Source organism: Ambystoma mexicanum, chromosome 1p (assembly GCF_040938575.1).
Source record: "Ambystoma mexicanum isolate Mex_15411 chromosome 1p, UKY_AmexF1_1, whole genome shotgun sequence".
Taxonomy (NCBI): domain Eukaryota; kingdom Metazoa; phylum Chordata; class Amphibia; order Caudata; family Ambystomatidae; genus Ambystoma; species Ambystoma mexicanum.
Window position 1 is genome coordinate 1,239,175 of NC_090921.1, and position 576,716 is coordinate 1,815,890.

At 47.9% G+C, this 576,716-nt stretch overlaps 2 long non-coding RNA genes and 11 other non-coding genes across 14 annotated transcripts in view; 6 read left to right on the plus strand and 7 right to left on the minus strand.

Moving 5' to 3' along the window:
• Positions 1-32,447: 32,447 nt before the first annotated feature.
• Positions 32,448-32,519, minus strand: TRNAP-CGG (transfer RNA proline (anticodon CGG)). Its single transcript has one exon. It is a non-coding gene; the product is annotated as a tRNA-Pro (tRNA).
• Positions 32,520-65,865: 33,346 nt separating this feature from the next.
• On the minus strand, positions 65,866-377,766 carry LOC138563678 (uncharacterized). 2 transcript variants are annotated; one of them, XR_011299664.1, is made up of 4 exons: positions 377,671-377,766; positions 377,461-377,551; positions 223,001-223,126; positions 65,866-66,176 (listed from the first exon to the last, which is right to left on the minus strand). It is a non-coding gene; the product is annotated as an uncharacterized lncRNA (long non-coding RNA). The 2 variants fall into 2 exon arrangements; XR_011299658.1 differs by lacking the exon at positions 65,866-66,176 and having other exon boundaries at positions 222,919-223,126.
• On the plus strand, positions 124,847-124,919 carry TRNAR-UCG (transfer RNA arginine (anticodon UCG)). The gene has a single exon. It is a non-coding gene; the product is annotated as a tRNA-Arg (tRNA).
• Positions 161,175-161,246, minus strand: TRNAP-UGG (transfer RNA proline (anticodon UGG)). Its single transcript has one exon. It is a non-coding gene; the product is annotated as a tRNA-Pro (tRNA).
• TRNAI-AAU (transfer RNA isoleucine (anticodon AAU)) lies at positions 215,100-215,173 on the plus strand. The gene has a single exon. It is a non-coding gene; the product is annotated as a tRNA-Ile (tRNA).
• TRNAP-UGG (transfer RNA proline (anticodon UGG)) lies at positions 215,979-216,050 on the minus strand. The gene has a single exon. It is a non-coding gene; the product is annotated as a tRNA-Pro (tRNA).
• TRNAN-GUU (transfer RNA asparagine (anticodon GUU)) lies at positions 257,269-257,342 on the plus strand. The gene has a single exon. It is a non-coding gene; the product is annotated as a tRNA-Asn (tRNA).
• TRNAI-AAU (transfer RNA isoleucine (anticodon AAU)) lies at positions 258,082-258,155 on the minus strand. The gene has a single exon. It is a non-coding gene; the product is annotated as a tRNA-Ile (tRNA).
• Positions 266,028-266,099, plus strand: TRNAP-AGG (transfer RNA proline (anticodon AGG)). The gene has a single exon. It is a non-coding gene; the product is annotated as a tRNA-Pro (tRNA).
• Positions 307,001-307,074, minus strand: TRNAN-GUU (transfer RNA asparagine (anticodon GUU)). The gene has a single exon. It is a non-coding gene; the product is annotated as a tRNA-Asn (tRNA).
• Positions 377,767-567,742: 189,976 nt separating the features above from the next.
• TRNAW-CCA (transfer RNA tryptophan (anticodon CCA)) lies at positions 567,743-567,814 on the minus strand. Its single transcript has one exon. It is a non-coding gene; the product is annotated as a tRNA-Trp (tRNA).
• Positions 567,815-568,550: 736 nt separating this feature from the next.
• The window catches only part of LOC138563694 (uncharacterized), a 63,443-nt gene continuing 55,277 nt past the window's right edge, over positions 568,551-576,716 (plus strand). Inside the window, exon 1 of the long non-coding RNA XR_011299675.1 lies at positions 568,551-568,785. This is a non-coding gene — a long non-coding RNA (uncharacterized lncRNA). The remainder of the gene's footprint in view (positions 568,786-576,716) is intronic.
• On the plus strand, positions 568,844-568,925 carry TRNAL-AAG (transfer RNA leucine (anticodon AAG)). The gene has a single exon. It is a non-coding gene; the product is annotated as a tRNA-Leu (tRNA).

The window sequence follows — 576,716 nt, forward strand, 5'->3', positions numbered from 1 at the left end:
ACACTAATATGGATGAGAAGAGAATTCAAGGAAGGACACAGAGAGAGGGGTACAGGGAAGGAAAGCCGACAGCGGCTTCATTGATTTGTTGGTGGCTCTGCAGCTGTGCTCCTGCTGAAGCCATGTTCCTGTGAGGGCACTGCCTCGCTGATGGCATGCTCCTCCCTCTTCTGCCGAGGTCAGCGCAAGGCAAAGCCTGTGGTCTGTGCAGCTCTCTGCACGCATGTGCAGGGACCTCAAGTTCACTTCCACTCAGGCCTGCATGTCTCTGGGGAGCAAGGTCTGCACAGGCACAACTTATGTATGGGTCGCAGCCTGCGTGCAAGCAGCGGAGAGGAGGCAGGGAGTGAGACAACAGCCATTGGAACTCTTCAACAACACACTCCAGGCCATCATTAACCAGCATTCACTCTTAAGAACATCCAGCCCCTCCGCTCCATCTACACACACACGTCCATCCCATCCTCGATGGCCACTCAAATTCACACACTATACAACCACTCGCTGGCGTATTTTCAATGACACCAAAAACTCACTTTGAAACCCTTCCTTCTCGACACCGATAAACCCAGACCCTAACAACTATTATTCGAGGCACAAACGACAATATACAGAGGCAACGTATTTGCCTCCTAAAGACCCCGACACCGTTGTACACACCAGCGTTACATCAAGCATATAGCCCCCTCTCACACAGAGACCTTCAATCTATCAAAGAAATAACCCACCTAGCAATCTCCTCTGCAAGCGTCCTAACATCTCACTGTAAAAACACAAACTATCCATCTCCTTCCGTACACAGCAACACCTCCAACGATACGGACCCGTCTATCCACCACCAAAACAATTTACTTCAGTTTCTTTCGCACCCACACAGCATACCCACTATTTTCTGTAAACTGTTTGCCAACATAAACACCTTACACCCCAGACTGCCTCATTGTAACAAGCTCACAATCCGTCTGCATGCGTCTGCATGCAAACCCAACCGCTGGTCTCACAAAAAAGCTGAACTTGGCCAAGTCACCCGATGTTTCCAGCAACTGAGCGCTAGTTACCCTCACTAATATAATTGCCACCTGTCGAACACATCACAATTCCATACACCGGTCCTCCCCACATCTCTCCTCGTCAAGCTTAGCCACTTCGCGATCACCAGCTGCACAAATGCCATTTAATTTCCCCCAAAAGTCCCATTCTCTCGTCCTTCACTACATGAGCCCCCTCCAATACGAGAAGCTACAATACCCCTGGTCACACATACCCTGACCGCCTAGTCCTTCCAAGTCACACCATAGCTATCTACACACCTTCATAACCCTCCAACAATTCCCTTGATTACTTGTGAACTGATTCACCCATTACCACCTACTTGGTGCTGGCAGCACAAGCGCCTCTAAGACAACCCCCATTTCAAGGAAGTTTCTCCTCTTCAAACCATTACTCCATCCAACCCTCTCGCTAGCAATCACAACTTACAACCATACATACAACCCAAGCTCTCCTCTTCCTCTCACCACCTCCTGGTACTAACCTTCTTGAAATGCATCCACCTGGCCCCTCGTTGTACAACGCCTCCCCCGCCAAGACTGTCACTAACGAAAGGAACATATAATCCACCTCTGTTCGTCTATCCACCTATACTCTCGGTACATACTCTACTTTCCATCTCTTCCCTTCTTCCCTTCATTCACCCTTCCACTTACTCCTGCCAGCCAAGGTACGTACATGCCTCACCCATTCCCTCTTCTCCCCCCCCGCTGCCCCCTACTCTGTTGCGCCTCTTTCGTATTCTTAAGCCCACTATTCTAGCCTCTTAAGCCTCACTCCCTACCCCCTCCGTTGTCCCTGGTACGCACCGGCCTTCTTCGCTCTGCTCTTCAGAATGAGACAGTCGCCAGTGCAGATATCGTACAGGGAAAATAGAAGTAGCGTTTAATGAAGGTAGTCATGGCCCTTTTTTGAATTTGTAACGTTCGTGGTAAACATCGCATATCTACTTAAAATGATACACAAAAGAATAAACTGTGAAGCACCAGCACACACAGGGTCAGCGACGAGGCGGGCCCGATGCCACCAAGGTCAGGGTCAGCACCTGGCAGCCCTGTGAGGCCTTCGCCGAAGTGCCAGACGCTCTGCAGGTAGCCGGATTTACAGCCCCCACGCAGGTTTTTGTTATGAGCAGGACGGGGGCTATCCAGAGGGCACATTTAATGCAAAAGTTAGTGAGCAGACCAGACTTTTTGGAACACTTCCTTTAACTTTAATATTTCCAATATATCTTCTATCACACGCGATGCAGAACAGCACCACCCGACTGCTTTCACAGGCTTGCTTTCACAGGGGGAGCAGGAGCTGTGCTTTATTTGTCTTTAAAAAATGCATATACATAGCGCATCTGAGTGCCGCTTATTGAGGGGGCGAGCGGAGGAGACTCTGCTATTTCGGCGCCCCTGCCCCCAATGCTTCACTACACACAAACATCACAGAGGCAATATGCCCTGGTCTTTCTACAGCATAATTCCAACCATGGAAGTGACTTTTGGATAAGTTGCCATAAGTAAGCAAAATGGGAAACAAAAGCAAATGTAAGTTATTTAAGAACAAACTTACCTGGAAAGGCAGCAGCCGTACTACTCAGGGACTCTACACCTTTCATTGTCCAATTCAGCAAACAAAGAGGGCTACTACTCCCCAAACCTGTGCATATAAACATTTCCCTGCCTCCCACTATCCAGCCTTGTCTCTGGACAGCCCCTCACACCTTGCCCCAGTATTCGGCCAATGTCCTTCTGCCATCCTCTTCACTCCAGCATGCCCTCCCTTTTATCACACTCTCCCGTTTGCCAGGCGCCCCTTCCCCTTGGAGCTGCCTGCATCCCTTCCCCCCAAGCCGGTGAATCTCCATGGCTGGTGGGGGGCTCACCACTAGGTGTTAGGTGTGGGGGCCACCAAGAGGCCAATGTGGACAGGTCTGCATACAGACTGGTGCAGCAGGGGTCCACTGCACACTTTACATACGCTACAGGCTTCTGCATTTTGGAGCTCGTAGTATTTATTATATGTCAAATTTAATATGGAACTCCAAGTTCCAGGGTGCAACACGCGGTAGGCTAAAATTATAGGACCGTCCTACCATTTCATACACCATGAGGAAAAACTGTACGATCTGGTCACAGAACAAGTGTGTTGATAATTGTCCAGTAATCAGGGTATCTGCCAAAAAAAAGATGTTTTTGGAGGGTACACCATTGTGTTACCTGACTGGCATACTTTTGTGTTTGTGTTCAGTGGTTTGTGAAAAATGGCGTGCCACTGAACTTGTAATGAGTCCCTTAAAGTGTGCTGCTTTTAGCTCAGTTGGGTGTGTGCTGTGCTCGGTCGAGCTATGGGATGCCTGTGTGAGCTATGTGTGAGCTATGGGTTGCTTGTGTGAGCTATGGGATGCTTGTGTGAGCTATGGGATGCTTGTGTGAGGTAGGGGATGCGTGTGTGAGCTATGGGATGCTTGTGTGAGCTAGTGTTTTCTCAGTTGATACAGAGGAGCCTGTACTGGGATGTAATTGGGTGCTTGGCTATACAGTCCGGGTGTGCTTATGTGGGTGGGTGGGCTGCTGGTGTGAGCTAGGCTGGGTGGGTGCTGTACTGGGGTGAGTTACGGTGGGGTGCTTGGATGAGCCACGGTGACGTCGTGATTTGCTCTAGTGTCCTAGGGTGGGTTGGTGATGTGCTGTGATAAGCTATGTAAGCTTGTTCAGATGCGGGGTGGCTAGGTTAAGTGGGCTGGGTGCTGGTATCAGCTTAGGTCCAGTGCGATGATGAGGTGAATTAGGGTAGGCGGGTGGGGTTGGTGGCAATAGCTCTGGTGGGTGTGGGGCTAGGGTGAACTAGGATGGATGGTTTGCTGGGGTGAATTAGGATCGGCGTGCTAGTCTGTGTAATGCTAGGCTGGGGAGTTTTGCTGGTGTGAGTTACGGTCGGTGGATGTTGTACCTGATGAGCTAGGTGGGTGGGTGCTGTGTTGTGGTGAGCTAGAGTGAGTGGCTAGGGGCTGAGACTAGTTAAAATGTGTGCAGTGTTGGGGGAGCCTATGGTGGATAGGATGCTTGGATGATGGGATGCTTTGGTGAGCTTGAATTGACAGATGGGGTGCTATAGTGATCTTGTGCTGGAGCGATCTAGAGTACAGGGGGTGTTGCTAAGAGGTAGAGGAGGGTGGTTGTACTGCAGAGGTGAGCTAGGGCGGGTAGATTGTATGCTAGTAAGAGTTAGGGTGAGTGGAATGTTTTTTTGCGGTGAGCTATGTTGTGAGCTAGGGTGGGTTGATGGTGAGCTGGAGAGAGGAAAGGTCGGGAGTGTACTGATGCAAGCTGGGATTGGTGTGTGGATTGGTTTGCTGAGGCAGCTTATGGTGCTCTGGGTGAGTTACAATAAGTATTGTGCCAGGGCAAGCTAGGCCGGGAGGTTTATGTACTGGAGGGAGCTAGGGTGGATATGTATTGTGCGGGGATTCGTTAGGGCAGATGGGTGGTGTGCTGCGTAGAGCTAGGGTGGGTCGGTGTTATGCTGGGTAGCTAGGTAGGGGTGACGTTGTCGGGTAAGCTTGTGTAGGATGCGGCAAAGTGGTTTGTTGAAGTTTGGTGGGTTGTGTGAGGTCGGGTGAGGTGTGAGGGAGGTTGTGTGACTGGGGAGAATGGGGCGCTGGGGTGAACTCATGTTTGCTGGGGTGCTTTGGCAGTGGTTGGATAGGTGGGCTGCTGGGATGAGCAATGTTGAATGAGTTGGGCTTGTTTTTATTGCATTTGCATTGGGGGTGAGTGCTTGGCTGGGCTAGGGTTCCTGGGTGTGATAGGTTGTGCTGGGGTGAGGTAGGTTTGCTGGGGCGAGCTAGGGTTTGCTAAGGTGCGCAAGGGTGGTTGGGGTGCTGGTGGGAGCCGCATGTGTTGCAGTGATGTAGCTGGGCTGGGAGTGATCAGGGTGTCATAGGGTATGGGGTGGGCTAGGGTATGGGTGTGAGCTTGGGTAGGTTCTTAGGGTGTGTGTGTTGGTGTGATGCTGCAACCAGCATGGGGGTTTCTAGGTGAGGAAAGGTGGGTAGAGGGTTAGGTGTGATCCTGGGGTAGCAAGTGTGGGTGAGCTATTGAGATGCTTGGGTGGGTGGACTCATGGGGTGAACTCTGGGTGGGTTGCTGGGGCACGCTGGGTTGGGTGGGTGGTGTGTTACTTTGAGGTGACCTAGTATGTGTGAGTTGGGTGTTGGGGTGAACTATGGTGTTCTGGGGCTAGTTATGAAAAATTGGTTGTTATGATATGATATGACATGATATGATATGATATGATATGGCATTTGTAACGCGTCTATACACAAGTGTTTCAAGTGCCTGGAAGAGCTAGGGTATGTGAGTATTGTGCTATGGTAAGCTAGGGTCCTCAAGTGTATGTGCTATTGTTAGCCTAGGTGCGAGGGGTCATGGGGTCAGTGAGGTGGTGGGGTGATATTATGTTAGATGAGGCGAGCTAATGTGATGAGGTTGGGTGAGCAGGTGACATGGCAGGTCGGGTGCTGTAGATGGCGTGATGTGAGGTAGTGGGGGGTTGGTTTGGTTGAGGAGAGGTGGTGGTTGGGTGGAATTAGGTGTATAAGTGGGCTGATTGTGGCCGGTCGGAGATTTCTGGGTGAGGGTTTAGGGTGAGGTGAGGTTGTTGGGACAGGCTGGGTGGATGAAGTGAAGTGGGGTGGGGTTGGGTGTGGTGAGCTTTAGGCTGGCATGTGCTAGGGTACATGGATGGAGGAAAGGCAAAGCTGAGGCAGGTAAGTTGTTGACCAGAACTACGGTTCCCGAGGGCGTTCAACCTTCCAGCGCTTTGAGGTCATACCAATGATATATAGAGCGCTATATAAATACCAAGTAACATAACATAACATAGGACTGGGGTGTGCTCGGATGGTTGGGATTCACTACTGGGGTGATCTAGAGTGAGTGGGTTTCAGTGCTAAGGTAAACTTGACACCGCCCTCCTTCATGCCACGTTCTTCATTCTGCCCACCGCAACTAACATTCTTCCTTTCCCAGCCTTCTTGACTTGTCAATGTTTGTCGACACTGTTGATCACTCCACTCTCCTGTCTTCCCTTACCTCACTTGCTCTCTCATGCTGTCCTTCGTTGGTTCACCTCTTACCTTTCGTATCAATCTTTTTGGTATCCTGGTCTGGCTCTACACCTGACTCACGTCCTCTCCAATTTGGTGTCCTGCAGGATTCTGTGCTTGGCCCTCTTGTCATCTCCCCTTATACACTCCCGCTCTCCCATCTCATATCTTCCTTTAATCTTTGCCTCATTTCTGTGCAGATGACACCCAACTTTTTCTCCTCCCTTTCTAACTTTTCTGATTCCCTTGAGGCCAATGTCTCTGCTTGCTTCTCAGCTATTAAAACGGAATCCACACCCACCTTCTTCACCTTAAAGCCAGTCAAAATCCGAGCTTCTATTTATTCCCCTCCTCCACTCTACCTCCCTCTGCCTACCCTTCTGGTATTTCCTTCCCACCTGCTTTAATCCCCTTTATTGTACAGTGAGAAATCTTGGTGCAATCTTTGAGTCTTCACTCTCTTTCACTACTCATATCTGTACTACTGCTTTTATTATTGAGATGATGGTATCTATTGAGGCCGACCTAGCTTTGAGAAGCAACAGAGCACTTTACAAAAGTATACAATACAGATACATAACAGAGTTCTTTAGAGAGGTATAGCACAGATGCATAACAGATAGAGAGGTTTACAACAGTACAGATGCATAACAGAGCTCTTAAGAGAGGTATACAACAGTACAGATGTATAATGGAGCTCTTTAGAGAGGTATACAAAAGTACAGATGCATAACGGAGTGCTTTTCAGAGGTAACAGAACAGATATACATCGGGGTGTAGGATACATGGGAGCACAGAGGAGGGGTACAGCTGTCCTGGGTGGTGTTGAGGAGAGGGGCGGGCGCCATCTAGTGGGTCAGGTGGTGCAATGGGCGATGTGATGGCCTAGGTGTTGAGTATGAGCGACTCCTTGAAGAGGTGGGTCTTGAGTTCCTTTCTGAATTGTAGGAGCGTGGGTGTGAGTCTGATGCTAACGAGGAGGCATAGACAGAGAATACTTTTTTCTGGCCCTTTCCTTTCTGCAGCGGTGGATTTCAAGTATGCACATGTTCTGGCAACTGTTGGAGCAATGTTTGCTTGTGCGGCCGCTATAACGGTTATAACAGTTGTCGTGCCCGTCCCTTCTGGTCTCCTGTGACGCCGTCCCTTCCGCTCAACTCCTCTATTCGTCTCATGTTTTCTCTTCCTGCTCGTGATTCCATTAGCAGTAACCGATGTTCCAATTTCCTTCTTTCATTTGACAACCTACTTCTCTTTCACTTTCTCTGCACGGTCTTCAAGGCCTTAATGGTCCTGCTCCTTCCTATCTTGCCCTCTTAACTCTCTCTACCTTCCTGCACGTTCTCTTCGCTCTGAACCTCTTCTGCGTATGTCTGTCCGCAAATCCCCTGGGCTCCATCCCGGGTTTTGCTCATTTTTGTTACTTGCTCCCATACTTTGGAACTCTCCCTATCTGCTCTGCCCCCTCTTTTCATCGCTCCTGTGCTGCCCTGAAAAATCATTTGCTTTCACTATCATAATTCGTGATATCCGTTTATTTTACTTGTCATATTATTATTTAACCCTTTAACTGCCATGGGTTTTTCCCCCCAGTGCCAAGGCCTTTTTTGGTGATTTCGGTATGTGGCCATTCAAATCCTTGTAACTTTTTTGTTACATGAAATATCTCGGCCATTTGGCTCCTTTTTTCCCACATGTAGGCGGTCGTAACGCCACTCAGGAATCCTAGGTTGCGGTCGGGGGGGGAGAGAAAATAAGCAAAAAGGGCGAAAATTTTGGGGTTTTTAAAAAAATGCCAATAAAATGATGTACAAAGAAGCCTGTGTTTTTTTCCTTGTAAGAGCTAGGAACAAATGGTTTGCTGTGCTGAATTCCACAATTTCCTGGCTTTTAATAACAGGTCGAGAGGAAAACGAAAAACATTGTTTTGATGTGGTTATCAACAGTTTTGTGAGAGGTAGGCGATTTTGGCCATTTTTGCCAATTGGACATGCATGGACAGAATGGAAGAAAAGTGTAGGAAAGCCGAATTGGAGGACAGAAAGTCATATATTTCTGACAAGTAGACAAAATTTCAAGTTTAGGAAGGGGTGATTTGCGTAGATCAGGCAACAACTAGGTAGGGGCAAATGCCATAGATTGGGGGAGAAGCAGGAAAATGACCGAAAAAAAAGAAATGTGTTGCACATGGTTGGCTTGGTACGGCAATGGCTTCTATGAATTTTGAGAAAAGCAATGCTCCGCTACATTCCCCCGACTCTTGCAGTTAGGAAAGCACACATTGTAGTGTTTTACAAAACAAGCACTACCACAAGCCAAACACTGAGCCATGGTACACAGGTGTTTTATGCTCACGGCCTGAACAGACGCACTTAGCATGTGTAAATCGGGAAAACCAATGTGGTGAGGAAGGGCAAGCATCCATTTTGTGAAAGAGCACAGGCAGACCTTTTCAATGGTAGATGATTTGTGCAGGTTACAAAAGTGTATGGTGTCTAAAGCAGCGACTAAATGTAGGTCACATTTGGGAAATGAAAGGGTTGTGTGACAAAGGGCACCAGCAAATGGGTCAAAACGTTATGAAAATCACACAAACACAACAAATGTTATACCTTCCTGCATTACTACAGGTGTCCCGATGAAAACGGTACCTCACATGTGTGGGTGCACCTACCTGGGCGCCAAGGGGAAAGCCTAAAACACAGCTAACCCCAAGTCTGTTTTCACACCTGAATTTCACACTCACATCATATAGATATGGGCCTAGGGTGTCGAAGCCAGCAAGGGAAACAGGGAACCCGATGCATTTCCCAAAAGAGGACACCCCTGGGAATCCACAGAGGTCTGCCTTGCGCAAATTGCCCCAGTTTTTATTAGCCACAATCCCAGACAAAGTGTGATATTTGGTGGGGAAAAAACACAATGTTCACTTTGTCTGGAGTTCTGGGTAATAAATTTGGGGCCGCTTCGCGCAAGTCAGACCTCTGTGCATTCCTCTTTTGGGAAATGCATGGGGTTCCCTGTTTCCCTTGCTAGCTTCGACACCCAAGGCCCAAATCTGTAGGTTGCCCACATGAACAAATTGTGCTGTGGCGAAAGGCTTGGGGTTACCAGTGGGTTACCCTTTTCCTTTTGCGCCCCCAGTAGGTGCACCCACATGTGAGGTACCTTTTTCGTCGGGACACCTATGGGAACGTGAGAAGGTATGACACCTGTTGTTGGTGACGTGTTTCGGTGAGTGGACACAGAGAAATGTCTCTGAAATTGGCTGGAAATTAAGACAATTCTCAGACATTTCGCTCTGGCCACCCACCGAAACACACCGCCAGCAACACATGGCCTACCTTCCTGCGTCCCACACGTGCCCTGATGAAAACGGTACCTCACATGTGTGGATGCACCTACCGGGGGCGCAAAAGGCAAAGGGTAACCCACTGGGAACTCCAAGCCTTTCGCCACTGCCCATTTTGTTCATGTGGGCAACCTACAGATTTGGGCCTAGTGTGTCGAAGCCAGCAAGGGAAACAGGGAACCCCATGCATTTCCCAAAAGAGGAGACCCCTGGGAATCCCCACATGGCCCAATTGGAGGGGCGGCCCATCTCATGTAGCCCTCCCAGGGGCAGATAAGGGGGGGGCTGTCCTGCACTCCTCCCTGGGCTCAGGCGTCTGTTCCTAGGAGCAGATATCTGGTCCCAGGGAGGGCTGCATGACATGGCACCCACTCCATTGCGGCTGGGGGAGGTGGGGGTCAACGCCTCATCCCATTAGAAAATTCCCAGACCCTTTGGGGTGCCCCACAGCCCCCCCTAAAAAGCGTTCCACCATTTTCACTTTTTTCCTTTGGTAACCCAACTCCCCTTGGTGCAGAGAGGCACATTGATGTGCCAATCTGGCCCCGGGGTGCCCAAACCTTACTGCCCCACCCTCTGGGGGCCTGTCCCACCATTTTTGGGGGCCCTCTCCCCCCTCAAACCAAATGGGTGGCGGGGGCACCTCATGCAGGCCTGCCTGGGCCTCCTACAAACGGCTGCGTGAGGTACACCCCCCCTCCATTTGGGGTGGGGGGGGAGAGGGCCCCCATAAATGGTGGGACAGGCTCCCCAGTGGGTGGGGCAGTAAGGTTTGGTCACCCTGGTGCCATATTGGCACACCAATATGCCCCTCTGTGCCAAGGCAGGTATAGTAAACAAAACAAAAAATGGAAAAGGTACACTACACTTTAGGGCGGGCTGAGGGGCACCCTAAAACGCCAGGTAATTTTCTAATGTACTGGGGGGTGACCCTCTACCCCCACACCAAATGCGGGGGGGGCATCTCATTCAGCCCTCTCTGGGGGCAGATAAGAGGGGGGCATCTCATGCAGCCCTCCCTGGAGTCAGATGCCCCTTCCTAGGAGCAGATATCTGCCCCCAGGAAGGGCTACAAGGGGTGCCCCCATTTTTCCTTGGGGTGAGGGGGAGAGGGCCACTCCCCATTCTGTAAAATATATCCCTGGTGGCTAGTGCCCCCATTCCACCCAAAATTCCCTTTTTCTTATTTTCATGTTTTTGTTTTTTTTGTTTTGCCCCCTTTCCTGGGGGCAGATGATCAGCCATCTGCCCCCAGGGGGGCCTAACCTGCAGGCCCCATCCTTTGGGGGGCCTGCACGCTAATTCCTGGTAGCCCTCTCCCACCCCCTAATTGGATGGGGGGCCACCTCATATACTCCTGCCTGGGGCCATACGTCTGCCCCCAGGAAGGGCTACAAGGGATGCCCCCCCCCTTTCCACTTGGTGTGGGAGGGGGAGGGCCACCACCATTTCATGGGGGCAAAAAAATCCCAGGCTCCCCACCCACATCCCCGTTCTATTTATTATTATTATTTTTTCCTTTTTGCCCCCTTCCCTGGGGGCAGATGATCAGCCATCTGCCCCCAGGGTTGTGCACATATGTGTCCCCATGCTTTGGGGCTGGGAGGGAACCAGGGGGGAAGAGGGCTGCTTACTTGAAGCAGCCCCTCTCCCCCCCACATCACAAACATTTCCATGGTGGTCCAGTGGGTTGCTGGTCACGGATCGAGCGCTCTGCGCTGATCCGTGGCCAGCAATGCGTCATATACGTGGTGTCCTTGGAAAGGGGAGAACCTCCCCTTTCCAAGGACACCAGTTTTTCCTATATCCCTGGTGGCCTAGTGGGCCCCAGGGCCCCAAACCCCCTCCCCCCTTCCCTCGCCTTTTTATTTTTTTTTATTTTTCACCTCTGGGGGCAGTGATCATCTGCCCACAGGGGTCTCCAGCGTTGTGGCCCCATGCTTTGGGGCCACGGGGGGAAGGGGCCTCTTATCAAATCAATCAAATGCTCTGCGTTCTATTACTCCATTAGCACCAGAACCTCTTTACAGCTTACCCACCCGATATCAATTAAGATGATGCCAAAACCCCTGTCCACTCAGAGTCAGCCAGTAGATGGGCAATAGTCAGCCGTGCATGTAACATCCATAGAAATGTGAGCTTGCAATGTGTCCCCACTGGGTGGCACTTCAAGAAGTGGCACAAGGCAGCCCTTTTTAGGAAGACAGCTCAGGTGCTAGGCGGATTCTCGTAGGCAAAGTGGCATTCATCAATAGGAGGCACTAGTGTATACTCTAGAAAGGGAACAGCAAAAGTGCCTTCTCTGGGAAAGATGACCATAAGCAGAAGTCTATCCCTGTCTATGGAATCCAGGTGCCTGTGGACAAGGACTGAATAAACCCGCATTCACTTCTGATAAGGCAGGCGTGAGCATGTCCACGCTGCTCCAGAACATTCAACAGTTTCTAGTCAATAGTGAAGTCTCATTTATTGTGCGAGGCATTACAGCATCCAATGCATCTATCCAATTTCTTCACATTTCACTGAAGTAAGTCTCAGAATTGTCCTCACGGATTAGTACCCCACAATAATGAACTTTGTATCTGTTATTTGGACTGTCAGATGCCTGGAGAATGAAGAGGTCCACAGAGGTGCAGGGGTAAACCCATCCTCAATGATAGGTAGAGGCTATTCTTATCTATAAATCTTCCCAGTGAAATGCCTTCCATCTCACTGAAGTACCAGGATAATGTCGTGTTTACAACATCTTCAAATCATCTTGGCTGTAAAAGGTGGGATTTTCATCTCCATACTTCTCCCTAACATGATCTGTAATTTGGCATTTGGGGAGGTTCTCTGTCTGAGCAGTGCCCTTAAGAGTCTGCAGTGAAGTGTAAACATGCACAGCAATCACCTTACAATTGTACTTTGAGGCTCCTTTAACATCAGAATGCTGGCCTACCTTTATCTTTGCACTGCACCACGCAGTGATACGTGCATATTTTTGGGGTGTTGGCAGAATGACAGAGATGCAAACAGCTTCAAGCAACTCAAGTTTCATCCTGTGGACTTGAGTCTTACCCGTTCATATGCAGTCCAATTTTGGACACTGCCAGTCCCTCAATTTGTTTCTGTAGTCTCCCACATAGTAATTTTCATTTATTTTACTAAAATGCTAACATTTGTCCAAAATCATCCTACCTCGCAATATACCTGGACGTGGCATGGCACAGCTGAACTGCCAACACACAGTTCTGTGCCATTCCAAAACCCATGCCCCGTGTACATGGTGGCAGGGGAGCTAACTTATGAATTTCCCGGGGTGGGAGGGGCCCAAATACAGGAAGTGACATCACTGGCAGTTATAGGACCACAAATTTTCATGTAGTCGCCAACTTGGTGCAACGGCGCGTGGGGGGTGGAGTTGCGCGCAGCGCAGAACAGTGGAAACATTGGCTGGCATGTACTGCATATACTAAAGTCAAGTAAGGAGATTTAAGCCTTCGAGTTGCATGCCAGTAGGCCATCACTTACCCTACTCCACCCATCTATAATCATCCAGGTTGTAGTAGCACTCAAAAGGCAGAGCAACACAACTAGGATGGGGGAACAAAATGCCGTCCCATCCTGTGATCGTGTCAAACGTCAGAGCAAAGACTGTGCGGGTGCCTCCTACCTTGGAACACAATCTCACTAATTTGGTGCAAATCTCGCAAGTGGGAGCATGGGAATCCCCTGTGTGTGTATGGGCTGCAGACCCCGGATAACATGCTCACTTCTTCAGTGTGAAACTCTGGCCAAGGTTCTTTGGGCAAGCATTCAGGATGGGTCTCACACCTATAAACAGTGTGATATATTGAGTGGGCACCTCACTCCTTGGAGCATAATATCAACCGTTGCTGGTAATCTCACAACTGAATGTACAGTTTCACTCTTGGTCATCTCAGTGACCCCATGTATATTAATGGAGTCAGTCTGCCTTCTGGGAAGACAATTATATTACTGTTAAAACACTCTGAATTGTCACTCCAGTTTTCTCGATTTATAGATCCATAACATATTCATTGAGTGTGTGCAGGGGTGATAACTTGTGTCTGAGAGAGCTAATTCTTTCATTCAGGAGAGATAAAGGGGTAACAACCCCGTGAATGTGGGATCAGGCTCATTTTGCCCCATGGCCCCTCCAGAAGGAGTGAGCAGGTTTTAAGACCCTGCTGATTCAGCTATCCGACAGGCTCGAGCCTTCTATCCCTTGCCCCATCACGGCTCCCAACATCCTGAGCGGCAGCTTATGGACAACTAGCAGCTCCGGACATGCCTGTTGCCAATTGAATGTAGACAGATCTACTATTTAGACACTGGGAGAGAGCCATGAATCCACATTGGTGGTGAAGAAGCACTCAACATACATAACACAATGGAATAGTGTTGCAGTCCTGCTGAGAAATGACAATTCTGAGCATGTGAGCAGTAGGCTGGATCAGTGCTGCCCCATAAAAGGTGTAGAAGCCTCTGTGAGAAGTGGCAGTACTGGCCCAGCGGTGAGAAGTGTAGTATTTTCACATTAACTATGCTTAAGAACTTTGGGTTATTGAATAGTGCTGCTACATTCTGAGTAATTCCATCCCTTTAAATATATGAGCTCTTGTATTACCATGACAATATTGAGATATTCTGATGATGACAGACTTGCTCAATAGTTCTGGTTCTGTATCATTAAATGTACATCAGATCTTTACAGTATCGGAAGGATAGCTCAGGGGCAACGTGCTCGCCTTGGAAGCAAAACGACACAGAGCAACAAAGGTTCGATCCCTCGATCCGCGCAACACAGGTTCACTCTCCAAAGTCCGTGCTTAGAAACCTCTGAGTAGTACACGTATTATAAATAACCAATTCAAATAAAAAGAAATACAATAAGAGTGTAGCAGCTCAACTGAGAGGTGCTGATGTTGTCCCATTAAAAGTATAGCAGCCCCACTAAAGTCAACTAGCATTGCCTCAACAAAAGCATAGTATTAACGCTGAGAAGATTCAACAATTATAGAAGTCCTGTTACAGCAGTACTATCCCATCAAGAGTATAGCCAGCTAACTGAGAAGCACCAGCATTGCCCCATTTCAAATATGGCAGCTCTACTAGAAAGTGCTGTCTCATAGGCCTCCGCACCCCGCCCATAGCATTCACCCTCACCATGTGCACACTCAGAGACATGCAAACAGTCTCATTTTCCCTCTCCCTGCCCCCTCCCTCACTTTGCATCTGTACCTCCATTTCTAAAAAGCCTTCTGGGTTGGGTGTACCTCTACATCTGTTCACCCCTCTTTCCAAGAGGGGTGCACAGATGTACAAATACACCAAACCCTAAACGATTTTTAGAAATTGAGGGACAAACTTGTTTTGCATCTGTGCCTCCATTTCTAAAAATCCTTCTGGGTTGGGTGTACCTCTACATCTGTGTACCCTGGTGCATAGATGTAGAAGTATACCCAACCCAAAACGATTTTCAGAAATTGAGGGAAAAATGCAAAGCAAGAGCCTCTTGCTTTGCACCTGTCCCACAATTTCAAAACATTGTTTTTCCTCGGCTTTTACCCAGGCCGCCAGAGAGAGACACAGTATGGATGGAACAAAGAGCCTTCCATACTGTGTCTCTTCTCTCAGCCGGCGGGGGGGGCGTCAGCCCCAACTTCATTCTGCCAGGGGGTGCGGGGGCATGGGACCCGCAGCAACCCCCGTACTCGGCGGCCCCGTATGGTGGGGTTGTAAAATCCACTGTGTCTTTTCCAGGGCTCTCCAGCCCCCAACTGTCCTACTGCTCGCAATGCAGGACAGCCTGGGTAAGTGAGGGCCAGTCAAGGAAGGAGCCCAGCCACCCGCCTTATGTGCAGACAAGCAGGAGGCATGGCTTCATCTGTACAGGACCTGGCTCTCCTTGGCTCTGCGCGGCGATTTTAATCAGTGAATTTCATGACTGATCTTCAGCCTGGGAGAGCAGTTAACTCACTGATCCATGCAGTGTCAACACTTCTCACTGTAACGAGGCTTCATTAAGGGGGTGGGGGGCAATGTGAACAGATGGCTGAGTGCCCCCTCCCCTGTCCCCACTGCTTTCATCTGTAGAAAGATGCCTCTTCTATTCGGCGGCCCTGCCCCCAGTGCTTAACTATAAATCATAACTGAGCATGCGCAGTCAGCCGGATTCATCACGAATATGTACGTGTACGTGAAATAAGTGCATTATTAACGTGATAATGATGCTCTTACTTCACATACACGTACATATATATTTGTTATGTATACTTTGATATGTTTTGCACATTTAGTGCTTATTAGAATCCTGGGACTTTATGAAACACAGTGGGCCTCATTACACGTTGTGCACTAAAAATCTCAAATTACCAGCATGGCGCTCTTAACGTGTCCGCCCTCGCAAGAGGGCGCTAATAGCGTACCATTACAAGTACGCGGACACGAGCATAGCGGCATGCCGGTATTGACCCTACCGCCATGCCGCTAAAGACCCCAAAAAGTCTCTTACCGCCTTCGAGGAAAGTGCAGATAGCACCTCCGACCTCACGCTGCATGCAAATAGCGGTCACCGCTATTAGCGGTGACCGTTAAATTGCGGAACCGGAAATAGTGTCATCGCACAGGAACGGGAAAGAGCACGGCGGCCATCTTTAAAAACACAATCCATTGCCATCCTCTGCCCCCCTGTTTGGAGTAGCTTGCAGTTGGAAATCATCAGGGACACCCTCAACATGCCCAAGGCATTGAAAAGAACCACCGACCGGCAGCGGAAAGAAAACTTTACCTCAAAGGAGCTAATAATGCTGACCCAGACCCTAGCTGACAATGCCGCCGTGGTCTTTGCCAGCGACATGCGGCGGGAGACACTCATGAAAAAAAAGGCAATCTGGGCTGAGGTTGCATTGAAAGTCAGTGCTGTGGGCACCACCACCCGCAATGTGCGTGAGTGCCGAAAGAGGTGGGATGACCTGAGACTCCGGGTGAGAAGCATACTTGCCGAAAACCACAACATTGCCACAGCAGGTGGATCTGGGTCGCCCATAAAACTTAAAGAATGGGAGGAGACATGCGCCAACCTCATTGGAGTGGAATGCATAGAGGGAGTCGGCACGATGGAGCATGGCATGGCAACCACTTCAGATGGAGGTGAGTGTACACATGAAAGCATGCAATGTGAATCTACTGGTCCCCCCAAATGTGAGCCCAGAATCACCTCGTGGATGGCCAAACATCCACACATGCATCACACCCTGGCCATGTCAGTGTCAGACCCAAACACACACACATGCACACATCACCAGAGACAAGTGTCACACACAACCATGCATGGATGAGCCACTGAACTGACACACCACCTGCATCCTTTACAATGTAGTCAAAATGGCCACAACTGCATTATTGATGTATACTGCATTAAGTACATCGAACCGTAACCAATGACATCCCCCTTCTTGTCCCCGACAGGCTCACATACAGACAGTGAGGATGCTGGCAATGCATCACAGGCACCCCCTGCGCATAAGAAACAAAGGGCTTTGGACACAGAGGACACCTCCACAACATTAAGGGGCAAAGGCAGAAGGGTCCAGATGCAGAGTGCGAAACATCGGTGGAGCGCCACTTCCAAGACACAAGTTGCCACACCACCAACAACTGCCCCACCTCCGGAGGTTAACCCACCACCACTGATCCCAGCCACAGAGGGCTCACCCTCAGCTCCAGCTAGTTCTGCAGGAGAGGCGGCAGCCACTGCCCCACTATCAGATGTGGAGGACCCAACCGACTTCCACATGGAGATGCACACCCCAAGCCCCCCTGGAACCCCTGAGCCATCACCACTGCACACACCTGGGTCCAATGTCACTGGCGATGAGAACATGGGAGCTTTTAGTAGCCCCCCGGTGGCTTCATCTGTTGACCTGGTACCATCACAGGCCACAGCAGCCACACCACCAGAACCCAACACTGCCCTCGACCTGGCCAGCATCAGCCAGCGGCAACAAGAAATAACTGTTCTGGTTGGGCAGCGTGTGGAGGAGGCTGCCCGTCTCAGGGCAGAGATAACAGAGACAGCAAGGCACTCCAGGGAGGGGATGGAGGCATGTACAGACAGGCTGTGTGGGGAGATCATCCGAGTCAGGGAGGTCCTCACACGGATAGCGGACGCATTGGACCGCCAATTCCCACCACCAACACCACCAGGACAGTCTGCCACATCCTCATCCGCCAGTTCGAGGCAGACAAGCCCCCTCCGTCGCTCCTCACGCACCACCAGGCGCACGTCTACGCAGCCTCCCAATGCTGGTGTTGGCAATGGCCAATAGGGAGTGCATGGTGAAGCCTCCGCGTGCATGGCTGGAGGGAAACATTGTGTCAGACACATGTGGAACTGTTGTGGGGGGTGGGGGGAAGGGTTTTATGGGACTGTTGTTGGGGATGGGGGAAGGGTGTTATGGGTCTGTTGTGGGGGGTGGGGGGAAGGGTGTTATGGGACTGTTTTGGGGAGTGGGGGGAAGGGTGTTATGGGACTCTTGTGGGGGGTGGGGGGAAGGGTGGTGGGATATTTGGGGACATGCACATTTTCTTCTTTACGTTCCTTAATACACTGGTGTTTGAACAAAACACAGGCTTGGACTTCTTCATTGTGTATGTGTACTTTATTGACGCCATGGTCCATTGTGCGCTTCCAAACAGACACCAGTGCATTACTACCGATATCCATGTGACAGTACGAATCCATGTTACTCAGACTATTTGGTTGATCAGATGCTGTCTCACAGCACGTCCCTCCTGGCCATCCCCTCTTGCATGACCTGCATCCCCTTCACCTCCATCCTCATCACCATCATCATCCTCATCAGGTGCTTCTATTTCAACGTCAGGGGGCAGTGGCACATTCCGTCTGATACACATATTGTGCAGCATGACACATGCCATGGTGATCTTGGCCACCTTCTCATGGCCATACAACAGAGCGCCACCAGACCTGCTAATGCACCTAAACCGTGTCTTCAAAAGGCCAAAAGTCTGCTCGATCACAATGCGGGTACGGGTATGTGCACGATTATATTCTTCTTCGTGCCTGTTCTGTGGGTTCCGTACAGGGGTGAGGAGCCACCTCTTCAGGGGATAGCCAGCATCACCTGTATGGGGGGACAAATGGGGTCCTGTTACTGTTCACCTCAAGAGCGGCCTGTTCATATCACACAAATTGTCTTTGCATTGTGATTGAAGTACACAATTAACAGCATACATGCAGATGGTCTGTGTGACTGCAATGTGCAAAGGTGAGCTCGACCCTGCAAGTAGACATGCCCCATTAATGCCTCCAACAGTAATTGACATGTCCTGGGTGAGGCCAGGTTTTAGGTGTCCCTGGGCCCAGGCAGATTTGGTATCACACTGCTGGTGTTATGCCATTCCAACATTGATGTTCCCATGCTGAGAGGCATCACTTCAGTGGTGCTATAGGTGCGTGGTGCAATGCTATGGCTAAGGGTGATCCCTTTGCATGCTTTCAAGGGCACATTGCATTATTGTTGTTGTACTGGACTAATTCTGTATGACTATATTGACGGCATGTATGACATTTGTGTATTTTGTGGCATGGAATGTTGTGCAATGTGGATGTGGATGGATGTTTAAGGTTTCTAGACCTGAATTGTCATCTATGTTGTGTAGCTTATACTTGCATGTCCGTTCACCTCAAGTACTTTGCGGGCTTCCCAGATGGACATTGGCGTACATCTGTATGTGCATTCGTCTGACGGACGACAAGCTACACCCATTTCGAGTATGTATCTCTCCCCCCAATCACACCCAGTTGGAGTATGTATCTCCCCCCCCATCACACTGCCATGTGCTTGCCCTGCAACTCACCAAGTAGCCACGAATGTTGTCCGGCTTGTCGCTCCATGTAGCGTGGGATAGTTGAGTTCCGCAGGACCATGGAATCATGGGTTGATCCGGGGAACCGGGCACAACAATGTGTGATTACCTTGTTGGCGTCACATACCATTTGGACATTGATGGAGTGGAATTGCTTCCTGTTTCGGTAGACTACTTTATTGTGATGTGGTACAACCAATTCCACATGGGTACAGTCGATGGCCCCGATGCAACTTGGGATGCCTGCCAGTGAATAGAAGCCAACTTTGGTGTTTGCAATCTCCTGGGCAGTCCGTGGCATGAATATGTGTTCAGGTGCATGCTTCAGGAGGGCATCAAGTACCTGGTTCAGCGTGCGTGAGAATACTGGTTGTGAGATGCCAGGAAGTGGAGCACAGTCACCACCTTGAGTAGAGGGGGGATGGCAGTTCGGATGTCTATAAAGCTCACAATGTCTTTGTGTATCATGTCCACGATGCTGGTGATGGTATCCCGGTCCAGACAGTACAGGGTGTGTATCTGCTCTGGGGTTAGGTTAAATGGACTGGCTCTGATCCTGGAGATTGGTGGGTGCCTCTGTGGTATGATTAGGTGCCGTGGTGGTGCTTGCTGTGCCTGACTTGCCCTCCTCCTCCTCCTCCTGCGTCTCCTCTGTGCTGCCTGTTGTTGTTGTTGCTGCGCAGCAATCTTGTCCTCCAGCCCATGTAATGCTGCAAGTATTGGAATCATCATGGTGTGGGAAGAGGTGTGGAAAGGGGTGTGGTGTGCTCCTTTTGAGCTGCCACAGTCTCCATTGCCTCCACCTGTGCTGATTGTGTTCACCTGTGGCAGGTGGGAACACTGCTCAGTTCTCTTAACGGGTGGTTCGCGATGGCGGTATTAGCGCCATGGCGGTAAGGGGTTTTGGGGGCTTTACCATGCCGCTATTGGCATGTCCGCTCGCCTTGTGATGCTATGCTATTAGCAGCATGGCGTTATTTACGGGATGGAGGGTCGCACGCACGCGGACTGCCCGCTATTAGTGGCACCGTACTTAGCGGTGCCGCTAATACCGGTGAGCCGGGTCGTAATTAGCATGAGGATTTAACGTTATCAGTATTCCATTACCGGTAACCTTAAATCCCTACCACCTACCGTGTAATGAGGCCCAGTGTCTGCTGCGTTTATCTTTTGGAGTCCGGTGGATTCGTAATGTTTACGTCCATTTACGAGTAGCTCTTAACAGGGCTTCACCATGTTCTGTTATTGCAGTTAGCCTGGCTCACATCAAGTTACAGAAACGGCACCCCTGTGACACCATAAACACAATGCACACCACATTCCTGCTGTCAAAAAATCCTATCCTTTAAGTACTGACTGAGCATGCAGACGCATGCTCAGTCAGCAAGATAGGATTTTCTGACAGATAGGAAAAAGTGACGTTACACCGTCCGGTGGGGGGCCCTTACTCACGGAAGTCTGTCAGCGCGACAGGATCTGCAGTTCCAGCGCTTGACTTTTGCGCTTCAGTGGCAGTTAGACCACCATCATTAACGATTTGGAGCCTGTCTTAAAATTAATCAAGTATTTAATTACTCGACAGGAGATTTCGTTCAAAAGGGCAGTTATATAAATATTTGACATCATCTTCGCAAAATTCACGCACCAAAGTGCGTAGGGAGAACAATAGAGCACCAGATCGACTGCCAAGGAGTAGTGCACAGCCAATATTCAGTGAACCCTGTAGGCAGTAAGTGTTTATAAATATTGGTACAGGCACGGCCCCAAGAAAAACTGTAAAGCTGATAAATCAGCATACCCTGACCCACTGGTATCTTACTGCCTTTTGAATTGATGGGAACAGGCAAAGGAATCCTGTATTTAACTCTATTCACTGAGCGGGAAAATACGAACAGCTCTAGTGATAAGGAAGACCACACTCAAGCCAGAAAAGGCTTCATCCCAGTATGGGCCAGGTCATTCAGAAGGCACTGGGTTCTAGCCTGGGACACGGTTCCCAGCATCTATCAGTGTTGGAGGACTAGTTAAAATTCTCCCGAGGTATAGAGAAGATCAGAGGGGCAAGCAAACCTGGGAGACAGAACGGGGGAAGAAATAAAGCCTGCAAGGTATACGATAACCAGACCCCCGTCACACCACGGAAGATAATAGGTGGAAAGAGAAAGGCAGTGAGGTCGAGTGTAAAAGAAAGCAAGTGGCAAGAAATGTCCTCAGACAAGCTGGAGGATTACAGCTGGCAAGATCGGTCCAGCAAAGAAGAAGCAGAAACCATATCATCCTCCAGTGAGGAGACACACAGGAAAGTTCCCAAAAAAAAGGGAGACCATGCAGACTCAGGAAGAGGATGGGGATGATTTAGACCCAGACTCTCTCATTCACCCACGGTCCTCGGAATGGGGGCCACCAGCTAGAATCGTGGCGTACCACAAGAAGAGGCTGAGAGCACCACTGGCCAAAGTAGCCAGAAACATACTCGTAGCGGAGTGTCCCAAGCCTCATTCACCTGAGGTTATTGCTGTCACCCTGTAGATAGACGAAACAAATGCTGACCTTCCTCAGCAGATAAGATATAGATCTGAAGAAAGGCCTGGATAGATCTTGGCATTCATGCCAAGATAAAATGCTTGACATTGTAGGACCACTTACAAAAATCCTCCAAATGGCAGAGGTGGCTAAGGAGAAAGGGGAGAGTATAGACCCTGCTGTGCTGACGGGATGGGCCCAGAGAGCCATCTACCTGTTGCGAGCAATCACCGCAGAAAGAAGAAGCTCCATTTTGGTAAAGATAGACCCAAAGTTAAGCGAACTGGTGACACCTGAAGCAGCAGCGGCGCCAGCTAAGGACAAGCTATTCGGCGACTCGCTCATCAAAGAATTAACATGATTTGCCAATACCTGCGCTGCATTAGAAAAGGCCCAGGCATCTTTGAAAAGGGTCTTTGGCAGACAGGTTTTTGAGCAGGGCTGGCAAAGGCAGGGGCGCTGTGCCGGCCGCTACCATTAAAGCAGGTCCTACAACGACAGGACTCACTATAAAGAGCAAGATGACTGAAATTCACACCCGATATTCGCATTGAGAGGAAGCAGCAGAGAAACAGACTGGCATCACGACAAGAGTCAACAGCATAACACAGTTGAGAGCTATCACTGAGCAGCGCTTGCAAGCGACAGGCGAAGACATACCCGCAGTAGGCTAGCACAGGGTATGAAAAGCTGGAGATTGATATCCGGAGACACTTGGGTACTGGAGACAGTCCAAGGGTTTCATTTAGATTGCTATCCCCAACCGGTCCAGACAAGATTACTGAGACCTAAAGTGTTCAGCGAAGGAGACCAACAGTTTCTGGACTCAGAGATAAAAGGGCTAGAACAACAGTGCTGCGTACTCCTTCAAATTGACATTTCCGCAGTCAGATACATCAACTGACTGGGCAGAAGGAGATCCAAGATACTAGCAGAGTTGGCGAAGAGAAACATTTCTTTGACAGCAAAATATCTACTGGGTCAGCAGAACGAAGTTGCAGACTGGAACTCCAGATACCTCAGGGATGCCAGCGATTGGAAGATGGCTGTGGAGTTATTCCAGAAACTAATGGTGAGATGGGGCCTGTGTCGAACAGATCTGTTTGCTTTGAGGTTAAACAACCAGTTACATCGAATCTTCAGTTGGAGACTGAACCCAGAAACGGAAGCGATAGATGCGTTGCTCCAGTCTTGGGGACCACACAAAGAATATGCATTCCCGCCATTCTCAATGATATCGATGACGTTGACTCAAGAAAGAGGCAGAAGGACTTTGCAGGTGTTAGTAACACCAGTTTGGAAGGGACAAGCATTGTTCCCCAGTTTGTTTGAGATGGCTTACGATACTCTAATAGCACTCCTGAGAATGGAGACAATTGTGCGAGGACTCACGGGGAGCAGTCATCCATTGGTACAGACGGGAAGCCTCAACCTGATGGTGTGGTCAATTTCGGGGGATCCTGGACAAGGCCGGGTCTATCGGAAGAGTCTGAACGCATCATTGAGGAGTCTTGGGCTCCCAGAACAAGTAAGGCATATAGATCAGCTAGCATGCATTCCTGCAGAACAGAAGTGGTGCATGTAGCAAACTTCCTTGCAGAGTTGGCTGAGCAAGGGAAGGTATACAGGACCATGAATACAGCACATTTAGCAATTTCAGCAGGGCACCCGCATGTCGAACGGATAGCTGTAGGGGAATACCCATTGATATGTAGATTACTGAGAGGCATAAAACTGTTAAAGCCGCCCACAGTGAAATACTCCCAGCTATGTTATGTCGATAGGGTGTTGAGATTGTTTACAGGATGGCCTGACATTACCAAACTATCCAGTAAGGCTCTTTCTGCCAAACTGACAACGCTCCTATGTCTCATATCGTACAAGAGGGTATCTGATGTGAGAGCATTAGTGATTAACAGGAAGTCGGTTTCACCAAGAGGGGTGACTTTCTCTATAATAAAAAGAACAAAGACAGGCTTGAGGACAGTGTCTTATGACGTGTTCCCTAACCAGCCTAAGCATTGTCCAGTCTGATGCCCGATGGCGTATGAGAACATGATAAGAGACCTACCACCCCCAAGAGTAACACAGTTGCTCATAGTGTTGCGTAAACTGTTTGGGCCAGTAGCCCCGGCAACACTGGCGAGATGGGTGATGCAACAGGCAGGAATTGACGTGGAAGGCTTTGGTGCGCACCCAATGAGGAGGGCAATGGCCTCTAAGACACACAACGTAGGGGCTTGGCTGGAGGATATCATGAAGGCAGTCAATTGAAAGAATGGCAATGTTAGTGGTAGGTAAACTTTCAACAAGCATAATCCGAGCCTACGGTCTTGACATAGACTTCATATTTTCAACACTAACGTTATAGAAAGTCATAATTCTATTAAAGACACAGAGGCAAAGGATTATCCAACCCTAACAATCGTGAAATTATATAATACTGTATGTAAGGATGATTTATAATATTGTATATAATGATGTATCAAGATTACCCACCCATAGTGAATCAAGACTTTGAGACATGTCTTATTTTATAGGTTCCAATGCAGACGGCAAGCCTGCATAGACCTGAAGTGATGGTTAGAAGATAGGATTCAGTTGGCATCTACCGGTTGAGCAAAAAAGTTAAGACTATGCCTAGCGAAAGAAAGAGGTTTTGGTCACAGATATAACAATGTTTATGGGACTCAAAGTGTATGTATTAGTTAATGAAGTCACATGTTTTTGTGAAACACCAATAACATATGGACTACCAAAAACTCAACTCCATGGGATTTGTAGTTTACAGCTTTGTTGTGTCTATATTATTGTTCATTTATTTTGCTGCTCGAGAATTAATGTTTGGAGAAAACATAATCCTTCACCTATGTGTTTTTAATAGAATTATGACTTTCTATAAAGTTAGTGTTGAAAATCTTAATTATATGGTAAATTGGCCATGCATAGAATATTCTTTCAATTATGTGAACCACAACATTCACGTGGGAGATCCCTGAAAAACATAGATCAATTTTACGGGTGCTTCTATTCCTGTCCCTCTTTTTTTCATGTCAAAGCGCCTGGGTTCCACCGCACACCACAGGCACAGCAGGGTTCACGGACCCCTCGTTGCAATTATTGTGGGCTGGACCTGATCACTGCTGTGGGCACCTAGCAGTTTCTCCGGTTGCCGTGGTCAACCGGCTGACATCAGTTGTCGGGGCTCCCGTCTCGCAACTGGGCTGTCATCACACAGTTTCACAGTGGGCTGGGGGCACCCAGGTTACACATGCTGATCTGGAGGCACCCAGATCAGGAGGGCTGCAGCACTGTGGTCCAACAGTGTCATCCTGCAGGCCAGGGGAGCAGGGTCATGACACACTCTTAAAGGGGACATTACCACTGCTGCATCAGCGCTGTGCAAGTTCCTGGCAGGGTACGGCATGACTCCATTATCAAATGCCCTGGTATCACCTGCAGAAGCATTTTGGGAGGAAAGTATGGTCAGTTATCCCAGACAGCACCTCAATAGCCTTCCTGCAAGTGGCTGGTGTGGCAAGACGGCAATGCCAAAGAAACTGCAACGAGACATAAATCGTTCGATGCAAGATAGCGGATGTGATAATAAGGTGGGTGATTTTGCGCTGATACAAGCCTATGGAATGTGACAAGTGTTAAGGGCTCCATGGAGACAGCCAGTAATGGGGGGTAACAAGAAGTGCCTGTGTGCCACAATGTTCTGTAAGATAAGTAAAAGCAGCGAAACTTCTGAGCCAAGCGAGGAACAACCGCCATCAGAGACAATCGAAAGTGGGTATGTGAGTCTAGACACCTTTCTGTACTCAATCGACAAAGGCACCAGTCAAGAACACAGTGATCCAAGGAGTGAGTCTGTGGAAGCTCGCATAGTTCCCAACATGATCCAATCCAATCTGCAGATATGATATGATATGATGTGCCATTTATAACACGCCTTTACACAAGTGTTTCTATGCGCGACAAGACAAGGAGGGGAAACAAAGGGAGGACAAAATAACGATCTTACTAGGCCATGTGTCATTCAGATCATGCAAGTGCAGGGAAGAGGGAAGGGGAGAAGTGTCAGGGGGAGGCGAAGGGGGAAGTGCAGTTAACTCACAAGTGCAGTAGTGGGTGGCTCATAAGTGCAGCGAGAAGGGACTGTAGGATTGCAGATACAGACCCTTAAGTGCTGGGGAGCCCGGAGGCAGTGTGAGGGCAACTGGACATGCCGGAGCCTGGGCCTTAGTTCAGGGGGTGACCAGTGCACAGAGAAGTCAGGTGCATCAGCAGTAGAGAGGAGGAGAGGAGAGAGGAGGAGAGGAAGCGGAAGCAAAAAGGAAGGTCTTGAGTTGCTTACGGAACCAGAGGTGACACTGCTCAATTTTGAGAGAGGCAGGGAGGCTGTTCCAGAGGGGGGCCCAATCCAAGGAGATAGATCTGCAACCAACTCTTTGGAGAAGCGTCTGACCCTCAGAGAGTTCGAGGTGGATGAGCAGAGAGCTCAAGAAGGAAGATGTTTTGGATGAGAAAGTTGGTGGTAGAGCTGTCCCAGGCCTCAGAAAGCCTTGTGGACGATGCAGAAGGTCTTGAACTTGATCCTTGTAGCGACGGGGAGCTAGTGAAGAGATTTCAGAGCTAGGGAGATATGATCCCTGGGCTTCAGGCCAAGGACAGGTTTTACAGTCCTGTTCTGGATAAGTTGTAAAGGTCGAAGAGTAGAGGCAGGAAGATTTCGAAAGAGGCTGTTGCAATAGTCCAGCCTAGCGAGGACCAGAGCTCTGGAGACAGTGAGCTTCTGGGGGAAAGTGAAAAAAGGAAGAATACCTCTGAAGAGGTGCAGCTGATAGTTTGACTTCTTAGAGACGTCAGAGATGTGAGGAAAGAGGGATAGGGTGGAGTCGAAGATGACACCTAGGTTCTTAGCCTCACAGGAAGGAGCAGGAAGAGGGCCCAGAATGGGTGTCCAGAGAGAGAGGAAAGGGGGGAGTGGGTGTCCCAATGAGGAGGATCTCAGTCTTACCAGCATTAAGGCAGAGATCATTGGCGGCAAATCATTCATGAACTGCGGCCAGACAGTCAGGTATGAGAGAAGTAGCAGAGGTGGCTGAGGGGAGCCTGAAAGAGAGCTGAGAGTCATCCACATAACACTGAAAATTAGAGCAGAAAGTAGCAATGCAGTGGGCAAGAGGTGCCAGGCTGTGGTTGAAGAGCCATGGAGAGAGGTTAGACCCCTGGGGAACACCACAAGCAGAGAGAGAGATAGAAGAGAGGAAAGACCCAGATGGACCTGAGAGGGTCGGTGAGAAAGGAGGTCAACCGGGCCAGGGCATGATCAGTAATACCAAGGTTGTTGCTTAGGCGATTGAGCAGGATGGCATGGTTGACCGTGTCAAAAGCAGAGGATAGATTGAGGAGAATGAGGACAGAAGGGAGATTAGAATCAAGATTGGAGAGCAAATCTTCACGGGTGTTCAAGAGAGCGGTTTCCGTGCTTCTGGCAGCTCTGAAGCCAGACTGGTGGTCATGGAGGCAGCCAACAGATGCAGTATGTAGATTAAGCTGGAGATGGCCAGCTTTTCCAAGAGTTTGCCCAGGAAAGGAGTGAAGGAGATCGGGCCATAGTTAGCCAGAGAGGAAGGATCGGCCGAGGACTTCTTTAGAAGAGGGTGCACAAGAGAGTGCTGAAGGGGGAGAGGAAAGTTCCAGTGGCAAAGTAGTGATTGCAGAAATCAGCCAGGGCTGAAGCAAGTGTGTCAATGTGGCCCTTGATGGTTCTGGAGGAGCAGGGGAGAACCTGCTTTGATGAGACCTTCATAGATCGGACTTGTCTAGAAACATCATCAGGGGTGAATAGGGGAAAGGAGGAGAAAGGAGGAGGAGATGAGACGGCCTCAAGCGGGCCAGAAGTGGTAGAAGAGGAGGTAGGGGAAGAGAAGGTGGACAGGATGCCCTGAGTTTTAGTAGTGAAATGAGAGGCCAAGGCCATGCAGAGGGCATGGGAGGGAACAGTAGAGGTAGAAACTGCAGCACGACTGACCAGCTCCTTGCAGATTTTGAAAAGCTTGGCCGATTTGTTAGATGCCGCAGATATGCGTGCTTGGATGTAGGCTCTCTTCTTAGAGAGGACAGAGAGTCTGTTCTGCCTTTGGAGCAGGCGCCAGGCCAGTTTGTCAGGGTGTGCGTCCGATGCCCTCCACTTCCCCTCCGCCGCCCTACACTTGCATTTAGTTTAAGGGTGGTGAGGACGGAATTGTACCAAGAGCTGCACTTGGATTTGGGCTTCCAGCGGATACTCATGACAGGGGCAAGGACCTACAGAGTGTTAGAAATAGACAGATGAAGGTTAGAGAGGGCTGTGTCAGGGTGTGAGTCAGTCAAAGGTACAGGAGGAGGAGATAAACTAGCAGCGAAAGCCTCAACTGACACATGCCTCCTGGGTCGGATGACCGAGAAGATAGGTGGCAGTGCTGGAGTTGGTCTGACCTGCAGAGAAGAGAGAGAGAGGTGGGAAGAAAGGAGAAATTGATTGCTCCAAGAGAGAAGAGTGGTGAGAGGGCTAGAGAAGGGGAGGTCTGAGGAGATCAGAACATCCAGGGTGTGCCCTGCAGAGTGAGTCAGGCCAGAGGGCAGAATAGAGAGACAGAGAGAGAGAGAGAATCGCAGAGGTTGCGAAAGAGTCCTGAAAAAGGGCTGGTAGCATCCAGCTGGATGTTCAAGCCTCTGAGGAGATGTTGAGAGGTAGAGACAAGGAGCGAGGAGGAGAGGTCAGTCCTGCATTGGAATGATAGAAGCAGGGATCCACTCTGGAAAAATCAAGGCTACACCCCCACCGGGACGGTTGGTTCTGGGTTCGGAGAGGATCTTGTAGCCATCGGGAAGGAGAGTGTCGAAACTCGTGACAGAGCTGGCCGTGAACCAAGTTTTGGTGAGTACCTCCAAATCAAGCTCTTCCAGTAGACGGCAGATGTCAGGGGAGTGTTTGACAGCTGAACGAGAGTTGAGAGTAACAACGTGGTGCAGGTTGCTACATTTGAAGGACTTCCGGGGAGGGGTAGAGGCCAGAGGTACACCCTGCGGAAATGTTGGAGGTGCCCGAGGATGGGCAGAGGAGGAAGAAAGAGAAGGCAGGGTAGTCAGAGAGGGAGAAGAGAGTGCCAGAGGGGTGGCAGAGGAGGGAGGCAACATGATGGCCAGAGAAGCAGCAGGGGGTGCCGAAGAGGTGGCAGGAAGGAAGTGGCAGAGGAGCCAGAGAGGGGTAAGAAGTGATAGTAGGAGAGGAAAGGAAGTTGATAAGGTGTGGGAAGCAGCTATCAAAGAGGAGGAGATTGGCCTGTGAGTCCTGGACCAAGACAGTGCCATTTAAGTAGACATTAATGATGGTCTTAGAGAAGTGGAAGGAGGCCTGGAGGGCCTCTCACCGGGTGCTACCATTAATGGGAAAAGAGGAAAAAGCAGAAAGAGCATAGTCAATATGGGGAGTCCATAGGCCTGGAGAGGGAACAACAAATAGTATGTCGGTAAGGGTCTGTCTGGAGGAAGCACTGGTATAGGTAGCTGTGATAGGGAGGCCTGGGTTGGAGACCAGGATGTCCCTTTTGTGCTTCTTCCTGCCAGACTTAGTGAGAGGGATAGGAAAGTCAATAGAAAAGCCGTTAGAAAAGACAGAGCACCATAGTGGGTGTGGGAGGAAAGGAGGAGGGGGTATGGAGAGGGGAGCCAGGCACGGTGGGGGAGGAAAGGTTCTGCAGGTGGGGGCCAGACAGGAGGGAGGCACAAGGAGGAACACGAAAGGAAAGGAGAGCACAACAAAGAACAAGAACAACAGACCTACAAATCAGATGCAGTGCAGAACCAACAGAAAGAAAAAAGCACAACAGGGAACCTAGAAGTAGATAATGCAGATGTAGTACAGAACCAAGGTAAAGCAGAAAGCACAACAGGGAACATGGAAGTAAAGAATGCAGATGCAATACAGGACCGAAAGCAAAACACAGGGGTCTGCAGGGAACCTAGAAGTGAGCAATGCAGGCAATTGCAATTTGATGCCACAAACCGTGGATAGCAACACAATTTCACGAACCGTAGAGAGCAAACACAAAGTCAATACAGTCAACAAGCCACAGAACACAACAGGAACCTAGACGAACAATATAGGCAATGCAAAGTAATGCCAGAAAAACAGTGGAGCACGAGACAGTGTCAGAATAGTAAATGTAATGGGTTATTTATAACATGCTGAATACCGAGAGGTTTCTAAGCACAGACCCGGGGATCGATCCTGTGTTGCTTCACATTGTCTTGCGTTTAAGATGAGTATGTTGCCCCTGAGCCATCAGTACACAATCGATGTAAGAGGGAAGGGCTGAGATGCAGAGGAAGAACGGAAAACACAGGGGGCGGAACAGGATGCAGGGACCTACGATGCGAGGGAGCGCACAGGGCTAGGGAAGCAAGGGAGCGCACGCGCCCAAGTTGTGCACGCCAAGTTGTGGGCTAAGTATTTTAGCACAGCACAATACAATACAATCAGATTCGACTTACCTGATCAGTCGCACAGGTCGATGGCTGCAGGCTAGATGCTACCACGGCAGACACCGGCAGACACCACTGGAGCTGTCCTTAGCCTCTGGTCCTTGGCTGAGGGGGCTGCCACGGCAAGGGGTGCCTTGGGTGACCGATATAAAGGGCTTGCCAACCAATGGGAGTGTGGTGGGAGGGAGGAAGGGGTGAGGGCCAACAAACAAGGGAGTGTGGTGGGAGGGAGGAAGGGGTGAGGGCCAACAAACAAGGAAGCAACCGGGTCAAAGGGATGGTGGAGCGGGCGCACATGCGCTGCGTCGCGAGACTAAAATGTTTACAAATGCACAATTTACTGTGCCGCAGCGCACCTGTCCTCACGACAGCACCGAAGAAGTTGGCGTTGCCTGATAATGGTGAGGATGGCCTGTGGGGACAGAGGGAGAAAACACGTTAGTCCATTCCTGTTTTTTTCTTTGCATTATGGTACTTGTCGTTCTGCTTTTCCCATTATTAATCTTGGACTACAAGTTCCATAATGCAAAGAAAAAAAACAGGACTAGATAAGCACCTACAAATCGGAATGTATCATGTTGGCAACTATGAGTTTGGTATCCTAGTAGATCTTCAAGGTGTAGCCCCAGAAATGTACAAGGCTGTGTATTAGTAGATATTGTTAACAGTTAATTGGGATTTTGAAAGGCTGTTGAAATGGAATTCGTTCCATGTGTGGATGTCACTGTTGAAAGTGGTTTCAGTTGGGTGCCCAAGCCCGGAGCAGGCTGGTTTCCAGGGCCTTAGTTTTCATCTGTTTCTTTGTCTGCGGCCCTCCTGCTAGTGCTCAAGTCGGGAATAGAACACTGCCCATGTTCACCATTGCATATCTCGGTAGACCACTCAGAACAGCCGAGTGCTAGCCTCAGACATTAGTTCAGCCTGATGAATCCCTCAGTGGGGTCCACTAAATCCATACTCGCCAACATGACCCATTCTAATCTGTAGGTGCTTATCCTTTCCTGGTTTTTTTCCTTTGCATTGTGGGACTTGTAGTTCCCCTTTTCCCATTCTAAAACTCGGACTACAAAGCCCAGAATTCAAAGGACTGGATAAGCACCTACAGATTGGAACGGTTTATGTAACATGCAAGGATAGTGATTGGAAACCGGAGGAATATGGTATGAACCACTAGATAAGGACACACATTATCACTATTAAAGCCCAGTTGTAATCTAATTATCTCGTTCACATTTCTTTTTAAATCCCAACAATTTTGTGACGAGAGCCTACAAACGGTCTTCCGAGGGTATTCGTTTTGTGACCCAGTGAATGTTTTGGACTACAACTCCCAAGATCCTTCACCACTTACTATGCTTTGCTGAGGCTAAACGGAGTTGATACCTTCTAAATCTCCCTTCTCGCACCTGCTTCTGGCCAGGACACTATAACCACTGGAAATACGCGTGCTAAAGTCTAAATTACCAGCAATATAGTGCATATAGGATCGAGCACATCCCATAGAGTTAAACAAGAAAACGTTCGCGCTCATTCTATCTGTAGGGAAAGGCTCTGTTTACATTGCTGATCCTTGTTAAACTCGAATAGATCCGCATTGACAACGCATTTACAGCGCAAGGGGACATAATAACATTGTACTGCAAGTAAGCAGGAAGTCCGTGTTTCGTAAATGCACAGAGCGGTTTTCTCGGTTCTGATTGGATAACTGGGGTTAAAAAATAGAAACGGTCTACTCATCTGTCGTTGACGTGTGGTCATCTGATTAGTCGTGTTGTAATTTCAGTAAAGAGAATTCATTCACTATGGAAGACTAACGGCCCAATATCAAGCGCCAGTGTATGCAAGACAACACAACTCAACTAATCAGTGGGATAAATTCGGGCCCTTTTTTGGAGGAAAACACATTTTAGAATGCTTGTGAATTACAAATCTGGTAAAAAATAGAAAGGACATAATAATGATAACAGTATAACAGAAAGCAAAATTGGGCTCGTCCGGGATTTGAACCCGGGACCTCTCGCACCCGAAGCGAGAATCATACCCCTAGACCAACGAGCCAGTTGAGAAGGTCGAGAAGAGAGGTGTTTATATTGCTACATGACAGCACTTATTCACTGTACGGTCAATGTTAGCAGTAGTGCAGGCTTCTGGAGACAGTGCTAGGCCATAACAGCCACTCTCTGATTGGGCTACTAGCATGGGGCCTGACACTGCTCACAGACAAGACCAAACATGGTGCCACTAACATCACCAAGCCTGTCACAGAATGATGGGCATGTTGCCATTAGAGTGACACATATCTCTGACCCTGCATAACAGAGGAGAGAGAAAGAGAGAGAGAGAGAGATATTAGGGCAATGCTCAACGTCCCAGCCCAACAAGCTAGCACCACTTTGTTGGGCCAGAGTACGTACATTTCACCACTTGCGTAACAGGGGCCCCCCGCAGGCCCCGCGGTGAGGGGGGCCCCGCCAGCACATGTCCTGGGAGGGGCCCACACTTGTAGAAAAAAAATATATATATTTTTTTATTTTTGAATTCCCTCTGTATTTATAAAGAAATTATTTCTGTAAAAGAAATAATTTTTTTATGAAGTCAGAGTGACTTCAAAAAGAAACGATGGGCCTCATTACGGGTTTGGCAGCAACCGTGCCATTGCTACCAGCAGGATGCCGCCAGACCCGTAATGATTTAACGGCGCCCGACTTCCCGGTAACACCGGGGGATTACAACCCAGGCGGTCTGGGAAGTCAGGCGCCGGCAAATGGTAAATCCTCATTTCCATAAAGTCCTGTCGGTCTCTATGGGAATGGGGACCATAGAAGCACCCACCGGCACTGTTAATAACGGTGCAAGTGCTTCCATGAAAACTATGCGGGTGGGTGCCGTTCTGCCCGGCAGGTCTGACCTTCCGGGAAGGACGGCAACCGCCCGCAGAGCTGTAATATGCCGCCCAGAAACAATAGTGCCGGTGAGCTTACCAGCACCGTTGTTTACAGTCCGGCATAATTGTAATGTGGCCCAATTTCTTTTTTAAGTGTTAGGGTTCCCCTCAACCCCATGATGTGTGCATGTGTAAGTGTATGTTGAAAGGGTTCACACTTAAATGTATAGGTGGCTGCCTGTGCGAGTGTATGGTGAAAGGGTGCACACTTTAATATACGGGTGGCTGCCTGGGTGTGCCTGTATGGTGAAAGGGTGCACAATTAAATGTATAGGTGGCTGCCTGTGTGAGTGTATGGTGTGTATGGGAGGACAGGTCAAAGAGACCCCCATCCCTTGCAGTTCCCTCCTTGTGATGTCTATGACTCGTCAAGGGACCCCCTGCCACCAGGGCCCAGGTGGTGGGTGGACCACTGGCCGACACATTGACCAAACGTATTGTATTAGGCTAGGTCCTGGAAACCATTTTGAAAACCAGAACGCCATCTTAAGACATGATTCCTCGTGCGCTGCAGCATGGCCCCCACCTTCAGAGAGTCCTCGCCTACCCTGTCGCCACCGCTCCCTGGCAGATCCGCTGAAAGCCTGTTCCCACGAACAGTCGGACATGAGCTAGCGTTAGACCAAACACTGTATCTTTCACCTTCCGCAGTGCATCATTATCCTCAGCGTGACCCGGGTAGCGGGGCTGGCTTGGAAAATAACTGTAAACCGTCCGCGATTAAACAAAAGCCTCAATGCTACACCAAGAATCTGTTCATACATATGTACATATATAAATTGCATTACAATGATATTCCTTCTGCACAATCCCTGTGTCAAAAATCTACAAACACTGTACGAATAGAAGAATGTGTTATTGTGTGACAACATGGTCACGATACTCAAACCCCCTCAGTTATGTGCACACACTCAGTGCCCCTGGCCTCCTACTATGTGCTTCTCTAGGGGTAATGTAAAGAGAGTGATACCAAGTCCTTATGCCATGACTAACCTGATGCTGCTAGAGTCCAAAGGAACACAAGCGCGACAGTATTGTGAGCTCAAGTAAATTGTTTAATGAGATACATAGAATGCCATCAATTGTGAATGTACGAGTTTAACGTGTATTACTGCTGTCAACCGTATTGGTCTGTTGCTCCTGCGTGCCCCACCAACCCTAATGCTACCTCACGTATCGTGTGTACAATATAAATCTAGAGCTGCTAATCTTGCAAATATTTACCCTGTAGTGACTAATAGAACTGTTGATATAGTTAACGTGTTTTGAAATGACTATGTACTGATGCAAAGAATATAGACGTGGAACCCTTTAGACATTTTACATTATACAAATCCCTTCGTTTTCAATATAATTTGCAGCTTACGAAAAGAATATCATTGTGGGCATATCCAAGGCCACCTCCCCTCCCTTCCCATTGAAGCCTGCCAGAGAAAGCAAAGGCCCGAGCTACACCCCCTTACCTCCCCCAATTCGGCTGGATCCGCTTCAAGCATTCATGTTCCCCCGCAGCTCACATGGCCACGAACAGCCACCTGAATTATTTACAGCCCAGCAGCAAAATCCGTCCATATCCAGAGGCCAGAGGTGCCCCCTCATAGGTCCCACGACCCACCAGCTCACCCCAGATTAATGACGCTTGTAAAAGAAGACACCTAATATTGCACCAACATAATGTAAAAGCACCTGTCATTACTTCTAACGAGACCCAAAGCTCGGACAGCTTACCCCGTGCCCTGAGACCCGACCCTGTGGCCTATGATACCTAGTCAACAGGATAACAGCAACCCTCTATTGATGTATCGTCAAAATACTCCACCCAATGTGCATTCCTCCTGTGTTATATTAACCTGTAGAATAACCTATTGTAGGATTTACAGGGCAACAGACATTGCAGCATTGAATGAATGGGGTGTGCATGCATTAGAGAAAGGGTACGGGATCCCGTTTCAAACAATCCCCTTTGAGTACCGCTCGCCAGAGCTGGGGCTGGGTGTTGAGCGTGTGGCAGTGCTGCCTGGACGAACCCAGTTCGGAGACTCTCGGTTCAAGACGGGCACGTGAGTATTAAGTGCGAGTGATCTTAAGGGGAGTAGGGGAAGGGAGCAGGATAAAAAAAAAAAAACTAGGTCATTTAAAAGGGGACACGTTTGGGACCACTAAAAGCAATACTATACTTTCTTCCATTTTTCTTTGCATATGGCCATTAGGATCAAAAGGTGAAAAGAGATAAAGAGACGGGAACCTAGCTCTGCAAGGGGTTAGAAGGCGGCGCCGCATAGTGCTTTCTTGACTAGTACTGGGAATATATGAACAATTGGAGAATAAGATAAAGGTGTCTGGTAGAAAAGGGAGACACAGTGAATATATTAGTAAACGCTTTTTTTTTCTCACCCTTTCTGGGCTATAAATATAAATAGGTTAATACTGAGCAAAGACAAAAAGAGATTCACGAGAAAGGGGGACCTCATATCAAATAAAGAAAGACGGGGTGAAACTAGGGAGGGAAGAAAAAGATTAAAGGTTAACTCTCAATAGGGTATTGACTATCATTGTATATGCATTACATGTGTGGAAACAGAGCCATGTTATGATGACTTTAGTGAATGGTAAAATGTGCATGATCATGGTATGGTCATGGTAAGTGTGACCAGGAAACATTATAAGGTGGTAAGCCCAATGAATTAAGCTGTTTCTTTTGAATATTTGTGCTGGAAATATTGGTAGTGTGCAAAAGGTGGTTTGCTCTTGTATGTGCCCCCTAAGTTATTTTCAGTATAAGCTACACACACTCCCTTAGTGCCAAGGTGTTAAAAACGCACAAGGTTTTAAAAGATACATATATATATATATATATATAGTGTTACACAAGCCAAGCGCACACAATGGGGACAGAAACACCCCTGGCCCATATATGTAAGAGTTTACCTGGGTATGCTGACCGCATTAGAAAATACCACAATCAGTGGGTCACAGAGTTAAAGGGAGAAGGGCTGCCCCAAATATGCCCGAAGGAGGATCGTTTGACAAAAATGTTCTAGACATGGTAACTACCTGCATCTTTATGAAATATAAGGGGAAACAGTTCCACAATAGGAGGGAGATATTAGATCTCTGGCGATTGTTTGAAGAGGTGCCTCCTGTCAAAAAGAAAGAGCCAACAACCAATTTGCCGTCCACCACCGATAACCCATTAATGATACCCAAAGACGATAAAGAAATGACAGAGGAAGAAAAGACAGGTGAAGTGACACGGTTGTACCCTATACTTAATAAACCGGTGCCCGCAGAAGGGTATAGCGACCCCACCTATGTGCCCCCAACTCCAGCTACAACAACACATGGCCCGACTGCACCCCCGCCATATGAAAGTCATAGACAGCGTGGACAGATAAGTACACCCGCAGTAGACATAGAGAAGCTAACAGAGGACTTAGATTCCAGGCTCTCATTAGCAAGAGAGGAATTATCTAGAATTAAAAATATCTGTGAGTAAAGTGGGACTAATGCTGCCCGATTAGAGCAAACACCAAGGGCACAAAACCATGACAGGACAATTGAGGAGGGGTGGAAGAAGGGGGAAATATTGTTCAGAATACAAGAAGAGCCCACGCGAATAATAGAAATAGACGGGGCGAGTGAACATGCGGATGATGAAATTATGGTCACAGGGGGAAGAGAGGACTTGTGGTGTGATGTGGAGGACGATGAAGAAGAAGGTGGGAGATTAAGTGCGGCAATGGGAGGAGAGAGTGGGAAGATGGATGGCACATGTTTAGGGAGAACAATGGATGAGGAATGGACAGGACGATTAAGGAATAGGCTGGGGAGAATGGCTCCACTAGGAACGAAGGTGAGTACAAGCAAAGCGACAAAGGGGAAGTTGCAACTCCCATTGATACACAGGGGAGGAGGGAGACCAAATTACATACCCTGGGCTCAAATGGATAAGGCCAATCTCTTAAAGCTGTTACCACCACTGTCCGGAGGGGCAAGTAAGTGGATATATACATTCGAGAAGCACACAGCTGGGGTCCCACAGGCGGTAGGGGATGTAAAAAGCCTGCTAGTATCAGCGGTTGGGGACAAGGCAGATAGAGTGTGGGTAAAAGCTGGTTTCCTGGAGGTAACACTAGATTGTGACCGTCATGATGGTGCCTCATTCAACACAGTGCGAGCACGAGTGTGGGACGCATTAAGAGAAACATTTCCAGACACATCAGACTTACAGTCGGTCATGCAATGCACAATGAATGAGGGGGAAGATGCTATGGATTACATTTTTCGGGTACAGGAGATGTGGAGAGCGGAAATGGGCACGCCCTGGTACCAGTCAACATCACTATTTTATTTTATAATAAAGAGAGGCCTGCCTAAAGAGGTACAGAAAGCACTTGACAAAATTGCAGGGATCGAGGCGAAGGGGTGGCCCGAAATACAGAGCATAATAGTCCACCACTGCAAAAGAATAAAGGAACGAGAAAAAGAAATAGCACAAAAAAGATTGGCAGATGAGGCCAAGTTAGTACAGAAGAAACTGGTGAAGGTCGCCGCAGCAGTAGCAGCGCTCCCACATAACAGGGAGGGAGAAGAGGAGGAGGAGGGGCTGGTAGCAATACAGGGGAGGATGGCAGCGAATTGGGCAGGAGCGGGACAACCACAGTAGAACGGACAGGAGCCATACGGAGGTCCGCAGTGGCAAGATTGGGCCCCTCGAGGGGGACGAGGTGGGTACAGGGGTCGCAGAGGAGGTGGGCAGGGGTACGGTGTTAATGGAGGGTATGGGGGGCAAGGCCCCAGAGGTGCACAAGGGAGCTACTGGAATTACGGGAGGTGGGGGCACTTCTCACGAGAATGTAGGAACAGACCAAACAACGGATTTCAGGATATGGAGCAATACGGTAACCCCCACCCAGGGAGCCCATACGGCCTCCCAATGGGGAGACAACAGAGGCAACAGGAGCAGGGGTATGTATACCAAAGACCAGTTCAACACAATAGAGCACAGAGTCACCCACAGAATGACAAACCTATGCACTACACACCAGGAAACCCTTTCGCAACAGTTGCGAACGGGGCACCTGCCCCAGCCCCCTATAGCGGTGTAGCAGTAGTGTCAGGCAATGTCTTTAGTCAAGGGGGAGCCATGAGGCAGCCAGCATAGGACAGGCCACAGGGAACACTTGCGTGTCCCGTTCTATCTACCACCTACAATGCAGCGGAGGAACCATTAGTAGGGGAGCAGATAGGAAACAAGCAATTCATATTTATGGTGGATTCGAGAGCCGAAAAATCATGCATACGTGAGGGTCGGTTTCCGCTATCTAACCGTAGTTTGGAGACGCAGGGGTTCTCTGGGGCTGTCGTTGAAGTTCCTTACACAGAAGATTTGGATGTGACAGTGGGGGGTAAAACAGTGAGATCGCCCCTACTTTACTACGAACAGTCCCCAATAAATCTGCTCGGAAGGGACCTTCTCAGCAAGCTCAATATGACTATATCCTTCACAGAAAGAGGGATAGTTTGCTCCACCCCAGGAATATGCCCACTGTGTGTAATGCTGGTGGTACTTGCGCGAGCAACAGCACCCGAGATACGTGGCATGCCGGTAGACCCAAATGTGTTTATTGAAGGGTTGAAAACACTAGTCCGAGTAGTACCTGAGCTAAAAAGGTTAGAATGGAGGGTACCAGCAGAATTAATCTTCCGCCCAATAGTGCGCACAGACATTGCACCGGGTTCAGTGATATCTTTAGATTTGCATGCGGTACAGATATCAGCCAAAAGAATTGCAGTAATTGGTATGGACATAGATGGATGTGAATGGCGCACTGTGTGGTGCATCAATGCCGACATTGCCTTATGTGATCTATCAGATGAGGATCTCTTTTCTGACTCAGAAAGTGACGGAGAAATAATAATGGAGATAGCAATACCATGTGATATCTTGATACAAATGAGACAAGTGCCCGTACAGTTAATGGCAATGGTGGAAGCACCACCTTCCTTTTTTGATGACGACATGAAATTAGTGCCAAGCAACTTGTGGACTACAGGCCCCCCATGATGTAGGGTTGTTGCACAGAGTTACCCCAGTCACGATAAAGCTAAAACCAGGAGCAATCCTGCCCCGAGTCAAACAGTACCCATTGTCCCGTGAAGCTGAGGAAGCGATAAAAGAAACGATAAGTGCCTTATTGGCCCAGGGAATAATAATACCCTCAAATTCCCCATGTAATACTTGCATTTACCCGATCAAAAAAGCAAAGGGAGGGGCATGGAGGATGATCCAGGACCTACGCCCACTAAATGACGTCATACAAAAGGAGTTTCCTCTAGTCCCGAACCCTGCATCGATACTTTGCAATATCCCAAAAAACGCATCACATTTCACAGTAGTTGATTTGAAAAATGCATTTTTCTCCATTCCCCTGGCAGAAGAGAGCAGATACTTGACAGCATTTACACTGGGAGGGGGGGTGGAGATATGAGCATTGCAGGTTACCACAGGTTTACTGTGAGAGCCCCAGTATATTCAATCGTATCCTCCACGAAGACTTGGGAAACTTGACAGCTGAGAGCACGATCATTCAGTACGTAGATGACTTGCTCATTTGCGCACAGAATGAGGAAAAGTGCAGGAAGGACTCAGTTACCCTCCTGACACTGCTGGCCCACAAAGGCTACAAAGTGGACAGGGGGAAACTACAATACTGTCAACCAGAAGTATTATACATGGGACAGCTGATATCAAAGGATGGCAAAAAGACAATACCTGACAGAGTAAAAGCAATCACAGCAGTAGGAGAGCCAAAAATGGTAAAAGAAATGCAAAAGTTTTTAGGAATGTGCAACTACTGCAGAGCATGGATACTAGATTACGCAGAATACACGAGGCCCTTACTACAAGCACTCAAGGAGGCCCAACGGGAGAGCAAAGAAATAAGATGGTCAAAAGAAATGAGTGACTCATTTGCGTCACTGAAACAGCTAATTTCAAGCCCTCCAGTACTCGCCAACCCAGACTATGAACGCGAATTCTACTTGTTTTCCCACTGCAAGGGAACACTGATGACAGCTGTATTAACACAAAAGACATCCATGGGACACAAGCCATTGGCTTACTACAGTGGCACACTAGACGCAGTCATGCGAGGCCACTTCGCGTGCGAACAGTCTCTCGATGCCGCCCGTTCGCCATTGAAAAACTCCCTTTTCGCGATACTGGAAAGATCGAAAAGCACACTAACAACACAGCGGGCTACAGCGTACGAGATAATATTATCCAGCACCAACATCCACATAGTGAGGTGTAGATCAGTAAACCCAGCGACATTCATCACAGAACCATGTACATTAGAAGACATGCAAGAGCACTATTGTGCAACATACACAGGAGAACAGGGAGAGGGCCCGGTGGTAAGTGAAAATGCCCTAACGGAAGGAGAAGTGTACTTTGTAGATGGATCGGCATCAATTGACATGGATACAGGTGAAAAACATGTGGGAATGGCGGTAGTGAGATTAGAAGAAGGTGAGTACGAAGTGTTAGTACAATATCGCCTGCCATCACACTTTTCTGCTCAAGCAGCAGAACTTGTTGCCCTAATTGAAGCATTACGTGCAGCCAAGGGATGCACAGTGACAATATACACAGATTCCGCATACATGACTACCACCATACACAGTGGTTTGGCCCGGTGGGGGCGGAGAGGGTTTCGCAGGGTGGACCGGAGCCTAGTACAACATGCCGAACTCTACAGGAATTAATTGAGGCACTAAAAGAACCTACAATGGTGGCAATCATCAAGTGCCAAGCCCATACGTCTAATACAGATATTGTATCTTTGGGAAATGCGGCAGGGAAACTGCAGGTGAGTACTTATTGCAGCTAAACACAAGTGAGGAACTACCAGAAGGGTACAACGTCATGCCCATATCGCAAATACTGGAGTTGCAAGAAGGAGCAAGTAATGAGGAGAAAGCATTGTGGGAAAAGAGGGGTTGCAGCCAGTCGGCAACAGACTTATTATGGCGCCAAAATAACACAGGTAAAGTGGTGATGCCCATCAAACTGTTCGAGATAACGTTTCAGCAATTACACTTTCCAGCACACAATGCCAAACAACACATAGCAGCAGAGATACAGGAAGATTGGTTTGTGCCAGGGCTCCAGGAACATATATCAAGATTAGCAATGGAGTGCACAACATGTCAGATATACAATTCTGGGATGACATTACGGACACGCAGAGGGACAATTTGAAAACCTACAAGGCCCTTCCGGGAACTACATATTGATTACGTAGACATGGGGGAAAGGTGTAATGGGGCACGCTACATGATAGTAGTTGTATGTCCATTCTCTAGGTGGGTTGAGGCTGGTCCATGTACACGCCCTGATGCTAAGTGCGCCGCAAAGTTCCTAGTGAGAGAGGTATTCCCGCGCTGGAGAATTTGCGACATGATTCACTCTGACAACGGCACTCATTTTGTGAACGAGCTGTTCAAGGAAGTTACTGCATTGTTGGGGATTAAACATAAGCTTTGCTCGATTTATCACCCTCAAAGTAATGGCGTTGTCGAGAAGATCAACGGCCTGTTAAAAGGAAGATTGTCTAATCTATGTTTCTCACTCAAAAAGAACTGGGTGTATTGTTTACCTCTTGCCCTATTTGAGATGAGAAATCAGCCAAGTAAGGACCACAACTTGTCCCCGCACAAGATTGTGACGGGGAGTCGAATGCACACAGCTCATTCTCCGCTGCGTAGACACTCAGATGCACATAGAAACGCCACGATTTTAGGAGATGAGTTTACTGATTATCTGAAGAAATTGACTAGGGCAGCGTGTGCAATCTCAAGACAACTTTCGCCGCCATTTACAAGAGAAGAGGGAAACACAGCTGTGTCATTTGTGGAACAGGGCCCTCAAAGACAACTGATGCCAGGGGATTTTATTTATGTTAGAAGTTTTGTGCGCAGGTGGAATGCCCCAAAATTCCATGGCACATATGAGGTAGTTTATTGTACTCCCACAGGAGTCAAAGTTAAAGGGCTAAGGTACTGGATACATTTAACAGAGGGCATACAATAATGTTCAGGAGGAATTGAATGAGGAGGCACAGACAACAGCAAACGATAACAAATGAAAACGGTGAATGAAAAGGTGCAGTTAAAAGGAAGTGTAACAGGTATGTTAATATGTTAACGAAGAAATTGAATTACAGGTACGAGAAAAAGATAACTGTATAACATTAATGATTGAAATGACAGATGAAAAAAGTGATCTAATATGAATGAGAAAACATCTCTCTCTCTCTCTCTCTCTCTCTCTCTCTCTCTCTCTGTCTCTCTCTCTGTCTCTCTCTCTTTCTCTCTGCACCCATCCCCCCTCTCTCTCTCTATCTCACACTGTAATTGTCTGGTGGTTATGGTACAAAAAGAAAATGTTTACATGTATATACTTAATGCACTTTTATGTTTTATATAGGAACAACCATGGCAACAAACGGGCAGCCCGCAACGGATAGCAATAGAATATCAAGATGTAGAGATGCTATAGAAAAAAGTTGTAGATATTCGTATGAATGTGGACTGTCTGTATGCATGGTATTATTTTTTGTGATACTGTTTGGCATAAGCACTTATTGGTTTATAGTATTCATCTCTGTCAAGATGAATGAGAGGGGAGGGGGGAAAGGAAGTAATATGACAAATGAAAGTAAAACAACTGAAAGGGCAAAAGAAGGTGATTTTTTGGTATGGAACGGATACCAGCTTGTATGGGGTTATAACACAAAACCGCCGAAAACAATCAACCACTCCAAGACAAGCAGTGTTGAAATGAATGTTAGCATAACCCCCCTGCCAAACGTCTCTGAATACAATGCCCACAGCCTAAATGACCGCAACCCTTCTGTCATATCGTGGCTCTACAATACCCCCACTACCCCGCCCACACAAGTAACCACCCCTACAGCAGCCAGTACATTATATCACAAAATAAAAGAAGAGAACAAAAAGATGGCAGAAAAGTTTGCATCCCTGATGAATGGGAAGAGGGGGATGTGGGAAAAGGGGGGTATAGATCACATATTGCCCATGAAGCTGCGAGATACCTTAGAAATAATAGAAGGAAAAGGGGGGTGGGAAGCAGGAAGTATGACGAGTATTATGGTCTGGGTTTAGATCAAATGGAAGACCCAAGACACCCTCCCCAGACTAATAAATGGTGTGCGGACATGAGCACAACTGCCAAGCAAACAACAAATGAGAGTTGCTATGTCTGATCCCTTATCCCCCATGCCTCAGGAACACCCAAGGTGTTGCTATCAAAAGAATTGCCTCTGATAAGTGCCCAATGTCTCCTTCATCTTACGCTGTGCAGAATTAATGTCTCCTTCATCTTACGCTGTGCAGAATTAAGAACACCTTTCAGGCACACGAAATAACTTTTGGCATGCTGCAGAACGAGAAAACATGCTACCCGAAAGTGGAAGGTGTAATATGCCTGAAAGAACCAGATGGAAAGATGAAGAAGTTACATGTAAAGCCGAGTGTCACCTGAAAAGCTGCAGTGGATCGAAAGAACGTGTACACCCATCTGGAAGGAGCACATCACAAAGTTAACATGGGTAACTGCCATTGAAAAAACGTTCAAACTGCAGAAAGAAATAACATATGAACTATGCTTCCAGGGGGAAGGAAAGACCGCAATGGGAATAAACAAAGACTGTAACAGGACTCTCACCATCCCAGACATGAGGAAGGGGACAGCAGCACTCATGGACACCTATTGGGTGTGTGGCCGCCAGGCATACTTGCATCTCCCACAATCATGGAGCGGCAGTTGCTCACTGGCCACACTACATTCAGCATTAATGGTCATACCAGAGAGCCACATCGGTGGGGGCAGGAAAGGGCAAGATGCCCCCTGCGAAAACAAGGCCCAACCAACAGATGAGCCGCAAATGTATGTTTTGTCCTCTGGCACCAAGGAAGAAATGCTGTCCCGAAACAGGCGATCATCCAACTACATATCCAAAGCATCTTCAGAACTATTGGCACATATCCCAGACAGATATCGATTGTTTAGCTCTGAAGAGACTTTCTTTGCCTCACTCATTCCAAGCATCCAGGCACGGGCAAATGCTAAGTGGCTCCAAATAACACGCTGGGAGCTGATCCAGTTAGCAAACAACACTGAAGAAGGTTTCAACGTGATCAAGGTAGAGCTGAGAGCCCTGCGGCTAATGACAATGCAAAATAGGTATGTTCTAGACCTATTAACAGCGATGGACGGAGGTGTTTGCGGAAAAATTGGAAGTGCATGTTGCACTTTTGTACCTTCTGAAGACGCATATAATGGTACGTTGTCCCACGTGATCGTAGCAGTGCACATCCTAGGAGAAAGAATGAAAACAGAAGGTGGGGCAGAAGCAAGCACGTGGTTCGGCAACCTCTTCTCCTGGGTCCCATCATGGTTGGGAAGGACTGTTAAACTACTAATTCCCACAGTAGTGTTTTTACTCCTAATTTTGTGTGTGTGCCAGATGGGCTTTCGATGTTGTGCAGGCGCAGTACCAAATGGTACATTGATGATGGTGATAAAGGGCAATGCTCGAGGCACAGTGCAAGCTATGCAGGAAGTTCAAGTGCAAACAGGCGAAGAGGCTGGGCCTAAATACCAGATGGTGCCGGTATACCGCAATGGGGATATAATAAACAGATTATGGCACACAACAATTAGAGAGCCCCGGGAACTTGAATGGTATAAGGAGGTGTGTGTGGATTTGGAGGGTGATGCTGACTGCATATATCTGACTTGTACACCAGACGAATATGCTAGAAGGGGGGAAAGCCTGAGGGGGGTGTGCAGGGCCTGGATTCCCATAAAGGGCACGCCGGCATGGGACGAAGTGGTAGCTGATGAAAAGGAATGTCAGCGGTTGGGGGAGTTACGGTATTCGTTATTTAAGTAAGGAAAGAGGGGAAGTGTATGGGAGGACAGGTCAAAGAGACCCCCATCCCCTGCAGTCCCCTCCTTGTGATGTCTATGACTCGTCAAGGGACCCCCTGCCACCAGGGCCCAGGTGGTGGGTGGACCACTGGCCGACACATTGACCAAACGTACTGTATTAGGCTAGGTCCTGGAAACCATTTTGAAAACCAGAACGCCATTTTAAGACATGATTCCTCGTGCGCTGCAGCACAGCCCCCACCTTCAGAGAGTCCTCGCCTACCCTGTCGCCTCCGCTCCCTGGCAGATCCGCTGAAAGCCTGTTCCCACGAACAGTCGAACATGAGCTAGTGTTAGAGCAAACACTGTATCTTTCACCTTCCGCAGTGCATCATTATCCTCAGCGGGACCCGGGTAGCGGGGCTGGCTTGGAAAATAACTGTAAACCGTCCTCGATGAAACAAAAGCCTCAATCCTACACCAAGAATCTGTTCATACATATGTACATATGTATATTGCATTACAATGATATTCCTTATGCACGATCCCCATGTCAAAAATCTACAAACACTGTACGAATAGAAGAATGTGTTATTGTGTGACAACATGGTCACAATACTCAAACCCCCTCAGTTATGTGCACACACTCAGTGCCCCTGGCCTCCTACTATGTGCTTCTCTAGGGGTAATGTAAAGAGAGTGATAACAAGTCCTTATGCCATGACTACCCTGATGCACCTAGAGTGCAAAGGAACACAAGCGCGACAGTATTGTGAGCTCATGTAAATTGTTTAATGAGATACATAGAATGCCATCAATTGTGAATGTACGAGTTTAACGTGTATTACTGCTGTCAACCGTATTGGTCTGTTGCTCCTGCGTGCTCCACCAACCTTAATGCTACCTCACGTATCGTGTGTACAATATAAAGCTAGAGCTGCTAATCTTGCAAATACTTACCCTGTAGTGACTAATAGAACTGTTGATATAGTTAATGTGTTTTGAAATGACTATGTACTGATGCAAAGAATATAGACGTGTAACCCTTTAGACATTTTACATTATACGAATCCCTTCGTTTTCAATATAATTTGCAGCTTACGAAAAGAATATCATTGTGGGCATATCCAAGGCCACCCCCCCTCCCTTCCCATTGAAGCCTGCCAGAGAAAGCAAAGGCCCGAGCTACACCGCCTCACCTCCCCCAATTCGGCTGGAGCCGCTTCAAGCATTCATGTTCCCCCGTAGCTCACATGGCCACGAACAGCCACCTGAATTATTTACAGCCCATCAGCAAACTCCGGCCATAACCAGAGGCCAGAGGTGCCCCCTCACAGGTCCCACGACCCACCAGCTCACCCCAGATTAATGACGCTTGTAAAAGAAGACACCTAATATTGAACCAACATTGTGTAAAAGCATCTGTCATTACTTCTAACGAGACCCAAAGCTCGGACAGCTTACCCCCTGCCCTGAGACCCGGCCCTGTGGCCTATGATACCTAGTTAACAGGATAACAGCAACCCTGTATTGATGTATCGTCAAAATACTCCACCCAATGTGCATTCCTCCTGTGTTATATTAACCTGTAGAATAACCTATTGTAGGATTTGCAGGGCAACAGACATTGCAGCATTGAATGAATGGGGTGTGCATGGCCCTTAGGGCAGAAAGCCAAGAAAGACGTCCATCAATGACACTGACCATGCCTGACCGGACAGCACCTCCCGGATGAGCCCAGCTGCCCTGCCAACCCCACGTTGGCACCCGGCGGTGTCCACCAACCACGAAGCGACGCATCACAGCTGCACATATAGTTAGTCGACGCCACCCAATCCCCATGTACATGTGCCGCCTATAGTGTGTAGGTGCCTATGACACTTTTTGTAAATATAAACGCCTGTCTTTGCGATTCTCAGACAGAGCGCTCTCGGAGTTTGCAGAGTTCTTTGCATGCCCTATTTGACTTAGATAAAAACTTCCCTTGAACTCACCCACACTTGGTTTTAGCCTTATTCCCATTTTGGGAGAGTCCATTATTGCCTCTCATTGCGGGGAGGGTCGTGCTATTTGGGGGCGCTCGCCTTCAGGTGAAAGGGTGCGCACTTAAATGTATGGGTGGGTGCATGGGTGTGTGTCCCTGTATGGTGAATTGGTGCACATGTAATTTTATGGGTGGCTGCCTGGGTGTGCATGTATGGTGAAAGGGTGCACACTTAAATGTATGGATGGCTGCCTGGGTGTGCCAGTATGGTGAAAGAATGCACACTTAAATGTATGGATGGCTGGGTGTGCGTGTGTGTATATGGTGAATGGTGTGTGTGCTTGTATTCAGGGGTGCAACAAAGCCTACATTTCGGGGGCTAACTCTTCAAATGTTGGGAGGGGTGCCAACTTCATGGGCGGAGGGGGTGGGTCAAACTTATTTGTTTGGGTCATCTAATTTCTTTATGCATTTTTATGAGACTATTCTAGTGCAGCTTCAATGTTACAAGCAGTTAACTCTCTCCTTTAAGGTTTAAAGCACCCACTTATGGACTGCTGTGAGAATGAGTGGTCTCCTGTTCCCTCTCTACCCTTCCAATCACTCCCCTGGCATGCAAGTATTAAACCCACATCACGATTTCAATTGCCTAAAAAATGTGGCATTTGAATGCAGGCACTAACAGTGAATTGCTTTATGTTAGTAATTGGTGGGTTCTTGTTAACAGAGAAACCCAGGTGCCGTTTAACATCTGTGTCCTTTTCTGCCTGGCAACTGCTCTGAAGGTCAGCCAGGTCTGGTCAATATAGCCCAACATTTCATGGGGGGGGAGTGCTGAATCCCAGTCAACTCAATGGTGTTGCACCAATACTTGGGTTTAATGCCTGGATTACTATTTGGTAATCTTCATTACTCCTAGCCCTATTCTTCCTCGTCCCAGTGTGTATGAGACAGTACTTGTGTATAAGGCACTCTGCCTCATACACAAGTACTGGGATGAGGTAGAGGTACATGGAAGTAATGCTTGATTTAGCTACCTGTAATCTTCATTACTCCTAGTCCCACTCTTCCTCATCCCAGTACTTACCTATGAGGCAAGGAGCCTCAACCGTAAGCTCTAGGGCAAGGAAGAGGGACGTGGAGGTAATTCTGGGCAAAGGAGCTGATTTTGGAGGTTGTGGTGGGAGGGAGAGGGGATGGGTGGAGGGGCAGGATTATACGACAAATTATAATGGCTGTCCATGTCCAGGCTAAGCAGGCATGATATGTGGTATTAGTGGCTTGAGAGGCATTTTGGTGCAGCCAGTCTAGTCATTCCTCAGTTTGGTATGACTTTTTTTAATTGGGCATTTATGATAAAGCAAGTGAATTACCTGGCTAGACTTCCATTTGGGTGCTGCCAGTCAACCGTTTCTTAATGCAGCATTGTATATTTTTCTGGGCATCTGTGATCAAATGATATGATATAAATCATTTATAACGCACCTGCACACAAGTGTTTCTAGGCGCAACAAGAAAAGGGATGGAAGATAGAGGGAGGACAAGACAAACGATCTTACTAGGCCTTGTGTCATTCAGATCGTGCAAGTGCGATAACGAGAAGCGCAAGGGGAAAGGGACGGGGGAAGTGCAAGGGAGAGGGGAGGGGAAAACAGGGCAGCAATGCTCTGAGTATATGCTGTCAGGGCAGCACAGCTCTGGGTAGTGCAAGGAGAACAAGGGACTGTAGTGTTACAGTTACAGCCCCTAAGTGCATTGTAGGACCAGAGGCAGTGCAAGGATGACTGACCAAAAAAGAGTCTGGACTCAGTGAGACTCTGTGGGTAGCCAAGCAACCAGTCAGTACAGCAGACAGGTAGGTCAGGTAGGCCAGCAGGGGAGGGAGAGAGAGAAAGCAGAGGAGAAGAGGAAAGTTTTGAGCTGCTTCCAGAACTTCAGGTGGTCTGCTAAAGCTTGAGAGGGGCAGGGAGGCTATTACAGAGGGAGGCACCTGTAGAGGAGAGAGATCTACCCCCCACTCTCTTCCTGGAGAAGCGTCTAACCCTTAGAGAGTTGTACGTAGCTGAGCGAAGGGCTTGAGAAGGAAGATATTTTGGAAGAGAGCGTTGGATGTAGTGCGGGCCCCGGGCCCAGAAAGCCTTGTGGACAATGCAAAGGGTCTTGAACTTGATACCTGCAGCAACTGGCAGCCAGTGGAGAGATTTTAGGGTTGGAGAGATACAATCCCTGTGCTTGAGGCCAAGGATAAGTCTTGCAGTCCTTTCCTGGATTAGTTGCAGGAGCTGGATAGTAGAGGAAGGAAGATTGAGAAAGAGGCTGTTGCAGTAGTCCAGCCTAGAGAGAACCAGGGCTCTTGAGACAGTGAGCTGCTGGGGAAAAGTGAGAAAGGGAAGAGTCCCTTGGAGGAGGAGCAGCTGGTAGTGGACTTCTTGGCAACGTCTGAGATGTGAGGAGAGAAAGAGAGTGGAGTCAAAGATGACACCAGTGTTGTTTGCCTCACAGGAAGGCGAAGGAAGAGGGCCCAAGGTGGGCGGCCAGGGTGAGAGAGGGAAAGCAGGGGCAGGAGTCCAAAAGAGAAGGATCTCCAGCTTACTGACATTAAGGCAGAGATAGTTGGAGGCACACCAATCCTGAATCGTGGATAGACAGTCAGGAATGAGCGAGAGATGAGGAGTCTGAGTGAGCCTGAAGGAAAGCGGAGTGTCATCCGCATAACACTGAAAGTTAGAGGAGAATGTAGAGATCAGGTGGGTCAAAGGGGCCACATAGAGGTTGAAAAACCAGAGTGAGTGGATGGAGCGGGGAGAAAGGGACCAAGTTGGACCTGGGAGGGGCAGTCCAAGAGGAAGGAGGTCAGCTACTCAAGGGCCTGATCCGTGATGCCCAGGTTCTCACGGAGTCGATTGATCAGGATTGATCAGGATGGCATGGTTGACCGTGTTGAAAGCACAGGAAAGATCAAGGAGGATGAGGACAGAAGGAATGCTGGCATCAAGGTTAGAGAGCAGAACTTCACAGGTGTTCAGGACAGCAGTTTCAGTGTCTCTGGCACTAAAGCCAGACTGATGGTCATGGAGACAACCAACAGATTCCGTGTGGAGAGTAAGCTGGGAGATGGCCAGCTTTTTCAACAGTTTGCCCAGGAAAGGGGTGATGGAGATTGGGCGATAGTTTGCCGGCCAAGCTTCTTGAAGAGTGGGTGCATAAGGGAGTGCTTAACGGGAGAGGGGAAAGAGTGATTACAGAAATCGGTCAAGGCTGGAGCGAGGGTGTCAATATGGTTCTTGATGGTTCTGGTGAAGCAGGAGAGCACCTGTTTGGATGACACATTCATAGATCGGACTTGTCTAGAATCCTCGTCAGGTGTTGTCAGAGAAAAAGAGGAGAAAGGAGGAAGAGAGGTAGAGATGGCCAAAGGGGGGCAGAGAGAGGAAGAGGGAGAGGAAGAGGAGATGGAGAACAGGATGTCTTGAGTTTTAGCGTAGAAGTGAGATGACAGAGCCATACAGAGGGCCTGGGAGGGAACAGAAGATGTAAAGACCTCAACAGGATTGACCAGTTCTTTTCAGATTTTAAAGAGTTTGGCCGTGTTGTTAGAGGCCATAGAGACACAGGCTTGAATGTGTGTTCTATTCGTGATGAGTGTTATTGCTTCGACTGCCATTGTGATGCAACCAGTCTAGATATGTCTAAATGTGGCCTGGCAAGCTTTACTATATTGTTATTACATGTCGACACTGGTCTACCTTGTGCAGCCAGTTGGATATGTTTTCATTGTGGCATGGCATTTTTAATAGCAAAGCTTTAATGTTCCTGTGCTCTGTTGGTGACTTGCATCTATTGGATTGGTGTTACCCTACAAAACAATTGCAAACACTCTGGCTTTTTAGCCAATTTTTCCCAGACAGTTTGCTGTATGTTATATTAAAACACATATTTATATCTTTCTCCTAGTGCAGTGTGCAGCATATCCGTTCAGCAGCACGTTTGTGCGTATTGCGCAAGTGTGATAATTTAGGCTGGCCCAGAGTGTGGGGCGACCCTTGATTTGTTGCTGAGTTGGGGGGCCTGCTCAGCATGGCACGCAGGGGGGGGGGCACATCTTGTGTTACGCCACTACATTTCACTAGTTACTGCACTGTGCAGTTGAATGGTTTGACAAATTCTACTGACCAAATATGCTTGAAAATAAATTATCGACAACACGTTTCATCATAAACGCCGCTTTGGGAGATACTCAAACATTTTACCAAGAAAGGTATTCTCCATTCCTGCACAGGTCTATTTTAGGGCCCCCTGACTCCTGGTTTACTGGCCTATTTCTTCAATATAGCTAGACACACCAGACAATGTATTGTTGCTGGATCAAAAGTCAAGTCTGATGAGAATGTTAGAAAGAGTTGTGTGGTGTGGCTCAGGTTCCTAAGACTTTTAGACTGCTGCTATAAGAGGCAGGTGTTGCAATTAGGGATAGGATATTTAAATTCAGATTTTCAACACATTTGTTCCAGAAAGTCATAATTTTTTTAAAGACACAGAGGCAAAGGATTATGCTTTCTCTTTAACTTACCTTCTCGAGCAGCATTACCGAAACAATAATAAACAGTAACAAAGATAAGAAAAAACTACAAGTCCCACTTGTTTCGATTCTTTGGTAGTTCAAGTATTATTGGTTCCTGAAAAACCAAGTGATAAACCTGTCAAATCCATAGTCACATATCCCCATAAACACTGTAACTCCTTTGAAACCTTCTCTTTCGTTTGCTGATACAACCGGCAAACGCAAACTCCACTGTAAATTATCTGTCTCTCAGCTTCCAGCTGTATGACAAAAGACACATCTCAGTGAACTGAACCAAGAGGGTGGGAAATCGTGTCATAACATCACATCACATCATTACGATAACGTTAAATCATAATACAGAAATACATTGATAGATCAACACAATTGCAAGGGTGGGATAACCCTTTGCACCTGTGTATTTAATAGAATTATGACTTTCTGGAACAAATGTGTTGAAAATCTGAATTGTATGTCACACCGGAGGCTGGGTTTATGCTTATTCAAAGCTTACCACCAACTTTGCCATTTTCTCAATTGGTTTAATATAAAAAGTCTTAAAAGTTGATTCATTCGACCAATCTGCTGATCTCATGATATCTTCCAATCTGGCTCCTATATTGAAAGCCTTAGTGGCCATAGCTTCCCTCACTGAGTGAGCACCATACATCAATATTGGCCTGTACCGCCACCCATTTTAGCCATCTGGCCAAAGTCACTGGTGATACTGTGGCAATAAGACCCAAGGCGGCGGGGCAATACCGCCCCAGGTAATGCCCGGGGCTGTAGTTATAGGCCCGAGCGTAGCGAGGTAATGCCCGGGGCCGTAGTTATAGGCCCGAGCGTAGCGAGGGCCTTAACAAAGCCCTGGGCATTAGCGTGGGCGGTATTGGCCCGCTGCTGAGGGTCTTATTGCCATTAGTACCCCGGCCCGTTAGACCTGGGTACTAATTGCTTTTTTTTCTGTTCCGAAACGTTTTGGAATAGAAAAGAAAAAACGAACAAGAAAATGGCCGCCGCCATGGAAAGGGAAAACGGAGTCCATTTTCCCTTTCCATGGTGGACATCGGGCGCGGACGCGCTGGGAACACAAATGTTCCCAGCGAGTCCGCTCCCAAAAAAGGATTAAAAAAAAGGTAAGTGGGGTTGGGAGGGCGGGAGAGGGGGAAAAAAAAAACGTACCTGCGTCCCCAGCGGGGGACGACGGAAGCCCCCAGCCGTGTGGAGGTGCAGAGCGGGCATGGCCCCGCTCCGAGTCTCCACATGGCTGGAGGCTTCCCTCGTCCCCCGTTGGGGACGCAGGAACAAAAAGGTAAGTTGGGGGGGCAGTGGGACGGAAGGGAATAAAAAAAATCGACTTACCCGAGTCCCCGGCGGGGGGCGAAGGCAGCCTCTCAGCCGCGGGGAGGCTCGGAGTGGGGATGGCCTCGTTTCGAGCCTCCTCATTGGCTGAGGAGCTGCCACGCCCCTCGCCGGGAACAGAGTAGCCGGCACGCACGGCATAACTGGGAATACCATGTGGTATGGCTCGCAAATGAGCCAATCACCACAGAGTATTCCCTTTGCGCCGCGCGTGCCGGGTACTAATGCGCCATACAGCTTACACAAGGCTATGAGTAACTGTGTAGCCTATACCGTTCTCACGTCCCTCGTAAAGTCCTTCTATGCTGCTAAGCATCTTACTAGACATAGTTTGGGTTGAGTTGGAAATTCCTCTTAAGATACCGACCGTAGGCCTGCTTTTGTCTTCCTCGAGATGAGGAATGTCACTCTGTTCAGTGATAAGGACCTCTTATTCACCTCTAATGCTCTGACATCCGACACTCTCTTGCACGAGAGAAGGCACCAGAGCATAGTTAGTTTAGCTGATAACGCTTTCCAGGTTCTGAATTATCTGGCCACGCTAGAAACAGCTTCAGCACTGTGTCTATGTCCCACAACTGAAGTATTTCTCTTTGGGAGGTCTAATCATTCTTACCCCATTCAATAGTCTGCATATCAGAGGGTGCTCCCCTATCGGCACCCCTTCAATCTTAGGATGGCCCGCTGATAACGCAGAGCAGGCTGCATTAATGGCCCTACACGCTTTATCTTGCGCTGCCATCTCTGCCAGAAAGTTGGCTATTTGCACCACATCGGTTCCTTCGGGATGAATGTCCCTTTCCATGCACCAACTATGCCAGTTTGCCCATGCAGATTTATATGCTCTATGGATCCCTGGTACATATGATTTGTTGATGTTCATAAGCCAGGCCTAACCCAAGAACCATTGAAATCGCCCAGGCAATCAGGTTGAGTTTACCTGTCTGCCCCAGTGGGCGGCGGCCCCCTCTGGGCTCCCGCCCCTTAAGCTTGTGCCTAGGAAGCGCTACTGGGTTGCTGTGAGACAACTGCAGTAAACTGGAAAACCAAGCTTGGCTCTTCCACTCTGGAGTAATCAGAATTAGAGAGGTCTTCTGTCTCCTCACTTGAGCTAATTTTATAGTGATCATCGAGAAAGAGAGAAATGCGTAACTCACGTCCTGGCCTCATGATAGGAGAAAGGCGTCTATTGCCTCTGCCTCCAAGTCCGTCCTCCAACTGATGAACTGAAGAACCAAGGTAGATGGTTGTTCAACCTTGATGCAAACAGGTCGAAAAATAATAAAGAATAATTCTTCCAAAAGAACCCCAGCGTCCCATCCGTCCTTGAAATACCTCCTCATCTACTTCCAATCGCTGGCATCCCTGAGGAATCTGGAGTTCTGATTGGATATCTTCTTCTGCTGCCGCGGAAGGTATTCTGCTGTCACTGATACTCACCTCTGTAGACAGAGGTGCCATAACTCTTTTGCCATTCCTCTCAACATTCTGGACTTTGTGCCATCCAATCTGTTTTTATACATGGCCACTGACACATTGTCCATCTTTTTATTTATTTTTTATTTTATTTGAATGTATAAAGTGCCCAGTGGCCCAGAGGCATTGTGGCGCTGTTACAGCAAGTTACTAAATACAGTAGGACAGGTAATACATAGGTAGTGAAGTAATTGGTACAGTGTAGAGAAAGTGTTCCAAGGGTTACAGTGGAACAGGGTGGAGAAAGTACATTTGTAAAAGGTGTTAGTTAAATAACTTTGTTTTTAGCAGTTTTAAGAACACTGTGAGAGATTCTTCGCTTCTTAAGTTGAGAGGTAGTGCGTTCCAGGCTATTGGGGCTAATACTTCAAAGCTGGTGCCGCCAGCTTTAGCTCTGTTGAACGCTCGGTCCGATAGTAGGTGGGAGTATTGGTCACGTTTAGGTCTGTGGGCTGTAGTCTGGTGTATTCTGTCTACTAGGGTGGCTGGGGGGGTCTTGGTGAGGCACTTGTGTATGATGGTGAGGGCTTTGAATGTTATGCGTTCTCTGATTGGGAGCCAATGGGTTTCCTTTCTTGCCTGGGAGATGTGCTCTCTCTTGGGGATGCTGAGGGCGGCTGTGAGGGCCTTGTTTTGTGCAATCTGTAGTCTGTTAATGTTATTGGCAGAAATGCCTATGAGAAGGATGTTACAGTAGTCAAGTTTTGCTCCAATTGTGGCTCTCGCAATGTTAAGGAGATTGCTTGTAGAAAGGTGGGGTTTTATTGCATTTATAATTTTTGTGGTGAGGGCAGTGGCGGATGAGATGGCGCTGACTTGCCTGTCCATAGTTACGGTAGAGTCGAGGTAAACCCCAAGGGTATTAACTGATGTGGAGGCTGTAATGGTAGTATTCTCAATAATGAATGAATTATACTTCACATTCAGTTTTTTTAGGGCTTCTTTGGGGCCTACTAGCAGGATTTCAGTTTTTTCCCCATTTAAGCAGAGCCCATTGGCTGCCATCCAAGCCTGGATGCATGCATATGTTAGCTGCAGGGTGTGGAGGTCTTGTTCGTAGTTTCCTGTTAGGGGGAGAAGAATTTGTGTGTCATCGGCATAGTTTGTGAAAGCTATGCCCAAGTCTTCTAGGTCTCTGAAATGTGGGAGGGTAAAGAGGTTGTAAAGGATGGGGGCTGTACAGGATCCTTGTGGTACTCCGCATTCAATCGGAGTTGGAGAAGCTGAGGTTCGGCCCTCCAAGAAGGAAGTGATCCAGGCGGTGGCCTCTTGGGAGAATTGGGCATTGTCAGCTAGATGTTTACATAAGATCTTGTGGTCAACCAAATCAAAGGCAGCAGAGAGATCCAGGAGTAGGAGGAGTGACGATTGACCTTTGTCCATGGCTTCTAGTAGTTGATTCTTGAGGTCTAGTAGGGCTGATTCCGTGCCGTGGCGAGGGCGGAAACCAGACTGCCTTTTTCCTAATATGTTGTGGGTTTCCATTTACGACTGTATCTGTATATAGGCAGCTCTGTCCAATATCGTTAGCAGAAATGGTACGGTGGTGATTGGACGGTAGTTGTTAGGGGAGTCTGGGTCTAAGGTAGGTTTTTTTAATAGTGATCAAACCCATGCTTCCTTAAGGGCTGATGGGACAGTGCTGTTGGCGAAGGAGGCATTTATGAAATTGGTGACAATGGGGCCAGGCCAGCTGCACAATCTTTAATTAGATTGGCTGGGCATATGTCTCCTTTACATAGAGAAGGTTTGATGCGTTTCATGATTCAGGGATTGTTACTTCCCTGAATGAGAAGAGTGTAGGCTTGTTTGTGGAGTGTGGAGGGTCTTGAACCATCTGGAGGGTTGATGGCTCAGATGAGGGCAGAGTGATATTGGGCAATTTGTTGTATTGAGTCTTGATTTTGTTTTGGAGAGTTGTGATTTTGTTTAACCTGGTGTGTTGGATGTTGTTGCACCATGTTTCGTTTTTTCCTGTAGGTTGTGTTGATGTGGGAGGGGTGGACAGTTCTTTGTAAATGGTGAATAACTCTTTTGATTGGGAGTTGGCTTTCTGGATTCTGGAATTGTATGTGGCGGCTTTGGCCTTGGCGAAGGCATGTTTATATTGTTTGGCAATTGTGGTGTATGTGTCTCTTGTGATGGTAGAAGGGTATGTTTGCCATGCAGTCGTGCTGCTCTTTTAGCAGTGCGGGTGTCCGAGAGTTCTTGTGTGAACCAAGAGTTCACATGTAGAATGTGCTTGGCTTTCTTGAATTCCAATGGGGCTATGGTGTCTAGTACCCTTTTTAGAGTGGTATTGTAGATCTCTACTAGTTCTGTAGGATCGTTGGAATTTGGGTTGGCAAGCACCGAAGTGTCGAGGAGGGGGATAATTCTTTCTGCGGTAAGTACTTTCTTGGAACTAGCCATAGTGGCTGGTGCAGCTGAGTTTGGGTTGGCAGCTGTTTTGGAAGGTATGAAGAAGTGCAGTAGATGGTGATCGGTCCATGGGCATGGGGTATTGGAACTTATGTCTACTGCGCAGTTATGATCCGCTATCCAATCTAATATACGACCTTTGATGTGGGTGGGGTCATTGACTAGCTGAGAGAATCCTAAGTCTAGGAGAGCTTTAGAGAGGGCAGAGCCTTTCTTGTCTTTGGGGTCTTTGTAGCCAAAGTTGAGGTCGCCTAGAAGGATGGCTCTTGTATTTGCTTTAAGGATAGCTCCTAGTGTATGGATGATGTTTGATTGGAAGTCGGGTGTGGGTCCTGGGGTCTGATATACAGTGTGGAGTGTTATGGTGTCGTTTGGAGATGGAGATATTTGTACTGATAGCATGCCATAGTTGGCAGCTTCAGTAGTTTTTAGTTGCCTGGCGTTGAGGGATTCCCTAGTGATTATAGCGAAACCTCCCCCTTTACTGGAGGTTCTGTCTTGCCCTAGGATGATGTAGCCTGTTGGTAGGGTTTGGCAGATGGCAGGACCAGAAGCTACGTGTAGCCAGGTCTCGGTAATGGCTAGGGTGTCTAGGTTTAAGTTGGTGATGAGATTGTGGATCTCCATGGTGTGCACTGGGATGGAGCGTGCATTAATGAGTGCGCATTGGAGATGTGTTTTCTGATTTGTCCCTAGTTTTGTTTTAGGAGGGATGCTGGTGAGAGTGGTGGTTTTACTATGTTTTTTTTTAGTGGGAGAACCTTGGGTGATGGCGTCTGCGGGGTTGACTTGACAGGGTATGTTTTAGTGTTGGCTGAGAGACAGTGTGATCAGGTGCCTAGCCTTTGATTTCTCAGGTGGAGCGGCATAGTGCAGGTTTATGTTTGTATGCTGTGGGAGGTACTGTGTAGCATAGGAGCTGGGCAGGTAGGTGTAGAGCTCCTAGTTGATGAACCTATGGCTAGTGTTGGAAGGGCAGGTGTGGGTGGTACATTGTGGGACAGCGGCAGGGTGTGGTTTGGCATGTGGACTGAGTCGGTTTCTTGAGCAGCAAACAACATTGTGCCCTCTCCTGGGTGCAGCATCTGACTGCAAATGATCCTGCCAATAGTTCTAGGCAATTGATGTGTAATGATGTTTCCTGATCCAACCACATGCCCCCTGTCGACAGGTCCCTGCAACGGGCTCCCCAGCCCAATCTGCTGACGTCAGATTCTATAATCAGGTCAGGGGATGAGCCAAATATAGCTCTCCCGTTCCATGTGTCCATGTGTTGGAGCCACCATTCCAACTCCTCCCTCACATCTCGGGAGATCGAGATGCTTTGCTCAGAAGATGCACCCCTCTGGCGGTTTTGGATCTTTAGTCTCTGTAATGGTCTGTAGTGTAAAATGGCCCCAGGAAGATTTCTTGAATCAATGAGGCCAAGCGTCCCACTAGTCTAGCAATCTCTCGTAATGACAACTCTCTCTTCATCAGAGTGTGCCTGATCTGCTTCTTGATGTCGTTCAATTGGTAAACTGAGTGTCCCCTGGGTTGTGTCTACCACAAACCCCAGGAATTCCATGGATTGGTCTGGTTGGACACTGGATTTCTCCCAGTTTATCATAAAACCCGGTCTCTGAAGTAATATTTCCAAAGCGATATTCACTTGTACCTTGAGCATTTCCTTGTCCTGGCACATTATGCAAATGTTGTCCAGGTATATTATAAGTCGGATACCCTGCTCTCTCAGATGTGTCAACAAAGGTTTCATCAGCTTGGCGAAACATCACAGTTTCAACACAAGTCGAATGGTAGGCAACAAAATTCCCATGTTGACTCCCCCAAAGAAATCTCAGGTATCTCTGGTGTTCTTACGCAAATGGCAAGGTCAGATATGCATCCTTGAGGTCTATCCAGGCCAGCAAATCCCCCTATCATAATATATTCCCGAGGAGGTGAATCCCTCCATTGTGAAGTGTCTGTAAATCACAAATTTGTTCAAACCTCTCAATTTGGTAATCAGTGTCAGCTTGTGTTTCCTCTTGACCAGAAACATATTGCCTATAAAACTTATCGAGGCATCATTCACTTGTACTATGGTTGCTATGCACTCTAACTCTCTCAGTTCCAATTCTAGCAACTCTTGATCTTCTCTGCTTAGGCTTATAGGACTCAGTGGGGGAGGGAGGGTTGACTTGCCTTGGTGTTGCGTAAAAATCTATGTGAAACACCTGTACCGTGTCCAAAAGCCAGGCATCTTTGGATATGGCACGCCAAAAATCTACATTACTTGCTAATCTCCTACCTACTGGAGGGGGGGTCTATGCTTATTCTGTGCTTGATCTCGCTCGCTCTCACCTGTGTTATTCTGTTGGTGGTCACCTTGTCGCCATCCTCTGCCCCATCCTCAAGATGGCCCCAGAAAAACCATTCACACCATCAAAAAAGAGAGCAATGGCAAAATGGTTTAACCCACTACTAAGCACCATGAAAAAAGAAAACAAAAAGATGGAAATTGAATGGAGGAAAGATTACAACCCAGACAAAAAAACACTGTTCCAGAAGCAAATTTCGCGCACACAAGAAGGAAATTCAAAAGGCAAAGAGAAGGCATTATGATGACAGAATCACAAATGCCACCAACACACAAAAAGAAATGTTCCGCATCATTAAAGAAATGAGAAACCCACCAGGCTGTGACAACACCCTAACCCCCTCGGAGAAACTATGCAACAACATTGCAGACCACTTCAAAAAAAAAAATCAATGCCATCCGACAAACCATCCAACCGAGGCCAACCAGCAGCGACATACAACCAAACGAACCAAACTCAGAACCGCAGCACAAACTCAATAACTTTCCTGAAATATCAGCAGAGGCATTCGTATTGCTGGTAAAACACAGCAAGAAAGCGGGCTCAGCGATGGATCCATGTCCCCCGGAAATCAATCCTCACACAAGGAACGCCAGCAGAATACTTCAGAAACCTTCTAAATCTATCACTAGCAACAGGAACCGTACCAAGGATCTTCAAATCGGCTTACATCAAGCCACTTCTGAAAAACACAAGCGAGGACGTTGATGATCTCTCCAACTACAGACCAATCTCCAACATCCCCTACCCGGCCAAACTCCTCGAAACCTACGTATACAAACTAACCCAAGAATACGTTGAAGAACGCCACCTGCTAGACCAAGCTCAAGTCAATTTCAGACCCACAAGAGGTACAGAAACAGCACTACTATCCATCTGGGATGACCTAAAAACAAACGCAGACTCCAACACAACATCAGCCCTTATTCTGCTCGACCTCTCGGCAGTCTTCGACAGTTAGCCATGACACCCTAACCAAAAGACTAGAAGACATAGGCATAACAAACACAGCGCTACGCTGAACTAAATCATTCCTAGCAGACAGAACTGAAAAGGTTTGGATCAAACCCTTCAAATCCACCCCACGAGTCAACGACTGTGGAGTACCACAAGGATCCTCACTATCGCCACTGTACTTCAACAGCTACCAAACCCCAGTTATCAGAATCTTCAAGAAACACAACATCAAATGCTACAACTACGCAGACGACACTCAAATCATCTACAAGATCGAAGACACCCAAGCTGATCATTCAAACTTAACCGACTGTCTTAAAGAAGCCTTCAACTGGATGAATGCCAACAACCTGAAAATCAACCCAGGAAAAACAGAAATCATGATCATATCCAAAAGACCAAGAGAAGGAAACTGCCATCCCGTGGCCAACGGAAATGGGACCTGCACCATCACCATCTAAGGTTGTAAAAAATGGACAACACCCTAACCTTAGAACCGCAATTAAACGCAACAGTCAAGAAATGCTTCTTCCTCCTCCACACGGCAAGAAAAATACTACCTTTCCTCTCCTTCACAGACAAAAAACTCACTGTTGTCGGCCTCATCATGTCAAGTATCGACTATGCAAACAGCCTCTACCTCGGTATACTGGAATACCTACTGAAGAACTCTGAGCACCAGTAGGGCTGACGCTGGACACAGGGGTCCACCTGCGAGACCCGGGGAGACGGAGGCAACAACCACAGCCAATCCTTACCATCCCCCACTGCCCGTACAGCTACAACTAGGTACTACGGGGTTGTGGAACGGACGAGATACCACCAATCGCCACACAATCTGAAGTATGGACACTAGCAGGTGCGCTGGTCATGTGGATGGGGGTGAGGAGCATGCAAAGTTATTGAGGGAGCGGACGGAGGGGACAGCTAAATGCCCAAGGGGCCTCGAATGCAAAACGGGCACCTTCTGAGGCACAGGGTGCGCAAGCACCCCGTCGTGTATGATTACACGAGCCCAACTGGTCAATCCAGGGTAGAGATACCAACTAACCAATACCACTAACAATTTCCTTCTCTGCATACACCTCTCAAACTCCAAACCAAACACAACCACAAACCTCCAGCACAACAAACCGCACGAAATTCACTACACTGCAACAACAAAACAAAAACACACATAGACTCGCACATCAGCACACACGACTACCAGCCGCATACACCCCAGGCCCAGCTGACGGAACCACCGGGTTGAGGCTGCCAACAGCACATCACTGCAATTTTGCACTTTTCCAGCCTTCACCCACTAACCCACCTCTCCCTCCCTCTTTCAGAGCTGCAAGAGTGCCAGGGGACCGCTCCGGCGGTGATAGTGCGCGGTACAAATGTCCTTTAACATTAACATTAACATCCTCCACATCAGGAGGGAAAGAAAGGGTTTGGCTTTCGGCCCTCTTGTTCTCTCCATTGTGTCCTATCTCTGAAGGACCTGTTGTATTGTTATCGGCTAGTAGAGTGGACCCTGCCTTTACCAGCCCTCCTGAAAAATGTGTCTGCCAAACACCCTCTTCATTGAGGCCTGTGCTTTGTCGAGGGCTACATACGAGTTGACTCATTTAGTTAATTCCTTTATAAATGCGTCTCCAATAGTTTCCCCTTCGCAGCTGCCGCCGACTCCGAGGATGCCAGGAAGCTAAGCTTAAGATCTACCTTCGCCAACAGCAACCTCCTCTTTTCGGTAGTGATCACGCAGTTGGCATTCCCCAGCATGCAAATGCTCTTTGTGATCATCTGGTTAATACCACTGGGTCTACCGTTTAATTTTTCTCCCAGGCCACTTCTGCCATCTGGAGTATTTTCGTAAGCGGACACACAATGTCTAACATCTTGTCCTGGCAAGAACTCCAGGACCTATCCAGACCTTTCCTCACGTACTTCCCCATGAACATGACCATTTTATTGTCGATCTGTGGAGTGTCAGTGATCCCCTTGGGGAGATATGATCTTGGGCATTACGCCCTTAACTTGTTCCTGACCTCCTCCGCCATTGGCGCCCTAAGGCGTTTCTTTAGGTAAGCTGCTATTTTCTTAGGTGGTTCCCATTTTGTGGAACGGGGGTGGAAAAATGCCTCTGGGTCAAAATCATCACCCCCTTCTGCGTCTTCATCCTCGACCTTCGTTTTCTTATGCTCTTTGTCTGAGAATGATACTGAGACCACTTCCACCTCAGAGGACTCATCTTGCCAGTCGTCATCCTGTTCGTCTGACCTAATGGATGACCAGTCTTGCCACCTGCTAGTTCTTACTCGGGACCTCACCTTCCTGCTTTTGCCACCTTTCTTCTTCTGTGGCGTGCATATGGGAGTCTGGTACCCTTGTGCCCTGTGGGCTAATTTTCTTCCTCCTTTACCTCTCCCGTGCTCTCTTATGCCTTTTAGTTTCTCCAATCCTCGGGCGAATCTCAGCAAGACCTCCATCAGTGTCCCCTGTCGGGACACACATCCCATTGTCGAACCTATAGCCTTCTGTAACACTTGTTTTGGCCAGCAGGGGCACTGTGCGCACTGTTCGTACGCCTCACGGCTGGATGAGCTGTTATAGTGCTCCGTCAGCTTTGTTTTTGCACATAAAATTGTTCAGTAGGGCCAGTGAAACTGCCTATTCCCCTCCTGTTGGTTCGTTGATTACAACGATAATGGAAGTGTCAAATGGAGCGTCAGAACCATTGTGCCCCCGCCAACCGCCTCTGATATTGCGGTCGCCGGAGGAGCCGGACGATCAATAAAAATACCTTCTGTCTTCACGGATATGCTCTGCCTCACCAATGCCAACACTGCACTTCGCTAACCCTGACAACGCACGCGTAGTATAAAAAACACCTTAAGTAATGTCACACACCACAATCAAATGAAATAAGTAATGGAATACTTAACTCGCTGCTCAAGAGGAGGTTTGAAAGGAGTGGGGATGGTTGTATTGAGGAGGTGGATCATCATATCGCTGGTGACATTTCGGCCGTTGAGAGCCATGATGGTGGCTAGGTCCGCGATAAGCTTGGTTTGACTTGGGGGGATGGGAATGGAAAGGGAAACAGAATGGTGGTCTGACCAGGGGCATGGGCTGTTGGAGATGATACTGATGTTGCTGTTGTGGTCCACGAGCCAATCAAGGATGTGACCATGGGTGTGGGTGGGTTGGCTAACGAGTTGGGTACAACCTAGGGCTTTTAGTGACTTGGATAGTGAGGTGGCATCAATGTCTGCTGGGTCGTTGAAGCTGAGGTTGAAATCGCCATGGAGGAGCAGTTGCGTAGAGGGTTTGAGGTTGGCTGAGACTATTCATGTCAGGCCATCCTCAAAGGTGAAAATAGGGCCTCAAGGGCGGTAGATGAGGTGGAGAGTGGTCGAAGCGGTGGGCGAGCATTTTAGCTTGTTGGAAAGTAGTCCGCAGTTAGCTAGGGAGCAGATTGGATGGTGTGCAGTGGATGGAGACCTTGTGGATGATGGCGACTCTGCGGTCTTTTCTGGAGGTCCTATCGCAGCGGACCAGGGTGTAACCAGCTGGGATGGCTATAGATAGGAGAAGTCCTGCGGCAGGGGGAGGCAAGTTTCAGTTAAGGCCAAGAGGTCAAGGCCTTCTGCTGTGATGAGGGCAGGGATTTCGTGGGCATGGGCAGTTAGAGATCTGGTGTTCAGCAAGACAGAGCGCAGGTTTGTGGGCGGGGGTATTATGGGAGGCAGGGTGGTGGTGGTGTTGGTGGTGGGGTCGTTGGGGAGTGGCTTGCTGCCTGGGCTAGTGCGATATTGGAGATGGGAGTTGCAATTGAATGTGGTGGGTTGCCAGGAATTGATTGTAGGATGGCCGGTGCGTAAGGCTAAGGGTGTGAGTCGCTGAGCAAGGGTGCAGTGGTGAGTGCGAGAGGATGATGGGTTCTTAGGCCTGCTGATGGCTGGTTGTGGGGCATGGTGGGCATAAGGTGGTGTACGTGGAGGGGGCTACTGATCTCTGGTGGTAGGAGGATGGAACTGCAGGCGTTTTGAGTTCAGTATGAGTGTGCAGGGTGATGAGAGGTATAGTGGAGGCAGTGACAGCTGTGGGTGGGGGTGGTGGCTGTTGAGCGGGCTGCTGGATGCTGCAGGGCGGCAAGCAGAGTCATTTCGTGGTGGCTGTGAGTCACAATTCAGGGAGAAAAAGCATTGCATGAGGGAGGGGGTGTTGGTAGTGGCGGGGTGGACAGGGCCTGCTAGGATGGGCAGAGCTCTATGGGCAGCTGTAAAGTGCCTGCAAGGCGCTGGTGGTGAGGGTAAGGAAGGGATGGGTGGCGTGGCAGGCTGGGTGCAGGTGAGGGTAGTTGTAGGGTGCGTATTTCTGCGTGACCCGGGGAAATATAGAGAGGGGAGGAAAGGAGTCGGGGGATAGGATATTGATCAATTCTTCCAGTTTACGAGACCGGATGGATAGGGCAATGGCCTTCTCGCATGGGTCAAGTTTAGCGGTAGGCCTCATGTGCCTCTGATGAGATGGTACAAGGGGGAACAATAGTGATGTGCTGGTCAAAGAGGCATGATTTCAGGGCATTGGTGTGAAGTGATAGCGTGGTCGAGGAGGATTGTCACTTTCGAGAGGTCATCAGGGAGGGAGGGAACATGTCTGGCAATAGGCTATCGGCATCGGTGGTGGATCGAGAGGGGGGAGGAAGAGAGTGGGTGTTGGTAGGTTGGCAGGCAGCTGCACAAATAAAAGCCAAGGTACAAGGCATATACAAGCAAGGTGCACCGGACTGCGAATGCGGTGATGTTTCCGTATCGGAATAAGTAGGGGCCGTTTCCGATGATTTGTAGGGTGGTATCATGATAAGCAGCGAAACGGTTCCCACGGCCCTCACGACCAGACAGGAATGGTCCTTGGGCTTGGTCATTCGGGGAGGGACTGAAACGGCACTGCCTGCCGGCCATGCACAGAGCGATGTGTTTGGTCGCCACCTGACCAGTCAGGGCCAGGCAAGGGCAGGGCCTCACCTGGAGGCAGAGGCTGCAGTGTTGGTGTGGGGGCAACAGTGGCTATCTTTTCACGGGTGGGAGATAAAATGAGATCAAACCTATAAGGCAGCATTCTTTTGTAGAAAAGAATACAGTAACACCCATGATTTCCTCAGACTACGATTAAAAAAAACAAAAAAATTAAGCTGAGGGCTCATAGTAAGTGGGAAGGAGAGTGTGAGCACGTGATGAATAGACCGACACATGCATTTCGCTTTGTGGACGTACAATGGTTAATCCTCTTCACTAACATGAGAGAGGTTTAGATTCCATTAAGGACAGGAGGCGAGTATTATGTAAATCTATCTTTACTACTGACACATATAGAAGCAAAGAAAAACTTTTAGAAAGACAAAAGTTTAAATAACCAACCTCAAACACAGTTTAAATGCAATGCAAGCAGAGAACCACAGTCCAACATGGAGGGCAGGTCATGCCCTGTAGCCACCCAATGAGCTGAGAACCACCCCCATAAAAGTCCTTTTCTCTGACAGCAACTCCTCTTTCTGCAGCTGACTTGCATCAGACGCTCACTGTAAACATCCGATGGCGTAGCGCTGAGAAGAGGATCCAAACGAATCAGAGGATCACCACCTTTCCTCCGTTTGTGACTGCTAGGAAACCCTTCTGACCAGATCTCATCACCCCGAAGCTGAAAGAACAAACAAAGAAGACTGGGTGGGTGGGAAGAACAAGAAACAAAGAATGGTGGGTGGTATAATACTCGCCTCCTGCCCTAATGGAATCTTAACCTCCTCTCACGTTAGTGAGGGGGGTTAACCATTCCATGACATGAGGCTTCATATTATGCAAGTTCAAAGCCCTTGCATTACATTAATTACCACCTGCCAAAACCTTTATGATAGCATGTCTCAACGTGAACTTCTTTTACCATTCAGCTGCTTTCAAACCTTCTGTTCAAAAACCTCCACCCCCTACCCCCAAGGGCGTTAAGGGAAACCAAGACCTCCCCCTGACTGAGAGAGCACTGAAGGAGTAAAATCAATCCCGGGAAGATAAAACTCTCCAAACCCTCCAAACCATAAAGCCAGATAGGCGGGATATATATATATGCTAAAGGGTTAACCACAAGAAATCAGCTGAAAGGTACCTGGAAACTCGAGCACCACTATATTTCAAGACATCTCAAAACATTGAAGAACACCCAATTTACTGTAATGTTGGCAATGTTGGAAACTAAATAAAAAAAAACATGTATTTGTTATAGGCCAAAGAACAAATACCCCTTATGGGGAGAAATCTTTTATGCCAAAGATCTAAAATCTAACCCTCTTTAGCTTGAAAACGATGAGAAAAACATGGCTAACTTTGAGAAAGTTATAGTACTATATAATATGAAGTGTTGAAAACAATTCCCTACCCTCCAGACTCCCCCGAGCGGGGACCCGACGATCAAAACAGTGCTGCCCTAGTCACCTCGTCTCTCAGATGAGCGCGCCGCCTCTGAGCTACTCTCTCGAGACAGGGAATATATCAACTATATGGTTCATAGAGAATAATCATAAGACGTAATACATTTCCTAAGAACTTAAAAAGGAGTGTGAAGGGGATATTTACTGCAGATTGACCTAAGGGCCTACCGTACTAAGGATTCTGACTTCTTCCTCTCTTATTTTACTAGCACGTGATCAGGTGAAATGATTACTAAAATCAACCCTGTACAGGTAGAGTAGAAAAAAGGAGGGCCTAAGTGGCGAGCCAAACCCCAATACATGCAGTGGCTGCATACTGCTAAACAAACTTACTAAGTGGAGGCTGCCCAGGAATTCCTGCTAACAACAGAGTCTTGCAAGAGTACTTGAAAGCTCTAAGCTATACAAGCGAAAGACCACGCACACCTCAAAAAAAGGACCAAGACAAGAGAAAAAAAACCACGGGTCCATCAAGAGTCCCGAGCGGATAGGGAGAGCATGCGGGACACCTCCTGCTAACTGCTAGAAAAAGGTAAACTACCCCTGAGGTGTGCAAAAGGAGTCACTAATAGGAACTTATCTGCTCTCTGCCTATTTTCTCCAAAAACTCTGACAACCACTGATAACCAGGGAAACAGCAGGACAAGGGCCCAGCCCAATTTCAGGGAGAAACAAAGGATGCTGTAAAACCCTGTAATGAAAGGGAGAGATGGTCCAAAAAGGAGGCAACAACCTCACCTTCCCCCTCTCCAAATACGTAAGGGACACTCTTCCCACCTTTTAAAAGAGGCGAAGTCCCCTCTTAGGCCTACCAGTCTACATCTAGCGAAGGCTGGCCTTTGCAAGATTATTAGAAAGTCTAGTGCTAAATACAAGGATACTATGAAAAACAGAATAGTTAGGGGAACCTGGAAATTCAGCGCTCCAAAGGAGCATGCCATCTTGAATAAAACCAATTCCTTTTCTGAGACCGGTGGTCACTGGTACGGAACTTAGGAGAAGCACTACAGGGTGACCAAAGACTGTTAGGCAGAATCCTGTGCAGTTCCCTTAGGGAGCACTACAGAAGATTAACACTACAGGTATATGCAATAAATCCCCTTTGGTATCATTCTGTACCACAAAGATTTAGTTGGTAGCTGTGGCTTAACCGTCATACGTATCTCAAGAGGGAGATGAGCAGTATTCAGGGTTTACACAATACGACTACAATGCTATGGAACAAGGAAACACTGACCAAAGCTTTGTATCAAAAAGAATATATATTTATTTTACACACTCTGATGTTCACACATAAATCACTATTCTTAAAGCAAATTAAAACAGTCTTGAAAAGTATACAGAACTCCCTATTTAAATTGTACACAAGTTTGAGCAAGAGTGAAAACTGCGCAAAACAGCACAGTGAAAACCAAGCAGAAATGGCACTCTAACAATTTCTCAAAAGGGAGGGAAAGGACAGGTATACAGGGTTAGACTCTTTAACACACCAGCAACACTTCCCAAGTAGATTGTGAACAAGTTAGGCAAGGCAGTACTTTAGCATATGCAATACTGAGGTGAAAACCGAACAAAATGGCACTTCACAAGTTTAAAAAGAGGGAAGGAAAAAGTGGTTATAAGGGTTAGGTGCACCAACACATTTCTAGGTGAGAAGCAATCTAGAGAAGGCAGTTGTAATAGATTTAGCCAGAGTGAATAGGCCTGTGCCAGTGTCAATGGTACACGGTAAAGGGCCCAGTGCAAAATGTTCTAGTCGCTGCGGTCAAGTCTTTGTTTAACGATTCGAAAAAGGCAGTTGCAGAAGGTAATAGACAATGTTAGATGATAGTGGCGGCCAACCCAGTAGGTAAGCAAAGGATTTAAAACACCTTTAGCGATACCCCACGAAACGGGAGGCCAGGTGGAACAATGTACCTTGAAAATGGAAGAGGCTCCTGTGGTGGCGGTTGTTCCTGGCAGTTCCTGCAGTTCGGGAGATCCAGCAGAGGAAGAGAGACTCTCGTCGTGGAGGACGGTTCGAGTTACTGCACTGCCCAGGGATGAAACCAGCCGCAGTGCTGCCAAAACGAATAAAAAGTATGTTCCTTTAAATCGCGGTCCTGGTGGACGGGTGCCTGGCTATCTGGTCTCCTAGTGCTTGGCACTGTCGATTAGACCAAAGCAGGTCCTGGAAGCGATTGGCAAACTGGTTGGCGCCAACAGCTCAAGGGAAGAAGACTCTTGCAGAGGAAGATCTTCTCAAGTCGTTGGAGAAAAGTGGTGAGGATCTGCAGCAGGGCTTCACCGGTGGTTCAGTCGTTGCAGATGTCTTCAGCTTCTCTCCTCTTCAGATTCTTAGTTCCAGTGATGACGTCCTGTCCTCCAGTCCTCAGGACCCTGCTTTTATGCAGCAAGACCTCCATTCATACAGCCTAGCTGTCACTCAAACAGTGGGGTGGCTCGCCTGGCGGGAGAACCCCCCATCCTATCAGGGCAGAGTGCGACTTGGGTTGCATAGGCAACCCGGTCCAGGGTGCCTATTCCCCCTCCCACACATCCTGTCTACCCCAGACTTTTGAGCAGAAGCCCGCCAAAAGGGCGAACAAAGGATCCCCGACCTAAGTTAGGTTTACAGAGAAAGAGACGAGAAAGAAATATTATTAAAGTTCTGGCAAAAAAAACCTACTGAGTAAAGTTAATATAAAAATAAACCAGCGGTATGTTAGAGGCTGTCAGTAAAAGTGATAGCCTTGAACAATGGGAAAATCCCATAGAGAAATATTTGCGGTCGAATATTTATGGTGGTAACCACTGCCACCAGCCAGAAACGTTTGAAAGAGGGAATGTACGGTACCCCCTCCAATATGAACACTAGGAAAAAACTATTAACCCTTCCCAGTACCTCCATAGTAAGATGGGTTGTACTGGTTTTGTTCATAACTATTGACTAGTAAAGTCAATGGTAACTTTACATGCCCTGGGAGACAGTAGACAGTCCCAGGGTTTAGGTTTGGGGGCCGCTACAACACCCCAGTGGTACAGGATGGAGGGTGCTGTGTACCACACATGTTAAAAAGATGATTCCTATGAGAGTGAGAAAACCCCATAGACCAGAAGCACACAAGATAGCCTAAAACACACACTAGCAATCTGTCTAAGAGTGGGAAAAAAGGGTCTCACTCTTAGCAGGAGAAGAAAATAAACCCCTCAAATCCAACAATGCTGCTGGGGGACTCTATAGTTAAGGGAAATTAGCCTTTTAAGAGAATTCTCCCTAACACTCGGCCCCCCAGTGTCATGATTCCTGCCCCTCTTGTCCCCAGCCCTCCGAGATGTCAGGCTGGAGCTAGGCCATGATCACCTACATGGCCCTCAAGGGCCTCTCCATACCTCCAAAGACTCACTTGGAGTCAGACTTGGCGCTTGTGGCATCAGACTCACTCACTCCAATAGGATAACATTGGGGATTGGACTTGTAATGCATTGATGGGGACAAGATGGATGCCCCCACATATTTCGGTTCCCAGAACTGCATGTGCGGTCTAGTCTTTTGGGTGTGGTTCAGCCCAGAGGCACCTGGGATACCCAGAGACTATTTAAGCCACACCCAGGCTGAGAAGCATGCTTTGCGTTTTCTGCACCTGCAGCGTGACATTCACCGTGTTCGGATCGGTCTCCAGTGGGCCTGCATCTTTCTCCTGCGCTCAGCTCCTGCAAGAACAAGAACACCTTTAGGAACAGCCTTACCCTGCAGCCCTTCTGCCCATCATTCAACGCTCCTTCTGTTCTGCGGGCATCTTCGGCGGTGTCATTCCCATCCCGGCACGCCGCTTCCTAATGAAGAGGAAAAGAACAGAGAAAAGGCATTAGTAAGCATTTTACAGCTCTTCGCTTATTTTTTTCAAATACAGTACGAGCTTCAAACGCTTACCTGAATCCCAGCCGCTCTGGGGGAACTGTGTCTCTGGAACTTCTCATCCATCTGCAAGGGGGGAAAAGACACTCCAGGTTAGCGTGGAAACATCTAGAGGTGCCGCATACTGCCCTTACTCACTGCATTTGTTCTTCATAACCGGCATCCACGCTGACAACGTTGCGGCACCTAAAAGACACCGAAAAAGAACTCAGTTCAATACAAATACGAAAAGGGTGCATCGCCCATCGCACTCTCACTCACCTTCAGCGCCACTCCTCTCAGCAGCACACCTCCATTCCCGGACGCCGGCCATCATCTAAGAAGGAAAGGAACGAAGTTAGAGAACTGTTCAAAGACTCACTATAATTACCAGTCGGACTCTCTCCAGTGAAGTAACTAGGCACCAATGAGCCTGCATCAATCAACACGCCCCTGTGCTGAAAGCAGGACGGAGAGCACACCATCCCAGAAAACAAGGTGAGCTGTGGATCAAAGGGAATAGTTGGACCCCGTCAGGCCCAGTCGCCAGTCGAATAGCCTCCCGGGAAGGGTTTGCGGTCGTAAGAGGCCAGGACCGGCTGAGTGACGTCCCTGTGGATACCAGGTGAGCATTACAGAGCGCAAAGCCTCACATCAAAATCCACCTGGGCATCATGGAAACGTCAGAAACTGACCAGTTAGCTCAAATGCTGGGACAGCTACGTTCCGAAGTACATGCAGCCAGGCAGGAGACCAACACCCTGAGAAGGGAGCTGATAGTAGCCAAAGAACGTACTGATGATTTAAGCCGACAACTTCTCCATTCACAAGCAGGGCATGCACCATTGCCGGGAAGCGTGCCCTCGATTCCAGCGCCATCAGCCAATGCCGTTCAGATAACCCTTCCTGGGGCAGTTCCCTTGGCCCCGCCTGAACGATTTACGGGGGATCCCAAGAGGTTTGCAACATTCATGAACCAGTGCCGCCTACGCTTCATTTGTAGGCCAGGGGCCTTTACGGATGACTAATCATTGGTCGCTTTTGTGCTATCCTACCTGAGTGGTAGCGCCGCGGATTGGTCTGCACCCCTTGTGGCCCAAGACGATCCTTTCCTGCATGACTTCAGGGGCTTTCAGCAGGAGATGGAAAAGCTGTTTGCCCGGCGTAGTCATGGGCATGCATTAGACAACGAACTTCTGTCCCTACGCCAGGGGAATCAAGACTTATTAACATACATAGCCACGTTCAATAGACTCATAGTTGAAGCAGAATGGCCAGTGGAGAAGAGAACCGGGTTATTTCATCAGGGGTTGCGGGGGGAGTTCAAGGATGTTCTCGCACAAGTAGTGAACCCCCTGAAATACTTCTCAGAATTCATTGACCTTGTTGTTCAACTGGATAATAGGTTGCAGGACCGAAGAGCAGACCGAGCCAGACCGGACCCTCGCCCTATGTATGTGCATTCAAAGGACAATACTACCCGAACAGCGGAAGGTTCAGGAGAACCAATGCAAATCGGGGGGGTCCGGTCCCCCTTGACTAAAGCGGAAAGGGATAAAAGGAGACAGCAGCAGTTATGTCTGCACTGTGGAATGTCAGGTCATTTCCTTAAAGAGTGCCCTGTGAAGCCACCAAGGAGGACGGTAGGGGCCACAGACAAGGAAGATACCATCAAGGAATCCCCAGCCCGGAAAGTGTAGGGGTCCACTTGTCGAGTGAAGAAAGTGAACTACAGACCTCCCATTTTGCACTACCTGTGGTCTTGATCAATCCCCAACAACCATCTTGAATGCACGCAGTAACAGCGTACATAGACAGTGGGGCCGTTGGGAATTACATCGACCAGGATCTTGCGGCAAAGATGGGGCTTCCGTTATGCCCTAAATCAACCACCGACACTGTTACCACTGTCGACGGCACGGAAATAGCTTCTGGTCCAGTATCCCAATGCACTGCAGCTTTAACCCTTCAGTGCAAGGATGGACACCAAGAATCTATCATTTTCGACCTCATTAAGGCACCGCAGTTCCGGTTGATTTTGGGAATGCCATGGTTGGTAGCTCACAATCCTCGAATCGATTGGCGAGCAAAAGAATTGGCCTTTCCCGAGACTTGCGCCCACACATGTTATCGCCAAGAGAAACAACCAATAGACACCAGAACCTCCACGCTTGCGACGGTGGAAATCGGCACCCTCCAAGTGAATACCAGGATTTTCAAGATGTCTTTCAGAAAGAACGGGCTAATACCCTGCCACCGCATAGACCATACGATTGCCAAATCGATCTGATACCCGGCGCAAGAATCCCTTGTGGGCGAATTTACGCACTCACGGAACCAAAAAACCAGCACCTGAAGGCCTATCTTGACCAATACCTGGCCAACGGGTTCACCTGTTCCTCGAAGTCTCCAGCAGCCAGTCCTCTATTCTTCATACCGAAAAAGGAAGGGGACTTGAGAACATGCATCGACTATCACGCACTGAACCAGATTACCGTAGAAAAACGCTACCCCCTGCCACTGATCCCTGAATTGCTTGATCAAGTCAAAGATGCCCAAATCTACACAAAACTCGACCTGAGGGGGGCATACCACCTTGTTCGCGTAAAACAGGGGGACGAATGGAAAACCGCTTTTTGCACCAAATACGGATTGTACGAATATCAAGTAATGCCCTTTGGCCTTTGCAACGCGCCTGCTGCATTTCAATACTTCATGAACGATGTCCTACGGGAATTGATTGATGTCTGTGCTCTAGTGTACATCAACGATATCCTAGTGTATTCCGCATCAAAGCAGGACCACGTTAAACACGTCTGATCCAGATTGGAGAAACTCCGTCAACACCAGCTCTACGCCAAGCTCGAAAAGTGCTCATTCCACGTCTCTGAGGTGGAATTCCTGGGCTTTATTCTCAGCCCGAATGGAATCCGAATGGATGTACACAAGGTAGATGCTATCCTGAACTGGCCATCCCCAACTTCATTCAAGGGGGTTCAAAGTATGCTGGGTTTTGCAAACTTCTACCGCTGGTTCATCCCAGGATTTTCGCAAATTGTGCATCCCATCACGTCATTACTAAGGAAAAGCAACAAAAAGTTCCAGTGGACAACTGAAGCCGAGGAGGCTTTCCAGGAACTCAAAGCAAGATTCACATCTGCCCCAATCTTATGCCACCCTCGCCCTGATCTCCCATACCTGGTGGAAACGGACACCTCAAGCATGACTTTGGGAGCCGTCCTCCCACAAAAGGACCCCGAAACGGGCCAGTTACACCCCGTTGCCTTCTGGTCACGTAAATTAACACCCCCTGAACTCAATTACGCTATCACAGACAAAGAACTCCCAGCCATTAAGTCAGCCTTTAAGGCATGGAGGCACTATCTCTTGGGCGGCAGACACTCATTTACCGTAATAATTGACCAACGGAACTTCCAGTACCTAAAAACGGCAACGGCCCAATCCTCACGAGAACTATGTTGGGCTCTTTTTTTTGCTGAATATGACTACGGGATTACATTTCGACCAGGGGTGAAAAACGGGTACGCCGATGCCCTTTCCCGTATGGGGTGGAAGAGCAAGGGTATCAGACTCCTGATCCAATAGCAATCATCCCGAGTGACAAGCTCCTAGGAATCACAGCAACCATAACTCAGAAAGAAATACGTGAAGAAATCCAAAACCTGATGAGTCTGGAACAATTACAAGCGTAGGGTGCGCAAGGAGAATATTACGTGATAAAAGATCAGCTGCCCTACTTCAGGAATCGTTTATTCTTACCAAACCAAAAACTAAGAGAACAAGTCATTTCCGGTTATCATGATTCCTTGATCGAGGGCCACCCCGGAATCGCTAAAACCCTAGCCAAGGTAAAACAAAATTATTTGTGGCCCATGTGGCGTAAAGACATTATCCAATTCATCCTGTCTTGTGGGGTGTGTGCTCAAAACAAGTCATCCAAGCAGAAACTGGCTGGGCTATTACAACCATTGGAAATCCCACCAGCACCCTGGCACATGTTGTCCCTCGATTTTATTACTGACTTTCCACCCAGTCAAGGGTTTAACACTATTCTTGTGGCCGTGGACCTGTTTTCAAAAATGGCATATTTCATTCTTCTTAAGGGGCTCCCAAATGCTCCCACTCTGGCAAAGGTGTTTCTTGAAGGCATCGTACGGCTCCATGGGTTCCCTTCAGTTTTGGTCTCAGACCGAGGTACTCAGTTCGTATCAAACTTCTGGAGAAAATGCTGCTCCATGGCCCAGATTGACATCCGGCTATCATCCCCAAATGGATGGTCGAACTGAGAGGACAAATCAGGCGCTCGAGCAGTACCTGCGTTGCATGTTACACCAAGCTGAAGGAAGCTGGTTCGACCTATTATGGATTGCTGAATATGCTTATAATAATTCCCGACACACCAGCACCGGGCAGACACCCTTTTATACCATGTATGGCAGGCACCTACGTACTTCTGAGTTGGACATTCCTACAACCCTGGAAATTCCAGCAGTCAAAACCTTGCACACAACCATTTCTCAAACCTTTAAAAGGGCAGCTGAACACCTACTTCAAGCGAAGAATCGCCAAAAGAGGGTTGCTGATCAACACCGAGCAAAGGCCCCCAACTACCAAGTGGGAGACAAAGTCTGGCTGGCGTCTAAACACGTGTCCATTAAAGGACCCCGAACTTTCCGTCCAAGATAACTGGGTCCATTCACCGTCACCTCTGTGATAAATCCTGTGGCTGTCAAACTAGCTTTGCCGTCAAACATGCAGATTCATCCTGTGTTCCACGTGTCTCTTCTTAAACCTGTTCAACCTGAGACCAGGGTAGCAACACCACCGCAGCCAGTAGTAGTTGCCGGGGAGCCAGAATTCGAAGTCAAGAACATCCTATATTCAAAGTACGTCAGATCCAGATTATACTGCTTAGTAGACTGGAAGGGGTATGGTCCACAAGACAGGACATGGGAGCCTTGTGAGTACATCCATGCACCTCGCTTGCTTAGACGATTTCATCAAAACCATCCAACCAAACCAGAAGATCCACCTTGAGAGGGGCCTTGGGGGGGAGTGCTGTCATGATTCCTGCCCCTCTTGTCCCCAGCCCTCCAAGATGTCAGGCTGGAGCCAGGCCACGATCACCTACATGGCCCTCAAGGGCCTCTCCATCACTCCAAAGAATCACTTGGAGTCAGACTTGGCGCTTGTGGCACCAGACTCACTCACTCCCATTGGATAACATTGGGGATTGGACTTGTAATGCATTGATGGGGACAAGATGGATGCCCCCACATATTTCGTTTCCCAGAACTGCATGTGCGGTCTAGTCTTTTGGGTGTGGTTCAGCCCAGAGGCACCTGGGATACCCAGAGACTATTTAAGCCACACCCAGGCTGAGAAGCATGCTTTGCGTTTTCTGCACCTGCAGCGTGACACTCACCGTGTTCAGATCGGTCTCCAGTGGGCCTGCATCTTTCTTCTGCGCTCAGCTCCTGCAAGAACAAGAACACCGTTAGGAACAGCCTTACCTTGCAGCCCTTCTGCCCATCATTCAATGCTCCTTCTGTTCTGCGGGCATCTTTGGCGGTGTCATTCCCATCCCGGATCGCCGCCTCCTAATGAAGAGGAAAAGAACAGAGAAAAGGCATTAGTAAGCATTTTACAGCTCTTCGCTTATTTTTTATTTCAAATACAGTACGTGCTTCAAACGTTTACCTGAATCCCAGCCGTTCTAGGCGAACTGTGTCTCCGGAACTTCTCATCCATCTGCGAGGGGGGAGAAGACATTCCAGGTTTTCGTGGAAACATCTACAGGTGCTGCATACCGCGCGTACTCACCACATTTGTTCTTCATAACCGGCATCCACGCTGACAATGTCGCGGCACTTAAAAGACACAGAAAAAGAACTCAGTTCAATACAAATAGTAAAAGGGTGCATCGCGCATCGCGCTCTCACTCACCTTCAGAGCCAATCCTCTCAGCAGCACGCTGGCATCCACGGACGCCGGCCATCATCTAAGAAGGAAAGGAACGAAGTTAGAGAACTGTTCAAAGACTCATTATACTCACCAGTCGGACTCTCGCCAGTGAAGTAACTAGGCACCAACGAGCCCGCATCAATCAACATGCCCCTGCGCTGAAAGCAGGACGGAGAGCACACCATCCAAGAAAACAAGTTGCGCTGTGGATCAAAGGGAAGGGTTGGACCCCGGGGAGGAAGGGGTTCAAGCACACATAGACAATAGGGAGTTAAACTCTACCAATCCTGTATTTCAGGCCCAGTCGCCAGTCGAATAGCCTCCAGGGAAGGGTTCACGGTCGTAAGAGGCCAGGACCGGCTGAATGACGTCCCTGTGTATACCAGGTGAATGTTACACCCAGACAAAGGGACAGGAGGATCTAATCCACTCCTGGATGAGTCTCTTACCTCTAGTCGGTTAAAAACATACTATAGAGACCATCAGCATTTTGGTGGTGACATACTGACCTTTGCTCAATGGTAAAATCAAACCCTTGGAGGCAGGTTGACCATCTTAACAGTTTTGGGTTTTCCCCTTTCATTTGCATCAACCATCTCAAGGGTTGGCGGTCAGTCTGAATGGTGAAAGTAGAACCATACAAGTATGGCCTAAACGTCTTCGGAGACCACAGAATGGCAAAACATTCTCTCTCAATAGTTGCCAACCTTGTCTCAGGTTCCTTCAGTTTCCTACTGATGAAGCAAATGGGGTGCTCCCTACCTTTCTCATCCAGTTGACTAAGGACTGCACCTATACCTGTATTGGAAGCATCTGTTTGCAGAATGAAGGGCTGGTGGTAGTCAGGAGCTCTTAGAACTGGAGCTTGACAGAGGGCTCTTTTTAGGCTTTCAAAGGCCTGATTGCACTCTTCATTCCATTTTACCTTTTTAGGGAATTTAGGAGATGAGATCACATTCAGAGGAGAAGCTATGGTCTCATAGTTCTCAATGAAATTCCTGTAATACCCAGTGAGACCTAAGAAGGCTCTCACCTGGGTTTGAGTAGTAGGTGTTGTCCAATTTTGCACAGCTTCTATCTTGCTGAGCAAAGGCCTTATTTCACCACCTCCTACCTCATGTCCAAGGTAGACCACTTTACTCTGACCAATTTGACATTTGCTTGCCTTTATGATCAGTTGGGCCTGCTCAAAAGCTTACAAAACATATCCTAGGTGGTCAACATGTTCTTTCCAAGTAGGGCTGAACACTGCAACGTCATCCAAGTATGCCATGTAGAAGTCCTCCATCCCATTCAGAACCTGATTAACCATCCGTTGGAATGTAGCAGGTGCGTTCTTTACACCTAAAGGCATAACCTTAAACTGGTATAAGCCAGGGTGGAGAATGCAGTTTTCTCCTTGGCATGGTGCCAGGGCTATTTGCCAATAGCCTGACGTGAGGTCAAATGTGCTGAGGAACTTGGCTGAACCAAGTCTATCCACCAGCTCATCTGTCCTTGGCAAAGGATGAGCATCAGTCTCAGTGACTGCATTTAAGGCTCTATAGTCCACACAGAATCTCAACTCCTTAGATCCTGCCTTTGGTACTAACACAACTGGGCTAGAGCATGGACTAGTAGAGGGTTCTATTACCCCCGAGATCAAGCATCTTGTTGACCTCTCCTTTGATGTGGGTTCTTACATTTTCTGACATTCTGTAACCCCTGCTTTTGACAGGCAAACAGTCACCAGTGTTTATTTCATGCTTGTCCCAAGGAGTTAAGCCTGGTGAAAGTGAAAACAAGGGGGCAAATTGATTTAACAAAACTTTGCACTCCTCCTGTTGTTCAGAAGTCAGATTAGAAGAGAGATTGGCGGCCATTTCGTGGTTGGAGGTAAGGGATAAACGATGCTGGTAAAGGATTCCCGGCATCACTTACCGCTCTGGGCTATTCCGACCAGCCAAACCGCTATTGGCGGCACTGTAAATAACGGTGCCTCTAATAGCAGCATGGGCGTGGGCACGCGGGCCATCATACCGGCAATAGCGGCATGCTGTAAACTGGAGGAGATCACAAGTGAAGCGGACATGCAAATACCGGCATCATGAAGGCGTTAAAAGTTGTTTCCGGCATGCCGTAAATACCGGCATCTTTGACCAACCGTAAAATGCCATGTGCAGTGTTCCCAAATGTCACATGTGCACACCATCAGCACAGGTAGAGGCAATGGAGTCTGGGCCTGACCAAAGGTAGCACACCCACACACCACACCCCTTTCCACACCAAGATCAATCCAATAGTAGCATCAACACTTCAGCCGGAGGACATGCATGCATTGCAACACCAGCAACAACACCAACACCAACAGCTGGCACCACAGAGGAGACACAGCAGGAGAAGTCGAGTCAGACAGGCCCAGCATGCCCCACCAGTGCAGCCAGCATAACCACACATGCAGCCCCCAATCCCAAACATCAGAGCCAGTCCCTCCAACCCAACCCCGCAGCACAACCACACCCCGTACCGTCTTCACCGGGACACCATCAACACCATTGTGGGCATGATACACGATTGTCAGCCTCATTGAAATACGCACCGCCATCCCCCCTCTACTGAAGGTAGTCTCGGTGCTCCACTTCCTTTCCACAGCCACCTACCAGCACACAGTGGGGTACATGCATGGCATATCACCACCCTCATTCACTTGCATATCGTGAAGCAAGTGCTGGATGCCCTCCTCAAGCACACAACGGAATACATATCCCTACCACAGACTCCCCAGGAGATTCTTGAAACAAAAGGTGGCCTCCATGCCATGGAAGTGGTTTACCGCAATCGCAAATTATACCACTACAAACAGGTGCAGATGGAAGGCGAAGCAAGCAAGATCATCACACATTGTTGTGCCAGATATCCCGGATCAACCACAGGAATGCTGCATGTCACCATGGGAAAAATCAGCACAGAATGCCTAACATTGAAGAGACTATTGCCAACGCTCCCCATCAGAAAATCCTACAGAACACAACACATCACTAAATGTACACAAACACAGCTGTATGCGTACACAATGCATGAGCTACAAGACGGCAGAGCACACCGTGTATCAACTTGAAGATGTAACCCACACTATTATTCCAGGGCACAGGACACGTTGAGGGCCTTACAATAGTGTGCATACAACCAGGGACATGTGCATGTGAACAAAGATAATCTGCCGACATGTGTGACTAGTACAGCTGTCCATCATCAATTGACTGACATATAGCTATTTATGCCTCCCATGCAGGTGACAGTGGCTATTCCTTGATGCCGTGGCTCATCATCCCTGTCCGAAACACACAGAACAGGCATGAGGAGGACTACAATCGATCCCACACCCTTACCCAGGTGGTCATTGACCAGACCTTTGGCCTGTTGAAGTCATGGTTTTGCTGCCTTAGGCCGTCAGGTGGGGCACTCCTCTACAGGCATGAGAAGGTGGCCAAGACCATCATGGCATGTGTTATGCTGCACAACATGTGTATCCGACGCAATGTGCCCCTGACCCCTGACATTGACCTGCTACCACCTGGTGATGATGGAGGGGATGAAGAAGAAGTGGCTGCACATCATTGTGGCGCCGATGCACAGGAGGGACGTGCTGTGCGTCAGTCAGTGATTGCACAATATTACTGACAGACATGGCTGCAGAGGGTGACATGATATTCTGACAGAGGCCACTGGGTGTGTGGGTACATGCACACTATGCACTGTATATAAATAAATGACACATGCGCAATGATCAATGTCCACTCAGGTCTTGCTTTTGACACAACGGGTGTATTAAATATAACAATGCAATAACCCTCTACCACCCTCCCCCCTCCTGCTCCCCCACAACTCCCCCACACAACCTCACCCCCCACAACTCCCCACACACCCTCACCCCCACCCCCTCCCCCCACAACTCCCCACACACCCTCACCCCCTCCCACTCCCCCCACAACTCCCCCACACGTGTCCCATCAAGTCTCTAATGCCTACATGAGGCTGCCCAGACTATTAATTCGCACTCTCTGGACCAGGTGGTGGCATGTCTGGCCGGCGCAGGGTGCGTGATGACCTCCGGAGCGGGCTCGTCTGGGTCGAGCTAGATGATGACGGTGTGGCCGCCTGCTCGAAACGGGTAGCCGGACGCCCTGCCTCCATGGCATCGGCTATGCGGCCTAGTACCTGGCGCAGGGCGGAAACCTCCTCGCAGAGGCGGTTAGTGTTTTCATCAAATATTTTGCCCATGGAGGCGGTGTTCTCAGAGATGGTCCTGCCTAGAGAGGCGATGTTATCCCGCCACTTCTGCCTAGCCTGTGTGTTGTCCTCAACAAACTGCCACACAAGGGCAGTCAGCTGATCTGCACGCTGCGGCCCTGCGGGTGCACCTGTGGTGGTGGATGGTTCCTGGGTGTCCTGCTCAGCCTGCTCAGCCTCAATACTTGCCACTATCGGACTGAAGTGCCCTTCAATTTGCTCCCAACCAGACTGCTCCAGGGTGGTGGCGTGGTCTGGGTCAAGGGATGATATTTGGGGGGATGCCAGTGGACTGGGCGTGTGGGGCAGTTCTGATAAATCATCCTCAACGGGCACCCATACCTCATCCTGTGGGTCCTCCACAGCCTGGGGTGCTGTGGCTGCCACCTCCCCAGCCAAACTTGACTCCTCAGATTGTGGTGCCTCGGTTGATTCCTCAGACTGGGCAATGAGTATTGGTGTTTTGGTCTCTAAGGCCCTTGGCGGCACCGGTGTAATGGGAACCCTGGGGTGTCTTGCCTAGTGGCGCACAGCGGCCCCTGGGTTGTCCCTTCGAGGTCGAAGGGAGGTTGGCGTCACCCCGGGACCTCTTCCGGGGTATGGTCTTCGCGGGGGTTGCGTCCTGGCCTTCGCTGTCATGGTCAGAGCCTGTGGGGATCGAAGTGAGGGACGGCATGAGTGATGTTTTGATAGGCATCATACATACATTTGGACAATTGATCATCCACACAATTGAGGGTAATAGGCATTTGAGTTTGGATGATCACGTTGTTTGATACATGGGTGGGTTATGCAGGCATACGTCGGGGTCACTCATGTTGGCCAAGAGCTATGCTATCTGACATGCATATTTTTTGGGGCCTGCATGCTGTGTGACTTATGGCATTTACATCTTTGTGTCTTATGTGTCAGGTACGGCATTGCCTTGCTGCAGGCATCTTCATGTGTCTGTGATGCGTCCGCCAACTTTGCTGGGAGTGTGTGTGTGTTGGGCCATGGCTTGCCTCTTTGGGTCTGACATACTGGTTGACTTTCATCAGACTCTGCATTACAGTGTTTTCTTAGGACACTCACCTCCATCGGCCGATGTTGTGGCGCCACACTCCATCTCGCTGACACCTTCTATCCCCTACATTCCAATCATGCTGGCGCAGATGTCCTCCCATGGGGTCAGCTTGAGGGTGAGCTGGGACCTCTTCCTGTTGCCATTGCCTGGCTCCTGTTGACAGAGAATATGTTCCTTACTCTGAGTCGCAAGTCGTCCCAGCGCTTACGGCAGTCTTTTCAGGTGCGTGGGGTGTTTCCAACTGCACTAACTTTCTGTGCCACAAGTGCCTAGATCTCCTTTTTTTTTAAGATGGCCTCCCGCTTCATGCTGTTGGCAAAGACAATCCCAGCATGCTCCTGCAGTGTCCCGGCTAGCATCTCCAACTCATCCTCGTTGAAGCGCTCCTTGCGTTGGCGGGCAGCTCCCTTCTTAAGGGCCTTGGGCATTGTGGTGTGTTTGGAGAAGGTTTTCTGACAAACAGCAGAGTCCCACAGGTGCTGTGTGCTGAGGATGGCAATGGATTGTGCTTTTAAAGATGGCCGCCGTGCTCCTTCCCGTTCCTGTGCGATGACGCTAGTTCCAGTTCCGGTTATTTACGGTAACCGTTATTAGCGGTCACCGCTAATGCCGCATTGGTTCATGCCGGTAGTGCTATCTGCGCTATGCATGATGCCGCTAAGGGCATTTTTCGTGCCTTTAACGGCATGCCGGTAATGCCCTTACCGGCATGGCGCAAAGCTCGTGCCCGCGAAGTCGTAATAGCCCTCTATTAGTGAGCTAATGACTGCACAGACATGCTATTTGCGCCATGCCGGTAAGGACCGTTACTTACCTCCAACCTCGGAATGACCCCCATTGACTCCTATTTACTCATCTAAAGGTTTGCCTCTGACAAGGTCAGGTAGAGGTTCACTCTCCTCCTCCTCTTGAGCTGAAGCTAGAAGCAAAGCTCCCAGTTCTGGGCTCAAGACATAAGCTTTTAGACGGTTGCTGTGAAAGACTCGGGGAGCCTCCTTAGGATTGCCTAAGTCCACCAGATAGTTCACCTCCCCATGTTTTCCCACAGTCTTGAAGGGTCCTATCCACTTGCCCTGCAAGGAACTCTGCCTTGTTGGCACAATAACAAGAACTAGCTGGTCTTGAGCGAACTCAACCATGTTGGCCTTCTGGTCATGCCAATTCTTAACCAGAGCCTGACCTGCTTTCAAGTTATCACTTGCTTCAGCCATCATGTGTGACATTCTCCTCTGGAGTCCTATCACATAGTCAGTCACTCTGACTGGTTTGGGGGAAGGAGCACTCTCGAACCCCTCTTTGTTCAGGGCCAATAGACCTCTGAGCGGATGGCCATAGAGAAGTTCAAAGGGACTGTAACCCACTCCCTCCTGAGGGACTTCTCTATATGCAAAGAGAAGGCATGGCAGTAGAAGATCCCCCTTTTTATTAAGGTGGGTCTTCTAAAGCTCCTATCATGCTCTTCATGGTTCTGTTAAACCTTTCTACCAACACATTTGTCTGAGGGTGGTATGCTGTTGAGAACTTGTAGGTAACTCCACAGTTTTTCCACAAGGCCTTCATGAAGTGGGACATAAAATTTGACCCCCTGTCGGATATTACCTCCTTAGGAAACCCAACCCTGGTAAAAATAGCAGGGAGGGCCGTAGCCACAGCCTGAGCTGTAACAGTCCTCATAGGAATTGCTTCAGGGTACCTAGGTGCATGGTCTACTACAACAAGGATGAACCTGTTGCCTGAAGAGGTTGGAGGGTCAAGAGGACCGACAATGTTGATTCCCACCTTCTCAAATGGTACTCCCACCACAGGGACAGGCACTAAAGGTGCCACATTCTTGGAGCCACTCTTACCAGAAGTTTGGCAGGTGTGGCAACTCTTGCAATACTCATCTACCTCAGCCCCCATTTTAGGCCAATAAAAGTAGAGATAGAGCCTTTCCTCGGTCTTCTTTAAACTCAAGTTACCAGCCAAAGGTATCTCATGGGCTAATTGCAAGAATTGGAGTCTGTTCTCTTGGGGCACTACAAGTCTCTTGTAGTCTCCAGGGGTTGACTCAGTTGGTTCACTATAGAAGAGGCCATCTTCCCAGTGTAACCTATACTTCCCAGGCTTGCCCTTCAAGCTGAGAAGCTGCCATGGTGACGAAGACCTTTCAGAGTTTGACATTCTCTTTGTCCCCTACTGAAGTCTGCCCTGTTGGGGCCACCTTCTGCCAGTAAAGACTGCAGCTCAGGATGGTCCAAAGAGTCCAGATCTCCAATAAGATCCTGGCCTCCAACTAGAACTGAATCCTCAGGCTCTAGTTCAACCACACAGGGTGGTACCTCCCTCCCAGCCTCAGCTAGATGTGGAATCACAGGTGTGATATTTGCTAACCTAGGAGATTTCCTGGTTGGCAGCACTGGAGTGCTTTCTGCTGGTTTCTTTTTGGAAGTCTTGGTTTTCCCCTTTGCTTCTGGTTGTATGGAAATTGCAGTTAGTAACTCCAGTGGAGTAGGAGTGATTTCTTTTTCTATCATCTCCTCAGGAGAGCCTCTTAAGGTCCTCCCCCTTGCAGGTCTGGTGAGCTCCTGTAACCTCTTACTAGGAGGTCTGGGAGTACTTGACACTACTCCAAATCTTTGAGATCATTGCCCAACAACAACCTTCCAGGTACTAACAGGTATTCTGACAGTCATGTCATTGCACTGGATGGGAGCTGGGGAAACATCTGCACAGGCCCTCCAGCTAACTTGGTGAGGCATTTGGGTGCCTTAGCAACATCCTCTACCTTGAAAAAAGATTCATCCATCCCCGGTTATGCTGATCCCAGTGTCTCTAATGGCAGGAGTTTCCTGACCATTCACTACGACACTGCCCTTATAATACTCTTTAGCATGATTTGGGATAGAATTATACACATCTAAATTCTGTTGTTCCCACAACCCAGGGATACTAAAGATATACTAGCTGAGACTCGGATGGGGTCTTCAGCCAGTAGTTGAATGTTTCCACTGGTCATTGGTACTTCCTCATCTGGAGTGAAGGCTACAGAGACCGTGTGGATCCCTGAAGGTTTACACTTACATCTGGGATCCCCTTTCACATGGTCAGTTGAACCACAAACATAACATTTCTCAAATGTCTTTATGAATGGTGGTTTGTTCTGACCTCCTTCTGGTCTGGGACCAGAAGGTACACTAGCCTGATTCGGTTACCCTTTTGGCTTACCCTTAGAATTTTTTTTGTGGCCCACTTTGGAATTGGAATTATTTGAATTTGTTGTCTTTCTTAGGCTGCTTTCCCTCATCCTTTTTCTGAGTGAACCCTGAATCCTTGTGAGTAGCCCTGGTGGCAACCCACAAGTCAGCAGCCTTAGCTAGTTTCTTGGAATCTAGTTCTTTTGAATCAGCCAAGTGCTGTCTGAGTTCACGGGAGAAGGCATCATAGATAGACTCCAACATGACAAGATTTCTCATTCCTTCATAAGTGTTCACTTTGTAACCCTTAATCCATCCATCTAGGTTTTTCAAGCACTCATTCACCCAAGTAGCCCAAGGGATACTATCATGCTTTTTGAGGGTCCTAAACCTCTTAAGGTACTGGGAAGGGGTCTTCCCAAATCTAGCAATTAAAGCTAGCTTCACACATTCATAATCCATCCTATCCACCTCCCCCAACTGTATTACCACATCAGATGCAACGGGGGGGAGAGGAGGCTAGAGAATATCCAGGGGATCAACTGATTCCCTGTGATACCCTGGAGCCCATGATTGTATTGAAACATAGCTAACCAATCTAACACATCCAACTTAGGTTCATACATACCCACATATATAGCCACAATCTCTTTAGGCATCTGGGGTCTTTTTGGACTGGAGGATCTAGAGGATTTGAGGAGAGAAGCATTTTCCAAAGACAATTTCTTCATCTGTAGCTCATGATTGAGCTCAATTTCTTTGAGCCTTAGTTCTTGATGTTTCTGTTCAGTTTGGGCACTAATTCTTTTGAATTCAAGTTCAAGTCTCATTTTTTCTAGACTAATAAATTCAGGACTTAATGTGGGACGTGACAAAGGTCCAGTAGTCACAGGATGAGACCTTTGAGCAGGTAGAGGCCCAGAGGAGGTTACATTATCAGTCTCCTCTTCCTCATCTGATTCAACAATAACATCTTCAACATTATCATCCTCAATGCCTGCTAAATTTGCTGGAGGAGTAGGCACTACAGCTCCACTATCCAGACTTTGGTTTTCTACAATCTTTCTATCAACTCTGATTTCTTGCCTTTGACAGGAAGACTTGCACAGATCCCTTAAATAATCAGCAGTATTTACTAGGAGGGTCTCCTGACTATAGCTTTCCATACTTGACTTTTTCAAATTAACTTGTAGTGATTGTTAAGCATTGTGGTTAATTGAACCAAGCTACTAGCAGCACTCTAAAATGTAAATCCAATACTTTTATCCTCACCGCTGTACACCAGTGTTAGGCAGAATCCTGTGCAGTTCCCTTAGGGAGCACAACAGAAGATTAAGACTACAGGTAAATGCAATAAATCCCCTTTGGTATCAGTCTGTACCACAAAGATTTAGTTGGTAGCTGTGGCTAAGCAGTCAGACTTATCTCAAGAGGGAGATGAGCAGTATTCAGGGTTTACACAATAGGACTACAATGCTATGGAACAAGGAAACATTGACCAAAGCATTGTATCAAAAAGAATATATATTTATTTTACACACTCTGATGTTCACACACAAATCACTATTCTTAAAGCAAGTTAAAACAGTCTTGAAAAGTATACACAACTCCCTCTTTAAATTGTAGACAAGTTTGAGCAAGAGTGAAAACTGAGCAAAACGGCACAGTGAAAACCAAGCAGAAATGGCATTCTAACAATTTCTCAAAAGGGAGGGAAAGGACAGGTTTAACACACCAGCAACACTTTGCAAGTAGATTGTGAACAAGTTAGTCAAGGCAGTACTTTAGCATATTCAATACTGAGGTGAAAACCGAGGAGAATGGCACTTCACAAATTTAAAAAAGGGAAGGAAAAGGTGGTTATAAGAGTTAGGTGCACCAACACATTTCTAGGTGAGAAGCAATCTAGAGAAGGCAGTTTTAACAGATTTAGCCTGATTCAATAGACCTGTGTCAGTGTCAATGGTACAAGGCAAAGGGCCCAGGTGCAAAATGTTCTAGTCGCTGCAGTCAAGTCTTTGTTTAACGATTCGAAAAGGTGGTTGCAGAAGGTGAAAGACAATGTTAGATGATAGGGGCGGCCAACCCAGTGGGTAAGTAAAGGATTTTAAACACCTTTAGCAATACCCCACGAAACAGGAGGCCTGGCGGAACAATGTACCTTGAAAGTGGAAGAGGCTCCGGCATTGGCGGTTGTTCCTGGCAGTTCCGGCAGTTCGGGAGATCCAGCAGAGGAAGAGAGACTCTCGTCGTGGAGGAAGGTTCGAGTTACTGCACTGCCCAGGGGTGAAACCAGCCACGGTGCTGCCAAAACGAATAAAAGGTAAGCGCCTTTAAATCACAGACCTGGTGGACGGGTGGCTAGCTATCCGGTATCCTAGTGCTTGGCACTGTCGATTCAACCAAGGCAGGTTCTGTAAGGCGATTGGCGCACTGGTTGGCCCCACCAGCTCAAGGGAAGAAGACTCTTGCAGAAGAAGATCTTCTCAAGTCGTTGGAGAAAAGTGGTGAGGATCTGCAGCAGGGCTTCACCGGTGGTTCACTCGTTGCAGATCTCTTCAGCTTCTCTCCTCAGGACCCTGCTTTTATGCAGCAAGACACCCATTCATAAAGCCTATCTGTCACTCACACAGTGGGGTGGCTCTCCTTGCGGGAGAACCCCCCAGCCTATCAGGGCAGAGTGCAACTTGGGTTGTGTAGGCAACCCGGTCCAGGGTGCCTATTCCCCCTCCCACACATCCTGTGTACCCCAGACTCAGTGGCGCCGAGAGGAGGGCTTCTGTGTAGAAGCCTGCCAAAAGGACGAACAAAGGATCCCTGACCTGGGTTAGGTTTACAGAGAAAGACACAAGAAAGAAATATTATTAAAATTCTGGCAATAAAAACCTACCGGAGTAAAGTTAATATAAAAATAAACCGGCGGTATGTTAGAGGCTGTCAGTAAAAGTGACAGCCTTGAACAATGGGAAAATCCCATAGAGAAATATTTGCGGTCGAATATTTATGGTAGTAACCACTGCCACGAGCCAGAAACCTTTGAGAGAGGGACTGTACGGTACCCGCTCGAAAATGAACACTAGGGAAAAACTATTAACCTTTCCCAGTACCTCCATAGTAAGATGGGTTGTACTGGTTTTGTTTATAAATATTGACTAGTAAAGTCAATGGTAACTTTACAAGCCCTGGGAGACAGTAGTCAGTCCCAGGGTATGGAGTCTATGTTTGGGGCTGCTACGAGACCCCAGTGGCACGGCACGGAGGGTGCTGTGTACCACACTTGTTACAAAGATGATTCCTATGAGGGTGAAAAAAACCCATAGACCAGAAGCACACAAGATAGCCTAAAACACACACTAGCAATCTGTCTAAGAGTGGGAAAAAAGGGTCTCACTCTTAGCAGGAAAAAAAATAAACCCCTCAAATCCATCAAAGCTGCTGGGGGACTCTATAGGTAAGGGAAATTAGCCTTTTAAGAGAATTCTCCCTAACAAAGACCCCACAGGATAGAGGCAGAAAAGCTGTCGAAGAGGAACCCTTTCCGGAAAGCTGGTAACCACCACATAGTTGAGGATTTATCACTCTTATGACAGGATGAACACCCCCCCCCCCAGCTTAGAAGCAGGCCAATTGGTGTTGAGAATAGGGAGACTCCGAAGGACACTAAGATCTTGTCGAACAAGAGGGGAGGAAGATGGGAAATTGACAGGGTGACATAAATTTCAATTGAAACATCTGAAACAACCCTTAAAATATATATATATATACAAATACACATTACACAGCCACAGTAGTGGCTGTGTAGTTATGGTTAAGTTGCTGTTTCCATTGGAAGACCACTTTTTGGGCAGCCTATAACTCCGCTTCCCCTCGACGAATCCTCACCAAACTTTGCAAAATAAGTATATGGGCCACTCTGAATTGTTTTGCAAAGTTTGGTGAGGATTCGTCTAGTGGGGGAAAGTTATAGGGGGGTCCCAAAAGGTCTTTTTTTCCCATAGACTGAATGGGGGAAAAACTTTGCCCACGGCTACAGGCCAAACCGCTGGACGGATTTTCACCAAATTTCCAGCAGGGGCTGGGGCTTGGTCCCGAAAGTGTGCTTTTGTAAATTTGGTGACAATCCGTGCAGTACTTTTCTTTAAAATGACCAAAAAATAGGTCTAAAAAAATTAGTGATATCTATGTCCGCTCCGCGGTCACACTTCCCTGTTCGCTCCACGGACAAGATACCAATTGGCTAAGGGGCTGGCGTAATGACGGCGGACATGCGACGTATTTGCCGATTGGCTGCAGTGAGACGGGTTCTGCGTCAGATTGTTTGGATGCGCCCGACATCTTGGATCCACCGACAGCGCAGCGGCGACCAGCGGCAACATGCTATTTCGAAAACTATTTTGCTTTGTCATAGTGCTTGGGAAGGTTCAGACAGTAAGAGATGGGTGAAAAACTGTATTTGTTCAGGCGGTAGGTGTTAATGATGTATTCTCTATGCCCGCCTTGTTCGGGATGTTTGTACGTACAGAAAATGAGGGGTCTAATAAGGGTAGTATTTCAGTCCGTGCTGTGCACAGGCAACTTGAAACTGTTCTAAGGACACGCGTGGTGTTAGTGAACATTGAAATTGAGTACATGTCGTTATTACATTATTTTTTCCTATGGGTGTGCTATTGATTAATACGCCACCATGGGTGTGGCATGCTGCGGTGGTTGTGGCCAGGGCCTAGGGTCTTGGATGCATGGCCGTAGGCCGTACGCCGAAGGCCATACTTCCAAGACTGTAGGCCCTGGCCACAACCACCACAGCATGTCACAGCAATGGATACACCTGTAGTATTGATTACCGATTAGATGGTTGCGGGGAGTGTGTACAGTCTTGGGTGCATGGCCGAAGGCCATGCACCCAAGAACAAAGTTGTAAGCACTAGAGTTATAAGCTACTGCACACCCATACATTGCAATATCTATGGACATACAGCTAAGAGTCTATATTCTGGCCACATCCACTGCAGCATACCACACCTATAGATACACCCGTAGTATCGCACATCACTCAGGTGGTTGTGGGGAGGCCCTGCACTCTTGGGTGCATGGCCGAAGGCCATGCACCAACCACAAAGTTATAAGCACTGGAGTTATAAGCCACTTCACACCCAAACATTGAAATATGTATGGACATACACCTAAGACTTTAGGCCCTGGCCACAACCACTGCAGCATATCACAGCTATAGATACACCCGTAGTATTGAACATCACTCAGGTGGCTGTGGGGAGGACCTGCAGTCATGGCCAGAGGCCATGCACCCAACAGCACATTTATATGTAGTGTAGTTACAAGCCACAATAGGTGTGATATGGTGTGGTAGTTGTGTCCAGGACGTAGAGTTTTTTGGTGCATGGCCAAAGGCCATGCACCCAAGAACAAAGTTATAAGCACTGGAGGTATAAGCCACTGCACACCCATACATTGTAATATCTATGGACATACAGCTAGGAGTCTAGCCTCTGGCCAGAACCACGGAAGCATACCACACCTATAGATACACCCGTACTACCGCACATCACTCAGGTGATTGTGGGAGGGCCTGCAGTCTTGGGTGCATGGCAGCAGAACATGCACCCAAGAGTAAACTTATAAGTTGTCAAATTACAAGCACAATGGTTTTGATATGCAGCAATGGTTGTGGGTAGGACCTATAGCAGGGTCGGAGTGGCCCATCGGCCTTTCGGCCTGTGGCCGGACCGAAATCGTCCCTGGGTTGTGGGGGCCAGTTTCTGGCCATGCCTGGGCTTGTTTAGAAAAAATAAATTGAAAAAAACATTTTTTTTCCTTCATTTTTTTTTTCAAAAGCCTTTCACCCATCTTACATCGATAAATGAGTACCAGCACAGGTTGGGTGATATTGTATGCATATTTTTTCCATAAAAAAGAGCTTAAGCGTAAGTGCTATACAATAACCTATTATCATTTGGCCTTGGACGTCTCCTTGGATTCACAGTAATTTAGTGTACTTAGGAACAATGCTATTTGATGACACTTCCTTTTTTGTCCAGGGGTGAAAGGTCGTGTTTCATCGCTTCCCGGAATGTCACTTTGGGGTGAGGTCATATGACATCACTTCCGGTGATGTAATCAGAGGTCAGTGGTCAGGAGGCGAGGGGTGGGCCACTCTTTTTTGGGTGACCAAGCTTATTTCTTTCCCCAGTCCGACCCTGACCTATAGTCTTGGTTGCTTGGCCGTAGGGTGTAGGTGGTAGGTTATACATCGAAGATGCTAGGCCCAGCCTACAGCCACTGCACCATATTACTGCCATAGATTAGACGTGTAGATTTGCATATGTATGAAATTACTGTAATTATACTTACTGTTTACTTTGTTCAGAATCCATATATGTCTTACATGACTTTAGTACTTGGCGGAACTATCCTTTTTTAATTTCTGTGATAAAAGAAAAAAGCATGTTAGTGTTTGCATTTTATGAAGACTTATTACATTGTATAATAGACAGGTTAGCTTTTTACCCTCATATTTATTTTACAAACCAGTGTACTGTGCATTTTGCTCAGTTTCTGTGTTTGTTTTTCAAATCCTAGGGTCTTGGGGACAAGAAATCCTTGTCGGATTAAAAAAAAACTTTATATGCTATGCTACAAACTATTTCTTTGTTTTCTTTGAGTGTTTTCTTGTTCTTTCTGATTAATGTTATGTTTGTTGCCTTGTTGCCGATTTTTAACAACAGTTAGATACCTGTTGGCGTATTCTAACTGTGCATTTGTTGTTACAGATCTGTGGTATTCATTTATCTGTGTCGTTGTTATACACTCTTGGGCAGTTAGATACCCGTTGGCGTATTCTGTTTGTAGTCTTTCACTTCATTTTTTGGTAATGTTGAAGTACACATTAGTTATTAAATTGTGGCTTTAAAAAGATTAAATATGCATTTGTAAGATTAGCTGGCAATCTCTGCTTTAGAGTAATGGTGCTATTATTACATTCCAACCATCCACATTAGTGTAGTGACCTGCATTGGTTGTAGCTCCTGCATGCTAGATTATACCTATTGTTGTAAAGGTTTTCTTTTCAAGTGACCCTTTACCATGTGTGAATCCAGTCAGCTTGCAGTTGTTTTTGGTACCATCTGCATTATAATGTAGAAGCATAAGTATTATGTAGTTACTTTGGACCTCATCACGAGTTTGGCGGTAACCCTTAAATGCGGTGGTAGCGCTATTACCGCCGCATTTAAGGGTCCGCCAAATCATGACTTTGGCCGGTTTCCACCCAGCTCTGAGCTGAGGGGGAAATCCGCAGCAAATTTGCCGATTTTCGGTGCATTTATCACCGGCGGGAAATCCGCCGCCCGTAATAGCGCAAATCTTCCCCATTGGGCCCAATGGGGAATGAAGAATTCCCAAATGGGCTCAATGGGAAATGGGCAATACCCGTTCCGCCAAACCCGTGATCTGGCGCTAATAGCGCCAGGGGGTTTGGCGGTAGGGCTATTAACGCTGGCGCTATTAGCGCCGGCGTTACCACCCAACTCGTGATCATGCCCTATGTGTTTGTATCAGTAAGGTGGAGCGATTGTCTGAATTGCACATAGTACATAATCTGCCATGGTTTGCATTCTGTACAAGTTGCTGAAATGGAATGGATTCACAATTAGGTATGGATACATACACAGATCGCTCATTTGGGATTTGTTCCTGTATCACATTGCTACAGAGAGTGCATGTATGTTTGTATGTTTCCACATGTATGAAATCTGGAAGATTTCATTTATAGGTATGCTTTTGTTTTCCAGTACTTGTAGTAAGTACATTAGAAATTCTTGTGGATCTTCTTGTGAGTTTATAGTGAATCTCGCCATTCCAGCACAGTAGTCCAATTTGTGTCTTATTCCGTGAACACTGTACGTGTTGTCAGGATTGTTTTTTGCGTTTCTATGAAGGACTAACATTTGCAAACACAATTGGTCTGTACTGTGTAAGTAAATATGGTTAACAAATGGTGGCAATTGAAATAGAATATTCATTGCTACATTTGCATAGCAACTTACACCAGTTTCATTTGAAAATTTGAATGGACCAGCTAGTTCTGTATCTGAGTGCTTTTTTCTGCGTTTCTGTTCCTTCTTTGAAGAAGTACCTGGCTTACTTTCCCTAATAGGTTCTTCTTTGCTTGTGGTAATTGATGAAGCTTTAGCTTCTTTTGTTTCCTTTGAAGGATTTGCTGTCAGCTTCTGTTGCATTTCTGTTTCAATTCGTTTTCTTAACCACGTTTTACTTTTTCTGGAACAGGATATTGTTTCAGATGGGGGGTGTACAGTGAACACAGTCTATTGTATTCTAAAATGCAAGGAATATCAGCGTTCACTTTACTTGCATCAAAGTTGATTAGAAATAGACTGTTAAGTGTACGTAAGTGTGATAGTGCTACGTAGCTCATGCCTTCTTTAAAGACTGTGTTTCCTATATCTATCAATGCTTTGTCTAGGGTAAGACCTTCGGATTTATGAATGGTGACTGAATATGCAAGAGTTAGAGAAAATTGTTCTCTACGTACATACATGTCTTTGAAGAAAAGGAATCGAGCAGTTGAGCGCCCGATCCTTTTCACTTCTGAAAGTTTGTCAAAGCGAATATTGACAAAATGAATGTTGTTGTCACATGGGTATGATTGAAAGCCAACAACTGTACCCAATGCCCCATTAACTAGCACTTACTCCACGTCAAGGTTACCTTTAAGCATTACTCTACAATTTAAGGATAAATAATTTTAATATTTTTTCCAACCCAGCTGTGTTGGAGATTGAATTTTCTAAGCTATTTTAGCTTGTTGTGGCTTGCTCACACATGGGTAGTGTCATACCATGTACGTCTAGTTTGTCTGTGGCGCAAATTTCCATTATTGGTTGCATTTCTTTATTTAACATTGTTTCATTGAATTTGAAACAGCTTGCAAGAGTTGGCATTAAGGCCATACAATTGACATTTTTGTGCGCTAATTGTTCCATTACATCAGTAGCACATGAATTATCGCCATAAAGTGCATGAATGTGCCGTTTTTTCAATATTGCTTGTGCTTCTTGAGATAGTACACCAACTCTAATACTTTTTAAGATGTCGGCATAAGTGAGTTCTGCAGATTGCCGCATGTTTTCTGTTAATTCTCTGTATTGGAAATGTTGCCAAAGGTTGACATTTCCCATGCTGCCAACAGTTTTACGGCAGAGTTTGTGTCCTAAGGTTTTAAAAATAGGTTCACCTTTCACTGGTGTCAATTGTAGAAGATCTCTGAAAACGATAATGTGTTTCCCTGCAAAGAGTTCTTCGTAGTTTGTTATAAGTACTTCTTGCAATCTGAGGTGAATCAAAGCCAACATTTGGTTGGGGACCATGCTCACTTCATCTATTAGTAGCATTTTCATTTGTTTTAATACTCTGCGTAGCTCTATTGCAGCTTCTGGAGAAAGTTTGTAATAGTCTAATTTGTTTTGGGCTTCTACTGGAACGAGTAGTAATCGGTGTAAAGTGACACCGCTTATGTTGTAGGCTGCTAAACCTGTGGGGGCAGTTACAACAGCTGACAGTTTGTTGTTTGTCAATTGTTGAAGGAACTTGCTGATGATTTTGATTAAGAATGTTTTTCCTGACCCCGCTTCACCACTGACGTACAGCAGTATAGGTTTATAATTTTGGCAGGTACATTCTTTATTTTCATGTTGTACACCATGTGCAATTTCTTTTGTTACGTCTTCAAAAATGGTGCCCTGATCTTTGTTAAGTTTTGCTTGTTGTACAGTTAAATCTTCTATATCTTCTTGATAGTGACACATGGTGTTTTCCACGTCTGTCATAGCTACTTCAGCCTCATTTGCTATTAGTGGCTGTCCTAGTGGTTCTTGGCTTCCTGTTACAGAAGGTTGACTACTGTCGGAAGAGTCCTTATCTAGTTGGGCCTGAAGTTCTTCTTCGTGTTGCTGTTCATTGTGCAACATTGTTTTGTACTGCGTAAAGTTCACATCGGTGATAGCGCTTTCATTTGCTTTGAAAGCATCTTCATAGCAGTCATAGTTATCTAGTATCTCTTCCTCTTTTCTCCATGGTTAAAAAGTTGTAGCAGAGACATGTAATATTGTTCTTTCTGTTGAGGAGTTTTTAATGACAATTTAACATGATCAATTAAGCTTTGTTTGGTAAGTTTCACTAAGCTGCCTTCACAATCTGTCACTCCATATCTGCCTTTGCTTTCATCGGGTTTTATATTATTTTGTATGCAATGTTTTGTGGTATAGACACATGCTTTCCGAAGTGCTACTCCTGTTCGGATAGTATGTGTCCAGTAAATTGTTTTTTAAAATGTCTTGGCTGTTGGGATCATTTCTGGCAACTGTTTCTATGTCCTCATATGATTTCAGAACTCTTTTTCTAGATTTAGCAGGACCAAGATTTAGCCATACTATGTTGTCTGATTTTCCATACAAAGCAGTACCGGTTAAACGATCTGCCGCTTCATAGGTGCCACATTCTCTATGAGAGAGCATTTTTATGCCTAGGCTGTACAACTTCTGAGATAGTGTTTTGTCTGATGATAGGTCATCCCCGAGGTCTTGAAGCTCTGTTTGTTCTGATTTTGTTAAGTAGGCTGTAACATATCGTGCAACAGCAGTGGAATTGTCTGCAATGTACTGCACATCTAGTTTTGCATTCCATAAGAGGGCAATGATTGCATTGTAATCATTGATATATTTTGATTCTTCTGTTCTTTTTATGTAATACGTGTACTTAGGCGATTTACCTTAAACACTATGTTGAACTGAAGACATGAAGTTGTTCACTTCACCTGTTTCTGTAACTGGTCTAGGGAAACCAAGCGGCATTTGGTGTAGTATTTCCCTTTGTTTTTGTATTTGCGATGACAATATTTACCACATTTGTGTCTTTGAAATTGTAAAAGATAGGTCACTATCTGTCTGTTGTGAAGGAATTTCACAAGTGACATATTTTTGGATGAACTGCAAAACAGTGGCATCAGTGTCGTGACCAAATTTAGGTGCACATTTGATCCATAAAAGCATGTGAATATGTGGCACTCCTCTTGCTTGGTATTCTTTTTTCCAAAAGAAGTGTTGCACTTCTCCGAGGGGAGGAACAGTTTTATTGCAAATAAAGTGTAGCATAGCAATGAAACGATGATGGAAATATCTTGACACATTAACTGGATCTAGAGAGCAAAGTTCTCCAGGTGTTAATATATCCATGTTGGTTTTGTTGTTGTTTGATATGCGTAGGAACTCATGTAAATCTTCCCATGCATATGTGTAACAAACCAAGTCGGTGGTCCAAGGTTTCTGATCATACAACGTACGTCTCTGTGCCGTCGAAACCAGTATTCTTTTGTACCACGCATGTTTGCAAACAAATTTGTTATACTTGATTGTAAAACCTCATCTTTTTCTTGTACTTTTTGTATTAATTGCATAGCTGACATATTTTGAAAGTGGGTTCCAGATTTCAAAATGTGTGCAACTCCGTAACATAGGGCTGCTTGTTCACTTTCAAAGAGTAGCTGGAACATTCATTCCACATTTTGTCTAAATCTGGGATCTTGCGAATACATTCGTAATGAGCGGTATTCTGATGCCGTAATCTGAGTGGGTCTATCATCATATCTTCCACCTTTGCCAGTAGGAAATAGCAGTGGAAAAGCATGTGCTTCTATACTTTTTTCCCATATGCTCATTGGTGAAGCTTTGGTTTGTTGCACTTGGTAAGTTTCTAGTGCATCATCTATGCTTTCATTGGAATGCAATGGATGAATTGTGTACTGGTCCAAAAGAGTTGATACCGCAGAAGGATCCAGAAGTTCGAATTGTCCAGTTTCTGATGACTCTTGAATTATTTCAGTTGTTTCCCTTAAGCTTTCTTCAATATTTATTTACTTGTAGTATTCGTTATTGTCTTTTAGATATTGCAAGGCCTGTCTAACTTTATGTAAGTCCACCAGTTGTTGCCAATTTTTTTGTCCATTGTTGGTACACCATTTACCAAGACAATTAAAGAATGCTCTACTGAACGTTGCACTCCTAGAGTGTGTACATTTTCTGTTAGATCTAATGGCAAATAAACTACTTTGCCACGAATGCCTTTCACCAATTCAGAGGGCGGTCATTTTGCTGTTTTTGGGTGAAGGCGTATAATTGCTTGAAATGGGTGAACTGTTTGAATTATGATGCTCTCATACAAATTGAGTTGTTGCAGGTTTTTTGGTTGTGGGAACAATTCCAAATTATTTGTGATAGCACGTGAAGGAGTTTGGTTTTTGTCTAGTTTTGTAGTGCAGTAACTGCAAAATATTAGGGGTTCACTTATTTGATATTTGTTTTCTGCTAAAAGGTAGAGAGCTAATTCAAACCATTTGGAATCTTCATTGTCTTCTATTTTGTATGCTATGTCTATATTTTTTGTGTTCCTTTTGTAAAACGTTCTGCGGCAGCAAACTCACACATGTTTTGGTATTTCAGCCAATGCACTTTTAAATTTTAGTATTTCTTTTTTGTATGTGTGTAATAGAAGGTTGCTATGTGCAGAATTGTTGCTAGTCTGTTCTAAAACTATTGCATTTTGTAAGTGGCTTTCACTGCCAAAATATTTTCTCTGGATACGGTCAATTTCTTCTTGTATGTATTTGGGTGTACCATGCAGAAAAGTGTTATTTAAATTGACTATTTCTGAAGCTGGACTTTTAGCATAGTATATTTTATACACTAGATTTCTTACATTTGAATGATGTATTGATATCCTTTTTATATCATGGAAGGTGCTTTTGCAAATAGGTCCAGAATGCAGGCTAATGAATGTCCTTGTAGTCCTGTGTATTTGCGCACTGGACAGATATCCATATTTTGCAGCACTTTCATTTTAATTTTGTCTTTACCTTTCACATACTGATTGAGGAACTGACGTAAAGATTTGAAGGATTTCTTAGGAATGGCACACATTGATGTGCACGGCCATTTGTATACTGGACGGTCTGGTTCAGTCGAATCGAGAGGTAATTCTGAGTTTTCAGGGGATACTTTTCTAAGCAGTGTTTCTTGTTCCATGATGGTATTATTGATTTTTTCATACCCTCATCCACTACTATGGATGGCAATTGTGTTTGTTTGATTTTGTTTGTCTGCTTCTTCATTACAATATGGTTCTGTGGTTGTTGTGTAACTCCATTCACCTCCACAAATATGTAAGAAGTTATTTTTGTTCACATTCCGTTTATTGATAGGTTTCTTTTGTAGTTTGGTACTTAGTTTTGTTAGTGGTTTCATCCTATTTAACGCTAATATAAACAACTTCCTTTTGAGAAGGATTGCACTGTCCACGAGAGCTTGTAGGTTTAATTTTCTATGGTAGGTTTTAAGGGTTGAGGATGATTTCGGTCCTCTTATTAGATTCTGAAGGACTCTGTGGCAAAACATTTTTGCTAAAATACTTTTTTTACTATGGGTTCTTGTTACTATATCAGGATTAATAGGAGCATTGTTAGCAGTACTGGTAGCCAATTTGTTGTGAAGAGTTTTGTGTTTCATGCCACCTTTTGATGGAGGAGGTAAAGTTTTGGTAGTTGACGCTTCCTTTGTTTCGCTAAATGACTGTATTAGCTGTTTTGTTCCAACGTTCTCTACAAACTCTGCTACAGATGGATGCTTAGGTGGGACACTTTTATTTTTATTTGCTATACTTCTGCGTTCCTTTCTACGGACTTGCTTTTTGGTAGGTATTCTTTGGGGTCTGTTGAAAAAAAGAAGGTATGGTTTGGTCTGTTGTACAATGTATGTGTGCTGTGTGCATGAGTGCATAAGGTTGATGGGGAAGCTCTTTGTGGTGGTGTGTGAATGTGCATTGGCCACTTATAATGATTTGGGAAGGCTAGTTATCTGTTTGTATACTACTACAATGTGTTTCAGATGAGAGTACAAAGTGGGCTAGGGGTGAGGAGAAGCATTAATAGTAAGCGTATTGGCATAAAATTGAAACAGCTATTTGTTTTCTAGTACTAACATTCTAAGGCTTCTGTATGTTATTTGAGTTCCAAACGCACAGGGATTTGTGAGCCATTCTGCCTGTTATTCTTTGTTTAATAAGTGGGTAGAATAGTTCAGAAATCAATGTTTGCTTTGGTGCGCAAATTAAATAAATAACCCACACAGTCTCTTTGAGGAATACTTAGAATATAAAGGTAGTACTGTACTTACTTTTTTTTGCGGAATGACCAAGTTTTTTCGAATATGTCGTTTGCAGTGTAGATGCTGTTGATTTTCAGGAGAGTAGTCTTCACTGCGATTGTAAAAAGAAGTAGTTAGTAACTTTGTGTGTTTAAAGCAGTAATGTTACTGTACACGTTAATTTTGCATCTTTCGTCAGAGTATTCGCCTTTGATATTTCAACACAGTGCATGTGTGCATTTCACTTCACTATGTGCTGCCTTTGTATGTGGTTTGCAGTATGTTAGTTGCACGTGCTTTAGAAGTACAATTTTTAGGTTGTGTTATCTATAGCAGAGAGGTTTGTAAGCGATAGGTCATTATAGTAGATGGGAAACATTTCTCTACTTTCATATTATAAGTATGATTCAGGAAAATAGGGAGACCCTCAGAGGGAGATGTCACCACAGCAATTGGGAGCGTTTATTTTTCTCATACGATCGCATTGGCAGTAGCATTAATGTAGGCGGGACACAGTAACAAATTGTGACATTTTGTAATGGAAAATCGAGTTTCGCGCTAAATAGGGTGGGTTGTAACGTATGTATAGGTTATGCGGGAGACAGTAAGAAGTAGTGCGGTTTCTCAATGAAAAATCAAACATCATGTACTTAAAGGGGGAGCGTTGGTATGTATTGGCGACGCAGATTTAGTGGCATTAATTTGTTTAAATGAAATCATAAGGGTTGCACATGTTCTCTGATTAAAATATGCATACCTGTACTTTATACTCATGCATGTGCGCATGCATGGAGCTGTACGTAGAAATCTGCGACACTTGCACAGTAGTTTTTGAAGTAGGTGCTTTGCAATGATATGCGACTTGCATTCAGAGTGATCAATAGTACATTTGAAGTGTGAAATTTTGATGACGGAGTTAGATGTAGAGATGTTGAATGTGACTGGTGGATGGTTGTGTGACTGCTTAGCTGTGTCCAATGAGGGAATGGATTCGCAAGTGATGTGGAAAGGGTAGAAGGACTGGCTAAGAGTTACGTGCCGCACATAGACAATGCTTGTCCGCGGCTAGGGCGTGTCACATACGGGTTTCTACAGCAAATCCAGCATGGAAAGGGGACTGTAGGCATCAGCCAATCAGATGTTCACATTGCTCTTTTGTGTCGAAAGACGGTGCGTATACTGAAGATGGCAGAGGTGGAGAGGGTCAGGGTTTTGGTGCTTGGCAATATTTTTGACCATAGCTTACAGCACTATGCCGAAAGTAGGCACGTGGCACACAATTTCGATGTGAGAGGAGTGGAGGTGGTGTGGAGCGCTGAGACTGATCGCAATGTTGCAGCAATTCTCCAAGTTTGCAGAGACATGCGTACGATGACCACTCCTCATGTGGTACTTTTGCCCTACAGTGCTTGCCATTTGGGCTACGTGAGTTCACGTACTTTGTCGGAAGATTTGGAACAGTTGGTTCAAGCAGTCATGAACATCTTTCCAACTGCGAAAGTAATTTTTTCTGGGTTACTCCCTAGAGGAAAATGGGACAACAGTTCTGTTTTCTGTCCTGATCAAAGTATTGGGAGGTGTAACATCAATCGCGGCATGCGTGCTTTCATGTTATGAGCTGGTATGTTTTTCTGCAGCCACGAGAACATTGTTCCCAGTAATGCAGCTTATTTTTAAGCAGATAGTGTTGTGTTATCTTCTTTTGGAAATGCCACGTTCTTTTGGAATGTAAGGCTTGCTTTGGAGAAAGTTCTGTAATGGTTGTAGGAGTAAAGTAAGAACAAAAAATATTTAAAAAAAACAAAATAACAAGTGTCTGTAAGGCATCTACCCAAAAAAAAAAAGAAAACGGCTCTTTTCAGAGCCCACCTTAAAGGGGAAAAGGGGAATAATATTTAAATGTACAGTCGTCACGCTCTGATCCTGTATGTGTCCGCAGACATGGCGGTAGTTTGCAGGCAGCGCATATTACCAACAGGGATTCTGGGGTGGAGACACATGCAAATGATAATGTGGGAAGGTAGGGATTGGTCAGTAAAGTTCAGTGGGTGTGTTCTGAACGGAGAAATTTAGTGAGAAGTTCTTCTTCCCTGACAGGAGACCAGACATCCATGGCTCTGTGTGCTCGAAAACAGATTATATGGATTTTGGGAGACTCATGGATACATTGGTGAAAGGTGCATGCAGAAAGTTGCGGTCTATGTGCAGATCTTGTATTTCCTCATGTGGAAGTACACTGGCATGGCTTGCGTGGAACGAGGTGGCTGGACTTGGTACCTCTCTGTGCTACTTTACAGACACAGCGTCATCCTGATATACTTATCATTCATTGCGGAGGAAACAGTTTAGGCCATGTCTCTGGAATTCCTTTGCAATTTGCAATGAAGGAAGGACTTGCGAAGGTCATGGACATGTTTCCAAATTGCCAAATAGTTGTCTCCCGTATTGCCCAAAGACAAATATGGCTGCGTTCTTCTGCATTTGGTCCACAAATGGAGAAAGAGAGGCGCAATGTGAATAAGGCTGTTTGTGCCTTTCTTAGAGATGTTGGCATGTCCTCATTCCACAATGAAAACATTTTGTTTCGCAGCTCTTTCATTTTACGCAGAGATGGAGTACACCCCACATATGCTGCAATCAGATTTATTTCTTCACAATGTACAAAATGCATTGCAACCTTTTTCAGATTCATAGACCCCTGTTTGGCAATCTGTTTTTTCAAATCTACAGTTTTTGAAGACTATTACTGCGCACGGAAACAGTATTTATCTAGAGTAAAGAAAATGTTCAAATGGTAGCAATCATAAGCCAATGCTATAAATAATCGAATCCACGCATCAAGTCATGAGAAATTTCTTCTTTGTATTGTGAAGTAATAGCCGAAACGTGTTTCGGCCCCGACAGTCGTTCTCAAGGCTATTGTACATGCACCTTTGTGATGTCATCTTTGATGTACTGGGTGTTAGTCTTAGCAGTTCATGGTGGTGGCGCAAGTTATGGGTGCTTAGCTTACCATAACTGGCGAATGTCAAGGGTTTTATCGGTTTTACTTTGAACCATAACGCCCCTTTAACAAAGGTTTTTAATGAATTATATATATATACATATATATATATGGCAGTGAACAAAAACAAAGGGGCTAACCATGTGATATCATCAGTGATGTTATCAATGACATTTATGATGCCATCTTTCATGTCCTGGGTGTTAGTGTTAGCAGTGCACAGTGGTGCGGGCAGTTATGGTTGCTTAGCCTACCATAACTGGCGAATTTCAGGGGTTTTTCGGTTTTACTTTGAACCATAATGGCACGTTTGAAAAGTTTTTTTAGTGAAGTGCACAGGTTTTTGGTAGGGCAACTTAACCATAACGTCCCCTACCAAAGTTTTTTTTTAGTGAATATATATATACACATAAACATGTATGGTAGTACCTGGAGCGGACGCCGATATGCCCGCACCTTTCCGGTGCGTCCTCCTTATTGAAAACCTGCCATGGGGTAAAAAGGCACTTGGGATCCTCTAGCAGAGGAAGGATGATGTGTTGCTCAAGTAGCATACTGCTGAGGACAGGAAGAGACCCGGAAGGAACCATTGAAATTGGATTGGTCCTTACCAAGGGCTGTGAAAGTAAGCCCGAGTGTAGAGAGATCTTTAATGAACCTGTCTCCAAACAGGTTACCTAGGGCATTTGGCCCAGCTTCATTCACTGCCATATGTAGCCGAGTATAGTCAATGCGCATGAGAAGGGACTTGCGCCTTTCCATGGAAAGACCAGCATTGACGTTGCCGAGCAGGCATATTGACCTCTGCACCCAATCTCTGAGTGCCTAGACATTCACTGGGGGATTGGTGAGAGCAGCGTCTTCCGCCAACTCAAATATTAGAACCAAAGGTCCTAACATGTCTAATACCTTATCTTGACAACTGCGAAGAACCCTATCAATCCCTCTCGTAGGGTCTTTACCCTTCTGAGAGAAGAAAATAAAATGGAACGATCAATATCAGGGGTGCAGGCTACCATATCTGGAATAACAGGTCTTGGGCATTCTGAATGAAATCTGTTCCTATCCTCTTCCGGAAGCGGTCTCCGTACCCAATGGTGAATAAATGCAGAAACCGCCTCGGAAGGACACCAATCCGCAAATCTCGGACGTTGGATGCGAGACGGGTCAAAAAATGGACACACGTTACATCTAACAATAATCGTTTAGATTCCTGGGGTACAACCACAGGGGTACCTCACCTCGTATATCTCTTAGGGGGGAAATCACAATCCTCTAAAGTCTGTGGAGAGGATACAGGATTGTAAATTGCTTGCGCCGAAGTAGCTGGCTGAAAGAGATCTCCTCTTATATTACGTTTCGAACTCTAACAGGGAAACCATCAGGGGAGGGAGACCTAAACCCAGGACTGAGTTGTAAAGAGGGACCTTGGTCAGAGCTGGGATGGAAAACAGCAATTTTTGCAAACAGCCTATCAAAATTCGAGGTCAGCGATGAGTTGAAGTTTAATAGGGCAGAGTCAAAACAATCTTGGACAGCCCTGGTAAACTCCGGGACTGGTAGGGAAAACTGACCTGAGCCTGATCCCACATTCATCAGTAAATCTCCCAGTTTTGTTTGAAGGTGTAACATGGAAAGCCACATACCCCGAAGGGAACCCTCCTGATCCTCTGCATTTAAACATAACTAATATTCCTCCAAAAAAAGGAAGTATCAAAAAGGACAACCAAAATGATGCGTAATGCGCAATGTCAGGGAGCACCTGGAAGGGAGTAGGATGGGGAACAGTCAAAAGTAGGCAAATAAATAAATGAAATGTAAGGAGTGTGCAGGTCAAAATGTTTTACCCCACATGGACTGAAGTGGACTTAGTCAGTAAGCCGAGCAGGCAGTGAAACACTTCACATTTAATAATAATCATTCACCATATCAGGCTGAGCCTGAAACCAAGCAGGGTAATAATAGACTAAACATGTCTGTAATAATGAAAAGAGAGGACTATGGCCTCTTCCCACACTCCTATGTGCCACATCCTGAAGACAAATGTATGTATATAAGTAAAATATATATGGCAATCAAGCCACACTTAAACTCGCCGAGCAGGCAAGTATTCCTTATAAAATAAGTCGGCTTACGAGCGGAGCTCCGTGGAGTCAGCACAAGCTGAGACAGGCTGAGGAAATGCCATATAGACCCGCGCCAAGCGCTGCTAGGGCGATGTTAACGCCGAGCAGGTGCTCTGCGTGGAGAGCGCGGCCACCCTGTCAAAACCCCCACAGGCGTGCCCCGGTGAGCGGTAACAAGAGAGGAGGAGGGGGAAGGTGAAAACAAGCGAACTCAGAGCGGGCGGGAGGAAAAATTCAGCTTTGCCCGTTGGGCATAAAAAATGTGCAACTGCAGAGAGTAACCTCCTACAGCACTATGGCAGCGTGGGGAAAGACAGGAAGGTCTCAGTCAGCAAAACGCTGGAAACAGCATACTAAGCACGCAAACTATAAACACGTGACCGCTGAGAGGAAGGACATAGCTCTCAACTCACATGCTATTGTCGGGTGTCACCCGCCTTGTAAACAGCAGACTCACCCGCCAAGCCTCCATGTAGTATAATTATCTCAATGAAGACAGGAGCCTCTGATCTGGTGTAGATGTATTTATTTACTCAACCAGATTTATGCAATATGCACCCAACGTGAGTGCATTAATGATAAAGGCCAACGGGCCTAAAGTGGCAGAGAGAAAGTTCCTGTTGGTCCAAGTGAAAGCCGTCTAAGGAGCGGGCCCCCGTAGCAGGAGGGCTATGTGGGACGCACCTTATCGCGTCGCCCGCTCGTCCCATAATGCGCGCGAGGCGCGCGGGGGCGGAGCTTGATGCAGTGGCGGGATCTCGCGAGAGCGCGGGCTCTCGCGATGTCTCTACACTCCAGCACACCCATTCATTTCAATGGGCCTCTCACCCGCCAAAAACAAAATCGGGTGTTTTCACCCGCTTTTGTGACACAAATGGTTGAGAGCTACGGAAGGAAACAAACTCAGCGGTCGCGTAACATTACAATAAACATATGCTTATGAAGCTAATACATATACATAAATAAACATATGTATGAATACAGCCAAGCAGCAGCATGACAAGAAATGTACTTAGCTCTGTGCGCGTCAGCAGCAAAGAAAGAGGAGTTGCTGTCAGAGTAAAGGACTTTTATGGGGGTGGGTCTTAGCTCATTGAGTGGCTACAGGGCATGACCTGCCCTCCATGTTGGACTCCGGTTCTCCCCTTGCATTGCATTTAAACTGTGTTTGAGGTTGGTTATTTAAACTTTTATCTTTGTAAAAGTTTTTCTTTGCGCTATATGTGTCAGTAGTAAAGATAGATTTGCATAATATGAAGCCTCCTGTAGTGTCATGGAATTTGAGAATCTTGTCTGATGCAATGTTTTCGAGAGCCATGCTGTATATAGTGTTATTGATCCCTGTCCATTTGTTAACATGTGATTTGGACTGCTGTTAAACATGCCAATAAGCCCCTTTCCGTAAACGAGATTAATGTGCCATCCTGTTTTTTTTGTTGCATTCAGTCCTGGCTTTATGATTACAAATCTAGGACTGCAAGTCCCAGAATGTACCAAAAAAACGGCACTGTTCTAACTTCCACTGATTGAATGCTTTATGATATGATGTGATGTGGCATTTATAACGCGCCTGTACACAAAAGTTTCTAGGCGCGACAAGACAAGCAGGGGGAAACAAAGGGAGTACATATAACGATTGAACTAGGCCTTGTGTCATTCAGATTGCGCAAGTGTGGGGAAGAGGGAAGGGGAGAAGAGCCAGGGGGAGGCGAAGCTGGAAGTGCAGTTAACTCACAAGTGCAGCTAGCGTGTGGCTCATGAGTGTAGAGAGAAGGGACTGTAGGGTTGCAGATACAGACCCATAAGTGCTGGGGAGCCCAGAAGCAGGGCAAGGGCAACTGGACATGCAGGAACCTGGGCCTGATTTCAGAGGGTGACCAGGTGACCAGTGCGTTGAGCAGTCAGGTGCATCAGCAGGGGAGAGGATGAGAGAAAGTGTAAGAAAGAAGGAAGGTCTTGAGTTGCTTCTGGAACCAGAGATGGTTCTGCTCAAGTTTGAGAGAGGCAGGGAGGCTGTTCCGGAGGGACGCCCCAGCCGAAGAGATAGATCTGCCCTCAACTCTCTGGAGGTGGATGAGCGGAGAGCTCGAGAAGGAAGGTGTTTTGGAAGAGAAAGTTGGAGGTGGAGCAGTCCCAGGCCCCAGAAAGCCATGTGGATGCCAGTTAAGAGATGTCAGAGATTCAGAGATACGATCCCTGGGCTTCAGGCCAAGGACAAGTCTCACGGTGGGGGATTGTCAGAAGCAGCTGATACTCTGTGATCAGTGTTTCAGTGCGGCTTGACAGTCTGACACATCTGATGTGCGAGATGTATGAGGTCCCTTCCTCTATTCTAATCGAATTGAGAGGACAGAGCTGAACGCTGTACAGACCGCTGAATTTGCCAGATGGTGCACCTGGCAAATGCAGTATTTGTGAGCGGTTGAGACTCTACAGACGCTACAGAGCCTCCCGTTGGAGGGGGTTGCTGTACAGAATTTACATAGAACTGTACTGCCTTCAAGCGGTTTGGTAAGCAAACTAATACAAACGAATCCAACTGATTGTGAGTTTAATCACAGTTTACATCATGCGAAAGTGGGAGATTACGTGGGGCTTTTGACCCCTTTCATCCCACTTTAAGCTCAGACCGGCTGGGGTGTACTATACGGAGCAGGAAGGCAGCTCTGGTTGCTATGCTTTGCTTTGTTGTTGCTTACTGTTGTATCTCCGCGCTCTCCTCCTTTTTCACAGCAGTTTAAAACGCATGATAAAATGCATTATACCAATGATACCAATGGTCATGTGGTTATAGAGCATTCTCAGAGCGTGGTTAACGTTAATTACGGCTGGTGTGTCTGGGGACTGTGGGGGTCTACCGTTTGGTACTCCTCTTTGACCTAGACTCTACTGACTTTGCTGATTAACGTTTTTTTAAAAAGAAATGAGATCCGGTCTACGCAGTGGTCCCTGGTCAGAATTAGCAACTTCACAGGATTTGCTGGCAGACTTAATTATTCCACCAGCACAAGCACGGATGGCAGTCAGCCCGTGCATAAAATCCGCTGAGGAACCGCCGGGGGGTTCTGCTACTGCTACTCTATCTATCAATCATGCAGGCACTCCTCGGCTGCTGACTACTCTGTCCAAAGCTCATTCGAGCATCTGCCCCATGTTGACTATCCATTAGGAGGGGGGCAAGGTACTAACTTGTGGCTTATTGGACCACACTGACCTTGTACTGCCCCCACAATCTATTCCCATACAAGATGATCCTCATTCTGTTAATAAGGAAGTGTAGGAACTACAGTACAAAATACCTAAAACCTCCAAACCTTTCCTGGGTATTAGACCAATCTCCGGGAAACGGATTATGGACCATTATTTCACCAAGTCATTAACTTCTAGCACTGAATTTAAAACCCTCCCAGTGATGAAAGGTAAAGCAATGCTAGACCGCTCAGTTATGACCACAAAGCCTAATTTCTCTGGGCTGAGGGACCTTATCGATATAAGCATTATTGAACTAGCTGATCAAGCAGAAACTGAACTATTGGCTATTCAGCCTAGACTTGTGGATAGTGCTGAAAGTGCAATACCGCAGGGAGGAGATGCTCCGATCTTGGATTCACCAACTCCTCTTGTTAGTATGCTTGCTGGGAATTTATCTGGGAATCAGTCTGGCCATGCCTAGGATTACCATCAACAAATGCCTCTCCTGATGGGCTCGGGGGCCCAGAATGATTAATCGGTACTCCACCATATCTTGAGGGAAATTGATGAACGTATTTGCTTGTCTCATCCCATGGCGTCAGCCCTAAACATGGTCTTGAGCTCTTTTGTTTCACTCTGTGACAATATCTGGGCAGAGTTAAAGACCACAAACTCAGTGCTGGCAGGTGCTATGATTAAGCTTGAGGAGCTAGGAGCTGATGTCCGCTTTGGCCAATGCGATGGAGGCACAAGAGAGATAGAGGCGGTGCCGGTGACTCAATCTACTGGACCTGCACGTCCTATCTTGATTACTGACTCTGAGGACATCATTCGAATATCTGATGAAGAAATTGTGAATGTTACTGCTACTGAAATGACTTTGAACTTGGTACCTGGCTTAAGTAGCATTCCTACTAGTTCCCCCGCCCCTGGCCTTGCTGATCCTGCTACTCTCAGCAGTGATCCTAATAATCAGTTCTTTAGGCTTGAGGTTGGCAGGGAGGGGTTTGAGTGGGATGTGGAGGCGCTAATTGCACCTCCAATAGTCAAGAGCTATGGGAGTGCTGCTAGAGGGAAATTGATGCGACCTTAATCGGGGGCCAGAAAGAATCGGGCTCTTTCTTTAAGAGCTGCTCACAGAACCCTCTTTCGTAGCAGGCTGTCCCCGATGGTCGAACATGGAATTTTGAACCCTGAGCCACCAGTAAAAATTGAAGTAGTTGACTCTATGGTCCAAACAGATCCCAACCCCATTGACACGGGGGGAGGTTGAATCCTGGGAATGTTAATGAGATCCCTCCCCCATGGGTCTCTTGCAATATGGAGGACTGCAGGAAATTCCTGGTGGGGAGACAAACGCTGGCTACTGGCGATACTTTGGGAGCCAGGGAAAAGGCTGTAATCTCCGAATCTGGGCGACCAATATTTGGGGGGGCATGTGAGATCATATCCACCTGGGGAAAATGCTTTAATATCTGTACCAGTACGACCAATGGGTGGGGGAGCTGTGGCAGTTCATCCACCTGGGGAAATTCTTGAATGTATTGAATCCATCTGGGGTCCTAGAGAAGGAGCATCTACCTCAAATTATTCGACCCATAAAGATGGGGTTGACAAGCCCGCGGCTCCTTGTCACACTGAGGGTCTAGGGATGTCCACTGTGGATCCAATGTTCACTCCAGTTTCTGGACTAAGTACTTGTAACACAAAGGCAGGGTGTGGTAGTGGGAAATCAAGATACTTGGAAGATTTGGTTATCCTACCAGTTGAGACCAATCACCCACGAGTCTCCGCCGGGTTGAAGGCTCTATTACAACGTCTTCATTATCTCAATAAATAAGTCCCTAGGGACTGTCCTAAGCCCCTGCCTTACAGAAGTGGCAGGCCCTATATTCCCTCAGATAACACTAAGGAAATGGCCTAAATATGTTTAAATCCAGTGGCTGCCTGGGATAGGGACTGGTGGAAAAGGGCAACAAAAATGGGCTCGCTCAAATTAAGATTAGTAGCAAACTCGAACCTGGCCATAATGTGTGTCTTAACCACCCTAATATTCTCACTATATTCTCAATGATCCCTTCCCTTTCCCTAGTGGCCTATCTGACATTGGGAGAGTTTCCTTCCCGGAGAAAGATCAAGTGGATATTAGTATAGTCCACCTGGCCTCTCCTCTGATCAGGGATCTTATCCTTACTCAGGCTGAGGCCCTATTGGCTTTGGGATTCGAAGTTCAGTTGGTGGATGAGAAGATGAGGGGCCAGAGTCTTAATGGTGAGGACCAGAATAAGGTACCCCAAGAGTTGGATATAGTGAATCTTGGTTGGAGATTGGAAAAAAGGGGTGGGAAGGATATGGATTGGGCAACCATAATCTCCACATTGTGCCAAAAATTGGTCCCATATGTCTACAGGAGATGTGGCTGACTTCTGCCCCTATTCTGTATGGATTTAGTGTATTTGTGCAATCTGCTAAAGAAAGTGCTGGTGGCAGGCCATCAGGGGGTCTGCTCATTGCAATTGAGAATTCCTTGGGTTTAAGTGGGGAATAAATTGTAAATTTACCATTTGGTGCCTTGGGAGTTGAGGTCTCCTCTATTGCGGATAAGGCTAAAATGTTAATCATTAACAGCTGCGGGCATAGGGGCATTGCTAAACTAGAGCCTTTTGCAGAGAAAGTGTGCCATGTAATTGACGATTGGTTTGGGAGTACCGTGAATGGGAGAATCATTGTGGCTGGTGACCTCCATGCTGTCTGTGATCCCCAAAAATCTCTCTGGAACTTTTAGGTGCCAATTGCTGGGAAGTTTGATGGGAGATCTTTTGGACAAATATGGAAAGAAGGGCTTGAGGGTTGGGGACTACAGCCTCTAATAGGAAGGAAGGCTGATGCACAAACAGCCTCTGTTTGGCACACTTGGCATAGAGGCAATAGCTCTTCCCTCAATGATTATATTTTTTTTAACCCTTTCCTAATGAACCATTGCCAGTCATTCGATCTATTGAGAAATGACTGGAGTGACCACTCAATCTTGACGGCCCAATTTGATCGGGTTTGGCTACTAGAGAATGCCAGTCACAGCCGCTAGTCACTCCTAACATGGCTAGTAATGCACTTAGATGGACTGACTCTCTCATCCGTCTTCTGAAATCAAATTTAAGAAACATACTCAGTCTATCAACCTTTGAATGGAAACTTAATACTTTCAATGCAAATGAGTTTCAGACGTTTGTTGGCGCACTAGTAATTGGCCTAGCAGCAGGGACTGGAAACTCAAGAAAACAACCAGTTAGACATACTCATTGCTATAACATTGAATTAGCAGATGCAAAGAAGAGCCTAGGGAGGGAGATAAAATCTATTCATCGGACCAATTCTGATCAGGCAACTTGTAATGAACTCATCAGGATGGCTAGGCAGGCCTATAAAAACGATTGTAAAGCTTCAAAACACTCTCCCCTTCAGCATGATGCAGAAATGATGCTGGGAATTCTGATCAATGCTGAAGTTAGTGCCTTCTGGCACCTAGTCAATGGGCAAGACCCGAATTACACAATCTCGCGACTCAACTCAATATCAAAACAGGACTGGGTGCAGTTGTATAAGCATAGGTTTGGGCTACCATCAATCTCGAATGTGACTATCCCGGAACAGGTAGGAACTGCCACTTGGGACCACAATTGGATCTTGATATCATCCACGATCTGATTACCAAATGCAAGAGATCACAAGCCCCAGGTCCTAATGGGCTCACTAATAACACCTTCAAAGATGAGTGTAACATCTGCGCGAATCTCTTGTATTTGGAATTTAAAGATATGCTAAGTACTGGGACTACACCTATCTCCTAGAATACTGCCAGTGTGATCCCCATCTTCAAGTGTGGGGGCAGGACTGACCCTAGTAACTATCGACCAATCTCACTAATCAACGCCGATTGTAAAATCTTTTCAGCGTTCCTGCTCTTGCATCTTGAGGATTGGGCCTCTACTGTTCACACCCTGGACCAATTCCAGACTGGCTTCAGGAAAGGGCATTCCACCAATATTAAAGGCCTCATTCTTAAATGTATTCAAGAAGAGGCCTGGTTACAAACTAGGGCGTATACCTAATTGGCTTCAATAGACCTGATGACCGCATTTCACTGCGTTGATCGTGGCCGTTATGGGCTAAATTGGCTAAATGGGGGATGCCTGGTAGGCCGCTGAGATTGGTTAGTGGGGTGTATAATAACTGTGGCATCCAGGTTCGTCTCAGCCAAAAAGGGGATATCTCAAGGAGAATACGGTCTTACCGGGGAGTGAGACGGGGCTGTGACCTGCCCCCTGACTATTTAATCAGTATTTCTCTGATGTTATGCTAACACTTGCCAAAGAAGGGCTAGTCGCCCCAATAATTAGTTAAGATAAAATTGTATGACTTGTCTATGCAGACAACCTGCTTATCTTTGATCTAACTAAGGTCGGCTGCAAAGAACACTGACATTTTTTGAGAACTATGCCAGGGACAATGGACTGGTTATCAATCCTACTAAAACGAAGATCTAATGTTTTAGAAAGGTGAAGGCACATCCTAAAGGATCTATGTGCTCTGTTGGAGGTATGTCCCTCAATTTTTCAGATACAGTCCGATATCTGGGCTTTAATTTCTCTGCACACAGGGGATCTAAGATAGTAAATGAGCCCTTATCCATAAGGCATAATTTATTGGAAGCTCAGATTGTGAAGATCGACCGAAAATCTGGAATATTCTCCCTCAAACCCACAATGATGTTCTATGAAGGAAACATTGTCCCAAAATGAATCTATGGTCTAGAATTAAAATCTGATAATATTTGTAAAATCTTGAGCACAATTGAGGGGAAATTATGGAGGAGAATACTTGGGTTCTCCAACGCGGTGACGTTGTCAGCTATCTGCTTGGAATTGGGCATTGTGTCCTTGTGGACAAGGGTGCAATGGGCCTATCTCTCCTTGTACTCGAAAATGAAGTCTCCCATTCGAGACTCGTTATATCAATTGATGGGCAGACATTTGGATCATTCCCGAGTACTAAGTATCTTTAAAATTGCATCAGAATATGTTCTAAATGAGATTGGTGTGACTCTGGAGACCTTGATCTCAAATCCTATGAAGGCTAAGCGAGCTTTGCTTGATTTCATTTGGATCCAGACCATTGATGCCTTTCACTCCTATCCATCCCTGAGTCACCTAGCTCATGAGCATAGACGCAGATGCTCTTTAACTGAGATCTTGCTCCAATTTCCAAATCGCTTCTACAGAGGTATCCTATTAAGGGCCCGGTGGAATTTATTACTTGCTAGGGAAATCCAACTGCGTAGATCCTTCATTTTGGCAGACTCAGCTGGTTGCAGGTTCTGTTTGGAGAAACTGGAGACCTTAGGACATCTTGTGGTTGAGTGTGTTCCATTGAGGGCTGAGAGTTAAGTACCTGGGGTCCCTAGCAAAGAATTTAACTATGCTTGATGATGATCTTATATGGAAACACTGCCTTGAAATTCCTAATACTCGGGAAGGGCTGGCTCTTTCGGGTTTCATTAAATCACTGAATCTTTAGATTTGAAAGTACTTTGATTGTAGGCACTGATAAATATTCTACTTTGAAATAATTTTCCAAAATAAGTGAAACAAATGTATATTTGATCTTTGTCTTGATGTTTTACTGGTTTTAATGTGCTCTTTTTTATTGTCATTGACATTGTTGTTATTTATTGTATATTGCTTCTACATAATGTGAATATTATTCTCTTCATTATGCGATGGTTTCTTTTTAAGTTTTTCACTAGATTGCTTTTCTCTCTTTTTTCTTTCTCTTTAATATGATTCTATGTGAACAATGTATATCTTATTTTTGTATCTCTTTGTTGAAATAATTATTTGTAAAGGTTTGTAATAAAGCATGTACAATAAAAATAAAAAAGTCTCACAATCCTGTTCTGGATAAGACGTAAAGATCAAAGAGTAGAGGCAGGAAGATTTAGAAAGAGGCTGTTGTAATAGTCCAGCCTAGAGAAGACCAGAGCTCTGGAGACAGTGAACCTCTGGGGGAAAGTGAGAAAAGGAAGAATACCTCTTCTGAGGTGCAGCTGATAGTTTGACTTCTTAGAGATGTCAGAGATGTGAGGAGAGAAGGAGAGGGTGGAGTCGAAGATGACACCAAGGTTCTTAGTCTCACAGGAAGGAGCAGGAAGAGGGCCCAGAGTGGGCGGCCAGAGAGCGAGAGAAAAGGAAGGAGCGGGTGCCCCAATGAGGAGAATCTCAGTCTTACTGGCATTAAGGCAGAGACTATTGGCAGCACACCATACCTGAATTGTGGACAGACTGTCTGGTATGAGAGAAGAAGCAGAGGTGGCCGAGGGGAGCCTGAAAGAGAGCTGAGTGTCATCTGCATAACATTGAGAATTGGAGCAGAAAGTAGCAATGCAGTGGGCAAGAGGTGTCAGGTAGTATTTGAAGAGCCAGAGATAGAGGTTAGATCCCTGGTGAACACCACAAGTAGCGAGAGAGGTGGAAGAGAGGAAGGACCCTAGTTGGACCTGAGAGGGTCAGTCAGTTAGAAAAGAGGTCAGCCAGGGCCTGATCAGTAATACCAAGGTTGTCACGGAGGAGATTGAACAGGATGGCATGGTTTACTGTGTCAAAAGCATAGGATAGATCGAGGAAAATCAGGACAGAAGGGAGATTAGAGTCAAGATTGGAGAGCAAGTCTTCACGTGTGTTCAGGAGAGCAGTGTCCGTGCTTCGGAGGGGAAAGGAGGTGGAGAGACAGCCTCAGACAGGCCAGGAGTGGTAGAGGAGGAGGGAGAGGAGGTAGAGGAAGAGAGGGTGGACAGGATGTCCTGAGTTTTAGTATTGAAATGAGAGGCCAAGGATGTGCAGCCGTATTGGCAAGCTCCTTCCAGATTTTGAAAAGTTCGGCCGAGTTATTTAATGCCGCAGAGCTGCGTGCTTGAATGTAGGCTCTCTGTACTGCCTTTGGAGCAGGCAGCAGGCCAGTTTCGCTGGGGTACGCCTGATGCCCTCCAATTCCCCTCTGCCGCCCTACACTTGCCTTTAAGTGCAGCGACGCTGGAATCGTACCAAGAGTTGCACTTGGATTTGGGCTTCCATCGGATCCTCATGACAGGGGCAAGGACATCCAGAGTGTTAGAGATAGAGAGATGAAGGTTAGAGAGGGCTGTGTCAGGGTGTGAGTCCGCCAAAGGTGCAGGAGGAGGAGAGAAAGTAGCGGCAAAACCCTCATCTGACACACATTTCATGGGTCGGTTGACAGAGAAGGTAGGTGGCTGTGCTGGAGTCAGCTTGACCTGCAGGGAAGAGAGAGAGAGGTGGGAAGAAAGGAGAACATGATCACTCCAAGAGAGAGGAGTGGTGAGATGGTTGAAGAAGGGGAGGTCTGAGGAGATCAGAACATCCAGGGTGTACCATGTACAGTGAGTCGCGCTAAAGGGAAGAATAGAGAAAGAGAGAGAACGAGAGAGAAGTGCCATGACTCACGCAATCTGCCCCTTCTGGGCTGCATGGAGGGCTTGCTCTGTACTGGCGACGGCCATCTTTACTCCTAACATGGCCGCCACCACTACCGGCTTGTGCAGTGCTGCGGTCCAGTCTTCCAAGCATTTCCAGCGCGTCATCTTTTTAGCGCCAGCTAAACGAGACTATGTGCGTCTCAACGCTTGGTAGCTTGTTTCCTTGCTCCATGCTCATCGCATCTGCTTTCAGTTCTACGAACCTTCGTTTCCTTGTTCCTGGCTCCCTCCTGGCTGCTCTACCGTCCTGGAGTTCCTGTTTACCGGCCACGCGAGATTGAGTTCCACAAGTAGCCTTCTTTAAGGCACATGCTGATAGTGGTGGCCAGGGAGTTTTCTCGACTTTTATTTTATTTTTTTATTTGTTTATTTGTATTGCGCTGACTGCTCACAAGCATCGGGGCGCCTACATGAAGACAAGGACACATAGTGAAAAGACAAGACAGTAAGCGGGACAAGTCAGCACATAGAGAGATTAAGCCAGCAGCGGACGAGGAATCTTATCTGGGATTATTTAAAGAGTATGGTTTAAGTTTTTTGCGGAAAGAGTAGAGGTTTGTTTCCAGTCTGAGACATGTCGGTAGTTTGTTCCAGAAGGTTGCCGCACAGGTGGGGAAAGCTCTTCCTAGACCTAGTTCTTTTTTAAATTTTATGGTTGTTATCGAGCCCTTGGCTTCAGATCTTAAAGTTCTAGTCGGGTTGTAATGTGTGAGTTTGGTCATTAGGTAGGCGGGTGCTTTTCCATATAGACATTTATGGATTAGGCACAGGGACTTGAATTGTACGCGGTCTTCCATTTTCAACCAATGTAGGTCGCGTCTGGCTTAGCTTCGCTAATGTGATCTCTCCTTGATTTTTGTTTGATAACTCTTATCGCCTGATTTTGAATCAATTGGTACTTGTGTAGGCTTTGCTTGCTGGCACCAGCAGGGAGTGCGTTACCATAGTCAAAACACGATAAAATGGTGGCTCTGGCGATAGTGGCGCAATTCTTTTCATTGAGAAGGGGGCTAATTGCTTTGAGGAGTCTAATGTAGTAGTTGCAATTTTTGCTGAGATACATGGCTTGAGCATCTGGTTGAGTGAAGCTTCCAGAGCCATGCCAAGTATTTTAACCTTACTAACTACTTCAATGCAAGATTCCTTGATTTGAAATGCTTTGTAGTCAGATGTCAATTTGGCACGCGCCTGGGTGGATCCAAATACCATTAACTCGGTCTTATTGCTGTTAAGGCACATCCAGTTGTTATTCATCCACTATTCATTATTCTTGTAGAGGGTGTTCAGTGTAATACTGTCCTTAACATAATCACCGCTCAATTCCATGACTAGCTGAGTGTCGTCAGCATAGTTTGGGAAAAACACTTGGTCGACTATGTTGGCATAGCATTTTTATGATATGTGTGGTAAGAAAAATGTGTGGTATGAGCTGATGCTGCTACCAAGTACTGTTGCCGGTACAGTAACGTCCATTAAGGAACACTTAGTTGATTGCAATGAGCACAGATTCTCAACAGAGGGTCCAAAGCTTTAGGAGCTAAGTGACACCTGTGGAACTACTAGTAATTTCCTATTTTACCAAAAGGACACTTCAAGTGAAGTGTAGCGATCACACGCCTCAGAGTTGTGTTTAGTCGACTCTAGTTGGGCAGGGTTGTTGTTTGCTGATATAAAAGCTGCAATACTTTCACTGGAACAGTAAATGTTTATGTCTTATGCTGGGGCAGCATGGATGTTTGAATAATCCAACAATCAATCCAGTTGATTAAAACGATTCAAAATCCAAACAATCAATCCAGTTGGTCCATAACTGTCCCCCTAAAATTGGCAATGCACACTGTTCTGTGTTAGCATACGCAGATGATTTAATTATACTAGGTCATACATTCAGTGGTCCACAGAGATCAGCTGAAGCGCTTTGACTATATGCTGACACAAAGGGTCTGATTATTAATCGTGAAAAAAACCTTGCTGATGGTTTACACTGGCGGAAAGATAGCCCGCCCACGCATATATCTTTGGACCCTTCAGATATGTTATACTCCATCATACAAATATCTGGGGGTGGAGTTTGATGCGAAGGGGGATTATCACTTATGTATCCAGTCACGCATGGCTAAAGCAGCACAGGGAAATGCATTGATTCACCAATTCACGTGTAAAAAGAGTGGGTACTCCATATGGGGTGCATGTCAATTATACATACAGTGTATGATGGTCCCTATGGTAACCTATGGATTGTCACCTCTGATTAGTATGGATTTGAAGTGGCTTCAAACTATTGAAGGAAAGTTTTGGAGGAAGTTATTGGGGCTCCCTCAGTGTATTCCTATGGCTGTTTTGAGGTTAGAGTTGGTTCTCCTACCATTAAAATCACTGGTCTGGAAAAAGAGGGCTGAATTACATGTCAAAATGCTAAACGCCCCAGTAAATTTGCTCCTGTACAGTATGGGAGAGGATATTCGAAGAGAAAGAGGTTGCTCTCTGATTAAGAAAAGTATGGACACATTATTTGCAGATATTGTCTTGACCCCTAAATGGGGAGAAGAACATGAAAACCTGAAATATATTCTGGGAAAGCGCGTAGATAATTGGGATTAGTATTGAAATGATGTTTCCCTGGATAGCCTGAAAAGCTATAAATTCATTCAGAATGTATTGTATACGTTTAAGAGGTCACAAAAATATCTGAATTTATGTCCATCAGCCAACCTAAGGAGATTATTCTGCTACTCAGAATTGATCATCTACCTGTATTGGCCGCAGTTGGTGTTTAGTGGCAAATTCCCAAGGGCAAACGCACATCTATATAAATAAAAATGTAAATGTTTGTTTGTTCAAAACCTTAAATCTCTGAAAGTTCTTCACCGATTGCTTTGAAATTTTGACACAACGTTGCATTCAAATAGGCACGTGTTTTTATATACCTACTATACATAGATGTCACACCTGTGACAGGTAAAAACATGATTTTTCTGAAAAATAGCACCATCTGTTGGACGTAAAAGCAGCACACGCTATACAAAACATTTGACTGCAAACCATTGCCATCTGTTGGACGTGAAAGCAACACACGCTGGCTCAAATACGTGCCGGGGAAGCAGCAGATCGACGTCCAGCCAGACTTTAGGATGCACGGTTGCTAGCGCGCCGATTGCGTTCTGCAGCTTCAGATCTGCTTCGAACATGACAGGCTGAGAGTGGCTGAGCAGATCAGCGTCAAACACGACTCCGTGCTCAGACTCAATCGCCTTGCATTCCGGTACAACCCAGCTGATGATTATAGTTTGAGACATGTTCTCATCGGCACCATGGCTGAAGTGTGTCCTTATTGGAAGGCTCTGAAATTTGATGGTGGAACGAAAGGAAAGTGTTGCGCCGCCGTGAAAATTAAACTGCCTCAACTTGGAGAACCACCAGAGCTATTAAAAACTACCCACAAGCATTGTGAAATTAAACATATTACAAACGTGCGCTTTCCCTTTTCTTTCTTTTCCATTTAACCAGACTGAGCCACAGCAACGCGTGGCCGGGCACAGAATATATATGAATGGAACGGTCTGTGAATCTGCTAAGCATATATTAGTTATTAATATATTAATATATTAGTTATTAATTATTAATCGAATGCCCAATTATGGGAATCAGCTATATAAAGCATTATGGCAGGTTTGTACACCATTTAGGTATCAATGCATTAATACTCAGAATGAAAGCCTGCATATGTCTTTGTATCTAGTCTGTGGCAGAAGAATTGTGGTCTACTCAAGATAGGGCCGTGCCGGTAACTGGTCCTGACGAATAACCTCAATTAACAGACCCTGACTGTGGTTGGAGTTTTTGTACCCCCATTAGAGCAGTGATTATATGTATGCTTTTGGTGATTATTTGAATGTCTATCAATTGCATGTACATTTTGTTTTATTTCAGTTGTAGCACTGTTTTAGATTTCTTTTACTGTGATTCAATTAATTAATTATGTGAAAAGTATGTGTTTTTCTTTTCTTTGCAAAACTGTATCACATTAAATAAATAAATAAACAATTACATTTTTCGAGGGGAAAAATGTGTGTTATAGATTTGATTTCCGTGTTTCACTTGGAATACTCCACACCTGAAATAAACCTGCCTAACCCCCGGGTTTAACCTGGAGACTCTGGGTTTGTATGCTCTTCTCTGGGTCTCTGGAGAAGAAAAGCGTGGTGTCTCTGGGTTTTTCGCCCATCCGAGCATCTACGTGATTGGCAGGTTAGCGGGATATCAGTGTTTGATAGTGTATAGGGCTCGTGGATGGGCTATGGGATCCGCTGTATACCGAGTGGACCTGCAATACAGTGGCAGGCCCTGGCAAGGCCAACCCAAGGATTTGCAGGCCCAAATGCGGCAAATTAAGTGCGGGCCCCTTAATTTGTATTTGATAACATCACAGAAAGTAACATCACAAGAAGTGACATCACAATATAATGACCACTACGTATGTAGGCAACAGCGAATACATGGTAATCTGAGAGGAGAATATCAAATAACTACACTAGCGAATTATAAAAGGTGCCTTCCTTTTAAGCCCAACAATTTATGATGAAATATTCCAAGGAAAACAAAATCCAAACATGAGACGTACGCTTTAATGGCACTTTTATTTGTTCTTGTGGGTAAGCATCTGCATTGTAAACATGACAACCTGCTGTGAAATCCTAGTAGCTGAACACTTGAGCAAGCAACCTTTTTTTTAATGCTGGCCTCAAAATCACAAAACCGGGTTTGTGTCTACCCATTGAAAAAAGTGGGCGGACCCTGTCCACCCACATGTACTGACTTGTGCTCTGAAAATCAGTACAGTGCCAGAACCAGAGAAAATATCTCCTCCAGTCTCCAGGATAACAACCTCGCTTGTCAAATCCTTGTAAATATGCATGGCTCACTTGCATGCTTCATATATAATGTGAGGAAAATGTTACATTCTAAATAAACGCTTTTTGGCTTGGGAAATATAAACATGTGGAAATAAGGAAAATAGCTAAAACGTTTTTGTGCAATATATTTCATTATGCTGGAGGAAGGCACAGATTTTAGGCAGCTAACTGCTGCTTTGCATGTGCTTTCAAAATAAAAATGTCCCTTTGCGGTTAACACAACAATGGTCTCTTAAATAGGCCATCAATAGTAAATTGCACCCAAGTTAAACGCTCTGCTTTAGGAAATAAAGTGAACAGCAGTGCTAATGAGGCCCGCAGTGCCTATCGGGCTGCTGGGACGGGGTGGGGGTTTGTCTCTTCAGAGTCACAGCAGGAGGTTGACAGGTGACACGTTACCTTACATGAAGAGACAAAAGGGAGCCAAACCTCGAGGGACTGCCGCTTTTGAAAATGATATTCTGGCAAGCTTCTTGTCACCATGCATGCTGCAGCGTGTGCCACCTTTGTGCCCAGAGTGTACTGCAGCAAGCTTAGGGACTCTGAGCACACGGCCCACACTGCAGCCTGCAAGAGGGAGTCAACGGCCCCCTCTGTGCGGGGCCAAGTGTAGCCGCACTTAGGGACTCTGAGAACACAACCCACGCTGCAGCCTGCAAGATGGGGTAAACAGCACCCTCAGCGTGGGGGCCCTAGCAGGTGCTGGGCCAAGTGTAGCCGCACTTAGGGACTCTGATAACACGGCCCGCGCTGCAGCCTGCAAGATGGGGTCAAAAGCACCCTCTGCGTGGGGCCCTAACAAGTGCAGGGCCAAGTGCAGCCGCACTTAGGGACTCTGAGAACATGGCCCACGCTACATCCTGCAAGAGGGTGTCAACAGCACCCTCAGCGTGGGGGCCCTAGCAGGTGCTGGGCCAAGTGTAGCGGCACTTAGGGACTCTGAGAACATGGCCCACGCTGCAGCCTGCAAGAGGGGGTCAACAGTGTTAGGAAAGATTTCATAATTGTAGGTAATTTTCCTTCCATGTGGCAACCCCTAAACTTTTTGCTGTTGTTTTCACCTTGTTCCTGACTTTGCCAGAGAAGTGCAGCCTTCTGCCGCACTCCTCTGGGCTTTCGCTCCTTTTCTTACGGGGAAACTGACATGCCCTTAAGACAGTCAGTACCGGGGAACGCTGTTTCCCGTAGTTTCTTTTATCATGTTGCGGCTTTAGTGCAACATGACACAAGAGGGCACTGTAAGCTAAGTTACAGCTCTCTTGGGTCTCTAGCCTTCTACAGGCCCTAGATACTCTTTTAGGATGGTATTTGGATCGGTGCAAGTCATTCAGAGACTGGAATGGTGGCAGCGATCGATTTGTGTATTTTGAGCTCCTTTTGGCGTTCTGAGCGCGTTTTTCGCACTGAACCCAAAATGGTGGCCTGGCTCCCAAAATGGCCAGACCACGAGGCTCCTTTGTCCTGTCCACTGACCGTCTTGCTCCTTTCACCTTCCCCAGGTCGAGCGACCCGGGCCCTTCCTTATTTGGGCATGTACTTTCCCGCGAAACGTGGTTGCTTTCGCAGGCTTCTACATGTCGTTTGTGTGCCTCCAGGGTGTGGGCTGGGATGTCTGGTCCCAATACACATCCTGGGTGCCAGAGAGTCTAGGGTGGTGTGAATGCCTGGGACCACCGTGGTCTGTGATTGGTCCACGTATGGTATGTGTGTTGATGAGCAGATCTCCCATGGCTCCCCTCCGTTTTGGCGCGAAGGGAACCGTGGATAAGAGGGAGCTGGAAACACCACTACCATGTCGATCTCCTGAGTTCTCACGAACGAAGGAATACAGGAGCCAAGTATCCTGCAACCACGAGGCTGGACCGAGGAATCGCTGGTGACCCGCTGAAGGAATCCTCCTTTGCACTGCTGTCGTCCTGTGAAACCCTTTCCTCCTTTGATCGAACCAGAAGGCCTGTACTGGTGCTTCGACCTTTGGAATAGCAGGAACAGCTATTCCCGGCGACTTCATCATCTCCTGCCAAGTAAGCCTTCGGAAGTGTCTCTGGGCCATCCAGTTGACTGACCAGCTTACAAGGGAGTCCTGCTCTGTAACCGCCGCCAGGTTGTGTTGTATTTCGAGTCCTGGTCACTCTCACACGCTTCGTACACTTGGCGTTCCCAAGTCTGAAGTGAGTAGTGTACATTTGGCTCGGATACACACGGCCGCTCCGTTGCCCTGCAGTGGTGACAAAACTGTGCAGGTTTCTTCGATTGGGACGTCTTTTTGCTCTACACGACGACGAGGCACTTCCCGACTCTTCTGAACCTGCCAGCTGCTGAAACTAACGTGGAGAAGCCTGGGTCTGCTTGCATCGGGGACCGGTGAGTAGTATAGCTAGGATCTGGTAGCCCTCCTGCAGTAGCCCATTGCTTTTCCCCGCTGTGTAAAAACAGCACCCGTTTGTCCGTACTCGCGCTCTGCTTCTGCTCGCTGTGGAGGCTGCGCTTGAGTCGCGGAACCTGTTCTTCTTCTGTGTGCACTAACCCGAACTGCCTGACTTCCTCCGAAGAGCTTCTCCTTTTGCCCGTTGGCACCAGCGTGTGCAGGTACTTTGAGCACAAGGCTCCACTCTTCGCAGGGCTCGGACTTCCATCTAGTTAGGTGCCTCTGAAGGCGAACTGAGTCTAAAGCATTATCGCACTGCCTGTTTTCCTTCCCTTGCAGGTGGACTACACATTTCGTGCCTCTAATGCTTGAGACTGTCGTATTTGTATATATATTGTGTTGATATGGTATGTGTTGGCTTAATACTGTGATATTGTGATTTTCTCGCTACGGTCATTATTTTAAAGGCCTTAAAATAAATGTGTATATATTTTTGATATAACAACTGTTTGGAGTAGTTTGTAAGCGCTCTTGCTTTGTGTGCTCATTGCGGGCTTTCAGTCACCCTCACCCCTCTTGAGACCTAGTCTTGACCGCCGCGATCGCTACCTTGATTGGTCTGGCTCGTCCAGATGTTACCCTGTTCCAAGTAATTAGGTTGGCCTTCTGAACTTCTGCGCCACCAGGACAGAGTTCAGAAATCCGTCTTAACAAACAGCACCCTCTACGTGGGGCCCTAATAGGTGCAGGGCCAAGTGCAGCCGCACTTAGGGACTCTGAGAACATGGCCCACGCTATAGCCTGCAAGAGGGAGTCAAAGGCACCCTCAGCGTGGGGGCCCTAGAAGGTGCTGGGCCAATTGTAGCCGCACTTAGGGGCTCTGAGAACATGGCCCACGCTGCAGCCTGCAAGATGGGGTCAAAAGCACCCTCTGCGTGGGTCCCTAACAGGTGCAGGGCCAAGTGCAGCCGCACTTAGGGACTCTGAGAACATGGCCCACGCTGCAGCCTGCAAGAGGGGGTCAACAGCTCCCTCTGCTCAGGGCCCTAGCAGGTGCGGGGCCAAGTGCAGCCGCACATGCTGCACACGCCTAGCGCCGGGCCTGGTCCCTGGCCTCTATAGTCAGCCTAGTCTTGCCCTCCAGCTCAAGCATGGTACCATACCTCATCATAATACCCTGATCATTTTCAAATGCGTGTGTACTCAGAGATTTTCAGAACACTTTTAAAACACACTCTTAAGTGCTGACCTCTCCCAGCCTATGTTCGTACTTTTCAAACGCAGTGCAGACACTCGGCACTGAACAGCAAGCTGCACAATATCATTGCAGATCACAAAGGTTCTGATATCACAATGTGCCAATACACTGTTTAGCAAATACGCGATACTGACAAAGTGCAGTACTGCGCACAACTGAGCGTGTAGGGCGTGGCCTTGCGAACGTGTGGGCGCGGCCGTGCGAGCGTGACCTTGCGAGCGTGTGGGCGTGACTTTGCGAGCGTGTGGGCGTGGCCTTGCGAGCGGGTGGGTGGGGCATTCCTAGGACGTAGCTCTCCGGCCTTTTCATTTTGAAATAGAGACTGAAATGGCAATTACCCAGAGTTCATGTTTTCTTTCACTGAAGGGGGATCTGTAGGACTATTACAACAAAGGCTGTGACAGCAGGTGGGAAGGATCTGCAGCTGGTGGCGCAAGATGCGTGTGCGCACTGCGCACAAAGCTAAGTTTTTAGATACAGCGCCACCTGTTGGCTATCATTAACATCGCATCGCTGCAGCTGTGCTGTTCATGTGCCGCTGCCGCGGCGCTTCCCGCCAAACATTTCTCTGAGCGCGGTGGTTAAAGCAGGCATTGATTCGGGGGCACTGGGGGCAAGTAAATCTGTTCCGAAAAACACTTCTTATGAGATTCGAGAACTGCTTGCGTTGCTCTGGAACTACACATTACTATAGAACGATGAACCATTGAAACGTTTATAGCCCACGATATCCAAAAATGAATCTGAAAATAGTGCACGATTAAACGGGCATTTCGAATGTTTTTCTTATAATTTGGACGTCATTTATAGATATAATAATAAGAAAGATCGTGCAGTGGTGGCCAGCCACACCTATATACAAAGCAGAACGATCGTCTTGCGAGGACCGCGTGGCCTAATGGATAAGGCGTCTGACTTCGGATCAGAAGATTGAGGGTTCGAGTCCCTTCGTGGTCGTTTTTTTTTGGTAATTTTCAAATAATTGCCGGGTGACCTGCAAAAACAATTATAAGGACTAGTTGCCTAAGCAAAATGCTGAAAAATGATATAGTCTAAATTTTTATTGATGTTTTAGTACAATATAAGCTGTGGAAGAATGGGTTGCTAGGAAACTGTGCAAGAATTGGAGGTGCCTTTTGCCCGCACACAATGGTGTAACCCAAAATGTGGTGGCCTCCGATTGGGCCCCCTCTAAACTCAACAGCAACGAATGAATCACGCCACCTGCAATGCACATGATGATTTTGCTGCTGCAGGCACACACCATGTACTGAACTTGGTGAAAGATATATGTGTTTTAATCAAACCGTAAGTATTTCACCTAGCATAGAAAAAAAGGGGTTGTGCTGAGTCCTGACACCCAAATATACCAGCCTACTCGTGGCCAGGAATAATACGCAATATGTTCATACTGGCTCTGTCAGTGTATGCCAGTACCCCCATGTATGAACATTCTCTTGTTACAGAGTGTAGGTAGCCAGCATTTGTGCTGGCATCTTTTAACAGTTGTGCAGTACTGTGTGTTGAGGTTTGTATATCTGATGTGCGTACATTGGAATTTTCCTTGGTCAGGTGTTGTTTTGAGAGATTTACGAAATTGGTGAAATGTAGGTGCATTCCGAGACAACACCGCAATCGAGTTCCAGAGGGTGGGTGCGTGATAAGGGAAGGATTGTTGGACGGTCCTCTCTATGCGGACGAGTTGTGATTCAAGCCAGTTGGTCGATTTACTGCGCGCAGTGTGTGTCTCTCCAGACAGGGGCAGAGCCAGGTTTTGATGCAAGGGGGCGCAAAGTGCTCTTCAGGGGGCAATGCACCAATCAGACAAGGGTCAGGGTCACTACTGTAGAGTTGCTAGCACGCCGGCTGATTCTGATCTCAAGCTCCAAACATGCACGCATGTAGTATAAACAGCGTCTCCTGCTGGTAACCTTTTCCTTAATAATCTAACAGAGCAGGATATCATGTCAAATAAAATCACAAGCATTTCCCACACATGACCGGTCAAAGGGCTGACCTTTGTTAGGTGCTGATCTCCAGATTTCACAATAGAGAGCCAGATTCTTGCTGTAACTGGGAGACCCGTCCTTCGTTGGTCGACGTCCCCGATAACGCAGTTTTATCAGTTTTCATTACATGGTGTCTCCTGACAGGGCCAGTCTTACAACAGATTGCACCCCAGGCGGGAAGCATCGTTGGCGCGCCCCTCCCCCGACCTGTGATCTCATGCATGTGTCATGGGCTGAGCAGCGGGAGTGGGGACTACGAGTTAACAAAATTGTCAATGCTAGCATCTGCTGAATTTCATGAACCTCAGAAAACAGCAATAAGAGGGTCAAACCCGAACAGGCCTGGTTATGTTAATCTGCTTTTGCTCTTCATTTTTAGTAACAATGACCAGTTTGCTGCTGTGACTCAGGTCAGAGAATCGACAATTTCAGATCTACACTAATGTCATTTGTATGACCTCAAACATTTAGCTACTTTTAAAAGGTGATGAACTGGTCTTGAACAGTGTTACTCAAACCTCCAAGAACAAGCACCAGCAACATACCCATCGATAGCTGTACAAGCCCGTCTATCTCAGCATTAAAATACATGCATTTATGCAATATGCACGGGAAGTTAAATATATTTATGAGGGACACACGTAAACAATATCACTACTCCATGTGAGTGGTAAAGTCTACTTTAAACATATGCAGAGAGTTAACATGCATGTACAATTCAACATAGCTCCCAATGTTAATGTTGGAGAGGTGGCATTCTAAAATTATGACATTACAATGTGTACTTTACATTGAAACACACTGCAGTGCATTACCGCGGCAGAGTAATGGCAGTTCGAGTATTGGGGTTCGTTTCGCTCATGCTTGTGAACTCTCAAAATTCTTAAATGTTTCCTTCGTGATCACTCATTTTAGCTCCCGACAGCACCATGAAAATGTAAGATCGCAAAGAAAAACAATGTCTACCATCCCAACATAAAAACAAAAACAATCAAATTCTTAAAGGGTGGAAGATGACCTTTTCTTGGGACTCGTTAAGTTTACTTTTTGCAAATTACTAGTCGCGTGCTGCTTGAATAACAGCGGCCCTTGCACATTGTGCAGTGTATAGACGGATTTCATTTCAAGGGACTTGGAGTACTGCGGGTATCAGGGGAAGCATCTCCAGTGTACCCCAAGCGTAATGCGCTTTGCCCTCCACCCTCAGCCCCCAGACTAGCAGCCCTGCACTTTTTCACATTCTCCATTATGGTAAAGAACATTGTCCCGAGCTTGGGAGAGAAATGGATATGCAGAAGGAACTACCTCCCCAGGGTGTGTTTAGCTGCTGGTTTATCAAATGCAGAAATGTGTGGCATCAAGAGCCCCACGCTCTGAAACATCTTTTGCGCACTGGTTGGTCACACGACAGAAAGTGTGAGCAGGTGATTCCCCAACACTTGAACCATTCTTTAGAGACCTGTCTTTGATTAATGTGGCATTAGCTAGGTATGGCCATTTCCCAGCGTTTGTGTTAAAGGAGATCGGAAGCTGCACCGTTCGGGGTATTTTAAAGGACATGAATTGATGCTACAGCATGTCGCCCCCACTGGAACAAAGAAAGTGAAGCATGCATCCTACAAGTCTGGGTATTTGCATTATACGGAAGACGGGCCAACCGTCTACGGAGACGGTTTCTACTGTAGTTGCTGAGTCGCTTTCCAAAGCCAGCTGCTGTGCAGACTTCGCTCAGCTTTTGGTCCAGCGCCTGCATCCATCCTTCACACCATCATTCACAAGGCATGTTCGTGTAGATGTTTGTTTATCTCGTTAGACTAGCATGATTGCTATTCCAAACAAAAGAAGCACAACGACAAAGAAGAGTATAAGACAAGTCTGAGCGAACAGTGAAATGTATGAAACTCTTGCACTAAAATAAAGTCAGCAGTGCATGTCCAGGAAAGAGGGAACGGCGAACAATATGCTCGGGAGCGGGAACTTGGGGGGCGTAGTAACCCCCAAACCGGCCCAAGCGTGGTACTGGCCCCCAGGGCCTCACCCTCGAAGTGATTTTGGCCCGGCCAACGGACCGACCAAGCCAACCCCGCTGGAATGTGCAACTGTCTAAGATCTGCTGACGGTGACACTATGCCCAGGTCTTCCGAGAACCGGCCTTTTGATCTCCACCACCAGTGCTTGCTTCCTTTTTCATGACTACTTGAGCCTTGACAAAAGTGTCTAGCTTTGTGGCCGCCAGAGGCTGTTCTTGGATGGCTCAGTCATCTCCGCAATACCATTTTAAAATAAATAAAACGCCTATGCAGCAATAGGCCTCACCTGCGAGGACGGGATCAGGAGGAAAGAAGTGTGCTTGCCTCGGCAGGCTGTAGTTACTGCTGGGTTTCCTGAAACGAGGCCAATCAGAGAGGGCAGGATGCAGCAACTGTTTGTATTTGCTGATTCTGCTGCTGCTTGGCAGTGTGTGCTTGTGATGGGAACAACTTCAGGATTTAGTGACCCACTTGCTCCTCTTTTCTGTAATGGGAGGGGCAGACAACGCCAGCCAGCCCCAATAGATCCACACTTCAGTGTTAGTGCGTGCCCATAGCCTGGAGGAGGGCACATACACGTGCGCCCATGGGCCTGGCTGGCGCCAGCAGCTCCGGCACCACCGGGGCCTGGGGAAGGTAATAAAGCAACAAATGTTACTAATATATTTGCCAATTGCCCTGCCCTGCCTGAGGGCTGAGGCCAGGCCTGTTTCTTGGCCCGGACGAGGTAGGCAACTGTCTGGGGTGCAATAGCCCCGGGGAACGCAATTGCCCTGGTCCCTGGAGCCTCTGGAGGGGATGGAATTCCCTAGTTTGTGGGGCGGCACATTGAAGTGGGGAAAGTTCTGCAGGTCAGGTGCTGGCGCTGCCCCTTCTGAATGTAATGTCACGTAGTACAAAAGTACTACGTGACATTACAGAAGTCAGAGGCTCCCTCTGACCACTTTTGCGCCACTTGGGGTGGGGGCATAAACACACCAATAAAAACACTTTAGGTCCCCCTGCAGCTAAGACCAGCCCCTTCCATCACAATGCCGCAGAAAACTGCTAATGGTGGCCCATTAGTCACTAAATGGTTTTGTGCTGGCATTGAGATGGGAGGGGAGGTGCAGTGGGCTGTGGGGAGTGTGCGTGCCTTGCAGGGAGGCACCGTGGGCCACAACACGGTCCACTGAGCGACATGGCATTCAACCGTAAATGCCTTTGCTTTATTCTACACATCTTGCACTACACTAGGACTCACCTCCTGCTCTTTCTAGGTTCATGGCTTCAGTTTCCTGTCACAGGGCGGCTCTCGCTGTAGCCTTGATTCTTGGTAATCAAAGCAGTCTACTAGTACCACCTTCAAATGTTCGACTTTGAGATCTGCCTTGTGAGTGCTTCTCTCACACCCAAATTGTGGTGGACTTTGGAACATCAATCCTTAGTTTGTAGAGACTAAGCGATGGAAAGCTGAAGGGGGTTGTGCCATTAGCACAGCATCCGGTGCATAGGGCCGGCAGGGGAGGAGTTGCCATGCAACTATCAAGATGTCTGCTACGAGAATACTTAAGAACTTTCATATATGGAAAATGATAACAGTGCTGGCTTGTGCACAACCTTAACTTGACTCCTCTTGTGATGTTGAATGAAGACAATTCTCTGCCCCCTGCCGGCCCCTCATATACAGTCCCAGCCAGGTGGATGTAAAGGCAAGACCACTTTTGTACACTTTGGGCCCTGTTGAGACCTCTCAAAAGTCTACACATTTTACGGATCAAAAAGTTACAGGCAAGAAATGACCAAAATTGGATGAGCACAAGGGCCCAACATGACAGCACTCTTACTCTGGCACATTACACCAGACAGCAGCAGGCATGCATCATCGGTGTGACAAAGCACACTCCACAATCACATCTAATTGGCACAAGCGTACCATTGCATGCTTGTGTAGCCAAGAGATGCACACCTTCATGTGATACAATTCAAATGTCAGTACGCATTCACATGTTATTGCTGCACGGGGCGCCTTCAGGTATTTACACGCACTATGGAGCCCACAATCAGAGTACACCACAGAGCGTATGCGTAGATCCACAGCGTATTTATAGCATTAACCCATGCTGGTGCAAAGAAATTCATGCACATTAAAGAGGCAACCACAAATTACACCCCATGAAGACACAAGCACATAATCATCACAGGACACCTGCTGGACCTGGATGGAGTCCATAATGCCCCTACTCTGTTTGCAAACATGCATACTCAAGCATGCATTCATGCCCCCACGTAGAGGGTGCTTCCATTAATCACAAACACCTGCATCGAGTGTAACAGCAAGACACACGCCCTTGGCACATGCAAATGTTGGTCTAAGAGATACCATCATACCATCTACCGGTTCACATGTTCCTCCACACCAAACTTACATCCACTGCTCACATGCTCCTGGTCACATCACATGTCCACATAGTCACGTCCAACACACTCACATCACAATTGCACAAGGCAGATTTAATTTCACATTAACCTTACACATACATATGCACACTATGATCATGTCATTTCTCCCACATGTGCACAGGTACTTATCTCCCCACATGAGCCAGCTGCTATGGGCCCACTCGCAAAGCATACTTACACATGCTTTCACTCACGTGCCATGGCATACACATGTTCTCACTCGTATTATATTCTCAGATGGGCCAACACACAAGACATGCATAAACAAGTGTACACTTACATTATTAGCCCACACATATCACTGCTAGTAAGACATGATCCCACATACTTGTTTCTACATGACAGGCTCACACAGGCCAACTCACATGGCATTTTCCCATTTCCCACTCACTTGACACTGCACTCAGGATCACTCACATGGCATACACAAGTGTGCACTCAAATTTTCACTCAGGATCACTCACATGGCATACACAAGTGTGCACTCAAATTTCTGACGCACACACGTGTGTATCTCACCTGACATTGTCACTCGGGCTCAATCCTGCCACATGTCCCCATTGATGTGAGGTGCACACTGAGGCTCACTAATGACCGGCACAAACATGACATGGCCACTCATGTGCCACTATCAGAATCTAGGGGAGTTATGGCAAATATACAGTATTCATCAACAAATTAGGAACCCGACAGATGTCCAAAATTCATGTGCGTTTCCCCATCAATGACCCTGAAACCAAAACTCACTCTACAGGCTTTCATGGCAGCTATGCTCTCGCTCTGGGTTGTCTTCGGCAGGCCATGAAGGTGCAGCTATGGTTTGCTCAAACATTTCTCTACATCTGTCACAGACTGTCATGCAGGCGTTTTTAATGACTTGTGGACTGTTGACTCGCCCGCACTACTCAGTCGGAAGCGCCCTTGACACCCTGCTTCTGCATTAAAGTTTACTGCCTAATGTATTCCCTAGCGCTGCCATGCTGAGGCATTCATATATTATATCCAAGGAGATGGAGAGGTTGAGGGCGGTCCCCCCGATTGTTCTACAGAGCCTCTCAGTCTCATTTTCACAAATCACAAATCGGCCTAAAATTCCACGAACAATAACTGAGGCCGAAGGTGTGGAGGACTCTGTGGAGGAGATTATGAGTATGGGCCCAGTAGAGACCACAAGGCACTGGTAGAGAAACGTCAGGTCAACATCACACGGCCACAATTGAAGAACAAATCTAAAAACATGCCAGTGAAAAATCTAAAGAAGCCAGGAGCTTTCAGCTTCATAAACTATTTATTCTCACAGTGAACAGTAAAGGCTGCCCTTTCCCAACTTGCAACAAGTGCCAGGGTTGGAGCAAAGCAGCCCTTGGTGGAGCAACACCAGACGACGCCAATTCTGGCAGGGGGCCAAGAGCCTGTAACGTCAGAAGTGTTGGCTCACTTTACAAAACCATTGTCCAACATATGTGAACCCTTGCTGTTGAAAGAAATTCCCAACGTATTCCCGCCAAAGTGCTCCTCCTTGAAGTGTTCTGTATCACAAAATGCAACGATACAGAATCAAACCAAAGAGAAAGCAGGAACATCAACCAGCCTGGCTACATTGAACTTCTTGGAAGACACAAACATCTACAAAAGCGGCTGGCAGGACACACACCCAATCGGCCCACGGGGTGCTTCCAATCCTCAGCGTACAAAGCAGCAAACTGCAGGAAAAGACACTGAACGTGGAACTGGAAAGCGCTATCCAAGAAACATCCTTACTTAACCGTACTAACATTCTGTCTCTCTTTCAAGGTGTTCCTGCACTTGGAGACGTTACAACAGACGACATTTTAAGGATCTTCTTCTGCGATACTCGACCAAGTGGTGATTCAAGTAAAGTCAGAACTGGTTATGGACTCCCTATTTAAAGAGACAATGTAAAATGGCTGGGTTATGATTTGGCCCCCCGGGAAGTAACCTCAGCCGACCTAACATCCAGACTGGGCTAGCTATTAAAATCACAGGCGGTACAAATTCATTGAAAAGGAGACTCGAGACAATTAATGGAGGACCACATTTTGTCCTTAGAAAGAAATGTACTGGGCTCAGAGGCAACTAAGGACTGTCATGGCTCCTCTCTACGCCTTCAAATTAGACCGAGGGGGCGAACCATTATGAAAAAAGGAGTCCCTGAGTCTCTAAGGAAGGGTACCGTGGCTATCCTTTCAGTGGCTTCATTTAAGTCTCGAGGACATGCTCACTTACTAAAAATGTTGTTTTGGCACATAAATTGAGGGAGTACACTCTTGTTAACCTACAAGAAATCTGGCTTAAAACACAGCCGGCGTTCAACGGGTATAGTGTCTTATTTCAGGCTGCTCGACAAGGCCCGAGTGGCCGTCCATATGGGGGGCTAATTACGATGGTGAAAAATTCTACCATGACAAAGGTTATGTTATTTTGGTATGCTGGCCACCCATATTAGTTTAGAACTTCTGGAGGTGACGAATGTTCTAATTGTTAATGTCTACTGGCATCCTGGTATGCGACCATTTATAGAGTTCTTGGACTCTATTACTCTCTGTATATGTGAGTAGTGGCACAACAAGGTGCCATCTGGACATGTGTCGCTGTTGGGAGACCTGACCTCTGCCTGTTTATTTAACACAGCCCGGTCTGAAATGTGGGGGATGAAGGAAAGTCTGAAAATTAAGAACAGTAAGGTTTGGGCCTCTCGGGACAACCGCTGAAGAGCTCCCTCCCCCCGCCCCCCAAATGACGTGGTCAAGTTCTTCAACCATTGACTACATATTTGTGGGTCCATGGTTTTTGGAACACTGCTCTGGATTTGAAGCACAGAGGATGGAGTCTAGTGACCATTCCCTGGTGGTGGCCAAATATGGGCCACAGGATTTCCGCACAGGGGTCTCTAATGTGACTGAGCGCTGGCTGGTGGCGTCCCCAATAACCAAGGTAAGCATATGAAATGGACACTGCGTATATTAATGAAAGTTAACTGTGCGCTTACCAAGACACTCTCCATTATGACCAGCCAAGAAATGGAAAATGAATATTCTTTAAAACATTTTGAATGGTTTGTTGCTAATGCAATCACTTCCAATACATTATGGAAAATCACTTGCAGGCCCCAACACCTTTCCTATGTACACTCACACAATCACGATATTGTCAGTCATAGAAGAGGAAAGCGGAGACAGATAAGGCAATTAACAATAGCGCTCTAAGTCCCCTGGATAAGCAGATTCTAACAGGCTACAAAAACTGGCCCCGCAACTCGAGGGTAATGCACATACAATTGGAAGCCGCAAAAGTGTTGGATGCACTTACACAGTGTCACACTAGAGCCCTCTGGTCTTTAATTAATACCTTTGGAAAACCTGATGCCAGTAGACTGGTTCATACTGTCACTGAGGAAGCATGCATCAAACATTATGACAACATATACGCCCCCCGGCGACCTTATCCTTATTAAAGAATCTGTCTCCTGGTAAAACTATGTTGTATGATCTTGATTTGTCATCCAGCAAGATTCAAAATTTGATTTGGAAATCTAGCATTTCGTATGCCCCTGGCCCAAATGGCCTTTCAAACGTACTATTTAAATCGAACCCTCACAGCTGGGTAGTTGTTTTATCCATGCTCTTCTCATGCTCTTCTCAGACATCATTAGACTCAACTATTATCCAGAGTCCTGGAATAGTGCGCATTTTATACCAATATACGAACGTGGAGACAGAACACAATCATGCAACTATCGACCCGTAGCCATTTTGGACGCAGACTCCAAAATCTTTTCAAGTTTATTATTAGAACACTTAGGGCCTCATCACGAGTTTGGCTGTATTTCCGGCTGTAATACCGCCGACTGTAATAGCCCTAGCACCGACCGGTCTGGTGGTATTACCACCAGATCACGGGTTGGGCCTTAACGGTAAATCCCCATTCCTGATTGGGTCCATTGGATCCAATCGGGAATTTTCGGTGCTAATACTGCGGGCTAATACAGCCGGCTGTAATACATCCGAAAACAGGGATTTTCACCTCCAGAAAAAAGCTGGAGGTAAAACAGCCGATTTAGCGCCCAACTCGTGATAGGGCCAGCCCTTAAATGCAGCGGTAATACTGTTACCACCACATTTAAGGGCTACAGCCCAACTCGTGATGAGACCCTTAGAGTCCTAGGTCTGTAGTCAAAACCTAATTTTGCAGTTGCAATCACGCTTCAGAAAGTGGATGGGCACACGTATAAATGGAACCCTGCTAAATTGTATTCAAACACATGCATGGACAAAGGGAAATAATGCAGTGTATATGGCCTCTATTGAGATTGCATCAGCATTTGACGGTGTCGATAGGTCTTTGCTTTGGGGAAAACTTCATACATGGGGTATTCCAGAGGGCCTGCTAAGACTAATAATTGCTTTACATTCGAATTCCTACATTTAAGTTAGCCTCAATAACAAGGGAACCTTAACACGTTCAATTAAAACGTATAGAGGTGTGAGGCAGTGGTGAATTCTTGCACCATTCTTATACAACCTATATATGGACAAACTGGACAAAGTATTACAGAATGCTGCATTTGCAACTCCAAAGATCTCAATTCTTAGGACAATTTGGACAGGCTACGCAGATGACTTCCTAGTTTTTGACAATACTGCGATTGGCCTGCAACATCCACTTAACGCCTTTGTTGTCTTTGTGGAAGCTAATTCCTTGTCCATAAATCCTGCAAAGAAAAAGGTTTTGCAGTTCACAAGCGCTCGTAAAAAGACTGTGCATAAATGGCACATACAGTTGAAAGAAATTGATAGAATCGATTCTTTCGACTGTGTGGGTTTCAAGATCAACGCTAAAGCATCAGCCTCATCTATCTGCGAATGGCAATATATGAAGGCGATCAAACTGGCAACCCAGTTACAGGGGGTAAAGTCGAAGTTTGGTAAATTTTCACTCCTCACATGCCACAGATTTTATGAGGTCAATGTTGTCCCAAAGTTACTCTTCAGCATCAAGATCTATGGTGGGCAGTAATTGACTACTTGAGTAAATTGGCAGCATTGATCTGGAGAAAGACACGATCCTTACCACCATCTACTCCACACTCCATTGTTCGGTATGTACTGGGTACCATATCTTTGAAAGCTAGAGCCCTTTGGCAATATCTGACACTTTACATGAAGATGCTGGATTCCAGTGCTCATTCCCTGATGACGGATTTAGGGACAGCCTGTCAAACGGATGGTTCTCGAGCATTGGTGGAAATAAAGGCAATTGCCCTGGCATGCTTGTTAGAGACAGGGTGTACCATAGAGGAATTAGTAAGTGTTAAATGGCTGCTTCAGTAGACTTCTTAGGTTACTTGTAAGATCTTTATTATAAGTTACATGAGCTGGCTGATATCTATGAGAAACCACAGGGTTCCATCACCCAGGCTCAACTGACCGCATTGGAACTCTGGAGCTGGTCTCATAGGCAAACATTCCAAGCACCTTCACAGTGTTCCATGCCATCTCATACCAATGCATCAAGCAACATCATAACACATCTCCTCCCTTTCCGATGACAAACCAAACATGAGATGTCCAACACAGTCAACATCATAACACATCTCCTCCCTTTCCGATGACAACCAGTCATGAGATGTCCACCACACTCACACTCCTCCTTGACACAGACAACCCTAACAAGGAAAGGCGCTGTGATGGAGGACCAACTGAACATCTCCAACATATGCATACCTCTCCTTACATGACACCACCAAGAAAGCAACACCCATGCCAAGGTAAACTTTCAAGGAAATATTCACTCTGGAGAAATATGCTAGGCATCTTTTAGAGGTGTTGCAACTCAAAACATCTAGGGCGACACCACTGACCACCATGGTGACAGTCACCCACACACATTCGGAGGCGCTACCTCCCTACACCCAGTGGCACTCAACCAGGTCGAAAAAAAAACTTTTTTACAAAAACACAAGTAGTCCATTGGATCAAATCTGGAAATACTGTCTGTCAGGGAGAACAAACTCAACAGTAAATGCAGTAGTGTCATTCTGTTGCTCACTAACGCCTCCTTTGGATGTTTAATGGACTGCCTATGTATTTTATTTTACCAAGGTTATTTTACCAAGAATTGATAACTGTAATGTATCAACTATTTTTTATGTATCTTAAGTTTTTTCTTATAGAAATGTATTTAGGTGTATTGTTAAAGGTTGAAATAATTTTTAACCAATAAAACTAAAACAAAAAAACAAAACAAATGTATATTTGTCACCGTTCATCTTCTCCAAGCTGATACAGTTTTCTTTTATAACTTCTATGACAAGAAGACCCATACTTGTTTGAAATTCTGCGTTTGTTGCTGTTTTCTCTAGGTTAACACAATGTTTATATTTTAAAAGATCACAGAGTGTGTTTTACGGGTCTGTCAATAATTCCAGCACCATCGTGCTGTATGCATACATACATGCATGTACTACAAGTTGTTGTGCTTAAAGCAGTGCCTGGAGAGCAGTCAGCCTGAGGTTTTGTGTCCATGTATGCAAGGGAGTGGCTCTTTGTTCATGTGCTGCGAGGAAGAAACTTGGTAACAGCATGGCATGCTTCACACCCTGAGCAGTGGGACAGTCCAGAGAAATGCACACGGGAAGGAAGATGGGTTGTCGAGCCATACTTCTATGACAAAAATGGAGGTGAGCATTATGCTTCAACTTCTTTTATTACTACTCCTCAGCAGTTTCAACAAACTATAACAACTAACAAAACTTCTGAAAATGTCCCAGAGTGACTTTTCTGTTTTTGAACTACAACTCCCATAGTCCCTGTAGTCCATCTCTACTCTAGTTCAGCTATGTCCACATCCTGTCCCTGAGCTCCTCCTCTTCTTTTACTGCTCTTCAAGGTCATATCGCCTTTACATAAACTGCATGGAGCTCCTGGCGGGATCTTTCGCGATCAAAGTGTTCACGAGAGACAAGGTGAAGTCATGCGTCTTGCTGAAGATGGACAACATCTCAGCACTCCGATACATAAATCACCTGGGAGGAACGAGGTCCAGAATGCTAGCCGAGCTAGCAAAGGACTTCTGGCATTTCTGTCTCCAGTCGGGGACGTCGGTGATGGCAGAATACCTGCCCGGAGCGCTGAACGTCATAGCCGACAGGAACTCGGGGTACCTTATGGATTCCAGCAACTGGAAATTAGACCCAACAGTGTTTCAGATGCTGAATCGGAGATGGGATCCAGTGGTCATGGACCTCTTTGCGTCTCGCCTCAATACGCAGACAGCCAATTACCTCAGCTGGAGGCTGGATCCAGGGTCGCTAGGGACAGACGCATTCTTACAGAACTGGTCGAGCGGACCTCTGTGCGCTTTTCCCCCCTTCATGATGCCGAGCAGAGTTCTAGCGAAGTGTCGGAGGGAGAGGGCAGAGTTGATTGTAGTGGTGCCACTATGGAAGTCACAGGTGTGGTTCCGACTCTGATGGAGCTCGCAGTAGATTTCCCAAGGGTACTCCCCGAAGGAGACCGACTGCTCACAAACCCAGCTGGGTCGTGTCATCCTCTGATAGCGAGAGGGACACTCCCGCTCATCGCGTGCAGGATATCAGGAGACACTGGGCGCTACCAGGCATTTCGGTGCAAGCTGCAGAGCTCATCGCTGAGTCCTGGGCTCCTTCCACTAGGAGGAGCTATGACGCGGCTTGGGCCAAGTGGACTAATTGGTGTAAATGGAGAAGTCTTCATCCCATTTCAGCCTCGGTAGTGGCCATATTGAACTTTTTTGGCGCAGCTTCTACAGGACGGGAAGGCTTTTCGTACCATAGGAGTGTACAGGTCGGCAATTTCGGTAGGACACTTGCCGATTGAAGGAGTCCCAGCAGGGGAACACCCAGGGGTAGTGAGGCTCATCAGAGGAGCTACGTTTAAAGTGCCGCCTGAGCCTAGATATAATGCTTTATGGGACGTAACAACAATACTGCGCCGTTTAGAGAGCTGGCCGACAGACAGATACTTGACCCTTAAGCAGTTGTCAGGCAAGTTAGCAATGCTGCTTTGTCTCGTATCCTGTAAGCGCGTCTCAGATGTCAACGCGCTGGAGATAAACAGGAAGTCCTTCGGACCATAGGGTGTAACCTTTGCGGTAGGAAAAGGACTAAGACAGGGACCTCTTCGGTTCATTACCCTTATTTCCCGAGTAATATGATATGATATGATATGGCATTTGTAACGCGCCTATACACAAGTGTTTCAAGGCGCGAAAGTGTTGTGTAGCAAGCTGCATCAAGGAGTATGAGTGTGGGACCGCAGAAAACAGAGCAGCAAGTACCACACAATTACTCATTGCGCATAGGAAGCTGTTTCACGCAGTGGCGACAGCTACCATTGCTAGATGGGTCAAGGAAGTGATGCAAGCAGCAGGAATTGACTTGACTAGGTATGGAGCTCACTCAGTAAGAGGGGCCATGGCCTCCAGGGCCTTCACGACAGGGGTATCATTGCAGGAGATCATGTTAGCAGCAGATTGGGCTAGTGATCGTACCTTTAAAGAGTTTTACTTTAAGCCGATTGAAAATTTAGCCAATACTGTGTTGGGGAAGCTTTAAACAAGCATAATGCTCGCCTTCAGTCTTGTCATAAAATGAAGATTACCCCTGCTAGCTGCGCAGGGAGTATTAATTCTATTAAAGACTAGGAGGCAAGCATTAATTTCCCTCCCAAGTATGAATTGTTGATTATTATGTTTGGTGCAATGATAACAATGTATGAACGCCACCCTCATACTGAGCTTCGTATATCCCTTAGGAGAGGAGCAGAAGAATATTTGAGGAAGGAGGCTAGTCATCAAGTTTGTGCAGGCAGCCGGAGAAGTGTCGACGCAACAGTTTGTGTGGAAGAAGTCTTAGCACCGTTGGCGAGACAGAGTTGTGGATTCAGAATGCAGGTTTCAGAGCACGTAAAAGAGAGGAGGAGCTAAGGGACAGGATGTGATCATAGCTGAGCTGGAGTAGAGATGGACTACAGAGACTATGGGAGTTGTAGTTCAAAAACAGAAAAGTCACTCAGAAGTTTTGTTAGTTGTTATAGTTTGTTGAAACTGCTGAGAAGTAGTAATAAAAGAAGTTGAAGCATAATGCTCGCCTCCTAGTCTTTAATAGAATTAATAGACCCTGTGCAGCCAGCAGGGGTAATCTTCATTGTAAATGCGCACAGCGCCCGTTCACATATCATGCCATGCACGTGAGTGGAATCATTTGCTTCCATGCATATGCAGGAAAACATTAGGATCTAACACACACGTGTGCATTTACATACATACAATGGCACTCAGTAAAAACATCTATTCTGCACAGCAGTAGTACTCATATAGCAGTCTGTCACTCAAACACACACACACGGCTCACCTCTCTGTGTGCAGTGCTCTCACTTCATTGTTCTTCTCAGTCTCTCTCCGACTCTCACTCTATGCATGCAGGCATGCAGCACTGAAGCCAGGGGCGTGGCAAGGCACAGTGGGCATGCACACACAGCCAGGCGGGATAGGGTCTGACTCAAGTCAGAGGGCAGCATAGTGCAGTTGGCCAGAAAAACGTTGGTGGACCGGTCCGGGGGTGGTTGAGTGACTCTGTAGCATGTGCACAGATATGCACACACGTAACAACTGGTCCCTGGGAGCCTGGGGCCAGGCAGGTAACTGGATCATTTGCTACATAATAGCAAAGTTGCCCTGGGTGCCTGTCTGTCCGCCCGTGTCGGCTCCAAATGGTCTGGGTCTGAACTCATTTTGCATTTGCAAAACGGTGCTAGTTTCGGGACCCGGATGCTGGACCAGACGCTTCTACAGACCTGCAGTGTCTGGCTGTCCTGGGATGATCATGCCCATGCCAAATGAATGGGGGCTGACAGGCAGGGAGGGAGGAAGGGCTCTGTCAGTACGTTTGCTGCTTGCACAGTACACAAGCACGTATACATTTTTGTGCATTTATTTTTACATTGCTCCTTTCATGGCGGATGCTCCAACTATGAGTGGAGCACTGCCAGCCCAGCGGGAGCCTGGGGGTGGTGGTGCACCAGACACCAGGTTGCAGCCAAGCGCTCCCCCAGACCCTCTGGCTCTGCCACTGCATCCAGATTTGTGGAGCTTAGCAGCTAAGTACGCTGGTGTCCTACAAATGACTGCTTTGTAGATGATACATTCAGACTCGAACCGTATACTGCCCAGGAAGCCAATGTAGTTTGCGTGGGATGAGGGTGATTTGGTCAAATTTCTGTGCACTCGTAATATTACATGCTGCAGCTTGGCGGACTGCTATTAGGGGAGCAAAGTGAGCAGCTAGAAGCCCCATCAGGAGGGCCTTTCTCCCATTGATGTGCGAGACCACAAGAGCCTGCACCACGGTGTACAGGTCATGCAGCGGGATGAAAGGATTGATTATGTGAAGAGAGGAGATTCAGAGCCATGCTTTTTTGCCCTTCTTGGCAATTTCATTTTGAAAGGACAGGCTTTTGCTATGTACAAGAGAACCATTTAATTATTTGGCAACTTTGCCCTTAAAAAGTAAAATGTTGCTGATTGCACAAGTGCCCACGCTGTCCCCACGCCAGAACACACATATTGGCCATGCCCCTTATGTGAACAAAAAATGCCACGCCACAGAATGAAAATGTCCAGCCTGCAAGTCCAATTGTGCAATAAACCCCCCACCCAAACAATCCTCCATGTAATAACATTAATCAAGTTGGATTTGCCCAAAAGTACCAGTACAACATGGAAGAAAATGTCCATGCTCCAATATCCCTTGCCTGGGAGACTTGCACACACACATTCATACCCTTTCACCCACCAGCCACTTACTCAGTGGTGGCTGGTGAATTTATAAATTGATGCAGTGTAAACATTTCCCACAAATATACCAGAGCGAACGAGTGTAGCAAGGGAGCCAGAACCAACCACAGGCTGGAGATTTGTATTTTGACTAATGGGTTAAAATGGTGCGTTATACAGCACACGTTCTGTGAAAATAGGGTAAAAAGCTTGACAGTTTTCAATTGGTTTTGTAGGGTAACTCCAATCCAAAAATCCAGTAGATACATTCACCAATAGTGCACAGGAGCATTACCTAATGCATTTTCATGATGCCTTTGCCCACGCTATATGCCAGTGTAAAAACATGTTAACGCTGGCTGTTCCCATATATGTCCATGATGTCTGAACCAATATATGCCGGTATTCCATTTAAGGAGGTAATTTCTCTGACATAGCCCCTTGAAGTTAGCCAGCCTTGGAAGTAAACACAGACTGTTCAAGGAAGAGAAACAAATACGTCTGGCCTGCTGGAAGCATCTTGTTTAATCAACTGTCTTACAAACTGAAAAAAGAAACTCTTACTGTTTTTCTGCATACAGCATGCCTTAATAGAAAAGCAAGCATTACACATCAGGTCTGTTAAAAATGATCCTTATAATATGATAGGCCAGAGCTGATAGGTCAGCCCATAAGCAAAGCGTTTTACCTTTTTTCATTGGACATAAATGATTCCTAAAAGACATGATTTCTTCTTTCTTGCAATGACCTCATCTTCTGCTAATTAGAATGGCTAGTTGTTTTCCACATTCACTGAATTACAAGGCCTATTTCACAACTTTAAAAATGGGAAAAAGCAGTTCTGTGAGAATGCACGTTTGAGCCACTCTGCTAAAGACATGAGATTTGTTGTTGTGTTTTCATTGGTTACCTTGCTGTTATCTACTTTTAGCCTACTGCCAAATGTTATTCTGAAACCCCCTTTCTGCCCTGGTACTGCTGTATTTTCCTACCATTTAATGCTGCCAAGTTACGCACCTGGTGTTGCTCGGGCCCCAGCTTGTTCTGAAATAACCTTGGCTTGGGCTCCTAGCTACTTTGACTGACCTATTCCGCAGCTCCATACTCTTGTGCTTTAGGTACATTTGGATTTGCATTAGATTTAAGACCAATAGCCATTTGTAATGAATGCTGTGGCACCAGTTTTTTTAAAAATGGGTGTATGTTGCTGTAATATTTCTTTGTCAGGGAACTGTTTTCTGCATTTATTTGAGCACTACATTGTCCAGTGTCTATTGAGTGTGTTTAATATCCTTCATATCTAAATGCAGTTTGGCCTTATGTCTGTGTTACTTTATAATGAATGCCCTGTCTCTTATGCAACTACATGTGTCATAGGTGAGATGGCATCACTTACATCTGTCATCCTTGGCTCACACCGTATTTATCCTCAATGTTTATGATTAGGGTATGATTAATATAGTTGTTTGAGTGTATAACTCTTCTCATATTTGCAATATTGGACCAGGGGGCGGGTCACAGGCCCTGAATGACATGTACACTTGTGCATCACCAGAGGGAGGGTCTACGCCTTTTCATTCCCGTATGAGAACATACTCATGTTTGCTTTGTGCACAATGGCTCATTAAAAGTATGGCAGTGTGGGAAAAAAGGTCAGGCATGCACTTTTCCTGCACCGCCGTACTACGGGTATGGCCCTGGAGTGTGGGATTTACCTCCAGCACCATGCTGGAAAAAAATCCTCCCACTTTCTGCCAAAGATCAGCAAAATCGGTGGAATTACAATGATGTTAATTCTGCCAGTGGTAAATCCACCAACAAAGCCCCATAGTGTCCAATGGACTCTCAGAAAATGGGGATTTACTCTGCCACCACCACTTGAAATCTGGCAGTAAATCCGCCAGACCAAGTGGTGGTAACAGTAATTCAGTTAGATGTATTCTGCTCGATTTACCACCGGAATACCGCCAAACTCATAATGAGGCCCATGCACGTAATAATACCATAAGAAAGCATGTCCAGGTGGCCCAATATATGACAATATCCCCACATAAGGTCATACTCGTGTTGGCCTTGCCATTAAAAATGATCTGCCACAATAAGAAAACATGTCTAAACTGTGGTCACCAAAATGCCAGCTTAGCCATGTAATAGCACTTCTGATGCTTGCTTTATCATAGATGCTCAGTAAAAATTGTCATGCCACACTAAGAAATTATTAGACTGGCTGCATCAAAATGCCCCTCTAGCCATGCAAAATCACATATCATGCTTGCTTTATCATGGATGGATGCCCATTAGAAATGTCATGCACCAGTAAGAAATGGTAAGACTGGCTGCACCAAACTGCTAGTCTAGCCACGCAATAACATATTTCATGCATGCTATACCATGGATGGATGCCCATTAGGCACATCTCCCTCCCACCAAAATCAGCTCTTTAGTGGCCTGTCCAGCACAAACACACGTGCACACCTAATTTCACAACATTCACTCGCCGGTTTACTCACACCATTCACTCGCTCATTCACACATGCACAGAGCCACACATATATAGTATGTTATTTTATGATGATTTATACTGCACCCACTGTCATTTCTATGGTCCCCAGGCACTTACATGTCTCTGTAAGAAAGGTGGTTGGAGTTGGTTAGTGGGGAAGAGGGATCATACAATCACTCATTCAAGCATACATTACATAATGTATAATTACATAACCCACCCTTGCATGCACTCACGCATACATACAAAAATACATCATAAAAATGTAACACCGTTGCATGCATGCACACACTTACAAAACATTTTTTTTTTCTTGCCTGCTGTTTCCCAAATGCGTCTTACCCAAGGGACTCCGCTCCAGGAAGCAGATCTCCAGCTCCTGCGCTCCGGCCTCCACCACGTCGACAGGAAGCAGGGAGCTTGCTGTTTCAAGTCACAGGCCGTGGAGCTGAAGCGCCTCTAACCGGCTCCATATTTCTTTCAGAAGTTGGAATGCATGCACTCTGACTTTAGAAAGAAATTATTATTTCTGACGATTTGATGGGCCCACCCAAGGACATTGTTTGACAGGGCCTCTGGGCTGTCGGAGCCCCTGCTATGCCAGTGTCCACACATGCTTTGTGGTTCTGCAGGGATACTTCAAGCTTAAGCGTGGTGTAAACATATGGAGGGACACAGAGGTCAAAGAGGATAGGAACTAAAAGATACAACGTTCCCTTTCTTTTCAGGGAAATCTGCTACTGTTCCCTTGCTTTATGTAACCCGTAGGACTTTACCCTGTTGGGGATTCGAACCAGGACCCAGAAAATTCTCAAAGGTGCTGGATTGCTTTTGTTTATCTGTATAGACTGCTTGGAACATAGCACACATTGCAGAGCCACCACAAAGCTCTGCTCAGCAGTGACATGTGTTTTATGATACATGATACATGATGTGGCATTTATAACGCGTCTGTATACAAGTGTTTCTAGGCGCGGCAAGGAGGTGGAAACAAAGGGAGGACAAAATAACGATCTTACTAGGCCTTGTGTCAATCAGATCGCGCAAGTGCTGGGAAGAGGGAAGGGGAGAAGTGCCAAGGGTAAGGGGAGAAGTGCTGAGGGGAAGGGAAGATGTGCCTTTGGGGAGGGGAAGGGCAATTAACTCAAGAGTGCATTCACTGCGTGGCTTATAAGTGCAGAGAGAAGGGACTGTAGGGTTGCAGGTACAGACCCTTAAGTGCTATGAGCCAAGAGGAAGTGCGAGGGCAACTAGACATGCTGCAGCCTGGGCCCAAGTTCAGAGGGTGACCAGTGAGCAGAGTAGTCAGATGCATCAGCAGCAGAGAGGAAGAGAGAAAGCAGAACGAAAACCAAGGTCTTGAGTAGCTTCCTGAACCGGAGATGGTTCTGCTCAAGTTTGAGAGAGGCAGGGAGGCTGTTCCAGAGGGAGGACTCAGCCGAGGAGATAGATCTGCCCCAAACTCTCTGCTTGGTGAAGTGTCTAACCCTCAGAGAGTTGGAGGTGGATGAGCGGAGAGCTTGAGAAGGAAGATTTATTGGAATAGAAAGTTGGAGGTTGAGCGGTCCCAGGCCCCAGTAAGCCTTGTGGATGATGCAGAGGGTCTTGAAGTTCATCCTTGCAGCTACGGGAGCCAGTGAAGAGATTTCAGAGCTGGAGATATCCGATCCCTGGGCTTGAGGCCAAGGACAAGTCTTGCAGTCCTGTTCTGGATAAGTTGAAAAGGTCAAAGAGTAGAGGCAGGAAGATTTAGAAAGAGGCTGTTGTAATAGTCCAGCCTAGAGAAGACCAGAGCTCTCGAGGCAGAGAGCTTCTGGGGGGAAAGTGAGAAAAGGAATCTTTTGCAATTAAGAATGGTTTGCTGCAGATACAGTATCTGCACAGGTAATGGGCAGGAAGAGAGACAGTGTCTACAAACCTGGGCAAGTCTCTTAAGAGGTATAAATGGTGGTTAATTGGAAGGGGGAGGCTGCTTAAAGCTGCATGTTGTGGCGGACAATGATAAGCTAATGGTGGTCACTTAAGTTAATTTTCTTTCATTGTGTTTTTGGTAGCATTGATGGTACTGCTGTAAAATACAGTGGTGTGGGGTGGAGTAGAGCAAAGGAAGGACCCAAGTATGTGGATTGAATATGGGGATAAGTATGGGGTCGGTAGGGAAGGGGAGAAGGGAGTTGGGCATGGGGGACATAGTTCGACTGCTTTTTATTTACACTTCTACCCCTGGAGAGACACTAACAGAAATTTTAAATTGCACATCCATGTCCTGGACGGCTCTGGTGGCAGTCAAAGACACTCGATATGTAGACTATCCAGTCTACATATTGGGTGTCTTTGACTGCCACCAGAGCTGTCTTGCACATGGATGTCCTGAACAGCTTCAATGCCTTTCATATAGAGTTATATCATTTTTCAGAAACTTCTCGATAAATTGTTGATATTTTAGTGGGGTTGCATATCACAGACACATTTGGGCCAAGGTATGCTCAATCCCCCTTGCCATCCACCACTCCACCTTCTGCAGCAGGCCTAAATATGGAAGTGTCTCTATGAAACTGTGATTAGCCTGTTCTTATTTGTTTTCTTATTCAATCAGCTTCACGGTCCACAGCAGATTTGCCACATTTTTGGCAAAAATGCTTTTTGGTTTGTTTCCGATTCAGCCTGTTTATATCATGAATGGTGTGTTTTGAAAATATAATTTTTGTGAACTTTGTTTTTTAAAATATCTTTTTCTTTTTTCTAAGTATTAGTTTAATGGGCCTTGGGAATCTACCAACCATGATGCATTTGCTGATGTCCCTAATATCAACACAAAACAGATGTTGCTGTTGTCCTTTCTAGCCATTATAATGGGAGCCAGCTCACTGAATTGACTCTCTAATCCTTTCACTTACTAATCCTTATATTTCCCTTTTCACTTCTATTCTAAAAATGATGTTCCCCTCACTTTATGAACAAATGTTATGGCACCAGATTTCAACATGATGCTATGGGCCTCATTACAAGTCTGGCGTCACTGTCTCATGGCCAACTGATGCGGTCACCATTGGTCCTTTCATGTCCACAATGGGAAAAGGTCTAGGCTCATAGGTAAGTGACAACTACCTATGAGCTAGTACAGCATCCCCCATGGACAGCGGGTAACTACGTGAACCTCTTCTCAGGTTTTCCTCTTCATTCACTCTCGCCCTTTCTTCCTGAACCAGCTCGTCGCTAATGACACCTGGGCTATGATTCCCGTGGTCTGGGTGGAAACCTGTGGTACACCGCTGAAATAAGACCTCTGCCGGGGATACACCAGTAGATGAATGTGGGGTGGGGTGATATTGGACCAGGAGCTGATATAGCATCCTCTTCAGACATATCCCTTGACCATGCACAATCCTAAAGACTTTATTGAGAGTTTTCATGAGTCTTTCAGCCTCTCCATTTGGTCCTCACCACACAGGAGTAATATTCCAGTGTCCGTCCCACTTGATTTCAGAAGCTCCGAGAACCCCTCACAGTGGAACTGGGGACCATTATCAGAGCTGACTTCTTTAGGAAATCCATGGGTGGCAAACACTTTTTTATCACTGAAATAATTTCAGCAAATAATGTAATGCTGGGGACTCAATTCATTCAACCTCTGGGTAATGAGACCACTGATCCTCCATCACCAGGAAATAAGTATCTCTGCATGTCGATCCAATGTCTACGTGGATGCTTTCCCAGGGTTCCCGGCTCCTTACCGCGGACTAATCAGGCGCTTCTCACTGCTTCACGGCTACTGCTTGGCATCAAATGGACGCCTTAACAAAAACGTCCACACATGCCTCAAGACCAGGAAACTACACTTTTATTCACAATCACACCTTCATCTTTGCAGTTCCTTGATCTCTGTGGTACACCACCTCCAGCGCCCTCGCAATCAAAGCCGTAGGGACTACCATTTTCAGTCCTTGCAGCAGTACAGTAGGCCATCCTCTATAAACGTAAGTTCCCCTTTTATTTGCCACAGTTGTTCTAAAGTCAACCTCGCATCACTCCTCCCGTTGTGCACATTTGCCAATACCTCCTTCCATTCTCCTCTTGACATGCATCTCTCATAATCTGAAAACATTCATCCCCTTCAAATGCCGCTCTACTCTCTTCCAGGGACATGGAGTTGGTGATAGAGTTCTCAGAGACCGGACGAACATGTTGGGCTTCTACCTCTTCATCAAAATGTCCTGCGATGCGAGTAGGCGGTTGCCTGGACAGATACTTCGCTGCATTATCAATCCCCGGGCGATATACCAGGGTGATGTTGAACTCCTGTAAATCAAGCATCCATTTTACAATGCGAGCGGGGGGCTTCGAGGATGATCCCGCTAGGATGGGGGTGAGAGATTTGTGATTGGTTATAACAGTGACGGGTTTGCCATAAATGTACAGGTGGAAATGTCGGCATCCTCAAAGTACTGCTAGGGCCTCTCATTCAATTTGCGGGTACTGCTGTTCTGTACTCGGCAGCGCATAGGCTACTGGCCATACCTCAACTTTCCATTGCATTGTGTGAGGACCGTTCCCAGGCAAAAGGGCCCTGCATCCACAACTATCTCTGTATCATGATTGGGTCGAAAAATGACATATCACAATCAGCTGCGAGTGCTGCTTTAATGTCATCAAATGCAGATTGTTTTGTTGATGTCCATTGCCAAGGGCAGTTTTTCCTGGTGAGACGTCATAGGGGCTCTGACAGTGATGCCAGGTCCTCATTGAATCGGCCACAATAGGTGACTATACAAGAAAACTGCAAATAGACAGTTTCAAGTGCTTTTGCATCTTTAATATCAGCAACCTTCGCAGGGTCTGCTGACATCAACCCCTTCTGGAAAATGAATCTGAAAAACTCAATCTTTCTATTAGGAACACGCCTTTCTCCTCATGCAGTGTCAGACCCAGAGTACTTATCCTTTCCAGAACTCTGTTCAATCAATCTAGATGTTCAGCCTCTGAGCAGGCACACACCAGGATATCATCGCTGATGTTAAGAGCTCCTTGAATGCCCACTAGTGCCCCTCTGATGGAGTTCTGGACCAGCCAACACAGCAGAGGAATTGCCAAAGTTCAGGTGCTTATACCTGTAGAGTCCCTTATGGGTAGTAAATGTTGTAATGTTACGAGAGTCTTGATGCAGGACTAACTGGTGGTAGACCGCACGTAGGTCTAGTTTTAAAAAAACATTGCCCACTGGGGATCATCCACAATATCCTCTATCGTGGATGTGATATATCTCTCTCTCTCTTAATTGCCTTATTAGGAAAGTGCATGTCGACACAAATACAAACCGACTCTGGCTGTTTTGGCTTTCGTACTACGACAATGGGAAATACCCATGGGGTGGGGCCATTGACTGGCTCTATTATATCGAGCTGGACCAGTTCATCTAACTCTTGTTCCACTTTCTCCCTTAGGTGGAAGGGGACACGTCAGGGCTTTAAAGCTGCCGGTTGGACATGGCATCTATATGCAGGCAAACTGGCTCACATCTCATCTTGCCTATTCCTGAAAACACATCTTGAAATCTCCCCAGCAGTAACTGCACATCCTCGACATACACCCTGAAGGCAAAGTTCACAATTTGTAGGGCTTCTGCAGCACCACAGCCAAGTAGCGTGTCCACACTCACTTTTGTGATGAAGAACCTTGCTTTGATTCAGATACCTTCATGCTCCACTGACGCTACGAAAACACCTTCTAGTGACAAAGGGGGCGTGCCTTCAAATGTATATATGCATACACGTGTGCTGTTCAGTTATCACCTCATAGCACAAGGCAGCCATCACGTTCACCAACGCACCTGTGTCGATCAGTATGGGGTGCTGTTCTCTTCAACCTCGTCTCCGGGCAATTGCGCTGCTTCTCGTACTTCAGTTCGACCTGTGCAACCTTTTGTGTTTGCTTCTGAAACAGTTGCCAAAGCCTTTCTTTCCCTCTGGAGTGACTGGCCGGTGTCAAGGCACGACAGATTCTGGAGAAGGGGTTTGTGACTTCACACCTGCCACAGGTGTGGCCCTTGGCCGGATAGTCCCCTGAGTGAGGCAAATCATACCCGCACTGGGGGGCACATCAAGGGTTGTTCCCCTTTCTAGTCTCTTTTGTTCCATGGTGGCCTCCTGCTGGATTTGCTGGGCACTTGTTTTGTTGGTCTGCTATCGGCTAGTTCGTGTGATCTGCAGAGTTCTAGAACGTGAGCAGGTTCTCGCAGTATCTGCCACATCATCTTCACTGAGGCAAAGCCCTGGATGAGTTGCTGGTGGACTTCCTCCCCCTCGTTGGTAAGGGTGCATGTGAACGCGGGTTGCTGTAGTCCCCCATAAAAACCATCCAACCTCTCACCCTCCCTCTGCTTTGCCGACTACATGACAAATCTCTTCTAGTCAATGTTAACCATCGGGGTGAAGTATTCGGCCAACGCCCATCTGGCAGCCGTCACTTAAAAGGATAAGAGTCATCTACAGGTCTGAGAGTCTTAAACACTCTGTGGGTAGCTGTGCCCGCTGTGCTGAGTACAGAAGGTGGACGGTTTAGCATGGTCACTCAGTTCCCCTGTGGCGTCAAAATACATTTAGAGTCATTCCAGCCACAAGCTCCAGTGTGGGCCTCGACTCATCGGGGTCCCACTGAGGTCTCACTGGGGTCCCACTGATATGAAACCTGAACCCAAGGGATCCTTCAAGGGGTTCTTTAAGACAAGGTGGCACTCTTATGGGAAGGATGTGGATAAACATCAATGTCAATCATAACAACAAACATCAATAATAAAGTTGACTCAGGAAGTTGGCAAAAGGAACGCTGTTTTATTAACAATTATCTAAAACAGGGAGTACAACGGACATCTACGGATGTCAACAGTATCAAGCTCAAAGACTTTCATAAAAAACACTCTTTTATACTATAAACTCATCATCATTGGCGTCATGCTATGTGGCAAATTGTAAAAACTTATATGGGGCTGTGGTTGGGTAATGGGAATCATCTGCATATACTTTCTATGGGGTTTCATGTCATGATTGGGGCTCTACTATCAGGTGGGCAACTAAGCCCTCCTCTAGTGCAAGTCCTCTTCATCGTCACAATATACACGACAATCTGTTGGTTCACAAACTATAGGGCTTTTTGCTATGTGCCCTCTATCAGTGGTTGGCACGCTTGTAAACCTCTGGAATATTGCACTCGCTAGCAGCGCACAAGCTGGTACTCCAGGTGCGGGTGGGTTGATCTTGACCATACCGCCCCACCCAATTAGCCCAACATCTATCATCACTCAAGCTGCCTGTCATAAAATTAGCCTTTGAACATGGCCTTGCGGGCTTCACAAACTCCTGGAAATAAAAAGGGAGTATGGGTATACTCGCATCTTCTTGCCTCAACGTCATCTGCTTGAGTCTATTTCCATCTAGGTCACATGTATGAAGACCATGATTCGAGCTTCAATTCAATATTAAATGGTATTAAAACGAATAAAACTTGGCACTCATTGTCTCTCAGATGCACCTTGGCAGTAGCTTGGCTTGTCTCTTGTATTAATTGTATCCTTTGATTAGACAACCAGTTCTCGGCTGCACTGGCCTTCTTGACACTGGGCCAGACAAGCCTATTTGATTCTTCCTTGCTCGTCAGCTAATGTTTGTTAACTGCGGCACACTTCAGGCTTCCTGCTCATGAGATCCCAGTTTGCTAAAACACAATATGGAATATCCAGATTTCTTATGCTTATATACAGTGCTTTAAGTGGGGTAAGAAATTGAGGGAGGGCCCTCGTTTCGGGGCGTGGCTTCCATTGTGGGCGTGGCCTAAAACGTGCACAAATCATTGTAAGGTGCGCAAACAAATATATAAATGTATGTGAGCATTTATATATTTGTATGCGCACTACTATGGTTTGTGTACCTTTCAAGCCTTATAAACATACCAATGTTACGTATTTCTAGGTTTATAAAAAGGTGGCTTGAAAAGTGCACAAACCATAGTAATTTACGCACACTTGTGTGCTTACCTTACTATGGTTTGTGCACTTTTCAAGCCACCTTTTATAAGCATAGACATTTATAACATATTTCTATGTTTATAAAAGATGGCTTGAAACGTAAACAATTCAAGGCATCTTTTATATATCGCTGAGGACGGACAAAACCCGAGGTGGCTTTGTCCATCGACAAAGCTTTATAAAAGATACCTTGAATTGTGCACGTTTCAAGCGGTCTTTTAGAAAGGCGCCTCGTGCTCAGTGATCTCTGCTCAGAGCAGATAGATCACTGAGCCCGAAGCGCCTTTCACCCTCTGCAAACCCGCGGGCTCTGTGATCTAATCTGCATTTTAGATCATGGAGCCCGCAGGTTCGCTGAGGGTCAGTGACCTGGCGAGGGCAAACAAAGGAACTGTAACTTCCCTGATGACCCCTCAGATGAGGGGTCATCAGGGAAGTTACAGTGACTGACAGAAGTGCCAGCCAGCCTCAGCAACGCTGTGCCTGGCTGGCACTTCTGTCAGCTCGCCTGAAATTAAACTGGCGGGCGCATCTCCCGTCGCAGCTGCGGCGGGATAATGCATCCCGCCAATGTTGTGTGGGATGGGGGGCCCCGGCAGGGCCCTGGCTCAGTCCCACTTTTTGGAGACTGCCGGGGCCCGGCCCCGGCAGGCCCCGGCCCACTTTAAGCACTGCTTATATATACCTTGGCAGCACCGCCTGCAGGCTATTATACTACGTATAGCTAGCTTCTATGATCACTTAGTCTACTTGCATTGCTGGCTCTGTACATTTATAAAATGATCTGCATTTTCTTCCGTCCTCTTCACGCGTGTAATCTTCATTTTACACGTAATAGGATACTTGATTGCTTACTCTATATGCTCTCTTTACCTGCTTCACCATAATCTCTTCTCAGTGCGTCACGTTACATCATGTGACATCACCAGTCTGCTCTTTCATTCATCTTCTCCCTCTCTTTGGCGATCTTCCCCAAGAGACTGTCAGCTCTTCGTGGATACATAAAGAATGGCTTTCTTAATGGGTACTTTACTTCAAAGGCTGCTTGTGTTATTGACATCATCACTGGTGTCGTCTTTATCACTATCTCTGGTTCCCAATATATAGGCAGGTTAGGGGCGGGACTTCCAGTAGAGGCACAGGTGCCATAGGACAATAACCAGGCGCATGAGCCCTCCTTCCAGGAGCTGCAACCTGTGAGGGACCCTTTCATTTGATAAGGGTGTCCGTGTTGACAAACCATGTGTGCATGGCATGGGAAGTTCAGAACATGTTGGCTTGTAGCTACAACTATTCAGGTCACTGAAAGATTAATTAAGAATGGGGCCTCAGGAGACTCACTGCTGCACCTGCGGCGCGACCTCCATGTCGCTGACCTTGTTATACCCCTTCTGGGCACTGCAGGGGAGCCGGACACTTGACCGCACTCAGTACAGGAGCCTACAGAGATGGACTGATCGGGCCGACATTAGCCAGGCATGCTGTGTGGAGCCTCAGACAAAGCAAGGGGAAGCAATATAAATAAATGATTAATGGGAACAACCCACACAGATGGGACCACTTGTCCTTGTCTTTCTTGCCTGTTGTGACGTCAGCAGGACGCCACAGGATGCGTGCTGAGTCCCATGTAAAGTGGTCACATGTCCTGGTGATCCGGTTTACTGCTCGGCCAACTCCTTTACTGTGACAAGTCCACACAGACCATGAAGAAATCCAATCCACGACTACACACTCAACCCGAGAAGATGGAGTAATGAGCCTCAAGCCTCGGTATTCAGCAATCACTGCTGATGGATAAAACGTGTCAGCAAGAAGAAGAAAGAAGACCGCTCGGTAGTTGCAGCTCTTCATCAATGTCAGTGTGGACACTGGAGCCACCGAGCTGCCTGTGTGCAATGGCCCCGGACCGGCCGTCCTGCATGATGCATCCCAGGGCACCCAGCAGCATAACACTGCCTGAATGAATGAGCAGAAGTTCATCATGGTTTGGTGATTATTAAGGACTGACAGCGTCCATATATAAGGGTCATATTGAATTGTTTGAGTGATAAAAAAATATCTTCCGTGGTTAAACAACAATTAAAACAACGTCCATGGGTGAGTTTGAACCGCCAACATTTCAGTTAACTGCCAAACGTGCAAACCAATTGCACCAGAGACTGGCTATAACATTGTCTTCAAATTAGAGTGTTCGACATCATGAAGTGTGTAATGTCACGTGTTATTGTGTGGGCAGAGCCGCCCAGAGACGTCAGCTTGAGAGTCTTTCAAGGACTCCCCAGAGCTGGCATGGTGGGAGATGGCGCGGCGGCACCCTTTTGAAATTAATAACAATATGGCACATGTTGTGCCTATTGAAAAATGTGGCACTCCCCCTTCTCACATGACGTAAGCACGCAGGTAGAGGGGTGCCAAATCTATCTGTATGTGTGTAGGGCTTTAAGTGGGCTGGGGCTAGCCGGGGCTGAGTCCAAGCAGTCTCCAAAAAGGGCTCCGGAGCCAGGGCCCTGCCAGTGCCCACCCCGATTATCCCCAGAAATGCTAAAACCCGAGGCAGCCTGTGTAGCCAAAGCGCTGCGGTTGCACAGGCTGCCTGCAGGTGTCAACACTTCGGATAAGAAAAAGAAAAGGCATCGCAAGTGCTTGCACCTGCAAGCAGCCTGTGTAACTGTGCAGCACTTCGGCTACATGGGCTGCTTGATGTCTCTGTACTCAGAAACAGGAGTAGGGCTGGACTGCCCAGCTCGCCTTTTGTTTCCAAGTAAATAGTCCACACAAAAAAAATCACGCAGCATGAACCACCTTGGCTTCATGCTGCTTGATGAATTTAGCTGAAGGCAAAAGGAGAGCTGGGCATTCCAGCCCTCCTCCTGTTTCTGAGTACAGAGCCATGAGCAGCATGGAGACCTTTCATTTAAGGAGCCCATGTTTAAAGCGTTGCACCACAGGGCTCCTTGAATGAAAGGGCTGCCTACTGCTTGTGAGCTGGGGAACACTGGTGTCATACCTTTGGCTCACCCAGCCCCTTCTTTTGTTTAAAAGGAGAAGCTGGGTGCATCAAAGGTAATAATGCCAGTGCGTGTTTGGCCCGCGGTCCTCCTTCCTCACGATGCATCCGGAATCTCTTCAGTCAGCGACACGTGCGATCCTGCCGCATCGCGTACCAGTGATCCCACTGGCCCGCGCTCCCCCCTACTCCAGGTACAGCAGAAACTCTGCCATCATTTAACACGTGCAATCCCGCCGTGCAACTGAAGCACAAATCGTCGATCACCAGAAACACACGCTCACGCCTGCACCAGGAGAAAAATATATATATATATATATATATATATATATATATATATATATATATATATACAACTTTAGTTCTCCTATCCTGTCCTCACTTTGCTTTCCCTCTCAAGATGAACTCCTCAGCCTCACATGAGAGCAACTGAGGGCACACCAACCCCAGCACCCATCAGACAGTGGCACAGTGCAGCAAGACATGTGGCAAGAAGTGGTTACCACCTACTCACACAAGTGATAGCTGGACACAATCCACTATAGCTCAATGCACTACTGCACGCTTGTGGGGAATAGTGCTATACAAGTGCACTACAACACAGTGCCACGCCAGGCACCAGTTTAGGAACAATGAGCACGTTGGCAGACCAAGCGAGCTCGAGCACACAACCTGCTCCAACGATCACGAGATCCACGGCTACAGCATGGCGCATACCTTCTACCTTTTCCATGACCCCACAAGCGGACAAAGGTGCAAGGTGGGTGGAATGGCTTGAGGATTTTAATAACTTTATTGATGCCGCGGGGGAAGAAACCTCTCCACGCCTGCACAGTATGTTCATTAACACGGCGGGCGCCGAAATAAAGACATTAATCAAAACTATTCCACCAGCTGAACTCACTGACTTTGCAAGGCTGATAACAGCTTTGAACAAACGCCTTGTCATTGCTCCCAACAGGGATTATGAAAGATACATCTTCAACCAGTGCACGCAGCGCAGCGATGAAACGGTGGACGAGTTCATCACAAGACTCCGAGTCAAAGGGGCGCATTGTCAATTCGATGCATTCTCGTTAGATGAAGCAATTCGCTTAAGAGTAATTGAAGGGTGTGTCTCACCTGCGTTACAGAAACAACTTCTCAAAAAACCCGTCATCATTGAGGAAGTGGGTGAGATGGCACGAATACTAGAGAGGGTGGAGAAACAAGCTACACATATGACTATCACCGCAGTCAACAAGCAAGATAGAAGCAACGTTTTGCAGCATTTCACGCCAACAACGTCAAAGGAAATGAAAGGATCAGTAGCTCGAGCAGCATATCGACCCCACGCATGCAAAGACAGTGTTACAGGTGTGGAATGTCATTCCCGCATGCCAGGTCATTAGCTGCCCTCTCTCAAAAAACACGGCAACTGTGGCAGAGAAGGACATTTTCAGTCTGTATGTAGGGAAGGAAAACCATTTCCCACGCCACGCATGAGCGCAGCTCCAAAGTACAGGACATTCCAAAGGCTACTTCTGAACCAAACTCACCAATTACGCCCATACCAGCAAGGACCGAGGAGGAACGTGCGAGTGGTTGAAGAAATATATCCAGAAGATGATAGCCAGGAGTATGAGACACAGGAACCAAATACGCAACTGCGCGATGAATATGACAGACCACCACCACCACCGCGACAGGGACCCCATCTCGAGCACAAGGTAACGCTGATTATGAAGGGGACCGCTATGACCTGTATACCCACAACAAGTTTGTTAACCTCATCATGGATGAAGAGGAGGCACAGGAGGCGCCCAGAATACAGATAGACATCTGCAACAAACAATTCTGTTTTCTGATCGACTCTGGCGCAACAGTCAACATAATGGGTGAGAAAGAATTCCAACTACTCCAAAACAAGCCCACACTAACCCCAACAACCTCCAAGATATACCAATGGAGCGCAGACACCCCCTTACACAGTGTGGGTTCATTTAAAAGATGGCTCACGTTTGGGAACAAATCTGCCATTACTATCATTCATGTCATCAGGAACCCCACCAAAGGGCGATGTCTACTGAGGTACAGAACCGCCTCTTGTTTGGGATTGATTAACATACCCGTCCAGGATGGTGATGTCATCAGCTCATCACCACCCTACACTAGCAAACAGGGCCATGTGTACAACATGGATCTAGAATCCCCTGTCACCACGACCATCAGGAAGGAAGTGATAGTGAAGGAATTTCCCCGACTGTGCCAATGCCTAGGCAGATTGAAAGGCCCACCTATCAAATTGCACATTGATCCAGCGATTCGCCCGGTCCCACAACACCCGCGCAGAGTTGGGTTCCATCTACAAGAGGCAGTTTCGAAACAACTGAACCAACTTCTACGCGATGACATCATCGAACCCGCCACTGGTCCAACACCATGGGTCTCCCCCCTTGTAATCGTCCCAAAGGGGGGTGGACGACTACGGCTCTGCATAGATATGAGAGTGGCCAACACGGCCATACAACGGGAACGTCACCAGGTCCAAAAATTGAGGACATGATCGTCCAACTGAACAAAGCCATACTCTTTTTGAAGTTAGATCCAAATCAGGGGTACCACCAGCTTGTGCTCCATCATGAATCACGGCCTGTTACTACCTTTGCATCACATGATGGACTATTCCGCTATAAGCGGTTAAATTTCGGAATCTCCTCAGCCGCCGAAATCTTTGATGAGACAATTCGACAAATAATACGACCCATCAAAGGGACCCTAAACTACAGTGATGAAATTCTTGTATTTGGTAAGTCACGCAGGGAACATGATGAAGCCCTTCGTGCCGCGTGCAAGGTGATGCAGGAAGCCGGATTAACCTTAACATCGAGAAATGTCGTTTCAGTAAAGCGAAGCTCAAGTTCTTTGGCCACATCTTTTCAGGTGATGGCATGACCCCTGACCCAGACAAAGTTGCTACAATCCTTCATCTCCAAAAACCCTGTCAAGTTGCCGATGTCAGATCATTCCTAGGAGTGGCCGGATACTGCGCTCGCTACCTACCACATTTCGCAACCATAACTGAACCCCTTAGGCACTTGCTACAAAAAGACACCGTGTTCAACTGGACCAGAGAATGCCAATCTGCCTTTGACACCATCAAACAATCCCTTGCTGAAGCCAGAAAACCTGCATATTTCGGCCCCGAATGGAACATGGAAATAGTTGTAGATGCCAGCCTGGTGGGTCTGGGTGCCATCCTTGCCCAGACCAGTGGACAGGACACCTATCCGAGGCACGTGGTTGCCTACGCCAGCAGGGCCTTGGCGCCCCCAGAATCTGCATATTCCCAGGCAGAAAAAGAGAGCCTAGCGGCCGTCTGGGCGTGCAAGCATTTTCATAACTTCATTATTGGAAATAAATTTACTTTGATCACTGATCACCAAGCTCTGTTATCCTCTTTGTCAATTCACGAACAAAGATGCCACCCAGGATTGAGCGGTGGGGAATCCGCTTGCAAGAATACGACTTCGACATCATTCACAGACCGGGGGGTGAAAACAATCCCGCAGATTACCTCTCAAGACACCCGGTTGGCAGTCCAACCCCAAGGCCAGGTGACTCGGAATATATCAGCTACATCACTGCCAATGCATTACCCCCTGCTGTCTCCATTGAAGCCATTGCTGCAGCTTCAACAGCAGACCCCTCCATGGCTGTGGCAATCAGCCTGACAGAAAACAACAAATGGAAAGACTTCCGCAGAGCAGTCCAAAGGCACCCGGGGGCGTGCAGGGATGAGATGGGGGGACTGGCCAGAGTGCACACCGAACTAGCAGTTCAGGACAAGTACATTCTATTAAGGGGATGCAGAATAGTAATTCCCACTGCACTACGATCGGATGTCATCAAGACCGCACATGAAGGCCACAAAGGGGCGGAAAACACGAAAAGGCAACTAAGATGCAACGTCTGGTTCCCCTTCATGGACGACATGGTCGACCGATGGGTCAAGAACTGCACAGCATGCCAGTGCACTGCGAAACCAGAACCCCCAGTGCCACTCAGAGTGACCACAATCCCAGACCACCCGTGGGAAAGAGTTGCTGTCGATTTCTACGGCCCACTTGAAGTGGGATATTACCTGCTACTACTTATAGCTGAGCACTCCAGGCATCCCATTGTAAAAAGGGTCAAATCCACGGCATTTGCACATGTAGCTGCTACGTTTGATGAAGTCTTCAGTGAATGGGGAATACCGTATACGATAAAGTCAGACAACGGCGCGCCGTTCAGCAGACACAAATTTGGAGTGTTTGCGACACATATGGGATTTCACCACCAAAGAGTTACACCAAGATGGCCTCAAGCCAATGGCATGGCAGAAAGATTTATGGCATCCATTAAAAAGACCATAAAAAGGGCACGCATAGAAGGGACTGAACCGCATCAAGCGCTGTGCAGAATGCTGAGAGACTACTGAAACACGCCTCATGAGGCCACCAACAAAGCACCGGCAGAACTCATGATAATGTATCAAGTCAGAACCAGGCTGGTCAACAACCCAATATCGAGACCAGAAGCAGACCAAGAAGTCATCAGAAGAGATGAAGAAACAAAAGAAAAAGCACGGGAACAGACAGACAAAAGGAGGAGGGCGCAAACCAAAGAGTTCCAAATAGGAGATGAAGTGTGGCTACAACAGGTTGTAACGAAAAAGACAGACTCCCAGTTCTCACCCGAGCCGCTACAGGTGGTGGCCGTAAAAGGGACCATGATAACGGCTGCAAATGGAGAACTAGAAATAACCAGAAACAGTTTGCGTTTCAAACATGTCACGACAGGGGCAGAAGAGAAGCCACCACCTGTGGATCCAGACCCAGACTATGTCGACATTCATGATGATACATGGGTTTCCCTTGGACCACGTGGGCAACGTCAGCCAGGACTGGATGAAGAGGCTGATGGCGGCTCACAGCAGGAGCCGCGCGGACGACCCCAGAGGAGCATCAAGAGACCTCCAAGATAGGTGGAAGAATGTTGACAGCTTGTCAGACAGTTAAATTAAAGATGTTGTAATAAGGACATTTGTCCGTGGGTGTTGTTACCGGAGGCTAGCCCTTTAAGGCAGCCTCTGCAGGGGGACGTCACGAGAGGAAGTGACGTCAAGTGGAAGGATGTGCCGCGGGTTCGGCAGTTGGTACTTGTATTTTAAATAAAGAGGTACCCTGTTAATCCGCTGGTGTCCGCATGCTTATTTCCAAGCGGTTCCACCCGCTAACAGTGCGCCCCAGCTCTAATCCTTTTACCAGCCCCCCACCCCCCCTATCCCCAATTAGGCGAGCTCTCTTTAGGGGGCACAGGCAGCCTTGCGCCCCCTAAAGTAGGGTGATCAGACGTCCAGGTTTTTCCGGGACTGTCCTGGAATTTGGAGCTCTGTCCCTCTTTGTCAAGATTATGTTTCCATTGGACACTGCAGTGGCCCCGGTTTTTTGTAGTAGCTCTTCATAGATGGCAGGCAGGTATGCACAATCTCGCACAGAAGAAATGCTGCATTTTATAACTTAAGATAGTGTTAGTTTGCACTAAATTAATTATAATATGTGTTTACTTGAACAGTAACACCTAAACCCTCTTCTCCTGCAAACGCTACTGCAGTGTAGTGCCTTGACAGCCACTTTCAAGAATGAGTCCTACTTTTATGTTAGTTGCACTGTCCTGGTTTTTTACTTTTCATATCTGGTCACCCTACCTAAAGAGAGCCCCCCTCGATTTCTAATTCTACTTAAAGGGGGAGGGGGCGATCCTTCCTAATGGTGCAGTGAAATCGCTGCAGTGGGTAGCCTCTTCCCAGCCCACCCGCCCTTCCCCCAGCCCGTCACTCGCCTAGGAGGAGGAGGAGCAAGTCAATGAATATTTTTGGCTCCAGGGAGGGGCAGCTACGTCCTGTATAGGGTCTGCCCCTTGTCTTTGCAAGATACTGTAATTGCGACGGAATAATAAAATAAAACGGAAAATATTGTGAGCTTCCACGTTTGTTTACAATCTTCAGAACATTTCCTAAGCTTCATCACGGGTTTAAGCGGAGGGAATCATTTTGTTTAAACTCGCATTATTGTCATATTCTGGGTGAAGTCAATTTCCAACTGAATGCAATTAATGTTGGATAACACATGATTAGTGATAGAACTGTTGTTGGTAAGTGGGGGATGGACGGGATATTGCATACATCTTTTCTCATTATACTTTATCACGGGCCTTGAAATCAATTGTTAAATGAAAAAGTATTTTAATCAAAAAGCAAAGAAATATTTTTAAATGCCTGCGTATTACCAATGGTGATAGATACGAATAATTGTTTTAAAAAATGAAACGTTTAGTTTACAAAAACAGGGCTCGTCCGGGATTTGAACCCGGGACCTCTCGCACCCAAAGCGAGAATCATACCCCTAGACCAACGAGCCATACAGATCCTACTGAGCAGGATGCTCTATATACTTCACACAACCATGATTTTATTGTCTCACCGAAGTTCTGTTAGACCCAGTGACATTTAATACTCAGCAACAGAGTGAATATGACCATGTCTCTCAATAACAGTAATATATCCTTCAATGACAGTGTCTTGAAGCCTCTGAGGAATTAGTTCAGTGACAACACTATCTCAGTTATAGTGTGGGAAATCACTCTCTCTCAGTGACACATCCACCATTCTCGCTGTCTCTCAATGGTATGTTAGGGACATACTGCATACAATCAAAGGGACACAGGCCCGTCTTAGTGGGAGGTACACAATTGCCTCCAAGTGAAAGCGATAAGGCTGGGCCTCCCTGAAAAGGGGCACAGCTGGGTATCATTGAAAGAGACATGACTGCCTCTCAATGAAACAGATAGGTCTTACCCTGAGCGAAATGGGCACTTCCATGTCTCAGTGAAAGGGTCATGGCTGCCTGTCAGCGAAGGGGACACAACTGCCTCAGAGCAAAAGGGTCCTGGCTGCCAGTCAGAAAAAGGAACATGACTATGTCTCAGTGAAAAGGTGAAAACACTTCCTCTCAATGAAAAGAACAGGACTGCCCTTCAGTGGAAGGGACAGGATTGCCCCTCAGTGCGAGGGACAGGACTGAGTCTCTGTGAGAGGGACAAGACTGAGTCTCAGTCAGAGGTACTAAACTGCCTCTCAATGAGGAGTAGGACTGCACCTCAGTGAGAGGGACAAGACTGCCCCTCAGCGACAGGGAGAGGACTGCCCTTCAGTGAGAGGGACATGACTGCCCTTTAGTGAAAAGGATGCGACTGTCCCTCATTGAGAGGGGCCTGGGCTTATCAATTAGCTGCCTTTGTTTCCTGTTATCGTCTCTACTTGCTTTTCTGTCTGTTACTATCAGTGATTGGTTTGGGGGCCATGAGTGGACTTATTGTCAAGGAAAGCGAGGACTCAGCTAGGGGCGGTACAGTGACTGATGATATCCCAAGGAAATTAGGACACTTAGCTGAGTCCTCCTGAGGCGCCTGAATCTCCTGTGTAGAGGTGGGAAAAATTGTTAGAAACTGTTGCGCCAGCCTTGAAAGCGAAATCTGTCAGATTTCAATCTGCTTGGCCCTGCTCTGCTGTTCTGCCAAGCCTGCGTATCGTAAAGAACCATGTTTAGTTTCTCATGTTGCTGTGCGAAACAAGGCATGGATAAAAAGAAACACGCAAAGTTTCTCGTGTCACTGCGTGGAGTTAACACTGTTCGAAAAGAATCACAGGAAGTTTCTCATGTTGCCGCGCTAAAGTAACGCAGTTTTAGAAAAAAACACACACAGTTTCTCGTGTCCCTGTGTGAACCTAAAATGAATTTTAAAAAAACACGCAACGTCTTTTGTGTCACTGCTCAAAACTAACACCATCCAGAAAAGAACCGCACAAAGTTTCATGGTTCTCTGGCAAAACTAGCACCGATCAAAAAAGACCTGTGCAAAGTTTCTTCTATGGCAAGACTGGAGGCGAGCATTATGCTTCAACTTAATTTAATACGACTCTTCAGAAGTTTCAACAAACTATAACAAAACCACAATATTGAAAATGTCCCAAATGACTTTTGTGCTTTTGAACTACCAATCCCCTAGTCTCTGTATTCCTTTGTCTCCTGCTCAGCTATGACCACATCCTCTCCTTGAGCTCCTCCTCTTCCTTTACTGCTCTTCAAGCAGATAAGTAACATTTTCTTTACCTCACTATGTGGGTATAATTGGCATAGCTTATAGAATATATCTCAGTAGAAGTGAATGTACAAGTTTATATCAGATATCATCTTAGTAGCAGAGAATGTATAAATAATATATAGACTCTTGAGCATAGCATTGTACAACACGTTACGTTAGAATCGCACAATAGGGTGGCAGAGAGGCGTTTATGTCAGCACGTGTTAACAGAGGCAGCGGTTTCCTGCCGCAGGGCGAGATTCACCTTGACCGTATCTTGGAACTAGGAGCTCCAGCAGCGCTTCAGCCCTGTGCTGTATGACAGGCACCTTAGGGGTTTTCGCAGAGCGACCGTGGAGCTCGCAGATCCTCATACGAGGTAGGAGCGCAGAAACCCCCCCCATCCCTCGTGGGGTGGAGCCGAGCGCCGAAACGCGATCAAGAAAACCCTCGAGAGGGTTACGTAGCACAGAGCTCTCCGGCCCCCACCTTCGCGCGGGCGGAGCCGGAGCCCAGTGCTGGTTGCGCTCCGTCGCATTGAATCTGCGACACAGAGCATACTTTACCAGGGAGAGCGCTCACACACAGGCGCAGCGTGTAGATAGTGAATTAGCATTTTTTTAATAACGCTGCACAGCCAATCAGTTCGCACAACACCAAAGGGAACACCTCTGCATATGACTCTTAAGGCTCCAGCTTCTCAAAGCACCAATCAGTGGAGCCAGCACACATCTGCAGAACTAAGCTCTGCCTGATATTGGAGGAGACAGCCTCACAACAGAAAAGAAAGAACTAAAGCCACATCTGGCAAAAAGAAGTACAGAGAGTCCAGCGCAGCCACACAGAAAATAAAAAATAAATACAAAATATATATTTTTTTTTTACATAATGGGAAAGTGAAAAGACACTAGGGATTTATCCCAAGCAAAGTTTCTACTAGGAAGTGGGCGGCAAAGACACCTTTACAGGTATTCAGGCACACAACACACTCCTAATCATGTCGGAGTTCGAATGGAGCGAAAAGGAGCAGTCATTGGACTTAGCTGCCAGCTTCAAGGAGGTGCTGGGGAATTCCCTAGTAGATGCTGTGGCTCAAGGGGTGAGACCCCTTCAAGAAAGACTGGAGACTTTAGAAGCAATGCTTCACCAGCCTAAAGATAGCACCACGAGGACAAACTGCACGCCCATTGAACCCTCTGGAGCTGGGTCTAAGGGGAGTACTCAGGCCCGCAAGAGGAAAGCCTTTGCAGACCCCCAGGGCCCTATGGAAGGGGTGATAGATAAGGCCGCGGAGGTTGCCGATGCCTTCGCAAAGCTTAAGGAGGCCTATTTGCAGCGTCAGGCAGTGCCAGACCTCACGACCCCCACTCCTGGGGAAGAAAATGAAGGAGAAGAAGACCTGGGCTTGGAAGAGGAGCTAGTAGAAGGGGAACTATCCCCCCGAGAGTCGGAAGAGCCAGTCGAGGAGGAATGGGCAAGGCCCAGCGGGGGAAAGAGAACCCGCCAGGAGAAGCACCTCGAGGAGGAGCAAGATGACATGTTTGATCCAGAGAGCATCCGCAATCTGAGATCTTCCTACTGGCAGCCGTCCCCTAGGGTGGCACAATACATGACAGCAAGGCTGAGAAAGGCCTTAGACAAGGAGGTTAGACAGCACCTCCGGACAGAATGCCCTCGTCCCGACCTACAAGGGAAAGTTGCAGAGACCCCCGAACTAGACCACAAGATGCTTACCTTTGTGTCTAAGACTAACAAGGACCCACGGAAGGGTATAGGCAGATCCTGGAAGAGTTGCCAGGCGAAAGTGCTAGACCTGGCAGGCCCTCTCGCTAAGATCATGGATTTAGCATAAAGTGCGAGAGATACAGGAGAGGAAGTAGATCCAGAAGCCCTGGCAGGTTGGCTTAAAGAGCCGTTTGCCTTCTGGGAAATGCGAACTGCACTATAGCATCGGAGAGAAGGAGAGGCCTGTTGCTAAAGATCGACTCAAAGCTCAGCAAGTTAGCATCCTATGAAGCTGGAGAAGCAGCTCAGGGCCTCTTATCCGGGGAAACTTTCAGAAAAGAAATTGGTCGCTTCGTGGGCACTTACACATCGCTGGAGGAAGCCCAAGCATCCATTTGAAAGAACATCCCGCATAGAGTTTTTTGCCGGGACCGGCCGTTACAGGGGTCGCACGACTGGTCGCCAACAAGGATGGAGAAGAACCCCCCCAACCATAGAGCGCAATACTGGGAGAACATCCATCAGGATGATTTCTTTCCAGCCAGAGACCGCAACACCAGAGGGCGCAGAGGCAGAGGTTTCAGACGAGGATAAGGATTTACACCAGGTAAGAGCGATTGCCTACCCCCCAGTAGGAGGGAGGACCAGTATGTTCTGGGAAAACTGGCGTGCGCTTTCCAGCGATGCCTGGATTTTGCAAACCGTCAGAGGTCTGCAGATAGAATTTATGCAGACACCAGTGCAGAGCCGAATACCCCAGCGCCCGCGCCTAGCAGTAGCAGAGCAGGAATCCCTAAATATCAAGCTATGGCTCCTAGCGAAGAAAAGAGCCATAGAGAAATGCTCAGTAGCCCCGAGTTTCATAAGCAACATGTTTCTCATTCACAGGAAGGAGAAAGTATGACCAGTAATAAACCTGAAAGAGTTGAACGGATGGATTGGATCGTCTACCATCATTTCAAGATGGAAGGGATCCACCAACTCAGAGACTCCCTGAGACAGGGAGACTGGCTGACGAGGCTAGACTTAAAGGATGCTTACCTGACGATACCAGTGCAGAAACAGTTCAGGAGATTCTTGGCTTTTCGCTGGAAGAAGCAGCTCTGGCAATTCAAGACGATGCCCTTTGGGCTTGCGTCAGCGCCTTGGGCGTTCACCAAGCAGATGAAACCCATAGAGGCGGCGATCCGAGAGAAAGGAATAAGATTGATAATAGATCTAGACGACCTTTGCTCCTAGCGGAGGATCGAGGAGCGCTAGAATATCAGACAAGGTGGGTCCTAGACCTATTGCAGTCACTAGGTTTTCTAGTGAACACAGAGAAGTCAGATACCAAGCCAGCACAGAGGTTAGACTTCCTTGGTTTCGTGTTAGACACAAGGAAAGCCACGCTAAAGCTTCCTGCAAGGAAGATTCGAGATATCAAAAGAGAGATCAGGCTGTGTCTGAGGAAGAAGGAGAGTTCTCGCGACAATACTGGGCCTCTTGGCGACCTCCATACAAGCCATATTTCCGTGTCCCTTACACTATCGAGCCTTACAAAGATTGAAGATAAGGCACCTCCAACAAGGATTGAAGTATCATCAACTGATACCGTTAGATCAGGAGTCCATCACAGAACTGGAATGGTGGTTGCAGAGTATGGACGCCTGGAAAAACTTGTGTATAGGCGCGTTACACATGCCATATCATATCATATCATTTTCGGAGACCGACCAGACCTGATCATAGAGTCGGACGGCAGTTGTTTAGGCTGGGGTGCACGTTGCGGAGAGTTGCAGAAAGGGGCAAGTGGAGCGAAGAGGAGTTGAACTTACACATCAACTGCCTAGAGCTTCTAGCAGGCTCCTTCATCATAAAGACCTTCACGAGAGACAAAGTGAAGTCAGGCGTACTGCTGAAGATGGACAACATCTCAGCAGTGCGGTACATAAACCACTTAGGCGGAAGGAGATCCAAGATGCTAGCAGAGCTAGCGAAAGATTGTTGGCACTATTGTTTGCAGACAGGAACGTCAGTTACAGCAGAATACCTTCCCGGAGCACTGAACACGGTAGCGGACTGAAATTCCTGATACCTCACAGACCCCACCGACTGGAGGCTAGATCCCGAAGTATTTCAGATTCTGGATCGGAGATGGGGTCCGATACGTATGGATCTATTTGCGTCTCGCCTCAACGCACAGACAACCAGCTACTTCAGCTGGAGGTTAGACACAGACGCAAGCAGAACAGATGCATTTCTGCAGGACTGGGCAGGAGGACTCCATTACGCATTCCCTCCGTTCATGATGCTGAGCAGAGCACTAGTGAAATGTTGGAGGGAGAAAGCGGAGCTGGTGATAGTAGCACCGTTGTGGAAATCACAAGTGTGGTTCGCAACACTGATGGAACATGCAATAGACATGCCGAGAGTCCTCCCCGAAGGAGAGCGACTACTCACGGACCCATCTGGACGGTGTCATCCTCTGAGAGTGAGAGGGACACTCCCGCTCATCGCGTGCAGGATATCAGGAAATGATGGGACCTGCCAGGCATTTCGATGCAAGCTGCAGAGCTCATCGCAGAATCCTGGACTCCATCGACTAGGAGGAGCTACGACGCGGCTTGGGCCAAGTGGACTAGCTGGTGCAGAAGGAGAGATTTTCATCCCATTTCAGCGCCTGTAGTAGCTATACTGAATTTCCTAGCGCAGCTCCTACAGGACAGAAAGCATTCCGCACCATAGGAGTGTACAGATCAGCGATCTCTGCGGGGCACCTACCGATCGAGGGAGTGCCAGCAGGAGAGCACCCGGCAGTAAGCAGGCTCATAAGAGGAGCTAAGTTTAAGGTGCCTCCTGAGTCTAAATACAAGGTGTTATGGGACATAACAGTTGTGCTGCGACTATTAGAGAGCCGGCCAGCGAACAGATACCTATCTCTCAAACAACTTTCAGGCAAATTAGCAATGTTACTGTGCCTTATATCTTGTAAACGTGTTTTGGATATCAAAGCGCTAAAGATTAATAGAAGGACATTCGGGCGGGAAGGAGTGACCTTTGTGGTAGTGCAAAGGACTAAGACAGGTACTTCGACAGTGCATTAGCCTTATTTTCCGAATAATATCAAATGGTGTGTAGCAAGCTGCATCAGAGTACGAAACTAGGACAGCAGAAAATAGAGCAGCGAGTTCTACTCAATTGCTAATAGCGCCTAGGAAGCCTTTCCATGCTATAAAAACAGCTACCATCGCGAGATGGGTCAGAGAGGTAATGAAGGCAGCAGGGATTGACTTACAGAAATATGGGGCGCACTCAGTAAGGGGAGCGATGGTGTCTAAAGCATATACATCAGGGGTACCCTTACAAGAGATCATGTCAGCAGCAGACTGGGCTAATGATCAGACTTTTAGAGAATTTTTCTTTAAGCCTTCTGAGAATTTAGCGGTTACAGTATTGGGACAGCTTTGAACAAGCATAATGCTTGGCTCCAGTCTTGCCACAGAATAAAGATTAACCCTGCTAGCTGCGTAGGGAGTATCAATTCTATTAAAGACTAGGAGGCGAGCATTAGTTCCCACCCGCTGCTATTGTTAATCATATGTTTCTGTATGCATATTTGGTGACAATATGATAACAAAGTTGGACACCAACCTGATATTTTATTTTGTATTTTCCTTAGGGGAAGAGCAGAAGAATAGTTGAGTGGAGAGACTAGCAACGAGAAGGCGAGAGAGCAGCATGAGGAGCTGGCAACCAGTTGGAGTGGAAAAAGTCTTCGCTCTGTTGGCGAGACAGAAAAGTTTAATGGTCAAGTGACGTTCAGAGCTCGTAAAAGAAAGGGGGAGCTCAGGGACAGGATGTGGTCATAGCTGAGCTGGAGAGGAAGGACTACAGAGACTATGGGATTGGTAGTTCAAAAGGAGAAAAGTCACTTGTTATAGTTTGTTGAAACTGCTGAAGAGTAGTAATAAATGAAGTTGAAGCATAATGCTCGCCTCCTAGTCTTTAATAGAATTAATATTCCCTGCGCAGCTAGCAGGGGTTATCTGTATTGTCTTACTCAGTGTTGGTCATTGGGCCGGCTCTCGGCGGATCTGAGAGCCGGCACCAGATATGAAGCCGGATCTCGGGATCCGGCCAGAGTCAGCCGCCCAAGCCCATGAACAGCGCTGGAATACATAAAAAAGAAATAAAGAAAAAAAAGCGGCCGCGACCGCAGCATTATCTTTTACTGCGGTTTAGGCACTGGTGTGTAATGCACAATGCTCACTACATGTACAACTGATTCCTTTCAGTTGTACATGTAGTGAGCATTGTGTATTACACACGAGTGCCAAAGCCGGCGGTAAAAGGCAATGCTGCGTCGCAGGCGTTTTTTTATTTTTAACTTTTTTTTTTAAAGTATTCCAGCATTGCTGGATGACCACTATGTGCCCTGCCCCCTCTAGACCACGCCCCCTCAAGCATGGTCTCCCCAAAATACTCCCTCCCGCCCCGGCCCTTGTGTTGTGGGATCCCCACCACATTTTTTCCATTTCCACCAGTGGTCTCACTACACCAAACCAACATGGGAATGAAACACCATGCTGTTTCATCACGCAGAGCAAAGAGAACCGTTTCGCTGTTTCCTTGCATCCCCGCCGCTCTGTGCAAGACCAGGGCCGCGGAATCGTAAAGCTGATATCGCAGAAGCGGACTCCAGTGTGAATTTCACACTTTTCTTTTTAGCTAGCCGTACTCCTGTAGTCAAGTGAGCTCAATGTTTCGGGTGCAAATTGATCTTCAATGCTGCTCGTAGTGAAGAATTCCCTTAACCATAGATGTTCTGCCATCAACTTCTCGTGGGAATACATGAAAACGATTTCAGAATTTAGAAAAAAGAGGGCAATTGTCTTTCAGGAGAGGCGGGGTGTGGAGTGTCTCAAACACGTCAACATTTGCCCTGTTGTCAGTATAGTGGCGGATTCAGGGAGTCTCCAGTTAGACAAGCAGGTGTGAGTCAGTGCAAGAACTCAGCTGTCATGAGGGGCAGCCATACATCATAGCTTTATGCTCAAAATTACACATTCTACCTGCTCTGTGCAGTGATTGGAAACGTGACAATGTTAGGATATTTAAAATTGTGACAGGCAAACTAGCAATTCAAAGTCTAATCCTCACCACGGACACCAACCAGTTCATTAATCAATGTGTATCTGCTTTCAAGAAACAAAAAGGGGATTGCTGTGAATTTACCGAATTAGAAATGTTCCAGGGAGAAAAAAAACAAAAGTAATTTGAACGAAAATGACTCCCCTGAACATTTCTGACAACCCACAGCCCCCCAAACCCGTACTTACCTCTTGGCGGCACCCCTCCTTGTGTGCCGCCGTCTCCTGCTTCCCTCTGCAACACCAGATCCCTTCACTTACGTTAATGGGAGCCGGTGCTGCAGGGTCCTCTTTTTAAAAAAAGTGTTTTAAAAAAAAAATGGATTGAGCTTTATTCAGGGAGCACCTGAATTTGATCAAACTTTCAATCGAGCTTGGTTACTCCGATGCTAGATTTCACTCAGACCTTCATCCCGAATCCGGATATCTCTAGGGTGGTGAGACAATTCCCTCTTCACCTTCATCCACTGGACAGGTTCACCTTCCTATGTGGGCGTTGCTGAGGACGTTGCCTCATTGATCTGGCGAAATGCTCGTGGATTTATTCAATAGGGTGCGGGGGACACCCCTGCAATCCCAGGTGGCATTATAGTGAACAGGAGTGTGGTGTTCACCCCCACAGCCCTTGTTCACTATAATGACACCGAATGGAGGATTTATTCGACATTTTCGTCTGTAGTAATTTTCGTATAGCCAATATTAGAATAAATCTCACATTCGTTTTTTTTTATTCAAACAAATTTACGGATTCCACAGAAAGGCAAGTTAAACACCTTTACAACTTCTAACATCAAAATAAAAGGTAGGGTGGGTGGGAAAAGCAAAGAGGATGAACGAGTGGAAAGGAGGCCACATAATGCTACCAAATGTCGGTCGGTTGCCTGTGTAGCACCTGTACCATCTTGCAGCAGCTTCCAAGCACTGAAGGTAAAGATAAGTTCAAGATGTCCACCATGATGTCTGCTGGCTTGACAAGCAAAACATTGCTTACTCTTTATTAATAGAACAGAGCATTTTATTCACGTTAAGCATAACAAAAAGCTGCGTGCCTGTTTTAAGCAGTGAAAAAAGCAGGAGACTTTGGGCAAGATTCTCAGAAAGTGGCGCAAACGTAAGGAGCACAGAGAATGTGCTTGCATCATTTGCGCTATTTTTAGAAATGCTCACGTCACCGCATTCTCAAAGCTTACCTGAGCATTTCAGCCAGCCAACTAGCATACATTTGCACTCCCAAAACGAATGTATGACAGGCTCCCAGCAATCACGTGATTGCTGTGAGCGCATTTCACTGAGACAGGTCGTTAAAAGGCCATCTCGTTGAAATGCCAGTAAAAAACTGGTTGTATACTAATTGACCTTTTCACAATTGACCTCGGGAGTATTGACCTGGTTGAGAACTGACCTAATGTAGAAGGTCAATTAGGACATATATGCGGGGAGAAACCCCCCGCAATCCCCACCCAATCCAAAAACCCCTGCAAACCCCACCCAATCCCCTTATATTATTTTAAATCCAAAATCAACCCAATACATATATAAAATAACTAAAATAATATAAAGGTCAATTGTGCAGAAGGTCAATTAGGACCAGTAAAACTAGGTCCATTGTGCAAAAGGTCAATTTGGGTAATACCAAAAAATCACATCTCCATCCCTGGTTGGGGGATAGACATGTAAGTGTGACAGCAGTGGTTTAATCCATGGCTGTCACATTTCAATAAAAACTCATGACAGGGTCAAAAAGAACACTGTCATTGTTTGACTTGATCTGATTTGTATTTATATAGTGCTATAGGCCAAAGCACTGTACAAAAATGAGATGAAATAAATAATGTGATATGATCTAGAGTAAACAAATTAACAAGTAAACAAGTGTGTTTTCAAGAAAGAGTGGATAACAGCAAAAGACGAGAGGGAACCAAGGGAGAGAAGGAGCGTGTTCAAGTGTTTAGGGACCAGAAGGAAGAAAGAACAGAAACAGGAATTAGCAGGAGATGGAGGTACAGTGAGAAAAAGAACTTGAGATCAGAGAGAGCAAGATGGGACATAGAAAGAAATGAGAGACGAGGCACAGGGATGCGCAAGGCCGTTAAGGCATTTAAAAACCAGACAGTGAAAGTTAATCGTAAAGGTAAGAAAAGATCTAGACTGCAGATGTTAAAGAGCTGGAACCGACCAGAGGGGGAAAGGGAAATATGACTAGAGAAAGAAACAAAGCAAGATTCTGGGCAGAGAAGGAAATGGGGAGAGAACAAGGGAGAAAAGAGATTGACTGAGGTCTTGGGGGGGGGGGGTACGGTATGACTGGTAAGAAAAAAAATCAGTCTTGGAGGAATTTAGATGGAGAAAGTGGGCCGACATGCTGAATTGCAAGAAGGCAAGAAGTCAAAGCAGAATGTATAGATGGAGAGAATGAACGGAAAGAGAGAAAGAGCTGGGTATCCTCAGCATAAAGATGATGGGAAAGACCAAAGTAAGAGATAAGAGACGCAAGAGGAATGATGTAAAGAGAGAAAAGCAGGGTACCCTGGACCCAGCTTTGGGGAAACCCATATTGAAGAGAGAAGATAGGACAATTTAGACCAGCCCAAGAGTAAGTGCAATTAGAGTGATAAAAGTCAAACATTTGAAGAAAAATACCACGACAACCAAGATCAGATAGATAATGAAGAAGAAGGGAGTGATGGACAGTGTCAAAAGGGGCAGACAGATAAAGTAAAGCTAAGAGAAGAGATTGGCTAGAGAAAAGTGAGTCACATACTATTCGGTAGAATAGAGAGGGCGAAAGCCAGATTGATAGATGGGAAGAAGGGAGGAAGTGTTAACATGAGAAGAGACGGTGGAGCTCATTACAAGTTTGCCTGTATCCTGCTGTGAATTCCAGCGGGATACCGGAAAACTGCCCCTATCCTTTCCACCACCTGATATCTCGGTATTACTGGGATATTACAAGTGGCGGAAAGGTGTTAAATCCCCATTCCATGGAGTCCCATAGGCCTACGTGGAGGGGATTACTGGAATTACCAGCACAGGTAGTACTGGTGATGGTAATTCTGGCATTTATTTGCCGGTGGGGGCCTGATTTTACCAGCAGGTCAGTTCTGGTGGTAAGTCAATGCTCCCACCGGCAAGCTTGTTTTTCTCGGGTCTGGAAAATACTGGAATTACCAGCAATTTTACCAGCATTTTTTCCAGACTGCGTAACATGTAATGACCCCCTTTGATTTACTCCTCCCCCTACGCCTGTTTCAAATGGCGCAGGGATTGGCCCTTGTTTCTGGGCTTTTTAAAGTGCATCCTGTTTGTGAAATCGAGATGCGTTTTAAAATGGCCCAAAATACCCCCTAATGCGCAAATGCACAAAAGTGGAAAAGGTGTATCTGATTGAGCTCATCTAAGATGCACTCATATCGATTACCATTGTGAATTGGGCTGCTACTTTATTTGTAAGTTTTGAGACTCTGTCCCTTTGTCTTGAAAATGCCACCTAGACGACAGTCTGAAAAGAGCTCAAGTTGTCCTTAGGTCACATATCATATGATATGATATGAGATGAAATTTATAACGTGCCTTTACACAACTGTTTCAAGGCGCAATGAGGCAAGACAGGGGGAACAGAGGGAAGACAGACAACAATCTTACTAGGCCAGGTATCATTCAGATCGCGCAAGTGCAGGGGAAGGGGGAAAGGAAAGTGTGGGGTCAAGGGGGGAGGGAAAGTGCAGTACATGGGATAATATATAACAAGATAAATAAAAGAGCGGCCAGCTGGTGGCAAGTGCAGGGTGAGTGCAGACATAGGCGCAGGTGGGGGGGACTGTCGGGATACATAAAACAGTCCTCGGGTGCAGGGGTTGCCAGGGAGGCAGTGCAGGCGTGCAACTGGCAGGGCATGGGCCCGAGATCAGAAGGGTGGCCAGGTAACCCTGCAGTATCAGTATCAGCAGGTCTTCAGCAGAGGAGAGGGGGAGAGAAAGCAGAAGCAAAGAGGAAGGTTTTAAGGTGCTTTCGGGAACCAAAGATGGTTCTCCTCATGTTTCAGGGAGGCAGGGAGGCTGTTCCAGAGGGAGGCCCCAGCCGAAGAAAGAGATTTACCACCAACTTGTTGCTTGGAGAAGCGACTGACCCTGAGGGAGTTGGAGGCGGATGATCGAAGAGCTCAAGAGGGAGAGCTCTCCGAGCCCTGCCTCCTTTCATTTCATTCCCTCTTATAATGCAAACACAAATATACACATATACACATATTAGAATGCAGGCAGTGAAACAAACAGTCCAGGATATGCATCCCACACCAGCTATGTGGCACAGTTACACCTCTTGGGTTACCACATTTCTTCAAACACCTCGTTTTGAATGTAAATATGCACCATGACCTGCAATTACTACAGCGAGCTACAGTAGTCTGATGCCACGTGTGTGCACCGCGCAGTCCATCCAGTCCTGGTTTTCCTTCCATTCTTGAACCCATTGCTACTAGATTTCTAAAGCATAAAGTGCCACTACTAGATGGCAACGAAATAAAGAGGGGACATGATCCTCCCACCTGATATGGTTTGTGTGATTAAACTACTTCTGCTCTGCAAGAGTACAGGGGTGAGTAGTGAATAAATGATCTACTTAGACCCCGCCCTTCGACAAGCCAACAGTGATCCCAATCATAAAGGCAAAACGTGCTCAGTCAAGCGATATACCTCCTTCGCCTTTTGTGGGCCGAGGGAAGGTTATATACTCTTAAGAGAGGTGTCAATGTGACTCAGTAGTGACCCAAACAGCAAAGTATCACATCTCAAAATAAAGTGAATGTCCAATCAAGGTTCTATAAAAATGACTATACTTTAATAAAACTCACCATCTGCTAGAAAACGAAACAGAAAAACTGTACAAAAACCCTCCCCTGTGAAAAGAATAGAGAAGATGCAGAAAAAAGAGAATGCAGCACTCTGGGTGAGAACACATGTCTGAAAAGGAAACTTCAACAACCACATTGCTCTTTGTAAAAGGATATGTCTTGTGAAAAGGTGCACCAGGTTACCTAACCAGTCTCTAGGACCCACAAATGGGCGGAGGTGGCAGTTAGTGACCAATAGTGGATGTATGTGAGTTTCAAAAATATATTTCACCGAATCCATTTCCCCGAAAAACCACTTCTTGTTTTTTAATATATTTTTTTAATGCAGGGGAGACCCCCCGAGGTCCCCGCTAACCCTTCCCCACCCTAAGTTATACCCTTACTCCACATCCTACCTAATATGCCTTACACATATACAATTTTCCCTGCCATTTTCGGTGAAATGGATTTGGTGAAATCACATTAGGGTAAATGGTATTCGAGTAAATCTACGGTAACGACCAATAGTACCTTCTATGTGGATCAACCAAGGCAAATCCAGCAGTTCAATGCGGTTCGTGCAGATTGAGGACATTCGGGGGTGGCTGTTTCAGCATCCTAGGCAGGCAGAAGGATTGAGTAAGGGTCGAATGGGGCTTTTCAAAGTAATGCTTGGAGACGAGCGAATAGTGAGTGCCATCAGAGTCATTTCAAAGATCAGTTTGACAAGCTGGTGATTGGATGCACTGATAGGCTGGATTGCTTTGATAAATCGGATTGGATAATAAATACCACCAGGGTCGGTTAGATGGTTGAGTAGACAGCAAAAACTCTGGCGACTGCATGCCTTGGCTCAGTTTAATTGGTTCGATGTAGAGTCCAATGGCGAGGGTTCTAGGGTCCACACGGGTCCGTTTGACTGGTGATGGCAATCACCAGCGAAGATACTGTTGGAATGAACAGCAATTTGGCGGCAGAGATGCAACAAAGGAGCTTGTTGTTAGAGCCGAGGCAACAACATGCTCAACTAGCACAGTGCATCAGCTAACAGGATCAAGCATGCAGTTCCAGTTAAAAAATCTGGGGGAGTGTCAATGGCAGCTCTAGAGTGGCCTGCTGGTTCGAGATGCAGTGAAAGTGGCTTGATGATGGCTCGGCTAGTTCGACGTGAGGAAACACAGTGTTCTTGACTGTCTTGGCTCTATGGATGCTGTGAGTCCCACTGACGGGTCTCAGTGACAAATTTACTCCTTGTTCTGTCTCCAAGCAAGGGAGGCTTCTGCACCCCTTGAGGGGTCCTTCACCAAATCCTGGCAACAGTGTCACTGTCAGAGAGGCAGATCTTCCTCCCACAGCGGGTTCATCCCCAATGTGCACTGGGGATGGCTAGGGAATAGAACTCACCTCTGCCTTGGGCACACACTCTTCACCTTACTGGTGGAGGGCTCTGGAACCTCAACTCTCGCAAAAAAGGTCAATTGAAATCTTCTTTAAGGGTTGGAGTCCAAATGATGATTTTATTAAGTGTGGTGAGACCCCTTCTTTTAAAGGTAAAAGTCCATAGCTGATTGGAGTAAAGCTAACCTGCTTTAGGGTTCCAATACCTGTTCTTGAAAGAAGTGAACTTGGCCTTTCTGACATCACACTCAAAGTGCTAGTTGAATTGGAGGCAAAGGCAGAGAGAAACAACATGGTGGAACCCTCCTTCAAATGAACAGAGGTCTCCATGTCTAACCCAGCTCCCTTCCCTGCTCTTTGATTCCTGTTCCCTGGCCAGCGTCCCATGGAGTGGCTGTCCCTGAGAAAGGGTGTTACCTGCCCTTACAAAGGGACGAAGAGATGCACTATCCCATTCTACATTTTTGCCAGTAGGGCAAGGTCCAGCCTGTCTGCCCGGGGAGCAGACACATAAGCTTTCCACTGCTGAATTGGGCCTACCAAGCCGACACGTGTGTGATATCAAATTGGATGTGGCTGTAATGATTATTAGGAGTGCCATGCACTATGCCCTAACCCAGGCATGGCTTATTTCTAGAGTGTACCCGGTCACCAGCATGGGCAAGTCATGATCAAACATTGTTTTTGTACAGGGGTGCATATCAAATGCAGCCCCTGTGCTGCATAGAATTGGTTGTCACTGTAGCTGTTTGATGGCCACCTGTGACCTCTGAGTCTGTTCTGTGCCGCTGGGAGAGCATGTGCGCAGATCAGGATATTGATGCAGCAGGTCAGAGGTACACACTATGCTTTTGGTATGAAGCTTATGAAAGGTGAATCTAATCAGCAGATTACTCTTTCAGAGATGGAATTACCTGCATCATTTTATTTATTTAAAAAAAAAATGTTTTATTGCTGAATCAAGTTAACCTTTAACATTGTTCCAAAGAAGGTAAATACAATTAAAACATCAGGCATTAAAAGAAACACAGGTTAAAAAACAAAGATGGAATTCTTAGTCCTAAGAGGAAACATCAAGTAGAAGGCAAGTCCTTTGAGGATACTAAGATGGCAAGTATTTTACCTTTATCTCACCCTCGAGGCCAAGAGAATCCAGAAGTGCTACCACTGCATTGATGGTAGAAGTAACATTACCAGACAAACAGCTGTGCCAGAGTATGATATGATATGTTATTTATAACGCACTTAATACCCAGAAGCTTCAAAGCACGGACCCAGGGAATGAACCTGTGTTGCTCGGTGTTACCACTGTTATTACTGTTAGGGAACTGCATAAATATGAGTAAGCTGTTGTAGAATTAAATCAAGTTATAGCTCACACATAGCTCACCTTGGCAATCGATGACTCCAACTGGAAGGGTTAAAGCAGCTGTGAAGATTTCCCAGTGACAGCCCTGGCCACTCAGCCCAGGGTAATGTAACCCAGGAGAGCGGGCAGGACACCCAGGGAAACCCTCAATGGGAGGAAAACCCTGGACGAAATCCCAGCTCGTGTAGATCAGGTTTTAAGATGGAAGGTAGGACCTCTCTGACAGGAACCCCCGGGAATCATGCAAGACACCTTGTCTGCAGGAATGAGAAGTGAAGAAATTGGGAACAGGTTAGAGGAGGGTTCATAGAAGGGAAAGGAAAGAGATATCAATGGGAACACTCTCACCCAAAAAGGACTGGGGAACAGTTCGGATCTGGACCCTGGCTGAATAAGACAGCTTAGCGCGAGTCGGAAGAGTCTGGAAGGATAACAGAAGATGAGGACCTGGTAGAATATTCAAGGGAAACCTAGAGAAAGGGAACTTACTCAGAAGGGGATCTGTCTGGAATGGGAGACAAATAAGATGGATTCGCGAAGCCGGTGGAGAAGGAAACCAGCAAAGGCTGAGAAGAGGATCTGACGAGAGAAAGTAACACAGGGTAAGTAGGAGCCGCAATCAAACAGAGAGAAATGAGAGCATGAAGAGAAAGTTTTCAGAAGCGAACTCACGGAGCGTCAAAAGCAGAAGCGACGCAAAGCACTGGTCGCTTCGTTTCCGGATAAAGGATCACGTGATCGGTCGTCCGCACGTCAAGGGAGCGTGCAACCACTAGACCGCAGCCAGCAGGTCGGGAAAATTCACCAGTTTCCATCTTAGAAATGTTAGGAATCAGGACGCCGCACAAGCGGGTCCGTGCCCATAAAGACCACTTGCCGCGATGTGTAACAGTATGCCCTCTCCTCCGAGAGGGCGCCCCTGGTTTACCCGGATGAAGCAGGAAAAAACGCCTCACAAGACGGGGTGCATGAACCCCAGAAGCTGGCTCCCAAGTTCTTTCAGCAGGAGAATAACCCTTCCAGTCAATCAGAAACTGTAATCGACCACGATGGAATCGTGAGTCACAAATAGCAGCTACCTCAAATTCAGGACCACTGTCAGTGAGAATCGGAGGAGGTAGAGAATCACTATTGCGAGAAAAACGATCCCGCACCACTGGCTTAATCTGAGACAGGTGGAAAACCGGGTGAATCCGAGACCAGGAAGCAGGTAAGGCAAGTCGGACAGCGGCCGCCCCAATCTTGGAGAGAACTAGAAAGGGACCAAAGTATCTGGGAGATAGCTTAGATGGGACCAAATGACGAGGAAGAAATCTGGAAGCCAACCAGACTGAATCCCCGATGGTCAGTTCCTTAAAGTCTCCACGATGACGATCAGCATACTTCTTTGCTCGATCCTGAGCTTTCTGCAAGGACTGCTTAGCCAGTCTCTGTCCCTCATGGATATCCGCAATCAGAGAATCCACACCCGGACAGCCAGAATCGGAGGGAGACACACTCGGAGCAAAGGAAGGGTGATAACCATAGGTACAAAAGAAGGGAGTGGACTGGAGAGCAGAATGTAAAGAATTGTTGTACGCAAATTCTGCTAGTGGGAGCAGTTCCACCCAATTGTCTTGAGCCGCTGAAATAAAGCACCGTAAATATCCCTCGAGGGTTTGGTTCAATCGCTCAGTTTGGCCGTTCGTCTGAGGATGATATCCAGAAGAGAGGGCACGTTTAATACCTAGAATGCGACAGGCCTGTTGCCAAAAGAGAGAGGTGTACTGGGGACCTCTGTCTGACACAATTGTGTCCGGTAGACCCTGGCGAGAAAATACCTCAGAGAGAAAAATGTTGGCCATGGAAGGAGCATTTGGTAATCTTCGCAGAGGGGTAAAGTGTGCTAACTTGGTGAAGTAATCGATAGTTACCATGATAGTAGTCATATTCACTGATGGTGGTAGGTCAGATATGAAATCAGTGGAAATGATTTGCCAAGGACGGTCTGGTATGGGCATTCTTGCTAATAACCCTAATGGTGGGGAGCGAGATGACTTAGCAATAGCACAGATCTTACAGGCGGCAACGTAGTCCCGGACATCAGATCTCATGGAAGGCCGCCAGAAATGTCGTTGAATGAGTTCCAATGTAGGAAGTACTCCCCTATGTCCTGCAGCTCGTGAGTCATGGCAGATTTTTAACACCTCCAGTTGTAAAGAAGGAACGGGAATCAAAACTTGAGTACCATGAAAGTAGTATTCTGTTTCCTTGGAGAGAAGATAAGTAGATGCCAGGTCTTCACAAAAAGTCTTATTACGAGCGGTGGCTGTTCGTACCTCTTGCAGGAAATCAGTGAGTACAGCAATAAACCGAGCATTGGGGAACATCTTTTCTGGGCAAAACAAGGAAGTTGGAGAATCCTTACGGGATAAAGCATCTGCTCTTAAATTCTGTCTGCCAGGCCAGTATATAAATTCTATCCGAAAAGGTAAGAAGAAGTAAGCCCAACGTGCTTGTCTGCTGTTAGTGGTATGAGCATTTTGGAGAACCTTGAGATTTTGGTGATCAGTACGCACCAAGACAGGAAAGGGTGAGCCCAAAAGCAAATGTCTCCATTCCTCGAAGGCGCGTTTGATAGCCATCAGTTCCTTCTCAAGTACTGAATAATTTATCTCAGCAGAATTAAAGGTCTTGGATAAGTATGCCACTGGTCTTTCTTCACCTTGTTCTGATGACTGTAACAACACAGCTCCTAACGCATTCTGAGAAGCGTCTGTCTCGACAATGAATTGTTTGGATTGGTCAGGGTTGATCAAAATTGTTGAGGAAGTAAACATTTCCTTCAAAATATCGAATGCTTTCTGAGCTGATTCATTCCAAACAAACGATACCCCTTTCTTAAGAAGTCGAGTCAAGGGGAGTATGATTTCTGAGAAGGAAGGAATAAATTTGCGATAAAAATTTGCAAACCCCAAAAACCTCTGTATGCCCTTTACTCCTGTTGGAATAGGCCAATTCACAACTGCGGATATCTTCTTGGGGTCCATGGAAATGCCCCTGGAGGATAGGACAAATCCTAGGTAGGTAACTTGTCTCTGATGGAATTCACATTTGGATGCTTTGCAGTAGAGATGGTTGGATTGCAGGCGTTCTAGTACGGTGTTAACATGATGAATATGTTCCTCTTGGTTGTTGGAGTAAACAAGAATATCATCGAGATAGATGATGACGAACCGGAACAATATGTCGGCAAAAAGATGGTCCATGAATCTCTGAAATATCGCAGGAGCATTAACTAAGCCAAATGGCATAACATGATATTCATAATGTCCAAAAGGAGTCCGAAATGCAGTCTTCCATTCGTCTCCGGGTGCAATACGAATAAGATGGTATGCACCACGAAGGTCCAACTTGGTATACCAAGACGCCCCTCGAACTGCTTCAACAATGTCCGTGATGAGAGGCATGGGATATTTGTCAGTAGTGGTTATCTTGTTGAGACCCCGATAATCAATACAGGGACGGAGCTCATCAGAGTCCTTTTTGGGAATAAAGAATAATGATGCTCCTGCAGGAGACACCGACTCAGAAATGAGACCATTCCGTAAATGGGTTTGCAGGTATTCTTTTAATGCCGATTTTTCTCTTTGCGAAAGAATGTACATGCGGCCAAAGGGAATGGGCTGATCGGGAAGCAGGTCTATGTGACAGTCATCTCTTCGATGAGGAGGGAGATTAGGAAATTCATGGTTTTCAAACACTGATCGGTAAGGCTCATGACAGTCAGGAATCTCAAGTTGACTGATGGAAGATACAGTCGGTTTGAGTGTCTCATCTGAAGGTATACGGATCCCCACTGATTCTTGAGAAAGACAATGACGGACACAATATTCTGACCCTAGAAAAAGGGTTCCAGCAGCCCAGTTTATGAATGGGTTATGTAATCTCAGCCAAGGGAGTCCTAGGATAATTGGATAATGGGCAGTTCTGATTACATCAAAAACCAGGGTTTCTTTATGGCTAGATATTTTACAAGTGAGCGGAATGGTTTGCTCTTTAATGGGGCCCGAACTCAGAGGTGTACCGTCTACTCCCTGAATAGGAGTAACCAAAGTCTTTGGTACCTGAGAGATACCGTGTAATTTTGCCCACTCCACATCCACAAATTTACCAGCCGCTCCACAGTCTATTAAGGCCGGAATACCTGGGATGACATTTTCTGGTAGCAGGATCGAAAGAGAAACTACCACCATGGCCTGGTTGCTGAGAGAATTGTCAAGTGACATACTGGTCTGATACGGGGAAGAATGGGGCTGGGCACTTACCGGTCTTCCCCCAACGGTAAGGCTTTGAAGTTTCCTGACTTGGGAATTGGAGAGCGACGAGGAGGAACTAAGTGACAGTCTTTCAAAACATGAGTAGAGGACCCACAGTACATACATAGTTTCAAAGATCTTCTCCTATCCCTTTCAGTAGTTGAAATCGGTCCTCTAATGGTCCCAACTTGCATGGGTTCTTCAGTAGGAGACAGAGATTTCTGAGGGGTTGGGGAATGATCCCACTGTGGTCGTGTTCCTTTCCCCTTCTTCGTTTCGCATGTCCTTTCATGCATTCGGTAATCAATCTGCATGATTAAAGTGATCATATCAGCTAGATTAGCGGGACGAGGGACTTTAGAGACCTCGTCTTTTAGTTCATCTGTGAGACCTCACCGAAAAAGAGTGAGGAGACCTTCATCTGGCCAGCCTAGTTCAGAGGATAGTTGTTTAAACTGAGTGATATACCAAAGTAATTCTTTGTTTCCTTGTTTTAAATCGAGAAGTCTCTCTTGTGTGGTGACCGAAATCTCCTTTCTTCCAAACATGGTTTTTAGGCTGTTAGTGAAGGCGGTGTAAGAATCGAGAATAACATTGTTGGAGGTTACTAAAGGAGTCGCCCAAGCTAACGCAGGCCCAGAAAGGTGGGAAATAATATAGCCTACCTTATCTTTATCGGTAGGGAAGAAGCAAGGTTTGAATGTGAATTGGACAGTACAACTGTCAAGGAATTCTTTTAGTCTGTAGGGATCACCGTCGTACATAATGGAATGTAAGGACGACGGGGGAGAGTCTGAAAAAGCTCTAGCTACGTGATGTCGTAGTTGAGCATTATCCTGTTTCAAGGACTGTACCTCTAATGACATGACCTGCATGGCCGTCATTAGCTGCTGCATTTGCTGTTCCATTTGGAATTACGATTGCCAATATTCTTTCTGGCGTCGCTTACTGTTACCACTGTTATTACTGTTAGGGAACTGCGTAAATATGAGTAAGCTGTTGTAGAATTAAATCAAGTTATAGCTCACACATAGCTCACCTTGGCAATCGATGACTCCAACTGGAAGGGTTAAAGCAGCTGTGAAGATTTCCCAGTGACACCCCTGGCCACTCAGCCCAGGGTAATGTAACCCAGGAGAGCGGGCAGGACTCCCAGGGAAACCCTCAATGGGAAGAAAACCCTGGACGAAATCCCAGCTCGTGTAGATCAGGTTTTAAGATGGAAGGTAGGACATCTCTGACAGGAACCCCCGGGAATCACGCAAGACACCTTGTCTGCAGGAATGAGAAGTGAAGAAATTGGGAACAGGTTAGAGGAGGGTTCATAGAAGGGAAAGGAAAGAGATATCAATGGGAACACTCTCACCCAAAAAGGACTGGGGAACAGTTCGGATCTGGACCCTGGCTGAATAGGACAGCTTAGCGCAAGTCGGAAGAGTCTGGAAGGATAACAGAAGATGAGGACCTGGTAGAATATTCAAGGGAATCCTAGAGAAAGGGAACTTACTCAGAAGGGGATCTGTCTGGAATGGGAGACAAATAAGATGGATTCGCGAAGCCGGTGGAGAAGGAAACCAGCAAAGGCTGAGCGGAGGATCTGATGAGAGAAAGTAACACAGGGTAAGTAGGAGCCGCAATCAAACAGAGAGAAATGAGAGCATGAAGAGAAAGTTTTCAGAAGCGAACTCACGGAGCGTCAAAAGCAGAAGCGACGCGAAGCACTGGTCGCTTCGTTTCCGGATAAAGGATCACGTGATCGGTCGTCCGCACGTCAAGGGAGCGTGCAACCACTAGACTGCTGCCAGCAGGTCGGGAAAATTCACCAGTTTCTATCTTAGAAATGTTAGGAATCAGGACGCCGCACAAGCGGGTCCGTGCCCATAAAGACCACTTGCCGCGATGTGTAACACTCGGCGTCGTCTTGCTTCCAAGACGAGCGTGTCGCCCCTGAGCTATCCTCCCCAGTCAGAGTAGATCAACTCTCTCAGACCTCGTCCCATTGGATTCGTGCAAATATTTAATCTGCATTTGTAGCAGGGCTGAACACTCCAACTACAGATGACGTGTTGTTTCTTTAACCATGCAATTCTTACAAAGCCTGCTAAAAGACTCAGCCTCCGTAGCCAGGCCGTATCCCAGAAGCGTCTCTCTGGTTCTTGTAAGATTTAACCTAAATCTCAACAAGGTAGAGAGAGGCACTCTAATGGCATAAATAGACAGATAGGGGACCAAACTACCCTGCGTTTTGTGGTCGAAGGCAAGATGACTAACTACAGGATGTGCATGAAATTCTGCTACTGTGTGCGCCCAATCAGCCTTAAATAACAGTGTTTGCACCCTGTCCGGGTTATCAATCAGATCTTTCTCTGAACAACCACATTCCAGCAGTGACAAGTAGGCAAGATCTTTTAATTCAACCAAGGCAACTTGACTCCTCCCAACAGGTGCCTCACCCAACATCTCCCAGAGTGAATCTCCAGATGGAATTAGTGTCTTCCTAACAAAATGACGTACATATTGCCACAATGCTGTGGCCTTCAGGGTGACCAATCCCAATTCATATCTGATACGTGAATGGGGGATAGACGAGGGAAGGCGCAACACTCTTTGTCAAATAAGGGCTTCCAAAGTCGACAGGTATTCAATGAGAGCAGGGTTGTAAATCCCAATCCCATATATTATTTTTGTGATAATCTTACCTTTGTAATATTGAATACAAGGCAAAAGAGAAAACCTGCCCCATTTGGCATCCACTTGTTGCAAATGAGTTGCAAGAGGTTTGACTGCTTTGGAGTGAAGCCATGCACGAATGGGAATCAATGATGGTTTAGCTGAAATAAGGAAACCTAAATAGATAAAAGAGTCGAACCTCTCGACTGTTGTGTCTTGCGTGTGCCATTTGTAAGGTACTGACCTTCGCCTATTGGAGATTTCCATTACTTTGATTTTAGCAGGGTTAACCTTCAAGGCATTCTAACAAACACATGTACTAAAAGCATTCCAAACCCTCCGCAGTCCAACAGGAGTAGTGTCAAAGATGAGAAAGTCGTCGGCATACCCTGTCCACACCACCTTATTTAGAGGAATCTTAGGCGATGCCAGGGCGGTCGCTTATAAAGGGGGACCTATATCTGCCATGTACAGGTTGTAAAGATATGGGGCCAAAATACACCCCTGTCTAACACCTCTGAATGTTCTTATTGGGTGAGATAAATTGCCTTGGTAATTAAGGCAAACGTGTATGGATGACTCTTTATGTAGCCCAATAAGTAGTCTTAGTAGCCCCGAAGGAATTCCCCATCTTTGTAACTTGCTCCAAAGATGAGCTCGGTCTACTAAATCAAAGGCTGCAGCCAGATCTATTATGGCCAAATAGACTGGCGGCGACCCCCTTGCCCATGCCGTCCCCTGTATGAATTTGACTAGCATACCATGTAAGAGTATCCCTATCCCCTTCCTGAAGCCTGCCTGCCATTTTGCCAAAAGGTGGTTGCTGGTGGCCCATGCCTCCAGATGCTCCAACAACAATGTGTAGAAGATTTTAGAGTCGGCATCAAGGATGGCAATGGGCCTGTAGTTCCTCAGGTTATCTCTGTCCCCACGTTTATAGATTGGAATAATGTGAGTGGTGTCCCACGTAGGAGGAAATTGCAGTGTTAAAGCAATATCCGTAAATAGATGGTGTAATATTTCCACCCACAGTGGAGGGTTCGTTTTCAAGAGATGATTTGAGAGACCATTGGGACCTGGCGCATTAGTGTTTCTACGTCTAGTTATTAAGCCTGTCAGATTAAGCGCTGAAAGGTCCAATAGAAGGCCTGTCTCCTTAACAAATACACCACTCCCACTCACATCAGGCCTAGGTAGGGGAGATGCATAGAGACGTTCAAAGTGATCAACCCACTTAGCTTCTCCAACAGCATTAACCCAAGTTCATACCGGCCCATTTCCTCTAGATTTAATAAGTGACCAAAAGGCACCAGAGTCCTTGCGGACCAACACAGACAGCATGGACTTGGCGTCTCTCTGGTGGCGAGCCGCCCTCATAGAGCGCAACCAATTCTTATGACCCTGTTGCAGCCTGGTTTCTCCTATTTCCTTGGGATGACTCTGCTATTATACCAGAGATAAAGGGTTTAAAGTTCTCTACAGAGAAGGCTGCCTCCCTATCATGCGTTGACATATGTGCCAGCCATCCCAAAAAAACCTTATTGGCTCTATTGAGTAGGGATGGGGTCCAGTGCAGTCTATTTCCCTGCAATTTGGGTGTAACATTACATCTGCCTGGAACCAGTTGCTCAACCAAAGAATCTAATGAGAGCAATGCCTCCATAGAAAAATGGGCAACTAAAAGAGAGGGTTCACGGATATCCATAGGTACCACCTCAAAATCCACACATCTTTCCATCCCCACCCCATCAAGAAACCTAAAGTCAATTGTAGATGAACTCTTTCTATTGGTCCATGTGGATGAATGTGGAATGTCTCCAGCGATGGCCCCATTAAGGGGTGCAAGACCTAGATTCATAGGACAGGCCAACCAATCTCTCCCATTTTTTTTTATTTTTGACCCCTAAGGTCCCCTGACAAAAGGGCCTTACCTGCTGTGGTAACGTTTAGCCAGTCCACCACAGACCCATACCCATGTGCCTGTAAATATTGAGCATCAAGATATTTAGTGAGCTGAGTCTGATGTGTGTGACCAGTATGCAAACGAAAGGTCCCATGAAGAGAGAATTTCACATGTTGAAGAGGATTTAATGAGCGTAACAAGTCCCCCATGTGGACTCCCGTTCACGCCCTGCTGTGTTGCTTGATGTGCTACTGTGTAACCGTCGAACGTCGGAGCCATCTTTATCCATGTCTCTTGAAGATTAATCATTGTATACTGTCTCAGTCGAGACGCCAGCTCCCGGTTGTTATATAGATGTGCGTGGCCGATGGTGTTAAAACAGGCAACTGAGAACAACTTTTCACTTTTGGCTTACAGACTGGGCGAGGGCGCGTAGTTGGCTGGGCATAAGATGTTAGTCTAATTAATAAAAAACTAAAAAAGCCAGGAATTGTACACCCTTGCCAGATGAAAATTCATCACAGAAAATATCCTTGCTTCTCCACCAGCACGCATAGTATGGGCTTGATTATACAGACGCGGGTCGCTACAAAGGCTGCTTACGGATACAACTGATGGGAACTATCCCGGATATTTGTGGACAAATGAGATGAATCGGAATATATCCCAGAAGTTGATTACGCAATACATCGGATTCATTGATCAGAGATTTTGATCTAAGTACAAAAAAAAATAGCCCGGTTTTGAGAAAGGCATGCGTGCCGAAACACATGTTAACCACAAAGGGCATGTTGAGCATGAACAAGTAACTGGTTTAATCCAGTATTTTCAAGTAGAATTTTGAATATAAAACAATTTGGAATAATACCAATCTATGTCTCGTTATTGTGTCCGGCGCCACACCAGTATACTAAGAATGTTGAATATTTACGCATAGTATGCAGTGTAGGATGGTAGATGGTAAGTGGTCGGTCTTTACATTTGAGTCAATCGCAATATGTGCAGATTTTAAGGCCCACAATTATGGAAAGGGAAAAACTATTGATCTCAGAATGCAAAATGTTGACTGAAAAGACGGGGCTGGGTTATGCTGCAGGACATGTCATGGGATACATTGCTCCTTATTTGGAATGTAGTCTCTTCCCTGTAGTTCTTTTACCGCATATCAGGGGTGAGATGCTCAACCAGCGACATCCATCAGGGGCACATCACTTTAAATCCTGGTCATTCTAGGCCTGCATGTATAATTGGAATAATGTAAAGGAAAATTGACAAGTGCTCGGAAAATGAAAATTGATACAAAAAAAAAAATACAGGACCAACATAACATATCAAATCCAACATGGGGCAACAGCGGATCTCTGGTTCTGCATATCTTAATGAGGAGTCATGCTAATTGATAAAAGCGAACAGTTGTTCTTGGCATTAATAGCCTGACTGAATTTCAACATTTTAAACTCAACAGTTGCTTTCCATGCAGCACACTAGTGTATGACTAAATACATTGAATTACACCACTGCCACACATTGGTAGTCAATCACCTCATACTGAGGCCCACTCCCCATGTTCTTTGACTAACCCACTCCCCTCTTCGTATACACCTAGGAAATAAGGCAATATCTGCTTATGGAACGTTAGCACCTGGGAGGTGATGTCAAGGGACTTCTAAGCCAATCAGAGAGTTTGGAAGGCAGCTTTACCGCATGGTATTGCCCACAGTCTGATCACCCGGAACGTGGGAGGCTGCCATGTTCACCACCCAGTGCTCGGGACATCAATCCCAATTTGCCCCCCTCTTCCCACCTCGACCCTATCCCCCATCCCGTGTCCCCCACACCATGCACTCATTTACATCCTCGTGGGCCCTTCCCACGCCAAATGGCTGTCATGGAAAGGGAGAAGCGACTAGAAGTAGTAGTTCTCACCTCCCTTCATCCATGGCAGCCATTTTTTGTTGTTCTCCTTTTTAACTTGAGAAAGTTACCTGTCGTTTCTCAACTTAAAAAAAGCGATTAGCATTCCGGAAATCACACCAGGTGCTAATAGTGCGAAACCCCATGGTGGGGGGGCGGGGGGGCGGATTCGAGGGAGGGAAAAGAGGGAAGCATTACCAGTCAAGTAATCGCAATGGGGCAAACATTAAGGCTCTCTCTTGCTCAGGCCTGTAACTGGAACCATGTGGCATTACCTTACCAGTAATGTCTCCCCCACCCCAGGGATTATTGCTTAAATAGGGCTGGATTCTGAGGACGTTGCCATGTGGTACCTGTCCTCAGTCTGACTTAAAGGTGCAACAAAAGCGTTAAAGCGTTTAACGAGGGCCACAGGACTTTCCACCTGGTAAGGAGTCAAGGAATGGGTCATTATTGTTATTAGAACATTCCAACCAATGAGGGTAGAATGTTCTGTTTACACAATGGCTACTTTGGCGGTGGTCGCATGTGTTGGTTGTACATGCAGTCAACGGGCTCATTGTTAAGGGAAAGGTGAAAGTGACGCACCCTTATTTATAAGTATCATTGCCGACTGGCTAATGTAAAGATGCTTTTTCTTCTCTCACAACTTGTGGTTATCCTTATCTGACTGGGATGATATCCTGTATCCTTAATCATTGTTTGTAAATGTTTTGTAAATTATTGGTGTCTTATCTATATTATTTTATTCTTGCATTGTGCTTTGGTGAATATGTGATTGTTTATTATTACGATATTTCATTTACCCATGTGAATAACTACCCCGGCCCACATGTCTCTGGACTGACCTGCATTTATATAACTTCATGCTTATGATATGTTGATTTACATCATGTACTCGTGATTTTGTATGCGAGGTATAATTTGGTTACCATGGGAATATTAGCCTGAAGAAGACCAGTTGGTCAAAATACCTTGCAATTGCGCAGTGTAGTTGTGTACCTTCTTGTCTGTTTAAAACAAGGAGACAAACGGGGAACAAGGTAATGCTAGGAGCCAGGGCTTTTCCCAGCCAATATTGCCCTCTGCCAGTACTACAGACTGCCAAAATTCGAATGTTCTTATGATCCTGAACATATCCTCTTCAATATTTGGCGGGCAACTAAATGACAAGTACATACTTCCTATTGGGCTAATAAGGATGCATGGGTGGCGTCAAATAATCAGTGCATCTTCTGTCCGCCTAGCTTCATATACTATGAATTCTGACATGCCCATTACCTCCCTCCTGCCACAGGAACACCACCTGGAAAATCACCTCCTCGCCCCCCTCCCCTTCAGCACCCCAAACAGCAGTCCCTATCACACACTTCAAAAAAGGTAGCAGGCGCTCCTCTCCAGAGAGAACATGGCATGATAACCTGTTCTGAGATGAAAGTTTGCAGCACACGCGTTTTGCTCACTGTACCTTTCACCGATGGGAAATATCCATTTGCATATCAGTCATTGCCCCGCCCACATGGGCAGTCCTGCACCGAAATGCTATGGCAATTCCTCTCTGAACAAGAGTACCAACAGCAACCCCATGTGTTTCAGCCTTGTTGGGCCTCATCAGTGAGGTGAAGCTGAGCCTCTCTGAGCACAGTGAGCAGGGAGTCCACGTCTGGTTGCCCCCAGGTAACTTAGGGTGACCAACCCCAAGTTCCTTGTAAATATTTCAAAAAAGGTAGCAGGTGCTTCTCTCCAGAAAGAACATGGCATGATAACCTGTTCTGAGATGAGAGTTTGCAGCACACGCTTTTTGCTCACTGTACCTTCCACAGATGGGAAATATCCATCCGTGAGGTGAAGCTGTTGGTACTCTTGTTCAGAGAGGAATTGCCATAGCATTTCGGTGCTGGACTGCCCATGTGGGTGGGACAAAGACTGATATGCAAATGGATATTTCCCATCTGTGAAAGGTACAGTGAGCAAAAAGCAGATGTCTGCGAACTCTCAATGTGGTTAACAACCACTGAACAGGTTATCATGCCTTGTTCTTCCGAGCGAAGGGCGCCTGCTACCTTTGTTGAATTCTTTGAAGGAACTTGGGGTTGGTCACCTGTAGTAAAGCAGGCAGGACACAAGTATATGTCTAGGAGCTTTATTGTCAGGCCCCCGGGGTCGGACCAAACAGTAACTGAATCGCAGAGAGCGTGTCCGTTCTAAACGAACTCAAATGGTGACGGGGTTCTATGAACCACGTCACTAGTGTGAATACATAACATCTCCCTTACTGGGAGAAAATAAAGGAATGAGGGGTGGGGCGGAGAGGAGCGGGGAGGGGGGGGGAGGATGGAGAAAAAGGGGACAGAAATAACAGTCCAGAAAATTATCTGGTAGCACAATCACAACAGAGAATGTTTTAGTAGTAGATGTAAACATTGTTGAAGTTTCGGATGATTTTCCGGTTTCTCCTCGATAGTCTCCCAACTGAAGTTTCGTCGGTATTTATTTTTGCTTCATTTTCACCCGGTTGATTGTAATGAAGTGTTCCTCCAGAAGAAGATTTTGATGTTGTTCCGTGTGTCATGTACTCGGATGTGCTGGGTCTGTGAATATCTGTTGTTAATTTTACTAGGTCATCTCCCGACCACTTCTTACCATCATCTAATATGGCGGATTTGCCTTGACAACGGATAACTCTTTGTGGAGATCTGAAGTTGGTTTCACCCTTAAGTGTCTTTTTTGGTTCTTTGACACAGACCCAGTCACCTTCTTGAATTTGCATTCCTCTTACAGTATTTTTTGAGTCATAGTTTGTTTTGTACTTAGCTTGCTTCTTGTGTATTCTTTCCTGAATTTGTTCCATGTTTAATTTGGCTTCACCACTGTTCATGATGATCTACGCTGGTCTTGGACGGTTGGTTGCAGCTCTACCTCTCATCATGGTGAATGGCTCGATGTTAGTAGTGGTATGTGGCGTTGTTCTGTACGCACACAGGGCTTCTTTGAGTGTTTCTCTCCATGGGAGAGTATTAGCAACAGCTAATTGGACTATGCTTTTTACGAGTCTGTTCATTCTCTCCACTAGTCCGTTGGAGATTGGGTGGTATAAGGACGTGGTCACATGTTTGATGGATCTATTTTTGAGAAATTCTTGAAATTGAGAAGATGTAAACTGAGACCCGTTATCCGAGACTACTTCCTTGGGATCTCCTTCTCTGTTGAAGATTTCTGTAAGGAACTCTGTGACTTTTCTGGTGGTGACATTCATTTCGGCAATTCCCCACTCAGTCCACTTGGAGGTATAGTCTACAAGCACTATTATGTATATTTTCACTGCCTCTATGTTTTCAAAGGGACCCATAATGTCTACAGCTAATTTTGACCACACATTTTTGGGTGGCTCTACAGGTTGTAGAGGGGTCTTCCTCAGAATGTTCGATTTGTCACTCATGGCACGGGCGGAACAGTTTTTGACCACTTCCTCAGCTTCTTTCCATATGTTCGGCCACCAGTAGTTGCTCCTCAATCTATTTTTTGTCAGACTTCTCCCTAAATGGCCGTCATGTGCCAAATCGAGTCGTTTTTTTCTGAGTGGTACAGGTGGAATCAGTCTGTCACCTCTGAAAATGTGTTTCTCATCCATGGTAATCTCATCTCTGATGGGTATGAATTCTGCTAGGGCTCGACTCGGTTGGACCCAGTTGTTGACTATGGCTTTCCTGATTTCTTGTTGCTCTACATCAGTGCTGGCGATGTTTATCCAGTCTTCTTTGGAAATGGCAGGATAGATGGTAGCCACGATGTCCTCTTAGGGGTAATTGATCTCATATTCTTGGTTGGTGGAGAACCTGGAGAGGCAGTCAGCCACTCGATTAGAGGGACCAGGGGTATAGCACACTTGGAGATTGTATTGCATGATGTCGAGGAACCAACGCCTAATCCTGGGTGAAATGAGGTGAGGTGTATTGGATTGAAGGATGTTTACCAAAGGTTTGTGGTCTGTTTTGAGTATTATGGGTAAGCCCCATATTAAATTTCTGAAGTGTTGTAGAATCCACTTCACGCCCAGAGCTTCTCTCTCAATGGTGGAATCATTTAGTTCTGTACCTCTCAGTACTCTTGAGGCGAAGGCGATGGTCACAATGCCCCCTTTTTGTTGTTGCTCAAGAACGCCACCAAGTCCGACCTTGCTGGCGTCCACGGAAATGATGGATTTTGCTTTGCAGTCAAACATAGCTAGGGCAGGGGCTTGATTGATGTTGGATTTGACTTCTTCAAACTCACTCTTACATTCAGTGGACCAGACATATTTGGTGGTCTTTTTCATGAGATTCCTCATATGTTTCGTCTTGTTGGCATAATTATTTATAAATTTGGAATAGTATTCGGTCATGCCGAGGAAACTCCTGAGCTGATCCTTGTTTTCAGGTTCGGCGATACTCATTATGGTATCCATGAGCTTTTTATTGGGGCTGATCCCCTTGGCGTCGATGGAATGGACAAGATACAATACTTGACTGCATTTTATATTGCATTTTTCCAATTTGAGAGTGAGTCTGCTTTTTTGGATCACCTGAAGAACACCCATGAGTTTAGCGTCGTGTTTGTCTTCTGTGCTGGCCGATATGAGGATGACGTCTTGAAAACAGTGTACACCGTCAAGACCTCTGAACAGGTGTGACATTAGCCTCTGAAACACTGCTGCAGCCGAGGCGAGGCCAAAGGGCATCCTGTTGGACATGAATGCGCCCAGAGGTGTGACAAACGACGTGAGGTTCTTTGAGGTCTCCATCAAAGCAATCTGGTGGTATGCTGACGAGAGGTCAAGGGTACTGAAGTATTTAGCCGGTTTCATGGTTGATAGAAGTTCAGATATGTTAGGAAGGGGGTGTCTATTGACCCATATGTTCTTATTTAGGTCTCTTAAGTCAACGCACATTCTTATGGAGTTATCGGGCTTACCTACTAGGACAATCGGGGTGAGCCACTCAGAGCTTTCTATGGGCTGGATGATGTTTTCTTCACACAGGCGAGTGAGCTCTTTTCTCAATGCGTCTTTGGTGCCGAAAGGAATTCCTCTGATGCGATGGGCTGCAGGAATGGCGCCTTTCTTTAAGACTATCTTGTGTTGAAAACCCTGGAGAAGTCCGACCTTATCACTGAAAACTTTGGGAAATTTCTTGCTCAAGGTGGACTTTATGTCGTTGGACCCCACATCAGTAGCATCGCTAAGCACCCTCAACACAGGGACTGCTTCTCCAGGGTGGATTTTTACTTGCAAAGTGGCTTGTTCTTCCCACCCTACAACTGAAGATCCGTTCTTGGCCACAAAAAGTTTGCAATATGTCTCTCTGTCATGAAATTTGAGTCTCACCCATGTGTATCCGATTATTTCAATGGGAGTTTTTTCAAAGCCCGTGGCTCTCACCAGGGTGTGTCGCAGGTCTTGCATCTTCCTGGATAGTGTCCCTAAAAATGTTTGGACGTCCACCATCGTGTAAGGAGAGCCTGTGTCCACCATTACTTGCAACGGAGTTTCATCAATGTACATGTGGACCCAAGGGCCTCCGGGTTCTTTCGAAGGGGTGATGGTGAGTATCTGTACCGGTAGGCAAGCTTGATCAACAAGTAACATGTCATTGTGACTTAGATCATCTTCAATGAATCTCACAGAACCCGATCTGCTGAAAGGTCTTCTGTTGTAATTATTAGCCCTACTAGGTCTTCCACGGATGTTTCTGCAGACTTTTGCAAAATGTCCAAACCGGCAACATTTGTAGCACTCAGCGTTGATAGCAGGACATGACTTATCAGCATCTTCGTGTCTAAACCATTCACACTTTTGGCAGTGAGCGGAGTCTCTGTTGTCACTATCTGAAATCCTCCCTCTTCTGGTGTTAAATCTTGAGCCTCGGGAGGGTGGAGCTCTTCTCACCAGGGCCATCAGATTTTCGTTGGGATCGATTTCGGGATTGATTTCGACAGACGTAACTTCAATGTTCTCTTTTTGGGTTTGGGTCAGCCTCTCCTTCATGCAGTGCTCACCAAACTCCATGCTCCTCGCTATTTCGGTGGCTTGGTCTAGGGAGAGGTTTCCTTTTTGCCACATCTTTTGCTGTATACATGGGTCGGCCACATTAAGAACAAGCTGGTCTCTCAGGTACTCGTCGCTGACCCCAGTTGACATTAATACTCTCAAGGAAGCGATGTAAGAGTCAATTGACTCGCCTTTCAATTGTTTCCTAGTAAATAATTTGTACCTCTCTAGTACTATGTTGGTTTTATTGCCAAAATGCCTGGTGAGCTTGGTTAGGGCCATGTCAAATTTGCGGTTGCCATCACCCCCGGTGTCATCTGGTTCTGGTAGTGCCCTGAATAGTCTTAGATCCTCAGCACCTATGCAGTTCAAAAGAGTTGCTTCCTTAAGGTCATCATTGAACTTGTTGCCCCCAATGGCTCTAAGGTAGACATGGAACCCGTCAATCCATTGTTCCCACGGGCATGTAAGGGTTCCAGGGCAAGCAAGGAACTTGGTAGGGTGAGGAATGTTCTGCATGGTATTGACGTGTGGTGGGGGTGACGGTTAGGAAGGTCCGGGGCTGTGGGAGTGGTCACTGTGCTGTGGCAATGGTAGGGCAGATACAGGGTTCAGGTGCTCTGTGGTGCGGGGATGGATTGTTGTGCACAATTGGATAGGTGATCAAGTTTGCCTCTGCAGCCAGTCTCTGTCACATCCCTGGGCTCCTTGCCAGCCTCAGTGCCTTCTGGGCTCAAAAATCATTCACTGTGCTTTAAAGCTGTGCTTTGCCTCTTGAAGCTGCAACTGCTGTTCATTGTGCTTTAAAACTGCGCTTCGTTTCTTAACCACAAACCCCCCCCAAAAGCGGAGGCTTCCACCTTTCACTCGACCGAGGCCAGTCTCGATGATGTTGTTGTCATGGTTATTGTAAACAGAGTACCAAGATGGCCGCGCGTAGTCCACGCATTAAGGTCCTTTTCTCGAATCGCCGTTAGTCGGCGATTCGTAAAATGCCCCCTTGTGGTGAGCGGAACCCCCCAAAAAAACAGAAAGGTACCTCTCCACTCCTGGTGATCGCCGGGACGTCGGGCCGCACAGCTGGGGCCACCTCGCCTCACCTTCTGCTTCTGGTGATGGATTCCAAGAGCGGGCACGGCACTGTGAGTGGGCTGCCGCAAGCGTCCGATCCCAGGGTTGCGGGAGCAGGATGGTGTGCTCTCGCCGTCGGAGGGGGAGGGGGAGATCGCTGGGACTCTGCGCGCTGCTTTCTGGGTAGGGGGAAAGCGCAGCAGCAACGGTCGTAGCGCCACCTTGCAGCGGGTGCTGTTCGCGGACGGGGCCGTGGAATGATGAGCAGTCCGGTGCGCTCCGGGGGCCGGGGTTCGCTGCCTCGTCGCCAAATGTAGTAAAGCAGGCAGGACACAAGTATATGTCTAGGAGCTTTATTGTGAGGCCACCGGGGTCGGACCAAACAGTAACTGACTCGCAGAGAGCGTGTCCGTTCTAAACGAACTCAAATTGTGACGGGGTTCTATGAACCATGTCACTAGTGTGAATACATAACATCACCCTAGGTTACCTGGGGGCAACCAGATGTGGACTCCCTGCTCACTGTGCTTAGAGAGGCTCAGTTCCACCTCACTGATGATGCCCAACAAGGCTGAAACACGTGTATGGGGTTGCTGTTGGTACTCTTGTTCAGAGAGGAATTGCCATAGCATTTCGGTGCTGGACTGCCCATGTGGGTGGGACAAAGACTGATATGCAAATGGATATTTCCCATCTGTGAAAGGTACAGTGAGCAAAAAGCAGATGGCTGCGAACTCTCAATGTGGTTAACAACCACTGAACAGGTTATCCTGCCTTGTTCTTCCGAGAGAGGGGGCCTGCTACCTTTATTGAATCCTATCACACACTTACTGTGTTCTTTATCTGGGTTGTCTCCGCGTCTTCCTAGCATCATCGAAATTCTAAAGGGACAATTTCCCTTTACTACTTCTCGGCTGCCATTTCTGTTTGCATTTATTTTATTGGAAATAAGCACATGCGAATCAAGCAAAGCTATTTTTCCTTTAGAAAAATGCAATAAAGACAATTAGTACCCCGGTTGAAGGTCTTAGGCGCTGATAGGGTTAATGCCATTTGGCTTGGGCTCTTCCATATGGATAACAAACTCCCAGGTTTCTCCACCAAACCCATTGAAAGGAGTATAGCACTATAGAACTGGGTACTTCCAACATGCACCCATCAACACCACTGGTTTTGCATCCAATTTTTCCACTATACCATTAATTAATCACACACCCCTGCTGTGTGTCTGTCTAGAAACAGCACTGACCCATTGTTTCAACTGAAAGGAAATGAATGGAGTGAGACTTCCACTATTGGAATGTTCTCATCACATTTCACACTATGTAGTTCTTAGAGAAGAGAATACAGTGATCATGTCCTGGACTGCCTGGTGGTGAAAATAGCTTCTTTGTTGGTGTGTCACCCGCAGCATTTATCTGCTATTCACGTTAGAAGAGAAGACAACAAGAGACCGGGCGGACTGCTGGAGTTTCCCATTTTTACAGGACCTCTTTCTCTCGATGGAGGTTTCCAGGACTGCGTACAGGAAGTTCAGGAACTTACCATCTCACCCAACCAACCAATGTCACCTTTGTTTATAATTAGTCCCACTCCACATCCCTTGGTGCCAAAGAGTCTGCTGTTGGGCGGATGTGAAACAACAGTAGTTGTCCTTCATTGGACAACTGCTGGCTGAATGTGGCAGATCCTTTCCGTTTTGGGCTTGGACTGTCTTACATCTCTGAATCTGGAAGAGCAGAGTACTCCTGCAGACATTCTTCAGATCTATGTTGAAGACAGGAATCCTACGAAGAAGAGCCGCCCGCTGACGACCTGACTCTGGTGTTGAATATTGATATTGGGCCCGACCGAAAGAAACAGTTGAATCTGCAACCCTTGGGAACCCCTCACCTGAACAAAGGACGGAAGAGTGTGTCCCCAGCAACCACCACACCCAGATGATCCTTCATGTGACCTCACATAATCAGAGTCAGGGGGGTGAGTAAACACAACTGTTCCTGTTCCCCCATCCTCAATAGGCTAAAGCACTTTGTCTCCCAACTCCCTCTTCACTTACCTTTGGTCGTGGAACCTGGGTCAAGTATCCTACCCATGGGCTAGCCTTGTTACTGGACGAGTGGAGATCTTTCATGTCTTTGGACAAATAGTTATTTGACTTTTAAATAGTTGTGAATTGTTTGAAATCACCACCGTAAGCCCGTTGCATCCTTTCAAAGAATACCACCCACCTAGAACCATTTCTTGGAACATGTGGCTTTTAGACACTAGGCCCCATACATCTTAGGGTTGGACGTAAGGAAAGGGAACTGTACTTGTAATTGGTTCTAAATCATTTTACCTGCATCACAGTTATTTACCGGGTTACACTATTTACTGATGCATTGTAAGTGAACCTACTGTTGAATGTATGTGTGATATATAGTTTTGTGTGGTAATACTACCTGCTAGTTATATTTATTAGTGTGTTCTCAATGGCCTAATAAATAACTATGTTTATACATACCCTCTAAGCTAAATTATTGTGTTATTCTGTGTGAACTCATTAGGGTCCTAGATCACTCACGCCTAAGATTAAGCCATGACTGCTCTGTTCACCCTAGTTAGGATGGCTTTCTAAAACATCCTCCCATGGCTGATTTTATAAATGCATCTTAACACTATATCTGATGTCATCATTCATCTTGGTGGTGCCAGATAACCGCCTGCATATAAGGTTGCTACAGTGACTCCTGAGCACAGTGCTTGTATTTTCTGGGTTGCATTTGGGACTACCTTCTGGTCTAGGAGAGAGTAGCCAGAGACCTGCAATGGTGGTCCATGAAGGGCAACCTACTGAAGGGGTTTGTTTTTCACCACCCATATCCACACGTGAAAAGACATTGATGCGTTCCTGAAGGGCTGGGATGCACGCCTCCAAGAGCTTACAGTGAGCGGGCTGTGGTCCCCCCTCCGCTCCATAAATCTGCCGGAGCTGAGGGCGATCAGGCTGCACTGGTCGCTTTCCTCCCCTCTCTGAAGAGCAAGACTTAAACGGTTCTGATGGGCAATACTGTATTAAGATAGATTTCTAGAATGCAGTCGTTAGTTTCTCCTGGTTCTGCAACCATCAACAGAAGAGTACAACCTCTATCCTATCACTCTTCCCTAACTAACCAACCCCGCCTTCTTTCTCAAAGAGCCCCGCGAGCATCTGGAGACCATGAAATAGTAACGGTTCGCAGTATAAATCAATTTAACATAACAATTAAGGGGGGCATGAGACAAAGCGGAAACACCTTGACAATTTCTGAGGGATCAACCACCACAGTATTTCCACCCTCATTCTGCAGAAGTCAGGGACCCATCGTCAAACCTTTGAGGCGGAGGGTCTCAATGCAATGCTGCAGAAGATGTAGAACCATGAAACCTATGTGTTTATGCAAACATGGCACAATGCAGATGCATTCCACCTGTAAGATTGACAACACAATGTAAAAAAGGCATCAGAAACCTATGTTTTAGAGCAATATATGACGAGTTGATAGATACCTGAACACACTGCTTGAAATGTCTCCCTGCTCTCAAAGCCAATCGCTGGTTGATGGCAGCTCCCTTGGTATCAAACTGAACCATCCTCAACACAACATCATCACGTTGGTACCCGTAAGAACTAATGCATGCAAATCTGGTCTGAAATGGGCATCAATCAAGTGGAGAGCTTGGCTTGATTTTGATGGCATTTCTTCAGGTTGAGTAGGTAACCATGGGAAATCATCCGTTTTCAAGCCACACCCGAATGTGTCACCATCTTCTGACTGGGGGGAGGGCACATGGACCAACTAGTTGTGCAGAAAGGTGGGCAGCAGACTATCCATTTTGTGAAAAATACCCATAAGAGGAGACAGAGCTACAGCCAAAAGGACAGTCCCACTGTGGCCCAACTCACGGAAACCGCAGAGTACCCACCGCCATCCACATGGCAATGAGTCCCGCCATAGGGTGCAGCCGTCTCAGCCATTGGACGGCACTAGTGCATGCCCTCATCGACATTCAGTACCGATCATTTGAAGTCACCCAGGTGAAGGACTACACGCCTGAGCAAGATGCGGGAGAGACAAGGAAAGCCAAGGAAAGGGCAGACCGCAAACGAAAGGCCAAGGAGCCACAACTCTCAATCAAGGATACTGCCATTGAGTGCCAGAAACAATACAAAAGTAGGGATTCACGAGACAGCGCTGATCCCCTCCTAGTGATAGGGGACAAAGGACCGGGGATAACTACGATGGGGTGCTACGGCGAGATGAGGCCAAAGGCCTCCATCTTACATGAGTTATAACTGAAGGAACCGGAACCAAAGGAAGACAAGGTGGCCGAGATGGAGGGAGCATAGGGTGAAGAGGCAAAAGAAACACTGCAATGAAAAAATGTGGGCGAGACCCGCAAGTCACCTGCAGGCTTCATCGGACCGTAAGGAGTCCCCAACGGCTGATTGAACAAATGTAGCCCAGGAAGTCTCATATTAAGCGGGGGGAGGTGTTACCAGAGATTAAGGGCAGAGCCCCTTTAAGAGCACAGGACTCAGGACGATGGGAGGGAGCAGAAGGCGGAAGAAAGGGGAGGGACAGGGGAAGCAACAGGCGGTTTGTAATGGAAGGGAGTAAAGGAAATCCACTTAAAACATGGCTCCTGTGTAGTTCATTGGAGTGTTTGAAGTGAGGCCTAACAGACATTTGTAAAACTCTGAGGACTGGCCTCAAGCCAAATGCGAGGAGCCTGAAACGTAAACCCCATGGACGTTCTTATGACCTGTGGTGACCTACATATGAAAGTATACATCTTGGAAACCTGTGGAACATAATGACACAAATATTCACCTGCTTCATTTTGATGATGAACCTTCAAGCCTGATTCAAAATTACATTAATTTGGCAACAAACACACAATAGGATAAAATACGAATAACATATCACAATTAGAATAAAAATACAATAGATTAAACATTATCCAAATTCTGTTCATAAAGTGTCCGAATAGAATTCAGTGCCTTAAAATTGTCCTAGTGCAACTCATGATGATAGCAGTTTCATTCCTATTCTCTGCAGATGTTAAGTAGGTTTCAAATTCCAATTAACAGAGGGATGTTTTGCTTCCAACCGGAAATGAAATGCATCTTTGTGTAAGCTATACCTCATAGCAGCAGCTTGAAATATCTGAATCTAGGAACTGCATTAAAATGACAAAAAACAGAAAGTGCATAAGATGCACCCCCTCTTGTAGAATACAGTGACAGCACTTCCACCCGCCCTGCATCCCCTTTGCTCTGCTGGTAGCTAGATGCGGCGATTCACACACAATAGTGCAATGAATGTAGCGTGCTGAGAGTGTACTAGACACATTCATTGAATAATTCGGAGGTTCATTTATGAATGTGGAAAAAAATAACCCTACAGACAACTTCAGAGGGAAAGAAGCCATAAAAAGATAATTATTTATCTCCATATGAGATTCCTTTAAGGTCTCATTTGCCTACGCAGTTATTTGTGTTGGGTGAAGAAATATTCTAAAGGGCCTGCACGTGCGAACAAGCTCTTCACAAAGCTACGCTGGTTTACGTATGACCTTGGAGTTTTTGGTTCTATCTCATTTCATCGACACCCGTTTTTTCGACTGATGTTTTTACGAAGAGTTTTCGTCCAAAACACACATCGAATTTCTTTTAAATTATTATTGGGGGGATCCCCCCTAAGCCCTCCCTCCTCTACCTATTTTCTGTTATTCCTGAGCCCCCTCCCAACCCTTTATATACTTACCTTTCCCCACCCCCATAGAAAAATTCGATGTTTTTTCGACAAGAACTCTTTGTAAAAACACCCGCTGAAAAAGCGGGTGTCGATGAAAGGACATGTTATAGGAGTTTTCTACTACTAATACATCAGACAACATTTGCAGTAAAGAATAGCCTTATCATTTGAGCATATCAAGCAGCTCAAGTAGACAGGCATAAAGGACCAAACATGCGATTGTGGGTGAATATATGTTTCTAACTTTAATAACTCATTGGCTGTTGTTTTCTGAAACCCAACAGTGTTAGCAGAAAATGGCGCTCGATGACATCATGAAATGACAGGGACAATTGTGCCCAAACTCCACTAACGGACCTGGCCATCCCATGGCATTTTGCCTCATAGACATTTGCTGTATATATGATATGATGTCAACCGGATCATTTTTTGCAAAGTGAAGTACTCCTCCAGCTTATATCAATGTAGTTGCCATTTTCTAAATGTGTTGTACCCATTTATTCCTAGATGAAAGCCTTGCACCCAAATAATCAAACTCTTTGGCAATTTCCAAGAGATTATTATCAGTATAAAAACAACAGGACTTCATGTTTCTGTGATTGTAAATCATGACGTTTGATGGAAGAATATTAATGGCATTCTTTGGAACCCGCAACATATATTTTATCCCTTCAATAAGACGCGTTATTCAGCAGGTGTGTGTCCTATCAAAACAGCGCTTTCCGCATACGATAAACATTGACTGCAGCTTCCAGCCAATCTTGGGGTGTCCAATTCAAGTGCAAGCAAATCGTCTTCCAGACCAGTTAAATAAAGGTTCAAAAGCAGCTGTGCTAGCACCATCCATGCAGAACAGCTTGATGAATCCGAAATGGGTTAGGTTTGTCTCCATTTTTGGTACAAATGACAAAGGCTTCAGAATTTCAGTGAATTTGGACTAACAACACAGCATTTCATTATTAATGCACTTTTTAACATGATATCTCATAAAAGGCCTATCCACATTATCCAATGCTGTAAATAAGTCTATGATTGCTAAAAAGAGATGCTCACCTTTGACAATAAGAAATATTTCTCTGCAATCAAGTCCAGATTAAGGCATTGCTCTGCGGTTCCTACGGACTCACAAACCCTAACTGCTAATCAGATAAGATATCATTCTGTTGCGTCCAAGACACTAATTTCTCTATGAGAAATGCCCCCAACAGTTTTAGGGGTACATCTGACAGAGGAATAGGACTGTAACAATTTGAAGTGCCATGATTACCTTTTTTTTAAAATTGCTATTGCAGTAGAGTCTACCAGGTTGATAATATGATCCTTGTGCATAATATAGCCCGAAAGACATTACATATTGTCTGTGTTCCCTGTGTTGCGTGGCAACACAGGCAACACGTGTAGCCACGTCCCCAGCCTCGATCTTGTCCTGCTCGCCGGCCATGACATCCGCCCTTAGGCGAAGCCGGGGTCAAGTCGGGGACAAGTCGGATATCGCTGTCTGCGGCTGCCGTTTGTGCACAGCCACCACTCTTGCTGTGCCTGGATCGTGAGGGCCAACAGGACCATCAGTACTTTAATTGTACTGGAGTGCAACTTACGTCATCTGTGCTGCCTGCTCCTCCTCCTGAGGATTTCACTCCATCTGCCACCACTACGTTTGTTGCTACATTGCCTGGCAACATAGCCAACACGTGTAGCCATGCCCCCAGCCTCGATCTTGTCCCACTTGCCGGCTATCCGCGCTCAGCCGAAGCCGAGGTGAAGTCAGGGACATGTTAGATACCGCTGTCTGCGGCTGTCCACGTCGGGCCATGGAGAGCCACATAACATTCTGCCTCGGACGGCCATCCTCCTCGATTTTTCCAAATGCAGCTTTTTGCAGTATTTCCTGCCGTAACATCACCAGAACAACCAGCGCACAAATCTGTATTTTCCAGCTGCTTCCATCTTATCTTGGTAACACTTACATATTCAATAACTCTAATGCCGACAACAGTTTATGTGGACAATTCACGCTTTTTTTCTCCCCGGAATTATTCTAATCTCACCTATCCCCCATGCACTGCAAATCTGCTTCAAATTGACATAGGGCTATGGAACGCCCGCTCTCTTTATAACAAAACATCTTCTGTCCTGGATCTCTTATCATCTTATGGCTTCTCGGGTTCTGTCCTCTCTTGGTTTAAATCCTACTTATCTCACCGAACATTCTCAGTTTCCTTGGGCAGAACTTCTTCTGATTCCTATTCTCTTGCTTATGGTGTTCCACAAGGGTCGGTCTTAGGGCCTTTCGGTCTTAGGGCCTTTCATCTTCTCTGTTTACACTTCTCCCCTTGCAAACATAATTTCTTCTTTTGGTCTCTGCCACAATTTCTATGTTGATGATACGCAGCTCTTGATATCGTTCTCTTCTTTTACTTCTGCTATTCACGCCCAGCTTTCTGAATGCTTAACGGCCATCAAATCATGAATGGCTACCCACTATCTTACTCTTAAAAGTGCAAAAACCGAACTATTCTTCTTTCCCTCTACTCCTATCCCTCCTCTGATTCCTCTGACATTCATTTAATTCCCTCCATCTCAGCTCTTTTTTGTATTCACTACTCGCAATTTTGAGCTTTATTTTGACTCTGCTTTATCTTTTAAACACCATATTTCCATCTTTTCTCAAGCTTGTCGGTATCACTCAACATCAAAAAGGTTTGTTCTTTTCTAACTCTCGACTCAACTAAACTACTCATTACCTTCCGTAAAGCACTGAAATTACATCTGTCCCAGCAAAACGGATTCTGTGCATACTTTGTCAAATCTCATGTCTGATTGTACCGTTGGATATTTTTGCTTTGTAAAAATACCTTGGATTAAAGCGCTACATAAATAAATACAAATACATATATTGACGAAGTCCATAGTATAACATATGATCTATATAAATCTCCAAGAGCACCATCTGGTCCTGGTGCTTTTAATGCAGCTAGTTCCTAGGCTAAACTTATGAGTGGAAAAGTAGAATCAATATTACTAAAGTGGCCAAATAGTGACAGGCATAAACCTGTAAAAATGACTTGAACCAAGTATATGTAGTATCCTGTAGGGAATCCGTGCTGTTTGTGGCAGAACCTGTTGCAACCATGTGCCAGAACAGCCTTGCATCTTCACTGCTACTACCTGAGTGAAATGGATCCTAAAAATCCTCATAAGCAGTCATCTTTTCCCTAGCCAAAGTTACTCTATATTCATATCTGGCAACAGCAATCTCTATTCTAGACCCATGGAAATCCTTCAGGTGCTCGTAGATTATGCTGAATGAAGACTGTAGGACTAGTGTAAAATTAAGAATATTTTAGTGATTATTAGATCTGAAAATGATTACTTTAATTTAATGGTACGATAGTTTACCTGCAGTCTTCCATGGGTAAATGTCAGTTTCTTCCATGGTACTAGTCAAGATAGTAGTATCTAAAATACAATCCATCAGGGCCAAGTTACTTACATTTATAAAATGCACATATCCATCTCCATCTGGCATCTCTACTGTAAATAGACCATCATCCACTATACTAAGTGTAATACCAGAATATTTAGAAAAAGTATTTTGTGGTGGGAGATATAGTGGTTATCAATCTAAAATAATATGGTCCTCAGCCAAATCTTGTACTTTAGTTGATGGAACCCGTGGGTGAGGTATCATTATCGGAAATTTCCTCAATTGTATTTTAGAATCTTTTGGTCAAAAAGTTCTGAATTATTTTCTCAAGAAACCATCAATTAGAAGTCGATCTCTATATAGTCATAGATAGAATTTGCAAGGTTAGAGTATCATTTTACTGCCTTGATGTCAGACCTAATCACTGAGTGATAGCTTGAACGTGTCTAATCCAATGTTTACATTGGCTACATAGGGAATTTGAATATTCATATTTACCTTCTATCAACTTTGGAGCACCACACATATGTGCAACCATAGTGTCATTGCTAGAGCTTATTGGTTAAGAGGGCTGGACCTTATATTTCACTGTTGGTAAGGCTAGAGACCTCTTCACTTATGTTTGACCTGGGCTTAGAGGAAACAGGTTCAACCTTTATGTAAATTCGGAAATGCATCATAGCCATCAATATTCGAGCTAGAATAGGATCCTCTGTATTTCTTTAGCTGTGTTGATTGGGTGCTTAGCAGAAACACTTCAACCGTTATCGTTATTTGTAAAATTTCCTTTTAAAAACCTCTCAGCAGAATTAGTGTGGTTTCCTTATTTATTTGGATTTAAGGAATTTGTTCCCGACCCTTTATCCAGCATTAGTGGATCTCTTAGTTGATTAAATTCCAATATCAAGTTAAAAACAATCTTCTTAATATGTATAGATTGTGATGAACCAGAAGGAGGAGTCGGACGAAGTTGTGACATTAATGGGGGTTCAATTTAAATGATAATGAAAATGCCTATCTAGCCCTAACGCTATGAGGTTGCATAACAAACTAAAAGTAAGGGTGCTCGTCCAAAAAAAGTCCAAAAGAAATAGTCCCTAGTCAAATTCCTATTAGCTAACTGGCCCTACCACTTAGGAATGATGTAACAAACAGGAGGCCAGAGTAGTGGACTCTGTCCTTGAGCTTTGCCTGGCCCAGTTACTTGGATCCCTTCTCCAAGCAGGCTTGTTTTTAAAAGATCCTCACTTTCTTACACTGAACTCCTCAACCTCTCGGTAGGTTATGTATGTCAAATCTTATTTCCATACGGTTCCCTCTCTCCAGTAAGAAAAGGTTTTCTTAATACAATTTCACCATTTCTGACTTGGTGCATGATAATGTTCTTGGTTTGGCTTAAAGACTGGACCTCTCCAGGTTTTCTTTCTCTCCAGTTCTGTTCATTATGATTTGTGTTTCCTGGGCTCCCCAAAGTCATGTGGCTCTAAGACCGGCTTATTTTAGTGGGTCCTCTGCGGGGTGTCCATCCATTTAGATTTTTCTGGCTTCTGTCTTTCGGTTTCACTGGGCTCTCCAAAGCCCAGCGGCCCTCTGATAAACTATATTTTCGATCGATTTTGAATATTAGAGTTCGCCCCTCTCAACAGCGTTACCTCCTCAGGAGCTCACGCTTCCTTTGCGCTGCACAGCTCGGCAGCTAATACACTGCCATGTGGAGACCGGGGATCCGATCTCTTTGCTGAGGTCTGGTCTTGGCATAAGCTAACAGGCCCAGGCCCACCACGCTGGTCATGCCACCAGGCGAGATGGTTGGTTTACTGTCTCTGTCTCTCTTGACCTTGGCTTCTTGGCCGGTCCGGACGCCAGCCTTCCGGCGTCTTGCTATCAGTTTGTTCCTGCTCCATGCTACCCCTGACTCTGCAGTCTAGTGTGGCGCCGCCTCTCCTTGATGTTCTCTCATCAGAGGCTCTCAACTGTGTAGGAATCTCTCTCCTCCTTTCGAAGTTCCTCATGGTCTTATGAACGTCATCCCAAAAACATAAAAGTCATGTTTTGTTCATCTTTGATTGTGGAGTTCAGGCAGGATCCAGCATTACTTGAAGCGATAGAGATTGAAGAAATATCACGATTGGAAGAGTCCAAAACAGAAGTAACAACAGTCTTGCGATTCCTATGTAGGCAGACAATGTACTCTGGACAGAAATTGTAGTTCTTGTCACCAAGAGAGGAGTTGCTCTCAGTGTGGTCCCACTTTCTTCCAAGACCCCCACCCTCTTAGCTGGCTCACCTCCCTATTCTCAAAGGGGGTGGATCCCCTCTGGGGAGAAGGGACGAATAGTCTAGATTTGTCACAAAGTTCAATTTGTAAACAAGTGATTGTTTAAGTCAGGGGTGCACAACTGATTTTGACAGAGGGCCGAAAGTACCTTACATGAGGGCTATAGTGGGCCGAAAAGTAAAAGTGGGCGGGGCGGTAGACGGGACATGTCAGGAGGCTTTTTCAACCCCCAATTTGTATTAAACACATTGAAAAATATATGTTTTTGAGGGGTAACGATTTTTATTGCATTTCAAACTTACATTTTGTACTACACATTTTCCATTGCTATCATTTATTTCGATTTAGTTATTGTATATCGTCTGTTTAATTAAATTATATATAATTTATTGACCCTTGATTGGACATTCCGTTATTTTGGACTGCTATAGTTTGCTGTTTGGGTTACCCAAGAGGAGTATGGCCTTCGTTGAGTCAGGTTTCCTCAAAAAAGCAAAGGATGTACATCTCCTAACTGTGCCTGTTTTAGCTTTATTATTGAGTTCACTCTTGGAGTGCAACACTATACCCCATGGCTCCCATCCCCAACCAAACACTATGCCCCATGGCCCCCTCACCCCCAACCAAACACTATGCCCCATGGCCCCCTCACCCTCAAACAAACACTATGCCCCATGGCCCCCTACCCCCAACCAAACACTATGCCCCATGGGCCCCTCACCCCCAACCAAACACTATGCCCCATGGGCCCCTCACCCCCAACCAAACACTATGCCCCATGGCTCCCACCCCAACCAAACACTATGCCCCCTGGCCCCCACCAAACACTATGCCCCATGGGCCCCTCACCCCCAACCAAACACTATGCCCCATGGGCCCCTCACCCCCAACCAAAAACTATGCCCCATGGCCCCCTCACCCTCAACCAAACACTATGCCCCATGGCCCCCTACCCCCAACCAAACACTATGCCCCATGGGCCCCTCACCCCCAACCAAACACTATGCCCCATGGGCCCCTCACCCCCAACCAAACACTATGCCCCATGGCTCCCACCCCAACCAAACACTATGCCCCATGGCCCCCACCAAACACTATGCCCCATGGGCCCCTCACCCCCAACCAAACACTATGCCCCATGGGCCCCTCACCCCCAACCAAACACTATGCCCCATGGCCCCCACCAAACACTATGCCCCATGGGCCCCTCACCCCCAACCAAACACTATGCCCCATGGCTCCCACCCCAAACAAACACTATGCCCCATGGGCCCCTCACCCCCAACCAAACACTATGCCCCATGGCTCCCACCCCAAACAAACACTATGCCCCATGGGCCCCTCACCCCCAACCAAACACTATGCCCCATGGCTCCCACCCCAACCAAACACTATGCCCCATGGCCCCCACCAAACACTATGCCCCATGGGCCCCTCACCCCAACCAAACACTATGCCCCATGGGCCCCTCACCCCCAACCAAACACTATGCCCCATGGCTCCCACCCCAACCAAACACTATGCCCCATGGCCCGCTCACCCCCAACCAAACACTATGCCCCAAACACACTCAAGCATGCACCCATACAGACCTGAACCCCCCACCCCCCAAATCAGCACACACACAAACATGCACCCATACAGACCCGAACCCCCCACCCCCCAAATCAGCACACACACAAACATGCACCCATACAGACCCAAACCCCCCACCCCCCAAATCAACACACATACAAACATGCACCCATACAGACCCGAACCCCCCACCACCCCAAATCAGCACACACACAAACATGCACCCATACAGACCCAAACCCCCCACCCCCCAAATCAGCACACACACAAACATGCACCCATACAGACCCAAATCCCCCACCCCCCAACTCAGCACACACACAAACATGCACCCATACAGACCCAAATCCCCCACCCCCCAACTCAGCACACACACAAACATGCACCCATACAGACCCGAACCCCCACAAACATTCATAAACATCCGACACACCCCCCCCACCCAACACACCCCCCACCCCCGCATCTCAACATGCACTCAAAATACATTAAAACACAAACATTCAAACACATCCGACACACCCCCCCACCCCCGCATCTCAACATGCACTCAAAATACATTAAAACACAAACATTCAAACACATCCGACACACCCCCCCACCCCCGCATCTCAACATGCACTCAAAATACATTAAAACACAAACATTCAAACACATCCGACACACCCCCCCACCCCCGCATCTCAACATGCACTCAAAATACATTAAAACACAAACATTCAAACACATCCGACACACCCCCCCACCCCCGCATCTCAACATGCACTCAAAATACATTAAAACACAAACATTCAAACACATCCGACACACACCCCCACCCCCGCATCTCAACATGCACTCAAAATACATTAAAACACAAACATTCAAACACATCCGACACACCCCCCCACCCCCGCATCTCAACATGCACTCAAAATACATTAAAACACAAACATTCAAACACATCCGACACACCCCCCCACCCCCGCATCTCAACATGCACTCAAAATACATTAAAACACAAACATTCAAACACATCCGACACACCCCCCCACCCCCGCATCTCAACATGCACTCAAAATACATTAAAACACAAACATTCAAACACATCCGACACACCCCCCCACCCCCGCATCTCAACATGCACTCAAAATACATTAAAACACAAACATTCAAACACATCCGACACACCCCCCCACCCCCGCATCTCAACATGCACTCAAAATACATTAAAACACAAACATTCAAACACATCCGACACACCCCCCCACCCCCGCATCTCAACATGCACTCAAAATACATTAAAACACAAACATTCAAACACATCCGACACACCCCCCCACCCCCGCATCTCAACATGCACTCAAAATACATTAAAACACAAACATTCAAACACATCCGACACACCCCCCCACCCCCGCATCTCAACATGCACTCAAAATACATTAAAACACAAACATTCAAACACATCCGACACACCCCCCCACCCCCGCATCTCAACATGCACTCAAAATACATTAAAACACAAACATTCAAACACATCCGACACACCCCCCCACCCCCGCATCTCAACATGCACTCAAAATACATTAAAACACAAACATTCAAACACATCCGACACAACCCCCCACCCCCGCATCTCAACATGCACTCAAATTAAAACACAAACATTCAAACACATCCGACACACCCCCCCACCCCCGCATCTCAACATGCACTCAAAATACATTGAAACACAAACATTCAAACACATCCGACACACCCCCCCACCCCCGCATCTCAACATACACTCAAAATACATTAAAACACAAACATTCAAACACATCCGACACACCCCCCCACCTCAACATACTCAAAATACATTAAAACACAAACATTCAAACACATCCGACACCCCCCCACCCACCAACCACCCCCGACCCCCGCATCTCAACATACACTCAAAATAAATTAAAACACAAACATTCATACACACAAACATAAAGCAAAACAAACCCGACACACAAACACAAACAGACCACTTACCGGAGACGTGCTGGAAGGCAGGCAGGTAAGCTGGAATCGCACTACGGCTGGCATGGTCCAAGGCTGAAATGCCTTCCGGCATCAAGCCTTATGGGCCACGCCAGCCGTAGTGCTGCTGGCCCTCCATTGGTGCAGCACACACGCATTACGTGGCTCGTAGGAGCGACGTGATGCGTGTGTGTGCTAGCCAATGAGGGCCAGTGTTTTCACCGGCCCGGAAGACAACAAAGACTTTAATGGAGGGCGGCCGCGGGCCGCCCTCCATTAGGAAAGTCTTTGTGCCTCGCGGGCCGGTCAAAAGGGCATGGCGGGCCGCAACTGGCCCGCGGGCCGTATGTTGTGCACCCATGGTTTAAGTAATCGCAAGACAAGTATGAAGGATGGAAATAATATAAAGCACAAGATAGTACACATTTTGAAAAGGGTTGTGAGCAAATAATATTTTGGAGTAGTGAGTGGCTTTCACTACTGTGTAATTACTGAAAATGTGTGAGCCATATCATACCATTATGGGAAACACTGTTATAGAATTATTGGAGTGAAAGGGCACAGGGTTGATATAATCAAAAGAAGTTGAAATGAAGCAGTCTTTGGACTTAGGGGTTCTGTTCTGCTTTGTTAAGTAAATTGGGAAAAGGAAAGCCGGAAACTGCTGGAAACCACACTTTGAAATAGTTTGCATGTTTATCTTTCCTTGCATGACACAGCTAGTATACACATGAAGAACATACATAATGAGCTCTTTCAAACCAGCGTGGGCTGTTTCCTGATATTGTTTCAACACACTCTACTCCAGATGCCATGTAATGAGTCCCAACATTTACTTTCAAAGAGAATTTGTAACCCAGTTCGTCATCCTTCAATGACAAAAATGAGAGGTCAACCGGATAACACTGCAAACAGACATCTGCTTTGGATTAGTCAAGGTTAAATGTCATTGAGAATGTGTACACCAAGACCATTTACTGGGAATAGTGGTAACATGGAGAGGGAATATATAGGTGAAGTATCATCTCTGCACTGTGGTGGAGAACTGCTACGATTGCACACTAAAGAATTCAATACATTCAAAAGAGATACAAATACTTAAATGTGGAAAAAGGAAATTAGGTTTCCACCTCTGAGAGGCTCTTTCTGGCATAGGCTATGAAAGTTCAGGGAATTTCCCATACCGGCTGATGCTGTGCCAAAACTGCTCCCAGGCCGACTGGGCTTGCATCAATGGTCAATTCTGTGCACAGATTTGGATCAAAGTAGGCCATGTGCTCTGCTGATACAATGTCATTTTTGATCTGTGCAAACGGATCTTCGCAGTGTTGTGACCATTGGAATGGCCTGCCTTGGTTTGGTCGGTGTGCTCTCTGAGCGGCGCACTGGTAGTCGCGAAATCTCAGAGGGATTGGCCACAGTAGTTGGCCATTCCCAGGAATTACCGACTTCACTGACATCTTTGGGGGGTGAAATCGCTGAGATGGCAGCAACCTTGCTTGAATCCGGGCTCATGCTCTCTTGTGAGAAGATGTGTCCATAGAACTTGAGATGTGATTTGTGAAAGGCGCATTTCTCGCTGTTGAGTGTCAACCCAGCATCCACCAGTGCCATGTACACTTGATGCAAGGTGTGATCGTGCTGTGCCAGCGTGGCCCCAAATATCAATATGTCGCTGCATATAGTTGAAGCAGTTATTTACATGGTGATTCACCCTCCTCACGCTCTCTTGAAATATCTCAGCAGCCGAGCAGATGCCGAAGCTAAGTCTCCTATATCTGAAGAGCCCGATCGGTGTGGCAAATGTGGTGATAGACCTTGATTGTTCATCTATCACAATCTGATGATCTCCTTTATTCAGATCAAGTTTTGAAAACACCTTTGCGCCATTTAGTAGGCTGATTATATCATCCAGGTGCATTCTGGGATGCCTCTTGCTCCTGGTTGCCTTGTTCGCCTGGCGCATGTCGACATATATGCATATCTTGTTGGTGGACCCACTCTTGGGAAACGCTACTATGGGAGATACCCATGGAGTGGGACCATCAGCCAGTTATATTATGCCGTCATTCAATAGGCATTGTATTTCTTCCTCCAGCAGTGGTTACAGGTGCACTGGAATCCTCCTCAGGTGTTGAGAAACTGGTGGTACTGATTCATTGATGTGGATTATCACAGGACTTCCTTTCAGGCACCCAATGCTTGGGACAGGGTCGGGAACAGTTGTCTGGCCGAGAACCTGGACTGCATGTTGTATGTTACTGCCGCAATCTCCACCTCAATTGCTGTGGGGCGACCAAGCAGGTTGCTCCCGGGAACTTCTCCTTGAAGCACGTGAAACTCAGCTTGGGTGCACTTCTCCTTGTATCGCAATGATGCAGAGAATTTCCCGTGGTTTTACACAGGCCCTCTTGCTGCCCACTGGAAAACCTTCAGGTGAGACGTACATAGCCGTGGCGGTCTACTGACACACACGATGATCCGGGTGCCGCCGGTGTCGATGAGGAATTGAGCCTGATGATCTCCTAACAGTAGGTTGAGGTCGCCTTCAGGTGGGGTCATCACTCCGTTCATCATGTAGGCGTAATCATGCTGAGTTGGTTCTCTGAGGGTAAGAGCGAAGGAGACCTTCCCGTCACTTTTCTCACGTGGCGCACACGGTTTGCCTTGCACTGGCGTCTCCCCTTGGACCACTGCTGCGTGCTCTGAACTCTTGCTTGGATGACGTAGAGCTGTAACGCAGTGATCGTCCAGGCAGAGTTAGATGTTTTTACCGGCCGCACTTGGTGCACTCACAACCAAAAGCATGACATTTCACTCCTTCTTGATGGGGAAATGGAAGACCACATTGATAACATCTTCCGGATGATGAAGGCCCTCTGGACATGTGGCTGCCAGTGGGTCCCCCTTGGGCCGATGACGATATTTGATAGATTTGCTCTTTCCCGGGCACATTAGATGTTTCAATTTGCAAAGCTTGTGCATCCGCGCTGGATTCTGTCCTGGCCATTTGCAATATGGTAGCAAGCAGGGGAGGTTCTCGGGGCAACTTTTTCCTAAATGACGATGACAAACACCTTTCTATAGTTCGCAGTCGAATGGCTTCTTCCTTCGACAATGTGTGAAACTTGTAGTGTGCCACCAACTTGCGAAGACGAGTTGGTGGCACACCACCACCAACTGATTCACCCACCAGGTGGCACGTTGTGCTGAAAAGGTGTCTTTCATGGTTGAGTAAAAAAAGAGGAAGGCGAGGCGTGCACTCCAGTTCCCAGTCAAATATACCTGATGCAAAAAGTTGCTGGGTTGAATCCCTAAAATTAACAGGTATTAACTGGGTTGAATCCCATTTGCTGCAGTTCAGTTGCTCTGTTGTTCTTCTCCTCCAAGTGCTTTCTTGTCACAAACAATCATCAGGGAGGCTGTATTTCCTTTCAGGTGTTACTAATTAGTTGCTCTTTCAGTCTCAAAGGATTCTGGTAGCTGTAATGATAACATTTTTCAATTCAGGTGACCAGGAACCAACACCCCTCCAAAAGCACAAATCTTTCCCAAAATTGGGCGAGGGGAGAAAACCATCATGATGGCTCTCTCAAGTGGGGCACAGTAACCTTTCATGGTTGATGTTGCATTTTGGGTTGAAATACGTGCTCATTGCTTTTTTGAGGCCTTGATACGTCTTAACTTCCTCTGGACTAAGTTCACTAGCGGCCTTCTGGCGGATTTGTCAGGCGCAGTTTTGTCATGTGCGTGCAGGTAGTAATCTTCTTATCCACTTCTCCCAGCGAGGTCCTAGGGCTTGCTGATCAGTCATGTCAAATGACCCAGGTCAGTGAAAAAGCTGCTGCACAGTGCGCATTTTCTTCATTCAGCTCACCTTCTGCCATTGTGGAATGGGGTGGTTCCTGTGAAGGCCTCAGAAGTTCAGTTGTCAGGAAGTTGCATTTACTGGCATCCCATCCTCGTCGCCAATGTTTTTTCCTTAATGTGTGAAATGGCATGAAGGTGTGAAGGTATTAAGGTGTGCTGGAAACACTGGAGGGAACCGGGGGTTAACTCCAGTGCAAAGAGAATGATTACAAGAGCCATCAAACATTATAACTCTTCTTTATTTACTGCACCGGCCACTGCCTGCGCGCGAAGTTCTCGCGCACATGCGCATTGTGCGCTCATCCTCATTGGCTGGTGCCTCTAGTGACGGAGCTCAGGCGCTACATTAACTGTGTCCTTGCCGGCACACGACACACTCCGTCCTAATTTTTTGAAATACATTTGTAGTTCACCAGCTAAGTACATTATACACATATTCTGAGGTTCGCTGATCCTCTCTGCCATAAGCATTTTTATGTGCGATATAACAATATGTGTTATTTCACAGCACTACTGCTGCTATTATTATTGATTTTAATATTCTTTTAATGCCTTACAACACCAAATCTGAAATCACCCTTGACATAGCGCGATTCGGCTCCAACACTTTCTGCTGGGTTGGCAGGTAAACGCCTCCACATGTAAGATACCTGTGAATGGGGTCACTCTTCATTTTGGTGTATTTCTATGCCAAGGAGTTTGAGCGACAGTAGGTTAGTCTAGCCTAGCATTGACACTCTATGGTTGCCTATTCATCAGCTTAGCCAGGAGCTGTTTTCTCTTCTTTTCCTCTTAAAATGATGTCATATGTTGAGTAGTGCATGGATGTTCTTTGCTAATGAAGTCCGCAAATAAATACTTTATGTATAACTGGCCGGTTAGCTCAGTTGGTTAGAGCGTGGTGCTAATAACGCCAAGGTCGCGGGTTCGATCCCCGTACTGGCCAGCAGTTTTTTTAATGTTTCTTCAAAGGTACATGCTGTTTCTGATTTTGCTTATGAAGAAATAGTCTGCTGACTTTTAATGTACCTCTGTTTTCTAACGTGAATGCAATACGAGTTCACACTGGCACCCGAGAGGTGAACAATTTCATATGGAAAGCGGTAACATAAGGCAAACCTTGCCACATTAATGAGCACACACTGTCAGCATAGGAACACAGAAGAGTATGCATAGCTGCCAACTCAGCCGCGAGTCGGCTCGAGGGTTTGGCCCCCAACAAAACACCAACCCCTCCGCTCGAGGGCGCAAAGGTGTCGGAAACCGGCGAGCAGTGCAGCCTGGGAGGCCTGCAGGCTGGCGGACGTTCCCTATCCTCGCCCTGCCGCCTAGCTCCGCCCTATCCGGGCGAATGATCCAGCCTGCCAGCGAGCTGTGTTCCACTCAAGGGCGTACACATGCTCGCTCGGTAGAGATAGATACATAAATCTGCAATAATTCCTATAAAATCAGACGCATGAAGATACATGGGTTACTGTCACAAATGCAGACTGCGAATTGTGGGCTCATGGCTGGTGATCCGTGCATACGCCTCATGCCGCAAAGCGTTATGCGGCAGATCTTAGTGTTGTTTTCGCCCAGTACCCTCAAAGGAAACCTAATCGAATGCTTCGCTGGGCATTCCAAGAATCCTCCACTGGTGTTAAGGTAGTAAATCGCGTTTCAACACAATACTGAAATAGGCTGAACAATAAGAAAAGAAATTTAGTTTGAAAATAAAACGAATTAATTAATTTGAAAATAAAACGAATGGGCTCGTCCGGGATTTGAACCCGGGACCTCTCGCACCCAAAGCGAGAATCATACCCCTAGACCAACGAGCCACCAAATTATACGACACCCATTAACCTATATATGTTATCACAGCCTCAGTTGGTAATGGTTATATTTTCTCTATATTACTTCTTTATATCTGAGCTGCAGCCCACTAGCTTCCTTTCTGTTTCCTTGATTGGCAGGTAGTCCCTCAGTTACATAAAATGTGACTTCAGTGTCTCCTAAATACAGAGCCTGCAACCATGGAGTCATTTAGGGGTGGCCCAGGGTCGCAACTGTGACCCCTGTGGTCTCCCTGGCTACGCCTGTGGTCTCCCTTGCTACCCCTAAAACAAAATGCAAAAAAAGAAAGTTTTTTTTTTACATTGAGGCTCCTGGGCTGTGGCCAGCAGCATGTGGCTCTTTGTTTCTGGAGTGGCTGGTTTTCTGATGGCTGTAAAACGGTAAAATAGCTCAGTGGGTTGAGCACTGGCTGCTGCAATGTGTGTCTGATCGACAGGTTGCAGGTTTGACTCCCAGCAAGGACAACTCAGCCTTTCATCCAGCTGAAGTTGATAAATGAATACCAACACTGGGTGGGTGATACTGTATGTATATTTGTTCTATATGAAGCGCTTAAGCGTAAGTACTATATAATATCACATTATTATTGTTTGGCCTTGGATGTCTGCTTGCATTCACTGTGATTTGGTAATATGGGCCTATAAGCACTGATATTAACGATAAATATGGTGATCCATTCTTGTATGAAATGTATGTCACTTTAGAGTGATATCATAGCCATATGTTTCATAATGTACTCAGAAACCATGCTTTTCGTTATGTCACATCCGGGTGGGGGTCAAATGACATCACTTCCTGTGATGTCATCAGAGGTCAAGAGTTGTGTTATGTCACTTCCAGTACCCCTGGCATTTTGGTGAAATGACATCCCTACCTGCAAAATCTAAGACTCCCAGACACATAGACAGTTAAACAATTACCCCTTTCTGACAGGATCTGCTGATGTTTGGAAAATGTATTATGAAACTTTCAATCAGACATTCGTTTTGTGAAAAAGTGATTTTGTAATAGTCATGTGTATTTGTAACTAGTAAAAACGTAGAATGTCTTGTATTTAATTATCTAACGAAAAGCATGTTCCTAAGTGGGCTAAGCACGCAGGCGGCTCTGGATCACACGCCTATGCTGCACAGTTTTTTTGGTCAAGAACAACGCTTCTCAACTAAAAATGCATTAAACTATGAGCATGTATATGACAGATGTGGTGTCACGTGACCCTACGCGTGAGTTCACGTGACACAGGATGAATAAAGGAATCATCGGATCTGACGTATCCACGTCAGTCCGGGTTTATGCACTCCAGCAACGAGTCGTGTGTTTTGTTGCGCGGCGGCTGTACCCGCGCCGCGCCCCTGAACCAGCCCGCCCCCGCGGTTCAGCGGAGGCCTGAAACATTACGCTAGAGTCCCGGCTAATGCTAACATCACACTGGCGACGAAGCAATCCACGGACCCGCCGCGGAGCCGCACCCCGCGCCTCCTCATCGCACGGAGCCGCGCACCGACGCAACACCCCAGACGCAGACACGAGCTACAGAAACCAGCAGCTGCGCATAACGCTGCACACAAGGTGGTTGAAGCCCCACCATTTGATCAAGACAGGGGCTCCCACACGCAGTTGCAACAAGACCATCCAACGCTCCTGGAGAAGTCTAGCAGTCTCAAGCAGGTACTGCGCAGTGGCATACAGGCTGGCCGCGACAACCCCTATGACGTCGTGGTGCCACACTCTACACCGCCACCTTAGGCCCACGCTCCAACGCTAGGGAGTACGCGCAGGGAATTAGCATGTCGAGCCCAAGCACCAGCCCTGGGAGGGCCAGCATGAGTCCATCATCCAGGAGGAGCCTCTCCTATGAACATCCCGACCCGACACAGACATCATTTATGCCGCCGTTGGACCCATTCACCGCAGGCGCAGCCATCAGATGGGAAATCTGGCTCCAACAATTCGAGATGCACCTCGAAGCCAGAGACATCACCGTGCCAAAGAAAATGCGCACTTTTCTTCTACTCAACATTGGAGCAGCGGCCCTGCGCCTCTTCAATGCAACACCCAACCGCGGCAACGCAGCCAATTATAACGCAGCGAGATCTGCACTCACAAATATGTTCAAGCCCGACCTCAACCCAGACTACGAACGCTTCCACTTTTGCATGGCGAGGCAGCGGGAGAAAGAGACAGTAGACAAATTTCACGCTCGCCTTCGCGAAATGACTGTGGGCTGTGAGTTCCCGAACGAAAAATTCGCCATCCGTCTCCAAATCATCAACGGGATATCCTCTGAAAAACTGAGAAGGGCCATACTATCAGAACGTAACATACGCCTCTCACGCATCCTTGAAATGGCGCGTCTCCGGGAGCAAACGGAAGACCAGGTAGCAGTCATGGAGGCAGCGATCCAGAAACTACCACTGGACAGCCCTGGACCTGCGGAGGACGTAGCAGCCATTTCCAGACGCCAGAACACTCGCACGAGGCAAGATTGGAAGCCCCACCCACCACAAGGGCGGGACAAAAGCTGCAAATGGTGCGGAGGCCCGTGGCACAAAGGCGATTCCTGCCCTGCATGGGGGTCCACGTGCAGGAGAAATGCAATCGCCTCAACCATTTCGCCGCGGTCTGTTTGAACCTGCCAGACAAAGATCCTGCCCCGCGCCAGACACAAGAACGCCGGAAAAAGTTTGCGCCCAAAGAATCCTCACACCACCAAGCACGCAAAGGCAAAGCCAGAGCCGTCGACGAATCCCAAAGGTCCCCAGACTCGAGCGACAGCGATGACAGCGACAGCAGCACGTCCCCCGAAAGGGGAGATAAAGGGAGACGGAAAAAGGGAAGCAGACGAATACACCGCATACATCTCATATCTGCAGTTGAACCACATCGGTCACGGCAGAGGAAAAGACCGTCGTGCACCGTTCTCTCTAATGGAGAGCCACTGAGGGTGGTCATCGACACTGGTGCAACAGTGAACGTCATGCCAGTGGCAGCATTCAACAGACTTCACCCGAAGCCCAACATCCAACAGAAAAAAGTCAGGCTATATGCCTACGGTTGCAAGAAACCTCTTCCCGTACGAGGGTCGTTCAAATCAAACTTCGCCCACGAAGACACCAACTGCCGTGCGCGCATATATGTAGTGGACGCCGGCTGCGAGACGCTACTGAGCTGCAAGACAGCAGAGAAGCTGAAGCTAATACACTTCGCATTCAGCCTCCAACAAGACAAACTCAGCAACCTACTAAAACGACACAAAAAACTATTCCAGGGCATCGGATGCCTCAAGCGGAGAACCATCAAACTCCACATAGACCCCACCATCGAACCGAAAGCAGTTCGACACAGACGGATCGCATTCCACCTGAGAGGCGCAGTAGAAAAAGAACTGGCCAAGCTTGAGGAAGAAGGGATCATTGAGAAAACATCCGGACCAACCCCGTGGGTCTCACCCATGGTTGTAGCACAAAAACCCAAACAGCCGAACGCAGTAAGAATATGCATAGATATGAGGCTTCCCAACGTTGCGATCGGGAGAGAACGCCACGTAACCCCCACGATCGACGAACTCATCGTAGACCTCACAGGAGCAACAGTCTTCAGTAAACTCGACCTCAGATCAGGCTATCACCAGCTACGCCTATCCAAAGAATCGAGGTACATTACCACTTTCTCATCTCACCTCGGCCTGATGAGGTACAAACGGCTCAATTTTGGAATATCCTCTGCCGCAGAAATGTTCCAACATGAAATCCGCAAAGTCATCACGGGTTTGGAAGGGACCACCAACATCAGCGATGACATCCTTGTATACGCTCCAAACAAAGATGAGCACCATCAACGCCTAGCGGCGGTCCTGAAAAGGCTCGAAGATGCAGGTTTGACACTCAACGCAGAGAAGTGCGAATTCAACAGGAGTGAACTATGCTTCTTTGGCTACATATTCAGCGCGGAAGGGGTATCCCCCGACCCGTCGAAAGTGCGAGATATCAAAGATTCCAAAGCACCACAATCAGCCTCCGAGGTGAGGAGCTTCATGGGGATGGCCACCTACTGCGCACGGTTTATCCCCGACCTCGCAAGCGTCGCAAGTCCGCTTAGAGAGCTAACAAAGAAAGACCAGAAGTGGGAGTGGGCCACAGCTCACCAACAAGCGTTTCAACAAATCAAGGACACTCTATCTACCTCCACCACCATGGCATTCTTCGACATAGAAAAGCAGACCGAACTTCTCGTGGATGCCAGCCCAAGTGGCCTAGGAGCAGTATTGACCCAAACAGACAATGAAGGCCAAGTATTCCCCATCGCATTTGCCAGCAGACCCCTCACAAAACCCGAACAAAACTATGCGCACATAGAACAGGAAGCTCTAGCCATCTTGTGGGGATGCCGACACTTCAAAGTGTACCTGCTAGGCAAGCAAGCGAAAGTATTCACGGATCACAAACCATTGATCCCGATCTTCCGAGGCTCCGCCCCCCCACCCACCTGCACGCATAGAAAAATGGATGCTGCAGCTACAACCACACAACATTGAGGTGGAGTATCGCCCAGGATCGGACAACCCAGCGGACTACCTGTCCCGTCACCCGAGGCCAGCTACCGACAGTGAACAACACCACGCGAAGGAGACCGATGAACATGTCTGTCAAGTAGTTGCCTGCGCAAGACAGAGAGCCCCGACTCTGCAAGAAGTAGTGCGTGAAACAGAAGAAGATACCGTTCTACAGCACACAGCGGCAGCCATCCAGTCATGTCAATTGCTCAACGCACAACATCGGCACAGACCAAACTCAGAGCGCTGTTTGGGATCAGACATGAACTCTCAATAGCCTCAGAAGGAGTGCTGTTAAAAGGACACCGTATCATATTGCCAGAGTCCCTGGAAGAAAGGGCTCTCAGATTAGCCCACAGCGGACACCAAGGGATCATTAAGTCAACAGCCTACCTCAAGTCTAGGATGTGGATGCCAAACATGCAGCAAAGGGTGGTGGAACTAGTTGAATCCTGCGCGGCCTGCCAAGCATCCAGGAGGCCTGAACACCCTGAACCAATCAGCAGTATCCCAAGGAGCTGCACACGTTGGGACGCAGTCAGCATGGACCACTGCACCATTGCTGGAGAAGGATACCTGTTCGTGGTAATCGACGAGTTTAGCAGATACCCGGAAGTCGAACACGTAACCTCGACTAACGCCGAAACCACCATCCTCGCGCTGGAGAAGATATTCGCCACCCATGGAATTCCGAGGAAAGTAAAAAGCGACAACGGACCCTCCTTCACCAGTCAGGAACTACGCGACTACTTTAAAGAAGTGAACGTCAAACACCAGCGGATCACCCCGAGATGGCCCCAAGCAAATGGAGACGCTGAAAGATTCATGGGGTCACTTAACAAAGTCATCAGAATTGCCAAAGAACTAAGGCACACGTGGCTGAAGGCCGTATACCGGTTTCTGAGGACACACAGACAGACCCCGCACTCGGCCACCGGAATCAGCCCCGCCGCCCTCATGTTCGGGGTACCCATGCAGGCGGAACGCCCTGTACACCCCCACTGGACAGCCCCAGAACCAGACATCCCAGCGATAGACGCCAGACGGCTAGGGAGAAACGAACAGGAGAGCATCGCCAGGCGAGCCTGCTACCGAGAACTGACCCCAGGAGACACTGTCATCGTCAAGAACCGCGCACCGCCCAAGAAAATGTCCCTAAACTTTGAAGTACGACCATGGACAGTCAGTGCGACCAACCACAGCATGGTCACAGCCACCCGAGGGGGAGAAACCGTGACACGCAATGTGTCACACTTCAGGAAGGTGCCTCCGGAAATGTGGGAGGAACCATCAACACCCCCGAGAGAAGACGAAAGAGAAACACCGCAGACTCCTCGAGGACTGGCACCAACGGATAGTCTAGCCACACCAGGAGATGCAGACAGACCGCACTCGCCCAATGAGAGAACCGAAGCGGAAATCACCAAAAAAGACATGCCCAAGGAAAGAAGCACCCGCTACCGTCTGAGAGAAAAGCCCAAACCGTCATGCCGTCTCCAGGGGTATATAGTAGACGGAATCTATAGGCGAACAACCACGCCAAGATGAACTCCAAGAAGGACACGACTGAAAGCAGGAGCATTACGATGTGCGTTACTTCGTAAGTCGTAATAGTTTACAAGATCCCGTGTTAATTGCCGTGTTGTTAATTGTATTGCATAAATATCTCCAAGTTGGGGAGGAATGTGGTGTCACGTGACCCTACGCGTGAGGTCACGTGACACAGGATGAATAAAGGAATCACCGGAACTGACGTATCCACGTCAGTCCGGGTTTATGCACTCCAGCAACGAGTCGTGTGTTTTGTTGCGCGGCGGCTGTTCCCGCGCCACGCCCCTGAACCAGCCCGCCACCGCGTATCAGCGGAGGCCTGAAACATTACGCTAGAGTCCCGGCTTATGCTAACATCACAACAGACAGCTGGTGGGGAAAAGACATGGAGATAAGACGTGCTCTGAGGAGTGCAATTAAGTTCCTTAACAATAGCCCTTAAGAATAGCCCTTTGGCTGATACAGCAGAACCCATTAAGAAATTGAAAATACAATATAAAACTGTCTCTGTTGGCAACATTTTTCTATGGTTCAACAGAATGCAGAAACAATACTTAAAGCCATCAGCAAGAAAAAATACAGATTTTCAACACATTCGTTTTAGAAAGTAATGATTCTATTAAAGATTCAGAGGCGAAGGATTATGCTCAGTTCTACTCTTTACTTCTTGAGCAGCCAACAATAAAACTCATTGAACATCAAACTGACAATGAACTACATTATCCATGAAAACATGTGAGAAATGTATAGTTTGTGTTTCATAGGTTTATTCTTTCATTTGATTCCTCTAGTCCAATCACATTTCCAAAAATCCACAATAAACCACCCCACCTTGCTTCTTTCTGCCACTTTCTGAAGCTGGTCGACAACAGAAACTTGAGCGTCAACCGGTAGACACCTGAAAATTCTGATCATTATCGATAACTCCTCATGAAGCCACTGGTTTAGACTCTGCACCTGTCAAAACACATATAACAGCAATTAAACGACTCTTTCAGGATGGGTGGGCAATTGCATAGTATATTTGACATGTTCAATAGCATCAACAATACATCGATAAACGTCTTGTTATCATTCATACTGCTATCTAACGATTGAACAGGCGGAATAATCCTTTGCATCCAAGTCTTCAATAGGATCATGACTTTCTATAATGAATGTGTTGAAAATCTGTATTCTATGTCAAGACTTAGAGGCTCTGATTATGCTCGTTTAAAGCTTACTTACCACCAACAAAGCCAACTGATCTACTGGTCTAAAATAACAATTCTAAAAAGTCATTTCATCTGACCAGTCTGCCGCCTTCAAAATGTCCTCCAGGTGTGCTCCTAGCTTGAAGGCCGTAGACATGACTCCCCTAGTCGAGTGAGCGCCAACACGACCCACGTCAATGCCCGCTTGGCCCATGCACCATTTTACCCATCTTGCTAATGTGGCCGACGCCACCGTCTTAAAAGGCTTCTTCACCGCTATCAACAGTTGAGTCCCCTATGGGCCTGACTTTATCCGCCATGACCTTGTATTCCTTCAGGCACCTGACCGGGCACACCTTGGGTCTCTCTGGAAAAGCCACATAATCTACCATCCTAATACCCGTCCTTGTCCTCTTCTCTATGTAAAATGTAACCCCCGTGAGTGAAAAAAACTTTATGTCTACCTCGAAAGCCCGGACCTCCGAAACCCTCTTACAGGAAATTAAACACAATAATGTAGTCAGTTTCGCCCAAACCGCTATCCTAGATAGTTGTTTGTTGTCTGGCCATGGCTGAAACATTCTCGATACCACGCTCACATCCCAAAGGCGGGAATATTTCAGGGTTGGAGGTCTCATACATCTACCTCCCTTCAGTAATCTACAAATCAAGCAGTGTTCTTCCACAGGCTTCCCCTCTACATAATCATGACCGGACGATATTGCCAATCTGTAAGTGTTAATTGTTCTATACGCCTTGGCCTGGGGCCGCTTGACTGGCCAAATAATTCACCACGTGAATGATAATTGTTCGTACGGGATGTACTTGCCTCTCCATGCACAAATTACTCCACTTAATCCATGAAACTCTGTAAGCCTTCCTGGTCCCCGGGGCCGAGGATTCTCTGATCAATTCCTGAGCTGCTCCTGAAAGGCATGGCTTGGCCCAAGATCTCCTGAAATCGCCCAGGCTATCAGATTCAGATTCCCTGATTGAACCAGTGGGTGATGCTCTACTGTCGGGCCCATGACGATTTCTGGTCTGTGTGCAAGTAGAATTGGAACGCCGTAAGCCATTTCCAATAGGCCTGGAAACCAAGCTTGACCTCTCCAATGGGGTGTCACTAGAATCACTCTCGCTCCCTGTCTTCTGACCTGTCCCAATGTTCGCGCTATCATAGCAAACGGCGGTAATGTGTATTCTGTCGCTGGTCCCCATTCCTGGAGGAAGGCATCCGTAGCTACCGCTTCTGGGTCTGGTCTTCTGGTGATATACCTGGAGAGCTTCTTGTTCAACCACGGAGCGAACAGGTCCGTCTGACACAGACCTCTCTCACGCATGATCTCCTGAAAAACTGTTCCTCCATCTGCCAATCGTTGGAATCCCTCAAGTGTCTCGAGTTACAGTCCGCCATCTGGTTCTGGTCTCCCGGCAGATGTTCCGCCGTTACGCTGATTCCTCTCTGGAGACATAAATGCCAAAAGTCCTTGGATATCTCTGCCAGAATTCTGAATCTCGTCCCTCCTAGTCGGTTGATATACCTGACTGCTGAGATATTGTCCATCTTGAGTAGGATGGCACATCTCGCCCCTAGTGGAGTCCAGCAGCGGACTCCGAAGGCAAATCATTTAATCTCACTGCGCATTGCCTAAAAACATTGTGAGTTCTCAAAGCCTGCTATCTTCTATACATAACAATACCTTTGTCAAATCAGGACAAAATCAGTGTGTGATTGATGAACGTCTTTGAGTGATGGGTTGCAAGTGTTTTGAAGGCCATGCTAGGGTTCTGGAAATGTTCTAAAAATCTATGGAATAACAACACCCTTGACATTCAAGGAAACAACTTTAGTTGCAGGGACGTTAATGTGAGCAATAGATTGTAACAAAACCTTTGAAATTCAAGGAAAAAACTGTTGCAGGGATGTTAAGGTGAGAACTTAACGCAACAAAAACCCTGAAATTCCGCTAAAGCCACCTCTGTTTTGTACCCCCTGTTCCTCATCCTATGATACAGCTTTCAACCGTGTCCACTGTATATTAAATCTATGGTTCGTAGCCTATTAATGTTTTAACATATTTAGTGCACATGGGTGAAGGTTGTGACCACTGTCCATAACTGAAGGCCATGACTAGTACCCATTCATGTGTTGAAATATATTTGGCAAATACACAGTGACCATGTCTGAAGGCCCTGTATAATGCCAGTTACTTTTGTAATGTAATTAGGGATGTCATCAGTGAAGTGATCTGTGATTTCATCATTGTGTCCATAGGCTGCACAACAGGGGTGTGAAGATAAGGTTGCTTTAGCTGAATCCCAGGAGTTCTCAATTTAACATCCCTGAAACTAAAGTGTTTTCCTTGAATATATATATATATATATATAAATATATATATATATATAACAGGGTTAGAGTACAGGCCAGATATATGTAGAGAAGAGATGAAACAGAGGTAGCAAAGAGTGTACAGCAGAGGTTCAGCAGAACCAAGGCAGTGTTCCAACCACGCAAAGTATCACTACCTTGAAGGTTAGCCTGGTGTGTTAAGCTGTCCCAATCCCTGGCACGAGCCTCCAATTTGTAAAGGATTCTAATCGGGCGTCAAACACCGGACCAGGACCGTCGCCCTTAGCCTTGAATGTAGCGCGCAATTAGAATGCTTTTTCTTTATTTTCTACAAATTCAAATTGAGTCAATACCCAACCGGTCTCACACCCCCTTTAACAAATACTCCAGGTCACAATGGACCATGAACCAGGCCAGTTGGTGGGAATACAATATACATTTATTTTAATTCACAGAAAAATCACACTATTTTTATATTGGACAGCAATCACCAATGGAGTGATAATTACAATGAAAACCACAGAAATAAACTTGGGTGACCTTCTACAAGAACATATCCAAAGCATAAATGAATAGGAGCACTTTTTCAATTAGGATAGATAGCATTCAAGTTAAGGTTTCCCCCTGCAATGTTCTCTCAACCCACAATTAATCAAATTCTGAGTGGATAGAAAGAAGCAGCAAGGAGTCATGAATATGAGACAGCAAACAGAATCAAAATCTTTCCCTCAAAAAATAAGAGGCAAAAACAGATTTTAAACCCTTTGCAATGGCCTAAAATGACACTTGGATTTTGACAAATTATTAATTATATGTGTGTTTAAATAATGATGTACATATGTTTGATCACAGTATCAGGGATGTTATATCACTAGCAACTATAAGGTAAGATATCACAAAAGGCAAGAAAGGCAGACAGTTCAAAAAGAAACTTGAAATGATAACACAGTGCAGTCACATTCACACGTTGAAAAGTTGCAATTTTCTCTTTTTCAGTTTTAAATGTCAAAAACATTTTTTAAGAAAAACGGGTGAAATACACAGACTCTGAATGCGGTTTATAGGCTGGGTAATAGATGCTCATCACAAGGACACTATGGAAGTGAAAGAGTGACTATAGCTGAAGAATTGAATGAGATGTTAAGGTGGAATGAGGTTTAGTTTAGGTCAAATAAAGCAGTTAAGAAGAGAAAATCGGTTTTAAAAAGTAAAGGCAAGTTTTACTTAAACTAAATTATGTAGACTATATTATTAAAGAAAGACATGGTATGTTCCAAGATTGATTAGCGATGTCAACGTTTTCACCCTGCGTTCAGATTAATGTGGGAATTTAGTTGATTATTCCAAATATGACTAAGGACTTATGATCTATGCAAGACAGAAAAGAATAGAAAAGTGGCGCTAACACTTTGAGATAAATGACAAGATGCACAGCGAATTCTAAAAGTTTTAACTAGGAATCAGAGTATGGACAGGATTATTTAAATAGTGGAACAAAGACAAAGTATCAAGATGGGGTAGGCTATGTGTTGCTATGGGATGGGGAAATACTCACAATCTGCACTTGAGTTTGGGGATTTGGACAGTCAACCGGTTCTGGACTCAAAAGCTCTGGTCACCGGGTAGCGGCGGACACTGCTAACACCAAGCAGCTGGGCAAATCTGGTCACTGCAAGGGTACAGCGGGCATGCAGGTAGTGAGCCAAAGGCCGGTCTGGTCACAGGATGGCAAGGGTGCAGCAGACATGCAGGTAGCGAGCAAAAGGCTGATCTGGTCACAGAATGCTCTGCAAGGGTACCACAGCTTTCCCCCTTTGCTATTATGATTTTTGTGGGGTTTTCTGGATAATTGGCCCTGCTTGGATAGGGACAGTTATGCTTTGGCCTTGCTGGGATAGGGCCAGCTATGCTTTGACCTGGCAGTATAGTCTGGAATCTTGCAAAGATGGATCTGGATTGTCTGGATACGCACGCGCTGGAAATTTAGAAGAGAGTGTCCTGTCCCTGTGAGCTCCCACCCTTTACATAAAAGCGGTTGACATCACCAGGTTTATTGATGGGCAGAACTGAGCTAGACCTACACCCAAGAACTGGATAGAGCAGCCAATGTTGGCTGCCTCCTCTAGGAGGGGACTCAGTTTATGGGGTTGTGTTTTTATGAGGTGCAAAGCCATCCCACAGTCCTTTTGCCAAAAATCAATCTTAACATAAATGATACATTTGTACAGTTGTGGCACTTTAACAAATTACATAAGCAGATTACATATTTCACACATAGCATGGCAGTCCAATTCTCAAGTTTGTAGGACTTTTCGTCCATCTAATAATTTTTCATCCTTTTCAGTGAGAAATGTCATACCTGAAATTCTATAAATTTATGCATGTGTACATATTATCATAAGGCACGTTAATCTCGAATTTCAAAGTGCCCCCATATACACTTTCCTCAGAATATCTAAGTACATATTTCACGCAGAGCATGGCAGTCCAATTCTCACGTTTGTAGGACTTTTCGTCCGTCTAATATTTTTTCATCCTTTTCAGTGAGAAATGTCATACCTAAAATTCTATAAATGTATGCATGTGTACATATTATCATAAGGCACGTTAATCTCGAATTTCAAAGTGTCACCATATACACTTTCCTCAGAATATCCAATTCTCTGCCATTTCTGTCCCTTATATGCCACTGAAGGCTAACACGTCTTTAATTACAGCCATCAAAATTGCAACTAGATTGTGAAACATTTGCCTTTCTGCATTGTCCAATTGCAGAGATAAAAAGTCGCACTTAGGTGTCCCAGATCTATTGTTTCAAGCTGAAGCCCAGAGAGAAGTCTGACGAGCGTGTGATATTTCTTTCTCTTGGTCCATTCAAAGTTTTCAAGTGTGGCAATTAACACTTATGTGTCCCAGATCTCCCTTGTGGATTCCCTTGGGGGTAGGGCACTTCTGTTATCAGCACTCAAATGTCTGTTGGGCCATGGCAGAAACCTGTTTGGGCTGATTTCCCAGTACAGCCAAAAACATTTATTTCTTTATTTTATTTTATTTTGATTTGAATCAGCAGCAAGCCTGTTGAAATAAAACCTCTCATATATGTTTCACAGCAAAACCCCCTTTAGATTGCTAGGCCAAGACAGGGCCTTCTTTCAACATTACACTTATAAAACAGGCATTTTTCCTTATTTGCAAAAGCGCATTTTAACACATGGTGAAGTCTGTTGGGCTGACCATTTCAAAAGGATTTTTCTCTTCCTTCTGACTTCCCAACATTGTTTTGCAGCCGTAGTCAGTTTCACTTATACAGCAATCTGTTTAAGACACAGGTCCACTGAAATTGACATATGCTCTTAGAGCTAGGGTTTCTTTTGAAGCAATGATTTTTGACATTTTGTAGCCCAAAGGTCAAGCGTTTTTCTGTGCGGTTGAAAGTAATGCGTCTGTTGATTTCCCAGACTTGGTCTGACACAGCCTGCCCTTCAGGAATAAGGCTTTCTTCTGCTGGAGCACAATATGAATATGGATGGGCATGGCAGGGCCTCACTGATAAAAGCAGAGTAATGTAGAACAGATGAAAAGAGCATCAAAGCAGCATCATTTTAATTGTAAAATACTTCCTTTTTCAATGGGAAATGTTGAGCTAGCAGCAACGCAGTTCTGCTTTTCCATTTTCTACTTGGGTTCCTGTAAGAAAGACTGGCTGCCTTTCTCGGTGTGCTCGCTGTCCCATCTTGCCCAATAGGTGCTTGGCAAGACAATGCAGCCATTAATATGTAGCTACAAAACACAGTTTTGATGCAAGGCCCTGGTGCTCAAAGGAGCCAGCACAGCCATTCTTCTCTTAACTGCTGAAGTGCAGCGTGGTGATGTGCGGAGGTACTGCTGAGTGGGTAAATATATCCCACAAATCCCCCCTGACTCTTCTGAGATTTCTTGTCGAGGGAGAGTAGGGACAAGTGGGGTTCATCAGTAGAGCAAAGGGGGTTCATCAGGTGGAGTCCTTCTTCCATAAGGGAGTGGTACGCCATGATCCTCCCGTTGTCTGTCGTTGGAGTGTGAAGCGAAACCCACATCTTTCCCTTAGGTCTTTCTTTGTGGTGTGGAGTGACACCCCCAGATTTTTCTTTGATCTTTCCTTTCCAGGACCCCGGGGAAATCCTCCTTGGTCTATGAAGTACGAATCTAGTGAATGAATAAGAACCGGTTACAAAATGTTCCCACTGACTTCCTTCCCGGACGGTTGACAGCAGTGTGACACACACATTACGGTTATTACAGTATGGAGACAACAACAATACATAGGCAAAATGGCTCTCCTCTTGCTGCTGGACCTCTCGGCGGCATTCGACCTTGTAGACCATGGGGTACTTTGCAGCCATTTAGACTCAACCGCACATTTCTCCAAGGAGGCCATATCTTGGATTGAATCCTTCCTTAGTGACAGGACCATGAGGGTGTTCTCCCCTTCAGCAGCGGCGGACCCAAACCCCATCCGATGTGGAGTCCCTCAGGGCTCATGCGTCTCCCCGACTCTCTACAACATATTCACTAAGCCCCTTTTTGATGATCTGGACCATCTTGGTATCACCTACACAAACTATGCAGATGATACCCAGATTCTCCTCCCACTTTCCGGGGACTACAACAAGGATTTGGCCTTGGTGAATAGGGTGTACATCATCGTCCAGGCATGGATGGCAACCCACGGACTATGCCTGAACGATGACAAAACAGAGTTGCTCATCCTAGGGACACATTCTAATATGAAGAAACTTAGTCAGGACTATACTTCATTTGAAATTGACGGGAACATTATCAAGGTTTCCAAAGATGTGAAGACACTTGGCTTCTATCTGGATGCCACCCTCTCTTTTGACAAGCAGGTGAAGTCATTGGCATCTGCCACCGCCCACACATGCAAGCTCATTAGAGCAGGCAAGCATTTTCTCTCCGATAACAACTGCCTTATCTTAGCGAGAGCATTAATCCTTTCGAGGCTTGAATATTGTAATGCCCTCTACATCGGAGCAAACAAATCTATCACCCACCGACTCCAAATTCTTCAAAACAATGCCCTACGAGCTGCCCTTGGTGTACCCAAAAGATCACATATCTCAAACATCAGGCGCCAAAACAATTGGTTGTCCTCCCAAAACAAAATCCACCTTAAAGTAGTATCCCTGGTTCATAAAGCCCTGAACAATGCAGCACCAAGCTATCTCTGCAATAAACTCACTAAAAGAAATCATTTACGCCCTGCCAGAACTGCTAATGCCAACAGCCTCAACATTCCCAGATTCAGGTTATCTAAGGCGGGGGGCAGTAGCTTCTCGGTGCAAGCAGCTCAATTATGGAACTCACTGCCTAATCCTCTACGCGAGGCACAGCCCTTCCCTAAATTCAGAATTAACTACATCAATCTGCTAAGGACTACCAATGAATAGCCTATCGGCGCCCACTTATCCCCCACCCCACCCTAGAATATACACTTCATTATGATCCTATGGTCCCACTCACTTTGCCCACCTGACCATTGAGCTTTCGCCCATACAGTACCTGTACATAGACTGTCTTGATCATATTTTGTATTTATTCTGCATGTAAATCGCAACTGCTGCCTTCCTGTGATATTTTGCAGTCTATATTTTGTATTTTGTATTTGTACAGTGTATATATCCCATGACCCCACCCTGCAACTTAAGCTTCGCATTTTCTGTACTGCTGCGCCCGGATACCTGCGGGTCTGGTGCGCATTATAAGTGAATAAAACAAACAAACAAACAAACAAACATAATCCTTCACAAGACACAGATAATTATTGACGCTTACTGTAATTTTTGGTGATATAAAAATTATATATTCCTGTTAGATAAATATACTTATAAACCCACCTATCTGGTTCATCTTTTTCTCTTTCTTATTCTCCAGATGTCTCCTCTATTTGACTTTCTCTTGGCTCCTCACTCTGCTGCAAAGTATGTCTGGGGAGCCAACTCTTTAACTGATTAATATGGACCCATTTCTCTTTTGCCATCTCTCCTTTGGGGATGCAGATTCCATAGGAGACAGGTGAAATTTTGTCTACAATTTCAAAAGGACCGCACCAGCTCGGTAAAAATTCAAAAATGTCCACTCCTTTGTCTGGTTCCCTTGGAAATTGTACAAGTAGACCCTGTCTCCTACTTAGGATTCCTTTTTGGTGGTTTTTAAGTCATATTGAGTCTTCATCCCCTCTGCATATTTTTCCAGATTCCGCTGAGCGTACGCAAAAGCATGTTGAAGGTGTTTTCTTAGATTCTCGACATACGCATGTGTTGTGGAGGCGTTTATCAGTGTCTGCTCTTGTGTTCTGTAGAACAGATGCTGATGTAGCACCATCCTTTGCCCAGTCATTAGCTCAAATGGAGACATCTTGGTCGCAGAAGATGGTGTAGATCTGATGGCCATCCGGACAAATGGTAATCGGATGTCCTAACTTGGCCCAGAATCTGTCACAACATTTTTTAGAATGATCACAATGGTTTTATTGTACCTCGCAACTCTCCCACTAGAGGATAGGCGGTATGCAATGTGAAGTTTCCTTTTTACCCCAAGTATCTCCCACATCTTTGTCATCACTTCGCTGGACGAAGTGACTACCTCGGTCTGACTAATCCTTTGGGGCAGGCCAAAACGCGAGAAGATGTGGCTGATCATCAGGGCAGCTGCCGTTTCTGCCTTGCAATTTGTTAACATGTACTTGTTCCTCCTAGAGGAGCGAATCACAGGCCCAATAAAATATACTTGTAAATCTGACCAAGGCAGTGTCATCCCCCTCTTCCAGATGGGAGCTTGGTGTGTGAGTAAAGTTGGCTGAAATTGTGCACACACAAGACACCCCTTCAAATATTGGTCGAGGTCCTGCCCCATGTGTGGCCAGTATGCAACCTCCCGCAAGATTTTTAGAGTAGCGTGAAACCCCCGATGACCGGCTGTGGCTGCGTCATGGGCGTGACTTAGCATCAGGCTTCAGAACGGGGTAGGTGGCACCCACTGGTCACAACCAGATATGGATCTCCTTACCAACAAACTGTCTTGGATTCGGAACATTTTTGGACACTTCATCAACACCCTGAGGTCCTCTTTCCCGATGTAATCGGTATCCATCAACGGAAAGTTCTCAGGGTCCTCAATGTGTTGATAACATTTTCCAATAATGGGATCCCCATTTTGTGCCGTGATTAAATCAGCATCTGGGGTCTCCTTACTCCACTCGGCAGTTGAGAGTTCATTGTGAGCATCTGTCTGGAACCTAGTGGCAGCGGTGACCTGGATTTCCCCCAACAGGGACTCAATCTCGAGGATATCCCCCTGGATGGCTTTGGTTTTGGCCAGCTGAGCAGCTAGGGCGTTTCCAGTTTTGTCTGCCCCCTCTATTCTGGAATGACCCTTGATCTTCTTCCAATAGATGGCCATCCCATTAGTGATGACCAGATCATCAATATTTTGTATTAGCTTGCCATGTTTAAGCGGTTTGTTTTTAGCACATAGCATGCCTTGGGTTTTCACATGCTCCACAAACCCGTTGCGGACAGAATCTGAATCAGTGATTATGACCAGTTCGTGGAGTTGGTGTTGGACGGCAGTGAGGATGGCCTGATGAACTGCATCAACTCTGCCACTTGACTACTACGGGGACCGATGTTGTACCCAGCTGAGGGTTCCGGGGCATCATTCACCAAGGCATTCCCAATGCCAGCCACCAGTTCCTTTTCCCCATTGTGGACAACATGGTCGGAGCACCCATCCACATAAACTGTGGGCATTCCCTGGCACTTGTCTTCTTCAAAGTCTTTGTGCGAGGAATTCAGGTACGCCTCCAAGATGTCCTAGGTTTTAAGACTTTTGTCCTCGAGACAGTTCTCTCTGGCACAATCATGCAAGTCAGCCAGACTGTGCGCGAGGGGACTTTTCTTGTTTTGGCCATATCTGACCTCTACAGGAAAGTCTTGCATTGACAGAATCCAGAAAGTAATTCTGGAATTACTCACATTTCCATCCTGGATTCTGTCACTTTGGAGGTATTGCAAAGGCTGGTGTGGAGTCTCCACTATGATATGTTCCCCCTGGATGAACGGGAGACAATTTTTCAATGCCCTCACCTTTGGCAGGAGTGCCTTCTCACATTCGTTGAATTTTTCCTCCACATAGGATAAAGTCTTGCTTGCATAGGAGATGACTTTATTGACCTTGTCATGCTTTTGATATAATACTGCTGTCAGGCATGTATTCGAGAACCCTGTCACCAAGAAGAACTCCTTGTTTTTGACAGGGTAAGCTAGACAAGGCACTTTTGAGAGACTTCTTTTGAGTTGTTTTACTGCCTCGGATTGTTCCGGCCCCCACTCCCACTTGACCCCACCCCTTCAACAGATGGATCAGGGGTCTTGTAATCTCTGCGTAATCCTCAATGAACTTCCTACTGTAATTAGTCAATCCAAGGAGGCTTCTTAGCTCACGCAGAGTTGTGGGGTCTTTCAGTTTTAGAAGTGCTGCCACTTTCTTCTCCTGGGGACAAAGACCCTCAGCAATTATTTCATGTCCCAAGAAGTTGACACAGGTCATGCACCACTGTAACTTTTGGAAGGACAGTTTTGCTCCGGCAACCCTCAACTGGGTCAGAACATAATGGATCTCTGCTATGTGTTCCTCCACAGTTGTGCTTTTTATCAAGACATCATCCACATAGGCCAGGTTACCCCTTTCACCCAATTTGGGCATGGCCTTATGTAGGAAGAAGTTGAATTTGTTGCCAGAGTTTATGTATCCGAAGGGAGTCTGGGTCCACGTGTACTGCTGCCCCCCGAAGGTAAAGGCCAGCTTGTATTGGTCCTCCCTACTGAAGGGCACGGTCCAATACCCATTGGTCAGGTCAATTGCAGTGTATACCTTTGACCCCTGGATCTGGGCCAGTTCTTGATCAATGTAGGAGAGAGGGAATCAGAACATGTGAACCCGTTTATTGAGCTCCCTAAGGTCTGCGCAGAGTCCCCACTGGCCATTTGGTTTTTAAATCCCCAGCACCAGATTATTAAAGGTGCTGTGGACTGGACAAATTATACCACAGGACTCATGGTTTTTGATGATCTCTGTCATGGACTCTATGGGTGCGAGAGGAAAGAGATATTGCTTCACAAACACAGGAGTCATTTCAGGGTCCGGTTGAATTGTTGTAGTATGGATCTTGGTGCGACCACAGTCATACAAGTCCACAGCAAAGATATCTTGAAAATCTAAGAACACCTGTTTTCAACTTTTGCTTTTGCTCCGGAGTCTCACAGGCATCAGCTAGGTTGACCCGCTGTTCAACAATTTGCCGGTAGCCTGGAAAGATCTCGGGTTTTGCTATCTGAGCGGTCTGTGGTTATAGTATTTACCTGGACAGAGGGTTTCAGGTAGGAGAGGCAGTCATTGTGGACCTGGAATATCACCTCATCCTGCCTGATGTCACAAGTCACTTCTTCCTCCCCGCAAGGGCAGGAAGAGTACACCAGGAAATTCCCCCCTTGCCGGGTGAAGATCCAGTCTGGTGGTATGTCATTGTCACTGTCATTGTCAAAACAGTCATTGGAGATTGGTCCTATCAGTTCATTTCCTAGATCCATGGGAAAATGTCGGTCATCATCCACCATTCCAATAATGGTGCCTGCGCCCAGAGTGATACTCCTATGGTCGCTGTTATCCATCAATATTTGAATCATGTTGTGTTCTACATTGACTAAAGGTGTTGGGTATAACCCCAACCTCTGCTGTTGGAGATGGGCATTGAGGTGTATATATGCATCAGGATTTTGTCTTTTCAGTTCTCTTTTAATTTTTACTTCAAGTGAGAATTGTCCGGTCCGTGCTGGGATGGAGACCTCCTCTCCAATTTGAACTTCAACCGCATACGGTAGCAATTTGGTTGACCGAAATGCTTTTTCTGAATCATCAATGGGATGCCCCGTAGTCGGGATCAGGCCTTGTAATTTATCAGGTCCAAATTAATTGCAAACCAATTGAGAATGTCACTTCCTAAATAGAATGCAGCAGGGACATCTTGCACGACCCAACAATTATGTTCTATGCTTTTGTTACCTATAGAAATTTTGAGCATGCACCTGCTAGGCAGGAGATGTTTGGAATTGGGAGTTTCCAGGCCCATTTCCCACTTATTGATCAATTTAAGTGTGGGAATGGCTGGATCTTTTGGGAGCTGTCTGAACGTGGCTTCGTCGATCAAGCTCTTTCCGTTGTTCACGTACACTAGGGCGAGAACAGACTCCTTCCCCTCATTTAACTGAATAGGGGGGAACAACTGATCGCTAATTTTCTGAATGTCAGCTAAACTTTGTGCTGGTTTATCATCACTTTTGACTCTACAAATGGGATTTTCAGATTGTGAATCAGTATGAAATTTCAAAGTATTTCTTTCCAGTGCGGAATGCCACTTATAACTGGAAGGAAGGTTGATTGTCAGGAATGGAGAGGAGTTTCCATCACCAGTTTGTTGGGTATTACCCAAATTGACCTTTTACAATTGACCTTTCACACAATTGACCTAATTATAGTGGTCCAAATTGACATTCTGCACAATTGACCTTTATATTATTTTATTTATTTCATATGTATTGGGTTGGTTTTGGATTATAAATAATATAAGGGGATTGGGTGAAGGGGTGCAGGGGGGTTTGCATTGGGTGGGGGTTGCAGGGGATTTCCCCCGCATATATGTCCAAATTGACCTTCTAAATTAGGTCAATTCTCTCGAGGTCAATTCTCCCGAGGTCAATTGTGAAAAGGTCAATTAGTATACAACCAGTTTGTTGTCCTACAGCAATCACTGTCGCGTCAGGTATTTGATTATTCTGGAAATGAAACTCAATATGATCAGATTTATGTTCAACCATGTGGCGTGTGCCATTTAAACCTGCGCATGATGTCATTCCCTAATAGACAGGGTGTTCCCTCTGGAGTCACGACTATGACCAGGAGTTTCACTTTATGTCACCCAATTTTTATTTCCAAATCCGCAGTCCCCTCGACAGGAATTTCATTCCGTCAGAGTTCTGGAGTTGTCCAGGAAAGGGGTTAGAGGGATCTGGTATCTCTCCCCCTTCCTGAATTTAGCTGCTCAAATGCCCTTTTTGTCAGAAGAGTGGCTTGGGATCCAGTGTCCACCAGTGCTGAAACTGCACATTGCCCTTGCACTTGAACGGGGCATAGAATCTCCCCTCCTTCTCCTGAAGTGGGCAAAGGTAATGAGCATTTCAGGCAAACTGGGTGGTCAATTTCTTTATTTGGACTCTGACACAGTGGTATTTTGGATAATTTTCTGTGTCAGAGTCTGGGAATCTGTAATAAAAATGTGATATTCTGAAATAGATGGTATTTTGGAATCCCCTGTTTCCCTAATTCTGTGCTGCCCCCTTTTACCTGGAGGCAGTCACTAGTACCAGTTTGTGGGGAGGATCCCTCCTTTACCATTTTACTATCAGAATGGCAATTCTGGGATTCATGGATGGGTTACTCTGAATCAGTCCCCACCTCCACCCAGTCTTTATTTGTATCTCGGGACCCTTTTTTTTTTTTAGGTGGAATTTCCCCGTCCCTGAAGGAGAAGATTGTTTTCCCAAAATCCTCTAAGGATTCTTCCCCTTCAAATTGAAGGACACTAACTTCCTCCCCAAATAGGGCCCTTTTGAGGTCTTTATTTCTCGTACCCACCCTCTGTTCTCTGGGTTGCAGATTTTTGGGTTGCAGGACATTTTGGTTCCGGTTCCGGGGTGTCCAGGGGATTTTCACGGGTGAGGAAGGATGCTTCCTCTAGGGCTTTACACTCCCCTTGCCCCCGTGCCTCCTCCTCGGGAATTGTTGGGGATCTCTCCCTGTCATTGTTCTGGGTTGCCAGACCCTATGTTTGCGGGGTTCTGAGCCACAATGTTCATCTGAGGGTTCTGCTGAGCCCTCAACATGCGACCCAGATCCTGTGTGAGATTCTGGACCTGGTGCTTCAGTTTGGACACCCGTTCCGGCTGGTACGGGGGTCTTTGTTCGTATCTAGGGGGTTCACAGGAAGGGCAACTATCCCTTCTCCCGGGGTACCCTGGGTACTGGGGATTTTGGTAACCCTCCAACCTTGCCCTCCTCTCTCCTGGATTGGGTTGTCTGGGCTCCTGAAACCAGGGAAAGAAAGGAAGGTTGCCCTGCAGGTTGGTGTTTTGAGGATACTGGGGAAAGAAACTTAACCCAGGATTTGGGGGATTACTGCCCTCCTGAGGAAAGTTTGGAGGAAAGTTTCCTGAGGGAGTACTTACCTGGCGGGACCCCCCTCGGGCTGGGGGAGTCCATACATACCCCAAGATAGGCTGGTTGCCCCTGTATCTGGGACTTACATAATGAGGAGAGTCCCATTGGTGGGTGACTGCCTCCTGTTTCTGATTGGCCAGAAGGCCTTCTCGGCCTCTGATTTTGCTGGTTTTGGGTAGGTACATTTTTAGGCACCCCCCATTTCTAGGTCTAAAATGGGGGTAACCTTCACCTTCGCCACCTTAGCAGCAGCAGGGGTGTTGGATGGTTTGGGGTTTTTGGTATGGTTTTTATTTTCTGCAGGTTTTTGGACTTCATAAATGCGGGTAGCCTGCTCTATCACCCAGTCCAGAGATCTTTTATCATGGAAATCCCTCACCAGCTGGGTCATGATATATTTTGCAAGCGCATGACAGTAGGTAGTAATAAACTCTCTGCTATCTGTGCACACCCTCCTAGTGGTTTATGCAAAGGCACGTATTACCTCCTGCACAAATTCTCGTGGGGCCTGATCTTCCCCGATTGCAGATTATAGGCCACTTTGCGAGACTCTTGGGGGTTTCTGTGGGTGGAAAAGTGTTTCAAGATGGCCACCCTTCACGTGATTCAACTCATCCTCAGACTCAGAGGCGCTACTGCTTAAGGACCCGACATGATCTTCTATTAGGCGCACCCTGATTCTGTGAGCTTGGGTGGGGCTCCCAGAATGGTGGAGCCTAGTTTCTTCTCCCCTATGGCGCACAGGAGAGTAGTCTTCTGACTCCTCCCTGCTTCCAGGGTTGGCGGAGGATCCCCCCCACTGCCCTGATTGGGTGGAGGTCTTCAGAATGCTCTTTTTGGGCCTCATGTCATTCTATTTTTCTACAAATAGAACCAACTGGTCCCTTTGGAGGTAGTATTTTTCAGATCTAATTCCCTGACTTTCTCCTCATAGGAGACTTCCTTGTCAGAGGCATCAGCCCTAATAGTTTGGTATCTTTACAGGGACGCCCATCCATCAATTTCTGGGGGCCCTGTCCTATCAGCTCCATTATTCTTAGCCTTTTTAATTCTGCCGGCCTCATGGTTTCTGGCTCATGTGAACCAGTAGACATGAAGTCAGCAGTGTACACAGTATAAAAGGGGTTTGAGTCCCTTAGTACAGAGGTCATCATACTATGATCAGGGGTTCCCTGTCCCTCTCTACTTGTTCTGGGTCCCTCCAATTTGGATTAAATCTAGCACCCTCTTTCTCCAGCCTCGCTAGTTTCTCCTTCTCAGCACCTACCTCTTGATAATAGACAAAGATATGAGCCTTTTGCTCAGCTATCAGGGCTTTACTGGCCTCTATGACACACTCTTGAGCTACCACCTGTTGGTGGAGCCCCGCTTTCTCTTCACAGAGGACCTCATTGTCTCTTTGCGCTGCCTGTATGGTTTGGGAACAATGAGACAATTTCTGTTGCAGGAGGTAAACCTCCTTTTTCTGCACATTTAGAGCCTCTATGGCCTGCTCTAACTCGAGTTCCATTTGTCTCCTATGTCCCATTAATTGATCACATTCTTCTTTTATGCCAGTCAGTACCTGAATGTCTGACTCCCTTTCTCCAGATTGGTTTTTAAACTGCACATTTCCTGGTATAGGGCCTCTTTCTCCTGACACAGAGCACCCATTTGTTCAGCCAGGTCATCCGTTTGTTGTGTTATGGCGCCTAATTTCTGGCGTTCTTCATCAAATTCTGATTGAGAGTGGAGGTCTCTCATAATTAATCAATTAATTATTTTCCTCTTCCAATTTTTTTATCTGGTCTTGTAGCATGGTTATTTGTCCTGAGCAAACCCTATTATATGTTCATTGTTGACTCAGCTTCTGTTGACTCTCTTACAGAAATAGTCAACCTTTTCCCTACACTCCTCTTTCAATGCATCTAATTGGGCCTCTTGATCTGCATTATTTGCTATTGTAGAGCCAAGTCCTCTTTTAACTGTTTGCCTCAGAATCATGGCTCTTTTGCAATTTTTGTTCCGCTAATTTTAGTTCAGTCTGGATTTTAGTTATGAGCTGAGATTGATTATGCGCAAGAGTTGTATTTTCATCATGCTTTTCTCGCATCACTCCCTTATGGAGATACATGTAGGCCGTGATTCTAACAATTTTATTCTGATCTTCTTTAATTTTCGGAGTCATGTACAACTCGCTCAAAGCTTGATGTAATAGGCCACCGTCCTGCCACATGTCCATGACCATGGCGGTGACCTGTTGCATAATTTCTTTTAGCCAGACTTTTTCATCTTGCTCTGGCCATTCCCTTCTGACAAATAGCTTGAGCAGTTGGTGCTCCCTAGCTATATTGATCTCTACTGTGGCCATTTAGGAGAGTGTCCTTTCTTTATTAATATATTTATGCAAAGGTGATCTGTATTCTGTTGCTTTTTGTCTAGTTGTTGGGGTTGATTTAGCTTTAGTTTTATACACAGGCCTGGTACTTAGGATTTTTGTTTTGGGGAGCCGCTTCTACACCGTAACACAGTGTTCCAACCACGCAAAGTATCACTACCTTGAAGGTTAGCCTGCTGTGCTAAGCTTTTCCAATCCCCGACACGAGCCTCCAATTTGTACAGGATCAGGACCAGGACCTTCGCCCTTAGCCTTAATTGTAGCGCGCGATTAGAATGCTTTTCTTTATTTTCTACGAATTCGAATTGCGCCGATTCCCAACCGGTTTCACACCCCCTTTTACAAATACTCCGAGTCACAATGGACCATGAACCAGGCCAGTTGGTGGGAATACAATATATATTTATTTTAATTCACAGAAAAATCACACTATTTTTATATTGGACAGCAATCACCAATGGAGTGATAATTACAATGAAAACCACAGAAATAAACTTGGGTGACCTTCTACAAGAACATATCCAAAGCATAAATGAATAGGAGCACTTTTTCAATTAGGATAGATAGCATTCAAGTTAAGGTTTCCCCCTGCAATGTTCTCTCAACCCACAATTAATCAAATTCTGAGTGGATAGAAAGAAGCAGCAAGGAGTCATGAATATGAGAAAGCAAACAGAATCAAAATCTTTCCCTCAAAAAATAAGAGGCAAAAACAGATTTTAAACCCTTTGCAATGGCCTAAAATGACACTTGGATTTTGACAAATTATTAATTATATGTGTGTTTAAATAATGATGTACATATGTTTGATCACAGTATCAGGGATGTTATATCACTAGCAACTATAAGGTAAGATATCACAAAAGGCAAGAAAGGCAGACAGTTCAAAAAGAAACTTGAAATGATAACACAGTGCAGTCACATTCACACGTTGAAAAGTTGCAATTTTCTCTTTTTCAGTTTTAAATGTCAAAAACATTTTTTAAGAAAAACGGGTGAAATACACAGACTCTGAATGCGGTTTATAGGCTGGGTGATAGATGCATATCACAAGGACACTATGGAAGTGAAAGAGTGACTATAGCTGAAGAATTGGATGAGATTTTTAAGGTGGAATGAGGTTCAGTTTAGGTAAAATAAATCAGTTAAGAAGAGAAAATCAGTTTTCAAAAGGAAAGGCAAGTTTTACTTAAACTAAATTATCTAGACTATATTGTTAAAGAAAGACACAGTACGCTCTAAGATTGATGCGCAACGTCATCCTTTTCACCCCGCGTTCTGCTTTATGTGGGAATTAATTTGATCATTCCAAATATGACTAAGGACTTATGATCTACGCAAGACCGAACTGAATAGAAATGTGGCGCTAACACTTAGAGATAAATGACAAGATGCACAGCAAATTCGAACAGTTTTAACAAGGAATCAGAGTATGCGTAGGATTATTTAAAGAGTGGCACAAAGTATCAAGATGGGGTAGGCTATGGGTTGCTATGGGATGGGTAAATACTCACAATCCGCACTTGAGTTTGGGGATTTGGACAGTCAACCGGTTCTGGACTCAAAAGCTCTGGTCACCAGGTAGCGGCAAACACTCCTAACAGCAAGCAGCTGGGCAAGTCTGGTCACTGTATGGCAAGGGTACAGCGGGTATGCAGGTAGTGAGCCAAACACCGGTCTGGTCACAGGATGGTCATGGTGCAGCAGGCATGAAGGTAGTGAGCAAAAGGCCGATCTGGTCACAGAATGCTCCCCAAGGGTACCACAGCTTTTCCCTTTTGCTATTGGGATTTTTGTGGGGGTTTCTGGATAACTGGCCCTGCTTGGATAGGGTTTGTTATGCTTTGGCCTTGCTGGGATAGGTCAGCTATGCTTTGACCTGGCAGTAGAGTCTGGAATCATGCAAAGATGGATCTGGAATGTCTGGAGAGGGTGTCCTGTCCCTGTGAGCTCCGACCCTTTTTATAAAAGTGGGTGACATCACTGGGTTTATTGATAGGCAGAACTGAGCTAGACCTACCTGTCATAATGCCTACCCCCAGACATCCAGACCAAGCCCATCATCCCTGGGAGCAGGCATCTAGACATTTAGTAAAACCTCAGCAGCCCCGTCTAGGGGCTATCTGGGTTCAGTCCTGGTGCCTCAGGCGCCAGGCACATAGTAGGGATCAGTCCAGGCGCCTAAGGCGCCAGGCTCGTAGTCATTACTTACCTCAGGCAGACCATGCTGCAAATGACTTCAATCCAACATGAAGCCTGAAAGGGACTATTTTTCTACGGGGACTATTTTTTACTCGGGTGTGGTTCTAGGGACTTCTTACCTGGGACTACTTTTGAGGCTATTTAAACCACACCCGACCAGCAACACACGCTTCGCATTATTCTGCATCCAGTCTTCTGCCACGCCCGCCTCGAATCCAGAGCTCCTAAAACAAAGAGGAAAGAAAGGGACAAGGTTAGAAAACAAACTTATTTCTATTCCACACCTGATTCTGGATCCATCTTGTCTCCGGACCTGTAAAGAACATCATTTCTGCACGCACCGCAACTCCAGCTGCAGCGCCGCGCCATACTCACCAGTCTTCATAGCATCCTTCGGGTCGGCGCTGCCTCCATCATTTCTTCGCCGAACTTCGGCACCTAGGAGACAAAAGAACACCACAAGGTGAGCCGAGGGAACCAACAAATATAATTCTTACCACCATAGACTTACCTGATTTACCACCGGAGGCATCCTTTTGTGACTCCCCATATTTTCACGTGCCGCATCTGTAAAGAGAGACAAAACAACACGTTTTCCTCGTGCAACTTTTACCGGACAGCGCCGGGTAATACAGACTCTTCCCTGAGCACCACCAGTTGCCACAAGAGCATCTTTTCATGAGCCAGCTGCAATACAAGAAAGGAAGGGGGGAACAAGAGTGAACATCGGACATATTGAACTCTAGGAACTTAATACATACTGGTCCTCACCAGGAACCTCAGAGTCAATACTCTCCGGAACTCTCCCGAGCCTTCAAACCAGTGAAGTAACTGGAATCGATGCGCCCCTGCAAATCCACGCAGGATGGAGAGCTCATCTTTCAAGAATATAAGGTGAGATTGCTGTGAGGGCATTTCGGAGGTGATTAGTTGGGGAGGACTGTGGGGGTGCAATCACTTGAATCCACAAGTGGCTAAATCCATCTCTCCACTTGCAGGAGAATATTTCTACGGGTTAAGCAGACAAGATTAGGAGGGAAGATCCAGTCAGTCATCGCTGCACTATGCATCACGTGGGTGGAGACCGCAGCTGTCCGGGTCCGACCGACGCCCCTGTGGGAGCCAGGTGAGCGTAACAGAACGCGAAGCCTATCTACAAATCCCCACCCGGGCGTTATGGAAACCTCAGAAACCGACCAACTAGCCCTATTGTTAGGGGAACCTAGGGCAGAAGTGCACTCCGCGCGCCAAGAGACTAATGCCCTCAGGAGAGAACTGATTGTGTCAAAGGAGCGCACTGATGATCTTGCTAGACAATTACTGCAAAACCATGCTGGGCAAACACCATTACCTGGACTTGGGGGGAATCCAACTCCTGTTTCATCGAGCAATCCTGTGCAAGTGGTTCTACCAGGGAGCATTCCTTTAGCTACACCCGAACGTTTTGCTGGGGACCCAAAAAAGTTTGCTGTGTTTATGAACCAATGGCGCTTGCACTTTTTATGCAGACCTGGAGCTTTTTCGAACGACCAAACCAAAGTAGCCTTTGTACTATCATATCTTAGTGGCAGTGCAGCGGATTGGTCAATTCCATTAGTTAACCAGGATGACCCTCTTCTTCGGGATTTTCAAGGTTTTCAATTGAGCATGGAAAGACTATTTGCCAGACATTCACAGGGACAGGCCCTAGATAACGAACTTTTATCATTATGACAAGGTATCCAGGATCTACTAACCTATATCACCACTTTCAATAGGTTAGTGGTGGAAACCGGATGGCCAGAGGTAAAATGAATTACATTATTTCATCGTGGACTTCGGGGTGAACTCAAAGACGTTTTGGCCCAAGTTGTGAACCCACCTCAGGATTGTGCAGAATATATAGACTTAGTGGTCCAGTTAGACCACCGACTTCAGAATAGAAAGGCTGATCGAGCTAAGTTCGAGAATCGGGTATTGGTTAAACCCAATGTTACCCTCAAAGGAACAGATGTATCAGAACCGATGCAGATCGGGGGGGTCAAGGGACCCTTAACTCAAAAGGAAAGAGAAAGAAGACGGCAGATGCAATTGTGTCTGTATTTTGGGGCCTCAGGACATTTTCTACGGGATTGCCCTATAAAAACATCTAAAAAAGTAGTCGGAGTTGCTGATAAAAATCAAACAGAGCCTGATTCGGGAAACGATCACGCCCGACAAGCGTAGAGGTCCGCTTGCCGAGCTTGAAGAAGGATACTCAGACCTTGCACTTCATCATACCAATGGTCCTTATAGATCCAAGGAAGCCATCACGTATGCACGCAGTGAGGGCATACATTGATAGTGGGGCCATAGGAAACTATGTGGACCATGAGTTGGCTTCTAGGATGAATCTATCTCTCTGCAAAAAGACCACTTCGGATGTCATCACCACAGTCGATGGAACTGAAATTGCCTCTGGGCCTGTAACTCATTCTACCGCAGAGATGACACTATTGGGTCAGGATGGGCATCGAGGGACTATTGTGTTTGATTTAATCAAAGCCCCACAGTTCCAAATAATACTGGGGATACCTTGGTTGGAAAAACATAATCCTTGTATTGATTGGCGAGAGAAGAGAATAACCTTCCCGGATTGTGCACATACTTGTTACCCAAAAAAAACTTGAACCAAGGCCTGGCCCCAGTCGCTACTTGAGTCGTGCAGTTACCTCAGGAATATCAAGAATTCCAGGATGTTTTCCAAAAGCTACAGGCAAACACCCTACCACCTCACAGATCATACGATTGTCAAATCGATCTCATACCCGGTGCACAACCTCCATGTAGTAGGATCTATGCCCTTACGGAACCCGAAAACCTTCACCTACGACAATACTTGGACCAATACCTTGCTAATGGCTTCATTCGTCCATCCAAGTCCCCTGCATCTTCAGCTTTGTTCTTCGTGCCTAAAAAGGAAGGTGACCTCAGAACGTGCATAGACTACCGCGCATTAAATCAGATCACGGTTAAGAACCGATACCCATTGCCTCTGATCCCCGAATTAGTAGACCAAGTAAAGGACGCTTGCATCTACACTAAATTAGATCTCCGAGGGGCATATCATCTGGTACATGTAAAGAAAGGCGACGAATGGAAGACTGCTTTTCGCACTAAGTACGGGTTATTCGAATACCAGGTGATGCCCTTCGGGTTGTGCAATGCACCAGCAGCCTTCCAGTATTTTATGAACGATGTCCTTCGTGAACTCATTGATGTCTTTGTTGTTGTATACATAGACGATATTCTAGTGTACTCCTCTTCAGAATCAGACCATGTGAAGCACGTTCGTGCAGTCCTTGAGAAACTACGCCAGCAAGAGTTATATGCAAAATTGGAAAAATGCGTTTTTCATGCTACGGAAGTTGAATTCCTTGGATTTATCCTGACTCCAAAAGGAGTCCGAATGGACTCTCGAAAGGTGGACGCAATCCTCAAGTGGCCATCACCCAGTTCAGTTAAAGGGGTACAAAGCATGCTCGGATTTGCTAATTTCTACCGCAGATTCATTCCGGATTTCTCACAAGTTCTACACCCTATCACAGCACTTTTGCGAAAAAACAAACGCTTCTCGCGGACTGAAGAAGCTGAAAAGGCCTTCCAAGAGCTCAAAGCGAAATTTACATCTGCACCTGTCTTAAAGCATCCACGCCCCGAACTTCCATAGATAGTTGAAACTGATGCATCCAGTTTAGCCATGGGAGCTGTCCTGTCCCAGAAGGATCCAGAAACCGGTCAACTTCACCCAGTAGCATTTTGGTCCAGAAAGTTCTCGGCACCCGAGTTAAACTATGCGGTTACCGATAAAGAATTATTAGCCATCAAATCCACCGTCAAGGCTTGGCGGCATTATCTTCTCGGTGCTAGGCATACCATTACGGTAATCACCGATCACCGGAACTTGCAGTATTTAAAAACAGCCAAGGCCCAATCGTCGCGTCAACTTCGATAGGCATTGTTCTTTGCCGAGTTTGATTTCGTGATCACTTATCAACCAGGTTGTAACAATGGCAAGGCAGATGCCTTATCCCGAATAGGGATGGGAGAAGCATATGCGAACCCGGAACCGGTGCCTATAATTTCAGAACAAAGAATTCTTGGCATAACCACTCTACAGACACTAGACGATATTCAAGTAAAGATCCAACAACTCTTCGATCCAACAGCCCTGAAGGACTGGGTGAAGAAAGGCCCGGACTACTCAGTCATCAGTGACCTACCTTATTATCAAGGGCGACTATTTCTACCGCACAAGGAACTCCAAGAACTAGTCATCTCCAATTATCATGACACTCTGATGGAAGGACACCCAGGTATCGCAAAAACTGAAGCTAAAATTAAGAGACAATTCTGGTGGCCCACATGGCGAAAAAATGTAAAGTCATTTGTAATGTCTTGTGGCATTTGCGCCCAAAACAAAAGTCAGAAGAAAAAACCAACTGGCCTCTTACAACCTTTAGATATTCCACCTACACCATGGCACACCTTATCGTTAGACTTTATTACAGATCTACCTCCATGTAATGGATTTAACACCATTCTAGTTATTGTGGATCTTTTTTCCAAGATGGCCTACTTTATTCCTCTAAAGGGATTACCTTCTGCTTCAATTCTGGCCAAGGAGTTCCTCGAAAACTTTGTTCGAATACACAAATTTCCTTCCGTATTGGTCTCTGACCGAGGTAGTCAATTCATTTCACATTTTTGGAAGAAATGTTGTCAACTAGCGCAAATCGACGTGAGGTTATCAACCAGTCACCATCCCCAGACCGATGGTCAGACGGAGAGGACCAACCAGACCCTTGAACAGTACCTACGTTGCATGCTACACCAGACCGAAAGTAATTGGAAAGATATTTTATGGATTTCCGAGTATGCATACAATAACTCTGTACATTCAGGAACCGGACAAAGCCCCTTTTATATCATATATGGACATCACCCTCGAACCTCAGGACTAGATTTGCCTCAGCATTTAGAAATGCCTGCAGTTAGTCATTTGCATTCTACTATTACACAAGCCTTTAAAGAGGCAACAGAACATTTGAAACAAGCAAAAGAGAAATATAAGAAAAATGCTGATCAACATAGAAGTGAAACTCCACAATACCAGATTGGGGATCAAGTTTGGCTGGCTACGAAACACATAACTCTGAAGGGAACTCAGACTTTTAACCCTAGATATTTGGGACCTTACACTATTAAGGCCATTATCAACCCGGTAGCCGTCAAATTGGAATTACCCTCTAATATGCGCATTCATCCTGTCTTTCATGTTTCACTTTTAAAACCAGTTCAACCAGGAACAAGATTAACCAAACCACCCAACCCCATCTTGATAGATGGAGAACCTGAATTCGAGGTAAAAAATATCCTGGACTCCAAGATGGTTAAATCAAAACTTTTTTATTTAATTGATTGGAAGGGCTACGGATCACAAGAAAGTTCATGGGAACCTAATGACCACGTCCATGCACCTCGGTTGGTGAAAAGATTCCATCGGAACCTCCCAGGCAAACCAGGGCCCAGGGGAAGAACAACTTTAGGAGGGGCCTTGGGTGGGAGTGCTGTCATGATGCCTACCCCCAGGCATCCGGACCAAGCCCATCATCCCCGGGAGCAGGCATCTAGACATTTAGTACAACCTCAGCAGCCCCGGCTAGGGGCTATATGGGTTCAGTCCTGGCGCCTTAGGCACCAGGCTCATAGTCATTACTTACCTCAGGCAGACCATACTGCAAATGACTTCAATCCAACATGAAGCTTGAAAGGGACTATTTTTCTACAGGAACAATTTTTTACTCGGGTGTGGTGCTAGGGACTTCTTACCTGGGACTACTTTTGAGGCTATTTAAATCACACCCGACCAGCAACACACGCTTCGCATTATTCTGCATCCAGCAGCGTAACACACACCGTGCCTGCAGCCTGCATCCAGTCTTCTGCCACGCCCGCCTCGAATCCGGAGCTCCTAAAACAAAGAGGAAAGAAAGGGACAAGGTTAGAAAACTAACTTATTTCTATTCCACACCTGATTCTGGATCCATCTTGTCTCTGGACCTGTAAAGAACATCATTTCTGCATGCGCCGCACCTCCAGCTGCAGCGCCGCACCATACTCACCAGTCTTCACAGCATCCTTCGGGTCGGCGCTGCCTCCATCATTTCTTCGCCGAACTGCGGCACCTAGGAGACAAAAGAAAACCACAAGGTGAGCCGAGGGAACCAACAAATATAATTCTTACCACCATAGACTTACATGATTTACCACCGGAGGCATCCTTTTGTGACTCTCCATATTTTCATATGCCACATCTGTAAAGAGAGACAAAACAACATGTTTTCCTCGTGCAACATTTACCGGACAGCGCCGGGTAATACAAACTCTTACCTGAGCGCCACCAGCTGCCACAAGAGCATCTTTTCACGAGCCAGCTGCAAGACAAGAAAGGAAGGGGGGAACAAGAGTGAACATCGGACATATTGAACTCTATGAACTTAATACTTACTGGTCCTCACCAGGAACCCCAGAGTCAATACTCTCCGGAACTCTCCCGAGCCTTCAAACCAGTGAAGTAACTGGAATCGATGCGCCCCTGCAAATTCACGCAGGATGGAGAGCTCATCTTTCAAGAATATAATGTGAGATTGCTGTGAGGGCATTTTGGAGGTGATTAGTTGGGGAGGACTGTGGGGGTGCCATCACTTGAATCCACAAGTGGCTAAATCCATCTCTCCACTTGCAGGAGAATATTTCTACGGGTTAAACAGACAAGATTAGGAGGGCAGATCCAGTCAGTCATCGCTGCACTATGCATCATGTGGGTGGAGACCACAGCTGTCCGGGTCCGACCTACGCGCCCAGTGGGAGCCAGGTGAACGTAACACTACCCCCAAGAACCGGATAGAGCAGCCAATGTTGGTTGCCTCCTCTAGGAGGGGACTCAGTTTATGGGGATGTGTTTTTATGAGGTGCAAAGCCATCCCACAGTCCTTTTGCCAAAAATCAATCTTAACATAAATTACACATTTGTACAGTTGTGGCGCTTTAACAAATTACATAGGCAGATTACATATTTCACGCATGGCAGTCATATTCTCACATTTGTAGGACTTTGTTTCCTCCGTCTAATAATTGTTTGTCCTTTTCAGTGAGAAATGTCATACCTACAATTCTATAACTGTATACATGTGTACATATTATCATAAGGCACGTTAATCTCGAATTTCAAAGTGGCACCATATACACTTTCCTCAGAATATCCAATTATCTGCCATTTCTGTCCCTTATGTGCCACTGAAGGCTACCACGTCTTGAATTAAAGACATCAAAATTGCATCTAAATTGTGAAACTTTCACATTTCTGCGTTGTCCAATTGTGGAGATAAAAGTCTCAAAGTTTTATTAATAAACTAGTCTTTAGATCCAAAATTGGCAGCCTTTGTCATCCACTGGGACCATTTTTTTCTTCAGGCTACCACCAAATGTCAGTTCAGCCCAGGGCTTCCCTGGAGTTTCCCCAGCTTGAGTGACTGGTGGTTGTCACTTCCAAAGGTCGCACTTAGGTGTCCCAGATCTATTGTCTCAAACTGAAGCCCAGACAGAAGTCTGACGAGCATGTGATATTTCTTTCTCTTGGTCCATTCAAAGTTTCAAGGGCGGCAATTAACACTATGTGTCCCAGATCTCCCTGTTTGCTTCTTTTGGGGGTAGGGCACTGCTGTTATCAGCACCCAAATGTCCCTTGGTCCATGGCAGAAACCTGTTTAGGCTGATTTACCAGTACAGCCAAAAACATGTATTTCTTTATTTTCTTTTCTTTTGAATCAGCAGCAAGCCTGTTGAAATGAAACCTCCCATGTATGTTTCCCAGCAAAACCCCCTTTACATTTCTAGGCCAAGACAGGGCCTTCTTTCAACATTACACTTTTAAAACAGGCATTTTAACTTATTTGTAAAAGTGCATTTTAACACGTGGTGATGTCTGCTGGGCTGACCATTTCAAAAGGTTTTCTCTTCCTTCTGACTTCCCAACATTGTTTTGCAGCCCTAGTCAGCTTCACTTATACATCAATCTGTTTAAGACACAGGTCCACTGAAATTGACATATGCCTGTAGAACTAGAGTGTCTTTTGAAGCAGTGATTTTTGACATTTTGTAGCCAAAAAGTGAAGCGTTTTCCCGTGCGGTTGAAAGTAAAGCTTCTGTTGATTTCCCAGACTTGGTCTGACACATCGTGCCATACTGGAATAATTCTCTCTTCTGCTGCCTTTCCATTTTCTTCTTGGGTGCATGTAAGAAACACACTGGCTGCCTTTCTCAGTGTGCTCCCTGTCCCATCGTTCCCAATAGGTGCTTGGCAAGACAGTGCAGCCATTATTTTGTAGCTACAAAACACAGTTTTAATACAAGGCCCTGGTGCTCAAATGAGCCAGCACAGCCATTCTGCTGTTAACTACTGCAGTGCAGGTTGGTGATGTGGGGAAGTACTGCTGAGTGGGTAAATATACACCACATAGTGGCCCCTAACGGTACAGAAGATGTACAGAGAAATAAGGGGCCCAGAAGTGACGCAACAACAGTGAGCAGGAATAACGACAGCAAAGATACAGCACTCCTCAGGAACACCGCATATGTACAAAAGAGGAATAAAAGGTAAAGAATCAATATTGCAGATATACAGAAGCGTCGTGATGTGTGTATTGCTGCGAGGTAGATTTACGGTGCAGCAGCCCCCTTGATAGCACTTATGAATATCCTATGGTAAGCATGCTAACCTATGAAAACATGGAATATCATGCTATTTTGAAGTGTAAATAACGGAGACATGCCTCCATGAAATCCTACTAAAAGGGATATTTTCTTGTTTGGTGCAAGCTGACATTTAAACCTGTTTTTTTAACTCCTCCTTGATGACTGCTCTGTGATGTGGCTAACTTGTTGACATGGTGCATGCATGCTTGAACATTTTATTCACAGGATGCTTGGGTGACAATACTGGCAGTCGGGTACCACTCTCCCCCCTCCCAACCGGTGAGCTACCTACCATCCTGTTGCAGCCCACTTTGTCTAAATAACTGAGGCCAAACCAACTTGTCCATTTGTGGCATAACAAGGCTGCAATTGTAATATCACTTTGTCACTGCAAACCAGACAATAATATATTATTTGTTTGTTTGTTTGTTTATTTATTTGGTTATGCGCACCAAACCTTTAGGTAGCTGGGCGCAACAAGACATGTAAACATAAAGCTTAGTTACGGAGCATGTCAGGTACATATACATACATACAAGAAATATAAATTTACTGCCACTTCCAAGTTACAGTAGAGTGGTGAAAGCTAGGGGTCACATATTATATAATACATGTTGCAGTCAACTAGTACAGTAAGTAGCAAATACAGTGAATGTGGTAGAGCGTAACAGGTATCAGGTAGGGTGTGCGGTCTTGGTACAGGGCGGAGCAGGTTAGGAGTCCTTTGTTCATAGCCATTTTAGTACATTGCGTCTAAATTTAGGGTAAGGATGTTCCATTCTGAGACCGGAAGGGAGAGCATTCCAGGATTGCGCTGCTTTGACCGGGAAACAGGAGTCACCAGCTGTGGTTCGTTTGAATCTGGGGATCTCTAGAGTTTAGGCTTTGGCAGATCTCATAGGGCGAGTAGCAATTCTCCTATTTATTCTTTCTGAGAAATATGGTGGTGCTAAGTTGTTCAGACACTTAGACGTGAGTGAGACTGATTTAAGGACGATCCTGTTGTTTATTTTTAACCAGTGGACATCTCGTCTAAATTAGAGATGTGCTCTCTGTTAATAATATTCAGAGCTGCTCTTAGGGCATTATTTTGTAATCTTTGAATTTTATCCATAATGTATTTATTGGCACCTCAGTACAAGGCATTACAATAATCCAATCTGGACATTATAAGAGCTTTGGCCAAGGTAATACAACTAGTTTCGGAGAGAAATGGTCTGCAGGCTCGGATGAGTTTGAGCGTGTAGGCTGTTGTAGATGCAAGAGAGTTAACTTGTTTCTTAAGGGTGAGTGTGGAGTCAAGGTAGAAGCCTAAAGTTTTAACAACAGGCATCACCTTGATGGAGTTATTATCAATGTTGAATGAGGCATAACTAGGGCTATGTTTTTTAAGGTTTGTCTCTGAGCCTACGATCAGTGTGATGCAGGATATGCATCGGAGGGACAGGGCCTCCGTATCCTTGTCCTTTACTGCTTTTTATTGTGTGTTCTGTCATGTTTTCTGCACAGGAGTTCATGTGGGACTCCTGGCGGTGCAGCTCTCTTTCTTTTGGTTTGGTGAACTGACCCGTGGGATACCCTTATGGCACCCATGGGTGGGGGTACAACCCTGTGCCCCTAGTGTATGTGTTTGGGCACCTGTGGGTGGCCCGCAGAGCCGGGTATGGGCTGGTGGCAGCTCCATGCTGATTTTGACAGGTGCTCAGAGTATCCTCCATTTTGGGATACCCCGGCCCTGCCATTGGGATCAGTTGATTCCTGATGGAAAACAAGATGCCCCGGTGGCCTCTTGCTTTCTATTACCCATTACCTTGTTTTCCCAAAGTCCTGGGAAGCCCTGACTCTGTCCCTTCCCCCTGACTGGCTGTTGGGTGGAAATGTCATATATGGTGTTGTTTTGAAGGCCAGGCCAGAGTAGCTGGAGGCTTCCTGGTGATGTATATTGTGGGTACCTCCTGTGGGTGGGACCTGGGTGAATAGAGTGTGTGACGAATATGCATTCTGTGTTGTGGGTGTTTAGTATCTGGTGGTTGACACAATGACTGAGACAACCCTGCCCGAAACGGGTATGAATGCAGCTTGGAGTGTTGAATGGCTCGGTACCTGTCCCAATACACATAACTTGTTGTGAGTGTCTGGAGAGAAGTGAATGGCCTGAATACCGTGTGTGCCTGATTGGCTGCCTGTCTGCATGAATGCCCGTAGTCGTGATTGGACGCTTGAGTGTTACCCAGCGGAATGAATGGGAGATCAACAGTATATCTGGGGACCTCTCACTGCTAGGAATCGTGTTCAGAAGCTGAAGTCCACTACGACGAGTAACTGGAGTAACTGACGCTTCACCTTGAAACCCCGCTGGACGAGAAGGAGTGCTGTGGCTCTCCTTTGCAATCTGAAGGCTGCTGTGTTTCCAAGGACTGACCCAGAGAGGACCTGGTAAGACGCCCTCTTCCCGAGCTACGAGGGACCATCGTGCACAGCTGATCTTTGCCAATGCTCCCTGGTAGACAGACCTTTGACAGGCTGCCGACCAGTTACGGGGACTGCTGCGGAACTCCAAAGAGAAGCGCCCGGACTGTTGTCCACCACTGTCGACAACCGCCGTCGCTGACCGGAGCCGCCGTGCTCCCATTTGCCTAAGAACTTCAATTGATCATCGGACGCTCTCGTCTGCATCGTCACCCGCTTGTCTCCCGCTGGAGAAGGCCCGACCGTCGACGCGCCGAGGAGCATCCGCCGGTGGGTTTCCCGCAATCTAAAGACCACAGAGATGCCGACGACTCGACACCCTTGCTGGGCCACAGTTCTTCATCATCTCTTTGCGGTCCAGAACTATCATGCGAGGTGCCCCGCACGCCTCTTCCCTGCAGGACGCCAATGCTCTGTCGACGAGCACCACTAGGAACGAAGCTGCCACTTCCCTGCCGTAGTTCAACCTGTTCACTGTCGGACGTTCGATGACCGGTGACTCCTGCCTTAGAGGGAGGGCACTCAAGAAGGGCCGTCGATTCCCCGACACCGAACGCCGAGGTCCTCGACACCTCTCGGCGATCCGTGGCTCCTGCCTGAAAGGGAGTCACTCAAGAAGGATCGGTCGACGCATCGTCGGAGAACTCTACTCCACCAGGTACATTGGGGGGGTAAAACCTTAATAGGAGGAAGTAAGACTATCGGACAATATATGGACTGGGCTTGTGCTATATATCTTTATTTATAGGTTGCCCAGGTGGGGGGATCTCCACACAGAACTGTGCCTCGGGGTAGGGGTCAGCATTCTGCCTATTGTTTCAACCATCTTACGTTCCTGTCTATCTCTATTGCTGGTTTCCTCGTTATTAACCTGTGTGACATTTTAAACGTACAGTTGATGCACTTTAATGAGATTGGATAACATTAGTGGTACCACTTTAGAACTGCATATATTTATCATTATTGACTTCCAAGTACAAAGTGCGTTATTGTGATTGTGTACATACCTTTGAATATTAATTATATAAAGACTGTGTTTTCAGTAATACAGTGTGTGGACATTCCTTTGTGGGGGGTTCGGGGACTACACTGTACTTAAGAACCAGCCTGCATCACCTCCTGAGAAGCTAGGCCTTGATTGCTCAACCACCAACCAATAATAGAGAATCTTGGCTGGGGTCCTCTGTGCCTCTCCTCTACCATATAGAGAGCAGAAGTACAGACACCCCCTACCGGTCTTTACAACCAGCATCTCGGTTTTGTCGTCGTTCAGGCAGAGGCTGTGCGATGCCATCCATGCCTGAATGAGGAGGTATATCTTATGTACTAAGGCTGTGTCCTTGAGAAAGTTGCCAGAAAGAAGGGTGAGGATCTGGGTGTCATCTGCATAATTTGTGTAGATGACACCCAGTCTGTCCAACGTATCAAACAAAGGCTTAGTAAAAATGTTATACATAGTGGGCGAGAGACAGGATCCCTGTGGTACTCTGCAAGACATTTGAATGGGGTCAGTTGAGGCTGAGGGAGAAAAAACTCTCATTGTGCAGTTAGCTAGAAAGGACTGGACCCAGGTTATGGCATCCCTTGAGAAATGGGCAGCCGACCTGAGGTGGTTGCATAAGACTGCATGATCCACCAGGTCGAATGGCTGCCGATAGGTCCAGGAGAAGTAGCATAGCTGTTTTCCCATTATTCTTCAGCTCGTCAATTTGGGTCTTAAGGTCTAGTAAGGCTGTTTCCGTGCCATGAAGAGGACGGAAGCCAGTTTGCCATGATCCTAATAAGTGATTAGCTTCCAAGTATTCCTGAATTTGAAGGTAAACTACTCTATCGATAATTATAAGTAAGAAGGGGACAGTAGTGATTGGTCTGTAGTTGGTGGGGATGGTCGGGTCTAATGTTGTTTTTTTTAGCAAAGGGAGGACCCAAGATTCTTTAAGATTATTGGGCACTGTGTGGTCTTGAAGGAGGCATCAATAGCCTTAGAGATGAAAGGGTCTAGGTCCCTAGCTGCATCCTTTATGATTTGGGCTGGGCAACTGTCTCCCTTATAATTCCAGGGTTTTAGGGAGAGTATGATTTTGTCCGTCTCGAGGATAGAGATTTTCTTGAAGCTGTAAGGTACGGTAGTTCTGTCCCATGTGGTTTGGGGGAGTTGCTGCTCAGATGGGAGCAGTGAGGCTTTCTTGTTAGGTATTTTGAGTTAGAGAGAAGCAATTTTATTCGACAAAGCATTTTGTATGTCAGTACACCATGGCTTATCCTTCGGGACATTGTCGGCCAGAGGGATCCGTGATTCCATTTCACGAAGGATAGTGAATAGCTCCTTGGTGTCAGACTTAGCCTTTGAGATTCTATCGTTAAATTAGTTCTTTTTAGTATTAATTATTTCTTTTTTGTAGAATTTGGAGTGGTCGGTTAGCTTGACTTTATTATCGTCAGTGGGGAAGTGACGCCAAACGGATTGGAGTTTTCCTTATTGTAGTCTTAATTCTTTGAGTAGGGGCGTGAACCAGGCATTAAGATGAGATTTCTGTCTCTCTTTACGAAGTTTGACAATAAATTATTCCAATCCCAGACAATCGGCAGCACCTTTTTGTTTACACATTTCTGCGCACCCTTCTGACACCTTCACCTGTTCCTTTATTTATTTACAGATAGCTCTCTTTACTTATCCATTACTTTCCAGCATACTTAGGCCACCACACCCCGAGCCTCCCATAGCCTGTCGGTCTTGGCGAAACACATTGGTAGTCGCTGCTGATGGGCTGCAGGGAGTGCTGTTATGCTTTTCGTGCAAATAGGCTGCTCACCCTGCCTGGGCTCTACTTATAGCCTTATTTATTGCTCTACTTCCTGCCCCTTCCGCGGTGTTATGCTTGGTGCTGCAATCCGCACTGTTATGCTTGGCGCTGCAAACAATGACTTCTACAGTGAAGGCGATAGAGCAGTATGAATAGATGTCTGGTTGTCTTGTGTGAGGTTAGAAATGTTCTAGCATAAGGGTGGTGAAATTGCTTTACTAACTCCTTGTTTTCGGGGGCAAGGGGTGTTTAAAATGAACGTCAGAAACCAGGAAAGTGGTGTGTTATTATGGGTACCACTTTAGACAGAAAGTGCTACCACTGGTGCAGAAGCACTTTAGAGTGTCAGCAACAACAGTGGAAGAGCAGAGGAAAGCATAACCCTGCCACTGGTGTATGGGATAGCAGATGACATGCTGTTCTGAACGTCAGCCGCCATTGGAGATGCTGTTTTCGCAGAAATCCATTCGAATTACTAAATAAAAAGACTTGAATCGAGCCATTCATGGTCAGTGCTTTGGTATAAGGCACTTTATAAATCAATAAATACAATTACACTTTCAGAAACAGTATTGAAAAATACTATCCGAAATACAACAGTCTCTGTGGCGCAATCGGTTAGCGCGTTCGGCTGTTAACCGAAAGGTTGGTGGTTCAAGCCCACCCAGGGACGGGTTCTTTTTTTTACTTTTTATGAATTTGCATTTTTTTTTCTACATCTGAAATTCCTCTAAAAAACTATCAAATTAGCCTTGCTACGTATGCTAGACCCCGCTCTGGAACTGTACACGTGAGCAGTATATATGATGATATTTCGCTTGTCACGCAAGTCAAAGGATATGTCTAGTTCCACAGCCGGTTATTTATTCTTCTTTGTGCTATTCTGTCTCCCGAGGAGTGGGTGGGCGGGACACAAGGCCTGCATCATCATCCCGCAGAGCAGCACAAAAAACGGATAGCGGCAAAGTAAACGCATGAAGTTGTTCGCACCAGACAGGGGCCGCTAGGCGAATACAACATAAAATGGCCCCCGTGTGTCCTCATGAACCTGAGCTCTCTCAGCTCTCCTCCACGGTCTAACTCCACTGTGGGGGCCAAATCCATCATATCCATGCTGGACAACAATTGCGTTAATTAAAGGCAACATTCTCCGGAAGCGCACACCCCCTGTAATGGCGGACCCAATGACGTAATGCTAGGAACGGGATTTTATCACCCGATAAAAGTGCATATTCACAATGTCGAAACCTCCTAGCGAATCATTCGGAAAGAATCAAACCTAAGAAAATATCTAAAATCCCATTACCCTCGGCCATCTGATTTGCGTCTTTCATATACCATCAGAGACAAATTGGTAACACGGTTTTCAGCAATACTGGTAAAAAAAACTATTTGTGTTGTTTAAAAACAACTGGCCAGTACGGGGATCGAACCCGCGACCTTGGCGTTATTAGCACCACGCTCTAACCAACTGAGCTAACCGGCCGGCTTTGAAAACTGCCTTTCAGCAAGCTTATGCCCTTATCAAATCCATATTCATAGTTAAAGAAAAGTCTTTCCCACCTTCGGTCACATCTGTAGGGGACATTTTGTGGTTATGCCATCCCCTAGAATCACTTTATACCAGAAGACCTGGATTCTGGATCTGGGGGAGGAGTGGAGGCATGAAGGAACATGCCGAAAAGAAAAGAACATATATCATAACCTAACCTGACACATTGGACATTGGACCTAATAAAAAAAGACATTTGTTCTAACATTCCATCATGATGTCTATTAGAGCATTATTTGTTTATGTCCACAGGGTCAATAGGTAAAAAAGCTAGCTCACACAATTCAACAACTACTAGCAAAGACAATAGGACTGGTTTGCAGTCTCACACAGAATGCCCAGCTATATCCTCACATTCACAAGTACTTCCATCCAAACCTAGATGCAGTATCACATGGTGAGGTTGTATGGCAGAACCTGCCTCCTTTGCTTTGTGGCATCCACCTACACCCATCTACAGTCACCTTAGGCCCAGGTGTAGCTGTGTGTGCTAGGTATAACCATATGCCGGTGCAGCTCGTTTGCCAAACACAACTTTGCATGTTAGGTTCGCAATCACAAGCCCGAATAATCCTATAACATGACAAGGACTGCATTCATATGCATCTCACCCACCTCAGACCCTGCCAGTGGACAACCAACATGTATGACCAAAAGGCCCTTTAAGAAATGTACCTTTATTTGGGAATGTCAAGGGGTCCCCAATACATTCTTCAAGCGAAGAAAGGTGCACAGCTGCAGAAAACAAGCTGCTAACATTAGAGAACAGTGCTGATGTGGTTGAGTAACTGTCACATAAAAGTGAATGATGGGTGACACCTAAGCAGTATGTGTTTTAGGACAAGCAGACTGACCTGGTAGGCTTGTGAATGTCAAACAGCAGAGTGCACAGAAAGAGATGCTTCTCCTTGGGGTTGTGGGAGCGATGGATGTAGGAGTTGTACTGCTGAAATTTGCAGCCAGGTCATAAGGCCCTTATAAGCTGCTCTGTTGAAACATTGGCTGGTAAACAGAGTTGACTAGGTCTACCAACAAACGTGCAGCTCCAGATGTTTTTATGATTGGTGGTAGAGATGCAGTGCTATCTATAGAATATACAGGAGGAATTGGAGTAGAGATAAGCTAGAGGACATTTAGGGAAAGAACCAAGAAGACTTTAAGGGCCTAGTTCGCCGAAGTGTTTTATAATGGCAAACCCCCATTGGAAAAGGCTGTGTGAATAAAGGCCTTCATGTCGCAGGATTCCACAATCTTGTGAAAGGAGAAACTGGTATAGCTATTGACAATTTTTCCAGATATGTGTGTGCTTAATTCCTTGTTTACCACAGAAAACCTTTTTAGTTTGGGGAAGCAGGAAAGGGACCAAGATGGTCCATGAGAAGAGGTTTGGTTGAAATGCTGTCCTAAATGTTTAATTATGATTGTTTTCTGTTTTTCATTGGTAAAGCATGGGATAAAACTCCTTTAATACGCAACCCATGCAGGTGTGGTCTGTTGATAAATGACAATAGCAGGACAGTAGCCAAAACAGATGCCAGAGTGCGCGTGCCTTTACAAAGTGCACAAACACCACAGGATTATATTTCCTATAATGCATTCTGCTTATTCAGCACAAAAGCTAAAAACCTGTCCTAGACAACACTCTGCCTTATTCTTAAAAAATGCCCATCACTAACAATGTACGAAAGCCCCAGAGGAGTTTTCCAAAATTATACTCTTCACCATTCATAATTAATATCAGGATAGGACTATATGTCCCAGAATGCACTTTGCTGCACTCATTACCGATGTCAACATAAACGTTCACCTTGCCTCACTCAGTATATGTTCTCTCACTTGGTTGCAGGTTAAAAAATAAATAGATAAAACGTTAAGCCTGCATATTGCTCTACATGCTGAAGTCCAGCCGCTAATCACGAGTTCAGGTATTGAACCCATCATGATCAGAAAACCGCATTGGCCCTAATCCATGCTCCTGGCCAATTTTTCGTAACCTATGCAATGTACACCACAGAGCCAAAAATCGTTGATTACGCTTCCTCGAGTTATGTATTCGTAACCATACTTCTAGTTCTTATGTACATCACTTTGGATTAAAGCGCTATATAAGTTCAATAAAATACAAAATGCAAATACTCACTGTTGACTTTGCCAATGCCTGTTTTAAAGAGGATTTTAGTGAAGGACACGCATTGTGCCCATAAATCGAGTAGTTGAAGCCAGACCTGGTTGTGGCATTTTTATTACACCAGTAGCGTCTTTACAACTCCAGTTAAGCCATTAACTCTCAGAAGACTGGTTTGAAAAACACTGGCAGGCACTTAAAGCACAAAGGTTGATGGTAAGGCTTGATTAAAGCGAGCTCAAAGAGTTCCCATGAAGAGGTGTTTGGGGTGGGAACGGTCAGGCACTGGGTGGGAATGGCCATAAGGATTAGCATGGCCATGGGCAGTCAACGGGTGGGAAAATACCCACACAACACATGCCATTTCTCCCTATCTGTACTTGCATGCAATAGATTCTGCTAATAGCCAAAAAGACTGTGTCCCTCTACTGGGCTCCAATCAAACATAAGACGAATCCAAAAATGCAGAAAATGTAATGCATGCAATTCTGCTCTTTACAAGTGTACAAGTCTTACACTTTGAAAACAACTCCCTCATTGACAATAAAAATGGACAAAATAAAATTGTCGAAGTACATATCATATGTCATTTTTACCATAAACTGTATTTGTAGGAACGTGTACATAGGGACATTGAGTTTAAAAAGTGAAATACATGTTTGCAATTACTACAATGAAGGGATGCCTTAATATTGATCCCTCATTGTTTTATAATGAGATGCAATGAATAATGTGAACACTAACCACTTAATACAGAATAATGGCAATAATCTGTACCACTGTCACCACTGTGATACAGGCATTTTACTTATAGCTGTCAGAAAGACAAACATAATTTGGTTAATCAAATAATAAGCAGACTTTCTACAAGATGCGAACCTAATGAACATCAGTGTTTATTCAGACAATGACGTAGTGCATAACTCTGCGTCTGTATTAAGCTCAACTCACAACAGGCCAGCATCGTTCTCAGATAGTGACATTACATCAGCAGTTAAAGAAAACAATAATAAGAGGCAGGCTGAACGAGATTTCGAGACGCTTGAAGAGAAACGAAATCGCCTATCATACAAATGGCTGCAACAAACAAATAAGAAGGTGCCTACGCAGAGTCAAGGAAAACAGCAGGAAATGGATGTGCAATGTCGCAGCGCCAAAGATGCTCAACATCATACAAGTAAGGGCAAGAAATAACATGGTCGAAGAGACAAGCAACAAAACGCACCAGAAACAAAAACTCACGGCTCTCAAGCAGACTGCTCAAGTCCAAAGAAAAAAAACATGCATGAAGTTGGCACACGAGGAAGTAGACATAACACTCAAACAATGGCTAAAGAAGAAGCGGATTTAGGTGGGATAAAAGTACACTATAGATCAAGAACAGACACCTACAAAAGACAAAGTGCAAAGCGCGCAGAGGCAAAGTGGACAGTACAAATGTCACAAAGAAACAGCAACAAGGAGGAACTCACGCTAAATAGAACAGTGCTGGCGGTATTACAGCAGATCTACAAGTTGAGGCACATAAAATCAGATGACCTTCTTATCGTGGAACCATGGCATGACAGGCGTAAAGCTGCAACGTTGATATATATCGGTTCCTCAACTATATATAGGCAAATTCATGATAGCGAGAATGAAATTTACAGGCTTGGTTTCAACATCGAAACAGCAAACAGCCATGGATGCAGTACCAGCAAAGCTCACAGAATAAGTGGGACTCATGACTCCCACATCTCGCGTATAAATACGCATGACAAAAACGAGCGAAACAATTTCGCTCAAAGCTACGAAAGGAAGTATGCTGCAAAAGATCAATGAAAAGTCCCAGAACCTGATAACAACTCAGAGGACCAACGATTGAGCAACACCAAAATTATGAAGACTGAAAAACAGCACAAGCCAACTCGCAAACGTGAACAATGCTCAGACAGGGAATCAAATTCAACGAACAAAGTCTGTGAAATAAAAAGAGGCATTTCACAAACAGTGCAAAATAACCCTACGGAAAGGCGCGTTAGCCCTCTCAGGGAAAATAAACAAGGGATCTGGGCCTGGTTACCAAAGGCTCTTGCAACACATCGGAAAAAATAGCAATCCGACAACACTGATCTCATCCCTACAGCAACATTTCAAAAAGAACACCTGTACAATGAAGTGAAATTATGTTCATGGAATACAAGAGGGCATTCGCACCTAACAATTCCAGGTGAAATCAATCTAGGCAAATATGACATCATATGTCTGCAAGAGACTTGCTTAACAAGCCCCCCGACCATAGAGGGATACCAAATAATTTTGCCACCAGCAAAAAAGGCCATTTAGGACGGCCAATGTCTGGACTTTTAATCGCCTGCCGCACAGGTTGCGGCCTTTCCATTGACACTACCCTGATTGCAAATTCATCCCTCTTGGCAGTAACTGTCACATGGAAACAGATGACCAATGCCAAACAAACAGATTACACTATAGTTATCATCAACGCATACTGGAACCCTGCTGGAATTGGTGAAAACAGATTCATCACAATGTGTGAACAGGTAATTGACGACGCACTGACTAACCTGTTAGCGTCCTCCTTAATGATATGCAGAGATCTAAATGCAGTTTGCAACCCTCAAAAAAGCTCTGGACACGAAAAACAGTCTTCAGCAGCAGAACAGCGAGGCAAAGCCTGGCTAGACCTGATTCATTCTCGTGAATTGCACAACCTCGATATCGCGTTCCATCAACCTAATAGAATACCCACTTGGGAACGTGCGGATTCGAGTGGAACAATTGATTACATCTTTGTCTCCAAACCACTGCTAAGCATTACCACCTTCTTCAATGTACGCCGTACTTTAGCCAGTGACCACAATCTCTTGGAGGCCAGCTGGTCAATTCAAACTGTTAAAATCATTCGAGTAGCCTTGGACATTGAGAACAACGCCAGAGGCACTTGGCTCAAATTAAGTACAGTTGCAATTAAAGAGCTAACACAAAGATACAAAGGCAAAGCACAGTCAACAGAAACTACAGTAGTTGATTACCAGCCTTTGTTAATGGCATATACGCATACAAGAACAGGTACGAAGACCACTAGTGCCACTAAAAAACACTCATATAACATCGATTTAGTGGCCAGAAGACAAGAGTTTAGAAGAGCCATGAGGATTGCAAATAAAATCCAGCCAATTGCTGACGGCCTTGCAACACAAAGAAACTTAAAATCTGAGTACAAAGCCTGGGTGCGTTCACATCGACACAATCTCTACCAGCTAGATGCAGAAAACATCACCAAAGCACTAATAACGAACAATGCAAGGGATTTCTGGTCCTTACTAAAAACAGCCGAACACTCAGTGGAAAACTCAATAACAAACAACATCTCACAATCCACCTGGGAAGCAGACTTTGCAGAAGTGTTCAAAATTGCCATAACAACATATGCAGGGGAGGACCAGCACCACCCAGTAAAGTGGATCAACTTAGCAGACAAAGAAGAAATCTTACAAATCATCAAAAAGATTAGAAACTCACGAGCGCCCGGCCCGGACGAGATCACCAACTTCGAGCTTAAAGCTCATCCCATCGAATGGGCTAATTTCATCAGCGAAATCTTTCAACGCTGTGCAGTGTCAAGTTCGGTGCCTCAATCATGGACCACAGCGACCATAATTCCCCTCTATAAAAAAGGAGACATAAAAGACCCTGCGAACTTTCGTCTTATAGCTTTGCTCGACTGCATTGGCAAAATCTTCGGAACGCTTCTGTTAAAGAAATTTCAAACTTGGGCGGCATCAGCCAAGTGCAATGATCAGCTGCAATCAGGCTTTAAAAAAAAATGCTGGAACAGCGGGTAACATCTTATTGTTCAGCATTCTAAAAAGAGTATTGCAACTCAATCAACGGCTATTTGTCGTATTTATTGACTTCACGCAAGCGTTTGACCGCATTGAAAGATCCCTCCTCTGGAAGAAATTGAGAGGGTGGAATTGTCCTGAAGACTTACTAGCACCCATCCAAGCTTTGCATCATAACACTTCAATCAGAGTTTGTCTAAGCCGAGATGGTGAGCTGTCCAACAAAATTCCAACTACCCGAGGAGTCAAGCAGGGATGCCCTTTAGCATCAGCCTTGTTCCTAGCCTACATAGGCGACTTACAAGTGCACACAACTACTATGCACGCTTTTCCTCCACAATTCGGAAATACGATAACAGAACGACTTCTTTACGCGGACAATCTCACCCTATTCGACCAAACACCAATAGGCCTCCAACGTCAACTCAATGGTCAACAAGACTACGCAAGAAAAAACTTCCTGGAAATTAACAAGAGCAAAACAAAGGTACTGACATTACAGAGCAAGAAAAAGAAAACTGAAAACTTTAAATGGTACGTTGGAGACTCAAAAATTGAGACTGTGCAGTCTTTTAAGTACCTGGGAGTACACCTTTACAGCACAAAAGGCGAACTCTACATGCATGCCACGTTGTTTACTAAGATCAAGAAATTAGCTGCACAAGCCAAAACAATTGATCGCAAGTTTGGGAAATTCTCGTTACAACCAACCATCAATTTTTACAAAATGAAGGCGGTGCCTGCGATGACATACGGCATCGAGGCCATGCCGACCATCCCTAAAAACATCTGGCCCAAATTGGAAGCGTCCTTTTGGAAAGCAGTGCTGAATCTGCCGAGTTCCACTTCAGGAGTGGCAATAAGACGTGAGTTGAGCCTACAGTCTATGCAATGCACGGTCAACTGCAACGCATTATTGCTCTACAGAAAATGTAGAATGGTAGACGGTAATGAGCTTTACAACATGATAAAACGTGAGATGGACACAGGTAACTCTGAATTGCTCACAACATGGCAAAAAGAAAACATCCAGCTACTGGACACCATTGCTGCCAATGAAGATGATCTCATTTTCAATCCATGCAGAATTGTGCGCAAACTGAAGGAAGCAGACTGGGCGAAGACGACTGAAACAGCCACCACTTTAAGACTCACCTCCCATCTGCCAGGTAACACAAGGAAATTAAATGAGTTACAAAGCTTCTTAAAGAGATTTCCGAATAAACAGGCACGAAATCTAATCCTAAGAGCGCGGCTAAATCTCTTGCTAACTAATGAAATCTTGCATATAAGAGGTCTATCTGCAACAGCAAATTGTCGTTTTTGCCAAAACACATTGCCTCCAACGCAAGAAACCATTCGTCCTCTCCTGATGAGTTGCCCGGAGACATGTGCAATAAGAAAAAGTTATTTCACGCTCGAATCACATGGTGACTCACTGATGGAAGAGCAAACCTGGTGGTGTAGGCTTATTGGGGGCGACAGAACGAGCTGGCAAATAATCACAGCAAAAATATTAGAGTTCATTGTGAATGACCTATTCAAAGTCAATAACGTTTCAACAAACTGACTATGGCCGAAGCAAAACAACAAGCCCAGATGATATGAATGAATGTACGGATGTCAAGACAAAGACATTAAATGCAATGTGACAGATATATTGTAAAAATCTTATTTTTGATTAAACAATGAAAAATTAAAAAAAATTAAAAAATTGTAATAATTAAGAAGTTGTGATGTCATGTTTCTGGAAAGACTTTTAAACCACGGAAAAAGTACACAAAAGCATGTGAAGAATACTGCATATGAGCCCAGTAGAAACACATTGAATCATCTGGCTCGTTGGTCTAGGGGTATGATTCTCGCTTAGGGTGCGAGAGGTCCCGGGTTCAAATCCCGGACGAGCCCACTTTTTTTTTTTTTTTTTAATTAAACGTTAACCATGTTTTTCAAATTATGTCTTTGCGACTTGAATTTCATCTGTAATAGGCCTGCCATCTTTAGTTTTTTTCATTTAAATCATGTTTTAAAGTACACTTAAAATTTGATTACTGACCCCATGGTTCTTTGTTGTGCAAACGTGGACATGTCTACGGCCAACTCTCATTCGCAAACAGTTTCACAAACTTAAAAAAACACCCGTGTTCTGTTCAGTCATCACATGGTCAACAAAAGGTTTTTTTATTGTCATTTGTTTTGTGGAAAAACTAGCAAAGGAATTTGTACACGGAACTGTTGAGGTAGGTACACGGAGCTTTTGCCTTCCGTCAGGAGCTCTTAGAGCTCAGCGAATAGGCACGGTTCACATTCTGGACCATAAGTGAACAACTTCTGCACGTTATATACGTTTTTACTATGTTTCCTTCCAAAATGCACATACTGTATCAAAAGCGTGCACGGGAATCAAAGCTGCTCCTTCCGCCATAAATAAATCCTGCGTTTGCGGCTTATGTTCGTGCTCTTTGCTAAATCCTTCTCATGGGAGGAAGGAGCGATGATGAACTTATCATTGCACGTGCTGCTATGTAGGGAACGAGGCTAACCTATTGCGCCACCGGAGAGTTCTTGCTTGTCATGTGTGTAGTTTTGCTTTTCATGCTCATTCGGCTTTGCTCTGATGTCTATCTGTATTTTGAAATGTGAGCTTTTGTAAAAACTGCAAGACCTCTATGATTAACTGGTCAAACTTAGTGTTATTCATAAATACATGCCAACATTCTGTGACAAAAAATCTGTAGGAATCTTAACATTTCAAACAGTAATTAGCATAATGTTGACATCACAGGAAATGATTTCACATCATTTTAATCCAATGAAAAAATGACAGGGCATGACATCATAGGAAATGATGTAATGTGAACTTTGACCCTATGACGGCACAGTAACTGACATCAAATGGCACATGGCCTTGAAGAGATCACAGGAAAATTAATCATAATGGTTGGGTACAGCCCTTGCTTAGAGTGGAAAACAGAGGCATCTGTGAGGTGCATACATTACAAGGTAGACAAAGAAATAGAGCTGGGAGTTAATAGCTGCAGATTATCATGAGCCGGGCATCCAGCAGGGAGCTGAAACAAGAAATATCCACTGAAAAGCTATAAATCCTTCTATGTCAGCAAGTTCCTGTTGTGAATGAACTGGTGTGATAACACATCTGTATGCCCCAAGGGAAGTGACGGCCGCAAGGGCTCCTGCAAATGCAGCTTGTATGTCCCAGAACAAAAGTAATAGAGAGAGAAATATATTGCTGTGTTATAACTGCTGACTGGAAACATGGAGCCGTTGCTGGAGGTAACCTGAGGTTTATGACCCCTTTCAAATGACAAGGTCGAAAGGTCCTGATGCTGTCCCTGCCCTTGCCACATCAAATATTAAATATAGTAACAAATGTACCTGCCTCAGAGATCATACCGTTGCAGCTGTGTGTATTCAGCACAGACGCTGGGAAGTTCACTATTCTGCAGTGAGAGACAGAGCACCTGGGAGCTCTGAACAAACAGTAAATTATCCCACAGGACGCTGAACTCAAACAGGGAGCTACGAGAGGCACGGATCATGTGTGTGTTGTCATACCGTGCCGCTCTGACACTTGCCTGGACCTCATGGTGCACAGGCAGCATCCATCCATCACATTAATGGGCCATTTAACATTCCGGAAACTGTAGCTTCAAGATAATCAAGTATATGTCTACATCATAACTAAACTGTTATTTGGACGTAGTGGCACAACCCCCCTTTGCAACTGAGTGGCCGTACAAAACCTAGAACAAACCAGGGGAGCCGCTCTTGGTGCCAGTTCATCCATTGCAGGCAGAGCTGCCTATGTTACTGAATATTTAACAAGTACACATTTTTGCTTGAGCTCCATTCAGGCAGGTTACAAATACAGATGTTTAGTGAACTGATCAACAGTCTTGGACGAAAGAGGCAAAGGTCAGATGTTTATCCATTCTGTGTCCAATACATTTCGGACATTTACTGGTCCATCCAATCATAAACATAGGACACACCATTCCCACAAAGATCCATGAAGAAGTGGTAAAAAAACATGCAATATGATACCATAACAGCCAAAGAGAAAAAAAAAGAAACAAAAGAGAAAGGAGAAAAGAGAAAAGAAAAGAGCAGTTATTGATAAAAGTGGTTAACGTCCTCGTATGTTGGCTCATGTATAAGGAAATGAATAATATCTACCTCTTTGAAAGGTAACTCATTCACGGAGATTGAATTGACAGTGACGAGTCAAACATCCATCTTGAAAAACAGTAAACACCTGTTAACTATGATGTAACAAGGGTATTTGACAACATCATAACATCTTAAACATAAATGTGAGCGAAAACATAATGGACGCGGTAGTGAGTGTCTAAATATCACCAGCTGTACTAATAACCTAATTGTATATGCTGCGATCAAAAATGCCGTGTAGCATGTGTGAAAACCTTTCATCCACCACTGGTGATCCCAACACTCCCAGTGTCAAAATGGTCTATTTGTAAAATGCATGCCGAAACATAGCTCTTAAAACATGGTGGTAAAAAAACATTGAAAAAAAACGTTATGTCTGATATGTGGCACGAATCTAACTGCCTCATCACGAGTTTGGCGGTATTCCGGCGTATTTTCCATCAAGCGCTATTTGCGCTACTGCCGCAATGTTTGGCGGAAAGTACGCCAGATCATGAGTCCACGCGCACGCGTAGAGGGACCTGGCGGTAACGCAAATAGCACCTGGCGGAAATAGTGGCCAGGAACCCGTAAATCCAGCGCGCATTGCGCTATCGCCGATCTGTGCTGCTAATAGCGCGTGCTATTAGAGCGTGAGAAACACGTCACTGCTGTAACGGGAAACAAAGTGGCGACCATTTTGGAAATCACAATCCGCTGAATATCTCATGCCCTGCAAGCCATCCACCCTTGTAAACCCAGTAAAATATCTCAAGAACGCACCAGGGGCAAGTCAGCCCTAGATCGAGTGAGAAGCACAAAGTTCACAGACCAGGAGCTTGCCATACTGGTAGAGGACGTACTGGGCAATCATGAAGAGCTATATGGCCCACAGCATCGCAAGACAAGTGCCCAGCGGCGGGCACAGATCTGGAGGCCAGAAGGTGTCTGCTGTGGGCCGTGTGCCCATGGATGTGGAGGACTGCCGCAAGCCCGTGAATGACTTGCAGGTCCGTGTCTGTGGACTACTCTCCCAACACAGGAGTGACAGCATGGTGACTGGAGGAGGTCCAGCACCACCACCACCAGAGCTCACCCCCTGGGAGGAGCGCATGACGACACTCCTCGACATGGACACCATTGAGGGAGTTGGAGGAGTGGAGGCTGGCAACGGTACCCAGGTGGCTGCAGGTGAGAACCGCCCCCCCCCTAAAAATGCATGAATCTGTTAAGTGTCACGCCCACCAGGCCCGAATGAATATATGTACTTGCAATGTGTGTGAGGCAACACAGCCACCCATTACTGGCCCATTGTACCATAAGTACGTAAATGGATCAACCTAAGGGCCAGGGGATAGACATCCATGGCCATGGCACAGCTGCGTGATGTGTGAGTGTGCCAGAAAGCCCCCGCCCCAGCAACATGGGAGGTGTGCATCCCAACATACAAATGAAGAAGTCACACCAACATGTCCAGGCAGTGTCCCTCCCCTGTACCACGGCACAGCAATCACAACATGGTGACTCACTAAAAAGCAATGGCCACGCATGATAGAAACTGTGTCCAAACCCACTGTAAGGCATGATATGCACGACACAAATCTAAGGTGCCCTCAACTCATACAACACCCTATGTACCCCACAGGCACACATCGCTCATCACAGGCCGATGACGATGGGGAGGATGCAACAACATCCAGCCAAAGATCCTGCCACGCTTCTACCAGCACCACCACCCCGCAAAGGGACCGGCCAGAAAAAATAAGACACAGGACACATCCGAGTTCACCCCACCGTAGCCTAACCATGCCTTTGCAGCATCCACATGGCAGCCGATCGACAGCGCACCAAACAACAGGAGCCACCACGGGGACTCAGGATGTGGAGGGAGCCACCAGTGGGACTGAATCTGATGAGGCCCACCCACCCACAGCAGCACAAAACACTTCACTGCTGTCATCACCCAGCCTCAGTGTCACACAGGAGATGGGCACACCCCAGGGAAGTCCAGAGCAGGCGCCAGTGGATGCACACACTCCACACGTACGAGAGCGTCATGCCTGCACACCTGAGCCAGACATGGATACGCCATTTTATGGCTCGCCGAAGGAAAGGTATCCCGGTTGCAGCAGCCCCATCGGAGTTGGCACCATGTCCCCCATCAACCTCCTCCTGGCCCGCGCAGAGCTATCACTCCAATCCCCAGCACACCTGAAGGGCCCATCATCACGGGAGCAGCAGTGATAGGGCAGCTGGATGTCATGGAGGCCTGACAGCAGCGAATTAAGGCCATGTCCACAGAGCACACCCGCCACATTAAGGCAATCAGTCGTGCAAAAAGGAATGCTACAAAGTCCATGGCACGTGACAATACACGGACCCGTAGAGTTGTGGAGGGCTGTACGGCAGCCCTGACAGGTCTTGGTCAAAGGGTACGGGAGCTGTGCGAAGTCCAATACGCACATGCTGAGCAGCTGCGTGAGTCAAACAATCTGCTCCACCAGCAGCTACAGGTCTCAGGGGCAAGACCATCTGCCTCAACAACACCCACAGAGGGATCCCTGGAGGCTTCGCCCAGGCGCCGCCCCCTGCAAAATATCCCCGCTGTTCACTGGAGGGACCAGGCCGTGGGAAGCGGCCACGTCCATCCTAGATCCGCATGTCACAGCTGTGCAGAGCCATGGGCACATGGAGCCACTAGCACTATTTTGTGGTGTTCTGAATGGGGGTGGAGAGGATCGTGTGATGGGGAGTTTACAGGGTGGTGGGGGGATCGTGAGATGGGGAAGTTTACAGGGGGTGGGGGGATCATGTGATGGGGAGTCTACAGGTGTGTGGGGGGATCGTGGGATGGAGAGTTTACAGAGGGGTGGAGGGGTTTGTTAAAATAACAATAAATCCCATTCAAAATGCATAATAAGCATGGACATTCATGAATGTGTTGCAGTGCTATTTATTCTACAAGTGTTATGTGTCAAATCTTCAAATCTAGAGGATCAAAAGTAATTGTCAATCAAGGCCTGTCTGGCCAACCTCTCCTCCCTCATCCCATCCCTGTATGCATATAACATGGCTTCAGCTACATTTTCATCATCACTCCCATCCCCAGGTGGCTGGCTTTCAGCATCAGGGGGCAGCGGCACATGCCGGCGGCAGCAAATGTTGTGCAGTATGGCACAGGTAAGTATGATTTTGCCAACTTTTTCAGGTGCATACATCAATGCCCCTGCTGTATGGTCTAGCAGTCCAAATGCCCTTTCTACACAGATGTGTGTTCACCGATGGGCAATGTTGTATGCCAGCTCAGCTGGAGTGTGTGGATGACGCACAGGAGTCATGAGCCATGTGTACTGCGGGTATCCAGAATCACCTGCATGGAATGAAATGCGTACATTAGTGCAAGGATGGGTACGTGGGTGTACAAGGCTCAGTCATCAGTGACATTGGCAGCAGAATCAAGCATGAGTTGAGAAGGTTCATGCTCTCCCGTGTAATGTTGGCACACATCCTTCACCTTCAGAGACATGCATGGCCTGTGGTTTGCATGCAGCAGTGTATCAATTGATATTTGTATGCATTTGTGGGTCCCTCTCATGTTGTTCACATAGACTAATTTCAATTTGGTTAGTTTCATAGTGGTGTGTGCTGTGTAAGGTGCTGCATTCTATAAGTGGACCATTTACTGCATGCACAACCCCTGCGTCTGAATGCCACAGTACTCTGTCCCTTATTACTGGAGAAGGGTACCCTCATGTCTGCATGTTCATGCAACATGTTGTTAGGCCATGTGTCGTGGCATTCGCTATGGCTGGTGTTGCGTTTGCTACTTGGCACGGTCATGTACATTTGGCCAGGCATGTGATTGGCCAATAAGGGGTCAGTATCACAGCCGTCATTGCCGTGACTCTGACTACTCGTGTATAGTGGCTTTGTGGATGTGCCTACATTAGGTCTCTGTTGGCATGACTGTCTGGTGGCCAGGGTGGGATGTCTCTTCTTTGTCAGGGTGAGGTGCAGCACTGCGACACACACAAGATGCTTAGTGGTAGGTCGGCTTCCATATTTGACAGTGCTTTCACAAGTGTGTGACATTCAGACTGTGTTCTGCTGTATTGAACGTGTGCAAGCTTTCACATGCGAGGAACATGCATGGGAATGTTGCAGTGCTAGTGCTGCCTGTGTCTCATGCTGGCATGCAGGGATTCATCTGTGTATGCCCCCCCCAACAGATGTAATTTGTCATGCATTTGAGGCTAGGTTTGTACTCACCCAACATCCATGTGTTTTCGTCTCAGTGCCTCTCCATGTAGGCTGGAAGGGTACTGTTGCGCAGGACCATGGAGTCATGTGTGAATCCTGGGTAGCGGGCGCAGTAGTGAGTGAAGGTTAGGTCAGGTCTACACGTCATCTGCACGTTCATAGAATGATAATTCCTACGGATCCTGTAGGCTGCCTCATGTTGCCGGGGGGCTACCAGTGCTACATGTGTGCAGTCCAGGGCTGCTATGACGTTCAGGACTTGGGCAATGGCATAGAACTGGCCCTTGAGCTGGTTGACCTTTGCCTGTGTTGCTGGCAATGCGATGTGCTTGTTGACATGTAGCAGCAGTGCATCCAGCACCTTCCCAGCACGGCACTGAAGGTGGACTGGGCCATGCCATGCATCATGGCAACAGTGTGTTGGTAGCTGCCTGTCACCAGGTATTGTAGTACCAACACAAGCTTAACAAGTGGGGGCGCAACAGTGCTGATGGCTATATGGCTGCCTATATCAGACTGGACTGTGTCCCGCAACTGGGTGATGGTTGCCCTGTCCAGCCTGTACTTGGTCACCAGTTGCCCATTAGTCAAGGCCCAGGGTGTTGGCCTGAACCTGGGGATGGTTGGCCGCCTTGCTGGTGCTGGTCTCCTCCTTCTTCGCCTCATCCCCAACACCCACTGTGCTCCGAGGGCCCTGGGCTGGTTGGCAGGCCTCTGTAGCTCCAGGCGCAGCAAGTAGATGTCATCATCAAGGCTCCCAGTTCCAAATGGCAACATGGTGTTGGGAGGGTGTGTTGTGCATGGGTGGGTCCTTTGTCCTTTGTAGGCCTCTGTTGTGCATTGCTTTCACCTGGCCACTTATTGCTATCTCCTCCCTGCTCCTGCTGGTATGATGGTGTTGGGAGGGTATGTTGTGCATGGGTGGGTCCTTTGTAGGCCTCTGGTGTGCATTGCTTTCACGTGGGCCCTTATTGCGCTCATCTGTGTTGTTTTACCTCCAGCATTGGGGTGTTTTCGGCAGATTTTCCGCCTTTTTTTGGCGCTAACAGCGCCAACGTCAGACTCATGATGGCACTATGATAGCGCAAATGGGGGTCGGCGCTATTACAGCCAGCGCAGTAGTAGCACCTGCAGGATTTACAGTTGTGATCCGGCGGAGCGGTATTGCGGCGCTAATACCGTTACCGCCGGATTTAAGGGTTACCGCCCAACTCGTGATGAGGCCCTAAGTGTGGATAAAGTGTTTTATCTCACATAACTAAAAGACACAGCGTCTCAAATAAACACCCAGAGAAGTTAAACTCACCACTTGTATTAATAACAAAGGCTAAGTTTCCTCGATGTTTGCAGTTCTATTTAGGGAGCCTGTTTTATGGCATCAAAAATGTGTGACGTCACGGGATGACTCAGCATCACCGTTTCACTGTTTTGTTGATTGATTCATAATGTATTTGCTTCAACCGTTATATTGTTTGTTTATGTATTATGTTGTTCCATTGTACAGTGCTTTGGTGTAAGGCGCTTTATAAATCAGTAAATACAAATACAAAATACATTTATTGCGCTCATAACCTGTTACCGTACTATGGGGCAGATGCCACAGCTAAGGGTGCAAGTACGCTTGGGAAATAAGTAATAAAATACATGTGTTTAAATATTGTAAATCAACGTACTCGAGGTACGTGTTTACATATCTGCCTCGAAGCTTGAGGACCTGCTTACCTGTGAGCAGAAGCGGGTATGCAAAAGCTAATATGCTGACTGTTCTAGTAAATGCTTCTCGCCAATACATGCCGCCTCATCTGGAGTTGGGCGGTATCCTGGCAGTATATCGCCCGGGTAATAGCGTTACCGCCAAACCCTCCGGCGCTATTAGCACCGGATCACAGGTTTTGCGATAACGGTACGTCCCCGGAAACTCAGACAAGCAGAAATCTGATAGACCGAAAACATTACCAGACACAAGGAATCCCAGGTAAAAGTGCGCCATGTACAGACAAACAAATTTTCAGAGGCAATATACTGTTCTACCCAGAAGAATCATCTGCACCAAACATGTGGATGTGAGAAGGACCATAACCAAGAAATGCCATCAATTCCAACGTCAATGTTAGATCTACAAAACATGTTAATAACGACAACATCCCAGTCACTGATCCCATATATGAAACTGCAAGAAGCCTTAACAGAAACAATGAAGGATCAAGCAACCTTACTAGCATTAATTCACTCCAAACAAACGTCCCAGGACGTACACATGGAGAAACTACAGGAACTTCTAGACAATGGCCCTCATTGCGAGTTTGGCGGTAACCATGCCGCTGCCGCTGAAATCGCGTCGGGGTCCGAGTCCTCGGAATGAGGACTTAATGTGCCATTCCGAGTTCGGAAGGCCCGGTAATTCCTCCCTCCAAGGACCCAGACACGGTCCTTCCCCATTCCAATTTCAGCCCCCATAGGGCTGAATGGGAATGGGAGAGGGAGCAAACAACGGGCCATTACGAAATGGCCCGTTGTTTGCTCCCTCTTCCACTCGCAGGACCCGGTATGCACGCCTGGTTTTCCCAGGCGTGCTTACCGTGTCCCGCGAGGGGAACTCGTAATCTTGATCTAGGTGTTTCAAATGTTCTGTTCGCGTAGCAAACACTAGTATGCTAACACTAATGTTTAGCACCCTTTGCCACAATATAATTGGCGATGAGGATCAAGGGAATTGCTCATCTCCATGACGCAAAGTGCAACATTTCCCCCAGCATTTCTACTGTCCCCAGGTAGGCTTGCGATTCCATGGCTGCAATTGGATCATTTGTTTGCCATGTACTTGGAAGCTGTGGGTGCAATGGAATATGCTGGTGGTAGAAAGAAGGCCATGTTGCTCAATGCCATGGGGCTGGAAGGCAAAAGAATATTCGCTAGCTTGAAGCCTAAACAGGTCGAGGAAGATGGTGATAACGTATTTAAAGGGGCCATGCATAGAATATGACGGAGAGTAATAGCTCTACTGAAGATGATAGACCGACAGTCATCATGGTGAAGGACTCCACCGCGAGAAGAGAAAAACTACATTGTGTAATAAAAGTGGATGACAATGAGAGTCAAGTGATGGCTGATTCAGGGTCAGATTTGACAATATTGCCCATACGGACGTAAAAGGACCTGGTAGGTCAAAGCAAAGTTGAAGACAGGAGAAATAGTCACAGGTCAACCGTTGTGGGGCAACTACCAGTGATCAGACCAAGAAAATACAACACGCTGGGGAAAAAGGCTAGGCGCACACTCTTTTGAGAAAGATAAGAGCTTTATTTTGTATTCAAAAGAATAATGTTTCAGGGTATTACAAATCCACTGTCGAAAAGCTCTCTCACATTTTTAGTACAAGATTCAGATTATAAACACACAAATCGTCACTCATGATGCCCTCAATATGCAGTGTTAATCCCCCACCCTCATTGGTTGCTGCCTATATACATGCTAATTATTACATATTGGCCATTCTCCAATTGGTTCTGCTGTCTTCTCGCTCCTCTTCCCCACACGCGAGTAACGTCCTTGTTCATCATTTAATGCTGCAAAGCAATTGGTTAACATCAACTGGCACCACCCTACCTTCGATCCTAGCCATGTGGCATGCACCTGGTTATCAAAGTGAACTCAGTGGGCAACTTGGAGGTCATCCGGGTCCTTGCAACAAAAGCAGCCCTTTTCTCATCCCAGACACTTTGGTGCCCCCATCATGCCCTCCGACTGTATGAGCATCATTCTTAGCACTTGTTGACATAGAACATGTTGTTCCAGAAGAATTGGGTATGAGCCATATTTCTGACTTTCTCTCCTGTGCTCATAACTCCAAGCCCCACTCCATCCTCATTCTCTGGTAGCTATCCATTGCCTTAAATACACCGGACTCTGCTCTAAGCCCTCTCCAACTAGTCAACCCAGTCCTCCACTATGACTTAAGTTTAGCGCTTCCTTGCAAACCATTAATTCTTTATTCCAGTAACATGGCCATATAAGAACCTATGCACCTTAATAGCCCATCCTAAGCACTCCTCCTTTCCTGCTCTATGCCGTTGGCAAACTAATTTCATTCTTTCGTTGCCCATGAACTTATGGATACACGTGTTGTTCGTGTATATGTAAACCTGGACTATTTCGCCCCTGTCCAGCTGCCTGGGCATTGCTATAAGTTTAGGGAGGCAGAACTACATACTCACCCCTTTCACTCCACCTAAAAGTGAAAGTTGCATGTTAGGCAACCTACATTAATAGGCATAGCAGGGTTTATGTGCAACCTGAGATCCATGTTGATGTTACACACATCCATCACAGCTGTAAATGACTAAGATGATATGTAAAAATAAAGCTCATGATGCAGATGGTAGATCTTTCAACCGCCCAAAACAAGGGTTCTTTTCCTTATTCGTCAAACATACATTATGATGAATCTGTGAACAACAAGGTATGGAACCATTCTTATACCACATGTGGGCTATGATAGCCCAAAAATAAATGTCTCTTCCCATAGTTCTTGTCAGTCCTTGTTCAGACTGCCAATTCACCCTCAAGAGGGCTACACAGAAGATACCTAGGACAAGAAGTTAGAGCAGTTCATAACTCAGACCAGGCCCACCTCACCATGTTATAAGGAGGGTGAGCTTGAACAACCCACATATGAACCCAGTGAACCCGGTAGACTAAGTACAAGATTCATCAAAGGACCCTTTGAGCACCCTCACCAGGAATACATACACCCATATAAGTGCTATAATATAACCAGATTTTAACTAAAACCACAGGTAAAAATATCTGTAAAGACTGCTGCAGACAGCCGTAATCACTTTAGGCTGTGGACCGTCCCACATTGTGGCTCCATTGCCCTCTGAAAAACCTATGGTTCTCTCCTCAATGGCTTGCGGTTTTTTCTTCTTCCATACCACAGCAATCATGTTTCCACACCATGCCACACTCCATGCTCTCTGCCTTGGCCTCCTCCCCCTGGGGTGGAACCGGCATTGCCTGACACTTGCCAGATTATCCACATATTTGAGTCTTGCCGTGGTTCTGCATGTTTTCAAAAATCTTCAGTATCAGCATGGTGCCATGTGGGATGGGTATGTCCAGATGTGGGTCCCATGTCTGCTGGGTCTATACAACCAAGCTACTCCTCACTGATGACGCCCAATGAGGGCGAAACAATGTCTGGGGATGCTTGTGGTCTTGTGCAGAAGAGATGTGACCAAGCAGTTTGGAATGCACTGCCTCTTTCGTCGTGGGACCAAGCAAGATTTGCATATGGTCTTTTCCTTTCTGTAATGGCTTAGCAGGCGACGTATGATAGTCTGGAGGATTGTCCAGAGAAATGGCAGGGGTTCATATTAATTCTAAAGGTGTGCAGTCAAAATATCAAAAATAAAAGGTCGAAAGACAAAAATGTCAAAAAAAAAAAGTAAAAAAAAAAAAGTCGAATTCCTCTTTTTTTAATTATATATTTATTTTGGGGTCCGGGAATAAAAAAAAATGGGTAAAACAAAAAAACAAAAAAAAGGGGGGTGGGAGGGAACGCCCCATTTTGAAAAAAAACCGTCATAAAAAAAATTCCATTTGACTTTCGACCTTTTTGTTTTCGATTATATCACTATAAACCAATTCTAAACCTTCCAGCTATCACCTCTTTTGTTTTACCATGTTAGCATGGACAACATTAGACAATGGTTATCGGTGTCTGTCCTTGAGACATTTACCATCTGTGGTGTTTAATAGTAAACCATGGTTAAAATCATGGGCATTCCATGGTCATTTTCTATTTTTGGCCATCATATAAACAAAACAAGGCATGTTTTGTGCATGAACTTAAAAATGGGCTACTATCTATTCGTTTATTATATCCACATGTTCATCTAATTTTCTCCCCTCGGTGGTGGCACTCCCAGTCTAAAGTTGTACCCATGCTCGACTCCATTATTTTAAAACACCCCATTCCTTGTTTTCCACATTTATTTTAAACAACCCTTATTCCTGAAATCAAGGAGTCCGTAAAACAATTACAACACTGTCATCATAGCGCCACACTATTCCATGTGGAAACAGTGGAAATGGCTGCACAAATTGGTTGCATCATGTTGTTTTCACAATGTTACAGTGCAGGTCTAGTGTTCTTTCAAGATGACGCCGGCCACCCATTTACTTCTCGGATCACAGCGCTCAGAGCGTTGCAACCCTGTGAAACCCTGTGGGTAAGACGCTGGTTTTCTGTGAGGTTCTGTTACCTCTTCTCTCCTGTCCATTGCCTCGCTTGCCTATGATTCCCTTTTGGGGGGGAGGGAGGGTTTCTTCTCTCCAGTCTTATGTGGTGCAGGCATTTAGTATGGCATTTACACAGACTGAGGGGCTTTGGGGTGCTAATGGCACCTTCCCAGTGAGCTGTGAATTGTCGGGGAAAGGGGCCATCCGCATTCTCCATTTCACACTTGTGTCTGCCCCACCCCAATAATAAAAGACAAGACTTAAAAGAAATATGCACAAAAAACCAACCCTTTATCAGGATTTTTACACTTCAAAAAACACCCTTTCCTTGTTTTCAGGAACAATGATGCGTACCACAGAGCGGTCTAAGTGCCACCACAGGGATTTCCTACATCTCTGACCTATCTCTGAGAAGCTCAAACTGCTCCTCTGCCATTCTTCATTGTATGACTCTTGGCCGCCTCAAATTTGAATCCTCACATAATTATCCCCCTGGCAGGGGGTGGTGGCCATTCAGGATGCTCGTAACACGGTCTGTATTGTATGGTATGGTGTGGTCTGGGTCCCGTTTTTGGTTAGGGTTTTTAACGATGAAATACACTACCAATGTTTCGGATTCAAGGGAAAGGGCAGTAATCATACCCATTTACATATATGGGGGCTGCAATGACCATAGCAATTTTCTACTACAGGAAAGATCAGACCAGCTTACACCATGGATACGCAATAACAATCAAATCAGCCACCTCCAAGTCAGCTTTCAGGAAGGGCTTTCAGGAAGAGACCAGGTCTCCTGATACAGAAGTATGTCATACTGAGGAAGAGGAGGCTTTTTACTATGTTTATTAACTTGCTGAAAGCATTTGATGATGTTCCCTGATGGAGACTATGGGAAAGGCTAGAATGCATTGATATTCCATCTTCCCTCCTTAATGCTTTAAAGGTAGTCTAACAGAAAAAAGTACGGAAAATTGAGAGTTGGCGGAGCCATAACTGCAGCCTTTGATGTACAAATACGGGTATTTCTGGGCTGTGTCTTGGCACCTAAACTGTTTTCTCTATATATGCATGGGGCTATCGAGTTACTGGTACCTGCCAAGACCGATGCACCATCCTTGAGCAACGATAAATTCCCTGTATTGATGTACGTCAAAATCACAGTGCTTATCTCCCTGACTCCAGAAGGACTAAGAAAACAATTCAATGTACATTTGATGGCCATGGACTGATGCTGTGCATGGTATTTAGGCCACCTAGAAGCAAGGGTTCCATGTGTTAATGTCCCCGCAAAAATATCACCATACAAGAATGGCACCGTATTTGTGCGGTGATATTAGCCCATTAAACCCGCGGGGGAGACCCCCGCAACCCTCATTTTATTTTAAAGGGAGCGGGGTACACCGCTGCAGCCCTCAGTCCCATTTACCCCAAAAATTTTCCCCACTAATAATATCGCCTAGGCGACCATATATATGGCGATATTATTGGTGAGGATAATATTACCTGATACCGTAGCAAGTCCGTGAAGCAAACAATTCAAATCAAGGGAACTGCAATCAGCCAGGTCACATCTTTTGATTAATTGGGCATGAGACTCACACACAGGAAATTAGTTATATCAGGCTGAGAAACCTATTTTTACATTAGGCAGATACAGCTCGGCCATAGCAAGGGTTTTGTATGGGAACCCTTAGGCCTGTAATAGATATATATAAGCTCTATGAGTGACAAGCTGCAATTTATAGAACTTTGTTATGGGGCCATGCAAGGGCTAAACATGAGAAAGTACTGAGAATGATTACAAAAACATATTCTTAAACTTCCTGGGGGTGCACCATCAATCACGCTGCAGGAATAGACAGGCCTTGGGTATATTGGATGGCTGGGGACCTCCAGACCACTTCTCCACCGAATTTGAATCTGGAGTTCCCCTCGCCTGGGCAAGTACCGAGAGACCATGCAGGATATACTGGGGCTTGAGGGGGAAAGGGCTTATGAGATTCCCTTTTCATGAGCTAACCGCCAAAAGCATAGTGTTTATCTGTGCTTTGCTGCATCAGTATCTTGATCTGGCACACTTGCTCTAACAGTAGGAATGAGCATGTTCAGACTTCACAGGTGCCGATTTGATAGCTGCAGTGACAGCCAAGTATCTGCAGTACAATGGATGAATTTTAGATATGCACCCTTATACCAAAACTATGGCCATAAGTAGCCCAGGCTGGTGGCATCCAAGGAGCACACACATTCAAGGGGAGTATCCTCACAACAGGCAGCTTCCATGCTAAAGGTCTTTTCATCCGAGTGAGAACGAGGGGGGTGGGGTCAGAGTAGACAGGATGGCTGTGTACAGTGTATGGAGACTTCCACCATTTTGTTTTTCTCTTACAATCTCTCTTCTTCCTGTATTCTCCTCTTCTTCTCGAGCAAAGCACTTTGAGTTTGATGTCAGAAGGGCAAAGTCAACTAATTGTAAAAACAGTATTTGGCCCACTAAGGCAGGCTATCTTTAGTCCAATCACTTGCAGGTGTTTACCTTTAAGTGAAGGGGGTCCCGCCACTTCTTTGATTCACTCTTAAACATAAACCTGAGGAGGAATTCATTTGACCTCAGTTGGGAGAGTTGCTCTCTCCAAAGTCCTCTGCCAGTGAGGTGAAGATTGAGATTCCAATGCAGAGGTGAGCGCGGTCTTCTAAAGAACCACTGGGATGACATTCTGCTGGGATAAGACCTGCCTCTCTTCAAGCCAAAACGGTACCCATGACCTCACTGCATAGTTGTTGACCAGTATCCCTAGTGCTTGGAGATCAAAAACAAGGTCCAAACCTTATCCTTGAGACCATAGACTCACAGCAACCAGAGAAACACCACAGCCAGGAAACTTACGTTCGTAACATGGAACCAATAGGAGCTGTGATTTGAGACCGTTTCGCCGCTCTCAAACCCACACAACCCATCAAGCTGTTGTTGGCACTCTACCTCATCGAACCACTGTCTCACATGTTTGGATCTATTCACCGCCACACCACGTTAGCTAATTGTGTCATTGCCTCTGCATGAGCTACATTGTCATTATTGCATCTGCTGCATTTGAATCACCAATCCAACCGCTAGCATCTTCGCTGCCAATTGTCATCACCATGGACCCTAGCCTGGTGGCTCATCGAGCCCTGATCATTGTACACTGCATAGAGTCGCTCGAACAGCACTGTGTATCCAGTCTCCAGCATCTTTTATTGCCATGAAAGCAACCAACAAACTGACTCTGATGGCCCTTACCATCGACAGCTCCTCAATGCTTGATCAAACTGATCCAGCAGAAACACGGATCCGGTCCCCAGCATCTTTGCACTAGAACCAACCATCGAACCTAGACAGGTGGCACTTACGATTCACCTTTCTCAAGCATTGTGTTAGAAATGCAGAGAGCCCCTTATCAAACCCAGCTGGACACTGCCCCTTGCCTAGAACAACATGACTGCTGCTCCCAAACTTCTGTACTGCATCCTCGAACCAGTTCCCCATCACACTGCACCAGTTGAGCGTGTCACGGCCTGACGAGAACATGAATCTCCTTGTTGCAACCACTGTCTTAAAACCTCCTTCTTCAACTGTGAGCATCTTCAATGTAGATCCTCAGAAGCTGATGATGACACTTACTGCCGGACTCAAACAGAACCTCCAACTCAGTCGAACACAGTTTTAGCTGCAGGAACAGTACACAAAACCTGGTTCATTGCTATTGAACCGACAAGAAACCTTAGAAAGTACTATTGCCTCTTAATTACCCACTTGGTTCAGTTTGGGCCCTAGAGACTGGTTAGGTTACAAAATCCCCTCTCATCTTGAAGAAAAATATCCTTTTAGAAGAACATTGAGGTTTTCACTTACCTTGCGCTCCTGATTCATTAGTAGTAGAAGTAGTGGTAGTAGTAGTTGTCATTTATGTAACGCCTTTTACTATTATTATAGTCTCAATGCGCTGGTGATGGGAATACCCTTGGGGACCCAAGTGCAGAGTGTTGCAGGTCACGGAGTAGGATAATAATGCATGTGTGCCAGGCCTCGGTAGATATCAACCATGAGGTCAGGCATGTTGATGGGTGGAGAGGATTCTGGAGATGGCGTACGTGTTAGAGGCTCACTGTATGTCCAGCATGCCTGAATTCGCATAGGTCTTCACTGCATACTGATGCTAGCTGTTGAGATGTAATCTGGTGTAAGTAGGCGGAAACAATTATGTGACCAACGAGACCAAATTTGTCATAGTTGTTGGTGTATTCTGATGTGTGCGGGTAGCCATGCCTGCGGCCAGTGCCAACCGGAGTGGTGCATTATACATACCTAGCAGTCCAGGTGGAGAATTGTTTTATGCGCACATGGTCAGGTAGTGGCTCAAAAATTGCACTGGTGGAGTACGGGCTATAATTACAGGCTCTTCCAGGTGATGCGCATGACGAATTTTCCAGATAGAGCGAGTGTACTAAACATTCAAAATGTTCAACTTTCTCATGGGAGGCCAATCTTATAGTTCATCCAGGCATGATACCCGCCCCTCCCTCAAGTCCTTCCAGTGCGATTCTGAACTAGTTCTCGATGCCTTCCCGGAATAGTACACGAAAAGCCCTTACTTGGCATTCTGGTGCGAGAAGTGGCCATGTGTGATGGCATCATGAAGCAAGACACAGACAACAGATTCAAAGTTCAAAACAAAACACTTTATTAACTTAAATGTCAGGATGGAAAAAGGCCTAACTTGGCCTGTGCTGAAGGTGGAATTTCCCTACCCAAAGGAAACTAAGGAAAGCCTGAGTGAAAGAGTTCAACTTAAAAATCTGTCTGTGTCCAAAATCAATACTTGCCCTCTCAACTAAATCTATACAATGTGTAGGGATGTCAGCAACCAAAGAAACAGTGTTCAACATAAAGTTCTGAGCTTCTTCCAGCTCGCAGCTTCCTTTCAGCTCCACTGCCCAAGTGTAAAACAGTTCAACAAAAAGTCTCAAAATTACCTTTCTTAGGTTCAAGGTGAGACAGTTTTAACCAATACTCGGGGTTCCCTTCCCCAAGTTCCAAGTGACACAGTTTAAACACCAAAAACCTTGAGGCTCCGTCCTCAGGTCAACAAATGTAATTCCTCAAGTCTCAGGGTTCCCTTCCCCAAGACTTAATTTCATCATCATTTTGTGTTAAGTTAAGTTCCCAGCACTAGGAGACTTTCGAAAATGTTCTTCTTTAGACACGTGACTACTCCGATACAAAGTATTCCTTGCACTTCAACAATCAGCAATGGTTTAAACCGGAGACCTTCGAAATCGTTCTCTTCTGAGACACTGGACCACTCCGATACAAAGTATTCTTTAAAAATGGAAATGTTCCAACATTCGCACACTGGGTTTCTCATCTGACTGAAACACGCTGGTCGCTTTGATAGCTTTCCCTACAGCACGGAACACACATCCTTCTGCTTCTGCCACCAGGGCTCCAACTCCTGCCCCTCAGACACTCCTGTGTTGGCTTCTCGACACAGGGGAACAAGCACTTCTGACACAAGGGAATGGCACAGCCTCTCCACGCGGCTCCCTTCACAATGTTCAGTCCGTTCCAACGGAGCCCCAGCTCCCATGCCACGCTTCCTGAGACCACTTCTCTTTGCAGTCTGCAGCATCCCGTCATGCTGTACACGGTGGACCGACCCATAGAAGTTTCCCCCAGCGGCTTACCTCTCCTCCAGTAAGGTTCCCTGCTGATTGCATGGGCCTCCCTGCTGCTCCTCTCTGTGTTGTTTTCTCATTCTCATATTATACACCTGCACCCCCAACAGGTTGCAGATGTGCTTTCCCAGTTTAGCTTGCCTGACTATGATTAAGAGGACATGCCTGACCTTCACAACACTTAGCAGGCATCTTCTTCATCCCAGCACCAAAGTGGTGAAATTATATAGTGTTCATTGCTCTCAGCTGCCTATTCCTGGTCTCAGTACTGTCAAGTGTCACATTGGGGGAAATGAGGAGAGCTGACTTACAATAACCCATAAGGGTCAGGTAAATGTTAGGTTGATCATAAATACGAAAAGAGGGATACCATGTCTCACCTGGTTTCACCCTGCTCCCAATCCCCAAAGACTCTCCACCCAGGTGATCGTCCCTTGCTATTCCAACCCCAGGGTCGGGATCCAAGAGCGATGGCCTTTCCCTGGCCACCTGAGAAGAGAATCTAGGGGGTTTAGGAGTGAGGATACCCTTAGGTTTCTCACACATGGCTAACAACATTTCTTCCAATGGTGGTGGTTGTGTGAACGAGGTCATACATGGCAGTATTGTGTGAGGTCGGTGTGCCAGAGTGTGCATTGTGCTATATTTGCTTTCATCAGGAGTGGGTGTTGTGTAGTGTTTGTCTATTTAGCTATTTTGTAGATGGCGTGTTTTATTAAAGTCTATCTGTTCTTCATACAACATTGATTGGACATTCCCTGTGTTCTAGGCTGTTATTCTTTGCTGTTTGAGTCACTACTGAATCACATTCACACTCCTCTTGAGAGTATAGCCTTCCCTTTACCAGAGAGAGTACCTAATTGCTGATCAGGTTGAATCAAGGGAGTAAGATGGTTGAAAGTGAATGTTTAAACTGCAGTGCTCAGAAGTGGGATGAGGACAGGCATGATTTGAGGAGCTCATAGGAGTGATTGGTGAGGGTCTGTAGGCAGGCAGCCTGGGGTTTTGGGGTTAACAGCAAAAAGGTGATAAGTGAGTTTACAATGGGAATAAACAGACTGCATTACAATGATACAACACAAGGGTAGTCTATTAAGTGACAACATAAATTAAATAACCCACAGGGGTGAATGAAGGGTAATATGAGAGGTATGAGGATAGGGAGAGAAGGTCACATGGGCTCAAAGGATGGATAATTATGGGTACACTGAAGATAAAGAGTTGGGTAGCTGAAGAACAGATAAGAATGGCATTTCAGTGCTAAAACTAGTAGAATATATTGTTGGTACAAGGTGAGCGACTTCCATGCCCCTATGTCAAGTATATACACCTACCCCAGCATCACTACTGCTGCGGTTTGGCCTGATGCAACTACTTCTGCAGTACAGAAAGTGAGGCTGACATAACGTCACAAAGACAATGGAGTAGGGAAAATCGAGGCAACTATAGTGTGACAAGAACTATAAGTGTGCTTATGTACTAAAAAACAGGATGTAATCCATAAGTAGAAACAAAGTAGAGGATCAACAGACTAGAGAGACGGGAGACGAGTTACCGCGCATAGATACTTTTTTCATTACGCTGTCGGTGAATTCGCCACTGCGTGTGCTAAGGGCAGGCTTTGCACTGCCCGAGAACAACAACTGTGGCGTGCTGCTGATCCATATAAAGAGTTCAGCACTATCTGCCCCTTGCTATTGGAATTTCTTTTGCGAGACTACTCTATAATAGTTCACATTTGGAACTACATCTGGGGAGTTTGTTGATTAAGATACCAGTTTTTCACGGCTGTTGAAAATATTACAGATGAGAATTACCCCACCATCCACCGGAGTGTGGAAAACATCAAGTGTCTGCAAGTGACACAAGCTCTAAATTTCGTCCAGAGTATTTGAAGGTTTTCTCAGTTTAGATCCCTTGCATTATAAGTGATCCAACAATGCAGTTCCTGAAGAATGTTCGCCATTTTGGGTTTGGAAACGGAAACATGTTGAGCCATTGCATCTGCTAATTGCAAAGTCAAATGTAAACTGGTTGGTATTACATAGAGTTATAATAACCAACAATCCAAGTCTTGCATATGACAGCCTGCTCCTACCTCGTAAGGATACAAGTCACGTTTTGCATATCTTTCACACTTTTTTGACTATTTGCACTATATTAATTATTGTGTATGTTGGTCTCTGTGTTTTTATGTTTGTATTTTGTACCACAGACATTTTCTGGTTTTTAATATGTATGTAATAAGATATTTTTGTGTTTTTATAGTACACAAGCACACTTGTAGTTCTTGCCACACTATAGTTGCCTCCATTTTCCTTACCCTGTGGTCTTTTTGATCACGTTTTAGAAATCAGGGGTGGGTAAAGACCGCACGTTTATTTTTTAATCGGTGCATCCCGCTGTTCCCTTTCTGTTACTGCATAACATGTGTCACCACATGAATGCATTTTACAGTATGTGCTACTCATTTAATACAAAAATTGCCCCTTGGTAGCTTGGATTTGAGCCAGTGCAGACCTGCTTCTTTAACACAGGGATGTGCATCTGAAGGGTGGATGTACCCCTCCACAACAATGATCATAAACTCCCAAGAGAAATATTGAGCAACCATCCTTACTATTCACCCTCTAGAGCACCACATTATCTACACTAATCGCACAGTGCCAGACTTACCTAACCGTCTATTTTAGTTTAATAAAATTGATAATTGTATTCCTTGCTAGTGAGTTTGGAGGATCTACCTGAAGCCACCGAATCTGCTGAAGCCATATGAAGCCACAGAAGCTGTTGACACAATGAGGACGACATACCTTTCAGCCAGCAAGCTTGTTTCGCTAAACGGTTTATGGGTCGTAAAGAAGCAATACCATCGAGGATCTTCACTCACAGCCTCAGCTATTCCGGAGTGTACATGCTGCAGTCCGTGCTGCTCATGAAGGAAGCTTCTAGCAGAAGATATGAAAGAAATATCTGACGAACCCCTGCTGCGATAAGTGGCATAATGATAGAGCCTTGTGTTAGATGTACGTGACACAGCCTTAAGACTCAGACGGTGGAGGTGCTGCCTGCAACTGGCAATGCCTTGCAGACTGTGCGCCTTTTTATTCTCAGTTCATTGCATGTACACTGTCCGTCACCTCATGTGAGGGCGGGCACTAAAGTTACAATATCCCTCCATCATGAACATTAAGCAACACATACAAACATCAACAACACTGTCTTACTGGCAGCCCCACAAGACATCAATATAAAATGGTATTGAAACACCTCATTGTTCTGATAGCATCATTCTCCCTCTTCTGCCACATAGTCTGTCATTTTCACAGGCACTCACCTAGCGGGCCTTGATGGGGTTGGATAGGCAACGCCATCGGGGACTGTGGCTGACTTCTTACCTCCATGCCATGGTTGGTCCGGGGAAGGTAGTTCTCAGCCGTTAATCTGGAGCCTTTGGCCTCTACATCTACCAGCGGGTTGCCATTGTTCGAAGAATTGCTTGAACTCCTTCCCCTCAGACACTCCTGTGTTGGCATCTTGAAACAGGGGAACAAGCACTTCTGACACAAGGGAAAGGGACAGCCTCTCCACACGGCTCCCTTCTCAACGTTCAATACAAAGCGCCACTTATTACCTGGTTCACACAACCTCCACCATGGGAAGAAATGTTGTGTGCCATGTTCAGTTCCGTGTCAGCCCTTCACAGTGTCTGGTTGCCATGACCATGGAACCTTTTCGGCTAATAACCGCCATGGGGAATACTCATGTGGCAAACACAATTTATGAATGGGCATCCTGTTTCGTAAAAGAGCAGCATACACCAATTGTGTTTGGAATGATAACATTTTCCTCTAGGATGATTGCCTGTGATCGTTGATCACCTGATTCTGGTGAACTAACGTCACATATGATTGTCCGTACTCATGCTCAGGCACCAGTGAGTGGACTTTCCTCTTCAAAAACTCAGTGGCCGGAGACAAGCTTGTGGCTGTGTGCACAGTTGTCCTGTAAGCCATCAAGAACATGGTTAGTGCTGTCTCCATTGGTGTGCCATTTGCATTCACAAACGCTTCTTTTAAGTTTTCATGAACAATTCCACGTCGACATTAGCTCTTGGCCAGCACAGCATAATGCAGTGATGCAGAATGTCACAGAAAGACTGGAATTGTGCAGATTCTGCACATTGAAATGGGGGCCATCATATATATGCTCTCACCGTCTGTGGGAGCCTTGAACTACAAAGTGTTCCTCTATCACCAGCAGGATATTAGGAGAACTCTCCCACCAACCTTCTCCATATTGCCACTCTCAACTCTCTCTCAGCATGTTAGGCAGAATTATATGCAGTACCCTTTGGGAACACCACACACAATTAGGACTACAAGTGACAGTACAAATTAACCTTTGGTACAAGCCTGTACTACAAAGTAAAGTGGTAGCGATGGCTGAGCAGCCAGACTTATCTCAAGAGTAAAGTGAGCAGTATCAATAGTTACACAAAGGACAGAAAGTACTATGATTCAAACAAACACTGACTCAAGGTATCTGAATAAAAGAATATACATTTATTTACACTTCAGTTATTAAACATTTCACTATTATCAAACAGTAGAAAAATTATGTTACTAATACACTACACTGCACCCAATAGATTCTGGGCAAGTTAGGCTCAAAATAAAGGGTGAGCAAAATGGCACTCCAGAAATTTAAAAGGGAGGGAAAGACAAAGTTAGACAGAAATTGAACAGCACCAACAGGTGAGTAAGCAGGGCAACCTAGAAAAAGGAACTACAGTGAGGAAATCAAAGTAAAGGGGCCTGGACCAAAGTCGATGGACCAAAGTCTTTGCAGAGGATCACACAGTTCAGAGTAGTTTGCGGTTAAGTCTTTGCCAAGAGTTCAGAACGAAGTTAGTTGGACGAAAAGTTACTTTAAAGAATGGAGGACAAGCCCTCGGATTGGTGAAAGTTTCACGCACTTTCACCGCGGCTGGACGAAACGAACAACCGGGTTATCACAGTACCTTTAAAGCAGAAGAATGCTGTAGCTGAGGCAGACGTTCCTGGCAGGTCCTGCAGTCTCACGGTTCCTGAAGCGATTGTCGGACTGACAACAAGGAGGAAGACTGGACGGTCCTGCACTGCCCAGGGAAGAAACCAGCAGCAGAGCAAAGCGACGAATAAAAGGGGCGCGCCTTAAAACGCAACCAGGGTCCGTTCCTCCTGGCTATCCGGTTCACTGTAGCTCTGTACAGCAAATTCGCCGAGAGAAGGGAGGCCTGGCGAGCCGTTTGGTGAGCTGGTTGTTCCCACCAGCTCAAGGGGAGAAGATTCCTTGCAGATCTTCCCTGTCATCGAAGTTTGGAGATTCGGACCCGCAGCAGGGCTTCACCGGGAGGTTCAGTCATGGTAGAGGTCCTCTTCTGTCAGCTTCTCTTTGGCTCTCTCGATCTAGTGGTGACTCTGCCTTTCCAGACCCAGAGACCTGCTTTCTATGCAGCTTCCCCCCATTCACACAGCCTGGCTGTCAATCACAGAGCACGGTGGCTGTCCCGCCGGGACAGTCACCACAGCCAATCATATCAGAGTGCGACATGGGTCTCCAAGGAGACCCTGTGCAGGGAATCCTAAACCCCTCCCTCACCTCCTGTCCCCCTCAGACATACAGGTGCCTAAGGAGGGCTTTTGTGCAGAAGCCCGCAAAAGGACGGCAAACAAAAGGAACCAAACCTGGTTTATCGTGCAGAGTAAAACACGAGAAAGACTTTTACAAAAAGAAATGGCGAATAAACCAAGCCGGAACCGTATAAAAACGTATATGGTCCAGTGGGTTTAAGTTCGAGGCTACAAAGATAGCCTAAAAGAATACCAGGGCTATTTAAGATAACCGCGGTAGGAAAAATAGGGTAGTTACCACTGCCACCAGCCAAGTCTTAATGAAAAGGGAACGAAACAATGTTCCAAGAGAAACAGACAAAAACGGGTAAGTATTAACCCTTTCCAGAACTCTATGTAAGATAGTTTGTACTGGGTCTGTGAGTTTTAAAAGAGACTAATAAAGTCAATGGCAACTTTACAAGCTCTGGGAGACAGTAGTCAGTCCCAGAAAATGGAGTCTGAGTCTGGGAAGTCTACAAATGACAACCCTGTGTCACTGCACTGAAGGTGCTGTGTAACACACAGTAAAAAGATGATGCCTAAGGAGTAGGTGAGGCTCCACAGTCGATGAACACAAGAAAATGTTAAACACACACAGCAAAACACATGTAAGAGTGGGAAAAAAGGCTCACACTCTTACCAGGTGAAGAAATAAATCCTAGAAATCCAGCAAAGCTGCTGAGGGACTCAGTAGGTAAGGCAAATTAGCCATTCTGGAGAATTCTGCCTAACATTCCCCCCCAACCCCCCCCCAGAATAAGGGAAAGGAGGATTTAATCCACTCCTGGATGAATCTCTTCCTCTAGTCAGTTGGAAACATCCTAGAGAGACCATCACCTTTTCTGTGGTGACATCCTGCTCTGTGCTCAATGGTGAAATCAAACCCTTGCAGGCAGATTTACCATATTAGAAGTTTTGGGTTCTCCCCTTTCATTTGCATTAACCATCTCAAGGGTTGGTGGTCAGTTTGAATCACAAAAGTATATCCATACAAGTATGGTCTAAACTTCTTCAAAGACCACACAATGGCAACACATTCATGCTCTATGGTTGCCCACCTGGTTTCTGGTTCCTTTAGTTTCCTACTGATGAGGCAAATAGGGATCTCCCTACCTTTCTCATCCAGTTGACTAAGGACGGCACCTATACCTGTATTGGATGCATCTCTCTGCACAATGAAGGGTTGGTGATAATCAGGAGCTCTTAGGACTGGAGCTTGACAAAGGGATTTCTTCAGGCTTTCAAAGGCTTGAGTGCACTCCTTATTCCATCTAACCTTTTTAGGGAATTCTGGAGAGGAGATTACATTCAAGGGAGAAGCTATGGTCCCATAGTTCTCTATGAAATTCCTGTAGTACCCAGTGAGACCTAGGAAGGCTATCACTTGCTTGGGTTTGAGTAGTAGTGGTCACCCAGTTTTGTATAGCTTGTACTTTGCTAGTCAATGGCCTTATTTCATCTCCTCCTACCTCATGACCAAGGTAGACCACTTTGCTATGACCAATTTGACATGTGCTTGCTTTTATGGTCAGATGGGCCTGCTCAAGAGCCTGCAAAACATATCCCAGGTGATCAATATGTTCTTTCCATGTAGGGCTGAACACTGCAATGTCATCCAAGTATGCCATGCAGAGGTCCTCCATCCCATTCAGAACTTGATTGACCATCGTTTGGAATGTAGCAGGTGCATTCTTTAGTCCAAAGGGCATACCCTTAAACTGGTAGAGGGCTGCTGGGGTTGGGAATGCAGTTTTCTCCTTGGCATGGTCTGTCAGGGCTATTTGCCAATAACCTGACGTTAGATAAAATGTACTGAGGTACTTGGCTGAACCAAGTCTATCCACCAGTTCATCTGTCCTTGGCAAAAGATGGGCATCATTCTTAGTGACTGCATTTAGAGCTCTATAGTCCACACAGAATCTCAACTCCTTGGATCCTACCTTTGGTACTAGAACAACTGGACTAGACCATGTACTGGTAGAGGGCTCTATAACCCCGAGATCAAGCATCTTGTTGACCTCTCCTTTGATGTGGTATCTTACATGGTCTGACATTCTGTAAACTCTGCTTTTCACAGGTAACAGTCACCAGTGAGAATATCTTGCTGGCCCCAAGGGGCCAGGCCTGGTGAAAGTGAAAACACGGAGGCAAACTGATTCAACAGAACTTTGCACTCCTCCTGTGGTTCTGATGGCAGCTGAGAAGAGAGATTGACTCCTATGTTCTCATCCAAAGGTTGGCCTCTGAGGAGGTCAGGTAGCGGTTCGCTCTCGTCCTCCTCTTGAGTTGAAGCTAGAAGCAAAGCTCCCACTTCTGGTCTCGAGACATATGTCTTCAAACGGTTGGTGTGAAAGATTCTGGGAGCCTCCTTAGGTCTACCCAAGTCCACCAAATAGTTCACCTCTCCAGGTTTGCCCACAACCTTGAAGGGTCCTATCCATTTGTCCTGCAAGGCCCTCTGCCTTCTTGGCACCATAGCTAATAAAAGATGGTCTTCAGTACACTCATCCATGCTGGCATTCTGGTCATGCCAATGTTTTACCAGAGCCTGACCTGCTTTTAAGTTATCACTAGCTTCTGCCATCATGTGTGACATTCTGCTCCGGAGACCTATCACATAGTCAGTCACTCTGACTGGCTTGGGGGAAGGAGCACTCTCCAACCCCTCCTCAATCAGGACCAATGAATGGACCTCTGATGAGTTGGCCATAGAGACGTTCAAAGGGACTGTAACCAACTCCCTCCTGAGGGACCTCTCTATAAGCAAAGAGAAGGCATGGCAGTAGAAGGTGCCACTTTCTTTCAAGGGGTTCCTCTAAAGCACCTATTATGCTCTTCATAGTTCGATTAAACCTCTCTACCAGTCCATTTGTTTGTGGATGGTAGGCTATAGAGATCTTGTAAGTGACACCACAGTTCTTCCACATGGCTTGCATGTAGTGGGACATAGAATTGGATCCCCTGTCGGATATCACTTCCTTAGGAAACCCTACTTTGGTAGAAATACCAAATAGAGCCTTAGCCACAGCCTGAGCCGTAACAGTCCTCATAGGTATTGCTTCAGGATACCTAGTAGCATGATCGACTACAACCAGGATAAACCTGTTTCTTGAAGATGTGGGAGGGTTGAGGGCACCAACAATGTCGATGCCCACCCTCTCAAAAGGAACTCCCACCACTGGGAGAGGCACCGGGGGTGCCACATTCTTGGCTCCACTCTTGCCAGAGGTTTGGCAAGTGTGACAGCTCCTACAGAATTTGTCAATTTCTGAACCCATCTTAGGCCAGTAGAAGTATAGGGAGAGCCTTTCCTTGGTCTTTTGAAGCTCAAATGACCAGCCAAAGGTATCGCATGCGCCAACTGTAGGAACTGGAGTCTGTTTGCTAGAGGCACTACAATTATTTTGCAGTCCCCAGGGATAGACTCAGTTGGTTCACTGTAGAAGAGGCCATCTTCCCAGCTCAACCTATGCTTTCCAACGTCTTGCACATCAAGTTGAGAAGCAGCCTGTTGTCGAAGACCTTTGAAAGTAGTACATTCTCTTTGTCCTATGCTGAAGTCTGCCCTGTTGGGTCCACCCTCTGCCAGTAAAGACTGCAGCTCAGGATGGTCAACAGGGTCAAGATCTCCAACCACAACAGTGTCTTCCTCCAGACCGGACTCTTCAGAAACTGGATCAACCACAGAGCGTTGTACCTCACACTCTGCCTCCGCAGGTGGAGGAGTCACAGGTGTGACCTTGGACAATCTTGGGGATGTCCTTGTTGGTAGCACAGGGGTGCTGTCTGTTTTTTTCCTTAAGGTCTTGGGTTTCCCCTTTGACTCTTTCTTTCCAGAAATAGCAGTGAGCAACTCCTGTGGAGTGGGAGTGATAGTTTCCTCTATCAACTCCTCTGGAGAGCCTCTCAAGGTCCTCTCCCTTGCAGGCCTAGTGAGCTCCCGTCTCCTCTTACTGGGAGGCCTGGGGGTACTAGACACAACTCCAAGAGTTTTCAGGTCATTATGCAACAGGACTCTCCCAGGCACTTCACTCTGCACACTAACAGGTATTTTGACAGTCATATCATTACACTGGTTGAGAGCTGGTAACTGGCGAAGCATTTGCACAGGGCCTCCAGCTAACTTGGTGAGGCGTTTGGGTGCCTTAGCAACATCCTCCACCTTGAAAAATAATTCATCCACCACAGTGATGCTGGCTCCAGTGTCTCTGATGGCAGGAGTCTCCTGGCCATTCACAAGAACACTATCTTTATAATACTCTTTAGTATTATCTGGGATGGATTTATAGACATCTAAATTCTGTTTTTCCCACAAGCCCAGGGACACTAAACAAACATTAGCTGAGACTCTCATGGGTTCATCAGCCAGTAAGTGAAAATTTCCACTTGCCATAGGTACTTCTTCCTCTGGGGAGAAGGTTAAGGAGACAGTGTGGACCCCTGAAGGATTACCCTTACATCTGGGATCCCTGTTCACATGGTCAGTTGACCCACAAACATAACATTTCCCAAATGTCTTGATGAATGGGGGTTTGTTCTGACCTCCATCTGGTTTGAGTCCATATGGTGCAATAGCCTGATTCAGTTTCCCTTGGGCTTTATCCTTATGTTGCTGTTTGTGGCCCTCTTTTGGATTGGAGGGATTTGAATTCTCCTTGTTATCTTTCTTTGGCTGCTTTCCCTCATCCTTCTTCTGAGTTGCCCCAGAATCCTTGTGAGTAGCCCTGTTTGCAACCCACAAGTCAGCAGCCTTAGCTAACTTCTTTGGATCTATCTCCTTATAATCAGCCAAGTGCTGCCTGAGCTCAGGAGAGCAGGCATCATAAATTAACTCCAACATAACAAGATTTCTCATACCTTCATAAGTGTTTACTCTGTAACCCTAAACCCAGCCATCTACGTTTTTAAAACATTCACATACCCAGGTAGCCCAAGGAGTACCATCATGCTTTCTGAGGGTCCTAAACCTCTTAAGGTACTGGGAAGGGGTCTTCCCAAATCTAGCAATTAAAGCTAGCTTCACACACACATAAACCCTCCTATCCACCTCCCCCAAATCCATCACAACATCAGATGCAACAGTGGGGAGCCTAGAGAAGAGCCAAGCAAGCAATTTATTCCCTGTAATGTCTTGAATCCCATGGTTATATTCAAACATTGCCAACCAATCCAAAATATCAAGCTCAATCCCATACATACCCACAATTTCTTTAGGCATACAGGGTCTCTTAGTACTGGAAGACCTAGAAGACTCTGGTAGAGAAGCATTTTCAATAGACAACTTTTTTTATTTCTAAGGCATGGTTCATCTCCATTTCTCTGAGCTTAAATTCTTGATGCTTTTGTTCTTATTGAGCATTTAAACATTTAAATTCCAATTCAAGCCTAATTTTTCTAGACTAAGGAATTCAGGACTGAGTGTAGGACCTCTAGGGGTCCCAGTGGACAAAGGTTGAGGTTGCTGAGCAGGTAAGGGAGCAGTGAGGCCTACATTATGAGACACCTCTGCCTCTTCTAACTCATCAATGATAGACACATTATCATCCTCATTATTTTCCACATTTGCTGAGGGGGACTTTGTTTCTCTAACAACCTTTCAATCAATTAAGACTTTTTGCCTTTAACAGAGAGATTCCTTTCTCTACACAGGTTTTTCAGATAATCCACAGTGTAACTAAGGAGGAGGGTCTCCTGAATGTAGCTTTCCATATAAGACAGGATGTTTTTAAAATGTGTCCCTTATTATCTGGAAATTGGATCTTTAACTGTTTGTATACATGAAATTTAGATGTAATTAATGTTTTCCTTATTTTTCAACTTTTCTTTCTAAAGGTGTCTTTTGTAAACCACATACAATAAATAAAGAAAATAGAAAATATATCAGACAGGATTAATATTGCTTTTTAGTGATGTTTAGCCTCGTGGTTAGTTGATCCAAGATAATAGCAGCACTTTAAGTGTAATCACTATAGTTGATCCTCACCGCTGTACACCAGAGTTAGGCAGAATAATATGCAGTACCCTTTGGGAACACCACATACTAATAGGACTACAAGTGACAGTACAAATTCACCTTTGGTACAAGCCTGTACTACACAGTAAAGTGGTAGCGATGGCTGAGCAGCCAGACTTATCTCAAGAGTAATGTGAGCAGTATCAATAGTTACACAAAGGACAGCAATTACTATAATTCAAACAAACACTGACTCAAGGTTTCTCAGTAAAAGAATATACATTTATTTACACATCAGTTATTAAACATTTCACTATTATCAGCAGTAGAAAAATCACGTTACTAATACACTACATCGCACCCAATATATTCTGGACAAGTTAGGCTCAAAATGAAGTGTGAGCAAAATGGTACTCCAGCAATTTAAAAGGGAGGGAAAGACAAAGTTAGACAGAAATTCAACAGTACCAGCAAGTGGGTAAGCAGGGCAATCTAGAAAAAGGAACTACAGTGAGGAAATCAAATTAAAGGGGCCTGGGCCAAAGTCAATGGACCCAAGTCTTTGCAGAGGATCACACAGTTCAGAGTAGTTCGCGGTTAAGTCTTTGCCAAGAGTTCAGAACGAAGTTGGTCGGACGAAAAGTTACTTTAAAGAATGGAGAAGGACAAGCCCTCGGATTGGCGAAAGATTTCACACACTTTCACCGCGGCTGGACGAAACGAACAACCGGGTTAGCATAGTACCTTTAAAGCAGAAGAATGCTGTAGCTGAGGCAGACATTCCTGGCAGGTCATGCATGCTCACGGTACCTGAAGCGATGGCGGACTGACAAGAAGGAGGAAGACTGGAGGGTCCTGCACTTCCAAGCGAAGAAACCAGCAGCAGAGCAAAGCGATGAATAAAAGTTACGCTCCTTAAAGCGCAAGCAGGGTCCGTTCCTCCTGGCTATCCAGTTCACTGTAGCTCGGTACAGCAAATTCGACCAGAGAAGGGAGGCCTGGCGAGCAGTTTGGTGAACTGGCTGTTGCCACCAGCTCCAGGGGAGAAGATTCCTTGAAGATCTTCCCTGTCGTCGAAGTTTGGAGATTCGGACCCGCAGATTGGCTTCACCGAGAGGTTCAGTCATGGTAGAGGTCCTTTTCTGTCAGTTTCTCTTTGGCTCTCTCAATCCAGTGGTGACTCTGCCTTTCCAGACTCAGAGACCTGCTTTTTATGCAGCTTTCCCCCATTCACACAGCCTGGCTGTCAATCACACAGCAGGGTGGCTGTCCCGCCGGGACAGTCACCACAGTCAATCATATCAGAGTGCGACATGGGTCTCCAGGAGACCCTGTGCAGGGAGTCCTGAACCCCTCCCTCACATCCTGTCCCCCTCAGACATACAGGTGCCTAAGGAGGGCTTCTGTGCAGAAGCCCGCAAAAGGATGGCAAACAAAGGAACCAAACCTGGTTTGGCGTGCAGAGTAAAAGACGCGAAAGACTTTTACAAAAACAAATAGCAAATAAACCCAGCCAGGACTGTATAAAAATGTATATGGGTCAGTGGGTTTAAATTCGAGGCTACAAAGATAGCCTAAAAGAATACCAGGGCTATTTAAGATCAGCGCGGTAGGAAAAATAGGGTAGTTACCACTGCCACCAGCTACGTCTTAATAAAAAGGGAATGCAACAATGTTCCAAGAGAAACAGACAAAAAGGGGTAAGTATTAACCCTTTGCAGAACTCTATGAAAGATAGTTTTGTACTGGGTCTGTGAGTTTTAAAAGAGACTAATAAAGCCAATGGCAACATTACATGCTCTGGGAGACAGTAGTCAGTACCAGAAAATGGAGTCTGAGTTTGGGAAGTCTACAAAAGACAACCCTGTGTCACTGCACTGAAGGTGCTGTGTAACACACAGTAATAAGATGATGCCTATGGAGTAGGTGAGGCTCCACAGTCGATCAACACAAGAAAATGTTAAACACACACAGCAAAACACATTTAAGAGTGGGAAAAAAAGGCTCACACTCTTACAGGTGAAAAATAAATCCTAGAAATCTAGCAAAGCTGCTGAGGGACTCAGTAGGTAAGGGAAATTAGCGGCTCTGGAGAATTCTCTCTAACATAGCTGTCAAACACTCCTCTGACATCTGCCGCCTCCTGAAAGAACTTGATCTGTATGTCCTCGGTCTCACCGAACATGGTTCACGGCCAGCTCTGTCACAAGCTTTGACACTCTCCTACCTGATGGCTACAAGATCCTCTCCGTGCCCAGATCCAACCGTTCTGGAGGGGGTGTAGCCTTGATCTTTCCCGAGTGGATTCCTGCCTCTGTCATTCCTATGCAGGCCTACTCCTCTTTCGAATGCCTTGTCGGCAGGTTCTCTCTCTCGCCTGGCCACTCTCCTACTGTGTCGACTATCTATCGGCCATCTGGTCAGATCGCCTCCTTCCCCTCTGAGTGGGCGGACTTCTCCGCCTGCCTCCTGGTATCGACCACTCACCTCCTCCTTCTTGGAGACTTTTAACATCCACCTGGATGCTTCATGTCCCTTCTCTGGACTCTTTCGTGACCTCTGTGACTGCTCTCTCTTTCCATTCTCCCCTCTGGCCCGACTCACTCTGCAGGGCACACTCTGGATGTTCTGATCTCCTCAGACATTCCCCTCATTATCCCATTCAACACTCCTCTCTCCTGAAGTGATCACTTTCTCCTTTCCTCCCATCTCTCCCTCTCTACCCCTCAGGCCAAGCCAACTCCAGCACTGCCACCTACCTTCTCGGTCATCCAACCCATGAGGCGGTTGAGCCTTTCACCGCCACTTTCTCTCCCCCTCCTCTGACTGATTCACATCCTGACACAGCTGTTTCTATGCTCCACTCTTCTATCTCTCATACTCTTGATGTTCTTGCCCCGGTCATGAGGGTCCGCTTTAAGCCCAAAGCCAAGTACAACTCCTGGTATGACACTTTGACCTTGTCATCCTTAAACGCAAGTGCACGGTGGCCGAGAGGAAATGGCTAGCTTCCTGCGCATCCTCTGACAAACTGGCCTGTCGCCTGCTCCAAAGGCAAGACCGGCTCTCTGTCCGCACTAAGAAGAGAGCCCACATTCAAGCATGCGTCTCTGCGGCATATAACAACTCGGCCAAACTCTTTAAAATCTGCAAGGAGCTGGTCAATCCTGCTGCAGTCTCCACCTCTCCTGTCCCCTCCCTGGCCCTCAGCACCACCCTGGCTTCTCATTTCATCTCTAAAACCCTGGACATCCTGTCCACCCTCTCATCCTCTCCTCCTCCTCCCTCTACTCTCTCCTCTACCTCTGGCTCCCCTGTGACCACATCTCCTCCCTCTTTCGCTTCCTTTCCTTTGTTCTCCCCTAGACAAGGTTTCTAGACAAGTCTGATCTATGAAAGTCTTGTCAAAACGGGTTTCCTGTTCTTCCAAAACCATCAAGGACCTCATTGACACCCTCACTCCTGCCCTGGCTGACTTCTGCACCCACTCCATCGCCACTGGAGCCTTCCCTTCCCCTCTGAAGCACTCTCTTGTGCACCCTCTTCTCAAGAAACCCTCAGCCGACCCCTCCTGGCCAGCTAACTATCTCTCTTCTGCCTTTGACATGGTCAACCATGCCATCCTGCTCAATCTTCTCTGTGATGACCTGGCTATCACCGATCAGGCCCTGGCCTGGCTGACCTTGTTCCGCTCTGATCGACCTTCCCAGGTCCAACTTGGGTGCTTCCTTTCCTCTCTCACTCTCTACCTGTGGTGTTCAACCAATACCTGGCACCTCTTGCCCACCGCATTGCCGCTCTCTGCTCCAACTTTCAGTGCTATGTGGATGACACTGAGCTCGTGTTCAGGCTCCCCTCTGCCATCTCTTCTCCTTCTCTCATCTCTGACTGTCTGCTGTCCAGGAGTGGTGAGCGGCCAACGATCTCTGCCTTAATGCCAGGAAGACAGAGATTCTCCTCATTGGCACACCTGCACCCTCCTTTCCTGTCACTCTCTGGCCGGCTTTGTAACGGATTTACCACACGGCACACTCCAGACAAGGACTCTTTCTACTGGCAAGGAATGTGGCGCACAATAAAAACACTTGTTATCTTTATTGATTTTGGATTCTACTTTGAGTAGGACCAACCAGTCTCAAACCCACCTTAACAAACACCCCGTGTCGCCATGGACTATGAACCAGAACGGTATTTGTAACAATGAAATATTTATTAATTTTTAGAATTCAAATAAAATCAAGCAAATGAAAATTAGGGCAGCAGCCACCATGTTGTGGCAGTACAAATACAAAACCTTATAACACAGTTAAATCAACTTCTACACAATATACATACGCCTTTAAGAGAAATGATACTAGGGACTTACACAGATAACTGGAAGAAATAGAAAGGAAATATGCTAACAGATATAGACTAACAAAGATTCTCCTAAGGAAAGGGTAAACAAAGGATACTGGCAATTTGGGATATGACTAGGGTTTTTTGTGGGATTTCTAATAGGATTTGAAGAGGATGCAAGGTGAAAGAGCGGTATATGCAGGATCTGGTTACTGGGTGATAGGATTCTTACAAGACAAGCTTGAGTTTGGTAATTTGGACAGCCAGCAAGGTCCCTGGACAGCGGAGTCAAAGATCTGGTCATGAGCAGCAGGGTCAAGAGATCTGGTTACTGGGTCAGCTGGGCTCTTCTGGATGGGAACAGCTGGGCAAGGTATGGTCACTGTGGACAGTGGGATGGGTCAGCTGGGCAAAGGGTCTGGTTACTGAATTCTCCTAAAGGGGATCAGCTGCCTTTCCTCCTTTCTACATGGATTATGGGTATGCCTGGACCTGAATAGGTGGTTCTGCCTGGATCTGGATAGGTAGTTCTGCCTGGATCTGGATAGTGGGATGTATCTCTGCTTTCCTAGATCTTGGGGTCAGGTTTTCAGTTGCTTGTCCCGAGTGTTTCCCTGTCTCCCCCTTATATAGGCAACGTGACATCAGAGAATTTTACAATCTGGGTGGAAATACTCTGGATTTATGGGATAGGCCAGGCTGCGGGCGTCACCGCCTCCCTTCAGGCTGATTGGTTCAGGGGAAGTGACATCAATTAATGGGTGTACATTGATGACTTCTTTTGTCTCACCACAGTTACTTTTTACCAAAAATAACTTATGGAGCACAACTTCACATCTATACTAATCACCCCCATGAGAAACAGATATGCATAGTCCATATTTCACAGGGAATCAGACAATCTGATCGCCAACTCTGTGCGAGGTAGCATCACTTTTTGGGCACAATTTCTCAGTCTTTAGGGGAACCATAATAGCTAAAATTCTGCAAATGGCTACACATATGCCCCCTCATATTTTGCATATTTTCACCATGTTTTATGTCTGTATCATTTATACCCAGAATACATTTTTCCTGCCATTCCAGTTCTCCGGGTGATAGGAACAAGTCCTTAGTCTCTTTGGGTTTGTCCATAACTCACATAAAATGCTGGCATAATATAACAATAACAACAATCAAATGGGCTGGATTTGTCACATGCATGGGCGGTCCTTCAAATCCTCACAGCCAAATTGTCAGTCTGAACAAAGGGTTTCCATGACACCCTTTGAAACCAGGCAGTTGGGGCTGGAGAGGGATGTCAAAGGAAATCATACCTCCTAGTGAAATGCTAGTTGCCGCTGGTTCTTTTTTTCCATTCTGTAGGGATGACAGCCAGTCTGACGAGGCTACGAACTTCCAAACCTTGGCCCCTTTCATGTGCCCACAGGGGCAGGTCCACATGGGGAGGTAATTGTGTTCACATGGGAGGCAGGGCACCTTTGAAGTAGGTGCCCGAGCCAAGCCTGTTGTGTGGGTTTGCCAAGATTTTTTTTTCTTTCTTTCAACAGAAACCAAGTCTTTTTTGGAATAAATATCACGTACATTCTAGAGAAAACCCTCATATTCAATCACATTTCTGTGCAAGCATAGGGCATCATTTAACATTTCACTTTCAAAAGGAATTTTCCTGCTTGGCAAAAATACTGTTTTACATATGGGTTAATTTTTCTTTTATGTCACTTTCAGAAATGCGGCTTTTTTCGCACATTTTTTCACTTCAATTTGCCTTCTGGAGGACTTTTACAGATACGGTCAGTTTCTGGACACATAGAGATGTACTGACAAACATCTCTTTGAAATTGACAGGATAACTGTGTTATTCCTTTCATTTACTGCAGCTTGTGCACAATGGTTTCTAGCAAAGGAAAACACAAGCCTGTTTAAGAGGAAATCTGAATTCATTGCTTTTAAAGTGCTTTCCCAGTACATCAGCTGTCTGGAAACCTATTCCCTCACTTCTTGGTGCTCAGCAGAAGTATAGAATGCCAGGGTGGGTTTTCATGAAGAGCACAACTTTGTGATGTTTTTAAAATGATATCATGACCAAATTACAAAGCCATCTCGGATGTCATGTGCGCAGCTTCTGTATTCGGAAAACAGAATATCAAATGTGGTGCCATTCTGCATGCAGGTCATTTTCAGATGGTTAAAATGGAGGTAAAATAATGCAGAGCAATTCTTTTGGCGGCATTCTTGTATTCAGTGCTCGCCACACACCTGCCCCATAGAAAGAAAAGCGCTGCCGTTTTTCTGCAATATTTCAATGCGGTTATGAGGTAAAGAGATTCCTTAAATGTACCCCACAGCCTCGCTTGCCCCTCTTCCTGCTCCCACCTGTGAGGCTAAGTACCTCGGAGTCATCTTCGACTCCACACTCTCCTTTTATCCTCTAACGTCCCTAAGAAGTCAAACTACCAACTGCACCTCCTCAGAGGTATTCTTCCTTTCCTCTCATACCCCCAGAAGCTCACTGTCCCTAGAGCTCCGGTTCTCTCTAGACTGGACTACTGCAACAGTCTCTTTCTAAATCTGCCTGCTTTAACTCTGCACCCTCTGCAACTCAGCCAGCACTGGACTGCGAGACTTGTCATTGGCCTCAAGCCCAGGGATCATATCTCTCGCGCACTGAAATCTCTGCATTGGCTCCCAGTGGCTGCAAGGATTACGTTCAAGACTCTCTGAATTGTCCACAAGGCCGTCTGGGCCTGGGGCCTCAATACCTCTAACTCTCTCTTCGTAAATACCTTCCTACTCGAGCTCTTCGCTCCTCCACCTCCAACTACCTCAGGGTCAGTCGCTTCTCCAAGCAATGAGTTGCTGGCCTGCTGCTGCCTCCGTGTGTGCGTGCAAAGGCCAGGCCCAGCCAATTGCCCCCACCCCCACTTGCGTTGGTGTCCTGTCTCTCCTGTTGCTCCAGGGCCAGGAGCGCAGAGTCTTATTGGCTAGCTGCACTGTCAGTGCTGCCTGTCAATTTCTCCGGCCCCAGGGCAACACACAGACAACAAAGTTGCTTTCAACTTTGCAAGTGCAACAACAATTTGCTGTTGGCACCTGCAAAGTTGAAAGCAACTTGCAAATGTACTGTGTCCACAGTCTGCTGTCTGCAAACAGTGCAGTGTGTGAGGCCGAGGGCATTAGTGTTGTTACACAAAACAAAACAATTAGGAGAGCGGCCTGACTGACGCTATGCCATCTGTCTTGATATTGGGAAAATCTTCCTCGGGACCAGCCCTTAGAGCAAAAATTACCCAATTCAGCCCAAAATACAGGTTCTATTGTGCCGAGCAGTGAACTCATGCTAGTGACAAATTACACCTTCAAAAAGTTTTAGTATTTATTCTAAACAGTGAATTTCAGCAACATTTTGGGATTCAAGTTAGAGAATATTACAAAGCACAAAACTTAGAGAAATGCAAAATAAAGAGAAACATAGAACTTAGAGAAACATAGAGAAACACAGTCTTACGCCCCTTCAATCAGCACTGGGAGACCCTGGCCCTCATAAGCTAGCTGTAACAAGCCCCACTCAGAGGACAGCGCTGCAGGGTGCCGACAGAGCAACAGATTCCGGACACTTGATCTTGCTCGAACCAAGTCCACAGATCGATCTCCCACCTGAGTCATGTGGGCATGCATTTTTATAATCTCGTGCTGTCAGTCCATGACGCACAGTTCTAGAAGCTTCCTTGTGCAAAATATAGGCTTGCTCATGGAAAAACCCAACTCTGTGAATTTCCACTGTGCTCCTTTTCTGTGCCCCTCCCTGCTTGGAGCCCATCTGCGCGAAAGCTCAGGAATGTCTTATCAGTGCCTTCCCAGAGAAAAGAAGATTAGTTTACATAGCCATGCAGGGCTACAGTTAGAAAGTCGAGATGAATTAAGCCTATGTGAGCAAGCTCTAAAAGGCATGCACTCATAGCTTAGTGTTCATAGCGCTTAAGATTGGCTATCTAAGCGCTATATAGGTGCCATAATGTTCCAAACACTCCAATAATGTCTATTAGCTACAGAACTGGGGCCTTCGCCCTGCCTGTCTATCTACAATGCATAATGTGACCTACCACTCCTACTAGGGCTGCATATTCCTTGTAGCTCACTACTGCGCAATGGAAGTGCTACAACAGACTACTGTCAGCATTTTTGGCACATACTTTGAATAAACTATTGGCTTTCAGCGGCTAATGCTGTCATCTAAAGACCTGATTGGCAAATTTGCAATTTTGTGTATCACTACACCATCAGATGCCATGGCCAGGCTGGCCTGCATGATAATTCATCAAAGCAAGGTAACGTGTGTGTTACCTTGCTTTGATGAATACTGCTGCATGCAGCCATCCCCAATTCGCTGAAGTAACTAACATTACTAAAACAAAAATCAATATTGCACATAAAACCGCCACAGGGGTGGTTGTTCTAAAACCGGCCTCCAGGTGCTCAAAATCGTTCAGCCACGGGCCGAATGTTCGATAGCCCTGCCCAACCTTGCATAAAGATCATGATTGGATGAGCAAAAATATAAAGGTGGAGATGACGACACCACCACAGAACAATGAACACCTCACAATCTATTTGTGAATGCCTCATTCATGTTGCTATCAACCACTGGTGGCTGGTATATTTGTGGACACCACCCCCTTCTTTCTATGTTACGTTAAATATTTAAGCTTTGATTAAAAAAAACATATTAACTTCTTTCACTTGCAGTAGGTCATGCCCCTGAAGTGGCATAATCATCATGGACATTGCACACCGTGGTGGTCCAGACCAACGAGGGTGTGGCGTGCCCTGTTCTTTGTTAAGGAGTATGTGGTGGGGGGGGCACAGTTTAGCTGATAGGCGAACCGCCACATTGTGTGCTTCCCCATTGGGCAACTCTTGGTCTGACAATAGGGTAGTGTGCAGTGAGCACCTTGAAGTCTGCCAGTGAGTCTCCAGCTGAGAAGCACTCATGAGTGTTTTCAATTTAATTTAACTGTGTGGTGCCATGGATATATGTGTGCAGCAATGATATTACATTAAATTGTGTTTTTTTATAAAGTCTTCTGTTACCCAGTATTATGCTTAGATAATAAAAACTATGGGGGTTCTTGGGTATATTGAAAGAACCTTTCCGAGATATTTTACTCCAGCAAAGATGACATTATCAGTTGCACTCCCCTGTGTGCACACAGACCAGTTTAATACGTTTCTGCTATCGTAGTGGTAGCTGACTCATAGATACATTTATTGCCAGGTGATTCTGTTGATACTAAATCCTGGTCAATTATTTAGTTTTCAGGCCTTGCTCATGCAGTATTTTGATTTGTTGGCTTGCCACACAGCAATGCCACAGATAGTACATACTTATGTGCCCTTTGATCTGTTAATGCTTCATACACTGCGTTGTGGCCTGTGTTAGAGATTTCGGTTACCCTGTTACAAATACTGCATTACATATGTTTTACATATAGACCCTATGTTAAATCTGGAAAATGATATTCCCCAAATGTGTGATCGTGGACAAATCATGCCTCCCTCTGTGCCTCGGTGCTTATTTCTGGCTGAAATGAGAGCGCCTGGAAACACAGGTGCTAGAAGCATCTGAAAAATCAGAAAAGGTCATTTGCCATCACTTGATGTCACTTGGGGGTGCGGTCAAATGACATCACTTCCTGTCACAGGGGGTCATGGGTCGTGTGATGTCACTTCTGCTACCCCAGGCATTTTGGTGAAGTGAGTCCCTGGATAATTGTCTAATCCCTGCCTTAGCACCTCATAAAGTGTGGATGCCATATGCATAGAAGAGCGTCTGGAACCATTTATGTATACCTGTTTGTCCACCCACTAATAAAAAAACATCAATTGTCACAGTTCCTAACAATGTCTGTCCATTTGCCAGCCTTTGGACATTTCAAACGGTCTTTGTGTTTAGGGAAGGAAAAGAGCAAGACTATAGAAAAAAAATCGTATCCCACAAATCAATAATAAATGTACTGTATGTAAAATGCTGAAAAAACCCAATAAAAAAAATATATAGCAGAGGATGGTTTCGATCCATCGACCTCTGGGTTATGGGCCCAGCACGCTTCCGCTGCGCCACTCTGCTCTATGGAGTTACTGTTTAGCCGTTGCTATACGATCTCACTGTGTGCCTATGACGTAGGTTTGTTATCTGCACTCTACTGTAATAGAACCTGAGTGTCAGCACTGAGAATGATGAAGACTGTTTTTTTTCTCGCTGTGGTGTGCCTTCATTCTCAGCAAATACGAGCCTCCACTCCTTTCAAGTCTGACCCTAAAGTCTCATAAATTAATACAGCGGCATAAAGGTATCAAATGTGATCATGTGCTAACGCGTATTTCTCTGGTTCAGCAGTGCACGTGACGTTTAATAGTATCGAGATAAAAAGTATGTTGAACTGCTGGTCATCTGAAATGCAGTAAAAGACCGTCGTCCCTGGGTGGGCTTGAACCACCAACCTTTCGGTTAACAGCCGAACGCGCTAACCGATTGCGCCACAGAGACAACTATCGGTCAAACACGGTGACAATTCTTTATTCACAAACCTGGTCCTATTTAGGTCGGGGTGTCTATGCTCAAGTTAAACAAGCGACAAAACGCTGCAATAAAAGCAAAGTGAGATCTGTGGCGGTCTAAACGCTACATATGGTGGCTTAGTTTGTCCACTGCCTGTAATCCAAGGGGAGAGGTGCAAAACTATGGTCAGCCCCGTGGTTCAGTCAGCTACATGGAGGAACGTGTATAGTTCAGTCGACACATGACATTTATGTCATATATGCAGTGGTGAAAATGGAAAAAATGTGGTGGGGGATCCCACAAGTGCGGGTGTGGGAGGAGTTGGGGGAAGAGGGGGCGTGGTCTAGAGGGGGCAGGGTTGGTAGTGGCCTCCCGATCAGATAAATACTTAAAAAAAAAAAGTGCCCACAAAGGCAACATTGCCTTTTACCACCGGCCAGGGATTTAAGTGGGACGGGGCGGGGTCCTGTGGGGCCCACTAATCTCCCCTGCCAGCCCCGGCCACTACAAGAAAAGGATTTTTTTCCGAAGCCTGAAGCTCTCGCTCGTGTGCGAAAGCTTCAGGCTCCAGAAAAAAAATGCCTTTCAGCCATAATGGTGGCGCCGCATCTGCGAGGCATCCCTTTAAGCAGGAGATGCCCATGGGCCGGCGCCACCATTATGGAGAAAACGCGAGGCCGCTGGAAGCGGAGGCCGTTTTCCTGGAGAGTTTCAGTCTTCAGGAAAACGGCCTCAGCTTCCAGTGGCCTCACCCTTTCAGCCTTAATGGTGACGCTGCCCCTACCCAGCTGGCAAGGGGCAGCGCCACCATTAAGGCTGAATAGGCGAGGCCCTGTCCCCTGCCAGGCAAGCCTATAGAATATAAATGCAGAGATCAACACCCTCTCTCCCCTGGGGAGAGGGTGTTGATCACTACAAAAGGTTGCCTGGCAGGGGTGCCATTAGCCCATTGAGCCGGGGCTCGTCAGGGGGGCGTGGCCTAACGGCCCGCAGGACCCCTGCAGTTAGGCCAGAACCCCTTGATGAGCCCTGGCTCATTTTGTTGTGCCAAAAAAAAAACGCCCGCGAGGGCAGCATTGCCTTTTACGCGGCTCTGGCGTGTAAAACACAATGCTCGCTACATGTACAACTGATTCCTTTCAGTTGTACATGTAGTGAGCATTGTGCATTACACATCAGTGCCAAAGCTGCGGTAAACGGCAATGCTGCCGTCGCAGACGCTCTTTTTTTTCTTCTTTCTTTTTTCCAGCGCGGTTCATGGGCTTGGGCGGCTGACTCTGGCCGGATCCCGAGATCCTGCTACACGTCTGGTGCCTGATCTCGGATCCGCCGAGAGCCGGCCCAATGACCAGCACTGCATAAATGCATATTAGACATGCCATATGCCAATCTAAAAAGAACAGCACAGCGATTTGAATACGGCACTTTATTATGGTTTAAGTAAAACACACATAGCTATGTTTAAATATGACTGCTGTATGAGCGAAACACAGTTGGGCTGATTGAACGTCAACCCTCCTCAGAATTCTGGGCCATGCATGAACTAGGGACCTGTTGACCCTCAGAGCCTTCATGGTCTGGACGAAATCCACGAGATGAACGGAGGTGCGTCTGCAATTACTTTCCTTCTGTTGTCAGCCGTCTCTCTTATGCAAAAATGCTTAGGCACTTAGCACTGCAGGGGGGATTTCCAACGGAAAGACCCTTTACACTCCAATTAAGCAGATCTGTGCCTGCTTCCTATACAATACAACTGTGTAAAACAATAAAGCTTCCTTTAAAAGATTAGTTTATACCCAGGATACCCATTACCTTGACATGCAAAAAACAGGGTCTGCTTTTATTTGGATATTAAATGTTAATGCACTACAAAAAGCTGGAAGTTTGTGATAAATCTCTACACCAGGGGACCTTTTTACACAATGTGCCTCATTACAAGTCCGGCGGTAACCCTGCCGGTGCAACCGGCAGGTTGCCGCCGGACTTGCAATATTCACGGCCCCGGCGTTCCGGGAATCTGGCGCTGGTAAATGTTAATCCCTATTCGCATTTGAGTCCAATAGGACTCAACAGGAATGGGGATCACAGAAGCACCAGATGAGCTTTTTCAAACACTTGTGTGTATTCTGGGTCAGCCGCTGCCATGGCCTGGATGCTGCTCAGGGTGTCTCCCAGGTCTGATACAAAAAAGATTAAATAGCGCCGGTGCTAACGCGCAACCCTGCTTCAAATCTTTCTCGGTGTAGATCACTCTTAAAAACGTCCCTTCCATAGCGTGGGCATCCCAGTGCCTTGTACTCCCCCCTCCTCCATGTCCTGGCCCCTCGCTCCACCCCCTTTCTCCCCCCACCAGCCACCCGGCATATGTCATTCATCACATGTTGAGCCAAAGAACGACACAGACACTTTGTTTGAAGTTGGAAAATTAAAATGCCTCAGCAGCTTTATTTGCATAAAGTCTTGGAGTTATTTTACAGGCGATCCATAATTCACTGCCACCGGTTTACTACTCAGTGTGCGGCTACCTAGTTATCCCTTGCCCCCCCCCCCTCTCCCTTATCGTCCTCGTCCGGTGGACGCCTCTGATTGAGCCCGGCCCTTGCTAATAGCCTCTCTCTACCCTGGCCGTTTGTAGATTTCCCATGACCGTGTTTTTCTTAAACCCCACTTTGCTCTAGGTCTTTGTTGGGAATGCCCAGCCCCCCGATCCTACCCTGACACTTACCCTGTGTCCTGGGTCTGGGTCTAGATAAAACCGGCAGCCACGCGGTGCCTCGCTAGTGTTCAGGTTCCTATACCGGCACCACCACAAGTGCCCCAACGTTACACATATCCCCTTCCGTTGTTAGGCCGACACCGCCCACCGATGCCGGCCCACACTTTCTGCCTGCCTAGTTGGTCATCGCTTTGCGATGCCCATCTATTATTTGTCCTTTCTACTCTACTCTGCCCCCCCTTGTCCCCCAATTGCTGCTTGTACTGGAAGCCCAATCCTATCTATGCTATGCAGCCCCCCCAGGTCTCCCTTCCGTCTTGCCGAGCCCCTGAGAACTTCCCTGTTCCCTCTCCCCTAAGGCCCCCCTGTGAAGTCTGACCCAGTGCCCCCCCTGCCAGCGTAATGTCTCTTCCGGGTACCCTATCCCTTCTTTTCCCTTCCTTTCCCAAACTTGCTCCTCCATTCCCCCGGTCCGCCATTTTTTGAGTGCCGCCAAGCCCCCCTTCCCTGTCATTTCTGGCCCTCCATGTCCTGGCTCCCTTTCCCCCCGGATGCAGACTTCCCAGCCTTGTTCTTCCGTACCTCGTCTCCTCTCCCCCCAGCTTTTTGTCCTTGCCCCCCCTCCTTTTCCTTGGTACTGGCTTCCTACCCCCGGTTCCCTCTATTAGCCTTGCTGTCCTTTCTTGGATCCCCACCTCCCTCCCCCTCATGCCCCCTCCTTTCGTGAAGACTTCCCCTTGCTGTTAATTTTTCACCGTTACCTGACCCCCGTAGTCTCCTCTTGTCCCCCCCCAACCGGCTTCCCTTGCTGCCCTTGTTTGAGTTTGTTATTCGTCCCCCCCCGCAATTTTGGTCTTGGGATTGGCTCCCAAGTCCCCTACATCCCTCCCCTTTTTCCCCAGGGCCTCCCCCGAGCCTATTGCTCTTGGGGCGCCGTACATCTAATCTGTTGGCTGATCATTCCCCTATGGGTCTGCCAGTGCTTTGTTCAAGGGATTGACCTGTGACACCTCCAAGACTCTCTGCTGGCTGCCGGCGGTGGAGAGTTCCCCCCCAGCTTGCACAGGGCACTCCCTTGCTTGGTTTCGTAATCGTTCTACATCTGCATGCCCCCCCCGCTCCTTCGTGAGGATGCCGGGGCAAAGGGGGGTTGTGGGGCGTAAGCTGGTATGGGTGGGGTGGAGGGGAGGGAGCCAGCAAGAGGAGAGGTGGCCTCCCCCTTTCGCCCCCCCACCCCCTTGATCTGCACCCCCTCATGCGCATCCCGCATTTTTTAATACCGTCCTCCATTCTAGGGACATTATGGCTGTGCCCACCTCGGATAGGTGTGTCCTGTCTTTCTCGAAATACCCAGGTACTTTTAAGGTGATGAGGGGGTGCCGAATCCATACCATCCCCCTACTTTTCAGGAACCCCCCCATGCGACTGTTAGTTTTCCTCCTAGCTTCCTCTATGGCCCTATGGCGTAACGCACCCCTCCATTCCTGCCTTGAAATTATCTCGGACCACATCACCTCTCACTCCCTGAATGTCCTCCCTATTCTGGTTAGTAAAGTTCTTAAAAGCTCTGTCAAATCCTTCCTTCCTTTAGTCACCAGATCGTTTCCTCCTATATGCAACAAGATAATGTCAGGCGAAGGGTGTTGCTGGGCCGCCTGTTCCAATGTCTCCCATAAGGACGTGCTTTTCAGACCTCCCTTGGTGATCCAGCTAATCTGCGTATTCCGTAGGCCCAGGTTACCGTCCAAAAACGCCATCCGTGCTCTGGCAGCTGCCCGGGCCACGAAGGAGTGGCCCACGACCCATACCCTGTTGGCTTCTGTGGAGACATGATTGGTCATATTAGATTGTGTGGCCTAGCTAGTGCCCCTGGCCCCATATGCACCCTACCCCCCCTGTACGCCATCGCGTTGATCCTATTATCGCACATATAATTTGTATTTGTCGGATGTCCATCTGCCTATCTTTTTGACCCTGTCCTCCCCCAGGCCTTCCCTGCTTGCTGTCGTTGCTGCGCCTATGCGGAATGAGTGGGTAGGATATTGCCCCGGATCCACTCCCGAACTTGCCAGGGCCCCCGCCAAGACTCGCCTGAATTGAAACTGGGTAAGGGGCGTTCCGTCCTTGTGTCGGAACAAATACCCCGGCTCGCCCCCCATAATTGCAAAATATGCTGTCGTATTCTGAACCGGGCAAAACGCCTCCTTTCCCAGTTTGGCCAACACCAGCTCGCATCCCTTGGCCTGCTGGTCTGTTTTAGATATCCTGATGGTGACTGATATCCCCCCTCTGATATGGCGTACATCTCCCCATAATAGGGCTCTGAAACTCTGGTCATTCTTTGCTTTCGCCACTAACTCGCTAATCCGTAAGGCCCCAAAAAAGGCCAATGCAAAGCATGCTTTGAACATAGTGCATTCATATTGCGAGTAGCACACCCCTGCAGTTGCTGTCATAACCTTCTGTAATAGTTCAAAATCAATGGGTCTCCTCACTAAGGTAGATGCCGTGGCCACCCCGCCCTTGTTCTAGCCTTTCAGTGCAGCTCTTACCAGAAAGCCCTTTGTTGGGTCATGCTGGCCTGCCAGCTGGCTATGAAATGCCACTGTGCTAAGATGTCCTGCCAGCCAGGATCTGGATTTCCCCGCCCCCTTTGCTCAGAGCACAAAACAATCCACCCTCTCTACCATGCTATCCCCCCCAAATGTTTTGTGTGCTCCAAGAAAGTCTCATAGTTGGCCTTGTATCGACTCCATGTGCTCCCCGCCAATGCTCTGGAAGCGAGCCGCCTCATTCCTTGACCCAACTCACTAGCTGCCATAGTTCCTTGTCGAACGGAGTCATGATGGGCTGTGCTTGTATGTGCGCTTTCCTGAATCTTGTCATCTGCGAACGAGAAAGTGCATCAGCTGCTGTGTTATCTACCCCAGGCACGTGATTCGCTCTAACGGCTGTATTCATCATCAGGCATTTGCGAACCATGTGGCGTAGTAGGCACAACGTGGCTGGGCATTTTGCTGAATGCGTGTTCACCGCCTGCACCACTGCCATATTGTCCGACCACACCACTAGTCGTTTGTTACTCAGTTTGCGCGACCAAATGTGCATTGCTGCCACCACCGGGAATAGCTCCAACATGTTGATGTTTTTGCATAGCCCCTTCCTGACCCAAACCTTAGGCCAGTCAGCCCGACACCATTCCTTTCTTAATATGGCACCAAATCCCACCCTACCAGCCGCGTCGGTGAACAACTGTAATTGTGCGCCTGCCATCCAAGGGGCCTGCCACAGGCATACCCCATTGAATTCTCTTAAAAAGGTGCGCCATACTTTGAGGTCTTCCCTGAAACCCGCCCCGAGGCGTATCTTATGCCACCCTTGTTCGTGCCTTCCTGTCACCGCCGCCAGACGTCTTGCAAAGACTCTACCAGCTGGTATCACCCTGACGGAAAAATTGAACTTGCCAACCAAAGATTAAATGGTTTTTATGGTTACTTTACCCCCGGATAATGCCCTGTCTATGTCCCCAAATAATTCCTCTATCTTTTCTGCCGGTAGTCTGCATGCCCCTTCCCCTGTGTATATTTCTATCCCCAGGTAAGTTAAGTTGGCGCAGGGTCCCCATGTCTTGTCACCCGCCAGAGGTACTCCCAATTCCTCAGTTAATATCAAGAAACTCCTGAGAAGTGCTGCGCAAATATTCGTTCCCCCCTCCCTACGAACAGAAAATCATCCAAGTAATGCATTTCCCCACCCCTGCTCTCCCGTTTGTTGAGTGCCCATTCGAGGAAGGAACTGAATGCTTCAAAATAAGCACACGATATGCTGCACCCCATTGGCATACACTTATCCACATACACCTGTCCCTCAAACTGGAAACCCAGGAGAAAGAAATTGTCCGGGTGAACTGGAAGCAGCCTAAATGCTGCTTCTATGTCCACCTTAGCCAAGAGCGCCCCTTTTCCCGTTGCCCGAGCTGGGTTTATGGCTTGGTCAAAAGACGCGTAAGTTACTGAACAAGCCTCTATGTCCAGTCCATCATTCACTCACCCTCCTTTGGGGTGCGACAAGTTGTGTATGAGGCAAAACTTACCAGGTTCCTTCTTTGGTACCATCCACAATGGGGAGATAATGAGATTGCTCAATGGGGGACCCTGGTAAGGTCCTGCTATCCTTCCTAATTCAATTTCCTTGTTGATCTTAACCCTGGCCACATCGGCCCACTCCAAAATAGACTTGGAGTTATTCGCTGTTCTGGCTCCCACGCGCCCTTTGTAAGGAATGCGGAACCCCTCCACAAATCCCTTTTTGTCTTTTTTATGTGTGGGCCCCCGCTTGTCTTCGCCGTGTGCTTCCGTGGGGGGCCCCCCTCATGTCCCACATCCGCAGGTGAGTTCTCGTGGCCGCCGGCACCTTCGCCACTTGGCGAGTCCCTGTTCTCCGGAACGGCTTTGCCACCTTCCGGGTTGGTTCTCGGGGTGGCGACTATGTTGGCGATTGTCGGCCCCCCATCTTTGCCATGGCGGCCTGCCACCCCAGGACCTCGGTGAGGGCTAGAAATTCAGCCCAAGATTGTGCATCCATTCCTCGCACCGTGGTTGATGGTCCGCTGCTTCCTCCACCGTCTGCCCGTCTTCAACTAGCACTAGCTCTATGACCTCAAGAGCAGAGTTAACTGCGCTCACGTGTACCGACATGTCGACCTATGTGAAACAAATGTTGGGGTCACTGTGGGGTACTTACAACTTGTTTACACTAGGGGAATGTAAGGTCATCTTCCCACTCCCTGACCAGGTCTAGGATGATATGGGGTGGAAACCTATACCTGCCGTAGACCTGGTCGTCAGGCATCCCAAAAAGGCTTGTCCGTGGTGCGAAAATGCGTGCCCTGGCTATTCTCCTCCTCCTGCGGTGTGCCACGATCAGTGCTGCGACAAATGGGGCATTCATGGTAGCTGTATCTACGTGTTTGTTGCTTGCGCGCACTTTTATACTGTGCGCGGGGACGCTTCCGCCTGCCTTCGTGTGGCAGATGCGTTGACGCCTGTGTGCGTCTTTTGCCGTGCGCGGGTTTCCTGTATTCGAATCCATGAATACGGATTGTTTGCGTGCGTGTGGGGGTTCCGTGTAGTTCCCTGCAGTACTTCCCCAGTTACGCCTTCTTTTTCACGCATTATTCCCCATTCCGCGTGTTACGCCCACTGTTCCGCACACTTTGGTTGTGTGCGCCGTGCTATGTGCGCTTTTGCTGTGCGCGTAGCGCATGCCGTGTGCGCCCGCGTGCGCCATGGCAGCATTTGGCGCACGGACAGCGGGAAACACGCGCAGCGTCTTCCTTGAATCGCACGTGTGCGCGTGTGCTGGGTTTCTCACGCTTGCGCCTGCTTGCGCTGGCATTTTCGGCGCACGTTTGCTCCATGAATCGACCCCTTTGTATTTTATTGCTATTAAAAGAAAGTAAACATATTTGTAAAATATTACATATTTATAATTCAGATATCATCTTTTACCAAAGTAGTACAAAGGATAGCTTCACGAGTAGTGATATGATGCATTTGTAACTGGTTACTGTTTAAAAAAATATACTCATTGTCATGAACGATTCTAAAATGCTGATATCACACATGTAGAAACGTAAGGGTGGTCTAAATATGTGCAAATACCTAGAGTGATCTATTGTCTGATGCCATTGATTAGTTAAATAATCATTGATGTCATATATGATGTAATTAGCGATGTCACCAGTGATTCCATTAGGGATGTCATATGTGATGTCATTAGTGATGTCACGACTGATGTCATTATTGCTGTCATAGGCTGCGCCACAGGAGGCGCAAAGTTATAGTGGATTTAGCTGAATTTCAGGGGTGGATGTGTTAAGTTTTCACCCTAACGTCCCTGCAACTAAAGGTTTTCCCCTGATATATATATATATTTATATATATATATATATGTATATATATATATATATATATATACACATATATACACACACACACACACACACACATATATATATATATATATATATATATATATATATATATATATATATATATATATATGGTGCTGTTTTCTTTTCTGTCCTGGACATTTAATTTATTAAAGAACATTTTTGGCTAACATCAATGGTTTGCTGCCTCAATGTTTTTCCGCGATTCTTACATGCAAGACCGCTTCCTGGAGTGCCTTCCAGCCTTCCCTGCACTCTTGTACAGGGTCTACCATATATTATATATATTTATGTGAACAGAAACCGTGAGGAGCACGTAGCAAAAGCACTCCTCCACCGTTCTATTGTACAAAGTTACAGGAAGACAATCCTCGTGGTGACGTACAATCCTTTATTGGATCCCTCACAGGGACATGCAAAGCCAACAATTACGCATTTCGCAACAGCTTGTTGCTTGATCACATATCATTCAATGCACTATGTGGGACAGATCTTTAAACATATACTTGATCTCTATGGTTACACTGGCTAGAGAGACATAGACCGTTATCTCTATGTTGATTACATTGGTTATTAGCACTGGAGGCATACAAAAGATGTTGGCCATGTTGATGTCTCCAGTGTGTCCAGGCAAAGTATAATAATGGACTAATTTAGGACCCTAGGGTTTCCCAAGGTACCTTACTCGGCTCATATCGCATAGATGCATTATCATTATAACATGCTTGCAGGCAAATATAAAGTGCTAAGTGCTTTATCTGTCACATGAAAATGAAAAAATGATAAAAATAATATTGCATTTATCATTTAGTAAACATTACACAGATAATCCAAAACCTTGTTAAAGGGATGTTATGATTCCAAGTAAAGCCGAAAACCCCCTGAAATTCACCAGTTATGGTAAAATAAGCAGCCATAATTCACGCCACCACCGTGCATTGCTAAGACTAACACCCAGGACATCAAAGATGACGTCACAAATGTCATTGATGACATCACTGATGTCATCACATGTCAGGCTCCCCCTTTTTTCCTTTATTGCGATATCTTGGCCACATGGTTTCCTTCAATAACAGTCAGGAATTAAAAATTGAAAAGGTACTATATTTGTAGACTTATCCTTCAAGTATATTCTTACAGTAATTCCCTTAGGGTCCAGTCAAATCATGTGATACATATGCATAGGGTAAGTGGCACCTTTCAAATAGAGCAATCATTTCTCTGCATAAACATAATCAGTTAGAATATGAACACTTTCTGCTACTACTGTTTTTTTCCTTACTTCAAAGTCCTTGTAGATACTAAAATTTGTATGTGTTGTTGTCTCTTTATGTTTTGTCTACAATAATGCAATTATGTAGTAGGTGGGTTTTATTACCTACTTATCACCTGTTTCACAGTACGCAAAACTGTAATAAGAAAGAAGTCATCATTTCACTATTCAACATGGCAAGCTTATGAATATTGCACCTCCATCATATATGCTGCACACAATGCCTATATTTCTGCATGAGTAGCTTAGTAAACTGATAGAACTTCATAATAGAATGCTATTTATATCAACGCATTGGTTAATGTATGTACTAATTAGCACTTGTACTAATTAGCACTTGATATTTATTCCAATATTTCTTGCCACTTTTTGGTCAACATTATAATGAGAATACCTTCTACAGAGTTTTCATGAAAAGTAAATGTACATGTGATGTCCCAGGAGGATAGCTCAGTGGCAGCGTGCTCGACTTGTAAACAAGATGACACGAAGCAACACAGGTTTGATCCCTGGGTCCGCGCTTAGAAACCTCTGGGTATTAAGCGCGTTATTAATAACCTATCATATCATATCATGTCATCAATGACTTTTGGGATGTCATCTTTGATGTCCTGGGTGTTACTCTCAGCAATGCACGGTGGTGGCACGAGTTATGGTTGGATAGCTTACCATAACTGGCAAATTTCAGGGGTTTTTCGGATTTACTTGGAACCATAACACCCCTTTAACAAGGTTTTTTAACTTAATTTCATAGGTTTTTATTAGTGCAACTTTACCATAACGTTCCTTTAACAAAGTTTCTTTATTGAATTTCATAGGTTTTTATTAGTGCAACTTATCCATAACGTCCTTTTCAATAGATGAAGACCACTAGCATCCTAGGTCCTCAAAGTGGGAACCCTGGGTGGTATAAAAAAGATTTTTCTTCCCAAACCAAATCTTTTACAAGATGGCCACCATGGAAAGGGAAGGCGGGGTGTATAAAGAGAACACAACAGGGCATCTTCGAGGGATGGGGGGAACAAGAGGTCAACAAGGGGCATCATAGGAGGGGGGACAAGAGGAAGTCACGGGGCTTGAGCGGGGGAAACAGGAGGAAGACACGGGGCATGAGTGGGGATGGGGGAACAGGAGAAAGATACGGGGCATGAGCGGGGGCTGGGGGGAACAGGAAAGAGACAAGGGGCATGAGCGGGGTGGAGGAACAGGAGGGAAACACGACACGGGGCATGAGCGGAGTTGGGGGGAACAGGGGAGACACAGGGCATGAGTGGGGGGTGGGGGGAACAGGAGGTAGACACAGGGCATGAGCGGGGGGTGGGGGAACAGGAGGGAGACACGGGGCATGAGCCGGGGGTGGGGGGGAGCGTCAGGTAGACACAGGCATGAGCGGGGGTGGGGGGCACAGGGGAGACACGGGGCATGAGCAGGGGGTGGGGGGAACGGGAGGGAGACACGGGGCATGAGAGGGGGTGAGGGGGAACAGGGGAGACACACGGCATGAGCAGGGGGTGGGGGGAACGGGAGGGAGACACTGGGCATGAGCAGGGGGTGCGGGTTAACAGGGGAGACATGGGGCATGAGCGGGGGGTGTGGGGAAAAGGAGGGAGACACGGGGCATGAGCGGTGGGTGGGTCGGGGGGAACAGGGGAGTCACGGGGCATGAGCGAGGGGTGGGGGGGAAGGGGAGGGAGACACGGGGCATGAGCAGGGGGTGTGGGGGAACAGGGGAGACACGGGGCATGAGCGGGGGGTGGGGCGGAACGGGAGGGAGACACTGGGTATGAGGAGGGGTGGGGGGTAACAGGGGGGACATGGGGCATGAGCGGGGGTGGGGGGGAACAGGGGAGAAACGGGGCATGAGCGGGGGGTGGGGGGAACAGGGGAGACACGGGGCATGAGCAGGGTGTGGAGGGAACGGGAGGGAGACACGGGCATTAGCAGGGGTGTGAGGGAACAGGGGAGACATGGAGCATGAGCGGGGGGTGGGGGAAATGGGAGGAAGACACGGGACGTGAGCGGGGGGTGGGGGGAATAGGAGGGAGACATGGGGCATGAGCAGGGGGTGGGGGAACAGGGGAGACACAGGACATGAGCGGGGGATGGGGGTGAAAGGGAGGAAGACACGGGGCATGAGCGGGGGTGAACAGGGGAGACACGGGGCATGAGCGGAGGGTGGGGGGAACGGGAGGGAGACACGGGGCATGAGCGGGGCATGAGCGGTGGGTGGGGGGAACATCAAGTAGACACGGGGCATGAGCGGGGGTAGGGGGGAACGGGAGGGAGACACGGGGCATGAGCAGGGAGTGGGGGAACAGGGGAGACACGGGCATGAGCGGGGGTGGGGCGGAATGGGAGGGAGACACGGGGCATGAGCGGGGGGTGGGGGGAACAGGGGAGACACAGGACATGAGCGGGGGATGGGGGTGAACGGGAGGAAGACACGGGGCATGAGCGGGGGTGAACAGGGGAGACACGGGGCATGAGCAGGGGGTGGGGGAACGGGAGGGAGACACGGGGCATGAGCGGGGGGTGAGGGGAACATCAAGTAGACATGGGTCATGAGCGGGGGGTGGGGGTGAATGGGAGGGAGACACGGGGCATGAGCGGGTAATGGAGGAACAGGGGAGACACGGGCATGAGCGGGGGTGGAGCGGAACGGGAGGGAGACACGGGGCATGAGCGGGGGGTGGGGGGAACAGGGGAGACACAGGGCATGAGCGGGGGTGGGGGGAATGGGAATGAGACACTGGGCATGAGCGGGGGTGGGGGGGAACAGGTGAGACACGGGCATGAGCAGGAGGTGGGGGAAAAGGAGGGAGACACGGGGCATGAGAGGGGGTGGGGGGAAAAGGAGGGAGACACAGGGCATGAGCGGGGCGTGGGGGGAAGAGGGGAGACACGGTGCATGAGCGGGGGTGGGGGGGAGGAGGGGAGACACAGTGCATGAGTGGGGGTGGGGGGAAGGAGGGAGACATGGAGCATGAGCAGGGGTGGGGGGAACAGGAGGGAGACATGGAGCATGAGCGGGGATGCGGGGTACAGGGGGGACACGGGGCATGAGCGGGGGGCGGGGGGAACAGGGGAGACACAGGGCATGAGCAGGGGGTGGGGGGAACGGGAGGGAGTCACTGGGCATGAGTGTGGGGTGGGGGGAACAGAGGAGACATGGGCATGAGCAGGGTGTAGGGGAACGGGAGGGAGACACGGGCATGAGCGGGGGGTGTGAGGGAACAGGGGAGACACGGGGCAAGAGCGGGGGGTGGGCGAAACGGGAGGAAGACATGGGGCATGAGCGGGGGTTGGGGGGGAACAGGGGAGACACGGGGCATGAGCGGGGGGTGGGGGAACAGGGGAGACACAGGACATGAGCGGGGGGTGGGGGTGAACGGGAGGAAGATACGGGGCATGACCGGGGTGAACAGGGGAGACACGGGGCATGAGCAGGGGAAGGGGGGAACGGGAGGGAGACACGGGGCATGAGCGGGGGGTGGGGGGAACATCAAGTAGACACGGGGCATGAGCAGGGGTGGGGGGAACATCAGGTAGACACGGAGCATGAGCGGGGGTGGGGGGAATTGGAGGGAGACACGGGCATGAGCGGGGAGTGGGGGGAACAGGGGAGACACGGCCATGAGCGGGGGTGGGGTGGAACGGGAGGGAGACACGGGGCATGAGCGGGGGGTGGGGGGTACAGGGGAGACACAGGGCATGAGCGGGGGTGGGGGTAACGGGAATGAGACACTGGGCATGAGCGGGGGTGGGTGGTAACAGGAGAGACACGAGGCATGAGAGGGAGGTGGGGGGAAAAGGAAGGAGACACGGGGCATGAGCGGGGGGTGGGGGGAACTGGAGGGAGACACAGGGCATGAGCAGGGGGTGGGGGGAACAGGGGAGACACGGGGCATGAGCAGGGGGTGGGGGAACGGGAGGGAGTCACTGGGCATGAGTGTGGGGTGGGGGAACAGAGGAGACATGGGCATGAGCAGGGTGTAGGGGAACGGGAGGGAGAGACGGGCATGAGCGGGGGGTGTGAGGGAACAGGGGAGACACGGGGCAAGAGCAGGGGGTGGGCGAAACGGGAGGAAGACATGGGGCATGAGCGGGGGGTGGGGGGAACAGGGGAGACACGGGGCATGAGCGGGGGGTGGGGGGAACAGGGGAGACACAGGACATGAGCGGGGGGTGGGGGTGAACGGGAGGAAGATACGTGGCATGAGCGGGGTGAACAGGGGAGACACGGGGCATGAGCAGGGGAAGGGGGGAACGGGAGGGAGACACGGGGCATGAGCGGGGGGTGGGGGAACATCAAGTACACACGGGGCATGAGCAGGGGTGGGGGGAACATCAGGTAGACACGGGGCATGAGCGGGGGTGGGGGGAACTGGAGGGAGACACGGGCATGAGCAGGGAGTGGGGGGAACAGGGGAGACACGGGTATGAGCGGGGGGTTGGGTGGAACGGGAGGGAGACACGGGGCATGAGCTGGGGGTGGGGGGTACAGGGGAGACACAGGGCATGAGCGGGGGTGGGGGTAACGGGAATGAGACACTGGGCATGAGTGGGGGTGGGGGGTAACAGGAGAGACACGAGGCATGAGCGGGAGGTGGGGGGAAAAGGAAGGAGACACGGGGCATGAGCGGGGGGTGGGGGTAACGTCAAGTAGACACGGGGGATGAGCGGGTGTGGGGGAACGTCAGGTAGACACGGGGCATGAGCGGGGGGTGGGAGGAACTGGAGGGAGACATGGGGCATGAGCGGGGAGTGGGGGAACAGGGGAGACAGGGGCATGAGCAAGGGGTGGGGGTGGAACGGGAGGGAGACACGGGGCATGAGCGGGGGATGGGGGAACAGGGGAGACACAGGGCATGAGCGGGAGGTGGGGGAAAAGGAAGGAGACACGGGGCATGAGCGGGGGGTGGGGGTAACGTCAAGTAAACACGGGGGATGAGCGGGTGTGGGGGAACGTCAGGTAGACACGGGGCATGAGCGGGGGTGGGGGGAACTGGAGGGAGACACGGGGCATGAGCGGGGAGTGGGGGAACAGGGGAGACAGGGGCATGAGCAAGGGGTGGGGGTGGAATGGGAGGGAGACACGGGGCATGAGCGGGGGATGGAGGAACAGGGGAGATACAGGGCATGAGCGTGGGTTGGGGGTAATGGGAATGAGACACTGGGCATGAGCGGGGGTGGGGGGTAACAGGAGAGACAAGGGGCATGAGCGGGCGGTGGGGGGAAAGGAAGGAGACACGGGGCATGAGCGGGTGTGGGGGGAAAAGGAAGGAGACACGGGGCATGAGCGGGGGGTGGGAGGGAACAGGGGAGACACAGGGCATGAGCGGGGCGTAGGGGGGAACAGGGGTGACACAGGGCATGAGCAGAGGGTGGGGGGAACGGGAGTGTGACACTGGGCATGAGCAGGGGGTGGGAGGGAACAGGGGAGACACAGGGCATCAGAAGGGGGGAACAGGGGAGACACGGTGCATGAGCGGAGGTAGGGGCAACTTCAGGTAGACACGGGGCATGAGCGGGTTGTGGGGGGGAACAGGGGAGACACGGGCATGAGCAGGGATGGGGGAACGGGAGGGAGACACTGGGCATGAGGAGGGGTGGGGGAGAAAAGGGGAGACACGGGCATGAGCGGGGGGTGGGGGAACAGGAGGGAGACACAGGGCATGAGTGGAGGGGTGGGGGGTACAGGAGGGAAACATGGGGCATGAGCGGGGGGTGGGGGGGGACATGGGAGACACGGGACATGAGCGGGGGATGGGGGGATATAGGAGAGAGACACGGGGCATGAGCGGGGGAGGGGGGGAACAGGGGAGACACGGGGCATGAGCAGGGGGTGGGGGGAATGGGAGGGAGACACTTGGCATGAGCATGGGGTGGGGGAACAGGGAGACACGGGGCATGAGCAGGGTGTGGGGGGAACGGGAGGGAGACACGGGCATGAGCGGGGGTGTGAGGGAACAGGGGAGACACGGGGCATGAGCGGGGGGTGGGGGGAATGGGAGGAAGACACAGGGCATGAGTTGGGGGTGGGGGGAATAGGAGGGAGACATGGGGCATGAGCAGGGGGTGGGGGGAACAGGAGGGAGACACGGGGCATGAGCAGGGGGTGGGGTGAACGTCAAATAGACACGGGGCATGAGCGGGGGTGGGGGGGAACGGGAGGGTGACACGGGGCATGAGCGGGGAGTGGGGGGAACAGGGGAGACACGGGCATGAGCGAGGGGTGGGACGGAACGGGAGGGAGACACGGGCATGAGCGGGGGGTGGGGGGAACAGGGGAGACACAGGGCATGAGCGGGGGTGGGGGGAACAGGAATGAGACATTGGGCATGAGCGGGGGTGGGGGGTAACAGGGGAGACACAGGGCTTGAGCGGGCGGTGGGGGGAAAAGGAGGGAGACACGGGGCATGAGCAGGAGTGGGGGGAAAAGGAGGGAGACACAGGGCATTAGCGGGGCGTGGGGGGGAAGAGGGGAGACACAGGGCATGAGCGGGGGTGGGGGGAAGGAGGGAGACACGGGGCATGAGCGGGGGTAGGGGGAACAGGAGGGAGACATGGGGCATGAGCGGGGGTGGGGGTAACAGGGGAGACACGGGGCATGAGCGGGCGGTGGGGGGAAAAGGAGGGAGACACGGGGCATGAGCGGGAGTGGGGGGAAAAGGAGGGAGACACAGGGCATGAGCGGGGCGTGGGGGGAAGAGGGGAGTCACGGGGCATGAGCGGGGGTGGGGGGAAGGAGGGAGACACGGGGCATGAGCAGGGGTGGGGGGAACAGGAGGGAGACATGGGGCATGAGCGGGAGGTGGGGGGTAAAGGGGAGACAAGGGGCATGAGCGGGGGGTGGGGGGTACAGGAGGGAGACATGGGGCATGAGAGGGGGTGGGGGGACAGGGGAGACATGGGGCATGAGCGGGGGGCGGGGAACCGGGGAGACATGGGCATGAGCAGGGTGTGGATAACGGGAGGGAGACACGGGCATGAGCGGGGTGTGTGAGGGAACAGGGGAGACACAGGACATGAGTGGGGGGTGGGGGTGAACGGGAGGAAGATACGGGGCATGAGCAGGGGTGAACAGGGGAGGGAGACATGGGGCATGAGCTGGGGTGGGGGAACGGGAGGGAGACAGTGGGCATGAGCGGGGGGTGGGGGAACGTCAAGTAGACACGGGGCATGAGCGGGGGTGGGGGGAACGTCAGGTAGACACGGGGCATGAGCAGGGGGGAACTGGAGGGAGACACGGGGCATGAGCGGGGAGTGGGGGGAACAGGGGAGACACAGGCATGAGCAGGGGGTGGGGTGGAACGGGAGGGGGACACGGGGCATGAGCGGGGGGTGGGTGGAACAGGGGAGACACAGGGCATGAGCAGGGGTGGGGGGGACGGGAATGAGACACTGGGCATGAGCGGGGGTGGGAGGTAACAGGAGAGACACAGTGCATGAGTGGGCGGTGGGGGGAAAAGGAAGGAGACACGGGGCCTGAGCGGGGGTGGGGGGAAAAGGAGGGAGACACGTGGCATGAGCAGGGGGTGGGGGGAACAGGGGAGACACAGGGCATGAGCGGGGCATAGGGGAAGAGGGGAGACACGGGGTATGAGCGGGGGTGGGGGAACAGGAATGAGACACGGGGCATGAACAGGGGGTGGGGGGTACAGGAGGGAAACACGGGGCATGAGCGGGGGGTGGGGGAACGGGAAGGAGACACTGGGCATGAGCGGGGGTGGGGCGTAAAAGGGGAGACACGGGGCATGAGCGGGGGGTGGGCGGAACAGGGGAGACACGGAGCATGAGCGGGGGGTGGGGGGAACAGGGGAGACACGGGGCATGAGCGGGGGTGGGGATGAACGGGGCGGAGACACGGGGCATGAGCAGGGGTGGGGGGAATGGGAGGGAGGCACGGGGCAAGAGCGGGGGGTGGGGGGACGTCAGGTAGACACGGGGCATGAGCGGGGTGTGGGCGGAACGGGAGGGAGACACTGGGCATGAGCGGGCGGTGGGAGGGAACGGGAGGGAGACACGGGGCATGAGCGGGCGTTGGGGGGGAAAAGGAGGGAGACACAGGGCATGAGCGGGGGTGGGAGGGAAAAAGAGGGAGACACGGGGCATGAGCGGGGGGTGGAGGGGAACAGGGGAGACACAGGGCATGAGCGGGGGTGGGAGGTAACAGGAGAGACACGGGGCATGAGCGGGCGATGGGGGGAAAAGGAAGGAGACACAGGGCCTGAGCGGGGGTGGGGGGAAAAGGAGGGAGACACGGGGCATGAGCAGGGGGTGGGGGGAACAGGGGGAGACACGGGGCATGAGCGGGGCATGGGGGAAGAGGGTAGACACGGGGTATGAGCGGGGGTGGGGGAAACAGGAATGGGACACGGGGCATGAGCGGGAGCGGCGGCGGGGGGTACAGGAGGGAAACACGGGGCATGAGCGGGGGTGGGGGGAATGGGAGGGAGACACTTGCCATGAGCTTGGTGTGGGGGGGAACGGGGAGACACGGGGCATGAGCGGGGGTAGGGGGAACTTCAGGTAGACACGGGGCATGAGCGGGTGGTGGGGGTAAAAGGGGAGACACGGGCATGAGCAGGGGTGGGGGGAACGGGAGGGAGACACTGGGCATGAGGAGGGGTGGGGGGTAACAGGGGAGACACGGGACATGAGCGGGCCGTGGGGGGGAAAAGGAGGGAGACGTGGGGGGAACAGGGGAGACACGGGGCATGAGCAGGGGTGGGGGGAACGGGAGGGAGGCACGGGGCATGAGCGGGGGGTGGGGGGACGTCAGGTAGTCACGGGGCATGAGCGGGGGGTGGGCGGAACAGGGGAGACACGGGGCATGAGCGGGGGGCGGGGGGGGAACTGGAGGGAGACACGGGGCATGAGCGGAGGGTGGGGGGAACAGGGGAGACACGGGGCATGAGCGGGGGTGGGGCTGAACGGGGGAGACACGGGGCATGAGCAGGGGTGGGGGGACGTCAGATAGACACGGGGCATGAGCGGGGGTTGGCGGAACAGGGGAGACACGGGGCATGAGCGGGGGGCGGGGGGGGAACTGGAGGGAGACACGGGGCATGAGCGGAGGGTGGGGGGAACAGGGGAGACACGGGGCATGAGCGGGGGTGGGGCTGAACGGGGGAGACACGGGGCATGAGCAGGGGTGGGGGGACGTCAGATAGACACGTGGCATGAGAGGGGGGTGGGCGGAACGGGAGGGAGACACTGGGCATGAGCGGGGGGTGGGAGGGAACGGGAGGGAGACACGGGGCATGAGCGGGCGGTGGGGGGAAAAGGAGGGAGACACGGGGCATGAGCGGGGGTGGGGGGGAAAAAGAGGGAGACACGGGGCATGAGCGGGGGGTGGGGGGAACAGGGGAGACACAGGGCATGAGCGGGGGTGGGAGGTAACAGGAGAGACATGGGCATGAGCGGGCAATGGGGGGAAAAGGAAGGAGACACAGGGCCTGAGCGGGGGTGGGGGGAAAAGGAGGGGGACACGGGGCATGAGCAGGGGGTGGGGGGGAACAGGGGAGGCACAGGGCATGAGCGGGGCATGGGGGGAAGAGGGGAGACACGGGGTATGAGCGGGGGTGGGGGGAACAGGAATGAGACACGGGGCATGAGCGGGGGTGGGGGGTACAGGAGGGAAACAGGGGGCATGAGCGGGGGGTGGGGGGTAACAGGGGAGACACGGGACATGAGCGGGCCGTGGGGGGGAATGGGAGGGAGACACTTGGCATGAGCATGGGGTGGGGGGAACGGGGAGACACGGGGCATGAGCGGGGGTAGGGGGAACTTCAGGTAGACACGGGGCTTGAGCGGGTGGTGGGGAACAGGGGAGACACGGGCATGAGCAGGGGTGGGGGGAACGGGAGGGAGACACTGGGCATGAGGAGGGGTGGGGGGTAACAGGGGAGACACGGGACATGAGCGGGCCGTGGGGGGAAAAGGAGGGAGACACGGGGCATGAGCAGGGGGTGGGGGGAAAAGGAGGGAGACACGTGGTATGAGCGGAGCATGGGGGGAACAGGGGAGACACGGGGCATGAGCGGGGGGTGGGGGAAAACCGGGGAGACACGGGGCATGAGCGGGGGTGGGGGAACAGGAGGGAAACATGGGGCATGAGCGGGAGGTGGGGGGAACAGGGGAGACACGGGGCATGAGCAGGGGGTGGGGGAACAGGAGGTACACACGGGGCATGAGCGGGGGGTGGGGGGTACAAGAGGGAAAAATGGGGCATGAGCCGGAGGTGGGGGCGAACAGGGGAGACACGGGACATGAGCGGGGGGTGGGGGGATATAGGAGAGAGACACGGGGCATGAGCGGGGGGGAACAGGGGAGACACGGGGCATGAGCGGGGGGTGGGGGGGAACAGGGGAGACACGGGGCTTGAGCGGGGGGTGGGGGGAATGGGAGGGAGATACTTGGCATGAGCGTGGGGTGGGGGGAACGGGGAGACACGGGCATGAGCAGGATGTGGGGGGGAACAGGAGGTAGACACGGGCATGAGCGGGGGTGTGAGGGAACAGGGGAGACACGGGGCATGAGCAGGGGGTGGGGGAATGGGAGGAAGACACGGGGCATGAGCAGGGGGTGGGGGGAATAGGAGGGAGACATGGGGCATGAGCAGGGGGTGGGGGGAACGGAGGGAGACACAGGGCATGAGCAAGGGGTGGGGGGAAAAAGAGGGAGACACGGGGCATGAGCGGGGGGTGGGGGGATCAGGGGAGACACAGGGCATGAGCGGGGGTGGGAGGTAACAGGAGAGACATGGGGCATGAGCGGGCGATGGGGGGAAAAGGAAGGAGACACAGGGCCTGAGCGGGGGTGGGGGGAAAAGGAGGGAGACACGGGGCATGAGCAGGGGGTGGGGGGGAACAGGGGAGGCACAGGGCATGAGCGGGGTATGGGGGGAAGAGGGGAGACACGGGGTATGAGCGGGGGTGGGGGGAACAGGAATGAGACACGGGGCATGAGCGGGGGTGGAGGGTACAGGAGGGAAACAGGGGGCATGAGCGGGGGGTGGGGGGAATGGGAGGGAGACACGTGGCCTGAGCATGGGGTGGGGGGAACGGGGAGACACGGGGCATGAGCGGGGGTAGGGGGAACTTCAGGTAGACACGGGGCATGAGCGGGTGGTGGGAGGAACAGGGGAGACACGGGCATGAGCAGGGGTGGGGGGAACGGGAGGGAGACACTTCGCATGAGGAGGGGTGGGGGGTAACAGGGGAGACACGGGACATGAGCGGGCCATGGGGGGGAAAAGGAGGGAGGTACGGGGCATGAGCAGGGGGTGGGGGGAAAAGGAGGGAGACACGTGGTATGAGCGGAGCATGGGGGGAACAGGGGAGACACGGGGCATGAGCGGGGGGTGGGGGAAAACAGGGGAGACACGGGGCATGAGCGGGGGTGGGGTAACAGGAGGGAAACATGGGGCATGAGCGGGAGGTGGGGGGAACAGGGGAGACACGGGGCATGAGCAGGGGGTGGGGGAACAGGAGGGACACACGGGGCATGAGCGGGGGGTGGGGGGTACAAGAGGGAAAAATGGGGCTTGAGCCAGAGGTGGGGCGAACAGGGAAGACACGGGACATGAGCGGGGGGTGGGGGGATATAGGAGAGAGACACGGGGCATGAGCGGGGGGTGGGGGGGAACAGGGGAGACACGGGGCATGAGCGGGGGTGGGGGGGAACAGGGGAGACACGGGGCTTGAGCGGGGGGTGGGGGGAATGGGAGGGAGATACTTGGCATGAGCGTGGGGTGGGGGGAACGGGGAGACACGGGCATGAGCAGGGTGTGGGGGGGAACAGGAGGTAGACACGGGCATGAGCGGGGGTGTGAGGGAACAGGGGAGACACGGGGCATGAGCAGGGGGTGGGGGAATGGGAGGAAGACACAGGGCATGAGCAGGGGGTGGGGGGAATAGGAGGGAGACATGGGGCATGAGCAGGGGGTGGGGGGAACGGAGGGAGACACAGGGCCTGAGCAAGTGGTGGGGGGGAACGGGAGGGAGACACGGGGCATGAGCGGGGAGTGGGGGGAACAGGGGAGACACGGGCATGAGCGAGGGGTGGGGCAGAACGGGAGGGAGACACGGGGCATGAGCGGGGGTAGGGGGAACAGGGGAGACACAGGGCATGAGCGGGGGTGGGGGGGAACGGGAATGAGACATTGGGCATGAGCGGGGGCGGGGGGTAACAGGGGAGACACGGGGCATGAGCAGGCAGTGGGGGGAAAAGGAGGGAGACACGGGGCATGAGCGGGAGTGGGGGGAAAGGGAGGGAGACACAGGGCATGAGCGGGGCGTGGGGGGGAAGAGTGGAGACACGGGGCTTGAACGGGGGTGGGGGGAAGGAGGGTGACACGGGGCATGAGCGGGGGTGGGGGGAACAGGAGGGAGACATGAAGCATGAGCGGGGGTGGGGGTAACAGGGGAGACACGGGGCATGAGCGGGCGGTGGGGGGAAAAGGAGGGAGACACGGGGCATGAGTGGGAGTGGGAGGAAAAGGAGGGAGACACAGGGAATGAGCAGGGCGTGGGGGGAAGAGGGGAGACACGGGGCATGAGCGGGGGTGGGGGAAGGAGGGAGACACGGGGCATAAGGCAGGGGTGGGGGGAACAGGAGGGAGACATGGGGCATGAGCGGGGGGTGGGGTGTACAGGGGAGACACGGGGCATTAGCGGGGGGTGGGTGGTACAGGAGGGAGACACGGGGCATGAGCGTGGGGTGGGGGGACAGGGGAGACACGGGGCATGAGCGGGGGACGGGGAACAGGGAGACATGGGGCATGAGCGGGGGGTGGGAGGAACGGGAGGGAGACACTGGGCATGAGCGGGGGGTGTGAGGGAACAGGGGAGACGCAGGACATGAGGTGGGGGGTGGGGGTGAACGGGAGGAAGATACGGGGCATGAGCGGGGTTGAACAGGGGGAGGGAGACACGGGGCATGAGCAGGGGTGGGGGGAATGGGAGGGAGACACGGGGCATGAGCGGGGGGTGGGGGGAACGTTAAGTAGACACGGGGCATGAGCGGGGCTGGGGGGAACGTCAGGTAGACACGGGGCATGAGCAGGGGGGGAACTGGAGGGAGACACAGGGCATGAGCGGGGAGTGGGGGGAACAGGGGGAGACACAGGCATGAGCAAGGGGTGGAGTGGAACGGGAGGGAGACACGGGGCATGAGCGGGAGGTGAGGGGAACAGGGGAGACACAGGGCATGAGCGAGGGTGGGAGGGAACGGGAATGAGACACTGGGCATGAGCGGGGGTGGGAGGTAACAGGAGAGACATGGGGCATGAGCAGGCAGTGGGGGAAAAGGAAGGAGACACTGGGCCTGAGCGGGGGTGGGGGGAAAAGGAGGGAGTCACGGGGCATGAGCGGGGGTGGAGGGGAACAGGGGAGACACAGGGCATGAGCGGGGCATGGGGGGAAGAGGGGAGACACGGGGTATGAGCGGGGGTGGGGGGAACAGGAATGAGACACGGGGCATGAGCGGGGGTGTGGGGTACAGGAGGGAAACACGGGGCATGAGCAGGTGGTGGGGGGAATGGGAGGGAGACACTGGGCATGAGTGGGGGGTGGGGCGGAACAGGGGAGACATGGGGCATGAGCGGGGGGTGGGGGGAACTGGAGGGAGACACGGGGCATGAGCAGGGGGTGGGGGGAACAGGGGAGACACGGGGCATGAGCGGGGGTGGGGGTGAACGGGAGGGAGACACGGGGCATGAGCGGGGGTGGGGGGAACGGGAGGGAGGCACGGGGCATGAGCGGGGAGGGACGTCAGCTAGACACGGGGCATGAGCGTGGGGTGGGCGGAACGGGAGGGAGACACTGGGCATGAGCGGGGGGTGGGAGGGAACGGGAGGGAGACACAGGGCATGAGCGGGCGGTGGGGGGAAAAGGAGGGAGACACGGGGCATGAGCGGGGGTGGGGGGGAAAAAGAGGGAGACACAGGGCATGAGCGGGGGGTGGGGAGGAACAGGGGAGACACAGGGCATGAGCGGGGGGTGGGGGCAAACAGGGGAGACACAGGGCATGAGCGGGGCATAGGGGGAAGAGGGGAGACACGGGGTATGAGCGGGGGTGGGGGGAACAGGAATGAGACACGGGGCATGAGTGGGGGTGGGGGGTACAGGAAGGAAACACAGAGCATGAGCGGGGGGTGGGGGGAACGGGAGGGAGACACTGGGCATGAGCGGGGGGTGGGGCGTAACAGGGGAGACACGGGGCATGAGCGGGGGGTGGGCGGAACAGGGGAGACACGGGGCATGAGTGGGGGGTGGGGGTGAACTGGAGGGAGACACGGGCATGAGCGGGGGTGGGGGAACGGGAGGGAGACACGGGGCATGAGCGGGGGTGTGAGGAACGGGAGGGTGGCATGGGGCATGAGCGGGGGTGGGGGGACGTCAGGTAGACACGGGGCATGAGCGGGGGGTGGGCAGAACGGGAGGGAGACACTGGGCATGAGCGGGCGGTGGGAGGGAACGGGAGGGAGACACTGGGCATGAGCGGGCGGTGGGGGGAAAAGGAGGGAGACACGGGGCATGAGCGGGCGGTGGGGGGAAAAGGAGGGAGACACGGGTCATGAGCGGGTGTGGGGGGGAAAAGAGGGAGACACGGGGCATGAGCGGGGGGTGGGGGGGAACAGGGGAGACACAGGGCATGAGCGGGGGTGGGGGGGAACAGGAGAGACACGGGGCATGAGCGGGCGGTGGGGGGAAAAGGAAGGAGGCACTGGGCCTGAGCGGGGGTGGGGGGAAAAGGAGGGAGACACAGGGCATGAGCGGGGCATGGGGGGAAGAGGGGAGACACGGGGTATGAGCGGGGGTGGGGGGTACAGGAATGAGACACAGGGCATGAGCGGGGGGTGGGGGGAACGGGAGGGAGACGAGCGGGGGGTGGGGCGTAACAGGGAAGACACGGGGCATGAGCAGGGGGTGGGCGGAACAGTGGAGACACAGGGCATGAGCGGGGGTGGGGGGAACTTGAGGGAGACACGGGGCATGAGCGGGGGGTGGGGGGAACAGGGGAGACACGGGGCATGAGCGGGGGTGGGGGTGAACGGGAGGGAGACACGGGCCATGAGCAGGGGGGAACTGGAGGGAGACACAGGGCATGAGCGGGGAGTGGGGGGAACAGGGGAGACACAGGCATGAGCAGGGGGTGGGGTGGAACGGGAGGGAGACACGGGGCATGAGCGGGGGGTGGGGGAAACAGGGGAGACAGGAGACACAGGGCATGAGTGGGGGTGGGAGGGAACTGGAATGAGACACTGGGCATGAGCGGGGGTGGGAGGTAACAGGAGAGACACGGGGCATGAGCGGGCAGTGGGGGAAAAGGAAGGAGACACGGGGCCTGAGCAGGGGTGGGGGGAAAAGGAGGGAGACACGGGGCATGAGCAGGGGGTGGAGGGGAACAGGGGAGACACAGGGCCTGAGCGGGGCATGGGGGGAAGGGGGGAGACACGGGGTATGAGCAGGGCGTGGGGGGAAGAGGGGAGACACGGGGCATGAATGGGGGTGGGGGAAGGAGGGTGACACGGGGCATGAGCGGGGGTGGGGGGAACAGGAGGGAGACATGGGGCATGAACGGGGGTGGGGGTAACAGGGGAGACACGGGGCATGAGCGGGCGGTGGGGGGAAAAGGAGGGAGACACGGGGCATGAGCGGGAGTGGGGGGAAAGGAGGGAGACACAGGGAAAGAGCGGGGCGTGGGGGGAAGAGGGGAGACACGGGGCATGAGCGGGGGTGGGGGGAAGGAGGGAGACACGGGGCATGAGCAGGGTGGGGGAATAGGAGGGAGACATGGGGCATGAGCGGGGGGTGGGGGATACAGTGGAGACACGGGGCATTAGAGGGGGTTGGGGGGTACAGGAGGGAGACACGGGGCATGAGCGTGGGGTGGGGGGACAGGGGAGACACAGGGCATGAGCGGGGGGCGGGGAACAGGGGAGACACGGGGCATGAGCGGGGGGTGGGAGGAACGAGAGGGAGACACTGGGCATGAGCGTGGGTTGGGGGGAACAGGGGAGACACGGGCATGAGCAGGGTGTGGGGGAGGGAGACACTGGCATGAGCAGGGGGTGTGAGGGAACAGGGGAGACGCAGGACATGAGTGGGTGGTGGGGTGAACGGGAGGAAGATACGGGGCATGAGCGGGGGTGAACAGGGGAGGGAGACACGGATAATGAGCGGGGGTGGGGGGAATGGGAGGGAGACATGGGGCATGAGCGGGGGGTGGGAGGAAAGTTAAGTAGACACGGGGCATGAGCGGGGCTGGGGGGAACGTCAGGTAGACACGGGGCATGAGCAGGGGGGAACTGGAGGGAGACACAGGGCATGAGCGGGGAGTGGGGGGAACAGGGGAGACACAGGCATGAGCAGGGGGTGGGGTGGAACGGGAGGGAGACACGGGGCATGAGCGGGGGGTGGGGGGAACAGGGGAGACAGGAGACACAGGGCATGGGCGGGGGTGGGAGGGAACTGGAATGAGACACTGGGCATGAGCGGGGGTGGGAGGTAACAGGAGAGACACGGGGCATGAGCGGGCAGTGGGGGGAAAAGGAAGGAGACACGGTGCCTGAGCGGGGGTGGGGGGAAAAGGAGGGAGACACGGGGCATGAGCGGGGGGTGGAGGAGAACAGGGGAGACACAGGGCATGAGCGGGGCATGGGGGGAAGAGGGTAGACACAGGGTATGAGCGGGGGTGGGGGGAACAGGAATGAGACACAGGGCATGAGCGGGGGTGTGGGGTACAGGAGGGAAATACGGGGCATGAGCAGGGGGTGGGGTGAATGGGAGGGAGACACGGGGCATGAGCGGCGGTGCGGGGGAACAGGAGGGAGGCACGGGGCATGAGCAGGGGGACGTCAGCTAGACACGGGGCATGAGCGTGGGGTGGGCGGAATGGGAGGGAGACACTGGGCATGAGCGGGGGGTGTGAGGGAACGGGAGGGAGACACAGGGTATGAGCGGGCGGTGGGGGGAAAAGGAGGGAGACACGGGGCATGAGCGGGGATGGGGGGAAAAAGAGGGAGACACAGGGCATGAGCTGGGGGTGGGGGGGAACAGGGGAGACACAGGGCATGAGCGGGGTGGGAGGTAACAGGAGAGACACGGGGCATGAGCGGGCGGTGGGGGGAAAAGGAAGGAGACACGGGCCTGAGCGGGGGTGGGAGGAAAAGGAGGGAGACACGGGGCATGAGCGGGCGGTGGGGGCAAACAGGGGAGACACAGGGCATGAGCGGGGCATAGGGGGAAGAGGGGAGACACGGGGTATGAGCGGGGTGGGGGGAACAGGAATGAGACACGGGGCATGAGTGGGGGGTGGGGGGTACAGGAAGGAAACACGGAGCATGAGCGGGGGGTGCGGGGAACGGGAGGGAGACACTGGGCATGAGCGGGGGGTGGGGCGTAACAGGGGAGACACGGGGCATGAGCGGGGGATGGGGGTGAACTGGAGGGAGACACGGGCATGAGCGGGGGGTGGGGGAAACGGGAGGGAGACACGGGGCATGAGCGGGGGTGTGAGGAACGGGAGGGAGGCACGGGGTATGAGCAGGGGGTGGGGGGACGTCAGGTAGACACGGGGCATGAGAGGGGGGAGGGCGGAACGGGAGGGAGACACTGGGCATGAGCGGGGGGTGGGAGGGAACGGGAGGGAGACACAGGGCATGAGCGGGCGGTGGGGGAAAAGGAGGGAGACACGGGGCATGAGCGGGCGGTGGGGGGAAAAGGAGGGAGACACGGGGCATGAGCGGGTGTGGGGGGGAAAAGAGGGAGACACGGAGCATGAGCGGGGGGTGGGGGGAACAGGGGAGACACAGGGCATGAGTGGGGGTGGGGGGAACAGGAGAGACACAGCGCATGAGCGGGCGGTGGGGGGAAAAGGAAGGAGACACTGGGCCTGAGCGGGGGTGGGGGGAAAAGGAGGGAGACACAGGGCATGAGCGGGGCATGGGGGGAAGAGGGGAGACACGGGGTATGAGCGGGGGTGGGGGGTACAGGAATGAGACACGGGGCATGAGCGGGGGGTGGGGGGAACAGGGAAGACACGGGGCATGAGCGGGGGGTGGGCGGAACAGGGGAGACACAGAGGGCAAGAGTGGGAGTGGGGGGGAACTTGAGGGAGACACGGGGCATGGGCGGGGGGTGGGGGGAACAGGGGAGACACGGGGCATGAGCGGGGGTGGGGGTGAATGGGAGGGAGACACGGGCCATGAGCGGGGGCTAGGCAGTATGGGAGGGAGACACTGGGCATGAGCACGGGGTGGGAGGGAACGGGAGGGAGACACGGGGCATGAGCGGGCAGTGGGGGGAAAAGGAGGGAGACACCGGGCATGAGCGGGGCTGGGGGGGAAAAAGAGGGAGACACGGGGCATGAGCGGGGGGGACAGGGGAGACACAGGGCATGAGCGGGGGTGGGAGGTAACAGGAGAGACACGGGGCATGAGCGGGCGGTGGGCTGAAAAGGAAGGAGACACAGGGCCTGAGCGGGGGTGGGGGGAAAAGGAGGGAGACACGGGGCATGAGCGGGGGGGTTAACAGGGGAGACACAGGGCATGAGCGGGGCATGGGGGGAAGAGGGGAGACACGGGGTATGAGTGGGGGTGGGGGGAACAGGAATGAGACACGGGGCATGAGCGGGGGGTGGGGGGAAAAGGGAGGGAGACACTGGGCATGAGTGGGGGCTGGGGCGTAACAGGGGAGACACGGGGCATGAGCGGGGGGTGGGCGGAACAGGGGAGACACGGGGCATGAGCGGGGGGTGAGGGGGAACTGGAGGGAGACATGGGGCATGAGCGGGGGTGGGGGTGAATGGGAGGGAGACACGGGGCAGGAGCAGGGGTGGGGGGAACGGGAGTGAGGCACGGGGCATGAGCGGGGGACGTCAGGTAGACACGGGGCAAGAGCGGGGATGGGCGGAACGGGTGGGAGACACTGGGCATGAGCGGGTGGTGGGAGGGAACGGGAGGGAGACACGGGGCATGAGCGGGCGGTGTGGGGAAAAGGAGGGAGACACGGGGCATGAGCGGGGGTGGGGAGGAAAAGAGGAAAAGAGGGAGACACGGGGCATGAGCAGGGGGTGGGGGGGAACAGGGGAGACACAGGGCATGAGCGGGGGTGGGGGGAACAGGGGAGACACGGGACATGAGCGGGGGTGGGGGGGAAAAAGAGGGAGACAAGGGGCATGAGCGGGGGTGGGGGGTAACAGGGGAGACACGGGGCATGAGCGGGGGGTGGGGGGAACGGGAGGGAGACACGGGGCATGAGCGGGGGTGAGGGTGAACGGGAGGGAGACACGGGCCATGAGCGGGGGTGGGGGGAATGGGAGGGAGGCACAGGGCATGAGCGGGGGGTGGGGAGGACGTCAGCTAGACACGGGGCATGAGCGGGGGCTAGGCGGAACGGGAGGGAGACACTGGGCATGAGCGCGGGGTGGGAGGGAACGGGAGGAAGACACGGGGCACGAGCGGGCGGTGGGGGGAAAAGGAGGGAGACACCGGGCATGAGCGGGGGGGGGACAGGGGAGACACAGGGCATGAGCGGGGGTGGGAGGTAACAGGAGAGACACGGGGCATGAGCGGGCGGTGGGGGGAAAAGGAAGGAGACACAGGGCCTGAGCGGGGGTGGGGGGAAAAGGAGGGAGACACGGAGCATGAGCGGGGGGTTAACAGGGGAGACACAGGGCATGAGCGGGGCATGGGGGGAAGAGGGGAGACACGGGGTATGAGTGGGGGTGGGGGGAACAGGAATGAGACACGGGGCATGAGTGGGGGGTGGGGGGAACGGGAGGGAGACACTGGGCATGAGCGGGGTGTGGGGCGTAACAGGGGAGACACGGGGCATGAGCGGGGGGTGGGCGGAACAGGGGAGACACGGGGCATGAGCGGGGGGTGAGGGGGAACTGGAGGGAGACATGGGGCATGAGCGGGGGTGGGGGTGAACGGGAGGGAGACACGGGGCAGGAGCGGGGGTGGGGGGAACGGGAGAGAGGCACGGGCATGAGCGCGGGGTGGGGGGGACGTCAGGTAGACACGGGGCAAGAGCGGGGATGGGCGGAACGGGAGGGAGACACCGGGCATGAGCAGGGGGTGGGAGGGAACGGGAGGGAGACACGGGGCATGAGCGGGCAGTGGGGGGAAAAGGAGGGAGACACGGGGCATGAGCGGGGGTGGGGAGGAAAAGAGGAAAAGAGGGAGACACGGGGCATGAGCAGGGGGTGGGGGGGAACAGGGGAGACACAGGGCATGAGCGGGGGTGGGGGGGACAGGGGAGACACGGGGCATGAGCGGGGGTGGGGGGAACAGGGGAGACACGGGGCATGAGCGGGGGTGGGGGGGAATGGGAGGGAGACACTTGGCATGAGTGGCGGGTGGGAGGGAACGGGAGGGAGACACGGGGCATGAGCGGCCGGTGGGGGGAAAAGGAGGGAGACACGGGGCATGAGCGGGGGTGGGGGGGAAAAAGAGGGAGACACGGGGCATGAGCGGGGGGTGGGGGGAACAGGGGAGACACAGGGCATGAGCAGGGGTGGGAGGTAACAGGAGAGACACGGGGCATGAGCGGGCGGTGGGGGGAAAAGGAAGGAGACACAGGGCATGAGCGGGGGGGTTAACAGGGGAGGCACAGGGCATGAGCGGGGCATGGGGGGAAGAGGGGAGACACGGGGTATGAGCGGGGGTGGGGGGAACAGGAATGAGACACGGGGCATGAGCAGGGGGTGGGGGGTACAGGAGGGAAACACGGGGAATGAGCGTGGGGTGGGGGGGAACGGGAGGGAGACACTGGGCATGAGCGAGGGGTGGAGCGTAACAGGGGACACACGGGGCATGAGCGGGGGGTGGGCGGAACAGGGGAGACACGGGGCATGAGCGGGGGGTGAGGGGGAACTGGATGGAGACACGGGGCATGAGTGGGGGTGGGGGGAACAGGGGAGACATGGTGCATGAGCGGGGGTGGTGGTGAACGGGAGGGAGACACGGGGCATGAGCGGGGGGTGGGGGGGACATCAGGTAGACACGGGGCAAGAGCGGGGGTGGGCGGAACGGGAGGGAGACACTGGGCATGAGCGGGGGGTGGGAGGGAACGGGAGGGAGACACCGGGCATGAGCGGGCGGTGGGGGGAAAATAGAGGGAGACACGGGGCATGAGCGGGGGTGGGGGGGAAAAGAGGGAGACACGGGGCATGAGTGGGGGGTGGGGTGAACAGGGGAGACACGGGGCATGAGCGGGGGTGGGGGGGAATGGGAGGGAGACACTTGGCATGAGTGGCGGGTGGGAGGGAACGGGAGGGAGACACTGGGCATGATCAGGGGGGTGAGGGGTAACAGTGGAGACATGGGGCATGAGCGGGGGGGGGAACAGGGGAGACACAGGGCATGAGCGGGGGTGGGGGGGAACAGGGGAGACACGGGGCATGAGCAGGGTGTGGAGGGAACAGGGGAGACACAGAGCATGAGCGGGGGGTGGGGGAAGAGGGGAGACACGGAGAATGAGCGGGGGTGGGGGGAAAGAGGGAGACACGGGGCGGCACGAGCGGGGGTGGGGGGAAAAGGAGGGAGACACGGGGCATGAGCGGGGGGGTTAACAGGGGAGACACAGGGGATTGAGCGGGGGTGGGGGGTAACAGTGGAGACATGGGGCATGAGCGGAGGTGGGGGGGGAACAGGGGAGACACAGGGCATGAGCGGGGGTGGGGGGGAACAGGGGAGACACGGGGCATGAGCAGGGTGTGGAGGGAACAGGGGAGACACAGGGCATGAGCGGGGGTGGGGGGGAACAGGGGAGACATGGGGCATGAGCGGGGGTGGGGGCAACAGGGGAGACACGGGGCATGAGCGGGGGTGGGGGGGAATGGGAGGGAGACACTTGGCATGAGTGGCGGGTGGGAGGGAACGGGAGGGAGACACTGGGCATGATCAGGGGGTGAGGGGTAACAGTGGAGACATGGGGCATGAGCGGGGGGTGGGGGGAACAGGGGAGACACAGTGCATGAGCTGGGGTGGGGGTGAACGGGAGGGAGACACGGGCATGAGCGGGGGGTGTGAGGGAACAGGGGAGACACGGAGCATGAGCGGGGGTGGGGGGAAGAGGGGAGACACGGAGCATGAGCGGGGGTGGGGGGAAAGAGGGAGACACGGGGCACGAGCGGGGGTGGGGGGAAAAGGAGGGAGACACGGGGCATGAGCGGGGGGGTTAACAGGGGAGACACAGGGGATTGAGCGGGGCATGTGGGGAAGAGGGGAGACACGGGGTATGAGCGGGGTTGGGGGGAACAGGAATGAGACACAGGGCATGAGCGGGGGTGGGGCGTAACAGGGGAGACACGGGGCATGAGCGGGGGGTGGGCGGAACAGGGGAGACACGGGGCATTAGCGGGGAGTGAGGGGGAACTGGAGGGAGACACAGGGCATGAGCGGGGGTGGGGGTGAACGGGAGGGAGACACGGGGCAGGAGCGGGGGTGGGGGGAACGGGAGGGAGGCACGGGGCATGAATGGGGGGTGGAGGGGACATCAGGTAGACACAGGGCAAGAGCGGGGGTGGGCGGAACGGGAGGGAGACACTGGGCATGAGCGGGGGTTGGGAGGGAACGGGAGGGAGACACGGGGCATGAGCGGGCGGTGGGGGGAAAAGGAGGGAGACACGGGGCATGAGCGGGGGTGGGGTGGAAAAGAGGGAGACACGGGGCATGAGCGGGGGTGGGGGGAACAGGGGAGACACAGGGCATGAGCGTGGGTGGGGGGAACAGGGGAGACACGGGGCATGAGCGGGGGTGGGGGGAACAGGGGAGACACGGGGCATGAGCGGGGGTGGGGGGGAATGGGAGGGAGACACTTGGCATGAGTGGCGGGTGGGAGGGAACGGGAGGGAGACACGGGGCATGAGCGGGCGGTGGGGGGAAAAGGAGGGAGACACGGGGCATGAGCGGGGTTGGGGGGGATAAAGAGGGAGACACGGGGCATGAGCGGGGCGTGGGGGGGAACAGGGGAGACACAGGGCATGAGAGGGGGTGGGAGGTAACAGGAGAGACACGGGGCATGAGCGGGCGGTGGGGGGAAAAGGAAGGAGACACAGGGCCTGAGCGGGGGTGGGGGGAAAAGGAGGGAGACACGGGGCATGAGCGGGGGGGGTTAACAGGGGAGGCACAGGGCATGAGCGGGGCATGGGGGGAAGAGGGGAGACACGGGGTATGAGCGGGGGTGGGGGGAACAGGAATGAGACACGGGGCATGAGCGGGGGGTGGGGGGTACAGGAGGGAAACACGGGGAATGAGAGTGGGGTGTCGGGGAACGGGAGGGAGACACTGGGCATGAGCGGGGGGTGGGGCGTAACAAGGGAGACACGGGGCATGAGCGGGGGGTGGGCTGAACAGGGGAGACACGGGGCATGAGCGGGGGGTGGGGGGAACAGGGGAAACACAGTGCATGAGCGGGGGTGGGGTTGAGCGGGAGGGAGACACGGGGCAGGAGCGGAGGTGGGGGGAACGGGAGGGAGGCACGGGGCATGAGCAGGGGGTGGGGGCGACGTCAGGTAGACACGGGGCAAGAGCGGGGGTGCGCGGAACGGGAGGGAGACACTGGGCATGATCGGGGGTGGGAGGGAACGGGAGGGAGACACCGGGCATGAGCGGGCGGTGGGGGGAAAAGGAGGGAGACACGGGGCATGAGCGGGGGTGGGGGGGAAAAGAGGGAGACACGGGGCATGAGCGGAGGGTGGGGGGAACAGGGGAGACACAGGGCATGAGCGGGGGTGGGGGGGAACAGGGGAGACACGGGGCATGAGCGGGGGTGTGGGGAACAGGGGAGACACGGGGCATGAGCGGGGGTGGGGGGAATGGGAGGGAGACACTTGGCATGAGTGGCGGGTGGGAGGGAACTGGAGGGAGACACTGGGCATGATCAGGGGGGTGGGGGGTAACAGTGGAGACATGGGGCATGAGCGGGGGTGGGGGGACCAGGGGAAACACAGGGCATGAGCGGGGGGTGGGGGGGAACAGGGGAGACACGGGGCATGAGCAGGGTGTGGAGGGAACGGGAGGGAGACATGGGCATGAGCGGGGGTGTGAGGGAACAGGGGAGACACGGAGCATGAGCGGGGGGTGGGGGGAAGAGGGGAGACACGGAGCATGAGCGGGGTGGGGGGGAAGAGGGAGACACGGGGCATGAGCGGGGGTGGAGGGAACAGGAGGGAGACATGGGGCATGAGCGGGGGTGGGGGAACAAGATGGAGACATGGGGCATGACCGGGGGGTAGGGGGTACAGGGGAGACACGGGGCATGAGCGGGGGGGACAGGGGAGACACAGGGCTTGAGCGGGGGGGGAACAGGGGAGACAGAGGGCATGAGCAGGGGGTGGAGGGGAACGGGAGGGAGACACTGGGCATGAGTGTGGGGTGGGGGAAACAGGGGAGACACAGGCATGAGCAGGGTGTGGGGGACTAGGAGGGAGACACGGGCATGAGCGGGGGTGTGAGGGAACAGGGGAGACATGGGGCAAGAGCGGGGGGTGGGAGGAACGGGAGGAAAACACAGTGCATGAGCGGGGGGTGGGGGGAACAGGGGAGACACAAGGCATGAGCGGGGGTGGGGGCAATAGTAGGGAGACATGGGGCATGAGCGGGGGGTGGGGGGAACAGGGGAGACACAGGACATGAGCGGGGGGTGGGGGTGAAGGGGAGGAAGAAACGGGGCATGAGCGGGGTGAACACTGGAGACACGGGGCATGTGCGGGGGTGGGGGGTAACAGGAGAGACCCGGGGCATGAGCGGGTGGTGGGGGGGAACAGGGGAAACACGGGCATGAGCGGGGGTGGGGGGAACGGGAGGGAGACACTGGGCATGAGGAGGGGTGGGGGGGAACAGGAGAGACCCGGGGCATGAGCGGCTGGTGGGGGGGAACAGGGGAAACACGGGCATGAGGAGGGGTGGGGGGAACAGTGGGGACATGGTGCATGAGCGGGGATGGGGGGAATGGGAGGGAGACACTGGGCATGAGCGGGGGGTGGGGGTAACAGGGGAGACATGGGGCATGAGCAGGGGTGGGGGGGAACAGGGGAGACACGGGGCATGAGCGGGGGTGTGGGGGAACAGCGGAGACACGGGGCATGAGCAGGGTGTGGAGGGAACGGGAGGGAGACACAGGCATGAGTGGGGGGTGTGAGGGAACAGGGGGGACACGGAGCATGAGCGGGGGGGAATGGCAGGAAGACACGGGGCATGAGCGGGGGGTGGGGGGAATAGGAGGGAGACATGGGGAATGAGCAGGGGTGGGGGGAACAGGGGAGACACAGGACATGAGCGGGGGATGGGGGTGAACGGGAGGAAGACACGGGGCATGAGCGGGGGTGAACAAGGGAGACACGGGGCATGAGCGGGGGTTGGGGGGAACGGGAGGGAGACACGGGGCATGAGCGGGGGATGGGGGAACATCAAGTAGACACGGGGCATGAGCGGGGGTGGGGGGAACGTCAGTTAGACACGGGGCATGAGCGGGGGTTGGGGGGGAACGGGAGGGAGACACGGGGCATGAGCGGGGAGTGGGGGGAAGTGGGGAGACACGGGCATGAACGGGGGTGGGGAGGAACGGGAATGAGACACTGGGCATGAGCGGGGGTGGGGGGGAACGGAAGGGAGACACGGGGCATGAGCAGGGGCTGGGGGAACGTCAGGTAGACACAGGGCATGAGCGGGGGGTGGGCGGAACGGGTGGGAGACAGGGCAAGAGCGGGGGGGACAGGGGAGACATGGGGCATGAGCGGGGGAACAGGGGAGACACGGGGCATGAGCGGGGGGTGGGGGGAATGGGAGGGAGACACGGTGCATGAGCAGGGGAGGGGGGAAATGCCAGGGAGACACGGGGCATGAGCGGGGGTGGGGGGGAACGGAAGGGAGACACGGGGCATGAGCAGGGGCTGGGGGAACGTCAGGTAGACACAGGGCATGAGCGGGGGGTGGGGGGCACGGGTGGGAGACACAGGGCAAGAGCGGGGGGACAGGGGAGACATGGGGCATGAGCGGGGGGAACAGGGGAGACACAGGGCATGAGCGGGGGTTGGGGGAACGGGAGGGAGACCCGGGGCATGAGCAGGGGGTGGGGGGAAAAGGAAAGAGACACAGGGCATGAGCAGGGGGTGGGTGGGAATGGGAGGGAGACAATGGGCATGAGCGGGGGGTGGGGGGAACAGGAAAGAGACACAGGCATGAGCAGGGGTGGGGGGAACAGGGGAGACACAGGGCATGAGCGGGGGGTGGGGGCAATGGGAGGTAGACACGGGGCATGAGCGGGTGGTGGGGGGAACAGGGGAGACACGGGACATGAGCTGGGGGTGGGGGTGAATGGGAGGGAGACACGGGGCATGAGCGGGGGGAGGAATAGGGGAGACACAGGGCATGAGCAGGGGGTGGGGGGCAACGGGAGGTAGACACGGGGCATGAGCGGGGGGTGGGGGGAACAGGGGAGACATGGGGCATGAGCAGGGGTGGGGGAACGGGAGGAAGACACGGGCATGAGCTTACTGTGCAGGCTGCAGATCTCGCTCCTCGGCCCTTCGCAGGCCACCGTGTGGCGATGGCATGAGCGGAGGGTGGAGGAACAGAAGAGACACACGGGGCATGAGCGGGGGTGGGGGGACAGGAGGGAGACACAGGGCATGAGCAGGGGGTGGGGGGAACGGTAGGGAGACACGGGGCATGATCGGGGGTGGGGGAACAGGGGATACACGGGGCATGAGCGGGGGAACAGGGGAGATACGGGGCATGAGCGGGGGGGTGGGGTGAACAGGACGGAGACACGGGGCATGAGCGGGGGGTGGGAACAGGGGAGACACGGGGCATGAGCGGGGGGAACAGGGGAGACACGGGGCATGAGCGGGGGGTGGGGGGAACGGGAGGGAGACACGGTGCATGAGCGGGGGAGGGGGAAACACCAGGGAGACACGGGGCATGAGCGGGGGTGGGGGGAACGGAAGGGAGACACGGGGCATGAGCAGGGGCTGGGGGAACGGAAGGTAGACACAGGGCATGAGCGGGGGGTGGGGGGAACGGCTGGGAGACACAGGGCAAGAGCGGGGGGGACAGGGGAGACATGGGGCATGAGGGGGGGAACAGGGGAGACACGGGGCATGAGCGGGGGCGGGGGAACGGGAGGGAGACCCGGGGCATGAGCGGGGGGTGGGGGGGAAAAGGAAAGAGACACAGGGCATGAGCAGGGGGTGGGGGGGAACGGGAGGGAGACAATGGGCATGAGCGGGGGGTGGGGGGAACAGGAAAGAGACACAGGCATGAGCGGGGGTGGGGGGGAACAGGGGAGACACAGGGCATGAGCGGGGGGTGGGGGCAATGGGAGGTAGACACGGGGCATGAGCGGGGGGTGGGGGGAACAGGGGAGACACGGGACATGAGCGGGGGTGGGGTGAATGGGAGGGAGACACGGGGCATGAGCGGGAGGAGGAATAGGGGAGACACGTGGCATGAGCAGGGGGTGGGGGGCAACGGGAGGTAGACACGGGGCATGAGTGGGGGGTGGGGGGAACAGGGGAGACACGGGGCATGAGCAGGGGTGGGGGAACGGGAGGAAGACACGGGCATGAGCTTACTGTGCAGGCGGCAGATCCCGCTCCTCGGCCCTCCACAGGCCGCCGTGTGGCGATGGCATGAGCGGAGGGTGGAGGAACAGAAGAGAGACACGGGGCATGAGCGGGGGTGGGGGGATAGGAGGGAGACACAGGGCATGAGCAGGGGGTGGGGGGAATGGCAGGAAGACACGGGCATGAGCGGGGGGTTGGGGAACAGGAGGAAGACATGGGCATGAGCGGGGGTGGGGGAACAGGAGGGAGACACAGGGCATGAGCGGGGGGTGGAGAGAAATTGAAGAGAGACACGGGGCATGAGTGGGGGTGGGGGAGACAGGAGGGAGACACAGGGCATGAGCGGCGGTGGGGGGTCATGAGGGAGACACGGGGCATGAGCGGGGGATGGGGGAATGGGAGGAAGAGACGGGCCATGAGCTTACTATGCAGGCGATGCACTGCACGCTTCACCGCATCCAATGGGAGAGCACGTCACATGTCCGCGGAACATCACGCAAGCCGCTTGCCCAATGCCTGTCCTGTCCGCGGAGCGAACAGGGAAGTGTGTCAGATATCACTAATTTTTTTTACTTACATTTTAGACATTTAAAAAAAAACTGGAAGGGTTTACACCAAATAAAAAAAGCACGCTATCGGGACCAAGACGCCGCTCCTGCTGCAAATTTGGTGTAAATCCGTCCAGCAGTTTGGGCTGTAGGTGTGAGCAAAGTTTTTTCCTATTATGTCTATGGCAAAAAAAGAAGTTTTGGGACCCCCCCTATAACTTTGCCCCCCCTGGACCAAACCTCACCAAACTTTGCAAAATTCAGAGTGGGCCATATACTTTTTTTTGCAAAGTTTGGTGAGGATTCATCCAGAGGAAGCAAAGTTATAAGCCGCCCAAAAAGTGCTCTTCCTATGGAACCAGCAACTTAACCATAACTACATGGCCACTACCGTGGCCATGTAATATATATATATATATATATATATATATATATATATATATATATATATATATACACACACATAAATATATATATATATATATATATATATATATATATATATATATTCACTGCAAAATCATTGTTAAATGGGCTTTATGGTAACAAGTAAAACCGAAACACTTCAGAAATTCTCCAGTTATGGTAAGCTAAGCAACCATAACTCACACCACCACTGTGCACTGCTAAGACTAACACACAGGACATCAAAGATTACATCACAAATGTCATTGATGACATCACTGATGACAGCACATATCTTGGCCACTTGTTTTTGTTCACTGACATATCTAGGCCAGGTGGTTTTGTTCACTGTCAGTCATATCTAGATGTTCCCCTTGTCGTATGACCTTCAAGTACTTTACTTAGAGTCTGATCTCAGCTCATGGTGCATATGCATAGGGCAATAAGCAGGCCTCAAACACACAATTCATTTGTATAAATGAAGATAAACTTTCATGTTATTCATATTTCTGGTGATGCTGTTTCTTTCTTCCTTACTTTAGCTTTCCTTTATTTGCCTCTGATTAATATGCATTCTGGGTCTTCAAAAGTATTGTTTGTACTAGTACAAGGGTATAGTAAGTCTTAAATTGTTAGCTATTTATTACATGATTAAGCTTACTCCAAACTCTGATAAAGTACCATTCATTAATTTACCATCCAAAATTATAAGATTAAAAATGTCATACTTCTATGGTGCATGCTGCAGCCATTGCCTATGTTTACATATGATTAGATTCCTGTATTAACAACAACACTCCAATATAATGTTTTGTTTAGATGAGTTAATTCTTTAATTGATTTAGTAATTCATGATATGTCTCCCGATCACCGCTGGCTTCTTGTTACCAATATTATAAAAACACAACCCCTTCTAGGAACTTTTCATCAAAATGTATTTCATATGTGATGTCATCAATAATATTTGTGATTTCATCTTTGATGTCCTGGGTGTTAGTCATAGCAGTGCACAGTGGTGGGACGAATTATGGTTGCTTAGCTTACCATAACTGGTGAATTTCTGAGGTTTTTCTGTTTTACTTGTAACCATAACGTCGCTTTTAACAAAGTTTTTTCATTCAATTTCATAGGTTTTTATTAGTGCAACTTAACCATAACGTCCCTTTAACAAAGTTTTTCAGTGAATTTCTTAGGTTTTAATTAGTGCAACTTAACCATAACGTCCCTTTAACAAAGTTTTTCTATGTATTTCATGGGTTTTTACCAGTGCATGTTAATTTCCTAGAACTTACTAATATCATACTGACACCAATATAGGATAAGTTTTGTCCAATTTACAGTTTCACCTTAAAACTCTGCCATGTCCCACCTTCTAGCATCATTTTTAACACTTCTATACACTTTTTGCAACTTTTTTCACTGTTTTTGCGTCCGCCAACATCCGCGAACGTCTGACGTCATTGCCGAATTCCCGGACAGCCTCACGTGACCCCGTGCGGGCGAGCGTCATGATGACGTGTCCTCAAAGGCATCCACCCTTCCTGATCAGGTCCGTGCTTCGCAGACAGTTCGGAACTACACTTTCTGCGGATCTAGCAACTTTCAAGCTCAAAATGTACCCTTGCACAGCTCCTAGACTTATTTTTACTCATTATACATTAACAATCTAGTACAGAGCACGTCCTTGGAACAATATTAGCAAAACCTTTATTTATTTTAAAAATGGCATCAGCTATTGCCATCCCTCCTCCCCAAGAGCCACCATCACCACCAGCTGGAGGACATGCACTACAAAAAAAGCGCAGTACTTCCAAAAACAATGAAGAGGACCAAGAAGATGAGACAGAGGAAGTGCCTATCTATAGCAACCAGAGACAATCATGGGTGTGCAGTTCTTTACCACTGTTGGGAATGTACCAAAGGCTAAAACTGCCAAAGCGAAATACACTGAGTGCAACGTTGTACTCAGTCACGGACTACCTGGACAGTACTCCTATGGGACCACCTCAATGCGCCGCCACACCAAATCCAACCACTGCAATGCTCTCAGAAAGGTTGTTAGTAGGCTGTCTTCCTCCACCTCATCTTTCTCAACCAATACTGTAACCACACTCCCTACTTCTGTGGGACACAAAATCCCACCAGCTACCTTGCAAGCAATAAAAGAGGCTGTTGATGCGTATCTTTTGAAGACAACAGTCCTCTGTATGCAATGCAACACACCACTCTGCAGTGGGGAGCAATTTTGAAGTGCTTTGGAAGCTGTAATCAAGGAGCATGACAAACACTGCCCCCTACCTTAGATTTTACACACGCACAATATCTTGCCCTGTCCACCTGCCTCTCCATATTAGTGATTGGTGCCTCTTTCCTCATTTCCCTCCCCACCTTACTTTGTAACCTCTCCTACAAAAAAAAGAAAACAACTGAAAAAAGGTTCCTTTAGGAGGCACCATTCACAGTTAAAAAAGAGAACTTAAAAAAATAATCTTCTAGACTCCATCTACTTTACATTTCTCAGTACTGATAACAGGCCGGCAAAAAGATGGACACCATAGAAAGGGAAGGCGGAGCTCTGTAGAGAGCCCCTCTTCCCTTTCCATAGCAGACTACAGAAGGTGAAGAGAAAACAAAACCCTATGACCATATAAAGCTTCCACACACCAACTGCCATGTAACAATCTTTTACAAATCTTTCCCATCTACATTTCCCTTACTTATCTCACAAATGTTTACACAATGTTCCTATAAATGCACATATGCATTATGCAGTCAGAGAAAGGCAAAAATGGAAGGGGCAGTACAGCTGGGCAAATGCTCATGAGAGCCCAGGAGGAAAATGCCAAGGTATGCCAAGGTGGGACGCCACTGGATAACTACTGTAGCAGAGGAGTCCCAAGGGTGGGATCCATCTTAACCATAACATCCCTTTAACCAACTTTTTTCTCTCATTTTAATATATTTTTGTAAGTAAAAATGTTTCATGGTGTTACATCACTGTATATAAGTTATTAATAATTCCTCTTTTCACATATATGAAAGAACTATAAAGCTCCCTTAAGAAACATGTTTTTAGCAATAAGGGGCAGTACTGATAGGCAAGTGGTCATGAGAACCCAGGAGGGAAATACCAAGGAATGCCATGGGAGTTTGAGGTACATTTACCAGCCCTAACAGAAATTCCCTTCATCACAACACCACATTTCACCCAAAAACGGCTGCGTTGTGTTCTCCTTGGCACATGTGTGGCAAGCCTTGAACACGGTCACCCCAAAGAATGGCTGCATATGTTTTGCTTCAAATCAAGCACAAGAAAAACGACCTGCATTCAAGATGGCATTGCAATTTGTCCTCCGTTCATTTTAAACACCAAAAAGTTTTGCTCCATTAAACACAGCCCGCTGTGTATTTCATTTGATTCCCATGAAGTAAGGCAAAACCTTCCAGAACAGCATTATTTTCACTGAGAATGTACTTGCAGAGCAAGGATTCTGTTTCAGTCAACATGGCTAGGATTTCCTTTTGAAATAGACCAGTGCACTCAAATTACTGCAAAGGAAAGCAATAGCACAGCTCTCTCTCTTGTCCCATGTCAATTACAAAGAAATTCTTGGTAGTATATCTCTGCGTCCAGAAACTGACCATATTTGTAAAAGCCCTCCAGAAGGTTAATTAACAAGAAAGTGTGTGCGGCAGAAACCGCATTTGTAAGCTTGACATAAAAGAAATTGAACCCATGTGTAAAACAGTGCTTTTACAAGCCAGCAGAATGCAGTTTAAAAGTTAAATACAATGACAGCCTGTGTTCACAAAGAAATGGGATTGAATATGTTGGGGTGGGGGTTTTGCTATACATTATACTTATATACATTATATTTATTCCCAAAAAGACTTGGTTTCTACTGGAATCAGCAGAACAGGTTTGGTCCAGGCACTTACTTCAAAGGTGCCCTGCCTCCCATGGGAAAAGAATTACCTCCACAAGTGAACCAGCCCCCATGGGCATATGAAAGGCCCAAAGCGTGGGACTTCCCAGCCTCGTCAGACTGGGCGGCATCCCTACAAAAAGGAACAAAGGACCCAAAGGGAACTAGCATTTTCACCAAGAGTTGTGATTTCCTTTGACATCCCTCCCCAGTCCTAACTGCATGGCTTCAAAGGGCGTCATGGAAACCCTTTGTTCAGACTGACCCAGCGGGAGACAACTTGACTAATCCAGCCCATTGACTTTAAAGAACTTTTTATATTAAAACATTTCTCATGCCATAAATAAGCAGTAATGTTATATTATGCCAGCATTTTATGTGAATTATGGACAAATCTAAAGAGACTAAGCACATGTTCCAAGCACCTGGGGAACTGGAATGGCAGGAAAAATGCCTGTCGGGGTGAAGTATAAATGATACAGACATAAAACTTGATGGAAATATGCGAAATACTAGTGGGCATATGTGTAGCCATTTGCAAAATAGTGCCCAAAAGCGATACTGCTTCGCACAGAGTTGGCGATTGGACTGTCCGATTCCCTGTGAAATATGGAATCTGCATATGATATGATTTGTTATTTATAACGCGTTTAATACCCAGAGGTTCCTAAGCACGGACCCAGGGATCAAACCTGTGCTGCTCCGTGTTGTATTGCTTTCAAGGTGAGCATGTTGCCACTGAGTTATCCTCCCGAGACCTATCTGTTTCTTATGATAGTGAGTAGTATAGATTTGAAGTTTTGCTCCATAATTTATTTTTTTTAAAGGTAACTTTGTGGAAACAAAGGAAGTCATAGATGCACACACATCAAATGATGTAATTTCCCCTGAACCAATCAGACCAGTAGCCTGGCCTATCCCAGTAGTGGGGTAAGTCCAGAGTATTTCCTCCAGATTGTAAAATTCTATGATGTCACTCTGGCTATATAAGCAGGAGACAGAGGAACGCAGGGGGATATTCAAAATCTCAAAATCCTGATCCAGAGTCAACTGATTTCATCCAGGCAGGACCATCCAGATCCAGGCAGAACCACCCCTCCAGATTCAGCCATACCCAAGCATCCAGAGAGAAAGGAGGAAAGGCAGCTGATCCCATCTAGGAGAGCCCAGTGACCAGACCTTGATCAGCTGATCCCATTCAGGAGAGCCCAGCTGTTCCGTGACCAGATCTCTTGTCCCCCACTGTCCAGTGACCAGATTTCTTGGCCCTGCTGTCCACAGACCTTGCTGGCTGTACAAATTACCAAATTCGAGCTTACCTTGTAAGTATATCACCCAGTACCCAAAACTGCATATCCCACTCTTTTTACCCTTGTATCCTATTCAAATCCTATCAAAATCCCATACAAAATCCCAAATTGTCAGTATCACTGTTCACATTTCCTTAGAAGAATCTGTGTTAGTCATAATTATTTCAGTTATCTCTGTAAGTCCTTAGTACCATTTTGAAATAAATTTATTAATTCCCCTATAAGGAGGTAAGTATTGCAAGCTGGTTAAAGTTCGAAAATAACCCCCTTGCGCGCAGTGTCTTTCTTTAATAATATAGTAATTAAAATATAGTCTCAGTAGAACCTGTCATTGTGCAACAAAAAAACAAATTTGCCCATGTATTGTTCTTTTCTCTAAATTCCGATTTGCCTTGTTCCCATAAAAAACCCAAACATAGTCCCATTAAGAATAGCCTCTTTCCCTCAGAATCCTATCTGATATGTGCCTTTGTTTCTCATCCAAAAACCGATTTCCGATTTTGACAGCTAAACCCCTTTTCTTAGCTGGTTGCCATTTTAAAGCCTGTGTAAAATAAGAGTTGCAATTCTGCCACGTGTGTTTTCTTTTGCATTGTTTTCCTCCCAAAGTCGATTTTCTTACCTGTGTCAAGTTGCCTTGGTGCCCTGCTCAGTAGTCTGTTAACTTCCTTGTCTCTGAAGTGCAGCCACACGAATTTCTGTCCTAGCTATCCTACCGCAATTGTAAATTGTGATCCAAGTAACAAGTAAAATCAGAGTATGCCATTTCGCTCCTTTTGAAGGTTTTAATTTTCTTTTCTGGCCCCACATCTTGGAGTGCTGGGCTGAAGTTTAAATGTGATTTTTCCCTCTTCTTTCTGACTCCCTGCCAATGCTTTCAATCGACAAAGAAATTAGTCAGCAGGTGTTGCAGGGAGGAGTGCTTACCCTATGTGCTATTTGTTATTTTGAAGAAAAGTAATTTTGTTTCCATTTCTATTAAAGGTTATGGATCTTATGTTAGGAGTGTGAAGTAACTGTATTGTGGGATTTTTGCATGCATACTGCCACACAGTGGTGGTTGCTGCCCTAATTTTGATGTGCTTGATTTTCTTTGAATTCTAAACATTAATAAATATTTCATTGTTACACACCGGCCTGGTTCATAGTCCACTGCGACACAGGGTGTTTGCTAAGGTGGGTGTGAGACGGGTTTGAGTGCCTACTCAAACCAAGAACCCAGGGTTCAAATAAATAAATATAAAAACGCTTTTATTGTGCACCACACTCATTGTCAGTGGAAAAAGTCCCTGGCTGGAATGTGCTGTGTCATAAAATCCATTACAGGAGGACCACACTGGGTAACTACTGGAGCAGAGAAGTCGCAAGGGTGGAATGCATCTTAACCATCCCTTAACTTATCCCTTTAACAAAGTTGTCTCTGTCAATGTAATAGATTTTTATAAATGAAATGTTTCATGGTGTTACATCACTGTACATAAGTTATTAATAATTCCTCTTTTCACATATTTGAAAACATTATAAAGCTTCTTTAAGAAACATAATTTGTTAAAAAAACATACTTATGTCTGTTGTTATGAGCAGTGATGCAAAGCAATTAGAGCTGCAGAGTCCTCTTTTTTTTTTACTGTAGACACATGGGTGAAGAAACTGCCACAAAAACAGCTACCCGCCTACACGCGTACTAGGTGTGACTGGTTGAAAACTGTGCTACCTTTCATGTCGGTTGATTAATTATGACAGAAGTAATAGAGATATGCATCTTTTAATTTATAGAAAACACTCAATAGGATTTATATTAAAAAAGAGACAAAAATGCATTTTGTTTGTACATAACATCACATAAAAAACATATAGTGGAAATCAATATTTTCAACCAAAAACTATTTTTTGAACTTGACATAATCATCGTGTACTGGTGATGTTGTGAGGTTAGTAAAAGTGTGAGGTGAACATCTTGTTGTTGAATGAAACCTCAGAAAACAATTTGCTTGTCCTTGACTCTGAAAATCAACATTCAATTGCCTACTGCACAAGGCTCCACCAGGACCCCAGCCGAACCAAACCACTACTATTATTCACTATACCTACCCTGCATCCCAGTTCAGTGTCCACTATACCATAATAATGTGACCAATGGCCACTGCTCATGGCTTGCAGCCTTGCCCATTCTCCAAATCCATGGGGCATGGGCTTTGGTCATAGCACATTCCCCAATAAACAAATCTGAGTACACATTTTCGAGTGCCGAGGGCCAGGCCCACTACCAAGACACCAAATGTATATCACTAGTTTTTCTACTTGTATTCTTACACTTTGGAAAAATAAAACACAACACATGTTTCCAAAAACATGCTTTCAGGTCCATGCTAATTCAAGTTTATTGTAAACTAGTCCAGCACTTCACGCTGTAACCACAAGCAGAATTTTTTTCCCATTCAAACCCACCGCTTTTCCCATGCTACATGCCCCAATAAGCAAATTACAGAATACATTTCTACATGGTGATGGCCAGGCCCATTGCCCATATACCAATGTTATATCACTTTTTTGAGTATTTACGTTTTCACACTTTCAAAAAAATTTAAATACAGGACATATATGTAAAACAATGCTTTAAAGGTCTTATTGACCCTCTTCGTGCATATTTGCTGCAATCCCATCCAGCATTTCAACCTGTACCTACAGATAGAATTTTCTTTTCCCATTGAAACCTATCCCAATTTCCAAAAACCTTACCACATAGCCGGTCCCTGGTGGCATCCCCACTTTAACACCATTGCTAGTCCCTCATAGGCATGGCCAATAGCCAGATTGACAGGGTCATGACCATGACCCGGATAATCCGGCCACTGTCCATGGCCACAGGCTATATTTCAGGCACCAAATGTATATCACTTTTTTTGTACCTACATCATGACACTTTTACAAAAATAAAACACTGACACATTTGCAAAACCTTGATTTCATGTCCTTTCCAATGCTCCTTGCATGAGTTTGCTGTTTTATTTTTTGAAAAGTGACAAAATGTATGTACATAAAATAGTCATATAACTTAACCCACGCTTGACAAAATCCATTCAGACTTTGCACAAACATTCAAGGTTCGGTCTATAATCTTTCTGACCACATTTGTCCACATTCTTCAAACAGCAACAAAGCTATAAGCCATCTAAAAATGTTTAAGCCCTCCTATAATTTTGACCCCTCTTGACAAAATCCCACCGGACTTTGTTAAAACATTCATATTTAGGTATAAAATCTGTTTCAGTTTGTGCAGATTCGTCAAATGGCACCATATTTGTGAGCTTTTAAAATATTTCAGGGCCCCCCCTCTAATTTTGTTACCTCTTGACAAAACAGCACCACGCTTTGCAGAACCATTCAGAGTCAGGTCTAGAATGAAATTTCAAACGTTCATGCAGTTTCATTGAGTGGCATAAAAGTTATAAGAATAGTTTGATGAACTGGCTCCATCGCAGTCTATAAAGGAGTGGTTGTTGTTGACATGTTCCACTTCGCTGCAATGAAATTGTAAAATATTATTTATTTGAAAGTATCACATTTAAAAATAACAAGTATAACATTATTATTAAAAATGCACATAGGTTTGTAAAGGGCACTTACTTTCCATCTGCACTGGTTACTGTCTTCAATTGAAGTGGTTAATATTGTTAATAGGCGTAGTTGAATACGTTCCGTGTTTAGGCGTGTTCTGAAGCACAAACGGCACGTGCGTTTCTTGCAATGTAAGTTTGGTGTAGTGTTTCTGTATGTTGAGTTGGTTGATGTGCATTACTCATGTGCAGTTGGTGATTATTTGCATGTGCCGTTCATGAACCAAGGAGTGTGTTTTTTGGGCAAACAATTTAACATTGCATTTTATTCAAAGTGGAAAAGCAGGTTAGTGTATAAGCAAAGGTTTTGTGCATGTATTATGTGTATTTCTAATATTAAGTTGTGTAATTTTTATAAGAAATTATTATTATACAGCCACAATGTAAGTGTGTTTTTTAGTGTTGCAGAGAATTCCAGTCAGTACACATGTGTGCATATTTGTAGTGTTCCAGCATTATTCCAGTCACGTGATTATAAGTATAGGTGCAACGTTATTAGAGTCTCCATGCACACAATGTTTGTGTATATAATTATGTGTATTGTACGTTAGGCATGAATGCAGATATGTTGTTTTGTATGCAATGGAAATCATTGTACTTTGCTTTTCGCAAGCTTGTCTGTATATTTTTATGAACATGTGTATTATTACGCATACCTTTTTATGTGTATTTTTCACATGCGTGCACTTGTTTAAAACATTTTTTTTCAAATGTACAGAAAATAATTGTTCTCATTGCGTACACCAACTGATAAGTGTTTCACCTTTTGGTAAAATTAAGGTGGAATGGCAAAAATTGGCAAGAAGGTGAAAATTGGCAAGAAATTCTTTAGAAATGTTTTGTTTATTGTGACAGTTTTGCCAAAACACCAGATTTTATTTAATCCATGCTGGTGGGAATGTTCTTGGCTACAAAAGAGATGCAGAAATGTGTTTTAACTTTAAAACTGATCTTCTATGCGTAACAGAATTATTTCCAGAAACAAAAATAATTTTTTTAATGTTTGGCAGCAAATGGTAAGAAATTCTTGAGAAACGTTTTGTTTACTGTGACAGTGTTGCCAAGCCCAATATCCAAAATAGGACGACCAAGTGGGCCATTTGCCCTCGACCAATGGCCCGTATGATGAAAACACTAACAGGCCGATTCATGGAATAATTAGAGCGGCGCAAGTGGGCAAAAACGTGCGAATCGCAGTGGAATAGCGAAAATCGCAGTGCAAGTGCGAAAATCGCACGAAAAGCAGCGCACGTCGATTCATGGAAGTCCGTGCGCGAGAAAACCAGCGGATGTGCGATAAAAAGTGCGCCGCGCACGTTGGCGCACAGGCCATCTAACAGCGTGCGCCAGGTCACAGCGAAAATCGCACAGGCCACAGCGAAATTCGCACATAGCGCGGCGCACGCAACAAAAGTAGGCGGAACACGGGCGTAACACTCGGAATGGGGAACAACTTGCAAAAACGTGGGCGTCACGGAGGAAGTACAGGGCACAAGTGCGCGGAACGCCCACAAGCTCGCCTACAACACGTATTCATGGAATAGAATAGGGCAAAAAAGCGCACGCTCAAACCAGCGCACAGGCACAAACACGACCGCCACAAGAAAGCAGGCGGTAGCGTCTCTGCGGCTGTAAGAAATGTGCGCCAAAAGGTGCGCCAACAAATAGCACCCATATACTGCCATGATGAATGTCCTATACTGTGGCCCTCCAGGACAAATGACGTGCAAAGGGGTACCCACAAACACGTACACGCTGACAAAAAATACGTGTGCGTGTATACCGGGGTGCGCGGGAAGTCTCACACGCGATTTGGCCGGGTAGGTGTATTTCAGGGGTGCGCGGGAAGTTCCACACGCGATTCCATCAGGGTACGTGTATTTCAGGGGTGCGCGGGAAGTCCCACACGCGATTCCATCAGGGTACGTGTATTTCAGGGGTGCGCGGGAAGTCCCACACGCGATTACAGCAGGGCGCGTGTATTTCAGGGGTGCGCGGGAAGTTCCACACACGAATAGCCTGGGCGTGTGTATTTCAGGGGTGCGCGGGAAGTTCCACACGCGAATAGCCTGGGCGCGTGTATTTCAGGGGTGCGCGGGAAGTCCCACACGCGATTACAGCAGGGTACGTGTATTTCAGGGGTGCGCGGGAAGTTCCACACGCGAATAGCCTGGGCGCGTGTATTTCAGGGGTGCGCGGGAAGTTCCACACGCGATTACAGCAGGGTACGTGTATTTCAGGGGTGCGCGGGAAGTTCCACACGCGAATAGCCTGGGCGCGTGTTTTTCAGGGGTGCGCGGGAAGTTCCACACGCGAATAGCCTGGGCGTGTGTATTTCAGGGGTGCGCGGGAAGTCCCACACGCGAATAGCCTGGGCGCGTGTATTTCAGGGGTGCGCGGGAAGTTCCACACGCGAATAGCCTGTGCGCGTGTATTTCAGGGGTGCGCGGGAAGTTCCACACGCGAATAGCCTGGGCGCGTGTATTTCAGGTGTGCGCGGGAAGTTTAACACGCGATTTCAGCAGGGTACGTGTATTTCAGGGGTGCGCGGGAATTTCCACACGCGAATAGCCTGGGCGCGTGTATTTCAGGGGTGCGCGGGAATTATCACACGCGATTTGGCTTGGTACGTGTATTACAGGGGTGCGTGGGAAGTTACACACGCGATTAGGCTGGGTGGGTCCTCACAGGTGTTCCCTGTACACCCTCGACGGCCCCTGCAGGCAGCCCACAAAACAGGGGACTACCCTGCACACCTGCTCATGTCTCCCACCACCCCCACCCCCCACCATCCAGGGGCACCCTCCACCAGGCCCCCACTCATGTCTCCCACCACCCCCACCCCCCAGCAGTGCAGGAGCAGCCTCCACCAGGCCCCCACTCATGTCACCCACCACCCCCACCCCCCCAGTCACCAGGGGCACCCTCCACCAGGCCCCCACTCATGTCTCCCACCACCCCCACCCCCCACCATCCAGGGGCAGCCTCCACCAGGCCCCCACTCATGTCTCCCACCACCCCCACCCCCCTGCCACCATGGGCACCCTCCACCAGGCCCCCACTCATGTCTCCCACCACCCCCACCCCCCTGCCACCATGGGCACCCTCCACCAGGCCCCCACTCATGTCTCCCACCACCCCCACCCCCCAGCAGTGCAGGGGCAGCCCCCACCAGGCCCCCACTCATGTCTCCCACCACCCCCACCCCCCTGCCACCATGGGCACCCTCCACCAGGCCCCCACTCATGTCTCCCACCACCCCCACCCCTCCAGTCACCAGGGGCACCCTCCACCAGGCCCCCACTCATGTCTCCCACCACCCCCACCCCCCAGCAGTGCAGGGGCACCCTCCACCAGGCCCCCACTCATGTCTCCCACCACCCCCACCCCCCTGCCACCATGGGCACCCTCCACCAGGCCCCCACTCATGTCTCCCACCACCCCCACCCCCCAGCAGTGCAGGGGCACCCTCCACCAGGCCCCCACTCATGTCTCTCACCACCCCCACCCCCCCAGTCACCAGGGGCACCCTCCACCAGGCCCCTACTCATGTCTCCCACCACCCCCACCCCCCAGCAGTGCATGGGCACCCTCCACCAGGCCCCCACTCATGTCTCCCACCACCCCCACCCCCCTGCCACCATGGGCACCCTCCACCAGGCCCCCACTCATGTCTCCCACCACCCCCACCCCCCAGCAGTGCAGGGGCACTCTCCACCAGGCCCCCACTCATGTCTCCCACCACCCCCACCCCCCCAGTCACCAGGGGCACCCTCCACCAGGCCCCCACTCATGTCTCCCACCACCCCCACCCCCCACCATCCAGGGGCACCCTCCACCAGGCCCCCACTCATGTCTCCCACCACCCCCACCCCCCCAGTCACCAGGGGCACCCTCCACCAGGCCCCCAGTCATGTCTCCCACCACCCCCACCCCCCAGCAGTGCAGGGGCACCCTCCACCAGGCCCCCACTCATGTCTCCCACCACCCCCACCCCCCTGCCACCATGGGCACCCTCCACCAGGCCCCCACTCATGTCTCCCACCACCCCCACCCCCCAGCAGTGCAGGGGCACCCTCCACCAGGCCCCCACTCATGTCTCCCACCACCCCCACACCCCCAGTCACCAGGGGCACCCTCCACCAGGCCCCCACTCATGTCTCCCACCACCCCCACCCCCCACCATCCAGGGGCACCCTCCACCAGGCCCCCACTCATGTCTCCCACCACCCCCACCCCCTGCCACCATGGGCACCCTCCACCAGGCCCCCACTCATGTCTCCCACCACCTCCACCCCCCCAGTCACCAGGGGCACCCTCCACCAGGCCCCCACTCATGTCTCCCACCACCCCCACCCCCCTGCCACCATGGGCACCCTCCACCAGGCCCCCACTCATGTCTCCCACCACCCCCACCCCCCCAGTCACCAGGGGCACCCTCCACAAGGCCCCCACTCATGTCTCCCACCACCCCCACCCCCCTGCCACCATGGGCACCCTCCACCAGGCCCCCACTCATGTCTCCCACCACCCCCACCCCCCAGCAGTGCAGGGGCACCCTCCACCAGGCCCCCACTCATGTCTCCCACCACCCCCACCCCCCAGCAGTGCAGGGGCACCCTCCACCAGGCCCCCACCCATGTCTCCCACCACCCCCACCCCCCAGCAGTGCAGGGGCATCCTCCACCAGGCACCCACACATGTCCCCCTGCCCCCAGGTCCTGACGATACTCAATCATGGCAGTAATGGGCAGCATACCCAGCACAAACACCCAGGAAAGGATTGCATCCACCCACATAGTGAATGCAATTACATGATACAACCCCAATGGCAAGTATGTAAATGAACACATGTCCATCACACACACATACACAACGGGTGCAAGTGAATGTCAAAACCCATATCATGACATGTTGAAACCAATGAGAAAATACCACAAGTGAAAGTTAAAAAAACATGTATTAAAGATGAAAAATAAGTAAACAAATCAAACATACAACAATGGGGATAACTAAATAAATGGTCCATGTCCGAGAACAAATGTAAAAATAAAAAAAACAAAGTAATTCAAAAACAAATGTCGTCCAAAGCAATGTCATGTGGAAGGAAAATAATGAAAAACCATTTCCTCATGGTGAACACAATAATCAATAAAAAAAATGTTTCTTCAAAAAGCAAACTATATACACGAATGTTCCAGGGTCCATGAGCCCAACACCATAAATGAAACCTACTACTACCTAATGAAAAAAATATATACAAAAAAGTGGCCATTGTCCGAGCGGTCCAAAAAAATAAAAATAAAGAAAGGAAACCTAACACTAACTAACTAAATAACTATATACAAAGGCAGCGGGCAAGTCCTGCGGCTCACTCGGTGATGTTGCTGGCCAGGGCATCATCGAACTCCATGTCGATGTCCTGGAGGCGGGACTCTGTCCTGGCCCCGAGATCTCGCAGGGATAACCCCATGTTCAGCTCAAACTCCCTGCGAGCTTCCTCGAGGCACTCAGCCCGCCTCAACTCCGCCCTGACCATGGTGAGCCGCTCCTCTTCCGCCCGCTGCCGCTCCGCACCTATCCGCTGGACCAACTGCTCCCACACGGAAGACACCACCATCCCAGGGTTGCCCTGCCCTCCGGCCGATGCCTGCCCCTCTGATCTTGATGGGCCCGAGCCATGATGCCTCCCACGTCGAGCCTGCTGCTGCCTCCGACGCCACTGCCTCTGCCAGCACGACGGCATCCAGGCTGATGGAAACCACCGACGCCGTCGTGCACGTGCCCTGCCCGATGATGCTGTCACATCTTCCATCTGCTGGAGTCCAGTTGCTGTGCTGTCCACCCCTGCTGGACCTCCGACTCCCAACTGTGGCAGGGATGGGATCCCCACCGAGCTGGCTGCATTGGTCGGGGCAGGTCCACAGGGGGCCCTGGTGGCATCTGGGCCGGAAGACGGCAAGGAGAACGACTGGTGTATAGCCTGCACAGAGGAGGAGAGGGCCGCCAGATTGGCCAACACATGCAGCAAACCCCCGAACATGGCCGATCCCAATTGGGCCACGTCGGCACGGTGCACTTCGTGATGACGTGCGTGCTCCTCCCGGGAAGCATGCACGGCATCACGAATCACAGCCGTGCTCATCGCGACCCCAATCAGGACCTTCTCCGCACAGCCAGGGGTTCCCACGTCCGCAGGTGGAGGGGAGTCAGGTGACATGGACATCCCCTCTACCTGCGGACGGGCCTGGGACGGGGCATCCCTGCTGGTGCATGGTGGTGCACTCACAGGGTCAGGGACAGCGACATGCACAGGCCCCTCCACGGTGACCTGTGCTGCATCCTGCCCCTGGCCCTGGACTGCACCACTTGCACCAGCAGGGATGCCCCCACCAGGCCCCATGTGTGCCCCAGTGGCGGCCTCCTCCTCCTCTGTGCAAACCAGCAACCTGGATGGCTCCTCACCGTCTCCCACCGTAGCAGGCCCCTGTGGGGGCTCACCCACCCCTTCCGCTGCAGCCGTGGGGGCATCCCCGCCGCCTTGCTCCACAGTGCCGTCTCCGCCCTCTTCTTCACTAGCCGCTGCGTAGAGGGAGACAAAGAACACAAGCATCAGGGTACTGTACAATGGTCCCCTAGACAGGAAGCAATAGCAGATGAGCACCACTGTCAAAGTACACTTCCATCATGTCCCTCCACAACACATGGGTCAGTCCTGGCAAAACACACACAGTAACAGGCATGGTGCATGCCATGGACCTTTCCATTCATGTCCAATGGACTCTTGAAACATTCAATGATATGGAACTCACATGCATCATGGCTCATGCCGATCACATGCACACACTTCACCTCAGTCACATCCATCTGGCCCCAAACACACCAAACACAGCGGATACAAGGGTAATTTGGCTGCTTCACTGAATCTGTGCATTGTCACACACGTGTCATGCATCCATGGCATGCACAAGTCACAGACACGCAGGTCAGGCACACAGACATGGCTACCATATATGTACCTGGCATCAGCACCCATCCCTCACCCCCACCCATGTCCAGGTACAGAGACTGGCATGCTCTCATGTTCAAAATCTGCATAGGGCTCCCCATGCGGCATTTGAACACATGCAACAACCATGTGGCTCACACATCACTGGTCGCACATGCATTACTATGATGTCCCTGCACACATACATGCATACATGGCCTATGGCACACATACAGGCAAGTATCATAGAACCAGCACACCGCAACATGCCCTGTCTCACACAGTAATGCTTGGACACTTACCGCTCAACTCCAGACGGGCCTCTCTCTCAAGGATCTGGGTGTGGAGCGCTGGGCGTACGCGTTCCAGGACCCTCATCTGGATGGAACTCATGCGGCCCCGGCCCCCCTCCACGAGGCGCCGGGCCTTCACAAGGGTCCTGGACCTCAAGTCCTCCCAGCGCTTCTTGATCTTCAGGACGTTGCGGGTTGCCACCCCCTCCGCGTTGATGGCAACCACACAGTCGGCCCAGATCCTCTCCCGTCCTTCCTTGCTGGCGGGGGATGATCCAAAGAGGGCATCATACTGCCCCAGGACATGCTCCACCAGGACACCAACTTCGGTGGCAGTGAAGCTGGTGCCCCTCTGCCCCTCTGGCCTGGGGTTGCCACTGGTGCCAGATGTGGAAGTGCCCGACATGGCAACCCCAGAGGCAGGTGTGGGTGGGCAACTGGGTCCTGGGGCTGGGCTGTGGAGCGATGTTATCCCAGTCGGGAGTCTTCAGTTCCAGCAGGGGTGGACACAGCAACTGGACCCCTGCAGATGGCTGATGTGCAGGCACCAAATGGCAGGGCACGGTGGCAGCAGGCAGGCAGGCAGGCAGGCAGGCAGCAGCAGATGGCACGTGGGAGGCTGCTCGGGGCACTGGGGGGGCAGTAACTCGGCCTTCTGGGCAGGAGCGTGGTCTTCCGTGTGTTTTCGCGTGGCCAGCTTGATACGGAGTGATTTGGCACGTGAAAATCCTGCACGTCAGCGTGAAATCCGAGGAAAGGCCCTTAGCGCGTAAGCGCGTCAGCACGCATACGCGATTCTATTGGACCAGAGTCCCTCAGCGCGTAAGCGCGTCTGTGACGTGACCCGCACGGGTGTTCCCCACTCAGCACGTGATGACGGAGCACACGTGGAAATACTGCACGGCAGCGTGTAATTGGACAAAAGTGCGCGTACACGCAATTGGCCTATGTACGTGTATTTCATGGGTGCGCGGGCACTTACACACGCAAGTACGTCAGCGCACCTGTATCCCGTGGTGCGTGGGAATTTCCACACGCTATTGGACTGGGAACTGGATTCCAGGGGTACGCGGGTCACACGCTCGCCTAGAACACGCGCAAAGCATAAATTCGCGCACTTTGACAATAACAAGCTCAGACGCCAGGATGAACATAACGTTCCTAGCAGCAGTGGCAGTGGGCTACCAAAGGAGGAGGAGGAGGATAGTCAGGGCCAGAATATTCACACCCAGAACTAGCCTTTTCGGGATGCCTGATGACCAGGTGTATGGGAGGTACAGGTTTCCACCACACGTAATACTGGAACTGGTGAGTGAGTGGGAGGATGACCTCACATCACCCACCCTGTGCTCCCAAGCACTCAGCCCCCTGGAGAAGGTCCTCAATGTACTGCACTTCTTAGCCACTGGATCATTTCAGCGGACAAGTGCCATAGTGGGTGGGTTGTCACAGGCCACCCAGTCACGCTGCCTACACCAGGTCTTGAACATCATCACTGCACGCCCATCAGTCCGCAGGCACATATACCTGCCCAGAACCCCTGCAGAAAGGCATGCTGCCGCCCTGGATTTTTACGGTGTAGCACGATTCCCCAAAGTGCTAGGTGCCATCGACTGCACCCATGTGGCTCTACGTCCCCCCAGGGCATCTGAGCACATCTATAGGAACCGCAAGCACTGGCATTCCATCAACGTGCAGGTAGCATGTAATGCCAAGGGAATCATCACCTCAGTATATGCCAACTATCCCGGGTCCACCCACGACAGCTTCATTTATCGAATGGCCACCCTAAGCCGGGACCTAGAAGCTGGGCGGCATGGCGATACATGGCTGCTTGGTGAGTATGTATGCCACTGCACATGCATGCATGTTGGATACTGAGCAAGGTCACAACCCCACCAATGATACCAATCACCACCTCCACAGGGGACAGTGCCTACCCTCTCAGCCCCCACATGATGACGCCAATTCGGAACCCCACCACGCCACCCGAGGTAAGATATAACACAGCCCACATTACGACCCGGGGCATAGTGGAGCGCACATTCGGAGTGCTAAAGTCACGCTTTCGCTCCCTTGACCGTTCTGGCGGCCAGCTGTTATACGCTCCCCCAGTAGTGTGCAGGATCATAGTGGCAGCATGTGTCCTGCACAACGTTGCAACACGCCGGGGCCTGGCCGTGGACATGGTGGTGGCCCCACATCCCCAACCACATGCACAGCCGCTGCGCATGGGAGGGGAAAGGGCACGTGCGGAGGCAGCCCGTACACAGTTAGTGGCTAATTACTTCACATAGAAATCACACCCCTGTGGAGTGCACACTGCCCTGGCACATTCCATCTGACAATCAATGATGACTCAACCTGACACTGATCCTCAATGTCTGGAGAATGAACCGTGAATACCATATCAGCCTGAGATTGTTCACCTGGAAGTGTCACAATGTGTGCATCCCTACCCACACAGACACCACCAATGCAGTTTTGTGGAGTTACACATTCAAGCAGCTAAAAAGAATACCCACTTGCAAAATGCAACAAGAGGACAGTGCCATGTCAGCCAACCCAACCCCAGCACCGCCACACGACACACCGTGCCATGTCATGCTATTTGCAGGTAAACAAAGTAATCCCCACAACATGACACTAGTGTCACTATGTACAGTGTCCCTATTAGAAACCTGCAACACCTGAAATGCTCACAGCAATGCCGGACCAACAACATACTTGAGCACGTACTACCATTAACATGACATCACAAATTTTACATATTAGTAGTCTCACCACCTGGAAATGCCTGCACTCCCACCACTACCAACTGTGCAGTGTTGGCACCATGTAGAGTTGTAGGTGCACTGCTGCCAACATGGACCCCATCTCCAGACTAGAGGTCCTTGTGTAGACATGAGGAAGGGACCTGCAAATTGGGAGGTAGACACAGAAGATGAGTTACACATCAATGCAACATGCAGTGTACAACACAACAGCAATATGCACTAGGAATGTATACACAGTATTGACTACAGACTGCCCACACAGCTCATGGGAGTCCAACGTCACTGTGTAATTCACTGTTACTTGGGCACACCCTTTGCAAGCCCATGGAAACGGGAAGCAGGAGGGGTGTGTGTGACTCAAACCCAAGCATCTGAACCAAATACATTACAAGCCTGCATGTGCCCAGCCACAATGCAGCGTATGCCCACAGGAACCACGGAAGCCAACAAATCGTCCCAAAAAAATAGGGAATAAAATAAATAAAAATAAAAATAAAAAACAATCAAAAATGGCCATTGATGGGCCCGGGGGGGTTGGGGAGGCCACCCAGGAGGTCCGAGGACAGGATGCACACCAGAACCCACCTGCGTGGATCCTGGGAAAATAAAACACCTCCATGGGCTCATGGCCCACACGGCTACCCTGTTGTGGGAGTATCACTGCTGTCGCTATTATCACCCTGTGCAGCTGCATCCGGAGGTGGTTGCACTATGGGAGGCAGCCCACGCAAGGCCCTAGTCTGCTCCTCCATGGCTGCAAGCATGCGGGTGTGGTAGGTAAGGTTCTGGAGGAAGAGTGTGCGGAGGTCCCCATGCAACAACTCACGGGATGCCCGGACCTCCGCCCTCGTTGCCTGCATCTCAGCTGAGAGCGTACGGGTGAGACGCTCCAGCTGCTGTTCTGTCCTTTGGTGTGTTGAAGCCTCAAGCTCAACAAGAGTCGTCCTGAGGTGAAGGTGCTCCTGCCTCAGGGCTTCCCTGTGGCCCTGGGACTCAATGGAGATGGCCTCCTGCAGAGACGCCAGTGCCGCCCGCCTGTCCCTGTTGGACCCCAACATGTCCTCCCTGTGTGACTGGCAGATGGAGTCGGTTGCCTGCTCTAGTCGCTCCATCAGCCTTTCTGGGGGGACAATGGAAGTGGCCACCCTATCCATGGCCTGAGCCATCATCTCGGATGATGCAGCCTGTTGGGTTGCCATACCGTAAATGGATTGCTCCCATGCGGTATTGCCAGGTGGCGTACGGCCACCACGTCGGCGGGCACCACACCTGTCTGGGGCAAGGCGAACTGCGCCTTGCTGTGCCGGCACTGCCTGAGGATGCAGGACTGCATTCCCCCTCTGATCTGCTGGCCCAGGAACAGGATCAGATGTCGCGGAGTGTGACCCTGCATCCGTAACCACCAAAGGCGTAGCTGCCAACACTGACATCCCCATGGAGGGTTCTGACCCTGGTGCAGGTGGGTGAGACAGAACAGAATCCCTCCCTGGAACACTCACCTGCGACGGCACATAGGTCTCATCCGAATCAACACCTGAGTACAGCTCGGGGGAGGTGCAGCCAGAGACACCCCTTGAGAGCACGACCTGCAGCACTTGTGGGTTCTCCCCCACCACCACACCACATCCCTCACTGGTGGTTGGTCGGCCCTCGGACCCCTCCTGGGTCTGCACCATCTCCACAACCCCAGCAGTATCAGGTGCGTCTTCCCCTGCAAAGACATAAAAACAAAGAAATGGAAACAGGCATTAGCACCATGGCACACAATGAGGGCTGAGAAGCAAGAGAACCAGTACTTGATTGACACATGTCCCACATGACTAAAACCCTCCCATGCATGCACCCTCACTGCGTATGAAGTGCAGGCAAATGGCACACACTGATGACACCAAGATGGAAGATGAACACATTTTCTGCATGCTGCCTGGCAGTGGCATCACACATTGGCCTGTGATTGCCAGGTGAAACACACATGCCATCACACAGATGGCATGTACCATTGCTATTGAGTGAAGATGGAGAGGAGGGCAGCACCTATTCATTCAGTCCAGTTCCTGCATGTAATTGCTTTTCTAATTCTAACAGGTCAGATTTTTCACCTGGAGCTGCCAGTCTGAAATGGTCCAATTGCACAGGGACATGTGTGTACAAATGATATCCAGGTAACAAAGTCACTCCACTTTACCATAGCCATGTCAGACATGTGACTAGTGGACAGCGACATGGCTAGTAAAAGTGGGGGAATGCAAACAATCTGACTGAATGAACAGTGAAAAATAAGCAACAATGTTGTGGCAAGGTGACACTTCAAGGGCAACTGGCGTGCAGTTGGGCTAGATGTCTACTGTTGGCAGAAGGGATACTGCTATGGCCAAATGCAGCTGCGCAGGAAGTATTGCATGAAGCACATGGCTGACCCATACGACTCAGGCGCACACACTCTCACCTGGCACACAAACAGAAGCCCTCACACACACACCATGCACATGGATGACACACACATGCATGTGCACTCACCGGACAATGCCTCGTAATCAGCCAGATCTCCCACGCCTTGGATCTGTTCCTCCGTGACGTAGGTCCCAGCGACTGACTCATGTGGAGTGAGTTCCATGTCTACTACTGGAGACCCACCTCCAGTCACTAGAGTTGCGGCATGACTTGAGGCCAGCTTACTCTTTGCCCTGCGCTTTAGGTCATTCCAGCGCTTATAGCAATCATTGGCTGTGCGCCTCACGATTCCAAGGGCACTTACGATGTCCACAACGGTCTGCCAGTGTGCCTGGCGTTGTGCAGGTGTGGTCTTGGATCCTGCAACAATGACCATCTCGTTGTCATGTCCGGACACATACTCAACAAGTGCATTCAGTTCGTCATCCGTAAAGCTGGGCTTCCTGGACGGGCCGGACTGTGTAGCCGTGTCTGGGGCATCAGCCTGTGCCGGACGAGCACTCTTCCTCTTCCGCTTGGAAGGTGGTGGTGATCCTGAGTGTCCTGCGCCACTCTGGACACTAGGGGCAGGAGCCCTGGTGGACTCTGTATCAGGAGTGTGGGATTGCACACTCAGCATGGGAGTTGGTGCAGGCATTGGCTCTAGTGTGATGGTGTCAGGGGGAATGTCAGCAGCATGGACTAGGACCGACACTGTCCTGGCTGGGTGTGTGAGGGCTGGGGTGGATGGAGCCGCAGCTGCCCCTGCAGCCTCTCCGCCCTGCCTCCTTGGTGCAGCAGATGACCTTGCTGCCCCAGATCCACGTGGCATGATGGCATCAACGTGCACCAGCGCACGTGTCGTAGCCCTGCTGACCTGGAAGTCAGCCATGGAGTCAGCCAGGTCTGGTGCCACAATGGGCTGGTCCAACAAGGGCTGAGCATGGATGGTGTCAGCCACATCAGCCTCAACGGGAGGGGGGGAAAGGGGGGATTATGGGTGCCCGTGACTGGTCCTCCACACATGGGGGGACAGGCTCACCCTGCAAGTTACGACCACGTCCCCTACCGGATCCACCACGGCCACCACTTGTGGCTCTTCCACCTTTGCCACCCTTACGGAATCCTCGCCTCCCAGCCATGGCACTGATGTTAATGTGCGTATGGGAGTGGATGTAGACTATTGTCCTGGGCAATTGGGGGTAAAAGGGGTTGGGTACCAGATGGTAATTGTACCCTAGTGCTCTAGCAAGGCTGAATGTAACCCCTGGGGAAAGATGACGGGTCACGCAACGCACAGGAGGCCCAAAAAAGGGAGATGACGTGCACGCAACCCCTCCTAGACCACGTGTGCAGAAAGAAAAACCTGCACTACGCTGTGGCACCCAGTAACACAAGAATGAACATATGCGTGTCACACGCAGCCTAGAATGACCTCTGAAGGGGTAGGCTACACACGGGGCAAGCACAGATGTTAGATACGTGCGTGACTCACCATCTGCCAGGTAAAAGAGCGTGAAAAATGAGCGCGTTTGGTTGGCAACACCCCCGCCAAAAGAAGATATGTACGCTGTCTGAGGAGACAGGACAACAGTAGAAGGGAACACTGTTTGAGGGAACAGGCTCAGGTAAACCAGTACAAGAGAAAAATATTGAAAAAGCTGTCAGAGGTAACAGGGAGTACGAACTTGAAACGCCGTGAAGTAAATCGCGTGTGAAACGACAAGAAGTACAGAATTCACCCACTCGCTTTCCACGAAAAGCAGTACAAGGAATTGGTGTTCTACACGTACCTTATATGCAGGCCCACACGTACAGCGTCACTTACGCGGCGTGTACGTGCTAGGCCCATTCCCACCAATTACACGCTTTGTCACTTCTGCGTGTAGGTCCATTTGCACCAATTACACGCTTTGACACTTCTGCGTGTAGGTCCATTTGCACCAATTACACGCTTTGACACTCGGACGTGTCACGCAACTTTTTCCTACGCGTGCACGTGACTTCATAGACGCGCATACGCGTTTACGCGCTAAGGGCCTTTCATCGATTTACACGCAGACGTGTGGGATTTTCACGTGCAAAATCACTCACTACGTATCAAGCTGTCCACGCGTTCACACATGAAAGACCACGCTCCTGCCCAGGAGGCCAAATCACTGCCCCCCAGAGCCCTGAGCACGCTCCCACCTGCCATCTGCTGCTGCCTGACTGCCTGCTGCCCACGTGCCCTGCCATTTGCTGCCTGCACATCAGCCAGGGGTGCTGTTGCTGTGACCACCCCTGCTGGAACCAAAGGCTCCCGACTGCTTTTCCGTCGCCCCACAGCCCAGCCCCAGGACCCTGTTGCCCACCCACTCCTGCCTCTGGGGTTGCCATGTCGGGCACTACAACATCTGGCACCAGTGGCAACCCCCGGCCAAGGAGGCAGAGGGGCACCAGCTTCAGTGCCAGGGAAGTTGGTGTCCTGGTGGAGGATGCCCCTGGTGGCTGGGGGTTTGGGGGTGGTGGGAGACATGGATGGGGGCCTGGTGGAGGGTGCCCCTGGTGGCTGGGGGGTGGGGGTGATAGGGGACATGGGTGGGGGCCTGGTGGAGGGTGCCCCTGCACTGCTGGGGGGTGGGGGTGATGGGAGACATGGATGGGGGCCTGGTGGAGGGTGCCCCTGGTGGCTGGGGGGTGGGGGTGGTGGGAGACATGGATGGGGGCCTGGTGGAGGGTGCCCCTGGTGGCTGGGGAGTGGGGGTGATAGGGGACATGGGTGGGGGCCTGGTGGAGGGTGCCTCTGCACTGCTGGGGGGTGGGGGTGGTGGGAGACATGGATGGGGCCTTGTGAAGGGTGCCCCTGGTGGCGGGGGGGTTGGGGGTGATAGGGGACATGAGTGGGGGCCTGGTGGAGGCTGCACCTGCACTGCTGGGGGATGGGGGTGGTGGGAGACATGGATGGGGGCCTGGTGGAGGGTGCCCCTGGTGGCTGGGGGGTGGGGGTGATAGGGGACATGGGTGGGGGCCTGGTGGAGGGTGCCCCTGCACTGCTGGGGGGTGGGGATGGTGGGAGACATGGATGGGGGCCTGGTGGAGGGTGCCCCTGGTGGCTGGGGGGTGGGGGTGGTGGGAGACATGAGTGGGGGCCTGGTGGAGGGTGCCCCTGGTGGCGGGGGGGGTGGGGGTGATAGGGGACATGAGTGGGGGCCTGGTGGAGGCTGCACCTGCACTGCTGGGGGGTGGGGGTGGTGGGATGACATGGATGGGGGCCTGGTGGAGGGTGCCCCTGGTGGCTGGGGGGTGGGGGTGGTCGGAGACATGGATGGGGGCCTTGTGAAGGGTGCCCCTGGTGGCGGGGGGGTGGGGTGATAGGTGGCATGAGTGGGGGCCTGGTGGAGGCTGCCCCTGCACTGCTGGGGGGTGTGGGTGGTGGGAGACATGGGTGGGTGCCTGGTGGAGGGTGCCCCTGCACTGCTGGGGGGTGGGGGTGGTGGGAGACATGGATGGGGGCCTGGTGGAGGGTGCCCCTGGTGGCTGGGGGGTGGGGGTGATAGGGGACATGGGTGGGGGCCTGGTGGAGGGTGCCTCTGCACTGCTGGGGGGTGGGGGTGGTGGGAGACATGGATGGGGCCTTGTGAAGGGTGCCCCTGGTGGCGGGGGGGTTGGGGGTGATAGGGGACATGAGTGGGGGCCTGGTGGAGGCTGCACCTGCACTGCTGGGGGATGGGGGTGGTGGGAGACATGGATGGGGGCCTGGTGGAGGGTGCCCCTGGTGGCTGGGGGGTGGGGGTGATAGGGGACATGGGTGGGGGCCTGGTGGAGGGTGCCCCTGCACTGCTGGGGGGTGGGGATGGTGGGAGACATGGATGGGGGCCTGGTGGAGGGTGCCCCTGGTGGCTGGGGGGTGGGGGTGGTGGGAGACATGAGTGGGGGCCTGGTGGAGGGTGCCCCTGGTGGCGGGGGGGTGGGGGTGATAGGGGACATGAGTGGGGGCCTGGTGGAGGCTGCACCTGCACTGCTGGGGGGTGGGGGTGGTGGGATGACATGGATGGGGGCCTGGTGGAGGGTGCCCCTGGTGGCTGGGGGGTGGGGGTGGTGGGAGACATGGATGGGGGCCTTGTGAAGGGTGCCCCTGGTGGCGGGGGGGTGGGGTGATAGGTGGCATGAGTGGGGGCCTGGTGGAGGCTGCCCCTGCACTGCTGGGGGGTGTGGGTGGTGGGAGACATGGGTGGGTGCCTGGTGGAGGGTGCCCCTGCACTGCTGGGGGGTGGGGGTGGTGGGAGACATGGATGGGGGCCTGGTGGAGGGTGCCCCTGGTGGCTGGGGGGTGGGGGTGATAGGGGACATGGGTGGGGGCCTGGTGGAGGGTGCCCCTGCACTGCTGGTGGGAGACATGGATGGGGGCCTGGTGGAGGGTGCCCCTGGTGGCTGGGGGGTGATAGGGGTCATGGGTGGGGGCCTGGTGGAGGGTGCCCCTGCACTGCTGGGGGGTGGGGTGGTGGGAGACATGGATGGGGGCCTGGTGGAGGGTGCCCCTGGTGGGTGGGGGGTGGGGGTGATAGGGGACATGGGTGGCTGCCTGGTGGAGGGTGCCCCTGCACTGCTGGGGGGTGGGGGTGGTGGGAGACATGGATGGGGGCCTGGTGGAGGGTGCCCCTGATGGCTGGGGGTGGGGGTGATAGGGGACATGGGTGGGGGCCTGGTGGAGGGTGCCCCTGCACTGCTGGGGGGGTGGGGGTGGTGGGAGATATGGATGGGGGCCTGGTGGAGGGTGCCCCTGGTGGCTGGGGGGTGGTGGTGGTGGTGGGAGACATGGATGGGGGCCTGGTGGAGGGTGCCCCTGGTGGCTGGGGGGTGGGGGTGATAGGGGACATGGGTGGGTGCCTGGTGGAGGGTGCCCCTGCACTGCTGGGGGTTGGGGGTGGTGGGAGACATGGATGGGGGCCTTGTGAAGGGTGCCCCTGGTGGCGGGGAGGGGTGGGGGTGATAGGGGACATGAGTGGGGGCCTGGTGGAGGCTGCACCTGCACTGCTGGGGGGTGGGGGTGGTGGGAGACATGGATGGGGGCCTGGTGGAGGGTGCCCCTGGTGGCTGGGGGGTGGGGGTGATAGGGGACATGGGTGGAGGCCTGGTGGAGGGTGCCCCTGCACTGCTGGGGGTGGTGGGAGACATGGATGGGGGCCTGGTGGAGGGTGCCCCTGGTGGCTGGAGGGTGGGGGTGATAGGGGACATGGGTGGGTGCCTGGTGGAGGGTGCCCCTGCACTGCTGGGGGGTGGGGGTGGTGGGAGACATGGATGGGGGCCTGGTGGAGGGTGCCCCTGGTGGCTGGGGGTGGGGGTGATAGGGGACATGGGTGGGTGCCTGGTGGAGGGTGCCCCTGCACTGCTGGGGGGTGGGGGTGGTGGGAGACATGGATGGGGGCCTGGTGGAGGGTGCCCCTGGTGGCTGGGGGGTGGGGGTGATAGGGGACATGGGTGGGGGCCTGGTGGAGGGTGCCCCTGCACTGCTGGGGGGTGGGGGTGGTGGGAGACATGGATGGGGGCCTGGTGGAGGGTGCCCCTGGTGGCTGGGGGGTGGGGGTGGTGGGAGACATGGATGGGGGCCTGGTGGAGGGTGCCCCTGGTGGCTGGGGGGTGGGGGTGATAGGGGACATGGGTGGGGGCCTGGTGGAGGGTGCCCCTGCACTGCTGGGGGGTGGGGGTGGTGAGAGACATGGATGGGGGCCTTGTGAAGGGTGCCCCTGGTGGCGGGGGGGGTGGGGCTGATAGGGGACATGAGTGGGGGCCTGGTGGAGGCTGCACCTGCACTGCTGGGGGGTGGGGGTGGTGGCAGACATGGATGGGGGCCTGGTGGAGGGTGCCCCTGGTGGCTGGGGGGTGGGGGTGATAGGGGACATGGGTGGGGGCCTGGTGGAGGGTGCCCCTGCACTGCTGGGGGGTGGGGGTGGTGGGAGACATGGATGGGGGCCTGGTGGAGGGTGCCCCTGCACTGCTGGGGGGTGGGGGTGGTGGGAGACATGGATGGGGGCCTGGTGGAGGGTGCCCCTGGTGGCTGGGGGGTGGGGGTGATAGGGGACATGGGTGGGGGCCTGGTGGAGGGTGCCCCTGCACTGCTGGGGGGTGGGGGTGGTGGGAGACATGGATGGGGGCCTGGTGGAGGGTGCCCCTGGTGGCTGGGGGGTGGGGGTGGTGGGTGGGAGACATGGATGGGGGCCTGGTGGAGGGTGCCCCTGGTGGCTGGGGGGTGGGGGTGATAGGGGACATGGGTGGGGGCCTGGTGGAGGGTGCCCCTGCACTGCTGGGGGGTGGGGGTGGTGGGAGACATGGATGGGGGCCTTGTGAAGGGTGCCCCTGGTGGCGGGGGGGTGGGGGTGATAGGGGACATGAGTGGGGGCCTGGTGGAGGCTGCACCTGCACTGCTGGGGGGTGGGGGTGGTGGGAGACATGGATGGGGGCCTGGTGGAGGGTGCCCCTGGTGGCTGGGGGGTGGGGGTGGTGGGAGACATGAGTGGGGGCCTGGTGGAGGGTGCCCCTGGTGGCGGAGGGGGTGGGGGTGATAGGGGACATGAGTGGGGGCCTGGTGGAGGCTGCACCTGCACTGCTGGGGGGTGGGGGTGGTGGGAGACATGGATGGGGGCCTGGTGGAGGGTGCCCCTGGTGGCTGGGGGGTGGGGGTGGTGGGAGACATGGATGGGGGCCTTGTGAAGGGTGCCCCTGGTGGCGGGGGGTTGGGGGTGATAGGGGACATGAGTGGGGGCCTGGTGGACGCTGCACCTGCACTGCTGGGGGTGGGGGTGGTGGGAGACATGGATGGGGGCCTGGTGGAGGGTGCCCCTGGTGGCTGGGGGGTGGGGGTGGTGGGAGACATGAGTGGGGGCCTGGTGGAGGGTGCCCCTGGTGGCGGAGGGGGTGGGGGTGATAGGGGACATGAGTGGGGGCCTGGTTGAGGCTGCACCTGCACTGCTGGGGGGTGGGGGTGGTGGGAGACATGGATGGGGGCCTGGTGGAGGGTGCCCCTGGTGGCTGGGGGGTGGGGGTGGTGGGAGACATGGATGGGGGCCTTGTGAAGGGTGCCCCTGGTGGCGGGGGGGTGGGGGTGATAGGGGACATGAGTGGGGGCCTGGTGGAGGCTGCCCCTGCACTGCTGGGGGGTGGGGGTGGTGGGAGACATGGGTGGGTGCCTGGTGGAGGGTGCCCCTGCACTGCTGGGGGGTGGGGGTGGTGGGAGACATGGATGGGGGCCTGGTGGGGGGTGCCCCTGGTGGCTGGGGGGTGGGGGTGATAGGGGACATGGGTGGGTGCCTGGTGGAGGGTGCCCCTGCACTGCTGGGGGGTGGGGGTGGTGGGAGACATGGATGGGGGCCTGGTGGAGGGTGCCCCTGGTGGCTGGGGGGTGGGGGTGATAGGGGACATGGTTGGGGGCCTGGTGGAGGGTGCCCCTGCACTGCTGGGGGGTGGGGGTGGTGGGAGACATGGATGGGGGCCTGGTGGAGGGTGCCCCTGGTGGCTGGGGGGTGGGGGTGATAGGGGACATGGTTGGGTGCCTGGTGGAGGGTGCCCCTGCACTGCTGGGGGGTGGGGGTGGTGGGAGCCATGGATGGGGGCCTGGTGGAGGGTGCCCCTGGTGGCTGGGGGGTGGCGGTGATAGGGGACATGGGTGGGGGCCTGGTGGAGGGTGCCCCTGCACTGCTGGGGGGTGGGGGTGGTGGGAGACATGGATGGAGCCTGGTGGAGGGTGCCCCTGGTGGCTGGGGGGTGGGGGTGGTGGGAGACATGGATGGGGGCCTGGTGGAGGGTGCCCCTGGTGGCTGGGGGGTGGGGGTGATAGGGGACATGGGTGGGGGCCTGGTGGAGGGTGCCCCTGCACTGCTGGGGGGTGGGGGTGGTGAGAGACATGGATGGGGGCCTTGTGAAGGGTGCCCCTGGTGGCGGGGGGGTGGGGGTGATAGGGGACATGGGTGGGGGCCTGGTGGAGGGTGCCCCTGCACTGCTGGGGGGTGGGGGTGGTGGGAGACATGGATGGGGGCCTGGTGGAGGGTGCCCCTGGTGGCTGGGGGTGGGGGTGGTGGGAGACATGAGTGGGGGCCTGGTGGAGGGTGCCCCTGGTGGCGGAGGGGGTGGGGGTGATAGGGGACATGAGTGGGGGCCTGGTGGAGGCTGCACCTGCACTGCTGGGGGGTGGGGGTGGTGGGAGACATGGATGAGGGCCTTGTGAAGGGTGCCCCTGGTGGCGGAGGGGGTGGGGGTGATAGGGGACATGAGTGGGGGCCTGGTGGAGGGTTCCCCTGCACTGCTGGGGGGTGGGGGTGGTGGGAGACATGGATGAGGGCCTTGTGAAGGGTGCCCCTGGTGGCGGGGGGGTGGGGGTGATAGGGGACATGAGTGGGGGCCTGGTGGAGGCTGCACCTGCACTGCTGGGGGGTGGGGGTGGTGGGAGACATGGATGGGGGCCTGGTGGAGGGTGCCCCTGGTGGCTGGGGGGTGGGGGTGATAGGGGACATGGGTGGGGGCCTGGTGGAGGGTGCCCCTGAACTGCTGGGGGGTGGGGGTGGTGGGAGACATGGATGGGGGCCTGGTGGAGGGTGCCCCTGGTGGCTGGGGGGTGGGGGTGGTGGGAGACATGAGTGGGGGCCTGGTGGAGGGTGCCCCTGGTGGCGGGGGGTGGGGGTGATAGGGGACATGAGTGGGGTCCTGGTGGAGGGTGCCCCTGCACTGCTGGGGGGTGGGGGTGGTGGGAGACATGAGTGGGGGCCTGGTGGAGGGTGCCCCTGGTGGCGGGGGGGTGGGGGTGATAGGGGACATGAGTGGGGGCCTGGTGGAGGCTGCCCCTGCACTGCTGGGGGGTGGGGGTGATAGGGGGACATGAGCAGGTGTGCAGGGTAGTCCCCTGTTTTGTGGGCTGCCTGCAGGGGCCGTGGAGGGTGTACAGGGAACACCTGTGAGGACCCACCCAGCCAAATCGCGTCTGATAATTCCCGCGCACCCCTGTAATACACGTACCTGGCCAAATCGCATGTGAGAATTCCCGCGCACCCCTGTAATACACGTACCCAGCCGAATCGCGTGTAGAACTTCCCGTGTACCCCTGTAATACACGTACCCAGCCAAATCGCGTGTGATAATTCCCACGCACCCCTGGAATACACGTACCCAGCCAAATCGCGTGTGATAATTCCCGCGCACCCCTGGAATACACGTACCTGGCCAAATCGCATGTGAGAATTCCCGCGCACCCCTGTAATGCACGTACCCAGCCGAATCGCGTGTAGAACTTCCCGTGTACCCCTGTAATACACGTACCCAGCCAAATCGCGTGTGATAATTCCCACGCACCCCTGGAATACACGTACCCAGCCAAATCGCGTGTGATAATTCCCGCGCACCCCTGGAGTACACGTACCCAGCCAAATCGCATGTGAGAATTCCTGCGCACCCCTGTAATACACGTACCCAGCCGAATCGCGTGTAGAACTTCCCGTGTACCCCTGTAATACACGTACCCAGCCAAATCGCGTGTGATAATTCCTGCGTACCCCTGTGATACACGTGCCCTGGCTAATCGCGTGTAAAACTTCACGCGTACCCCTGTAATACACGTACCCTGGCTAATCGCGTGTATGACTTCACGCGTACCCCTGATATGCACGTTACCCGCTTTGCGTTCCTTGTTTGGCAGCCCTGTAGACTGGTCCAGGGTTAGCGCAGCCCTTTGCGATGATTTAGCGATTTTGATGGCTTTTCCTTGCGCGAGGGCGTTCTTGGGGGCGTTACTGGCGCTGCTGCAGGGTCGCTGCGATACTCTGCGCCACGGCTGGTTTGGGAGCCTAAAATCCATGAATACGCTGTGCGCGGAAATCGGTTTTAGCGCACGTGCCTGGCGCAGACAATCGCACGCGGACACTCTGCGCCAGCCGCTTGCGACACTTTTCTGCGAAATTCTATGAATTACCCTGAAAAAGTCCAGGCAATTTGTTTGTAGTTTCTTTTTAAGCTCTAAGAATTAACTGTGCTTGCCCTCCAACCACCACTAGATGTCCCTCATGGGGTGGCTAAGCCTAGCCGGAGCTGTTGTGCCACGGACAGACAGGATGAACTGGCCCCTACTAATTGTAGACCATATTCTCAAAAGAGTGCGAGGAGGTCAGTAGGTAATGAATAGCAAACTAATATAAAATCTGGCAAAGCCAGAACAAGGACAGAAGGGGGGCAACTATTATTTTATAACTCCCTACTTATCTGTTCACATGTAATGTTTAAAAACACATGCGTGATTTCACTAGGATGTCTGATTAGTGTACACACATTGCGTAAATATATGGGCGACCGGTTTCAGTGGGTTACCTATCCCTTCTTTCCCACTTTCTTCAGGACCCAAACACATTTCAAATTCGAGGCCTACGAGCTGCAATGGTTGTTCACAAAAACAGACTTCTGCACCTATGCCCTTGCTGGATACCCGTAGGACAGCAGGAAAAAGAGAGAGGGAAGAGGCAGCACAATGTAAGTCCACAATGAGTATTTTCTTATTTATTGAATACTGGAATATTGGGTAGATTCAGTGCACTCACCGGTTCTGCAGTGAATTCCTATTCCTAGGGTCTTGTAAGGGCATCTGTCATTATGTAGACTGCTGTGTTACTGAGCAGAAGTAACTTATTTCTAAAATACAAAAATGTATTTTTGACTATTAGCATCTAAAGCTGACTGGAGGCTTATGAGAAAAGAATGTTCTAGTTGAGAAAAGTTAAAAATTAAAATAAACTTGTTTACTTGCTTACCTATAGGAGGCGGTTCAGAGAGCAAGCACTGCAAAATATCCTGTCATCAGAATGGTTACACAGTAGCCTGTAGCCCGTGTTACTTTGAACTGTACATCGTTTCCATTTTAGAAAGGGGGTGTGTCCATGCAGGGATTCCCATGCGGGATGTAAGTCACAGGGCCTGCCATCTTTAAATGATCACCATGCGCAAAACACAGAATGTGTATTGCTGTTTCTGAGCCCTGATTAGCGCGGCAAAACATATGAGAGCTCAATAAACTTAGCTAGATATTTATATGTATATTCTTGATATTCTTGAAACGGTGCAGAGAAACCACTTGATAAAGATCACGTTGCGGGCGCTCACACACCCAACTAGTTGATTGCGATATAATGCTATTGCAGAATATAGTCACTGTATACGGTCCAAATTCGACCCAATAAATCGGGCACGGGCGCAAGCAGTCTCAGCAAGCTCGCGAGGGGCGCATGCGTCCTCGGGTAGTGTACATGCTACTGCCTGGGTCTCTAGTGTGGTAATGGATCAGGCAAGTGCGAAGAGCCACCTTGAGTTGGTAGTTGCTCAATGATAAGGAATACGTCTAAGGAGCAAACCTCTGAATAAAATACAGTGAGAGGTTTTCATTCATGTGGTTATTAAATCGTTTGCATTATAACAGACTGTGATTCACGAAAAACGCAGCCCCTGTGTCGTTATAGGGCCCGCGTACCTTGGTCACGGATGCGTACCAGCAGAATTTCCTGATTGTTGGCCGTGCCCCCGAACTATGTATTAGGTCTGAAGGGTGCCATCTTGTAATGATATAGTGCTGAGTGGTGGTACAATCTGAGCTTGGCATAGATCACCCGTCTATTGCATTTCTGCAATGGATGGATTGAATTACAAGTATGTATGGGTCTGAGTCATATATTAAGTAGTGGCAGGATGGACAAGTCCCCATGTATATATATCCCAATGCGGCATGTATGAGCTACTTGGTTGTGGGAACCAATTGCAAGTGATTGGTCATACTGTATGTCTCAGAGGTGTCCCATTGATGCTATTCTAATAGGGTACCAGATGTGTAAGGTGTTGGACTCAAATGAAATCCTACAGGTTATAGGGCTTCCTAGGGTTATCTGTGGTTTCCCATATGTGCATCTGCTGGATAATCTATATAGACGGGCTTCATAGGGTAGTCAGAGTTTGTAGCTGATAGTCTCGTTTAGCCCCATTGTGTCAGCTTTGAGTCGAAATATTCAGAACTGTTCTCTCTTAAATAGTAAAGCAGCAATATCTCTGTCGCATTTCGGGACTTTTACTTTTTTTAGGATGGTTCATGTAAAGTCAAGGTGTGAATGTCTTATGTGAATGTCTTAGTGTTATGGAATGTTCCACCATAGGGGGCCGTTAGGGAGTTTTTTTGTACAGGTATAGGATTTGTGGTCCGACTAAGCCTGCCATTCATCTTACTAGGGGAAACAGGTAGCGGCGAATGAGGGACCACACCCAAATTACCCCCAAGAGGTGAACAGTATCGACTAAGTGAGTCGATGTCTCATTCCTGCAAGGGATCACTACATGAAAGAGGAATTAATCCACTCCATTGTGACAATACTCCCCATTCCCTCTCTCCTGTTCCTGCTTTCCTACAGGGATCCAGCAAGGGGAGAGGTGTAGAAGCCTCTTTTCAATAGATCTTCAAATACATTTTCACTTGAGCGTGGCCTACATTTTGTTTTTTACCAGAACATTAGCAGTCAAATTGACAGTATTTTTCGGGTGGATGGAGTACATTAGACAAATGAAGGGAATTGTTTTTTAAGGTAATATTGTTGAAGACCTACATTATGTCACACAGTAATGTGCTGCTTTCGTTTAGTGTTTTTCTATAGTACATCGTTTTTGTTCATAAATTGTTCTGTTTTCCTTGGCCAAATTATGTATTTCCTTGTTTAAGTGTATGCTGTGATGTGTACACAGTGGGAGTAAGTGCATATGCTGTGTAATTGTAATATTGGCTGAATATTGTTCCTGGAATTATGTCTTTTCTTGCTTGAGTGTATGTTGGAATGTGTCCAATCTGGGGGTTGTGTATGCCGTGGGGGTTGAGTGTATGTTTGTAATGTTTGTAATGTGTACGTAGTGGGGGTTAGTGCGTATGCTGTGTGTGGTTATGGTAATGTTGGTTGAATACTGTTCCTGGAATTACGTCTTTTTTTTCGAGTGTACGTTGTGATACATACGCAGTTGGGGTAAGTGTGTATGCTGTGTGTGGCTATAGGGTGAGTGTGTCTCATGATAATGGGGCAAATGTGTATGTTATGGGGACAGTGGGGGACATTACGACCTTGGAGGTAGCCATGCCGCTATTTGCGGCATGGCTACCCCCATTCCGGGTACCAGGTTCCTGGTTCCTACCCCCATTTCGGGTTCCTATCAGGGCTCGAATGGGAATGAGCATGGTTTCCAGGAATGGGGAAATACCGGGCTATTCTGACCCTGGAGAGCCCGGTATTTCCCCATTCCTGGAAACCATGCTCATTCCCATTCGAGCCCCGATAGGGCTCAATGGGAATGGGGAGCATGCTAACAACGGGCCCGTTAATGACGGGCCCATTATTACCATGTTGGTCTGCTCGTGGGTAAAACCAGGTGTCCTTACCGGGTCCCGCGAGCAAACCTCGTACTGCGGTGGTAGGGGGTTAACGGGGCCGGCAGCCTGCCCCGTTAACCCCCTACTGCCAGGGTCATAGTGTGTCTGTTGTGTGGGTCAGTGTGTATGTTGCGTGTAGATATTGTAAGGGAGGAAGGGTCTCACAGGCCCCCCTTCATTCCTAATGTCGCACACAATATGCTCATTCCACGGTTGACAGGGCACCTCTGGCCAAGGTGTGAGGTAGCCATTGAATGACACATAACTGTGTATGGCCTATGTGCTGCGAGACTCCATTTTGTGTTAGCTACCGACTCCATTTTCGACTAGGCCACTTGTAGACTCTGAATGCCAGCCTGCACCTCTCCCCTTAAGTTTCCGCGCACAGCCAGCATGCCAAACCCCCACCTCCTCCCCTCTTCTGTCCCCACGGCTGTCCCGTCCTCACGGAAGCTTAGGCGCAAAGTGTATCGAGCTAAACACTATATCTCTCCTCTTCCTTTGACATCACTGTCCTGTGTGTGACCAGGCTAGAGCCTGGCCCTGGAAAAAAACATCCGTCGCCACAAACCTGCCTCTGCACTAGCAGACCCCTTCTAAAATAAATATAGACCACAAGCCCCCTAACTCCACACTCCTTTGATGTAACAGTTGCAAGTCCCATGTCCATGTGCCGCTCCAGTTCACCCCATATTACTAATCCCATGCAGCCATATATTGTTCTTGTACTAACAAAGAGTAAAACACCCGTGTTAGATCCAAAGAGGTACTCTATTAATGTGCCTTTGAAATACTGTGTTAGGTAAGACACCTGTACCCATGAAACCTCACTCTTGTAGCTTTGGTCAAATGTTTAGATGATGTATATATTGTGTGTTGAGATTTACGTATAATACTAAAATGTGTGTGGCCGAAAGGGCAAAAAGTTACATAGAATGAAATGGTACGACGTCCTTTCGTCGCAGGATGTTTTTTTGCGGGGTTTTTTACTGTAAATTTTTTTTTCGAAAAAAACATTGCATTTTTTAGAAAATCAGGTGCTTGAGGGGGTGAAACCCCCAAAACAAAAGAAAAAATTCAATGGGTTTTTTTGAAAAAGAAATCACTGTAAAAAACCACGCGAAAAAACATCCCACAATGAAATGACATGGAACCAATGAAATACAGCTACACGGACATCGCCTGACCCCACCCCTCCCAGATGAGCCCAGCTGACCCATGTGCTTCAAGAAGTTACAAGTCCGTCGCTGACCAATCTTGGAGCAACATCCCTACACAAAGTGTAGTGTCCAGTCCCCTTTGCCCAATGAGGACAATTTACTGTATCCCCTATAGCACACGTCATAGGTGACGTGTTTTTGTAATTTAATGTGTATTTTCTGTTGTTTGGGCAGAGCGCTCTCGGAGTAACAGAGTCCTCTGCGTCCCCCATTTGAACTTTATATAAAGACTTGTCTTTTACCGCACTCGCAATTGGTCATGGTCTCATTCCCTACTGGGGTGTGTCCATTAGTGTCTCTTATGTGGTTTTTTAATTGTAAATGTGGGGAATGCCAGCTTTTAAGATGATAATGGGGTGAGTTTGTATGTGATGCGGTGAGTTTGTCTCATGATAGTGAGAGTGAGTGCATGTTATGGTGTCGGTGTCTCTGTTGTACGGGTCAGTGTGTATGTTGTGCATTTTTATGACAATGGGTTGAGTGTATGTTAGGGGGTAATTGTGTCTCATGATAATGTGATGAGTGTGCATGGTATGGGATTAGTGTGTCTGTTGGGTTGGTCACTGTGTATGTTATGTTTAGTTATGATAATGGGGTGAGTGTGTATGTTATGGGGTCAGTGTGTCTGATGTGTGGGTGACTGTGTACGTTGTGTGTGGTTATATTTGGGTGACTGTGTATGTTGTGTGTGGTCATGATAATAGGGTGAGTGTGTATGTTATGTGTGGGCATAATGTTGGCTGTCTTTTGTTGCTGTAATTATGTATTTTGTGCTTGAGTGTATGTTGGAATGTGTACACAGTGGAGGTGAGTGTGTATGCTTGATATGGTTATAGCTGCTTCGCATATGGATGGCGTGGTTGCTAAGCGTGTTGGCTGTATGTTCGTAATGTTTACATAGTGGGGGATTGTGGTGTGATACATCCAGCAATATCATCACTCCCTCTATGGAGAAACTCTCTTCCGATATGACCAGGGAAGGGCAGCCACGACCTTATCTGACCGTGGGGGTGGCTGCTTGAGGGAGGATCATATGGGGGGAGAGGACCCTCATGAGAGAGAGAGAGAGAGAGAGAGAGACAGAGGGCGAGGGAGAGAGAGAGAGAGAGAGAGAGACTGGTGGCAAAATAAGAAACGCGATATGCACCTTTCAACTATGGGTATAACCCCCCCTCTAAATTCACAGAATGTCATGGCTTATTGCAGTGCTGAACCCATACAACCATCTTTTACTGACATCAGGGTTTCTTCGGCCAAATTGTACCAAAGTATTGAGATGAGAAAGAAGAACGGAGAGATATCGATTACTAGAACCAGGAAGCCTACACTTCTAGCTGTTGCCAGGAGCTACATAGTAGTGGGATGCTTAAATACCCGTCAGCTGTGCGAGAGAGGGATGCCGCAGAGAGAGAGAGAGAGAGAGAGCAAGAGTCCGCAGCTAGAACCTTGCTGGAAGCGAATCTGGTCGGAAGCTGGAAAGCAAGCAGAGTGCTGCCCAATGCTAAAGTGCTGCTGGAAACGCTGTCCAGAGGAAGCCTAGAAGCCAGAGGTCTGCCGTGGTGAGGTTGAGGATAGCGCGAGGCTGTCAGGAGATCAGGCAAGAAGCGCAGAAGGGACAGAACGCTGCTCAGAGCCGCTGGCAAGCCACAGCGACTATGGGACAATAGGAAGAATGCCAGATCAGCTAAAACAAACCTGTGCTCCCAAAATGGAAAAGCGAGACACTGGGGCGCTTCATGGCAAATGCCGCCTACCGTTGGGAAAGCTAGGGAGTCTGCTTAAGCGGGCGGAAAGCCATATGATAAAAAAGGAAAGTAACTAATGAGTAGGTGGAGAGTCACTGACCCAGTTGATGAAAAGGTCCTGGTCAAGGTTGTTGCCTAGTAAAGTGTGCAAGTCTGAATCTCATCTACGTTGTGAAAGACAGTGTACAAAATCCTGGCAGGAGCGTAAACCAGGCACTGTGCGCGAGTCTGGGACCCGCACCCAAATATATGTGTGGAACATTGTGAAGGCAATCTGGAGACCCATACCTGAAAGTAAAAGTAACTTGCTGTTAAGTCCTGGCAGGAGAGTTTACCAGGCAACTGTGAACTATTGAGTAAACCAGGCCAAACTGAATGTAAAGCAAATATCATGAAGTCCTGACAGGAGAGTAAACCAGGTTAAAGTGAATGCGAGTCTGGAGACCCACATCTAAATTCAAGAGCGTGAAATCTAGGGGTAGAGAATCATACCCCCTGAGTGGAATAATTGTAAAAGAACTATGAACTGTGGAGTAAATCAAGGGGTGAGGAAGAACCCTTGAGTGTGTGATGCTAGTAGAAGGGGACCATGCCCCCTTGATTGGAAAGTTTCCTTTTTCCAAGGAAATGAACTGTGGTAGAGAGCGGAAGAGAAGCTGAAAACTCGAGGAAAAGGAAGACCGTCTCCTATTGTTCTGAGAGTTGTGAAACCTTGGGGAACTTTAATCATTTGTTCATTTGTGCACCTTTTGGAACTTTATGTTTGAACATTAAGGAAGACTATAGATTGACAGCTTAAAGACCTTATCCCTTTATAACTTTTCTTAAATTTAGCTGTAAGGGTTCGGATAGGATTTTACACACAGGACGGAGAACTCCATATGGGGAACTCTGACACTGACATCCTTTTGTTTCGTTGAGGCAGGGAAACCCCTCACAGTGTTAGGGTGAGATAGGTCTTTCTCCAACCCTCCTTTTACTTTAATAAAAGCTCATAGCAATCATCGCAATGTCTCTGTATCTGAGTCCTATTCCTGATTCCTTACAGAGGGCATGTTTTGTGTGTTCATGGTAAGGATGGCTGCATCTTACTGCTTGAATTGTATTTTATTGTATTTTATTGCCAGAGTATATGTTTGTAATGTGAATGAAGTGGGGGTGAGTGGGTATGCTGGGTGGGGCTATGGCTGCTATGAGTATGGGTGACGTGGTTGCTGAGCGTATGGTTGGCATGTATTTTTAACTTATTTCATATGATTTTCTGTGAAAAACATGGTTGTAATTGTGCAAGCGTCATATATAGATACATGTTGAATGGTTAATATCTCGAAATTTGCTGAATCCATTTTCAATTTTATTTTCAGTGCACCAATTCCAGCTAAAATCTAGGCACTTGCCAAAAATTGATGTGGTCAAGTTTGAGACATTTAAGCTGGAATTTTCTTTTTTTCCTAAGGGTTACCCCCATGTTAAAAGCTATTCAAAACACAATCAAAGTAACCATTTTTTAAACTATGAAGCCGTTCAAGTAGAAATTATGTTTTTCATGCATGCGTTCAAAAGTTATTAAGACAGCTCATTTCCTGAAACACCATAGGAACTTCATCTGAACCTTAACTATGCCTTGCGCTAGCACAAAGACTATATATATATATATATATATTACATGGCCACAGTAGTGGCCATGTAGTGATGGTTAAATTACTGTTTCCATAGGAAGAGCTTTTTTTGGGCGGCTTATAACTCCGCTCCCTCTGGATGAATCCTCACCAAACGTTGCAAAGAAAGTATATGGGCCTCTCTGTAAAGTTTGGTGAGAATTCGTCCAGGGGGAGCGGAGTTATAGGGGGGGTCCCAAAAAGTCTTTTTTTTCCCATAGACTGAATGGGGGAAAAACTTTGCGCACGGCTACAGGTGAAACCGCTGGATGGATTTTGACGAAATCTGCGGCAGGTACAGGGGCTTGGTCCAGAAAGCGTGCTTTTGTCAATTTGGTCACCATACGGGCAGTAAGTTTCTTTATAATTATGAAAAAGTAGGTCTGAAATAATTAGTGATATCTATGTTCGCTCCGTGGTCACACTTCCCTGTTCGGTCGCCGAACAAGCAACCGATTGGCTAAGGGGCTGCCGTCATGACCGCGTACACGCAACCTCTCTGCCCATTGGCTGCTGCGAGATGTGTTCTGCGTCAGATGGTTTGGAGGCGCCCGACATCTTGGATCCGCGGAAAGCAGAGCAACAACCAGCGTACACATGCTTTTTTCATTAACCTATTTTGCTGTGTCACAGAGCATTGGGAAAGGTTCAGACAGTAAGAAATGATGGATCTATGCATTTGTTCTTCGGACGTCATGATGTAATTTCTATGGACACCTAGTACGTACAGTAAATGTGGGGGGTAATAACGATAGCACTTCAGTCCATGTAGTGGGCAGGACATTTGTAACACTTCAGTCTATATAGTGGACAGAAAATTTGTAACTGTTGAAAGCACATGGGTATAGGTAGGCAACATTGAAATTGGCAACATGCCGTGAACGCATTATTTTTTCCAGTGGCTATTATTATATTCATTAGTACGCCGCCATGGGTGGCACATCCTACGGTGGTTGTGGCCAGGGGCTACAGTCTTAAGATATGGGTGATTAATGCACTTGTTCTGGGGGTCGCTCTTCATGATGTAATGTGTATGGACATCTTGTACGCACAGTACACTTATACCTACTTAATGACGTATGTTAATAATAATAATAATAATAATAATAATAATTAGGCTTTTATATAGCGCTACAAACCCTCAGGTATCTGAGCGCTGCTTATTATTACCCACGGTGTGTGGTGCTCATTTATCGACCTCGGAAGGATGAAAGGCTGAGTTTGGCCCCGCCGGGATTCGAACCTGCGTTGGTGTCAAAGCGGGCGCTCTACTCGCTGTGCCACTTGACCGGCTATGCCCTCCTTGTGCGCACAGAAAATGAGGGGTCCAATAAGGCCAGTATTTGAGCCCGTGCACTGCACGGGGGAGTTGTTACATTTGTAAGGACACGTGTGGTGTTAGGGAACATTGAAATTGCCAACATGCCGTGAATGCATTTTTTTTCTCCAATGACTATTATTATATTCATTAGTACGCTGCCATGGCTGGCACATGCTACGTACGGTGGTTGTGGCCAGGGCCTAGTGTCTTGGATGCATGGCCGTCGGCCGAAGGTCTTACAAGACGGTAGGCCCTGGCCATAACCACTGCCACATGTGCCACCCATGCACACACCCGTAGTGTTGCGTTTTGATTGGCAAGTTGTGGGGAGTGTGTGCAGTCTTGGGTGCATGGCCAAAGGCCATGCAACCAAGAACAAAGTGGTAAGTACTAGACTTGGAAGACACTGCACACCCATCCCATGTAAGATCTACAGACATACACCTAGGAGGGAAGCCTCTGGGCAGAGGTACTGAAGGATAACACACCTATAGAATAACCCCACTACCACACATCACCGAGGTGCTTGTGGGGAGACCCTGCACTCTTGGGTGCATGGCTAAAGCCCATGCACGCAAGACTGAAGTCATAAGAAGTGGAGTTACAAGTCATTATGGGTGTGGTGGATTGTGGTCGTTGTGTTGATGCCCTAGTGTCTTCACTTCATGGCTGCAGACGATGGTCCGAAAAGTACATTTATAAGGAGCTAATTTACAATGACCATGTTTCGCATAGGCAGCGATGGTTGTGGATAGGAACTGTACTCCTTGAAACTTTGTTGTAAGGCGTAGGTGGTAGGCTACTCACCGAAGATGAAAGGGCAGCCTACAGGCACTGCAGCATATTAGTACCATAGATTAGACAAGTAGATTCCCATGTGTAGAAAATGCCTGCCAATATACTTACTCCTTACTTTGTTCAGAATCCATAAACTATTTTTAAATTGGTTATCGTACTTGGCGGAAGTATCACTTTTTCCATTTCTGTGATGAAAGAAAAAGGTCTGTTAGTGTTTGCAGTTTTTCCAAATTTACCACAATGCATAATAGGCAGTTAAACTTTTTTTTTTGGACCCTCATATTTACTTTACAAACCAGTGTACTGTGCATTGCGCTCAGTTTCTGTGTTTGATTTTCTAATCCTTGGGTCTGGGGAAAAAATCCTTGTCGGATTAAAAAAAACCTTCATTTCTTATGGTACTAAGTATTTAATTTTTTCCTTTCAGTGTTTTCTTCGTTTTTCTACTAAGTTCTTCATTTTTTCCTTTCAGTGTTTTCTTCATTTTTCTGATCAATATTATGTTTGTTGCCTTCCTGCCCATTTTTAACAACAGTTAGATACCTATAGGCATATTCTACCTGTGCATTTGTTTCCAACGATCTGTGATAATCATTTATTTGTGTCATTATTCCATCCTGTTGGGTAGTTAGATAACTGTGGGCGTATTCTAACTGTCTGTAGTCTTTGACATATTTTGTTGACAATCTTGAAGTATGCATTATTTCGGACATTTTGGCTTCAAGAACATTAAATGCGCATTTGTAAGGTTAGCTGGCAACCTCTGCTTTAGAGTAATGGTGCTATCATTACATTCAAACCATCCAGAATTCTTTTTAATGTATGCAGTGTAGTGACCTGCATTGGTTGTAGCTCCTGCATGGTAGATTATTCCTACTGTTGTAAAGGTTTTCTTTCCAAGTGGCACTTGACTGTGTGTGAATCCAGTCAGTTTGCAGTTGTTTTTAGTGCCATCTGCATTATGACGTCGAAGCATAAGTATTATGTAGGCACTCTGTGATTGTATCAGTAAGGTGGAGTGATTGTCTGAATTGCAAATACTACATAATCTGCCATGGTTTGCATTTTGTACCAGTTGCTGAAATGGAATGCTCTCAGTATTTGGTATGGAAACATACACAAATCGCTCATTTGGGATTTCTTCCTGTATCACTACAGAGAGTGCATGTATGTTTCCACATGTATGATATTTAGAAAATGTCACTTATAGGTATGCTTTTGTTTTCCAATACTAATAGTATGTACATTAGAAATTCTTGTGGATCTTCTTGTGAGTTCATAGTGAATCTCACCATTCCAGCACAGTCGCCCATTTGTTGCCTTACTCCATGAACACTATATGTTTTGTCAGGATTGCTTCTTGCATTTCTATGCAGCACTAACATTTGCAAACACAATTGGTCTGTACTGTGCAGGTAAATATTGTTAATAATTGGTGGCAATTGAAATAGAATATTGATTGCTACATTGGCATAGCAACTTACCCCACTTTCATTTATAAATTTGAATGGGCCAGCATGTTCTGTATCTGAGTGCATTTTTTGATTTTTCTGTTGCTTCTTTGCCGAACGTGCCTGGTTTACATTCCCTAATAGGTTCTTCTATGTTTGCGGCAATTGATGAAACTTTAGCTTCTTTTCTTTTCTTTGCGGAATTTGCTGTTGCATTCTGTTGCATTTCTGTTTCATTTAATTTTCTTTTACCACGTTTCACTTTATCTGGAACAGGGTATTGTTTCAGATGAGGGGTGTGCAGTGAACGCAATCTATTGTATTCTAGAATGCAAGGAATATCAGCTTTGACTTTACTTGAATCAAAGTTTATTAGCAATAGACCGTCAAGTGTACGTAAGAGTGATAATACTACATAGCTCATGCCTTCCTTAAACACTGTGTTTCCTATATCTATCAATGCTTTCTCTAGGGTAAGACCCTGGGATTTATGAATGGTAACTGCATATGCAAGAGATAGAGAAAATTGCTCTCTACGTACATACATGTCTTTGAAGAGAAGGAATCGAGCAATTGAGCGCCCTATTATTTTCACTTCTGAAACTTTATCAAAGCGAATATTTACAAACTGAATGTTGCTATCATGTGGGTATGATTGAAAGCCAACAACTGTGCCCAGTGCTCCATTAACTAGCCCTTGCTCTACGTCAAGGTTACGTTTAAGCATTACTCTACAATTTAATGATAATTTCAATATTTTTTCCAACCCAGCTGTGTTGGAGATTGAATTTTCTAAACTATTTAGTCTTGTTGTGGCTTGCTCACACATGGGTACTGTCATATCATGTACGTCTAGTTTGTCTGTGGCGCTAATTGCTATTATTGCTTGCATTTCTTTCTTTAACATTGCTTCAATGAATTTGAAACAGCTTGCAAGAGTTGGCATTAAGGCCATACAATTGACATTTTTGTGCGCTATTTGTTCCATAACATCAGTTGCACATGCATTATCGCCATAAAGTGCATGTATATGCTGGTTTTTCAATACAGTTTGTGCTTCTTGAGATAATACACAAACTCTAATACTTTTTAAGATGTTGGCATAAGTGAGATCTGCAGATTGGCGCATGTTCTCAGTTAATTCTCTGTATTGGAAATGTTGCCAAAGGTTAACATTACCTATGCTACCAACATTTTTCCGGCAGAGTTTGTGGCCTAAGGTTTTAAAAATCGGTTCACCTTTCACTGGTATCAATTGTAGAAGATCTCCGAAAACGATGTGTTTCCCTGCAAAGAGTTCCTCGTTATTATTTTTAATACGTCTTGCAATCTGAGATGAATCAAAGCCAACATTAGGTTGGAGACCATGCTCACTTCATCTATTAGTAGCATTTTCATTTGTTTCAATACTCTACGTAATTCCATTGCAGATTCTGCAGAAAGTTTTTTAGTAGTCTAATTTATTTTGATGCTCTACTGGAAGCAGTAGTAATCGGTATAAAGTCACACCGCCTATGTTGTAGGCAGCAAAACCTGTGGGGGCTGTTACAACAGCTGACAGTTTGTTGTATGTCAATTGTTGAAGGAACTTGCTGATGATTTTGATTAAGAATGTTTTCCCTGATCCAGCTTCACCACTGACGTACAGCAGTATAGGTTTGTAATTTTGGCAGGTACATTCTTTATTTTCGTGTTGTACGCTATGTACAATTTGTTTTGTTACGTCTTTAAAAATGGTGCGCTGATCGTTGTTAAGTTTTGCTTGTTGTACAGTTAAGTCTTCTGTATCTTCTTGATACATGGTGTTCTCTACTTCTGCCATAGCTACTTCAGCCTCATTTGCTATAACTGGTTGTCCTAATGGTTCTTGACTTCCTGTTACAGAAGGTTGACTACTGTCGGAAGAGTCTTTATTTAGTTGGGCCTGCAAGTTCTTCTTCCTGTTGTTGCTCATTGTGTAACATTGCTTTGTACTGCGTACAGTTCACATCGGTGATAGTGCTTTAATTTGCTTTGAAAGCATCTTCATAGCACTCATAATTATCTAGTATGTCTTCCTCTTTTCTCCATGGGTTGAAAAGTTGTAACAGAGACATGTAATATAGTTCTTTCTGTTGATGAGTTTTTAATGACAATTTGACATGATTAATTAAGCTCAGTTTGTTAAGTTTCTCTAAGCTCCCTTCACAATCAGTCACTCTATATCTACGTTTGTTTTAATCGGGTTTTACATTATTTTTGTATGCAAAGTTTTGAGCTATGTGGTATAGACACATGCTTTCCAGAGTGGTACTCCTGTTTGGATAGTATGGGCCTCATTACACGGATGGCGGTAAGGGTTTACCGGTACCGGTAAGGGTACCAGTGCCGGTAAACCCTTACCGCCTTACTACAAGATCCCTTTGTGGGTCCCTACCTTAACGGCTGGTTTTACCAGCCGTTAAGGACGGGACCCGCAAAGGGACCTTGGAGGTAATTATGGTACCGCAATTTGCGGTATCGTAATTACCACATTCCTTATTACCATTGAGCCCTTTGGGGGCGAAAATGGGAATGGGGAAGGGCCATGGTGAATGGGGAATTACCGCCCCCACACACCTTGGAATAGGGAGGTAATTCTGCCATTCACCATGGCGGACTCGGTAAAATACCGGCGGCAACCATGGCGCTAATAGCGCCATGGTTACCGCTGTCCGTGTAATGAGGCCCTATGTGTCCAGTACATTGTTTTTAAGAATTTCTTGGCTGTTGGGATTATTTTTGGCAATTGTTTCTATGTCCTCATATGATTTTAGTACTCTTTTTCTAGATTTTGCAGGACCGAGACTGAGCAATACTATGTTGTCTGATTTTCCATACAAAGCAGTGCCGGTTAAACGCTTTGCTGCTTCATAGGCCCCACGTTCTCTATGAGAGACCATTTTTATGCCTAGGCTTCACAATTTCTGTGATAATGTTTTGTCCGATGCTAGGTCATCCCAGAGGTCTGGAAGCTCTGTTTTTTCTGCTTTTATTAAGTAGGCTGTAACATATCGTGCAACAGCAGTTGAATTTTCTGCAATGTACTGCACATCTATGTTTGTATTCCATAATAGGGCAATGATTGGATTGTAATCATTGATATATTTTGATTCTTCCCTTCTTTTTATGTAATACATGTTTTTAGGTGATTTACCTTTAACACTATGTCGAACTGAAGACATGAAGTTGTTTACTTCACCTGTTTCTGTAACTGGTCTAGGGAAACCAAAGCGGCATTTGGTGTAGTATTTATCTTTCTTTTTGTATTTGCGGCGACAATATTTGCCACATTTGTCTCTTTGAAATTGTAAAATCTGCCCATGCAGCTCACTATGGGCCTCATTACGACCCAGGTGGTAAGTTACCGCCTGGGTCGTACCCTTACCACCATGGTGTAAACTATGTTTACACCATGGTGGATGGCGGATTTACCGCCCCATTCCAAGGTGAGTGGGGCGGTAAATCCCCATTTCCCATTTTACCCTTCCCCATTCCCATTTTTGCCCCATAGGGCATAATGGGAGTGGCGAAGGCGCTAATTACGCCACCGTAAATTACGGTGGCGTAATTAGCACCATGGTCCCTTAGCGCCATGGATTTTAACGCCTGCAAAAAGGCGTTAATATCACCATGGCGCTAACAGACCTTGTAATCAGGCGTTAAGGGTCGGCGCCGTTTACGGCGCCGTTAACCCCTTAACGCCTGATTCGTAATGAGGCCCTATGTGTCTGTTGTGAAGGGATTTCACGTGACATATTTTTGGATAAACTGCAAAACAGTGCTATCACTGTCGTGTCCAAATTTCAGTGCACCTTTGATCCATAACAGCATGTGAATATGTGGTGCTCCTCTCGCTTGATATTCTTTTCTCCAAAAGAAGAGTTGCACTTTTCCAAGGGGAGGAACAGTTTTATTGCAAATAAAGTGTATCATTGCAATGAAACGATGATGGAAATATCTTGAGACATTAACTGGATCTTGAGAGCACAGTTCTCCAGGTGTTAATATATCTATGTTGTTTTTGTTGCTGTTTGCTATGCATAGGAACTCATGTAAATCTTCCCATGCATATTCTGCACAACTTAGCGTAACAAACCAAGTTGGTGGTCCAAGGTTTCTGATCATGCAACGCACGTCTCTGTGCTGTCTGAACCAGTATTCCTTTGTACCACGCATGTTTGCAAACAAATTTGTTATACTTGATTGTAACACCTCATCTTTTTCTTGTACATTTTGCATTAACTGCATAGCTGACATATTTTGAAAGTGCGTTCCAGATTTAAGAATGTGTGCAACTCCATAACATAGTGTTGCTAATTCACTTTCATAGAGTAGGTGGAATATGTATTCAACATTTTGTCTAAATCTGGGATCTTGCAAATACATTCGTAATGAGCGGTATTCTGATGCCCCAATCTGAGTGGGTCTATCATCATATCTTCCACCTTTGCCAGTAGGAAATAGCAGTGGAAAAGAACGTGCTTCTATACTTTTTTTCCCAAATACTCATTGGTGACCCTTTGGTTTGTCGCATTTGGTACGTTTCTAGTGCATCATCTATGCTTTCATTGGAATGCAATGGATGAATTGTGTAATGGTCTAAAAGAGTGGATACAGTAGCTGGATCCAGAAGTTCAAATTTTCCAGTTTCTGATGGCTCTTGAATTATTTCAGTTGTTTGCCTTAAGCTTTCATCAATATTTATTTCCTTATAGTACTCATTATTGTCTTTTAGATATTGTAATGATTGTCTAACTTTGTGTAAGTCCACTAATTGTTGCCAAATTATTTTGTCCTTTGTTGGTACTCCATTTACCAAGATTATTAAAGAATGCTCTATTGAACGTTCCACTCCTAGAGTGTGTACATTTTCCGTTAGATCTAATGGCAAGTAAACTACTTTGCCACAAATGCCTTTCACCAATTCATGGGAAGGTAATTTTGCAGTTTTTGGATGAAGGCGTATAATTGCTTGAAATGGGTGAACTGTTTGAATTATTAAGCTCTCAGACAAATTGAGCTGTTGCAGGATGTTTGGTAATGGAAACAATTCCAAATTATTTGTAATTGCACGTGGAGGAGTGTGGTTGTTGTCTAATTTAGCAGTACAGTAACTGCAGGCGTTCAGTTATTCCATATTTGCTTTCAGCTAAAAGGTACAAAGCTAATTCAAACCATTTAGAGTCTTCATTGTTTTCTATTTTGTATGCTATGTCCACATTTTTTGTGTTCCTTTTGTAAAACGTTCTGTGGCAACATACACACATATGGTTTGGTACTTCAGCCGATGACCTTTTACATTTTAGTATTTCTTTTCTGTATGTGTGCAATAGAAGGTTGCTATGTGCAGAATTGTCGCTACTATGCTCTAAAACTGTTGCATTTTCTACGTGGCTCTCACTTCCAAATGACTTTTTCTGAATACGGTCCATTTCTTCTTGTAAGTATTTGGGTATACCATGTAGAAGAGTGGTATTTAAATTGCCTAATTCTGAAGCTGGACTTTTTGCATAGTATATTTTATACACTAAATTTCATACTTTGGAATGATGTACTGATATTCTTTTGATATCATGGAAGGTACTTTTGCAAATAGGCCCAGAAATGCAGGCTATTGAATGTTCTTTTAGTCCTGTGTCTTTCCGCACTGCACAGATATCCATATTTTGCAGCACTTTCATTTTACTTTTGTCTTTACCTTTAACATATTGATTGAGGAACTGACGTAAAGATTTGAAAGCTTTGTTTGGAATGGCACACATTGATGTGCACGGCCATTTCTATACTGGACGGTGTGATTCTGCTGAATCGAGAGGTAATTCTGAGTTTTCAGGAGATAGTTTTGTAAGCAGTGTTTCTTGTTCCGTGATGCTAGTATTGATTTTCTCATACCCTCGTCCACTGCTATGGATGGCAATTGTGTTTGTTTGATTTTGTTTGTATGCTTCTTCATTAAAATATGGCTCTATGGTTGTTGTGTGACTCCATTCACCACCACAAACATGCAAAAAATTATTTTTGTTCACATTCCGTTTATTGCTGAGTTTCTTTTGTAGTTTGGTACTTAGTTTTGTTAGTGCTTTCATCCTATTTAACACTAATATGAACAACTTCCTTTTGAGAAGGATTGCACTGTCCACGAGTGCTTGTAGAATTAACTTTCTACGGAACGTTTTAAGGGGTGAGGATGATTTTGGTCCTCTTAGTAGATTCTGAAGGACTCTGTGACTAATCATTTTTGCTAAAATACTTTTTTTTTTACTTTGGGTTCTTCTTACACTATCAGGATTATTAGGAACATTGTTAGCTGTACTGCAGCCGTTTCTTTTTACAACATTTCTGTGTTTTGTGACACTTTTTGATGGAGGAGGTACAGTTTCGGTAGTTGAGACTTCTTTTATTATGTTACCCAACTGCATTAGCTGGTTTGTACCAAAATTCTCTACTAACTCTACCACAGGTGGATGCTTACATTGGGCACCTTTATTTTTATTTGCTCTAATTCTGCGTTCCTTCCTACAGAGTTGCTTTTTGGTAGGCATTCTTTGGTGTCTGTTGAGAAAAAAAGTAAACTTTGGTCTGTTGTGCAATGTATGTGTGCAGTGTGCATGTGTGCAGAAGTTTGATGGGGAAGCTCTTTGGCATGGTGTATCAACGTACAGTGAACTGTAACAATTATTTGGTAAGGCTACTTTACTGTTTGTATACTACTACAATGTGCTTCAGATGAGAGTGCAAAGTGGCCTACTGGTGACGAGAACCATTATTAATAACCAAAATGCCAAAAACTTGGTACAGTAACCTCTTTTCACAATCTAACCTTCTAAGCATTACCTATGTTATTTCAGTACCAAACACACAGGGATTTGTCAGCCACTCTGCCTGTTATCCTTTGTTCAATAAATGGATATTTGTAGGTAGAATGGTTTACAAATCAATGCTTGCTTTGGTGCTCAAAATCAAGAAATAACCCACGCAGCCTCTTTAAGGAGTAGTTACAATATAAAGGTTGTACTGTACTTACTTTTTTTTGCAAGATGACCAGGATTCTTCGGATATGTCGTCTGCAGTGTAGATGCTGTTGATTCTCAGGAGAGTAGTCTTTACTGCGAATTAAAAAAACAATATCAATTACTTTGTGTGCTTGCAGCAGTGATGATACTGCAGACATTACTTGTGCTTCTTTCGTCAGAGGATTGATCTTTCATATTTCAACCCAGTGCACAAGCACATTTCACTTCACTCTGTGCAGTCTTTGCCTAGTACTTTCAATATGGTACTTGAAAGTCCTTCAAAATAACTAAATCTTTTAAAGATATGGAAATGCCTTGTTCTTTACAAAGTGTACTATGCATCGCAGAGAGGATTGTAAGCGATAGGGCAAAGTCCTAGATGGGGAAACATTTTGTACTTGTTAATGAAAAGCACAATGTCGAAAAATCGGGAGACCCTCAGAAGGACATGTCAGCACTAAAATCGGGAGCGCTTACTATTCTCATATGATCACATTGCAAGTAGCATTACTGTAGGCAGTACAGAGTACAGAACTCCGTCATTTTCACATACAAAATTGAGGTCTGCCCTAAATAGGCATGCTTGCAACGTATGTACAGGTTATGCGGAAGACAGTAAGCAGTCGTGCGATTTGTGAATGACAAATCGGCAATCTTGCCCTTTAAAGGGGGAGCGTTGTTATGTATTCCCTATGGATTTAGCGGCATTATTTTGTCTATTTTAAATCATAAGGCTTCCACATGTTCTTTGATTAAAATATACATACCCTACTCTATACTGATGCATCTGGACATGTATGGAGCTGTACGTAGAAATTTGCAATGCTTGCACAGTAGCTTGTAAAGTAGGTGCTTTGCATTCGTATGCGATTTCCATTAAGAATCATCGACAGTAATTTTGAAGTGCGCACTGTTGATGACAGAGTTGAGATTAGCGTTGTTCTATGTGATTGGTGGATGATTGTGCGACGCTTAGTTGTGTCCAATGAGGGACTCGCTTTGGTACAGCTGTAGAAAGGGTGGAAGGACTGGGTAAGAGTTGCGTGCCGCACGTAGCCAGCGCATGTCCGCTTGTAGGGCGTGTCACATACGGGTTTCTACAGCAAATCCTGCATGGAAAGGCGACTGTAGGCATCAGCCAATCAGATGTTCACATTACTCTTTTGTGTCGAAAGACGGTGCACACACTGAAGATGGCAGAGGTGGAGAGGGTCAGGGTTTTGATCCTTGGAGACATTTTTGTACTAGGTTTACAACACTATGCCGAGAGTAGGCATGTGGCGCACCATTTCGAAGTGCGAGGAGTGGAGGTGGTGTGGAGCGCTGACACTGATGCCAATGCTGTGGCAATTCTGCAAGTTTGTAGAGACATGCGTAGAATGACCACTCCTCATGCACTAATTTTGCACTACGGCACTTGCCATTTGGGATACCTGACTTCACATACTTTGTTGGCAGATTTGGCACAGTTGGTTGAAGCACTCATGACCATCTTCCCAACAACGAAAGTAATTTTTTCTGCTTTACTCCTGAGAGTACAATGGAACAACACTTCTGTTTTCTGTCCAGATCAAAGCATCGGGAGGTGTATCATCAATCGTGGCATGCGTGCATTCATGCTATGCATTGTTATGTTTTTTTTGTAGCCACGATAACATTGTTCCAAGCAATGCACTTTACTTTGAAGGAGATGGTGTTGCGTTATCTTCTTTGGGAAATGCGATATTCTTTTGGAATGTAGGCTTGCTTTAGAGAAGGTTATGTAATGTTTGCAAGAGTAAAGCAAGGACAAAAAATACTAAAAAATACATAAAATATCAGATGTCTGTACGGTATCTGGCCAATTTCTTTTTTTTAAAAGTCTCTTTTCAGAGCCTACCTTAAAGGAGAAAAAGGGGAATAGTACTTTATTGTACCGTCGTCACGCTCTGATCCTGTACATGTCCGTGAACATGGCGGTAGTTAGCAGCCAGCACATATGACCACTGGGTACTCAAGGGTGGAGCCGCCTGTAAATGAGAATGAGCGGAGCTAGGGATTGGTCCATAAAGTTCAGTAGGTGTGTTCTGACCGACGTACATTAGTAAGACCGTCTTCTCCCTCACAGGAGACCACACAGCCATGGCTTTCCATGCTCAAAAACAGATTATCTGGATTTTGGGAGACTCATGGATACATTGGTTGAAGGTGCATGCAGAAAGCTGCAGTTTATCTACAAATCTCGGCTTTCCACATGCGGAAGTGCACTGGCATGGCGTGCGTGGCATGAGATGGCTGGACTTGGTACCTCTTTGTGTTACTTTACTGACAGAGTGTCCTCCAGATATACTGATCATTCACTATGGAGGAAACAGTTTAGGCCATGTGTCTGGAATATCTTTGCAATTTGCAATGATGGAAGGACTCGCAAAGCTCATGGACATGTTTCCAAATTGTCAAATACTTTTTCCCCGTATTGCCCAAAGACAAATATGGCTGCGTTCTTCTGCATTTGGTCCACAAATGGAGAAAGCGAGACGCAACGTGAATAAGGCTGTGTGTGCATTTTTAAGAGATGTTGGCATGTCCTCTTTCCACAATGAAAACATTTCATTTCGCAGCACGTTCATTTTCAGCAGAGATGGAGTCCACCTCACATATGCTGGCAATCAGATTTTTCTTTGCAATGTCCAAAATGCATTGCAACCTCTTTTGCAATCACACTAACTTATCTGACAATCCGTTTTCCACCAATCCACTTTTTTTGACCAGCACAACACACCACCAAAAGGCTCTTTTCAGAGCCGCCACTTACTCCCAACGTACACTTTATTGCATTTGCTCCGCTTGCACCCTCACTTTTTTCCTCCACGACTGTCCGCAAACTTTTTCAGAACTCTGCAGGGGTCTACGGCCGGCACTTCATAGTTCTATTGTTATACTGAGAAAGGCGGCTCTGAAAAGAGCCTTTACTGTAATTTTTGTTGTTTTTACTTTCATTGTTTAACAGCACATGACACACTAGGAGAAGAGGCGAAATAAGAGAAAGGAAGGGACACCAGCCCCGGGGATAAGAAAGGGAAACTGAACACAGAAATATTTAGGGTGAGCTTTATTTAGGTAAGGAGCAGATCTTCTGGTGCTCGGTGACTGCAATCTCAAAAGAACTTTGAAAGCTCTCCCCCCGTGCAGAGTACTGCTTCACAATACGTGCACACTACTGTCACCTTTGAAAGATAAGGGTCAACAGCATTGCAAATGGCTTGTGAGGCAGCTGGAGGAAGGCACTCCCCCACAGGAGTGTCTCTTGTGGTGAGAGGATTGGATACCGAGGATGCTGTGGAGGAACTCAAATGGCTACGCTCTTCACATGGCACCACCTTGCGAATGTCCGCAGTGTGGAACGAAGTGAGGTGTCGCTTTATGGTTGTCGTACCAAAACTGTATGCTCCAAATCTCCCGCGACTCAACACCACCTCGCAGTGGTTACACTTCACCAGGTTCGCACATGCTTTTGGTACATTCCCATAAACGGAAAACAACCGCCACACCCACGACTCCCGCCGAGTGCTCCTAGTGCGGAGTTCCTCCACTTCATTCTCTTCCTCCTCTTCTTCCTCGATCTCTACATCCTCACCCATTTATTTCTGGGGTGTGGGACTGCACTATATCAAACTTCCCCTCTCTTAATACCTCCCTGCCCCTCTGACTCCCTGCCCCTTCGGTCCTCTAGCTCTAACTCTCTGCAGGTCAAACATTTCTCCAAGCAGAGAGTGGGGGGTAGATCTCTGTCCTCGGCAGGTGCCTCGCTCTGGAATGGCCTCCCTGCCCCCAAAGACTTGAGTTGGATCTCCTTAAGTTCCGGAAGCTCCTCAAGATGTTCCTTTTCTCCTCCTCCTTCCCTCTCCCCCTCCCCTGCTAATACCCAATGCTGCTATGACTGGATGCCTGGCCCCTTCTTAGTTTTACAGGGGTGCGGGTTTTGGATTTAGGAAGCTGTGTTATCAGAAGGCAGAGAATGTCAACGAACCCACCCAACTTGAATAATGGTTTTAGATTGTATTGAACAGGTATGAATACCTACTTTCAGATAGGATATGATATGGTATTTATAACGCGCCTGTTCACATATTAATTTCACTTTGTAATCTCAGAATGAGGAGTTGCATGGGATTAACATGAACACTATTTTTATGGCAACATGCATTTTAACTTGCTCTCATTTTTTAATTTAGTAAAAGTAACTACGGCCTTCACAGAATATATATTATAAAACTGATGCTCATCAGACCATGGCTTTCACACCAGGGTCTAATGTTAACTATATCTGTGAAAACACTGGGTACTTTTTAAATATTCCTTATAATATGCTACACTGTCAGCACTGGGAAACGCTCCCTATTTTACAGCGCTCACAGTGCAGGAAAAGCATTTTAGTATTTATTCAGATATAATCTGCCTCAGCTTCAAATGCAATGAAAAATCAGTATTTACTTTGCCATCACTAACAACATTATCATATTCTCTTTCTTATGAATACATGAATTCAATCAAGTTTATTCAGAACACGAGGATTCCATAAAACAAATAATGTAGATTACCCCTGCTATCTGCGCAGGGAGTATTAATTCTATTAAAGACTAGGAGGCGAGCATTATGCTTCATCTTCTTTTATTACTACTCCTCAGCAGTTCAACAACATATATATAAAACCATGGAAAATACCCAACAAACTTTTCCATTTTTTTTTTTTTTTTTTTAACTACAACCCCCATGAGTCTCTGTAGTCCGTGCTCATTCCACCAGTCCTGATCTCCTTCCTGTACTTAGGCTCCTCCTCTGCTTTTACTCGCTCTGATATTCACTCCTGTCCATTAACTGATCCTCGTCAACGGTGCGAAGAATCTTCAGAACTCTAACTCAACTGCCGGTGCGCTCCCGGCCTCCTGATGGTCTTCTCTTCTTCAGTTATTCTTCTGCTCTTCCCCTATGAAGACACAATCATAAATCTTAGGGTGGTGCGCATGTACTGTACTCTCACATATAAATTTCTCAACATTTTATACAGTACATCCAATCGGGCGGGAATTTAATGCTCGCCTCCTAGTCTTTAATAGAATTAATACTCCCTGCGCAGATAGCAGGGGTAATCTACATTCTATGACAAGACAGGAGGCGAGCATTATGCTTGTTTAAAGCTTCCCCAAGACTGTACTAGCCAAACCCTCTGCTGGCTTAAAGTAAAATTCCTTAAATGTACGATCGCTCGCCCAATCTGCTGCTCTCATTATTTCACTCAAAGGCACTCCTGCTCTCGCGGCTGATGAAGCCATCGCCCCTCTCACTGAATGAGCTCCATATGTGTCCACATTCACTCCTGCTGCGCACATAATCTCTTTGACCCATCTGGCTATGGTGGCGGATGCCACAGCGTGATAAGGCTTCCTACGCGCTATTAACAACTGAGTAGTGCTAGCTGCTCTGTTCTCTGCTGTCCTGCTCTCGTATTCTTTAATGCATCGAGCTACGCACCATTTCGAGTTGTCCGGAAAATAAGGGTAATGGACTGCGAAGGTGCCTGTCTTAGTCCTCCTCACTATGGAGAACGTAACCCCCTCCGGTCCGAAGATTCGTCTATTAATCTCTAGCGCCTTGACGTCTGACACTCGTTTACATGAGATCAGACACAATAGCATAGCTAATTTACCCGACAGTTGTTTGAGAGAAAGGTATCTATCTGCTGGCCAGTCTGATAGTAATCGTAGCACTGTCGCCACGTCCCATGTAGTACTATACTTAGGCCCTGGAGGCGCTCTAAATCTCGCTCCTCTGATGAGTCTCACTACCGCTGGATGTTCCCCTGCCGGTACTCCCTCAATTGACATATGTCCCGCTGATATAGCCGACCTGTACACTCCTATCGTACGGAAAGCTTTCCCATTCTGCAATAGATGCGCTAGGAAATTTAGGATCTCCACTACAGGTGCTGAAACGGGATGAACACTTCTGTTCTTGCACCAACTCGTCCATTTTGCCCAAGCTGCGTCGTAGCTCCTCCTAGTGGAAGGAGCCCAGGATTCAGCGATAAGCTGCGCAGCCTGCTCCGAAATTCCTGGCAGAGCCCAGCGTCTCCTGATATCCTGCACGCGACTAATGGGAGTGTCCCTCTCACTCTCAGAGGATGACACGACCCAGCTGGGTCCGTGAGCAGTCGCTCTCCTTCGGGAAGGACTCTGGGAACGTCTGCTGCTAGCTCCATTAACGTTGGGAACCACACTTGAGACTTCCACAAGGGTGCTACTAATACTAGTTCTGCCTTCTCCCTCCGACACTTCGCTAGAACTCTGCTCAGCATCGCGAAGGGGGGAAAAGCGTAATGCGGACCTCCTGTCCACTCTTGCAGAAACGCATCCGTCCCTAGAGCTCCCGGATCCAGCCTCCAGCTGTAATATAAGCTCGTCTGAGCGTTGAGCCGGGAGGCGAAAAGGTCCGTATGCAATGGACCCCACTTCCTGTCTAGTCTCTGAAACACTACTGGATCCAGTCTCCAATCGCTGGAATCTGTCAGGTAACGGGAGTTCCAATCCGCTACTACATTCAGTGAACCCGGCAGGTACTCTGCAGTCACTGACGTTTCTGACTGAAGGCAAAAGTGCCATAAGTCCTTCGCTAACTCCGCCAGCATCTTGGACCTCGTGCCACCTAAGTGGTTTATGTACCTCACTGCCGAGATGTTGTCCATCTTCAGCAGCACACAAGACTTCACTCTCTCTCTCGTGAAGGCCTTGATCGCGAACGATCCCGCTAGGAGTTCCAGACAGTTTATGTGAAGCAGGAGCTCCTCTTCGCTCCACTTGCCTCCGGTCTGTAAACTCCCGCATCTGGCTCCCCAGCCCTGCCGGCTGGCGTCTGACTCTATGATCAGATCTGGTTTGTCTCCGAATATGGCACGTCCATTCCAGGCGTCCATATTCTTTAACCACCACTCCAGCTCTGTAATGGAGTCTTGATCTAGAGGTACTTGTTGGTGATATTTCAGACCCTGTTGAAGATGTTTTATCTTCAGCCTCTGCAGTGCTCGGTAGTGTAGAGGCCCAGGGAATATGGCCTGAATGGATGCTGCTAATAGTCCGACTATCCTCGCCAATGTCCTGAGGGATATAAGCCTTCTCTCTAGGCATACTCTGATCTCTCTCTTTATATCTCTCATCTTCCGCGCTGGTAGTTCCAGGGTCGCTTTCTTTGTGTCTAGCACAAACCCTAGGAAGTCTAATCTCTGTTCTGGAATGATATCCGATTTCTCTATGTTCACTAGGAACCCTAGCGATATCAGAAGGTCTTGTACCCATCTCGTTTGGTATAGCAGCACCTCTCGATTTTCCGCTAGCAGCAAAAGGTCGTCTAGATAGATGATCAACCTGACGCCTTTCTCTCTGATTGCTGCTGCTACGGGTTTCATTAGCTTTGTAAATGCCCAAGGAGCCGACGCCAACCCGAACGGCATCGTCTTGAATTGCCAGAACTGTCTGTGCCAGCGGAAAGCTAGGTAAGGTCTGTACTCCTCGAGTACCGGAACCGTGAGATAGGCATCCTTCAGATCTAAACGCGTCAGCCAGTCTCCTTCCCTTAGGGAGTCTCTGAGCTGATGTATGCCCTCCATCTTGAAGTGGCGGTATACGATCCATCCGTTCAGCTCCTTGAGATTTATAACTGGACGCACCTTCTCTTTCCTGTGCACTAGGAACATATTGCTTACGAATTTGGGCTCCCTCGCGCATCTCTCTATCGCCTGTTTGTGCTCTAGCTGCGCGATCTCGCTGTCTAGCCATGCTTGCTCCGCTTGCGCTAGTCTCTGGCCCCGTGGCCTGTGCTGCTGAATTGGGGTTTCTATAAAATCTAGCTGCAGTCCTCTGACGGTCTGCAATATCCAGGAATCGCTTGAAATCATGCGCCAATTTTCTAAAAACATGCGCGTCCTCCCACCAACTGGAGGATACTGAATCGCTCTCACCTGGCGTAAATCCTTGGCCTCGGCCTGATCCCCTGGATCTGCGACCTCTCGGGAATCTTCCTCTGGACGGGAAGAATGTATCCTGGCCCTTGTTCTCCCAGTATTGAGCTCTGGGATTATGGGGTCTTCTTCCTCCGTGACTGCGACCGGCTGCGCGACCCCGACCGCGGCCGGTCCCTCCAAAAACTCTACTCGGAAAGATTTTGCGGATCGATGCTTGGGCTTTCTCCAGGGATGCGTATGTTCCGACGAATCGGCCCATCTCCTTCCCAAAAGTCTCTCCGAATAGAAGGCCTTGCGCCCCTTCTCCCGCTTCATACGATGATAGATCGCTGAGCTTCGAATCAATCTTGAGTAGAAGCCCCTTTCTCCTCTCTGAGGCTATGGCGCAATTCGCATTCCCGAGCAGACAGACCGCTCTCTGCGCCCATCCGGCGAGAGCCTCCGGGTCCACTGCTTCACCAGTGTCCTTGGACCTCTCTGCGAGGTCCATTATCTTTGCCAGTGGTCCTGACAGGTCTAGGATCTTCTCCTGACAACTTTTCCAGGACCTATCGATACCTTTGCGGGGGTCCTTATTTGTCTTTGACACGAAGGTCAGCATTTTCGGGTCGAGCTCGGGGGCCTCTGCTACTTTGCCCGGGAGATCCGGTCGCGGACACTCTGCGCGCAGCCGTTGTCTCACTTCCTTGTCTAATGGCTTGCGCAGCCTAGCCGCCATGTACTGAGCTACTCGGGGGGATGGCTGCCACTCGGTGGACCTTGGATTCCTGATGCTGTCCGGGTCGAACATATCATCTTGGCCCCCAGTCAAGTGTTTCTCTTTCCGAGCTCTCTTGCCCCCACTGGGCTGGACCCAGTCTACCTCGCTCTCCTCGTCTCCTTGTGAGGTCTGATCCTCCCCTTGCTCCTCCTCCGAGCCTGGGTCATCTCCAGTATTGTCCTCCCCTGGAGAGGGGGTCATGAGGTCTGGCACTGCCTGTCGTCGTAGATAAGCTTCCTTCAGCTTTGCGAACGCATCAGGCACCTCTGGGGCCTCATCTTCTGCCCCGTCCCAAGAGCCCCGGGGGTCGACAGAGGCTTTCCTCTTAAGGGCTAACTTACTCCCCTTGTGTCCCTGTATCACGGGATCTGTGGGCGTGCGCTTGCGGTCTGTGGTGCTGTCCTCAGGCTGCGAAAGCATAGCTTCCAGCGTCTCTAGCCTTTCTTGAAGGGGCCTAACGCCCTCCGCCACTGCATCAATGAGGGAGCTCCCTAGCACTTTCTTGAAGCTGGCAGCGAGGTCATGTGATTGTTCCTCCTCGCTCCACTCAAATTCTGACATTTTTTTTTTTTTTTTTTTTTTAAACAGTGCTGTGTGCCAAATTACCTGGATCAGGTGTCTTAGCACGCCCACTGCTCCCTCCTGATGGTCTAGAGATAGTAGGGTCCCCTACTTGTATTCTCTTATGTTTTTATTCTATTTTATTCCAGTGGCTGCACCTTGCTTGTCCACAGCTCAGTGGCTCTTGAGAGGTATTCTCTCTCCTCAGTAGCGCCGGTTATCTGCTAGGAGCAGTAGCGTTATTTTTTTTTTTTTTTTTTTTTTTTTTTTTTTTTTTTTTTTTTTTTTTTTTTTTTTTTTTTTTTTTTTTTTATACCCGTAAGCTGCCGTGTGATGTCTTTCTTAGGCACGGAGCTCCCGAGCGATCCGATCGCTACGGCCTGGCGCTTCCCTTGTATCAGGGGAAACTTGTCCGAACTAGCGGCGTTTAAAACTGAGCCGAAGTTCGAAGCCGACGCAGAATGTACTGCGCGGCACGTCTTTGATAGGCTCCTCCCACCCGCGGGTGGGGGCTGCTCTGAGAGCGTCGCTCTTCGCGCTCCTCACGCGGTAGCTCCGCCCACCCGCGGGTGGGGCTACCTCTGTGAGAGCCGTCTGGCGGCTTCGTATGATTCGCGAGCGCCGGCTTCCCCTACCCGAGGGCGGGGGCCGGCTCGCGAGTGTCCCGCGGCCTCAGCCGCGTAGTTCGCGAGGCCTGACTGAGCCCCTGCGGTGCCGGGTATGCGACACGGGACCGTCCGCCTCGCGAACCGGCTTGTCTAAGGTGAATCCCTGAATCGGCTGCCCGCGTACGCGAGCTCCCTTCGAAGCAAACTCGCCTAAGCGTGCTATCAACAAACTACTATTTTATACCAAAACATTTTTTTTTTTTTTTTTTTTCATAAACTACTATCTCCTACACACTGTCTCAACTTATTTGTATAATCACCCACTCTCACACAGACATTTTACCCCAGTCGTACAGAGAGTGGAGAAAAGGTACTTATCTGCTTGAAGAGCAGTAAAAGAAGAGGAGGAGCCTAAGTACAGGAAGGAGATCAGGACTGGTGGAATGAGCACGGACTACAGAGACTCATGGGGGTTGTAGTTAAAAAAAAAAAAAAAAAAATGGAAAAGTTTGTTGGGTATTTTCCATGGTTTTATATATATGTTGTTGAACTGCTGAGGAGTAGTAATAAAAGAAGATGAAGCATAATGCTCGCCTCCTGTCTTGTCATAGAATTACACATTATAATGGACGCAACTGAAGAGATCCCTGCCGGCAAAACAGTAAGTGCTGTAGACTCAGTTGTGCCTGCTTTATCACCCAGAGGCCAGGCATATGATTTAAGAGGTCTTTCAAGTAAACCAAAGCACATTAAAATGATGACATATTTCTCCAAGAAATCGGATTCAGACTGTACAGAGACGTTACTTGACCAACTAAATACATCTTTAGTCTGTTTGGGCTCGCAAATGACTGACTCGATTCTAAATTGCTTTGGAGAGGAGATCCTCAATGAACTTGATAAGATCGCTGACTTTTCGGAAGCATGAGAGATCCATAACTGTAAACACTGTGTCCATTCCAGCAGGTGGGGCAGATGTAGAGCTTATTCGAACAAGGGTGATAGATTGTGGAAATGCAGGGAATAGAGATTTCAGCATGGTGGGCAAGAAGGTCTCTTTTCAAGTCCATTTGATGCAAAACTTGATGATATTGGCATGTTGCATTCATCTCGCTCCCCTTTGTTCAAATCTACCATTAGGGAGTCCTCATGTCAACTACTTAAGACTAAGTCCTTGGCATCATCTGGTACTGGGACAAATCAAGAGGTGGCTCCGAAGACACTTCCCATAATGGCTGAAACTGGGCAATTCTTCTACGAACTTGTGTGGGGATGTGTCCGTGGAGGTGCCTGAGCCAAAGACGGGTCCTGCCACTAATTAATTTATTTTTAACTCAGTGTCATCTACTGTTAAGTTGCAGCCTCTTGATTTTCTGTTAACATCTCTAGTGAAACGCTGCAAACACACCTTTCAGGCTACCCTCAGTCACCTCCTCCTCTTCGCTTATATATCACTGCCTGTCCGTTATTCAGTCATGGTGTGCTGCAAACAACCTCTAGCTCATCGCCAATAAAACTGAGATTGTTTGCATTGGGTCCCCTGTTCCTGCTTTTCCACTCTCGCTCTGGCCGGCCTCTCTTGGCCCTGCGCTCACACCCACCTGCGAAGCAAGAAACCTGGTGCTCATCTTTGACTCCACTCTCCTTCTCCTCTCACATTTCAGACATCTCTTAAAAATCTTACTATCAGCTTCTCCTCCTCAGGGGTACTCTACCTTTTCTCACTTTCCCCCTAAGGCTCACTGTCTGCAGAGCCCTGTTCTATTGCAACAGCCTCTTCCTCAACCTCCATTCTTCTGCTCTACGTCCTCTGCAACTCATCCGAAACAGAACGGCAATACTTATCCTTGGCCTCAAGCCCAGGGACCGCATCTCTCCAGTGCTGACATCTGTTCACTGGCCCCCGTGGCTGCAAGGATCAAATTCAAGACACTTTTGAATTGTTCACAAGGCGTTCTGGGGCCTGGGACCTACCTACCTGCAACACTGCCTACCTAAATACTGTCCCTCACAAGCCCTCCGCTCATCTACCTCTAACCTTCTGCGAGTGAGCCGGTTCTCCAAGCAGAGATTTGTAGGGAGATCCTTATCCTCCCTCCTCTGGAATAGCCTTCCTGCCTCCTCTGTCTTGAGCCAGATCTCCTTAAATTCTGGAAACTCCTCAAGACTTTCCTCTTCTCTTCTTGCTTCTCTCTCCCTCTAGCCTGCTAACCTAGCTCTCTGCTCTTTCCCTGTCTCCCTTCTCTTCTTTATAGCTTACTGACTGGCCGCCTGGTGTACCTCAGAGTTACATTGGTCCCTGGCACACCCGTCAGTCCTCTTTCACAATTGCCTCAGGGCCCTACACCTCACCCACACTCAATGCACTTGTGAAATGTACCTTAGAGAGTGTCTCTCTCTGCACTTAACCCAGTCTCAACCAACTGGATACACTTGATCCTCCCTCACCCCCTGTGACTCCCTGTGACCCTCTGTGCACTTGCTCGATCCGTAGACACCAGGCCTGAAGAGCGTATGTCTGTTCTCCCTTGTCTTCATCCCTTAATTGCACTGTTAAAACTGCAGAATCACCGCCAGGCCTATTTGCTATCTCTCAAACTGTTAAATGTATTTTTTACTCACGTACTCTGCCTGTGCGACCTATTATCGCCTCCGAATTTCAAGGGCTCTGAGCGACTGCATGTTTTTTCCCCTTGAGTGCTTTCAAACACTTGCCTGTGTATAGTCGCTATATAAATAACCAATACCATACCATACCATCTATCAGGAGGTTGAGTCCCACTCGGACTTCTTGACTGGCATTTCTTGCCATTTTGGCATAAAAGCATCTATCACTAACGTGGCATCCCTCATTCCAGAGATGATCTCTCAAGATGAAGCTTTCCCTGCCAACACTGCACCAGATTGCATGCTGCAAGTTGTTTCTGTGTTGCATTCTCCTGTTGTTAGTCTTGAGGACACCTTGGATTTGTCTAAAAATCTCTGTCAGCCGAATACGCTAAAAGATCATGCACCTGTTGATAATAAATTTACAAAAGGGCTAAGAAAAGGTACTGTGGTAAAAGGCCTGGGAAAAAGAGCCTAGGATCTAAAGAAGGTATCATCTCTGACTCTAATATGATTGGTTAATTACTGACAGTGATGGCCTGTTTTTGTGTCACTGAGAAGCCTTAACCCAGGGCAAAGAATAGTACTTTCGTTCACTGTCTATAAGCCAAACCTCAAAACAATGTGGTGCTGAGCGCAACCTGGATACCTGTACTACTCCAGCTGCTGTATGTTACAAGAAAGCTAACCCTTGGAGACTTAAACATGATATCAGAAATGATTGGCAAGCTCCTCAATCCTCTCTCATACAGACCTCCCTCCCCACACCCCTGCAAGACGAATCACTTAATCTAGAGCAACTGGATTTTTGATTCTGTAATACTGAATCTGCTACTCCCTCAGTCCCTTCTAGTATAGGGGGAAAGATAGTATTAAACATGGGCCTGTAGGGGAATAATTTTGTCCATAGACTTATTAATCCTTGCCATCCCACAAGCCATTGCATTGTGGTCCCTTGTCTCCTGGCCTCGACCACTCTGAGAAACAAGTTTATAATAATTCTACCATTGGAAATAATGTGGCTTATTTTGCAAACCAACATTCTTTTTACAATGATGACCACATGGCCCACAATAATATTCTTGATCCAGAGAGTTAATTACTATTTCAAAGTCTTTTTTGCAATGCAGAATCTTGCAAACTTATTGTAGTGCAATGCTCGATCTCCTGCATCACGTGCATCCTCTTCGTTTGATCACCAATGAAGATATTAAGATTATTTTTTTTTTTTTTTTTTTTTTTTTGTAATTTCTAGTTTCTTACAAACTTTTATTACAATTTTTCTCCAACTTTCTTCCTCGGTCACTTCACTTTTGCAATAGAGTTGACGTCAGGAGTTTGGCAACTCGTTAATTTCATAATTTCATTAAGATTATTGACCAACTTGAGAATGAATGCAGAGCAGGCACCAGAGTATATATTTACTTCTAATATTTTAGAAAGACTATCTTGGAATTTACCAATAACTGGAGTATGAATGTAGTGGCATTAAGCAGGCGTGACCTAAGCTCCAGCATTCCATAAAAGATAACACATTTCATCGTGCTACACACCAGGGGACCAGAGGCTTATTAACGGTAGAAGTTAATGACAAGGGAATTAGAAGAACACATGACAACGCGGCTAAAAATACGACTGAGGCAGATAATGAGGGGAGCGATTGGTCCGGGTTGGCCGGGGTTCTCCAACCGATAATTATCGGAAGACCATAGCCCTAGTAATTGTGTACTCTCCTGAAATACCAGAGGCCATGGCCGTTATTGGAAAAGTCATGAATATGTTTGTGTTTGTGGCACTGCAGGAGACATGGGCTACTGATTTACTGATTTTTGAGGCCCGTAATCATATTGAAGCCTTGGCTTCGCAAGGTCCTCAGGAAGGGCTTTTGATAAGTGTCCCCAATCAAATGGACATCTGCAAGGTGGCATTGCCCTTGGAGTATGTATCATCAGAGGGCTCTTACCATTAATATTTATGACCCTTCAGGGCTTGAACTGTAATAGTAGTGGGTGATCTTAATGCAAAACTATCAACTAATTTACAAGACGACGTTGAAATAACTTTAGAGATCTCCAATGCAATGTTAAGGGAACAGACTCATAATGCAAAAGGCATGAAGTGGTATACGTTTTTGAAGACTTATGGCCTAACAATGCTGAATGGAAGAGTTAGAGGTGATACACCAGGAGAATATATGAGGATTACGGCCTGGAGTGTGTCGACCCTTGATTATATCTTCATACAGTCTTGATACTTTACCCTAATTATCGATTTGTTAATTAGAAGTCGGGAAAAAAGCGATCATTTGCCTTTAGTCCTCATATGTAATTCAGGGAAAGTGGTTAGCGTGGGATCCCCTGTAGATAGGGAGTTGTCATGCTCGATACAGCCACTGGTGGTTACCATATAGTATGGTTGCCTGTTAAACTGGGGCAATCAAATGCTTACGTCACTATGGCGGCAGGCAATGTACTGATTCAACCTGAAATGATGGGACTCTATGAGCTCACTCTTGAATAGGACAAGATTGAGATACATCAACTTTGGTCTGGAATGGGTATTGGGAGAGCTATACCCATTCCATTCGGTCTGGAATGGGTATAGGTAGAGCTAGCTACCAATCCTTGATTAGGGCGCTTAGAAAACAATCCTTTCCAATTATTGCTGCTACTTCTAAGAGACTCCCTGCCTCGCTTCATCGAGGCAAGCCACATAAACATTGCTATGACAAAATCATTCATGATCAAAAACATATTCTTAGAAAGAAATTTAGATAGACAATTACAAACTTCTTGGATCCAACCTTGATAGAGTAATGTGCTACACTCATTAAATATATATATATATCAACATTCGCTTTGTACCCATCAGAAGGATCAAAAATGTAAAAGATGGAGGGGCCTTATTGATATTGGGCACAAGAGAGACGAGAGGGTATTCTGGAAGGTGGTTAGTAATAGATCTTTTAATCCTGATCTGATTTCAGGAGACTCCAAGGGAGTGGGAAATCTATATCTGAATACTTTGGGAGCTACCTTTAATGAAGACATGTTAGAGGCTTGGGTTGTGGCTTAGTGACAGTGTAATCTTGAACTAAAAGACATAGCTCTAATCATTAAACATTGTAAGGAGTTGCGCTACGGAACCCGACAGAATATGCAATTCATTGATGAATCTCAACCCAGACAAATGGGCACCAGTATTGCACTTACTGTTTAAATCTATTAGCAGCAGAGTTTTACAGGAAGAGATATTACGATGGGTAGATACCAAACAGACCCTTTCCCCTGACCAGCTCGGCTTTCGTAAAAACGGTTCCACCATAGATAACATCTTGATACTCACAACTGTTATTGAGAGTGCATAGGGGCTCAACAACCAGTGTATGTATAGACAACAACCAGTGTATGTAGCCTATGTTGACTTCAGTGCTGCATTCACCCAGTTAACCATGCAATTCTCCAGAGGAAATTAGTAACCTCGGTCATCCCTTACGGGCTTCTCATGATGGTCCATAAACCTTACACAGACACCTCAGTTACGGTTCGTTAAATTTAAAGGGTGATCTTACAGATAACATTCAAATCCCAACAGGGATGCATATCGGCCCCTCTACCATTCAACCTTTATTTGGCAGATCTCTCTAAATACATAGAAGAAGTAGATTATTGGCCACCTAAATTGGGAGAGGATAACATTAGGTGGCTCATTTATGCAGATGATTGTATCGTACTGAACTGCACTCCACGGGGATTAAGAGGGTTTCTTAACCAGCTTTCGGAATTTGCGGCACTGTACGATTTATGCATTAATATTGCCAAAAATATTATTCTGGTTTTTCATTTTAGAAAGCTCAGAATGCCTACCAAATATATTTGGCGGCTGCAAGGCTCTACCCCTGAGCAGGTGGATCATTATAACTAACTTGGAGGGATCATGGACCCCAAACGCATCTGGGTGCACCATTTGGAAAAGCTAGATGTTGAAATTAAACAACTCATAGAAGCAATAAAGGGGTTTGGGAGTCACAGTGTGGGTTATTCCCTTGCTGCCCTGCTTAAGGTGTATGACATGAAAGTAATACCTAAAATAACCTATGGGGTTTTGGTATGGGAGAGGAAGAATGTCCTAGCACTACAGCATTTGGAAAGACGTTCTATTGTATAACTATTGATTCTTCCAGTGAATCTCCGTATAGAGTTTCCTATTAATGAGTTTCGTATTAAATCGGCTAAGGACATGATTGGTGTACAGCAGGCTAAGTATTACTGGAATTTTAGTAATCCAGGCCCTAAGCCTTGGCAGAATCCACTTGCTCATGAAACTCGAAAACTTGCTCAGATTGGGAAGCATACCAGTTGTATACAGATTTTAACAAGCAGCATTAATTGGAAGCATATTTTGGGGATTCATGCGGCACAGCAGTCTTTGGGCAAATTTAAGACAGCAATAAAATCTTTCTTAATGACTCATAAATATGAACAAAATTGAATTAACCTATCCACAAAGAATAACAGTGCGGACTACATAAACGGTTCTGATTCTCCAAAAGAACCTGGATCTTACATTCTATTATTTAATTCATACTTAGGAAACGAGTATGTTACACTTAAGTTTAATGTAGTTAACACATTTTCTAAACTTGGTTCTGGGCCTACTATGGATAGGGCTCAACGCACTTGCAGAGCTTGTGACCTTAATCTTGAGGAGACTCCTCGACACTTTGTAGTTGTATGACTTATCAGGAGGAGCAGAAGAGGGCCGTAAGAGTGGCAGACAGAGAGAGTTAATTCCTTTCTGCCCCCACAAGAATCTGGCATAGGTTCCTTGAGGGTAATGATCATGTCCTGACCTATCATTTCACCAAAATCTCACGTTTAATCAAGGATGGGCTTGATATTCTCAATAATAATGCCTGAGACATAATTTAATAGGATCCATAGAATGCTATCTTAAAGATAGCTAATGATTGGAATTCTCCCTTCTTGTTTCTATTTTATTCTTTTGATGATTGTGTGATGCATGCTAATATAGCTTTATAGACCTGCAGCGAGGGCCGTACCGGGTGTTATGGGCCCTGAAAACTGAGTTAATGAGTTTACCTTTAACGAGTGGGTGTTTCGCAATTCTGATTGGTCATTCTGTGGGCTATACGACCTGGTATAGCGCGCAGATTGATTACAGCCGCAAATTGGGTTGAGCTGCTGGCAGCCATGGAAGCCTGCAAACTGGACACGTAAGGCCGCCCACAGAAAGGAAGGAAGACACCTCCATATACAGGATCCCCCACGTCCCTGGCTCTGCCCTCTTGGCAGGAGTCACAGCTGCATATCTTGCAAAACCAAGTGACATCTTTTTGATATTCTTTTTTTTTTTCCAATCCCTTTATTTTTCACTCTGCTTTCTCCTCGCTGGATTTCCCCCTCTTCCCCTGCTCCGGCCTCTTATTTGCTATCGTGAGCTGAGCTGTCTGAGCTGTGATGAAGAAATTTCTCGGGGCTAGCCCGGAAGTGTGTGATCTCTGTGTCATGAGTCGGGGTTGGTGCAGCTGTGTTGAACACCCCTCCCAGGGAAAGCAGCAATTGCTGCTGCTCGCCGCACCTCACTCTCCGCACTCTCTCTGCTGTACGTTTTATATCTTCTGTTCCAGTTTAACATGTGTGCCTTTCCATTACCCAACAAGTAGAACCGCCTGGCATTTCCAGTGGGTGTCTGGGGTACTGGGTCTGCACTTTGCATCCCATAAATAGGATGTTTATAAATATCACACAGTGTTGATTCCTCCCAATACACACCTGCTAACTTTTAATAAACATGAGTATTTATGCATTATATAAATAAATAATATATTTAAATTTGTAGCTACTTTGGCCCTACATTTGCATGTGTCTTTTTTTCAACCTTAATTAAACACGGAGGGTGTTCTGATAGCTTTATAGACCTGCAGCGAGGGCCATACCGCGCGTTATGGTCACTCAAACCGCGTTAAAGGCCCTTGTTTCGCTCGGGCCATTAACTCAGTCTACAGGGCCCATAACGCCCGGTACGGCCCTCGCTGCAGGACTATAAAGCTATAATAAGACCTCATTTTATTCCTTAAACACATATTCCTAAAATTGTTTTTCTTTTCTACAAGACTACCTGCAGATCCTTTTTCTTCATTACCCGGAGAGCCATTCTTTCTTAAAGTGTACATTGCCTGTGACTCTCGTTGGAGAAGTGAGTTGTTAGTGTTTTTAGTAGCCTGTCTGTCATTTTAGTTTAACTAAAGCCTTATTTGCATGCTTCAATGCTGGCTCATAACCTCTTGAAGAGTATAGCATGCCCGCAGACCATGCTATCGTAAAGGGGCAAAGGAAGTCAACCATTCATTTTGTGCCTGGTTCATCAGAATGATTGGGTTCACTGCTATTTTAGTAGTGGTGTGGGTCTGAGGGAGAGTTTAGAAACCCCTACTGATCAATAATATTTCTTCTGTAGAGCAGTAGTTATTTCATCCCAGGTTCCTATGCCATGGAACATGTGATTGCACTTGTTCTAGAAATATGAAGAAGAATTTGAGGCCACGGAATATGCCACAGGCAGGAAAAAAGATGATCTTGCTAAATGGCCGGGGCGTGGAAGGATTTTGTGTTAGTATTTATTGAGTAGGAACATGTGTCTCTAACAGATATACTTACATAGTAACACAAGAGAGTAAGGGAATTGTGGTGTCAGGTGCATTACAGAAGAAATCGACATAAATGTAGTAGTTGGAAATGACGTAAATAGCCTGGGGATAAATATGGAGTAGGGCCTCTACTTGTATGTGAAGGTGAACTGAGAGGGTGGGCTGTAGCATTGTTGAGAAAGGTGTTATTTGGGTGCGGGAATTAATTTGAGCAAAGGGGTTTATTGATTTGGGTTAATTTGAAGGAGGCAAGGATGGGGAAGTAGCAGAAGAAAAAAATGTAGCAAGGTGGCAAAGCTACAAACAGATTGAGGAGGGGACGCGCCTGCATGCTTCACGAAAATACATTTCTGATGAAAGAGGATAGTATAGACATAGATAGAGGAGGATCCAGTTCATGGATAGATCTGAAGTGGTGGGGACTTGGGAGGAGGAGTGTGGAAGGCGGTAGAGGTTACTTGTGGAGAATTTGAGAACTTTGTGAAGGGAAGTTGCTGGAATTGAGTTGCTGGAAGATCCTGTGGATATAATGAAATGATGGAAATAAAGATTGCTGTTGAAAAGTACTCCAATATTGCAAGCATTGAGGGAGGGTGTAAGAGGTTCAGGGTGGAAAGAGAAATGTGGAGTGTTGGAGGCAGGAAGGTAAATGACCTCAGTTTTAGAGGAGTAGAGCATTAAACAGCAGAGATGCATTATTATTATTAATATTATGGTATTCATTGAGTGTGGACCTAACTTTGAGAAGCAACGGAGCGCCTTACAGAGGTATACAATAGTACAGATGCATAAAAGAGCCCTTTTCAGAGTTAACAACAGAACTGATTTAGAGCGGGGGATACAGAGAGACACAGAGGAGGGATACAGCTGTACAAGGTGGCGAGTAGGAGAGGGGCATTGATTTCCAAATGACATAGAGGTAGTGAGGCAGTTGGAGAGTATAAAGGAGAGGCCGGAGGTGAAGATGGGTTAAGAGAAGATAATGTGTGTATCATCTGCCAAAAGGTGGTACCAGAAGTCAAATGAGGGGTACGTTTGCCAGGTGAGTCAGTGTTGAGATGAAGAGCAGAGGGCTAACGGCTGAGTCTTGTGGGAAACCTACATGGAGAGGTGTAAGACAAGAGGTGCCCATTGTGATACATTACCATCAGCCAAGGGAGTGAAAACCCTGGATTATTTTTATTTGTATTCAGTAATAGAATTATGTGGGTAATAACATCTGTGAAAAAATAAGCGGCTGATCAGATTCTCCTTCGACAAACTACATACCAAAAGCATAGAGGGTGTCCTGCTGCATCAGCCTCCGTATTTGCAGCGCCTGCTCTACCAGTGGCACAGAGAGGTGCCAGAGGTCATAGCTGCTCACTTGACAAACAGAGTGACAGCCAAGTCTCCGCAGCTGAGAGGCGGCATTTGAGATATGCACCCCTGCACCAAAATGATGAGGATCATAAGTAGCCCATTTGGTGGCAGGATACAAATCTAAATATAAGCTATGCTTAAGTCAAGGAATGGCGCATGGCACCACTTACAATCATTACAGCCACACCCAATTTGATATCACACATGTGTCAGTGCCTGTGAGCCAAGCTCAGCTGTGGAAGGTGACGTGTATTCTGGCCAGACAGGCTGAGCCTGTCAAAAAATAGGACAGGAACCTGAATTGGCACTGGCTCTTCTTTGATCTTTTTGTGATGGTAGATAATACCCTCTCCCAGTTACAGCCCCACAACAGGCCTATGTCCTGGGTCCAGGCATCAAGGGAGCACACCCATTCAAATGGAGTAGCCTCACACAATGGTGCTTCATTGCTCTCGGCCTTTTGTTCCTAGCGAGAAGATAAGATGGCGGATTAGAGTAGACAAGAGGGCTCTGTACAGTCAGATGACTTCCACCATCTTGCTTCTCTCGCCCCCTTTCTCCTTCTATCCCTTCCAAATCTTCTGGAACAAAGCACTTTGTGTGTGATGTCAGAAGGGCAAAGTCACTTCTTTCAGAACAGGAATTGGACCACTAAGGCAGGCTAACTTTAGTTCAATCACCTGCTGATTTTTACCTTTAAAAGAAGGAGTCTCCCAATCATATTGTAATCATCTCTGGAATACAACTCTCTGGTCCCTGCTGGGACAGCAGTCCTTCATAAAGTCTCCCAGTTGTGAGGTGAAGCCAAGTATTCCAAGGGAAGGGAAAGCTCTGTTCCTGTAACCATCCCCATGGACCATTGTGTGTGATCTCTGCTGCTCTACAAAGACCTGCATCTCTGCCAGCCATCCTGTTGCCTACAACCTCACTGTGTTGCAGGATCCCTGAAGGTGTGTGCCAACCTCCACTGTGTTTGGGAATCTAAGAAAAGAACTGATCTTGGCCCTTGAGACCCTGTACTTTGATTTGCAGCTCTTGAAGGCTCGAACAGTCAAAGTCCCTATGAGAGCTGTGATTCAAGAGTGTTTGATGCCGAGCAAGCCTCCAGGGCCATTCGAAGCTGCGTTCTGCATTCATGGCTCTTTGAACTGCTGTTTGCCATTTTACTCTGTGCCAGCTGAAGCACATCATTGCCTCAGCTTGCACCAACAAAATACTACTGCCTTGCATTGCTCGGGTCACTATTCGAAGTACCAGCTTCTTCATCGCCGCTCCTGTAAGTCATTTGACCAGATCCTGGTGTCGCCCGATCTGCGACCTCCAAGCCTCCGATATCCAATCGACTTGCAAATGCATCCTTGTACCGGCTCACCACCATAGAACTTGGTGACTGCCTGTTCCACACAACTCGAGAAGATGCTTTGAGACTGCAGCTACCTATTATTTGACCTTTAACCCCTTCTCAATGCCAGCTTGCTGCTGGACCATCGCTATTGGAACACATCCTCAAACCAAAAAGAACTCACGAACGATGCAGAGAAAAATGCTTGGACACAGCTGATACACCAAAGAAGGAATTTGGATTCAGAAGAGAGCACAGCCCTTGATTCTGACATTAGGGGCGGTTAATAGGAGATTGAAGTAGTCTTCAGTGTTAAAGGCCGCTGATAGATCGAGGAGAATAAGGATAAAGGTGTTATTGGAGTGGCAAGCAGAGGAGAGGAATTCCGTGACATGGGTCAAGACTGTCGCAGTTGGGGGCATAGCCTGGCTGGAGGCTGATGGAGATGTGAGTCAGTCAGCTCCGCAGCCCTGCACAGCTGAAAAGACAATATCACCCTCATAAAAACACCGTTTGACAGCCTGAAACTGAGCGACATGTGAGTGAACATCAGGGGATTAAAAATATTGTGATCCAGAATGAGAGAACAGCAGAAAGACTCTGAGGCGGAGGCAGACTCACGGCATCGTATTGTGGCTCCGACGAGCTGCAAGATGGTGGCTGAAGCAAGTTGACCGTGTCGGGGGCCAGCCCAGCCCTGTCTCCCCGCAATGGCCCGAGTGATGCTGAGGGGTCCAGCGTCCACTGCGCATTCCGATCAGGAACAATGCTGTTAATTGAGTTCCAGCTTGGAGATCTTTTTGCAGGAACGAGGTGAGAAACAGCAGTGGGGCTGCAGCTGCCGGGCCATCGCGCCCTGTGAAGCAACACCCTGCCTCCCGTTTCATGAGGGGAAAGCGGAGGGTCAGGCGGCATACCTCCTCTCCCCCAGCAGCTAGAAGAGGCCGGCCCAATAAGTGAACGCCCGGCGGGCCACTGCAGGGCAGAGAGATGAGGCAGAGTCTCCACGCTGGCAAACTGCTCAAGAGGAGATAAGGGGTAAATATCCCTCTCTGGCGGAACAGGGAGCGCTCTGTAGCGGGAGACCTGGGCCACACAGCAAGGCTTGGCAGACAAGGATTGAGCAGAGATATAGCCCACCTGGGGGGATCCTGGAGGCTCATGACTCACAGAGGTAGCAGTTCACCATTATTAAGGGCAGCTCGTGTCTGCGGAGCACCCTGCATGTGTAACTCCTAGCAAATACGTGCCTGCCAGAGGTGTGAGGAGGGAGCAGGGAGATCGCTCAGCCTGCAGAGAGGTCCTCCTCCGATCGGCATAGATGAATGGGCAACAACTCCGCAGAGAAGCTTGGGTTTAGTATTTGGAGACATTTTCAACATTGGAAAGAGCCCCCCATTGATGTCATACCTGGAGTTTTCTTGTCCGGTACCTGCTTCATTCTGCAAATCTGAAAGCTGACAGGATCCCAGCAGGAGGAATAAGGTGTGGTGAGCAGGGAGAGTCAACACTGGGCCTGGCACGGTATTGCAGGTGGAGGCGGAGTAAGCAATCCCAGAGTGGTCAAAGGGGTCGTTTTCTGGCAGTCTCAGCTTACAGCAGCACCTCAGTCATCTTCCCCTGCCACCCTCATTCATGAATAAGATGAAGCCTGGGAAAGCTAAGGATAAGCCAGTGACGTCTATAAAAGAGATGCTCCAGCTGTCTAAATTGGCATTACAGCCACCCCATGGGGTGGAGGACGACGCACAGCCCGCCACACGTAGGAGACATCTCATGCCTATTTCAATCCATACAAAAAGAAATGGCGTCAACACTGAAGGAACTAAAAAGCTCCTTTCAAGACCTGTCCCACAATGTACAGCAGAATGACTCTAAACTGGGGAGCTTGGGACAGCCGTCAGCGACCAAGCAAATGCACAAGATCAGCTGGAACAGAGAGTGGTGTTGCTTGAGGCTTACAGGCAATCCGCTGAAGAAAAACAGGAGGATGGTGAAAATCGCTCCCGTAGGAACAATGTTCAGATCAGGGGGGTCCCTAGAGAGATTAAAGATCAGGAGTTGAAAGGATGCATCAAGGTGTTGTTCCAGGAACTATTGGGGGACACAGAAGTTGATTGTACTTTGGACCGCACACACAGAGTGTACTCCATCTTCCAAACTCGACAACATCTTCTCCCTGATATCTTGACGAGAGTTCATTTTTTCAAGAAGAAAGAACTAATCTTCTTGAAAACCAGGGAACAACGCAGTCTGGAATATAAAGGAATCTCTCTCCAATTTTTCCGGGATCACTCTCAGGGGACAATCCAAAGACGCAGACTCATGCGGCCATTAACTAACTGGCTCGGAGATAAAGGGGTGCATTACAGATGGGGATACCCCTTCTGCATCATGTTCCAACTGGATGGAGTCCAGCACCAATTCACTTCCCTCTCCGGGCAGCGGTGGAGTCTCTTAAGATACCAGTAGCAGACTTACACCTGCCGGATGATAGCTCCCATGGTCCATCAGGGTCCACCTGGGTCCAGTCTCAGTCGAGGAAAAGAAGAAGGAAGGAGCGGCGCAGGCCCTCAATGGACAGACAGGAGAGGAGCTTGAATTCAGAGGCCCCTACTTGAGGCTTCACTTCGGGCGAGAGAGCAACACAGTTAAAGGGGGCATCAGTGAAGAACTCAGGACTGTGGAGGAAGAGGCGGATATAGAGGTGCAGAGGTTGTGTTTTGCCGATTGGAAGGCGATCTTACGCATCTATAAGGGCACTGGGAGTGCACGCTCCATTTCAGGCTTTAGGTGTAATCTTCACCATAAATGGGGTTGCTAAGGTTGGGAGTTATGTTTTTTTGTTTTCTTTTCTTTTTCATGTTATGGTGCAGTGCAAGGGACGGTAATACAGAGGAAACACTAGGTGCCAAATGATGGGCAGACGCGAAGGGAAGTGGTGGAGGTGCGCAGGGGTGAGCTGGAAACTGGGGAGAGCGAGGGTAGGGAGGGGTTCTAAGCAATGGCCTGGGGATGAAGGCATAACGGGGATGGGGATGACTGATGTAAAAATAGTATGCCTGAATGTTCAGCGGGTGAATTCTCAGAGGAAAAGGAAGAATGTATTAACTAAGCTAGCAGAGCGGAAAGCCGATATAGCCCTATTTCTGGAGACCCATCTTTTGCAGCGGGACTGGACGGGGCTAAGTTCCCGGTGGTTCCCTCATCAATATTTTGGCTCTTCCACTCAGAAAAAAGGGGGGATTGCAATCCTTATAGCCGGCTCCCTTCACTTTGAGGGGGGAAGTCATAAAGGATCCTTTGGGCAGATACGTTGGGTTGACCTTGCGACTGGCAGGCAGAGATCTCACCTTAGTTTCTGTAGATGGCCCTAATAAGCATCAAGATCAATTCTACGCTCATTTATTCCTGCATATTGCGCAATTTCAGAGGGGAGAACTGGTGGTAGGTGGGGACTTTAATGTGTTTCTAGAGGGGATGGTTGATAGGTCGGGCCCATTGCCTTCCACTGAAGTGGCCAAAGCGGTTATTGGAGACATGCACTTGCTGGATATATGGAGACACCTGCACCCTCAGCAACGGGACTACACACACTTCTCAAACGTCCACAGAAGCTACTCCAGAATTGATTTGTCCTTGATATCTACGCCCCTTCTCCCAGGTATATCTTCCACCACCATAGAAGTAGCGTTGGTATCCGACCACTCTCCCATTACGTTGCAACTAGATGGGTATGGACTCGGGGGGCAATCTATGGGGTGAGAGTGGAATGACTCTTTATTAGCAGACCAAGCAATATGTGTCACCATCACGGATAGGATTAACCAATATTACCAGAAGAACCTTACGGGAGAGGTATCAGTAACCAGGGTGTTAGGCAGAATCCTGTGCAGTTCCCTTAGGGAGCACTACAGAAGATTAAGACTACAGGTATGAGCACGAAAAATCCCCTTTGGTATCAGTCTGTACCACAAAGATTTAGTTGGTAGCTGTGGCTAAGCAGTCAGACTTATCTCAAGAGGGAGATGAGCAGTATTCAGGGTTTACACAATAGGTATTACAGTACTATGGCACAAGGAAACACTGACCAAAGCTTTGTATTAAAAAGAGAATATATAGATTTATTTTATACACATCTATTTCAACACACATATCACAGTTGATAAAGCAAGTTATGTTTAGTCAAGGAAAGTATACACAACTCCCTAGTCAATTGTAGACAAGTTTGCGGTAGAGTGAAAACTGAGCAAAACGGCACAGTGAAAACCAACTACAAACGGCACTCTAGCAATTTAGCGAAAGGGAGGGAAAGTTAAACCAAAATATCTTCAGACACCCCCTAGCAACACTTCCCTGAAGTTTTGTGAACATGTAATGCACAGTAATACTTTAGCAGAAAGATAAGTAATTGAAAACGGAGCAAAATGGCACTTCACAAGTTAAAATAGTAGGAAGGAAGAGGTGTTTAGAAGATTCAGGTGTATGAACACATTTCTCATTGAGAATCAATCTAGTGAGAGCAGATCTAACAAATCAGCCAGAGTCAATAGGCCTGAGTCAGTGGTACATGACCAAGAGTTTAGGAGCAAAAATGTTCTTGTAGCTGCAGTCAAGTCTTTGGTTAACGAATTTTGAAAAGGTAGATGCAAGACAATGTTAGTCGAAAGGGCGGCCAACCGAACAAGTCGATTAAGGATTTAAAACACCTTTATGGCTACCACACAGAAAGGAAGGCCTGGCGGAACAATGTACCTTTAAATGAAGAAGTGGCTCCTGCGGTGGCGGTTGTTCTTGGTAGTTCCTGCAGTTCGGGGATCCAGCAGAGGAAGAGAGGCTCTCGTCGTGGAGGAAGGTTCGAGTTACTGCACTACCCAGGGATGAAACCAGCCACGGTGCTGCCAAACGAAAAAAAGGTACGCTTCTTTAAATCACGGTCCGGGTGGATGGCTGCCTGGCTATCCGGCCTCCGAGTGCTGGGCACTGGCAATTCGACCAAGGCAGGTCCGAGGAAGCGATTGGTGAACTGATTGGTCCCACCAGCTCAAGGGAAGAAGGCTCTTGAGAAGAAGATCACCTCTCGTCGTGTGGAAGAAAAGTGGTGAGACACTGCAGCAGCGCCTCACCGGTGGTGCAGGTGCTGAAGATGTCCGTGGCTTCTCTCCCCTTCGGTTCCGTAGTTCCAGTGGTGACGTCTTGCTCTTCCAGTCCTCAGGACCCTGCTTTTATGCAGAAAGAACCCCATTCATACAGCCTAGCTGTCCCTCACACAGTGGAGTGGTCATCTTGACGGGAGACCCTCCAGCCTATCAGGATAGAGTGCGACATGGGTTGCGGAGGCAACCCTGTCCAGGGGTCCTACTCTCCCTCCCACACAATGGACCCACCCCAGACTCAGTGGCGCCAAAAGGACGAACAAAGGATCCCCGACCTGGGTTAGGAGTTTCAAGAAAGACACGAGAAAGAAGTTATATTAAAGTTCTGGCGAATAAAACCTACCGGAGTAAAGTTAATATTAAAATACACCAGCGGTATGTTAGAGGCTGTCCGAAAAAGTGGTAGCCTCGAACAATGGGAAAATCCCATAGGAAAATATTTGCGGTTGAATATTTAAGGTAGTAACCACTGCCACCAGCCAGAAACTTTAGAGAGAGGGACTTTACGGTACCCCCTCGAAAATGAACCTAAGGGAAAAACTATTAACCATTTCCAGTACCTCCATAGTAAGATGGGTTGTACTGGTTAAGTTCATAAGAATTGACTAGTAAAGCCAATTGGGACGTTACATGCTCTGGGAGACAGTAGTCAGTCCCAGGGTATGGAGTCTATGTTTGGGGGTCACTACGACACCCCTGTGTCACTGCACTGAAGGTGCTGTGTAACACATGTGAATAAAGATGGTTCCTATGGGGGAGAGAAAACCCCATAGGCATTAAACACAAAAATAGCCTAGAACACACATAGCAAAAATGCCTAATAGTGGGAAAAAGAGTCTCACTCTTAGCAGGTAAAAAGAAACAAACCCCTGAAATCCAGCAAAACTGCTGGGGGACTCTATAGGTAAGGGAAATTAGCCTTAGAAGAGAATTCTCCCTAACACTCCCTCCGACCCCCCAGACTAAAGGACAGGAGGATCTAATCCACTCCTGGATGAGTCTCATACCTCTAGTCAGTTAAAAACATCCTAGAGAGACCATCAGCATTTTGGTGGTGACATCCTGACCTATGCTCAATAGTAAAATCAAACCCTTGGAGGCAGATTGACCATCTTAACAGTTTTGGATTTTCCCCTTTCATTTGCATCAACCATCTCAAGGGTTGGTGGTCAGTCTGAATAACAAAAGTAGAACCATACAAGTATGGCTTAAACTTCTTCAGAGACCACACAATGGCAAAACATTCTCTCTCAATAGTTGCCCGCCTTGTCTCAGGTTCCTTCAGTTTCCTACTGATGAAGCTAATGGGGTGTTCCCTACCTTTCTCATCCAGTTGACTAAGGACTAAGGACTGCACCTATACCTGTATTGGAAGCATCTGTTTGCACAATGAAGGGTTGGTGGTAGTCAGGAGCTCTTCGAACTGGAGTTTGACAAAGGGCTCTTTTCAGGCTTTAAAATGCCTGATTGCACTCCTCATTCCATTTGACCTTTTTAGGGAGATTACATTCAGTGGAGAAGCTATGGTCTCACCATAGTTCTCAATGAAATTCCTCTAATACCCAGTGAGACCTAAGAAGCCTCCCACCTGGGTTTGAGTAGTAGGTGTTGTCCAATTTTGCACAGCTTCTATCTTGCTGGGCAATGGCCTTATTTCACCACCTCCTACCTCATGACCAAGGTAAACCGCTTTACTCTGACCAATTTGACATTGCTTCCCTTTATGGTCAGTTGGGCCTGCTGAAGAGCCTGCAAAACATTTCCTAGGTGGTCAACATGTTCTTTCCAAGTAGGGCTGAACACTGCAATGTCATCCAAGTATGCCATGCAGAAGTCCTCCATCCCATTCAGAACCTGGTTAACCATCCTTTGGAATGTAGCAGGTGCATTCTTTAACCCAAAAGGCATAACCTTAAACTGGTATAAGCCAACTGGGGTGGAGAATGCAGTTTTCTCCTTGGCATGGTCTGTCAGGGCTATTTGCCAATAGCCTGACATGAGATCAAATGTGCTGAGGAACTTGGCTGAACCAAATCTATCAACCAGCTCATCTGTCCTTGGCAAAGGATGGGCATCAGTCTTAGGGACTGCATTTAGAGCTCTGTAGTCCACACAGAATCTCAACTCCTCGGATCATGCCTTTGGTACTATCACAACTGGGCTAGACCATCTACTAGTAGAGGGTTCTATTACCCCGAGATCAAGCATCTTGTTGACCTCTCCTTTGATGTGGGTTCTTACAATTTCTAACATTCTGTAACCCCTGCTTTTGACAGGTAAACAGTCACCAGTGTTGATGTCATGATGGCCCCAAGGGGTCAAGCCTGGTGAAAGTGAAAATAAGGGGGCAAATTGATTCAACAAAACTTTGCACTCCTCCCGTTGTTCAGAAGTCAGAGTAGAAGAGAGATTAACTCCTTCTATTTGCTCATCTAAAGGTTTGCCTCTGAGAAGGTCAGGCAGAGGTTCACTCTCCTTCTCCTCTTGAGCTGAAGCTAGAAGCAAAACTCCAAGTTCTGGTCTCGAGACATAAGCTTTTAGACGGTTGGTCTAAAAGACTCTGGGAGCCTCCTTAGGACTGCCTAAGTCCACCAGATAGTTCACCTCTCCAGGTTTTCCCACAATCTTGAAGGGTCCTATCCACTTGTCCTGCAAGGCCCTCTGCCTTGTTGGCACCATAACAAGAACTAGCTGGTCTTGAGAGCAAACTCAACCATGTTGGCCTTCTGGTCATGCCAATGCTTAACGAGAGCCTGACTTGCTTTCAAGTTATCGCTTGCCTCAGCCATCAGGTGTGATATTCTTATCCGGAGTCCTATCACATAGTCAGTCACTCTGACTGGCTTGGGGTAAGAAGCACTCTCCAACCCCTCCTTGATCAGGGCCAATGGACCTCTGACCGGATGGCCATAGAGAAATTCAAAGGGACTATAACCCACTCCCTCCTGAGGGACTTCTCTATATGCAAAGAGAAGGCATGGCAGTAGAAGATCCCACTTTTTCTTAAGGGGGTCTTCTAAAGCTCCTATCATGCTCTTCGTGGTTCTGTTGAACCTTTCTACCAACACATTTGTCTGAGGGTGGTATGCGGTTGAGAACTTGTAGGTAACTCCACAATTTTTCCACATGGCCTTCATCTAGTGGGACATAAAACGGACCCCCTGTCGGATATTACCTCCTTAGGAAACCCAACCCTGGTAAAAATACCAAGGAGGGCCTTAGCCACAGCCTGAGCTGTAACAGTCCTCATAGGAATTGCTTCAGGGTACCTAGTAGCATGGTCTACTACAACAAGGATAAACCTGTTGCCTGAAGAGGTTGGAGGGTCAAGAGAACCGACAATGTCGATTCTCACCCTCTCAAATGGTACTCCCACCACAGGGAGAGGCACTAAAGGTGCCACGTTCTTGGAATCACTCTTACCAGAAGTTTGTCAGGTGTGGCAACTCTTGCAATACTCATCTACCTCAGCCCCCATTTTAGGACAATAAAAGTAGAGATAGAGCCTTTCCTTGGTCTTCTTGAAACTCTAGTGACCAGCCAAAGGTATCTCATGGGCCTGTTGCAAGAATTGAAGTCTGTTCTGTTGGGGTACTACAAGTCTTTTGTAGTCTCCAGGGATTGACTCAGTTGGTTCACTATAGAAGAGGCCATCTTCCCAGTGTAACCTATACTTCCCGGGCTCTTGCCCTTCAAGCTGAGAAGCTGCCTGGTGGCGAAGACCTTCCAGAGTTGGACATTCTCTTTGCCCCTTTTTACTGAGGTCTGCCCTGTTGGGGCCACCTTCTGCCAGTAAAGGCTGCAGCTCAGGATGGTCCAAAGGGTCCAGATCTCTGATAAGATCCTGGCCTTCTATTAGGTCTGAATCCTCAGGCTCCAGTTCAACCACACAGGGTTGTACCTCCCTCTCAGCCTCAGCTGGAGGAGGAATCACAAGTGTGATTTTGGACAACCTATGGGGATTTCCTGGTTGGAAGCACTGGAGTGCTTTCTGCTGGTTTCTTCTTAGAAGTCTTGGGTTTCCCCTTTGCTTCTGGTTGCTTAGAAATTGCAGTTAGTAACTCGAGCGGAGTAGGAGTGATTTCTTTTTCTATCATCTCCTCAGGAGAGCCTCTCAAGGTCTTTTCCCTTGCAGGTCTGGTGAGCTCCTGTAATCTTTTACTATGAGGTCTGGGAGTACTTGACACTACTCGAAGATCTTTAATATCATTGTCCAACAACACCCTTCCAGGTACTTCAGATTGAACACTAACAGGTATCCTGACAGTCATTTAATTGCACTGGATGAGAGCTGGTAACTGGGGAAGCACCTGCACAGGCCCTCCAGCTAACTTGGTGAGGCGGTTGGTTGCTTTAGCAACATCCTCCACCTTGAAAAAAGATTCATCCACCACAGTTATGCTGGCTCCAGTGTCTCTAATGGCAGGGGTCTCCTGACCTTTCACTAGGACACTGTCTTTATAATACTCTTTAGTATTATTTGGGATAGAATTATACACATCTAAATTCTGTTCTTCCCACATCCCAAGGATACTAAAGATACACTAGCTGAGACTTGGATGGGGTCTTCAGCTAGTACTTAAGAGTTTTCACTGGCCATTTGTACTTCCTCCTCTGGAGTGAAGGCTAAGGAGACAGTGAGGACCCCTGAAGGTTTGCCCTTACATCTGGGATCCCCTTTCACATGGTCAGTTGAACCACAAACATGACATTTTCCAAATGTCTTTATGAATGGTGGTTTGCTCTGACCTCCTTCTGGTCTGGGACCAGAGGGTACACTAGCCTGATTCAGTTTCCCTTGTGGCTTACCCTTAGAGTTTTGTTTGTGGCCCTCTTTGGAACTGGAATTTTTAGAATTTTTTTGGTTGTCTTTCTTAGGCTGCTTTCCCTCATCCATTTTCTGAGTGACCCCTGAATCCTTGTGAGTAGCCCTGTTGGCAACCCACACGTCAGCAGCCTTAGCTAGCTTCTTGGAATCTATTTCCTTTAAATCAGCCAAGTGCTGTCTGAGCTCAGGAGAGCAGGCATCATAGATAGACCCCAACATGACAGGATGTTTCATTCCTTCATAAGTGTTCACTCCGTAACCCTTAATCCATCCCTCTAAGTTTTTCAAACATTCATTCATCCAAGTAGCCCAAGGGGTCCTAAACCTCTTAAGGTACTGGGAAGGGGTCTTTTCGAACCTAGCTATCAAATCTAGTTTTACACATTGTGATGGCCTGTCTTCAATATTGTATAAAATAAAAAGTCTGAGACAATAAATAGTTTGAATGGAATGCAACGAGAATCCAAATAACTTTATTAACAATGTTTTCCTCTTTTCTTTCAGAGATCGTTTAACTGAAAAGGATACGTCTTCAGCGTTGAATCTGGTCAATCTGGCATTAGTGCGGATTTCTCCTCGGGCCCAAGGTAAGTTGTGTCTCTTTATGTTACTTTGACTCTTTCTTTTGGGGATGTTGTTACTTCTCTCCTTCCACCATATAGTTTTGAAACTTGTTTCTTTTCTCTCAGAGTAGACTTCTATGTTTGTTTTCCTCAATTAGGCAAACTTATCCTCTAACACTTCTGAGTATATTTTTAGAGGCTAATCTTGGTAGTCCTGGTTCCTATCACAACGTCGCAAAGCCTCTGTATCTTCTCTTCAATAGATGTTTCATTTCATCGGAAATCATGAAAATAGCCTTGAGACTCCCTTCTTACGTAGATAATAATCATAAATATGTTGGATTCGACCTCTCCCCCTCTTCAGCCTCTTCCAGTCATATTCTCAAAATTCTGCAGTTCGAGGTTTATTTGCACAGCGTCGTATTGTAGTCCTTATCAGGCAATTGACTTCATAAAAATATCCATCAAATATAGGTGCTCCCTTATTGGCGGTTCCCTGCAGTCTATAATGTTCTCCCTCTTCGAAAGTCTGTCATTAACATCAAAACTCCCATACGGGTTTTTCTTTTTTCTGAACTTACTTATTCACTGTCCTACGGCTTCCTTCGGTAAGGACTTCTGCGATCCGTCATTCTCTTCTAGGTATGACTCGTAATTGGCTCTGCACGACTTCTCCAGGACAACGGCATCCACTGTCTCCCGTCTCAGCCACCTCAACGATCCGCGTCTGCCCTCCGGCGACGACGCCTTCGTTGGTTCAGGAAGGGTACCTCTCTCGGCAAAGTCAGCGGCCACGATCGTTGTATTGTCTCAGGACAGCTTCTCCAGGATAGCGGCGTCGCCTGCCTCTCGCCTCAGCCACGTCCGCGGTCAGCTTCTGTACTCCCGACACGGCTTCTTCGTTCGTTCCGGTATGATGCCTCTCTCGGCAAAGTCAGCGATCACAGTCGCTGTATTAAAACGTACAGCAAAAAAAATAACTCGGCAACCTGCGCAACGGCGCAACTTCGTATCGTCTTTCCGGGCCGAAACCAACAGCTGCTTCATAAACGAAAAAAAAGAAAACTCTTCTTTAATACGCCCATGCGTAACCGTCCTTTTCTCTGTCCTCCACTCGAGACCCCGTCTCCTAGGTGACAAAACAAATGACAGCCTTGTCATTAGAGGAAAGTCCATACATGGATTACATCAACCAGGACTTCCTGATTACACATTCACTATGTATTACTGTATACGTGGCCTATCCCATTTAAGGACACCGTCACACCGTCACACCCCCTCTACTAAACCCTTACGTTCGGGAAGGGTTTCTGCCCTGGACAAATAATCAGCTTGTGATAGCATTTTTCCAGGTCTATGAACAGTATTAAAGGAGAAGGGCTGGAGGGAAAGAAACCATCTTAGAACTCTCTGGTTTGAGTCTTTATTACGGGCTAACCAGACCAAGGGAGCGTGATCTGTAATCAGCGTAAACTCTCGACCAAGCAGATAGTACCTGAGTGCCTCAATGGCCCACTTGACGGCCAGACACTCCTTCTCTATGGTCCGGTAACTTAACTCATGTGGTAACAATTTCCTACTGATGAACAGTATAGGCCTCTCCCCTTCGCCTTGATTCTGAAGAAGCACTGCGCCGAGTCCCGTTCCTGAAGCATCAGTCTGAAGAGTAAATGGAGATTTAAAATCTGGACATTGCAAGACAGCTCTTTCGGTGAGGGCCTCTTTTAGAAGGTCAAAGGCTTTTCCTGTTTCAACTGTTTCCCAAATTTTCTTAGGCACCGTGGGTTTCTTCAACAGATCTGTTAAAGGAGCGGCTAAAGTAGAAAAATGCGGGATAAACCGTCTGTAATACCCCACAAATCCTAGAAATGCCCGTACTTGTTTTGGACTTTCGGGGAATTTCAACTGCTTTATAGCCTTCACTTTTTCTTCTTGGGGTCTAATCATTCCCTGACCCACATAGTATCCCAGATATTTAGTATGAAAGGTTGCTACATGTGTCTTCTTAGGGTTTATGTGCAACCCAGCTTGCCTCAAAGTCGAAAGTATATTCCTCAGATGTATAAGGTGTTCTTGCCATGAATGACTATAGATAATGATGTCATCAAGATATGCGCCAACATAACTTTCATGACCCTTTATGAGATGGTTCATCAATCTCTGAAATGTTGCAGGTGCTCCATGTAACCCAAATGGCAACACCGTGAACTGGTATAGGCCGGTAGGTGTAGCAAAGGCTGTCTTCTCCTTATCTGTCGGTGATAATGGTATCTGCCAATAGCCTTTGGTTAGATCAATGGTGGTTAAGAATTTGGCCTTCCCTAGATTATTCAATAAATCTTCTATGCGTGGCATGGGATAAGCATCAAATTTAGAGATTTCGTTCAGTTTTCGGAAGTCCATGCAGAACCTTACACTGCCATCTGGTTTTGGTACCAAGACCACCGGTGAACTCCAATCACTATGGGATGGCTCAATGATACCCAAATCTAACATCTCCTGTACTTCCTGGTTGATGGAGCTTATTTTTGATTCCGGTATTCGATATGGTCTGAGTCTTATTAGAGATCCCGGTTTAGTATCGATACGATGGCAAGTCAATTTGGTTCTTCCTGGTAGGGAGGAGAATATCTCTGTGAAGTCTTGTAAGAGGGAAGACAGATCAGATTTTTGTAGGACAGACAGTTCAGGGTTAATGTTCAAGCTTTCCACACCGAACCTTTCCTTAATCTGGGGAAAGTTTTCTTCTGGTGGTGTTTCACTGGTAATCATTGCAATGGTTTGCACTGGAGGTATCCACTTTTTCAGTAGATTCACATGATAGGTCTGACAAGCCAGTCTACTACCTGGCTGTTTCACCTTATATGTTAAAGGTCCCAGTACTTCCTGAATTTCAAAAGGTCCTTTCCAGCTGGCCAACATTTTATTGTCTGAGGTGGGTATCAGCACTAGTACTTGATCCCCTGTTTTGAACGTACGTAACTGGGCCTTTTGGTTATAATATTTCTCTTGTTTCACTTGAGCTTGAAGAAGGTTGTTTCTAGCTATATCTTGTAGCTTCTCGATTCGATCTTGTAACTGTGATGCGTATTCTGTTAAAGTCAACTCCTGATCTGGTTGTTCCTCCCAATTTTCTTTCAGGATGTCTAATAAAGTTCTTACTGATCTTCCGAACAATAACTCGAAAGGTGAGAAACCTGTTGATGACTGGGGTGTGTTTCTTAGAGTCATCAATATCCATGGTAACATTCTGTCCCAGTCTCCGTTTCCTGGTGAAGTTGTCTTCTTTAGCATCTGTTTAATAGTTTGGTTGTAGCGCTCAACTAACCCATCAGTCTGGGGATGGTATACAGCTGTTTTTAGATGATCAATTTTTAGTATCTCACAAACTTGTTTCAAGACATTAGACATAAAGTTCGACCCTCGGTCTGTTATGATTTCTCTTGGGATCCCCACTCGTCCAATAAAGGGAATCAATACATCACATATCTGTTGCGTATTGGTGGCCTTCAACGGAAAAGCTTCTGGATATCTAGTGGCATAGTCTACCACAACGAGGATGTACTTATGGCCTCTTTTTGTGGGGTCTATCGGCCCGACAATATCAAGTCCAATCCGACTGAAAGGTTCCAGAACTAGTGGCATTGGTTGCAATGGTGCTTTCTTTATATTAGCTCTATTTTTCTTCTGACAGTCTTCGCAGGATTGACAAAACCTAACCACTTGTTGGTATATGCCTGGCCAGTAAAATCTATCCAAAATTTTTCTCGTTGTCTTTTCCGTTCCGAGATGGCCTTCACCAACTTGTAAGTGAGCTACCTCCAGGACTGTTTGATAATATTTTCTTGGAACTAGAAGTTGTTTCAGCTCATCTCCACTCCTGGACTTACTCACACGGTATAACAACCCCTTCTCTTTTATGAAACGTGGACCTTGTCCCGTAGGATCGTCTGACGTTCGTTCTCGAGCATACTGAAGTAATGGATCCAGTGCTTGAGCTGACCTAAAACTATCCCCATCCTCTCCTAACTTCCAATCAACGGCTAACGGGAGCATATTCTTTTCCTTCCATTCCCTTTTTTGAGTTCTCTTCACTTTCTTGCTTTTTGGCTGCTTACATGCGGGGGGGGGGGTATATTTCTTCTTCCCTGAAAGGGGCCTCGTCCCACCAGCTCTTCTCAATAGCATGTATTATTTTAGGGAATTCAGGTATGTCTGACCCAACTAACAAGGGTTTTGGTAAAGAGGGTAGTACGGCTGCTTTTACTCCCAATTTCTCCCCTCCCAATTTGATCTGTATGTACTTTGATGGATAAGCCTTTACATCCCCATGTACACAGCGAACTGGGATTTCCCCTGAGGAATTATAACTTTCACCTACCAATTCTGACGTCACGGCAGTCTGAAGGCTTCCCGAGTCGACTAGGGCAGTTGTAGGTTTTCCATCCACCTCAGCCTCGCACGTATATAAGTATTGTGACTGCCTTCCAGGCGCTTGTTCAACGTATTCACTTTCTTTAATGGAGTCGAAGACCCCCACATCCATTGGTTCGGTTCTTGGTTTCTTCGGGCAAAATCTAGCAAGGTGGCCCCAGTCTCCGCAGTCAAAACATTGAGGTCCTCGGACGGTTGTGGTGGAGGGACGATAATTTATGGGACACTCACTGTTGGGTCTGGACCGTACCACTTCTCCTTCTGGCTTCCTCAGCATGGAGTGGGGCCATCTTGGTTGAGACCCAGCTTTATTGTTGTTTGGATGTGCTTTATACGTTGTCGTATAGTATACCAACCGTCCCTGACCTGCTTTCTGATAAGCGGAGGCCACATCTACCGCTTCCTGTAGAGACAGTCGATGATGTTGTTTGACCCATCTCTGCACAGGACCGGGAAGGGCCTCAATGAACTGTTCCAAGATCACTTTTTCTGTTATTTCCTTTGTAGTGGTCAGACTAGGTTGCAACCATTTCTCCGCCAGTTCCTTCACTCTATAAAATAACTGTCTGGGGGTTTCCTCTCCGGTCAATTTGACTTCTCTAAACTTGATTCGGTACATTTCCTCATCGTGTCCCATTCTTTCTAGCACCACTTTCTTCATATCTCCGTATAGGGTATCTCCCGTTGGGTTGGCGGCCTGATAGGCTGACTGCATTTCTCCGGTCATTAATGGTGCAATGTAATGGCACCATCTCTCGGCTGGCCATTGGGCGTTCCTAGCTACCCTCTCGAAGTTCACAAAAAAATGGGTCGGATCCTCCCCAGTCGCGTATTTTTGCAAGACAGATGTAGGTACTTGAGGGTTGTTCCTAGTATTAGTAACCTCTAATAATTGTGCTTGCTGCATTTGTAAAGCTTGCTGAAAAGCTAGTCTGTCTGCTTGGGCCTGTTGATTCTGCATTTGTAAGGCCTGCTGTAACATTTGTTGTCCCTCACTTAGGGTCTTGATAAGTTCCTCCATTGCGTTCTCTCTATCCCACTTCTGACACCAAACTGTGATGGCCTGTCTTCAATATTGTATAAAATAAAAAGTCTGAGACAATAAATAGTTTGAATGGAATGCAACGAGAATCCAAATAACTTTATTAACAATGTTTTCCTCTTTTCTTTCAGAGATCGTTTAACTGAAAAGGATACGTCTTCAGCGTTGAATCTGGTCAATCTGGCATTAGTGCGGATTTCTCCTCGGGCCCAAGGTAAGTTGTGTCTCTTTATGTTACTTTGACTCTTTCTTTTGGGGATGTTGTTACTTCTCTCCTTCCACCATATAGTTTTGAAACTTGTTTCTTTTCTCTCAGAGTAGACTTCTATGTTTGTTTTCCTCAATTAGGCAAACTTATCCTCTAACACTTCTGAGTATATTTTTAGAGGCTAATCTTGGTAGTCCTGGTTCCTATCACAACGTCGCAAAGCCTCTGTATCTTCTCTTCAATAGATGTTTCATTTCATCGGAAATCATGAAAATAGCCTTGAGACTCCCTTCTTACGTAGATAATAATCATAAATATGTTGGATTCGACCTCTCCCCCTCTTCAGCCTCTTCCAGTCATATTCTCAAAATTCTGCAGTTCGAGGTTTATTTGCACAGCGTCGTATTGTAGTCCTTATCAGGCAATTGACTTCATAAAAATATCCATCAAATATAGGTGCTCCCTTATTGGCGGTTCCCTGCAGTCTATAATGTTCTCCCTCTTCGAAAGTCTGTCATTAACATCAAAACTCCCATACGGGTTTTTCTTTTTTCTGAACTTACTTATTCACTGTCCTACGGCTTCCTTCGGTAAGGACTTCTGCGATCCGTCATTCTCTTCTAGGTATGACTCGTAATTGGCTCTGCACGACTTCTCCAGGACAACGGCATCCACTGTCTCCCGTCTCAGCCACCTCAACGATCCGCGTCTGCCCTCCGGCGACGACGCCTTCGTTGGTTCAGGAAGGGTACCTCTCTCGGCAAAGTCAGCGGCCACGATCGTTGTATTGTCTCAGGACAGCTTCTCCAGGATAGCGGCGTCGCCTGCCTCTCGCCTCAGCCACGTCCGCGGTCAGCTTCTGTACTCCCGACACGGCTTCTTCGTTCGTTCCGGTATGATGCCTCTCTCGGCAAAGTCAGCGATCACAGTCGCTGTATTAAAACGTACAGCAAAAAAAATAACTCGGCAACCTGCGCACTGGCGCAACTTCGTATCGTCTTTCCGGGCCGAAACCAACAGCTGCTTCATAAACGAAAAAAAAGAAAACTCTTCTTTAATACGCCCATGCGTAACCGTCCTTTTCTCCGTCCTCCACTCGAGACCCCGTCTCCTAGGTGACAAAACAAATGACAGCCTTGTCATTAGAGGAAAGTCCATACATGGATTACATCAACCAGGACTTCCTGATTACACATTCACTATGTATTACTATATACGTGGCCTATCCCATTTAAGGACACCGTCACACCGTCACACACATTCATAATCCATCCTATCCACCTCCCCCAACTCAAATACCACATCAGATGCAACAGTGGGGAGCCTAGAGAATAACCAGGGGATCAACTGATTCCCTGTGATTTCCTGGAGCCCATGATTGTACTCAAACATAGCTAACCAATCTAACACATCCAACTTAGGTTCATACATACCCACAATCTCTTAAGACATCCGGGGTCTTTTTGGACTGGAGGATCTAGAGGATTCGTGGAGAGAAGCATTTTCCAAAGACAATCTCTAGCTCATGATTGAGCTCCATTTCTTTGAGCCTTAGTTCTTGATGTTTCTGTTCAGTTTGGGCACTAATTCCTTTGACTTCAAGTTCAAGCCTAATTTTTTCTAGTGAGATAAATTCAGGCCTTAATGTGGGATCTGACAATGGTTCAGTAGCCAGAGCTTGATGCCTTTGAGCAGGCAGAGGGCCAGAGGGGGTTACATTGTCAGCCTCGTCTTCTTCATCTGCTTCAACAATAACATCTTCAACATTATCTTCCTCAATGTTTGCTACATTTGCTGGAGGAGTAGGCACTACAGCCACACTCTCCAGTCTTTGGTGGTGTAACAATCTTTCAATCATTTCTGATTTCTTGCCTTTGACAGGAAGACTTGTCTGTCTGCACATATCACTTAACTAATCAGCAGTATTTGCAAGTAGGGTCTCCTGGCTATAACTTTCCATTTTTGACATTTTTAAATTAACCTTTAGTTATTGTTAAGCCTTGTGGTTAATTGAACCAAGGTACTAGCAGCACTCTAAAATGTAAATCCATTACTTTTATCCTCACCGCTGTACACCAGTGTTAGGCAGAATCCTATGCAGTTCCCTTAGGGAGCACTACAGAAGATTAAGACTACAGGTATATGCAATAAATTTCCTTTGGTATCAGTCTGTACCACAAAGATTTAGTTGGTAGCTTTGGCTAAGCAATCAGACTTATCTCAAGAGGGAGATGAGCAGTATTCAGGGTTTACACAATAGGAGTACAATACTATGGAACAAGGAAACACTGACCAAAGCTTTGTATCAAAAAGAATATATATTTATTTTACACACTCTGATGTTCACACACAAATCACTATTACTAAAGTAAGTTAAAACAGTCAGGAAAAGTATACACATCTCCCTATTTAAATTGTAGACACATTTTAGGAAGAGTGAAAACTGAGCAAAACAGCAGTGTTAAACCAAGCAGAAATGGCACTCTAACAATTTCTTCAGAGGGTGGGAAAGAACAAGTTATACAGATTTAGCCTTTTAAACACACAAGCAACACTTCCCAATTGGAGTGAACGAGTTAAGCAAAGCAGCACTTTAGCATCAACAGTACTTTGGTGAAAACCGAGCAAAATGGCACTTCAGCAACATATGAAGGGGAAGGAATGGTGGTTATAAGAGTTTTAGGTGCACCAACCCATTTCTTGATGAGAAACAATCTAGAGAAGGCAGTTGTAACAGATTTAGCCAAAGTCAAGAGGCGTGTGCCAGAGTCAGTGGTACAAGGCAAAGTGCCTAGGTGCAAAATGTTCTGCTGCAGTCAAGTCTTTGTTAAACGATTGAAAAGGCGGTTGCAGGACGTGGAAAGATAATGTTAGGTGAAAAGGCGGGGGCGTGGCTTGGCGGACATGCAAGCGTGAGCTGATTCAGAGGAGCTCCCACTCGATCCGACAACTGATCCTGATATAAGGCTGAAATAATCGTTGATAGACCGAAGGGCGAAAACGGAGAAAGTGAAATGCCGAGACTCATGGAGCCGTCAACAAAATAGCGGGCGTGTCTCACTGAAACCGCCGCCCGCATCCCGCGACACGAAGAAGCGCTGACAGTGGAAGGCAGAGCTTGGAGGGACTGACGACCAGCATCCAGCCCGGGCAAGGCTACGAAACCACCCTGGAGGCGGAGGCGTGGGGTGCCGGCTGCGGCGGAAGAGGAGAGCAGGGCGCGACGGCGCTACGCGCCGCCGTACTAAGCCAGGGCGCTGAGCCGGGGCGGGCGACGACGTGGTGACCCGCGGCCGAGAGGAACGGGAGGCGGCCCGCTGACCAGACCGGAGAGGGGCCCGCGAGAGCCTAGGGAGCCCCCCTCCGACCAGCGCGATCGAGAGCAGCTGCACCGGAGCGGAGGCCAACGACCAGAGCACCACGAGGACTCAGCGGAGCAGCGGAGGACCCCAAGATCGAGAGGCGAGGCGGACGACCAGGGCGTTAGGCCCCAGACCCAGAGGCAAAGTGGAGGACTACTGAGCTTGGGAGGTGAGACACAATACAACCGGGGCAGCGCCCGGACGGCCAGCGTCGACCGCCAAGTAAGGGAAGCGGAAATCCACGGACTGCACCGCGGGGGGTGACACTGCCCCATGGGTGGCCAGCCTCCTCCTTGAAAATACTGAGACGGGTGGTGGTCATCAACAGAGCGGCTGGAGAGGGGGCCAGATGAGGCATGCACAGAGTCTGACCCCAGCCCAGTCAGCTGCTCCGGGGATCAAAGGACAATCAATGGGAGAATATAACCCACTCAAGCAGCATCCAGATCGTTAATAAAAGGCCTCCTATAGATGCCACAAACCACACAACTAGGCTGTAACACGATTGTGGAAATGCCTCCCATGGGCGGCTAGCCTCCTCCTACAACATCAAGGTAGGAGCAATAGCCAGGGGGAATATTACCTCACGGTGAGACAGGCAGCAACGCACCCACGGGTACGTGTGATAGTAGTACTGCAGAGACACGGCGGTGAAAACCGCTGAGAGAAGACGGGGAGAGACCGCCCATCAGAGGCCAGCACAAGCAGGAAACTGTGGGAGGGAGCACAACCAAAAGGGAAAACCTGCGAACAAACCCACTGAAGCGCAAAGTAGACCCGGAACGAGCAAGACCCACACGCAGGCACGGGGCAGCTGGTGTCGATATGCCAGACAAGCAAAAAGGTGGCAGGGGGAGGCAGACAGTCATGGAGTCATTCGCCCGCAAATGTGATGATCAACGGGCAGGCGAGAAGGATGCGCCGAGCCATACGCCACGCAAGGAGAGATCAGACAGGTGGAGGGCAGCATACCAGAGGCCATAGAAGCACTGAAAACGTTGATAGAAGGCAAGCTGGATGCAGTGATTGTGGATGTGGGGCTCCTCAGACAGGACACGAGGAACTTGGCGGAGAGGATGACAACAGTGGAACAACAAGTACAGAGCAATACAGCGGACATGACCATCTCTCGATTGCAAATGTCAGAGGCGCGGAGAGAATCAGTACACTATAACGCAGAGCCGAGGACGCAGAAGGCAGAGCTCGGCGCAACAATGTATGTATAGTGGGGCTGCCGGAAGGGGAGGAAGGCAGAGACCCCACGAACTATATAGAGAACATGCTGATCCAAGAGGTCGGAGCAGGGACCCTGTCTCAGGGTTTCACAGTAGAGAGGGCACACCGAGCGCTAACTAAGAAATCCCACCCGGGGGCACCACCGAGACCAATGATCACAAAGATCATGAACTTTAAAGACAGGGAAAAAATCCTGACGTTTTCAAGAGAAGGTGGAGACATAACGTGAAACGGGGCCAGGATAACAATATACCCAGATTACACGGCACTCGTGCAAAGACAGAGAGCCCAGTTCTGGCAGACCAAAGAACGCCTTCGGGCTGCGGGTGTGAAATTTATGCTACTGTACCCAGCCAAACTTAAAGTCCTGCAAGACGGGAAGATGCAGATCTTTGAAACAACGACTGATGCCCAAGAGTGGATGGACCAACGGGGGATCCCGCAGCTGAGGGAGGGGAATGAGCGGAACAGGAACGCCCCCCAGCGTGGTAGAGAGTGAGACTAAGTACGATACGCATGCCCAAAACCGCAGCAATAAGACAACAGAGACACCCTGCTGAGACGTGACGGAGCAGGATAATCAACAGCCGAAAAGTTCAAAGGCCTAAACTAGAGACTTGAAATGGGAGCACAAGACTTTGGGAAGCGGAACCGCCAAGACCCACAGTAGAAACCCCAGCAGAGACAATGTTTGCAGTGTCAGTTTTGAGACACTACACCGCGACAAGTACACTGTAGGAGCGGAAGGCGGTACCTGGAGTGCGGTGTGGCCCGAGCGGGGGGAGGGAGGCTGGGCGTTTGTTGTTGTTGTGGTTAACAGTTGAAGCAGTTCGAAGGTTAAGGTTAAGCTTGCAGGAGGAAGACACAGGAGGAAGTGGACACAACAGTTGGCTTAAAACATGGAGAAGGCACGACAGATAATCACCTGGGGCAGTACCCAAACACAGGGGACTGGCGGAGAGCACGGGGAAAGACTGTCAACAGCGAAATGAAGCCAATAGCAGCTAGAGCGACCTGGGAAGGAACTAATCATTTAAAAATCAGCAAGCAGGGGACGGGACATAGATCCCCGAAAGTGGTATACCAGGAGAGTATGACAGTAAGCGAGCCCATGGGAAAGAGCAGGCCGCTAGCGCTAACCTCCACAAAGACCAAGATGACCTGAGGATCGTCACGTGGAATGTAAGAGGGCTGAACGCATATGTCAAGAGGCTGAGGATTTATACCTGGTTGAACAAAGCGAGAACCCCCATTGCAATGTTACAAGAGACACACCTGACGGCTGAAAAACAAGCCAAGGTAACAAAAAAATGGGGAGTTCAGATGTATAGCTCAACATACTCCAATTACGCGAGAGGGGTGATGACCTGGATTGCTCCCGGCATCCCATTCCAACTCATCAATCAAGAAAAGGACGCCGAGGGTAGGGTCCTGATTGTCCATGGGATGTTGGAGAATCGGGAGGTGTGCCTGGTGAACACCTACGCCCCCAACCATGACGCAACGGCCTTTTTTGGGTCGCTCCCACCCCGGCTGGCCCCGTGCAGGAACGCTACGATAATCTGGGCCGGAGATCATAATTGCACATTGGACCCCCAGCTGGACAGGTCGGACGACAAGCACAAAAGAGCAGCGCCACCAGCAAGTGCGCTACGGCAGTTGCTGGACCAGCTCGAGCTCAAGGACATCTGGAGAAAGGTACATGGGGAAGAAAGGGGATACACGCATAACAGTGCTCCACACAGGACATTCACACGGATAGATTACCTTCATATGGGCAAGGAAACACTGGGGGAATTCACAGAGGCACACATACACGCACAAACCCTATCTGACCACGCCCCCCTGAGAGTTACATGGGCACATACACACAGGGGAGCCCCCATACCCACGTGGAGGCTAAGGGCAGAAGCACTACTTGACGGGGACTTCCAGGAATACATCCAAAACATAATAGATGATTACTTCGAGCATAACGTTGGTAGTGTGGATAGCACAGGGACGGTCTGGGAGGCCTTCAAGGTGGTGGCCAGAGGAGAGGCAATGGGGAAGATGGGAGGACTCAGGCGGGAAACCCTAGCACAACTGGACGAGCTAGAAAGGAAAATTGAGAAGGCCGAGGGGCAGGCGGGGGAGAGAGGGGCAGAACAGGGCAACCTTACCACTCTGCGACAACAATGTGCAGCGACCTGGGAAAGACTAGGGCGTTTTGACTATGGGAAATATATACAGAAGCTGCACGCAGAGGGGGATAAGCCTAGCGGACTCCTGGCCTGGCTAACCAAACAGGAGACCAAGCGGGAACCGATTAATGCAATTCAGAACAGTCAAGGGGAGGTGATAAGGTCCCAGGAGGGTATAAATGAGGTGTTCTCGCAATTTTACGAGGACTTATACTCGAGAGTCCAGGAAGCGGAGGAGGGGGATCTGGAGGATGCCCTTGCGGAAATTAGGCTCCCACAACTAACGGAGGAGCAGGCCCAAATGTTGGACGCTCCCCTCACTGTAGAGGAATTGGCGGAAGTGATCACCCAACTGCCGACAGGGAAGTCTCCGGGGCCCGACGGGTTACCGGGGGAATTTTATAAACAGTACAGGGATGTCCTGGCCCCGAGGCTGCTAGAAACATTGGAGGAGGCATATGAGATGGGAAGGCTCCCGAACAGCATGTCGGAATCTATAATAGTCCCGATCCTTAAACCAGGTAAACCACCTCTCGAATGTAGGTCTTATAGACCGATCTCCCTGATAAATCAAGACTCCAAGATCCTGACAGCGGCGTTAGCTAACCGCCTTAAGAGGGTGATACCCACCCTGATCCATACGGACCAGACAGGGTAGGTACCGGAACGAAATACGTCATGGAACCTTCGAAGACTCCACTATGTCATCAATAGGACGAACCAGGAGAGGGGGGAGTGCGCTGTAGCTTCACTAGATGCAATGAAAGCATTCAATTTGGTGGGTTGGGAATGGCTCCTGGGGAAGCTCAGCCATTTTGGGATAGGACAGGGGTTTCTACGATGGATAAAGATACTCTACAAAGAACCGAGAGCAAGGGTCAAGACAGGTAGACATGTTTCCAGGGAATGGGGCATAGAGAGAGGTACGAAGGAGGGGTGCCCCCTGTCCCCAATGTTATATGTTTTGGCCCTGGAGCCATTCGGGGCCTTCCTAAGAATGGACTACAAAGACACGGGCATAGAGATAGACGGGGAAACACACCAGATATCAATATACGCGGAAGATATATTGCTTTACGTACAAGACCCACGCACACACCTGCAGGACCTGCTAGAGGTGCTGAGTGCGTTCGGTAGGTTATCAGGAATTGTGGTTAACAGAGAAAAATCCTCACTGTTCCCCCTGGCCGGCCTGCGCACAGTGCGAGCAGACCAATTGCCACGCCTGAGCATCAAATGGACCCCGACCACCTTCAGATACCTGGGCGTGGACATTTATCACAACACCACGGAAACACATATAGGTAACACGCAGGCAGCCCTGGACAAAATTGGGAACGCCATGAAATTTTGGCAGACTTTATCGTTGGGTATGATAGGCCGTGCAGCCTTATTAAAGATGACGGTCCTGCCCCGACTCCTATATTACTTCACAAACATCCCTTACAACATACCAGGGGCATTCTTTAAACACCTGCTCACCATGGCGAGAACCTTCTTGTGGGGAGGGGGGAGAAACAGGGTGGCACTAAACACACTACAAAGGGGCTATGAGTGGGGGAGCATCAAGGTCCCGGACTTTGAGTACTATTACTTGGCAGCACAGCTCCAATTTGTGGTGCGATGGCTGGGGGATGAGATTTCCATAGATGAAACACTTTTCCGGCCAGCACTCCAGCAATACTACCTGAGAGAACTCCTATGGTTAAATGCCGCCCAAGCCAAAGACCTGTTCCCGAGGGGAGACCGGCAGATGTCGCACGTGGCAAAAATGAAAGACTTGATGACAATATTGGTGAAGCGCCGCATAGCGATGGCATGGAACTAGAGCGAAGGCCCCTCGAAGGAGGGCTGGTGGGCCGACTTGCAAAAATGGGCAATAGCAGAAACAGCAGTCTGGACGAGAGCCACGCAGAGGGGAGAAGGCAACAGCAGGGCCAGACTATTGGCATGGAACACCCTGGTGCAAGACCTGTTCCGAAACAGAGACGAAGACAACACGAGCGACCCAGATGACTCAGGAAAAGAAGAAGTTGACCCGCTCGCGCCTGGGGGCAATATATAGACCAGAGAAGGGCAAACAACCGGAAAGGAGAAGGCCTGGCCGTGACCAGTGCGGACAATGGACAACGCAGAATTCACTTGGAAGTGCCAACATATATACTCATGGACAAAGGAGAAGACACCCGCAGAGAAGAGAAGGGGGTAGCTGGGAGGGCTGTTTCTCCACCATAAACTTGACAACTGTTGTGAACCGGTCCAAGGAGGTGATGGACCACGGACATACTGCTGCTGCCTTCGGGGGAGGGAGGGTGAGGGTGGGGGGGAGCTGGGTAATTGTTCTTTTCCTTTCTTTTGCCTTTTCTCTCTTGGTTCTTCTTTCTCTTTGTTGTAAAACCAATAAAAAGAAGTTAAAAAAAAAATGTGAGGTGAAAAGGCGGCCAGCCCAGAAGGTAAGTAAAGGATTTAAAACACCTTTAGCAATACCCAACGAAATGGGAGGGCTGGCGGAACAAAGTACCTTGAAAGTGGAAGAGGCTCCTGCAGTGGCGGTAGTTCCTGGCAGTTCCTGCAGTTCGGGAGATCCAGCAGAGGAAGAGAGGCTCTCGTCGTGGAGGAAGGTTCGAGTTACTGTACTGCCCAAGGATGAAACCGGCCGCGGTGCTGCCAAAACGGAATAAAAGGTATGCTCATTTAAATCGCGGTCGTGGTGGACGGGTGCCTGGCTATCCGGTCTCCTAGTGCTTGGCACTGGCGATTCGACCAAGGCAGGTCATGGAAGGCGATTGGCGAACTGGTTGACCCCACCAGCTCAAGGGAATAAGACTCTTGCAGGTGAAGATCTTCTTGAGTCGTTGGAGAAAACTGGTGAGGATCTGCAGCAGGGCTTCACCGGTGGTTCAGTCGTTGCAGATGTCTTTGGCTTCTCTCCTCTTGGGCTTCTTAGTTCCAGTGGCGATGTCTTGTCCTCCAGTCCTCAGGACCCTGCTTTTATGCAGCAAGACCCCCATTTATACAGTCTAGCTGTCACTCACACAGTGGGGTGACTATCCTGGCGAGATAACCCCCCAGCCTATCAGGGCAGAGTGCGACTTGGGTTGCCTAGGTAACCCTGTCCGGGGTGCCTATTCCCCCTCCCACACATCCTTTCTACCCCAGACTCAGTGGTGTCGAAAGGAGGGCTTCTGTGCAGAAGCCCGCCAAAAGGACGAACAAAGGATCCCCGACCTGGGTTCGGATTTCAGAGAAAGACACGAGAAAGAAATATTATTAAAGTTCTGGCAATAAAAACCTACCGGAGTAAAGTTAATATTAAAATAACCCAGCAGTATGTTAGAGGCTGTCAGTAAAAGTGGTAGCCTCAATTAATGGGAAAATCCCATAGGGAAATATTTGCGGTCGAATATTTACGGTAGTAACTACTGCCACCAGCCAGAAACTTTGGAGAGAGGGACTGTACAGTACCCCCTCGAAAATGAACACCAGGGAAAAACTATTAACCCTTCCCAGTACTTCCATAGTAAGATGGGTTGTACTGGTTTTGTTCATAACTATCGACTAGTGAAGTCAATGGTAACTTTACATGCCCTGGGAGACAGTAGTCAGTCCCAGGGTATGGAGTCTATGTTTGAGGGTCGCTACGACACCCATGGGTTACTGCACTGAGGGTGCAGTGTAACACACATGTAAAAAGATGATACCTATGAGGGTGAGAAAAACCCCATAGCCCATACGCACATAAATAGGCTGAAACATACATCAAAATAAAGCTAAAAGTAGGAAAAAAGAGTCTCACTCTTAGTAGGAGTAAGAAAACAAACCCCTGAAATCCAGCAAAGCTTCTGGGGGACTCTATAGGTAAGGGAAATTAGCCTTAGAAGAGAATTCTCCCTAACAAGTGTGTAGAGAGGAGGCAGGGAGACAGGAGACTGATAGGCTGTTGAGAGAAGAGGAACATAGAGTCTGAGTATGTATGTATGTATGTATTTTATTTTTATATAGCGCCAGTAGCCCAAGGGTTTCAGGGCACTTAAACTTACACACAGAAGCTACACGACAGACATTAGATAACGAATACTGCGGCCTGAAAAATGACCCTGAATACTGCTTTCCCCCTATTCATCATCTAAAAAGGTGTGTCTTCAACCGCTTCCTGAAAGCAAGGTGATTTACTTCTGACCTTAGAGTTTCAGGAACGCTGTTCCACAATTTAGGAGCCAGCACCAGGAAGGATCTACCCAACCTGGCCTTCAACTTGAACTTAGGTACAGTCAGTAGGCACTTACCCTCCGAGCGTAGATTTCTCCTGGGTGTGTAGAGCACTAAGCTCTTTTTCAAGTAGTCCGGCGCTGTACCATAGAGGCACTTGTGTACCAAACAGAGTGCCTTGAACTTTATGCGTTCCTCTACTCTAAGCCAGTGCAAAGATAATCTATCTGCAGTAGCATGGTCTTTCTTCTTCAAATTCTTAACTAACCTGACCGCATTGTTCTGGATCACCTAACAACTGGATAGGTCCTTGGAAGAGACCCCTAACAAAAGAGCATTACCATAGTCAAGCCGTGATAGAATAATGGCTCGGGCTATTGTGGCCATATTGCCTTCATTAAGGAACGGCTTAATTGCTTTCATTAGCCTGAGATAATACGCCGTGTTTTTTTGAAGGTAGCTGGTCTGGGCATGAGAATCGACTGCAGAATTGACCATCATACCCAGGGTTTTCACTTTAGGGGCCACCAAAATAGTGGCATTCTTGATACAGAAAGAATTGTACTCTACCCCCAGATTGGCCAACTGACGACTGGAAGCAAACAGCATCAGTTCTGTTTTTGAGTCATTCAGGCACATCCAGTTTGCCTGCATCCAGTCGTCAATAGTCTTGTAAACCCTTGCAATCACTTCGCTATCCGTGGTGTGATGACTACCCCCCAATTCCAATATGAGTTGGGTGTCGTCCGCGTAATTTGTAAACGACACACCTGCTTCCACCAATAAGCTGCACAGGGTGCGCATGTATATATTAAACAGCATCGGAGACAAACTGGCCCCTTGGGGAACTCCAAATAGAATGTCACAGGGATCAGAAAAAACTGTTACCCCAATGGACTCTGGCTTGGCGGCTAGATAGAAATGACAGAAGCCAATCAATGGCTCCTTCGGAACAGCCCACGTTCTCTCTAAGTGCCTTGATGAGAAGTAGATGGTCCTCCAGGTCGAAAGCAGCACTTAGGTCTAGGAGCATCAGCACCCCTAACTTATTCTTGTCTAACAAACTCAGCATCTGATTCTGCAGGTCCAGCATGGCTGTCTCAGTACTATGGGACGCTCTGAAGCTTGATTGTTGCTGGTGCAAAATCTCCTGGTTCTCTACAAAGTGGTGAAGTTGCTGTGTTGCTACCTTGTCTAGAAGTTTAAGAACGAAATTTGAGTTAGTTATTGGGCGAAGGTTTGCTGGGTCCTTAGGATCCAGGCCAGCTTTTTTAACAAGTGGGGTGATGGTGACTTTCTTCAGATCTCTGGGCACTGTGCCCTCTTGAAAAGATGCATTCACTATTCTCAGGAGGATAGGAGCGAAAATGCCTTTGTGGTTAAGGATGATACTAGGTGGTAAAATATTTTCTACACAGGTAGTAGGTTTCATATCATTCAGCAGCTCTGCCTCTGAAATGGGGTCAAATTTAAAGAGCTGTTCTCTGACAGTTGCCTCCACTTCAGTGGGGCGAATGTCCTGTTTAACGGAGGTTCTGGCCTTGATAATATTTTGTCGTGCTTTTTCCGTTTTGGCTTGCAAGGCATTTAAGACCGTGTTACGATCCTCCTCTGTGGGCATGAATGGAGGGGTGAGTGTTGCAGGTTTTTCAATACTCTTCAGAATATCGAAGAGTTTGCTAGTCTTATTGTCTGCATGCTCAATTTCAGAATTGAAAAAATCAGCCTTGGCAGCCTTAATTTTGTCTCTATATTCCTTGTCCTTTCTTTTCCAATTATTTTTACTATCCACAGATTTATCTATGATCCATTTTCTCTCCAAGGTCCGTTTTTCCTTCTTCAATTAATGGAGCTCTGAGGTGAACCATTTTTGGCTATTATTGTTTTTCCTAGCTAGCTTGGTTGTGAGCGGTGCCTCTGATTCCGCTAACTCAAGGAGATGCTTGTTGTATTTATCTACAAGTAGTAGTAGAGTACAATGAGATGCGGTCAGTGAGGAATTGGGGGGAAAGAGCACAAATATTTTTAAGGACGAGGAGCATCAACCTAAAGAAAGTGCGATTTTGCATGAAGGCCCATCCAGCGTGGGGGGGGGGGGGACAGTAGACACAGGTGGGGCACGATCTGGTTAGGTAGAAATGGTGTTTGTGGCAAGTTTCAGGACAGTAGTTCAGTCTGCTGGGCACTAGTGTGGAGATCAATGTTTTAGTAGAGGTGCAGGAAGATGCTCCATGTGCTGAGGAGGTTAAGCATGGCTCTGGTGGCTGTCTATGCGGAAATGATATGAAGGGTGCCATTTATCTGTGATGAAAGTCACTGCATTTTAGATGTATTTTGTCAGTGCCACTATTTCCTTTTACATTGTATACTGTAGCTGACACGCAATATGTACATTTTAAGCCTACATTATAGTTAAAGGACAGCACTTCACATCTTAATTGTCCCTCACTTTGAAAATGAGTAATAACTTTGTGAAGCTGGCACCACCAACCACTGCAGTTTGGGAACAGCTCTAATAACAGACTCTAACACAACTAAGTGACAGCTTATTCGACAGCCCTGGTCTTTAAATGAGATAAAACAGTTGTATTGATAGCATCTCTGCCAAATCCTTAGAAAGCGGATAGGCACACAGGAACTGAGTACTTCCACCCTGCACACATCAACACCACAGGTGTTGCATCTGCCTCTCCCACTATCCCACTAATGACCACCTTACACCTTCTTTCTTACAGAGCCACAGGCAGTGAAGCCAAGACCACCAAAAGTGCTGGAAGGCTGCTATACAAGACCACTTACATTACATGGCGAGGAAATTCACTCCAGCGGGGCCTGTTGGCAATGATAACAGATGCTTATTGTTACCCATTCAATGGTACTCATTTTATCAACCACTGAAAGATGAAGGGCTGAGTAGGCCTGACAGGATTCACACCTGTGATCATGAGTGCAAACATGCAAGTGTGTAGAAGGTGTGTCAGTCAAGTGTGCAACAGACCTCAAAAGCACATTAAAGGGATGCTTCCGAATTGCTGCAGTGTGAAACAGCACTGCAGCAGTAAAATACTACAAATCTGCAGTAATTGTGAGAACATGTTTGACATACACTGCACACTTTACTCGTTGGCAGCATTTTATCCAAGCCCCCTGAGGAGCTCTGCCATTTCCTCAAAATAGCTCTTTGCCTCGAATAGTATAGAGTGTACTGTATAACAAAACGAGCATTTTAATAGTGTAGACGTATTTTAACCGGCTCCTTTTGAAATATGGTTAAATTTGCAAAGTTTTCCCGTTTACAAGAAAGCACGTTGTTTTGCAAAGTGTTTTTTTCAGGTCAGTGCAGCAAAATTCTTTTGTGGTACATCGCAGCAAAGGTATCTGGGAAATGTTTTAAATTGATGCATGTCAAAAGTCAAACACACTATCAATTTGGTCATTTTAAGCTCCCGAGCGCCTAAAATCCAAGATTGTCTTAAGAAATTCAGCTGCATCAGTACTCAGTTATTCTCAACACAAATCTAAACTTCACTTGCGCAATGAATTTCATGGACGAATTTCATCACAGTTTCTCATGCATTTTCCCACAATAAGAGCTTATATGCAAAGAGGTGGATCGGTCTCACACAGGATCATGCACTCTTATCGATGTGCTTCTCTAACGAAATGGACAGACACTTCTGCGGTTCGATCAACACGTCTTTATTCAACAACAGCTACACAGGAACTGCCTGAGTGAACGTACTTCCCATCCCTCCCCTTCCCGTTGCCCCGTGTCCTTTCCCACGTGACAAGGGAGCAAGTGACGACATCACACCCCCCCCGATACTAAACATAAAGTTTGGGATCATGACATTTCTTCGATGAGACGATGTGGTTTTCTGCGAGTCCTTTGGGGCCTCCAGTCATTTCTCTCACTCAATTCTTGGGACAGCCAACATGGCTCCTCTGCGCCGGAATCCTCCCTGTCTCCTTCGTAGGGTGCATCCTTGTCCCATGTACCTCGTGGTGTACGAGGTTCAACTAGCGATACAATCCCTGGCATCTTTTTGAAGTCGGAGCTGTTTCCTGTCAAGACATTGGTACTGCCTTCAGCCGTGATGAGAGACCCTTTTCTATGAGTTATACTGAGGGGTTCTTCTCTGAAACCTCCCATGTTCTTGCGGTTTTGCGGCTGCCTTGCAATGACGATGTCTCCTGTTGTTAGATGATTCTCTTCAGCCTTTCTTTTCTTGTCAGCTGTTTCTTTCATGTCCATTTTCCGTGATGCATCCTGCTGTCTCACTTCAGCATCACCTTTGTATCATTCCTCTTCCAGACCTATGTGGGGTAGTCTGGTTCTTACATTTCTTCCAAACATGACTTCGGACGGCGATTTACCTGTGGTACTGTGTGGGGTGTTGCGATAGTCCCTCATTAATTGACACAGTAATTTTTCCACCGATTCTCCTGTCAGGCGAGCTATCTGCGTGGTGCGCTTTATATTTTTCATGAATCGTTCAACTGTACCATTAGCCTGAGGCCACAACGGTGTTACTCTCCTGTGATGGAAACGCATGTATTGTGCAAAGTTTCTAAAATCCTGTCCAGTAAATGGGGCCTGTTATCTGATTTCAGTATTTTTGGAATGCCATAAGTGGCAAACATCCGATCCAACGCGGGAATGGTATGATATGCCGCTGTAGATGGTATGATTTGTACGTCTGGAAATCTTGAATATTCATCAATGGCTACAAGGATATATTCACCTCCTTCTAATGGGCCATAGTGGTCTACTGCAATTTCTTCCCAGGTCCCTTCAGGCAATTCAGTCATTCTGAGTGGTTCTGGTCTGGTTTGTGGATTGAGGACCACACAAGTGGGGCAGTTCTTAAGCAGTTCTTCTACTTGGGTATCCAATTGAGGGAACCATACCCTTTGTCGCAACATCCTTTTGGTGGACATTATTCCTCGGTGTCCTTCATGCGCCAGCTCAAGGACTTTTTTTCTCAGAGTCTGTGGAATTACTAACTTGGTTCCCTTAAGTAACAGTCCTTCCTCTGTTTTAGCGAGCTCCTCCTTTATGGCTAGTAGACATGTGATATCTTGTTTAATCTCATCTCCTACATTCTCTTTGAGTTGTTTTGCATGTTTCCAGCGACCCTTCTCGAGGCATCTCATGATGATTTGTATTGCTTGGTCTGCGTTGGTTTCTCTGGCTATTTGTTCCATGTCCAAACCTTGAGGGGCATTTTCTTGAACCACATACATGATGTATTGATCCGCTATGGATGGGTCTGGGCTGCAATCTTGGCTGGGGTGACGCGAGAGAAAGTCCGCTGGATTTTGTTCCTTCCCCGGCTGGTGGATGATGTCAAAATGGTAGTCTTGCAGCCTTAAGGCCCATCGAGCTATCCTAGGAGGCATTTTGGCCTGGGCGCTGCCGTAGATGAACAGTAATGCCTGATGGTCGGTGACTATTGTGAAAGGTTTTCCATAGAGAAATAAGTGGAAGTGCTCACATGCCCAGACTACAGCCAAACCTTCCTTTTCAGCCTGTGAATAGGCTTGCTCGGTTTTTGAGAGGCTGCGACTTGCATAGGATACTACGTGTACGGCTTGACCATCTTTGCGATCAGGTTGAGTCAAAATGGCCCCTAGGCCAACTGGGCTTGCATCCACAATTAGTTCTGTGTGTCTCTGGGGGTCGAAATAGGCCATGTTCTTGGCATCCGCAATGCGATTTTTGATGATTTGGAAAGCTTGTTGGCACTCGTCTGACCATCTGAATTCTGCATTGAGTTTGGTGAGGGCTCTTAGGGGTGCGCTGACCGATGCAAAATCTTTTATGTATCTTGTGCAATAGCTTGCCAAACCCAGAAATGATCGCAAATCGGTGACGGAGGTTGGTGGTGTGGTGTTTGTGAGGGCACTGACCTTCTCAGGATCCGGTGTCATTCCACTTTCAGAGAAGATGTGTCCGAAAAATCGTAGTGTTGTTTTCCTGAACTCACACTTATCCTTGTTCAGAGTGATATGCGCTTCCTCCAGCGCCATGCAGACCCGCATGAGTGTATCATCGTGCTGTTCTTGAGTCTGTCCGAAAACTAAGATGTCGTCGCTATAATTCAGGCAATTTGGCACATGTTTAATTATGTTATGGATTTCTGACAGAAACATTTCTGCTGCTGAAGAGACTCCAAAACTGAGTCTCTTGTATCTATAGAGACCAAGGTGAGTAGCAAAAGTGGTGATGTATCAGGATCTTTTGTGTTCTAGTTGATGGTACCCTTTGTTGAGGTTCAGTTTTGAAAAGACGGTGGCGCCATTGAGTAGATGTACCATATCTGTGATCCTGGGAGATTGATGACGTTCTCTTAAAATTGCTTCATTTGATCTTCGCATGTCCACAAATGCGAATGACTGGGGAGTCTTTTTTTGGTACGGGTACTATGGGGGACACCCAAGGGGTCGGACCTTCTGCCGGTTCAATTATGTCCGCTTCTAGGAGTTTGATCAGTTCATTTTCTACCTGTTTTTGTATGTTAATAGGAATTCCTCTGTAGTGTTGGGCTACAGGCGTGATGTTGTTGTCTATGTGTAGTTCAATTTGTCTGTCCTTCAATTTTCCTAGTCCTTTAAATAGTGCAGGGAAGACTTGGTCAATGCTTGCAGTGGGATCCAGATGCTTGTGCATCATGAGTCTGTATAGAATATGTATTAGCCCCATGTCGACGGCCGATTTATAGCTGAGAATGCATCCACTGTGTGTGGCGGCTTCTAGAACATGCATGGGTATTTCTTTTACGTGATCTTTGTATTTACATGAGGCCGTGAAGAAACCTTTACACGCTAGGTGTGTCTTGGAGCCATATGGAAATATGAGCGCTCGGGCTGGCTGCAGGCGTGGTGCGTTTGGCATGTTGTTATATACCTCTTCACTGACTGCGTTGACCGTGGCTCCCGTGTCCACCAGAAATTCAGCAGCCACCTTATTGACTTGTATTATGAGAGTGGGGCTGTTTTCTTTCGCAGTGGGGTTCCCGTGTGCATATAAGTAGCCTTTCACCCTTGGTTCTCCTTTTCGTGGTTTCAGTTCATTCCTGGGATTGTCCTCTGAAGAGGCGCTGGAGACACTGTCCGATTATGATTGTTCCACCAAACACCTGACATACCTCCTAGGGTGCCTTCTTTGCCCTGAGGATGCAGATTTCTTGTCTCTCCAATCCTGTGATGACCTTGCTTGTCTTCGGTCTGTTGGTTCTTCACGACTCCTATGGCGTGTCGACTCAGTTTTGTTGTGTGAGTCGCGACTGGGACTTGGACGTCTCGGCTCTCTTTCTGGTGTGGATCTTCTATTTCTTCCACTTCCTCGCATTTGACTGCGATTTATGAAACATACAGCCTTATAATGATTTTCTCCCCCACATGCAGAGCAGATTTGACCCATGGCGGGGCATGTGCCTTCATGTGGGTATTCATGCCCGCAACGATAGCAAAATGGATCTGTGTTCCCTTTTGGGGTATTCTCCAGTTTATGTAGACTCTCATGTTTCCCGTGGGTGATGTTGATGCCATCAAGACCTTCCACCTGTGCTGTTAGGGCTGCCTCTGATCGGGCTAGGCGTAGAATCTCTTCAAGGTTACGTGGTTTTTGCAATAGTCTTTTCCTGAAGTCACCACTTTCACATCCTACTATGATTTGCGAGCGAAGTGCTTCCTCATTTGAATACTTGTTGAAGTCACAGTGTTTCATTTTTAATCTTAGTCTCATCACGAACGCGTCCATTTTCTCGCCTTTCACTTGTTTCGTGGTGTGAAAGATGTGCCGTTCATAGTCCACATTGGTGTGTGGTGTGAAGTAGTCGGTGAGAGTCGTTTTTAAGCTGGTGTAGGTGTCTATGTTATCTTCAGGAATTTCATCTAGAATGTCTCTTACGTTAGACCCTATGGCATGAGTGAGCAAACTGTGTTTCCTTTCATCTTCCAGAGGGCCCACTGCTTTGAGGCACCGATGCGCTCCACTCACGTGTGTCCGATTCTGGAGAGTAGTATGGGGAATGACAGCCTACCTTAACGTGGGGAGCCTATGTGCTCCACCCACCGCTGTCTCACTTCCCAGATGTGGGGCTGCCTCCTTCTACCCCTGTGCCCAAGCACCGTTGATGGGATGACCCACCCCCACTGCAGGGAGCCAACGCGCTCCACCTGCCGGGTGTTTTGTTGCCGTTGCAGGAAGCCGACGCGCTCCATCTGCCGGGTGTTTCGTTGCCGTTGGCGGGTATGTGCGGTACCCCGCCCGGAATCCTAACGAGGATTGTGGCTGGCGGGGAGTCTTCTCACTCCCACCCGCCTTACCTTCACCGTTGCGTCTTGGCAGGGCCGCAGCCTGCTGCTCTTCCGGCACTCGATGTCTCCGAGCGCGTCGCCAATGTAAAGAGGTGGATCGGTCTCACACAGGATCATGCACTCGTATCGATGTGCCTCTCCAAAGAAATGGACAGACACTTCTGCGGTACGATCAACACGTCTTTATTCAACAACAGCTACTCAGGAACTGCCTGAGTGAACGTACTTCCCGTCCCTCCCCTTCCCGTTGCCCCGTGTCCTTTCCCACGTGACAAGGGAGCAAGTGACGACATCACATTATATGTCTTATTTTTGCTTTTTCTCCAAACAAAAAGACAGATTTTTTTAGGCCGATTTTAAGCGGCCCACAAAAAGTGAAAATACGACGTTGCTTCCGCCCACCAAACCACCCCCTAAAACCCCAATTTATGCGAAATTGGGGGATTTCACCCCCAAACTCCCCTCCCTGAACCCCACCCCTCCATCCACCCCCCAAGACTCCCACAAAGCAAAACAAAAACACAGACAAACAACAACACACACACAGACACATGCATGCATGCATGTACCCTTTCTCCCATGACGCTGCTTCCGGGTCCTGTTCATCCTGTCAGCCAGTCCCTGCACGCACTCGTGGGGCGAGACAGTTTGTTTTAGAAAGACCGCTCTGTGAGAGAACAGAGCGGCTTTTATAAATTGGTCTTTGATCACTTAGGGCCCAATCCGCAGGCCATTGGATCCAGCAAAATACAACCTTAACATTCATAAGATCGAAGGATAAATAGTGCTGAATTTCAACTATTTGCCAGTTGCCAGGACGAAGGGTAAATAGCATACATGCCTGAACCCTCCCGATTTAGGCGGGAGACTCCCGATTTTTTGATGAAAAATATTGCAATTTTTTTACTTACTCCCGCCTAAAATAATTAAATTCCCAATGCAATCCTATGGGGAAATTCCTGTCTCCCGCGTTCTGTTTCAAAATCTCCCTCCCAGGTGGTCGAGAATGTTGGCATGTATGAAATAGTGCCGAATTTCTACTAGCCTCCATTCACAAGGACGTAGGGTAAACAGTGCAGAATGTCTACTGCTTTCAAGTATGATGGGATGAAGGGTAAATAGTGCAGAAGTTCTACTGTTTGCAAGTACAAAGGGTAAATAATGCAATGTGCGTACTATTTGCCAGGACGAAGGGTAAACAGTGCAAAATGTCAACTGCTTGCAAGGTGAATGGGATGAAGGGTAAATAGTGCAGAAGGTCTATTTGCCAGGATGAAGGGTAAATACTGTAAAATGTCTAATATTTGCCAGAATAAAGGCTAAATAATGTACATGTTCCACTCTTTACCAGGGCACCCTCAGAGCATCTCAGAGATCGTGTTAGAGGGGAGCTTGCCAGCAGTGCCCATTGTCCTGTTACATAGTGTAGTTCTGCTAAAATGTACAAGGCCAAAGGGTAAGCATTGAACATTTGCTGTTATTTACCAGAACACCATGGAAACAGCCCACTGATGGCCATAGCAGAGAGATCAACAGCAGTACCTAATCCTGATAAATAGTAAAGTTTATTTTTACAATTTTCCAGGATGAAGAGTCAATAAGAAAAATTCTCAAGTATCTAGTGGGGCATTATAAAAGTACTCCAATGAGAGTCCTAAGTGTTTTTAAAGTTAGATGGTGATTGGCAGTTTCATAGGCCAAGTGAAATGTATTTCAGAAACACATGCCGCCACCATGTTAGTACAACATAACATCAGGTTTGTTTTACATTACAGAACAGAATCAGCACTTTCATAAGGTGCCAAAATTCTCATGGAACATTGCATCAGAAATGTGTAATGTCTTTCCATGAAACAGCTTCATCTCAACATGCCAAGGCTTCTGTGTCCACTTCTGATTATTGTAATATGTTATCTTATTGTATTAATAGAATGGCAGATGTAACGTAGCATTTCAGAGGCAGCCTACAGTATGAGGAGCCATTGTATCCATTATTTTACACCACCGCAACACTAAGTTTAAATTTCTTACAAATAATCTTTCACAGAAATTGATGGTGCCACATGGAGCTACGTTTTCACTACTTTGTGATGCGTTCAAAATCCCCAGTAGAAAACATGTACAATATTTATATTCGTTGAAATTCTAATATATGTCTCTATTAATTTGTTAAATTAAATGCACAAATTATTTAGGCTTTACATGGATAATTTACCCAAAGGTGTTTTTTTTATATACAATTCTTGTTTATCAAACACATATTGATGAGAACTGTAAATCAGACGTATCTGATTATTAAATTACTTTCAAAATGTGAGCAACAGATTAAAAATGTGTATGTTTTAAACATTTGAATACAATGGGTATTCTACATTCTCTCCATTCAGGTCACAAAAGGTTTAACATAAAAATTGTCATGCTACCCTATAATTTACCCAAAATTGTTGGACAACTTTACTTTCCAATAATGGTTGTAAAAGCTAAGTCCACCTGTGTTAAAGCTGTCAGAAGCCTTGTATAGTGGTTGAATACACTGAGCTGCATGTTTAGGTTCTCCATTTGGTCGGACGTGGAGATCACGGTTGTGATGTTTTCTTCCAATGAGTCCATGGGAGAGGTTCTTGTAGGAGCAGTGGGGTGACTGTTGGCTTGAGTTGGCTCCAGAGAGGGAGAGGTGTGTGCTGGAGAAGCAGCTATGGCTAAGCCCATAACCAATAAAAGCAGAAGTAGCTTGTGTTTTTTGCAAACCCTCCAAGTCAGTCCTGGGTAAAAGAACAGACACATCTTTAAGTCTGCCAGATTCCTCAGCCTGAAGAATGGTAAAAGACTGCTGAAGGCAGTCCTTTGGATGGCTCCCAGAATTAGGTTATGGCAGACACTCAGTGCGAGCAAAGGCAAGGTTAATCATGGTAAAATGGTCACATCACCAGGATACCCTATAAAATAAAGGTTTCTTAATTACCTTCTAGTCACCAATGAATGCTAGGAGGAGTCGTGTGATACTCCACTTACTCGTGTGGGATGCGAAGGAAGAGAGGTCAGGCTGGTAAAGCACCACAAAGCATGCACAAAGGCCACATTTGCTAGTCCTCCTTCACATCTGCGTTCACTCAGAGGTTGATTGTGCCCAGGAAAGGCGAACAGACCCTTTCCCTTCCCCACTCTCAATCAGAGACTGATTGTTCATGGAGCAAACCCTGATCCCCTCCGCCTGCACAATCAGAGGCCATCCCAGTCTCTAGCGCACACAAACACACACACACTCAACAAACACTAATTTACTCACTTAGATACAAATGCATACATACAAACATAAAAACACATATTTCTCACCTGCTGTCCCGGTACCAACAAAATCTTTATGGAAGCTCTCCAGCTCCAACTGCACAGCAATTACAGGAACCAGTTAGCTATCGGAAGCAGAGACCATCTTAGTTCCTGAGTGCATGTTCAGAAGACCAGAGCATCTTCCGAATGCCACCGTTGGAGGCCTAAAACGGCTGGGAAATAATAATTTCTCCAGAAATCACCTCCAAACTCTGCTGTTCCTTCCTCCTGCTGGTATCTTGTTCCACCTTCTCTGGCCTCACCTAAACAATCCACCACTTCCTACTTCCTCTTATGGTCCTCTTCCTGCTCCCATTGGGTCCTTGCCCAAACCAATCTGGCCCTGTGCTCCCCTCGTGGGTGGTGTTACAGGAATATAGGCTTTAAATAACTGGCTAAGTCCACCCCTTTTCTTTTTTGCAATGGTGACTCTGGTTTCATCCTGCTCAAGTTCATGTCACGGGTGCCCCAGCAGCTATTCCCCTTAGTTGTTACATCTTTTTGCAGGGTATCTGACCCCTGCCCATGTTTTATGGAGGTCATGGGTTTGGATTACTTTGCAAGCTGGACCCCTGCCAGTGTTCTGGACTAGACTGATGCTTTCTTCGCAGTCCTACGAGCTCTGAGGCCCCATTACATCTCTATCTCCCATGCAGTGGCTCCATCTGGGAGACTCTGCTTGCTTGTGGGCTGCTGCAACTCTTTGGGTGATTTGTTCTACTCCATCATATCACGGTTGAGTTGAGTTATTTGTGAAGTGCATAACTTTGCTTACAAATGAACTGGGCAGACTACACTGCTTCTGGGCGCAGGTCGCATATCTGAGATAATCTAAGTAGCACATAAGCATGGGTTCTTAAAGGTTACTGAAAAAGGTGGGTTGTCAGGTTTTTTCTAAATGCCAGATAATAATTTGTCTGTCTGAGTTTGGTGGGCAGCGGGTTCCATAGCCGAGAGCCCAGAACTGAAATACGCCTGCCCCCTCTCTGGATGAAGTGGGAGGCGGAAACTGCTAGGCGATGTTGATCAGAGGATCGCAAGGTGCGAGATGGACAGTAAGGAACTATTTTAGCCGTAAGTGCAGGGGTGTGTCCATTAAGGCACTTGAAAACAAGAGAAAGAAGCTTGAAAGGGATTCTTTGCTGTACTGGTAACTAGTGCAAATTCCTCTGAAATGGGGAAACTGATGAAAACATTTGGGACCTGAAAAATGAGCCTAACAGCAGCATTTTGTGCTTTTTGCGGCCGTGTGAGTTGATTAAGCGAATTCGCAGCCAATATAGAGTTGCAATAATCTAACTTAGAATTAATCAAAGAACCCACCACTATGGGTCGGTCTGGTTCTGGAAAGAAAAGAAAAATAGGTACTAGGAGACAAAGGTGAATATAGATGGCCTTGATGGATTCCCATACATGATGGCCAAAGACAAGATTTGATTGCTAGGTACATCCCAGGTTCCTTACCTGGCTGGCAAGAGATGTGAGGAGATCAAACAGCAAAGGGCAAGGAGGCAGCTTTGATTGGGTACTGAGGATATTTTTAGGGCCCAAAAGGATAATGTCCGTTTTAGAGGAATTTAGTAATAATTTATTTGCCGGCATCCAGTTTTTAACTTTTAGAGCACAGTCCGTAAAGGAATGAAGTGAATCAGGGGAGTTGGTTACACACATGCAAATCTGTGCATCCTCCACATACGAGTGGTAGTTTAACTTGCCTTTTGAAAAAATCCCCATGAGCTGTTGGATAGATGTATTAAACAGAGTTGGGGACAAGGCCGAGACCTGCGGAACCCCACATGTGAGCGGTACTAAACTAGAGTAGTATGGTCCAATCTATACCTACTGAGTACCATTGGATGAACATGATTTCAACCATTTTAAGGAGTTATGAGAAGTGTGGGCGACACTGGAGAGTGTGGATAGCAATATATAAAAGTCCACTGTGTCGAATGCTGCCAATAATTCGAGCAGCACCAACAAAGTAAAGGCACCTTCATCAGCAGATTTCAGGATATCATCACAGACTGTCACCAAGGCTGTTTCTGTTCCATGGCAGGGCCTGATTCTAGACTGGAATGAATTTAGGAGTTGGTTAGCTTCAATGGCATTTTGCAGCTGAAGGGTAACTATCTTTAAAGTATCTTTGCGTGCAAAGAAAGGCCGGCTGTGGGGCAGTATTTCTGCAACACATGGTGGTATAAAGAGGTTTCATTTAGTAGAGTTGTTAGGCTAGAATCATTCAGCTCCTGGGGAACAGTCCCTTGAGTGATGGACATGTTAACAAAACAAGAAATAAATTCATTGACGGTGCTAGTCTGGCGACGCGCAAGGCAGGCTGGGAGAGAGTCATAGTTAAAGTTGGTAGGTTTCAGTGAGGCGAGTATTGAAAGAGTAACATCGGCAGATACTGGCAAGAACACAAAGCTCGGCTGAGTACCCGATATGGTTTCGTCAGAAAGAAGGCTTTTATGGCCTACTGGTAAATTAGCAATATTGTCTGTAATCAAACTAACTTTGTTCTGGAAGAAATTACTGACTTCATTGGCCAGTTGTAGAGTGGGTGGCAACTTAGAGGATCTGCATTTAGGATTATAACCTTTATGACCGGTAATGATTCTTTGGGTATATCCACAGCGTGCTTAATATTGTCCCATAGAAAACAAACTAGATTTGGTAGAAAGAAATTGCTTTCTTGTAGTCCGTGAGGGCAGTTTTAGAAGCGAGAAGAGAAACCTGGTCTTTGTTTTTTGCCACTGTTTCTCTTTTTTCGATAATCAGTTTTAAGGACACAAAAGAAATTAGAGAACCATTTATTTCTTTTCTTTTTTTTTGGTCTTTTTTTTATTGGGGCAGTTTTGTTACAAGCATTATGCAAATTATTCATTTTGTGTAGGAAATAATCTTCACATCAGGAGTTCATGGTGTCTCTGTGGAAGAGATAAAACAAACTCTGGAGCATTCTGTACAGGAGGATGGTGTGAGACAATTGGGTACTGCAATACATAACATTGCCATAGGGGTAGGAACTGGCACCCGCTCAACTGCCAACGTCAACCTCAGGGGTAGGACTGGCACTGGCATTCTCCCTGATAAGTCTCCCTCCCTCACCCTGGCTGAGAGGGGTTCCATCCCCTCTTGTCAATGCCAGCCTACTGGTCGTGTCACACTCTCCAGATCCTTATTTTGATCCCTACAGGGGTAGGGTGTTGAATGACTAGGACAAGACAGCCTCCTGTGAGAATCTTAAGGCAATGATATACATCACGCTCAAATATGTTTCAAAGAGTATATTTAATTCAATAACAAATTGGTTAGGGTTTGATAAATGCCGAACAGTTTCTAGGGGAACTCTTCAATGGTTCTATGTCATGACATTGCCACGGTTTTATTGGCCGAGTTATTTGCTGCCGGTTTTTGGCAGAATGTTATTTATTTATTTTAAATTGGGGCTTCTCCCCAATCCCCCTTTCCAGTTTTTTAACACCACCTACCCCTTAAATCCCTCTAAACCTCATCCTATATTTTTGATGAGTTTTTTCAGCTGAAAATCAGCAGCAAAAATCTACACAAAAAACCCTGGCAATGAAAGAACGGTGTACCCCCTACAACTAAGGAGCGACTTGAAATAATACTTTATCATGATGGGATACACTAAATTGTAATCTCTCTGCACTCCCAATGGTCCTCTTGTGTAAAAAAAAAAGAAAAATGTCCTTACCTATTTTAATAAGTCCTCACCCTTCCAAGGACACCCTTCTTCTAATAAACAAAGCCCAAAAAGGTTGATTAGAAAACAGAAAAGTGTCAACCCTAACTTTTATGAGTCAGAAGTCTTCTGGCTACTCTATGCTAATAACCTAACATCCATTGCTTTGGCACACACCAAATAGTTTGGAAACTACTCTTTAAAGTCTGCTTCTGCTGCAACAAAACAGGATTGCTCCTCTAGGGAGGTTCGGGTAGCTGATACCCACAGCCTGAGAATTCCCAAAAAGGTCTTTTCCCAGACCCTGGGTTTCACATGCTACTTAGAATGGGCTGAGTATTTCTCCAACCCTAATTATGGGTCCCTTTCAGGAAGCCAATATAGTTCTTTTCTTTCTGCAATGACCTCGGTCCTTTCTAGCTTTCCTCAGGGGCCTCTGGTCAGCCAAGGAGTTGAGAGGTGCTTTAGTACCCCTCTGGCCAGCCTTTATTCTAGGGCTTCTAGGGAGTAGACACTCCTTTCCTGCCTCTCCAGTCTTCTACTGCCCTCCTACAGTTAGCTGGCTTTCATCGTCTATGGTTCCAGGGCTTTCCCCTTGTATCAAGGGAGAAAGAGAAGACCAGTCTGCCTCCTTCTGGACCCTCTTCCTTCAAAGCCTACAGCTTTGGGCCACCTTCTTCCAGGAGGCCTGCCTCTGGGATCTCCTCTCAGGTGCGGTCTTCGTCTAGTCAGCAGGCTCCTCTGGGTCACTCTCCTTAGCATTTTACACTTGTATCAAGGGACAATTTGCACATACATCCGCCTTTTCCATGTTCAGGACCCGGACTGAATTTCCAAAGGCTCTTTTATACCGATGGGCGCTGGTGCTGTTTCTAACATTTGTATTCCCTATGTGACCTTGAATGCGTCTCTGAGATTGGTTATTCCCTTGTCAGTCCTTAACCTCTCCCATTGGTCCAGGTCTGGCATTGGTTCCTTACATGGGGCCTCATTATGACACTGTGAAGTCCAGAAACAAGGGTGCCGGTAAGCTAACCGGCACCGCTGTTCCTGTACCGGCACAGTGAGGTAATGATAAAGATGTGGCAGATACTTTGGGTAAAGAGGAAACTCCATATTGCCTACCACTTAGCCTCTAGTGGGGGAGTTGAGAGGTACAATAACATGATTGTGAGCATTCTTAAGAGGTTTGTGGCGGACTCTGGGCCTAGTTGGGACATCCGACTAATGCTTGTCCCAATGGCCATCAGGTCTACACCATCTTCTGCGACCAAAATGTCTCCATTCGAGCTAATGACTGGACAAAAAATGAGAGACATTTGCTCTACAGAACACAAGAGCATACACTGATTAGCGCGTCCACAACACATGAATATATTGAGAAAACACCTTCAGCATGCTTTTGTGTACGCTCAGCGGAAACTGGAAAGATCAGCAGAGGGGATGAAAACCCACTACAATTTAAAGACTACTAAAAAAGAATATCAAGTAGGAGACAGCGTCTACTTGTACAGTTTTCAGAGGAAATAGTCTAAGGAGCGGAAGTTCCTCCCCTCCTGGTGTGGCCCCTTTGAAGTTGTAGACAAAATCTCACCTGTCGCTTATAAGATCCACATCCCCAAAGGAGAACAGACAGAAGCAAAATGGGTCCACATCAATCAGTGGTAAAACTGTCATCCCAGCCACGCTTTGCGACTGATTGATGAGCCAGATGAAAGTCGAGCAGAGGAACCATCAGAAGAATGAAAAAGGAAGAAGGAAAAAGCAGACAGAAATATTTAGATACATATGTATATCTATATAACAGGGAGTAATTTACTTGGTGTTATTGTACAAATGAAGAAAAAAAAAGAAAAGTTGTGTATGATACAAACAAAAACATGTCATATGAAAATTGCAAGTGGTTGTCGTCGTAAATTCTTTGCAGTTGCCATGCCATACCCCCAACCCAGAAATGGAAGGGGATACTGGGGTGCCCAATCCCTGATGAAGGAAAAAATACGCTGACGGAAACCCCACTCTGCCCTACTCTTCCCCAACAAAAAGTCACTGGAAGAGCAGGGGGGGATCTGTGGGGTGCATTAAAACAATTCCCAATGGATATTGGAATAGGAAACCAACAGTTAGGTTTTCCCCATTAAAAACCTAGGACACTAACGCTTGTTATCATGATAATTAAACAGAAGGTGTATCTAAGGTTGGTGAAAAATACATGACAATTTATAAATACAAATACTTATTATTTTTATCCAACAGTGTGTTATTCCCCATACAACGATTTCATACATGTGCATACAAATACACACAAACAATTATGGTCCCAAAGTACAATTGAAAATTTGTACATGCAGAGTGCTCCACTTGTCTGCTGGAGGAGGTAACACAAAATGACACAATGACGTGTAACGATATACTGACAAGTACTGTTTTCTGACTGCCGTCAGCCTTTGTTTGGAACGTGTGGAGTCGCCGCTGCCTTGCACTCCTGTGAAGCCCGGAGCAGCTTTGGCGCCGCGTTTGGACTTTGCTTTGGAGGACGTTCTTTTCTGGTGACACCAGCCCTGCCTGGCCTCATACGGAGGAAGTAGGAGGTGACTGTATTTTTTCTTTGCCTGCTTGCTGGAGCCCACTGAAGCCCGGTGAAGCTTCGAGCCCATTGAAGCCATATGCCCCCTACATTATTAATATAGTGAAATATCCCAGCAAGCAGTGTATATAGCACCCCTTCTCCTCTTTTCTTTCAAGGTGTATTTTGCGGACGGAGGCTCCGCCCCCTCTGCTGTGTGACATGCCCTTTTTCTTTTCTACAAATACCCACCTTCCGGCGCACCCGCGCTGCGCTCCGCAAAGTACTGACAAGTACTGTTTGCTGTTCGCGGTGCGTGGCTCAAGTGCACTGGGAAGCTAACTGTTATGACCACAGATTTTTTGGTTTCGTATGACATTTCAATATTAGAGCTAATCTGTATTTGAGAGTCTCTACTTGATTGAATGCACTATTACTTTTGATATATCAATGTTCTTAGGCCCATGATGCAGACGTGAAAGGGCTTCTGGATAGAAGGCCTGGTTATTTGACTATCAAGGTGTGGGTAAGATGCAATATCCCCAAATTTTAGACTAGTACCAGAATTTCTTTTCTCTTTTGGTGTAGATAAGTGTGAATTGAATACATAGGGATAATAGAACCTAAGCTTGTAATTCTCTAGCTTACTTCAGTAGCACAAGTAGACCACTAAAATGGAAGTTACGCTACGTAATGGAAAAAAAATTAAAGATGCTATATTAAAACAGTCCTTTGATGCAAACCGCATAGCAGCTAAAAAAAACACAAAAAAACTAACAGAAAGTTTCTGTACTCTTCCAAAAGAAAAATGATCCTTTCTATCGATGTCAATCCAAGTGGATAACAATGTTGCTGACACGAGCCTCAATGAAGAGATGCAAGAGGGGAAAGTTCTATGCTCTTTGAAAGATGCAAATGAAGACAAGATTCATGATCCATTTGCTGAAAAAAAAAATTATAATAAAAAATACACAAGACGCAGTAATGTGGGAGATAATATACATCCTGATGCGGATATATCCATGTTAGCACCCGTCATCGTAGCAGATCTTGACAAAAGGGTATGCCTCTCACTAGAACCATCAACTCCTGTGTCCACATTTGGACACTTTCGAGAACATGTTAATTTTCACAAATTAAACATGAAAGCACATAATAACCTCTCACATAGTTTCTTTCATAATGAAGAAGAACTCAAGGTAAAAGAGCCACACCAATCCACTAGTTCGCCAACCTCTACTTTTGCAATGAAAAGTAGATTAATACCGGACAGAGACATATCTAATGAATTAGACACTTCGATACCTGCATTTAATAATAATAACCCATTTGAGATACCTGCACAAAGAGAAAGAAACACTTCAGATATCCTAGAAAAAGAAATACAGGAGTTTCCGGTAATAACTAGGATCCTTAATTTGTTAGATAAAGGACATGAACTAACACATACTTTATTGAACGACATAAAAAATAACATCTCTAAAAACTCTATAAAGTTAAGCAAAGTTGAAGGATACATACTTGCGCTTGAAGCCTGTCACAAATTCCATCTGGAATGTCCCACAAGAAATGCCCAGATTATAAAACAAGAAGGATATGCATTAAAAGATCTGTTACAAAATTCCATAGGGACTCAAACGATGAATGATCCCCTATTGCACCATGGAATACCCAAATCATTTGCAAATATGGCAAAGGATCAATCCACTTCTATAACTCTGGAGGCTAATGGGGAGTCGATTGACATAATTGAAATTGCCAAAGCACAACATGAGCGACTCTTACAAATTGAGCAATTATTGTACCAAACTAATCCCCAAATGCATCACGCTGATTTGCCTCCGACGATATCACCGTTGACATCTGAGAATGCTATGCAGAATATCTCTCCAGACAGCCCCTCAGCGATATTTGAAATTATAGAGAAAGAGATGGTATTGGAGAAAATCTCTGAAGGTGCTGAAAATACTGTTATATCCACTGAAAGGCCCTATCACATATCTAGAAGAGCAAAAAAAATGATCAAAGAGTATTAAAAAGAAGGCATAGGAAACGTGTAGATGATGCTGGAATACACCAAGGGATGAAGAAAATACCCTTGGGTACTAAAAAAGGGAAAACACAAAAACAGCTCCCAACCTCAAACTCAGACGAGCATGCTTTGAACTTAAGTCAGTTAAACGAAGAAAGTAAGATTGTGTTACAGATACCTTCACAAGATGATGGGGGAGGGGAATTAGGATTGATGGAAAAGATCAACTTACTATCCATGAAGATCTTATAGGAGCACATGCAATTCAAACAAAAATGAAGGCATATTTTCATGAAACTCAATAAAAAAAACTGGAAATATAAAGAAAACAGAAAACAAAGGTGTAGAGGGAATAATGGTGTCTAACAATAATAATATATACATTCCTGTTGTAGAACCTGTACCAAGTGTGGTAATTAAACCACCTCTGATAGCTCCAACCATGGTACAAACAAGTGCCTTAATACACTACACTACAACTGAACAAAAAACACAAAAGGCTTTAGATGTATCAAAAAAGGATCTAGCGCCACAGAAGTCAATCTTCTCTCCCAAATTGAGTTCTATTACTAATTCGGAAGTAAAATCTACAGCTACTCTAGTGGAAAATAAAAACAGTCCTAGAGGACCTATAATCTCACAAGAGACAAATAACTCAATAAATAATGGGATGGTAACTGAAAATAGACCGGTGGAGAATGGACTAGGGCTGGATTTCGTTGAGGAGGAAGGGAATACTCAACCCCTGACGATCACTGAACCAACCTTGGCAACATTCGACAATATTCCTGAGGCAATGAAAACAACAATTGGATGGAAAAGTGATCCACTGATAAATGGAAAGGAACGTATTAATCGTTCCATTCTAATGGAATCTCTGTATAAAATTCCCTCACTTAGAAAATTGGTTTCTAACGACATTGAAAGCATTAGGTTATCTAATATAAACAATAACCGAATGCTTTCAATTGTGTTCTCACCCATAATTGCAAAACTACTGTGGGAACATAAATCAGACTTAATAATGTTGGGACTAGAATTACATGCTTTCGATGTAATAGAAGAAGCGCTGGCATTTCTTGACTACCAACCACCAATCATACTAACTGTTGCCAATAACACAAATCAAGCAACTGCCAATGTAGACACTATACAACAAATGCTAGAACAGTTAGCCTCCCTCACTACAGCTTTAAACAGATTGCTTTGGTTGGAACCTTAATAAAAGCTGCTTCTGTGATCGGTTCCACGCACCTACCTTCATAATTACAAGAGATAAAAATGATTTCTTGGAATTGCTGTGGTTATAATAATCTTAGGAAATTGATACAAAATGCGAAGACATGCATGTTACCACAGATATTTTTGATCCAAGAAACTATGTCTATGTTTGAGCTACAATTTGATGGTTTTACCTCTCTTGTACACCATGCAGTTGGTAAAGGAAGAGGTAGACCTGCAGGAGGTCTGGTCATCCTTATTAGTAACACATTGGGCCTCATTACGACCCTGGCGGTATGGAGTAAACGGCGCCGTAAAAGGTGCCAGCGCCATTTACCCCGTACTGCGTCATTACGAGGTCCCCTCGCGGGACCCAGGAAGCAACGCCTGGTCAAACCAGGGATGCTTACCGGGTCCCGCGAGGGGAAGAGGGAGCAAACAACGGGCCAACTCGTAATGGCCCGTTGTTTGCTCCCTCTCCCATTCAGCCCTATGGGGGCTGAAATGGGAATGGGGAAGGACCGGGTCCGGATCTTTGGAGGGAGGAATTACCGGGCCTTCCGAACTCGGAATGGCCCGGTAATTCCTAATTCTGAGGACCCGGATGCAATTTCGGCGGCAGCCATGCCGCCAATAGCAGCATGGCTACCGCCAAGGTCGTAATGAGGCCCATTTTCTTTTAAGGTGAATTATATACTCCATTCAGAATTGCTGTTATTGGTAGATGTGACAATAGACTCTTTGCATGCTCTTAATGTTTCTTTGATCACATTATATTGGAATCCATCTTCCATGTCTCTCTCCGAAGCTTGTGAAGTGTTTGATACAATCTTACAGAAGGCTTCTGAAAAATCCCCACATGCAGAAATATTGTTAGGAGGTGATTTTAATGCAACACTTCTATCTGTCTTAAATACTAAGATGAATGGCAAATATAAGACTCAGGCTGGACTTACGCATGAAAAAGGTAAAAAATGGGTACATTACTTAGATGGCCATGATTTATATATCATTCAACCGAAGATGACTCATGAATCATACACATGGAAAAGGGGCCCATATTCCTCATGGATTGATTATTTGATAGGCTCTAGAACCTTAACTGGCTGGATGTCCCCAGCAAGCACCATAGATTCGATATCAGGGGATCACCAAATGATCACCTTTTCCATGGTATGTAGAATTGATAGACACGCATACGATTCTACCTTGTCATTGGTACAAAGTAATAGAACAAGGCTATCGATCAACTGGAATGTAAGTACTTGTAGGAAAATCTCTTTTCTAGTTAACCGAGACCTGTGGATATGCAAGAGCAATACACTGAATGAGATGAAAGCTATTATGAATGAGAATCTAAAGATGATTGCTTTTCATCTAAAATCCATAGCTAATGCACAGAAATCTCAAGAATACAACACATTTTCAATCTCTGGGGGGTCATCAAACATTTTGGAGCTTAAACATAAAACAAATATGGAATTGAGGAAAATAAGGAAATCTTTTATGCTCCATAATTCTTTTTGCTTTACAACCGCAAAAAAAAGAAATTATCATGAAATTCAAAAATGATATATCACGAGTTCGATCTGATATATTACTGAAACAAAATCAAAAAATGGTCAAGTTGCTATGTAAGCGGAAGACCAAAGATATATGGAAACATCATGAAAGAACAATACTTAGAATTCGATTCTGCAATTGATGGAGCATTATGGACCTCCTTTTTTCTTCATAAATATACAATCCCTCCAGCCTTCTCCCACCTAGAAAGAGCTCCAATTTATATGGACATTCCTGATATCTGTCCATGGGATATTGAGGACATTTTGTATGCTATTAATAACCTAAAAGCATCTAAATGTCCTGGGCCAGATGGCTTGCCACCATGTGTCATTAAGGATGACCCTCTATTCTGGGCTCAAGTTTTCTTAGCCAACTTTAGAACAATATTCCGAACCAAAGAAATTCCATCATATTGGCTCACATCCATTATTATACCGATACACAAAAAGGGGCCAATAGATAATCCTAACAACTTTAGGCCCATAGCCTTAATGGATGTAGCAGCCAAAACATTCTCAATATTGATCTTACAAGAAATAGAGACTGTGATCCGCAACACCGACTGTCTAAGGATAGCCCAAGAAGGCTTTCGAAAAGCAATGGGGACAACCTTAAATGCCAGTATTCTCGCTCATCTTATAGCATCTTGTAAATCTCCTGATCATAGCCCTATCTTTATTGCCTCTCTAGACCTTAAATCTGCTTTCGATTGTGTCATCAGAGGGTTATTATGGCAAAAAATTTTAAGTGCCAAATTTCCTACATACCTAGTAACTCTGATTGCCATGCTCCACTACAAAACAAACTTTAAAGTAAGAATAAACCGGGAAGGAACTCTTACAGAAGCTATTCCTACCTGGATTGGAGTAAAGCAAGGATGCAATTTAGAAGATATTTTGTTTAACTTGTATATGGCCGATTTGGATATGATTTGTAATGAAACACAATCTTTTTCAGTACGTTTAGGAAATCTCAAGCTATCGTGGTTAGTGTATGCAGATCATGTTCTGCTTTTCGTCGGAACACACGCTGGACTACAGGCTAAGCTGGAGAGCTTCCTTACATACTGCAATAACAACAACTTAAGAGTGAACCCCCAAAAATCCAATATCATGATCTGTTCTAATCGAAAAAAAATTGCCATTTTATTTGGAATATCGATACAAATTCTGCAATTTTCATTGATTCGATTGTACGAATACTACAATAAGAAAGCTGAAGCGATTCTCTTATATGGGGTTGAACTACATCTAGAAGACCTTCGACCCCTTCTCAGTCGCCTACATGGAATTCTGTGGAAAAATGCCTTAGGTCTGCCGACGTCACTTCTGAATGCTATCTTAAGGCATGAATTAGGACTCACATCTTTAGCAGCATGTTATCATTGGCGTTTATTAACACTCTATTTTAAAATGTTAGATCCCCCAAGAAATTCCATCTATATAGAATTCGCTGAAATGCTAACGCAGAATCATCCCCTATCAGTGGCAAAATTTAAGGACAGAATGAATAAGCTCCTAGAGAAAATTAATATACGAGCAGATGATCTCGATCTGAACATAAATAAAAAGACAAAAAAATGTTTATTGTCGATTGGGCAGAGTGTATAACACAAACACAGTCTTACTCGCCCTTTGAGCAATATGCTGAATTTAATCAACCACAAAGTCCTCGCCTGAAATATCTTTTGCTTTGTCCAGATAAAACAAACATATATGCTATTCCGTATGGACTTGATTCATACTAAAGTTAGAACCAGATACTGGAGAATACTTAAGATACTCCAATGAATCAAAGATTTTGCAAAGAGACGGAAGACATTTTAAAACATTTATTCTTATACTGTCTTTACTTTGAAAAAATGTGCACAACTATGCTAAAAATATTTACTAACGCAAATACCATCTTTGCAAGAAACTGCATATGGAAACATTGTATGTGGGGTGCGAGTAATACAGCTATAAAACAACGTTACGATTGGTAAATGATATCAAAACTGAAATGGAAAAAGATTGTTTTATCATTGAAAGTCAAAAACAAAATTGATGAATTATGATATATGTGTTTCTGTTATTGAAGAATGTATTTTCTATGATATAGGTTTATTTTTATATGTTTTGTTGAAAATTGTATTTAAATGAAATTATTTGTAAAGGTGTATTACACCAAAAACAAATTTCTAAATAAAAAAAAAAAATAATAAATATATGTAAAACAACAACTGGTTCTTATTTCATCCAGATGATAAATGGTACTCAAAACAACTTGATCATTTTACTTCCTAGATTTTAGCAACCAGACTCATTACGGGCTTTGCTATTACTGGTTTGAAGTTTACACCCTGGGGAACAAGACGTCAGACCTCATTACCAGGAAGTCTGTCTTCATTCCCACATCTATTGTACTATACTTCCAATCAGTCGGACATTTTGGAGGTGTATACTCGTATATGACCTAAGCCCCATACCACATCAAATAACAGTGTAACAGGATACAAAGGTCTCAAAACACATTAGCCCATAAGTTAGCAGCACATGTAATGTCTTAGTAGCATTGAGACAACCTGCATTTAACATTTACCAAGGAAAACCATCAGCAGTAGATTGAGCCAATCAATTGTTTAATTGAGACCGCATTCCACTGTATTGCATATTTCTTTCTCATATAATCTTTTTGTGTCCTTAGGTAACATACCAAAGGGTGAAATTTGCAACAACACAGTCCATCTTAAAGAGTCGCAGGTATGGCCCAAGGCATTAAAGTGTCCCACTAGAGGTGCTGTAAGTACCCGATTTTCAATACAGCGCCTATGCCCTGTGATACATACTTTAATCCTCCTTTCAGTCATTCAAATGTAACGTTTTCCGCAAGGACACCAAATAGCATACACTACCATGTGCGAATTACAATTATTAAATCATTTTAGTGTCCAACATCTCTTGAGTCATATGTCCACGTCTTTCGTTCTTCTAGTGGAGGTACAAGTACTACACATACTGCATGATATCATATGATATGATATGGCATATGTAACGCGCCTATACACAAGTGTTTCAAGGCGTGATGAGGCAAGGAAGGGGGAACAAAGGAAGGACAGAGACAACAATCTTACTAGGCCAAGTAACATTGAGATTGCGCATGTGCAGGGTAGAGGAGAGGGGAAATGTGCCAGGGGAAAGGGGAGTGGGCAGTGCCGTACATGGGATCAAAACAATAACAAGAAATGCGGCCAGCAGGTGGCAGGCACAAGGGTAAGTGCAGACAGCAGGTGTCCAAAGGTGCAGGTAGGGGGACTGTAGAGTTACAGATACAGACCCAAGTGCAAGGGTTGCCAGGAGGCAGTGCGGGTGTGCAACTGGGTAGGCAGGGACCTGGGCCCAAAATGAGAGGGTAGCCAGGTGACCAGTGCAGTATCAGCCAGGTAATAAGCAGGGGAGAGGAAGAGAGAAGGCAGAAGCAAAGAGGAAGGTCTTGAGGTGCTTCCAGAACCAGAGATGGTTCTCCTCAAGTGTCAGAGAGGCAGTGAGGCTGTTCCAGAGGGAGGCCCCAGCCGAAGAAAGAGATCTACCACCAACTCGTTGCTTGGAGAAGCAACTGACCCTGAGGGAGTTGGAGGTGGAGGAGCGAAGAGCTCGAGTAGGAAGGTAGTTGTGAAGAGAGAGTTGAAGGTATTGAGGACCCAGGTGTCACAACCCTTACCCCAGACTCCCACCGGCAAGTCCACTTGCCAGGTAGGACCAGGGCTCGGGGATCCATTAAGGCCTTGAAGGCCTGGCAACCACTCCCAAGATTCTCTTGGGGCATGTCCTGGCTTCTATGGCGCCAGGCTCATGCACTCTGAAGAACATGTGTAAGGGGACTACTTTTTTCATTTGCGCCTACAGTCAACATGGAGGCACCCACATAGCTTGGTTCCTAGGAACTAAGCTATACGGTATAGTGTTTTGTGTGTGGTGGCCTAGGGACTACTTTACCTGGACTACTTTGTTGAGGCTATTTAAACCACACCCGAACAAGAAGACACTCTTCGCCTTACTTTGCAGACTGCAACGTGGCGCTCACCATGCCCTGTCATTCCCACGAGCCTCGGAGAAGCGGACCTGCAGAGGAGACAAAAGAGACATTGGTAGCAGCATCTTACCTGCATTCTCTATCCTGTTACCCGCTCCCAGCTCCAGTGAATGGCTTCTTCGTGATTCGGCATGCCTTCCGGACTGAAAGACCTGAAAGAGGAAAGGAGATGACAGTATTAGAGAAGGCATACTCTGACATTGCAAAACCACAAACAGCACAAGAAGCTTACCTGGCTCGTCGCCTCCCGGCCAGCATCTCTCCGGAGATCCGCACACGCTGGAGAAACACTGCGACCTGTAAAGAAAGAAGAAAGCAGGTTAGCAAGGCAAGACAAGGCAGCGCCGCGCATAGGCAACTTACCGCATTGTAGCGCACATCACGTGCCATCCTTATGGGCAGGGCCCAACTCAACCAGTTCGCCACGCCAGAGGTCTGCACACCTAGGGGAGAAAAAAGACATTATTAGACAAAGAAAGGCATGCAAGAACAACAACGCAATACAGAGCTGCTGCAATAAGACCTACCTGAGAGACACTAAAGCGGGCATGCGCCAGTGAAGTAACTTGGCCGCACACACCCCTCAGAAGACAACGCGCCCCTTCCAAGAAAGCAGGACGGAGAGCACGCCAAATTCCACAAGGTGAGGAGAGGGCCCAGAGGGGCTGAAGCCACACGGGGTGGTGGGAGGATACTTACCTCAGTTGGCCAGTCTTGAACCCAGCCCTCCTGTATTTTCAGGCTAAACATCCTCCGTAGACACACCTGGAAACTGGGGAGAAGGTACCTGCATCCAACCCGGGCTGAGTGACGTCCCCGTGGATACCATGTGAGCGTAACACCAGGTCCCAGAAGGCCTTGTGGACAATGCAGAGGGTCTTGAACTTAATCCTTGCAGCCACTGGGAGCCAATGCACAGATTTCAATGCTGGAGAGATATGATCCCTGGGCTTGAGGCCAAGGACAAGTCTCGCAGTCCTGTTCTAGATGAGTTGCAGAGGACGGAGAGTAGAAGCAGGCAGATTTAGAAAGAGGCTGTTGCAGTAGTCCAGCCTAGAGAGTACAAGAGCTCTAGAGACAGTGAGCTTCTGGGAGAAGGAGAGGAAAGGATGAATACCTCTGAGTAGGTGCAGTTGGTAGTTTGACTTCTTAGAGATGTCAGAGATGTGAGGAGAAAAGGAGGGTGCAGAGTCGAAGATGACCCAGAGGTTCTTAGCCTCACATGTGAGAGTAGGAAGAGGGTCAAGGGAGGCCGGCCAGAGAGTGACAGGAAAGGAGGGTGCAGATGTGCCGATGAGGAGAATCTCTGTCTTACTGGCATTAAGGCAGAGATAGTTGGCGGCACACCACTCCTGGATGGCAGACAAACAGTCAGAGATGAGAGAAGGAGAAGAGGAGCCGGAGGGGAGCCTGAAAACGAGCTGAGTGTCATCTGCAGAGCACTGAAAGTTGGAGCAGAGAGCTGAAATGCAGTGGGAGAAAGGTGCCAGGTATTGGTTGAACAGTGAGGCTGATAGGTTAGACCCCTGGGGAACACCACAGGTAGAGAGTGAGATAGAGGAAAGGAAGGACCCAAGTTGGACCTGGGTGGGTCGATCAGAGAGGAACGAGATGATTGAGCAGGATGGCATGGTTGAACGTGTCAAAGGCAAAAGAGAGATTGAGTAAGATGAGGACAGAGGGGAAATTAGAATCAAGGTTAGAGAGCAGGTCTTCATGGATGTTCAGAAGAGCAGTTTCCATCCTTCTGGCTGCTCTGAAGCCAGACTGATGGTCATGGAGACAACCAACAGTTTCAGTGTGTAGATTAAGCTGAGAGATGGCGAGCTTTTCCAGGAGTTTGCCCAGGAAAGGAGTGATGGATATCGGGCAATAGGTAGCTGGGCAGGAGTGGTCAGCTGAGGGATTCTTGAGAAGAGGGTGCACAAGAGATTGCTTCAGGGGGCATGGAAGGCTCTAGTGTCGAAGGAGAGGTTGCACAAGTCAGCTAGGGCAGGAGCGAGGGTGTCAATGTGGATCTTGATGCTTTTGAAAGAACCTGTTGTAACGAGACTTTCATAGATCAGACTTGTCTAGAAATCTTGTCAGGGGAGAACAGAGGAAAGGAAGAGAGAAAGGGAGAATAGGTGCCCACAGGGGGGGCAGAGGTAGAGGGGAGGATAGAGGGAGGAAGAGGAGAGGACGAGAGGGTGGACAGGATGGCCTGGGTTATAGAGATGAAATGAGAAGCCAGGGCCATGCAGAGAGGCTGGGAGGTGACAGGAGATGTAGAGACTGCAGCAGGATTGGCCAGCCCCTTGAAGATTTTAAAGAGTTCGGCAGACTTGTTAGATGCCGCAGAGACACGGGTTTGGATGTGGGCTCTCTTCTTGGTGTGGACAGAGAGCCGGTTTTGCCTTTGGAGCAGGCAGCAGACCAGTTTGTCAGAGGATGCACAAAAAGCTAGCCATTTCCTCTCAGCCACCCTGCACTTGCGTTTTAGGGTAACAGGGTCAGAGTCATACCAGGAGTCGCACTTGGATTTGGGCTTCAAGCAGATCCTCATGAAAGGGGCAAGAAAATCAAGAGTATCAGAGATAGAAGAGTGGAGCATGGAAAGAGCTGTGTCAGGATGTGAGTCAGCCAGAGGAGGAGGAGAGGGAGAGAAAGTGGCGGCGAAAGCCTAACTGCCACACGCTTCATAGGTCGGATGACCGAGAAGGTAGGTGGCAGTGCTGGAGTTGGCTTGGCCTGAGGTGTAGAGAGGAAGAGATGGGAGGAAAGGACAAAGTGATCTCTCCAGGAGAGAGGAGTGGTGAGGGGACTTGAGAGGGGGAGGTCTGAGGAGATCAGAACATCCAGAGTGTGCCCTGCAGAGTGAGTCGGGCCAGAGGGGGAATGGAAAGAGAGAGAGAGAGAGTCACAGAGGTTGCGAAAGAGTCCAGAGGAGGGATAGGAAGCATCCAGGTGAATGTTAAAGTCACCAAGAAGGGTAGTTGAGTTGTCGAGGCCAGGAGGGAGGAGGAGAGGTCCGCCCACTAAGAGAGGAAGGAGGTGATCTGACCAAGAGGCTGATAGATAGTAGCCATGCTAAGAGAGTGGCCAGGAGAGAGAGAGAGCCTGCAGACAAGGCATTCGAAAGAGGAGTAGACCTGCATAGGTATGACAGAGGCAGGAATCCACTCCAGGAAGAACAGGGCTACACCCACTCCGGAACGGTTGGATCTGGGTGTGGAGAGGATCTTGTAGCCATCAGGGAGCAGAGTGTCAAATCTCATGACAAAGCTGGCTGTGAACCAAGTCTCTGTGAGACTGAGGACATCGAGATCAAGTTCTTCCAGGAGGCGGCAGATGTCAGAGGAGTGTTTGACAGCTGAGCGAGTGTGGCAATATGGAGAAGGTTGCGAACCTTGAAAGACTTACGGGAAGGGGTACAAATCAGAGGTACGCCGGGCGTAGTTGTAGGAGGAGCCAGAGGCAGGCAGAAGAGGAAGGAGGAGAGGGCAAGGTAGCCAAGAAAGAGGCAGAGGAGGGAGGCAAGGACGCCGAAGAAGGGTGAGAAGGGACAGCAGGAGACGAAAGGAAAACCCCTCCTTCAGGGATTAAAAGAAGCATAGAAGGTAAAAGGCCCCATAACATGGACATTCGAAATTAATGAGTCATTTGCCAAATTGAAGGAAGCATTAGCACACACACCAGTTATAGCAACCCCATATTATAAAGAGAAATGATTTTTGTTTTCACATTCTGATGGCCCAATGGTGATGGCTGTCCTCACTCAAAAGAAGCCACAAAAGCCCCTGGCCTATTACAGTGGTCTCCTAGACCCAGTAATGCAAGGCCACTTCCCATGCAAACAAGCACTCGCCACAGCAGCATTTTCCATCAAGAAATCAGCAATAACAACAATGGGCTGCACAGTCACGCTCTGTGTGGAGCATTCGCTTTTGCGATACTAGCAAAATCAAAGTTCACATTGACAACTCAGAGAGTATCAGGGTATGAAGTAATTTTGTTCATGCCAGCAACTGAGTTAGTGAAAGGTCGGGTTGTCAACCCAGAAACTTTCATATCACAGCTAGCAGAGGTAGGGGACTATGTGCATGACTTTGCCTCATATATGGACAGGGTGGTGGGTGACCCCAAGGTACATGAAGAGCCCATAGGAGGAGGAGAAATTCTCTTTGTTGATGGGTCATCAATGATAGATTCAAGCAAGTGTTGCCGACATGTGGGTGCAGCAGGGCTTTGTTATCACAAAGGAGAATTTCCGCTATGGGCTCAGATAAGGTTGCCACTATACTATTCAGCACAGGTAGCTGAACTGACAACCCTAATAAAGGATGTGAGTATGTTGGAGGGGCATGCAGGCAAACACATTTCAGGTCCAATGGATTCGGGATTGGCCGGCAGGGAAAGGAGGTGGGTCCAGAGTAGTGATGACACCCCGTACAACATAGTTATTGTCCCGGTTTATTGAGGTACTGCCCCTCCTAGCAGAACTGGCAATAATAAAATTTGCCACCCACACCAACGGCACAGATTTCATTTCACAAGGCAACGACATGGCTGACTCGCCAGCAAAAGAGGCAGCATAATTACCATTACGCACTACATGGTTCATGCCTTCTAAAAACGATCATGCTCCTTTGATGGCATTACTACAGAGGCAGCCCCCCGCACTCGCGGAGCCATATAACACATTGTCCATTGTCGAAGTGATTGAGTTACAGGGGAGGGAACCCCAACAAAAACAGGAGTTATGGAAAAATAAGGGCTGCTCACTGTCTCCCACAGACCTGGTGTGGAAACAGAATGGTACAGTGAAACTGGTGATGCCCCAAAAACTGCTCCTAACAGCCCTGGATCAGCTTCATTGCCCAGCACATGTGTCAAATGAGCATGTGGATGCAGAGATTAATGAACAATGGTTTGTATGTAACCTACAACAATTGGTAACTGAGTTCATAAACAACTGTGTAACGTACCAAAAATGTACAGCATGGCACACACTTAAACCTATTGAGGCAACATTACCATGCCCGGAGGGGCCCTTCCAGCGTTTGCATACTGACTATGTCGATATGCAGGATCGATGTTGCTCTTCTAGGTCATGATCGTTGTGGAATGTCCTTTCTCACGTTGGCTTGAGACTGGCCCATGTGCTCATAATAATGCAAAATATGATTCCAAATATTTGGTCCGAGAAGTATTCTCAAGGTGGGGGGTATGTGATGTGTTGATGTCCAATAACGGACAACACTTTGCCAACTTTCCAGCCCTGTTCCTTGCACCTGGCATGTGGACCCTCTGCCCCTGCAATCTCCTCCTCCTATGCTTCTGTCCACCTGGCCTCCCCTAGCACTCGCTACCCTCCAGAACATTACCCCTACCCACTCCCCAGCACTTCTGTCTACCTCACTAGCAGGATTAGAATGTCACAAGGCCTAGTAGGACCATTTTTATTTTTATCATCCCTGTTCCTGTTGTTTTGTTACACCTCGAAACACTTGTCTATAGGCACACTATAAAATCCCCACAAATAAATGAAATAGAGATAAACGTCCTTACTCGGCATCAAACTCAAACCATGTTCGGCGTACCATCCCCATGCCAACGGACATGTTGAGCACCTCAATGGCCTGCTTAAAGAGCACCTTGTCAAGCTGTCAGCGACACTTTGCAAGAATTGGCTCTATTGTCTTCTGTTCGCTTTATTTGCATTACGTAATTCCCCATGTGCAGATCATCATTTGACTCTGCACAAAATTGTTACTGGCAGGAGAATACATGAGCCTCTCATTACTGCATGTACAATTTCAGATGCTAACACCTCTGCCCAACTCATTGGAGATGAGTTTAAAGAATATTTAAGTGAGCTCACGAAATCTCTCACCTACATTTCACAACAGGTGCGCGCACATAATGACAGGTCTGCCTACCCGCCAACAAACACAGACACCTCATCAGCAAAAGAACAAGAGACATTCACAGCATAGCCCCCATTTATACTGGTAAAAATGTCCTCATCAGACATTTCACAAGATCGTGGAAGAAGCCATGCTTCACCAGGCTCTTCACTGTCACCTACAGCACCCTCACAGCGGTGAGGGTAGCAGAGAGGCACCCATCGACGTCTGCAGGGACAAGACCAGCACTCCCCACTCAGGAAAGAGGAAGGAGCAACTGATGGGAAGTATTCAACAACTGTCCATTACTTTTTTCTCCTCCTTTTGCCTGTGTAGAAAACCTGTGAGTGGGCTGAGGGAGTTGCAGCAAGTGGACATTGCAGGGGGAGGAAGGACACTGTATAAGTTATGTTGTTGGAGTGTACTGTTTTTGTTTTTTGTTTTTCTGATTATTTGGGTTTTAGTTAACAGGGGACAGTTTGCCCCTATTAGGAGCATAAATGGAGGAGTATGCACCAATCGAAATGTATTTAATTCTGAAATGTTCAACAATGGCATTAGGGCCAGCCACAGCACTGCGTCTGGCAATATATGGTATCATGAAATGAGACGGGTGTGGTGAGAGAGGCCAATGACACATGTTATGTTTGCTCTCTCATTCCATACATTATAGGGGCGTCCAAGCTCTTTCTCCCTCAAGAAGTGTCAGATGAAGAGAGGGGTGTTTGATGCACTTGTCATTGTGTAAAACAAGGGGTTTGTTTCAGGGTCACTTGGTTACTGTCCAATGGATAGGTGAGGGGGAGGAAATATTGGACGACAATTATATGAAACTCACGAGAATGGTGAAAAAAAGAGGCCACAATACACATTATATTACAATATGTGACAGAAGGGGCGCAAAGGGGGGAGAAACTGTTCATAACCCACAGCAGGTTAAAATGTCACAATGTAACAGGGCACAGCATTTCATAGTGCCATATAAGACTATTGATGCGCATTGAGGGGTCTGTATTCCATAATGTGGCATGGGAGGTGGGAAAGTTGAAATGTAGGGCAGAAGGGTTAGTAGGGTTCAAAGAAGATGTAGTGAGAAAAATGAATAAACCTGTCTCACTGTTTGGAGCAAACATGTTTACACTCTAATGTGGAACAAGAAAAAGCAACCTTTGAACAAAAGGGATCTCACATGCTTTTCTTTGTGTTTCAGATCCGCTGGATCGATATATTTGGGGACAAATACTGGATGCACCAAGGTGATGAGTAGCCTGGCACTGAGGACCGGGACTGCAGTGATTATGGATATATGGTGGGCATGCATGGCCCAGGCATATGCCCAGCTCTCTCCAAATTGGGGAAGCACGTGTTCCCTCATCACCCCAAGCAGACCTGGTGGTGCGTCATTCAGAACGCATTCCGCTCAACAATCATCCTGCAATATTGTGTAAAGATTTACACAGTAATACAAGTTTGAGAGTGGGTGGGATGCATACAGGACCAGCCCATCCTTGAACTTGAACAGAATTCGCACGGACAGCAGTAATTGGTCCCAAAAATCATCCTATAGACTGGCTGCTATTCCACCTGAGTACTGGCTTTTTAATAAAGCCTCGACCTATTTTGCGTGCCTATTGCTTCCAAGTGTCCAAGCAGCGGCCAATGCAAACTGGCTGCAAACTAACAGGTACGAAGTACAACAATTGCCAAATTAGACAGAGAAAGTACTAAATGCTGTGAGGGAACAGCTGAGGGTGGTTAGGTTAGTTGCCCTCCAGAATAGGTACATTTTGGACTTGTTAAGAGCAATGGAGAGGGGCGTGTGAAAGGAAATAGGGAGCAGCTCCTGTACCTTCATGCCCACAAATGATGAAGCAAAAGGAAGTTTGATGGAGGCACACGCTCCGTGAGACTATGATGAAATAAACGGGCACAGTAACATCTGACAACTAGCTCGAAAGTCTATTTGCATGGGTTCCCATGTGGTTGGCGAACAATTTTAAGATAACTGTCCCAATGCTCGTTCTGATACTCATCCACTTTTGTGCATGTGAATTAGGATTAAGAATTTGGAAGGGAAGCAGGAGGAGGGGGAAATATATGATGCCCCTAAATGGTGATGGGGGCGGGAAAATGGGGGCGGGAAAATTACACCCGTGGACGACACACACAAACACAAACAGCAATGCCTGAATATAGTCCGCCTGGAATGCGCACAAGGCCACCTCTGGATATAGACAACTATGAGGCCTTTTGGGTAGACTGTTCAGCTGATGGGGAAGGGTGTATAATAATGGGTTGCTTGCCAAAGGAGTATGAGGCTCAAGGGGAGAGTTTGCGTACGGTAACAAGGGTATGGCTAACAAAAGAAAAGAGCAAAGAGCTGTTGGCCAAAAATGTGTTGATTAATAGATCGTACAAAGGGGGGAATATTGTAAAGGTCCAGATTCAATGCTACCAAGGGGGGCACACGTATCATTTGGGCAAGTAACGTGTTGACTTCTTGTAGTGGGTTACATCGGGGTGGGCACATCATTGAATGCAGCACTGCTTGTATAAGGTGACACAGAAGCAGGAAAACCACGAGAACTCCCATAGCGGAACGCAATGAGGGCTGTATGCTATGGCGGCAGTACATGGTAGTTATATAGAGTAGGCACAGGGTGGGGGTGCAAGATGTCATAGGGGGGCTTTTGAGCAATATGTGAACATTAGAGAAGCCATTTTGTTGTAGGCCCAGGTTAAGAAAGCATTTCTCACAGATAGCTCATAAGATAAGAGCTGCAGGCCTCCTGTGACAATCAGTATGTCGTTTTTGAGCATTCAGCAGAAACAGTGTGCTGAAATGTTGCACGGCTGAAGAATACCAGAATAAAGCAGCCACACCGAAGTCACTCTAAGAGATACTTTCAAGGCCAATGAGCTAGGCACCTGGGTGCACTAGGAGAATTGGCAGAGAAATAGACATTAAATACCATTAATTAAACTCCATCCACGGTGTGGTATAGTTTGTTCAGACTACACTTGGCAGCAAGGTGTGAGAAGGGTGCTGGGGGCCAGAACATTGGGGTGGGGGTTATGGGGCGCAAGATGGGGAGCCAATCAGTGGAGAGAGGTTTCAGTGTCCCTAGGGTGCAACATTGTACAGTGTCCTCGCTGATCCCCACAGGGCTCACTATTGGTCCGACTCGGTGTGAATGTCTTGACCCTTGTAGTCTCATGTTGTGTTGTATATTGCACAATTCCAACCAATGGCAAACAAGTATGTTTCACTGATCAGCAAAATAACGTCATTGGGGGCCATTGTGGGAAGGTTTGTGACCAAACAAGGAGTGTTAATGTGATTTCTGCCAATGAAACATTCACTCAATCAGGGTCACTTAACATATATTTTGATATAGGGCACTGACATAGTCCCACCTATCCGCTCCTGTGGCCTACCGTAAGAATGTAACTAAAATGTTGTATGGTAATTTGCAAATTAAGTATACAATGTTCAGCAGCAGGGGGCAGCGTTGACAGCTCATCTCATTCAGTTCAGTTCCACATGGCTGTCTGAACCGTGCTTCCCAGCTGTTTTGGGTCCAAGAAATTTGCATTACATCTTGCTTGGTTTACGCTCTGTTTTTTTTAATAACTTTTATTTCCTGGAGTTACTTTTGGTGGAAGGTCCCTCTTTGTTTAGGTCAATCTGTTGTTCGTCTTCCTCTTCTTCATCATCACACTCTGGTGAAGGATGTAGCAGCTTTCTGAAGAATTATGCATTGAGTGTAATCTTCTTGTCCTTTTTTCAATCATCGATCCAATTTCCGCGGTCACAATAGGCCTTGGATCATCTTTTGTGATGCATTGTCCCAGGAGGATAGCTCAGCGGCAACGTGCTCGCCTTGGAAACAAGATGACACGAAGCAAAACAGGTTCGATCCCCAGGTCCGTGCTTAGAAACCTCCAGGAACTAAGCATGTCATAAAAACGTAACTAAGAGACATATTCCTATAACAGCGCCTTGATGCCCCCGGGCTGTGTGAGCTCTTTAAAAATGCAAAAAAAGAATAAAATTAAATAAATAAATAAGTTGAGGTACACTGGGCCTCATTATGAGTGAGGTGGAACCGGTTAATGGGCTCCTCTAAAGGAGGTGGACCCGTTAAACCCGTTCCGCCTCATTACAAGCTCCCCTCGCGGGACCCGGTAAGTAACGCCTGGTCAAGAGGGAGCAAACAACAAGCTGCTTGTAATCGGCCCGTTGTTTTGGAGCTCAGATGGTAATGGGGAAGGTCCGGGCCCGGGTTCCTGGAGGGAGGAATTACCGGGCCCACCAAAACTCAGAAAGGCCCGGAAATTCCCCATTCCAGAGCAGATGATGCAGCAAATCAGTGCACTATTTGATTCTCTGGGCAATGGAAGTGTTCATCTACCGCCATTAGTATGTGGGCTCACGATTGAAAAGGTCAAAAGAAATCAACTGTAATTTCTTCCCATATGTTTTTTGGCAGTGGTGTCATGCATAAGGGTTTCGGGCAGGTATGAGGCTGTAATCTCTGGCATATAGTGTAATCTTTCAAAGGTCAATTTAAGAACATGGTCCATCCTAGGAAACCATGGGGGTCATTACAAGGTGGGCGGTAAGAGATACCGGGCACCGGTAAGGGGACCGGTGCCAGTAATCCCTTACCGCCCTATTCCAAAGTCCCTTGGCGGGGACCGTAAAGAACGTGTGGTCTGACCACACATCCCTTATGGGTCCCGCTAAGGGACCAGGGTGCTAATAACGGGCTTGCAAGTTGCGAGCCCTTTATTAGAGCCCTCCCCATTCCCATTGAGCCCTATGGGGGCTCAAATGGAAATGGGGAATGGCATTTCAATGGGGACTTACCGGTCCCGCCAGGGTCGGACTGCACCGGTAAGTCCCCATTGAACTACACCGGAGCTGGACCCGTTATTGGTGGCAGTCATGGCCCAAATAGCGCCACGACTACCACCAATCTCGGAATGAGCCCCCATACCTTTTGTCAATTAAAAGTTGATGAAGGACAGATGGAACCACAATCCTGTTCCCTTTGAGTAACAGTTGGATGTTCGATATTGATATAGATATCTTTCACCAGCAAGAGTGTTTGCAGTGTGTGTGGATCAATCGCTGAGTTGGTGTTTGTGAGGTGTTTTATGTGCTTCGATTTTCCTGTTTGAAGACATTTGACAATTATGATGGGCCTCGGATGACTTTCATTGTTTCGCCTCAGGTCTTCTCTTTACTCCAGACCTGGGAATGCCAAGTTTACAAAATTCGGTGTGAACACAGAGCTTGCGATGTACCAAGTTTCAAGGGTCTCCTCGAAACGGCGGCGGTGTCAGAGCAAAGATCCTGCGCAAGCTGGTCAGCCCACTGGTTGGCCCATGGACACTTCCGAAGAGGCTTACTCGGAGGGTTTGATGAAGGTGTCGAGAATAGTTGGTCCCACTATTCTAATGGGTCGAAGCACCTTTGCAGACCTTTTAGTTCGATCGGATGCAGAGGGGTCAGGGTGGCAAACCTTCCACCGGGTCAACCAGCGGTTCCTCGACTCGGCTTCTTAGTTTCAGGATACTTGGATCCTATCCTAGTTTCAGTAAGAACTCAAGAGATCAACCGGGTATGGATGTTTGGAGCCTTCTCTTATCCAGAATCTCCTTCGCGCCAAAACGAAGAGGACCCAATGGGAGATCTACTCACATACGGGCACACCAGACGGGGACCAATCATGGACCACAGTGGTCCAAGTCATTCACAGCACACCAGACTCTCTGGCACCCAGGATGTGTATTTGAACTAGATAGTCCAGCCCACATCATGGAGCACACACACCAGGCATGCAGAAGCCTGCAAAAGCTTTGCGTTTTGCGGGAGAATGCATGCCCAAATATGGACTGACCCGGTCGGTTCGACCTGGGGAAGGCAAAGGGGCAAGATGGCCAAAGGACAGGCTAAAGAACCTCATGGCATGGCCATTTTGGAGCCAGAACACCTTTCCATGCCAACCGCGGTAAACACTGTTTGTATGGCAAGAAAGGGTTAAAACTCTGCAAAAAGATAAGATGCCACCAGCCCTGTCCAAGGCACATCCGTACTTCTCCTAAACAAATCCTTTGAGGGAGTCTGGGGCCTTTGGAAATAAAAGGTAGACCGAAGCGCACTGCACTTTAAGGTACATTGGGCCTCATTATAGCTGTGGTAGTACAGTGATAAAGGCGCCGGTATTGATGCCGGTGCCCTTATCACTGTACCGCCACATTACGAGTTCTGCTCGCAGGGGGCACTCTGCACGCCTGGTCAGACCAGGCGTGAAGAGAGGCACCAGTGAGCAGACCAGGATGTAGCAGCGGTACCGTTATGAACGGTACAGCTGCTACCATCCTCCCCATTCCCATTGAGCCCTATGGGGACTCAAATGGGAATAGAGATGCACAGGTTCTGGGTCCGGCGAAAGGGAAATTACCGGGCCCGCATGGGTCGGAATCGCCTGGTAATTCCCCTTTCGCGGGACCCGGAGCTGGACACGAGTTTGGAGGTAGCCATGCCCTTATAAAGGGCATGGCTACCTCCAAACTCATAATGAGGCCCATTGTGCGCTTGTAACTTGTTGCAGAAATGTTGCAACATTGGAAAGGACTAAGGGAAACAAAGTCACCCAATACTGACTGTCTTTAAGGGCATGTCAGTTTCCCCATATTAAAGTGAGCAAAAAACCTAGTGGAGTGCAGCTGAAGTCTGTGCTTCTCTGGCAAAGTCAGACTTTGGTGTTCAGATAGCAGCAAAAAGTTGGGGGTACACAACTGGAGGGAAGATTACACATACATGGGAAACTTTCCTAACACCCGCCTCTCCGAGACCAAGAACAGGGGGAATTAACCCACCCCTGGATGAGTCTTCAGATCAGTTAAACCTTCTGGAAAACCCATCAGCATTGCTATGTTGGACAACTGGCCCTATGCTCAATAGTGAAGTCAAACCCTTGCAGGCTTATGGACAACCTGAGCAACTTTTGATTCTCTCCCTGCATGTTCATTAGCCACTTTAAGGGCTTATGGTCGGTTTGCACAGTGAAGTAGGTCCCATAGTGGTAGAGCCTCCGCTTCCTTCTGGGCCCACACAACAGAGAAACATTCTTTCTCTACTGTGGACCATCTGAGCTCTCTGTCCTTGGGCTGGCAACTAATGAATACAATAGGGTATTCCTTACCCTTCTCATCTTTTTGTGATAGTACAGCTCCTATCCCAGTGTCAGAGGCATCTGTCTGCACATCAAAAGGTTTTCGGTAATCAGGGGCCCTGAGAACAGGGGCCTGGCACAAGGAGTCTTTTAAGCCATTGAAGGCCTTCCCACAATCTTCAGACCAAAATACCTTCTTGGGTTTCTTTGGAGTAGTGAGAGCAGTCAGAGGGGCAGCTATGGTGCCATAGTCTGGCATGAAATTTCTGTAGTACCCAGTGAGTCTAAAAACGCTCTCACCTGTGTAATGGGGTAGACCAATTGTGTACAGCGTGTACTTTACTGGGTGGAGGCTGCATGCTCCCACTACCTACTTTGTGTCCAAGGTAGACCACTGAACCTTGCCCAATCTGGCCATTATGGTCAAGTGGGCATTTTGAAGAGCCTGCAACACAATCCTAAGGTGTTTCACATGATCCTCCCAGGTGGCACTGAAGACTGTTATATCATCCAGATATGCAAAACAGAATTCATCCAACCCATTAAGGGCATGATTCACAAGCCTCTGAAAAGTGGCAGGTACATTCTTCAACCTGTGAGGTCAAATGTGCTGAGGTATTTGGAAGCAGCCAAAGTATCCACCAGCTCATCCATTCTAGGCAAGGTGTGTGCATCTGTCTTGGAGATAGCATTCAGATCCCTGTGATCCACACAGAACCTCAACTCAGACGTACCTTCCCTTGGAACCTAAATCACAGGGCTGGACCAAGGACTACTGGAGGGTTCAATCACCACAGGATCTAATATTTTGTTGATCTCTGTCTTAATGTAAGACCTTACTTTGTCTGACATTCTATATCCCCTACTTTTAGTAGGTACACTGTCTCCTGTGTCAATTTCGTATTTGCACCAAGGTGTCAAACCAGGAGCTAAAGAAAACAAGGGGGAGAATTGCCTCAGCAAACTTCTCACCTCATCTTGCTAAACAGAAGTCAGGTGAGGGGCCACTTTGACACCCTCTATGGAGATGTCTGAAGGACTGTCCTGGAACAGGTCAGGGAGAGGTGCTGACTCCTTCTCCTCGACATCTGAAGCCAACAGCAGTGCAGCGATTTCAACTCTTGGGATGATAGCCTTCAGTCTATTCACATGGAACACTTTTGGAGCCTGACCAGCCCTACCAAGGTCCACTAAATAGTTGACCTCAACCAGTGACTCCACCACAGAGTAAGGGCTTGACCATTTGTCCTGCAAAGCTCTAGGCCCTACAGGATTCAGGATCTGGACATGCTGACCTGGTGTGAAGTTGACGAGGGCAGCTTTCTGGTCATACCAGTGTTTCACCAGAGCTTGCCCAGCCTTCAGCTTCTCACTAGCCAGACCCTCTCAAATGGTACCCCCCCAACTAAGAGTGGTACACAATGGAGCTTGAATTGTTGTGCCACTTTTCTCAGATAACTGGCATGTGGCACAACTCTTGCAGTGGCTTTCTACATGCACGCCCATCCTGGGCCAGTATAAGTGCATGGATAGCCTTGCTTGGTTCTCTTGATGCCAAGGTGACCAGCAAGGGGGGCTTCATGCGCCAACTGCAGGAGGAAGAGTCTTACAGCAAGGGGAACCACCAACCTCCTATGGTCTCCTTCTGTAGGCTCTGTGGGCTCACTGTAGAGGAACCCACCTTCCCAGTAAATCCTGTGCTTCCCAGGAGGTTCACCCTCAAGCTGGGAGCAGGCCTGTGTCCTCAGGTGGGCCCTTACTGAACTCAACCCTGTCAGGACCACCTTCCACTAGCAAACTCTGTAGTTCAGGATGGGCATGGGGATTAAGAATTTCAGGTAACACCTCTTCTTCGTCAGGTTCAGGGGTTTTCACAACTACCTCCATCTCAGTGGTAGGTGAGTGAGGGGGAATGTTCTCTTTCCCTCTTTTGTCTTTCTTGACTCCTTTAGCCTTGGGTTTTTCCTTTGGCTTGGGCTTTGCGTTGGACTTGGCCAGTGCAGCCCTTGTTTGTGACCTTGTGCATGGTCTTTCTGATGTGTCACCCACAAGCCCTAAGGTTCTGTGATCATTCCCTAGCAGAACATATCCTGGGAGTTGCCTCTGAATGCTCACTGGAATCCTGATCACTGTTCCATTTATAGTATGATTTACAGGCATAACTGGGAACTTGAGAAGGGGACCATCAGCTAACTTATTGGGCATCACAGGAGCTCTGGCAAGTTCCTCTGGGTCTACCAAGGTAGAATCTACTACTGTTCTAATGGCCCCACTACCCATAAGGGCAGGAGTCCAAACTCCATTGATCAGCACATTGTGTCACATTAAAATAGTGCTTGGTGTTATCAGGCATCCAAGCATAAGCCTCTGCTCCTTTAGGCTCCCAGGAACCCAGGGAAACTAGGACTACCTCAGATTGTATCCCACTAGGAAAGGAGTCTGAGGAGAAGGATGCCCCTGTGATCCCTTCTTCCTCATAGGAGGAGAAGACTAGATTTGCAGAGTGGACCCTCAAGGTTTTGACCTTAGATCTGGGGTCCCCCTTCACATGGTCACACCTCCACAAGCCACACAAGATCCACTGGGTCTTGGGACATAGGGAGGCTTACTGTAACCAGAGTTCTGTTTGGAAGGATAACTTCCACTACCCTGTACATTCTCTTGTGACTCACCCTTACATTTCTTTTTCTGGCTCTTTTGGGGGGAGTTTTTATCAGATCCCCCACCCTCTTTATCTTTGGACTTTTTCCCCTCCTCCTGCTTGCCAGGATGAATCCTGTCCTTATGGGACACTCTATGTTACGCCCACAAATCTGCTGCTATGGTCAGCTTCTTAGGATCTAACTCCTTTGAATCTGCCAAATACTGCTTAAGCTCAGGGGAATATGATGCAAAAATATGTTCAAGCATGACAAGACATATAATACCCTCAAAGGTGAAGACCTTACATCCTTCAAGCCAGCCAGTCAAGTTCTTTAAGGAATAAGTTACATATGACACCCAAGTACTACCTTCTTTCTTTTTGTACTCTCTAAACCTCTCCAGGTATTGGGTAGGAGTCTTCCCAAACTTTTAGATGAGGGTTTGCTTCAACATTGCAAAATCTACTTTTTCAGCCTTTGACATCTCCATAATAGCACTGCAGCCAGAATGGGTTTGGTTTGGTTTGTTTATTTATAGAGCGCAACCCAGCTCGGAGGCATCTGGGCACTGTTCATACATGTTACAGATCAAGCAGACCATAAGGAATGCAACATATAAGTTACATAACATGAATGTACAATTATACAGCAGACAATAGTACATTACATCGGAGTGATGATTACATCAGTAACCATGTGGAATAAAGCGGGGTTAAGTATTTACAAGTTACATATTTATATATACATTGGGTAGTGATAAAGAGCCTAATTATTTAAACGGTCTGGATGGGGTCTTGCTCATGCAGCCAGGTTTTGACCTTTTTCTGGAATAGTAGGAATGAAGGTTCCTCTCTCAAGGAGATTTCTTAGCCGCGAGAACTGGGAAGCTAGTCCCTCCTGCGTGTTGTTGTTTAAAGCGTGGAATGGTGACACAGTGCGATTAGGCTGAAATGGTGGGCAGAGTAGACTGCAATGGTATTGTCGGGCAATGGTATTGGACAGATGTATGGGTGCTTCTAGTTGCAAAAATATGATGGTTCCTGGGAATATTTAAGGCTGCTCTTATAGCGTTATTTTGCATAACTTGGATTGTATTGAGATTATATTGTGAGGTGCTTATATACAGTGCATTGCAATAATCGAACTTAGATAGCACTAGTACTCTGGATATTGTGATGCAGTTAAGAGTTGTCAAGTATGGGCGACAAGCCGTGAGGAGCTTGCAAGTATGCGCTATGGACGACGCCAAGGCATTTGTTTGTCTTTTTAAGGTGATTGTGGAATCAATGTAAATTCCTAATGTTTTCACTGCGTTGGCAACTTTAATTAAGTTTCCATCGATATTGAATGAGTTGTATATTGCCCCTAGTTTGTTCAGGTTGGCTGGGTACCCTAGAAGAAGTAGCTCAGTCTTCTCGTCGTTAAGACAGAGTCTGTGCTTTGCCATCCATGCTTGTATAATGAGGTAAATGTCATTGAGGGTCCTACTGTCTATAACGTGATCACTGGTGATAGGGATGAGTATCTGGGTGTCATCTGCATAATTTGTGTATGTAACACTCAGATGGCCGAGTCTATCAAAAACAGGCTTGATGAAGATGTTACAGAGAGTAGGGGAAACGCATGACCCTTGAGGAACTCCACATGTAACTGGAGTGGGTATAGCAGATGCAGAAGGTGCAAAGACCCTCATGGATCTATTGTTAAGAAAGGACTTAATCTAGGCGTTAGCTTGGTCCGAGAAGTGTGCGGCAGTTGAGAGGAATTTACATAAGATGTTATGGTCCACCAGGTTGAAAGCTGCTGATAAGTTAAGTAAGAGAAGCAGGGCTAGTTTCCCTTTGTCTTTCAGTGTCTGGATTTGGGTTTTGAGGTCGATGAGTGCTGTTTCTGTCCCATGTCTTGGTCAAAAACCCGGTTGTGTTAGCAATAACAGATTATTAGATTCAAGATGTTGCTGTATCTGCAGATAGGCTGCATGGTCCAGTATTTTTAGCAAGAAAGGAACAATTGTAAACGGTCTGTAATTAGACGGGTTGTTAGGATCGAGTGATGGTTTCTTTAGCAGTGGCAGTACCCAAGCATCTTTTAGGTTTGTTGGTACTATACTGGATTTGAAAGAGGCATTGATGACAGAGGTAATAAACAGGGCTAATTCTTTTCCAGCTTCCTTGATGAGTGGGGCTGGTCATGTGTCTCCCTGACAACTGGAGGGTTTGAGTTTCAGAATGATGGTTTGAACCTCTTTGATAGTGAGGAGAGTGAAGTTGAGTTGCAGCAGATCATTCCTGGTAGGTGGAAGGGAGTCCCGGATGGGATCAGTGTCAGAGATAAGGATTTTTTTGTTTCTATTTTTTTTTTGGAGCAAGGATATTTTGTCTTGTAATGCGTTCTATATATTGGTATACCAATGGGCAGCTTTAATAGAGGTATCGGGAGGTGGGGCAGGTGATTCCAGCTCTTTCAGGATATTAAATAGTTCCTTTGTACTGGACCTAGCATTGTTAATGCGTTTGTGGAAGTTATCTTTTTTAGTTTGGACAATGGCTGCCTTATAATTGAATGAAGCTGCAATGAAATTGTCCTTATTAGCTGCTGTTGGGGTATTCTTCCATAATGTTTCAGATGTTCTTTTCAATTTCCTAAGATTTTTTAAATGAGGAGAATACGAGTCATTGAGGTGGGCGCTGGGTTTAGATTTGTGTAATTTGAGAGGCGCTATAGAGTTAATAGCCTTGTGTATCGTTTCATTGTACAAATCTACTAGTGCTGATAGATCAGAATGTATTACAATGGGGTGGGTGATGGGTTTTAGAAATGGTAGGAAATTCTCTAAAGTTAGATTGCATTTGTTTCTTGTCATCATAGCCGGTGCATGGGTTTGAGGAGTCTGTAGCGTAGCTGCTTTGATGGTGAACAAAATTAAATGGTGGTCGGTCCAGGCACAAGATATATTAGAACGTATGTCAATATTCCAGTTTAAATCTTCTAGCCAATCTAGCGTGCTTCCTTTAATATGTGTGGGTTCAGATATCCTATGTGTGTATCCTAATTCAGTAATTGAATCCTTAAGGGCACAAGCTTTAGGTAATTTAGGATCTTGGACCCCTAGATTTAAAGTCACCCATGCTAATGACTTGAAAATTACTTTTGGTGTTGGATGATAGCAAGTTAGAAATATCATTTTCAGGGTGGATGTTGGGCACGGTGGGCGGTATATCAGGTGGATCGGGATGTAGTTGTGAGGGATGTGGACAATTTAATAGATAATTCTGCTGAAGGTATATTATGTTGGTTATTGACAATTCTTAGGCCTAGAGCCGTTTTATAAATGAAGGCAGTGCCTCCTCTTTTAGTGGTGTTGGCCTCTCTATCCTGATTGGATGATGGAATAATTATCAGGGATGGCAAGAGCAAGTGTGGGACCTGATGCTGAGTGAAGCCAAGTCTCCGTAATGGCAATGAAGTCGAGGTCATGTAGTGTTATAAAGTCGGCTATGTCTAATGCGTGAGCAGATAATGATCTGGCATTAATGAGGCCAGCTTTAACAAAGGGTATGAGATTATTTTGTTTAGCAATGGGTAGCCTCTTTTGGGATACAAGGGGTGACGTGGGTGAGTTAGCTGTGAAGGTAGGTTTTGCGATAACGTTTTTGCTGGTCGGAGTATGATGTTGTTGTATAAATCTAAAACTAAGTCTGTGATTTCTGAGTGGTAAAGGGCAAGGGGCGAAGGTGTAGCTAGTTGCGGTGGTTGTTGCATGGTAATGCCTAAGGGCAAAATTGCAGGTGATTGAGTTAGCGTGGCCTGAGGTGGCGGCATGGTTGGGACCTGGGCCAGATGGTCAATGAGTAGGCATTGTGGTGGTAGCCTCTGAGGGTGGTGAGGATCAAGGTAAAGGCCAGGTTGTAGGAAGGTTGAAAGAGGTATGAGTGCTGAAGCCAGGAGTCTAGCTGCCATAGTTAGACAAGTAGCAGGTACTCTGAGGTTCATTGGGGTCTCCATGGGTCCCTGGAGAGCATATGCAGTGGTGGTTGATGATGACAGGTCATAGTAGGTGAGGCAGTTTGTAATGTAAACTAGTGCTTGGTAAAGAAGCAGCATGGCTAATTCTATCTGCCAGTGCCCCTACCTAAATGCACATCTACTAATATTGTATTGGTCTAAGAAATGAAAGGTGGGGATTAGCCATGCAAGATCCAAGTACATGGCAAATACAATAGTTGCAAGGTGCAGAGTCCTAATACATGACGAATGCCGAGATTGCAGAGTACAAGTCCTCATATATGACAGGCACAATAACTACGTATGACATATAAACAAAGCATGAAAATACAAGCTCTAATGAGTGGTTGGCCGCGGCTAGCTAAACATAGCGAGTGGCCGAAGTGCAGAGAGCACGCGGAATAGGCTGATTCAAGTTAAAACAAAATGGTGCAGTAAGCATAGAGCATTGATCATCCTGGTAGGCTAGTTCAGTTTAAAGCAATAGGCAAATGCAAAAATGCTAGCGGAGCAGGCTAAATCAAGATAAGAATGGAGAGGGTGTGTGTGCAGACCATCCAGGTATGTGGTGGAGCTCATAGTATAGGCAGAGTGCCGTGGAGGAGGTCATAGAGGATGGCGTAGCGATTAGGCTGAGACGTTAGGCAGTTGGGGAGGTGAGCATTACTCAGAGACAACAGTACTTATGCATAATAGAGTAGTGCTGGTTGGGTTAGAATAGTGGGGGTCGCTCTCCCAGTGCAATGTAGTACCTTAGGTGAGCATGTATATTACATAGCAGGTGTAGTTATGGTAAGTCAACAGTCAGCAAAGTGGCCCTAATGGCTATGCATAGGCGGTACAGGTTAGGCCAGATACTTGAGCATGCTGCCCTGACTGAGTCATTAGCAGAGCACCAAAGAAGTGTGACAATTATTTAGACAGAGTGCAGAGGGCATACAGATATACATAACATATGGCGTGGAATAGAAGGTGCGAAGCCCATGTGCCTACAAAGCAAGGCGTGGGATAGTCCAGATATATATAGCGTATGGCTTGGTTGCAGAATGACTGAGGTTTCTCATCGTATTGCAGCGGCGCTCCACCGGAGAAGGGGCAGTTTGACAAGATTGTTGCCTGCAATGTTCAATTGAGTTCTTCGATGTAGCGAAGTTGGGACTTGTAGAAAGTAGAGGATCTAGGAGCTGAGGGGCGATGATTGTGGTGATATATGCCGAGTAATGTCAGACTTACTGCTTTAAGCGCAAAGAGCCGACCACAGTGTTAGGGAGAATTCTCAAGAATGTGCTAATTTCCCTTACCTTTTGAGACCCCCAGCAACCTTACTGGATTTCTAGGATTTGATTTTTTACCTGGGAAGAGTGTGAGCCTTTTTTCCCCACTCTTCCATGTATTTTGATGTGTGTTTTACTTTTGTGTTCTTTGGCTATGGAGTTTTAACACAACTCCATAGGCATCATCTTTTTCTGTGTGTCACACAGAACCCTCAGTGCAGTGACACAGGGGTGTCTTTCAGACTCCCCAAGGTTTAAATACCTTCTCTGCGACTGACTACTGTCTCACAGAGCATGTAAAGTTAAATTGACTTTACTAGTCTCTTTAAATTTATAGACCCAGCACACACTATCTTCCTATAGAGTGCTGGAGGGGTTGCCTAGCATCCCCTGAGTCAGACCACTCATGTAACAGTCAAATGTTACCCTTTCCTACTTGAAATGACTGGTGGCAGTGGTTTAGATCACACTACCATGATTTTTTTCCGACCGCGAACAACGGTAGCTAAAAATCGGGTCAGCCATGTTTTTCAATATGGCGTCCAAGACCTATCTGTAAAAAGGTTGTATACGAATTGTTCGTTTTACAACTGCTCGAATGACAATTGACCTTTGCACAATTGACCGAATTGTGAAGGTCAATTGTACCATATATGTGGGGGGAAACCTCCCACAACCCCCCACCCAACGCCAAACCCTCCAAAACCCATATATATGTATATATATATATATATCAGGAAAACTAGAGGAAACAGGGCGGACCGCACTCGCCGTGAATCTAGAAAGGGTCCTACAATCCCGTGGCAGGAGAGGACCCAGGCAATGAATGCAAGCTCACACGTGAAGAATTACATAGTAATTTTAATGATTTAAAATAGTAGACAAAGCCTGCACGAAGTGTACAGGACACAATGGGGGGGGGGGGGGAAACAGCAGGACAGACAAAAGCAGGACGCCTGGTAAACGGCCCAACCACAACGCGTTTCGCGCTCAACTGAATATATATTCGGTCAATTGTGAAAAGGTCAATTGAGACCCTTTAAATTTGGTCAATTGTTCATTCGAATAATTGTAATCGAACAATTTGGGCAATACCTGTAAAAACAGACTCCGGTCAACTTTTTTCACCATTTCTTTTTGGAATGGTCCTTCTTGTGTTTAACTCTGTGCACCAAACCAGGTTTGGTCCCTTTGTTTGTTGGCCTTTGGCGGGCTTCAGTGCTGAAGCCCTCCTCTGGCACCTGAGTGTCTGGTGTGGACAGGATGTGAGGGAGGTGCCGAAACTCCCTGTGCTTAGTCTCCTAGGAGACCTGAATGCACTCTGGTGTGTTTGGCCGGCTGGCTGTCACCCTGCTGTGTGAGTGACAGCCAGGCTGGAATGAATGGGGGAAAACTGTTTAAAAGCAGGTCTCTGGGAGTTGGAAAGCAGAGTCAACCACTGGATCCCTTCTTCCTCATAGGAGGAGAAGACCAGATTCGCAGAGTGGACCCTCAAGGTTTTGACCTTACATCTGGGGTCCCCTTTCACATGGTCACTTGCTCCACATGCCACACAAGATCCACTGGGTCTTGGGACATAGGGAGGCTTACTGTAACCAGAGTTCTGTTTGGAAGGATAACTTCCACTACCCTGTACATTCTCTTGTGACTCACCCTTACATTTCTTTTTCTGGCTCATTTGGTGGGAGGTTTTATCAGATCCCCCACCCTCTTTATCTTTGGACTTTTTCCCCTCCTCCTGCTTGCCAGGATGAATCTTGTCCTTATGGGACACTCTATGTGACACCCACAAATCTGGTGAAGCCCTGCTGCAGGTCCGAATTGCCTGAAACTCCATCGACAGAGAAGCCCTTCAAGGTTAACTTCTTCCCTTGAGTTTGGTGGGAACAACCAACTCACAAGCCACCTGGACACCGTCCCCATCCTGATCGAATTTTCTTCAGAGTGTTGTTGAAAACCGGATAGCCAGGGGGAAGGAAACCATCTTGTGGACTTTAAGGCACTCACACCTTAAACCAACATTTTGCCAAGCCTGTGGCCTCTTCCCTGGGCAGTGCAGGAACCTCCCGATGTCCTCCTTCTTTTCGGCCACGGTGAAATTTTGTGAAACTTTCCCGATTTCGAAGGCTTGTCCTTGCCTAAACCAACATCTAACTTTTCGTCTGATCAAATTCTTTTAAGATAAGTGGCAAAGACTTAACCATTTACTACGAGAACTGTGCTATCCTATACAAGACTCTGAACAATTGACTTTGGCCCAGGTCTAATGAATTGAATTGCTGGTTGTAGTGAACTGAAACCCTTTGCCCTGCCTATGAAAGTATTTGTGCTGTTGATTCTTATAACCTTGTCTTTTTACCCCTTTTTAAAGTGACTAAAGTGCCATTTTGCTCCCACTTCAGGGGAGCTGAACTTGTTCAGAAACTGATTGGTTGTGTATTGTAGTATATTAGATTGTGATATTGAGCTGTTCTTACTAGCGGAATGTTTTCCAAATGACTGTGTAAATAAATGTATATTCTTTTACCCGGAAACCTTGAGTAAGTGTTTGTTTGAATGACTGTCTTTGTTGGTCCTTTGTGTAACTTGTTCTACTGCTCACTTTACTCTTGAGATAAGTCTGGCTGCTCAGCCACTGCTACCACATTACTGTGTAGTACAGGCTTGTAGCAAAGGTGAAATTGTACTGACACTTGTAGTCTTAATTGTGTGTAGTGTGTAGTGTTCCCAAAGGGTACTGCATATGATTCCGCCTAACACACAGCTAACACACAACTCCCAGCCGGTGGGAAGACCTCCCAGTGAAAGAGGTGCGGCAGGTGGGGTGCGGATTAACAGTTGGGCAGAGTGTTCTGGCCAGTTCTCCAGGGCTCCAGGCTTTGCCAGGAACAGGACAGGGATTTTAACTGGCCTTCAACAATGGCCGGCTTCTGCCTGCCGGCGGATGCATGTCGGTTAAAAACAGCTGACGACGTTCGTCACATGTTGCCTGTTTCTTGGCAATTTAGTAAGCTCAGAAACAAATGCAGTGAGATGTTATCTCACTCGCAGTGCGGCGGCAATCTTAGGGTGCCGAAAAGTGGATACTGCAAATGTGGAGGTGCAGGCACGTGGACCACGGAGTCTATGCTCCACGTGGTTTGCGGACAGAATGGGCTCAGTGGTCGTGGCAGTAGGTAGTCGAGATGGGGCGAGAATTACGGTGCCGTGCAGATGTCGTAGCTGATGATCGCTGTTCTCTGTCAGGTCGGGTCTAATCAGCTGCTTCGGGCACAGAGCTGCTCCTCCAGGGATGAGGAATGGGGTAGTCTGCTGAGCAACCATGCAATTGTATCAGCATTTGCAACCTCTTAAACTTCACATATATACTCAAATTCATTCAGCCAGTCCATAATGTCATTCTTCTCATCATACACACTGAGCAGATCTTTAGGAAATCTTGGATGAGAGGAAGACCCAGACCCATGCCCAGATCCCTTGGATCCATTTGAAACTTGAAGCTTGGCCAGTTCCAACTAGTGATCCCTGTCCTTATGTTGTTCTGCCTGCTCTATCTTCAGCTTAACCATGTGAAATTCAAGCTCCTTCTGCTTAAACAGGCGCTCTTGCTTCTTGAATTTGAACATGGCCTCAGAATCAGAGCTGGCAGAGGAAACTTGGGACAATGCATCCTCTCTGTATGCATGGCGCCCTATGAGTGAGGGCAGCTACAGATCTGTCAGTTTGTCATTGGGAGCAGCCCCACCTCCTTCTGCACTTTCATCAGCGGTAATGGCATCAAGTTCCATTTCTTGCCATTCCATGATTCTTTGAATCATTTCCAATTTTGTACCTTGAGCAGGCAAGCCTCTCTCAGTACACATCATTCTCAATGTTTCAGATTTTGAAGCATTCAAGGTTATATTGGTAATTGTTTCCATTATTCTAGATAGGTCTATGGCCGTTATAGTTTCTTACTACTAGGTCACTATGTGTCCTGGGTAGGGGTAATCTAAAATGCCTTCACAAGTGTGTAACATTGGATACCTTCAGGCCTATCCCAACTGTACACCAATTTGTTAAGATCGATTTCTGAACTCTGACTTGGTGGGCAGAGGTTCAGAAGGTCAGCCTAGTTTCGAGGAAAAGGGTAACCTTCTGGACAATCCAGACCAATCAGGGTAGCATTGGCGGCGGTCAAGACTAGGTCTCTGGAGGGGGAGGGTGACTGAAAGCCCACAATGAGCACACACATTAAAGGACACTGCAAATCACTCCCAGTCAGGTGTATATATATATATATATATGTGTATATATATATATATTAAAAATACATGTACATCTTTTTATTCAAGGCCTTTGAATTTCAACAATTTGTAATTATTAACAGTAATACTTTTAAACCAACACAACAACACTACTACAATACATATGCACAATACCAAGTGGCTTAAAGGGTTAAAGCACAGAATGGGTCCACAACCTGAAAGGAAAGGGAGCAAGCAGTGCAAATAGTCTTTAGGCAATTCTGCAGTCATCAGATCCTAACTGAGAGGCAGTCCAGTCCTTACGAGGAGTGAAGCCTAATGCTCAAATGTACTTTCAGGTGCTGGTGCATGTGATAGTGCAGAAGGGCGAAAACTGAGTCTCATGTAGGGTCTGTAGCAGTCAGGAAGGTGGGTGAGGTGATGCAGAATAAGTTCCCACTATTCGTGGAGGGTCTCCCCAAGAGGGCAGAACAGGTTCCAGGAGTTGGGAATGGGACAGTATCTCAGGCCACTTGTGGAAAGGAGAGTGGGACCCTTGTTCTTGAAAACGAATAGATGAGCTAGGGGCCACCGGTAAGTGTTGCAAGCACTCACCCCCGGCGCACTTTGGACCAAACTTCGTCTTTCGAGTCCACTTCGGTTGCAGGTTCAAATGCAGCAGTTGTGCGGCTCTGTAGCTTTCAGCGGCGAAGTTACAGAGATGATTCCCAAATGGGACAGTGTTGATTTTTCCCCTCCTGGTGGATGCATCAGGCCAGTTTCACTGTAGCAGGCTTCAGGGCTCAGGGGGGCACAGCAGCAAGGCACCTGCGAAGTTCATCGCCATGGCTGGGCGACACAGTAACCGTGTGTACTCCGGTTTGAGGGCTCTCCCTCTATACTCCAGATCTGGGAATGCCAAGTGTACAAAATTCGGCATGAGAGTGCCGTGAACACAGAGCTTGTGATGTACCAAGTCTTAAGGGTTTCCTTAAAATGGCAGCGGTGTCAGAGCAAAGTTCCTGCGCAAGCTGGTCAGCCCACTGGTTGGCCCTTGGACACTTCTGAAGAGGCTTACTTGTAGGGTTTGATGAAGGTGCCGAGAATAGTTGGTCCCACTATTCTAATGGGTCGAAGCACTTTCGCAGACCTTCTAGTTCAATCAGATGCAGAGGGGTCCAACGGGACGACAGCGGGCTCAGGGTGCCAAACCTTCCAGCGGGTCACCAGCAGTTTCTCGACTCGGCTTCTTAGTTTCGTGATACTTGGATCCTATCCTAGGTTCAGTGAGGACCTGGTGTGGTTGTTTGGAGCCTTCTCTTATCCAGAATCTCCTTTGCGCCAAAACAAAGAGGACCCATTAAGAGATCTGCTCACATACAGGCACACCAGACATGGACCATTCACGGACCACGGTGTTCACAGTCATTCACAGCACACCAGACTCTCTAGCACCCAGGATGTGTACTGGAATTAGACAGTCCAGCTCACGTCCTGGGAGCACACACACAAGGCATGCAGAAGCCCGTGAAAGCTTGGCGTTCCGCGCGAGAATGCATGCCCAAATAAGGACTGACCCAGGTCGGCTCGACCTGGGGAAGGCAAAGGGGCAAGATGGCCAAAGGACAGGACAAAGAACCTCGTGGCATGGCCATATTGGAGCCAGGCACCTTTCTGTGCCAACCGCGGTAAATACAGTTTGTATAGCAAGAAAGGGTTAAAACTATGTGAAAAGATAAGCTACCACCAGCCCTGTCCAAGGCACATCTGCACTTCTAAAAAAATCCTTGGAGGGAGTCGAGGGCCTTTGGAAATGAAAGGTAGACCCAAGCGCACTGTACTGTAAGGTGCATTGTGACTTGTAACATGTTGCAGAAAAGTTGCAACATTGGAAAGGACTAAGGGAAACACAGTCTCCCAGTACTGACTGTCTTTAAGGGCATGTCAGTTTCCCCATAATAAAGTGAGCGAAAAGCCCAGTGGAGTGCAGCTGAAAGCATGATCTTCACTTGCAAGTCAGACTATTCAAACAGCAGCAAAAATGTTGGGGGGTACACAACTGGAGGGAAAATTACACATAAATGGGAAACTTTCCTAACTGCGCTCTATCCAGGAAACTCAAATCTAGGTGTGTTTTTCTCACATCTGGCATATTGTGAAACCTAGGCCTTTCTCTCACTATCCAGGACAATAAAATCCAGCCGTGATTGTCTCAAGTCTGCCATTTTGTGAAACCCAGGACTTTCTCCCTCTATCCATGAAACTCAAATCTAGGTGCGTCTTTCGCACGTCTGCCATTTTCTGGAACCTAGGCCATTCGCGTTCTGTCCAGGAAACTGAAATCTAGGTGTGTTTATCTCACACCTGTCATTTTATGAAACCTAGGCCTTTCTCCATCTATCCAGGAAACTCAAATCTAGGTGTCTTTATCTAATGTCTGCCATTTTCTGTATCCTAGGCCTTTCGCCCTCTATTCAGGAAACTCAAATCTAGGAGTGTTTACCTCACGTCTGCCATTTTCAGGAATCTAGACCTTACAGGCTCTATCCACGAAACTCGAAAATATAGGTATTATCTCACGACTGCCATTTTGTGAAACCTAGTCCTTTTGCCACTATCCAGGAACTCCCAGCTACCCACTGAAAGCAACTAACTATAGGTAGGTCACTGCCCCAAACTAACTAGGAATCCAGGCCAGTTCATCTCCCTTCTCCAACCAACAGACCAACTGCGTTACCCTCTTTTCAACTCTTAGCATCCCGACACTGCCCTGCTCAAACCCTCCACCCACGGGAAAGAGGAGCACCAAAACTCTAACCACTACTTGGCATCCTTCCCTGAAGCACCTAGCGTAATACCCACACCCCTACAACCACAGCAAGACCAGAACCACTCCAATATCTCCAACTCAGTCATTGCGCAGAATAAGGACACCCCCAGCCAATCTACAACAGCAGCCCACACTATCACCACCACCTCTGGATTATAACCAAGGTAAAAAGACGCAAGGCTACAGATTGTATTACACCCACAATCACAACGCAAGAGGATAAGACTCGACACCATCAAAACCACACGAGGGCCTTCAGGCGGGCTACAGCCCCTGTGACCCAAACTACAAGCCAGTTTACCATCAAGGACGATAGGATGCCTCGACACAGTACTGGATGACGCCAAAGAAAAACGGAGTAGAGGAACCAACGGAACGGTTTCACACCCTCTTCCATTAGAAAATGTCACAAATACAGAACAGACCCGTACAAACACTGCGGCCCACAGAACAAACACCATGAGAAGAGACAATTCACTATATGTAACAACGCCCCCAACATACTTAGACACAGAGAACGAATTGGAACCATGCAGACAAAAGAGAGAAACTCTGAGAAGAGAAAGGAACAAAACCAGCAACCTCACCCACTTTATCACAGAAACACAAGGGCACCGCCACAATCCACATCAAAACATGGAAGAAGGAGAAGAAATCAATAACCCAACAATCAAGCTAACAGACTGCTTCAATGACAAAGCAGACTCCACAGAGCACCAATCAATTTGTGATAGCAACACAGAAGTATTCTAAATGAATACCGCAAGACAATACAAGTATTAAAAATTAAACCAAACCACATCGAAAGGATCCACTGCAACCTAATCAACGCAAGATCAATCTTCAAACATGCCACAGAGATTTACGATCTCCTGTGCGATGGGGGCTATCGATATCCTATTCATAAACGAAACATGCCTAGATGACAACTACAAAATCACACTGCATAACTGCCTCCCTGACAACTTCAAGCGCTCACAAGCAGGCAAGAAAACCCCCAGAGGAGGAGGACTTGCGATAGCATACAAGGAACAACTGAAAATTAAAACAGATGAACCACTAAGCATCGAAAAACTGCAAATCCCTATCCTTCATCTAACAGCAAACCCCAAAACAAACCTCAAATTTGTTCTGATATACAGACCACCGACTTACGATGCAACCTTTGTGGACGCCTTCACTGAAGCCTTTACAACCTAGCCATTCAGCAGGAACACCTGATAATCCTCTGAGAATTCAACATCTAGTTTGAAGAAGGAACCACTAACTCACAAAAATCACTAGCCAAACAACTGAAGACAATGAAACTACATCAGCTAGACAAAGGAGCAACACAAACAGTGGGACATAGGCTAGATGCAATCTTCGCCAACAAAAACCTCCTCTGGTGCGACCACCTCATCATTCCTTTCGTTATCACGCTACCCACGAAAACAGCCAAAAAACCCAACAAACTGCCGACTATCACATAGCTCTCAACTCACCCCTTTTGGCGGGTGTCACCCACCTTGTAAACAGCTGACTCACCCGCCAAGCCTCCTGCACGCCCATTCATTTCAATGAGCCTCTCACCCGCCAAAAATAAAATCGGGTGTTTTCACCCGCCTTTGCGACACAAATGGTTGAGAGCTATGCTATCATGAAAGAAACTGGAGGACCATCAAAGCTGGCAACTTAGTAGAACAACTGGAACTCAACAAGCCACTGACCACGACCATGAAAGAAGCTGTCCTCAACCGAAAAACAGAACTACTTCATTCTGTTTGGTATTTACTCTGCGTGTATGACCACGTTTTTCGTTTGTCTTTAACTTTGATTTCCATTAGTACTCATTGAAGGGAATTGCTCCTGTTTGCAGATAATTGCAGAGAGAAAAAGCACTCTCATTTTGTTTGTTTAATATTGAAAGGGAGCCGAGTGCTCCATTTAAAACTAAATTTTGCAATTCCCGTGAGGAGAGGACACTTTCTTGCTGCTGCTGCTGCATTTTGTCAACGTGCGCCTGGGAGTTCTAAGAACTCGCGCATTTTGCATTTTCAACTCACCTGCTCGCTCGCTTCCAGGAGGAGGCGGAGCGCTGTGCCGTCACGTGACTGCTCACCTGACCTATCCAGGCACACAAAACAGAGCTCAGCACACCCTTGCGGCGTTAAGCCCGAAGGAGTAAAGGCCGCTGGCTGTTGTGCGGCTGTTTGGCGCTGGAGGTGCCTCCACCAAGGATATAGCTTCCCGCTCTCAGTGACCAGCTTGAGAGGAGCTGCACTATGATGGGCCGCTTCAGAAGAGAGAACTCAGATTCAGGGGCGGAAGAGCGAGTGAAAACCAGGCAACAGGTAAGGCAGCGTGTTGCTTCTGATCCGGCTTCGGCCGGTGGATTGTCACCGATTGCGGGCGGCTCTAACAAAGGTCTGTTGCCTTGGAGACAAAGCCGCCTTGTCTTTTTAGCAAAAAAAGCCCAGGTGAAGGACCAGCCCCAAGCACCGGCCATAGAATAATTTTCTTCCATTGACTTGGTACACGATGAAGGAGATTCTGGCAATACACTGACGGAGGCCTTACTCAACTCAGACCTAGAACAGATCCTACCTGTGGCGGATAGGTCCCAGGAGGAACAGAGTCAGCACACCCTGCCGAGTGACCCAGGGAAAAAAATATACCCGCAAAACCCTTTAGAGGCAGGGTCGTCCCCGCACGGGTCTCATTCCCTGGAAATGCCCGGTGGGGCAGAATCTTCGGAAGGGGGGCTAGACACACACAAGGAGAACCTGGTTGCGGAACAGTCCTATGCTGTGGCCCCAACAGGTATGGCTATGGGAGTAAAGGTACAAGGGTCAGATTTTTATGATGCAGCCCCACCCATGAACAAGGAAGACCTGAATGATCAACAAGGGTCTGTACTCCCCAGCATACAATCAGAGAAAATTAGGGAAAATCTGGATATTATACCAACTCAGAAGGAGGTGATCACAGAATTTCCAACTACAGAGAATGATCTGCCTCAGATGTATCCTGCCACTCTGGATAAATCTCCCAGCCCACGACAAATCGATATAAGCTCTGGAAGCAGTTTCCCCGATATAGATCTAAGTGTCGGTGACTGCGAGGAGCACAGGCCTGGATCTTCGCAGGAAACCTACCCTCAAAGTGCTGGCATGGACAGGGCCTATGAAACCCTTAGTAATTCAAGCCGCGCTTCCAAATTAATCCAGGATATCTCGAACCTCACGGGCAAAATAGTGAGAGAAAAAAGGAGAAGTTTATCGTTCATCAAGGATAAACTAGCTGCGATTGACGATGAAGTGGATCCGGCAGATCATTTTCCTTCGAATTCCTCACAAATAGGGGGTAATTTACATCAAACCCCAGGAATTAGACAGAGGGATTACAGAAGCCAAGCCCCCCAAGGGGAGGCGAAAAAGGCCCACAAGCTGGGCATAGATGACATCGCCCTTGAAAAAATAAGTGATCTGTGCTTGAAGGGGAGGCAGGAGGACCTAGCTCATATTCAAAATGTGGTGATGGCATCACTAAACATTACGCTTGCACCTTTTTTGAAACTTTACGAGACTCTGAACGAAACCTTGCAGTTATTACACCTGTCAACAGTAAAAACTGAGGCAGGGATGGGTGAAATAGTTAGTTTCACGAAGCAATTGGATATGAGATTACAAAAAGAGTCGGACCTCTCACATCAATGGCAAAATCGCCTATGTGATTTGGCGCGTCAGGAGTCCAATGATAAGCAACTACTGATGGAAGCCATACTGGATGATCATAAATGGATAAGAAAATTAAATCAGCAATCCGCCTTAAAATCAGACCCAAAGCGAAGCCCTATAAGGGACCGGGACCCGGTAGATCCTAGGAGGAAAGACCTGGAAGACCTTAGAAGGACAGACCCGGAAATGGCCAAGACAAAGGAAAAAGTTGGTGGTCCCTTAGAATTAGGGAAGGGCATAAAGATGTCTAAACCTACTAATCCGGACTGCATCTTGATAGTAGAGGATGAGGAGGTAAAATCAAGCTTTGCGATCTTCAAAGAACCCCCACAGCAATCGGGGAAAAAAGAACACTAGCGCAAAAGACCCTCCCCACAAAGACCAGAAAGAAACAGGACAAAAGAAAGCAAAAAAAACAGGCATGCAAGCGTAAGGCTAATGGATCAAGAGCCTTCTTAAGAAACATCAACTTGCCTATTAAGGAGCTGGAAGAGCCGTTACCTAAGAAGCCCAGGAGAGAAATTAACTTGTTAAGTGTATTGAAGGAAAAAGTTGTGCAGAAGATACCTCAAGATGGGGATTCGGTCCTGCAAAAGAAAAACGACCGGGACACAAGTGGCTGTCTGAGTGATCTCATTGAAATAATTGAGGAAACCAGAGAGGAGGAGATGTGGGACGACATCAGCTTATCAGAATGGCAAGAAATTGATAAGCAGTTAGATGATGTCCCAACAGGAAAAGAACTAAGAACAGAGGAAGATCAGCGAGTGAATAAGCTCACTGGGAAAATAAGGAAAAACGAAGTCGGTAAACAAAGACAGGACCGTTCTCATTATCTCAAAGACGAACATCGGAATGCTATAAGGAATACACGGGACAGGCATCAAGCAAGTAGATCCCATCGATGGTCAGAACACCGAGACCGCGTCCCAAAAGATGAGAAGGAAAACGCTAAAAGGAGGCCACGGGACAAGTACCGAGAAAATCGATCCCATCGGTGGTCTAAATCGCTGTGTGAATCCCGTGACAAAAGGGCAAAAGATCTCAAAGGAAAAAAGATTGACACTAAAACTCAAGAACTACGATCAATCTCACGGGACAAGAAAAGGAGCCCGAATAATGCAACAAAAAGCAGGGACTTATTAAAACAACTAGAAGCCAGATGAATGGCTAGATGTCAAACAAGCACAGGGAATCTGCCGAGAAAAACTCCAAGATACAGGAGTCCTGAAAAGTCAACGACAAAAGATCAGCAAGGGGTGAGATGGGTTACCCCGTGTGAGTATGGACCTTTCAACACACTAAAACTGGAACGGACCTGGAGAGATAGACGAAGGAAAGTGCTGAATAGGAACAGGGTGATGTCAATACTTAAAGATCTACCAGCAAGTTGGAAAATCCACACTGATGATGTGGCAATTGTGGAATTCATTGATGAAGAAAAGCCGGACGTGGTCCTACTACACTTGACAACAAGAAAATTGAAAGATAGCTTACTGGATGTAAAGAATAACCTGGAGTCTTGTCCCACAGACTCGTAGCGACCATGCGCTCCTTGAAATTGAATTACTCTGGAAAACGGAAGAGCCGGAACATCAAAACATCCCCGAAATGGAACTATCATGGGGACGTAACAGGCTGAAAATCAAAGCAAGGGCAATCCCTCAACTAGCAGTGCGGCTTACTCATAACTTTGAAGTTAACCATGAAACAGCGGAATATGGCTGCCTACTAAAGGAGTTTGAGATTAAAAAGGGATTAAACAAAAAAAAGATTTTACGAGGAATCACGCATACAGCAAAATCCTGGTGGAAAAAAGAAGGGATCATCGTGCAGATTTGAGACATCTCCAGAAAAGCCACACTAACAAAGAGGAACGTATAAGACACTGTAAACAGTCTTATAAAAATTGGCTAAAATCCACTAGGATTTGGCGAGCACAAGCAGATGCCGAGAAAATGATGGCAGCAATAACTACATCTAACTCTAGGTCCCTGTGGGAGATAATCAATAAAGGGGATGATTTTCAGTCAGCCCTGACATCCAGTAACGTCTCAAAAAAGGACTGGGTAAAGTTTTACAGTGATCTCTTTCAGGAGAAAGGCCCAATAAAGACCGAGAAAAGTTCGGGGAACGAATGGCGTATTGATATTGACAGGGATGACATCCTAACAAGAATTCAAAAATTGAGCTCATCGCGAGCTGCCGGTCCAGACGGCATCTCGAATTCGATGCTGAAGGAAAACAAGGAAGAGTGGGCGGATTTTATCCTGGTACTATTCCAGCAGATATTAAAAACAAGATCAATTCCACACTCTTGGAAAGAGGCCCTAATTGTACCCATATATAAAAAAGGAGACCGTAACAATCCAAGGAATTACAGGCCCATCGCCCTCCTAGATTCCATATGAAAACTGTTTTGTTCCATCCTGCTAAGAGATCTTAAAAAGTGGGCAATTAGGGAAGGGATCCTAGACAGAAGACAAACAGTTTCATGAGTGGCGTCGGAACATCATTGAATTTATTCATCTTGAATATGCTAAAGATGCGGGCACTAAAACAAAAAAGGAATATTTACCTGGGCTTCGTTGATCTCGAACAGGCCTTTGATGGGATCTGTAGAGAACTGCTTTGGTCCAAACTCAGGAAATGGAATTGCCCGCAAGATATGCTAGAGGCCATTCAGGAACTGTACACCTACACCTCAGTTCAGATAGTGGTCTCAAAAGGAGGAGATCTGACAGAGAAAATCTTAACCACCAAGGGCATAAAGCAAGGGTGCGCCCTGCCACCTTTCCTGTTTGTTTTGGTGCTAGCAGACATGAAAGAATCACAGGAACACATCCGTGCATTCCCCCCAGTATTTCAGGAGGAAGCCCTCTCATGGATCGTTTATGCGGACGACGTGGTATTTTATGGACCAAACACCCATAGGTCTGCAAAGATGCATGGTGGAATTCAAGTCTTATTTAAGCAAAAACCATCGGTCGGTCAACGTAAAAAAATCCATGGTCCTAATAATGCAGTCGGCACGAGGTCCTAAAATCGGGAAAAATAAAAAGGTTTTTACATGGTCATTGGACAATCAACCTCTGGAAATAGTTGACTCAACAGTTTACCTGGGGGTCAGAATAAACAAAAACATCAATGAGCAGGGCCAACTAAATTTTATCAAAGAAAAGCTGATGAAACTCTCTAATCAAGCTTGAGCCCTGCACCGACGCTACGGAACCTTTTCGATGATGCCACTAATCTTATTCTACAAGCAAAAAGTAGTGGCAAGCATAACATACGGAGCTGATTCATTGTTAAATCTTCACTGGAAAACGTGGGCGGTTCTAGAGGCTTTTTTCTGGAGAAGGGTACTTAGGCTTCCGAACTGTCTCCCTGCATCGATAATAAGACATGAGTTGAGATTACAATCAATGGAGTCAATAGTGCTGTGGAAGACCCTCTCGCTATTTCGAAAATGTATCCTTGATAAACCTCCCATTTCATTCGAATTACTGGCGAATAAAGAGGTAATCAATGCAGATCCGCATTTTAATGCTTGGAAACAGAACTGCTTTGAAATTCTGGAACATCATCATATCAAATTGGACACGCTAAAAGATAATCCCGAGAAAGCAAAGAAAAAAATACGAGAAAATGACTGGATAGCCACTGACAATCTAAAGAGGGAGAACACAAAGTGTTATTATATCATCTGGGAGCGCAAGGCACTGAATGATCCTCCACCTTATCTCCGAAGATTTCCCTCTTCAAAATATAGGGATCTCTTGATGAGAGTCAGATTTAACATCCTGCCAACAAGAGAAGTGCAATATTTAAGGAAACAAATTCTAATGGAAGATGCTAGTTGCCGTTTCTGCAATGCTCCGGACATATTGGAATCAGTAAAACATTGGACGCTTTCCTGTCTGGCCTTAATCGCCCGAAGGAACTTATACCTAGGAGACTGGGTGGATAACATAAATACATTGACAGGTGAGGATTATTGGGAAAGAGTTCTGACGGTCCAAAAACTTGGTCCGACCCTGGAAGCACTACGATTCATAGAATCGATCTTAAAAGGTCTCGAGGGTAATGATGATGTTGAAGAGGAGGTTGAACCTTCGTAAGGATGGTGGGGCCTGGAAAAGGACATTGACTATTTCTTGTGACTATTTCTTGTGTCTTTGTTAAAGGTTGAAAATTAATTTAACCAATAAAACAAAAAGAAAAAAAAAGTAAATTTCCCAGTATCCTCTAGGCTGCCCATAAGGAAACTGGGACAAGCCGATCTTCGCCACTTTAAAAAGCAGCACTTTCCCTTCTCCCTCATTGCTGTTAGGTATTTACTCTGTGTCTATGACCGTGCGCTCGTGTGACAAACAACATTTTTCATTGGTCTTTATGATTTCCATTAATACTCATTAAAGGGAATTGCTCCTAACTGCAGATAATTGCAGAGAGAAAAAGCACTTTCATTTTGTTTGTTTTATATTGAAAGGGTGCAGAGTGTTCTGTTTAAAATGACATTTTCCAGTTTCCTCTAGGCTTCCCATAAGGAAACATCAGGCGCTTGAGTAACAGCGCTTCTGGGACAAATCGGTCTTCGCCGGTCCGCGCTGTACACGCCTGCACCATTATTCTAGGCCATATAGCTGTTTAAATCTACTGGTAAGTTGATTTCTTGAGCGCTCCCTGCACCTTACCAATTAAGACTCGACATAGCGAAAGTCTATTGGCCGTTATATCCGCCTTGCGTCCCGCTATGCGGTGACGCAAGCTGCTCAATAAAAGGCCCACCCCCGCGCCACAGAGGCAGTTCTGGGGCAAGGCAGCTACATGACTGTGTCCATGTGTTTCATGCTCCAGCAGGAGCTGCGCAGCGAGGCCCACCCACGCGGGCCTACCTCTCCCTGATCCCCGCCGACGCCTCGGCCGGGACCAGGAACACAACACTGGCGATGAACGAAGCGAACACAACGGCACGCGTGTCGCCACCAAACAGCTGATTCAAGCCTCGATCAACGGTGAAAATTTTTGCAAACACAGTGGGGGGGGGGGGGGGAGACACACAAACCCCCACCCACCCAAAAAAAAATGTAAAAATTTTTTAAAAAATTTTAAAAAAGAATTTTCGCAACATCATTCCTCCGACAACTCTCCTTACCTGCCTACGATGTCGGATTAACCACGCCACACAGCCACACGGAGCCGGAGGTCATCTACATCGTGCAGGAGGAACCTGGAAGGGGAGAAAGCACTCAATAATGCCCACCACGTGGAAACACGCAAAGAAGGCCGAGGACTCCCACAGGGGCACGCCAGGTGAGACATCGACCCCCGCACGTGGCCAAGTGACTCTCAAACATGGCCACAGGCACATCCACCCCCAGGCCTGGCACGCCATCCCGACTGGCTGCAAACCTGTCAATGTCCACGCCACAAGCCCGCCCACAAGGTGGTTCATCAATGTCACTCTATCCTTTTGACCCATATACGGACCCAACATCAGTTGGCCCAAGATGGCAATTGTGGCTACAAAAGTTTGAGATGGCGATGGAGTGTAAAGACGTTACCACTGCAGGGAAGATGAAGTCGCACTTGTTGTTAAATGTGGGGGATGAAGTATTGCGCATCTTCAATTCACTGACTATCGATGAAAGCCTTGATGCCTACCAGCAGCCTTGGGACACCCTAACGGCCAAATTCCTCCCTCCAACTCAACCCAGATTACGAGACATTCATATTCTGCACGACAATCCAGCTGGAAGAGGAGACGCTAGATGCCTATCACACCAGACTCCGGAAGTTGGCAATATCGTGCAAATTCACAGACATTGAGAAGGAAATCCGTCGGCAACTCATAAACGGAATCCAGTCAGAAAAACTGAGAAGGATGGTACTGAGCGAGAAGGGCATTTCCTTGACCCGAATCCTTGAACTGGGCCGCCAGAGCGAACTAGCACACGCCAGGGCGGCACATATGGGCATGACCCTTCAGAAACTACAGCCAGCCCTCAAATCGGCCACCGTGGCCCAGATCACGAATCGCCAACCCACGAGGGATGAAACCGGTGGAAACTATACGCACCACAGATGGCAGCCCCGAACCCTGGGACCCACGGAATGTGGGTGGTGCGGAGGGCCTCGCCACGGAAGACGCAAATGCCCGGCTCAGGGAACAACATGTGGTGCATGGGGCAGGAAAGACCATTATGCCAGCAGGAAAGACCAATATGCCAAGGTATGCAGGTAGTCAGGCGTGCAACAACAGACACCACAAGCATCCCAGGACAGGAGTGGGGGAAAGAAGAAAAACAGGCCAACGCCCAGCAGATCGAAACCACAAACTCTTCCACAGAGGAGGAAGGAGATGGCGCAGCACAACTCCAACAGGACTCTGCGAAAGAGCAATGGAAGAAAGGAAGGAAGGTCTACCTGGTGTCTGCCCTCAACCACGGAAACACCACACCAAAGAAGAAACTGAGACGACGCAAATGCCAGGTAGCGATCCAGGGCCAAAACATACTGATGACCATAGAGGCTTCTGTAAACGTGATGCCACTGACCACGTTCAAGACACTTGCGCCCCCACCGGACATGAAATCAACAGACACGCTGCTATTTGCATACGGGTGCAAGACCCCACTGCCCATAGTAGGCAGATTCCGAACCACCATCAGCCACGGTGAAAAGTCACTGCAATCAAAAATCTGTCATGATGCCTACCTCCAAGGAGCCAGGTTCTACCCAGCAACCCCAGAGGCAGGCATCATTCCCCCCAGGGAAGTGCCAGCGGGCCCAAGCTGGGGCCCTTTGGACTCAGTCCTGGCGCCTTAGGCGCCAGGCTCATGTTGGACCCCTGTCCTGGCGCCTTAGGCGCCAGGCTCATAAAGCTAGACATGTGTTCAAGTGTTTTAATGTGCACTTACCTGATGCAGACCATGCTGCTACATCCAGGCCGCTTTGAGGCCTGAATGGAACTACTTTACCTGTGGGACTACTTTCCACCTGGGTGTGGTCGGGGAAGGATACATACCTGGTCGGTGGAAGGATACATGCCTGGAACTTCTTCCAAAGCTATTTAAACCACGCCCGATCAGCAACTCACGCTTCGCGTTGTTCTGCTCCTCGCAGCTGGATGCTCACCGTGTCAACTCCTGCATCTGGACTTCAGCCACGCCTGTCAGCATCCTGGGTCGCCTGCAAAGGGAGATAAGAGAGAATTGGGTAGAAAGAAGACCTTACCTGCTAAAGCTGCATCACAGAGACATCACACCGACGATCCTGAAGGGGAAGACATCATTTTAAAAGCATTTCACTTCGATCGATGCAGCGCTGCATTTCACTCACCTTTCCTGGGCGCCTCCATCTTCAGCAGCGATCATCCGCAACCGCACCCACTTTCCAGAGCCTAAAGAGAAAAGACAAGAAAACAAGGTGAGAGAAGGAAGGGAAATAGGAAAAGCTCAGTTTCCTTCTAAGACTTACCTGTTGGGTCATTCCCATTTCATTTCGGGTCCTGCCGCTTCCTGGCATTCCGGACCCCGGCCCCAATGGGGAAAAAGACAAAGACATTGAATGAGCGAATGCAAAGACATTACCTGAACGCTCATCCAGAACTTACACTTCGGGTCGGCGCCATATCTCCGGCATTCCGATCCCCGGCCCCTAAGGGGAAAAAGACATAAGCATTAGCGCTTGCTGCAATAAGACAATGAACATTATTATTAAGCTTGAACTTTTGAACTTGCAACAGAACTCTTACAGCGCCTCACCTGAATAGTCAAGCTTATTTTGAACTCCCATCAAACCTCAATCCAGTGAAGTAAATGGGTTTCAACGCGCCCCTGCATCAGAAGCAGGATGGAGAACTCATCCTTCCAGACCCTAAGGTGAGACTTCACGGGGAATCGTGGAAGGGTATCGAGGAGGGTTGGAAGGGAGTGGGTGGCTTGAGCATTATTCCGTCAGTAGGTAATACTCCCTTTTCACGCACAGGGGAATATTCCTGCGAGCCAGAAAAGCCAGAGTAGAGGGGCCCTTCCTGTCCATCATCAGAGTCCTGCGCTTCACCATTGAAGAAGCATCAGCACTCGAAGCCAGACCTGCGCCTCCGTGGGAATCAGGTGAGCGTGACAGAAAGCAAAGCCTACCCACAATTTCCCACCCGGGCGCTATGGAGACTTCCGAGACAGATCAGCTGGCCCAGCTTTTGGGGGAATTACGGGCAGAAGTGCACTCAGCCCGCCAGGAAACTAACGCTCTCAAAAGAGAACTGATCCTATCCAAGGAAAGAACTGATGACCTGGCCAAAAGGTTATTGCAGGCCCAGGCAGGGCACACTCCTTTACCTAATTCCGGAGGTACTTTCACATCAATGGGTTTGAATAACCCGGTACAAGTCAATCTTCCTGGACACATGCCTTTGGCCCCGCCTGAACGTTTTGCGGGGGATCCCAAGAAATATGCCGTCTTTATGAACCAATGTCGTTTACACTTTTTATGCAGACCCGGGGCCTTCCCTAACGACCAGACCAAGGTAGCCTTTATACTATCTTACCTCAGTGGCAGTGCTGCCGATTGGTCTATTCCATTGGTAAATCAGGATGATCCCATTCTCCAGGATTTTCTGGGCTTCCAGGCCAGCATGGAAAGATTGTTTGCTCGACACTCTCAAGGACAGGCCCTTGATAACGAACTGCTATCCTTACGACAAGGTAATCAGGATCTCCTGTCCTACGTTGCCACCTTTAATAGACTGGTTGTGGAAACTGGATGGCCAGAAAACAAAAGGATCACATTGTTTTATCGAGGCCTGCGCGGAGAGCTTAAGGATGTTCTAGCTCAGATAGTAGATCCACCCCAGGTCTGCGCAGACTACATAGACTTGGTGGTTCAACTTGATCACAGACTACAAAATAGAAAAGCAGATCGGTTCAAGTACGAAACCCGAGTACCGATCAAAACCCACGCTAACTCCAAGAGTACCGACGTATCCAAACCTATGCAAATCGGCGGTGTTAAAGGACCATTAACGCAGAAGGAACGAGAGAGAAGGCGGCAAATGCAACTTTGTCTGTATTGCGGGACTTCCGGTCACTTTCTTCGAAATTGTCCGGTTAAACCACCTAAGAAGGTGGTTGGAGCCACTGATAACTATTTATTGACACCCGATTCGGGAAACGACCTAGCCCGACAAGCGTAGGGGTCCGCTTGCCGAGCTTGAAAACAAACTCTTTGACCTCGCATTTTGTCATGCCAATGGTGCTCGTGGACCCAAAACAGCCTCAGCAGTTGCATGCTGTAAAAGCATACATCGACAGTGGAGCTATTGGAAACTACATAGACCGTGAATTGGCTTCCAGGATTAAGCTCCCCCTCCGCCCGAAAGTAACCCAAGATGTCATTACTACAGTAGATGGAACCGAAATAGCCTCAGGGCCTGTAACGCATTCCACTGTTGAAATGACACTGGTGGGTCAGGATGGACATCGGGAAGCAATCGTGTTTGATGTGATCAAGGCCCCACAATTTCAAGTAATTCTTGGAATTCCTTGGTTAGAAACACATAATCCCAGAATCGACTGGCGAGCAAAGAAGATAGGTTTTCCTAATTGTGAACCAACTTGTTATCCAAGAAATCCAGTTATGGGTCTAGCCTCAGCAACTTCCACCCCTGTACAGCTACCGTCATAATACCAAGAATTCCAAGACGTTTTTCAGAAGGAACAGGCTAACACGTTACCTCCCCATCGGTCTTATGATTGCCAAATCGATCTGGTACCCAATGCTCAACTACCTTGTAGTAGTATTTATGCTCTTACGGACCCTGAGAACCTGCATTTGCGTCAGTATTTAGATCAGTACCTAGCCAATGGTTTTATTCGCCCATCCAAGTCTCCTGTCTCCTCAGCTCTGTTCTTCGTGCCGAAAAAAGAGGGCGACCTTAGAACATGTATAGACTATCGCGCCCTAAATCAAATAACAATTAAGAATCGTTATCCTCTGCCCCTGATCCCTGAGCTTATCGACCAGGTGAAAGACGCTTGTGTGTACACCAAGTTAGATCTCCGAGGAGCTTATCACCTGGTGCGTATAAAAGAAGGCGACGAATGGAAGACTGCATTCCGCACCAAATTTGGGCTCTTCGAATATCAGGTGATGCCCTTCGGTTTGTGCAATGCACCTGCTGCCTTTCAGTACTTTATGAATGATGTTCTTCGGGAACTTATCGATGTCTGTGTCATTGTTTATATTGACGACATCTTGGTGTACTCTTCTTCAGAATCCGATCACAGAAAACATGTTAGGGCAGTTCTTGAGAAATTGCCCCAGCACAGACTATTTGCAAAGCTCGAAAAATGCGTTTTTCATACCACAGAAGTTGAGTTTCTCGGATTCATCCTGACACCTCAAGGAGTCCGAATGGACTCGCGAAAGGTGGACGCCATCCTCAAATGGCCATCTCCTAGCTCGGTGAAGGGAGTTCAGAGCATGCTCGGCTTCGCCAATTTCTATCGAAGATTCATTCCAGAATTTTCCCGAACAGTCCAACCCATCACAGCTCTCCTAAAGAAAAACAAACGCTTTGAATGGACTCTTGAGGCCGAACAAGCCTTTCAGGACCTGAAAACCAAATTCACCTCTGCGCCTGTATTGAAGCACCCACACCCAGATCTCCCTTACATTGTGGAAACCGACGCATCCAGTTCGGCCATGGGAGCTGTCCTGTCGCAAAGGGACCCAGAAACTAACCAACTACACCCTGTGGCCTTTTGGTCCAGGAAATTTTCTCCTCCTGAAATCAACTACGCAATTACCGACAAGGAGTTACTGGCTATTAAATCTGCTTTCAAGGCTTGGCGTCACTACCTTCTCGGGGCAAGACACACCATCACCGTAATTACGGACCACAGAAATTTACAATATTTAAAGGCTGCCAAAGCTCAATCTTCACGACAACTCTGATGGGCTCTATTCTTTGCAGAATTTGATTTCGTAATTACCTATCGCCCTGGCTGTAAGAATGGTAAAGCGGACGCTAATCCCGGATTGGCATGGAAGAACCCAATTCGAGTTTAGAACCTGTGCCAATCATACCTGTTACTCACCGGAATGGAGAGTAGGTAAACAGGCCGGACCTCTATTGCTGGGGAGTTGCTTGAAGGAGCTAGGGTTGGAGCCTCCTACCCAAGCCTCCTCTCTGTGAGGGAATGAGCTCTTTAAACCGATATGACCACTTGCTGAACGGTACAGACAAGGGGACCGATCGATCAAAAAAGCGGGGAGAACAGACCGTCTCAAACCCAGGCTGTAAAGGAAAGGATAACAAGTTAATAATCTGCCGATAATGAAACTGGTTTATTCCCAAGAATATTCCCTTTTAGTAGTACCTGGTTTAATCTCCCCTTAAGCCAAAGGAACCGGAGTAACCTATAAAGTAGAGAGGTCTTAGTATATGGCTAACGTATAATTCTGCAGTACGGAAAAAACCAAGAAAAACTATACTTTACCCCTGATGGAAATAGGATTGAAGTAAGAGTCCTGGGAAACAACGAAAGTATAAAATAAAAAATAGGGAGGTTAGTAAGGTAGCTATCCCCGAACGGAACGAGGGTCGCACTGGTTTCGGGATGGTGCACCACAGCAAAGCGTTCAAAAGATGCACTTAGGAAATGAAGACGAATTCCACAGAAAATGGTGTTCCAATCAGAGTTTTTCTTACCGGAGTAGTTACTGTCTCAGAGTCCAGGAAGCAGGCAGGGGTCTGGTACACAGGCAGTCACGAAACACAGCAGAAACAGTGTCCAAGAGTTCCGAAAGCAGGCAAGGGGTCTGGTACACGGGCAGTCACGAAACACAGCAGAATCAGTGTCCAAGAGTTCCGAAAGCAGGCAAGGGGTCTGGTACACGGGTGGTCAGAAAACAGTTCAATCGGGGATTCAGAATAAGGAGTCCGTGTGCAGGCAGGGTCGGTACACGGGAAAACAAGGACTTCACAATTCAAGATACCGGGAGAGCACTTCGGAAAGTATGCCGGTTGTAAATTTAAACAGAAGCAGCGTTCTGTATGCTGCTGTGGAATAAATAACAACAAGAGGCGTATCGTTTGAAAATGAGGCTCCCCTCTCAACGCCGAGAACTACAACGTAACAGGTTTTCTGGTTACTGTAGTTCGTGTAGATATTTGCCATGGCAGCTGCCAGCGCGATAAGAAGGGCGCATGCCGGCGCCGTAACCCTTTATGAAGGGCGATCACTTTCCTGTCCCTTATTTTGGTTTTAACCGGAATTCCCCAATTGTTCTTGCTCATACGAGAGCAACGAGGCAGAACCCGGGAAACGCGGCGCGGCCGAGGGCGAGGTGTAACAGCATCCACCCCCAAAGGCGGCGCAGACCCCCTCTGTGCATGGAAACGGCGTAAGAGAGCCGGAGAATGTATATTGCACAAGGGCTCCCAGGACCTGTCTTCGGGACCGTAACCCTTCCAATCCACCAAATAAAAGGGGCGCCCCCTACGGAGACGAAAATCCAGGATGTCCGCCACTTCGTATTCATCATCCCCATCCACCTGAATCGGAGGAGGGCGATCGGGCAGCCGAACAGAGGGTGGACAAGGCTTCAGGAGACATACGTGAAATACCGGATGTTGATTCCACGAGGAAGGCAAAGAAAGGCGTACAGCCACCGGATTAATAATCTCAACAATGGGAAAAGGACCCACGAATTTAGGTAACAACAAGCGTTTGCCAGGAATCCGCAAATTACGGGTGGACAACCAAACTTTCATGCCCACCTTGTAAGCAGGTGCCGGTTTTCTGTGACGATCAGCATTTTTCTTTGCCCTGGCCTGAGCTAGTAGTAGATGAGAGCGAACCGTACTACGGGTCGTCACCAATTCCCTTACACAGTCCAAAGCCGCCGGGTTATCAATGGGAAGCGTAGGATCAAACGGTAAAGATCGTGGATGGCAACCATATAGAGCAAAAAACGGGGAGACCCCTGAGGCGGTATGCATGGAATTATTGTACGCAAATTCAGCAGAGGGAAGCATCGTCAACCAGGATGCTTGGAAACGAAGGCAGAGACAGCGAAGAAATTGTTCAAGGGTGGCATTTACCCTTTCGGTTTGCCCGTCCGTCTGAGGATGATAAGCAGAACTGAACCGATCGTCAATACCCAATGAAGCAGTCAAAGCCCTCCCGAAACGTGATGTAAATTGAGAGCCACGATCCGAAACCAGGATGGCAGGCAATCCAAAGAACCGAAAAACGTTCTGGAGAAAAAGGGAAGCCAACACAGGGGCAGAAGGCAGACCTGTACAGGGAATGAACAACGCCATCTTGGTGAAATAATCAATTACTACCCAGATAGTGTCAAAACCTTTCACAGGATACCTATAAAGTCCATGGAAACCATGTACCAGGGTTTGTGAGGCACAGGGAGAGGGCGTAACAAACCCACAGGTCTAGAACGGGAGACCTTGCATTGGGAACATACAGAACAGGATGCCAAATAGTCAATCACATCCCTTGACATGGTAGGCCACCAGGACCAACGGCGTAATGCCTCCAGCGTCTTTTGCTGACCCGGATGAGCCGCACATAAGGAATCATGAGACCAGGCTAGAGCACGTAATCGTGCCTGTCCTGGAGGCACAAACAAGCGTCCTTGGATGTAGGGTAGGCCTTGAACCACATCAAGATTGAGAGTCTCACATTCTTCTTTATGTGCGGAGACCCAATCCGAAATCAAAGTCCGCAGGCTAGGTTGAGGAGTGCAGGCACAAACAACGTTACCAGGTAACAAGAGCGGTTTGTCAGAGGTTTTGTTGTCAGAGTGGAAGGAAATGCGTGACAAAGCATCTGCACAAGTATTCAATCGGGCCGGTCGATATGTGATTGTGAAATAAAACTGGGAAAAGAAGAGATGCCAGCGAGCCTGTCGTGCAGTAAGGCATTTCATTGATTTAAATGCTAAAAGGCTCCGATGATCCGAAAAAACTGTGACCTGATGTCGAGCCCCCAAAAGATGGTGCCGCCATTCGGAAAAGGCGTCTTTTATGGCTAGGAGTTCCCTTTCTGTGATTGGATAGTTGCGCTCATAGGGCGTCAATTTTCTTGAGAAGAATGCAATCGGATGGGCTTCCCCTGAATCTGGACACTTTTGAGATAGAACCGCCCCAATAGCCGAGCCAGAGGCATCGGTCTCCACCAAAAACGGAAGTAACGGATTAGGGTGCTGTAACACTGGGGCGGAAGTGAAGGCTGCCTTAAGGGTGTCAAAGGCTCTTTGTGCCTCCTGGTTCCATTGATAGGATTTCTTAGAGCTGGTCAAAGCCGTCAACGGCGCTGATATAGAAGAAAAAGAACGGATGAAGCGCCTATAGAAGTTCGAGAACCCCAAAAAGGATTGCAAGGCTTTAATTGACGTAGGAACAGGCCAATCCAAGACAGCCCTGACTTTAGAGCGAATCATTCTTATACCCCTACTAGTCAGGTCGTAACCAAGAAACTCCACTTCAGTGGAGTTGAAGACACATTTTTCAGCTTTGACAAACAGGTGGTTTTCCCTCAACCGTTGCAAGACGATTTGCACGTGCCTCGTGTGCTCCTCACTGGAGGGTAAATATATGAGGATATCGTCCAAATATACTACAACAAACTGATCCAAACAGTCATGGAAAATATAATTCATGAATGCCTGGAAGGTGGCAGGGGCATTACAGAGACCAAACGGCATCACCAGATATTCATATAGTCCGTAGCGTGTTTTGAATGCGGTCTTCCACTCGTCCCCTTTTCGCATTCGAACGAGATTATATGCCCCCCTAAGGTCCAGCTTGGTAAAGACTACAGAAGAACCGAGCTGGTCCAAGAGCACTGAAATGAGCGGGAGGGGATATTGATTCTTTACCGTCACCGCGTTTAATGCCCGATAATCAATACAGGGGCAGAGGTCGCCCTCCTTTTTCGGAACAAAAAAGAGCGGAGAAGCCGCAGGGGACCTGGAAGGTCTAATGAACCCCGTGGCCAATGCCTTGTCAATATAGTCTTTTAATACCTTATCTTCTGGAACCGTAAGGGAATAGACCCTACCCGCCGGGACCTTAGCACCTGGCAGTAAATCGATTGGGCAGTCGTAAGGCCTATGAGGTGGCAATTGGTCTGCCCCTCCCTTGTCAAACACATCACAAAAAGACTTGTATTCAGGCGGGATTTCGGTTTCGGGAGATTTAGTGATGGCTCCAATCATGGACATAGATGCTACCAAGGCTTGACAAGAGGTCTCAGAGGACACACTAGTGTCTAGGAAACACTTTTCGTTACACTCAGTGGAAGGAAACTGCACCGTTTTTCTTGTCCAGTCGATGGCTGGATTATGATGTTGCAACCAAGGGATGCCCAAGATGACCTGGAATTGAGGGGCTTTAATGAGATCGAAGGAGATCGACTCAGCATGTCCTTCCCTGGTTTGCATATGAATGAAGGCGGTATTTTGTGTGACTAGGCCAGAGACCAAGGATGTACCGTCCACAGCGTGAACAGCCTCGGGTTGGGCTTTAGAGACAACCGAAACGTTCTTACTTGTGGCGTAATCATAATCCATATAATTCCCGGTGGCCCCGGAATCAATGATCGCCAATGAAGTAAAGGTGCTATCTTCAGTGGTAAATACCACAGGAAGGCTAACAGGAACAGCAACAGCACCATGAGAGTCCAAGGAAAGCACCCCCGGCGTAGGGACCCTGTCTATCGCCGGGTTCTGGCGTTTCCCGGCTTTTTGACAGGTCTCTTAGGGCAATCCTTCAAGAGATGTTCAGCAGATCCGCAATACATGCATAAATTATGCGTTCTGCGATAATCCCGTTGTGCAGAAGTCAAAGGACCTCTTACTGCCCCGATCTGCATAGGTTCTGGAAGCGAAGTAGAAGGAGAAGACTGTTCCACCTGCAGAGTAACAGGGGCTGGTGACTTGCGTTCACCCCTTCTTTCGGTTCTTCTAGCATCTATTTGTAATACCAGGTCTAATAGTTCGCCAAAAGTGGCTGGAACCACTGGTACTGTGGCCAAAACGTCCTTTAATTCCTCTGACAACCCTTTATAAAACACGGCTGATTTTTTCTCCTCCGGCCAATCAGTTTCAGCTGCCAACTGATTGAATTTAGTAAGGTATGTAAACAAAGAGGATGTGCCTTGACGCAGATTGAGGAACTCCAGGTCAGTAGCCTGGGATTTATAGCGGGTGTCAAATACTCTGTTCATGACCGTGATGAGAGCATCACAGTCATATAGAACGTAACTGTTAGATTCCAGTAACGGATTAGCCCAAGCGGCTGCGGTACCCCCCAGATGAGAGAGAACAAAGGCTGCCTTCGTTGTAGAATTAGGGAAAGCAGTGGGCCGACAGAGAAAATGTAATTTGCACTGGTTGATAAACGTGCGATAATGTTTAGGGTCCCCAGAGAATCGTTCTGGGGGAGCCAGTGGGAATTGAGTAGCCATAAGAACCGGGGTAGTCGTAAAGCCAGAGGCAGAGGGTATGGGACCGGTTGAACCTGATGCCGTAGCAGCAGACGTATCCACCCCCAGGGTGTGGGGGCTTGGGAAACTCTGCAAATTGTCGATCCTTTGATGGAGAGCACTATGTGCGGTTGTCATATCAGAACGGAGTTCAGATACCAAGCGAACCAAGGTGGTTAAAGGATCGACTTCTTCCATGGCTTCTGTTTCTGTTACTCACCGGAATGGAGAGTACGTAAACAGGCCGGACCTCTATTGCTGGGGAGTTGCTTGAAGGAGCTAGGGTTGGAGCCTCCTACCCAAGCCTCCTCTCTGTGAGGGAATGAGCTCTTTAAACCGATATGACCACTTGCTGAACGGTACAGACAAGGGGACCGATCGATCAAAAAAGCGGGGAGAACAGACCGTCTCAAACCCAGGCTGTAAAGGAAAGGATAACAAGTTAATAATCTGCCGATAATGAAACTGGTTTATTCCCAAGACTATTCCCTTTTAGTAGTACCTGGTTTAATCTCCCCTTAAGCCAAAGGAACCGGAGTAACCTATAAAGTAGAGAGGTCTTAGTATATGGCTAACGTATAATTCTGCAGTACGGAAAAAACCAAGAAAAACTATACTTTACCCCTGATGGAAATAGGATTGAAGTAAGAGTCCTGGGAAACAACGAAAGTATAAAATAAAAAATAGGGAGGTTAGTAAGGTAGCTATCCCCGAACGGAACGAGGGTCGCACTGGTTTCGGGATGGTGCACCACAGCAAAGCGTTCAAAAGATGCACTTAGGAAATGAAAACGAATTCCACAGAAAATGGTGTTCCAATCAGAGTTTTTCTTACCGGAGTAGTTACTGTCTCAGAGTCCAGGAAGCAGGCAGGGGTCTGGTACACAGGCAGTCACGAAACACAGCAGAAACAGTGTCCAAGAGTTCCGAAAGCAGGCAAGGGGTCTGGTACACGGGCAGTCACGAAACACAGCAGAATCAGTGTCCAAGAGTTCCGAAAGCAGGCAAGGGGTCTGGTACACGGGTGGTCAGAAAACAGTTCAATCGGGGATTCAGAATAAGGAGTCCGTGTGCACGCAGGGTCGGTACACGGGAAAACAAGGACTTCACAATTCAAGATACCGGGAGAGCACTTCGGAAAGTATGCCGGTTGTAACTTTAAACAGAAGCAGCGTTCTGTATGCTGCTGTGGAATAAATAACAACAAGAGGCGTATCGTTTGAAAATGAGGCTCCCCTCTCAACGCCGAGAACTACAACGTAACAGGTTTTCTGGTTACTGTAGTTCGTGTAGATATTTGCCATGGCAGCTGCCAGCGCGATAAGAAGGGCGCATGCCGGCGCCGTAACCCTTTATGAAGGGCGATCACTTTCCTGTCCCTTATTTTGGTTTTAACCGGAATTCCCCAATTGTTCTTGCTCATACGAGAGCAACGAGGCAGAACCCGGGAAACGCGGCGCGGCCGAGGGTGAGGTGTAACAATACCTGAACAAAGAATCTTAGGCCTAACTTCATTGCAAACTATTGAGGACATCCAAACGCAAGTAAAACAACTTCTAGACTCTTCAGCCTTACTGGAAAGGAGTCAAAAGGGTCCTCATTACACCATTAAGGATGATTTACCCTACTTCCAGGAGCGGTTGTTTCTGCCAAGTAAAGAATTGCAAGAACTTGTTATTGCCCATCATCATGAATCATTAATGGAAGGACACCCTGGTATCGCTAAAACGGAGGAAAAAATCAAACGCCACTACTGGTGGCCTTCTTTGAGAAAAGACATAAAGTCTTTTGTATTGTCTTGCAGAATTTGCGCCCAAAACAAGGGTCAGAAGAAAAGGCCAGCCGGCCTACTTCAACCCTTGGATATTCCACCGGCACCATGGCACACCTTGTCAATGGACTTTATAACTGACCTGCCTCCTTATGCTGGTTACAACACTATCCTTGTAATTGTGGATCTATTCTCCAAAATGGCCCACTTTATCCCTTTAAAAGGTTTGCCTTCAGCTTCCACCTTGGCCAAGCAATTTCTGGAGAATATAGTTCGCATACATGGTTTCCCTTCCATATTAGTCTCGGATCGTGGAAGTCAATTTATCTCCCATTTTTGGAAGAAGTGTTGCCAACTAGCACAAATAGATGTGCGGTTATCCACCAGCCACCACCCCCAGACCGGCGGACAAACCGAGAGAACCAACCAGACTCTCGAGCAATATCTTCGGTGTATGTTACACCAATCCGAGTTAAATTGGAAAGACATCCTTTGGATCGCTGAATATGCATACAACAATTCAGTGCATTCTGGAACCGGGCAAACTCCTTTTTATACTTTGTATGGTCACCATCCTCGGACCTCTGACCTAGATCCACCTCTGACCCTGGAAATGCCCGCAGTAAATCATCTGCATTCCACAATAACCCGAGCCTTCAAAGAAGCTGCAACTCATTTACAGCAAGCCAAGACAAAGTATAAAGAAAACACTGATTTGCACCGAAGTAAAACTCCTCCTTACCGAGTAGGAGACCAGGTATGGCTAGCAACGAAACATTTACCCCTCAAGGGCCCGCAAACCTTCAATCCCAGATTCATAGGACCGTATCCCATCAAGGCTATAATCAATCACTTGGCCTTTAAACTGGATTTACCGTCTAACATGCGTATTCATCCAGTTTTTCATGCATCACTTTTGAAGCCAGTACAACCAGGAACCCGACTGTCCAAGCCTCCAGACCCAGTTCAAATTGAAGGGGAATTAGAATTCGAAGTTAAAGACATTTTAGACTCCAAGGTGTTAAAGTCAAAACTCTTCTATCTTGTTGACTGGAAGGGATATGGACCTCAGGAGAGATCGTGGGAGCCTAGTAACCATGTTCACGCACCTCAATTAATACAAAGGTTCCACCGGAGATTTCCGAACAAGCCAAAACCCCCGGAGGGAACAACCTTGGGAGGGGCCTTGAGGGGGGGTACTGTCATGATGCCTACCTCCAAGGAGCCAGGTCCTACCCAGCAATCCCAGAGGCAGGCATCATTCCCCCCAGGGAAGTGCCAGCAGGCCCAAGCTGGGGCCCTTTGGACACAGTCCTGGCGCCTTAGGCGCCAGGCTCATGTTGGACCCCTGTCCTGGCGCCTTAGGCGCCAGGCTCATAAAGCTAGACATGTGTTCAAGTGTTTTAATGTGCACTTACCTGATGCAGACCATGCTGCTACATCCAGGCCCTCTTGAGGCCTGAATGGAACTACTTTACCTGTGGGACTACTTTCCACCTGGGTGTGGTCGGGGAAGGATACATACCTGATCGGTGGAAGGATACATGCCTGGAACTTCTTCCAAAGCTATTTAAACCACGCCCGATCAGCAACTCACGCTTCGTGTTGTTCTGCTGCTCGCAGCTGGACGCTCACCGTGTCAGCTCCTGCATCTGGACTTCAGCCACGCCTGTCAGCATCCTGGGTCGCCTGCAAAGGGAGATAAAAGAGAATTGGGTAGAAAGAAGACCTTACCTGCAAAAGCTGCATCACGGAGACATCACACCGACGATCCTGAAAGGGAAGACATCATTTTAAAAGCATTTCACTTCGATCGATGCAGCGCTGCATTTCACTCACCTTTCCTGGGCGCCTCCATCTTCAGCAGCGATCATCCGCATCCGCACCCACTTCCCAGAGCCTAAAGAGAAAAGACAAGAAAACAAGGTGAGAGAAGGAAGGGAAATAGGAAAAGCTCAGTTTCCTTCTAAGACTTACCTGTTGGGTCATTCCCATTTCATTTCGGGTCCTGCCGCTTCCTGGCATTCCGGGCCCCGGCCCCAATGGGGAAAAAAGACAAAGACATTGAATGAGCGAATGCAAAGACATTACCTGAACGCTCATCCAGAACTTACACTTTGGGTCGGCGCCATATCTCCGGCATTCCGAACCCCGGCCCCTAAGGGGAAAAAGACATAAGCATTAGCGCTTGCTGCAATAAGACAATGAACATTATTATTAAGCTTGAACTTTTGAACTTGCAACAGAACTCTTACAGCGCCTCACCTGAATAGTCAAGCTTATTTTGAACTCCCATCAAACCTCAATCCAGTGAAGTAACTGGGTTTCAACGCGCCCCTGCATCAGAAGCAGGATGGAGAACTCATCCTTCCAGACCCTAAGGTGAGACTTCACGGGGAATCGTGGAAGGATATCGAGGAGGGTTGGAAGGGAGTGGGTGGCTTGAGCATTATTCCGTCAGTAGGTAATACTCCCTTTTCACGCACAGGGGAATATTCCTGCGAGCCAGAAAAGCCAGAGTAGAGGGGCCCTTCCTGTCCATCATCAGAGTCCTGCGCTTCACCATTGAAGAAGCATCAGCACTCGAAGCCAGACCTGCGCCTCCGTGGGAATCAGGTGAGCGTGACAAAATCTACGTGGTAAATGCGGGCATTGAATGCCTCCTAAGTGGAAATGCAGCAGAGGACTTAGGGCTGGTAAGCTTCATCTGTGAAGTGAACAACTCGCAAGAAGTCGAGAACGTGTTGAAGAAATACCCGAACCTACTCAAGGGTATAGGATGCCTGAAAGGCAAATCGATCAAATTACACATCGATGAGTCCGTCCAGCCAAGAGCTGTGCGACACAGAAGGACGCCGTTCCACATCCGCAACCAAGTGGAAAAGGAACTAAGGGCACTGGAGAAAGCGGGCATCATCGAGGAAGTGACGGGGCCCACGCCATGGGTCTCTCCTATGGTCGTTACAAAAAAGCCAAAACAACCTGGGAAGGTCAGAATATGCATAGACATGCGCTTACCCAACGAAGCAATCAAGCGGGAGAGCCATATCACCCAGACCCTGGATGAAATAGTGGCAGACTTCACCGGGTCCAAGATATTCTGCATGGTCGATCTGAACGCTGTTTATCACCAGCTGAAGCTGCACCGTGACTACCGGTATATAACGACATTTTCAACACACATTGGCCTACGCAGGTACAAGCGCCTCAGCTTTGGAATCTCCTCAGCCGCCGAGGTCTTCCAGCAAACAATACAGGAGGTGATCTGAGACACACTGGGAGTTTTAAATGTCAGTGACAACATTCTGGTCCATGCCAGCAACAAAGAGGAACACATGAGAAGGCTGCATATGCTACTCAACAGGTTGGAAAGCGAAGGCCTGACAATACACAAATAAAAATGTGAATTCCTGAAGGATGAAATATCATTTTTTGGGTACACCTTCAATGGCACAGGCATCTCAGCGGACCCCCAGAAAGTGGCTGACATCCAAGCTGCCACACCCCCACCACACCAGTGGAGGTGTGCAGTTTCTTAGGTATGGCCACCTAATGTGGGAGGTTTATCCCAAATCTAGCTATGCTCTTGGAACCTCTGCGAGAACTCGCAAAGGCCAACACGAAGTGGGAATGGGGACCTGCCTGCCAAGAGGCGTTTGAACACATCAAAACGTCACTGTCAGCCGACACCACAATGGCCTATTATGACCCAGCACTCCCCACTGAACTGTACGTGGATGCCAGCCCCGTTGGCCTAGGGGCCATTCTCATACAGGTGACGAACACGGGAGAGCAAATGCTGATTGCCTATGCCTCCAGGGCATTAACATTAACTGAGCAGCGATATTCCCATATCGAAAAAGAGGCGATAGCTGTACTATGGGGGTGCCGCCACTTCCACCTATATCTGTACGGTCGGAAATTTAAAATGTATACAGATCACAATCCACTGCTCCCCATCTTCACGGGCACATCATTTCACCCCCCTGCCCGGATTGCCAAGTGGTTATTGTACCTCCAGCAATATGACTTCGAGCTGGCGTACCAGCCAGGCAGCGGCAATCCGACGGACTTCCTCTCAAGACACCCGAGAGCGGCAACACCAAAGGAGATCCATGTGGCACAAGAGATGGAAGAGCATATCTGCCAGGTCGTACACGCCATGATGCCTCGAGCGATCAGCCTGGAGGACATAAGAGAGGCCACGCAAAGAGACCCATACTGCGATCGGATTAAGGACACGATCATCTCAGGGGAATGGAGGTTGTTCCTGCGAAATATCCACAACAAAACAGCAGAAGCCAAAGAATTCCTCACGGGGAGTTTCACGGTCTGGCAGGACCTCTCCATCACGGAAGAAGGACTAATACTACGAGTAACCCGAATCATAATCCTACTGAGCTTGCAGGACAAGATCGTAGCCTTGGCACACGAGGGCCACCAGGGGGTGGTACGGACCAAAGCCCATATAAGGCACTGGGTATGGTTCCCCCAGATTGACGGAAAAGTCAAAAGGTTGGTCAGAACATGCCTCCCATGCCAAATAACAGGGCCTCCACCCACTCCGGAGCCCATCCAGGCGGCTGTGCGAGGGTCCACCAGATGGGATGCTACAAGCATAGACTTTTGCAAAATAAAGGAAGGCACACACCTACTGGTGGCAATTGAAGACCACTCCAGGTACCCGGAGGTCGAGATCGTCAACTCCACGGCAGCGGACGTCATACCCGCGATCGAGAAAATGTTTGCGACGCATGGACTACCCAGAAGAATCAGGAGCAACAATGGTCCACCCTTCACGGGAGAAGAGTTAAAAAAATACCTTAAGGAACTCTACATACAATATCACCACATCATGCCGAGATGGCCGCAGGCAAACAGCGAGGTGGAACGCTTCATGGGGGCCATTAACAAGGTACTGCGCCTGTCGCGTGTCAATGCCAGCCCATGGCAGGTGGACTTATACCGATTCCTACGAAATTACAGGGTCACACCCCACAGCACGACAGGGATACCGCCGGCAGACCTGATGTACGGCACACTCATCAACTCCTCCATACCACATCGCCGGAGCCCAGACACATTCAAACACGAGTGCACTGAATCAAGGAGAACAGGAGCCAACGCCCACATGAGCAACAAAAGGTGTGCCAAGCAGTCTGATCACTGAGTGGGTGATCAAGTGGTCAGGGTGAGGAACCCTTCCAAATCCAAACTAGACACCCGCTATGACGCGGCCCCGTGGACAATCAGTAGACGGCAAGGCACGATGATCACTGCAAAAGGGGGGCAAAGGCAAGTGACGAGAAACACATCATGGTTCAAGCACACACGACGGAGAAAGCATGGAAGAAGGAGCCGAGGAACCATGGGGTGAACCAGAACCGGGTGAGCAGGACAATGAAGGTGAGCAACCCGAGGTGACACAGGGGGCCATACCCAGGGGTGGAAGATATGGGTTAAGAACCGCCACCCGGCCTCGGATCAGACTCAGAGACTATGAGTGGTAGAGAATCCTCATGAGAGACTGGATAAGAAGGAGTTAGCCCGTTGGCTGAGAAATGCATATTTGTTTGTTGTTCAGTTATAATAAAGGAGGACTGTTATATCCGCCTTGCGTCCCGCTACGCGGTGACGCAAGGCGCTCAATAAAAAACCCGCCCCCGCGCCGCGGAGGCAGTTCCGGGGCAAGGCAGCTACATGACTGTGTCCGTGTGTTGCATGCTCCAGCAGGAGCTGCGCAGCGAGGCCCACCCACGCGGGCCTACCTCTCACTGATCCCCGCCGACGCCTCGGCCGGGACCAGGGACACAACATTGGCCACCTCTATTGCGTTGTAATTGCTCCTTGCTTGCTCTTTGTACTAATTGACCAACAACTTGTCCGCCCATTACGCTCTCGCTGAAAGCGGACCGTGGTCTAATTTGGGCCGCAAAATGAGTCTCCATCAAGACCTTACTTTGTTTCTCACAGCACAAAAGCTACGGCCAGGAGAAATGGTTCAAAAGTACATTGCCAACATGCACGAACCAGCAAATAACAATAACAACAAAATAATAACAGCAAATAATGTGCACAACATGGCTATTCCCAGCAAATAGAGTGACATTCTTTCACCCAAGATACTGTCCCCCGAATCTGTAGTTAAACTAAACACAACAAAATATATTTTTTTAAAAAGCACCCCCGGAGTGTCCCGAAATTAATAGAATTGCGGATGCTTTTCAACAGGCTCCTGTTACAAATTCCAACCATGAGATTCTTGATACAGCGAGCTTAACTAACCTAGTAGTCCCATAGCATAGCACTCAATCTGTCTTAGTGCATTTGGATGTTGTCCCCACAACACCTCTGACAACTCAAACTCTTTAAAGCTCCTACTCGAACCCTCAGAAAGGAATCTGACACTCTTGAACACTTGCTCACTCTATAGAAATACATGCAATATAATAATTGCTTTCATATATGGCACTGCACACCCACAGATCTTGGACCAGAGTGGTTCTCATTTTACCAACCTCAGGAGGCTGAAAGGCTGAGTTGACCCTGCCGGGATTTGAACCTGCTACAGCAGGCTGCACCCTGATTTCAGGGGTGAGCGCTCAGCTCGCTGTGCTATCTGACCAGCATATTCAGGATTATATTACTGAGGAAGATGTGGATGTGATGTGCATAACATAGACCTGGCAAAGTGAGTCTTGTGGACCAAAGATAGACCTCACGACCCACTTGCGGTACCATTTCTTTGACAAACCCCGGGAACACGGCAGAGGAGGTGGAGTTGCCATTCTAGCAAAAAAAATCTATAACTTTTTCAATCTCCTATAAAATGTGTAGGCTGTGATGCCTTACTACCAAAGCTCTCTCCAAATCATAATAACTGTGTATACATTGTCTTGATTTACCGCCCCCCAGCCCCCCCGCCCCCAATTAGCATGCCAGAATTCAAAGAGGAATTACTCCACCTTCTAGCCCCTCTCAATAAACCTAATGGTGCTACCATCTTGCTTGGTGATTTTAACTGTTGGTTAAAAGACAACCTTGACAAAGAAGCTTCAGATTTAGAATGACTTTTATAATACATAACTCTGAAGCCACCCATTCAGGAGGAAAAATCATTGATTGGGCTGCATTTAGAAATATCTCTATGGAAATCATTGACACCAAGGCATGTATCTGGCCAGACAACTTCTTTGTGAAGTGTTCCATCCAGATTTCTCGTAAAGTAGAGAGGACACAACATGCACGCAAAAGAACAATCAGTTGAAATTTAATCCTATGCAGGATTAAGTCAGAGGAATTAGGTCAGTGCCTCGTAATGATTATGGCTCATACCTCAGACTCTGATCCCCCGGAGGTACTGGTGAAGGAATATAGCACACAGTTAACCTCCTTCCTAGACAGAGTTGCTCATTTGAAATCCAAGGTCATCCAGGATAGCGTGAGACACCAGAACTGGTTTAATCTGTATCTCAGAACTCTCCAAAGGAGAAACGACAAGCAGAGCATATTTGGGAAAATAACAAATCAGAAGAAAACAGGTTAGCCGATACATCAATCAGGGTTTGGGAGTAATCACTGAACCGAAAGTGCCCTTCTAGACCTGCAGAAAAATATGCTGGACATCCTAGAGAGAAGTGGGTCAGGGCTGCTGATCTTATTAGACCTGTCAGCTGTGTTTGATTTACTGGACCATACATTTCTTCTGGAAACACTATCTAGCATTGGGTCTTGTGGGGTAAAATACAGCCCCGGAGTGACAGAGATTGAGGGGCCATGCTAGGCCCCTATTGTGAGAGTGAAACTGGATAATGTAGAGTCCCATTGAAATATAAAAGCCAGTACAAAACAGTAATTTACGACTTAAGGCCTAGTGGAATGAAAGAAATGGGCCTCCTTCCACTGTGTTGAAATGACAGGCGTTCAAGTGAAGAAAAATATGCCTGAGAGCTTAAAATTACTGAATGTACCCGGTGCATGGAAAATTAAGACATGTGTGGCTGGAGATGCTGTTTTTCCAAAAATATTAAGCATTTCAATTTCGACTCAAAGAGACAGATAGCAGCATGTGGCATTGACTATTATGCAGCACAAGACTGTGATCCGGAAATCGAAAGTTAAGCCAATCATTTTGCATTTATTTATAATAAAAATACTTATTTTCATCATGTAAAATGACAACCTTTAAAGGGAAAGGCCTATTTCGTTTTGTGTAATAATGAACACTGGTTTCTATGTGACTGTGGCCTATGTGTTAATAATGCCAAAAGTGAATTTATACCTGTTCAAACAGTATGCAAAGAAAGATTGTATTGTAAACAACACGCCCAGATGCAATACTAAATGTTACATGTAAACATATCTTGTTGATTTAAAAGCTGTACTTCATAAGTATGGATGCAGCTTGTTTTCCCACCTGAACTGTCTGTACCTCTTAAACTTTTACCTCAAGGCCTTTGGGCTGTGCCCACCAGGAAAACCATGCCTGGTTTTCAGTTTAAAATACAAAGAATTACAGAGAATTAGATCAGAATTGTGGAGTCTGTAGATAACACGGCCAGCTGAAATGAGCATTAAGGTCAGGCCTCCCCATTACTGTGCATTAGTGGCCAACAGAAATTACATTTTTAGGGCTGACTCAACCTCAAGAAATGCACATCCTCTGAACACTATCAAAAGGGCAAAAGCCTGTATGTAGTTATTAGGATATAATTGTATTGCTAACCAAGAAATACAAAGACATCCTTTTAAGTTTCGAGGTAGTACTTAGTTTTATGTATTCAATGATCTTATTTTTCTTGCGGTCGCCAGAAAATATCGCTGAGCTGACCCAATTAATGTTTGAAAATTCATGTGTTTATCTAAAACAGATATTTATTCAAATTTTAACAAAAAAGTAAAGTCTTGATCTGGCCCAACGCATTTCGAGTATTGTTTTCACTCTTCATCACGGGCAAAACATTCTTTCTTTCTTACACATAATTCTCTAGAGAGAAAAAATCAATAATCCAATATTAGTAAAACATACTTGCACATATTCATTTTCCTATGCTCATATAAAGAAGACATAACTTCATAGCTACTAAGCAGAGGCACACAAATGCTTTTTCTGTGTGGGTCATTACTTCATCCTTAAAATTCAAGGTCATTGTTTAACAAAGAGAAGGCATAGTAACAATGTACTGATGCTAGGTACCTTATAAGCTAAATGACAAACAAATCAATATTTCCTAGTTATAGGGCAATTTGTAGGATAGCATGCATCAGTATTGTGACTACTAAAATGAAGTTCCATGTGTGAAAGAATATATAAGGTGCCTATTTGCAAGGATAGCATGCATCAGTGTTGAGACTACTAAAATAGAGTTCCTTGTGTGAAAGAATATATAAGTAGCCTATATGCTTACTTACATAGAAAGAATTTATAAGAAGGTGCGGGCTGTGTCTTCCATAGATGTCCTCCTGACTGTGGGCTAACCCACTATTTTAGTCCTGCTGGTGGTTCTTCCTAATCTAAAACAAATAGTCCGGATAAGATAATGCAATATGGCATAAATGTCTAAGATTCCACAAAGGATAGTACACTTACTCCTCTCAATAAGAATAGGACTAGTATAGTCAGGCCTCTTTTGCAGTTAGGTCCTTGGCAGGATTCACCCCAAATATTGGTGGTTGGATGTCCAGCCCTATATGGGGGAGAGAAATAATGGGCAGAGAACAAGGGGTTTTAAATGTGGTCATAAGGACCAGTGTTCGTGAATAGCAGTGAAGCGTGAAGGGGCATAATACTTACAGAGGAGATGGAGTCATCCAGGGAGTCTGAATAGTGGATGTAGTAAGGTTATCACCAGCCGCTTCCGTTAGGAAAACGGAGTGGATCCGGTATTTATAGTCGCGTGATGACGTCACACTGCGGTCATTTTAAAATGTTCTACGTCATTCGAACGGCAACCTCCTCCGAATATGCGAGATTCAGACGCATTTCCGGCACTATTTTGTCATTCTCGCGCATGTGCGAATGACGTAGAACATTTTAAAATGGCCGTCCATGGAAGACTCCATCTCCTCTGTAAGTATTATGTAACAATGTACTGATGCTAGGTACCTTATAAGCTAAATGACAAACAAATCAATATTTCCTAGTTATAGGGCAATTTGTAGGATAGCATGCATCAGTATTGTTACTACTAAAATGAAATAATGAATAGAATTATTATTATAGCGTGCATTGATTGAATTTAGAAGTGTGGCAATATCCTCTTATCCTAATTAGCGTGCCTTGCTTGAATTTAGAAGTGTGCGTAATAAACTCTCTGTGCTTAGCTGCATTTAGAAGTGTGCCTAATATCCGCTCTGCGCAAAGTTTAATTTAGATGTGTGCCTAATATCATCGCTGTGCTAAGTTGAATCTAGAAGTGTGCCTAACATCCTCCCTGTGCAAAACTGCCCTGGTACTGTTGCCCACAGTACATTCACCCACAAAGTGGGATCTATATCACAGTTACTAATCATGAGTGCACCCAATCCACCAAGGTCTGTCCGAAACGACCCCCGTGCACCGCCCCCACCCTCCTGTCAGCCCTAATCCCAATGCATCCCACCCTCCTCCACATCCCCTACCCATCCCCTTTCCAAACACCAAACCAGAGGGGCATGATGGCGAGCCAATCACCCTAAAACCACCGCTCCTCCGAACCCCTCCACCGATCAGCCTACTATGACCACACCCGCTCCCAGCACTAGCCTCCCAGACACCCCATACCCAGTAACCATTCACCCACAGTTTTTCCCATCAACCCCCTCCATCATCCCCCCGACCTCACCCCTCTCCTCCCTAAAAACTGCACGCCTAGCTCTAGCAAGAACAGAAGACGCATCCCTCTCCCCCTCCGATCCCCCTACCCTCTACCACACACCAATCGCAACAAAAACACTAAAGAAGAAACGTACCTGGTCCCCCTCAATCTCTCAGCACTCCTCGCCTCTCCTGTCTCGACCCTCCATCTCATCCCCCCAATCACCACCCTCCCCCCACGCCTCACCCTGCCTGAAACCCCTCTCTCTTGATTTCTCACTGACCACAATTGAAATGCCTAACCTCCCACACTCCACCTTCAAATCCCCCATACCAAACCCATTCACCCAAACACACGCGTCCCTCCACTCCCAACCGAAACCCACCAACTTTTCTGCCCGCCCACTTTTTCCATCGACCAGCAACCACCCCACCCCTCTCGCTCCCCAGTCTCCAACCTCTCCAGCCCCACCCCTGTCTCTGCAGCTCCTACACCAACCTCATCTACCAAAGTGAATTGCATCCTATTTAATGCCCGATCCGTGGCAAAAAACAGACACAGCATCTTTGACCTCCTTGCCTCTGACAAACCAGACCTGGTCTTCATCACCGAAATCTGGTTCTCTGACGACTTTGCCCCTATCGCCAATGAAGCCTTCCCCCCCGACTATGCCCTCATCCCTCTGAACCGCCCCTCCAGAGGAGGAGGAATTGCATTCGCCTACAAGTCTCACTTCCATCCCTCAATTATCGACAATTAACCTTCCATTCCTTCCTGCGAATCACTCTTCATTAAACTATCCCTTTCCCCTTCTTTCTCACAAAGCTTCCTAATAATCTACAGACCCCTTGGCTACGATAGACAATTCTCAAACAACCTCTGCGACTCTATTGCCACCCTTCAACTAAACCACCCCAACCTCACCCTTCTAGGAGACTTCAACATATGGCTCTGCATTCCCACCAACGCTATGACACACTCTCTGGTTGACGGCCTAGAAGCGATTAACCTCCAACCCCACATAAACGGCCCGACTCACTATAAAGGACACAACCCTTGATGCCATTTTCAGCTCCCACGACCTGATACATCTAAACCCCCCCACCCCTATCATCAGGTCCGATCATTTCATTGTTTCCTTTGCCATTCGCTCACCTGTCCCGCTTCCCGTACCCGAACCTGAAGCTCCGAATCTACGCAAAAGCTGGAAGAAACTAATAATCCGTCCTGACCTAGCCGACGCACTCCTCCAGTTCCCCCGCCTACCTGCCTATTCAATAATCAACTAAACTCCAACGCCTTTGACTCATGGCTCAACGCTCCACTAATGCGGCTCACACCCTCTTGCAAACCATCAGCCCCCGTGGCCTTTTCCCTAGATGGTTCACACCTGAATTGTGTGTGGAGTGGACAAGTGCGTGGAGCAGAAGAGTGTGTAGAGCAGACGAGTGTGTGGAGCGGATGAGTGCGTGGAGCGGACGAGAGCGTAGAGCGGACGAGTGCATAGATCGGACGGGTGCGTAGAGCGGACGGGTGCGTGGAGCGGGCAAGTGCGTGGAGCGGATGAGTGCATGGAGCGGGCGAGTGCGTGGAGCAGGCGAGTGCGTGGAGAGAATGAGTGCGCAAAATGAATGAGGGCATGGAAAAGATGAGAGCATGGAACAGAGCAGAGCGTGGGGCAGATGTAGGTTGTGTAAATGAATAATAGAATGGAGCGGATATAGAGTGTTGAGCAGATTTAGGGTGTCAAGCCGATGTATGACGTGGCGCTTTGGAGCAGATGTAGGATGTTGAGCGGATGTAGGGTGCGGTGGTGTTGAGCCAATGTATGGTGTTTAGCTGATGTAGAGTATGGTGCTGAGCGAGTGTAGAGTGTTGAGCGAGTGCAGAGTGCTGGGCACATGGAACTATTGGAGTGGGCCCGACCTCAAACACCTGAGCTAAACCACCATATCACATCTCCACGCTACTCTCCTCTTTACACCACCACTCAACTGAACACAGCGATAATATGACACCATTCGGTATAGCTGTTCTCATACCATCATCTGCCTCATACTCACCATCACCCTAATTAAACACTGCTGGTTACACACCCTCCAGCCTAGGCGTTTCTCCTCAGGCCTAACGCAGCCAGAATCGGTCTGGATAAAAACCTGGCAGAACGAACACATACTCCTGATCTCTCAACCACCACACCTACCGCTAAGAAGCAGCTATCACACGAATGCCAAACCAGCTGCACACATATCAGGTGCTCACACGCACCTTTTGACTCTCTATTTTCTCTCTACTGACTTGAACTTCGGTTCCCAAGGGCGTTCAACATACCAGCGCCGTGAGACTATACCAATGGTACATAATGCGCTATATAAATGCAAAATAACATAACATAACATAACATATCTATGGCCTAATAAAAATGTGGATGTCCAATCATTGGATGTGCTTGAATAGCTACAAAACTGAATTGATGATCTTTGGCTCTTTGCAGGCTAAAGCCAAACTCAATCCAGAATTTGCCAGTATACTGATCAAGGGGATTGATATCAACATCGTAAAGAAAGTGAAGACGCTAGGAGTCTATCTGGAAGCCTCACTTGGAGCCTATGCGCAGGTGGGTGGAATTGTGCGCAACTCCCAATACCAACTCAGGGTGCTGCGGCACATTAAACACTTTCTTTCATTGCAAAACTGTTAGACTCTAGTCAGAGCTGTTATTATTCTGCACTTGGACTATTGCAACACGCTTCTGATTGGAGCAAATAAAAACTGTATACATAGGCTCCAAGTTCTCCAGAACAAAGCCGTGTGCATAGGTACAGGAAGAACCTCAACTGGTTGGCTGTAAAAGCGAGAATACACTTCAAGACCCTCTCCTTGGCTCACAAATGTATCTATGGTGATGCACCAGTGTACCTAAAACAATGTCTGAAATTGTACGACTCTCTCAGATCCCTTCGTTCATGTAACTGTGGGTACTTGAGCATTCCAAGGAGTAAACAAACAAGAGTAATGGGCGCTTGTTTCCTGTGTTTATGGCCCATGCTCGGAACTCCCGAGCTCCGTTTGGAAAGATATTTGGTGACCGTTAGGAAGCGGCTGAAAACACAGCTCTTTGAGTAATTAGACCAGGCTTCTATCCCCCAGGACATTCTTTTTCCCCCCTGCTAGATCCCTTCCCTGGTAAGATACTAATCTTTTGGCTCTGTTGTAGGCTTCTTGTCCTGTCTCACTTTGTCTTTGTGTTTGTGTGCACCCAGATGCGGCGGGTTGTGAATAAATAAATAAATGGATCGCCAGAACAATCAATGACCTCTCCAAGAAAAACCTTTTTACCCCATCATGCAAAAGAGCAACAGCAAAATGGTTTACTCCGCTACTCGGCACAATAAAAAGAAAAAACAAGAAGCTGGAACTAGAATGGAGGAAGAAATATGGCCAGGCAAAGAAATTACAGTTCTATGGACAAATCCGTTCATACAAAAACGAAATCCATTAGACCAAAAAGAAATACTCCCACAACCGAATCACCAAAGCTGCCAACACCCAAAAAGAACTGTTCATCATCATAAACGAAATGAGCAACCCACCTACTTACAACAACACACTGAAACTATGCAATTACCGTGCAGACCGCTTCAAAAACAAAATCAGCGCCATCCACCAAATCATGCAAAGCCTACCATTCAAACACAACATGCAACACACCCTGCCAGCCGAGGATCGTCAGCCAAACTCCAAAGCTTCCCCCAAATATCAGCAGAGACATTTGTCAAACTGGTAAGAAATAGCAACAAAGCAGACTCCCCCATGGACCCCAGCCCCCCAGACATATACAAGTCAGTCCTCTCACAAGGAACAACTATGGAATACTACAGAAACCTTTTCAACCTATAACTGTCAACAGGGAAAGTACTGCAATCATTCAAATCAGCGTACATCAAGCCACTCCTCAAGGACACAGCAGGCAACGTGGAAGACCTCTCCAACTACAGATCCATCTCAAACATCCCCTACCCAGTGAAACTACTCGAAACCTACGTCCATAGAATAACACAAGAATACATAGAAAAACATGTGCTGCTGGAAAAGGCACAAGTCGGCTTCAGACCTATGAGACGAATGGACACGGCACTGCTCTAAATCTGTGACGATCTAAAGACTAATGTAGAGTCAGACACACGCGCAGCTCTAATACTCCTGGATCTCTCTGCAGCATTTGTCACAGTCAACATGACAACCTCATCAGGAGAATGTAAGAAATAGGAATCTCAGACATGGCCTTAATCTGGATTAAATCATTCCTAACAGATAGAATAAGAAACTATTTGGATAAAACCTTTCAATTCCACTCCAAGTGAAACCACCTGTGGAGTACCACAAGGGTCCTCCTTATGATATGACATGATGTGGCATTTATAACGCGCCTGTACACAAGTGTTTCTAGGCGTGACAAGACAAGGAGGGGGAAACAAGGGAGGACAAAATAACGATCTTACTGGGCCTTGTGTCATTCAGATTGTGCAAGTGCAGGTAAGAGGGAAGGGGAGAAGTGCCAAGGGGGAGGCGAAGCGAGAAGTGCAGTTAACTCACAAGTGCAGCCAGTGGGTCGCTCATAAGTGCAGAGAGAAGGGACTGTAGGGTTGCAAATACAGACCCTTAAGTGCTGCGGAACCCGAAGGCAGTGCACTGGCAACTGGACATGCAGGAGAGTGGGTCCAAGTTCAGAGGGTGACCGGGTGACCAGTGTGTGGAGCAGTAAGGTGCATCAGCATGGGAGAGGAGGAGAGGAAGCAGAAGCGAAAAGGAAGGTCTTGAGTTGCTTCCTGAACCGGAGGTGGTTCTGCTCAAGTTTGAGAGAGGCAGCGAGGCTGTTCCAGAAGGAGTCCCTAGCCGAGGAGATAGATCTGCCCCCAACTATCTGCTTGGAGAAGCATCTGACACTCAGAGAGTTGGAGGTGGATGAGCATAGAGCTTGAGAAGGAAGATGTTTTGGAAGAGAAAGTTGGAGCTAGAGCGGTCCCACACCCCAGAAAGCCTTGTGGACGATACAGAGGGTCTTGACCATGATCCTTGCAGCCACAGGGAGCCAGTGAAGAGATTCCAGAGCTGGAGAGATACGATCCCTTGGCTTGAGGCCAAGGACAAGTCTTGCAGTCCTGTTCTGGATAGGTTCTAAAGGTCGAAGAGTAGAGACAGTAAGATTTAGAAAGAGGCTGTTGCGATAGTCCAGCCTAGAGAGGACCAGAGCTCTGGAGACAGTGAGATTCTGGGCGAAAGTGAGAAAAGGAAGAATACCTCTGAGGAGGTGCAGCTGATAGTTTGACTTGTTAGAGACGTCACAGATTTGAGGAGAGAAGGAGAGGGTGGGGTCGAAGATGAGACCAAGGTTCTTTACCTCACATGAAGGAGCAGGAAGAGGACCCAGCGTGTGTGGCCAGAGAGAGAGGAAAGGAGGGAGTGGTGTCCATTCCTGAATTGCGGCCAGACAGTCTGTTATGAGAGAAGAAGCAGATGTGGCTGAGGGGAGCCGAAAAGAGAGATGAGTGTCATCCACATTGAAAGTTGGAGCAGAAAGTAGTGATGCATTGGGCAAGAGGTGCCAGGTAGTGGTTGAAGAGCCAGGGAGAGAGGTTAGACCCCTAGGGTACACCACAAGTAGAGAGGTCGACGAGAGGAAAGACCCCAGTTAGACCTGACAGGGCTGATCAGTGACAAAGGAGGTCAACCAGGCCAAGGCCTGATCAGTAATACTAAGGTTGTCCCAGAGACTATTGAGCAGGATGGCATGGTTGACTGTGTCATAAGCAGAGGATAGATCAAGGAGAATGAGGACAGAAGGGATATTAGAGTCAAGATTGGAGAGCAAGTCTTCACGGGTGTTCAGTAGAGAAGTTTCCCTACTTATGGCAGCAGCTTTGAAGCCAGACTGGTGGTCATGGAGGCAACCAACAGATTTAGTATGTAGATTAAGTTGGGAGATAGCAAGCTTTTCCAAGAGTTTGCCCAGGAAAGGAGTGATTAAGATCGGGCGATACTTAGCCGGAGAGGAAGGAACAGCCAAGGGCTTCATTAGAAGGGAGTGCGCAAAAGAGTCCTTAAGGGGGAGGGGAAAGTTCCACTGGCAAAGGAGTGATTGCAGAAATTGGCCAAAGCTGGAGCAAGGGTGTCGATGTGGTCCTTGATAGTTCTGGATAAGCAGGGGAGAACCTGCTCTGATGAGACTTTAATTGATCAGACTTGTCTAGAAACAATGTCGGGGGTGAACAGGGGAAAAGGGGAGAAAGGAGGAGGAGAGACGGCCTCAGATGGGGCAGGAGTGGTGGAGGAAGAGAGGGTGAACAGGATGTCCTGAATTTTAGTATTGAAATTAGAGTCCAAGGCAGTGCAGAGGGCTTGGAAGGGAACAGGAGAGATAGAGACTGCAGCAGGATTGGCCAGCTCCTTGCAGATTTTGAAAAGTGTGGCTGAGTTGTTAGATGCCACAGAGATGTAGGCTCTCTTCTTAGAGAGGACAGAGAGTCTGTACTGCCTTTGGAGCAGGCGACAGGCCAGTTTGCCAGGGCCTCCACTTCCTCTCCGTCGCCCTACACTTGTGTTGAAGGGTGGCGAGGTCGTAATCGTACTAAGAGTTGCACTTGAATTTGGGCTTCAAGCAGATCCTCATGTGACTGTTCGAGCTGTCGGACCACGTCTCTCCCCTGTACCTCCACACTCTCCTCACCTGAACTTCCTGAGTTGTCTGTGTCTTGTAGGTTCCGCCGACTCAGGTAGTCTCTTTCCTTTTTTAGAGGCAAGTGCCTGTCACGGAAAGAAGCCACAGTGACCGCTGAATGGACAGCAGTTCCGGGACTCCTTTTCCGGAACCAAGCTGAAAAAAGGGAAAAACCCACACAGGGATAAAACCCTTGAGGATGCAGAGTGACCGTTGCAGTCCAGAAGATCCACGCAGGTAAGGCTGGAGAAGACGCAGTCCAAAATGCAGGTGCAGTGGAGTACAGAGAAATTCCAACGAAGATGAGACCAGTAGCTGAAGGGTCGAGAAGTACTCTGTAGGAAGGCGGGACAATACTAATGGAGTAGGAGCCGGCAGCTGAGAAAAGGCGGCTAGTAGGTGCTGAGTGGACCGAGGAACACGGCCCAGAGAAAGGAAGCAAACAGTTCCCAGAAAAGGAGGAAGGCAGCGGGAAAAGAATGAATGAGAACCTTACCGCCGCGGAGAGAGAGAGCGGCCAGGGAGGCGAAGGGAGGAAAAACGCACGCCGCAGAGGCAGCGACAGCGAGGAAAGCGGAGGGAGAAAAGGTACTGCGGAAAAAGCGGCAGAGGAGGGAGAAAGGACAGGAAAATAGTATCACTAGGAGAGCGACACTAGCAGGCACCAAGATCCGCTTCGAAAGCCGAGGTAAGCGGAGGGATCAAGAGGGGCCCAAGCAGAGCAAAGGAACCAGTAGTGCTGGAGCAAAATCAGCGAGGGGTTGAAACGCAGCGACTTCCGGGTTGAGGGAGAAGATAACACCCGGCAGCCCTGCGTCCGGCCAATGCGCCCGGACCAGAAACAAAGGAAGGACTAAAAACCCTTTCGTCCGGGTTGTAGTCTCCAACATGGAAGAAGCCGCCAATTGCGGCTGTGGTGGCGGATGACACCTCATGACAGGGGCAAGGACATCCAGAGTGTTAGAGATAGAGAGATGAAGGTTAGAGAAGGCTTTGTCAGGGTGTATGTCAGCCAAAGGTGCAGGAGGAGGAGAGAAGGTAGCGGCAAAAGCCTCAACTGACACATGATTCATGGGTCGGGTTACTGAGGAGATAGGTGGCACTGCTGGAGACGGCTTTACCAGCGGTGGAAGAGAGAGAGATGACGGAAGAAAGGAGAAAGTGATCACTCCAAGAGAAAGGGTTGGTGAGAGGGTTAGAGAAGGGGAGGTCTGAGGAGATCCTGAGGGGGTCCATAGGCCTGGAGAGGGAACGAGAAAGAATATATCTCCACTGCTCTTCAACATGTACCTGACTCTACTAATCAAGCTCACTAAAATCCACAGCCTTACATGCTAAAACTACGCTGATGACACACAGATCATCTACAAAATACAAGACACACATGAAGAAAACACAACACTGGAAGATTGCCTACAGGAACTCTATGGTTGGATGTACACAAACAGCCTAAAACTCAACCGGTGCAAAACAGAAATAATAGTTATATCCAACAATGGGGAAAAACAACCACTACAAACCATGGGCGAGAGAACTAGGAACAGCACTGACACCGTCAACAACAGTAAAAAACCTTGGTGTCTTCATGGACAACGAGTTAACACTAAAGCCACAAGTAAACACCATAATCAATAAATGTTTCTTCCTCCAGCACATGGTAAAAAGGATCCTACCGTTCCTCTCCTTTACCCATAAAACACACACCATCATCTTACTCATCATGACCAGAGTAGACTAATCCAACAGCCTATACCTTGGAACGCCAGAACGCATACTGAAGAACTCCTGTTCAAACTACCACAAAGAGAACACATTACTTCAGCACTGAAAGTGCTAAACTAGCTACCGATAGAACAACAAATAAGTTTCAAAACAATGTGCATAACGCACAGAGCAATCCACGGCCAAGGAGCAGCGAAACAAAAAAAGAAAATAACCATCTTGCGTCCAGCAAGACCACTCAGATCAAGCAACGACATCCACCTAGAACCAAAATCATACAATAAAAGAACTTTTGGAGAATCATCTTTCTCTCACCTGGCAGCAAAAATCTGGAATTTCATATAAAAAAAAATAAGCAATACAAAGGAGTACCTAAAATTCAGAAAACTACTTAAAACTTGGCTCTTCACATCAGAATCAGAAGGGAACTAGGAAACATAGACTCAGCTGGAAACAGGAATCCCAGGGAGGGACCCAGAAGACCCTAACTTAATCATCTCTAAAACGGAGGGCGAGGGGGGGGATGCCCCGACCACCAACTCACTTACTGTTAGACTTCTACCACTCATGTCCACATACCACTAGAATTCAACAGAGGGAAATCACAGTGGGTAAGGACCCCCCACAAGAAGGCCCGGGGGGGGCATAATCCCCTAACTTTATCATATCTACCCAAGGATGGGGGGAGCCTGCGATCCCGCCCTAACCACTCATGTCCACATACCGACAGAATTCTGCATAGGAAAAATACTAACCCGCGAAGTGCCTGCCAACTAGACTGCTACTCAATCTCCAACACACAGTATGGTTAGGGATGTCGAGCACAGAAGCCCAAAGAAAAAGGGTAAGAAAAAAAACCTCTAAATCCTCCATTTTCCGCACACACTTCACCTACAGAAACTCACACAACCACATTTCTGCAGAGCAATCCTCACACACTTCACCACATTATACTAATATACAAACAACACATAACCTTGCACAACAGAACATGGGAAAGCCCAACCCAAAAATCAACCCTGAGCTCAGCAAATGGTGCAACCGAACTGAAGCTTTCAACAGATGATCACAACTCTCACTTTACCTATTCCCTCTATAACCTACTAACCCCCTTCTCACAACCTCCTTTTCAGATGCGCCAGAGTGCCAGGTGACTGTGATGGGCGCTGCCGATAGGGCCCGTAGGCTTGCAGGCTGGCGGGAATGTCAGGCAGGGCCTGCAGCCTAGCACGCTGCACAGTGCAATGATATGACATGACACGCTTGACGCTTGATCGGAGAGGAGACTGCCTTTGTAAGCTTTCTCGCTTCCATTTATTTGCTTCGCTTCACGTGACCTGTCCTGACCCTGTCCGTCACAGTTCATGTGGATATCACATCCCTCTCCAACTTGGACCAACAAAACAACACGAAAAATAACCAAGTTAACAGTCAGACTTTTAAAACATTTTGGTGGTTGCTGGTGGTGATGCCATGCAGTACATGCATTACATATCCTTGGACTCGGGTCGATGGCACCATCCATCTCCGGAGTGAGTATCGCCCTCCGTCTTTACTTCGTGGGGTTGCTGCTCTGAGTGGACTCCTTTCTCTGTCTCTGGGTCACAGAGTCTCTGGGCCTGGTGTTTCTCCCTGAGCTTCTGCTCTTGGGGTCTGTTCCGTCAGTATGGAGTGGACATCTTCGTCTTGTTGCGTTTCTTCCCACAGGGTTGACGGTGTTCTCCTAAAGTGGGACACGTTTCTGGTGACTATTTCCGGGCCTCATGTGGCTGTGGCCAGGTCGTGTTCTCTGTGGGTAACGGTCCAGAGGAAAGATTAGTAGGGGAGGATCATCTTCCCCCTCGGGGTGCTGTTCTTGACGAGAACTGTGTCTCCTACTCTAAAGTGACTTGGTCTCACACGTCTGGTGTGGTCTTCCCTTGCATTGTGTTCTTGACTCCTCCATTCAATTTTCTCCAGGTCCACTTGTGGGGCTCGCCACGAGTGGTGTAGGTGAAGTCCTGCTTGAAAGGGTACCCCGAACATCAGGGCTGCTGGGCTGTCCTGAGTGGTTGAGTGGGGTTTTACCGGTACGAGCGAAGAAGCCAGTATAGTTCCGGTAGCCACGGGCGTCTATTGTCTATGGCAATCCTGACACACTTGTTGGTAGATGCCATGAATCGTTCTGCGTCACCATTGGCCTGGGGCCAGTATGGTGTGATGTGGTGGTGGTGGATCCCTATGTCGTCGATGAAGCATTTGAATTCTTTACTTGTGAATGGGGGCTCATTGTTGCTCTTTATCGATGACAGTATGCCGTGGACTATGAACATCTTCTCCAGCGCCGTCATGGCAGAGGCGGCGTCAGTTGAGTTGACCGGCTTGACCTCTGGATATCTTGTGTACTCATCTACTGCCACCAGGAGGTAGGCCTCGTTGGCGATAGTGCAAAAGTCTATGATCACTGTGTCCCTGTGACACTCACTTCGTGGGGGGCAGGCCATGGGCTCCGGCGGTCCCTGTCTGCGGGTGGCTAGGCACGCTGTGCAGGCTTCAACAAGGTTCATGACTTTTAGTTGTATTTACGGCATCCATACTCAAGATTTGAGGAACGCCTGTGTTTTTACGATGCCTTAGAGCCCTTCGTGTGTGAGTTGGAGCACTCTCTCGTGGAGGTTGGTGGGTAATACGGTGCGGTACCGTTTAAGGATTAGGCCTTCTAGAGATACTGACAGCTTGTGTCGTATTCCAAACAGCGATTGCATCATTTCTTGCGCTTGGTGTGCCCGGAGAGCGACAGCTGAGAGGAACGTTTTCCACTCCCCAGAGAGTATTGCTTCTTTGGCCTTTTTGAGGTAGGGGCTTTGTATGTCTCTTCCACGATTTCATATAGCTTCATAGCTTTCATTTTGGCACAAGCGATCATCTGGTATACCTGCTCTTCTGTCTCCTTGGCCGCTTCGCGTTCTGTTGCTGTTGCTGGTCGGGGATGTCGGGATAGGATGTCTGAAGGGTTGTCTGCACCTGCCCGGTACTACACTTCCAGGTCAAATTGCTGTAGCTGCAGTATCCAGCGATCAATTCTGGCTGGGGGGTGTGGAGCTGACCCCTTGAATATTGGTACCAGGGGTTTGTGGTCCATTAGTACTGTCACTGGGTAGCCAAGGATATATGCGTGAAAGTGCATACCCCCCCCATATGGTGGCGAGGGCCTCTTTTTCTATGTGCGCATAGTTTCTTTCTGTGGGAGATAGGGTTCGGCTGGCGAATACAATGGGGACTACAGTCATGTCTTGGTCGGTCTGGGTGAGGATCACTCTGAGGCCAACCAGGCTGGCGTCCACTAGTAGTTCTTTTTTTCTGGACTTGTTGAAGAATGCCATAGTGGCATCGCTGGACATTGAGTCCTTGATCTTTTGGAATGCTATTTCTTGCGTCGCTCCCCACTCCCATGTCGATTTTGCTTTTGTGAGCTCCTGCAGGAGGTTGGCAATGGTGGCCAGGTCGGAGATGAACCATCCGCAGTATGTTGCCATGCCTAGGAAGTTGCAGACTTTGGTGGCGCTGGTGGGGGCTCAGGTATTTTTGATGTCTTCTACTTTTCCAGGGTCCGGGGATACCCCTTTCTCATTGAAGACGTACCCGAAAAAGCTTAAAGTAGTTTTCCCAAATTCACATTACTTCATGGAGCGTTAACTCTGGCTCTTCTAGCCACTGTGGGGTGGCAGCTAGCCGGCTGTTGTGTTCTTTTTTGGTTTTGCCGTACACCAGGATGTCATCGCTGACATTTGTGACCCCGGGGAGGTCCTGCAGTACTTTTCGTATTTCGTGTTGGAACACTTCCGCTGCGGCCGAGCTTCCAAAGGCAAGCCAACGGTATCTCCTCAGCCCTAGGTGTGACGAGAACGTCATAATGTATCTTGAGTCTTTTGCTAGGCGGATATGGTGCTATCCTGACCTTAAGTCCAGCTTGCTGAAGACGGTGGCGCCTATCAGGTCCACAATTAGTTCATCTACTGTTGGCGTTATGCATCTGTCCCGGCCAATTGCTGCGTTTGGCAGGCGCATATCAATGCATATCCGCACTGCTTGGGGCTGCTTGGGCTTTGCAGTCACGACCATGGGGAAAACCCAGGGTGTGGGGCCTATGGTCTTCTAGATTACTCGAAGGTCCTCGAGCTTGTTCAGTTCTGCCTCCACTGCCGCCCTTATGTGGAAGGGGACTCTTTAGTGCCGGAATATCCTCGGTGCGACTGTGGGGTCAATGTGGCGCTTTACTGTCCTCCCTATTAGGCATCCAATGCCCTGGAATAGCTTCCTGTGCTTGGCTAGTAGGTAATTGATATCCCGGGAGTTGATGGCAAAGGTGAATAGCATTAGTTCCAATCTCTATGCGGTTGGGCAGCTAAGTAGCGTTTCTATTCCTGCATCAACCACGTATATGCGGGTTCTGCAATTCCTCTCCTTGTGTGTGAGAGTGCTCTTGAAGTATCCCACGACTGGGAGGGGCTTCTTGCATCCATATGCGAATAGTTGCACCGTTTTCCTCCGCAGGGATGGCCTGGGGTCTAGTTTGTTGAATCGGGTGGTTGGCATGACATTCACTGTCGCTCCTGTGTCGATCATCATCGTCACTGCCAGTGCTCCAGATAAGATTTTGAGGTGGGAGTATTTTACTCTCTATTTTTAAACTTTGAGAGTAAATGTGATTTTAAGAGAGTAAAAATGACGTTTCTCCTTCGCAAGAGAGTAAACTGTATGCGACATCCAGCTGACGTGTGAAAAAACTGCATGGAAATCATTACTATGCAGCAGCTTTCTGCATTGTGACAGAATACCTTTCATTATTTCTGGCCATTTAATCTCTCCTGTATATATATATATATATATATTTAAATTTTGAAATCACAAAAACCTAGCCAATTATATAGTAAAGCATACATGAATTTGTATTGTGTGTTTTGAGATTCGGTAGCAGGATTGTCTTTTGATGTTTAATAAAAGTCCTAATTTCCTGGAGCTATTACTACCTGATGGTATACCAATGCTATGATACAACAGTGCAGAGAGGCAAGGACTCCATGTTAAATTCTATATCTAATCTAGTGGTCAAATGGTTATTTATATAGCTCTTTTGGCAAAGTGCTGTACATAGAACATATTTATCACAATTACCACCAAACCAAATTTGGTACTCCTTAATCAACCTCGAAAGGATGAGTCGGATTTGCCGGGATTCAAACCCGCAATAGACAGATCACACAGAGATTGCAGCAACGAGTGCTCAAACTGAGCTATCTTATTGGTAACATCCTTCAGAGGTTGGTTAACTGAGTATTGACTGAGGTATAATGATCACAGTACCTAGATGTATGACGAACCATTTATGAAGCGCAACATAAAGTTAAATACCTATCTGGATTATCACAGGGACAGGTTTTGCTGAGTTTCTATTTCAATTACCAATGTAACTTTCATTTGTTTGTTTTTGAACAGCGCTTGCACTTTCAGTCAGGTTTTGGATGTTTTATTTGTAGTCTTGAAGATTTGAGAGGCTAGAACACCAGTGATCAGTGTAATTACAATTACTCACGCTTGAGCAAAGACTCTGCTGCCACTGACCATTTATAGTAATGTACCCCATTGACTGCAAGGTTGAATGAATGTAAACTAGACTGTGCACAGTCATCATTTTACACACTGTTTTTATAATTAGAGTGTAAATTAAATTAGAAGTGTAAAAATGATCTGTCTCTGCATGATTATGCACACAGCACCGGAACTCTGAAAAATACAATTGTGCAATACTGGTTTGCTTTCACTGGAAAAAAAGCATAACTTGTTAAAAAAGAAATAATCAATTTTTCTCAATTGCAACTTAGTTTTCCATCTTATTAATTCTACAATCCTAAAATTCTAGGAACATATTCACAGTGCTTCTGGAGCTGAATGGAAAGAAACCATTCCTTTTATCAGTGTGCAGTTTATTTTTTAGAATGGCTTCAGAGAAATACATTCTGTTTCAGAGGTGGCTTGCAATTTCATCCATGTAGATAAAAATCACAAGAAGCCTTCTGGTTTCTGTCAAGTAACCTGACCTTTGCACTGCCCTCTGCTCCAAACCTGTGTGTAAATGTACCCAGGAAAATAATAAAGCTGGCGTATTTACAAGATGTTCATGCGTAAAAAGGCCTCGTACGCTCCTTATCTGTAGCCCTGGTCACTGGTATGTCTACAGTGATGGTGCAACTGCTGTGTGATCTGCTGCCGTTGTTGGGTCTGCCCTGGGCTGGCTTGACGGCTGGGATCATGTGAACTTTCTCATGCTGGTTCGTGTGGCCTGGGTACTGTTCTCTGCTTGGCTGATCGTCATCACCGCTGCTGCTGTCTGTGTCTTCTCCTTCAATCGCTCGAGCTCGTCCTCTCCGGGTATCACAGGTCCGGTGGGTTGTCTCTGCTGGCGGTGGCCAGGTTGTCTGGGGCGGAATGTTTGTGCGTCCCTGGACCTTGTGTCACTCCTCCAGTCTTGAGTTCTCCTTTGGGGTGAATGTTCTTTGGTTCTCTGGGAGTTTAGGCGTACTGATACATCATGGCTGACTTTCCCCGCACTTGTAGCATGTGGTGCTGTACTCTGGCAAGGGTTCGCCTTTGTGTTGCTGAGCACCACACCACAGGGATTCTCTAGGATTGCTTACAGTCTGTCCTTGTGGGGGTTTGTTCTGTCACAGGGCAATGATGGTGGTCATGCTGTTGTATGGTGTTGCTGTATCCAGTTGCAGGCGACTGATCATTTGCTCCATTTCTGCGATGTGTTCGTCTGTTCTTTCTCGTTGTCGCCCCATGGTCAGGATGGTGTCAAGCAGGAGATTCGTCTCTGACAGTATTGACCTCCAGAGTTTTTCAGAGGAGAGTCCATGCATGACCTGTTGCTTCACTGCGAACTCGTCATCCGGGAAGTCGCAGATGATGGCCATCTCTCTCAGTCGCCCATGGAAGTCATTTATGCTCTCTTGTGGGCATTGTCTGGCTTGACTCAATTTTAATTGTTCAAAGTCTGGGCTAATCTGGGGCTTGAATTTCTCCGTGAGGACGGCCTTCGCTGTCTCGTATTCAACTTCTGTGCTTCGGTTCGGGAGTGCGTTGAATAACCCGAGGGCATGGTGCCGAGGTTGAGTGTAAGGAATGTCCTTTTCTTCTCCTCTACGATGATGCCACATGATTTGAGGTTCGGCTCAAATTGATGGATCCAGAGCTCACAGCAGAACCCTGCACAAGAGCCAAAAGATTGAAATGGCTATATAAATGTTCTTTGTGCAGTGTCTAGCCACGTGTTGGTGTCCGGATTCTGGACTTGCTGTCTGGGTGGCGTTAATGTGGGGTCCTCTGCCATGGTGTGTGGTTTTCAGGAGGGCACGCGCGCTGGGTGATTGTCTTTTCTTCGCTGATGTGCTATGGCTGTTTACCAGCGGCTTCAGTAATGGCTTGGCCAGTGATGTGTGTGTCACCAGCTGCTGTGTCATGCTGTTGTCCTTACTGGTGGGGCCCCTGGATGAGGTATAGGGGACAGTGCTGTGTGGTGACTGGTGGTTGTCAGTGCCAGATGCTGCATATGCCTTCCGGTGCTTTGGAATGCTTGAGGCTTGGGGGCCAGGTTGTGAAGGCCAGGTGTCTCATACGTTGCCCTGTGCTTTAGGGTATTTGTGTTGTGGATGTATGGGCTTCTAGGGTTGTAGGTCAAAGGATTGACTACAAAGGATTGAATGGTCAAAGGATCGACACAAAAGGACTGAAAACAAAAGGATGGAAAAAAAAGATTTATTTCTTTTTACATTTTTTTTTTTTTGGGGGGGGTCCCCCCAACCCTCGTTTTTGTGGTAAAAACCATGTTTTTGCCTAAACAAAAACTCATAAAATATATAATTAAAGAAAAATATGATCCTTTTGTTTTCGGCCCTTTGTGGTCGATCCTTTGTCTTTCGATCCTTTGACTGTCGATCCTTTAACTGGACACCGGCTTGGTTTCTAGCCACATGTGTGCTTACTGCTGGGGTGGCCATAACAGATGTGCTATCTGGGGCTTTGGGTGGAGATTTCCTGCATGGCTGGCGGTGAGGGGCGCTGCTTTTGCAGGCATGCGCGCGAGCGGCGCACTTACTGTCTTTGATTGAATTTGTTAGCTTTTTTTTCTGTCCCCAGTGTTACACCAACACCCAGGCGCCATGTGGGGAAGGGCGCCACACAAGTCAGCAGGCCCTGAGGTGCATGGCGCGCGATGCCGCGGCGCGCACTTGCTGAGTTTGCTGGAGGTTGATTTATTTTAATTTTTTTTCTTCACCGGCGCTCCACCCGCGCCCAGGCACCATGTGGGAAACGACGGGCTCCCGTGCCCTACAAAGGAGGGCCCCTCGGCGGGGGCCCCCCTTAGTGCCGACTCCCTCATGAGGCACGGCGGGAAGGGAAGTCGGGGGGAGGGGGGTGTGGAGCCAAGCATTCCCCACCCAGGAGGGGGGCGGGGGTTTGACGTCACCCGAGCGCGCGGGCCAGCACGTCCCAGCCACAGACATTATATAAAGCCTGGGTAAGTGTAGCGGGACCTCTCTCTGCCCAGGAAGACCTGTGTAGAGGAGAGAAAGTTAACAAAAATTAATAAGCCAACAAGGGGAAAGGGGAAGATGGAATCCAGGGGAAAGGGAGCAAAAGGGGGAAAAGGAGACCGGAACGCATCCTTAAAAAAGGAGCCTAAGCGGAAATGGAGAATGAAAAGAAAGTAATACATGGAATGAAAATTGCACTTAAATAGAGATGGGGGAAGAAAATGAAAAGAAAATTGCAAAATAAAGAAATGGCCAAAGGGTAGAGAGGGACTGATGAGGAAGGGACTGGGCACCTGCGTCGGGTCCCCCAAGGACCCGAAGTGGCAGGGGGAAAGTTGCTTTGCTCTCAGCGCAGAATCCTGAGTATAAAACGGAACACCTGTAAGTTAACTCCTGACTTTATGTTGTAATAAAGTTTGCTGTGGCAATTTTTCTCCCACTCATCCAACTGGTCATGCCTCTCATTTGGGTGGTAAGGGGGTTGGGCTCCATGGGAGGAGGATAGCGGGGAAGGAGTGAGAGTCTGAATGAGAGCCTGTGGTGGTTGGGGGGGCATTGGGAACAACGAGGGCGGTCGCCGTGTCACCCCACTGAGGGTGTCGGCGCTACGACGGGCTACCGCGCCCTACAAAGGAGGGCCCATCGGCAGGGGCCCCCTTAGTGCCGACTCCCTCACGGCACGGCGGGAAGGGGAGTCGGGGGGAGGGGGGCGTGGTGCCAAGCATTCCCCCACCCAGGAGGGTGGCGTGGGGGGTGACGTCACAGGAGCGCGCGGGCCAGCGTGTCCCAGCCACAGATGTTATATAAAGCCTGGGTAAGTGTAGCGGGGCCTCTCTCTGCCGACTCCCAGCCAAAGTTGCCCTCCTGCCCGCCCTTGCATTGTTGTACTGATGTGTGATGTTTTTTCTTGCAGACAAGCCCAGCGGATGTTACATGGTGTTCCCGTTAGAAAGCACTGGCGGATACCACAAGGGGAACTGCACAGCCATCAGTTTATTATGAACGGCGCCCAGGAGTATTAGACTCAGGGGAGGCCCATGTTAATGGGGAGGTTTAGGGGGCTTGGAAGACCTTCCAACTCCAAAAGTGGGTGGGGGAAATGGGAAGTGCATCGTTGGAAACAGAAAATGGAGAGCAACAATGAAGTCAGCAAGTGTGGGGTGAATTGAAAGATTTCACAGTAAACGGGACTCCTGCAAGTAGGTTGAAAACTGAGGGGAAGGAGGGCCCATGGGTGATTAGGGGCTGGTAAGGGGGGGTTCAAGAGAAAGGGGGCATTCAAGACTGGCAGCTCAAGCAGATGTAAAAGAAACACGGGGGAGGGGGGCTTGGAATGCCGGGGGTAGGGGCCAGGAGGAGCAGGCGGGATAGTTGGGAGGACCCCTCTTTAGCGAAAGGCAGGGGAAGAGGATGGGGATAAGAAGGTTGCGGGGCTCTGGGGGGTAGGTAGCGCTGGGTGGATGGGGATCTCGAGAACAGGAGGGTGTTATGGGGAAGAGGGGCCGGAGGGGATGGGACAACTAAGGCGGGGAGAGCTAGGGCAGCCCGGGGTCTTGGCGGAAGGGGGAGGGGGGATCCCTGGCAGAACGGGCTAAGGGAAGACCTGTGTGGAGGAGAGAAAGTTAACAAAGATTAATAAGCCAACCAGGGGAAAGGGGAAGATGGAATCCAGGGGAAAGGGAGCAAAAGGGGGAAAAGGAGACCAGAATGCATCCTTAAAAAAGGAGCCTAAGCGGAAATGGAGAATGAAAAGAAAGTAATACATGGAATGAAAATTGCACTTAAATAGAGATGGGGAAAGAAAATGAAAAGAAAACTGCAAAATAAAGAAATGGCCAAAGGGTAGAGAGGGACTTGTGGTGTCACGTGCCCAGATACTTCCGGGTCACGTGACACCCGGAAATAAAGGAATCACGGAACTGGCATTAGAACGCCAGTCCGGGTTTATGCAGCCTAACGTGTGGTCGCGTCTTTCCTTGAGCGCCGTGCCAGCACTGGGCACTAGGCCAGGCCCAAGCCAGGCCTACCCACGAGGTCGGGCCCCGCACTCCAACTGGGACCCAACATCACACTGGCGACAAAGGGGAAGAAGAAGAGCCCGTGAGCAGAGCGGAGCCGTGTATCAACACGCGCGGCATCCGAGCCTCACTTTCACACCCCCAACATTCTAAATCAACACGCAGGATGTACAGAAACTTTGAAAGCCTCGTTCTCTGCCCCCCAACGTTCTAGGAGCATCGCGCTTGGAACAAAGTGGCTGCAGCAAGTCCCGCCTCATCCAAGAACAATTTAGGTTTTTTTTCAACAAAAAAAAAAACACATTTTTTCCTATTGAACATTTAAATTATCGGGAGCCGCCAGGGGGCGCCGAGATGTGCTAACGCTTCTCGGCTGTTCGCTTCTCCGGGGCGGCCTTCGTGTTGAAATTGGCCCCCCCAGCCCGGCTGTTGCCATGGGAGGACCCCCCCCGGGAGCTGGAGCATACCTCCGTGACCAGGAGGAGCGAAAAACCGGTGTCGGCGGGTGCCGGGAGCGAGGAGATCGAGGACTCCAGGAGGCCGGACCTGGTGAGTCCGACAGTGTGGCAGTGCGTTGCCGCCGAGGAGAGCCGGGCGGAGCCGTCCCGCTGGCAGCGGGGGTGAGGCGAGGGCTGTGGCGATCGAACCCGCGCCCCCCCGTGCGGCCTTGCGGCGGATTTGAGGCCCCCCCATCGGCGGCGATCGTTGTGGGAAGACATCCACGGGGGGGGTGACGAGGCCTCGCTCCAGAGCTGAGGAGAAGAGCCTGGGAGAACGTCTGCCCGCATCTGAAGTGGAGCGAGGAGGGGCCCCTGGTCTCACTGAGGGGGCAGCGCGCGAGGTCTGGAGTGAGCCCCGGCGGAGGGCTTGTGCAGAGGTGGCTGGCCGCTGGAGATTCCGCTGGAGGTGGACCAAGGAGGTACCAGGAGGCTCTCTGATTGGAGCGACACCCCCCCCGACCTGCTCAATAACTGCCTATGGTGCGGTGATCGGCAGGGGGTAACGCGAGGGGCCGGTGTGCTCCGTGGGCCTGATTGGACCCGGTGCGACCTGCGAGGAGGGGGGCTGCACCGGGTCTGGAAGCTGTCGGAAGCCTGGTGCTGAGAAAGGTGGTGGGGTATCCCGGCTCCCAGAGTCATTAGTTGATATGGCCTGCTGAGAGGGAGCGGCAAGGAGTAGCTGGGACTGTTTGTAAAGGGTCCCAGAGACTGATGCTGGCGAGAGGTCGCACCAGTGGAGGAATCTTGGCTTCTGGTGTAGCAAAGCTTGAAAACATTGTAGAGTCCTGACGGTGACCGTCTTTCTACGGTTTGGGGCTGGAGTGGGGCGTGCGTGGAGTGGATTCCGTTTACAAGTAGGAGGGGAGTCCTGGTTCCGTTTGCCTCTCCTTGCTTCATCGGCTTAGGTGTGGTCTCTGGATGCACTCTGGAGGGGCACGCTAGCAGTGCTGGTTGAGAGCTCCTCCTGATCCGGTGGCCTGTTGGTGCTCCTCCTGGGGTGAACTGATCTAGGCTTCGGCCTATGGGGAGTCTGGACGACGGATGCAGGGAGTGAGGGCTCTCCAGCGATTCCGGAGGTCACCCCAGGGCACGGGAGAGGCCACTATCATGCAGGTCTCCGACCAAAATCAGGTTGTTGACACCCAGAACATGAGCCGCAGTATGGCAGCGCTTCTTGAGGAGATCCGAGGCTTTAGGGCCGACATAGGGAAGAGACTGGATTCCCTGGATAAGAAGGTGGACGATGTAGAGGATAGAGTTCAGGCCTTCGAAGCCAATCAATCTTCTGTAACTATCCTCGAGACGCAATTTGACCTGCGGCTGGCGGAGCTTGAGAGAAAGGAGGAAAGGGTTGCCCTCAAGCTTGACGACTTGGAGAATCGCGAGAGACGTTCCAACTTGAGGTTCCTCAACATACCGGAGCAGGAGGGAGAGATGCAGGTTGACCTGGAGCGAAAGGTCAAAGAAGTCATAAGCCTTGTTCTTGAAGGAGAGTCTATGATTGTTCCTACCATTGACAGAGTGCATAGAGCAGGGGGTCGTGCGGGAGGCCCGCGCTCTGTCTTAGTGAAGTTCCACTACTATAGAGAGAAGACTAGGATTCTGGAGTTTGCTCGTAAAAAAGGTGTGATCGAGTGGAATGGTGCCAAAATCTCTATTTACCAGGATCTTTCTGCTCTCACTTTGGCTCGACGGAGGATCTGTGGGCCATTAACGAGGTGGTTGCACTCGAAGGGAGTACGTTATAGATGGGGGCACCCATTTTCTCTTACGTTCGAACTTGACGGGGAGAAACATGTACTTACCTCGGAGCCCGACATCAAGAGAGCAATGACGGAACTGTTGAGTGAATCCCTTTGAGAGCAGGTCAAGCTGGATGATGCTCTCAGGGAGGGTACACGCGGGGACTACCCGTCGTCCCTGGGTCGGCGTCATATCCGGGGGCACAGGAAATACAGGAAGATAATGCCCCCGTCCCCGGGGCAGGCGCCGACTTAATTGGAGAATGGGGCCTCTGCTGTCCTCTGTCTGCTATTGTTCTTGAAATGCGTTGAATATGATGGGTTTAGCTCCGGTCTCTAGGCTGGATCGCTTCATGGTCTGGCGGGTGGAGGGGGGATGCCGGAGGCTGCTTTTTCCTTTCATCTCCTTTGGTCAATGGGTCTGGGGGGCCCGTAAACGGGGGTGTGCTGTCTGTGCTTGGTCGCCCTGGTGGAGGCGAGCCTTGGTGGTCTGAAGGATTGGCTGTAGAGGGACGCAGTTCTTTCAGACGCTCACAAGTTGGGGGGGGGGAGAGGGGTGGGGTTGGGTGGGGCAAAAGGGGGAGTTAAGAGCTACCATGTATATTGGGTTCATCATGTATGTTTTGGTTCTTCTTTGGTGGTCACCTTGGTTCGGAGGAGGAGTTCTCATGTGGTTTTCCGTCTGGCCTTATGAATGATTTTCCTTATTCTCTTTCTGTGGGGTCTCTAAATGTGCGAGGCCTGAACTCACCGACAAAGAGATCGCTGGTGCTCAGAGGGTTGCATTTCCTCTTTGTGCAGGAGTCCCATTGGGTTAAGGGGAGAGAACCCGCCCTCAAGTCCAGGGCTATTCAATATCTATTTCGATCATCATATGAGGGGAAAAAACGGGGGGTTGTGCTCATGGTTTCCCCGGATGCGCAGTTCTCTCCCAGAGCGCATAAAGTGGACCCAGAGGGGCGTTTCATTATGGTCAAGGGGGAGATGAGGGGTAGGATGTTCACATTGGTGGGAGTGTACAGTCCGAACGAGGATCAGGATGTGTTTTGGCAGGGGATGAGCGGGAAAATCAGGCAATTTGCAGAGGGAGCAATCATTGTAGGGGGAGACTTCAATATGGTTTTGCACCCAGATAAAGACAGGAAATCCTCAAACCTCCTGACCTTAGAACCCAGAGGAAGATGGCAGATTCGTTTCGGAAGGTAAACATGGACCTACTTCTTTTAGATGCTCACCCGGATGTTGGTAATCATGACCCTCTATTTACTTACTTCTCCTCCGTACTTCAGTCATTCTCTAGAATTGACTATGTACTGGTTGATTCAGTGGTCCATGAATATATCTCTGACTTCAAGGTGGAGACTATCCCATGGTCCGACCATGACATGGTCTGTGCTAGTTTTGGGATTCCCCCGGGAGTCAGGGGCACTTCGTGTTGGATTTGTAATGATTCGCTCCTGCAGGATAGTACTCTAAGGCAGTCCCTGTTAGACTCGATAGTTGAGTTTTTCGCCCTAAATGACACTGGAGAGGTGGGAATTGGAGTAGTGTGGGATGCATTTAAAGCCACGATCAGAGGTGTTTTGATGGAAATGGGAGCTAGGAGGAAGAAGGAAAGGGCTAGGGAGGAGAATAAACTGAGGGAACAGATTCAGGCTATTCAACCAGGGGGGAAGCTGAAGACACAATTAGACCCGACCAGGAGGGCTAAGCTTCAGCAGCTTCAGCAGCTGAGAGCTAAACTGTCTGCCTTGCTAGTGGGGCAGACGGAGAAGAAGCTCGCGTTTCTAAAGCAGCGGTACATGGAGAGGGGGGAGAGGGCAGACAAATTTTTGGCTTGGAGACTCAGGGAACTCCGTAACAGTCGGCGAGTCAATTGTATATCAGGTAGGGGGGTGTAAGGTGCCTGGAGGATGACCAAATTTCAGAGCAATTTAAGTCATATTATGAATCCCTTTACACTTCTGAATATTTCGGAGATGGGCCAGATGTTGATCTCTTTTTTGGGTCTCTCCCCATCCCCTGTTTGCCGCTAGAGCGTTCGGCCTCTTTGGATCTCCCAATATCTCCTCAGGAGGTTGTTGATGCTATTGCGTCTTTGAAGAATGGCACTGCGCCGGGGGATGATGGATTTACCGTCCGCTTTTACAAGACATTTCGTTCCACTTTGGCCCGGGAGATGGGGTCTCTTCCTCCCTCCATGATGTCTGCTCTTATTGTGGTCATCCCGAAGGAGGGGAAGGATCCCTCCTCGTGTCAAGCATATAGGCCCATTTCGCTTCTAAATGTTGACGTGTAGCTGTTGGCCAGGATCTTGGCGACCAGGTTGTCTAGGCTTATTCCCTCTTTGGTTCACGGAGACCAAGTGGGTTTCATTCCAGGGCGACAGGGATCTGATAATGTGAGGGAAACATTGGACTTAATGTATGAAGTGTCCAAGAATGAGGCCGAGGCCTATCTCCTTTCGCTAGATTCCGAAAAGGCCTTTGATCGCGTTGAATGGGCTTACATGATGAAGGTGCTTCGTAGGATGGGTATTGGTGATAAGTTCTGTGGATGGGTCGCGGCATTATACAATGCTCCATCTGCGCGGGTTCTGGTCAATGGCTTCGCGTCCCCAAGCTTTTAACTTTTTAGAGGAACTTGCCAGGGCTGTCCTCTTTCCCCTCTTTTGTATGCGCTAGCTATGGAGCCCTTTGCCATAGCGGTTAGGCGTGAAGAGGCGATAACGGGTGTGCGATGTGGGGAATATGAATTTAAGTTGTCTCTTTTTGCCGACGACATCCTGGTGTACCTATCTGGGATTAATGACTCACTGCCCCGGCTGTTAGAGTTGATAGCTGTTTTTGGACAGTTCTCCGGTCTCAAAATAAATGTTTCTAAATCATGTATTATGCCCATGGGGGTGCGAGATGAAGGTATTGAGGATAGAGTGGAGGTGTTTGGGTTGCGGACAGAGAAAGTCAGTACCAGGTATCTTGGGGTGGTAATTCCGAAGGACCTAAGCAGGGTATTTGAGCTGAACTTCCCTCCGTTGATGGCAAAGATTTGTCGCGACTTGGATAGGTGGGCTCCATTGACGCTCTCTTGGTTTGGTAGAATGGTCTCGGTGAAGATGAATGTACTGCCTAGGCTCCTCTATCTCTTCTCTTCTCTGCCTTGTGCTGTCCCGGACTCCTTCTTCCTTTCGCTTCGGTCGAGGATCCTTCGCTTTGTGTGGGATGGTAAGAGGGCCCGAATAAAGCAGAGTACCTTAACACTCCCTAAGGCATTCGGGGGAGTTGGTCTCCCCGAATTTAAGCTGTACTACAAAGCGGCCCAGTTGCGAGTTATGTTGGAGCACCTGCGAGATGACTTTAGGACATACTGGACTTTCATTGAAGATGTGCAGGTTCACCCCCATAAGGTTAGGGACTTGCTCTGGGCCCCGCTGCGCGCACTGCCTGCTGTAGCTCGGTCCCACCCAATTCTGGCGGTTCTCTGCCGGCTGTGGAAGCCGTGTGGGAATAACAATTTACTATTGTCATGGCCCTCTCCCCTGGCCGCCACTTGATTTGGGGAATAGGGGGTTCCGAGGGACGCAGTTGTGGTCTGATCAGGGGCTGGAGAGGGCCGCGCAGCTATTTGACCAGGGAGGTTTTATTGAATTTTCCCAGCTGTTGGAGCTCCTTCCGGAAAGGCCTCCCTCCATTTTTGATTTCTTGCAACTCAAGGGCATTCTCACACAAGCACAATGGGTGGCCTCCCTTTCTCGTAAGCTGACCGCCTTCGAAAAGATTTTTGTGGAGGCCAACTCCAGAAAGGGATCCCTATCTAAAATTTATAATGCGTTAATTACGGTGGACCTAGAGGGGAGGCAGGGGTTCAGGAGCGTATGGGAAGAGAGAATTGGCACAACTCTGGAGGAGCGAGATTGGGATTCCGTTATCCGGGCCATCTTTAGGGGGAACTTGTATACTGCAGCCACGGAGCATAGCTTTAAAATTCTGCACTCTTGGCACCGTTCGCCTGCCACTTTGTCTAAAATGTTTCCCGGAGTCTCCCCTAAATGTCCTCGGTGTGCCGGTAGAGGAACCTGGTTTCATATGTGGTGGGAGTGTCAGGCTATTCAAGTCTACTGGGCAGAGTTACTAAGTTGGATTAAAGAGATTCTGGGAACCTGTCCTGCCCTCCACCCCATGGAGATCTTACTGGGCACTCCTAGGCCCGAGTGTGAGGAGGGACCTTTCCCCAGGGTAATTGGTGCAATGCTAAGGGCAGGAAGAATGGCTTTGGCCCAGAAGTGGAAGGGATCTCAGAGCCCAACGAAGAGTGGTTCCTTAAACGTTTAACAATCTTCACCTATGAGAAACTTACAGCTATCGTACATGAGGACATGCCTTCTTTCTTGCAGGATTGGACTGTAGTGCTCCTGAATACAGATTGTGCTGCACTGAGACTCTGAGGACAGGGATCGGGTGCGGAGCTGGGTGACGGGGTGAGGGTTGGAATGGATTGGAATGGATCGGCTTCTGCATAAAAGTTCCAGAAGTTAAGAGCTTGATGGCGACCTTGCGGATAGAGTTAACCGGCCGGGCAGTCACCGACTGTACTGAGTTGTGTTCCCGACCATGTGGTGACTACTTTTTCTATTGTTTGTGAACCATGTGTAGCTCATTGTTTGGGTGGTGGGTGGGGCAGGGGGATAAGGGGTGGGGGTTGGGTTGTTGTGGTCCAGTTTGGGCTGGTTCTCGAGTTGAGAATATGTTGCTATTGTTATTGAATAAATCCAATAAATACAAAGTGAAAAAAAAAGAACATTTAAATTATCAGGAGGCACAGCCAAGCCAACAAGGTTAACGGAAGACAGCACTGCGACCCAAGGCCGCCACCCAGGCACCTGCATCACAACAATGGTGAGTGTAGCTCAATAAGCCTGCGTTTTGGCTGCGCTCTCACCCCAGCAACGCAACATGTCCAGTGGAGAGTCAAGCCCCTCGAGGGCCACCACTAACTTGTCAACCAGAAGGAGCATCACCACAGATCACCCCGACCCAGCGCTCACCACGCTCATGCCTCCGTTTGACCCATTCACCACTGGAGCATTCATTCGCTGGGAAATCTGGCTACAACAGTTTGAAATGCACCTCGACGCAAGAGATATCACAGTACCAAAGAAGAAACGCACCTTCCTCTTGCTCAACATCGGGGCTGCCGCATTACGCCTGTTCAACGCCATCCCAAACCGCGGAGACGGAAACGACTACGACGCTGCAAAGACGGTGCTCACCAACATGTTCAAACCAGACCTCAACCCAGACTATGAACGCTTTCATTTCTGCATGGCCAGGAAGCGGGAAAACGAGACGGTTGATAAATTCCATGCACGCCTACGCGAAATGGCGGTCGGCTGCGAGTTTCCCGACGAGGAGTTCGCCATCCGCCTTCAAATAATCAACGGCATATCCTCGGAAAAACTGAGGAGAGCTATCCTCTCAGAGAAGAATGTACGCCTATCCCACATCCTAGAAATGGCACGCCTTCGCGAGCAGACGGAGGACCAGGTAGCGGTGATCGAAGCGGCGATCCAGAGACTTCCACTCAACAGCCCGAAACCAACAGAAGACGTTGCAGCCATATCCAGACACCGGAACAATCGGGTGAAGCCTCAGCAAAAGGCCCACATGCCGCAAGGGAGGGACAAAGCCTTCAAATGGTGCGGCGGCCCGTGGCACAAAGGTGAGTCCTGTCCCGCATGGGGGTCAACCTGCCGTAAATGCAATTGCCTCAATCCTTACGCTGCAATCTGTCTAAACCCGCCGAACCGAAATGGCAGAGAACCAACTCCGCGACCAGAGCAAGAGCACCGGAAAAAGTTCGCACCCAGAGAGACTCCATACCTGCCTAACAGGCAAGGAAAAGCCAGAGCCGTTGATCACTCCCAAAGATCCCCGGACACAAGTGATAGCGACGACAGAGATGATAGCGAATCCCCCGAGAGGAGAGACAAAGACAGACGGAAAAGAGGGAACAAGCGGATACACCGGGTGCACCTCATCTCGGCCGTTGAACCACATCGATCCCGACAACGGAAGAGACGATTGTGCACGATCATCGCCGACGGAGAACCATTAAAAGTAGTCATTGAATGTAATGCCGACGACCGCATTCGGCAAGCTCCGCCCGAAGCCCAAACTCCACGAGAAGAAGGTCCGACTATACGCCTATGGATGCAAGAAACCCCTACCAGTGCAAGGATCTTTTAAATCAGACTTTGCTCATAACAACACCAATTGCCGGGCACGCGTATATGTCGTGGATGCTGGCTACGAAACGCTGCTAAGCTGTAGGACAGCGGAAAAACTGAAATTAATACAATTCACTTTCAGCCTTCAACACAAAGAACTCGACGGCCTACTAGAACAATACCAGAAGATATTCCAAGGCATCGGATGCCTCAAAGGCCGAACCATCAAGCTCCACATAGACCCTACCATTGAGCCGAAAGCTGTACGTCACCGACGGATACCGTTCCACTTGAGAGAAGCAGTAGAGAAGGAACTAGCTAAGCTCGAGGACGCAGGGATAAGAGAAAAGACATCAGGTCTGACCCTGTGGGTGTCCCCCATGGTGGTTGCCCAAAAACCCAAGCAACCCAACGCGGTACGCATCTGTATCGACATGAGACTTCCCAACGCAGCCATCGGAAGAGAGCGCCACATAACTCCAACGATAGATGAACTCATTGTGAACCTCACAGGAGCAACAATCTTTAGCAAGCTTGACCTCAGATCCGGCTATCACCAGCTCAGATTAGCCAAAGAGTCGCGATATATCACTACATTCTCCTCTCACCTTGGTCTGAGAAGGTACAAACGGCTAAACTTTGGGATATCATCGTCAGCCGCGGAGGTATTCCAACACGAAATCCGCAAAGTTCTCACCGGCCTAGAGGGAACAACTAACATTAGCGACGACATTCTTGTGTACGCATCCAACGAAAGAGAGCACCACAAGCACCTGGCAGCAGTCCTAGGCAGATTGGAAGAAGCCGGTCTGACACTAAACCCAGAAAAATGTGAATTCACGAAGGAGGAACTATGTTTCTTCGGTTACATATTTAACGCAAAAGGAGTGTCGCCGGACCCCTCTAAAGTTAACGACATAAAGAACACCAAAGCCCCTCAATCGGCCACTGAGGTGAGGAGTTTCATGGGGATGGCAACCTACTGCGCGAGGTTCATTCCAGACCTTGCCAGCATCGCAAGCCCACTCCGGGAACTAACCAAGAAAGATAAGAAGTGGGAATGGACACCTGTTCAGCAACAAGCATTCCAACAAATCAAGGACACATTATCGGCCTCCACAACTATGGCATTCTTTGACATAGAGAGACACACCGAACTTCTTGTCGATGCCAGCCCAGTCGGCCTCGGGGCAGTATTAACTCAAACAGACAATGAAGGCAACGTGTACCACATCGCATTTGCCAGTCGGGCACTCACCAAACCAGAACAGAACTATGCCCACATTGAGAAGGAAGCCCTTGCTATCCTGTGGGGATGCCGACATTTTAAAGTATACCTGCTGGGCAAGCAAGCAAAAGTATTCTCGGACCACAAGCCCCTGATCCCAATATTCCGAGGATCGGCTCCTCACCCACCAGCACGCATTGAAAAGTGGATACCGCAGTTGCAGCCTTACAATATAGAAGTGGACTACCACCCAGGGACGGACAACCCAGCCGACTACCTGTCCCGTCACCCGCGGCCCGCCACTGATGGGGAACAATGCCACGCAAAAGAAACAGATGAACACGTATGTCATGTAGTCGCCTGCGTCCGACCACGGGCCTTGACCTTACAGGAAATAGCAAGCAAGATGGAAGCAGACACCATTCTGACACACACTACCACAGCCATCCAGTCAGGAAACTGGAAGAACTACCTCACATCCATGGCCCAACACACCACGTCTGCTCAAGCCAAACTTCGGGCGCTATTTGGGATCCAACATGAACTCTCAGTTGCCCCCGAAGGTGTACTCCTCAAGAGTCACCGGATCGTGCTACGCGCTTCACTAGAGGAGAGAGCCCTCAGGCTAGCCCACAGCAGATATCAGGGCATCGTCAAAACAACGGCATACTTAAAGTCCAGAATGTGGATGCCCAACATACAATGAGTAGTGGAGCTGGTGGAATCCTGCGCAGCCTGCCAAGCCTCCAGGAGGGCCGAGAAACCAGAACCCATCGCCAGCGCCCCAAGAAGCAGCAAGCGGTGGGAGGCAGTCAGCATGGACCAATGTACCATTGCCGGCGAAGGATACCTACTCATTTTGATTGATGAATTTAGCAGGTATCCTGAGGTAGAACACGTGGCATCCACCAACACGGAGACAACGATCCTCACACTAGAAAAGATCTTTGCAACACATGGGATCCCGACAAAAGTCAAGAGCGACAACGGACCATCGTTCGCCAACCAAGAGCTGTGCACATTTTTCAAAGACATAAACGTAAAACACAAGCGGATCACCCCAAGATGGCCCCAAGCAAACGGTGACGCTGAGAGGTTCATGGGGTCACTCAATAAAGTTATCCGCATTGCTAAAGAACGAGGGCATCCATGGCTGAAGGCAGTATATCGATTCCTGAGGACGCACAGACAAACTCCACACTCCTCTACAGGAATCAGCCCTGCTGTCCTCATGTTTGGGGCACCCATACAGGCAGAGCTCCCGATACATCCACAATGGGTAGCTCCGGAACCTGACATCCCAGCCATAGATGCTATGAGACTGAGGCGAAATGAGCAAGAAAGTATTGCCAGGCGAGCCAGCCACCGAGACCTAACACCAGGAGACACCGTCATCGTCAAGAACCGGGCGACACCCAAGAAAATGTCCCTCAATTTTGAACTCCAACCGTGGACATTCAGTGCTGCAAACCACAGTATGATTACCGCCACCCGAGGGAGTGAAACAGTGACAAGGAATGTGTAGCACTTCAGGAAGGTGCCACCGGAACTATGGGAAGAGAGCCCGGTATCCCCAAGAGGAGAGCCGGCGACACCTTGCACGCCCGAGACCAAATGACACCCAAGACCTGTGCCACCCCAAGAGAACAGGAGACACCCCACCAACAAAAAAAATAGGACTGAGCCCGAGCGCCTAGTGGCAGACAAGCTGGAGAAGGGAAATCCCTGATACCTCCTGAGAGAGAAGCCCAGACCGTCGTCCCGCCTCTAGGGATATGTGGTGGACGGAGTCTACCTTCAGAAAACCCAGCCAAGATGAGGTCAGAGTGGCTCAAAGTGTACGGTACCCGTTATAACATGTTTGTTGTTTACCTGTTGTAAAACACCTCCAAGTTGGAGAGGAATGTGTTGTCACGTGCCCAGATACTTCCGGGTCACGTGACAACCGGAAATAAAGGAATCACCGGAACTGGCGTTAGAACGCCAGTCCGGGTTTATGCAGCCTAACGTGTGGTTGCGTCTTTCCTTGGGCGCCGCGCTAGCACTGCGCACTAGGCCAGGCCCAAGCCAGGCCTACCCACGAGGTCGGGCCCCGCACACCAACTGGGACCTGACATCACAGGACTGATGAGGAAGGGACTGGGCGCCTGCGTCGGGTCCCCCAAGGACCCGAAGGGGCGGGGGGGGAAGTTGCTTTGCTCTCAGCTCAGAATCCTGAGTATAAAATGGAACATCTGTAAGCTAACTCCTGACTTTATGTTGTATTAAAGTTTGCTGTGGCAATTTTTCTCCCACTCATCCAACTGGTCATGCCTCTCATTTGGGTGGTAAGGGGGTTGGGCTCTGTGGGAGGAGGGTAGCGGGGAAGGAGTGAGAGTCTGAATGAGAGCCTGTGTGGGGTGGGGGGGCATTGGGAACAACGAGGGCGGTCGCCGTGCCACCCCACTGAGGGTGTCGGCGCTAAGGGTGCGCACAAGTCAGCAGGTCCTGTGGTGCCTGGGGCGCGATGCTGGGACGGCGTAACTTGCCGTTGCAGGTGGGGGATGTAGCAGGAGTGTGTTCGCTCCTCATAGTTGCCAGTGTGATGGGCGCTGCTGATTGGCCCCGCAGGCTTGCGGGCTGGCGGGAATGGCAGGCAGGGCCTGCTGCCTGGTGCGCTGCGCAGTGCGATGATGTGACAAGACACGCTTAATCCGGTGTTGGAGCCGCGGAGACTGCCTTCGAAGGTTTTTGTAATAACTTGGAAGCTGAAGAACACCCGAGCCAGCAGGTATGTTATTAAGTAGATTTATTGTAGTTCAATGCCAGGGACAAAACATTGGCATGTCCTTTCCAAGTCAGCATAACTCCAACTGCCAACCATAGAACCTTCACACACTAACACTCCACTCACACTGACATCACTACATTCCATTAAGCAGTGATGTCATCCACTCAGCTAGGAAGCTCATTACAACACTTCTCCCTCCCTTACTTTGTTGGAAACAGGGAATGATCACACCCAAAACCATCACCAGACGAAAACCCCTACATGTACGTGTGGCCAGCACGTAATGCACCAACTAGTAACACCACTGGCGACAAGAAACTGCCCCCAGAGAACACCAAAACCCCGACACTCCAAGGAAGATCAAGGAAACAGGAAAGTGCTCCACCAAAGGAGTAAGAACCCAATAAAATCTACATGGCACCCCCAGAATACTAATGCTGTGCCAACACGTTGGACAACTTGACACATATGTGACTACCAACCCTTATACCAAGTCCTACGCCCAACTCTACACCACTTCCACTCCTCCCTTTATAACAAAATCAGAGAGGAACCCCACGCAGTCTACAAAGGGCTCACTCCTTCCATAACAGAACTGGACAACCATCGAGAAACAAAATAAACTACGCACCTCCACCTGTTCCAAGCTGCCCCTTGGAACCTAGGTCCTGCCACGACCCAGCGTCCACAGCAGATAACGACCTAACACTCCGCAACCCTCAGTGCACAAACATCCTCCCGCCCTAGTCTGCCCCCTAGGACACCAGGGCTGCCACCCCCGGGCACACTCCACACAGCTCAACAGAGCAACAACAAGCACAACAACGAAACAGTTCACCATAGCACCCCTAAGGATACCACAACACCACAAAACCCTTAACCTTAGAGAAGCAATCCTCAAGAATGCGGAACACAGCCAGGACCACCACCTATTCCACACCACTCACCTAGGACCCCAGGTCCAGCCTACTGCCACCCGCAGCACACCACTCGATACATTGGACCCCAGGCCCAGCCTACTGCCAGCCACAGCACACCTACTACAAACCATGGACCCCAGGTCCAGCCTCCTGCGAACGCAAAACGCAGCACACTTCACTTAATGGACCCCAGGTCCAGCCAAACTGCACCAACGCAGCACACCCGCCACTCACCATGGACCCCAGGTCCAGCCTCATCACCACTGAGGACACCAGTCCCCACCTACTGCTTCACAGCAGAACGCCACCATAACCAAACACTCCCACTCCTGCACACCGCAATGTTCACCTCACGCACCATATGCAAACCCCCAACACAGGATGGGTGGCATACACGCAAAACACTTCACACATGTACAATTACTAAATGATGTGTAAAATGCATTATTTCAGTTAATTATTGGTAAAAATAACTGTAAGTGCTGTTCACAAAGAAGCAATTCAACCCGCAAGTGCCCCCACCCACGAGTCTGTACAACCCAATAATGGAAATCCAATCTGCAAGAAAACATATTAAGTATTGAACAGTCCCACCTGCAAAGAATCATTGGATGAGAGACAACAATACACTTTTTAATGCTAAATAATGCAGGAGCACACTCAACAACATCCAATTAACACACAAGATTGAAAATTGTCAAAACAACACAAAGCAATCACTCATACACAACTCACAACGCGCGCATTCACTCACTCACACGGGCCCATGAAACTCATCACACACAGCAGTTAAATACAACAGTAGTATCACAATTTAGCCTAGTGAAACCTGCCCGTATGCAGGAAAGTCCTCTTGCTCGCACCGAGCTGCCGCAACAGTGGGCCTGAACTCTCCATAACCCATGTAGCACAAAGACTCCAATCGCAGATCAATCGCCGAATCCACACTTTCACCCGGTCTGTGGAAAAACAGCACCTTGAACGCTCCGGGCTGAATTCCATAGACGCGGGATCACTATTATGTGCAGAGTACTCACGTATGGTTACACTGGCCCCATTACTGCCATCAAGGCCATCCACAACGTGGGAATTATGCAACAGTTGAACTCTCCGAACAACTTCCGAAGGATAAACAGAAAACCCCGTGCTAGTAACGCAGCGCAGTCCTTCCTTGCGTCCCAGCAGCTAGCGCCTCTTTCGAGAGGCAAGATGGACATCTGTTGCCTGCTCCATAACGATGCCCAATTAACTTCCTTTTCCTCTCTCCAACCCCCAGAACTCTGCACGTCCTTTCCCTTTTGCAACGTCCTGCTGCTGCTGCTGGCGGCCGCGCACCACAGCGCCCCCACAGGATGCAGGGGGCAACGAACCATAAACGGAGTTTCTTTTCCTCTCTCCAACCCCCAGAACGCTGCACGTCCTTTCCCTTTTTGCAACGTCCTGCTGCTGCTGCTGGCGGCCGCGCACCACAGCGCCCCCACAGGATGCAGGGGGCAACGAACCTTGAACGGAAATTCTCACTCCTGGCAACTCTGTCACTGGGCGCCGGGATCCCAGGAGTTAATCGCGGCGCTCAGATGCCGCTCGGGAACCGCTCGCTCCTCACAAAGCTGGAAAGCAGAAACCGCCTCCCTTTCCGAGGCTCCCGTGCTGGCACCAGCCACTTTCGAGCAGCTCACCTCAGGTTTTGAAGGTGCGGGGGCTCTGAACTGGACATCTGGAGCCAGAACAACAACTCCTCATGGCTCCGCACACCGACCAGTGTGCCGTACGACTCCAGGCACTGGCCGGGCTAACGCCAGCCACAAGCCCCACTCGGCCGACTTGTTCATCACGGCAGACGCTCTCAAACTACTGCACACCGACCTGTGTGCCGGCAGGTTTTCCAAAGCACCAGTTGAGGATCTGCCTACCACAAACTCCACCCGGCAGCTTGGTCCTGACGACAGACACTCCTCAGATCACAGCACACCGACCCGTGTGCCGAACAGCTGCTCACCACACCTTCCTGCACCACCCGGTCACAGGGCAAGGCAGCTTCTGGAGCAACAGAGCCAAACAGCACTGCACCCAGACCTGAGTGCCGACCCGGCTCCACCTTCAGCACCACCCGGCCTGCTGAAGAATGTTAGACAGCCCAATTAAACCACCTTGGGCTCCAACTTGCTGTCAACTTGGCAAAAGGACATGTAGTCACTGGAGGGCAATGTTTTCCCATTTCTGAACTGTCCCCTCCTCGACAGGAATCCCATCCTCGTCGCCAGTGTAATAACTTGGAAGCTGAAGAACACCCGAGCCAGCAGGTATGTTATTAAGTAGATTTATTGTAGTTCAATGCCAGGGACAAAACATTGGCATGTCCTTTCCAAGTCAGCATAACTCCAACTGCCAACCATAGAACCTTCACACACTAACACTCCACTCACACTGACATCACTACATTCCATTAAGCCATAGCTCTCAACCATTTGCGATGCAAAGGCGGGTGAAATCACCCGATTTTGTGTTTGGCGGGTGAGAGGCCCATTGAAATGAATGGCCGTGTCAGAGGCTTGGCTGGTGAGTCTGCTGTTTTCAAGGCGGGTGACACCCGCCAAAAGCGTGTGAGTTGAGAGCTATGATTAAGCAGTGATGTCATCCACTCAGCTAGGAAGCTCATTACAACAGTTTTCTCGTTCCGATTTATTTGCTTTGCTTCACGTGATCTGTCCTGACCCTGTCAGTCACAGTCACAGATGACGTGGACATTACAGCGATCACTCCGGTGGTGATAGTGCGTGGTTACTAGTACCCTTTAACATGAACATTTGTTTGGGCCAAGTTGGAAAGTGGCTTGTTGCTCTTTCAGATAGCGAAACACGTTTTTATTGTTAAACAATAGAATCTGTAATTGGGTAATTAATATGGTGTTTATAATTTGACTATGGTTTATTTCAAAAAGAGACAATTTAAAAAAAATGTAATAGTTACAACAAATGAAAAAAAAAAAAAAAAACATGACCCCGACGTGATTTGAACACGCAACCTTCTGATCTGGAGTCAGACGCGCTACCGTTGCGCCACGAGGTCCTATGGAGTGAATGGCATCGTGAGTCTCATGATCTGAAGTCACAGAGGCATGCTTCTGTTAGATGCAATTCGTTTTCCCAAATCGTTGCACTAGCGAAAAACGACCATGTTAGATTGCGCTGTTCAGTTTTTTTACGTATGGGTGGGATACGGGTATATCGTGCTGCTTCGGTACATTGGAGGAAGCCATGTTCGATTGGGTTATTTCCTGCTTAAGACAAAGGCGGAAGTCATGTTAAATTGGGTTGTTTTCTCTTCAGAACTGGGGAGGAAGCGTGCACTTTGGCTAGCAGTGGCTACGCGTGGTATCTGCAATCGCCGGTACCAATAAAAAGAAGTATACTATAGCACGTCTATTTATTTAACCTCCCTTTCCAAGAGTAGCTGTACTTTTATCCGCTTCTTCTTTCGAAGCCGAAATGTAAGGCTTAACCAACCGTACAATCTCCTAATTTTTCTTTTTTTTATCTTATTATTTTCTAAATTGTTGTCTAGTAGTCTTAAGTATCACTAAAATCTATAAAGAGCCTGGGACATCGAGGTTCGTCAGAGAAAGCAAAACAGTTGGTCAAAAAGAAGTTTAATATAAATGTAGTTTTTGTTTGGCCATACAGAACTTCCCATTATGAAACGTCTTGCCTACCCGAAGAATGTCACTAATGCCCCGCCCCATCTCAAAGACTCCGCCCACCTGACTCGCCCACTTTATTTGAAAAAACAACGTCAAATGAGTGATTCCGAGCAGGGATTTGCCATACTACTTAGGTTCCACCCACACCTCAATGCGATTGGCCACAATCGAGGATTGGGTGGCGTCCCTTGGATTTCAGGAACTCCCAGAGACTCAATGCTCTTTCTCGGAGAAGGGCGTAAAAAACCTAGAGGTACCGGATAAACTCGGAAACTAAGCAGGTCAGCATGAAAGCCCTAAGAAGCGCAAAACCAACCAATTGGAGTACCACCCTTTACACGTAAGACGCTAAAAACGCATACTCCTCTATAACCCTGAAATCGCTGAGTGAATGATGTGGTAGCGTGGCCGAGCGGTCTAAGGCGCTGGATTAAGGCTCCAGTCTCTTCGGAGGCGTGGGTTCGAATCCCACCGCTGCCATGATTTGTTTTTAAACACATTTTGCTAATGTTGTGTTGTTACTGTTATTAACTATTGTGACGAAACTCAAAGGGCTTGAATAAATGTATTTTTAACATATATGCTCCTGACTGGGAGTTATTTGTAAGTGTCCTTGCTCTTGTCTGTGTGCTCATTTAGGTCTTTCAGTCACCCTCAACCCTCCTGAGACCTAGGGCCTCATTACACGGTAGGCGGTAAACCATGGTGCTATTAGCGCCATGGTTCATGCCGGTAATTTACCGGTACCGCCTTGGAGGAAAGGGGAATTACCGCCCTATTCCAAGGTTGGGAAGGCGGTCCATTGCCCTTCCCCATTCCCATTTTTGCCCTATAGGGCATAATGGGAATGGGGAAGGCGCTAATTACGGTACTGCAAATTGCGTTCCCGTAATTAGCACCCCGGTCCCTTTGCGGGTTCGTTTTTTAACGCCTGCTAAAAGCAGGTGTTAATGTACCAACCCGCAAAGGGACCTCGTAGTAAGGCGGTAAGGGTTTGCCGGTACCGGTAAACCCTTACCGCCTACCGTGTAATGAGGCCCCTAGTCTTGACCACTGCCATTGTTACCTGGATTGGTCTGGCTTGTCCAGAAGGTTACCCTGTTCCAAGAAACTAGGCTGGCCTTCTGAACCTCTGCATTGTTTCATCTACTATACTTTTGTTATTTCATGTTTTATAAGACTCCTTACATCTGTTAATTCATTTTCTGAAAGCAGATCCTTCAGAGAATATCTGATCAGGGCACAATTTCCAATATTGGCACATGCTGAGACCTGAAATTGTGGCTGTTACAATGGTGCAGCGCTCCCGGTTGTGTAGGACTGGGGAGTCGGACCGCTATGTACGCAAACCGCAGTGTGATAACAGACACGTCAAGCTCTTTCATTGCTTTGCCCGCTACTGCCCTCTCTACACAGAGGACGTTGCAGCGTTTATTATAAATCACCATGTAGACGCAGTGACGTAGACATAACATTCCTCTTCTTCCCCATGAAACAACAAATTACATTCTACTCATGATATATTATCCAAGTCTTTACTCACACACATAGTCACTTAGCTTGTTTGACGGCCTTGTGACCGTTTGTGATGCTGGAAATGCATCGGAGGGTCAGGGCCTCCGTATCCTTGTCCTTTACTGCTTTTTATTGTGTGTTCTGTCGTGTTTTCCGTGCAGGAGTTCATGTAGGACTCCTGGCGGTGCAGCTCTCTCTTTTGGTTTGGTGTACAGACCCATGGGATCCACTTATGGCACCCATGGGTGGGGGTACAACCCTGTGCCCCTAGTGTATGTTTCTGGGCACCTGTGTGTGGCCCACAGATCAGTGTATGGGCTGGTGGCAGCTCCATGCTGAATTTGACAGGTGCTCTGAGTATCCTCCATTTTGGGATACCCAAGCCTTGCCATTGGAATCAGTTGATTCCTGATAGGAAACAAGATGTCCCCCGTGGCCTCTTGCTTTCTATTGCCTGTTACTTTGTTTTCCCAAAGTCCTGGGAAGCCCTGACTCTGTCCCTTCCCCCTGGCCGGCTGTTCGGTGGAAGTTCCATATATGGTGTTGTTGTGAAGTCCAGGCCAGACTGGCTGGAGCCTTCGCAGTGACTGTATGTTGTGGGTACACCCTGCGGGTGGGACCTGGGTGAATGGAGTGTGTGACGAATACGCATTCTGTGTTGTGGGTGTATAGTATCTGGTGTTTAACACAATGACTGAGACAGCCCTGCCGAAACTGGTATGAATGCAGTCTGGAGTGTTGAATGGCTGGGTACTTGTCCCAATACACATAACTTGTTTTGAGTGTCTGGAGAGAAGTGAATGGCCTGAATGCACTGTGCACCTGATTGGATGCCTGCCTGCCTGCATGAATGCCCTTCTGACCGATTGGTTGCCTGAGTGTGACCCAGCAGAATGAATGGGAGATCAACTAGTATATCTGGGGGCCTCTCACTGCTAGAATTCATGTTCAGAATCTGAAGTCCACTACAACGAGTAACTGGAGTAACTGAAGCTTGACCTTAAAGCCCTGCTGGGCGAGAAGAATTGCTGCTGCTCTCCTTCACAATCTGAAAGCCAACGCCAACGCTTAGTTGCAGGTGTGAGCTCATTTTCCCTGGTGTGGCGATGACTTTACAATCCATCACCGTCTCAAATTTCTGTAACCACGGGGCCCATCTGGGTCCCACTGACAATAGTTATAAGTATGGGTCAAATGGGCCCAGGGTAACTGCTCCATGTCCCCCATGTCCTTGAGTGCGTGGCGTTGGGTTGGGACTGAAGTTCGTGGCCAGCGTGGCAGGTTGCTGGAGTCGTAGCAATCTTTTGTGGTCTTGTCGTGTGGGTGTTCACCTGTCGGTGACTGTGTGGTGTCTACTTGCACCTCTGCCCCCTTGCTTCGTTTAATTGTATGTGTATCCTCAATCACCGCCTCTTCCTGGTGTTGAGGCTGTCATCATGCGCTCATTAGGTCTTGCAAGGTGCGCTGGGGAGGGTGGGAGAGAAAGGGAGGTATGGCATGCTATCCTCGATGCAGGCTCTGTGCCCTTAAGTGCGTGGGGCACGGATTGATCCCATCCTCGTTGCCAGTGTTAAAGAGGTGCTGGTGCTCCCGGTTGTGTAGGACTGGTGAGCTAGGCCAGGCCGCTGAGCGTGCAAACCGCAGCGCGATAACAGACAGGTCAGGCTCTATCATTGTTTTGTCTGCAACTGCCCTTGTCACATGGAGGATGTTGCAGCGCGTTTATTATACATCACCACGTAGATGTGGTGACATAGACATAATTGCGGCCAAGACTCGTAATGGTATTAGGAGCGCTGGAGCTGATCACGAGATTGGAGAGCGGGCAATCCCTAAAAACATGATACAGGAGTGCGTCAATATGAGAGGTAGGTAATTCCTATTTTCAGTTAGGGCCTGATTCACAGAAGCGGTTTATAATGATGTCATCCCATATGAAAACGCTCTGTAAATCAGGCCCTTCGTCTCTTTGTGTTAAGCAGTATATTTGGAAATAGTAGTACTTTTCTTTTTTAACCAGTCATCACTGGGAGTAGTATGGGAACTCTCTTTTCCTCTAACAAGTCTCAGATCTGAGGAGTGTTAATGTTTGGATCATTATGTGTAAGATATCCCCACCCATAGAGACCCACCGACTCAGTCTGTGCCTCCCCCAAAGTTAGTTGAATCACAATAAAATTACTGTAAAATAGCGTGAACAGCTGTCCTTAAAAAGACAGGACTGGTAGAACCTCCGATTCTACATATTTTTAAGAAACATAGAGGTGCATGAAGTAGGGATATTAGTTGGGACAAGTAGTAGTGTCCTGTTCCTTGCTACTAGCTTGAGTGGCCTTCAGAAAGTGTCTACTCAAAAAGTACTTATTAGGTTTACAGTGATTGCATCGAATTCCAAGCATCAAATGCCTTAACACCTAACAAAAAGCAACGAAAAAAAAGCATCGAATGCTTCATTTATTTTCACCCCTTAAAACCCATTATATTTCAAATAAAACCTTTACCTTTGAAAAAAATGCATTTGATGCTTTTTTTTCGATGCATTTATTTCGATGCTTTTGGCATGCAATGCTTTGCATTCCATGCAATGACTGGATACCACTTATTATCATGCAGATTACTGCCGTGTGGGATATAGAAAATATGCACTTCTGCCGATTTAGTGGTTGTATTTCCTATGTGTGGGCAGTGGCAGCGGATCGTTACAACAGTAGGGGTTGGAGCCGAAAATGGCAGGTGTCAAATGCAGTGGCGCGTAAGGGGGTGGGGCTAGGCCCCTCCTCTGAATTCCTGTGCAACCCCCTTACCTGGGCTACTCTCTCTGCATTGCTGCGCAGTGTTGCCAAGTGCGCTTATTATAAGCAATGTTGGGCCTGTTTTTTTCTCCAAAAGTCGCTTATAAATATGTTGAGGTCGCGGTTTTTGTCGACTGTTTGATCAAAAGTGGGCAGGTAATTGGGCTTGTTGAAAAAGCAGCCATTACACACGGCCACACAGAGTCCTGGAAAGGGATGCTGGCAGCCCTTAACGACCTGCACTGACCTGAACTATTGCAGGTCTTTAAAGAGCTGCCTGCAGCGCAATTACTCCTTTGTTCCTAGTTCCAATCTGAATGCTTTCTTCTTTTTGCATATGTTTAGGCATTTAGCACAGATGAGACCTTTACATATATAATACCCCTCACAGATTTGTACCTGTCCAAAAGGGGTCGCCTCAGTGTCAAATGCCCAAACATAAGCAAAAGAAGAGAACACCCCTGTTTACAAAGTTGTCATGTCTGTGATTGACATGCAAAAAAGGGATTCCCTTGCATAGATAGCAAATGTTCCTAACCCTAACAGCAAGCTGAGAGTTTGTCACAAAGGTGATCTGTATCCAAATGACATTACCACTCCTTTTGTTAGTGATTCCCAAAGTATTTAAAGAATAGAACTGGTGTTAAAAAACGATTATTCTGGCTGGCAATATTTTGCATTTTGTACTTCTAGATTACTGGTCAGCATGTGGATACTATAGACATTTTTTTGGCTGAACATGTTTCTTTAAGAATTTAAACATTTTAAGTTTTCTTACCTATAAAATGTGTATTTTGAATGTAAACTATCAGAGCTGTCAAGATTCCTGTGACCATGCGTAAAATCACCCAGTCCTGATTTTTCCCTTTGGATTCTGGGACTTGTACTTTTCCTAAATTTCAAATGGGAAGACAAAACTGCAAGCATAAGAATTCCAAGCAAAAGCAGGACTAGGTAGCTTTCTCACTCATGGACATGGGAAACTTAGAGTGCTTTTCTACAAGACCTTATTGTAGGCCTTGAAATCCAAAAGTAAATATTTGGAAATGGTGCGTCTAAGAAAGTATGTCTTCAAATGCCTAAACTGTAGAATGCTTTAAAATCCCACCTTCACTGTTTACCCAACTTGTGGGATCCTGGGAACATTATGTAATCTCTTCCAATACAGAAGACTTGCCTCAGCAGAGCCAATATTAATGTTCTTCCCCTTTTGCTGCCATTCACCAGAGTGGCATTGGATGTCCAGAATACGGCCCCACAGGAGAGTTAGTGAAGCTCTTTCCTATGCCCAGTTAAGCTATGTTATTCATTCTGGTATAACATAAAGTAAAGCAGTATACAATGTGTATATAAAATCATTTATATAGAATGGCCATATATCGAATATTGTATATTGAAAACCTTAATAGTGAATGTATTTAGGGTGTGGTAAAGGGTTAAATATTTTTGGAGATGGTCGGGATGGCTTTTTAGGGGTTGGAAACATGGGTTTGGGGGAACCCCCAGTGCCCCGGTACCCCACCAAAAAAAACAGTGCATTCACTATAAAATGTTTCTATACAACAGATTCGACATATTGGCATTCATAATAAATTACTTCGGTATTAAGACATGTAACCAGTATACCATTTTCACGGTTTGGAGTTTTAGGATCCGAAAGAGGTGGGGTATGGGGCTAACTTAGGAGCAGGGTAAGGATATTTTGTTGAAAAAATGATATGTGCATATCTCTGTGGTATCTAGTTTTATACATTTTGTGAGTTGTCTGGAGCAGTGGTTAGTGTGTGCGCCCGGTAAATTGTTTCTGTGATTTTGGTAGTTGCCGAAGTGGTGTTTCAGGACTATGGAGAGTTATGTTGATGTATCTGTGATGGGGTACTGGGCTATTTTAGGGAATTATGGTATGGGAACGTGTGTTCAGGGTGGTGTGTATCTCATTGTGTAAACTATTCTGGGGTTGGAGGGGCTGTGTGTGTAGACAAGTGTGGTTATTTAAGGTTGGTTGTAGAATGCTTTCAGGTGGTTTTACCAGATCTTGCTCAACAGGCCACCTAATAATTGAGAACAACCTTTTTCCATTTGGAAACATCCCAGTTGGTATTTGCTTACATCACTGCAAAACTGCCCTTCTCCAGCTTTTATGCCTGTTATGCCATTATATGTAATGTTAGAAACACTGTTAATCTAAGTGTTTCTAAATCACTGGCTGCCGATTGTTGAAATGCAAATTGGGATCTTGGCAGGTAGCTCGCTCCTGACAAGGATCTCCCGTCCGAGCCCCCATCTTTGCTGAGGGAAGCAGGATGCTCGGTGATCTAATCTGCTGTCCTCTTTTCCCCAGACGTCACTCGCGTATTTGCAGGCCTTTTGCTCAGCCTCTTTCTTTCTTCTGGCCTGAAAGAGATACACTGCCCTGGAGACATTAGAGTGGCTCCATCTCTGCAGGAGACACTGCTTTAAAGGATCATATCTTGTCGCTGGTTGACCGATGTTATAACGCTCACACTGAAACTCACTGTGCTCGTCTAGTTCACATATCTGCTCTGGATATTTTCAGTGCTCTTGCTACATTTGCACTATAAAATGTCCACACAAAGACTTCTGAACCCAGAGACCCAATTGCGATCTGCACAGACCTTCCAGAAAAGCACCAGACGCGAGATGCACAAAAAGGCATTGCGTACTGTGGGTATTAATGGCACACTTGTGAAAGACCACCTACAGCAGATGCAATCGGGACACAGTATATGGCAACTGTATCATTTCAAGGTGCATAAAATGGCAGGTGTCCATTACCAGCCAATGATAACAGCCAACATCTGAACAAATTGCACGTAAAGGCCCGAAACCACTAGTGCTGTGTGTGTGCTTTTAGAATACAAAATGTCCCTTGCATTTCTTAACACGGAAACATTAAGAATGTCTTGTCCAAAAGAATGGCCTCTTAAATGGGCCCTCACTGGTAAATCGCTCCCACTTTAAATGCTCTGCCAGAAGAAAGAAAGTGATAGGCAGTCATTAAAGGAGACTTTACAGGAAAGAAAAATGTTACTGTATTTGCATGTTATGCTTGTTTTTCTATAATAGTACAATTACAGAACAGTTTCATACAAAATCTGTTACTGTGTAATGCTTAAAATTGTATTTACATGTTTTCCAAAACAGTGTGCCAACAATATTGAAGTAAGTGTGCGTTTGTCTTTGTTTGTAGATTAATTCATACTTATCACACTTGACTGTACGAAGTGTGATAAATACAGTACTACATTTTACTTCTAACATTTATAACTTTTACTGCAGAGTATATGCACTTTCATGAAAACGTTTTCAATTATGAACATTGCAAAATCTTCAGATTTAGCTTAAAGAGCACTTGCATATAATACATTCAGTCTTGCCCTATGAATGTTTTCAGAAGCTCTGCAAGGTCATGTAATGTAATGTAATTTTTCATTTGCATAGCGCCTTTTTCCATTGGTATGGTCTGAAAGTGCTGTAGGTGAGCGCCCTTGGGGGATCGAAGTCCAAGCTATGAGAAATTCATCAGATGTAGAATTTGTGTGTGTGTTATGCGCAATACAAAGGAGGGTAGGGCTGGTCAAGTCCCTCCTAGCTACTCATATTGAGCTGGCACGTAGAACAGTGCTGTAAAACCATCTGGATAGTATGCACGTGGAGGAGACTCTTTATGTGTTCAGCTAGACTGCATTTTTGTCGTTGGGGATAGCTACATTCTTATGGCAGAGGTGTTGTGCGATGTGTCTTAAGAGTGGTGTGTGATATCAGATGCGTGAGGGTGGGTGGCCTTGCCATTGTTTATTTTCCATGAACATGGAGTGTGATACCTACCCATCTGTTCGTGGTTTCGTAGATGTTTCGTGCATTCTGTCCTGCTGTCTGCTGGAGTTTATTTTTTCCAGGTTCATTGCTGCCCCGGCCCACCTGAGAGGTGGTTGAATAACCC